Source organism: Neofelis nebulosa, chromosome 4 (assembly GCF_028018385.1).
Source record: "Neofelis nebulosa isolate mNeoNeb1 chromosome 4, mNeoNeb1.pri, whole genome shotgun sequence".
Classification (NCBI taxonomy): Eukaryota; Metazoa; Chordata; class Mammalia; order Carnivora; family Felidae; genus Neofelis; species Neofelis nebulosa.
In genome coordinates, this window is record NC_080785.1 from 21,095,779 (window position 1) to 21,637,118 (window position 541,340).

At 48.9% G+C, this 541,340-nt stretch overlaps 1 protein-coding gene and 1 long non-coding RNA gene across 4 annotated transcripts; both read left to right on the forward strand.

Annotated features, from left to right (window-relative positions):
* Positions 1-8,921: 8,921 nt before the first annotated feature.
* PLXNA4 (plexin A4) lies at positions 8,922-457,409 on the forward strand. Of its 3 annotated transcripts, none has more exons than XM_058724248.1 (32): positions 8,922-9,088; positions 86,012-87,273; positions 103,846-104,028; positions 293,258-293,389; positions 345,457-345,557; positions 358,311-358,434; positions 359,139-359,292; positions 360,526-360,625; positions 363,111-363,225; positions 374,201-374,401; positions 381,642-381,738; positions 382,155-382,345; positions 386,213-386,364; positions 390,747-390,864; positions 396,948-397,084; positions 398,260-398,424; positions 401,208-401,301; positions 401,754-401,993; positions 402,666-402,812; positions 403,473-403,707; positions 406,542-406,684; positions 414,130-414,398; positions 417,088-417,154; positions 417,906-418,052; positions 421,782-421,941; positions 433,773-433,876; positions 434,723-434,822; positions 435,957-436,147; positions 437,264-437,433; positions 441,274-441,486; positions 448,048-448,198; positions 450,261-457,409. In XM_058724248.1, the coding sequence occupies exons 2-32, from the start codon at positions 86,089-86,091 to the stop codon at positions 450,354-450,356; spliced, it is 5,682 nt and encodes a 1,893-aa protein (XP_058580231.1). In that variant the 5' UTR covers positions 8,922-9,088; positions 86,012-86,088; the 3' UTR covers positions 450,357-457,409. The 3 variants fall into 3 exon arrangements, with proteins under 3 accessions (XP_058580231.1, XP_058580233.1, XP_058580230.1); XM_058724247.1 differs by lacking the exon at positions 8,922-9,088 and adding an exon at positions 14,951-15,891 and having other exon boundaries at positions 86,009-87,273; XM_058724250.1 differs by lacking the exons at positions 8,922-9,088; positions 293,258-293,389; positions 345,457-345,557; ... (25 more) ...; positions 448,048-448,198; positions 450,261-457,409 and adding exons at positions 14,938-15,891; positions 141,795-153,850 and having other exon boundaries at positions 86,009-87,273.
* A 36,421-nt stretch (positions 457,410-493,830) lies between these two features.
* LOC131508971 (uncharacterized) lies at positions 493,831-506,410 on the forward strand. Its single transcript, XR_009260237.1, has 2 exons — positions 493,831-494,599; positions 505,370-506,410. It is a non-coding gene; the product is annotated as an uncharacterized LOC131508971 (long non-coding RNA).
* Positions 506,411-541,340: the final 34,930 nt, after the last annotated feature.

Genomic DNA, 541,340 nt, shown 5'->3' on the forward strand with positions numbered 1-541,340 from the left:
TTCATTGGAGGGGGCTTCAGCCCGGACAAGAGCGGCAGAAAAGGCCTCACTGTTCAGGAGGCTTCTTTCTTGTTTCTTCAGCAAGTTTATGCCTTTATCGGCAGCTCGTTTAAAGGGAACTAAAGGGGAGCCGGTCAAATCATTAAGTGAGAATTTAACATGGGTTTTTAAAGGCAAACGCAGAAGCTTTTTGAGGGGTGAAAAATGGTTAAAGTAAATAAATGAACGATGCCCGCACTGCTAGCGTAACTGTTGGCAAAGAATACTATTGAAAGGCCTTGTATTTGTAAAGAAGGTTTTATCTTTGTACGTTTAATGAGAAAAGTGATTTTGATCGGATGTCAGGGCTCCTGGGTGTATTCCAGCTGAGCCACTGAGTGACTCTGTGACTGTGTCCCCACTTGCACCCCACTCCCATCTTTGTCTCTTGCCCACCACAGAGGGGAAGCTGGGAAGAAGAAAGAGATGATCTTCTTCCCAAAGCTCCTCAAGCACCTGTAGAGAAGGATGAGGGCAGATGAGAAGGAGATACAGGTACTTCCTGTTTGTCCGTGTGAACGGCAGGTGGGGTTCACAGGGAGAAATGAATTGCACAGAAAATCCCCACACCCCATTGGTGTTTTAACCCTCCCCTCTCAGGGGGACCTTTCACTTCATGTGCCAGCCATGTCCCCTCCCTGGCTTTGCTTCCCCTCTTCCCCGTGTTCACCATTCACAGAAGTGCCCGCCAGCTCTATTCAAAAGATAGACAGCAGGTGCAAAGAGAAGAAGATGCCAGGGGTTGGGGAAGCTACATAATAGCGACTCCTGGGAGCTGCTTGTACAGCATGGTGCTTGTAATCCTGTTTTATGGGAGAGGGATTTGAGGTGCCAAAAAAGCACATGGTGTGCGGCATTTTGACAGTGGAGTTGGGAGCCCTTGGGACAGATGCCTGTCCTTGCCATTAAAAATTGCAAACCTAAAACATCTGAAAGGCAGCCCAGGAGTGAGCCTTTTTCGAGGGTTCAAAGTACATCCAATCTTGTGCTAAGAGCTTCATATACATTATGTTCTTTAAAAAGTGTTTCCAAGCTGGTTTTTTTCCTTAAAAATTGGAACCCTTATCTGTAAATGTTTTGAGCAATCCCAATATCTGTACATTTATTTATTTATAAGTTATATATATATATATATATATGTATATATATACATATATATATACACACATATATGCTATTGTGATGTATTATGCATATTATGATACATGAACAACTGTGTGTATTTTTGAAGAATGAGAAAAAGAAATAGAAATAAAAGTTATAATACTTTCTCCTTGAATCTCTACAGAGTCTTGGGGATACGCTGGGTACTCGCAACCCACTCTGACAATTTCTGCTCCTCACAGCCTGCCTGACACGTAGGTGTTGTCACTTCTGTTTTATAGATGAAGAAACCGCGGCTGAGACTGTTTTAGTAATTTGCTCAGGGCTGGGATTGTAACTCATGTCTTCTGATTCCAGATGCAAGATCTTTCCATGACACCGCATCCCTCCCTTCTCTCCTCCTGTCTTCTTGCGGGCCCTTCTTGCGGGAATAGCCCTGCATTCCTATCACCCACTATTCCCTCCTTTTTCTGTTCCAAGGCTCTCCATGTTGATTGAATCTGCAGGGGATGACTCTGAATCTTGACCAGTCCAAATCAGTGCCAGTGATCCCATTCCCCTTTGCCAGACACTCATTTTCCCAGCTTCCTTTGCAGCTTGGAGTGGCCATGTGACCCAGTTCTGGCCAATCAGACATGCGCAAGTGTTCTGAGAGATGTCACCTGCTGTTAAAAGGGAGAGCCACTATAGGAGAGCGCCCTCCACCCCCCAGCACTTCTTTTCTTCTCTTGGGTCTTAAATATGATTACGTGAAGGGATGCTTGGAGCTGATTTGGGCCATGGGGAAATGAGTCTCAGGGCAAAAAGCCAGCTTGCTAAGGATGAGACACAGACAAGACAGAAAGAGACTGGCTCCCTGATAACCTCACTGAGTCCCTGCACTATACCAGGAACCACTTACCTCCAGGCTGCTCATGTGAGATATTAAATGTCTTCACTGCTTAAACAGCTAGATGGATATTTTGTTACTTGCAGACAAAGCCTTGATAACCGATGTAGTCTCTGTTCTACAATTTTGGTTAGCATTTTCCATCCTCAGTTCACCATTTTGTCAGTTTCTTCTGCTCCTCGGTCTACATGTTAACCTTTATGGAACCAGGCTTGATTCATACGGTCCAAGAAGTCACATGACCTAAAGATCTTCAAAGACTAAGCACTATTTTCCTGACTCTTCACTGTTTTGTTTTCCCAATTGTATTACTACGCATGTGTTTGTGTGTTTATAATGGCTTATTCTAGTTCTTCGCCTGGGACAGTTCTGCCCACATTGGCCCTTTCATGGGTCGCAGAGCTTGCCTTCTTTGGAAGTATTATTCTTCTGCTATGACCCACTCCAGGGCCCTTGTACTGGCTGCTTCCACTCCCCACATCTTCACTTACTTGGTTTCTTCTTGTCCTTCCATCCTCAGCTCAGATATTAACACCTCAGAGAAGTCTTTCCTAACCTGTGTGCCTTCACCCCTTACAATACTATGTTCCTTAATCTTCTTCATAAAACTAACCATTACCTTAGATTATCTTGTTCATTCATTCAACTGGTTCATTCTTGCCTCCGTCCTCAGTGCATACCGCCCAAGAGCAGAGACCTCGTCTGTCTGGAGTTCCGTTTTATCCCTAGATCCTAGAAGCTGGCACATAGTAGGAGATCAGAATATATTCGTATAACAAATGAATAAAAGAAAGTATGAATGGGAAGCTCCTTTTTGTCTATTAGATTGGATGCTGCTTAATTTATGGATCACTGAACAAAGCCAGTAAGATCTTTAAAATTAAAAAAAAGAAAAGAAAAAAGGAAAGAATGAATGGGTATGACGTACCTGCTCATCTCAATTCTTGGTTTCGTTCCCCAGGGGAATATTTCAGTATTTATGAAACAAGGGTATTTGAAGCGATCAGCCACTCTATGCTAGTGCTATATAAATACTGTACCATCATGAACTTTCTACAGCTTAAAATCCTAACTTAGAAGACCATATATTAGTGTTGTTATTATTTCCCATCTAGATGAGCCTTATTTTAAAAATGTTGAACCAGCAGAGACACTTCCAATGAAAGAAGGAATAGTTGTAATTATAATGTGGTGCTATGATCAGAATTAAGAATAATTGCTTTCTGAATTGAGTGACACTCTCTCCCTCACAATTCCACACTACCTGGTGAACACTTTTATCTTAGCATTAATAACATATTAGTGCACTTATTTGTTGATGGTGTTGTTCTCCATTCACCCGAAAACCCCTAAGGGTAGGGACTGTGCCTGAAACAGCTTTGATCCGCAGCGCAGTGACATATGGTAGGCATAAATGCTTTTTGAATGGATAATTTTAAACATGATATGAGTTACACAAAGTATCCCCTTGGCACATTTCACTCTCCAATTACAGTGAAATTAAAAAAAAAAACAAAAACCTTTATAGTTCCACAAAAATCTGTAATATCTGTTTTGATCTTTGGAAGATATCCTTATCATTGTTACCATTATCATTTCACCCTTTTTCTCTTAAGATGTATTCTCTCTTTCTGTAGTATTTATGCCTGAATAAGCGTGAAGAGTCAGGAAGGGACGTTATGACCACACCCAAAAGGTGTTGATGAAATCACTGGAGGGAAAAAGATAGGACGCTTTCATTTTCTTTGCAGAAGAAAATGATGTGAGTATCAATGATACTGATCATAATATGGGAGGAAGCATATTAGGGAAGGCAAAGGGACATTTAGGCTGGAAGTTTGGAAGTCCTGCAGAAGGAGCAAACACATTCCTTCACAGAGAGGTGCATTTGATGATGGAATAATTTCCCCCAAGAGAGAGAAGAATGCCGTTGTTTAGGTCATTTAAGACAAACAAGAGGATAAAAGTGCATTCATTATTTATAGTTTGTCCAGTGTCCACAGTATAGGTGGATGTAGGACAAAAGCCTGTTTGGCCCCCAGGTGTACAGTCTATGGGACGAGATGCCATGAATTGACATGGAGCCTGTTACCTGCAGTATCTCTGAGACACAGGGACCCCTGGCCTGGTTTTTAGGCCTGTAATGGCTTTAGGAAGTTCTTGAGGCTAAGAGGTAGGGATAGAACAAAGGAAAGAACCCCCCTCAGAGAAGTAGAGGCTGTCTAGTTGAGGTAGGACGAAAGCAATCCGAGCACACAAAAGGAATGACTGAGGACTCAGGCGAGTAAGGATTCGGGGGAAAAAGAGAAAGGGAAAGAATGAAAATTCAGAAAGGTCAATCATATGAGCCTCCACTGGACAGATGATATGGTTCCATATAGGCCTGCACTGGGCAAAGGACAATATATCTGGTGAATGAGGTACGCAGTACAGAGCAGGGAAGAGGCAGTGTTTAATGTAGCTCTGCGTCTGCTCATTCCCTTCATCCCACTCACTGACTTGACCATATTTCTGACTCCATCCTTGACTTCTCTCCCTGGTGTTGGTCTTGAGTGGGGCATAAGTTGGCTTCCATAGATATTTCTCCCAAAGCATTGAAGTTCAATACAGTAAACATTGACTGAGTCCATGCAAAGCACATGGAGGATGTGCATGTGGAGGATACAACAACAAACACGTGACAATTAAAATATCAGACCCTTGAAGACATCAGAGATCATTTCATCCAAACTCCTGTCTTCACCTAAGGATCACCTAGTTCTCCAAGTGACAGAGAACTTACTACCATCCAAGGAAATCTATTCTGTCTTTAGAGAGCTCTATTAGAAAGGTATTCTTTATATTGGACCAAAATATCTCTACATAAGATAAATTTTACTAATTGATCCCACTTTGCTATCTTGAAGTTATACAGAGCTAACGCAGCAACTCTTCCCCTTGACAACCCTTCAAATATTTGGAGGTGTCCTATTTCTTTGAGTTTTACTTTCCTGAAGCTGAACATCACCAGTTTCTTTGAATGTTCCAAATATAATAGGGCTTTAAGTCCCTTTGGGGCTTGGCCACTCCGCCTTAAATGTAGTTCAATTTTTCTTAAAGCACAGGGCCTGGAACTGTGTACAAAAGTCTGGGTATGGTTGGCTATCGCAAAGCAGAGCAGGGCTATCATTGCGTTCTTTGGGACTCTGTTCTTTATTAATAAATACAGCTTGTAATTTCATTGACTTCGGCAGCATCTCACACTGGTAACTTATTGCCAACTTTAGCTCATACTTAAAAAAAATGTGGTCACATTTCCTTGATCCGGTATTTACAAAGTTGTTTCTATACCCATATATAGGACCTTGTTTGTATTCATATTACATTTCATTTTGTTGAAATTTCCCCATAATTTTAGCACAAAAAATTACTTTTGAATACAGACCGTATATTCTATGTTGCTAAGCTTTGATCATATACTTGTAGCCTGAATAAAACAGGTTCTTCTTGATTCTGCGTTAAGATCCATGGCACCTTGATAATATATCCAAAATAAATGCAGAATCGACCCTTTCAAAGCATAGAAAAATTACAAAGTTCTATACTGATGGTCTTTTGAGGAGGCATCAAAAGAAGGAATTACGTCATACCCTCTGAAAGCCTTTCTAGAAACCCCTCTTTTTGTGACTGATGCTCACGTACCTCAGTCTTCACCATCATCATAGCCTTCCTCATACCTGGCAGCTTGCATCCTGACCCCCCACTTCCCTCCCAGGCTGCTGCTTTACTTTTCTCTCATTACCACATCCTTTTTCTTTCTGGAGTATTCCACACATTTTCTTTTTTTCTTTCTCCCTCCCTCCTTCCCTCTTTCCTTCCTTCCTTCCCTCTTTCCTTCCTTCCTTCCTTCCTTCCTTCCTTCCTTCCTTCCTTCCTCCCTTCCTCCCTCCCTCCCTCCCTCTCTGTTTCTTTCTTTCTTTCTTTCTTTCCTTCTTTCTTTCAATTTTATTTTTAAGTAATCTCCACACTCAACGTAGGGCTTGAACTCACAACCCTGAGATCAAGAGTCGCATGCTCCACTGACTGAGCCAGGCAGGCACCCCTTGTTCCATGTATTTTCAAATGTTAATCAGCTAAACTTTCCTCACCTCTTCCATTCCTCAGCGTAGTGCCCCAAGTCAACACCAAAATGCCTTACTAAAGCACCAAAACTGCCCAATATAAAGCAAAAGTATCTTTCTCCTTTAGAAAGGAGGAAGATTGTAAATGTATATTTATATTTAATATTCTTCTTTTATTGCAGTCATAGACAAATTTGATGGCCATGTCTCCTATGTCTTTACCCAAGTTGTTAGTAAATCTGTTAAACAGGTTAGTTTGAGAACAGAGCTCTGAGACAGATCCCAAGAAAATCTTCCTGCAGATTGTCTTGATGCATTAATGAGCACCTTTGGGGGTTAACCATTCAGTCAGCTAATCCATTCAGCCTGCATTGCCCCATGTTATAAGGATTTTATTAAAGAGTCTACTGAGCTCCTTGGTGCGATTCAGATATTTTCTTGTGTTTCCTCGATCTAAAAACCTCACTATCTGCTGATTTAGGGAGCAAGAATAGCCTGACAGAGTTTGTTCTTCAAGATTGCAGACTGATTCCTAGTGATCATTGTATCACATTCTAAATAATCACGTCTACCTTTTACTGAACGAGTGGTCAACATCTGGGCCAAGCTCATTTGTTTATATTTTTCAGAACTTACATTATTTTCACCTTTCACAAAACTGGAATGTTATTTGCCTGTTAACCCTTCTTTGTCTCCCCCTGCATAGTTCCTGAGAAGATTAATAACTCACTAGGGAATGTTTACCTGTTAATATCTAAATCACGGCATCGTGGTAACTTTAGCCTGGACCATCTCTGGGTGTTAGCTTCCAGGAGTTTACTGATCCCACTGTAGAAGAATATGGCCTTTGACTTGACCTAAAGCTGCTTGTTTTATCCCAGAAAGGATGTTCTGGATCATTCCTGGAATCTCTCTGATCAATTAGGGCCAAATAGAAGTCCCTAGGCTGAGAAGGGCACTGGGTGGTCTTTAGAAAATGAGAGCGGAGGACTCAACCTGTGGGATGTTTACCCCATCGTGCCTGGCAGACAGGATGCCATGTGACCTTCAAGGCGGCCCACAAAAGAGGAGCAAGATGGCACCGATAGTTGGAAACTGGAACAAAGGCAAGCTTGACTGTGATACAGATGGGGTGGAGGAGTGGCTGGCTGGATTCAAGAAGAGAGAGCGTAGAGGACTAGAGGCGTGATGAAGATGCTTTTAGCAGCAGTGTTTTTTGTTCCTTTTAAAGTAGCTTTTTTAAAAAATGGGGAATGAAATACTTGCACATGGTAAAATGTCAAAAAGAACAAAGGATGTACAGTAAAACAATGAAATATATATCGCTCTAGCTCCCGCTCTGAGGTTTCTGCTGGTAACTTACAAAATGTTCTATGTATATTTAAGCCTATATAGATATATGCATACTATTCTGTAGGTTAACAAATATGCAAATATGTATACAAATACTCTGCGCTTGTTTTTTCAGGGCATAGATAACATAGATTTACTTCATTTGTTTAAGGTTAACACCGGTTCTACTGCATGACTGTACCCTGATTTTAACAGCAGTGCTTTGAGGGAACGAAAATAGAATTGTTGCCAAACACAGAGTGTTAATCTTAAATTTGAAGCCGAGGCAGTAAATGACAGGTGTGAACAAGTTTACAATTTGGATACCTATGTAATCTGAGATATATCACTTCAATGACCCTTGCCTCAGTTTACCTAGCAGGGAAGGGAAATCACTTTCCTTCTTGATTCTGGTGTTAGAAAATATGAGTCAAATCCCCTTAAATATAGGACTTGGGAAAAACAGCTACTGGAAAGGGTATATATTAATTTTTTCTTATTATCGAGAGGTGGGGTACGGGCAGAAGGCAGCCCTTACTCTGATTACAGCTACACTAAATTGAGCTGACATTGGTGGTGCGTTTTCTGGGTGTCTGTGAATAGTCAGCTGAGCAACGAAGCAGGACTGATCTGGGCTGACGCACCTTATTCTTGGCGTATTGCTGGTCCTGGGGCGCACTGGGAAATGTTTAACAACTGGCTGTCCACAAAAACAAAAGCCCCGGTGTGTGGTTTGATTCCCGTGGTGTAAATGTTTCCAGCTGATTGCTGGCTATCAGTACACCATCACTGAATGCACACTTGGGGAGAGAGGTACACAGTTGGCTCTCCCCCCAGCTCTTCAGCAGCTGTATACCGCGGTGGTCTTGGGGCTCACAAGAACCTCACAAGGACCTCACAAGGGACACTCAGCATTTGTAAAGACTGCAGTCAGCGGAGGTGCACTGGGAGGAAGCCCTTTAAAAACAGGGGAAAGAGAATGGGGCCAGGGGGAGAATGGAGTCAGGTTTCAGAGTCCTGGAGGGAGATGTTAAAGAGGAAAGAGGTCATGACAGGCCCTTGCACCATCTCTGGAAACTCCCAGAGGCCGTCCATGGCTCTCTTTCTACTCTGAGTTAGTATGGTCACCTCTGCCCTTCTTATTCTTCTCTGTTGCTACTTTCTTCCTTCCCCCTTTCTTCCTCGTGCATGCCTTGGCCTCACTGCCAACCCATAGGCTCTGCTTAGTTTTCCAGAAGCTGCTCAGGGTTGAGGAGATCCTCTGAAGCCTGAGAGAAGATGATGTGACCCAGTCCTCATGGGGCCCTGTGTGGACGGAAAACTGCAGTGTCAGCTTCCAGCCACTTCTTATTTCCAGTCTCTTCTTGCTGTGACAAGAAGAGTCCCTGGACTTCCCTCCTCCCCTGCAGTACAGTAAAGGTCAGGGTCAGGGCTAGGGAACTCCCTTAGCACCATAGGGACTGGTGCTCACACTGAAGTCCCACACAGTCTGACCTCTGAGAGGATCCTGGGAAGGCAGGTGCCAGACAGCCGGTTCAAGAGAGCAGGATCCAGTACCACTTCACTGCTGTGTGTCCCTGAGGCTGACTCTCTGGAACTGACTCCCCCCTGGGACTTCAGGTGAGTGCTTGACTTGAGCGTTCCGTGGGCTGATGGTTTCCAGTGCCCTGGCTGGGTTTTCTCATTTTTACTTAACACGTTGGGATATTCTAAAATGCTTGATGCGAAGAGCTCTGAAGGGAGTCCCTGGCAAGGCACATTTTGGTGCCCAGTCCTGCCCAGTATGGTCACTGTCATGCACCAAGCATGGCCTCCTCTGCCCTTCTTCTTCTAAAGCCAAGTGGGCTCAAATAATAAGAGTAAGAGGCTAATGAGGCCAAGGTCAGGGGAAGGATTCCCTCTCTGTAAGTCACTGTATTAGTTATCTATTGCTTCAAAACAGAGCACCTCCAACAACATCTAGTCTCTGCTCCACAATGTCCAGGACCTCAGTCAGAAGACTGAAAGCTGGGATCATTTGAAGACTTGAAAAGGGCTAGAGAATCCTCTTCCAAGGGCTCACTCATGGGATGTCAAGTTTTGCCAGGAGTTGGCTGGGAACCTCAGTTCCTTTCTACAAGGCTGCTCAAGGGTCCTCACCACAGGGCAGCTCCCTTGCCCCAATGTGAGTGATGCAAAAGCCCAGGCTGGAAGCTGCCATGTCTCTTGTGACCTAGCTTGGAAATCACATGTGGTCACTTCTGCAGTAAAGTCTTCTTGGTCACCTAACTCAGCTCCAATTCAGTGTGGGAGGGGACTGCGTGAGGGCATGAGTACCAGATGGCAAGGATCTTTAGGGCCATTTTGGAGGCTGGCTGTCACAGTTATTTAGGAGGTTATACTTACGCCACCTGGCAATCATCTTGGAAATGTATGTTACCAGACAAGACTGTTCAACCTATCAGCACAAACCCATCTTCATTGCAAAGGAAAGTGACTTTGGGCCTTTCTGTTCTTTGTATCCTAGTCAGAGGGGCCAAGTGACTCACTTAAGCTACTTGGCAAGTGCTGGGAAGAGGCAAGATGGAGCCTTCATGTGGGAGCCATGAATTGCATTCGGTCCGTGAATTCAGGCACACTGTAGGACCTCGTGCCTTCTGGGACTGAAGTGTTTACCTTTTCTGGTTGAGCAAGATAAAGAACTGGCCAGAGCTGGGACTCTGCTATTTTCTGGCAAACGAGGTTAGGTCACATCCCCTCCCCCGCCACCTCACCCTCCATCCTGCTTCTGCGTCCTCTAATTTCTGGTTCCTGCAGTTGAAAATACAAGTTTGTGTGTTAGCCGAGAGAGAAGGAAGAATTGTGGAGAGGGTGTGGTGGATGAAGGGGTCTGGGGAGGTAGGGGAGGAAGACTTGGACCACGGGAGCTGCTTCAGGGCCCAGATCACCAATACCTGCACAATGTGTGAGTGGGGGTGGGGGAGGCACCCTCCCCACCCTGGTACCAGCTCCCCCCCCCACCTGCCCCTGCCGTGTAGCCTGGGAAACCACAACAGCAGCATGGCCAGTTGTGTCCAGCAGTATAGGTAGGCAGGGGCGATGGGAGTGATGTCCTTCCATCAAATGGCTTCTGTAGGCGGTAGACTTTTGTGATGGACCCTATGGAGAAAAACATGATCAGACTGGTTCCTAAGCACAACCACCATGGTTGTGCGTGTGTGTGTAGTGGGGGGGGTCCTGTGACATAATGAGGGGTGACAGGGAGGGAGTTGTCAGCAGAGGCCAGGTCTGTTTGAGCAGGGGCAGGCTGGGAGCTGCGATTCAGGTGTTAACATCTCTGTATCTTTGCTAGCACCCACAGGCTAGAGAAGCCTGGGACAGTGTGGGTCTACTGACCGTACCCAGCTACCAAGTTGAAGCCACAATTCGGGACTGTGGTGACCCAGGGAGACTTCTCCCTCAGTTCCAAGGGCAGCCATTTCTCTGTCCTTTTTTACTGTTCTATGGCCTGCAGTGTCAAAAATAGAACCGTTGGGTTAGAAGCTTAACCCCTTAGGCATCAGAGGAAAGAATAAGTTTGTTTCAATGGACTGAGAATCTTGAGAACAGCTGTCCTACATTGAAGTGTCAGCTTTCAAGGACGCAGAATTGAAGGTCGCTGGAATGTACAGTGGACATATGTTGACACATCCAGGAAGCAGGGGGCAGTGGGGAGTTGGGGGCCCTTCCTACTCTCTGCATCTCATCCAGGGAGGTGTCACCTGGGAAGGCTCTCCCTTCCCTCCCAGTCTCTGCGCAGTTCGGATAATGTTGATATTTCTACTCTCCTGCAGGTGGCGCCACAATTTAGGTTTTTAAGCTGCTGCCTTCCTGTGGTTTTCATCTAGTGCACTGGGTGCTGTATAAAACCCAGCCATGGGGCCAGCTCTTGGGGGAAAAAATTTCTCTATAGCACCACCAGGCTCCGGTGATTTATTTAACAAGCAAATCTGGCTTTTATCAACTTAAATAGCGGTTCTGTTCCTAGGCTAATAAAATGGTGGTAGCTAAGTGAAGGAAAACTTAAGGATTTCTTCTCCTCTCTCCTATTAAATCTGGCCCTTTTACTCAGCTGTGAGCGATGGGCCAATACTTTTCTCCTCAAGCCCCTCAATAAACCACAACCAAATTGCCACAAAAAATCGCCTCCTTGGAAGACAGGACGTTGTGAAGCAATATGACATTTCACTTCTCCCTCTTGTGGCCGTGGGGCCAGGCAATGACGACTGGGTTTCCTCACCGGCCTGGGGTAGAAGGGGTGACTTACAGATCTGATGTTAGTTGGAGAAAGTTTGGGTTCCTCTTTGCCCCTTACCAGCTGGCAGGGGCTGCAGGAGGTATGAGAGGGAGAAGGGTTTGTAACTCATGCAGAAACCCATTTTGAGCTGTTCTAGAGCTTGCCCTTCCCAGTGTGTCTATTCATAGAGAAGGGTCAAGACAACAGAGGACTTTCCTGCCCCCCTGTACTGTGCCATTAAAAAAAGGGGTGATATGTCCTTCTGCAAAGCAGTGCTAATTCCTTGGATGTGTATTGCACGTATTCCAGAGTTTCCAAGTGCATGAATAGGTAGCATTTCCTTTGAATGTCACTATCTTTAAGGGGTAAGTGGGGCAGATGAGAACGTGAGATCTCCAAATCATAGCATTCGTGGGTGGCGGTGCCTAGGTCTAGGACCAAGTCTTCTTGCTTCCAGTGTAGAGTCCTACCCATCCTACCCCATCTCACTCTCCAGCTTTGAAAGAAGAAATCCAAGAGGCCATAATAATAATAATAATAATAATAATAATATCAAGCCCCACACTGCTGCTAATTTGACCCTTCCTGTTCTCCCTCACAATGGTATTATATAACCACCCATGCAACATAGCTTCCTCCGTGTTACTAACTGGAGGGGAAGGAGGGAGAACATGGTTGGCCATATGGCCCTGTTAATGATGAGAGACTCAGCTGGGGCCACTCACGGTCCCGTGGTTGGGCCAACTTTTTGCCTCCCTTCTTTTCTGTCATTTGGTTCTGTCATTACTCTTCAGGTACCACATGATATCGTTTTTCTGAATGAAAATAAGTGACACCACACACTAGGCAGAAGATAAAGAATAATAAATATATTTTATTTGCCACCTCTAAAAAAGGTGTTTGACTTATCATCCATCCATCAGAAATTGACCCTGGGGCTCACCAGCGATATTCACACACACACACACACACACACACACACACAGTGCACAAAGAGGCTACAGGAGGGAAAATCAGTTATATTAAAAATACATGTTAGGGGTGCCTGGGTGGCTCAGTCGGTTGAGCGTCTGACTTCGGATCAGGTCATGAACCCACGGTTCGTGGGTTCGAACCCCGCGTTGGGCTCCGTGCTTATAGCTCAGAGCCTGGAGCCTGCTTCAGATTCTGTGTCTCCCTCTCTCTCTGCCCCTCCCCTGCTTGCACTCTGTCTCTGTCTCTTTCTCAAAATAAATAAACATAATTAAAAAATACACATTAGAATGGCTGAGAATGGAGGCAAAGATGTTTTCTTGCTTCCTCTCGCTTTCAGCATTTTTATGACATACCCTGAAAGCTGAGTGGCAAACACATTTGAAAGGCTCGCCTCCTCCCCCACAACCCCATTCTGCCTTTATTGAGCCATATTCCTTAAGTAACCCATTATGGTTTTCCATGGGGTTATCTATCTGTGCTGTCACCTCTGGGAAAGGCTTGTGATGATCCTGTGCAGAAATTTTAGAGCAGAAACCTTAGAGTGGGACCAGGGCCGGTGCGAGGCCAACCTTACAGGACCCTGAGCCTGAGCACCTCCTTAAATTTTGCATCCTGGGTGCCTCACCCTAGTCTCAGTCCTTCTTAGAGAGACATTTGGCCCTGGGCTTCCTCAGCCTGGATGGAGGTCCAAGGAACAGTGGCATTGAGTTATTTTGTTATGTGTTTCTCCGGACTTCCTAAACTAACCTGATATTGCGGGCTTTATCTAGAGTCTGGGATCCAGGGTTTCTGAGAGGACAGGAGCCAGATCAATGTATTAAGGCACGCTAATGAGATAACTCCTTGCTGCTTTCTGGGCCACGCAGTGCTCAGCAGAGAACCAGAGGCCACAAGGGCTCCACGCTGTCTCCTGGAACAACCTCTAACCAAACAAGCAAATGTCTGGTGTCCTCCTCGCCCCCGGCTCTGGCTTGGCTCATCTTTTCATTGAGGCCCCCACCTTTGAGAGCAAAGCTTCAACAAGGTGCTATCTGGATGGACCTGCCTGACCTGACTATGTTGCCTGCCTTGGGGCTGGTAGAGCTGGTCAGCTCCCAGCTCCTTTCAAAGACTCACCAGTTTACAACTTGGATTTCTGTGAAAATATAACCCCTACAGGAAGGTGTCAGGATTTATGCTGTCATCCATCACGTCCACCTAATGCGAAGATTCTCAAGAGATGTTTTGATGGGAGGGACAGTAAGGGGCAGGAAGTTGGGTGCCTATAGGAAAAGGAAAGTTGAGGAGTCCTGAGAGAGGAGGCCAACAACTCTGGCTCCTTTGGATGGTCCTCAGCGACTGCTGAGGCACTTAGTGACACAACTGATGGTTCCCTGGGACTATGTTGGGGGTGGGGAGCAGGGCCTTGTGCAGAGCTGGTACCTGAGTGTGGGACTCTTTTAGGCTTCTCCTGGTGGGAGGGGGGCACACTCCCAGGAGGATCTAGGCAGAGGTTTCAGAGGTGGTGCTACCCACTTCCTTTCCGCATATTTCCTCTCTGCCAGATGGCTGTCGAAACCACAACAACGTGATTTCTTTCTTCGGACTTCCGAAACTGCCCTGATGTCGGCATTGTCTGTTCTGTGGTCGAGGTTTCTGAGAACAGGAGCCAGGTCAGCCCCTCAATATAAACATGAATAGACGCGTCAGGTTACTGAGTAAGCTCCGGGGCACTCGGCCATTCATGCTCTCTCGCCCCGGCCTCCGTCCTTGGGTGCCGCGTAGGGGTGCTGGGGTTCTGATTAGGGATAGGTGCGTGCGCCTGTGTCAGCTCTGCGCACCTGAGGGTCCCTCCGACCGGCAGCGCCCGCATCCCGAGGAGGCTGAGCGTGCCTCCTTCCGAGTGGGCGCCCCGCTCCCGTGTCACCGCGTACCCGTCCCTCTCTGCCCCACATCGCCACCGGCAGGGTCGTCGGGCGCGGGCCGAGGGGACGAGGGGGGTGTCCGCCAACGTCCGTGCGAGGGGGGGCGGGGGGAGCGCCGGCGGGGCGGGCGGCCGCGGGCGCGGAGTGGGGGAGGCGCCCCCTGCCCCCTCTGCCGGCCGCCCTCCGTCGGTCTAGATGTCAGCCGCGAGCTCCGAGCCAGCCCGAGCGAGCCAGAGAGGGAGCGGCGGCGGGCGGCGGGCGGCAGGGGAGGGGAGGAGGCGAGGCGAGGGAGGGAGGCAGGGAAGCAGGGAGGGCGGGAGGGAGGAGAGGAGGACCCAGAGAGCGCCAGGCAGCTGGAGTTTTTGCAGCGCTTGGCCGGGCTTCAATGCACAGCAGCAGCGAGCCGCGGCGGCAGCAGGCAGCCCGGGAGCTCCGGCGGCGGCCGAGCCAGCGGCGGCCCCGCTCCCTGCCCCCTGCAAACTTTGCGAGCAGCACGCCCGGGGGGCCGGGGGCGCGCCCGGGAGGCCCGGCTCCGCCCGCGGCCGCGCTCTCCGCCGCCGCAGCGCCAGGCGCCGCCGCCGCCACCGCCGCAGCCCCGCGCCTCCCCGGGGAGCAGCCGGCGGCTCCCGCGGCCCCCCAGCCCCGGGCCCTCTGCACCGCCCGGCCGGTCCCCCGGCGGGGGCGGGGGCGGGGGCGGCAGCGGCGCGGCCGGTCGCGGACTGCCGGGGGGCGGCCGCCGCTGCCCAGGGAGGCGCGCAGAGGCGCCGAGAGCGCTCCCCGGCGGGTCCCCCGCGCACTCGCCGCGCCCGGGCAGCGGCCCGACCGGGCGAGCATGGGCGGCGCGGAGTGACGCCGCCGTGCCCGCTTGGCATCAAGGACATTCAGCCCGCGGGGGTGGGGACGAAGGGGGGCAGCCCCGCGTCGCCACCGCAGCCCCAGAGAGCCGCCGCCGCAGCCGCCGCCGCCGCTCCGGCTCCGGGCTAGGTGGAAGAAAGGGGTGCTTGGATTCGATCCACATTCTCCGACCTTTTTGTTGGACATTCCGCCCACCTCGGACGCCGCCGGAGGAGCTGTCAAGCCCCGCAGGCTGTGATTTCGCCCTGCGTTTCCCTTGCCTCCTCCCGGGTTCCCGGTGCCTCGGCGGAGTATTTGCGTTCGGGGCTGGGGCTGGAGGAGGCAGCCACACGCGCGCACACGCACACGTTCAGAGGAGGACGAGAGGCAGCGGCACAGGCACCATCTGCAGTGTCAATGCGGCGCTCCCGCTGAAGGAGGCAAGAGCGGCGCTTCCAGGTAAGGAGCCGGCGGGAGGGCGAGGGCAGCGCGGGCGGAGGTACCCGGCTCGGTCCGGGAGTCCTCGGCTGCCCTGGAGCCAGCCCGCTGCACACACACACACACACACACACACACACACTCGCGCGCGCGCGCATACACACACACACACACACACACACACACACACACACACACACACACACACTGGCACACGCCGCGCACACACTGGCACACGCCGCGCACACGCACCTGCCCACGTCCCACCTGGACACCCGCGTAGGTGCGGCGCGGCCAGAGCAGGTATTTCCCTCTGTTCTTTCTCCTCTGACGATCCGGACTCACACTTCTCTTACCTAGGACTTTCAGGGTGGGATTCTGCGTATGCCTGCCTCTCCCTCCCACCGGGGTAGGCTGAGGGAGCGATTTTTCAGTTCCCCGGCCCCTGGTATTTCTAGCTGGTTTTCAAAACGGGAGAAGTAATGGGAGGTTTGGGGAGACCCGCCCAGCGTCATCTCCGCTCCGTGGCTTTTGGACACCCTGGGATTTTGACGGGAGACAGACCGACAGATAGATATTCTGACAGATATTTGGAGAGCGTGGTGGCCCAGCGTGCAGGGAGGAGGCCACATAGGCAGATGGGGCTGCAGTTCTGTAGGGCGGTGCATATGGAACAGGCACTGCGTTTCCCCAGTAAGAGGCAGCACAAACGCCTTTCTGAAGCATTGCACTGCTTCCCCGGGAATGCGCCGGGATTCCAGGCAGGAAGGGGCTTCCGCATGGCATTGGGTGTGTGGCTGGTCTAGGGAGAGCATATGGGGGTCAGATCCTCCATAAGAGGTATGACCTATTCACATCTCCAATCTCTCCACAACAGCAAGCCGCCAGGGCTTGGGGACACAGGTCTTGGGTATCCCTTTCACCTCTCTACTCTTCCCTCTATGCTGTGTGGGAAAGCATGGGGCTCTTTTGCTGTGCCTCTGGCTAACACCTGTCACATGCCTTTGGAGGTGTGTGTCTGAGAAATAGAACTGAAAGGGGGCGGAGGAGGGTGTTGTAGGGAAGGGAGGAAGGTCCCCTCTCTCACGACCACCTCAGCAGTGCCCCCCGTAAGGAGGCCAGGCATTCTTGGGTTTGCCAGTGTTCCCCAAAGCCAGGTTGCTTTTGACTGTGCAGAACGACTCTCCAGAAGCCTGTGGTTCAAGGTTCTATTTCCCTAAAGCCTTTCCTTTCCTTTTCTGCCCAGCTGGAGTTTCACAGGCTGCTCATTTTCAAACTTTTTCTGGAGGAGGTAGGAGGTGGTTGGGGCTCCAAAAGGGCTTTTTTGCAGTTTCCATCGGGGGGTCAAAGAGCAATTCATTCGGGCTCGGTTGTTGTAGGGAGAAGAATGTGAGGTCCAAGTAAAACATGATTTTGGAGTTGCACGTAAATATAGCAGGGCCCCGAGTTTCTCTAGCTGTCCCTTTTGGGGTAGCTTGTGGGGCAGCCTGGCAAGAAATGGGGTGAACTTGTACCCTTTATATAAGATCATGTATTCAGAGTGTCCTACAAACTCACCAGTGGGAAAAATATGTTGGGAGTCTTCCAGAGTGCTAGGGGAAAGGAGTCAACATTCTTTGGAACAAGGGGCCTCAGTGTTGGGCACAGGATTTGGTTGATTCTGTAAATCCTGAAGATGGGTGCTGAAATAAAGGGCCCTCTGCGCACCCCCATCTCTGCTATTTTCAAACTTTTTTCGGATCCTGCAAAGGTCTCTCAGCTAGGCTGGGGAGGAGAGGAGCAGACGCCCCTGGGGGGAGATTGTATTCCTGCCGTGTGCTGTGTGTAACCGCCCTTTGACTGATTGGAAAGGGTAGATGGACTAAAGCAAAGCTCTCACAATGGGGGAGAACCCAGTAGGGGGGAGAAACATTATTTTCTTTTTGAGAATGGTGTGTGTATGCACACCCAGATACATGCGTGCTTTCTCAAAGGGTCAGTTCAACGCGATCCGCTCGTCCAGAGTGTGATGGCGGGACCCACCTCTGTCCTCCAGGCTGTGGAAGAACTGGAACGTTTCCACACGCATGCCCTATGAGTGTGTGGACAGGGAGGTCCCACGTATGCATCGAGGAACACATGGTTTTCAGAAGAAATAGCCCCAGCAACAGTGGATGGCTCCTGGATAAACATTCTCTCACTGGACCTTGATGGGGCTGAAGCATGGTGTGCTGAGCTTCCGGAAATGTCTGTGTGTCTTCCACACAGACTTCTGCTCCCTTCCCCGCTTCCCTCTCTATCTTTCCTTCCTCCTGTGTTTGCAGCCTTAGGATCCGTCACGTTCATGCAAAGCCAGCAGTCATGCTAGTTATAAGCTAAACATTTTTAAACATGGGTTCAAAAAATCCCCACACTTTTTGCACTTAGAATTAGGTACCGATTTGGTTTCTAGGGCAAAGCAGGCATTAATTAACATCTGTGTAAAGCTGAGTGTACATCATCTAATTTTTTCCTGGCTCTCTCGCTGAGCCCTGGAGCATGGCACGTCGCCTCTCTCTCTCTCTCTCTCTCTCTCTCTCTCTTTCTCTCTCTCTCTCCCACCCCTCTGTGGACTTCCTTCTAAGTTCTCTAGGGTCTTTGCACTCGCAAGGGAGTCATACTAGAAAAACCCCAATCACGAGTGCTTCTTTTCAGCGGACCCTGGCTGCTGCTAGGCTGTGCCCTAGGGGCTCCTCCGTGAGCGTGGGTTGCCCGCGAGTGCTGTTCCTTCTTGCCCAATCTGGGACTCCCTTGTGGGCTCGCCTCTGTCCTCCCAAGACTTCATCCTGGATGCCCACTGATGCCTGCAAACATTTCCAGAGGCATCTGAGGCCACCAACTTGTTTCCTTTTTCCTCTGCTCCTCTCCATGGCTTCTGCTGCTGCTGTGCCCTGCAGACAGGGAGATCTGCACGGCACAGTCTGCCTGCACTTGGCCTCCGCATCCTTTTAATCACAATGAGGGCTGCTGGGAATTGAGGGGGGGGGTGCCTTCTAGGGAGGCAGTGGTCCTGAAGTGGGGAGAGAGCTGAGGGGGCGGGGAGATTAACCGCTCTTAGCTCCTAGTTATCACTAGGCTTTGATGCAAAGAAACTGCAGCCAATCTCTCTCCTCCTAGCCAGCTAGGGGGCATTTCTTAGCCGCTTCTCCCCATCCTCACTAGGAGAAGGCACTACACAGACAATGCCACCTCAGAGACCTGTTGGAGTGGCTCCTGATGGGCGGGGATGGGCGGCAGCCCTACGGAAAACCGGCTCGAGATCCACGCCGGGATTAGTCTGTGTGACAGATGTACCATTCTTTTTTAGGCTCTCCCCTCCTCTTCTCATTTGTGTTGATGTGAAGCTCGGTGGACCCTGGGGTAGTAGAACAGCGCTCATTTCCTTCCCCTGACACCCCGTTCCTCCTTCTGCATCACTCCCTTCCCCTCCCCCCCCCCACTTGCTAATTCACCTCTTAGCTTTGTGCGCACATCCGACAGCCCATTCGCCCTCAAATTTGTGGCACTCCAAGAAATCAATATGACATGAATTTAACGACAGCTGGATGATTAAGTGTTATTTATATTTAAGAGCGGCATTTTAAAAAGACGTCGCGCTAATAAATCAAACGGCTGTTTGGGAGATGCACATGATTAGGGTAATTGCCCTACAGGCCCCATTGTGCAATGCCTGGCCCGTGCAGAGCCCTGCGGACAGTATCTCTTTGGAAGCTACTGGCCCTGCTGCTGCCTACCCTGACCTCCCACATGATCCCCTCCATCCAGACTTACTCTCTCTCGTGCCTCTCTCCTCACTGTGGGCCCGCAGCCTTCCTTAGCAGGAAGGTGGAGTCAGTGGGAACACCGAAGGGGGCTCTGCTGCTAAGTGGTAGGAGATGGGTCTTAAAAGCGAAGGCAGGCAGGAGGTCTTCATTGGCAGAGCAGAGGCCTTGTTCCACAAGGAGGAGGCTGCTTCTCTGCTTCCTATGAAGCAGCTTGGGAGAAAGGCTGCCTGAGTCCCCGCGAGAGTCTGGGCCGGCTCCCAGACCCTTGTCCTGACGATCACGCGGCATCAGCCTCCCCAGGGAAGAGGCTGTGTGGACATGAGTATTTGCCCTTGTGAAAGCTAGCAGAATGGAAAGGAATAATAATCAATGGTGATGGTGGTGGCTAATATCTATTCAGCGCGGACTTGGATGGGGCATCATTTTAGTGGTTTACGCAGGTTGGCCCTTATCCTCCATGGAACTACCCAGAGAGCCAGTTACTGTTATTATTCCCATTTCCTGCATGAGGAAGTTGAAAGGCCTGAGGCCAAAGACTTTGTCCAGGATCATACAGTTGGTGGGTGGTGGGGCCACATCTCAAGCCTGAGCAAACTGACCTCCTTCCTTATCACTGCGCTGTCTGCCTCCTTAGGTCTGTAAGGAGCATGTTGTCACCTGGGGAGATTTGTGGGAGAGTGTGCAGAGGGAGCAGAGGGCACGTAGCTCCTCCCTCGGACATGTCTGTGACCCCAGGTGAATCTGTTCTTGGAGGCTCGAGTTCCCCATGCATCAAGTGGGGCTGCTTTGTCCTTAACTGTTGGTGGGCTGTGAAATTGGGTCGTTGTAACAGAGTGCTCAGTTCCTGAGGGTGACTCTTGCCTCTTTTCGTAGCTCCCATCTCTCCCTGGGAGAAAGTAAGGAGGAGTGAATGAGTGCAGTTCTCATCTCTTCTTTTGATTCCATGAGGCCCTGAGTCTTGTGCTGGTCGGAATCTAGCTCTCTCCAGCAACGGCTTCAAATTTGCTGCCATTGTGGAAATACCACTCTCTCATTTAATCCTTCAAACCATCCAGCAAGGGAGGGGGGCACTGTTTATTCCCATCTTGATGCTGTAGGGACTGAGGCCCAATGCCCAAGGCTCTAGGACACTACATAGCGGATGGTCTTTTCACTCTTGGGGAAGGATGCTTACAATAGGGACTTGTTGGTTCATTCATTCATTAGCCCTCGGGTTCATTAGCCCCAAAGATTCCCCAGGGAATCTTTGAAAGCCAGGAAAGGAGTCTTTGCCTGTGGGTGTCATGCAACGCTGGGCGCCTGGCACATATAATTGTGGGAGCAGAGGTTCAGTGGAGGTTGGTGCCAATGGCTGCGTGTGTGGAAGGTCATCCTGTGCACTCAGTGTGAGTGGAGCACTTGATTAGGAATGACATCCGGATCCTGAGCGGTGGACGCTTGGAAGTCCTGAAGGAACCTGTAGACCTGGCCGGAGGCTGCTGTCCCATCCCAGAGCCAGGCCTCAGCCGCCTGATTTGGTCTCTCTGGCCTCAGCATTTTAGGGAATAGCCACAGGTGATACTCTTGTGGTTAGTGGTTTCTTCTTTTTTTCCCTCCAAAGACAAACTTTTATTCTGCACTTCCTTTGGCTTCTCTATGCTGTAAGGTGAGCAGAAGCTTCTGCCAAACTCGAGGTGGCTCCCAGGGGTGCATTTCATCACCTCCCCTCTGGCGCAACAGTGGGAGTGGCCGAAACTGGTGGATGCGGGGTCCTGCTCAGACGTGCAGCAACAGGTGCATGCGAGGTGTTCGGCACCCTCTCTTTGCCGGCCAAGCTTGGCTAGCCCCTCCCGCTCCACAGTGCCTTCTCCATGAACCAGGATTCGCAGCAGCAAATTGGATTTTGGAATGTTTTGTCACTCCAGCACAAAACAGATCACTAGCTAAGAGGATATCACCTCTGCAGTCGATGCACTGAACGTAGACTAACGGAATCAATTCCGAGGTCTTACGGGGAAGAGTATTTTCATTAGGAAGCATGAGGAGAGGAGCAGTGGAGGAAGAGGGCCCTGGGACTGTAGGAAAGGAAAACCATAGCATTTCAAGGGCTTTCCTGGTCTTCGCTCAAGATCAGCTTTACATCTGACATACTCATTGAACTTGCCTTTTACGAGCACAGCTGGATTTCCCTCATGGTGAGTGGGGTCTAGAGCTAGAGGCTGAACAAACCATTCCTTGGCTTTGGCCCAGAGGGCGAGGAGAAGGAGAGTAAGCAAAGCAGACTTGGCTGATTGTTTCCTTCTCATGGCAGGAGTAGACAGTGAGAGGAGGGCATGTCAGGTCAGCAGCCATCGGGACATATAATTGAACCAGCCTACGTAGAACGTCAGCTAACCTTGCAGACATAGTTAGGGTTTATTTCCTCCCTCTCCATCTCAGGCTTGCTTCCTGAAGGCAAATTTAAAATAGAGCAGAATTTCCCCAAGTTCATTCTGTGGGAGTGAATGGGTGTTACATACACAAAATGTTCTCATGGCCACAGTTGGAGAAACCCTTAGTGTAAAGAAAAGCTAGGGTTCCTTGGTGCAGAAGTTCTCAGAGCCTTCAAACACAACTAACTTGGATTGTGAAACCACAATAAGGAGATGTACTGTATGGTGGCCCTGGGAATCCACTGAGAAAGGCTGGCCCAAGACAAGCACTTCATTTTTCTATTCTTGACTGAATAAAGGATGGATTCTACGAGGACAGTTTCAGCAGAGCATTCATTCTATATACACTAAGTACAGGGTTCTAGTGATTAAGTAGATATGAGGGTTTCAAGCAGAATTTTGCCAGATGGGCAGGCAGTCTGACTCCAGGCTCGGTGTTTGCCCCTTGTCCTTCCTAGGCAACAGGGAGGTTCTCAGGCAGGAGTGAGGTCCAGGCAGGTGTATATTTTCTCAGGTTCCTAGACAATTCTGGTGTGTTCCCCCTGGTTAAAAAGCCGTGGTGTTGTGGGGAAAGCTGTGGTTTGGGGAAAAATATGTGTAGACTATCCCAGATCTGTCACTTACAGCCAAGGGGGCTTGGGAAAAATCCCCTTATGTTTCAGTATCACCACTGATAAAATGAAAGGGTTGGTCTAGCTCAGTGATTTTAAACATTTTAATTTTTTTTTAATGTTTATTTATTTTTAAGAGAGAGAGAGTGCTCAAGTGCACAAGCGGGGGATGGGCAGAGAGAGAGGGAGACACATAATCTGAAGCAGGCTCCGTGCTGTAAGCTGTCAGCACACAGCCCAATGTGGGCCTCGAACTCATGAACCTCGAGACCATGATCTGAGCCGAAGTGGGATGCTTAACCGACTGAGCCACCCGGGCACCCCAAAACACATTTTAATATGGATGGGGTAGAGCTCTTTATTCAAATGAAGTTCTATATGGGATTCTGACCCACAGCACAGATGGGAGAAGGACTGTTCTGGTCAGAGCTGTGGAGGAGCCCAAAGCCTTGTACTTTCCGTCTGTCTGCCCCTCACCCGCAATCTTGGCCTGGGCTCTCTAGCAAGCAGAGCCTGAGGCAAAAGCTGACGTGGGAACACTTTCTTGAGAGGTGGAAGCCCAGAGCAGCAAGAGTGAAGGAAAAAGGGGGAGAAGTAGGGAAGGAACAGAAACACCAAATGTACAAAGAATCCAAAGAATGTGTTGCCCAGCCAGCCAGAGCTTCCTGAGGAAGCACAGCTGGTGGTTCATTACCTAGACAAGCCTGATGGGAGCATAGCCTCAGAAGAGTCTGGAGGGCAGGCACAGCCAGCATCTGTGCTGGGACCTTGTTGTGAGCTGTGGTTCCTTGGGCACCATTCGCCCCAGGAGGCAGGAACGCCCCCTCACTTTGAGGTTGTGAAATTAGCTCAAACCAGAGCCTCTGTGGTCAGGCCCCTCGGCTGGGGCTTCAGTGGCTCCCCCCACAGTGGACCTGCTGGAGCTTGGCCTTTGCCCTGAAGGAAGAAAGTCTTCGAGAACTTTAAGAATAATGTGAGGCATTCCAGGGGCCACTCAGGCTAGAAGCGCCAGGGGCAAGTGGCAAGTGGCTGAAGGCCAGAATTGGGGGTGAGAGTGGGACTTCAGGAAAGATCTGAGCAGGTACAGAAATTGGGGGTCTGGGATAATGGGTTCTGCATAAGACGCATGGTTCTTCAGAATAGAATCAGATAGTGAGCCAGAGCAAGCTGCTCCAAGAAGGTATCATTCAGCCCCCAAAATTCTTGACTCCATGGCCACAATGGCCAACCACACTGTGGGTTACCTAGTTAAGCCACATTAAGAATGGGTTCCAGTTAGGGAGTCTAGGTGGCTCAGTTGGTTAAGCGTCCAACTCTTGGTTTCCACTCACGTCATGATCGCAAGGCTTCGTGGGTTCAAGTTCCACATCAGGCTCTGCGCTGGGAACGAAGAGCCTGCTTGGGATTCTCTCCCTCCCTCTCTTGCTGCCCCTCCCCCACTCGTGCTGTCTCTCTCTCTCTCTCTCTCTCTCTCTCTCAAAATAAATAAATAAATAAATTGAAAATATTAAAATAAAGAGAATGGGTTCCAGTTAGGCTTCAAGAGGCTTTCCCTAATTTTTAGGCTTTTTAAGCCAAAGAAGTGCCTGCCTTCCACATGGTGGTGTATGGATATCTCAGACACTTCTGTCTGCAACGGCTGAGGGGCATGGCTGCTTGGAAGCTGGGGTCAGAGGCAAATGCCCTCTGCCTTTCTCCTGGTTTTAAGAAATATTGTAAGCACTGAAATATAAAACAAAAGGGGGCATTTTTGCATAAAATACTTCCCATAAGTCATGCCTCCAGCCGGCGTCCCTTCCATTTTACATCTCTTGGGCATTGAAGCCCCTCCCCGGTCAGGCGGAGCAAAGGAGTGATGCTTGCCCTATGCTTGTGACCCCTTTCCCCGCTCTCTTCACCATTAGATACTGACCCCCGCCTTTCTTCCCGAAATGCACTTGCCCTTAACTGCTGATTGATGTGAGCAACTCGCTGACTTGGAGACACGTGTCTGCATTAGCATGTCTGCCTGAGATTTCCGGCTCCTGCGGGTCAGGACCAGCCGCTGGTTGAAGTGTGTCTTGTGTGATCAGAACTTAATTCATACTTTGTAATAAAGGTGAGGAAGCTGATGCTGGTGGTCGCGATGATGGCCATAGCATTTTATTTTCTTGTGTCGGTAGATGAGAGAGACCATTTCTTACTTCTCTTGTGTACTTGGTGCCCAGATTAGGGCCTATCATACTGGAAGCAGTCAATAAACATTTGCTGAGTAAATAGGATTAATAAATGGAGCAGGAGAAGGTGGAGACGAATGGCCTGTAAAGGACAGAAGTAGGGGCATGCGAATCAGCTGCTATGGCAAGTGCTTGCTCTCCGGCAGGGGCAGGGTTGGAGCCACATCAAGGAAGTAGCTCTTTGAGAGGATAAGATGAACCAAGATGAGTGCAGGCTGAACCCAGCTGTCACCTTAGAGTGTCCTGGGTGATGGTGGTTTGGGGGCAGGTGGTCTGTTGACACTGACCCACATGGAGTTGAGCTCCTGCTTTCCATATAAAACTAAGTGTGGGTTTGGGTGCTGGGAGATGGGGTGGAATAACCAGAGTGCATTTCCCAAAGCATCCCAAAGACAAGTCCCTTCATGGAAGAAGCATCCGTGGCCAAGTAAGCCTTGCAAACACCTTATGCTCTGTGTTCCTCTTGGAGATTCAAGACTTACGTTAAAGGCATAGGACGGGCACCTGGGTGGCTCAGTTGGTTAAGTATCCGACTCTTGATTTCGGCTCAGGTCGCGATCTCACAGTTGTGAGATGGAACCCGGCACCGGGGTCTGCACTGTCAATCTGGAACCTGCTTGGGATTCTCTCTCTCCCTCTCTCTATGCCCGCCCCAGCTCGTGCACACCCTGTCTATCTCTCTTACTCTCTCTCTCTCTCTCTCTCTCTCTCAAATAAATAAACATTTAAAAAGGCATAGGAATCCCGCTGTAGAGACACCTGTTTAATTATTTTTAGCCAGCCATTTTTCAGCTTGCTTGGTGGTGTGTGTTTAAGCCAATCAACAGTTCCTGGAACAAGTGTTGGACAGAAGACATTTTGGTGAAATCGTTTCAAGTGAAAGCTTTCAGGTTTGAGTTTGGTCCGGAGGAGAAGAAACAGGAGAATGAATGTACTGAACTGTTACACAGGGGAACATGTGGGCTCCAACTGCCTTCTTCTGGTCCTTGTCATTTGCCTTTGAGACTCTCAGAAATGGCTGTGAATTGTTATGAGATATTGACAACCATGGTGTACCTAAGGTACCCATGTACCTTCTCTAAAGGGACCGTTTTAAGGAGTGTGATTGTGGCTCCAACAGGTTTGTGGAAATGTCTCCAACACGTAGCACCTTTTGGTTGCATGTAATAGATCAGGATGAATGTTTGTAAAGTATGTGAGTAATGACATTCACCTTCTCGATATTGTTTTTTTCAGCTACATTTATCCAATAAGAGGTTTCAGTAGAACTGGCAAACATACACATTCTCATTAACAGAGAGGGCTTGAGTTATTAAGACATACCTTCCTAGATTTTGGGTAGTTGAAACAAAGGATTTTCTCTTGGAGAGGAAACTTTGCTACCCCAGAGAGGCTAAAGTTTTCTAACTAGACAAGAAATCCATGGTTTCCATCATTGGGTACTGACCCGGAGAGTGGAGTTAGACATTTCCCATGGGCAGCATTTCAGTGCCCAGTACTCATCTTACATAGGTAATGATGTGTGTGTGTGTGTGTGTGTGTGTGTGTGTGTGTGTGAGAGAGAGAGAGAGAGAGAGAGAGAGAGAGAGAGAAAGAGAGAGAGAGAGAGAGAGAGAGAGAGAGAGTGAGTTGGGGTGGGGGTGGGCTAACACCCCAGTGGTATTTGGATTTGGTTCACGTGGGGACACCGGCTAGTGACCCACATGCCCAATTATAAGCCCTCGGCCATGCTTTGCCCAAGCACCATGCTCCTTTCCAAAGTGAATAACAGTTGCTAACACACACTTACTAACAAAATTCCCCTGATGCCCATTCATGAAGCATTGCACTGGTGATTCTATCAGCATTAAACTGTTTGGTGACGGAGTTTAGAATTATAGGAATCGGAGAAATGAATTAGCAGTAAATCAAGTCCCAGCTGAGTTCGAACCCAACTGCCGTGAGTTTTAAATTAAAAATATCTTGCTATGATGAAGCAGTTGTAAGTCAAGAACCGGAGCTCTGTCACTCTTGACTTTGGAGAACTGTAGCAGTCACCCTTTGAAAGAAAAACCCTGGCAACGGCTTGTATTGATTCCCAGCCATGCTGGGAAATTGCCACTTCATTTCTTCTTCATAAACTGTTGGCTTTCATTTTTTTTTTTTTGAAAAGGAATCCTATTTGCAGGGACCTGGCAGAGCTCTGGGAACAGGGCAGGTGGGAGAGGGCTCCGGCCCAGGGGGCTCATTCATTGCATTCTCTTTGGTCCTTCTCAGGAGGAGCCATGCAGAAGGGGAATCTAGGTCTGCGGGTGTTGTGCGATTTGTTTTCCTGCTCGGACCATATTTGATTCTTCTTTCTGGGGGATCTGTACAGAAAAACAACAAAGAGAACACTTCAAGGAGGCTGCAAGACTGTCATGTTGCAGTGACAATTGCGGTGCAATAGGAAATCATTTATGTAAGTTACGGTGCCCTCTGAATGGAGCTTGTCAGAAATGTGGCTACAGCTTCTCAAGGCCTATTTTTTTTTCTCCTGCAAAATAATCCCAAGATTTTCATTTTCAGAGCAATTGAAGAAGTATTATGTGCCGACCAGGGAATAGGGAGACCCAGCTTCTAATCCTAGGCCTGCTGAATGTCTTTCAGCAAGTTCCCTCTCTGGGATAGGCCTCAATTTCTCTTCCTTTAAAGCTGGAATAAGCCCTTGCTGTTCCTGACCTGAAGCCCAGGAGGTGAGGATGAACGTGGCCATGCATATTAAAGGACCAGGTGAGCAGCAGAAGATTCTATTTACATGCAAGGTCAGAGAAAATCAAGAAGGAGAGAATGAAGTCTAAGCTCAGGCCTCTCGCCGTTACACTTGTACGAGTTCCTGTGTGCTTGCAGATCTGGTGAAGAGCTGTAATGATGAAAGCAACCTGCAGGGTTCGAAAGGAGAGTGTATGTGGGAGAGGAGGAGACCAGGGGAGGGGATGGTGAGTACAGGAAGAAGGAGGCCTAGGTAAGAGGGGAGACCTGATCCTGGCACTGGTAGGTTAGTTCAGGACTTCAGAGAAAGGAAAGGGGTCATGATTTCCCTGGAGTCCTACCTTTCACTTTGCTCCATACAGATATATTTACATATTATAGTTACAGAAGTAGAGGTGAGGTTAAAGAATATTTAACCAACAAATTGATTGGTCAGTTAGTCAATTCAGTCAATATTTATCGAGTGCTTACTATGTGCTAGGCACCATGTAAGAGCTTGGTTGTACCGAGATGAGATGGTTCCTGCCATTAGGGAGCTCACAGCTTGGCGTGGTCACAGCACCCACATCTATAGATAATTTAAACCCAACGTGGTAAGAAGTGAGATCTGTGTGCACAAAGCCATCCTGAGACTACGTAAGAAGGGGCATCCGTCCACAAAGAAAGGCAGGACGTGGAGAAGGTCTTCTGGAGAAAGATGAGGGTGTTTTGAGGGGTGTGTGGGATTGGAACCTATGAGGAAGAGGTACCCGGCGGGGGAAGCAGCACAGACCAGGCAGGGAGGCGAGCTCACTAGCACCAGCTGCCTGCCGTAGTGCAAGTCAGGCTGGGAAATAGCACAAGATGGAAACGCAGGTGGATGCCGGGTCAGGACCGGTGTGCTGCAGGCGGTGGCCAGGCCTTGGGGATTTCCAAGTAAGAGATCAAGATTTGCCTTGTAGAAAGGTCACTATGTTGGCAGTGTGAGAAAGGGTTGGAAGTGGGGGGCTATGATAGTAATTCAGAAGGCATGAGAGAGGGCTAATCAAAGGTAGTGGCAGAGGAGGAAAGGACAGATCTGAGAGGCACATAAGAGTTTGAGTTGACAGGTGGGCTTATGTCAGTGAAGGAGGTAGGGAGCAAGCAGAGGGGGTGTTGGGAGGCCTCATAGGTGGAAGGTGACACATTCACTGAGCTAGAAATTTCTAGACTGAGACTTGATTGAGGGGAAGTAGTGAGGAAGGGGAATGTGTTTGTTCTGGACATGATGAATTGGGGTGCATATGGGATTTCAGGTTGAAGGGAGCGGGAGGCCAGCAGACATGTGGCCCTGTGTCCCTGGCAGTTTCATCTAAGTGCTCACCATGCTGAGCCCTTCTCATCTCAGGTGTACACTTAGTTCACACATATGTACTTAGTTCCCATGTGGGCACTTAATTCCCAGGTGTGCACTTAGTTCCCACGTGTGCACTTAGTTCTCACGTGTGCACTTAGTTCCCAGGTGTGCACTTAGATCCCACGTGTGCATGTAGTCCCATGGTGCACACATAGTTCCCAGGTGTGCACATAGTTCCTAGGTGTGAACTTAGTTCCCAGGTGTGCACATAGTTACCACGTGTGCACTCAGTTCCCAGGTACACACTTAGTTCCTACGTGTGCATGTAGTTCCATGGTGTGCACATAGTTCCCAGGTGTGCACATACTGTCCAGGTGCGCACGTGGTTCCCAGGTATACACTTAGTTAGCATGTGTGCACTTAGTTCCCATGTGGGCACTTAATTCCCAGGTGTGCACTTAGTTTCCATGTATGCACTTAGTTCCCACATGTGCATTTAGTTCCCAGGTGTGCACTTAGATCCCACGTATGCACTTAGTTCCCACGTGTGCATGTAGTTCCATGGTGCACACGTACTTCCCAGGTGCTCACATAGTTCCCAGGTGTGCACTTACTTCCCACGTGTGCACTTAATTCCCAGGTGTGCACTTAGTTCCCAGGTGTGCACTTAGGTCCCACATGTGCACTTAGTTCCTAGGTTTGCACACAATTCCCAGGTGTGTACTTAGTTCCCAGGTGCGCACTTAGTTCCCACGTGTGCACATAGTTCCCAGATGTGCACTTAGGTTCCATGTGTGCACTTAGTTCCTAGGGGCACACTCAGTTCCCAGGTGTGTACTTAGGTCCCACATGTGCACTTAGTTCCCAGGTGTACACTTAATTCACTTTGGGATCTGGTAGAAGTTTGGTAAGGAAGCAAGAAGACCCACATAGATGGAGAGTTTGGCATTCTTCAAGTGGTTTACTTTTCAAATTAAACATACTATCTTGAACCTTTTGCTTGAGAGTGTTCTGAAAACACCCAGATATCCACTTTGCCATGGGAGATCCCCACTATTTTCCAATGGGAAAACAGTGGTACCTGGAGGTTGAGTCCTACACAGAAGATGACTGAGCCAGCTCAGGATAAAGGCAGAGTTTCCATAATAGAGAAACATCAGGCCTTTGTCCTGGACATGAGCTGGTTCCCTTTTTTGGCATGTGCACCCCATTTTCAATGTGCACACACTCAAAGCAGCATGGTCTGCCGAAATGCACTCTACCAGGAGCAGAGAGGTAGTGATGAAAATTTTGACCCTTCCCTTTCAAAGTCATGTCTTGTTTTCTAGGTGTAGGAGCTAGTCTGCACATGTCTGGCCTGCAGGTGGGATCTGGCCACTACATAGGTTTTGCTTGGCTTAAAGAATGTTCAAGAAACATTTGTCTTATTTGAGTGCTGTTAGGTGTGGCCATCCCTCTCTGGGGAGCCATGGTTTCTACTCCCTGTAGTCACACCTTTGCTTCACACATTTGTGGAGAAGGTAGTTGGATTAAAATAGCAGCAGCCTAGTACCTGGTAGATACTCCAGCAGTGTCCCTTGCCCCTCCTTCCAATACGTGGGGGAGAAATGAGTTAACATATTAGCGTGGAGCGCTTTGCATTCTGCAGGGAAGCTTTGTAATTTAGTAACCCTTATTAATCCCAGCAGATGTAGAAGTGGCTGGTGGCAAATCTTGTAGTCTCCCCATGCTAGTGTGTTCATACTATGGAAACTTTAGAAAACGGGCCATTGAGAGTGAGCAGTGAGTGGAGAGAGAAGTATGGAACTCCTTCAAGTCTATGCAGACCTTTCAATCCCTGGTTCCTCTGTGCTGCTGTGCAAAGTCTCCAGGCTTGTGGGGAAGCGGGGGTAGAAGTCCTTAGACAGGGTGAGGTGTCCAACTAGCATGGGCACAGTTTCAATGTGGAACAGTTCCAATGTGGAACACAGTTCCAGAATGAGGAACTCTGAGCGTCCAGCCCCAAAGAGTGTCTTAAACTGCAAATTTGCAGTGCATTTTCAAGTGACGCAACGCGTCTACTCTCTTCTCTGGATTGCTCCTGGGTATCATGGAGCTAATAAAAATGGCTTGTGGACTCTGTTATGGAGTGGGAGCAGGGACCCCGGGTTGGTATTTTGGAGTTCTAGCCTTTCAAGAGCCCCAAAGAGGTGGTAGGGTTTCTGTACTTCCCTCCGTCATGTCTGTGCACCCAGCCCTCGTGCATTTGGTCAGCTGCACTCAGTATATAATATTTTTACATGGCTACACTTTCTGTCTCGGGGAACTCAGCAGTTTTTCCCAGTTTATCTGGTGGCAACTTGTTTCCCCAGGAGGGGGCAGAGAGCAGGGCCTGGGGTCCTAAGAAGGGAAGTGATCTAACCGCAGCGATCTGTGGTTAGGACCAAAATAGTGTTGTTGACACTACTGTGTGGCGTGCCCCGTGCATGACTCTGCTGGGGGTGATGTCCAGGACTGGGGAGCTGAGTCCTCTCAAAGGCTGCCTCAGAGTCTGGCACAAAGGTGGGGAACCCATGCTGTTTTCTGACACACTGCCCTCTTGTATTTCATTGTAGAGACTTCCCACTGACCCACAGGTTATCAGATGTCCTCCAAGGGGCTTCTGGTTCTGTGCTCAGATGAGAAGATCTAAGACAGGTACAGATACTCAAGGTGCTGACCATGTGCATAGTGTCTAATTGGCTGTTGATGGCCTGGGGCTGGGTGGTGGGGGTGGTAGGAGAGAGCAAGCTTTGCTAAACCCAGGACTGACTTCATGAAGAAGTAGCTGTGACTCATTCTCACCTCTGTTCCTTCTTCCAGGAGTTGAGGCTAGCAAGATTCAATGCTTCTTGATGAATACTTAAAGATTAAATATTCTTTAAAAACCCGTCTTTGTATTTATGGTTGTTGTTATTGAGTAAAATGGTATGTTCTCTGCCTGTAGGATTTGAGATGCGGCAGAAGCCCTCTGGCTTTACTTTGGTGATGGCCATGCTTGGCTTGTTTATGAGAGCTCGCGTCAAAAGCTTGAGGGATACCGCATGCCAAATAGAGAAACGTAACTTCTAAAAGTGTCAAGCAACATCTCCTCAGCTCATATTGTTTTGAAAGAATGGCATTTTCATCCCCAGCTTTGTATTTGCAAGTTAAAAAAAATCTTTAGGCCTGGAAGAGTTTTTACCAGCTGACACATTTTGCAAGCAGCCTTGTTCACCTTCCAGATGTTAGCTAGATCTGAGTATTTTTGTATCAAGGCAGTGGCATACCTAGAGACTCTGCAAATTCAGGCTGCCAAGAATTTATTTGTAATATGCGATTTATTGACTTCTATTTGAAGCATTTATATCTCATGTTCCCACTTAATTGCAAGCACCTCGAAAGCAGGCACCTGTCTTAGACACATATGCAGTTCCCTTTGGACCCAATATTAGGGTGGTTTGATTTTCTTCTCATGATCCCCACATTAAACTTGGTTTTCTAGGGGCATCTGGGTGGCTCAGTTGGTTGAGTGTCCGACTTCGGCTCAGGTCATGGTCTCACGGTCTGTGAGTTTGAGCCCCGCGTTGGGCTCTGTGCTGACAGCTCAGGGCCTGGAGCCTGCTTTGGATTCTGTGTCTCCCTCTCTCTCTGACCCTCCCCTCTTCATGCTCTGTCTCTCTCTGTCTCAAAAACAAATAAATATTTAAAAAAATTTTTTTAAAAAAACTTGGTTTTCTAAGCTTAAAACAGAAGTGTTCTAGAATGGCCAGACAGTAGAGGGTATCACACATACTGAAACCACTGAAAATCCACAGGAAGCAGGAAGTAGCTTCATGGGAAAGTCTGCACGCAGTGATGGCTGCATGCAGGCAGATAGTCTTTTATTTAATTGTCATTGCCTGTGATTGCAAATGAGCATCTACTGAGTTGGAGTCTTGACCACAGACTTACCATATCGCCTGGGAGGCACATAGGAGCAGCTCTTACTTCCTTTCCAAAATGAAAACTTGGCTGACTTCTTGTTGTCTTTGGCCAGAAGGTTCTGAGGTTTTGTAAAGGTGAAAAAATAACAGTGATAACATCAAAGTGCAATTCAAGGAAAGAAAGATTTTTATTGAGAAGCACAAATGGTTGTCCCTTGGTAGTTGATTGACTGCTTTTAAGTCTCCTGTCCCCCCGGGCCCCCACTCCTTTCATCTTCTATGAAGAAAATCTTACCATCTCAGGCTTTTTACCAATTCTCCTTCCACCTCTTGTCTCTGAGCCACACATCTGGGCTTTCCTGGCAAGTTGGGCATCTTTAGAAGGCATGGGAACCACCTCGTTTGGGGAGCAATGATGGAGGGCTTTCTCTCTTCATTACTTTCCACATTGATTGAAAGCTCATTGCTGCTCATGGCACATCTAGACCTGCCTCCACATCTGACTTTGGGGTGGTGTGTGGAGAAGGTCAGAATCTGGAGGAGGTGGGGCAATGAAGCTCAGGGTCAGTTCCTGTGTGTGTCAAGGTTATTGGGCACAGGCTCCCTTAAGCACTCGGGCCAGCCCTGTCCCACGGCTGGTTCATCACTGTTGGGTTTCTACACTCCCAGGCTCACTTCATGTGTATTTTACACGAACTTCTGCCATCTGGAATTTTATTCATTATTACCTTTTTGAAAATGTTTACCACATTAAATTTCATTTTGGGGTCCAGTTTGGACCCTCTTCTAGCCTGCTCAGATAGTTTTGAGCTATCATCAATGGATAAAGACTTACAATAATACAGCATGACTTCTCTCATACTATCTCATTTGACCTTCACAAATCTTGGAATTTGTCATCTGCTAATTTGATAAGTGTGACTCTAATCTTTACTCAAATTACTGATAAAAATGTGAAACAACATAGCACCAAGGACAGAACCCTTTAGCATGGCATTTCCTGGAGAGCTTCCCTCATTGGTTTCTCTCTCTCTCTCTCTCTCTCTCTCTCACACACACACACACACACACACACACACACACACACACACACACAATTTGATTAATCTACTTTGGGCCCAAGAAGCAGTGGGGCATCCAGGACCCAGCATAGACACTGGAGGCACATAGACCTGGCATCGTAACCTGGCCTACACCAACTTGGCCATTCCCAGTGATCAGATTATTTGGGGCTCAGTTTCTAATGATTACAGGTAGGTGAGAGCTATAGGCCTCTCCTCCACAGGCTTCCAAACAAATCAGGTGTCAGACTCAGTTCTACCATATATCAACCTTTGCTTGTAAGCAGACACAGGAGCAGTCACACTACCTGTTCTTGAAGTTCAGTGAAGACCCCACCTTCTGTTTTGGCTAATGTGTCAGGGCTAGTGAGTGCCCTCACACCTGAGGGTAGAGCCCCTGGGCCAGCCCTCTCTGGCCCCAGGGTATAGTACAAATATCATCTTCTGCGTGTTCCAGGGAGTAAGAAAGTTTGGGAAGCTCTGACATGATGACTGTCTTAGTCAGTTTAGGCTGCTGTAACAGAATACATTAGACAGGGCAGCTTAAACAACAAACATTATTTCTCCCAGTTATGGAGACTGGGAGTCCAAGATCAGGGTGCAGCGTGGTTAGGTTCTTGGTAAAGACCCACTTCTTGGGGCGCCTGGGTGGCTTAGTCGGTTAAGCCTCTGATTCTCAATTTGGGCTCAGTCCATGGTCTCACGGTTGGTGAGTTAGAACCCCGTGTCAGACTCCATGCTGCACGGAGCCTGCTTGGGATTCTGTCTCTCTCCCCCTACCCCTCTCGAAATGTAGAAATAAACTTAAAAAAAAAAAGACCCTCTTCCTTGTTTACAAACAACTGACTGTCTTCTCGTATCTGAGAGAGAGAGAGAGAGAGAGGAAGAGAGGGATACCTAGTCTCTGTCTCTTTATAAGGACATCAATCCCTTTTTCAAGAAGGCTCCACCTGCATGACCTGATTCCTTTCCAAGGGCCCCATCTCCTAACACCATTATACTGGGCGTGAATTCAGTTGGACACAAAGCTTCAGTCCATTTCAATTACTCTGAAATCACTTGTGTTTATTTGCAAGAAGGTTTATTTGAAGCAGCTGCAACAATAATTTGGTTTTAGGTTTCAGTTCACCTTCTAGTGGTATTGGAGTTCAGAATCTTTGGAAAGATGAAACATAGACCCAATGGGAGCCCTAGACCAAGAACAGAGCCAAAAATGCTCTGGGCTTGCCAGATTTTTGTGCCCACAGGGCAGAGATTCCTGGACAGTATTTCTAGCCAATAATTCTATCTTTGACACCACTTAATTTCCCACTGAAAAATTATTTCTAACATCTCTTATGCTCTTTAATAAACCCAGGAGTGCTGATGAAGATAGTAGAGTTGAAACGCTGGGGTGAACTCTAACGTGAGTCTATCAAAAGCCAGCTCACCAACCCTGGAGTATACCTTTTTGATGACAGCACTTCAGATGTTGACTAACCATCCTTGGGTGCAAATTAAAACTAACTTACACGCATTCTACCACAAGTATTTTAGGTAAATTACAGACATCATCAAACCCTGGCCTCTTAGCTGTATGACCTTGGGCATGACCTACCTTCTCTGATGTTCCATTTCCTTATCATTAAAAAGGTAAGAGAATACATGACGGGGTTACTATCACAATTAAGTGACATAATGCACACTGCTTGGCACATACTAAATGCTCAATAAATGGAGGCATAATATCATTTAAAATTATGGTCTACTCTTCAGATACCTAAAACTTGGTAGTTATGCTTCTTAACACCGTGCATTAGATTAAAGCTCTTCAATTTTCTTGGTTTATAAATAGTCACATCTGTTTCTAACACTGGGCTTCTGTGGGACTATTGCTTTGAGGTTCTACAAGCAAATGGCAAGACAAGAAGGGAAGGGGCTGGCTTTTTCTCTAAGGATGACTTTTTAAAAAAGATTTAAAAATATATATGGCGGGTGCCTGGATGGCTCAGTTGGTTAAGCATCTGACTCTTGATTTCAGCTCAGGTCACGATCTCACGGTTCGTGAGATTGTGCCCCACATTGGGCTCTGCGCTCTGATAAGACAAGCTGAGCCTGCTTGGGATCTCATTCTCCTTCTCTCTGTCCCTCCCCTGCTCACACTCTCTCTCACTCTCAAAATAAATAAACTTTGGGAAAAAAAAGAATTGCTTAACTTCTGCCACGAAACCACATACACACACCCACACACACACATACACACACCCACACCCACACACCATTAAAATATATACACATATGTATAGGGATTCCTTCATTTCTGGAAGATCCAGCACTTGCCTGGAGTTTAGACTTAACAGCTGTATTTATATATCTAATCTGTGCATAATACAGCCATCCTTTTTACCAGTGCACACATGTAAACATACATTGTTTTTATAGGACCTCCACCTATAGCTTAGATAATGTATTTTTCTTGCCAGGCAATGGTGATAGTTGGGTTTTTTGTTTTTTTTTTCTGGTTTACTACCCAGGACCCTGGATTTGTTTTAAGAGGGGAGCAAGTAGAAGGTACTTGGCTTTAACTCAAGGCAATGACTAACCATTAGCTGGTAGTTATTGCCTGACACCTACTTGATTATCATGTCAAGCTTTGCCGGATGAAGCATTTGCTAATGTTTGCCCGTGACAAAGTCGTAAAGCTGACATGGTGTCCACTGGACAACAGAAGAAGGGGTCATGTAGGCATGGCATCGACTACCTGGATATGTTCACCTGCTTCCAGTGGGGTATTTATGAAGACCGCCCATCTCACCTGTCTTCAGTCCCAGGCCCCTGTTTCCTGGCAAGATAGACTTAAACGAGATGGTAAGGGCCTCTGGGATTTTCCCGTAGTTTACACTGTGTGTGTCCCATGTCCAATCAGAGTCCTTTGCCCTGAGGCACTGTGGTTATCAGAACCGGCCCAATTCTTCGAGGCCCTGAACTCAGTAAAATCTCTGCATGCATGATGACCAACTGTTAAGCTTGAGACACTGCATTATTCCCAACAGCACTCTGGCTGAGAAAGGAAGGAACCAGTGGTTGGCTGTGGAGAAAGGTGATTAGCTACCATGGAGGGGACTGGACGCCTGGGGAGTCTGGGAACTTCCGGTGCGTCAGTGTGTTTTGGTGCTGATGGGGCCTCGGTGAACAGACTTCAGGCCAGCTCTGAATGAGATGGTCCTTCTGCTGCAGGCACAACCACGGAAAGACTTGCTGCTTCTCCCTTGTCTCCTGAAGGAAGGGGGGCTTCTCGCTGGCACACTGTCACCCAAGATCCTTGTCACGGCCATCCTCTGTTCTTCAGCCCATCTGCAGTGACCACAGGCTCTGGAGTTAGAATAGCCTTCACTTCAGATATTCCATGCCATTGACAGACCATGTGTCCTGATATTTTTGGTTGGAAAATGGTTGTTTTATATATATAATAACATATAAATATGTAATATAATAATATAGGAATACATAACTTTATATATAATATAAATTTGTATTTATATATGTATACATAGATATACATATATACATCTATCTATCTACCCGATTTCCAAAGGGCATCCTTGGACAAAATTGGAAAGTAGTTGGGTTTTTCCTAAACATTCCATTCAGAATGAAGGTACTTCCTTTCTGTCTTTCCTTTTCCTTCCTGAGGTAGGGTCTCCAGTTCGACACTGTGGTTTGTGTGCCCATGACCCAGGGGCGAGTGAGAGCTGGCATTCAGCCCATGCTCTGTTGGCCAAGCCCTGCTGCATCTTTTGCTGGGGACAGGGTTGTCTTTTCTTCCACCAAGATACCTTCTGCCCACCAAGCTTGGCAGGCAAGAGATAAGGGCTTCCCCTAATTTTCACCAAGTAGCCTTCTAGACCAGCGGGGACCCTGCTGTTTGTCCCCTCTCGCTTCTTCTGCTTACTACTGTCCTCAGCGTCCCCTTGGCCACAGGGAAGGGGAGGTGATGGAGCAGTTGCACTAAGAAGGGGGTTGTTGGAGGAGAGAGTGTAATGCTTGACCCAGAGAAACAAGATCCAGTGGTAGCATTTCAGGCATTCGGCGGAGGTGGTGAGATGTTGATTGGCACAGGGAGACTTTTCTAGAACCTCTCAAAGCAGACAGAGAGGCCCCTGAATACCAGCTCTATGTGTCTGTGGTTTGGATTAGGACTGGGGACAGGTATCTCTGGCCTTGCCTTCTGCATTCCATTTTGTGGATCTGTCAGGAAGCCCTCCCCAAGCCAATGGCTGTCACCCTTTGGCTTCTCTGATGGGTCTGGGGAGGTCTGGGGGAACATGGAGATCCTTCCAGCAGTGTTATGGGTCTCCCGGGGCAAAACATCATCAGTATTAATGTGGAAAATAGCTCAAAGGTGGTGGGAGCCGCTGTTCCCCCTGTCCCCACACTTCCTTTCATCTTCCTCCTCTCTGTCATTCCAGGAAACGCTGACCTCAGGGTGAACAGATCACAGGCCACACCTGGGGCTGGCAGAAACAGACCTCAGGATGCAAACTCTGCTTCTAGATCATCCGGGTGTGGATGTAGGTGCCAGAGATAGGTATTCAGAGTAGCAGGGTTTCTGTCTGTGAAGTCTACCCAGAGACACTTGCTTGTCCAGGAATTACAATTAAAGAGAACCTCGTTTCCATGGTGTGGGGGCCCTAACGTGCCCCAGAGCACAGGCAGAGGACTCCATCCAGGGCTAACAAGCCAGTCCCCTCACTCCTGGCAAGACCACCCTCAGGCAGCTTATGGTAGGCTTTGCCAGACCCAGGGCAAGATTTCTGGCTTCCGCTGGTGTCTTAGCTGGCATTGGGGAAGGCGCTCAGGCTGTTACTCCGGATGTTAATCTCCAGGGAAATGAAGCCACAGGTTCCCTTAGTTCTGAGTTTCAGGGCCCAGGGCTGTGTGTCTCCAGGTGGGGGTATATTGGTATATGGGTGCTGACCTGAGCTCCTGCCGCTGGGGTGGTAGGGGGTGGGGGAGGGGTGGGGTGGGGGTTGCACGTAATCAGATCACCACTTCAGCTGGAAACCTCATACCTGCGAAAGAATTTCTTCTTCTCACCTTCCAGAGCCTTTCTGCTCTGAGATGTGCCACAGGAAATGGGGAGCTGATGGAGGAGTGGGCCCGCCCCCTTCCCATCCCCACGGTGGTCTCTAGAGCATCCAGGCCCTTGGCTCCCCAGCGCCCCATCTCCTGGGGCAAAGGTGCTTGTAACTACTCTTGATGGACCGGGATTTCTGAAGGGGAGTGAACCTCAAACAGACAACTCCCCTCGTGGCTTCTCTCTTAGAGCAAGTATTTGCTGAGAACTAAAACAACCCCCCTGGCTTGTTCTTTTCCAGGATTTTAAATAAAGGTCTAGGAGTTAGATCTCCAGCACCAAGGTCCTGGGTAAGTTTGCCAGCTGTGATCTGGACACACGGTCTCTGAATGTTTTTTTCCAGCCCCGATTAACATTGTCTCTGCTTGTCACATCAACCCTCACAGGGAGCTTTCCTGTCCAAGACTGGGAGGCGGGACCAGCACTCAGCTTTACCTGCTCTGTCAACGCATCTCGGTTGCATGTGGGGCATTGATTTTACATGTCCCTCGTCAGCAGACCCGCTAATAAGATTCTTTTCCCTCTCTCTCCTCCCCCCACCCCCTTCAACCTGGCTCGACTCCTGGTCAGACCTTGATTACATGTCTCATTGATTCCATTCAGCTATTTATTAATACGCTAATTAGTATGTTCATTTAAAGGAGAGTGACACCGCTTTTTAAAAATAAATGTACAGAGGTGCAGGTTAATGGAAATTTCTGTTTATTTAACATTGATGTCTGGTGTGAGAGGATTAGTTTTGGATGTTAAAAGGACATAAGGGTTTTTCCAGGGTTTAAATCACTTTCGCTGACAGTCACTAACACTCTTTGAAAGGTGACGCCTAGAATCGTATCGCACTTTCCTTCAGTGATCACAGGCACTCAGCTTTTTGGGAAGGGAAACTGTGGGGGAGGAGGAGTCGGCCGAGGGGGTGTGGGGCTGGCTGTACACAGTCTTTCACAGACGGCTTGGATCCATGCGAGGATGGCTGACTGTCATGGTCGAAACGAGTGAGGCACACTCACTATTCTGCCTGTAGGACTGTCTGGAGTTTTGTAATTAAAAGTCTATGATTGGATAAATGTTACTTTTCTATTATAGTCTCGTTCTGTTTGTTCTTGAGTTGCTTGGGAGTGGTGTTTTAATCAGAGTAGGCTAATTCTATCATGGACAACCCCCAAATGTCAGTGGGTTCACACATTGCAGAGTAATATCAGTTAGTATGTGGGGGGAGTTTGTTCCATGCAGTCATCTAGGAAACTCAGTTTCCTAATGGCACTTCCGCATCTGGTCAGGAGAGGAAGAAAGAGAAAGTTATGTAGCTGGTGTGGGGATCAAGATGCACCCGGGCCCACTGCCTTCCAGCCCAGCAGTACTGGGACTGGTCACTGAGTCTCTCTTTATGTACAGGAGCCAAGGGCACCTGCAGACCAGCTCAGAGGCAAAACGGCCCTGAGAAAGCCCACAGGGCACTGCCAATCCAGGAGAGAGAGCATGTAATGCTACCTACCTTAGATCAAGGAAGACTTTCCTTAACAGGTAATTTCTAAACTTTGTGGACGACAAAAAAAGATCTGTAAATTGAAAAGGAAAAAAAAATAAAGCAAGTAGAAGAGAAATTTGTAAGATCCCAAAGGGAATAGATTTGTGTTTCAGAAGTCTCTGGGGGAACATTTTCCCTTTAGTTGGCTAGGTGCTGGGCTCCTTGCATAGGGGCTGAATGGTATCTTTGTTACAGAGAGGAAGACAGTGTAATGTGTCTGGGATGCTGGGAGCTGCTGGGGAATCATGTTATTATGGGATGCATTGGTTTGGAAAGAGGAGTTTTGAGAAGATTCAGCATTATCTATCTCTCATTGCCCCCAATGTTACAAGAGTGAGTCTTAGCCAAGGGCACCATTATGGTACCTTCTGCTTTTCTCCATTGACCTTGCCCTTCTACTTTTTCCCAAAGCCCATGGTAGCTTAGTGTATAGTTCTGGCATCCTTCATCTCACTTCTGGGTCAGACCACACATACACACACACACACACTCTGGCATCCCAGTGATATCCTCTCTTAGTAAGAGGAGGTGCCTACGAGACTACCGTATGGGTTAAGTCCACTTGGAAGGTGGCACTGATTGTGAGTTAACTGGGCCCACACGAAGAAGGCAACAAAAATGCACATAGCAGTTTGGCAACGTCTAATAAAATAGTAATTCCTGTTCCCAAGGATATAGTTCATGGAAATAGCAGTACTAATATGCGAAGATGTATGTGCAAGGATGTTTATATGGAATCAATTTTTGCACCAAAAAGAGGAGGGGGCAGGCTAAAGAGAATGCCCATTGACAGGGGAATGGCTGAATAAATTAGGATACATCCATGCCATGGATTATTATATAGCCATCCCCAAATAAAGTCATATCTAAACCAGGTGATTTGGAGGGTTTCCATGAGGTATTGTTGAGGGAGAAAAGCATGTGTAATATGACTTTATGTGTGTGTTTGATTCTATGAGTGTGGAGAAACTCGTGGAAAATACTCAGATGTCAACAGTCTCCTGGAGAAGGGAGGTGAATGGGGGATGGATGGGAGAAAGGCAAAATAAAATATGAGTTTAGACTTCTTTTATGCTGTAGGATGTGGGTACCTATAGAAGGGGGTTGGCAAGTGAAGTAACCTAATTTCATTTACTTTTTAGAAAGATCCCAGTCTTGGGGGGTGTGGTGGGTGGTGTGGCAGAGGATGACCCTGACTGAGTCAGGGAGTCTGTAAGGAGGCTAACACTGCAGCCTATGAGGAGGTGAAGGCATTGAAGTGAAGGAAGGAGAGGAAGGGTCCAGAAGTGGGTCAGATGGTGATGAACAGGTCTTGATGGTAATTAGATGAGGGGCTTGAAGACCCTGTGGGTGATGCTACACCAATAAAAGGAGGGAGCACAGAAGGAGCAGGTATAGAAGTGGAGAGGCTGGGTTTTGATGAGCTGAGTTTGAAGTGCCTGTGGGATGTTGACCAGACACGTGCAGGATGTGGTGTGTGTGTGGCCTGGAGGCCAGGGGAGAGGGGACTGAGGTCTAAACTAGAAATGGGATGAGGGGCTGTAGGCAGAGATGTGGTCATTGTAGCCTGATGGGACCTTGGCCCTGGGCCAAGGTGGGTTTTGGGGGTTGTGGGTGGGCAGAGGAACTGGACTGTCTCCCCCCTCTTCCCAGTAGGTCTCTCAGACAGAAACCTTGGGGGCAAAAGGAGGTGATTGTGTACAGCAGGCCTCAGTGCCTTGTGAATACAAAACAAAATCGTATTTTGGTTAAAATCTAAATTACGATGATTTTTTTAAACCAGCAAGCTGTACTCAGAACTGCTTTAAGTGTTCAGTAATTGCCTCCTGCAGCTCAAGAGGTGCTGACTGACTCCCTGATGTTGTGCTCCCCATGAATCTAAGCTCCCACATCCCTCTCAGCAAGAGGGCAGGCTGTAACTCTGAATTAACTTTACCAATGGGTCCAGGTTAAGGAAGGGAACAGGAGAGTGACATAGAGGGTTACTTACCCTGATTCACAATGCAAGGGCAAGCCCCTGACTTAAGAGGTGACTCACTCCTCATTTCTGGGCATCTGGAAAGGGGGGTGCTCATTCTCATGCTCTGGGCTGGGGGTACTGTAAACTCCAGTTGAACCCTCACATTCCAGCCCTGACTTTCATCTCAGGGAATGTCTGCTCCTTCAGGGGATGCCTCCCTATTGGATACAGGGGTGGAGTATGGCCTTAAGGCACCAACAGAGAAACAAGAGAAGGGCAAGATTGTCTAGCACTAGTGTGATTCCCCAAGTCTGGGTCATTGCTCCAAGCTACACCTGGATCTGGGTTCAGCCTCTCCTCCTGGTAACGGGAGGACCCACTCACCTGTTCTGGCTTCTTCTGCTCCTCCTTTTTCTACCTCATGCTCAAACTGTAACTCACATGTTCCTCCTCAAAAATGAGTGAAGCATTTGAAAATCATTTTAGGAAAAAAATAAATCCCAGCCCCCTCCCCCCACTGCTCAGTAAACAATCAAACAAACCTCAAACCGGGGAATATTAAATATGTGGTGGTAACTTAACCCAAATAGCAGTTTGCATAACTGCTGAGGACATCTCTCTGCAGTCAACGTACTTTACCATTTTCTAGAACACCATAGTGGGTAGTGGTTCAGGCAAATGGCTCTCCCAGAATCAAGAAATCTACCCCCTGGGGTATTTAGTGTCCACTCACTTTTAAAATTTTTCCAGCATCTGTGGTTCCAGGTTTCAAAAATCTTAGGAGAGACCAAGTATAATGAAGTCACTGGGGCTGGGGCCCAGGCATCACGTTTTATAAAGCTCCTCAGGTAATTCTCATGTCCAACCAAGTTCAGAGCCATTTCTAGTGGTTGAACTACACAGCTGTCTGTCTCTGCCTGAGACATCTAGGAGGGAGGGAGTCATTAATACATGGTTAGTGCATGGGGTGATTAGGTTGCATGGGATTCTCCTTTCCTTGGATGTGATGGAGATAGGAGTGAAATTTTATTCATATCAGTTACGAAAAACACATTATCGATTCGGGCCCCATTTCTAGCTTTGGAAAGAGCTAGGTTGGGTATTTATTGGAAAGCACGATAGAATGTTTGGTCTTCGTCTTCGGCGAGAACATGCCCAACTCTGAGTCAGAAGAGGTTTTTCTGGGATAAGAGGTGGGAACAGAACCCAGACTGCCTGGTGTCCATCCAGCTGCAGGCTCTCTCACTGTTCTCAGTATCTCCAGATCGGCGCCCCTTTTCCTGGACACTCCCTGCCAAGCAAAACCCCCAAAGGCATACAAAATGATAGGACATTAAATAAATAAATAAATAAATAAATAAATAAATAAATAAAACCTTACATGTGCTTGATATTGCCCTGGGCTCATCGGCTTATCATAAAAATCCTTTCTCAGTCATCTCGAAGTTAGAATTAAACCCTACTCTGAATTAATTTTGCATTAGGATTTAATTTGATTAAAGACAGGGCTGGGTGAGTCTAGAGCTCCACTTCCTACTATGACAACTAAGGGCTGTTCAATGTGCAGGGCTCTCCAAACCCCTCACAAACCCCACCGGATTTGGGACGTGGCATTCCTAGAAACTCCTTTGAGTCTTTCCAAAGCCAGGCTTTGTCTCTCTTCACTCTGTCCCCATCCGCGGCCCTGGAGTGAAGCCACCAATTCAAAGGGCTCTGTTTGGCTGTGTGTTTTCTTCGGTTTCACGTTTTGTTCGACAGCATTAGATGTGCTCACGCTCAGACTCCCCGGGGCCCGTGTGTGCGTCAATGATGTCTTTCCATCCTAATTTGGTCATGGTGATCTTGGGATCTGTAGTTGTGGCTACAAAGAGAGGTGCTCTCTGGTTTCTTGCCATCCCAGGGCTCATTTGCAAGCTGCTGCCTAAGCCTGAAATAGAGATCAGTCCAAAGAATAGAAATCCAGGCTACCAACAAACTCTCTTGTTATCTGCACCCCTGATCTGATTCTCTTGGCAGGTGTCTGTGGGGTCCTGATGGCTTTTACTCCTTCCCTGTCTTCTCTGTGGATCTGGAATGCCTGCCCTTTGGCTCTTGTGCACGGTAGACAAATGAGTCAGAATCTCTGGAACAGCTCTGCCCTTACCAGCTGATTCCAGGAGGAGCCCTATGTAGCTCCCAGGCTCTTCTCTTGACTTCTATCCCCCACTGCATCCTCAACCATTCATGGAAACCCTGGCAAAGGTACAGAAGGAACTACATTGGCATGGAGGAGATGTTTGTTAAGTGACCTTCAAAGACCTAGAAACTTAAACAGAGATGTAGACATCGGAAGGTTTAAGGAAGCAACATGCTGCAGGCTTAAAGGTAAAGGCTCTGGGATCAGATCTAGAGGCAATTCACATCCTAGGATGTCCTACTTAGGCAAGTTACTGAAGTCTCCCTGAGGCTACTTCTTTATCTATAGAATGGGATGATGATACTTTCCTTACAGGGTTAAGTGAGATGACATATGTCGAGTGCTCAGCACAAATTCCTGGCCCACGACAAACATTGTTAAAGAACGGGCCCTACTACGTCTTCCTTTTGGGAAGAATCTCAGCTTCAAATTATCTCTGCGAGCAGGAATCAGGGAAAATATCAGTGTGGAGCTAGCCTCTTATAATTCAGTTTAATATGTCAGGAGAGGAAGTATTTGAAAAATAAATGTATTTTTCAGGCCACTTGTAACAGATTGGCATACTTTTGGCCTTCCTTTCCTTGAATAGTGAAACCAGATGGGCTAGTTTGGCATTTGCCTTACATATTTTCATTTTGTGGATCTCATGGGTTGAACTCATGGTTCCCAAGCTCTGCTTATCCTAGGATTCAACGAAGGAGTCTCTGAGAAAGTACAGATTCTCTGGCCTGATCCCAGGCTGCTTGAATCAGAATCTCCAAGAGTGTTAGGAGTGGAGGTGGAGATGGAGAACCTTCTGGCAAAGGTTTCAAGGGGGATCTGGTGATCAGTCAGTTTAGGAAGTCCAAGGAAAGATCATTGTTACTGGTGTCGGTTCACAGGTGGGGGATGAGCTGCAGCCATTTGCACTGATGGTGTTTCTTCCCTGCTCAGATCTTCTTCCCTGCTCAGATCTCAGATTAAAAAATCTCAGTACTCGAGGGATTATCAACACCTGACCCCTTCTGTTCCTGAATCTAAATGACTGTGTCTGGTCCTGAATTAACGGTGGCCCTTTTTGGCCACAGTGACACTACATTGTGGAGATCTTCTCATAAAGAGCTTTCGTTGAAATTCTCCTTTCATTTAGGCTTTTACATTTGATACATCCTTTGGATTCCTTCTCTTTTACTTCCTCCACCCTGCAGTGCAACATGCTGAACCCACTAAGATGGGCAAAGGAGATTTTAAGGTCAAAACCACCTTATGCAAATCTATGTCAGTGTGGCACCCTCTCTCTCTTCCCTTCCCCTTTCTTGTCTTCGAACCTTCTTGTGAGGACTCTCCCCTGCTGTGACCCTGGGGAGGTGTGATGGAAGAGAAGGGAAGCATGAGACTGTGTGCTTATGGGTGTCCTTCCTTGACCCTTTCTTGCTGCTTGAGTGGAAAGTAGTAACACTCAGGACATGATGCTCAGTGGCTCCTGCTAAAGTTTGAGCAATGGCTCTCTGCTGATCCTATCGGCACGCTTCTATGTGTGTTCTATGCATGTTCCTATGCAGAACATGCTTCTGGAGGGTTTCACTGATGTCTGTTAGATCCACTGCAGGGAGAACAGACTTTAGGAGATACAGAGTTATTTCTTCCTCTTTTTTTTTCTTCTCAAGGACAAGTTTTAGATGTTGTGAACGATCATGTTTTAGAATCATCTCAGTTTTGTTTCTTCTATAGATTATGGACAAGGGAGGCTCAAGTCTATGAGTTTCTAAGGATCTTCAAGGACTTTGACATATGAATTAGGACATCAGTGAGGCATATCCCCTTCTCAGCAGCAAATACCCTGAGCCAGCAGTGGGTGTTCTTGTGATAGGGGTTGTGGAGTCCGCCCCTGGCCTGACAGTGGGACAGTGAGACTGGATCACCTTGAATGATGATCTCAAGAATGGGATCTTCCTCCCCTTCCCTTGGAGGAGCCAGAGGGCTACCTTAGAGCAGACGACGAGGCCACTGGCTCCTTTTGCATCAGAGGGTTGGCCAATGTTATCCGAGGAGAGGAAGGAGAGAGTCTTTCTAGGCATGGTTGAGAAGCATCCTCCCAAAATTTAGTGATTCTCAAATTGGCCCTAAACCAGTGGTTCTCAAGTATGACTATTAACTGGAAACCCACAGGCCAAATCACAATTTAGGCCCATGGAATGTTTTGCTGTCTGACAGATGAAAATAGAGTGGATTCTGACTTCAGGGCTCAGAGATTGGAGGAGCAAGAGAATAAGCCCCACCAAGGGGATGTCTAATACTTGTCCCCTCCTGGATACTAGATTTCATGTGGTCCTGGAAGCATCCATTTCCACGTATCCACGTTCAAAACTTTTCTGTAAGTGCCACCATTGTTTTTCATTCCAAAAATTAGCTTTGGGAGTAGGCATGGTCCTGTTCCTGAAGCTGTCACTAGAGGACAAGGCCCCAGGTCTGGGGGTACGGGGTGACTAGAACATCACAGAGGGAAACTAGACATATGTCTGGCTCAGACAGGTGCACCCTTCTGGAGCACCTTGTCCATTGGGGCAGTTGTTAAAGCAACTGTTGGACTAGCTAGTTAGCAAAGATGACTGACCATTCAGTACTATTCAGTTTCCAGGGTCAGTGGGTTACTGGTGGTCCCCTCCCCTGCTCTGACCTCAGTTCTAAATATGTAACATTGTTTCATCAGTCAACAGGAATAGTCTGCGAGGTCCAGACCCACAGGTGTTGGGGAGCTTTGTGGCAGATGATGTCAGCCAATCAGCCGGACCTTTCTCTACCCTGTAATACTTCTTACACCTTCACCCCAATGGATCTTATCCTCATCTTCCTTCTTTGCTTACATAAAACACGGCAAAGTCATATAATATAGCCCTCCCTTTCTGAGGAGTCTGGAAAGGTACCCTCCTTGGGACTGTGTAATGAAAGAGTTAGAAAAACCATCAGGTCAATCCATTGCCCTGCTCCCAGGTGGCAAAACGTTTAAGAATTATTTGAAGAGAAGTGATGCCTGGCTTGCTTTCCTCATCCCAGGATCTCAGTTCAACAGCTGCAGTATTGATGCTGGACGATGTCTTCTTTATGCCGGGGACAGTGCCAGGAGCTGGGGTTTGGTGGTGAACAAACACTGCCATACCCTCCGGGGGCTTGTGGACTATCCCTGGGCCATTGTTGTTTTGGTGGCCTCACTCTGCATCAGTACCCATACCTACTGTCTAGCTTCCATTGGGTTAAACTAAAGCTGCCCACAGGAGCCTAAGAAGGGATGGCAGGTGGTGGGGTTCTTTTGGGAGAACTACTAGGAACTTTTTGACCCCAGAGGATACTGGGAGAGTGGCTGGCCCACTCTTGAATTCAGGTCTGAGGTGGGAGAGAGAGGAGTCCTAGGATAGGGCAGGAAGAAGAAAGTGCATTTGTTTCCTGCAGATCTTATTGATTCTGTACAGACAATTAATAAAAAAGGCAGGAGCAGACAGGTTATGCATGTGTGGTGAGCCTTGCTCGATGTGGCTTGCTGCTCTCCATCTGTAGCACACGTTCAGCTCAGATCAATGCCAAGGGTGGTAATTTATTTATGAAATTATATAGCCCTGGGTCGCCTGGGTGGCGCAGTCGGTTAAGCGTCCGACTTCAGCCAGGTCACGATCTCGCGGTCCGTGAGTTCGAGCCCCACGTCAGGCTCTGGGCTGATGGCTCGGAGCCTGGAGCCTGTTTCGGATTCTGTGTCTCCCTCTCTCTCTGCCCCTCCCCCGTTCATGCTCTGTCTCTCTCTGTCCCAAAAATAAAAATAAAAAACGTTGAAAAAAAAATTTAAGAAATTATATAGCCCTTCCTCAAGTAACATTTTACTTTTATTTTATTTCATCTCCCAGATCCCCACAGTGAGAGCAGAAGTTATTTCCTCACAGGTAGCTACCTTTTGACACTCATTCATATAAATGGAAGGGAGGATGGGGAAAATATCTGTAGTACGTGGCAGACATCTGGGCTGAGAAAGACGTGATTATAGTTTAAAGGTTTACATTTCCATTGGATTCAGTCTTTACCTAGAAACCTGGGAAGTTAACCCTAGTGGGCACCTTCTCATCACTCAATGGAACCGATAATGACAGACCTAGGAGTCCCCCAGGGTCATCTGTCACATAGTGATGGGATGTGCACCTCTCACCCTCTGCACACTTGAGTCTGTTTCTGTGAGCTGTTTATTTTCATGAAACCTCCTGGCTGTGTTCTGATGCCCCAGGATCTCTAGTTATTAACAAGGGGAACTGGGAGCTTTCCTCTTGCCCCAAGCAAGAATTGTGCTGTCAGCCAATGTCACTTATGGGATCTCTGATATCACAAAATGGGGTGACCTCCTTACCCCCCAAGAGGCTGTTCCACCTGCTTGTCCACGTGCCACTGAGAGTGGATGTGTTCCAGGGGCAGGCTCTTCAGTCTCACATGCCGTTCTCTCTCCTCTGGGATGTTTCTGGGCTGCAGAGTGACCACTGTCACTAACTTCCAACTGAAATCTTGTCTTGGAGCTATTTCATGACTAAAAGGAGGATGGGTATGGGTGGTGTAGACTCCTTCTTCTCTTTCCCCAAACCCAAACTTTAATTCCCATCTTTGAGTTTTTCCTGTTCAAAACCTCAGTGTCATCTTTGGCTCTTCCCTCTCCTTCCCTCCACCCCCCACTGTCACTCTCCATAACTGACTAATCGAATCATTCTACTTTTCTCCTAATTCTGTTCATCGGGTTTTGTCCCCTGGGCCAATTCCTGTCGCTGGCCCCTGGTTTGTGTCCTCACTCACATGATGCCCCTGTGTTTCCCATCTGCCTCTCTTTTGGGTCTCACCGCTATACCCCCAGTTCCTGTGTGTTTACCTTTTCTCTAAAAGCTTGATAAAGCCTGATAACTCTCCTTCCTGATTTTGATCTCGTGCCCCTCCAATATATTAAGCATGTGCGGCCCAATTCATTTTCCTCAAGGCTAGCTCTCAGGTAACCCCTCCCTTGCTCAAGAATCTTCAATGGCTCCCAATAGATGATTGAACATCGTTCCTTTTTTAGCCTAGGTTATGAAGTTAGAAATATTTTAGAATCAGCCTATATTTGGCTTTATCTTTTACTTCCTCCCTAATATAAATCCAGTGTTCGAGTCATGTCATGTATTATTTGCAGGACATTTGTTTCGGAGAATGGCAGACTAGCTAATCCAGACTGACCCACCTATTGAGAAACATTCAACGAGTGGGAAAGATATTTTCAGAAGTGTGCTTGAAAACATGTAAAAGCTAGCAAGGTGGTGAGGATTTACAGGGCCAGATTTTGGAAGAAGATGGAAATCAAGAAATAAGTTACCAGAGGAGTGAGACTTTTTTGCTGGTTTCTAAAGAGGCAGATGAAGGTCTAAGAATTGCATTTCACAGCTTTCTGGTGGGTAGGGGACAAAAAAGCTGCAATTCAGAGCCTATCAAGGTTATAGCATTTGGGGCTGAAACTATAAGTAAATCAGTTCTTGCAAGTTTTGAAGTCCAACTTTGAGCCGTCGGAGCAGCTGAGAGAAATCTCTGTCCCTGAAGTATAATTAATGTTATGCCATATTGTAAGTCAGTCACCCGGCAGAAGCATTAGAACGCTTTCTGGAAGAATGTAGTAACATTATCTTAGTCATCAGATTATTCCCACAAACAAATCTTTGAATACAATGTCAAAGCACACGAGCAAACAACTAAACATGAATAAGAACCAAAAATAGACCTGCAAGTTTTTTGGATACTGCAGGGATCAGGCACTGGCTTTAAAATAACTATGCTCACCATTTTCAGGTAGAAATAAGACAAGATTACAAAACCTGGCAGCAAACTAGAAACTATAAACATGGCATAGCAGATTTGAAATGTGGACCAAAAAGAAATTCTAGAACTTAAAATATAGCAACTGAAATTAAGAACTCACTGGAGGTATTTTGCAAGAATTTATACACAGCTGAAGAGATAATTAACAAAGTGGGGGACAGGGCAAAACAATCCATGTGAAACGAAGGATAAAAAATACAAAAAAGGGGGTAAGAGACATAGAGGATATCATGAGAAGGTCTTTACCTATTTAATTGGATTTCTACAAAGAAGGAGAGAGAATGGGGAAGAAATATTATTTGAGGAAGTAATGGCCGTGAATTTTCTAAAACTGAAGAAAAATATCAATACACAGATTCAAGGAGGCCTACAAACTCTAAGCAGGATAGATAAAAAGAAATCTACATCCAGACATGTTGTAATACAAATGCAGAAAGTCAAGCAAGTCCCCAATTTCTTTGCATCTGTACCTTCGTGTATACACATTCCCTACTTCTTCAGCTTCACCTGAATAGATGTTACCTATCATCTATCACGCTTTATCCAATAATCTTCCTGTTTTTACCTTCAACCAGATTTATGATTAAAATTATCAATAATAATTTAATGTCAACAGTATTAATCTTACTTTTTGGACTCCTGCTACCATTATGGAACACGTATTTAGTTCTGGCCATTGTTCTTGGCATTCATCATACATGATTTCATTTCATCCTCATAAAACTCAGCAGGAGTTTTTACACAAGGAAAAAAAAAAAAAACTGAGGCCACCCGCCTCTCCTATGAACTTAAATAGGAGCATTTTACCCATTTTGTGCCATTTATACCATTTTTTCTTGAACTACTGTATTTTGTATACAAAGCCCATCTCACCTAGAAGATGAACTTCATTTTCCTTTTGTGTCTCCTGCTGTGCCTAGGACCTTAGCTTTGCACGTGCATAGGAGGTGTCCCTTCATTTGTTGAGTAAGTCTTGCACGTGACATGTCCCTGAGCTGCCTTAAATGCCTGTGGATCTGTTAAAAGTCTGAGCAGACGCACCAACGGAAGTTGTGAGCCTGTCCCCACACCTTATCATTTCTGCCTGCCTCAGCGGCTCCCATTCACACGTTAAATTGAAAGCAGCGACCGATGCTCTATTTAAAGTGTCCTCGAAAATGGTACTCAAGTGTGGAACACAGCTATTTCACTGACGTGGGCAAGGTATTTATGGAGAGGTTGTTTTTCCTTTGGATAGGGGGGTTTGGAACCAGGAGCCATTATATGACACCTGTGTGGATGTCAAAAGGAAAACAAAAAAAAAAAAAAAACCCAAAAATCTCCTCTACCAGTTACCTCCATCTCTATCAAGACATAATCTCCCCGGTTATTTTCTACATCAAGCCATGTCTCTTCCATCAGCATCCAAAGATCACAGAGTATGACCTCGGGGCAGCAAAGTCGAAGCAGGAATTGTCCAGAGCAGAGAAAATAATCACAGTGGTCGCCATTAGCATTCCAGCAACAGCTCTCTCTGGATTTGTTCTCTACCTCAGCTTGACAGCTTAATGGTTTGCGGAGAAGGAATATTTTAGCACAGCCAGTCTCTACCTGTTGTGGGGAGGGGGTACCTGGTGAAAGTACTAGGTGAAATCTCTAGAGGAAGGGGGCTGCTATGGGAAAAGAGGTGTTAAGTTAGGGGAAATGGCCAATTTCATCATAGCTGCGTGCGATCCCTGCCTCCAGCAAACCCATGATTTGAGTGTGCTTCCATGTCCCGTGGCTAATCTCTCCCTCCCCAGCTCTCTGTCTGGGCCCCTTTTCACTTGGGCATCCTTCCAAATAAATCTTTATTGATTTTACTGATTAAATCCACTGCTTGCATTTTTGACAGCCAGGATTTTTTACTTTCTGAACAGCACCTCCCTCACCTGCCCTTAGCAACAAATAATGAATAGCACAAAGTTTTTAAGGCAAGTTCACACTTCTCCTTCTACTGTCTGGACCCAATGCCCATTTCCTGTAAGAGCTTTTGGAGAATATGGGGGAATCCCTAATACCAAAGTGCTGGAAAATGTTTGCCTGGGTCATGGAGGTGCAGACCTAGTGTAGGTTTGTTAGGGAGTGGTTGAAGCTACAGGCTTTAGGCAATTGCATTTGAAGGTGAGGACAGAATGTCTAGACTAATAACTAGCCCTCAAAATATCTAAAGTAGGAGTTCCGGGGGCTCCGGCAACAAATATGTCCCATGAAGCTTCCGGTACTTCAATGCAATTGCTGTGATTTGATTGATGGACTCTCCAGGCAGCCTCTGACATGGTATCCTACTGGATATCTCTGTGCCTCTGGGGCAGTGTTTTTCAATGACATTTTGGGCAGGACAGTTCTTCCGTATGAGGACCATCTTGCACAATGCAAGATAAGCATCCATGACCCTCTCGGTGTTGAACACCAGGAGCACTCAATCAGAAAAAAAAAAAAAAAAGGCTCTAGACAGTTCTAGATCCCCATGGGAAGAAACTGCCCAGATGAGAGCTTCTGCAGGTCTGAGAAGAAGTTTATGGTTGATACCTGTACTTCTTCCTGAGGAGGGGCACTGTTGAGATATCTTTGACAGCTGAGTGGCCTTGGACAAGTCACTTCACAAGCTCTCTCAGCCTTCAAGGTTCTTATGCGTTGAATGGTGATAGTAGTAGAACCCATCCCTGAGGTTTGGTAGGAGGATTGATATTAGTGAAACTTTATGAGTGTATACAATGTCCTAGGCAATTTGCTAAGCACATTATATGTGTGATCTCATCCTTATCTTTGCAGCCAACCACCCAATGAAGTAGGATCCATTATTATTCCCATTTTACAGATGATGAAACTGTTTTTAGCCCCATCTCATGGATGCAAAGACTCGAGGTTATGCAGGTAGTTGCACTATAACTTTGGTCAGTTGTTCTCAAACTTCAGCATGTTTCAGAATCTCCTGGAGGGCTTGTTAGAAACCACACATTGCTGAGATCCACTTCCAGAGTTTCTGTTTCAGGAATTATGGGACAGGCCTGAGGATTTGCATTTCTATAAGTTCCTGGGAGCTCTGGTGCTACAATTCTGGGGACCTTATGTTGAGAGCCACTGACCTAAGTCTTCCAATTTATAACTCCTAATAATCTGCAGTGTGTTATAAGTTGTAAGTAGGCAGGTGGAAAGTATGTCCCCTTCCTCCATGCACACACAGTGCACATCAAGGGAGTTTTGTATGTCCTGTGTGGCCTTGGACAGTGCTCAGTCCCTGGGGCAGGGGACAGAGTATTACTTGGATTCTACCTTCGCTGTCAATCTGTGGAGGTTTCATGTGTCCCTTAGCCCTGGATGAAGAGGCAGGTCCTAAGTAGGCACTAATGATGTCCTTGAGCCTTGTAGAATGGAGAGAGAAGGGCAGAATGGGTGACAGGGTGGCAGCCGCCACAGGGAGACAGACAGGGGCAAGGAGCTTGGGAAGTGCTGTAAGATGTGAATTATAATAGGTTCAGAGACCTGTACACAGAAAATGTGAATTTTTTTTTATTGTGCCTGTGTTTTCTGTGACTATCAGATTTTTATTCTCATCTGACAATGTCAACTTGTGCAAAGAGGAAATAAGGAAAGAGATTTTTCTTTCCTCCATACTTGGGCCAGGGTGTTGGGGGGCAGGGAGCAATGGCTCTCTGTGGTTGGTCATGGTAGTAACAAAGTGTGAGAATCCCAAAGAGAGGTAGACATGGGGTGGGGCAGCCACCAACAGCATCCAGGCTTGCTTGGTCCAGCTGCCCTTCCCATCTGCAGAGCCTTCCAATAACAGTATTGTAACTACCACCCTGTTTATTGATTGATTACTTTGTGCCAGGGCTTATGCTGAGCACTTTAAAATAGTTGTGGGGATGAATCCTATTTCCAACGCCATTTTCTAGATAAAGAAAGTAATTTTGGAGATTCAGAAATTTGCTCAGGTTCATGCTGTGAGCAAGTGACAGAGTAAGACCTGGAGCCCAGGGCTGCCTGGAGTAAAGCCCATCCCCTTAACCACTTTGCACCAATGCTCAGTTCCAATGTTGGCTCTTGGGTTGTCAGAATTTGGAAAGACTCTTCCCTCACTGCACAGAGACCATAGTTCCACTCTTCCTGCCCGGAAGGAGGTACCCCCTAAGACTTATGGAGCTGCTCATGTCCCAGGCGTCAGACCAGCCTCTGCCTACGACCCTGCCCATGAACGTGAGTTGGTCAGACAACCTCAAAGAGTCTGAGTGTCGCCTCTTTGTGAGCACCAAGACCCCTCTCCTCTCCTGTGGGATTGCCGTGTGGATGGCCAAGTCCAGGCTCCTGGGAGTAGGTGGTAGTGGTGTCCTCCACCACAGGGGCTGTCACAAGGAGCCTTGGCTCTAGCTGCCACCCCTGGTGTTTGTGAGCCTGTCCACGTGCCTCCTCTTCTGCGTAGGTGGCCGCACTGGGAGTGCCGAGGAAGGGGAAAGTAGGGGATGGGGCTGTCTTGATGTCTTTTCTAGGAGGAATTGAAATGCAAGCAGGTCCAGGGTCAGAGCAGGATCAGTGATGCTCAGCATGCTGTAGGGGAGTTGCTGTGTGCCGGGGATTTTCCCCTCTGCTGGTTTGAGAAATGATCCAGGGCTAGGTGTCCAGGCCCAGCATGTGGGTCATGGTGGCCCCCACTGCCCATGCACTTCCCTGTGAAATTGACCGCTGAAGCTCCTTGCTTGAAGGGCTTGATCCAGATAATGACCCCATTTTTAAACTTTTTAAATTTATTATTTATTACTACTTTTTTAAAATTTCATTTCTATTCTTACCAGAGGTTTCCTGCCATCGTGGATGTGACACCTCACTCTCAGAGGGATTGTGGCTTCCGTTTCTCTCTTCCTTTCCATGCCCCCTCCTCCCCATCCCTCTTTCCTGTGCAGCACTAGCTGTAGATGGTGCTGGGTGAAGGGCCCTGCCCTCTGTGGAGGCACATGACCCTCCGTCCTGGGATACCCTGAAGTCCTGTCTCAGGATGTCTGTCCCAAGCTGGGAAATCCCAGCGAAAGCCCTTTAAACAGGTTTTAACTTTTTTTGGAATAGTACTTTGGATGCTGAAAATGATCTCATCCAGGCGGTGAGTAGACCTAGAAGATTAAGACCCCTTCCCGAAAGGCTGGCTTTATTACTTTTGGCTACAAAAGAACCACAAAAGTCTCATCACTAGATCAATAATGACCATAAAAGCGCTCAGGTGTTGAGTTGTGAGTAGGTGATTCATGCTGCTAAGTGCTTCTGTAGGCATCACCTGGTCCAACTTCCTGCCCCACATGGGACTCTATGCATAGCATCGCTGCCAGACGGATGCTTGACCTTGGACTGGGCAGCCTCTCCCACAGCTGGGCTGGCCCCATGGACTCAGGCAGGATGGGAATCTCTGCCCTATGATCTCCACTCAGAGGCCCTATTTCTGCCCTTTGGAGTGCTCTAGAAAGGTCACTCTCTCCTTCAGGTGGCAGCCCCCAAGTTTAGTTTAGACATCTCGTCCCTTCAAGATGACCTGGCCCTCCATAGTTGTTTCTTTTCATCTTTTTAATCAGCTTGATGCCTCTGCAGGTAAGGCCAAGGTGGTAGCCCTCCTTTGCAGAAAGCAGAGTCTGAGACACAGAGCGGAGACTCAGTAGTTCATTCTCAAAAGATATGTTTTTCTTCTGAAATACCCCTCTCATGAATATCTCTTTTTCCCCTAACTTCTTGGAAGTAGGACTTTCGACTAGGCCAAGCCAGCCATCTGTATAAGGCTGCTTCTCCACATTTTGGGTAATGGTCTAGGAGTCCTGGCTGGAAGAGGCAGCTCCTTGCGCTGGCTCTGAGATTACAGCCCCCAGCCTGTCTCAGCAGCTGCCTCCTGCTGGGGTCTTCTGGGCTGATTTGCCCAAGGACTGGATGCCTAATTAGTCTCCAGGCATCTGCAGCCTCAGTGGAGCAGGCTATATTGGGCAGGCCTACTCGGAGCCATAGGCTGCCTGTGCCAGGTGGGGGCCCCACGGGGGCTGTGGGAGGCCTTGTCTGGGAGCCTTCTCCATCTTTCTTCAGCTCTATTCACGTCCTGGGCCATTTGCTGAGCCCTGGACATGGCAGTGGGGTGTGTGCCGCAGCAAAGGTGGGGGCAGGGAGGGTAGTTTAGTCTCTCCCTTCTGAGATCTGCAGCTTCTCCCCAGGCCTGGAGCAAGAGTCAGGAGTGGGATAAAACGATAAGGATTAGTCTCTCATAGGGAACAAAAGGAGGAGACACTGAGCTTACCGGAGAGAGCAATATAACATGAGAAGGACTGCGGCAATGATGGCTAACACTGATAGAACAGCTATTTGTGCCCGGCACTGTTGGAAGCATTTACACCTATTAACTCACTTAATCCTCACAAAAGCCCCATGGGATATGTGCTATTTAACTCCATTTTATACACAGGGAGCCTGGGGTTCAGAGAGTAACTTGTCCAAGGTCATAATACAGATGCATGCTTTTCTCCAAGTTCGGCACTCCCAATCTCAATGAGGAGCAGAAGAGAGGTGGGGAGCAAAGGTTCTGACCCTGGGATAGAGTCTGGGCTCTGGCCCTGAAAATTGCCTACCCTCTGTGAACTCCAGTTTCCTCCTCTGTCAAAGGGTAGTAGTAAGAGCTCCCTTGTGGTGTTGTGGTGAGGGGTGGTGGTGTAGTAAGATGATGGGGTCAAGTGTACAACCCAGTGCTGGGCATGTGGCAAGGTCTCAGTAATCTGAGAAGGGGAGGAGCCTCGATTCTCAATCACAGAGAAAATATCCTGATGGTGGGGCCTGTGGAGAGGGTCTTGGTCAAGGAATAAAGTAGAGTCTGGGAATGAAGAGACCTGGGCGCTCATTCACTATGGTATATTTTCCTCTTGACTCCCTTGGGTGAATTGGTGGGACAGTGGGTCGTGGCCTACAGGGTGGCTGCCACAGAGGCAAATGAGATTAATAAAGTGCTTGGATAGGAAGAAACCCCTTCCCCTTCCCTCTGGGGCCCCACGTCTGCAGCTGACGTGAGGTAGGGGGTAGGAGGAATGGTGAGTCCCATTAGATGGTCTCAGCCACAAGCGCCTTTACTAGAAGCTGGATCTTGAGATTCCTTGAGATGCCACTTCTTATTCTCCTAGCCAGACCACCGTCCCTCCCCTGCACAGTGAGCCCAGCGCAGCCCTTGAAAAAGAGAGGCAATGGGTACAGTCTGCCATGCTGTCGGTATGCATTGCCATCCATTGGGCAATATCTCAAAGTAAATCAGTGCTTAAGAGAAGGTTCATTATTAATGATGGTGACAATAATAAATCAAGATGTGAAAACAGTCTTCCTAATAATTTTGTTTTGGAGAAGAAAGTGATGAGTTGGTGTGGCTGGTTAGTTGGTCCTGTAGCTTCTAACGTAGATGATGAAGAGTTTGTGCTGGCAGGATCACCTCTTCATTTTCATATTGACCACTGGTTCCTGCATTATCTGTATTATTTTCTATCCATACTCTCCTTATAGGTATCCTTTTTCAGTTTATTTATTTATTTATTTTTAAGACAGACGGCATGAGCAGGGGAGGGGCAGAGAGAGAGGAAGGGAGAGAAAGACCCAAGCAGGCTCCACGCTGCCAACTGTGGAGCCCAATGCGGAGCTCGAACCCATGAACCAAGAGACCATGACCTGAGCTGAAACCAAGAGTCAATTGCCCAACCAACTGAGCCACCTAGGAGCCCCTATCCTTACAGGTATCTTTTAAGGTCACTTACTAATTTTTAAACACACTGGATTATTAAAGTGAAATAATGCAATAAATAATAAATCCCCTTGGTTGGCACAGATATGCAATAATACCTTGCAAATGCTGATGGGAAGCTAAGGTATGAGGGGACCACGTCAGCCTTTCAGCATCATGAGAACCCTTTGCTGCCCTCAGGACACCGCTGTGCCCTATCGGACATAGGCCTGTCAACAGAGCAACCTGTGGGCAGGCCAGTTCTATATATAGGATATTAGTAGAGCTGTTTTCTTTTTGTTATATATATATATATATATGTTTTTCTAGTATTTTCTTCCCATATCTCCTGAGATTGGAGACCACAAAGTAAAAGACCTTCTGTGCCAGCCAACCTAGTATCTGTCCACTTGCTCTAAGTCCTAGCTGTTCTTACTCTGGAGACTCTATCCTCCTCCCTTTGCTCTCTCCATGTCCCCTTCCCCCACTGCTGTATCTCCACACACTTGCACACTTGTGTGTGTCTCCATGAGTCCCTAGTAGCCAGGCTTTTGTCTGTGCACTAGGTGTAAATGTGTGGACACTAGGGTAGGGAAGTCTGAGACAGGAGGATCCCCAGGCCATGCTTCTTTCTCCTGGAAGATGAGATGCTCCTCCTTCACTGAGACTCCTACAGCAAGGAGTGAGTCCAATGATAGAAAGAGTTAGGAAGACAGGTGGCCCTATAGCAAGTTAGTTGGAGACCCTGGATTAGGATCAGGGAAGAACTGGAATTGCTGGGGGATCTTACTAGGTATCCCTGTTATAGCCAAGAAGCAGAGAGAAGAAGTATTATATCCTTTCTTCATCTATGCTGATCCATTTTCTATTTCTGTATGAGCTCCTTCTTCCCACTCCTCTTTACCCCTACACGCACGCATCAAGCTGTGGCTTCCTCTTTACTGGCTTTCTCTTGGGGAGCTTGGGTGGCTCAGTTGGTTGGTGGCTGACTTTGGCTTAGGTCATGATCTCACGGTTCATGAGTTCAAGCCCTGTGTCAGGATCTGTGCTGACAGCTCGGAGCCTGGAACCTGCTTCAGATTCTGTGTCTCCCTCTCTGTCTGCCCCTCCCCTGCTTGTGCTCTGTCTCTCTGTCTCTCAAGAATAAATAAACGTTAAAAAAATTTATTGGCCTTTTCTTCTAAATAGTGTTAGCCCTGGGAGTCATCACAGAGTGGCCATTTTGTTTCCCAGCCTCCCTTCAACCTTCTCCTCTCCTATCAAAGGAATGTCTCCAGTCTCAATGCATTGCCTGGTGAGTTGCCAAAATAACAAACAAACAAACAAACAAACAAACACTCTTCTCTTTGGAACAAATCCATAGGGGTCTAGTTCTGTAGGCCATGGGCTCAAACCAGACTTCTGGGCCCCCAAGATGAGGACGTGTCCAAGGAGATGGGTTGGTAGAGGGTGATGGCACTGAGGCACGCGGGAGCAGAGGAAAGGCGAGATGATGAGGGCAGGTGAGGAAGGGAGCGCAGAGCCTGCTGGGCCTGCACCCTGTGTGTGGGAGAAGCCCGAGGACTCCACTGAGTCAGAACTCCCCAACGTGGGTAGGCAGCTGCAGCCTCACAGACTAGCAGAGCAAAAGGAGAACAGAGGCCCACAAGCATCAAATGAGAGAAAAATGGTTTTCTTGTGGAGCCAAGGTTTTTTGTTTTAAGTATGCACAAGGGATTCCTGATGTGGAAGGGAATCTTTGAATTATTGGAAAATGCTTTGGGGATGGAAAACTGGGCTGAGGCTGGTCTCTGTGGATTTGGGGGAACTCTTTGAACAGGGGGTATCTGGAGACCCTTCTCCAAAGCTCAGCGGCTGGTTCACAGGACAACTTAAATCTTTTCATGTTGGAGGCCTTGCACCCATCCAATTCCTGAACTAACATCCTACTCAAGGATTTGGCTAACTTTGATGGGGACTTAGAACAGTGTGAGGGATGCTGTAGGGTCCGTTTAGGGTCATATGAGACTGATCGTTTCTTCTTCCAAGTCCTATTGGGCACTTACGCTGTGCAGAGTACTGTGCACTGAACTATAAATAAGGAGCATATTTTCAAGTCAGGAGGGTTTATTTAGCAGCAAAGTGAATACAGATGTAAACATTATGGCAAATGCAAAGTAGAAAGTGATCCGCTCTGACATTTACACACATTGTTTTGGAAAGTTAGGGAAGGAGAGAGATTCCTTTGGCTTGGAGGTTAGGAGGGGTTTGTGATGGTGGTTAAAATGGATTTCCTCATTTATTCCTCACCACCACCTAGAAGGCAGGTCCTATTGTCATTCCCATTTTATAGTTGAGCAAACTGAAGCCTAAAGGGAATAGGTCATTTGTCCAAGGTCAAATTTTCAAGTGTAGAGATAGGGAAGCAAGAAGGAGAAGGGAATCTCAAGCAAATGGAACAACTAGGTGAAGCCATGAAAGCAGGAAAGCACAGGACATGTATGGGCAGTGAAGAGTAGTTCTATTTGAGTGGAAATGATGAAAGCTAGGTGGAGGAGGTCTTTGAGTATAAGGCTAAGTCTGTCCTCCATTCTGTAGGCAATAGTGGGAGAGTGTCATGATCAGATCAGACAAGTGGTTTGGAAAGAGGAGAATCAGAGATGTATAAAGCATTAAGTGGTGACTGTAACAGAACATGTAGGAAGTAATGCACTGTGCCCAGAGGACATTATAAAGAACTATTATCTTGGACAATGCAGGGGAGAAAATTTCTCTTCATTTTGGTAAGAGGCAGCTGATTTCATAGGAATGATGAAAAGTAGTTCATATTCCAATTCCTTCCAACTCCATCAACCCATTTATACATATTCTCCTAACCACTAAACTAGAGCCTACTCATTACTGCTCCACCCTTTTTCTTTCTGCTTACTGGAATCTTTACAGAAATGCAGTCACTCTAACACCAGTTCATTGGAATGAATTAAACATCCTTTTTTAAAAATGTTTATTTATTTTTTGAGAGAGAGACAGAGTGTGAGTGGGTGAGGGGCAGAGAGAGAGAGGGAGACACAGAATCTGAAATAGGCTCCAGGCACTGAACTGTCAGCACAGAGCCCAGTGTGGTGCTCGAACTCACGCACCGCAAGATCATGACCTGAGCCCAGGCTGATGGGCTCTGCAAGATCATAGTTTAATCAACTGAGCCACCCAGGCACTCCTAAACATCTTTTTTTTTTAAGTTTGTTTGTTTGTTTGTTAATTGAGAGAGCAATCACGAGTGGGAGAGGGACAGAGAGAGAGAGGAGAGAAAGAATCCCAAGCAGGTTCCACATTGTCAGCATGGAGCCCGATGTGGGGCTCGATCCCATGAACCATGAGATCATGACCTGAGTAGAAACCAAGAGTCGAACACTTAACCAACTGAGTCACCCAGGTGCCTCTGAATTAAACATCTTTATGTCTTCAGACATTTATTGGCTTTGAGCCACCCAGGTACCCCTGAATTAAACATCTCTTATGGCTTTAGACATTTGTTGGCCTTGAAGGAGGTGGTATGTGAGTGCAAAGTTGGAATATGGAAGCATCTAGATCACTGGGGTACAGGTATTGTACTGTAGTGAAGAGCACTGAACTCAGGTTCTACATAGAGATGACAACTCCTTTGATGGTGCTAGGATGTGTGATCTTGGATTTTGAGCTCTATACCTGCAAGATGGGGATAAGAATACCTATACTAGTGATGGACATTTGGGGTCTTTCCATACTTTGGCTATTGTTGATAGTGCTGCTATAAATATGGGGGTGCATGTGTCCCTTCGAAAGAGCACAACTGTATCCCATGGATAAATGCCTAGTAGTGCAATTTCTGGGTCGTAGGGTAGTTCTATTTTTAGTTTTTTGAGGAACGTCCATACTATTTTCCAGAGTGGCTGCACCAGCTTGCATTCCCACCAACAATGCAAAAGAGATCCTCTTTCTCCTTGCCAACATCTGTCGTCGCCTGAGTTGTTCATGTTAGCCGTTCTGACAGGTGTAAGGTGATATCTCATTGTGGTTTTGATTTGTATTTCCCTGATGATGGGTGATGTTGAGCATTTTTTCATGTGTCGGTTGGGCATCTGGATGTCTTCTTTGGAGAAGTGTCTATTCATGTCTTTTGCCTGTTTCTTCACTGGATTATGGATGAATGGACAAAAAAGATGTGGTATATATATATACAATGGTGTATTACTCGGCAATCAAAAAGAATGAAATCTTGACATTTGCATCTACGTGGATAGAACTGGAGGGTATTCTGCTAAGTGAAATTAGTCAGTCATAGAAAGACAAAAATCATATGACTTCACTCATATGAGGACTTTAAGAGACAAAACAGATGAACATAAGGGAAGGGAAACAAAAATAATATAAAAACAGGGAGGGGGACAAAACAGAAGAGACTCACAAATATGGAGAACAAACTGAGGATTGCTGGAGGGGGTGTGGGAGGGGGGATGGGCTAAATGGGTAAGGGGCACTAAGGAATCTACTCCTGAAATCATTGTTGCACCATTTGCTAACTAATTTGGATGTAAATTTAAAAAAATAAAAAATAAAACAAGTTAAAAAAAAATACCTATGCTAGTGAGAAGAATGAGATGGTGGTAAGATAAATGAATGTGTATGTCAGTAGTGCTCCCAAGTGTGGTCAGGCCAGCATCATCAGTGTCACCTGAGAACTTGTTAGAAATGAAAGTGACCAAGTCATGCTCTAGAACCACTGAGCCAGAAACTCAGGGTGGGCTTTCCAGGTGCTTCAGTGCTGCATGGTCAAGTTTGGGACCCAGCATTCAGGCTCATATGTGAACTCTACCTTGGTCTGTAACAGGAGTTCTCAAACCTGATTTTTCTCACAAGCACCTGGAGGCTTTGTTTAAACACAGGTCCCTTAGGTCTGGTGTGGGGCCTGAGAATTTGCATTCTAGAAGTTTCCTAGGTGAAAACCCCTGCTCTGTTACATGCTGACTTCACGGGCTTTGAACATAAATCTGGCTGTAACTCAGTTTCCTCACCTGTAAAATAAGGATCATAATAGTTTCTACCTAATAGGCTGTTATGAAAAATAAATGAGGTAATTCATATAGAGTGCTTAGCCATTGTACCTCCCTAAACATTCTCCTTGTTATTAATGAATTTGTACATGCTTTACAGACAGAGAGGATCATTGTGAAAGGTGGATCAGAGGACTACAGTGGGTCTACTTAAAAATTTCTTTGTTGTAGTAAAATGTATAAAACCTAAAATTTGCCATTTTAAGCGTACAATTCAGTGGTATTAATTACATTCACAGTGTTGTGCAACCATCACCATCATTCATCGCCAGAACTTTGTCATCTTCCCAAACTGAAACTCTACCCATTAAGCAATAACTGGCCCCTTCTCCCTCCTACCAGCCCCTGGTAACTGCCTAATCTACCTTCTGTTTCTCTGAATTTGCATATTCTAGATATTTCACAGGAGTGGAATCATAGAACATTTGTCCTTTGATGTCTGGCTTCCTTCACTTAGCCTAATGTTTTGAGGTTCATCCATATTGTAGCATGTATCAAAACTTTCTTTTTTTAAATCAATGAGTCATATTCCATTGTATTGATACACCACATTTTGTTCATCCATTCATCTGTTAATGGATACTTGGGTTGTTTTCACCCATTGGCTCTTGACCACTGGCTAAATGAACATTGGTATACACATATGTGTTTAAGTCCCTGTTTTCAATTCTTTTGGGTATATACCTAGGAGTGTAATTTCCAGATTGTATGGTAATTCTATTTTTAGCTTTTTGAGGAATCACTGAACTGTTTTCCACAGCAACTGCACTATTTTACATTTTCACCAGCAATATTCAGGGGTTCCAATTTCTCCACATCCTTGAAATCATTTGTTATTTTTCATTTAACTATAGCCATCATGGTAAACATGAAGTGGTATCTCATTGTAGTTTTGATTTGCATTTCCATAATGACATCTTGTCGTGTGCTTATTGGTCATTTGTTATTGGTCATCTTCTTCAGAGAAATGTCATTGACCATTGGTCATTGGTCATCTCCTTTGGAGAAATGTCTCATGAAGTCATTTGCCCAATTTTATATTGGGCTCTTTGTTTTTTTGTTGTTGGATTGCAGGACTTCTTTCTGTGTATTCTAGATACTAGACCCGTACTAGATGTGTGATTTGCAAATATTTTATTCCATTCTATAGGTTGTGTTTTTTAGTCTGTTTTTTAAAATACAGGTTCATTGAGATATAATTGATACGCCATACATTACATCTTTAAAGTGTATAATTTAATGAGGTTTGACATATGGAAACAGCTGTGAGATCATCGCCACAATCAAGATAATGAACAAACCTATCACCCCCAAAATTTCCTCATAACCCTTTGTAATTCCTCCTTCCTGCCCTTCCTCTATATGCCTGTTAATCATAATGCTCTAAATACCCTGAAGTTGACACTGAAGTATGATGGGAAGATACCTAATCTGGGACTCAGGAGACCAGACTCCTGGTGCTCTTGCTCTGTTGTTGGTGGATGCAGATTTTCAAACAGCCTGTCCACTTCCCGGGCTTGCTGTCTGACCTGCACATGACAGGATCCTGCTATCAGTGGTTCTCATCCACCCTGGCTGCATATTAGAATAATCACTTGGGAGACAAATAACCATTGTTTTTTTTTTTTTAAAGCAACGTTTTAATAATTATTTTATAGTTAATTTTTTAAAATTACTGATTTTTGAAAAATACTGATGTCTATCCCCCATCTTTTGAGTGAGAGTTTTTGGGGGTAGGATCTTGGTGTCTATGCTTTCCCCCCCCCCCCCCCCCAGTTTATTTCTTTCTTTTGAGAGAGAGAGAGAGTGTGTGTGTGTGTGTGTGTGTGTGTGTGTGTGTGCAAGCAGGGTGGGGCAGAGAGAGAGAGAGAGAGAGAGAGAGAGAGAGAGAGAGAGAGAGAGAGGAGAGAGAGAATCCCAAGTAGGCTCCATGCTGTAAGCGGGAGCCCAGCATGGGGCTCAGATCCCTCGACTGTGAGATCATGACCTGAGCACAAATCAAGAGTCATACATTTAACTGACTGAGCCACCCAGCTCTCCCTCTGTACTTTTTAAAAACCTCCCCCAGTGATTCTGATGTACAATAAGTTGAGATGATTTTCTTCTTATTCAAAATTCCATGGTTTGTATATCACTTTGTATTTTTCATATTGATTTCTTTTCATGCTCCCCAAAACACCATAAGGTAGGTAAGCAAGATATGGCATTTTTAGAGACAAGGACAAATATCTAGACAGTGGGTAATGGACTCGAGTAGATAGATGTAAGGTAAAGACTGCAAGATAGCACGTGTTTTCTGTTATTCCCCTCGATTGCTGTTAAATGAGATTATACCAGCATGCAAGTGTTTGACTTTGCCATTGTATCCAGAGATGACCAGATTCTCAGGACTAAATCTCTCTAATTCCTTAGGACATTGATATTTAAGGTAAAATGTCACCTTATTCTTTGCAATCGAGTCTGTTTTTATTTGGTTGATGAAAGAATAGTGATTGCTCTCCTAGACGCCCTTCATGGCCTTCACAGTAGCAAGGTATCCAGAGAACACACCTGTAACCTGAAGGTGTACTGGGTGAGTCAGTGAGATGTGTTCAGATGCTTTCAGCTGTTGGTACTTTCTTCTCTGCTCAGCCATGGTGGGCATATCGGCAATGTCTCCCCTCTTTGTCAGAAGAAGTCTGCAACAGTTGACGTCACTGTGAGTGGTGGGCAAGTAAGGACAAGGGGTGCTCTCCTTAACATGAAGTCCCCAGCAGGCTTCTGTTCCAGTGGCCAGGTTTGAGTCTTGTGAATGGTCAAAAATGTATTACTGGCAGAAGGGAAGGAGACCATGACGACTGGTTTAATCCAGTCTCGATTAACCACTGGGGCTGGTAATCACTGCCTGATTCTAATCATGACTGACCCCCTTCTGAGGTAGGGTCCCAGGTGGAGGATGAAACCCTGAATAAAATGGGGAATATACCAGTAGGAAAGAATCAGTTGGGTCAGTTGCCTCACTGGGGGAACATATAATGGGGACCAGGAGGCTGGTGTTTTGAGAACCATGTCATCTGTTTCTTGGAGAATTTTGATGGCCAGCTGTCATCTCTTCTTGGAGTGCACTTCCTGTGGAGCCACATAGTCATGTCTGGAGGCTATAACAGCTCTCTCTCTCTCTCTCTCTCTCTCTCTCTCTCTCTCTCTCTCTTTCTGGTTGGTATGAGATTAAAAGCCAACAGTTCTTTGCTGTTTTGCTTTGTACTCCAGGCTGACCATCCCGAGTTGGTTAACACCTTCTTTATTCAGACTCTTTAGATTACAGCCTTCTTGAGTTACATTTTTGTCAGAGGAAGAAACTGTCACCTGAGTGGGCTTCAATTCCCTGTTCTTTCAGCAGTGATTTAGGGACAACTTGCCCCTGTAAGGTGGCTTCTGCAGATATCTAGCGCTTTGTGCAGATGTCTTGTTACTAAATTAACTCTCAGAAGGTCACCTTATCTCCTTGTTCCAGGGACTTCTTTCTATAGCCTCTGTGTTCAGACTCCATCAGCTACCTCTCAGCTCTGTTTGAAGATGTTGATTAGGTCAGGTGGGTGCCTGGATGGAGGTTGAATCTGGCACCTGGGCAGTGTGCTGGCAGGTGGCATGGGGAGTCGGTTTGGGCATATACAAACATGACTGTGATGTGGTCGGGTGTCAATTCAGGTGGGAATGCGGGTCATTGGTTGGTTGCTGCATCGATCTTTCCAGGCTGAGCATTCTGCCTCATTGATTTTCACTGCCGACTGACTCTTGTTCATCTGTTCACTTGGAGATTACTTCATTTCTTTTCAGTTCATTTTTCTGTGTCCATTTGACATTCGGCCACATTGTATTACCCTTACTTGCTGTAGGTGCTGATCACCCCTTTCCTAGGACAATCTCTGTGACCTTGGCAAAGGCCTCAGTTTCCTTATCTAGATAACTCCTGCCTAAAGAATCTAGAAGCTGGGGAGGAAACTGGGTATCTGAGAGAGTGACCCCTGAGAGGTGGTGGTAAGACTCGTTTGTTAGGGAACTATGGCCTTGCTCACACTTGGCATGGAGGGAGAACCCCCACTTGAGGAGGGTCACAGAGACCCCATGGCCCCAACTCTTAATTCTGCTGCCAGTGCCTATAGCTCCAGCCATGCTGGCTCCCAAGAATGGGCTGTATCTTCCTTGTAACCTCAGCCCAAGTATGGATTTATAACTGTCCATTAATATCTAATAACACAGCTGACATAAGGCTGGACATTTTAACAGGACTTTGCTAAGGGTCTGGGGGTAATAAAAGGGAAATAAATAGAGTTACTATAACAATAACAAGTTATGGTTTATTTTGCTTCATCAGTAGATGAAACCCCAGTTTAACACCTATTGTGCCACCACGGAGCACTGTCCATTTTTGACCCTTAGCTAGAGCCAATAGATCCCTTAATGTTTAGGCATAAAGACTGAGGCCCAAAGGATGGGCGTTCCCTCTCCTACCTGCAAAAAATGTGCCACCAGACCTAGTGACCATCTTACCTGGATGACTTACATCATGAATGTTCACTCTTCATGAGCCTAGCCTTACATGACAGATCAGGACAGAAGAGTCATTGTCCCTAAATAAAACAGCAGCCCCACACGGGCACCAGGAACACCTGCATTATAGGCAGTAAAGAAGTGAGGCATCCAGACAAGGTGCTTAGAATTGAACCAGCCCTTTGTGTGCGAGGGTGACAGGGCCTTTGGGTCTGGGAATAAGTTAGGAATGGATGAAGCAGAAAACCATACTTTGTTTGGATAGACTCATTTTATGCTTCTTCCTTTCTCTGTGTTTACTTTGTTTTCCCATCGATTTCATGTAATCACAGAGAAAATTATGGCCGGCCTCTCTCAGCTGTACTAAGAGGAACCAGGGGGAGAGGGTTGTAACAGGTGTGCAGTGTTCTGCCAGGAGGTTAAAGGGAGGAGTGCAATGTACCCATGGGGCTCTGGTGATGGTGAACACAGTATGTTTGACAGTGGACGTTCAACAGAAAAGGGAAATCAGGGGACAGGGTCTCAATCACTTGTTCTAGCTGCTTCTCCTAACCTAGGGATTTTCTTAGCAGACCTACATCTTGAAAGCATTTTTTCCTTTTTCACTAAGCGAAGCAAATTAACTTAAATTTCTCAATCTACTTGACAGAAGTTTTATAAAGACTAAGTGAGAAAACAGATGTAAAAGTGTTTTCAGGCAGAGAAGCCAGCATACCAGCATTTCTCAAAGTATGTACCATGGAACACTGTTCCTAGGGATAGTAATAGAGGTTAGGCAATAAAGGATTCCTTAGTCAAACACATTTGAAAAATCCTGGTTAACAATCCTACAACAGGTATCTTTATCAAAGGACTTCTTGGGATATTTATGTATGTATGTATGTATGTATTTATTTATAATTTTTATTTGTTTTTGAGACAGCAAGCATGGGGGAGGGCCAGAGAGAGATATTTGAAATCCAGAAAACTATTTTTTGACGGGGGAATCCTTTTTTTTTTTTTTAAGTTAAAAACTGTCTTACCGCACATGCTAGAGTGTGGGTGAAACTTGACGACATTTTACTAAGTGAACTAAGCCAGACACACAAAGACAAGTACTGTATGACTCTCCTTAGATGAGGTCCCTAAAGTAGTCCAATTCATAGAGACAGAAAGCAGAAGGGTGGTTGTCAGGGGCTGCAGGGAGGGAGGCTTGGGAAGTTTGCAACTGACGGGGACAGGGTTTCAGCTGGGGAAGATGAAAAGTTCTGGAGATGGATGGTGGGGATGGTTGCACAATAATGTGAATGTAATTAATGCCACTGAAGTATACACTTAAAATGGTTAAAATAGTAAATTTTATGTAACATACATATTACCGATTTTTTTTAAAGTTGATATTACAAAAAATCTTGTCCTCAGTCTGAGTTCTTTTTTTATTTTTTGTTTTTTAATTTATTTTTTTTAAATTTACATCCAAGTTAGTTAACATATAGTGTAATAGTAATTTCAGGAATAGAATTTAGTGATTCATCACTTACGTATAACACCCAGTGCTCATGCCAACAGGTGTCCTCCTTAATGCCCCTTATCCATTTAGCCTATACCCCCACACAAAACCCCTCCAGCAATCCTTAGTTTATTCTCTGTATTTAAGAGTCTCTTATGGTTTGTCTCCCTCCCTGTTTTTATATTATTTTTTTCTTCCCTTCCTTTATGTTTATCTGTTTTGTGTCTTAAATTCCACATATGAGTGAAGTCAGATGATACTTGTCTTTCTCTGACTTATTTCGCTTACATTAATACGCTCTAGTATTGATGCAACATCCATGTTGTTGCAAATGGCAAAATTTCATTCTTTTTGATCACCGAGTAATACATTGTTTATATATACCACATCTTCTTTATCCATTCATCAGTCGATGGACATTTGGGTTCTTTCCATGCTTTGACTATTGTTGATAGCGCTGCTATAAACATCCGGGTGCATGTGCCGCTTCAAAACAGCACACCTGTGTCCTTTGGATAAATACCTAGTAGCACAATTGCTGGGTCATAGGGTAGTTCTATTTATTTTTTGAGGAATCTCCATACTGTTTTCCAGTTTGCATTCCCACCCGCAATGCAAAAAGATTCCTCTTTCTCTGCATCCTCGCCAACATCTGTTGTTGCTTGAGTTGTTAATTTTAGCCATTCTCACAGGTATGAGGTGGTATCTCATTGTAGTTTTAATTTGTATTTCCCCAATGATGAGTGATGTTGAGCATTCTTTCATGTGTCTGTTAGCCATCTGGATGTCTTTTCTTAGAAAAGTGTCTGTTCATATCTTTTGCCCATTTCTTCACTGGATTTTTTTTTTTTTGGGGGGGGGTGTTGAGTTTGCTAAATTCTTGATAGATTTTGGATACTAACCCTTTATCTGATATGTCATTTGCAAATATATCCTCCCATTCCACTGGTTGCCTTTTAGTTTTGTTGATTGGTTCCTTTGCTATGCAGAAGCTTTTTATCTTGTTGAGATCCCAATAGTTCATTTTTGCTTTTGTTTCCCTTGCCTCTGGAGACAAGTCAAGTAAGAAGTTGCTGCAGCCGAGGCCAAAGAGGTTGTTGCCTGTTTTCTTCTTTCTGTCTTATGTTTAGGTCTTTCATTCATGTTGAATTTATTTTTATTTATTATTTTTGTTTTATTTTGTAAGAAAGTGGTCCAGATTTATTCTTCTGCATATCCCTGTCCAGTTTTGCCAACACCATTTGCTAAAGAGACTGTAGAATCTATAGATCTGTAATCTGTAGAATCTTCAGAATTTTCCATTGGATATTATTTCCTGCTTTGTCAAAGGTTAGTTGTCCATACATTTGTGGGTCCATTTCTGGGTTCTCTGTTCTGTTCCATTGATCTATATGTATGTTTTTGTGCCAGTACCATACTATCTTGATTACAGCTTTGTAATACAGCTTGAAGTCTGGAATTGTTATGCCTCTGGCTTTGGTTTTCTTTTTCAGGATTGCTTTGACTATTTAGGGTCTTTTTTGGTTCCATACAGATTTTAGGATTGTTTTTTCTAGCTCTGTGAAGAATGCCAGTCTGAGTTCTTTTGATTCAGACTCTGGCCTTTAGACCTTCGCTTGTTTGTGTAACTGAGTGCCCAGGATGCTCTTTATAACTTGAGTGAAGAGAGAGCTCTTTGCTAAGAAATATGTGACTGATGCCAATTATCCCTTGCGAGTTTTACTCTTTTCATATTATTAATTTTCATTGGAAATTTATGAAGTTTACAAATTAGCTTGTACTTCATAAACATTTGTAAGCCTCCTTCAGTAAAAGAGAAAGTTTGATGTGACAGTTCTATCATAAAAAGTAACTGTAAAATGCTAGCCCCTTAAGTGAAATATGTTTTATTTTTTATTGGCATCAACTTCTTCCAGTTGAGGTCATTGATACACCATCTGCATCACCAGGGAACTGTCAGAGCAGAGGGTCCTGATGACTAAGGGCCTTTCTGTAGGTCTAGGTTCAGGTCTTAGCCTCATTTTATATTTCATTATGAAGAATCAGTTTCTCATCTAGGAAATAAGGATACCATTACCATCTTTTTGGGAGTGTTTAAATAAGGTGCCTTGTGCAGACCACACAGCTGGGTTCTGTGTCAACCACTCCTCTCCATGATTCCCTTTCACATCAACCTGGGCAGGACTGGCTCTGCAGATGATCTTGCCCTTGATGTCCCAAACAGAACTCTTGATTTCTTTGCTCCCCTGCAAAGTCTTCCCATAATAGTAACATGGCACTACTACCCACCCAGTTCAGTTGCTAAAGCCCAAATCAAGGAGGTGTTATGCATTTCCCTTCCTCCCTCCCCTCTCATTTCCATACTCACCAGCAATGCTGTTGGAGCAGGTTCTCTGTTTTCAACACCGGCACCTGAGCCTGGCCACCATCACCCCTCAGTGAACTACAGGTCTTCTGTTCCACCCACAAACCTTTCTCCATCTAGCAGCCAGACTGAGTTTGTCAATGATAAACCTGACCTTGCTTAAAACCTTTTCATGTGAAATTCACATTTCTTCCCATAGCTTTTATTTTTTTAATGTTTATTTATTTTGAGAGAGAGATTGAGTGCAAGCAGGGGAGGGACAGCGAGAGAGGAAGAGAGAGAATCCCAAGCAGAGCTCGACATGGGGCTGAAACTCACAAACCAGGAGATCATGACCTGAGCTGAAACCAAGAATCAGCCACTTAACCGACTGAGTCACCCAGGTGCCCCTCCCAGAGTTTTAGATGTCCTCTGCCATTTACCCCCTGCCTTCCTCTCTGACCCCATTACTCACACTTCTCTGCTCATCAGTGCCTTCCAGACCCTCAGTCTTCTGCCTTTTTCTTGCTAAGCCTGCCCCTCCTCAGAATTTTTCTCTTCACTTTCCTTTGGCCTAGAATGCCCCTTCCCCAAATCTTGGCATAGCTGGCTCCTCTTTGTTATTTATTTAGCTCCTTTGTAAGCATCACCTCAGAGAGACCTCCACTGGTCACTCCAGTTGGGGACTCTGCCCCCTACCCCACAGCTACTCTGTATCAAGTGGCCATGCCTTCTATTTTTTAAAGTCTTAACACTATCTGAAAATAATTATGTTTTCTTATTCATTGTCTGTATTCTCCCTATTAAGTGTAAGCTCTGACATCAAAGACTTTTGTCTTACTCATTGTGTACTCTTAGTACCTGGGTTCCTGGTAGGAGCCAAGTAAGTGTTGTTGAACAAATGCATCAATGGACTTGGGTCATCTTCCCTTCTTGGCCATTTCATATCATCCTTTGGCCACCCAGGCCTTGTCCACTTGTGTCATTTCCCTGGGATGAAGGAAAGGGGTCTCGTCTCTCCTTCACGTGCAAGATATCAAGGCCTATCAAGATGATGGCACTCCAAAACAGTTCAGTTTCTATATTCCAATAAGCTAGAAGGACTTCCTTCCCTCCCATTTAACAACCACACATGGGTCAGAGGCCTCCTAGACTCACCTGCCCTCCTACTTTTGAAATAGAAACGTCAGTGATGACCTCTGGTGGGTGACTTTGTGGTTTACAGAGAAGTATTGGATCTGTCAGAAGACTTGAGTTGTAGACATAGGAAGAGCATGGCTTTGGGCAAATTAATGATATTCTCTGAGTCTCTGTGTCCCCATCTGGACATTAACAATCATTGGATAGGGATGGATATATATTTTTGGAGTCATGAGTGTTTATTTCATATGAAGGAGCTTATGGAAGGCAAGGTTTACACACGAATGAGACGTAGTGGGGTGGAATCTCAGGCCATGTAAGAGGAGGAGGTGGGTGGAGCTGGCAGGCATTTTCCTCTCTGTGGAGCACTTCATGTTTCCGTCCACTGGGCAATGTGCAGAACAGACTCATAAAAGCTATGAGTCTACTTAAAGGCCTCCTGGGTTTTGCAGTGGATTCAATCCTGTATCACACCTTGGATCCATCTCCTGGCCTCTTGTGCCACCAGTGATACAGCTTCTGAGCAGGTCCTGAAAGTGGGTGTCAGCAGTATCCAACATGAATCTTCCTCTGCCTGGCCTTGCCGTGGGCCCTCCACCAATATGCCCCTCCTGTATTCTTTCACCTGGAGGAGAAGGGCACAACTAATTCACAGGGGTGCTCTGGGAGGGAACCAGTCCTGTCGGGGTGAGGGCAAGAGAGCCTGGCATTGATGTTGGGGCAGAGGTTGACTTGTTGAGGACCATGTTCTGTTGCTACTTTATGGTGATGGACACCTTGGAGAATGACATCTGAGGGTCTTCACCATTCTGTGACTTGCTTGTGAAAGGGTGGTGGGATGGGGGTAAAGATTTCCTACTCCTTGCCTCATATGTTTCTGGTATAAATACAGAAGTAGGGTGAGGTCTCAGCAGAGTGGGGCAGGCAGGGGAGAAGGAGTTGGGAGATGGGAATGTGTTCATTCCTTTAGAATTGTTGCCAGAAACCACACATGTCTCCTTAATCATTTGATTCATAGGTGTGTTCCTAGCAGGTAGGAGGAACAGTATGACTTGGTGGCACAAATCCCCACTGTTGGGGACCCAATACCATAAAGCACACGGGAATAAGCAGTAGGTGAGCCAAGAACAAGCATCTTAATAGGAATAGCATACTATACTAACATTACTTGATCAATACTAAATACTTCAAAAATTCAGTGTTGTCATGGTGATGGGAATTATTTCCAAACTTGAAGATATAAGACCTATTCTGCTACCTCCTTGCTTACTTCCAGGTAGCGGTGTCTGGCCCCAGAACTTTGTTGCAATCATTCTGAACACTTTTTTTTTTTTTTTTTTAAGGAGCGAATATAGCTCTGTTCAGCTTCCGGCTGCAAGGGAGATTTCTGCCAAGATTTGCGGCACGCAGCTGAAATATGTTTTGTATTTTATGAGCTTTGGCTCATCGTGGAATTAAATAGCACTAATTACATGAATATAGACCAGCAAGGGAGACAACTGTTCACTTCCTGATTTTTCCTGGAATTGAAAAAGAAAGGGAGGAGGTAGAAGGACAATGATGGGACTGGGAAGAGAACCCTCCTACTAGACATTAGATGACAACAGAAGTACTGTCATTTGGCCCAAATGTGCCTCAAATAGGCTGCTCCTTCATAGTGCCACTCTTTGGTGGAAATACTGGCCTCCTTATATGAAGATTGTGTGGGCGGGAAGGGCAGTGGCCCTGATGCGGGCAGCAGTCACAGGGCCTGGGGTCGGTGGGGGGACATTTGGGGAGCCAGGTGCTAACTGGGGGAAATGCTGAGGCCCAAGGATCTGAGAGCAATGGGCTCCCAGCTGGGATCCCCCAGCACCCTGTAGTTAGCATCCTTTCCAAACCTCTTAACCTTTTTCAGCTAGAAAAGTCAAGTTAGAGAGTTCACACTTGTCTAAGGAAGGGAATTTTCATTCCTTGTTAACATTTATTTTCTTACTAGTGAAAGGGAAGGAAATGGGCAAAATCACTCTATCACGGATGTAAGTTAAACCCTTGGGTTGGGGTTGGGGGGGTGGTGCTTCAGAGTCTAGAGGACTCCTGCTGACTTTTCAGTCAACTGTTGTGGGTGGGGATCCCCAGAGGCCAGAAGAAGTGAAGGCCCCTCCCTGAAGGGCTAGTTTGCTCACTTGGACCTGGCTCTGTGAGATGGACCAGAACCTGAGCTGACAAAGTACGCCCTGCTCCAGCCTTCCTTATTACAAGAGAGAAAATGGCTCAAGGCGGGTGATTTAGGGCCACTTGACAGATGAGTGCTCTGCGTTCTCAAAGGGCAGGCAGTGCAATCCGACCGTGGCAGGCTCTCCCAAGGCGCTCCACAATTTAGATTTAGGCCGCTAGAAAGCCAGTTTAAGCAAAGATGCAAAGAGCCTCAAGAGAGAAACTTCAATACCAGCCTTTTGTTTTCCAGTCAACACCCTCCCACCCCCTACCCTGGGTGTTGTAATCGTCACCATTATGTGGTTCTGTGGCACGTGCCATCTGTGGAACCTTCCCAACACAAGTGATGGCCTGTATCCCAGGAGGCCTAAATGCCTTACTCTCACTTCGAAATTTAGCCCAAGAAGGAACTTGGTGATCTCTCTTGCCTTATCACCCTATTTCCCGAAACACTATTTTACAGATGGAGAAACTAAGGCATTAAGAAAGAAGGGCAGCCACTGAGCAGGACTGTGACCAGTTGGGATTACCATTCCTGACTTCTGTAGCATCCTTGCCATGGTGACTCAGAGAAAGGAGGCTTTTGTGGATGACTTTGGGTGACACATTAACCATGACCCACTGTGGGCTAAGAAGATCCTGCTTCTTCCCTTGACCATGAGAGGAGAGGAGGGTATGGAGAGGAGGAGCTCACTGGGGTGAAGCCATGTGATATGGTTTTGCTTGTTGCTGCCACACTGAGAGTCCAGGCAGAGGGGATGTCAGGGCTGAGGGAAATGTGGCTGGAAGAGCTGTAGTGAGCCTTGTCTCCAGATGAAAATCAGTCAGCTAAGCAAGCCTTCAATCTGCTTCCCCCCAGGCCACGTGTATGTGAATGGCTACATGGAGCATTGACTGTCCCCAGCCTGTGATGGACCCCCAGCCCCATCTCTGTGATCTGAGTGTCCACCCAGATCTTGGAGCAGCAAAAGTGACAGCAAATTCCCTTTTGCTATAGCTTTCGGGTGTCATGAGCACCTTTGCATGATGTCCCTCCATTTCTATACATCCAGAGGGAATAGGCACCCTCAGAATACTGGGAGCCAGCCCCCTGGGTAGGGCATTCCTCATGGGCTGGGCCCAGGGTTGGGGTGGGAGAGAGTGACCACATTGATGCCAAGTCCAGCTGGGGCATCTGACCCTGAATTCCTGGCCAGCCTGTTTCTTTAAATGAGACACTGGAAAGTTTATGATTCTGTCCTCCCAGCCCAGACTGCTATTGAGAATGTTGTGTTTTTAAAGCCTCACAGCCAGACTTGGAGTAAAGAGAGTCATTGCTTAGCGACTCCCCCACCCGGAGCACAGTGCCTGGAATATAAAAGGCTGCTGCGATGTAATAATAAGACTTCCATCTTGAGCTGCCTGGGCTCGCTGAAGCTCCCACTCAGCTCTGCTGGGAATGGCAGACTTGGCCAGAGAAAGGTGGTTTTGTCCCTGGGGGGCTCCCTCAAGGCCAAGGACAAGGAGGCCTGGGGGAGGGGAAACCATAGATGGGGACCTCAGGGGTCCAGAGACGACCTAATCTCTGAATGGGGGCGGCTCACAGACTCACCCTCCTGCAGAGGCTTCTTCCAGGCTGGTTCCAAAGGCTCTGTCCATGGTAATCACATTTCGCCAGCCCCCTTCAATAAACTGGGAAGTAAGGATTAAGAGAGCCCTGAGCAGCTTGAGCTTGGTGCTGAATTTCCTGGGGACCCGGGCTGGTTGCCTGGAGGCACAGGGACTCTAGGTCTGTGCCTGGCTCCCCATTCCTCTCTCTTCCCCGCCCCTGATGGGGCCTCCAGCCCTTCCCCCAACCACCAATATCGCATTTCTCCTTGTTCAAAAGAACAGAAGCAGAGCAGAGGGAAAACAGACTGGAGGGATTGACTCCTGGGCTCCTGACCTGCCCTAGCTGTTGTTGCATTCTGGTTTTTTCTGGGTTATGGCCACGCTGAACTTTCAGAGTCCTGCATGCACATATGACTGTCCGATGACAGTGCTGTGACCTTCTCTTGGAAAGACGGTTGCTTTGACTTGATTTTTCCTCTAGCGGTAGTAATGGATTGCACTGCAACATTCACACCCTCAGGCACTTTCCCATTTATGAATGTGGCACTCATTTCTGAGATGGCGATGGGGAGGGGGGCAATGAACACATGCTGCACGCACATCACAGGCTTTGGGGACAGCCATTGCATGACTAGACTACAGATGTCACATGTAAATGATTCTTGAGAAAAATAAAATAACAATTCATGGCTCCCACTTAGAGAAACTAAGAGTTTAATGTGAGAAAAGCAGACACACACAAAAATACTTACTGAGGATGTTCTTCTGAGCACATAGATTATAAACTAGAGTAGGAATCTAATAAAGGCATTTGTCCATTTTGCTAATTTGGATCAATGGATGTCTAGTGTTTCTTGAATTAAATAGAAAGGAGACCTGTGCTGTGTCCCCAGCCCTCTCTCTGCCCTCAGCTGCACACACATAATGCCTCCCTAGTTCCCAAACTTTGGGAGGGCCACTGAAGAACATGAAGATTTTTCTTCCTTGTAGACATTGGCATTGTCATCTTGTACCCATCTAGGCACAGATACTTGAAATCTGGCTTTAGGAACAAGGAGGGGGCTGCTGGCATTTAAAGGGGTCCCCCCCCCCCACCAGGGGCAGCCTTATGTGCTACAAGAATCAGAGCCCCTACAGCACCCAGGCTGGGGTTTGAATCATGGCTCTGATATGCTGGCTCTTTCTGCCTGTGTTAGTCAGGGTTGTGCCTACAGCTGTCACACAGAAATCCACCATTTCAGAGCCTTGTTCCAGTAAAGGTTTCTTTCCTGCCTTGGTGGATGGGTCCTTCCACCTCTAGGCTCCATAATCCTGTAGAGCCTCAGAACCCTCTTTTTCCAACTGGTGAAAGGCTCTGTAGGGAAGACATATCTATTTCTTAACTGCTTTGGTGCAGAGGTGGAACCGTGACAATTCTTCACTATTCACAGGGTCACACCTGGATACTGTGTGAAAATGTAGAGGCTGGGAGAGGTGGCTGGTGGCCCCCTCTTACCAACAACTTCACACAGTCAGCCGCATGGACGGAGAAGCACACATTTTTGGTGGATCATTAGCTTTCTGTCCTCCAGCCTTGTCTCGACAAGAGATGAATTACATAAAGTGGGGCACTGTAGAGGAGGCTAAGGGAAATGAGTTTCCTGGTTCCTAGCAGGGGCTGGTCAATGGAGCTCTGCAGAACTTACTAGTGACTGGAGATGACCTCAAAGGGGGACAGCTAGAGGGTCCTGTAGGAGACCCTCAGCCACCTGAGGACAGGGGTACTGTCTTCTGCTTTGGAGTGCCTGTACCCCTTGCAGCCAGCTCAGAACGCCTCGCATGGCACATGCTCAATCAACATTCATTGGCTGAATGAAAGAATGGGTGCTGATTCTAGCAACTATGTCTCCTGCCTCGTCTAAGTTTTCCTTGATGCAAGTTTGTCTTAAGGCCCAGCTCCTTCTCCTCAACAGGGTCTGTGCTAATTTTCTCAGCTGAATAAGTGGTGGTTCTCAAAGTCTAGTTTGTGGACACAGGGCAACTTGTTATGATATTCCAGCTGGTGGACTGGCAATTCTCGTTGTAAATCATGTACGAAAGATGTAGTTTTCCTGATGCATTTGAAGTCATGCTTTAAGCAGACAAAACTGAGTATTATAAGTGGTTCTAAGCCCTAGATTAGAGCAAGGGAAACCCAACATTTTGCGTTTGGTCACTGTTTGAGCTAAGTGGCCCAGCACCAAGATTCATTTTGAACTTCAGCTGTAGGTGATCCCAGCTGCCACTTCATACATACTGCTGTGGAGTAGTCATTCATTCATTCATTCATTCACTCAGCATTCATTTATTTATCCATTCATTCATGTGTTCTCAAACATGGATTACATACCTACCATGTATTAGGCTCTAGTCTTGGACCTGCAGAGGATAGTGGTGAAAAATACATAATTTCTGACTTCTAGGAGCTCATATTTTTGGAGAGGGGACAGCATATATGGGCAAATACAACATAATTTGTAAAGTGTGAGACTCTGGTGGGAACTGATTCCTGTTTTAACATATCACAGGGGCATCCTATGCATTGCCAGGGTCAGAGCTGGCTTCTTTGAAGATGAGATCCTAGGTGAGGGGGGTTGAAGGGTGGCGATTCAGGGGGTATAAACCACCTATGAAGAAGACATAGAGGCATGGCCAGGTGGAGAACACCCCAAGAGACCTGCCAGCACAGCCCTCTAAGCAAACACCCAGCAGAGAGAGGAGCATTGTGTTTGAATACGAAAGTCAGCACACACATACATGCAACACAAACCTTCCCACACCCAAATCTTACCTGAGATGAAGCCCCACTATTTGAAAAATTCTAGATTATCTCTGTGGCCAGTGGGACATGGAGATATCTTTGGCATGCTTTCTTTTTCCTGTGAAAGAATAGTCTATTAGAGAGGATGTGGTAAGAGACACTGTCGTCTTTTGGCTAGAAGGCTGGATTTTTCTGTGTATGGGTTAGGATTCTTTCATTAACAAATTCCAGAACCCACACTGGCTTGTGCAAAAGGGAAATTTTGGCTCGTGCAACTGGAAAGTGTAAGCATAGAGCTGGCTTCAGCATGCTTGATCTAGACATCTGTGTGATGTCACCAGGCCCCGAGATCCAGTAGTTTCCTGTGGCTCAGCTCTGCTCTTCTCCGTGCTTCGGCTTCATTCTCTTCAGGCTACCCTTCCCATCTTTCACCCCCATGGTTATAAGATGGTGCCTGCAGTTCTCAGGCTCACACCTCTCCAAGATCACATCCATGGAGACCTAGAACTTTTCCCTCAGTCTGTGATCTCTCAGAGATTCTGATCGGACCAGGTAGCCATGCCTGAACCAATCACTGAGACTCCCTGCCCTGCCCTGCCCTGCCCCCTGCCAGCAGCTCTGTGCTGATTGGCTTGGGCCCAAGTCATGTGTTCCCCCTTGAACCAGGGGTGGTGACCACTCCCCCAGAAGCTTTTGGTCTTTCAGAAGCTGAAAGAGGGTGAAGAGGTGGGTCCCTAGGGGGTAAGTGAATAGGAGCAAAATAACAGGTATCCACTATCTCTAATGGTGTCTTTCAAAACTCTTTTTGATCATGACTGCATTAGCCAGGGTTCTTCAAAGAAACAGAATCTGTGTGTGTGTGTGTGTGTGTGTGTGTGTGTGTGTGTGTGTAGAGAGAGAGAGAGATTTTAAGGAATCCTACAATTATAGAGTCTCCAAGTCTAAAATCTACAGGGGTAGGCCCCCAAACTGGAGACACAGAGGAGAGCCACATAAGCCCACAGACTAGAGACTCAGCAGAAAGCCAAACGCTATCTGCTGGCAGAATTCCCTCTTGCTCAGACAGGCCAGTCTTCAACTAAATAGATGCCCACTTTATAGGGGGGAGTGTGTATCACACAAGTCCACTGATTTAAATATTAATTTCATCAACAGGGATGCCTGGGTGGCTCAGTCGGTTAGGCATCTGGCTTCAGCTCAGGTCATGATCTCACAGTTCGTGAGTTTCAAGCCTGGAATTGGGCTCTGTGATGACAGCTGGAGCCTGGAGTCTGCTTTGGATTCTGTGTCTCCCTCTCTCTGCCCCTCCCCTGTTTGCTCTCTGTCTGTCTCTCAAAAATAAATAAACATTAAAATTTTTTTAAATATTAATTTCATCTGAAAACATCCTCACAGAGACATCCAGAATAATGTTTTCCTGTGTACCTGGGTACTGTAGCCCAGCCAAGTTGACCTATAAAATTAACCATCTCAGTGACTAACAGGAAGAAATACATTCACATCACACTCAATGCATACATATATATGGCTGAAACAAGAGTCTCACTAAATAGTGGTTACCCTTCCTAAAAGTGACATAGTCTTATTTTTCTCTTCTACTTTATTTCATAAAAAAGCTCATGTGACTCACTCAATTGGTTTCTGGGTTCACGGTATGTTGTAGAGATGGTCTTTTGAAACATCATCCTAGAATATGTCTTCAGAACGTTCTGTTATCCAATTGCAAAGGTCCTGTGGACAACTGAAGAGCTTTCCAAACCCCAGCATGACTTTGTGTTGCCTCAGCCCAGACCTGACTTGTATCTGCTCATGCCTCAGTTTCCTTATTTATAAAGGAGGCAGACTTACAAATACCTCTTCTACCTAACAGTGAACAATAAATCCAGAACAAGGTAATGTATATGAAAACATTTTGTAAACTCTAAAGTAATTTCGTGAAGTAATTGCTATTTTAAACTAGTCTGTAATAACTTTCCTCTCTTCTACTTAGGAATCTGAGAGGAGGGTGCTATTTCATGAAAATTAGTTTGAGCCCTTCAACACTTGCCACATAAAACAAAGACAGCCCCAATTTCTTTAATCAAAATGATGATCAGCTTCTAAAAATGAGTCCCATCTCCCCTGAGATCACTCAGAATTAAAATCTGATTTCAAAGAAGGGAAAGGTGCAGTGTGTTTGGGTTTGATCCAGAGACTTTTTGTTCCCCAGCTTTCCACTCATTACCCATTCTGCTGGTTCAGTGAGGTCTTTGGGGTGATCTTGGGGTGACCCAGTCACATCGCTTGCCTTTAAGAATCAGAGTTGGGATGAATGCTCCCTCCAATACTTTGAAAAGCAGCTAATTGATGACTGAGAGAGAAATGATGTGGGTAGGACGTGCCACTGGGGGCAGGGGTTCCTAGGTTGGGTCACCACTTACGAGGACAGATGTCCTGGAATGGAGCCACCCTGGAGACAGAGCAGCCTCAGGCAGTCCTAGGGAGCAGGGGACTGGCAGCTCTGCCCACTTGTGGGTCTGGAGCTTGGGGGGTGCCCTGTGTTTGGGTGACCCCTGCAGTGGTGGTGCCCAGCAGGGTCTCCAGTGAGGCAAGCCAGAGCCCGCACCCTTGCTTGTTCCTTCTCTCTTCCACTTCCCTGTTACTTGTTTTCTAATCAGTCCTTTCGTGGTGTGTAAAAAGGGAGGCTGGTTATTCCCATCATATGTTATTGTTTTCTGTGGGTTCCCCTCTCTCCAGGCACAGTAATTTCACTATCCCTAGATGAGGGTGATAAGTGTTTGAGATGCATAACTGTGTCTCATTTCAGTGTCTAATAGAAGATGGAGAGAGAGCCCTGGCACCTTTCTGCTCAGTAAATTCATAATTACAGGCTTCCTTGCCTCGCTTCTCGCAAACTAGAGAACTGTTGATTGGCGTGTGGGCCCATGAGTGTGTACAGTAAGGCAGGGGGTGTGGCAGGCACACTTCCCTGGCTCCTGGCAGGTTCCAATATGGGAACTGCTGAAAGTTCCCTCCAGAGAGTTGGTGGCCGAGTCCTGACTGGCACCTGCCTGTCTGGAGTGAGGATTACCAGCCTTGCTGGAATTTCATTGTTGCCAGTAATGTTCTGAGAGCTGTGTTAGCTGGGCATATGGCACCCAAGACAAAGGCCAGGGAGCAGGTGCTGAGGTGGGTTCAGACAAAGCCGGAAGACAGGCTGCAGGCGGTGGAAAGAGCACTGGGCTGGGAGTCTGGAGACCTGAGCTCAATGCCACCCCCATCTTCAACTCACTACGTGACCTTCTACAAATCACCTCACCTCTCTGGATCGCAGCTTCCTTGTCTTTAAAATCAGGGATCGGAAATCATTAAACTGGATTATCTCTTTCAGATGAAAAGCTTCTAGATTCTTCTCTGATGTTTGGATTTGCACAGGCAGTTCAAGATGAACCATCCTGAGTCCTCATCACTCTAACTGAGATGGTGCCATCACGTATTATCTCGTTATCATAATCCTAACCCTTTTCACCTCATTTCGTCTTGTCGACAAGAAGAACAACTATCATTTAATAAGTAAAATACCGTGTGTCAGGCCAAAGGCCCTGTGCCAGGCACTTTCTGTCATTATCACTTTTTAGAGGTGAATAGTGGTGCCCGCCTGATGGATGTTATCTGCCAGGTTATGCCCTGTGGGTCCCAGGGGCTAAGCTTCCTCCTACAGAGCAGGTGGGGAGGTGTTCCTGGGTGATGTCCTGGGGCTTTTCTGTCTGGGGATTTACATGGATTAGAAAGGGCTTCCAAGTGCTCTATACTCTGGACTCTGGAATTGTGTGTCTCTAGGAACAGTATGGATTTTGTAGGGGTGCAAACCTGGGTTTCAGCCCCAACTCTGCCATTTATTAGCCCCATGCCCTTGCAGACCCCAAGTTTCCTCATCTGAAAAGCAGATGGAACAACCCCAAGCAGAGCAGACAGCTGTACTGATTGGGTGAGGTAGTCAGTGTGCAAACATGTGCATGGGGCCCGGGTGCGGCATATGACCCACACATACTGACATTCCTCCTGGCTTCCAGCCCCTCTCTCTGCCGGTCAGAAAGTAAGTCTTGAGTTTCCGCTGAATGTCGGGCATGAGCCTGGCACTCTGGACTCACCAGTGAACTCGGTGGGCCTCCTTGCCCCCACGGAGCCCACAGCCCTCAACCCCAAAGTCAAGTCCTTCTGCAGAGGCTAAATTGAAGCATGGGACCCTTTTCTGGGAGCATGTGCTCTCTTCCTTTAAGTTTCTCTCCTCAATACCATGAAGTTTTGTCTCCCCCTCGCAGGGATGTCCTGACAAGGCTTGGGGCTCTTCTTTTAGCCCTGTCTCCTACCTGACCCTGTTCTCCAGACAAACATTCCCTGGTGAATATGCCATCTGATATGTTCAGACTTTTGTCACACTGACCCCTCCCCTTCTCTTCTGGCCCCACATGTCCTCCCTTAGTTCATGGCCAGGCCCAGATGCCATCCCACAGCCTTGTCCTTGCTCTCTTACCCCAAGGTAGAAGTCAGCGTTCCTCATGGGAACTGCTGTCACATAACCTTTCACTATCTGAATAAGTTAGATTCTGGTGGCATCTACTGGGACCTGACCCCAGCCTCAGCTGTCCTTGGATCCTGCAGCATTTTGCAAATTCTGTGTGTGCCCTGAGCAGACATTTCCCACGTGGGGGTGTGAATGAAGGTACTGGACTCACAGGACTGTTCTGGGCTGTGGGTGTGCAAACCATCCTCCTCTCTGATGTTCACTCGAGAAGACGTGTGGCTTTGGTTGGGATCTTAGCTGACGACGTCATGTCTTTGCTTTCTTCTTTCTTCTCTTGGTCTTTGTGTAACCTCGCACTCTCCCTGTGGGGTGTTCTCTTGCTTCCTGGTCTACCTCTTCCCACTGCTCCATTATTGAGGATTTGGGTGAGAGAAATTCCACAAAGCTGAGATGCCCCCAAGTAAGATGCAGGCCATTCCTGCCCTGCTTTCTCTCAAACTGGAAGAAATATGAAGCCGTCCTCTTGAATAGAAATGAATAAGACCATTAGGACCAAGAGCTATTTTGTTCCATGGGGAGTTATTTATTTATTTATTGGGCCACTTCTTAAACCATTTGTTCTCTCCTTTTAATGAAAACCTCTCAGAGGAGGCCCCAATATGGGAGGCAGCCAAGATCTGCCTCATTAAAATGACATCAGGGCTCAGAGCCGGGCAGTGTACCCGGAGGACCTGGTTGCTGTCGTGGTGCAAAGGGATCCAGGATGTGGTTTTAAAGTTTTGGCCTCATGCACTATCTGGCGGTGGGGAGGTGCGAAGGAGAAGTGTCCGCGGCATAGGTGTAGACCTAGAAGACTGGGGCTGTGACCAATGGACCCCAATAAAGGGTTGTTTGGACTATTCTGCTGCATATAAACAGTAGCTGGTGCACCTCCCCATCTGTTCCAGGTTGGGGTAAACTGAGATGGATTAGCAGTTAAGAATGAGAATCCACTGGGGGTGCCTGGGTGGCTCAGTTGGTTAAGCGTCTGACTTCAGCTCAGCTCACGATCTCACGATTTTGTGAGTTTGAGCTCCGTGTCAGGCTCTGTGCTGACAGTGCCGAGTCTGCTTGATTCTCTCTCCCTCTCTCTCTGCCCCTCCCCCGCTCATGCTGTCTCTGTCTCTGTCAAAATAAATAAACTTAAAAAAATTAAAAATGAGAACCCGCTGTAGACTTACACACCCAGGTTTGAATCCACTTCTGCTTATAGCTATGCAAGTTTTATAACTTCCCTAAGCTGCAACATGGGGATAAAGGTACTACTTACTTCAAGGGGACTACGAATCAGGGTCCCAGTAGGAGATAGTGCGTGCAAATTCAGTTGTTTGTGCAAAGGTCAATATGGGAGCTCTTCACAAAGGTATGGCTCCCTAAGAGCAGAGCAGTATTTGGGGGTAGGAAGAGTGAGGCCCGTTACCTCCTCTGGGACCAAGTAGGGTCAGGCAGGAGGTGGTTCACAGCACCTGGAGACAGACAGGCAGTGTGGAGAGGCACGCCTGGAGCCACTGAGACCTGTGGGTGAGCATGGAGGCCCAGCTCCATCGCCTGTCCCCTCCCCCTCCTGCCAGCCTTCTGCTGATGCTCCCATCTGGCTGTACCTAACCAGGCCTGAGGGCAGGCAGCCCACAGATATAGCGTCCATACAGGCTAGCCTCCGAGGCACAGAGAAGGGTGGGGAATGGATCTGGAGGGGAAGGTAGAAGATACTCAACTCTGAAGGGTTTGTAAGATGAAATGAGATAGCCTCTGGAAGGTGCTGGACAGTGACTGCTATGAAGCCAGGCGCTAGATAGCCAATGGCCGTGCTTCATCGTCATCATCATCGCTATTATCATTATTATTAGCATTGTTGTTATTGTGGAAGTTGCCCTCCCGGCCCTGCTGTCACCCAGGCCTGGGTGACCCACACATGCATGGGGGCCGAGTCCCATAGCCTCCAGCTTTTCCAGTGCAGTTCTTGGTCTCAGCACGTGCAGAGGGCTTTGAGGGGCCAGCCACACAAGCCCTGTACCATTATTACCCAGTATCACATCCTTCCTTTCCCCCACAGGAGCCTCCACTCCAGAGTCCTGGCCCTCCGAGGAGGCCCCTGTGCCAAGCGCTACCGTGCCGCGAGGACCCGTTTCTGAAATGAAAGCCATGCCGTGGAATTGGACTTGCCTGCTCTCCCATCTCCTGATGGTGGGGATGGGCTCCTCCACTCTGCTCCCCCGGCAGCCACCCCCGGTGTCCCAGAAGCGGTCTTTTGTTACGTTCCGCGGGGAGCCAGCTGAGGGTTTTAATCACTTGGTGGTGGACGAGAGGACAGGGCACATTTATTTGGGGGCCGTCAACCGGATCTACAAGCTCTCCAGTGACCTGAAGGTCTTGGTGACCCACCAGACAGGGCCGGACGAGGACAACCCCAAGTGTTACCCACCCCGCATCGTCCAGACGTGCAACGAGCCCCTGACCACCACCAACAATGTCAACAAGATGCTCCTGATAGACTACAAGGAGAACAGGCTGATTGCCTGTGGGAGCCTGTATCAAGGCATCTGCAAGCTTCTCAGGCTGGAGGACCTCTTCAAGCTGGGGGAGCCTTTTCACAAAAAGGAACACTACCTGTCTGGAGTCAACGAGAGCGGCTCTGTCTTTGGAGTGATCGTCTCCTACAGCAACCTAGATGACAAGCTCTTCATCGCCACAGCAGTGGATGGGAAGCCAGAGTACTTCCCTACCATCTCTAGCCGGAAGCTGACCAAGAACTCAGAGGCGGACGGCATGTTCGCTTACGTCTTCCACGATGAGTTTGTGGCCTCGATGATTAAGATCCCTTCAGACACCTTCACTGTCATCCCTGACTTTGATATCTACTATGTCTATGGCTTCAGCAGTGGCAATTTTGTCTACTTTTTGACGCTTCAGCCTGAGATGGTGTCTCCACCAGGCTCCACCACAAAGGAGCAGGTCTATACATCGAAGCTTGTGAGGCTTTGCAAGGAGGACACCGCCTTCAACTCCTACGTGGAGGTGCCCATTGGCTGTGAGCGCGGCGGGGTGGAGTACCGCTTGCTGCAGGCCGCCTACCTGTCCAAAGCCGGGGCTGTGCTCGCCCGGACCCTCGGAGTCCGTCCGGAGGACGACCTCCTGTTCACTGTCTTCTCCAAGGGCCAGAAACGGAAAATGAAATCCCTGGATGAGTCGGCCCTGTGCATCTTCATCTTGAAGCAGATCAACGATCGCATTAAGGAGCGACTGCAGTCCTGCTACCGGGGCGAGGGCACGCTGGACCTGGCCTGGCTTAAGGTGAAGGACATTCCCTGCAGCAGTGCGGTGAGTCAGGGGAGAGCCTGCGGGCTGGGATGGCGTGGCGTGGCAGGGGGACACTAGCCTGTGGTTTCCATGGGGTGTGAATCACCCACCCCGTTTTGCCAATGGGACAAAGACATCTCTGGGTCTCGCTGGACTCAGATCAGCAGCAGCTCCAACGTGCTATGGCTATGGCGCTGAGCTTATGAGAGCTGGAGCTAGAGCTGCAAGGTAGATTTCCTATTTGATGCTTTTCTCTATTCTGTACTAGCTCCTGGCATGGCTCTAGGAGGGCATGCTAGAAATAGGTGGGGATTGTGTCATACAGATGTCACATACACCAGGCATTGTTAAGACAAGATTATTATGTCCTGTGGTATATAAGACACATATCCATCTTTCTTACTGACCATGCCAAGAATCACTTTCCAGGGAACTTAGAATAAAACCATTACTGGGAGTAATGGAGCCAGTCATTCTATACTTGGGATAGATCTAGGGCTTCGGGAGCATCACGTTTTTGTCCCTCGAGGATCCTTAGGAAATGGCTAAATGAGAGCAGTGGTATGGTGGGAGTCCAGGGAACACAGAGGTGAAAACAGAGCTCGCTGAGAAAACTGCATTTATGGGGCACCTGGATGGCTCAGTCGATTAAGTCTCTGACTCTTGGTTTTGGCTCAGGCCATGATCTCATGGTTTGTGAGATCGAGCCCCATGTCAGGCTCCATGCTGACAGTGCAGAGCCTGTTTGGGATTCTCTCTCTCTCTGCCCTTCCCTTGCTCACTCTCTCTCTCAAAATAAATAAGCTTAAAAAAACTGCATGTATTAAGCATCTTCTGTGTGCACTGTTCCGTGGAAGAGATATGGCAAACAGCCTCGGAACCCTACTGAGTGACAGAAGTGCTGAAGGAAACCAGAAAAAGGGGAGAATGAAGGGCTGGTTTAGAAGACCTTCCCAGGGACTCATGCAACAGGTGACCCACCCTCCTGCCTCTCCCAACCTAACTCACTCGTGATCCAGCTTGCTATGGCTTCACATCTGTTCATCTTTAAAATGGTCCAGTTTTTTCTCATTGTTCCAGTGACTTAGAAGTCTGATTTATGAGCATCTTCTATGCCCTGTGTCCCTCTCCTTCCTCCTTTTTTTTTTTTCATTCACTTAAAAACCTAGTTTGAGAAAAGTCTATCCTAGAGAGAAGAAAGGAGAATTCACACACAGGTGGAACATGTTTGCACGGATGTGATTCTTGACTGCTAGCCCAACTTTGGTGGGATTCCACATTAGTGAAATGTATTTTGATTGATTTAAAAAGTCTCTAAGTTTCCCTTCATGAAATATGGCTACTTGCCAAACCCATCTCAGAGGGTGCTGGCACCCAGGCAGCTTTTGGGGGGAGGGGCTGTTCTTGCGGGCTCTGGGACTTTGAGGTAGGGGTTGGGGAGATGGAGAAGAAGGAAGGGACTTGGCGAGGTTTGCCTTTGGTGCCCTAACATTTAGGCTCATGCTGTTTTCCACTGGTGAGTTTTCTAGGTAGTTGGGCTGAAACTAAAAGATGCCATTTATTTCAGATATCCTGAGAAGCCTAGTGTCACAAAGGAAATGAGAGAGGCCAGAGAAGGAAGCAACAAGTTGACAGTCTTAGCCAGGCCAGAGAGTGGAGGGGACTCCACTGTACCTGTTGAGCCTTAGTGGGTGGCATATCTTTGGGAGCCTTTGGTTTAGGGCAATGGCGGATTCACTCAATAGAGTCAATGAAACAAGACAGGTTTATGACCTGGGGGCCATGGACTTCTCCCAAATGCAGGCTATAAAGGCCAGGTGCTGTACTGTATGTACATATATTACAGCCTCAAGCACAGCTCCCTGGGGAGACGCAGTAGGGAGCCAGCATGGAGAAGGAAGGCCCTTAGAGACCCTCTGATCTGTACCTTCATTCCGAGGCCCAACAAGGTGAATGAATTGCCCAAAGTCACATAGTTTGGGAAGGAATGGCAGACACAGCACTCGAGGAAAATTTCCTTTGCCTCTTGAGGAAAATCACACTTGCACACATGTATGCACACACATGCACACCTACACATGCATGTGTGCACACGTACAATAAATACCCCCACGAGCATGCACACAAGTATGCACACCCTATGTTTGAAAGTGCAAGTCTATGCGGTGTGCTTACCAAACAGCTAGTTCTTTTGAGATCAGATGGGTTGGCTATTTTTTCCATAGATGCTTTTCTGTAGAAAACTGGCTCAGATTCTGTCTTTTCGGGTGATGCTTTTGGGAGTAGACTCAGCTGCAGGGATCAGCCTGGCTGCCGATGGGCAGGTGTTTGCCCCGCCCTTGCTCCCTGCCACAATACAAAAAGCAAAGTTCATCATGGAAGTCTGCAGAGCTGCGGGTCCTGAGACCGCATGGTGGCCTTGGAGAGAACAGAGGGACGACAGCTTTGCAAGACAGGCTAATGCCAGGGCTGGGAGTCATGGAGCCAGATAACAAGCTTTTGATTTTTCTTTGGGCTTTAATTAGCCCTTTCAAGTTCGAGGCAAGTTCAGGGCTGAGAGCAGAAAGGAGGAGGCCAGAAACTCCACACCAGGCTAGGCTGTCTCCCCAGCCAGTATAAAAGGCCACACCAGCTTGTAATGTCAAGTATCAGTTTCCTTTGATTCGGCTGACGCTCGGATTACTTTGCTCCAGTCCTCAGGTGCTCGGCTACAATTCATTTGGCCCCAGCTCAGACCACACATGCGCCCCGTGCCATCAGCCAGGCCAGGCTCCTGGGCCTCCTCAGGGAGGAGTGGTCGTGGGCACACCACTTGCAAACCCAGCTTGTCCTCCACCCGTTCATGTGGCTGTTGGGTTCCTTTCCTCTCTCCCTTTCCTGCCTTGAGGCAATGATGGACTGGATGCATCTAGAGTTCTCTTTTGCCTGTGAGTCCAAGATTCCCTTGAGGCCTGTGAGGTGGGATGGAATCTCAGATGGCCTCTGTCCTGCAGCCTGCCCTTTGTAAGACCACAGTGGAGGGAAGCGAAGGCCCAAGAGATTGACTTTTAAGACTTGTGGTTTGTAGGCTAAGGGATTCCCTTAGCTTCATCGTAATTACAATCCATAGAGCTTGAAAAGGTATGATTAGTGGTTCATTTTTTTCAATTGAGACATAATTGACATACAACATCATGTTGGTTTCAGATGTACAACATGACAATTGAGTGTATGTATTACAAAGTGATTGCCACACGACGTCCAGTTATCTACACACAGTCACATGTTTTTTTTTTCTTGTGGTGACACCTTTTAAGATCTATTCTCTCAGCCACTTTCAAATATACAATGCAGCATATCAACTATAGTCAATCATGCAGTACATTACATCCCCAGGACTTATTTATTTTATAGCTGGAAGTTTGTACCTCTTGACCAGTGACTCATTTTTATTGTGTTCCTGTTTTCCTAATTCCCTAAGGTAGACCACTCATCCCATGGTATTCTTCAGGGTTTTCTGGCCCTTCCCATTTCTTGGGATCCACATTCCTTCCCCTGAACTCAGGCCCCCTGAACTCAGAGCAGGAAGCAATATAAACCCTGGGGCCTCTGGCCCCCTTATTATGTCCCAGCTGGTATTTTGCCTGTGTGCAGGGAAGACCAGGTGGAGTGGGAAGAAGACATCTGTGTGACTCAGCCTGCCATTCCATGGGACATTCGTGGTGGGCCATAGCCTGGTGAGCAGAGGGGGAAGGGTTGTATGTGAGGAGGGTTCTCAGTCTGCAGGTCCCCAGAGAGCTCCGCATTGTTTTGATTTTATTCCAGGTGAATCAGGGAAGGGTGGCGGAGTCCACATCAGAGATGAGGGCTGGCAGGCTCAGAGTGGCCTCCTCACAGGGATGTAAATGCATGTCGCAAACACGAATCTCTGAGTGGGTGTTGGGTGTAGAGGCTGGCGAAGCAGCCCAGGTGTTTTCTGGTGCTTGTGGGAGATGGAAGCAGCTTCCCCCTTTGCCTTCTAGGCCATTCTTTTCCTGTGTCCTGGCTTTCCCAGCCTGAATGGAAAGAGGTATCCAAGAACAAATGGTCTGTTGTCTGAAAATTGCTTTACAGGTCTCAGGAGGGCACAGGCAGAAGGAGGGTCCTAGAGGCATCAGCTGGGGGTCCCATTCTATCTTGGGACTCAGCAGACTGAAGACCGACCTGAGTCCCTTTGCTTCTGAGCGTTCAGGAGGGTTAATGCTAATGATGTAATCTCTGTTTCTGCTACTCAGCACGGGATGGTCTCTGTCTCTCCCTTTTGAAGGCTGTCATGTCGCCCAGGCTCCCCAACCCCTCTGTCTACAGAGCACAAGATGACTGGCATGAGAAGCCCATTGTCTCTGGCTTCTGTCATGTGCCATGGCCCTAAGCAGGCCAAGGTGACAGTTCCCAGCCCTTTCCTGGGAGCCCTGACACTCCTGACCCAGAGTGGGGCAACGAGGCTGGGGAGTGTGCTGTTGTGGGCCAAAGCTCTTGTGTTCACATGGGCCGAGTGGCCTGGCCTCCCAGATCCCCCAAGCAAGCTATCTATGCCTCCTCAACCTTTCTTCAGCCTTCTAGGGTAACCTCATGGAACACTAGCCCTTCCACCTTCGAATTAATTAATGAATCGATGAAACATTTGTCAGGCCCTTGGCTACCTGCTCCCTCCTGGTGGGTGCCAATCATGAAACGACATCGGTCTCCAGGGGCCCAGGATCCCAGGAGGGAGCTGCGCCCCAGTAGGTGATTATGGCCTGTGTGATGGGAACAATGGCTGTGGTCATGGGACAGGTCATTACTCATGCCACTAAGTCTTCCCTGAGTTTGGGGCCAATTGAGAAGTGGACATAGGAGTCAGGCAGTGTCAGCTTTAGTACTGATAAGGCCATATGGGGCAAAAATCAGCTTTTTAATCTTCCCCTTAAAACTTGAACTTCAAGTGACCTTCCAATACAAAAATGTAGGTGCTCAGGGCAGAAACTATTATCCAGAATCATTGCCTCCCACCGGTCACGTCTCAGTAGTGGGAACAGAGAGTGGTGGCCTCTGGGCTGCCTCAGGAGTTCATCTTGTGCCTGACAGTTTACAGAGGGGTTCATCACCTCCTTTTCTTCTCCCAACAGTGCAGTAGGATAATAGAAAAGGCAGGCATCCCCTCCAGTTGAGGAGCTGGAGGAACAGAAAAGTCAAGTAGATCCCTCAAGGTCTTATGATTGGTGGACCAGAACCTACATCCTAATTCTCAGCCCAGTGCTTTCCGCACTTGTGCTCAGTGGTGTGCCAGTGGCATCCAGTGTGGGGCAATATGGTGCAGGCACTGTCTGGGCATTGCAGGGCACTTATGATCCTGGGATCTCAGGCTCTAGAACACTGAGTGCCAATGGGACCCTCATTCACTGCAAGAACTAGAAAAGCCTCTCACATTTCCACAAGTCCCTGCTTGAGAACCATTGCTAAACCATACCTCTCTATGACTCGGGGTTTACCCACCAGTCCTGCTCCATCCCACAACATTCACAGAGGCACAAGGACTGAGCTTTTGATTTTTAACCCCAAGCTTCGCTTCATGTCTGATAGTAAGGAATAGTGAAGGAGAACCCCGTTCACAGGTGCCCTTGCTTTGACTTGTGTATGCATTGGTTTTGCAGGCACGGCAGCCCTGGGAGGAGACAGGGTCACCCCCCCGGCCCTGGACATGGGCTGGCCTCCCATCCCAGCCTGGATGGTTACTCAGGTTCGTCTGGCGCCTGGGATCCTGAAAGTCCATGCGAGTGAGCATCCGGCATGGTCAGGAGGCCGTCCCAGGCTCCGGGTGCTGGTTTCTGCTAGTCTGCTTAGGGTGTTTTCTTTTCCCAGTCAGCAGGAAGTGCCGCTCTGGCTGGATGGGGTGTATCCTGTTGTTCATGGTGCTAGGCAGCTTTCTCTTGCTGCTCAGACATAGTCCCTGCTCAGACCAGGAACAACTCCTCTTGCCTGCCCCATGCCTCCTTCCTCAGCTCCACTCTATCTCACACACACACACACACACACACACATTGGGCCCATCAGACATGCTCACCGCACACCACACTCTCACCCAGTGAGAGCTCACATCACACTACTTTCTCATTGGTCCCGGTACCCACCCCTCATGGCCCTTTGACCCGGTACTCCAGACTTCAAATTTGGGATTTGGGAATCTGCCATATTGCAACTGCCACATTGCAAACTTTATAGAATCAAGTTTTCCCTCCCTCCCCTTGACATGGCTTCTGTTCCAGGTATGCAGGTGAGAAGGCCACCCACCTTCCTCTTTTTGGCCAACGGGGTTTGCAATCAAAGTCATATCCCAGCTAAGTACACACGGTCCTTTGGGATACAGGATGGTGGCTGAGCCTTGGGTGGTGTGCTGGGCCAGGTGAAGGGACATGTCCTCCCAGAATGCTCTGGAACCTCTCGAGTCGGCAGGGAGAGTGGCAGGACCCAGGAGTCCCACACACAGACTTTTAACAAAGACAGCTGCCAGGAGACCTGAGGAGGCCTTCATCCCTGTCTCTGCTGCTCTCTCTGCCGTGTCCTGCTATCACACTTGCGCTCATCCCCCGGGGCCCTCTTCCCCCTCCTTCTGTGACACATTCTCCCTCCACCCACACACTACACGGAGCAACTAATGTGGCAAGATCTCGCTCACGTGCACACACATGCACACACATGTGCCCCATACGGCGTGTTAGTAGCCCAGCCGAAATGGGCATCCGGGTCTCTTATTCAGTGAGCGCGCAGACCAGCCAGCCTCCATGGCCCGCATCTGCATTCTGGGCCTTTCCTTCAACTCCTGTCATCCTCACAGGGTGGTGTCTTGGCTGGGATTCTGAGAATTTGGACCTCTGGGTCTCAGCCAGTCCTCGCTCATGAGATACCACTGGGCTGGTGATGAAGCTTCCTTTTTGCTTTGAGCTATGTGTCCCATCTTCACAAAGGAGGTGAGAAAAATAATATCCCTTTCATAAAGTGTGTTGAGACTCCTAAGGAAAGAGAAATTCATAGACAATAAATAATGAGAGTCATAGAACACTTTGTGTTTGTAAGATGCTTAAAACCTCCACAGCCCCACCTGTATATTCTCCTTTGGTTATAATAACCACCCGATGGGACAGGAAGTAACTTAGTGACATTACTAGGATTTCACACTTGTATTTTTTCTTCACCAGGATCTGCTTTTGAGAGATTTGGGCTCTGCCTAACCCAGATGTCATGTTCCATATCCCAGGCCTGGTGTGTACCCTGTTCGTCTTCCCCTGCATCTGGCACATGTTATGAATGCTCAGTTAAGGCATTTGAAAGAGAGGCTACATTCCAAGCCAGACTCTCCCTGCTGTTCCCTTCAGGTGTCCCTCAGCTTTTGCAAGGCAGAGGGGAATGACCACACCTCCGTGCAGGGCGCTTGCTTCTTTTCATTAACAAACTTAGTGGAGAGAAGGGGAAAAGACAACTAAGAGAGTTTTTCACTCAGCCTCTCCATTTACATTCTTTTTTCCCCTGTGGATTGGGCCCCCCATGCTGTCCACGTAGATGGAACGGGATCAGCGGGAGAAGAAAGCCCACATCTTTCCTGGTCTCAGTGTCATTACTGTGTCTCTGTCAGTGTTCCAAAATATAATGGGATTTGTTTGGCTAATTTATCCCGCATGCAGGCAACATTATCCAGACTCACTCACGAGCCCGAGGAGCAAGAGGGGAAGATGCACGGCAACAAGAGTGGGGCTAATAGAATTTATTCCCACTAACAAGGGAATGACCTACCCCATAATTCAGCCTGGCCAGCGGGGCCGCTGCTTCCCGGCGCCCGCCAGAAAACACACAAACTTAATCATTGTGGCGCGCCCCGCTCCAATTACAGCCCTTGTGGTGCGGGGGCTGTCTGCTGCGTTCTGGAAGGGGGTGGGAGGGTGGGATTGATGAGCTTCTTTGCCCTTGACAGGTAACCACCGGGGACCTCTGAAGTTAAGGTACAAATGAAGAGAAGTGGCACCCAACAAGGCTGTGCTTGGTACCATTCCCAACACTAGGAAGCCTTCCCTGGTATTTCCCACAGGTCCAGTTTGGACTACTGGGCTAGCCCCAGCATGGTGGCCATCTGCAGAGCTGGGCCAGTGGGGTCCTGATTCTCTTGCTTGGCTGGACTATAGCTCTGGCCATGGTATCATGAGCCTGTCTGCTTATCAGAGGATGGAACCTAGGGCTCTCAGCAGCTGAGCTAATGAGGAGAAGGTCATGGGTTCAACCCCCGGGATCTGATCCCTTGTTGGAGCTACTCTTTGCTGGCTGTGCTCAGCAATTCCTAGGAGGGGTATGTTGCTACAGCTCACTGTTGGTTACAGTGAGGCCTATAGAGAGTGTGCTTGGCTTAATGCCTCTCTCCTGGGAAAACAGCTCGAGATACTGGCATTAGTTTCCTATCAGAAGGATAGCTTATTATGATGATGAGGGAAAGACCACTCAGATACCTGGTGCGATTGGGCACAGACGATCTCAAGCACATGCAGAAATATTAAAATGAGTACGAAAATGAGCATTGCTTTTAGCAAATCATTCCCATGGATCCATAGATAGTTAAGTGCTTTCATGGTTGTTTGCATTGGAAGCCACAAATACACACATAATTCCTAAAACACAATGACCTCTGTCCTCTATTTTAGTACCCACCCTTTTTAGATGCTTAGAAATCTGGCACTTGACTCTTGGGATCCTTGGTGTGATTTGTTGGGTTGTCCTTCCAAGCCCGAGATACTTCTCATGAAGCCCCTTCAGTAACAGTTTTGTGTAACCAGGTTGTTGTGACTGTGGTTTGCTGGCTTCCCCTCTCTCGGTCTCCGTATACATTCATTGTCCCTACAATCTCATTGGAAAAGACAATACAGGAATCATTCTGAGATCGCACTTAGTAACGAGGTGGATGGGGCCTCATTCCCTCTTTCCGCTTCCGATGTCTGTGCTCACAGCCAGGGTGAGAGGGCCGGCCTTCACTTGCTGCAAGGCTTTCTCTGGCTCTCAAGAGAGTTCAACCCATGGGGTCAGCATGGGCCACAGGCAGACTTTCAGGGGAGGAGAGGTTAGAACGAAAAGAGAAAGGAAATTTTATGCAGAACTGTAAAGGAATCGGTGGGTCAGAGTCCAACTTGGGGGATTTTTCCTTGTCACAGAAATGAGCACTCGGGCACATGGGACTATTTTATGGAGTAAGAAGCTTTCTGATAAGTAAATCTAAAATCTACCAGAGCCACCTCAAGATGTTCCCACCTCCCCGAGGATTCTCTTTGCTTACCTTCTCCCCCTGCCGTCCAAGTCAGAGTCATCTCAAGGGATAGATGCACTGTGGGCATCAGACGCTATTGCATTTATTAACACCTTAGGGGTCAGTGGTCATATTTGAGCTATGGCCCCCAATAAGTGGGTGATTATTACCTTCCTATACTGCAGGGCTTTACAACTGGAGTCTGTATTTAGACATGAGCTACTTCAGCTTATCTGATCAATATCTCCCTTTAAAAAGAAATCCCACATGCGTAATTCACTGATTCCCCATTTCCAGTGGAAGTCTGCTATGGTCAGCTTTTAGGATGTGTGTGTGTGTGTGTGTGTGTGTGTGTGTGTGTGTGTGTGTGTGTAATTAATAGGAAGAATTTAGGGCTGCTGAGCATGAGGAATCTAAAGACCTTTTCTTTTCCACATTAGCAAGGACCTCATGGGCCTTTGCTCCTCTTTTTTTCCTAACTTCTATTTCTTTTCAAAACTTCAGCCCTCACTTTCTTTGGGACCAATAGACCCAGGAAAGGAGGAAGCCCTTTTCTGATGACTGGCCAAGGGCCTCCTTCATAGGGGAGAGTTAGTTGCTTCCACGGGTCCCAGAAAGGTAGAGCACATGTCCTGCATGACAGGAGAAGTGGAGGCAGGGGCTCTTCCCTGAGTAGTCTTTGGCCCTGGAATAAGTTCCTTTGGGGTCACCCTATAGCAACCCTGCAGGAAACCCCTACATAAGGTCAGTTTTTGTCCCTCTGGACTGAGGATTTGGAGTTCTGGTACCATTTTCCCATCAACTTACTAGGTCACCGGTGGTGGGGGCATTGTCTTTGGACGCTATAGGCCTCAATTTCCCCTTCTGCAAAATGAGGCTGTCGGATTCTAAGATCTTGAGTTATTTTCCTTTTCTGAAATAGCTGATATGCGGAAGAGTGGCCGTGCCCTGTGCTGGATGGAGCTCTCTGAACTGAGCCCAGATGTCAGCCCTCCTGCACAACCCTGCTGCTGCCCCAGGTCATTGGTCACCATGCCCGCTGTACCTCCAGCGCTGGGTACAAAACTGAGGCAGGGCATGTGTTGCCTTGTCTAATTGTAGCCCAGGTCTATCTGTCTCCACTGGGAAAGGGGCAGGGACAGATGAAATGTTTCCATCTTTATATAGTTGGGTCCTCACCTAGGCTTTTATTTAATTGTTCCTTCCTACACGTTCTTAAGCATATTAATAAGTGAAGATCAGTAAGTAGTGTTGTCCTCACTCACCGCCTCAGTTTCCCCTAACAGAAACAGGAGCTCCAATAGCCTACGATACCAAAAGTTTGACGGAAAATGGCCCAACACAAGGCTCTTCAGAGGGTGAGCCTGGGCAAGTCTCTGGCACCTTCTCTCCTTGTGTGATGGTCTGGCCTTCCAGCTCTGTGGCGGGGATCCCGGGGTGCTCAGAACTTCTCTGCATGAGGTTGAGTGCTACTTTTGCATTCAGGAAGGGCAGGAGAGCTGGTGTGCTCCCACATGGAAGGACTCCTCTCTTTGCTGGACCAGGAGCTGCCCACGGAGCAAGGGAGGACCAGGCCTGACTTTGTATTTCCACGCCGACCGAGAGCAGCTGGGTCCCTGTTTGGCAGGGTTGGCTGTATCTGTCCCTCCCTGCTGGCTCACCTGGTCGGCCTCTTTTGGATCAATTTGGGATATTTGTAAACAGCCCGGGGTAAGGGGGGCAGCCTGTGGCTATGGAACAGGCTGTGTCCTAGAGCTGAGCTAATTGGCCCACAGGGGGATGGACCTGGTGACCTTTACCTCATTAGCACCACATTTGGATCACTGAGCTCTGGCCTAGTTCTGACCTTTCCATAATAAGGACTCAATGTGGGGTTTCTGCAAAGGCGGGGCAACCGAGGGCGGGGCCGCGACTGTTCCACTTGACTGGGGAGCTGCCAGCAGGAACCAGACTAAGGGCCACGCTAGCTGGGGTGAGAGGTGGTTTCAGGACCAGATCGTGTCCCACCTCATCACCCATGGCCTTCAAAGTGGATTGGCACAGGTATCAGGTGACAGTGGTTCTTTATGAATGTGTCACCAGGGCGTGGGGCTTGGGGGCAATGCCAAGGAACTCCTGAGGAGATGCCCCCACTGTGTCCCAGCCCTGGCGTCTTCCTCAGCCCTCCTCAGAGTCTCCTCAGAGTCTCCCCACTGGGGTTCGCCAGCAACCGCTTTGGAGCTCCGGCCCCCGGAGCCTGGGGAGGCTGTTGCAGGAAGGATGCCGGCAGAATAACACCCTCTTTCCGCGGAGATGATAGAGCTTTTCAGAGTGCCAGTCTCTCTACGGAGTGGGAGCAATTTCCCTGTAATTGGTAAAGTAACCGTAACTGCTCTGTCATTTGTATGTAGCGACACATAATTGCACGGTAACCTTTGCCGCTGTGCGCGAGGGAAGCGCAGGAAGCTATTAGATTGTAATTTGGAGTGTCAGCTCTGGCTCTCCACACCACCTCCGCCACCACCGCTGGGGAGGCTGCCGTGGGGCCTCTGCGTCCCGGGGCCAGTAGGGCCTGCTCAGAGTGGCTGTGCTTTCTCTCCCCGGGCCTGGTCTGTGGCGCCCCTGGCAAGGAAGGGGACCTCCATGGCGATGATGCAGGTCCCTGAGTCTCACTTCCAGGGGTCCCGATCCAATAGATCCGGAGGCCATGCAAGAATTTGTGTTTCTTTCTTTCCTTTTTTTTTTAAAGACACAGAGAGAGTACGTGCACATGTGCAAACAAGGGAGGGGCAGAGGGAGGGAGAGAGGGAGAGAACCCCAAGCAGATTCCACACCTGGCTGGGAGCTGATCTGGGGCTACATCTCACCAGCCATGAGATCATGACCTGAGATGAAATCAAGAGTCAGACGCTCAACCAACTGAGCCGCCCCAGTGCCCCAAGAATTTGCATTTCTGATGAATAACGCTAAATGTTCTGGATCTTACACTATTCCTCTGTTCCTTCCTACAGCCTCATAGGCCTCATAGATCTTTAGGAAGTACCACTTTTGAAATTTCATCTTGATAACATTAGTCTCCTTAGTTGTGATAACACCTCTCTGAGGTAGATACCATGAATTTCCCTAAAAACATGAGCCTCCCAAAGCTTGTCTGAATTGTCTAAGGATGACAAACGATGTGAGCTAACATTCCCATAGCACTTAGGAAGCGTCAGACAGTGTTCTACGTGCATTAAATCATGTAATCCTTACCACAGCACTAGGAAGTATATACTCATATTATTATCCCCATTATACCAATGATAAGCTGAGACACAGAGAGGGTAAGTGACTTGCCCAAGGTCACACAGCGCTAAGTGGTGGAGCTGGGATTCAAATCTAGACATTCTGATTCTAGTTCCTCAGTGTTAACCACTGTGAAACTCAGGCTTTTATTTGCTCATCCATCCATCCATCCATCCATCCATCAATTTAACATCCGTCTTAACCTTCTATGAAGCTAAGGCCACAAAGACACATAAAACATGGTCCTGTGTTTGAGCTCATAGGCCCTGGAGTCCTGTGGATCACAGGTCTTAATTTATAAGCCATGTACCCGTGAGGACATTTGTGGAAAGCGAATTTGAGATCTTCCTGGTTGGGGCAGAAGGGTGTGGGCCCTGGCCTGTTCACAGGGTTGCCCAAAGAGACACCGCATATATTTTCATGGAACAGATCCTTATTTTTGCCTTGATAAGAATGAAGCTGCTCTCGAATAAATAAGCATTATACCAATGGCCAAAGCTCATTTGTGGGCATTTGTGGAGCAGCTGAGGGAGAGGTGTGGCTGGGCTCCTGATTACGGTGGGGTCCAGTCCACTCCTGGCTCCTCTGGCTGCCACTCTAATCTTGCTGTTAATGGGGCCCAGGGGAGGCTCGGCCAGGGCAAGAGCAGACACTCTCCTCCCCCACTGCCCAGGGTGTTCTGGAATCCACACCAGCCCTCACCTGTCGAAGGCTTTCACCAATTAGCCTTTTCTTCCAAGGCCCACACGGCCCTGGCATCTGCTCCTTACACCTCAGCCTCCCGGGTCTGTGGGCCCTGTGGGGTCCTCCCTCCTCCTCCCCCTGGTGCTCTAATTACCCTGTGGCTGCTCAGACCCAGCATGGTGGTGTCCTTAGAGAGCCTGCTCTGGTCAGGAGCCATGCTAGGGGCACTCCCTGCAGCCATTCTGTCCCTGTTCTGGGCCGGATTTCCATTAAAAAAACTAATATGAAATATCACCTTGAATTGACAAAGTGCTTTCCAGTTTACCCAGTGTCTTCACTCCCGTTTTCTCACCTGGCCCTCATGACAGTCCTGTCTTGCTGTTTTACAGTCAAGGGGAAGTGAGGCTCAGAGAACAGGAATGCTAAGTTGTATAGTTAGGAAGCAAGCTGCCATGTGAACCCGAGTCATGTGGTTTTTTTTCTGTTATTTTAGTGTTAAAAACCCCCCTCCTGTTGCCCCTGCTTTGAGGAAACAAAGAGCAAGGACCCCTTGTGCCATAGCATCCATGCAGACCTGGGCTGCACCTGGTCAAAGGCCTTGCTCACATCTCTATCACCTGGGGCCCTATGCAGAGGGAGAAACCGATGCAAGGTGGGGGCGTGGGAGAAAGCCATCATTGTCCCTGGAATCCCAATGTCACATTGGGAACTCCAGCTGCAACCTTGGCCTTCTTGGAGCCTGATGATGACACCCTGAGGTAGGCAGCGTCAGGCACAGGTGAGCTGACCAGCTGCCTCCCTCTCAGGGAGCTGTCAAGAGCCAAAGACGGGCAAAGCCCTGGCCACCAGGCTTCCAGGCTGGGCTGTCCTTGCTTCTTCCCAATGAAAGCATTTCTCCCTGGACCCCTTGATGCTCAAGGTGCCAGAGTGGCAGAGAGTTGCTGCCTCTGAGCAAGCAATGATTTAATGCTGCAATTGGCCAACTCTTTTTGTAGATGGTTGTTTATTTATTTGCTTGTGTTTTGCTCAGCCAAGGGGAAGAATGGTATTCAGTTACTGACCACTCAGAAATGTAATTCTGGGGGCTGAGGAGCCTAAGTCTCCCAGGTCAGTGAGGCACGCGTTTGTGCCAAGGGTGGTGGGAGACTGTCAGACATGGCCTGCCTTGTTCCCTGACTTAGTTTCTCCTTGTGTGGCGTGGCCAACCATTTAGCCTTATCTACTTGGTAAATGGTTCATAATGGGCAAGATATGTTTGCTAATGGCAGAAGTCTCTGTGGCACAGCTTAGAGCCAAGAAACTTGGGGACAAGGGCTCCTTATGAAGCGGAGGCAGGAACATGCAAGGCCATGAGGATTCCCAGCATGCCTTAAGCCTCCCCTGACATGCCTTTCTGGCAGGTCACCCTACCATTATGTCCGGCAGGGAGAAGACACCATCCTCCCTTTATCTGGATTTTTCTTTCTTTGTTACTTTCTATCCCTCTTACCCTCCACCACCTGTCTCCTCCTCCCCCATTTTCTCATTTTAGGAAAGAACCATAAAGATGAGACTAGACCTTGAAAGCTTGCTCCTAACTTTGACTTCTTATATTGTTTTTTAGCGGGGAGGAGCTGAGGGTCGAGTTTGGCCTGGGCTATTTGACCAGACCAAGCAAGAAAGGCCAGGGGGGATCAAAGGCGTGGAGCAGACATCTGCTCTGCACGTGGCTTGCCCGGGCCTTCCCCTGCTCTCTCCAGCCCTACCCTGACTGCCCCCATGATAAGAAGTAGGGGAGAGGTCAGGGAGAGGTTTTAGATGCTCAGCGTGTTGTCTTTCCTGAGATGGACAATCTTGCTCCCTCCATTCTAGGAGGGAGCCAAGGGGTCCCCCAAGCCTCCGGAAAGCTCCGAGTTGGCCGCTTTCACATAGCTTTGCTGGCAAGAGCCTGCCTGCTGGTTCTCCAGATGCCTTTTCCTTTGGCTGGATTGAAGCCTTTAAAAAAGTGACACCTTGTATTTTATTTCACTCCTTTTTCTGCAAAGTCCAAAGACGTTTACAGGCATGAGCTCTATAGGCTTTATGGAAACCCATCAAAAAGCAGGGGTTGTTTCCTTCATCTTTATAGAGTGGAAAATAAAAGCACAGGAAGACAGAATAGCTCTTCTAAGGCCACACAGTTCTTCTTAGAAGGAGAGAAAAATCGACGTAGGTTCCTAGAGCCTCGGAGAGGTCTGTGCCAGACCAGAGCTGTTCGGTGGTGGTGCTGGGGGCCCCTTGCCAGCCATGGCAAGGTCTTCTCCACTTCCCAGTAGGACAGAACCCAACTGTGACCCTGTGCTCATGTGGGGATCTGGGAGCCTGGAATAAAACAGGGCGAGATTCAGCCAAAATGGGCCAAAGGTTTTTCCTGTTGGTTCCCTGGCTCCTGAAACTGTCTGGGATTCAGGAGCAAGAATTGAATCCATGAGTCTCACAGAGTATCTTGGGGATATTCTCTTTAAGGAATGCTAACAGGTGTCCCAGTCATTTTTAGGGAATATAATGTTTGGGAAAGGCTAAAGGAATGTTAAACATATTTCTTCTTAAAAAGACTTTTCAGACCTTTCCTATAATTGTTATGAGTCTCCTACATAGTGTTAGAATGTACTATGTTTCAGTACAAAATAATTTTCCCAAGGAGCCCTGTTTTCGTAGAGCATCTTGGGGGGCTTGGCTTCCACAGAAGACACTTTGGCAAATGCCTGTGTAGGTATGACAAGGCCAGGGTTGTACACCTTGACTGTCGTTTTGAAAAAGGCAGGGCACTTGAGATGGGGCATCATGAGGTACCACTGTGGTTTGTTGACTTGTTTGTGAGTCTTCCACCTCCCCTATTTCTCTTTCCCCAACTGATTGTCTACACATGCTTCTGTCATGATATTGTCATTCACATGTTAATGTTTCTAGTTCTCTATTCTACACTCTTGAGTCTTCCTCTGTGGTCTGTTCAATAGGAAGGGTAGATGTGGAGGCCATGTTCCCTCTTATTCCTAAGCAGAGCTGCCTGGAGCCCATGCTCATGGGTGCTGGCCCAGTGCTTTCCGATGTGACAGTGATGATGGGCCATCTAAGTTACCAAGATGGTTCCCGGAGGAGTTGGAGGGGGGGCAGAGAGACCATGGAGGCCAAGAGAGGAAAGAGACGCTAGGGATCTGTATTTTTTTGCCATGGTCCTACCACCTACTTAGGTTGACTGTTAACAGGTCACCTAGTTTCCCTGGAGCTGAGTTTTTCTTGTATAAAAGGATTCTTCTAGCCCTGTAGTTCCCTGACTCAGTATTTCTGCTTATTGCCCTGATGTTTCCTCCTAATTTTTCATTTCTTTCTTTCTTTTTTTTAATTTTCAGCTCTTAACCATTGATGATAATTTCTGTGGCCTGGATATGAATGCCCCCCTGGGCGTGTCTGAGATGGTGCGTGGCATTCCCGTCTTCACGGAGGACAGGGACCGCATGACTTCTGTCATTGCCTACGTCTACAAGAATCACTCTCTGGCCTTCGTGGGCACCAAAAGTGGCAAGCTGAAGAAGGTAGGAATGAGATGCCGTCGTTTTGGTTATTGTGAAGGCAATCTATCCCCGCCGGGATAGACATTATCTCATGCTTTCTTACTACTTTGGGCCTGGTGGGCAAGTGATACAAGTTTGAGCTAAGGAGATCTGTTGCTCTTGAAGTCATGAATGACAACCTGCCCCTTGTCTGCCTCCGGGTGGAGGGTTATCGTGGGCATCACAGTGGGTGAATGTGCAGACTTACTTCTTCCCTAGGGCTGGTATGCACGTGGAGGAGTTACCCCGGCCTCACTAGGCCACCCTAAATGGTGTGCTCTGTCCATCTTGGGTTCGTGCGCTAATGCAAAGGCTTTCTAAGGGCTGGGTGACTGGGGAAGGTGGGCAGGGGCGAGGAAGGTACCTTTTCCTCTCGCCTCAGCCCTTTTGACCGGTGCATCCATCTGGAATCCATGCAGGGAAACAGATGGGGGGAAATTCAGGACCTGCTAGAGTTGGCGACAGGGCTAAGAGCCAGATCATGGGGTGAGGAAACCGTGGATATTATTGGAGCACAGAAATTGTTTGAGGTGGAGTAGAATGGTGTGATCTGAGACTTGAGCCTTTCCTCCTCGTCCTCCGGAAGTTGCTCGCCTCGGGTGCTGGCTGATGTTGGCCCATCAGCAGTTTGGGGGCACCTTTCTATCCAGGACTCTTCTCTCACCTGTTCTCCTTCTCAGGCTTCTCATCTCAATGAGTTAGAGCTGGTGCCCTCAAGAGCCCCCTTGATTGGATCAAAAGCCTTCCTAAGACTAAGCAGTATGTCCTGTTTTATGTTGACTGGTAGTCTTGTCCCAGGGAAATATTGGTGAACCCACGTGGGGCTCCTGCTTGTTTTATTTAATAGGCTTCCCTTGGAATTCTCTGGGTATTGTGTGATTTACATCGAGAGAGTGGCACTGCCAGACCCGAGAGAGCCTTGAGCTCTGCTTTCTCTTTGCCGGGTTCCTGGGTATTAGCTGGACACGGCCAAGGGGAAGTGCTTTTGGCAAATCTAGAAGACTTTGCCGACTCTCCCATCCTACTGTGTAATGGCCTGGCAATAATTTCTTTCTTTAAATTCTACAACTCTTGGAACAGGCAGCGGGGCTGGTGTGTGAGAGTACGGAGGGGGAGAGCCAGGGGGAGGCGTGTGTGCGTTGGGAGATGTGTGGGGAGTAGTTACATGGGTGGTACCTGGAAGAGGAAGCCTGTGTTGGTGAAATGCCATAATGCTCCACAAGGATGATGCAGGCAGTGTGCTACCGTCTGGTACTGCCCAAAGAGGTAACCAGGACATTGTAGCGTATGGCCTTCCGCGTCTAAACGGTGACTAACTCAACCATCATCTACATAGCTTTAAGAACTATATTTCATAGTTCCCTGCCTCTCTGTGAAGAATGTATTAAACACAGTTGAACGTTTTGTTGCTACCTTGGCCTCCTTGTTGTGATTACTGCCCACGCATCGAAATGAAGCTGGTGGACGCCCAAGAAGGTGCCGCGTGCAAGGCGTAGATGCGTTGTCCTGGCGCGACTCCCGTGTCTGGTTGTCGCTGCCTCCTGCCTCTTCCTTTAGTGCACATCGTCGCTCGTCACCTCCAGCTGCTGTCAGGAACCCTGGGCGACTCCGGTCTTTCTTCTTCCCTTCGTCTGTGGCTTCCAGCTTTCCGTGAGCTGAGTGTCCAGTATCCAAAGTTGCTGAAATTGTGTCCGCTAAGCCTCAGTATAAACCGAGGAGGGAAGCACCCGAGCTTTGGAGCAGGGGCCTCGAGGGTGTTTCTGTTGGATGCTCAGATGATTTCATTCTTTATTAAGATTCAGTGAGTTTGGTTTGCTAGAAAAGTGAGTTCTAAATACCAAAGGCATTCCCATATGCAGTTCATACAATGAAATGTCTGTTGACCTGCTCCGCCTGGCCCGATGGGTGAATAAGCACTATTGAGAGTAAAAAATAAGCAAGACAATTTGGGCTGCCTTAATTCTTTTCTCTAGTGAGCCCTGTCTCTGTGCAATGGAGAAGTAACTTACCTCAGTATGCTAAAAGATTCCTGCCCATTGACCTTCCTACTCGGTGCAGCAAGATCATTTACTTGCTGGCAAGACTGAATAGATCCTGGAGGAGGCTTTTTTTTTTTTTTTTTTTTTTTGGTCATTGAGCTGGTCGGAATATGGTGTCCATGAAATAAACATTGATTGAGAGTTCAGTGCACATAACAGAACAGTTATTCTCTCTTGGGGGAGAAAAAGAGACATGCTCCCTGGCCATGGCTGCATTGTAAACCCAAGACAGTCAACTTGCAAATATGTGCTGTTGGTCAGCGGGTGGATGGAGGTCAGTGGGGGCTGGCTCTCCGGTGCCCGTGGAAGCCTGGCCCCTGATGGGGAGGTCAGAGTGCAGCAGATCCCCATGACGGTGGCTGAGGATGCCTCTAGGAGTCTGGGCACACAGAGCGCACAGGGACAATCCTTGTGGGGTAGGCTGTAGGCGGATCCTTGCCTTCCGGTGTCCCGGGAGGTCGGCCCAGCCAGCAACGACAGGCACCTGACCAGGAGGCTCGAGGCTTTATAAACCTCCGCCGGCATTTCCCATTTTTTACTTTGGGGAGTTTATATAAGAACAGTTCTGTTTCAGCCACCTGGGATGTTCCATTTAATTTCCCGAGCAGTGGTGGGATTGGTGAAGCATAAACATTTGAGAGGTAAAGAGCAGAGAGGGTCATGTGGGGGGAATGAGCCAGTGGTCCTCCTGGGGAAAGCTGGGCCATCGGGGCAGCCAAACTTTCTGCTCCATGAGCTCAGAGTGGCAGACTTTTTAATAGTTTTGCTGGAACTCAGCTACTGCCGCTGCAGACTCAGCACAGCCGGCCCAGGGGACAGTCGGAGTTGGGAAAGGAAGGCTGGGCCGCCGAGTCTGTTGTTTGAAATAACAAAAAGCAAAACTGGCCAGTTTATTTATTTTTTCTGAACAATAGAATTTCCCACCACCCCTGCTCGCTGAGCACTAACCACTCCCCTTTCCTTGCCATGACTCTGTATTGCTTTTCCCAGAGGTTATCAGACCACATTCACCTTTTGGGCAGAGGCCCAGCCATGAAATGCTTAGGGGCTACGGGAGGATTTTGCGGGAAGTTTTGTGAGCTACTGCAACCAGGGGGTGAGAATAATGGAGATCACACTGTAGCCGTAATTACAGAGTTGTCTTCTCCGAGCCCTGTAATAATCTCCTGTGTGTATCAAGGGCTTCGCAGGGTTCTTTGCAATATGACAAGGGACTCGAGGTGGGGAGGGTGGGTGGGAGGGCTTGGGGGTTTGCTGTGGGTTTCAGGGTCTGGGAGCTAGACTGTAGCTATCCATACGCTGCCCTCAAAATTACTGACTTTTCCTTTTGTTTGAAAGGTGTGGGTCCCCATCATTTGCAACCTTGCCTCTGATGACCATAATTTCACTCCTTTAGTGCACACATCACATGAGGCAGAGGGAAAGGAGGTGAGGAAAGTGCCAATTTGGATGTCTTTTATGTTTTCCGGTATGTGAGTGTGTGTGTGTGTGTGTGTATGTTATGGCTAGTATTGGCAGCTTTTTCATGGTGAGCATTAAAGGCAAGTGCTGGTAAGCAATGTGACATATAAATGCTGACATATAAATAGACACCAGGAGGTACCTAGGAACTTAGAAATAACCCACAGACTGTTCAAATTTCACCTGCAGGTAAAAAATCTTAAGGCAAACACCATCCCGATCTGCTTTAGGGTGTCTGTATAAACCTGAAAATCTTTGTCCCAAGATGGGGTAATGAGGTCAGTGTGACAAAAATCTCTTTGCTTAAATACTTGGGCTGAAACCCTCTTTCCTTGCCTCTTGCATTCCTACCACTAAGTGATCCTATTTTATGGCTGCTGTTCAGCAGTGAATTACTGCCTGACATTAGTGGGAGAGACTAGTGTTCATTGTGAGCCAAAACATCGTAAACTTCCACTTGACGTGTGATTGCTCCTTTCATTTGGTGAATGCATCATTCCTGAGTGTTTCGCTGGGTTAAACTATTCACACCTAAGGGGCGGAGTACTTTGTGGATACTGGTTAAGCAGAAGTCTGGCTGGCCCAGCCACTGGCTTGTAGTATGATATGTACCCAGGTGTGTGACATACCAAGCCTTACCAGCCTCTCGTGATAGGAATTGAGTGTGTGTCTGCATGGAATGTCAATAGGAGTCGATGTCACAAAAGAATCGTTCTCATTGGGAATTATTATGCACATTGATTCAATCTGCCTAATTTTTTTTTTCTTGACCCTGTTTTGAAATCAGTTTGCTTGTGTTCCATATCCCCTGATCATGGATCAAGAAGGGCAAATAAACAGAAGTAGAGTGGGGTAGAGGGAGACCCACCTGGGTCTGTGTCATTCTGACCATAAGTTCTCAGCAATGGATGCTGTGTGTGTGTGTGTGTGTGTGTGTGTGTGCGTATGCACGCGATGCTCACATCAAAGAGCAATATCAGGGGGCGCCTGGGTGGCTCAGTCGGTTGGGCGTCCGACTTCGGCTCAGGTCACGATCTCGCGGTCCGTGAGTTCGAGCCCCGCGTCAGGCTCTGGGCTGATGGCTCAGAGCCTGGAGCCTGCTTCCGATTCTGTGTCTCCCTCTCTCTCTGCCCCTCCCCCGTTCATGCTCTGTCTCTCTCTGTCTCAAAAATAAATAAAACGTTAAAAAAAATTAAAAAAAAAAAGAGCAATATCAGATCAGAGATGTATAGCCCCTGCTTTGCAACTTCCTGAATGTGTCTGAGAATTCTTAACATTCACCTGGAAATCTGAATCAACTTTAAAAATAAATTCATGCCATAGAAAGGACTCCCAGGTGGGTGAAGACATCACGAAATCAGATGGAGAGGTAGTGTTGGAACTCAAACTTGCCTGGGGACCCTGAGATTAGAGCACAGGTGCAGGTATCTGGTAAAGGATTTGGTCAGTGAGCTCTGCAGAGCTGCTGGCTAGTTTGCATGTGCTTAGGCACTCAAGCAGAAGGGAAAAGAAATATGGCAGAATCAATGCTGGACAATTTCCATTACGGAAAGAGACCATCAAAGCATTTTTGTCTGATTGTTTTGTCATGTTGTTTTTGCACTTCCCACTGCTGGCTTTGCAAGGATTAAGCCTGTATAGATCTTAAGCCATGGGTTAAGTGGAGAGGAGCTGAGGTTGAAGGAGCTGCAGACAGAAGAGCATCACAGATATTCCAGGAACTATCACGCTCCTTCCACTGATGTCAGTCACGTCTAAGAGATGGCTGTTGTGTCATTAGTTCTTTAAGCCCGGGGACCAACCGCACCTCATGTCATCTGCCCACCTCTAATCCACCTCTCACCTTTTGCAGTCTCCCCTGCTGGGTTTTAAGTCTTTTTGTGCATGCTGTACCCAGTAGATGTGGACAGCAGCTGAGCTGGTCGATGTCCTCTTGGGCGTGTCTTACATTCTTGAGCAATATTAAGTTTTCGCGCAATCATCCATTGTACATAAGTGTATCCCACTGGCACTCATTTCTTACTCCTTCCTACTTTACACTAGTCTGCCCTTGGGCCCACCCACTGTCTCTGCATGGCCTGGTTGGGGCAGGGGGTTGGGTCTCAAGTGATCGCTCAGAGCAGACCTGAGCAGGCATGGGGGAGGTGTCCTCGTGACGGAGTTTCGGTCTCACCCACTCTCAGAGCAGCTTGACATCTTAAGCTGGGGAAAAGCCTCCTTCTTCTCCTGGCATCCTCTTGAAACACACTTTGAGATCCCCAGAAAATACTACCTCAGGAACATTTGTCATTTTATTTTCCAAATGATCATTAGTAGTGCACATGATTTAAGGAGATAGTCTCAAATGAGCTTTGCCAATTCAAGATTTATTGATACACGTGTGCCACTTTTTTGAATCATATGTGTGTGTATATATATATACATTTGTGTAGAATGATCCTGATCATAAATTAAAATGCAAACACGTTAAAATTGAAGAGAGTGCTACAGAAACACCCCAAATCATAGAGCACACTCAGTCAGCTGATGCTCAAATGCCAGACACGCTGGAGGAATTTATCCAGTGACACATGCAATTGAAGTAAAATATTGTGCTTTACAAGAACATATCATTAAAATGAAAACTAGCAGCATATCAGGAGTCTGGCCATGTAACCAAGACAACAAAGATGGAAGAGTATGAAGGACACGGTGTACCAGAGCGAGAGGGGGGAGCAGGGGCGAGAAGAGGAAGGGGCCCCCAGCTGGAAAGGGCCCCTTACTGCTGGGCTCGCATCGGACAGATTCTGCACCAGCGGAGAATAGAACCTTTCTGTCAATACCGATGAGGGCTCTCAGTGAGGGGCAGGACCAGGGAAGGTCTTCGTCACCTGAAATCCCTGCACTTCCTCAGCCACTTCGATGGGTGGACCGACTCAGGACCCACCAGTCGGAGCTCTGACTGGGAGGTCTGCTTAGAGTCCCTACTTGTTCACAAGTGACTTCTGTGAATGTGGCCACGTGCCTGGCCTCTTGGGAGTGTCACGGTGTTTTTCCCAGCAGCTTTGGCTTCTCGTAGAGGCATTCATGGGACTTTTAAAATAGTTCCCTCAAGCCTGCTGTATTCACTCCACACCTTCTACCCTGCCCCAGGTGACCAAGGGGTATTAGTTAGTTGCGGTGTTAACAGATTACCCCAAAACATAGAGGCTTAAACAAAACACATGTTGTCTCAGTGTCTGTGGTCAGGACACTGTGGTCACGGTGTAGCCGGATGGTTCTGGTTCGGGGTTACTGACAGACGACAGTCAAGGTGTCGGCTGGGGCTGGACGGGGGGTGGATCCACTTCTCAGGTCATTCACGTGGCTGTGGGCAGGTCTCAGGTCCTCACTGGACACAGCACACACCACGTGGGCCTCTCCATGAAGGCTGCTCACCCAACATGGCAGCTGAGAGAGAGACAGGAGAGGGGGAGCAACATGAAAGCCCAGGTCTCTTTGAAACCTAATTTCAGAAGCAGCATCCTGTCACCTTTGCTACATTCTGTTCCTTAGAGCTACCAGTCATGTGGTCCAGCCCACCCTCAAAAGGAAGGGCTTCCAGCTTCCACAAGGGCATGGATATCAGGAGGCAGGGGCCACGGGAACCCTTTTCAAGGCCGCTTACCACACGAGGGCTCTGTGTCAGAGCCTTGGGGGGCACCTGAGCCAATACTTTTAAACTGTGAGTGATGTGAGAAGGGGCACAGCCTGGCTCAGGGACAGCTGTGGCCCGGGCCCTGAATCCTGCTTCTGGCTCCCTGGGGTTTGATTGTACAGATGTGTTCAAGAGTCCGGAGGATGAACAGGAAGAGGCCATGTGGCCTGCCGTGCCCAGGGCCAGAGGGTGAGGGACTGTCCTCCCAGCAGGAGGCCTGGGAGCTCAGAGAGGCAGTCCCAGGCACTCTACTAATCTTAGGGCAACAGCGATGGTTTAGGATGGTGGGTGAGTGATGTGTCAGGTCTGAGAGCTCTGCATGGCCTTAGAGAATCTGTGCCTCCTGGCTTTGCTAGGAATCACCTACTTCCTTTTTCTTTTTTAAAGTTTTACATATGTATGTATGTATGTATGTATGTATGTATGTATGTATGTATGTATGTATGTATTTAGAGCATGCACAAGCAGGGGAGGGGTAGAGAGAAGAAGAGACAGAATCCCAAGCAGGCCCCTCACCATCAGCGCAGAGCCAGACTGACGAACTGAGAGATCGTGACCTGAGCTGAGATCAAGAGTTGAATGCTTAACCAACTGTGCTGTGCCCCCCCAGGCAACCCGGGAACCACCCTTCTTTAGGAAAGGGGTCACTTTTGAGGGATGGAGCTGGCAGGAAAGGGGATGGGAAGGGAACCTGAGTGCTTTGCACGGGGGCAGAAGTCCCAGGCACTGTTCTAGGTGATCCACATGCACAATCCTCAGCATTTCCTTTGGGGTACATTCTATGACCTCCATTTTACACAGGATGCAAGAGATTGAAGAATGCCCCGGAGGTCACATGTTTTGATCTAAGATCTGCCCTTTGATCCATTTATATAGTAATATCATGGACTCTACTGGGGCTGTGCTGTCCTGGGTGAACCTCACCTCCACAACCATGAGCAGAAGTGGTCATCTGGCCTCCTGCACCCAGTCAGTGTGCCTGGTGGCCAGAACCTTCTTTCATTCCCTCTGCCCCTACCCTGGCTCAGGGCCCTGTGCTCAAGCCTGAGTGGCTGTAACTGATTTCCCATCCCTAGGTCCCTCCCCTCTGTTAATTCTCCTATAAATGGTGCCAGATTCATCTATCCAAAACAACTCCAATCCCGTCTGTTTCCTAGTTAAAAAAAAAGAAAAAGAAAAAGAAGAATCACCTCATCCAAGCTTCTGTCGCCCCCGTGCCTGTTGCCCTGCATGTAAATGGCCTGACCGCACTGTCCTGCAGTTCAGCCCTCAGCCTTGGCCCCTCATGTTTTGAGTCCTCGAACACCCTGGCTAAATTTAAATACCAAGGAAGAGGCTCCCACCTGAGAAACAATGGGACTCCCACCTACATGGAAGCTCTCTCTCCTCCATGACTTCCCTCTGGAGGAGCAGTTATGCTGGGCCCTGTCCTGCAGCAGAGTGGGCGGGGGCCTTGGGGAGAGCCGGAGCTTTCTGGGAAGCAGACAGGCTGTGCTTTTCCACTTGCACTGACCTGCCGCCCAGGACACACTCGGGTGTTCCCTTGTCTTTCTTTAGCTTCCCACCAGAATGCTCTCTCCCAACAGCCTGGAGGACAGGGTGTAGTGGTTCTAGAGGATTTTTCCCATTACGTGCGGGTCATCCAGGGTCCCTGTCTTTACTCATTTGGAGGATGGCTGCTTCTACATAGATCCCAGAACTGCTTTGCAAGCCCTGTGGAGCTGAGGACCTAATTACACCGTCTCCTTACCACTCCTGGTCATTTGACCACCTCCCCCAGTCAGTCCATCCCAGGCTTCTTTTTCTCCCTAAATGCCCATCCCTCTAACCCAGAATTCTTGGCTGTGCCCGCAGCCCTCTCTCCACTGCCCCCTCTCAGCTCTTGCCCATTTCTCCCTGTCGTTACGTAGTATTGTACTTCTGCCAAACAAACATCCACTCGCAAACATTTTCTTGTCCAGTTCACCCAGGACAACTAGTGAGGCCTGGGACAGCTCAGCCTCCACAGTTCCTTTCTAGATTTGGTGACCTGGAGGACAGTGACTTGAGGGGCACCCTTTACCCCCAAGCCACCCCTTGATGCTCATCACCAGGTGGCATTATCTCCATTGTTCATTGGAGAGCCCAAGGTTCAGGACGGTGAGGAGTGGGAGCCAATCTTCATCATATCCCGTGTTGCCGGCATAGCTGGATGGGGACCCAGGTCTACTCTGTTGACCTGCTTTGCTCCCATTTGGAAAACAGGGCCAAGGAGTGGGTCTGAGAGCAGTGAGTGTTGGCTCAGGGGTCTCCCCCACCCCATAGGCTCTCCCTTCCTTGAGGCCACTCTCCGGCTACTGAAACACTGGCATCCCCAGTGCCTCCCCTGGTCCCGGTTTTTCTGCTTTCCAGAAGACTCTTTCAGAAGCCCCCTCCCCTCCCCTCCACCCAAGGCTCCTGAAGCCTTGGAGACAAGGAGGGTGGAAGGGAAAGAGAACAGGAAGGAGAAGACTCTCCCTCCTGCTCTTGCCAGGAGGATGGATTGTCTTTCTGCTCAACTACTCCCATCTCCCCACCAAGATGTGAGCATGCTGGGGTGGGGGCAGCTGAATCAGAGTGTGCCCCCGTGGTTGGACTTGAGAGGCCAGATGACGCTGAAGCCACTGTAAGACTTGCTCTCATCACAGCATCTGGAATTTCACCCAAGTGCTACTGCTTTTCAAGTCTTCCCAGTGGGAGGCCCCGATGCCAGTGGGTTTTCAGGTAGAATTATACCCAAGATCCTATGTTTTTGATAGTACGTCTCATGTACTTTATGTTTTCGATAACAGTGAAGATGGTTAGAGAGCTTTGGTTTATTCTTTAAGATCTGTAAGTTTATAAATTCTTTAACTCAGTCTCTCTGCCGGCTCACCAACATTTCCTCCAGTGATCATTCAGCTCTTTCCATTTTCTTCAGCCTACTCCAAAAGATCATAAACATGATTTTCTACCAGAAACAGGACTCCTCTATGGGGACTTCTCACAATGCGTGAGTAGGTTTTTTGAAAACTTGTGTGTAATTATATTTTAAATGCTTCGGATTAGCATACATAGACGATCTTTGTTAATCTTTATGTTCACAGTTGTTTTGGGGCCTTCCCTCAGACATACTGGATGTGGAAGAAGAAAAGACATTTTATACCTCACTTCCAGGGTGAATTTCTTTTAGATCCTATGAGGTTTTTCGGGCAGAATCAGCTTAGGCCTTGGGTAAACCAGAACTTGCACATCGTTGACCTCAAGTGCCACCACGGCAGCTGGGGACACTAGATCCCACCATGATCTGGGCAGCATCAGGCCGCATGGATTCCAGCAGCACTATTTCACTGCATCCAGTGGAAAGATCGTGGGCTTTAGAGGAAGACATATGAGCTCATTGAAGGAAACCAATGAGTACTTTTCCAAACGAAAGATCCTTTTCCAAAATGGATACATAATATATCCATTTTATCAATTTGAGCTGTTATTCAGTGCTGTTTTGATGATGTAGAAATTGCAGGCAATCAGAGATTTCAAAATCTGTAGTCGAGAACGTCTTCTGAAAGCAGTTTGCTTATTTTCTTCACGTAAAAGAACAGTTTATTAATATCACTGGATCTTTGTCCTGGTGTGTCTAAACCTTCCCACTTAGACTTCAGGTGCCCCATGCAGTGCTGTCTGAAGGTAACAAATGTATCTGAAGACTGACTGTTGAGGCTTACAGCACATGGATGTGTGCGGAAGTGTATCAGCTAGCTTAGGCTAAGTTATGTTGTGGTGACAAATGGCCCCCGAATTTAAGTAGCTTACCACAGTAAAGGTTATTTCCAGCTCACGTTCATGTGCACCCTGGTTGGGTGGCAGCTGTACTTCCCGTGATTTATTTGGGACAGAGACTGAAGAGCATCCCTTCTGTCTGGAACATGCCAATCTTCCATCAGAAGGAAAACAGAAATGGTAGAGCTACCTGATGGCTATTCAAGCTGTCTCTTGGAAATAGTACTCATTATTGCCACTCATATTTTATTTTATAAAACCAAAATGAGTGGTGTGGGAAATATAACCATGCCACAGGAAGAGACCTGGTGTATACATATGTAGGGAGAGGCGGGAGGGGCAGAGAACATTTTGTCAATAACACAGTTTACCATAAAGACTATTCATGTGAATGTCAACATTGAGTCAAAAGAAATATCAGCTTGGTCATCTGTAATGCACAGGATGTTTCTTGACTTACAGGGTCATGGTCTCTTCTGGCTTAATATTGGAGAAAATGTGTGAGAAATATAGGATATGGCTGATTTCATATCATCACCCCCAGACATGGTGTTGGAGATTTTTTAAAAACTAAATTGTCCATAAGCTGTTTGGTTTTGTTGTTGTTGTTGTTGTTTTTTTTGTGATTTGCTTTTTCTCCAAAAACCAAAACTAGAGTTGTTCAGTTCCTTCTATTAGGCTCTGCATGCTTATATTTCCCTGGATTCAGTTTTCCATAAGACTGAGGGCACTTTTCTACTTAAATACCAAGATCAGATTGTGCTCAGCAGTTATCTCTGGGAGGTAATTAAATTGTCCAAATTTATTAGATCATTTCTCTTACCTACTATTAAATGGAGCCTCCCAAATTAATTTTCCCTGAGTAACTTAACCCCCAAAGGTCCCCCCACTTTCCCCTCTAAACTCTGCTTTTCTAATTGTGAATTCTGAAATTCATTCTGGATACAGGCAGGACCGCTGGCCCCTAAATTTCATTCCTCTGTGCAATGAATCCAATCTGGGCATTCTGGCTCCAAAGCTAGCTCCCTACTCACAGCCGCCTCATGGGCCTCGCTATCAGGGCTCCCTACCATCCACTGCCCTCTGGAAAAGGCAGAAGAAGTGCAGAGCTGGAATCCTGAGGGGAGGAAGCCATCCTGAAGACTGGTTTGAAGAACATTGATTTTTAGTTCTCAAACTTACTTTGTAGCCTGCCAATTTTTTGGCTGACATGTCTTAAACTTGCATCATATTGATGATGCATGGGAGTCATTGAGCATCCATAACTGGGGAAAATTATATGTATTTTCATGGCTGAGCTGGTGGCAGAGATTGTGAGGGCCTTAGCAATCACAGAAAGCTGATGGAGGAGTTGCCTTTTTGCAAATATACTGGGAGGGGGTCCTCTTATCCTTTCTAAGCTCTCCACCTTCTATTTCCAGGTAGGTAAGACATATACCCACATATGCGTGTTTCTGCGCGCCCTCCCATGTATATACACACATTCATGTCATAAACGTGTGCATGCACCTAATCCTCATGTGTACCTGTGCGCACCGAGCATGCTCACTTAGGAGCCAGACCCTTCTCTTTGCACTGGAGCCCGGGGCTGGTCTTCCCGTGTGCCACCCTCTCTGACTGGGCCCCACCTCCCTTGTGTTCTCTCTGGGAAATTAGCAGCACAGCATCTAATCAGTTTACCTCTGACTCTCCCACTTTGGCTTCAAGATGATGACAGAGTGGAGCTATTTAGCTGTCAAATGTGCTGACTATTGCCCAGATGGACAGCGTCTCAAACATCAGAGTGGGTTCTTTCTCCTGTGTGTGTGTGTGTGTGTGTGTGTGTGGTGGGGGTGGGGTGGGGTAATGAGTCTCCCAGTTGCTTTTTTAAGTGCTTCTTGCATCTGCCTTTCATTTTAATGCCTCCTGCCTGCTGACCTCGCTTCCCAGCAGCCAGCCTAAGTGTGATTCCCATAATTAGCTTAGTGATAATTTAATCTCTCTGCTTTAAATTTGATTGTTTTTGAGAAGCTTGGGTCTGGGGACAGAGGAAAGGGGACCTTTGTGCCTCCCTGGACCTTTGCTTTTGTCTGGACTTTCTCTGTCAGGGGACAGGAGCCGAGAGGAGTCACTGGGTTGGGGTGGGGGTGGGGATAGTGAGAGAGAGGCCCATGGCATTGTGGGTAGATACTGAACAGGAAGCCAAAAGCTCTCCTTTCACTCCTCCTCTTGTAAAGGGGTTCCCTTTATTTGTCCCCAAACCCCTTCGGAGTATGAAGGCATGTGGGTGTGGATATACAAAGCCCTTTAAGATGCTTAGGTGAGGAGCAGCTCAAAAATGGGAAAACAGTATACTTCTTCCATGGTCATGGCAGCCATTTTCTTAAGCCAGAGAAAGGCAAGGAACAAAAGGAGCCACTGAATGCCACTCTGTTGCTTCCCACACTCATTCCTCAGCATCACCACAGTCTTCATGCCCAAAAGTCTGTATCTGTGGGTTGCCCGTGCCTCTCCATGGTTAGGAACCAGACCTGCATGTCACATGAAGAGTTGGAACTGACATCCAGGAAGGCTCAACTTTGTTGCTGGCAGCACATTTTGGACAAATAGTTTATCCATATTAAATTTCACCTTCTGAGCATTGAGCATATTGATATATGCACTCTCCATCTCTCTTATGAAGAGCTGAGGATAATAGGACTTCAAATCTGGAGAGCACTCTTTGATTCACCAGGAGGAAAAAAATAATAAAAATTAAGAAGATGGTGAGGATCATATGACTTTCTGTGCTTAGTAAACTTCTAAGAATAGTCTTCAAAATCCATGGATGTAAACACCCCCGTGAACCCAGGCAAGGAGTGTGAAAGGTCTCCAGAGATGGGAGTCTCTAGGGGAAACCTCAGATGCTCCAAATAGATGCACTAACCAGTCCTTGTGGGGTTTCACTGTGTGTATGTGTGTGTACCTACACACTCAAGATCTCTTTGGCAGAAGTTCAGACGCCCAATGAGGAAGGTGAAAGATAAAACTCAGCTGAGTCACCCTTAGCTACTCACTGAGCTGCTATGACATGTGAGATGCTGTAATGGGTGAATAACCTGGGCGAAGAGGGGGCACAGGCAGGGTACCACTCAGCTCTGAAAAGCTTGGGTTCCCTCCTACCACCTTCTGCAGCCTGGAAACAAGGTCTTTGATTTATGAGTTGACTTTTAATTAAAAGAACAGCAGAAAAGAAATCTCATTTTGCCGCGACAGGATAAATGGTTCACAATCTGAACTAATTTTGTTTCTTCTCCAGATGTCCCAGCACTGCAAGTGTGTGTGTGTGTGTGTGTGTGTGTGTGATGGGATGCTGGCCCAGTGCTCTGGGTCTGACCCCTCTAATGCTTCTTTGCTCTCAGCACTGACCTTGCCTCCACATTTTGGGTCCTGCTGTGCAGCCCTAACGCCCACTTCCAGGTGTACATCCTTTCCCTGAGTCACGATTTCTCTTTGCAGCTTTCCCCAGCATCTCTCCTTGAAGAGACGCTGTCAGTTCTGTTTTAAGTTGCTTGTAGAACTTTCTTTCCTTCCTTCTTTCAACCATGTTGATGCGTATGTGCTCTTTGTCAGAAGAGATGTTATTTTGGTGGTCACCCCAAATTCTCAGGATGTTTTTATTTCACTGACAGCCCCCTCATGATGCACTTCCCAGGGTGGAATTTACCAGACTCGCAGCCCCTGTTCTCCGGGACTCAATCTGCACTAATATGACTGAATCTGACATGGGAGTAACCCCCACCCCCACCCCATGTGTTTGGATGCAAACTTGGCCTTTCTTATGTGACAACATTTATTTACCATCACTATCCATCACCTTTAGCAATATTATATGGCCTCTCTTTTCTGAAGTCCCTATGTTCTAGAAATATCGATATTTGCTATTTAGAAGTGTATTTCCTTCTATCTGAGAAGGTATCATGTCTATTCTTAGTATCTTTATCCTTCCCTCTACCAGCGAGGTTTGTCAGGCCCTGTCCACTGGCTGAGGAAGCAGAAACCAAGGGTCCTTATCCCAACCAAAGGACCCTCCTGGTACTACCCTGCTGTGACTTTTGGGCACTATTAGAGAAGCCACTGTGGACTCTTTGTTCAAGAGAATAAGAGAAAATCTGCCCACAGAACATACCGAAAAACCTCAGGGGACCTGGGCAGCAAAAACCACCAGCTAAGATAAGCCAGAAAAACAACTGCAGAGCCATGGAGAGGGGTCTTGAGCCAATGGCAAGAATTTGGGTTTGCACTTGGTGACAGACTCTCATCCTTCTCTGCTGCTGACTCACTGTGAGGGACAAGGGACAATCACCACCACCACCACCCGCCCCCCCTGCCTTTGCAGGGTCTCAGTCTTATTTGCAGTAAACAACAGAGGGAATGAGCTCTAGTCCTCCCCCACCTTCTGTCTGCTGTTGCATTTATAAATACTCAGTCACATAATGTCCTGGTGTCAGCACGGGGGAGGTTCACAGGGACATAAGCCACCACTTCACAGTTAGAATGTTTGCCTGCCACTCACATCAGATGAAGTATGGGTATCTGTGGACTCCCTTAAAGCACCAGCTCATGCAGCCTGATGCCCGCTACCAAGCCCGGCCATCACCTGCACCTGCTTCTCTTTCGTGCGTGGAGGGAAGGACCCCTATGCCCTCCACCTATGTTATGGGACCAGTAGTGACGTCCACTTTCCAACCTGTCGAAGTGATGCTTCCCAGAGCCCTGTGAGGCCCTGGGGGCTGTTCTGCCTGATGAGATCACTGGTGTTAAACTTGTCTTTGCTGATAGCCCGGAACTGGGTTCCAGTGTTCCTGGCAGGCTTGGGAGGTAGTCAGCTCAGTGGGGGGTAGTCCCACAGGTGCCCAGCTTCTGCCACCACGGCTGTCTGTTGAGAGGGACTTCCTTCTCCTCTGACAGTTCTCTCCTCCCCTTTTGGCTTGCCAGCTTCTCTGTTCTGAAGATGTGGTTCTGGGGCACCTCCGTGGCTCAATTGGCTAAGCATCCAACTCTTGATTTCTGCTCAGGTCAGGATCTCATGGTTTGTGGGTTTGAGCCCCACATCAGGCTCTGTGCTGATGGCATGGAGCCTGCTTGGGATTCTCTCCCTCTCGGCCCTCCCCTGCTCATGCTCTCTCTGGCTTTCAAAATAAATAAATAAAACTCAAAATCAAAACAAATGAATAAAGTGTTTCTGTGCCCGCCACCCTGCCCTGATCGTGGTGGCTTAAAGCACTAGTATAAAGCAAAGTTGGAGACTGCACACGGCATCGGTGAGAAGTGACACGTCACTTCCCTGTTCCTGCGTGTGGGCGGTTGTCTTGCATCACAAGCACTGGGGTTTTGTGTTGTGCAACTCTGCCTCCGGGTAGGGGCTGAAGGTGGGTACTGGAGCCTGCAAGAGCTTCTCTCCTCCTCACGCTCCTGCATGTCTGTGGTCTGGCATTCTGACAAATGAGTTTGGGACTCGAAGGGTCCCAGAAATTTAGAACAAGACTTGGGAATCCATCATCAGGAACCAGGGCCATTTGAAATGGAAGGAGAGGGCTCTCCTGGCAAGAGAGCTGGGCCAGGGAGCCCCCACAGAAGCAACAGGTGAGGTAGATGAGCTTCCCTTCTGGGAGGACTCCACCGGGAGCATCATCAGGGAAGTCAGCTGTGGAGGGGTGAGGGGAGCGAGCACCAGGCACCTCGCCAGAGACCAGTAGTGGGTGTATTAGTCTCCTATTGCTGATGTAACAGATTATCACAAACTGACCGACTTAAAACAGCACCGATGATTCTCTTACAGTTCAGTAGGTCAGAAGTCTGAGATGGGTCTCACTGGGCTAAAATCAAGGTATCCGGCAGCTGTATCCCTTTCTGGAGGTTCTCAGGGAGAATCTGTTTCCTTGCCTTTCCAGCTTCCAGAGGTTCATTCCTGGTTCAGGGCCCTCTCCCTCTATTTGTAAAGCTAGCTATGCTGCATCTCTGGAGACTTTCTTCTGTAGCCTTTGCCCCTTCTAACCACAGCTGGGAGAGGATTTCTGCTCTAAGGACTCATATGATTAGATTGGGCTCACCTGTGTAATCATCAGCGAAAGCTGAATCCACTGCGAAGGTCAAAATCACTACTTCATCAGTCAAGGCTGGGGAAGGGAAGAGAGGAAGGTGAGAGAAAAGTGAGCAGCTACTATGTGCTGGGCCCTCTGCTACCCAGCCCTTACATGTGAAAGTCTAGGGCTCTCACGGCAGCCCCACGTGGTAAATGTGTTTGCTACAGTTTTTCCCCACAAGGACACTGAGATCCAGACCCCAGAACCCACATCCTTGTATTATATTATGTTCCCTCTCCTTTTATGGACATAAAAGATTTTGTATGTGTGTGCCCGTGTGCATTTTAGAGTTAGATTTCGTTTCTTCACCCAAAATCCAGCTTTGTGTAGGGGTGAGGCTGGGCATGTGGAGAGTTTGAGGCTCCAGAGAGGAAACCCTTGGCACTAGCATCTTGGGCAGCTTCTGAGCATTCCAGGGCCCGTGTTCTGACCTCAGAGAGCGTGGGCCTTTTCTCTTGCTGCTTGTTGAAATCCCAAATCCCTGGACTCTCACCACAAGCTTCTATACTTACAGGACTGATCTCAATTGGGCTTGTGAAAAGGAACAGCTGATGTGTTATATAATTCCCTTTCAAATGTGTGTGTAACAGTATGTGCATAAATATAATGTGTGTATGTGTGTGTGTGTGGGGGGGGGGTTGTTCCTGGAAAAGCTGAGGAGGACCTGTTTGCCATTTTTGATGACTTCTTCTAAAGCATTCCTTTGCCTGTCTTCTCATTCCGTTCTCCATCTCCGACTTTTGAGGGAAGAGGGAGAGAAGTCACAGTGCACAACAGCCATAGAAAGGGACGTTGGGAACATTGTATGGGGTTCTGACCGCCTCTTCCACTTTGTCACCATAAGGCAAAATCCTCTCCATCTGACCTCGGCTCTTTGGATTGTTGAGATGAGCAATTTTGCCTTCAGGCTTCACTGGGATAGAGTGTGCAAACAAATAATATGATTAGGAAAAGTTATTTGTGTAGAATATGTATGGTGTGTGTATAAACATCAGTTTACAAATAATAAATGGGGACAATTTCCAAATAGAGTCTTCTAAAGATGAATTATATTTTAAATTTTCAACAATCCCGTGTGTGTGTGTGTGTGTGTGTGTGTGTGTGTGTGTGTGTGAGTTAAAACGTTGACGGTGTGAATGTTCCTATGTCCATTGTAATTACTTTAAACTTAACTTAGGCCCATTTGATTCCAGACTAGAGTTTTGTGTGACAGTTTTCCAGAGAATTGAAAACTGGGAGGAGCTCTTCCAGCTGATTGTCACCAGGATTGATCAGGGAGCACACCCAGGTCTATACCCAGGGAACCAGCCAATGAGCCAGCTGGGGTCTGGGTGTGTAAGTGTGTGTGTGAATATGTGAAAGCTGTGTGTAATTACTTCTGATGGTACCTTCTGCATTAGGGGGACAGGTGTTTCATTAAGTTTGAGAGATTTGGAACATGTCAACCATGCCGTGGTGGGATCTTGGCATTCCAAAGTGAGCAAGCAAGGATCCCACTGCCAAGAAGCTGGTTTTCTCAGCAGTGCGGTTATCCAAGGATAGCATATTTCACCACTTGGACACCACTGTCCTGAATGACGAGGTTATTTAAAGTATTAGGAAAACTGAAACAGTGTGCTGCCACACCGCTTATGGGCATGCTCTTTTGGGCATGGTTCACTGGGTCCCTGGTTCACTGCTTTTTCATTTTGTGATCTTGGGCAGTTACTTTGCCCTCCCTGTGTGTTAATTTCCCCACTGTCTACTGCAGACCAGAAAATGTGCCAAGGAGCAGCCTTGGCGAGAGCAGCCTGGGAGTGGCTTTCAGAGCCTAGGATCGGTGGCCAAGTTGGCTGAAGTAAGACTGTAACGAGGCCAAGGTCTCTCACGTGCCTTCCCCCCTCCCCAGCAGGGGGACAGCAAGTGACTCTGGCCACTGGCCTCAGGCAGAACCCTGAGCTCTTGCCTCATGGGTCACCTTGGCCTCAAGAGTGTGTGACTGATTCAGCTCTGGAAAAATAATGCAAACTCCATGCGCTCCCCATTATAGGTCAGTGAGCCTCACACCTCTTTTGGCCCCAAGACAAGCCACTCTGCAAAGCTGTGGGGATGACTCCAGGCGGGGGGCGGTGGGGGGTGGGGGTGGTGAGAACTCCTTCTCTTGTTTGGTTGCTTGATGAATCTCAAGGAGAAGAGCGGGCAGGCAGGAAAATCAGGGCCCGTGGGACCTCAACCCTCTTCCCCACCAATAACTTCTCAGCCTGTCTTCCAGCTTCTCCATGTGTGAAACGAGTCGTGGGCAGTTTTACCTGACAGAGCTGCTTAGAGAATTGCTAATGATTCTGATGGCCAGCTAAGAGTGGTGACAAGGCATATTTCTCTAAGAAGCTAAGACGCATATTAGCCAGGTGACTTCCCCCAACACAAGTCTCCCGCTAGCTGCCCAGAAAGCCAAGAATCTGTGAACAGGCACCTACATCTATGGTCATACTTATTTGGACTTCTTGATAAATGGTTTGGCAACTCAACTTTACTAAAAGAGCACACAGGTAAACTTAGAAATGTTTTAACAATTTAAAGAGGAGGGAAATGGAGGGATCAGGGAAAGGGAAAGATGGGGATTCCGAGGTGGAGCGAATGCCCCCAAGGGAGGGGCTACACCTAGAGAAGATGACACTTGGGGAGCTGTTCACGTCCTGCTGCTACTTTGACCCACACCCACGCGGTTGGAGGGGCTGAACCTGGTGGGGTGCACTGCCAGGGGGGCTTAACCATGCCCTCTCTGGCCAACATTTATCTCATGCTTGCTGAGTGCAGGCACTGCTTGGGTGATAGGCCTCTATTAATTCAGTCCTCCGAACTGCCCTGCAAAGTAGATATGCTTGTGATTGCCAAGAACAGTTGAGGAAACTGAGGCCCAGAGGAGTTAAATAGCTGGTTCAAGACTATGTGATTAAAGCCAGTACAGGGTCTGGGTCTAAGCCCATGCTTGTTGATCTCAGGCTGCGTGTGGTCCCCTGCAATGCCCAAGGGAGGCCTGCAACCTCCCAGAGATGTCAGACCCCAGCCTCTCTTTCGTATCTGTCCCTTGGACTAAAGCAAGTCCCCAACTTGCATTCTCCTTGCCTTAAGATCTTTGGTGGCCAGGCAGTGATGGATGGCTCTTCCCTGCCTGTCGGGCTGATGGCTTCTTTCTCCCAGGGGGAGACCTGGGTTGCTTACCTCCTGAGTTTCCTGGGTTGAGACCAGGCCCCCTGGTCCATGTGGATACCTAGATTGGCCTGGTGTTGCTCATGTGCTTTCTACTCCCTTAGAAGGGGATACTGTCTGCCTCTAAACTGGTATCTCTGCTTCCCTAGCCTTCTCCTCTTTTTCCAAAAATGTGCATTTCAAAAGAAGCAGATGGGCTTATGGGTGCTCTTCCAGCCCCTCGCTCCTCCCTCTCCACAGGGAGAGGTTTTCTTCTCTTGGTCTTTTTGTTTTCCTTCCTTCCCCTCAAACCTTCTGCCCAACAGCCCTGCCAAATATGTGGTCATACTTTGCTCATTTGGGCCCATGTAGCCTGGGCTGACATGCCTGGTCCCCATGGCCTTGAGAGGAAGAAGGGCCTTTCTGTGCAATAGGACAACCCCTTGTCTGCAGGGACAGCAGCCACAAGTCCAGAGAAATTCTGGGTGGTGTTACTGTTGAACTGCATTTTCCCCGTAATGAAAACATTACCATTATTTGGGTGGGGAAGAGACCTTTAGGTGGCTTCACTCCAGTCCAGGGACCAAGGTCCTCTTTCCCTAGACTTCAGTCGTGGTTCTTCAGAGCCTCTAGGGCAAAGATTTTGAAGCTTTTTAGACAGAGAAGCCATTCTCAAATAAAATCCTTACATGGGAGCCAAACATAAAACTGATACAAATCAAGTCAGATTGAGGTTGATGGATGGGGAGGGGGGCGGGGGGCGGGGGGGAGTGTGGGGTGGGGAAGTGGTTTCAGAGCTTCCCTTTCTATCTTCCTAATGTCTCCCCAAGACCCTGGGGTACCCCATGGAGCTCAGGGAGCCCTATGGAGCACAACTGCTACACATTTGCCTTGTGGGTGGTCTAGACTTAGTCATGACATCATCCCAGTGTATGGACTGTGTGTCCTGTGTCGCTGGGGTGAGGTCTGGGGAATGCGGGGTAGTGTGTATGTAAAGGAAAGGAAAGAGGGAGGGGACCTTCCACTGCTTCTCCTTTGCACTCTTACCATAGATGGCCCCTGGGCCTCCTGGGACTGCTTCAGGCCTGGCATGATGGTCCTTAAGTTCTTTCTTTCTTCCTTTCTTTCTTTCTTTCTGTCTGTCTGTCTGTCTTTTTCTGTCTTTCTTTCTGTCTTTCTTCTTTTTTAGGGAGAGAGAGACAGAGAGAGCATGTGAGCAGGGGAAAGGGGCAGAGGGAGAGAAAGAGAATCTTAAGCAGGCTCCATGCTCAGTGCAGGACCTGACGCAGGGCTTGATCCCACAAAGCTGGGATCATGACCTGAGCTGAAATCAAGAGTCGGACGCTCAACCGACTGAACCAGCCAGGTGCCCCTGGCGTGATTGTCCTTAGAGGGAAGCCAGCCCTCAGGGAATGTGCTGAGTATGATTGTGCATCTTCTCTCTTAGCCAAAAAGCTCAGAGCTATGAAGAAAACAGCTTCTGGCCAGGCCACCTGTGTCTTTAGGACGAGATGTTTCCATCGGAGAAATATCCATGAAGGTAGCTTCCAGCCCGTGTGCCTGGGTTAGGAACGGTGTCTCCTGGGCTCGTGCAGGAGAACACCTATGGGACCGGCGTGTTCCTTTAACCGGCTGAACGGGGTGGGGGCCGATTCGGGGCAATTTTCAGTTTGGTAATCCATGATGGCAGTGGTGGCAAAGGTCACCTGCATCACCACCGCCACCAGATACTCAGAGATCTCCTCTAACATTTGAATCACACGTTGCAAATTTGCAAAGCCCTTTCACAGGCTGCCACATTTACGTGGCACACCCGCCTGCCAGGTAGGGGCCTCGATCCTCAATGATTCTCCGTTTTATAGATAAGGAATCAGCTTGGAGAGGTTATCTGACTCAAGCAAGGTCACAAAACTAGTTAGTGGCAGGGTGGGCACGTTCCCACCTGACAGTCAAGTCTCTGATTCTGGATCCAATGCCATCTTTACTTTTCCACAGGTGCTTTCAGCTGTCAGACGTAGCAGCTCCGGCTGGGAGAGGAGCAAGGTGCAGGAAGGCGCTTAATTCTAGCGGGTTCTCTGCAGCCCCTTCTAAATCTCCCATGATGCTGCCTGCCTACCCCTCCCTCCTTCCCAGGCTAGGTAGATTGGGGCTCTTCCAGAGCACATTCCCATTGTTATTTTTTGCGCTTCAGCTCCACGTGTACAGCTATTTTTATCCTGTACTAGAAACTATTAGGAGGGGGAGAAATGTTAATTGGTATTATTACAGCAAACTGGGTCCTAGTAACATTGCAATTCAGAGGTAAGCTCTCCGCTCCCCTCCCCTGCCTTTTAGGCGAAGGTAGGGATTTTATTCATTTGGCTGCCAGCCAGCACAGGTTTCCTTGGCCGGTGCGGGGCCCGTGGGGAGAAGTATTCAGGACTCTGACATATATCGGACAGGCCGCTGGGCCTGCACTCCACGGTGAGTTTATGAGGGAAGGATGTGGGGGCGGGTGAGCTGTGATGAAATTGGTTCTGTTTGATCCACCGAAGCTAGACTGGAAGGGATAGTGTGTCTGCTCAGGAAGCTCTCCTGGGGTGCAGCTTGCAGGGTCTTTGTGAGAGAATCTGGGGCATTTGTATTCATGGCCCAGCTGAAAGCAAGAGATAGCAGCGCTCACAGTTGTGTCCTCCTAAGCCAGAGTGAAGAATGAACAGATTAGAAAATAATAGCAATGAAGTCAGACAAGTTTTGCTTAACTTCCAGAAGGAGGAAAAGAAATGGGATTCAACGAACAGGCTGTCTGCTGGCTATCTGGGTTCGGATCCTGACAGTTTCCCTTCCCCACCATGTGACCTCAAGCAAATCTCTCATCCTCTCTGACCTCAGTTTGCTCATCTGTAAAATGGGGCTGGTGTATTTGCCTCTTGGGGCTGTCGTGAGGATTCAAGCATGTTGCACACAGCATATAGTAAAGATTCTGAAAAGTGAAGCTTTTCTGGTGAGATTTTGCTCATGTGTCTGGAAACTCCTGAGGGAGGCAGCAGGAGATGGAAAATCCAGATTCCAGCCTAGTGGGGTCTGCTGACCGCTTGGACCCAACCCACGGCCCATGATATCTTCCAAAGCCTCTCAGTGCCCTCTTCTCTCCCTTTTCTCAGTTTGATTTTGTGGGACCCTAAAACTTTTATTTTTTTTGTAATGCTTATCGCTTTTTAAAAATTATTGTAGCGATATATATTGTGTGTGGAAAACATAGAAAAAGAATAAATAAGAAAATGACAATCACCTGAAGTCCTATCACTTTCAGAAAATTATGATTGATACTTGAGTGTATTCCATTTCTCTTTTTTTCTATAGACATGTACTTTAAATATATACAAACTGAGATAATATACCATATAACATATATATATATTATATATATATTATATGCTATATTATATATATGTTATATTATATGTTATATGTTATATATATATATATATATTTTATATCATGTCTTCTTTTTATTGTGAACATATTCCCATGTGATTAAATATCCTTCAGGCTCGATTTCTAAAGACAGCCTAGTGTTTCATAATGTAATCTTTGCTCTTCTGTTTTTTTTTTTTTGTTTTTTTTTTTTTTTGGAACAGAGAGAGAGCATGAATGGGGGAGGGGCAGAGAGAGAGGGAGACACAGAATCGGAAACAGGCTCCAGGCTCCGAGCCATCAGCCCAGAGCCCGACGCGGGGCTCGAACTCACGGACCGCGAGATCGTGACCTGGCTGAAGTCGGACGCTTAACCGACTGCGCCACCCAGGCGCCCCATTTGCTCTTCTGTTCTTTATCTTTAAGGTTTCTGGTTTTCTTTCTCAATGCTTTTTCCTTCCTGTTTCCTTTTTACCTGTTAATTTTTACTTTATGGATTGGATTTGCTCTGCTTTCCCTCCTTCTGGTGATTTGGGGAGTATTCATCCTACTTAAACTTAATAATGATTACCCTTAAGTTTTTGAAAGCATATTTAAACCCATAAGCATCAAAGTTAAGAATTACACAGTATGGTTTTATGTCCTTCCCTTCCCCATTTTCCCATTGTTGCTACTATGCTTTAGGTTTTAAGACCCATGCTAATAATTTTTACATTCTGGTCACTTCAATTTCCCTTCATTCCTTTCAAAGATTGTTTGACATTTCTGCCCTTCTACCACTGAAATTATTCTAAGTAGTTAGACACCTCAACCAGCTTATCATTGTTCATGTATCTCTTACCCTGCACATTACTCACTGCGGGTTCTTGATTTTGCTTTGTCTCTTGGTGGATCAGCATTTGCCTTTAAAACTTTTTTTTTTTTTTTTTTTTTTTTTTTTTTTTTTTGCCAAGAAGGAAATATTTGTAATGTAATTTATTTAGCCCTTGAGTTTCTGAGAGTGTCCTTCTGTTGACTTTACATGTAAATGACAACCTGGGTGAGTATTTTTCTTTCCTCAAAGTTGTTGAAATTTCTCCATTGTCTCTGAGCAATGAATGTAGGAGAAAAGCCTGAGACCCATTGGATTTTGATTACTTTTTTTTAAGAGAGACTGAGAGAGAGAGGGAGAGAGAGCTGGGGAGAGGGGCAGAGGGAGGGAGAGAGAATCTTAAGCAGGTTCCATGACTAAGCGGGCTCGATCCCATGACCTGGGGTTCATGACCTGAGCCGAAATCAAGAGTTCGCCCTCAACTAACTGAGCCACCGAGGCGCCCCTGGATTTTGATTCTTTTATAGGTTTTCTTTTCTTTTTACCTGTTTGAAGGTTCTAGTATTTTCTCTAGATATTAAAAAAGTTTATCAGGATATGTGTCCATGTTGATTTAATTTCTTTTGCATTGCATTTAAATATGCTCTTTTAATCTGCAGCCTCAAGTTTTCAACTCTGAAAGGATGGTGATGATGATGATGGTGACTATGATCATGATGGTCTCTGCTCTGGGCTGTTCTCTTCTTGAAGGATTCCTTCTATGCATGTATCAGTCCCCTGGTTTTGTTGTCTAGGCCTCTCTCTTTTCCTCACTGTCATGCAAGTCTTGGGAAAGCTTTCCAAGTGTATCTTTCCACCTTGAACTTAATTTTTTGCAGGACGCTTTTGCTGCTGACTGCTTTCCGTGAGGTTTTAACTTCAACCTTTCACGTAAAGTTCCATGACTCCACATCCTTCCTTTTAGGTGAGCTGTGGCGGGCAAGCTAGGGCTGAAGTCTGTGTCTGGTCCCAGCCATTCTTTACATATTGTCTACTGCTTTGGGGAGCCCAGCTGAGGAGTTGCAAAAGAGACCATGTGGCCATCAAAGCAGTTAATGTTTACTATCTGGTCTTTCTTTCTTTTTTGTTTAATTTATTTTTGTTTTATTAATGTTTATTTATTTTTGAAAGAGAGAGATGGAATGGGGGAGGGGCAGAGAGAGAGGGAGACCCAGAGTCTGAAGCAGGCTCCAGGCTCTGAGCTGTCAGCACAGAGCCTGATGCAGGGCTTGAACTCATGAACTGCTAGATCATGACCTGAGCCGAAGTCAGATGTTTAGCCCACTGAGCCACCCATGTGCCCCACTACCTGGTCTTTTAAAGGCAAAGTTCATTGACTCTTGCTGTAGATACTATTTAGTTTGATTTTTTTTTCCCCCAGCAAAAGTCCTCTTGAATCTTACTGAAAAACGAGTAAGAAAAATTTCCAAATATTCCCTTTCTCTTTTTCATTATGTTAAATCTATCTCATAGGAGGATATTTCTTGTGATTCTTTCATCTTTTTATTTTTATTTTCTGGACCTGTAATATCCCTTTTGCATATTTTTTTCTGTTTGTTCAGCCCTCTGTGGAGAGGTTGTATGGGGAGGTGAGACGGGTCTACCAGAAATCAGTGTGGGCTCCATTCTGAAACATTTAGATTTCCAATACCTTTCTCTCTCTGTCTCTTTTTGTATGTGCGTTTGTGTTTCACTGAAAAGTCAAAGTCACCCTCATAGTGAGTGATATGTGAGATTAGCGGAAGGTGAGATTCATTCTTCCCACTTTATGCAGTAAAAGGAAAGAGAGACACAGAAAGGCTGTGATGAAAGGATCAGAGTTTTGATTTTAAACCCCACCTTCTTGCCTTGAAGTCCCCAGTCCCACTTGCCAGCTGATAGCCCCACCTCCAGCTGTCCTGACCTGTCCTGACCTGGTTTCCGCGTGGCAAAACCTTCCCCAGAGTTCTTTGGCAGCTGAGGCTCGGGGAAGGCTGCAACTCTGTCGTTCCGGGGATGAGCTGGATAGAGCCCCAGGAGGGAGGGGGAGCCACGCAACCAATGTTTTCCATGCAGCTATTTTTGAAAACATTTGGAGAATTTATGATTTGAATTCTTGTTATGTTGTACCTGAATACACCCGTGACCATAAGCGTTCTTGCCATTGGCTTCCACCTGGTAATTCCCACACCTGGACTTTCAGAAGCAGAAGGTGAGAATGTCTACCTGCACGAAGCCTGGTATATTTGCTGCGCTTCTGAGGAAACATAAAATATTGTTTGGATGTGGTTCCCCTTCACTACATATGTTCTCACAGGCTAGCAGGGTGAGTGTGTGTTAAGTGTGCTTGTCCAAGGGGAGAAGGGAAGAGAAGGGGCAGGGCGTGGGCGTGCTTCTTTGCACAAAGGTGAATTTGAAAATCAGGCATTTTCACAGTTTGGTCAACCCCAATTGTCTGCACTTCTGGAAAGGAGATGTGAGGCAGATCATTGAAACCAGCAGATAACGAATTATTTCTACTTTGTTTTGGGATACTTGGTATTAAGTGCAGAGGAGACTGTCAATTCACACTGGCCTGCCAGCCCTCACCCCTCACAGATTTCCCCTCTGGTCTGGTGTTAAAACAAGCCCAGATTGGGGCGCCTGGGTGGCTCAGTCGGTTAAGCGTCCGACTTCGGCTCGGGTCATGATCTCGCGGTCCGTGAGTTCGAGCCCCGCGTCGGGCTCTGTGCTGACAGCTCAGAGCCTGGAGCCTGTTTCAGATTCTGTGTCTCCCTCTCTCTGACCCTCCCCCGTTCATGCTCTGTCTCTCTCTGTCTCAAAAATAAATAAACGTTAAAAAAAAATTAAAAAAAAAAAAACCAAGCCCAGATTCTCTGACATGCTGACCGTAGGTCCGAATGTTGTTGGGGCAGGGGTGTGGGAATATGAATTGAAAATGCCCAAGGGGGTGACGCCTGGGTGGCTCAGTTGGTTAAGCATCTAACTTCAGCTCAGGTCATGATCTCACCATTCGTGAGTTCCAGCCCCGCTGACAGCTCAGAGCCTGGAGCCTGCTTCGGATTCTGTCTCCCTCTCTCCCTGCCCCTCCCCCGCTCACACTCTGTCTCTCTCTCTCTCTCTCTCTCTCTCTCTCTCTCTCTCTCTCTCTCAAAAATAAATAAACAAAAAAATGCCCGAGGAGGATAAGCTCCGCATAAAACCTCAGGACTGGACCCCCACCCATCTTCTTCTCAGGGCGTCGCTAACACCGTTTTGTGCTTCCCCTGAAAGAATCTCACAAAATCAATTTCCTCCAGCCCACTTACTGCCTTTCAGCCTGTCCCAGGTTCTTCTCCGTACGGCCAAGGATATATGATCATCCCATTTCACATTTACTGCCATTCAATTTGCTCCCAGCTTCTCTTGAAGGATAGATTATGACCACAGAGGTTGAATTTCAAATAATAAAGGAAGGTGGGAAAATCTCTTCCCAAACAAAAAATCTTATTGGTGTTGAAAACAACGCCAACGTTATTTAAGTTCTCACCCTGTGCTTCTTCATGCAGTTTTTAAATTATGGGCTCTGTCCCAGAAAACTGTCTGCTCAGGAGAACTTGTCCTCCGAGTCTCTGTCTTTGTTCAGACAGGCAGCCCAGAGGGTCCGAAAGCTTCATGGCCGCGTGGCAGGAGGTAGGCAGCAGCTGTGACGAGCTCTCTGATTTGGTCACGCCGTGTAAATTACATGCCTCACCTGGGCTCACGTAGATGTGTGTATTGACACTTACTAAGTTGCATATTTCAGGGTTGTAATTGCATCCCGTGTCCCCACATTAGAGACGTGAAGGGAAAATGAGGGCTTCACATGTCCCTAGAGATGTGATTATGATAACAGGCAGACCCTGTTTGCTGTGCTTGTCCCGTTCGACATTTAGCCCGGCTCTCTGCTGCGGGCAGCGTCATGAGTGGATGCGATTGGCGGTGGCATTGCTTCCCACCTTGGGTTCCTTGGGTAACTTTGAGCTGAACTTTCATATTCACATGGGATAGCGTGTTCACCGTTAAGTGTGCACCTTAGTGACTTTTCGCCTGCAACCTGTACCCAAGTCAAGAAATGGAACGTTGCCCGTTCCCAGAATACCCTCCGGTGCCCGCTTTGAGTTTCTACTGCCGCCTTCCCAAGGACGGCCACCCTCCTGACTTCTCACGGCGTAGATGAGGTTCTCCAGTTTTTCCATAAGTGGGATCATGCGGCACACACCCTCTTGTGTCTCGTTTCTTTTGCTCTGCTTTATGTTTAGGAGACGGATCCCTCTCACCGAAGTAGGTATCGTTTGTTCATTCTTATGGTCGTATAGCATTCCGTTGTGTGACTCTAGTAAAATTTGTTCTCCTGTTTTATTGTTGATGAGCATTTGAATGGTTTCCAATTTGTGCCTTTTATGAACGGCGCTATTCTTAATACTCTTGTGTATGTCTTCTGGAGACCACAGATTCATATTGCTACTGCGAACATACCTAGGAGTGAAATTGCGAGGCCGTTGCGTGCTTTCAGCTTTAGGAGATACTGCCAAATATAGACTATAGATGTTTTTAAAGGGCTTTTTAGTTGTGAGAGGCTGGCTGATATCCTCAGCAGAAAATAACAGAAAGAGGGGGAGCTTTTCTTTTTTCAGACAGGCCAGCGTTGTGGATTTCAGAGGGAGATAGACCCGGCATACTAGTTCAGCAAGTGTTTGTTGAGTGTCCACTGTTTTAAGTGGCGGCTATAACAGATTACCACATAGTTGGTGGCTTAAGACAACACGAACTTATTCTCCTGCAGCTCTGGAGGTCCATGGGCTCTGGAGGGACATCCATTTCCTTTCCTTTTCCACCTTCTAGAGCTGCACTGGCTCACGCCTCCTCCCTCCATCTTTAAGGCCAGTAATGTAGCATCTTTCAAACCGTCTCTGCCCTGTCTCTGCCTTGCTCTCTCCTCTGTGTAGTAAAGTCTCCCTCCACCACCCTCATACAAGGACACTTGTGATTGCACCTAGGACCCACCCACATTATCCAGGATAATTATCCCATCTCAGCATCCTTAATCACATCTGTAAAGTCTCTCTTGCTATGTAAGGTAACGCACAGGCTCCAGGGATTAGGGCCCGGATCTCTTTTGGAGCCATTACGCAGCCTACTGTACAGGGAGATACCATCCTTTCTTGATTTGTACCATGTCATCTACAGAACCTGTGTTCATGGAACATCAGCTTCCTACGTCACCAAATTGCCCAGCTGTTCTGCTATTCCCGATGAGGTTTACTGCATCGTGGGGAAAGGTTGATGGAAGGGACCAGAGTAGTGTATTTAAAGGATAGAAGACAAGATTTGTTTCATCAAATTGTAATTTATTTCCAGTGACAATAGAGACTCTTAAGCAGGTAAGAAGAAAACCTATCAAAATACAAGACACCATAAGCGCAATGTGGGATCTCAGATTGGATCCTGGAACAGAAAATGGACACGCGTGGAAAAATTGGTGAAGTCCAAATGGAAGTTTATCGTCTAATTAATTTTGTTTTCGGAATTGTACCATGGTTAGGCAGGATATTGCCATTAGGGGAAACTTGGTAAAGAATATGTAGGAGCTCTCTGTATTATCTTTGCAATTCTTCGATAAATCTAAAATTACTCCAAAATAGGAAGTTTTAAAAAATTCAAGGCATCCACTCAGGTATAGTAGAAAAGCTCAAATTATACTTGTTCATGTGGTTTAGGAGACAGGGTCCAACGTTGGCAGAACGAATTTCGAAGATCCAAATGGTAAGGATGAGGCTTACCAAATACATAACCACTGAAGTATAAATGGAGATGGGTGGGTGTGAGGCCAATAAGATGATGCATGTTATCTTGGCGGGAACACATGGGTCCTCAGTACCACCCAAGCCTCCCTCCCCACCTCCACCCCACTCCCCCTGCAGGGAAGCTGGAGCTGGGGGCTAAGGGTGCTGCTTGGGTGTGAATGGAGAGAGGCTGGCCTTCAGTCTCTGATTGATTCATCAACTCCTCCTGCCCTCCCCCTCCTCCCTTCCTGGCCCACTGAAGGGCTCAGTGTGTTAAGGGCTCCCCGGTGGCCAGCCAGCTCACAGCTGAGTTGTTATCTTCCCGCACACACTTATCTGGGCACGGTTAGAGCTTCCTAATAAAATTTGTCACTGAATTTAATCCCATCACTGTCCAGAGCCGGTGATTAGTCCCTCTGGTTGTTTTGGCTTTTGCTGTGTACCTGCAGCCTCTACCGAGGAAATTAGTAGAGATAGGAGCTCACAGAAAGCTCCTGGCCCTATAGAAAGAGAACACAGAAGAAGCAAACCAGGACCACGAATCATGCTACAATAATTAGATACAAATGGCTTCGTCTGCCTCCTGCCCTCTAGCCAGCCCCATTTCAGGCCCATGAGGCACAGAAGCAGGAGAGGGGGGCTGTCTTCTCTGGTCTGTGCTGTGAGCTGCAGAGGCTGGTCTGATCCCCACACTCTGGACAACTCCACGTGCCCCCTGTGTTCCTCCTTGGTCTCCTGAGATGGGGAGGGGGTGATGGACGGGTCTGGGCAGGGGAGAGGAGGCTTTTAGTCAGCTCACCTGGAGCCGTGCACCCACACCCCGAAACTGGGTGCGGAATTTCTGGGCCTCACTTCCCCTCCCCTCTGCCAGGCCCTGTGGAATGTCCTGGCAGGCTTCTGTGGATGTATAACTCTCCGTGCAGCTGCATACTTGATGCACAATTTTGAAGCCCAGAAAGAGAGTGAGTGTGGAGAATGCAAACGGGAATTCTCTAAGGGGTGTGTTTACTCAGCAGATATACTATGGGTGCTCCCCACCAGACACGTAGACTGTATCTGGTGTGTGTGTGCATTAGTGCACTGAGAATCGCCGTGTCTGCAGGTGTGAATGCAAATATCCCCCCACTGTGTGTGTGTGTGGGGGGTATGTACAAGGGCGCACTTTTCCCTGTGCTGATTCTGCTGTGCCACACAGCTGCTACCTGCCTCCCTCTCGTTCCCTCTGCGCCATCCTGAGAGTCAGATGCCCCTCCCACTTCCTGAAGGTAAACCTGTTCTCTGTAAATCTGCGTGTTGTCTCAGCTCTGTAGTTCTCCTTTCTCAGCCATTGGGGCTTCATGCTCTGTCTTTGGGCACCTGCCAGAAAGGAGGCAAACACCGGAACGGCAGGAGCAGCGGGTACCTGCCATGCGTGTGCAGACAGAGCCCATGTGAGACTGGAGGCAGCCGGCCCCAAGGCAGACAGCCAGGACTGCCTCTCCGAACTGCCTGTCTCTGAGGTCCCGCTCTCAGTGCAGCTAGGAGGTGGCATCTTTGTCATCTCCAGCCCCTGCCCGGGGCCAAGAGGCACAGAATCTCTGCTGCTGGCTAGAATGAGACCCTGTGGGGACACCACAGGAGCTGTGGGAGGGTGGACAGCTCACACTGGCAACAGGAAGAGGTCAGTCATAAGAAAGCCTCACAGGGGCGCCTGGGTGGCGCAGTCGGTTAAGCGTCCGACTTCAGCCAGGTCACGATCTCGCGGTCCGTGAGTTCGAGCCCCGCGTCAGGCTCTGGGCTGATGGCTCAGAGCCTGGAGCCTGTTTCCGATTCTGTGTCTCCCTCTCTCTCTGCCCCTCCCCCGTTCATGCTCTGTCTCTCTCTGTCCCAAAAATAAATAAAAAACGTTGAAAAAAAAAAAAAGAAAGAAAGAAAGCCTCACAGACCAGGTGGCTCAAACAACAGAAATGTATCTATTGTCTCATAGTTCTGGAGGCTGTAGGAGATCAAGGTGTAGGCAGGGTCGGTTCCTTCCGAGGCCTCTCTCGTTGACTTGCAGGTGCCTTTCTTCTCCGTGTGTCTTCACGTGGCCTTCCCTCTGCGTGTTTCTGGGTCCAAATTACCTCTTCTTATAAAGACATCAGCCATATTGGATTAGGGCCACCTCAATGACCTCATTTTAACTTAATTACCTCTTTAAAGATCCTATTTCCAAATACAGTCACATTCTGAGCTGGGGTTAGGATTTCAACACATGAATTTTAGGGACACAGTTCAATGCATAACAAGGATGTCTCTGGCTCCTCTCTGTAGGGGCCATTTCCTAGCTGGCTTTGGGTTAGAGCCAGTGAGCCCCCTCCCTAACCCACAGAACCCTAGCTCTTTCTCCTTCATGAGTGATAAGCCAGTTTTTGGTGTGGTGGCTTACAAATTAACTGCAAAGAAAATGGAGTGGTTTGGGGGGCTATTCTTTGAATAGTTTTGGATTATTCAAAATATAGTGGCACATACAGGAACTTTGTGACCCAAGACAGTAGTTGTGTGGCCTTGACCAAATTACTTCACCTCCCTGAACCAGTCTTTTTTTTTTTTTTTAATTTATTTTAAATGTTTTATTTATTTTTGGGAGAGAAAGAGACAGAGTGTGAGCAAGGGAGGGGCAGAGAGAGAGGGAGACACAGAATCCAAAGCATGATCCAGGCTCTGAGCTGTCAGCACAGAGCCTGATGCGGGGCTCGAACCCACGAACTGTGAGGTCATGACCTGAGCTGCAGTCGGGCACTCAACCGACTGAGCCACTCAGGCGCCCCTGAACCAGGCGCCCCTGAATTTTATTTTTTAAAATTTACATCCAAATTAGTTAGCATATAGTGAAGCAATGATTTCAGGAGTAGATCCAGTCATTTAAATCTGTGCAATGAGGCTATCGTTGAGGCTTGAGATAATGTGTATGAAATGCTCAAAACTTCTTTGCTTCCTTTACTGTAAGTTATGTTACTGGTGCTCCCACCATTTCTGCATATAGGAAAGTGTGACAGACGCTGAACCCAATGGGCTACTGGCAAATACCTGCTGTCCACACAAAGCAGCTGGAACAACGGATGCTGAGTACGTGGTGCAGACCTAATTCTGCTGTTTCCGAGTGAACCACACTCAAATGTCATTTCTGCTGATGGTGGGTCAAAGACAAAACCTCTGTGCAGAAATGGTTATTTTTCATTGAAAGCAATGCCTGGTCTCAAGGGGGAACTTTGAACACAAAATTTGAAAAAACTCATGTAGGCAAAGGCTGGAAACAAAAAAGGATGGAGTCCCTTTTCCCTACAGGGGTGGCTCTCAGACTTGAACGTGAACCAGATCCAGCTGGGAGGGCTTGTTAAAACACAGATTGCCGGGCACCCCCCCCCCCCCCCGCCCGGGTTTCTGATTCAGCAGACTCAGGGTGGAGCCTGAGAAGTTGCATTTCTAGAAAGTTCTCAGGAGATGCTGATGCTGCTGGTCCAGGCACCACACTTGGAGAAGCCCTCCTGCACAGGATTAGTCCTGGTTTAGCGTCCGCAGTCTGTTTCTTCAGTCTTTTCTGTCTCTGCTGTTGTCCTGGCTGCCTGATCTGATTTCTCAGCCTTCATTGGGGGGTGGGGGGCAGGTTTGTTGTAACTTCTCCATCCTTTCCCTGATTTACAGAGGATTTTCACCTGTTAATAGGCAACTGTTCCTTTGGCCCTTATTCTTCTCTGCTTTTCTCTTTTTTTACCCCTTTTTCCTATTTGGGCCTCCATGTATGAAGAGTAGGCCACGGTGTAAAGCTTCTCACTGATGCCAGCACTGACCCCACTTAGGAGGAGGCAGATGCAAAAACAGCATCTTTCCCATCACTACCCTCATCTTCTGTACTCCATGTGCCTCTACCCCAACACATCAATTCCCTGGCCCCAATTCCCTAATCACTTTGCCAGAGTAAATAATTGCTGGTGTGTGATGACCCAAGGTCATCGCCAATGGAGGAATGTAATTAGGGCCTTCATTTCCGACCATTTTGGGAGCTGTCTTCCAGCTGACACTTGTTCCTCTGATCCCTTGTGCTAATGTTCATGTCTTCCCTCATCCCTGGCTTTGGAGACCGGAGAGCTTGGGCTGGAATGGAACTGCTCATGAGCAGAGTCTTTCCCCACAGAAGGGAGAGGGCAGAACATCGTGTTCCAGGGACTGGGAGCATGGGCCTCCCACCTTTCACGCACACCTCATAGCGTGTGAGTGCTCTCTCATGACTATTTCCGGGAGGGACGTGGGACTAGAAACTTGCCCCGTGCCACATCTTTTTGGACTGTCCAGCACCTCATGGCCACCACTGGTTTTTTCAGTGTTAGACCATCTTCCTTTTTCCTTGCCTTTGGAACCCTGCTTGATTTGTGCTTGGGAGAGATGGGCACGCTCTAAGCTTTCTGGGCTGGGAAGGCCCGAGACCTCGAAATGTGTTACAGTGGGTGGGGTGCTTCAGTGGGAGGCAGAAGCCTTGCCTTTTATTCCTGCCTATTCCATCTCTTGCTGCTGGTGTCACGATGCCTTGCTGGGAGAGATGATGAAAGATAACTGCATTCCAGGTTCTTCTGGAAATGCTTCTCCTGGTCAAAGCAAGGGAGGAAAACATCTTCTTGCTTTTACTCTAACTCCCAGAGCTAAGGCAAGACTTGAGACAAACTCAATGAGAAGAAAGGGCCAAGACTCTTGTGTGTCCTTCCAGCATGCCTTTTGGAATGGGGAGGGGGCTGTCCAGAAAGGAAGAGGGCAGTGAGTGATGCCATGTTTTGGTATCTGGCTCTTTCAGCCTCATTTTGGAAGAATGCCAATTTGAAGACTGAGAGAAACAGATTTAAGAAAAGGAGGCCCATTGGCTGTCATCTCTAGGAAGATCATTGCTACAATAAATTTGCAGGGCCCCACATCCCCGTGCCCATGTGCAGATCCCAGCCTGGTGTGCTCGGTCGGTTCTGCTAAGGCAGCTAAAGAGTGTGAGCCTATTCTTGCTCTCTCTTAAAAGGGCCTGGCCTGGCCTCCCCTTCCTGGAGCCCCCTGGGTCCAGGACCCACGCTGTCCCCTACCTTCTTCTCTTAGAAAGCTTTCCACAGACAAGGATGTGTCCTTGATTGCTTGCCCCACTGTTCCCTCCCCACTGGGCACCTCAAGCACAGAAAACAAACAAAATATAAGCCTTTTTTCAGGGGTGCCTGGGTGGCTAAGTCAGTTAAGTGTCTGACTCTTGATTTCAGCTTACGTCATGATCTTGTGGTTCGTGGGATTGAGCCCCACATCAGGCTCTGTGCTGATAGCGCAGAAACTACTTGGGATTCTCTCTCTTCCCTCTCCTGATCTCTGTTTCTCTCAAAATAAATGAATAAACTGTAAAAAAAAAAAAAAGTAAATAAAAAGGTTTTTTTTTTTTTTTTTTTTTTTTCCTTGCTGGAGATCAGCGCAAGAGAGCCCTCTTTGAAACTTTGATTTGGGAATAGGCTTCTATGTTGCTTAATATTTGTTCTCTCCATGTGTATTCCCATGTATTCTAAATTTCCCCAACTGTCTGAGGGCTGGAACTGTCAGTCCTTTTAGACTTTCTGCCACAAACACCTCCTAAGCTGCTCAGCACACCAGTTATTGTTGGGGGATGTGATGCGGACTGGGAAAACAATGGCCGCTGCCTCCAGCTCCATTCCCGTGGTAACCCCCAGAGACCTCAAGGCAGGGGCACAGTGGGGAGCCCAGAGTAACAGCTCAGCCTGAAGGACCTGGAAGTGGAATCGAGCTGTCCCCTGACTGCTCCCTGGGTAAAGACTTCCAGATCTGCATCGATAGGCCTCAGCCGTGAAGGGTGAGCCCTCATCCACCTACTCTCACTTGCCTTTCTTACCCATGGTCTCCTGAAGGTTTAGACATTTGCCATTGAAAAAGACAAGGGGCGGATGTTGGTGAGTCGGGACCTACCCTGAGTTAGCAATGAGGACCTTTAGGTGTGTACCACCCATACCTGAAGCATGTGGGCACAGAAGGGAATGTAACCTGAGAATTTTCTTCAGGCTTGAGTCATCTCATTTCTGAGGCCTCTAAGCCTTGGGTGGTAGAGTGCCCAAAGCTGGGGTCCCTGCCTGGCTTCCTGAGCCATGGAGAGACCTAGGATCAGACTTACCCACCTGGGCCTCTCTGGTTTTCCAGCTTGCCCAGAGAAGCTCCAGGCCAGAGTGGAACAGAGTCCTTACTCACAGACATGCAGAGATCATTCTGGAATCTCAGAGAGAGAGCTGAGAGGCTGAGAGGTTATGAGTCCAATGGGACAGCACATCTGCCTCCTTGGCTGTTGGCTCTGGGGAAGGCTGAGCCGGTACCTTCAGCTCCATCAGTGCTGCACTGAGGGGAGAGCTGGCCTCTCTGGTCCCCCAATTATCCCTGGTCCCTGCAGCCACCTTGTGAGGACAACTCCTCAGCAACCAGGTGATGGAAGAGTCGGGGAGGGGGAGTGAAGTGAACATGATCACTTGCTGCTGATAGAACAGTAATGAAATTACCGGGCAGTTAGAGCTGCCCCATTAACAGTGGAGTCAGTGTGTCAGAGACACTTAGGGTATCAGCGCTCCAGATGTCATCCTGGGACAGACGTAGAGCTGCTCACGTGTCCTACCTGCCTTTGTGGGAAGACCCACCTGCTCTGCAGGAGGAGCACTCCCTTCCCTTTAGAAACCTTGCTGTGTACCCCTAGCTGAGGAGACATAGAAGGCCAGGGTTTTGCTCGGGTGCTTTCTGAGGTCTATGAAAGCTGATGATGTAGAAGCATTATGTAGAAGCTTCTTTGAGTGCCAGAGAGAACCACAGCCTCCTGGACCTGCATTCTAGTCTCATCTCTCGTAGTCACTTACTGTGTGAGCCTGATCTACTTACACGGCCTCTATGGATGCCAATTTGTTCATCTGTAATGTGGAGGGACCCTATGGAACAGTCCTCTTCCTTCCAGGAGGAGGGAAGGGATTCGAGATGCAAAATAGGAGCGAGTGTCCAGGAAGGAAATGGACAATGATGTGACTGAGAAACATTTCATCTGGTGTCCTTAATCTGGAGTCATTTGGCCTGCACCCCCCCCCCCACCCGCCCCGCTGGGCTTTTGGAGAATGATGAACTCTGTGAAATTGTTCATAAAAACAATGGATGAAGGAGCATTTTCCAGAACTTTTGAGAAGATTCTCAGAGAGGTCTTGGCCCTTACAAGGTGAACACCCACTGGCATCTTTTTGTGGGAGCAGCCTGGACCTCAGCCACTAGATTGGGAAGACAGGCTTCCCCTTAGAAGTGGCACCCCACTCAGCAAACTTGGCCTTTCATCCAGCAGATGGAGAGAGGCTTGCTTCTGATTCTAAATGAAGCTGTCAGGGAAGATGGAGAAGCATGACAAGTGGAGGCAGTCACATGTGACAGGGGAGACAGAGAAGGAGAGATTTCTGAAGGAGCTGTGTTTGCCTCCTCACCCCTTTATAGGAGCAGAGCTGGGACCATGAAGAACAGGATGTAATTTCCCTGGGCGCTGGTTTCCCTGAAGTGGATCAACTGTGGATTGAAGTGGATCAGAAACACTGATCAGGCAGAAGTTTCGGAGAGATGGCTCCTCCTAGCTTCTAAACCCCATTGAATGTGAACCTGGCAACAATTCTTGGCCTGGATGGACTTTGGGTTGCCCTTATTTGTGGGTGCTCCAGGTGCAAGATTGAACACTGTCAGGGATCAAGTTGCCAGGTTAACTAAGACTCGCAGTATCAAAACATATGGCTCCAAATAAGGGGCCAGAAGCCTGGGAAACTGTGGAGAAGGAAAACAGTCAACTGGACCAAGTGGGAATGAGGTAGAGAGCCATAAGCACAAGCCCAGGTGAAGTTCTAAGGTCAAGCTTATGCCTGAGTATCTATCCATCTGGCAGCTGATTTTCAGCTCATTGGAAAAAAGGGATTTGTAAAGCTTGACCTCTGGTAATAAGCCAGTGGTCTGCCACCAATTCAATTCCATTTAAAGCAATTCAATGAGCAAACCAAATATTTGTGAATTACCTTTTGTGTCTTCAGTACCTTACCAGGTACTAGCAAAGATGTCTAAGAAATAAAAGGCATTATCTCTGCTTTGATGAGCTCATCAGTTAGCTGGAGAGAATAAATGTGTATAGAAGGAATAGCTAGAGAGAACCATGGCTGGGCTATGTGTAAATGTGCATCAAGAATTCAGTGTCTGGTTAAGAGTTCTTCGCTATTCTTATACCTCCAGTTCACGGCTTCTAAGAAATGATAGCATCCAGAGTCCCTTGTGTCTCTTCACCTTTTTCCATTCCAGGCCTGAAAACACGACCCGTGATTGTTTTCCTCGGGGGATAAATAACATATAGGTGCTGAGGGAATGAGGTTGTGCCTGATTAGGAGATGAGGAGGTGTGGCTGTTCGATTAGAGGTTGCTCTTTCCAAGAGATCAAAGAATGTGGTTTCCTTGACTTCCCTCCATCTCTTCCACCTTGCCCATCCTTCCTATGCCTTCTGCCTCTGTCTAAGCTGACCATATGACTGGCCACCCTCTTCAGTAAACCCCTCGTTCTCCAGAGGGGGGAAAAAAAGCCCTGACCTATAGCATATGCCAATCTCTGTGGTGTAAATAGTCCCATTGTGGTGAGCTCACGCTGATTTAACAACCAGATCACAAAATTCCTAGAAATGTAATAATTAGCTGTCCTGAGCTGGCAACAAGCTGGCTGCAGCCCACCACTATTGACTCCAGATCACCCTGTTGACCTGAACATCACTGACCACTTCATGGAGCACTGGGTCCAGATCTTACTGGAAGAGTAGTGGCTTCCATAAAATATGAGCTTAAGCACTCACTGGGAAGTCTCCAGTGGGAATATGAAGTTCAGGGAAGAAAATGTAGCTCCATTTAGTACCTCATAATCCAACATAATTATCAGAGACAGAAACCGAACATTGAGAGAGAGGGATTGGGAGGGGGGGGGGCTGTGTGCTTGTTTGGGTTCTTAAACTTAGGAGAAAAGCCTATCTTTTCGAAATATGCTGTGTGACCTGGACAGAAAAACTGGTTTAGATGACCTCTGAGGATTATTAGAAAACTTTTTTATTAGAAAACTTTCTATTTTTAGAAAACTGATAATTATGTGAAGTCTTCTGATGAATTAGGGATTAGGGCCCCTCTGTTTGTAAGATGGTAGCCTGGTCACCTTCCAGTCTCTTTCACTGAGCCCATCTTCCTCATACCTTCCAGTCTATTTTGCTGCAGGGTAATCCCCTTCCTCGTCCACAAGAAGTCAAATTACCCCTAGTCCCACTTCACAGGGCTACCTATTTCCTCCAGTTTCCCCTTCCCTCCCCTCCAAGTTGAGAGCCCTGAAGGATTGAGGAGAGCCCACCCATCAACTGGATAACAGGGACTGAGTCTAGGGGGTTATGAGCACCTGCAAACAGGGAAAGAGGGGAAGAGTCCAGTTCAGCTTCTCCAGGTGATGAGCTTTCCCATCCTGGGCCCCCGTGGGAGCCTGGCCAGCCAGCTGAAGGTCTCTGAGGGGAAATCAACCAGAAATGTCAGTCAGGCAGTGGAGCGGGACCAGAAAAATCAATGCTGAATTCCAGATGCCAGGAGGGCAGGGGAGGGAGGATGGAAGGATGAAATGAGAGCATTTGTTTGCAATTCTAATATAACAAATCAACAGATCACCAGGCAAAGATGCCTAATGAAAATGCACATGATGGACGCGGGTGGGTGGAGAGAGGAAGGGAGGGAAGGAAAGCCCAGGCACAGGCCTACTGAGGAATTCAGAGGCGTCTGTGTCCACTGTGACCCTGCTACCAAGAGCAAGGGCACCCAGACCAGCTAGCCTGAGGCGGGAGCCCCAAATCTGCCCCTGACCATCATGTGGCCTTGCCCCAGTTACCTTACCTTCCTGCTCCTTCATTTCCTTCTCTGCAAACGGGGGCCATTAGGAACACCCACCAGATAGGGTTTGCATGAGGATAAAATGAGGTAACTGGGATAGCCAATGCCTGTTGTATGGGAACAGCTATTATTTATTTTCCTATTTAAAACCCTCATCAGGGTGCCTGGTGCATAAAGCTAATGCCCTTCCCCTCCTCGGGGCAAATTGAAGGCTAAAGAAGATGGAGAGGTTGGAGCCCAGATATCACCATCCAGGCCACGTCAAGGCCTTCACCAGGTTTCCTCTCTGGGCCCCTCAAATAAAACCAACAGATCCAGTCTTCTCTAATTCTGCTTTCAAATCACCTTCTATACAACATGGGATAGGTATTTAATAGCACAGGGTCTGGATTTCCTCATGTGTGACGTCATGGTAACAGTGCCTAGCTTAGCAGGCTATTGCAGGGGTGAAACGCAAGGTATTCTGGGAAGGTTTTTTGTTCTTAGCTCACCTTTACTGGTGTGTATGAAGTGTAGTCTCTGGTGTGAGTGGGCTATGTGCACTATCTCATTTAACCGTTAACAACCGCAAGGAGTTTGTACTGTTGTTCATTTATGACTCGGGGAGAGTTAGTCTGACTAGTTATGCCCAAGGCCATACCTGCCCGTCTTAGCCTCAGCCTGGTGGTCGCCCTGCCCTGAGGCCTTCTCTTCCTCCATCTGAGCTGGTGTGCTTTTCTCAACATGGCACAGAGCTGAGTTGGACCTATTAGGGGGATAGCTCAGTTTTCAGAGCTGGGCGAACAATCCCCTTCATCGAGAAGTACCTGTGAGTTTTTCCCCTGTAATTGTGGCCTTGATTTTTACCAGCTTATCATGTGAGCGTGAGAGACTGTGTCAACCACATCAGAAGGCAGAATCTCTGAGGGAGGACATAAGGAGAGCCCAGCAGGGTTCCCAGTGACAAGGAGAACTTCCTGACATTCTTCGGTACCACCCAGAGCACTCCATCCCGCTGGAGGGGGTGGACAGAATCTCTGAGGAGATCCACAGAAATTTGTTTTCATGCTTCTCTCTTTCTTTCCTTATAGACAGAAAAGTGAGGTACTTAAATGGTCTGACCATGAAATTGGGCAAGATTTTCCAAACCGTATACTTGCCCTCTTTTCACAACCGGGCACATTTGAAAGCATTTTGGGTGTGAAAGATACCATTATCTACCCAGGAGTGAGTATCACAGTTTTGTAGGGGTGATGTGTGCTATAGAATAAAAGTTTGTGTCCCCCCTCAAAATTCATAAGTTGAAAACCAATCCCTAATGTGATGGTATGTGGACAAGGAGATTTGGGGGAGGTGATTAGGTCATGAGAGTAGAGTGCCCTTATAAAACAGGCCCCACTGAGCTCTCTGGCCCCTTCTGCCTTATGAGGACGAAGCACGGAGAGGGCTGTCTATGACCTAGGAAGTGGGCTCTCACCAGTGAATCTGCCGACACCTTGACCTTGGACTTCTCAGCCTCCAGAACTGTGAGAGGGAAAGTTCTATTGTTTATGAGCCATTCATTCTATGGTATTTTGTTATAGTAGCCCAAATGGACTAAGAATGCAATAATTGCTGATTCGTCCCATGGAGATAGGTCATTTGTATACTTTCACCCATGGCAATACAACTAGACGTGTCTGTGTATCTGTGACGTGTGTTCCTTGGACATGCCCCACAGGGGCTCTGTTGAGGGCAAATGAGTGGATACTGAGGCAGGCTTGCCCACTCAACTATTGTGAAGAGAGGGCTCCAAAAGCTTAAGAGAGAAAAATCAGATGGTTTGGGATGTGAGTTACTCCAGAAAAAAAAAAAACAAACAAACAAAACTCTTCTCATCTGCTTCAATAACAGAAGGAGCAGGGGGCAGATTTGGAATAATCCAAATTAGATGTGGCGAGGTGATTTGGTTGGCCAGATCGGGAATTTGATGAGAACCAAGCTTAAGGAGAAGCCCTTTAATGGGCCTGATGGCGCCAGTGTTCACTGTGTGGGAGCAGGGATGGTGGCTGTCAGATTCTTCTGCACTTCTAGAAAAATGGACTCGCATGAACACTCTACAGGTGGTGGGTAGCACAGCCCTCAAATGTGGGGAAGGCGGAGAACGTGTGTGGCTTAGTGGACTTGGTGCCTACCCACTGGTAGTCATACCCTCACTCAAACCTGACCATCCCTCCCACCCCACACCAGCACAAACCTTCACAAGATGTGCACCAGGCTGCCTGGGGTTCCTAGAACGTGTATCCCTTGCCACCTGCCGCTCAGGGTGCTCACAATGCAGCATATGGTCCTCGTTGTCCACAAGGGAGTTAATTCCTGAAAATATATCTGAGTAAAAGGGCATTGCTAAGGAGGGTGAGGTAAGTGTTTGGTTCAATTTCCAAACTGCAGAAGTAAAGTATGTGTGGGAGAGAATTTCAAAATAAAAGTTTCAGGTTCTAGACAAAAAAAATAATAACGAGGGCTAAAATTGAGCAAGAGAATGCTCTTAAGTTCACCGAAATGTTTTGGATCTGGCTCAGTTTGTAAGCAGTGCTTTTGGGGAGAAAGGACCGTGTAAGGGGGGGGTCCCCTGGAATTCACAGAGGGAATGTGTGGCCAGTCGATGCCGGCTTGAGTACACAGAACGATGATAATTGAATGGGTTCATGGTCCTCTCTGCTCATTGATAGGATCAGCCTATTATTGTGTTTCCTGGAATGGAAGCACACATTTTTAAAAAGAAGTGATGCCAGATTCGTTTTAATTTGAGAGAAGTGCCAATTTAGAAAATGAAGGGGAACCCTGGAGATGCTACATGTTGGTCTTCGGAAAGTTTCTCCGCTGAATCCTCCAGTGACAATATTTTCCCTTCAATGTAATGAAGAAAAGATACAGACGTGAGGTTAATTAAGAGGGATGTATCTAAAGGAAGGCTGAGTAGGGAGCAATCCAGGGGGACGTGGCCATGACCACCAGCAGCAGCATCGTCACCACCCTTGATTCCTACCGACTGAGCACGTGCAGGGAAACAGATCATGGGCCCACTGGCAGCTAGAAATCGACACTAGAAACATCGGGCTGAGAGGGCATGGAAGTCATAGTCATGAAGCCATCAGTCTGTCTTACCATTCAGAGGGAAAAAAATAATATACAGAGTGTCTGTAGAATTGGGTCCTGGGAAGAAAATTGCCCAGCTGATTTGAACTTCAGGTAGCAAGACTCCTCTTTCTGAAGGCTTGGGACTTGACAATGTGTTCACAAGCAGCCCAGGAGATGGGAATGCTCCCCCAAAGAGAATAAGGTGTAAAACAGATGATGCCACTGATTGGATTTGCCTTTGCTGCAGAAAAACAACCACGAGGGGAGGGCTGGCTCTGAGCACCAGTGAAGGAATATCTTCCAGTGAGGTAAAGCTTCCTGCTCCTCCACAGAACTTGGGGGTGCTGAGCCCTGAGAGACACCAAAGGTGTGAAAAGCAGCAGAGAGGTCTGCTGTCCTGGTGGTTCTCCTCGGTGACGAAGCCTGGGGTGGGGGCAGGCGGGTAGCCTGTTGCACAGCTGGAACATCACAGGCTCAGCCGGTTAGAACTAACACTGTTAACAGCCTCTAGGACCCTACTAGCACCACCCTGCCAACATCAATCAGCCTCGGGCGTAATGTAGGGGTTTGACCTCTCGGGGCCATACCAGACCCAACAATCTAGAAGCTCAAGCCCACCAGATCAGGGCGAGATAAGTCAGAGAGACTCCAAGAAGAAGCCACCCAGAAGAATCTGGAGCATTGCTTCTGGTTCCCTGTTGAATGCCCGTCTTTCATACTAATTTCTAAGCTCTGGATGCCTGGGATTGTTTTTGTTCCACACATGGCTGGTGCTTAGCCCAGTGCCTGGAACACAGTGGGTACTTGGTAAGTGCTTATTAAATGCATAAGATGAGTTTGTAGAGGGAGATTTCTCTGAGCACCAACATTTGGGAGGGCAAAGGTCAGAATCTAAAATAAAAATGCAAAAGAACAGGAATGATCCCATGGAGAAGCAGCAGATTGGAATCCAGAAAGAAAACGTAGGTGGTGGGGAAGTTGCCCATTCGCGAAAAGTAAAAATCTTGAGGCATTCCCAAGAAGCAAGGGGGTGGAAAGGACATCTGTTAAAACTTCTGAAAATGGACTGGGTGCTGGGCGGGGGAGTGCTTCATTCGATCTTTCCAGGTTTTTAAGCCCTTTGTTTTCTGTTTCTCTGTTTACTTACACGCAGTCGTACGCACAACTGGCAGGCTCACCTCTCCTGCCGTCATCTGGGACCTCTGTGGTCCTGGGCCCTGAGATCCAGGCTGGTGACTCTGAACGTATTCCTTTCATCTCCAACTCTTTGCTCCTGACTGATAACTTCCTCTGCATTCCTCAGACCTAGATTTGTCCTCACTTTTGTCCCTGGGTCTCCCAGGACAGCCCTGAAGGTCAAGTGTAACCATTTGGGGTCTGGGAGCCTCCTTTCACCTCTGACTCTGACAGAGTGGTGACTTGAGGGCAGGAATGTCACCCTTGATGCTACTTTGTAAAGCAGTTGGCACTCCTCACCCTGAGGGGCCCTCCAAGCGCAGCCTGGTAAGACCTCCGGCCTCATTAAGCCGGGTCTACCTTTGGGAACACCATTCCCTGACATTCAGCCTTTATTGGCCTTGGGCAAGTCATTTGTTGAGAGACCTTTGTTCCCCTGACTGGTGGCCAAGCAATAGGATTATTATTTGACTGAATAGGTATTTTAAATGTGGTACAGTCAGGATATGCATATACGTATATATTTATAATCAGGATAATATAGGCAGGATACATATCTGTATATCTACATAGATATGCTACCGCTCTACAAGCTTGGGATCCCTGGGCCGTGTCCAGTGCTTCTAAGCCTGGGTTCCTCACTTGGGGCCGTCCATGGGAGGTAAGAGATTTCTGTTGTTATTCTCAGTTCAGTTCAGTGAGCACATATGGAGGACACACACTAGACCAGGCACTTTGCTGGGCCCTGCAAACCCAGAAAGGTTTAACTGTGGCCTGAGAAACTTCCAGCCCCACTTATAGATCAGTCTTCTAAACCAGTGTAAAGGGAAGCATCTTGTCTAGGACCTCGTAGCAAGCTCAACGACAAAGCCATGTTTAGATATCCCTTTCAGAATTTGTATGTTGTGCGAGGCAGGTGAGATGCAGTCTCATGGGGCAAAAGCCAGCTTGGGGGATTGTCTGTGACTGATTTGCAAGACATAGGTTCTAGCTCTGTTTCTGATGGAAACTCACCACGTGAATGTGGATGGGCCATAATGTTGTTTACCCTGGAAGGAACCGTGGGCCCCCTATTGCTGTGATAGGATTGAAGAAGGTGAGGTTTTGGTACTCCAAGCCTTAGGTTGCTCCATATATAAAATAGAAATAATAATGCTTACCTCCTTTACCTTACATGGATTTTAAGAAATAAAACGTGAGAACAGCTGTCAGAATGTTTTGGAAGAATCAGCATATAGCCATCTTGATTCTGCCTCTGGAGGCAAGTGTTGCCCTGCTCACCAGCCTTCTTCGCTCCTCATTCCCTTCTCTATTGAGTGCCCAGTGAAACCCTACAGAGCCCAGCAGGGCTGCCTAAAAAGAGAGTCAGATACAATTTTAAAAACATTCTACTTACGGGCAAAAATCCCATAGCAGCAGTGAGGCCCTGACCCCTGTATAGTTGACTCTTTCCACAAACAAGCGCCTGATAATCACCCTTCATGGTGAAATATTTGATTTATTCTATGGAGGTTCATTGAAGGGCCTTTAAAAAAGGAAGCTGTGTAAAAACATTTGCTAGCAGCTTTAGGGAAAGGGAGGAAGGAGCAGAAAGAATTACGACCACACATCCTTGGAATTGTTATCATATTAAGCCTGTTTCCATGAGTGGATGGATTTTCTGATGCAGTCGGGTATCTTGCCTCTGGACAGTGAAATTGCTATCCTCTGCCACAGAATAAATTACCTGTCAGGCTCTTTTAAGCGGTTTCAGGATGGTTAGTTTGAAGACAGCAGCACACGCTGGGGAAGGCAGGTGGGTCCAGGGTGGGGAGAGTGTACTTTCAAAAGTTACCGTTTGTGTGTCATAGTGTTATTTGCTGTGTCGTGTTGATCTGGTGTGATTTGACAGCTGCGTGTGAGAGGCAGCAGCCTCAAAGAATTGTGAACTGCCCTCCAGGTGTTTATCTGTGCAACACATGTCTGTGCAAGGCAGTGGGGAAGGGAAACCGAGCCTCCCTTTTTAAACACAGGAGTCCTGGCATTTTCCTGCACGATGAAACTCAGAACTTTCATGGTTGCCTCATTGTGGGGAGATGGGAGGATGTAACTGATTCCTAAGAAGTGGCAGCAATGCACAACCCACACGGACCCATGCACATGCACGCACACCCACATGCACACACACAGAGTAAGGTTTTCCAATTAGCTAGCCAGAAGCATATTATCCTAATCCCATAAAGCTTCAGAAAGCACCACACTACTCGTTCAGCTTTAGGACATTTTCTGAGGCCAGGAACCAGATGCTTCTCACCCTGGTAATCTCCCACTTGGCAGGGCCTGGAGGACCACAGGTAAAAAGGCATCAGTATTAAAACATTTGCTAGTGGCTTTAGAGAAAGGGAAGAGAGACCAGAAAGAATTACTGCCACAAATTTTGGTTGATCACCTACTGAGTTCAGGGCTTGCCCCTTTCACCAGCGGTTTGCCAGTGTTTGGGTTCCAGAAGCTGAGCAGAAAAGGACCCCCTGTCTCCCACAAACACCTCTACCCAACGTGTCACCTAAGGTGAATAAGGAGTGTAGTCATGCATTGGATATATGCATAAGCATAGGCTGATGCATATGTATGTGTATGTGTATAGATATGTATGTGTATAGATGTGCGTGTGTGTGTGTGTGTGTGTGTGTGTTATGTAGCTAGCCAAGTAAATTACTTATTCATGTGTTCTAAAGCATGGATGGTCACACATTCTGAGAGACCTATCTGTAGACAGCCTATATGATCTTCAGAGGCTTCCAGAGATGACTTCTTTCTAAAGGGCTAGCCTTCAAGATCGCCGAGCCCGAGCAAGGTGGTCCTGCATCTGTGGGCCATGTGTCTGAAGCTCCGGCACCTGCCAGCTGAGCTTCAAGTCACAGGGCAGCTGGATCTGGCAGAGACTATTTTCTGCTTCTCAATTCCCTCCAGGCCAAAGATAAAACGAAAACTGCAGTTTTGAATGATACCTGGGCTGCTGAATGAACCAGAGACGGTTAACATTCTTGCCGATAGTAAAGCACGTTATACGTGGTAATAATTGCAGGTTATAGCTTGCTGCCTGGAATGAAGGGTTTAAAATGGACATTCCAGTTCATCTCAACGCCGGTTGAAGAATTAATATGTCCACGTGTTTCAGAGCGTCATGGCACGTTAAACCTTAGACACCATCCTGTAAAAGCCTTTCAACGACTTGCTGTCCAGCGGTGGCCAGTTGATTTGGAACACAGTTTTTGTTTTGATATGCTGACAATCAGTCATCAGGGAGATTGGGGAAAAAAACCCCATTAAACCAAGAATAGAATTGTCGATATTAAGCACATCTAAACCTATGCAGAATTGTATTTCTTTAAAGCATCTATTAGATTGTTAGCCAATGCTGGGCATTGGGCTAAGGCAGGCTGATGGTTGGCAAGTGAAAACTATGGGTTACTGCCATGGCTTGACATCAGAGTTTTTCCTTACCATGACACTGTATGACACTTCGAAATATATGTTGGACTAATGTTGAGGTTGTCTGACTACAGGTATCATTCTATGCTAATACTCATTGTGTGGTCATGAAGTGGGCATTTGCATGTTTGCCTGGGAAACACGAACCATAGCTGAGCTGCAAGTAATAACATCTATCTGACACTCCCCTACTTTTACTGCCTCATTTTAGACCTTTGACGGGGGCGCGAAAATAATAAAATGAAGATGTATTGAGCACCTAGTACATGCGAGGCACTGTAGCCAGTGCTTTATCTATGCGTTATATCATAAAAGAAACCCTCTGAAAGAGTTGCTTAATACGACCTACATCTCCTAGGATGAGGAAGTCAAAGCTCCAAGGGGTCACAATTTAACCAGAATCTGTGGCCTTAACCACTTTTAACCTCAAGTTATTAGGGCATGCTTTTGGCACTGTTTGTATGTTGTGCTGAGACCTTCCCATAGAGTGCACCAAAGCCGTGGCCTCCCCCATGGAAGGTCCCAGGTCAAGAGTGACCCCTTTTCAGGAGGCGAGCATCATGCCCCTACAACCGCGACCACACACGCAGTGTGGCTCCTGCCACCAACCTTTGTCTCACCCCCAGCCTTCCTCTTGCTGAACCCGTGGCTTTGTCTTGGCTCTTGCCTGCTCCCGCTCATGCTCCTTCCCCCCCCCCCCCATCTTCACCTCCCTTTCTCCAGGGGACGGTGGTCTCCACCTGCCGTGACTGAGTGACCGCCAGCGTCAGGCTGCTCTCCCCCCTCGTCTGGACACCACACAGGGCGGTGGGAGAGACTCTGTTGGTGTGTGTGCATCATCCTGGCTGCAGCCTCTGGGTTTTTCTGTACTTCCAGGTTGTGTGTACTTGGTGGCATGGGCCAGCCCAGGGAGGGAGAGATGGGGGAGGTCTCTGTCTGCTTTGCACCGAGTGAGGTGAGAACAGGAGGAGTGGGAAGAGATCAACCAGGGCATGGCGGGCTAAGGATCTCTTCGAATAAGTATAGATCCGGCAGGGTTTTTCGTTTTTGTTTATTTCCACTCAGATGTAAGCTCTCTTCCCATTCTAAACTGTTGCATACAGTCACATGCAGCACCCGCCCCCCCCCCAACTTTCACACATACACCCACACTCCACCAATGATTGCGGTTTCCTTTGTGAGAATGTGTGCGTGTGCACGCACATACCTGCACACACTGTGATCGCATTCCCCCCTGCTAGATTCTGCCCCTCAGAAATCAACGTCATTAAGCCCTCTAATGATGTGAGCTGGGGACCATGAAGGGGAGAGGCAGCTACTTTCCGGCTGTAGGCAAAGATCTGTACTTTTTCAGGGTTTGGCTTTTTATGCTCCATATCCTGACCATTGCGCTTCTGGAGAGTCTCTTTGAAGAGCAAAACAGACGTGCCACAGGGACGCCTGGCTGGCTCAGTGGGTAGAGCATGTGACTCTTGATCTCAGGGTTGTGAGTTCAAACCAGAGCTTATGAAAAAAAAAAAAAACTAACCCCCCCAACCGCAAAACAGTCATGCGGTACTAGTTGGTGGGTCACGTGACCTGGGTTCTCTTTTCCGCAGGGACAGCTAGTAGCTGTTTCGTCTGAGGACTCAGGGAACTGGGAGGAAGGAACTTGGAAGGAATGCTCTTCTGCATCCATGATGTTGGGTCCAAAGTCTAGATGGGCATCATCTCTGAACAAGTAACGCTTGCGTAAGATGGAGCGCTGAGGGGCACTGCGGCCAGGAAGCCCAGTAACATCCAAGCCATGTGGCTCCACATGGTCTTGCAGTGATGGCGTCTGAGTGGCCAACAGTCCAAGTGTCCTCAAGCCCTGAAACTCCCCACTTTTTTCTTTTTTCTTTTTTTTTTTTTTTTTAAATTTTTTTAACGTTTATTTATTTTTGAGACAGAGAGAGACAGAGCATGAACAGGAGAGGAGCAGAGAGAGAGGGAGACACAGAATCTGAAACAGGCTCCAGGCTCTGAGCTGTCAGCACAGAGCCTGATGCGGGGCTCGAACTCACGGACCGTGAGATCATGACCTGAGCCGAAGTCGGATGCTTAACCGACGAGCCACCCAGGTGCCCCTGAAACTCCCCACTTTTATCTGTGGAGCATGGCAGCTGTGACCTTTTCAGTGACCTATTTATTTATTTTGATTAATTTCTGTCCTTTGCTGATTTTAGGCCTCCCCATGTCTCCTGGGTGGTCAGCCATCAACTGAAATTCAGGACGCCGATTTCTCCGTGTAGCAACTTAGGTGGGGGGTTGAATTGAAACGTTTCTCTGAGACTCTCCAAGGGCTGGAAATTGGGGGAAAGATCACCTTGTTGCATTGGGCCCTTCTACCCCGCTGGCGACTTTTCCTGTGCCTCCAACAGTGGCCGTGACACTTGCAGCTAGGGTACAGGTGGAGAGCTGGAATCCCTGAAGCCGACTGGCTCGGTCCCCACACCCATAATCTATGGGGCAAGCCTTCCCCTGTGCCCCACTGCCCCGGCTCCAGGATGGCTAAGGCCAAGTGGTTATCCCAGACAGCTGCGCGGTGTTCACTGCCATGGCCCTTACCTCATCAGCCCCCCGTTTGTGACTCTAGCTGCTTAAAATATAAACCAGATCCCTCGTCCCCCTGGACGGACTCCCTTCAGAGCAGGACGGAGTGCGGCGTGTCATATGTCATCTGATTTGCAGCGTGTTTGGGCGATTGCCAGACGGGCATAGGAGGAGGGAGAGGGTGGCTCTGAGCAAGCAGAGGGGAGCTCAGTTTTCTGGGGACAGAGTCTCCAGGCCAATACCAGACCCAGTGGGTGACTTTGACAAGTTGTTTGCTCCTGAGGCCCCACCTGTGGGTTGCTGGAAAACCTGTAAGTCACCAATCATTTTCCGGGCACTTGAGGAGTCTGGAGTCTGGGTAGGGAGTTGCTGAGCCATAAACCCTCCACTTCAGCGGAACTCTGGAGAACGTCAGTGCGAGTCTTCGCTCCATCTCGGCTCATTGAGAGATGGTCAGAAGCTGCCAGGGCCTGCTCCCGGCTGGGCGCTGACCCTGGCCTTTTGCCTTACAGGGCTTAGCCTTTGGCCTGCAGCCTAGAGCTTTTTACAGGAGACGAGAGAGAAGAGAACGTTCCATGGTGTCAGAAAGGAGGAAGAGAGATGTGGACAGTCTCAGGTGACGTGCCCACAGACAGCCACACTGGCATGATGGCCAGGAGCTGTGACATGTCACCCACATGGCCAGGGGCTCCCCTGCAAAGATAAGCATGCCCTGACGTGCCTGCGTGTGCACGCACACACACACGAGCACCCCATTCCCACACTTCTGTTTTCTTCCACTTCCCACACACTTCACCCCCATCTTCCTCTCCCCAGCAGACCTCACCCTTCCTGCCCAGGCATATGGGGGCATTCACGGACTGGGGCCGAAGGCTCCATCGGCAGCGCTGATTAGAACAGGCTGCAGTTTGAGCAACTGTAATAAGGAGCGGTTGTCATGGAAACCGGCTCTTGATGTTGTCCAGATTTCAGAATCTCTCCCCTCTCCCCACCTTGGTTATTTTCCTTCCTTCCTTGTTTTTCCCCCGAGGCTACAGCTACACGTTTGGCAGGAGTTTATGGGTCCACAACCGAGGATAAGGACTGTGGATCTCGGCCAGGCTCCGCCATGCGGCCGCCCTTCTAAATGAGGCTATGGCCCTGTGTGGCCAGGAAGCCGGAGGCAGGGTGCACGCGCTTCGTGCTAGAATCCTAGAGATACGGGCCGGTGTGTCGGATGCCAGAAGTGTAGACGGGTCCTGAGAAGTGCCCTTCACACATGGGTGGGTCGGGAAGCTGAACCTCAGCTCTGCATACTCCCCGGTAGCGGCCCCGGAGCAGAGCAGCTGGGAGGAGGAAGTGGACTTGAACTGTCCATCCTGGGCGAAAAATGAGAGTGGGACCTTGGTCATAGCTGTCTTCAGGGCCGGAAAGGCAGATGTGCCCAATGTTCCACCTGCACGGGGGACTCATCCTCTAACTACCCCACACCTGCACTAGTCGGGGTCGTGCTCATGCAGCTGAAGGCGGTCAGAGCCCAGCATAGCCTGCCAGCCCGATTCACGGGGCTGTGTGCCTCAGCATCCCTGAATGCAGCAAAGTGGGCATCATGTTCCTTGATCTGCCTGCATCCATCTCCAGGATATTGGGAGGCTAAGAGAAGACAATAGGTGGCAAGCTGTTTGGAAAGGAGCAAGTCTTATACGACGGGAAGAAACTGTTGTTGCTGGGAATCTACCGCAAGACAGAGTTGGAAACGACAGGACGTAAGGAGAACCCCAAACTTACCCTTGTTGTAGAGAACCTGAATTTCTAAGTTGGAGGGTTTTGTTTTCGGTTTTGTTTTTGTTTCTTTTTTTTTTTTTTTTTTTTACTTTCTGGGAGAGAGACCGCAAAGCGCCTACCGCATGTTCGCCCACCTGTCCTCCCTCTTTGCCTCCCGCTGTGACAAGCAGGTACAGGTGTGGCAGAAGATGCCAGCCAGACTGGTCGATGTGGGCTGGGCCCCAGGGACAAACCATGTGACCACCCTCAGTGGCCAGAATATCATGGGACTGGGGGTTGAATGCAAACTGTGACCAAAAAGGAGCACCAAATCGGATGCCAGTGTGGGAACTGGGGATGGGGGATAGGAGGCAAAAGCAAAATGTCAGGAGCTAAGGAGACATAGGACCAGAAGGGGAGGGGAGGCCACAGGTGGCCGGTGTCCCTGCAGTCAGGTCAGGCTGTGTGGTGATGGGCGGGCCAGCCTGGGTTAAAGGTCCAGGTTGGAGCCATCACATAGTAATTGCACTAGAAGGTTCTGAACAAGCCTTTACCCGTTGAGTGGCACTGGTCATCATCCCTAGGGCCTAGATCTTCAACTTTTCCTTCTGCGTGTCCTTAGACTGGATTCTATCACAGTCAGACACTTTTATTTCTCATTTTCCTTCCCTGCCTACTCAGTTGAGTATAGCAAGGGTATGCAGGGAACTTCCCAATATGGTGGTTCTTTCTAGAAAGTGGGGAGTGGTAGATGAGATGTCGGGAAGGCAAGGGACGGCCCGACTCCTTTCACCGCCTTCTCAGGTTTGGGGTACCACAGGTGGGCACCCCTGTCTGGGGGCCTCTCCTTCCAAGCAGTAAAATGCCTTGCTGTTTGTTAGGAAAATGGTGAAAGATAAGGTGGTGGCCAGCTGATTCTCTGTTCCGAGAACAGAGAGGAGGCTTCAGAGGCAAGCCAGCCGCTCTCTTATTACAGTGCTGTTTATGCTGTGTCCAAAGGGAAATGAATGCTAGGCATAAAACGCAGAAAAACATCCCACTTAGAACGGTTCTGCCCATGGTCACATGTTTCCTGTTTCAGGTGTATTTTACTTGTTGTCCTTTACCTCCGGCCACCCGTGTTTAGCACTAACTAGCAAGGTGGGCACCAAAGCCTTTGCTGGTGTTTAGGATGGAACGTGTTGAGGATGGGCCTCGTCTCCTTCGGGGACCCCAAAGGCGTGTCTCTGGCATCGCTTTGGTTGTTACAATAAAAGGGTGAGGTCAAGCCAGTTGCTGCAGGAACAGATAACATCACAGAGTTGTCAAAGTGATCCATGATTTCACACTCAAAAAAGACTGATTTTTTTTTTTTTCTCAAACTTTTTACTCTGGTGAGGGGACATCCATAGAAATTGGGGAATTTAAATAAAGCCCCCAAGTTTGCGAAGCCAGCCCGAAGCTTTAATCTTGTCATTATTGTTCCTGTTGCCCATTTAATACCAGCATCAACCAGGATCCGAGAGAATTACATATGTCAGAGTGACTGGCAGAATGATGTGGTGTGACAGCAGCACCTAGAAGAGGCAGGGTAGCTCTCGTGCATTAGAATTCTTTGCAGAGATACCGTGGGGAAAACGCAAGAAACAAGACTCAGAAGGGTTCGAGTTTCAGCAGTGTGATTTCTAGGTGTATGACCTTGGACAGTCGCTTCGTCTTTTGGGTTTCATCTGTAGGAGAAGTGAAATGAGCCTACTTCTCAAGGAGAAGGAATTGAGAGAGTATTTGTAAAAAACAAAACAAAACCACGTTTCACATGCTAATTACTATTAACCATACTCATCTCATGAAGCAATTCTTCACGGCTCCCTTTCTTACCCCTTCCCTCAGTTTTTCCATCTGTTAAATAGAGGCAGTGGCTTGGCACTTCCCCACCCAACCCCCAACATGCACACTTCCTCCCTGTGTCTCCCCCTTGTTCGTGAAGAAAGAAATAATAGATGTGAAAAGCTTCGAGTTCCTTGAAACCAAGAAGTGGGATAAATACCCTATATTGATTATGATGATTATATCTGGGACTAGAAAAATATGATTGCCTGGTTGCCAATAGCAACCAGATGGAAATGCAGGAGTAAGGGGCTGTGCTGGGAACAGAAGCACATTCCTTTTCTTCTTCTTTTTAAAGTCCCCATTCCTGCTCCCCTGGTCTGGCATTCCTGCTCTTGGGAGATGTGGTCAATTGTAAAATGGGATTTGGAGGCAGTTGTGGAGTAGGCAGGCTAAAGGTTTCTTTGGGAATGCCACGAGGGGCTGCGGGGCTGGTGGGTCCTCCTTCAGAGATGTTTCCTCTTCAGATACGGAGGTGAGAGAGCCAGCTGGTTGGCAGTGAGGTGGGCAGGCGGCCCCCGGACCAGGGAAGAGAAGAGAAGCACAGGACTCACAAAGGAGATTGGGGGCCACCTCAGAGTAGGTGAGTAGAGCCCCCCCACAGAGGCTCTCTGGGGAGTGTGGGGATGCTCTGGGCTTGGTTCGAGCCACTTCCCCTCCCAGGTCTGAGGAAGGTGTTGATTAAGAGGAGAGGCCCTAACCTCATCTCAGATGGTGAGCCAAACCTGTCACGTCCCTGAATTCTGGATTCCTGTGCCTTTACGCCAGAAGTCCCAGACCCTGGGCTACAGTGTGCGCTGAACACACATTATCTCACGTACCCTCATTTAACTGCGGTCCTTGTTTACGGTCACATGGCCAAGGAGTGGCAACATCAAGATTGGAACTCATGGCTGCCTGCATCCAAAGCCCGTGCTGATCATTTTCCTAGCTGGTCAGAGGATTGACAAGTATCTGATCACTAGCCTTGAGCATGATCCCCGAAGAGAGCCTCTGAGTATTAGAGAGCCCCTGTGCTTGCCACTGGTTGTAAGCTTTGGCTTGAATCCCTCTGCCTTGCCCCTGTGTTCTAAGAAAGAAGGCATCTGACCTCTGGGTCAGGACTTCCTCCCTCCCTCCCACAGTGTTGGGGGCTGTGAGTATTCTGTAGAGCACATTGACTCTCTTGACAAAGGCCCCATGTGGAGCCATACATTTCTTGCTGCTGGCTGCCACTGGCTGACTCTGGGAAGTGACGGGGAGAGTGTATGTCAGCTTCCAAGGATGTGGCGAGGGCCCCACCATCCAGGGTTTGGAGGGTGAGAAAGGGGGCAAGTGGGAATTGTAGAATTCCTACCCTCTCCGAAAAGAAGCTACTTTGGCTCAAATGTGACCTCTGACCAGGGGATACAATTTGACCGCTGGTTATACAGAAATACCTAGTATTTATCACGGCACTCAAAGAGCAGTTTAACTGATTATGAATTTACCTAGTATAGTAAAGCTATTCTGGTCTAAAAGTAACAATAATAGCTAATGTTTATTGAGCACGCATAAGCACTTCGCATGTATAACCTCAGCTGAATTTCACCACGGAGTTTGTTGTGAAATTTACTCCATTTTACAGATGGGGAAGTTTGGTCCCAGGGAGGATCGACCGTTTCCAGTAAGTGCTTTAACTGGACACGGCCTCCAGGCTCAGCAGTCATAGCCACTAACCTTTACAGGTCACCCCAGGCCACTCTTGGGCTCCCCCCGCCCACCCAGTGGTGTAGCTCAGTCTGCCTGCTCCTGTCCTGCTTGAGGGTTTCTTTAAATGGACTCCTTTCTTACTCCAGTCCTGATGCCAGATTAATCTTCCTAACCTCATCAGCACCCAACCACCTCTGTTCAGAAAACCCAACCCCTCCCTCCACCCACATAAGTTTAAACTCCTTTGTCTGACATTCTGGGCCCTCGGTGATCCAGACAGAAGTCAACTCTGAGCTCTTAGCATCCATTGTTATTCCTCTAGCTGCATGCATGGATCAGCAAAGCTAAACGACCGGTGTTCTCGGTGTTCTCTGTTCTCGGAGATGGCTGCTTATCCTTCTGGCTGGAATGTCTCCTCTCTCTCTCTCTCTGCCCCAACTACACATGCCCAAACCCCACCCATTTTGTCAGGCTTGGCTCATCTGGGTCCACTGTCATGGGGCCTTCCTTGGTGTCCCTAACTGGGCACAAATTCTCGTTCCTCTCAACTTCCATAGGATTTGACCTATCTTCCGTATGCCCCTAATCATTTCCCTCTTGCACATACGTTCACTTACTCATTTATCCACCATTTACTGAGCCTCTCCTTGTGTCCCATGCAGTGCTGGGTGCTGGGGATGAAAGAGGAATAATAGGGCCCGGTCCTCAAGGTAAGAAGGGAATGGAGACTTGGTATGGGTACATATCTGATAGCCTGTGCCCACCTGGCATCTGGCACAGTGCCATAGGAGGCAATCCACACGATACGTTTGCTTTAAATGAATGTAATTGTAGCCCCTGATGCTAAAAGGAGAGGATGTGGGGGAACACGGTGGTAAGCTGGGTTGTGCTGAGGGGAAAGCCTAGGGGTTGGTCCTTTATTGCCTTATATGCCAGGAGACCCACTGTCTCGGCGAGAGAGGGCGAATTGGAACCCAATCCCTCTTCCATTCATTTCTGAAGAGGGATTACTTCCTCGGCTAGGGAGGTCTCTCCTCTACTTGTCCAGCTCACTCATATTTGGCATTGATGTCAAATCACTCTCACAGGGAGATTTCCTGAGGTTTTCGCATGATTGGTGGGGCCTGGCCCACCATGCCAGTGTGGCCCAGCAAAGACTGACCATCAGGACTCTAATGCCAGGCTGAGTCCATGAGTCATGTCTAAGCGGTGTGTGTGAATCAATCAGAGAACCACAGTCTTCTAGCGGCGCGTAGAGTAGGTGTTGGCGAACTCTGGTCCACAGCCGAGTTTTGGGCCACCTGTTTTTGTACAGCCTGTAAGCAAACAATGGTTCTGACATTTTTAAATGGTTGGAGGAAAATGTTTTCAAAAGAATAATATTTTGGGGCACCTGGTTGGCTCAGTCCATTAAACATCCTACTCTTGATTTCAGCTCAAGTCATGATCTCACGGTTCGTGGGATTGAGCCCTGCATCAGGCTCTGTGCTGACAGTGCAGAGCCTCCTTGGGATTTTCTCTTTCTACCCCTCCCTGCACCCCTCCCCGCTCATGCACTCTTTCTCTCTCAAAATAAATACACATGAAAAAAGAATAACATTCCGTGGCATATGAAAACGATACGAAATTCAAACTCCACTGTCCATAAATAAAGTTTTGCTGGAACAGAGCCATGCCCATTTGCTTACATTTGTCTGTGGTTGCTGCATGCTACAACAGCAGCACTGAGTAGTTGCAACAGAGAGCACAGAGCCCATGGGCCTCAATATTTGCTCTCTGGCCCTTTACAGGACAAGTTTGTGAGCCTTGTTGCAGACGACAAAGTTCTTCCTATACTCGTCCTTTCTGATCAAGAACAAAGGACTTCCCAGCCCTCTCCCAGTACATAGGGCCGATCAGCTGCTGGGATCAAAGGCTGGTGTTAAGGAGCCTACAAGTGGACAAAGCTGGGGTGGGGGGTTAGAATCCCGAGTTCTATGTGGTTTGGGGCGAGACCTCTCCCGTAAGTTTGGGATGCGTGGTCTCTAAGGCCTTACTTCCCTGCAGGTGAGCACAGTCCTCTGGTCTACCTGGTCTGTTCTATAGAACAGTCTGTGCAGCATGAGGATGGCCCTGGGCCCCTTGCAGATTTGTCCTCTGAGGCTTTGGCCTGGGCAGCAGTCTGGACCCAGCCCACTGGACTCGGGAGCACCCCTCACTGCGGGATACCAGCCCTTGCACCCCGCTGCTCACCAGGAACACCATCTTTTTCTTCGCGTTGATTCCTGTTTGGACTCAGCTCAGCCATTTTTTTTTTTTTGAAGCGCCAGAGATCTAGACGGACTGTAATTATGTAATTCTTTCTCGTTATCTTTTCTAATTGTTCTCAGAGCTGTTTCCTAAACTGATTGGAAACAATTGCAGACGGGGAATGGAGCGGGAGGTAGGTGAGGCCCTGGAGGCTGGCCAGAGCCAGCCTGTCTGCTGGAGGCCGCGTCTGAGCAGGGTAGGTCCAGGGTGGGGACCGAGAAGAAGCCACCGCTCACAGTTCCTCGTGTCTGGGTGCTGGGGTAGCAAGGAGAAGGACTCATTGAGGTGTTGGGAGCTTTGGTTTAATCATTCACAAATAAATCTCCCTCCTGCTCCAGGCCCCACAGGCCTGGCTGTTTTCCCTTTCTCTGCTGCCTCTGTGACGTGGGTAGGGCTCCCTGGGGATTCTGCCAGTGGCCAATGGGGAGCAGGGCCCTTTCCTCCTGGCACTGAATTGTTTGTGCGTTCCTGACAGAAAAAAAATAAAATGCAACCTTGAGCCCTGTATCACCCCCAGGAAGCCAGGGAGGGGCCAGTGGAGGGAGAATGTGGGGACGTCTGCTGATTTGGGCCCGAGTGGGTAAAATGCGGCTGCTGGTATGTGGTCCTTGGGAAAGCAGGAGAGGTGCCACCTTCCTTGGGCCGAGACCAGGCAGGACAACGCACACAGAGCACGTGAGGGGCACTCGCGGCCATCGCTGTCGCCTCGGGCCTTCTTTGTGGTGTACCTCAGTTTCTCTGTGCGATGACGACGCTCTCCCCTTCCCCATTGCTCTTCTCCCCTGCTCTGCAGAAACGATGTGAGTCGGCTTCGAATAAAAGCTCTGAGGTTCTTAGAGAAGACAAGGTGGGACAGGGCAGGGCCGCCTGCCTCCCCTCCCCCTCGCACTTGGTGAGATTCCCCCCCAGGCCCACCATCCACATGATCTCTTTTACCATTCACAGAGCCCCACTCACACGGGGGAGAGTATTGTTCCCATTCTCCTTTTGAGAAAACGTTTGAGAAAGAATTAAACTCCACTCCACCGCTGGTGTGTGACAGGCGCTAGAGAAGGTATTGGGCACAGAGAGCCCTTCTCCAGGGACTTGACTTTGTAAGCTCCCGTGGATGTTCGTTCACAGCAGGCTGGGAGCTGGCATGTGAAGCCAGCATGTGGAGCCCAGAGCTCTTCCCACCAGACCCAGAGCTGCCCGTCGAGGCCGAGCCTGGTCAGGCGGGAAGCCGCACTGCTTGCTTGGAGGATTCGGCCCAGGGTCGCTTGCAGTGGGGGTGGGAGGCAGCAGCTGTCCTTCTGGGTATTTGTCTCTCTCTCTCTCTCTCTCTCCTCCTTTCCAGCCCTTGTTCAGAGTGGGGAGTAAAGGGGGAGGATGAGGGGTGCTCATGGAGTGCTGGGGACCCAAAGGTCTCTTGCCGTCCTTCAGTCCTCCACCCAGAGCACCCAGGCTCCACGGGCCCTGAGTCCTCTCAGCCCCAGACTTTGTTCCTGCCTCAGGTTGTCTGGGGCATGTCCATTGGGTATCCCGTTTCTTTCTGGGCTTAAGGTCTGGGCTGAGGGGTGGAAAGAGGCTCTTGAGGTGGTTTGTGTTCTGGAAGCTCTTTCCTCTGACCTGACGGAACATACAGGGTGGCAGCTTTCACCAATGGTTGCCCTGCTCTCGGGCTACTTCAGTCACTAGGATGGTCTCTCTTACCACTTTTGTTTTTTTCTTTTTGAGACAGAGAGAGAGAGATAGAAGGGAGCGCACAAGTCAGGGAGGGGCAGAGAGGAGAGACAGAATCTAGGGCAGGCTCTGTGCCATCAGTGCAGAGCCCGAGGCGGGGCTTGAACTCACGAAACCACTAGATCCTGACCTGAGCTGAGATCAAGAGTCAGGTGCTTAACTGACTGAGCCACCCAGGCATCCCTCTCTTGTCATTGCCTTCATGGGGACATCTAGAGGTCACTGACCATCTCGGGGCAGAGTCCACTCCCATGTCCAATTTCTTGTTCATTCCAAGGGGATGAACGTGAGTGGCTTCATGTCTGGCCTGTGTGGCCATGGAGTATGTCACCCTGAGGCCACTGCCCTGGGCCAGCATTTCTCAAACTTTCTTTATTATTATTATTATCATCACCTCTCATTAGGAGAAAAATAAACTAAATGTAAATTCTTCCCAACAAGAAGTGTTAACAATTCGTCGGGGAGGGTTGAGCTTTGGAGGGCCACATACGGACGGTAATATGTAAGATTTTTGTTTGCCCTCTAATTTTCACCCTCTTGGGGATACCATTGCCCACGTTGATGCTGTAGGCTTTCCAGAACGTGTTTCCAAACTGTGCATGATCTCTGTTGTCTCTGGTAACATATAGAAACAAGGGTCTGGTTGAAGAGCACGGTTTCAGACATACAAATTTGGTACCAAATCCTCTACTGGAGTGGATGGCTTCCCATTTCTGGGCCTCACTTTTTCCACTTGTAGAACTCAGGCACCTGCTTCTTGCCCCCTCAACCAACTAGGAGGCCAAGCTAGGGTCAGGCGAGCAGGACCCAGGCCACACATGTGTGCCTCGCATAGGGACACGGGTCAGGGCAAGACAATAGCGTCCTGCTCTTCCCTCAGCCTCTACCCCGCCACCCAGCCAGACACGTGGTCCTCCAGACGGTGGTGGGGAGCCCCATGCTTACCCTCTTGGTAGCTCTTCTCGCGTGTCACAGTGGGGCATTGAAGGGCTGGTGACCGGCTGGCAGCTGGGGTCTTCAGGATGACTGGGGGACTCTGCAGTCCTCCCCTCCTTGGCCTCCTTTTAAGTATCCCCATCCGCACACAGATGTCCCTCCGGAGGACATCCCTCTGCGCTGCCTTCATCCTAAACGAGGCCCCTCAGAGCCTCGTGCCTGCACTTTATGACATTTCTGTCTCAGGACCCGGGAAATTTGAGGCCGCCAAGCAGGGTGAGCCTGGGCAGGAAGCCGACGGGCCGCCCTGTCAGCCTCAGTGTGAAACGGGCTGAGAAAGTGCAGCCCAGAGCCCCAGCCCAGTCGCACACACGATGCACAGTTTAATAGGAGGCACAAATGAGAAGCAGGCTTCTGGAATTTGGCTTTGGTTCCTCGCTCTTAGTTTCCTCAACTGTTTCTTTCTTCTCTACTTTCCCTCCTGTTCTTCTCTCTTTTGGTTCCTTTTCTGCCTCCTTGCATCATTGCCTGGCTACACGTCTGCCTGCTGCCTGCTTCCCATTCAACCCCTGTCCCACCAGGTACAACCTGAGGTGGGATGGAGAGAGGAAAGGTGGGGGAGGAGTGAGCGGAGGCCCACTGATTCCAGTAAATAGAAATTAACCCTTTCCTGGCCTGAGGAGGTCAGCCAGTCATTTCCTTCCCCTTCCCACCAAGGTCATAAAACCCGTTTCTAACTTTTCCCAATTCCCCTGTTAGTACCAGAAACACACAATTAGCTTTAAAAGTGTCTCCAAGCTGTGGCCAGTTAGAAATTTATGACTTTTTTTTTAAAGCTTTCCTTTAAAGTGGCTAATTAGGTGTATTTCTCCAATGGTAATTTTTAAAATGCTAATTGGTCTACACTCTGGAAGGAGGAGAAAAAAACTTCCCCCTTTTATTGTCCTGGTGCTAGGGAGACATAAAAGAGACTGACAAAGCCTGAACAGTGAGAGCAGCCTCCAAGGACAGGGGCCAGGTGCCGGCCCTTTTATGGGTTTGGCAGCCAGGAGGAGGCCAGGGAGCGTGGCTTGCTGGGTTCCAGACAGTTTCCTCGGGGAGGGGATACAGTGCATCTGAAGAGGGCGGCGAGGGTAAGGCAGGGCCAGGCACCGCCCTTGGGGGCAGTGGCACTCTGACACCAAACCCCTAGGGTGGGCCGTAGAGAATCCTTCACTGTGGCTTCCAAGGAGGATGGGTGGATGGGAGGGGAGGGTGCACGGAGGGCTCGCCCCAGCCAGGACTCTGCTCTAGCACAGAGCTCGACAGTTGCCAAAGCACACGCTGGCAGAACGCGCCATTTGGGGGAGGCTGTTTATTTCTAAGGACAATTCCAAATTGAGCCTATGGGGACAGAGTCCATGGTTCTCACACTGGAGGTGGGACGTTGCAAGGAACCCCAGGACAGGAACTCTGCCAGCAGAAGCTCTGGCCTGGGTGGGTGCCACCCACCTCCTGACTTGCCAGGCAGGGTGGAGGCTACCCAGGACTTGTGGTCCCCACGGATGGATGGGAAAGGCCTCAGCCTGACTGGGCGTCTTCTAGAGGTGCTGCCTCCCACCGCCTCCAGGCTGGGCAGTCCGCAGCTCCCCAGCTGAGCTCCCTTTTCTGCTCCCTCAATCACAGCCTGCCTCAGGACTTGGGAGTTGGCAGTGGGTTTCTTCGAACTGCCTTTTCTCCAAAAGGAGCTCAGAGACCGGACAAAACACAGCCAAGGAACGCCAAGGCAGCCCAGCAGAAGCAGCGTGTGAATCCATAACTCTTGCATTTCCAAGGCGTGAAGTTGGAAGATGGGGGTCAAGTTTACCTCCTTCTTGCAGCTGGGAAGTCCAGAGACCCTGCTGAAGAGGAAGCTTGGGTTCCTTCCCTTCCATTTGTTGCTTGTTCTCCTTGGGACAGCTAAAGTGGAGCAAGCCTCCAAGGGCAGGCTCAGGAGATGGTGCGGGGGCAGTGCAGTCCTGGGCCGGGTGTGGGGGGTGCCCTGGGTGCTTCCCAGCCCAGCATGGAGGGGCGGGATGGGGTGAGCGGTACGTTCTCTTGGAGAGCAGTCACGTTTTCCTCTTGGCCCAGACGCTGGTGGCTCTAGTCCTGCAATCTCCGTGCGTTGCTATGAGAATAATACAATTACGAAGACATAGGACAGGGATAAACAGAAAACATTCTGCAGCAGGGAGAGCGAGGGGGAGGGCCAGTGACAATCAGATATTTTGTTATCGGATCGTTTCAGGGAGGAGTAGAATTCTTTAAAACCCTGTGCTATTGCGGAAAGGAGGAGTGATGAGCAATTAAACAAATTACTCCATTTATTTTTCAACATTAGCTTTTATCAGGCATCTCTCACAGTTCACCTCCTCTCTTTGGCTCCATTACCATCTCTAGGAAAGCCAAATGGAAGTGGGACTAGAGTGCAGCCCCAATTCTCTGCAGCCAGTGCCCTGCTCTGCTCATGGACTCAGTGTATTCATCAGTAAATTGGGAGGGGGAAGCCTCCGCATTGTCTCCGTAGCAGCGGGATGGAGTTGTTAGGGTGGGTGGAGCAGGGCCCAAATCTGGGCTCTGCACTTCCTGGCTGGTGAGCCAGGGAGGATCACTTTACCTTGCAAGCTTCGGTCACTTGGGAAAAAATCAAATGAAATGTACAAATGGTGCAAAATGGAAATACAGGCTTGATGCAATTGTTACAAAAATGAAAGGAGACGGGGGATGCGAAGAATCTAACACAGCGCTGGGAGGGTGGAGCCCTCCCTAGTGTAGCTTTTACCTTATTACTGACTCTTCTTAGATAATTCCACTGTGTTCACGTGGGAAGCTGAGGAGGATAAACAAAGCTGAGGAGTTAGGTAAAGAATTCTGAGCCACCCCGAGGGGCTGGAGGGGCAGGGATGATAAATGTTCTTAATCTGAACCCACCACGTGATCTGTTTTATTCTCCCCGCCTCTCCAAGGCTGATGAGGCCAAGAGGCTTGGCTCCTTTGGCTAAGGGAGGGTCTGCTAGAGGGTTCCACCTTTAGTGGTTCCCCGAGCTGCGGGGCCACTTGGTTCATCCATCTTCTGGGACGTCCAGAATAATTTAACCTTTTGGACCCTCTGTCCGATGGGGTAATAATACCCACTTTACAGTGTTATTATGGGGATTAAGAGGGCTAATGTATGGCCAAAAGCTCCTGGAACAGGGCTGGGGTTTGGAAAGCACTCAGTGAATGCTGCTTCCCTTCCCTCCGCAAACCCAATAACCAATTAATCAGCAACTGGACATTGGACTGTGCACATCACTAATTAGCTTGAGCCATAAAGGAGATGGAAAGGAACAAGAACCAGGCCATGAGATAGGACCAATGTGAATCCATCTCTGAATGGGTTTCTGATGGACAATTAGGACGGCTCCTTACTAATAAGGCTGCCTGGAAGCATGGACGCTTCATAGATTCTGGAGGGAGACAAACCTGTTTTTGATCAGCTTTATGATATATCAGCTGTGTGCCTTTGGGCTGAACACATATTCTCTCTGTGCTTCTTTCTATTTGTCCACATATGAGGAGGATTAAGTATCATTGTGGATGGAGAATACCACAGATCCCCAATAAATATGAATTTTCTCCCCTTCCTCCTCTTTCAGTTGGGATCAGTTTGGTCTGCGTAAGGTCCCCGTCGCTCTGCAGTAAAGTCAAAGTCTTTGGATCACATATGTGCCCCGCCACACGCGGCAATGAGTGCAGGGGTTACTAGTTTATCGTTGTTCCCTAGCCCCTCAGGTGAGGCTTGGCATACGGTGAGGACTCAAAGCATTCAGTGACCAACTGAGTGAATTGGTTCCCAAGGTATCAGCATTTGTCTGTAACCACAGGTGTATGTTTAACAATGACTTCCCTGTGAAAGGCTCAGAGCCCTTTGAAGACATTGCCTCATTGTGGGGAAGATTTTAGAGGCATTATTTGATCTACTTCACAGAAGAGGAGGTCGAGGAACAGAGAAAGACAACGGCTTGCCCAGGTCACAGGGAAGCAGTGGTGTGTATATAACACCTGAGTCCCAGGCCCGACTGTGGTAGTTTTTGTAGTAAATCAGTTGGTGTCTCAAAAAAAAGAGGTTCTGGGATTCTTCTGGGGGGATTTCCAGGAATCATTCTAGGAATCAGACTATGACCCTGGCACTAATTGCGCTAATAATAATATTTATTATTATTGTTATTGTTATCATTTTGAGCACTATATTCTAAGCTTTGTATTAGACATGTTGTGCCTTTCAGTTCATTTTTACCACAAGTGTTATACTATAAGGCCGATATTTCCATTTTATAGATGAAGCTCTGGTTAAAACCTTTAGCTAATGAAGTGAAAAAGCAGCTAAGATTTAAATTCAGGGGTGCCGTAAATAAAGCCTGCCCCCTCTCCCTGACACCCCACTAACCGAGAGCCAGAGGGCGAGCAGGACTGGGGTGGAGGGTGTTCTGAGGACACAGAGTGGACGAGGAAGTGGATATTGCTAGGGAGAAAGATGAAGAGTTTGCCTTGAACTTTTCATGTGTTAAAACTTGAGAAAGGCCCAGTTATGCCCTCACTTCCTAGGAAACTGGGGGACTCATCTTTTGAAAGTCAGCATTCACTTATTCGTCCGTAAGAAGGAAGGTAATTCTGGCACACGCTGCAACATGGATGTACCTAGAGGTACATCATGCTAAGTGAAATAAGCCAGACACAAAACGACAAATACCGTCTAGTTCCACTCCTGTGATACCTAGAGTCGTCAATCCATAGAAACCGAAACTAGAATGGCAGTTTCCAGGGGCTGAGGGGAAGGAGGAGGGGGAGCTGTTATTTAATGGGTGCAGAGTTTCCGTTCTTCAAGGTGAAGAGACTTCTGGAGACTGGTTGCACAACAATGTGAATGTGCTTAACGCTACCACTTAAAAATGGTGACGGTATAGGTTGGATGTTATGTATGTTTTACTACAATTGTTTAAAAAGTGAGGGTTTTCATTCCTATTCATATACTCAGAAGTGAGGGGCCTTTGGTTGTGCGGGAGCATCTGGGGGGGGCCACCCAGGACCACGTGGTTTGAGGTTAGGTGATGGAGCTGTGATCCACTAAAGCCCAAGGGTAGTCATGAAGGAGCACTTGGGGATGAGCTCCTGGAGTAGACCGTGTACAAAAAGCCAAGAAAACACTTGGAAAGAGCACAGTCTCTCTCCCTTTTCACTGGACTAGCAGCTTCTGGAAACTACTGGCTCCCAGTCTCATGGAGAAGATAAGCGACACAGATTAGTAACACAGAAAATGCATTTTCTCTGAAGAAACCATTCAGGGAAAACAGGGGCCAGTAATGAACTATGTTATAACTCAGACTAACGCAGAGGCTGTAGGTCAACCTGTGCCTGTCCTTGACTTGTGGGTAGCTATGGCGAGCTTGTTGGGACCTGTTGCTAGAACACTTGAAGAAAAGAATTGGCAGCATGCCATAAATATCAGCGACACTGTCTGGGCTGCAGGTTGGCAAACAATGACCTGTAGGCTAAATCTGGGTCACCCCCTGATTTTGTATAGCCTGTGAGCTGAGAATAGTTTTAACATTATTTAATGGTTTAAAAAAATCAAAAGGAGAGTATTTCATGACACATGAAAATTAAATAAAATGTGCCTTTTAGTGTATGTAAGTAAAGTTTTATTGGAACATGGTCACACTGGTTTATGTATTGTTTGTGGCTGCTTTCATGCAGCAATGGCAGAGTTGAATGGTTGTGACAGATAATATGGCCTGCGAAGCTGAAAATATTTCTCATCTGCCCCTTACAGAAAAGTTCGTTGACCCCAGTCTAGTCTAGTATTTTTTTCAAACTGTGGGTCACAACCCATAAGTCAGTCGTGAATCAACTTAGTGGAACATGATCAGTATTAAAAATAAGTTAAAAAAAAAATAGGACAATGGACAGAAAATACAAGCATACAATCGCTTGTTGTAAGGTTAATTTCTCCTTACACATTTTGTTTTCTTTCCTTAAGCTTTTATTTCAGTTAAATGTGAACGTATATACTCACTCATGATGAGCCCTGTCTTTCTTATTTATGGGTCTTGGTGAAAATGTTGGAGAGCTATCGGTCTAGGTGAACCTACGAAATTTACTATTGTTCACTTGGATATCTGGGATAAGATTTGGATGCAGGCCTCTCAGTGACCTCCACTCAGGGGTGCAGTATTCTGTTCCTATAGCCAAGCTCAAGCTAGGCTGATGGGTTCAGGATTCTATACTATATCCCCCCACCCCTGCCCCAGAGCACAGTTGTCAACAGTGGCCAAGATGTGACCCCATGTAAAGCTGTTCCCTTGTTTCCACCCAGTTTTCTCCCCCTTGAAGAGGAAGGTTTCCTTTACCCCAGAGGGCAAAGAATGAGGAGTGCTCACTCTTGGACAGGAAAAAAAAAAAAAAAAAGCAAGGCCAGGGCCAAGGGTATGTAGCTCCCTTACTGACTCCTTCGATTGACAGCTGATACGCAGTGATGAAGGACAGCTCTTGTGCAAGGTGACAAGAGGCAAGATCTGAGAAGGCTTTGTGTTTACAAACATATTGCCAAAAGCGTCACGGATATAATTGAAAAACGTCAATAGTGATCAATGGGAACAAATCACTGGCCCAGCCATTAGAAAGGAACAGAGATTCAGGCATGGAGGAAGTGAAGGGGAAGAATCTATTACTACCCTCCCCCTCCCTCCTTCCTCTTCCCCTCCTTCATTCCCCTCCCCCTCCTGACCTCACCCTGTCCCTTTTCCTTTCCTTCTGCTCCTCTGCCCCCTCATCACTGCCCATTTTTCTTTATGCAGTGGAAGGAAAACCATTGATTTGTGCGAGAGAATTTGCCTTGGTCTTAGAGGCAGAATGAGAATAGGGCTACCTGCTTTCCCCTTCCTCTCTCCTAGCTGTGCCCAGTGCGTCTGTTGAATTTCAAACAGTGAGTCTGTGAACAAGTACATAGCCAAACTTCATATTCGCAAAGCCATTAACTCTAGGCCTCCTCCATTAAGGCCTTAAACGACCAAGTAAGAACGGTTGCTGTAATACAATATGCTTTGTCTGAAGCATACTATTCCAGGTCTTAAAAGCTAAGCTGGGTTGGGTCCATCCTGATCCTGAAACTTTTGGAAGGCCAAGGAGGCATCTTCATCAGGAGGCTTTCAACCCTCACATCATGATGGAAAACAGACTGTGGTCTCCTTTAAGTTAGGAGCAACCAATAGGGGAGGATTCCAAGAACTTGTGGTGAATATTTTTGTAGTCTGAGAGACCAGTGTAGACATCTGGGAAGGTGAATCTTGTAGGTAGGATGAATGAACCCGGAGGGACAGTAAGGAGAAACTTTCTTAAAGTTCAAGTCATTTTAGGACCTTGAGAAAGGGTATGATCTTTCTTTAATAAAATATAATAAAACTGGTAGCAGTAGCAAGAGGGTGGCGAGGTGCCACCTACAGGGCTACAGGGGAGTTGGAGAGCCCAGGCATCTGAGGGCAGGGTTGGCTGGGTGCTTTGACTATGGGTGATCACTAAGAGTCCTTCAATGCCCGGAATCTCCCATGCTAAATTCGCTCAAGAAGTATCAAACACGAAGAACAATGGGTTCAGAGAATTTTATCCAAATAAAACAAGTGACCAAGGAAGACAGACTTTCAGAGGATGAATTCCAGGCAATTACAGAGAAAGCAGTGTCCCCATAGAACCGAAGGAGATAGATTGGGGACCACAAGAAAGAAAACAGAGACCCAAGGACCAAGAAGCAAGTAAATTATCCTTCCTTGGGATGAAACCATAGCAGACTGGGTAGGAGCCAGAGTAACAGGTTTAGTGCCAATGGGCTCCCTCCTTCCCTCCTTCTCTCTCACTCGCTGTGTCTCTCTCTGTGTCTCTCTCTCTTTATGTCTCTCACTGTCTCCATCCCTCTGTCTCTGTTTCTCTCTGTCTCTCTATTTATTCTTCCATCATATTGGTTGTTTATTATATATGCCTGGCATTTTCCTGAACATCGGGAGAAAGATTTAAAAGATACAGAATTAAAATCTCTACCCTCGAGGAATTTGTGAGCTAAAGCATTACCTCATTCCTTATCTACCGCACAAAGTCTATATTCTGTCATTTCTCATTCTGTCTCCAAACAGTTTTATCATTTAAATGGCTAAATATGGAATTTGAGGGAACACGATGGAGCAAGGATCTAGAGACAGGCGAAGGAGGAGCCCCAAACCCAAGTGCAGGCCCTCTGTGGAGGGGAGGGAACCAGCTGTTTTAGGTAGCAGAGAAAATAATGCCCAATAATGCCTTCAGACGAGGGGTACCTTCTGCCATCTCATCTCCGGCTGTCAGAGGCTCCCCGACAGCCCTGGTCAGTAAGTGAGATGTCAGGAGGATGGATTGGCCACACACAAGGAGATAGGTAATGATCTTTGAGGCCAGAAGGGAAGAAGGGGTCCTTGTAGAGTGGTCATAAACTTAGCCTAAGGGAGAGTCTATGGCTTTCTAGTGCAGGCAAAACAGCCATCTGGCAACTTTCCCTTGCAGAGACACAAACCCTTTCTTTGTCCTGATTATCATCTTTAATGTTGGGCTCTGAACTGCGCTTGAATTTGTTCCATATTCTGAGACATTTTCCCCTTTGGGTGGTTTGTGGAGAGGCACCTGTGCATGCATGAATAGCAGTGTGTGGGAGGTGGGGATGTGGCACTAGTCTATAAAGTGGTTAAAGGACTCTTTGACAGATGTCATCCATCCAACCAACCAGTCATGGGTTTACTTGAGAAGTATTTACTGACTGCCCACAATATGCCCTAAGCCATACCCTGGGGACAGTAGAGAACAGAATCCTACTTGGCTGCTTTCCAAGCTCCAGGTTTGCCGCCGATCTTTCCAATGGCTGCTCTTTTACAAAGGCCCAACTTCTCATTCTTGGACAGCCTTGTGCCTTCACAAGAAGGGAAGACACAGCATTAGGGGTAATGACGTTATTGCTCTTAAGCAAAACCTACCTGTTAGGAAGCAGAATAGTATGAGATTAATGATGGAAATAGCCTCTGGGCACACATCTCAAGAGCAATCAAGAATAAGGACAAATGGGAAGGGCCCAGGGGGGACAGGCTGGGTGGGAAGGGAAGAGCCCTGGACTTAACTGACTGTGTGACCCAGGACAAGTGGCTTCCCTAGTGGTCACTGACCTCAATTGTAATGAGAAGGGGTTGGGCATTCAAATCCTCAAGTCTCTTTCTTCTGTGTCATTGGGTGAAGTCTCACTTGTTAATGATGCCAACCGATTGATCTTTGTCTTGCTGCCCTCACTTCCTTCTTGTTGCCCCATTTCTTTTCCTTTCTAGATGTGATCCGCTCACCTGTCATTGCAGTCCTTTTCCTGAAGGGCATTCCCTCTTGCCAATGTCTTGCACGGTCCTCTCACCCAGTGCTATCCAGTAAAACTCTCAGGGATGATGGCAATATTCACATCTGCTCTGGCAGACACTATGGCAGCCGCGAGCCACATGTGACTATGAAGCCCTTGAAATGGTGGCTAGTGTGACTGAGGCACTGAATCTTAAATTTTATTTAATTTTCACTTGACACCTGTGTCTAGTAACTACCTTACTGCATATCACTAACCTCTGTTCCCAACACACGTGGGCCATTATTGTGTTTGTCTATTTGTTTCTTCTTATGTCCCCGATTAAGAGCTTGCTGTCTGTAGTCTCACTTCCTTAGCTTGAATCTTCGTGGCTACTCACTAGTGCGGTACCTTGAGCAATTTACTTCACTGTTCCAAGCCTCAGTTTCCTTGCCTGTACACTGAGGGCACTTAAGAGTCCTACTTGCTGGGATGGTTGGGAGCATTAACCTGATAATGAAGGTAGAGCATTTAGCACAGTGGCTCGCACTCTGTAAATGTTAGCTGAGAAGGAGGGGGAAGAGGAGGAGGAGGAAGAGAGGGGGATATGTATGTCCTTCCTTTCTCTTCCGTTAGAGTGAAGTCTTGAGGACTCAGACTATCTAACTTTGAGTTATAACTACTTAGCATATGGAGACAATCCAGTGTCTCCGTGGGCTGACATGGGTGTCCTTTTTCTCGGATTCCTATTCTCCCTGCCCAGCTGCCAACTCTCCCCATACCTCTGTGCTCTGTACCGGGCTAGTAACAGCGCCTGCCCACCCTCACACACGTATGTGTGCACACTCCTTCCCAAGCAGTTGGACGTGGGATTTCATTCCTTCAGACACATCTGTGTCTCCTGTCTCTGGCTCTTCCTCTTCTGGGCGATGGGGAGCAGGGTGATGACCCCATTAATTCTAGGCAGGCCCTTGTTACTCTGCAGGTCCCACTCCCTTCAGACCTTGCCTCTGGCCCACCCTATCTCCCAAGTGACACCTCTCAATCCTGCCCCAGGAATCAGGTGTCTAAATAGCAAATGAAAGATTAATGCCAGTGGCCAGGATTGGGGCGTGAATAATTTAAAGGGGAGAACAACAGCCAGCTCTGCTTACCACTGGGCCGCCTGGGCAGAGGTCAGGGAGGGGATAAGGGCCAACTTCGGGCCAAGGATACAGGTTGTGGATACTAATGAATTGACTGGGAAAGGATTTGCTGTCATTGGCGTTTGGAAGAATTTGTAGTTACAACCAGAAGATGGGTTCTTTGGCATTCTTACTGATACAAACATTACGGTTTTCATGAGGAGTGTGGGAAGTTTTCCAAGTGGGTGCCATGTTTCCACAGACATTGCAGCACCAGGAACCACCCATCGGATGAATATCCTGAGCCCCCCACGATGAGGACTCCTCACACCAGGGTCTCTGTTCTTATCACCACCTTGAACCTGTTGGGCTATGGGATTCCGCATGGCTGGGATATTTGGCGGAATGCTTTGTGGGGATATGGGCTTTGAGGTGAGGAGGGAAAAGCGGCCTAGTGTTTGTGAAACGAGCAGAGTTTTTACAGACAGTGTGGCTCTTGTCCAAGCAGAAAACCTCTGGGTGGATATTTTCCTCTCCTCTCTCTAGCACCTCGGTCACCTCTCTGCTACCCCAGCCTCCTGTTAGGTTTACCGCAGTCTCTCCTTTGATGGTTTGGGGTTTGATAAATATTTTCCCCTCCGGAAGTCTTTAGCAGTGCAGCAAGAAGGTTACATGATGGATTCTCCCCATCACTTAATTGAAGCCATAAAAAATGGAAAGAGAGTTTCCAATAAACCAGACCATTACTCACTGGTGGGTAGAGAGGGGATCCCAGAACCAGGCCCTGGGAGGCACAGCTGGGAAGCCCTCCAGCTGACTGTCTATTATGATTATTAATCACAACGGCAACAGGGTTCATCTGCACAGAGCTTCTTAATGAACTTGGACTCATGTCCTTACAAGGTTGTAGCCATTAGAGCAGCCAGGGCCTTTCTATTTTAAATCCCTGAAGGCTTGGTTGACTGGGATGGATGTCCAAGGGGGAGCGTTTGTCTGGGTGCTCCCCAAATTATGAGATATGTGTGGTTGTGTGTAGGCCTGAACAATGAAGGGGAAAAAGCCACATCCGCTGTGCCTGGGAGACTCAAGTGTTATTAGGAGTATGAAAATATGGCTTGTGGCTGGGCGCATGCTGTTGATGTGTGCCAAATTAATGGTTACATGCTGTGTATGGCGTAGTGAGAGTTTTGGCTGGTGGGTGGTTGATAGAGGCGTGGGAGTGAGGCGTGCTCATGGTAATGGGTGTATACACTTTAAAATAGCATCATCTCTATGGGGATTCCATAACATTTGCTTTTCCAGGTAGGTGCTTTATAAGTAGGAAGACCCTAGAATTTGTTGTCCAGACTAGACAAGTCTTGAAGGTAAAAGGGGACACTCCTACCATTTTGCCGGGACCACTCACATAAACCAGGACTATTGCAGGCAACGACAGATGTGTGCTAACTCCACATACAAGCTACCACTGAATTGCTTAGGTGTGTTTTCCATTGAGTTTGACCTCTAGTTGGGTTTATGTTGAGAGAGAGCCTGTCAAGAGTTTGAACTTAGAGGCACGGGCAGAAGGTTGCCTCTGAGGTGGCATGATAATCACTGGCACCTTCCCCGATGGCTGCCACAGGGTGGGAAAAGCAGCCCCTGGACTCTTCCCTGGGCCCATTGCTCTAGCTTCAGAGATGCCCTGGTTGTGTGCTCAGGTCTCCATACCTGAGGGACTCTGACTCCCACTCCAGGAACCCTGTGCGCTCAAGATGGAAAGGGTGGCCAGCAAACCCGTGGGCTGCATACAACCTCACTGTGCTGAGAACGAGTGAACTGACCCGACCCAGGGAATCTTAGTTTAGACCACAGGTTTGCTGTGTATGCCTCCTGGGTCACAGTGCAGGGAGCTAGGAACCAGACTCTGTTCCACTGTGGTTCGGTCTGACTTTGACTTGACCTGGGCCTCAGTTTACCCCTATGTGAAACTCAGGGAAGAGCAGTATCTCCTAACAAGAGTATTAATGTTTGAGACAGCATTTGGGATGAGCTGTGTAAGACAAACACACCTTCTTTTCCTGCTTCCTTCCCTCCTTCTTTTCCAGCCCCTCAACTCTGCAGCTCTATTGTGTATCAGGTGACTTTGCCTCGAAAGACCCCAGACCTCTGTTCCCCAGAGTTCCTCCAGATCAGCAATAATTTGCCACCCTGCTGGCAAATCCCTGAGGTTTGGGAGGAAAAGAAAGGGGAGCCTTACCAGAATCTTGGCTGGTGCTTCCCACATGGAGGTCCCTCCCCAATGCCCTGGTTTTCTTTCCAGCTTGCTCTGTGACCCACAGCAGGCAGTGGCTCCCCAGAATAACACCCAGAAGAATTCTGCCCAGGCTGCTTTCTGCAGAGGCTCTCTTTCCCACCTTCTCCCTGAAAACCAAGAACTCCCCATGCCACAAGCAACTAGATGTAAACAGACATTAATCCATCTGCAAAACCTCAACATGTCACCTGATCCTTATCAGGGCCTCATAATCGCCTCCAAGGAAGATCTTCTTCTATTAAAAAGCAGTTGCCCTCTCTGCTGGTAACACTAATAGATTTTGTGTGATATTTATATCAGACTTTGCTTTCAGCACGTGAGAGGCTGTCCCCTTCCTTCTGCCTGGGTCTCGGCCCTTAGCCTTTGCAGATGTCTCTCACGATTTCAGTTTCCTACAGGGCCTCTGCTGGCAAGATGCTGAGCTCCATGAGGGCCTCTGTCTTGTTGAATGTTGTATCACCAGCACAGAAAGAGCGGCTAGTATACAGGAGGCATGTGATTTCCTCCATCTGTCCAGTTCATTCATTCATTCATTCATTCAACAAGTGGAGCCAAGGTCTAGAGGGGGAGACAAGACCAAAAAAAGTAATAAAAATAATAACAATGACAAGCAGTTACAAGGACTTTGAAAGAACAAGTAGGGGTTTGAAACAGAGAGTAATCAGGTTTGGGTTCTACCTCAAGTGAAAGGCAGGAATATCCTCTCTGAGACCTAAAGAATGACAGGGTGTGGTCATGAGAGAGAGCGGAAAGAGAGGGGTCTTTCTAAGGAGAGAGCTCCACCCGGGGTCTGGGAAGTGGGGAGAGAGCTGAGCTCCCTTGACAGCCTAGGAAAAACTGTGGATAGAACTTTTTGAAAGGGAGCATTTGTTGGGTTCGGAAAGGTAGGGAGAAGTGAGGACATTTCAGAAATGTCTGGCTGATCAAGGCACTGGGGTATGTGATTGGTGGGTGGAACTTGAGATCTATCCTACTCAAAGCAGAAAGATCTAGAAGATCCAGAGATGAAGCCCCTGGAAAGTCTGTGTATGGAAGCGAAGAGTGAAGGTGATGAAGAACGTAATCTGAATAAGGGATGTTGGGCAGTGGGTCGGATGCCAGAACTTCTGGGTCTCCTTCTCTGCTCACACTTTGATTGACACGCTGTTTGCTTACGTCTTCTGTTCCTCCACGTTTATCAAGATGATGTAGCTCCAAATGGGGCATCTGGACTCATAGAGCTCTTGCTCAGACTGGGGCAGAAATTGAAATCAGGGCCCATCTAAAACCTCGCGGTAAGTCGACAAGACCCAGATTTCAATAACAGCCGTGATTGTAACCATGTCAGCAATGGCCCCTTCTTACCTTCTGGGCTCTTTGGTGTCAGTAAACGGAAACCAGTTTAACTTGAGACAGATTTGGTCGTGAGAGCCAAGCCCGTAAAATGCCCTGCAAAGGCTATGGCCTTGTCAATTAAGCATCAGAACAAGTTGATGAGAAATTTCAGGGCTGAGGCCCAAGCAGGGTGGCGATGTGGCAGCACACAGTCAGATGGGTGGGAGTTGCTTCACGGAACCCAGGGAAGTGTAGCCTTTGTGGAGAGTCACCCAGCTCCAGGAGAACTTGGGCCCCCATCTACAGAGAGGGACATGGGGGAATTGTCCGGACAAGAGGAGCAACTCATTAATGAGAAGTTAAACGTCCTCCTCTCTCTGCCAGATCTGAATACATTCAAGTGAAACCATATGAGCACAACCCCCTTTCTTTCATCCTCTCTCCGTTTCTAAACATTTCCTTGCCTTAAACCCCCCTGTGTTCCTTTTTAATTCATGACAGCTAAATCGTAGCACGCACAAACATAATTGGGGTGACAGACGAGGCACCAGAACTTTTTCTACAAGACACTGCTGAGGACTGGGCTGTTATCTCCTGGGGCTCATGTCTGAGGTTTTGGCTATCGGTGGAGTCCCCGTCCAGGAAGGATGCTAGCCCACAGGGACAGGCTAGACAGATGGATGGATGGACGGCCAGAAAGAGAAAGACCAGGAGTCCAGGAAGTCCCATCCTCTGGCCCTCCTAATGGTGGTTCGTGAGAGTAGAAAATGGGGGTGGACCTGGGGGTGGGGTGGGTGCTTGGTGGAAGGCAACCCGGTCCCCCTCTCCGTACCTATTTGCCCATCGCTGTTGCCATCCCCCAGGCAGTAGAGACAGCTTGGTGATCCAACCCAACACTTGTCCTTATTACTTTTAAAACAACTCTCCTTGCAAGGATTTACCGTCCTAGCTTCTGTCAACCCAGTGGGCTCGGTTCAGGAAGAGGGGGCAGGAGAGGTGAAATTCCATACATTTTACCACCAAAGGCATGAAGCCTACTGCTGGGTCAAGATCTTGAAGGCTACCTGCTGGGCCAGGCACTAGCCCTTTAGGTGATGGAGCTTAGGGAGGTCCTTGGGGAATCCCCTCCAGGAGAGGGGCTGGGGCAACTGGGAGGTGTTGGAAAGCAGAGGCTTCTTACTAACCAGTGTGGACATATTTCACTATGTAAACTTCCTGGCGTATAACTGGCTGAATATTAAGTCTAGGAGCAAGACGTTTTTCCTCCAACTTGTGGGAAAGGTGGTGCAGGTCCAAAGGAGAGAAACAATTACACGTAAATATACATGTAAATATTCCATCTCAGAAGAGAGCTGAGAGATTCATTCATCCTCTCCTCCTGGGTGGGAAGCTAGTTCAGTATGTAGATTCTCCTCATTTCCCCTCCCTGTGAGCTCTGCAGGTGCTGTGGGCTCATCAAGACAGGGACAGACTTAAGGGAACGGCAGGTAATGCTACCGAGGAACTGGAACTCGGAAGCATGACATACAGCTTGTGAGGAGGTGCCCTCATGCCCAAAACAGACAAAAAAAATCCGTGGAGTTCGGTCAAAGGGAGATGTCTGGGGGCCAGAGCTGTCAGAAGGAGTGTAGGTTGTGAGAACTGTCCTACTCCCAGCGTGGTTCATCCTGTGGCCTGGTCCCAGCCCTGGAGATCAGCGTCGGTGGGGCTCTGAGACGGGGAGACCCAGTGCTGAGGACCCGCCTCCCCCAACAGCGATTCCTGGCTTCACGGCACAGCTGCCGGCAACCCCCTTCATCTGGGTGTTTGGCTCCAGATGTCTAAGCCCAAGGACACCATGTCAGCACGTTTCTCTGCCGGCTGTGAGAGAGCAGCTGTATCTTCTCGTAGACCCTTCCAAGTCCATCGCTGATGACGATGATTACAGTATTTCATTCGTAAGATGGTTATGCCTCTTGGGCCCCTTTCTGAGATCCCATTCTCAAACACAGGAAGAGGGTATTTCAAGGCACCGAGGGTTAAAGCAGAGTGGGTTTTAGAGGTCATGTGGCCCCACACACTCATTGTGGAGGTGAAGAAGAGGGGTGCAGGGGCGAGTGAGGCCGGCAGAATGGTCACATAATGTCCCTGAGGTCACCTGTAGAGGTGGTGGCAGAGATGTGACTGGCCCTTCCTGTCTATAACACACCTTTTGGTTGAAGTTTTAAAAAAAGTTAAAAGGAAAATTATTCTTTTTTAACCTGGAAAATACAGAAACATATAGAAGAGAACACATACCCAGAGTGCTACCACCCACATCATTGTTAATATTTCCTTTTAATTTTTTACATTAATTATTTCCCATAGTTAAGATTATCATATATTTTTTTTCACTAACTAGGCCAGAAAGAAAATCATATATGTGTGTGTGTGTATATATATATATATATATATATATATATATATATATATGATTTTATATGTATATAATCATATGTGTGTGTACATATATACATACACAGACATATATGATTTTCTTTCTGGCCTATTTAGTGAAGCATTATAACTCAAGTAATTTCTCCACTTGTTATAAACTCTTCATAAACATAATTTTCAGCATGTGCTTAATATTCTATTACGTGAATGTATCATAATTTACTTACCTACTCCCATATTGTTTTATGTTTAAGTAACTTCTATTTCTGAAATTATAAATAATGCTAATATGAAAATGATTATGTGGAAAGGTTTGCTTTTCTTTTTTAAAAAAATCCCTGTATTTCAGACTCTATTTCCTTTGGCTGGAGTCCCAGAAGTGGTGTTTCTAGGTCAGAGAGTATAAACACGTTAAGGATTGGCAATCTATTACTAAATTGTTCTCCAAAAGTATTGTTCCAATTTATGTTTCCACTAGAAAGCTATGAAATTTTATTAAATCTTTGTTAATGCAGCAGACAGTCCTCATTTCTGATGTGAAAAATCTCAGTGTTCTAAGTTCAAGTGCGACTGTGTGAACAGAGATTTTGATGTGAATCAACAGTCCCATTGAACACTTTTGAAAATTCAACAAAACCCTGGATCTCCTCTAGAAAGCAAAGAATTGGCCCCATTTAGCCCAGTTGGCCAGGACCAGGCCCTAAAAGTGATGTCTACACCCCAGACCAGGATAGATGCGCTGACATAGCCCAAGGAATACAGGTAAAGCAGAGTAGATTGAACTCCGAGGGACCTGCTAGAATGAGGACCTGAGCAATCCTTGTGTGCTCGTGTGTGTGTGTGTCTGTACACGGTTATGTGTTATGTGTGTGCATAGACATGTGCACATGTCCATCTTTCTCAGCCCTGCTGTTCAGAGGTTGTCTGGGTCCTGGGGTGGGTCTCCCAGCAAGGGTCAGGCCATTTCAGCCAGGCTAGGGGAAAAGGCGGACTGAACTAATGAGCCCCTGCTCATGCCAGGGCGGTCTGGCAGGCAGGGACCTCAGAACAAATGAGAATGTTAATATCTATCTCTCCACACCCACAGATGAAGGGCTGTCAGTGTAGATGTTTCTAGAGCCCCCGTTGCCCCTGCAACTCTGGAAGGAACATGAAGATCCTAGACGTGGAGATCCCACTTGGGCTTGTTTTGTTTGTTTGTTTTTTGTTTTTTGGTTGTTTGGTTTTTTTTTTTTGTCTTTAGAGAAGGGGACAATGAGAAGATTGGGTTTTCCCCTCAAAATGTTCACCCACTCCATTTTAGTTCCCTTGGGATACCCTCAGCCTCTCCTGCTCATACACTGTGGGTGACCCTTCTCGTTCTTATTCATGGGGAAGTTGCGGGGGGAGGTAGGGACCTGGGAGACAGAGCAGCTGAATCCTGGCCCTGACTCTGGTAATCTGTGTGGCTCCGGGCAAGGAACCAGCCTCCCTGCACCAGGCTCTTCTCCGTGCAAAGTAGGAATCGGGGTTAGCTGAACACTAGGCCTTGGCCTGAAGTTTTATGTATTAGTAATATGATTTTAAAAAATCAAGTATGCCTAAACGAGTGACATTTTGGCCAGAAGGGAGCAGCTGCTCTGAATCCAAGAGGCCAGAGGAGTGGCCCCGCCTGTAAGTCATGTGTTCAGGAAGCTCCCGTGGGGGTCATCAAAGAGTGGGAGGGAGAGCTGAGGGTGAAAAATTGGTAGATTAGAAAGGATCTGGGTCCCTGTAAGTCCTAAAACTCTCAGAAGTGGGGGGAAAAAGTGTACCAGGTGAGGGACTGCCTGTGCTCTTGGACAGCATCAGTGACTTACCTAAGGCTGCTTCATTCGTGTCCCACGAAGAAGGTACATGAAACACTGTGTGGCAGGCGTGTGCCACCCCTTTCAAGTGAGGCCGCTTATGCGTGTGCTGAGAATTAGTCCGGAGTGACAGAGGGAGTGGGGTCTGTGCTGTGGCCCAGGCAGTGGGGAAGACTCTCTCCCCCTGCCCTTTAGTCCTAGGCACATGTGGTCTCTGCATTTGTCAGGCTATCTGTCCCCCTGCAAAATGGAGTCATTGCGTGGTAGCCTTGGGAAGTCCTTGTCACGTCCCCGCCTCTCAAACAGTGCTTCCCAAACTTAGGGTGCTGCTGAGGCCAGTTAGTGGACTGTGACCAACATGTTAAATAATGGACAAGAGTAAGAAAATAGAGTGCATTGCAGGTAGCAAGGGTAAGTCTTGTCTACCTGAACATTTTTTGTTTTATCCTGGGTTGCAATGAGAGTAAGGTCTCCTGGGTAGGTCTCGATCAAAGCAGTTAAAACTACTCCACAGGAGATAGGATCTGAGGGAGAAGGACGCCGGGGCCCCGCCTCTATCTTCACAGTGTATATTTCGTGCCACCACGGTAGCTGTGGTGACAGCCAGAAATACCGCCTGGCTGGGGGCCTGGGGGTGGCCACCCAGCCCCCTGCATCCTGGCTTTGTGGCCCGGGCTCCTGACTCAGTCATCTTGCTGTGCCATTGCCCACCCCACCCCCACCCCGCCTGGGGATGACAGATACGTGTTACCAATCCTTTCCGGGCCAGCAGGCAGCTGGGACCCTCCACTTCCCTTTGTCCCTGCTCCTCTGGCCGTTTTCAAGCCCAAGGAGGTTGAATCAAGGAGGAATAAAGTCAGAGAGAAGCGGCTGCTCAGCACCTCCTGGTGAGTCCACGCGGCAGGGATAGAGCCCCAGGAGCTGGAGCTTAATAACTAGAAGGGGCTGTACGAACAGCCTCGTCCTGCCCCATCATTTTGCAAGGAATCTGATACTCCGTGACGTGATGGGCAAGCAGCTAGTAGTGGTCAGTTTAAAACCCAGGTTCTCAAGCAACAAATCTCATGCGCTATTCCTGTGTGCTGCCCCCGTCCTGCTGAAAGCATCATATTTTAGCAAACAGCTTCTGAGAGCTTTGGGGTGAAAACATACATCCCTGAGAAGGGAATGTGAATAACACCCCGCCTGCCCCCCACATGCACCCACCCCCAGCTGCCCCTTCTGTCTCCTCTGGAAACAATCCATCCCCGGATGTTCTCTCAGAGCAGGATGGTAACAGCAGGTCTCAGCTCAAAAAGCAGGACCAGCACTGGGGTAGCCAGAGGGGATGTTGGGGGGTGACAGGGAGGCCCCTAGTATCCCTCCCTCGGCACTGCTCACACATGGTGCACCCTGCAGCCCCATCGTCTTTCCATACCTCTGGTCTCAGCCATGAGAGAGTGAGAGAGAGAGAGGAGAAGGACAATGAGGAGGAAGAAGGGGAAGAGGAAGGACAGGAAGGAGAAGAGACGAGGAGGAGGAGGAGGAAGAGAAGGAGGAGGGACAGCAAGAACAACAACCATGGCAATCAGAGTAGCGATCAGAGCCTACACGGGGCACTGATCCAGGCTTGGCATCGTTCCAAGCCCCTTACATGAATTATCTCAATTAATCTTTATGCCCCTGGGAGGTAGCACCGTTGCTATCACCCCCTTTAGCAGTAGACAGCACCAGGCACAGGAAAGTTAAATAATTCATTGTCACACAGCTCGTTAGCATCCCAACCAAGCAGTCTGGCATGGCGGCCCCACTGTTAACCACTGCCCTGTATGCGTGGCCGCCCTGTTGCCCGGTTCGTGGCCAGGTGCAGCCAACAGGGTCTGAGCAGCTTCACTGGCCCTGCAGTGTCCCAGTTCTGTCACGGGTGATGCCTGCTTGGTCCCTCCCGGGCTCAGGGCCTGTAAGCGCTGGATTGCGACAAAGGGTGAATGGAGGCAGGTCCTGCTGCTGTCTTGCTCCGGCCCCTCCTCCACCCCATGAGAGCCAGGGGCAGGCACCTTGTCCCCTATGAGGTTCGATGGTGAAGTTACTGGGGTGAGTCTCCCATAGCTCAGTGGAGAGGAGTCTTTCGAAAGATTTCGGGGGGTGTTTCCCAGGGTTGTGCAGGGCAGAGCCCTGCGGAGATGTAGTATCATGAACGGCATCAGGTCAGCCCTCTGGAGGGTTACATAAGGTGCGGGTTTCTCGTGGAGCTATTTAGGGTCAGGCCTCCAGGTGAATTCCTCAAGGGGATCTGACTTGTACTGCATCACGGAGGTGTTTAGGGACCCATGGAAACAAAAGAAGTGAAGCAAATCCTTCTCTGCCCACCGCCCACAGAGTCTCGGGCGATCCTCGCTGCTCAGAATTGACAGTCAAGTACAGAGCCCTCCCCCAGCCCCACTGTGTGAGCCCCGAGCCTCCCCAAGGCTTCCTGAGTCCAGCCCACAGGGAGGAGAGCGTATCTGCTGCGAACTTACCTGGCTGCCCTGGGAACCATGAAGACCTCTGCCGGGAAGGGGCAGTGGCCACTGAAAGTCTGCAGTGTGGGTCCAGGTAGCCACCCTCCCCCTCACTCGCTAGCGTCCTGCCCCCCAACGTGGCTGCCTAAATGCTCCCTTCCTTCTCTCTCCCATCCCCTGCCTTCCCTCCCCACAAAGTGACCTACCTTTTAAACTTTGTATTCCTCTGTCATCACTTTCAGTGGGGATGGCAGTGGAGAAGGAGGTTGAAGAGAAAGAAGAAAAAAAGCTGGGAGAGAACAGAAGTCCCCATTTAAACCCAGGCCGGTGTGGGAATCCAGCTGACGCAGCAAGAAAGCAAGATTAGTAAAAAGTGAGAGAGAGATGATTTATGTTTTATGCCTGAGGATACACAGAAGACTTCCTGGTGTCACCCAGGCTGCCCTGAAGTCTGTAGCAGCAATTAGACTGTCCCAAAGCCCCTGGCCCCTACCTGCCTTCTTGGTCTTAGGCTGATGCTTTCGTTTACTCCCATGTGTACGGGGGCTTCCAGAAGCCTCCCTTCCCTGCCTAATTTGTCTTTCTCAACTCTCCGCTTTGGGTGAAAACAGGACATGGCTTCCCCGATGGGGTGTCGGGCTAGTGGAAGACGGTGCATGGCCACACCTCAGGGTGCCTGGGTCTGGAGCCTCCATTCCCTTCCTCAGGGCCATATCCACGTGTTCAGGCCTCCAAGCCCAGGGCAGGGACCAGGAAAGACCAACCAGTCTTCCTTCATCTCCCGGCTGAGCACTGTTTCCTGCAGTGTGGGTGTGGAAAGGGAAGTGGGGAGGCTCTTTCTCTCCGGCTTTGAGCCACACAGAGAGCAAGGGCCATGTAGCTGACCAAGGAGGGGCTCAGGGTCAATACTGAGGGGAGAAGACTTCCAGTTTTTGCACATGGACATAGTGGCATCGGGTCAGCTGAGTGGTTTGTGTTTTGTCAATGAGCTCTTCCACACTAGCTCCTTGGATGGTGGGTCAGTGGGTAGGGGTGCTCAGCACGGGAGATGAAGCATCCGGGTCAAGGACACACAGCACGTTGACCAGGCTGGCTGCAGGAGTTCACAGCCAGACCCATCGCAGGCAAGGCGACGGTGCCTTCCTTGAGCATCTGATTGACCCAACAAACTGAGCAGTTTGAGGGCAGCCTGCCCTTTGCTCTGCATGCCATGGGAGGGCCGTGGTGGGTGCTACAAGGGAAGAAAGCAAGCTTTGAGAGGGGCACTGGTGTTTCTGGCAGAGGGCATTCTCTGGAATTAGAAAGGCTAGCCAGCTGCCCCGTACCTGCCGGCAGCAGGCATCAGGACACAGACACTCACCTTTGCACATACATTGGACCAATTAATAACAGGCACAAGAAAAAGCAAGGAGAGGCTCTGTAAGCCTTTTAGAACTTGGGCTTGGGCATCCAAACGTTTTTTCCCCACCTTCACAATGGAGCCCCACATTGCTTTCTGTAGATTTATGTGTACCCCTGTACTGTGGGGGTGTCTGTCGTCTATCACTTGTCACTGTTGTCGGCAATGCTGTCTGATGCATCACCTGTTTAATTTTTCCTTTTTAATTTTCTGTGAGCTTGGAAACAGATAATCAAGCTTATTAGAGTAGTGTGTAAAGCAAGAAAAATGAGGTGTTGAGCGAGTACTCAAGAGGCCTGCTGAGCCAAGTGCATTAGCTATGGTGTGTAGGTGCTGAGATTTCTATTTTGACCCTTTCCAGATCATTTCTGGCATTTTCTAGTGTTTGGCTGGATTCTAGATGGGGATACCTATGGCCAGATGAGTGCAGGTTGGCCAGAGGTTATGAGCCACGAGGAGGACAACTTACTTTTGTATTCATCCATGCTATATTCTGAAGCTTCTCCAAGTTCTCCACGTTTTGGTCACCTGAGAGATGCTAAATGTCTTCTGGAAAATTGTCTTTTTGCTGACAATTGCTCTGGGCAATTTGCAAGGATTTAAAGCTCTTTCAGGCAGTTGAAGGCAGGGATGGAACCAGTTTATTATTAACAGTTTTGTCCACCCTCACTCCTCAGCCATGTCCAAGTTCAATCCTCCTCCTTCTCCCTGATACGACCACACCTTCTCCAAGCCTTTCATCGTTGACCTGCACTGCCCTTTGCCTGCTCCTGCATCGGAGATCCCCCCACTCTGTTGAGTCCTGGCTTGATCCCACTTCTACATGATGCCTTCCTCCTCCTCCTTTCTTTGATTGCCTGTAACAGTTCCGGTAGCAGTTCATTTATTTATTCAGCAGGTACTAATGAAGCCTTTGGTGCCGAAGCATATGCAGATTGCTGCCGGATTTCACACGTTTGCAACTTCTCGGCCAGCATCTAGGCTCCTGGAGCCGCACTTCTCAACCTTGCCCGCACATAGGATCACCCAGGTGGCTGTTAGAACTTTGATGGAGAAGGTGCACCCTCCACTCATTAAGCCAGACACCAGCATCCTTTTTGATTTTATTTTTTTTACTTTCTGTGTTGAAATTATTAGGGACGTGCATGCAGTTGCAAGAGGTTGCACAGAGAGGTCCCTTGTACCCTCCACTCAAGTTTCCCCCCGTGGTCACCTTTTTACATAGCTATAGTGCAATAGCACAAGTGGAAAGTGGGCACTGGCATACTCCACCAAATTTACCCATTCACATTGTACCAGTTTTACGGGCACTTGCGTGTGCACGCACGTACGTATTTAGTTCCGCACAATTTTATCACACGCGTAGATTCATGGAATTACCTCGTGATCACATTGTCTTTCAAAACTCTCGGGTGATCTCAGTGTCTGACGGAGGTTGAGAACCGTCGCTCTGTGAGCCACACCCCATTGGTAGCCAGCATGCCCCCCACCCCCCACCCCCAGTCGATGTCCTCTGTTTCCTCTCTGGTTCGGGAGTTCCTTCTCCACACCCGGCGCACCTGACCCTCTGTAACCTGGCTGGCTCCGCTCACCCTCTCGGCTGCTACCGTTCTCTCTCTCCCTCAGCACCCGACCCTGACTTGGGACCCATGTGTCAGGTTGCTGGAGTCCTGCTCTGTCCTGCTTGCACAGATAGCTATTTCCGGGGCTTGAGAATGAAATTGAAAATAGACCAAACAATGTGACAGTTTTCTGCTGCTATTTTTTCTTCCATGAACAGAATGTTCAGCATTATTTTTTTTCTCTTTGTGCAGTACTGCAAGTGAGAAATAATCTGATTGGAATGCTGGCTTACGCTGTTTATAAGCTGCACTCACCAGCAAGCTGTGCAGAGGGGACTTTCTCGGGGACTCGGTGGGGGGGAAGGTGTTGGCGAGTCATGGTTTATGGCCACAGCGGGTGCTGATTAGGCTAGGAAGTAAATGCCCACATGCAGTTGGATGCTCCTTCTTGGAGCCTCTCTTTTCCTGGAAGCTTTATGATGCTTTTTCCTGGGAGTGATCAAGGGGTGGCCTGGTCCATGAACAGTGGGGAAGGGGCTGGGAAGGAAGAGCGAGGATGTCTGAGGTTGGGGCACATTTGGCCTCAGACGTTGTCACTGAATAACCTAGGGATAAGATGGGTATCCCTAATCCCCTAAATTTGCTTTCCCAGAGAACCTGGAATTTGAGGCCTGTGGCGGACTGTCTGTGGAAAGCACAGTAGAGTTTGGGGGTTGAGGGCAGTAACTGGAAAATGCTCTCTGGCATCCTGTTGGAGACTCCTTTCCAATCACAAGAGAAGGTACAGGAGGGTTTCATGACTGTCAGTGTCACATGGGACTCTAGAGAAAGTGGAGTCTATTATTTCCTAGGAGACTTGAATCTGAGGACATTCATTCCTTCCCTTATTTAAGAAACATAGGGATCACCCCCTCTATGCCACGTGTCGAGCTTGGTTCTGGGGACACTAGGCATTTATCTCTGTAGATATGGGTTAATTTTATTTTATTTTTTCTCCTGGGATGGGAGGGTGACCAGGGATGGGCAAGAGAGGAAGTTGATTATTTTGATTTATACCTATCCACAAATGCCTAGAAGATGTAGGGACAGAACAATCAGATTCTAAAAGTCACCTTCCTTATTCTTCAGGCACTATGGAAGTGTTCTAGATCTTTACCGGGGTGAATGGGTGTGTTTGTTAAAAGCTCATCAAAGTGTACACATCAGATCGATACATTTCACTGTGTGTAAATTTTTCCTTATAAGAAAAAAAATCACTTTCCCGACAGAAATGGAAAAGAAGCACAGTTAAGCAAAGAAAACTTTAATCAAGAATAAAACCCTGACTTCGAAATTTCATATCCTAGCTGCATTTTCGTAAACTACACATTGTGGTCCCAAAGCACAGGCGTGCGCCTGTCAGGAGACTTGCTCTATCCCTGGCCTCGGTGTGCCTGCTTCTGCTTCTGGAACATCCCTCCCACACTCCAGTTAGGGCCAAGGTGGTCCTGCTTCCCCCATGAAGGCTGTCTCAATCTCTCCAGTCGGTGTGACAGTTCCCTTTCCTGTTTCTCTGGCATTGACTGTCTTAATATAATTTGACCCTTTGTTAATCAGTATCTTTCATTTTTATTTACTGAGTAAGTTAGTATGTTGAAAGGGCTTGAAACAGTTCCTGGCACAAAATAAGGGTCAATAAATGGTCATTGTCATTGTTCTAGTTATATTTTACGCTTCGGGACAGTCCCCCGAGGGCCTGTGTCCCGGACTGATGTTCAAACGTGGTGGGGGCTGAGTCGTGCTTACTGAATTCTGCACAGATGTGTGTAAACTCCAGGTAACTCGAAATCCATGAATTTGGTGAATCTGACCACACCCGAGGTGACTGAGGAAAATTCTAGCAGAGTCTTCTGCACTGAGATGCAGCACCAACCAGGTGGCGTGGGGTAGGAGGGCATGTCAGGATTCTAAAACCTCTTTGGGCCCCACGCTTGAGAGAGAAAAGCCTGGTCTCCAACAGAGCCAAGGGGCAGAAGGTTGTGACCTCAGAGTACCTGGTCTTTGTGGATGGTCTTTTGAGTCTCCCATGGCACCCTGGGGTGGGGTAATGAGATGCCACATGATGACAGCAGCCCTGCTTTTCAAAGTGACACTCAGCAAAAGGGCAGCATGACAATGACACCTGCTCACGAGCCCCGCCCACCTCAAGACTGTGAGGGCTGGGCCACCCCGCTCATTAGGTCGGCATCTGTCCCCAGCAGCCTGCCTACAGCTGATGCTCATTAATCCCAAAGCCCTGAGCCTGATGGGCCGAAAGAGGCTGAGCTTTTAGAGCCATTTATGGCAATAGGCTTAGCGAGAGCTGCTAGATTGATTTATAATTGGGCTGAAGGGCCCGCCCTGTGTCCCTGGAGCCCAGGCTCCCAAACTAGGCCAGCCCAGGAGGGTGGTTTTGGCTCACTGGCTTCATGAAGAGTCCCATTGCAGGGATGAGTTTCCTGCCAGATCAGCATGGTGGCCGTGCCACGGAGACAATTCCGGCGCACCCTGGGGCCTCCTGGCTTGGCCCTCCTGGGTTGGGAGACTTAACAGAACCTGCCCTGGTGAGGACACGGTCCCCTTGGGAGGGCAGGTCCCCTTGGGAGGGCAGGACGCTCGTCAGGGTCTTCACTGGCCAACTCTGGGATTGGCCTTCTGAACTCAGAGCAGTTTCGCGGGAGAATAACAATAATGAAAACAGCAGCTGATATGTATTGACTCCTTACTATCTCCCTGACGTTGAGCAAAGGCTTCAAATGCAGTATCTCCTTCGGTGAAGCTCAAGAACCATTATCAAGCCCATTTTGCAGATGAGGAAACTGAGGTACAGAAGGTAAATAATCTGCTTAAAGATACACCTTCCTAGAGGCAGAGCTCAGCTTTGTACTGGGTGGCTGGGCTCAGGGTTTTCGTGCCTTTGCTTTCTGCTGTCTCAGGCATAGGACTTGGAGTTACCAGCCTAAGCAATGAGTGCAGTGTGTGTCAGAGATGCTGGGAGCCTCCGCAGTGAGATCGGAAGCCCTGGCTGGTGGAAGAGAGCCTGGAAGTCAGGAGACTGAGACCCCGGTTTTATTCCAGCCACCTAGCAGCCATGGGATGCTAGATGCATTACCTCCCTGCTTTGTGCCCTCAGCCCAACAGGCATGCTGTTTTTTTTTTTTAATGTTTATTTATTTTTGCGAGAGAGAGAGAGAGAGAGAGAGAGACAGCATGTGATCAGGGGAGGGGCAGAGAGAGAGGCGGACACAGAATCTGAAGCAGGCTCCAGGCTCTGAGCTGTCTACACGAAGCCCGGCGCAGGGCTCGAACTCATGAGCTGTGAGATCATGACCTGAACCGAAGTCAGATGCTTAACCGACTGAGCCACCCAGGAGCCCCAGATGCTGTTTTTAAAATAAGGATACCAGCCTGCAAGAAATGTGCAAACACTTAGCAAAAAGTTAACAGTGACAGCAGTAACGGCCCCTGGCCCAGCAGGAAGGCCCCACCGCTGGAGCACCCACCTGGAGGTGTGACACATTTTAGGTGGTAGAGATGATGGGTGACGCTTCACTTGCCACCAGGGTGAATTCCCAGCCGTCTTCCTTCCTTTCTGGGTGCTGTGGATGTGGCTGGACCTCCAGGAAGCTCATATGCGCTCACCTTGTCTCGGGGTCTTGTCTCGTGCCTGGCATGGGCTCTCACGAACGTGTGGCGAGGAGTGAGCTCATCTCATTCCTTTCCCCAGATCTTCCCATCGGCTTCTCTCCACTTCTCCGCGCCTCTCTTTTTCTGCCGGTTCGCGATCATCAAAGACAGCTCTCAGTCTCCAAACTGTGAACCCAACTGTCTCCATTGCTGCAGGTTTCAGAGCAGCCGTGTGACAGTGGCGCTTTTTATGGCAGCAGAAGCTGCTGATGCATAATTCAACAAACAATCCAGAAATGCATCAGAATCCAAATTACTCACATCAGAGGGATCTTGATGTTAAACACGGTCTCTTAAAAACCCACTCCATTCATCCCGGCTCCTGTGCTTTTATCTTCCAGCATTTGTAAAAGTTTGGGGAAGGCTGGGCTGCGGTGGGAAGTTGTAGCCTAAAACGGATGGCTGGGCGTCCCCGTGGAGAATGTGGGTGCTGCGAGGTCTCCAGCCCTTAGCCCCAGGCCGGCTGTGAGAGTGGCAGGTGCCTGGGGCTAGGTTTTGGGGCTGGATTCCCCCAAGTCCCAGGCAGGTGTGGGCCCGGGCTAGCCCTGGAGTCTCCAGTCCTTCTGGCAGGTTACCCCCACACAGAGGCAGGGTCCTCCCTAAAGGAGGCAGCGTCCTCCCTAAAGGAGGCAGCATCCCGATTCACTGTGGAGAGGCTGTGCTGCATAGTGGTTAAGAACACAGGCTTTGGAAGAAGACTCTGGGGTTCGAAGTCTGGCTCTGGCATTAATCATCTATTTAACCTTGGGCCTGTTTCTTAACCTCTCTGTGCCTTTGTAAAATATGGAAAATAATAGTGCTTATCTTACAGTGCTGTTGTGATAACCAGAGTTAATTTATGTGAGTGCTACATAAATGTGAGCTATTGCTGTTATTCTAGAAACTTCCATGAATGTCTCGGGAACCCTTGGGTCTCCCCATCCCTTCCATGGGATCCCAAATTTCAAAGCACTCTGGTTCTGCCCCAGCAGCACTTCAGCTGACACATGACCAGATTTGAACTCTGTAGGCTAGAAGGGCCTGCCTGCCGGCAATACTGTGAAAACAACTCCTTGCCCCCAGCCCACAGTTGCATTCCTCAAATTTATCCTGGTTGGCACTCTTCATAAGGAGGACTCCCTCTGGGGTCTTCTCTCTCATGTTTTTGTTTATTTTTATTTGTTTAATGTTTTTATTTATTTTTGAGAGAGAGGCAGAGAGAGCAAGCAGAGAAGGGGCAGAGAGAGGGAGGGAGACATAGAATCTGAAGCAGGCTCCAGGCTCTGAGCTGTCAACACAAAGCCTGATGCGGGGCTCGAACTCACGAGCCATGAGATCGTGACCTGAGCCAAAGTCAGACTCTCAACCGACTGAGCCACCCAGGCGCCCCTCTCTCTCAAGGTTTTAAAATTTTATCTCCTCCCTCTTGGGCTTCAGGGTCTAGAGAAGCTTTCAATCTGTCTTGCCCCACCCCCACACTCTCCTCTGTCCCCGGACGGCCACCAAGCAGCCCCTTATCCTTAGCCATGCCAACTAGCCTCCCTGTCGATTTGTAGCAGACACACCAGTACATTTTCTGAGAGGCTGGAGGGGCTGCTGTGGCTCGTCTGTGCTCAAGTCCAGACCCGAATGCCTAACTGGGTGTTTCTATCTACTACTTCCAGGAGTGGAAAGTGGGGTTATTTGATCAATAGCCCTCGTGGCTATTTATCAGTGGCTCTGGTCTTTACCCATTTGCTGTGGGGCTGCAGACAGGCACAGCATCGCTTCACTGAGTATGCAGCCGGCCCCACCTGTCCCTGCAAGGCAAGACCGGGTTTACACAAGGTGAGGACCCAGCTCCCTAAAGGCTGAGAATCCCCACAGCTGATCGCAGACTCACTGAGCTGGCAAATCTGAGCCATGGATGACAGTAGAGGACTCTGGCTAAGCAGAGGAAGATTTGTAAGTGAGGAGGAAGGGCAGGAGTCCAGAGGAGAACGGAAATTGTAACAGGTGGACCAGGAGCTTCCTTGCGACTGGGATCCCAGCATAGAGCCAGCGGGAGCATGTGGAGAAAAGTGTTTCGTGGATCCTCGGGATTTCTTCCTGCGTTCAGTGTGACCCTTATTTTATACCAACTCAGTTTTTTTTTTTAAATATTTTTGAACGTTTATTCATGTTTGAGAGACAGACAGAGCACAAGCGGGGAAGGGGCAGAGAGAGGGAGACACAGAATCTGAAACAGGCTCCAAGCTCTGAGCGGTCAGCACAGAGCCCGACGCGGGGCTCGACCTCACGGACCACAAGATCGTGACCTGAGCTGGAGTCGGACGCTCAACCGACTGAGCCACCCAGGTGCCTTACGCCAACTCAGTTTTAACCCCATGCTGTATGCGATGTGACCTGTAAACTTGTGCTAACTTTAGCACAGAGAGGTGAGGGAATTTACCTAATGTCACACAGCAGGTTAATGGTGGAATAAAAGTAAGAACCAGGTGCTTTTCTTTCAAAGCAGTGTATGCTGTCCCGACGGCTAGAATGTCAGACTCAGACAATAGGAACACCTAGGTTCGGAGAGGTGAAGTCACTTGCCCAATGCCACATAGCTCATTCATGGCAGAGTTGGGACTGGAACCCAGTTTTCCTCCTTCTTCAGCTAGTGTTTGTTCCACTTCCCACCCCTGATCGCTTTTGCTGGTTTGTTCACCTGCTCCCCTCATTAGCTAGGGAGGAGGGGTCCTCCTAGGGACTGGCATCTGCTGGTGCCATCTGCACTGAGATTGGCCTGGGTATCTCCAGGGGGTAGGAGAGAAGCAGCCCTACCGGCTGGGCATCACTTCAGAGGGAAGCCGGCCCATCCCGGGGCTGGGCTGAATGGAAGGGAGGCTTTGCATCAGCACAAACTGATCCCACCCCCTCTGCCCCCCTCCCATGTGTCCTGGGTCTCAGCCAGGGCTTGGAAAAAAAAAAAGTGAATTCTGGATGGCTGCTAGCCAGGCAGACACCCAGGTTGTCAGGGGATTGGGGAAGGTCAGACAGGGATGCCAGTTAGCATGAAGAAAAAAAACAGAGGATGGGTGTAAATTCGTGGCCTGTGTCTCAAGAGCTCTGTGCCTGGAATCTGTAATGGGCCTCAGCACAAGTTGGCTGGGGATTCTAGATGATGACACAACCCTCCCTCTGAGTCAAGCCCTGGCTTTACTGCCACACGGAAGATGACACGGGTCAGTGTCCTGGTAGCGCCCTGCCCTCCCAGCTTCTCCCCTGCGGAACTGCACTGACTCTGATCTCCCCGGGCGCCCTCTGTTCCCAAGTGTCGTCAAGCACCTCGTCTGTGGATCAGACAGGCCGCTCTGCTTCCCCTACCATGTCTGTTCCCTTTTCTGTCTCTCCTTTGAGTCTAAGGGTTGCTAGGACTTCAGGGCTGTGTCTTTCCCCCCTCTGAATCCCCAGCACATATCAGGTGCTCAATAAATATTTCTCAGACGAATGAATGGCTGAATCGACGAATTAACAACGAAGGACTGCTTAGCTAACAAAATGAGGACCTGAGAGATAAAATGACTGGGGCTTCCAGCAGTAGTCAGCCCTGTCCAAAGCTGATACGTGGTATAGTTTGGTCTCCACATGTTGGTCTGATATCTAGGCCAGAGGCTCTGATTTCTGGCCCCTTGAGGCTGAAGCCCGTCCAATAAAGTACTAAGTGCCAGGTCCTGTCTTAGGTGCCAGGCTGATAATAAGATCAAAGGGATGGTTTCCCTGGCCTCACAGTCTGGTGGGGGAGTACAACACAGAAACCACCCGTTATACGGGTATAATCCAGGGTTCACCACCTGCTGTGGGAGCCTGGAAGGGGAGTAAAGAGCCTCCTTAAGAGGGTGGGGCTGGGTTGGGCTCTGGCTGCAGTGGTGTGGAAAGTGTGCTGGCAGAGAAGAGCATGAGCTGGGTCTGGAGGGATAAATGAAACTTTCCAAATGAAAAGTGGGGGGAAGGAGGGGAACACACTTGCAGGAGCATACTGACAGCCTATATGAGGGATGACGATAGCCTTGTTTGGCTGGAGAGGAGTTGGGGGGTGCTCCCGTGCAAGAAAAGCGCCTTCCACGGACCTGACCACGGGACGTGGGTGCTCAGAGAGTGGCAGAGAGACAGCACATCCCAGGGATGTAGGGTTTTGCAATTGGTCATGTCTTACCTGCGGACTGGCCCCAAGCTCAGCCGGATGCTAGTCTACACGCACACCTTGGTTTGAGGCCCCCGGATTGCCACAACCTCCAATGGCAGGGCTCCTCGGACAGTCTAGAGGAGGCTGAATGCTGGCAGTTAACATAAGTAACTGCCGAGCAAGGCAAAACACGACGCTTGGCTTCCCACCTCGCTGTGAAGGGCGCTGAGTTCAACGGTAGCTTCCAGGACCTCTGGGGCACCCGGGCACCCGGCCACCCGGCCAGACCATCGGCTCCCCCAGATGAGGCTCTTTCCAGCTTGGAGTCAAGACTCTGGTCAGCGAGAGACCTGGGAAAGTCGGGGAGTGGTTGCCATGGAAAGATTCAGAGGACGGGTAGGGAATGACAGCTTCCTCTGCACACTGGAGAGTGAACAAGTTATAGGTGATAATAACCAGGTTCATGTTTAGATACTGGATGAGGGCTAGTTTGCACTCTTGGTGGCATTCCTTCCTTCTTTCATACTTTCCCTTGTTCATGGAACAAATATTTATTGAGTGTCCTTTGAGCACAGGGCACATGGACCCTACCCTCAAGGAACTCGTGGTCTAGAAGGAGGACAGAAATATAAGTGATTCCCACATGCTGTGGTGCATGTCTGTCTCTGTCTTTTGTTTGTGCCCCAGACCCTCTGCATCCTCCATACATTGTAAAGGCCACCTCAGTGGACTCCCTTGCCTCTGACTTCCAGTTGATTTGAACAATAAGGAGTTTGGCAGGAGATTGGGGTGGAAAACAGAGAGTCTGGGAGCTTTATTCCCTCCCATTCTGTCCTGGGTAGCCTCAGGCTGGTTGCATCCTTTACCTACGAGTATTTCTCTCAAGCTGGTCATGTGATCCTTCCTCCTTTCAACTTCTGGTAACCATTCCCATCCGTGTCTCCCTCAAGTCCAAGGGCAGGAAGGGTCCCCCCACTTTCCCAATCCTGAGATACTGCACTGTCCCATGAGGTTTCCCTTTAGTTCATATTGGGAGTCGGGAAAATAATTGGAACCTATCAGCACGTCATTGCCACTAGCAGAAGATAGACTCACGAAGGTTCCATGGCTGTCTTCCACATTCCTTGCAAGTCTCATTTGCACCAATACGGAGACGAGAATGGGGAAGCTCGAGTAAGAGAAGAGGAGCGGATTCCCCAGCCCGGATTTTCCCCATCCTCGCCCTGCTGAGGGACATCCCGCCTTGCATTTCCCACGTGTGATCTGTCTACCTGATGCCACGCTGGTGCACGGCCACGCACACGTGGATGCCACACACCTGCTCCTACCAGCATCTGGTGCTCTTCATGCTCCTGGATTAGGACATAATCACCCTTCTGGGTTGATGCTGGGTTTTGGAGAGGAGCAGAAACGACTAGGACATGCTGTCATTGCTTTGCTTCGTTCAGAAGGAGAAGGGTGGGGCAAAAGGGAAACACCCTAAGATCAGTGGTTCTTGGGAGAAATTACTTGAGCTCACTCTCCACGAGCCTTCCTGCTCCACAGTCTTCTCTTTCACTGACTTTTAAGTCTCCAGAAAAGCATTGTCCTTTTTACTGTAGGTATCCTTTCCCGAGATTAAAAGCACAAAAGGAGAAAAGGAAAGCCTTTGCTCCTCTCATACCCAAGCAATGAGAGGAAGTAAAAACTAAGTTGAACTGTCGAGGAATCTCAAAAGTATGCTGAAATGCTGAGGGGCACGGGCATTTCTTAGGAAACACCGAGTGGGGTGTTGCTGGGGAAAAAGGGGGTGAGGACGCACGGGGCAGAGAATTTGGGGTCATGCTATGGCATGTGTTGGAGCTCACAGTGTCAAAAGGAAAAGTTAGTGAGAGATGTATTTGTACCTGGGTCTTTTCTTTTGAGAATGCTGTCATTTCCAGCCAGAGTTCTGAGAAGGCCATCACCTCTGCTCTGAGATGCTTGTCACTGCTTATGTGATTCCAGTTCCTTTCATAAGTTATAGAACTTGACAAAAAGAAGCCCCACTTTGAAGCATAGAATAATGAAGGCCAGTGCTCCCTAGAATCTCCCAGAACTAGAAGGGATGAGAGAAGGGGATTGATCTGATGAGCCCCAAGCTTGAATGGGTCCTGAATCCCACAACCCATGGTCAACATAATTCCTGTCTTGACCCACCGTTGAAGCCAATGGGGTCCCAACATGGGCCCTGGGGCCTTTAGAGAAGTAGTTGAGTGAAACTTCTTTTATTCTCCAAAGGGCTAGATGGCAGGACCCTTTCATTGGTTAGATGAAAATACATGGATGGTCAGGACCAGAGGAAGTAGGAGGAGACCATTTTTTCTGAGCCAAAATTGAGAATCGGGGGTAAATTCTTATGACAAAATATTGGGTGAGGAAACTGTCACTGGGATGGACTATCTGGGGCCTGGGGTCAGTACAGGTATGTGACCCCCAAATCCTGTATCTTTCTGTGTTATCTTAGGCAGCAACACAAACCAGCTGGGTAACTTTGAGCAAGACATGTGGCCACTTGGGACCTCAGTTCTATGAATTGATATTCTATGAATTGATGATTTTGGGTGAACGAGGAGAGGAGTCCTGTGAGGGTCAGACTGAGGTGATGGTAACAGTCCAGGGGGGCCATGAAGGCACAGGATGCAACTAGGAAAGGGAGCCCAGGAGCGGCTGCACCCACTCTGCCCCCAGAGATAGGGGCCTCTCATGAGTCAGTGCCCCTCCCTCATGATTTCCTGGGTCTGGACTAATGGGGCTGTGGCTTCTCTCCTCCCCTGTGTGCAGGTTCAATGTTTAATTAAGGACCGGGGCTGCTCCTCAGTGGGAATTGATTGAAGTAGGTCTGCAGCCCCAGACACAGGCATAGACATGCTGGAGGAGGGGTGCAGAAAGCGGGCCCCAGGGGCTGCCAGCCTCTTTGGCACACTGCCGGAGACAGAGCAGGGCGCAGAGAGCCCTTAATGGCCAAGCACATTAGGAACATGGTTCCGGCTGAGGGCGCAGAGCCCCGGAGAATGATAATCAAACTCCTTGCAGCCAGTCAAGCAGCTAAGCAGACAAGATCTAAATAAACACGCTTCTGTCTCCAGTCGGGCGCCCCCCTCCCTCCTCGGTTGTGAAATCAGGTTGTCTCCTCCAACATCCTGACCTTGGACTCCCCACTGGACCCTGGTGAAGTGCCAGATTTTCCAGTGTCAGATTCACCAACATCCCTCAGCCCTGTGCTCAGTCTTCTGGGCTCATTTTAGATCTGGCAAGCAGATGCGGTCATTCTCCGCTGGTTTCTGATCCCTAGCTCTGTCCAGCCACAGATGGGCTACGTAGAACCCTCAGCTTTTCTCCTCCACCCGTGCCCAGTTACCTAAGTCCCATGAAATATTTTGGCCTGCAGACTCCACTGAGTTTTCCACCCACTCTCCAACTTAGTCAAGATGCTTCAACATTAAGAATCTCAAGTGTCTTATTCAAAGAGACTTGTAAGGGTAGTAAGGCTTGGATGTGAGGAAAACATTTGTAATCTATTAACGCACGAGTCTGGTCTGCCCCAGTGCTTCTCAAATTCTAACGTGCACTTACACCAGCTGAGGATTTTACGCAAGTGCGGATTCCGATTCAGTAGTCCTGGGGTGGGGAACTAGGATCCTGCACCTCTAAAGAGCTCCTAGGTGATGCAGACGATATTGGCCCTTAAGCCACACTTTGAGGAGCAAAGGTCTTGGCCAGTGTCATTCAGAATATGGTCTGTGAACTGTTTATTAATGGTCTGCCGCGTGGTGGGTACAGACACTGAGAGCGAGCACTTGGGAATTTATATAGCAATTCGACATGGCCGCAACATCCTACGGTGTGGTCAGTGAATTTGCATTTTGCATTTTTAAATTTCATTTTTGTAGTGATTTCTTTTTGTGGTTTTTGACAAAAGCATCACTCCACAGTGGGTTGGAAATGTGAGAGAATAGCTCTTCAGCACAGATAACAGGAGAAGCAATGGACTGGGTGACTTCCGGCGTGCTTTGCCGTCTCTGAGGCTCTCCTGTTCTCGGCAGCTCATGCACAAAAGTGTCTGTCGGGGGGCGGCAGCCCCTGGTAGCATGTGATCCCTGCAGAGGACCCCCGACCAGGTCTTTGGCATGTTCTTACCTCTCCTGTTTTCCACGGGCAGTGTTTTCTTTCCCAGGCAGAATTCTGGGTATTTCAGACAAAGGTTGAACGTGTCAGGGGAGTTCAGCCTCTGATGATGCCAGGAAGTGCCAACTAACGAGAGAGACGGGCAGCCCGAGAGCCTCTGAACACGCAGGCTCGTGGGCATCCACACTGGCACCGAGCAGCCCACTACCCTTGTCCCGAAGCAGGATCTCACTCCACCTTGGCAACCAGCTGCCCCACTTCTGAGAAAGAAAAAGCCAAGCTGTGAAACGGGCCAGTGACAAGGCTTCCAGCCTCACATGCCCACAAGGGAGGGCTGGGTGTTAATGAACCTAAGTGCAGTCACAACAGGAATATGGGGCCAGCTGGAGCCCGCCCATGTTTGACCTGCGGTCATTTGGCAGGCCTGGGACTGCTGGGGGAGTGGTCAGAGACGAAAACACAGTCCGGTCTGCTTCCTGCAGCGGCAGCCTCTGTTGTACTTGGCCCACTGTGGGCTGTCACAAATGCTGGCCAGGACGGCGGGGATGACTCTGCGGGGGCAGGGCAGGCAAGACTCATTTCAAATCTCACCTTCTTTCTCCCATCCCCCAGCCTTGGTGCCTGGTCCAATGTTGGGCAGCTCCCGGGTCCCCTCCATCAGTGCCTTTTCACGGATTGATTTCATATGCTCCCCTATTCTGAGCTAGAGGTAATCCCCTCGGTGATAGAAGCTCTATAGAACATCTCGCCATCTTTACTAAATGCTAATTAGGTTTGAAAATCACAGAGAAAAGGGGTTGATATTGAATAACCATGTGTTGAATGATCTTCTTACATCCTTTGGAAATCAGCCACTCCAGTGTTCAAAAAGGGTATGATTTCAGCTAAGCCGGATTTAATTGAGTGGTTAGATTTTTATTTGTGCCTGCGATTTATTAGATGACCCAAAGCTGCTTTACCTTTCAATTTGTATAATTTGTTAATGATGTTCTAGGTTGACCACAGGAGGACTTGTGACTGAGAATGTATGTGTGTGCACACACGTGAGACTTTGTAGAAAAGGCAGTGCTTGCTAAGGTGGGGATTTTGAGTTGTTCTTTTAGGGATGGGGATGAGCTGACCTAGCCTCGTTTTTCCCCGTTGTTGTCTAAGTCAGATACCACCATACATCTTCCTGAGACAGGTGCCTGGGGCTGGGGCTGGCGTCCATGGTCAAGGAACAAAAGCAAAGCTATTTGGTTGATCCAGGGCTTGGACCCATGACCATGGCCTCGTTACGACTCTGGCCACTGAGCCTCTTAACGTATTTTGTGAAACTGAACTTTTGCACACATATTTACTACAAATGAGAAGGGGAAGGGGAAGAAGGGCCTTTATGGCAACATCTGTGTACCACAGTCCAAGTCTGTTAAGACACTAAAAGGATTCATCTTATTTAGCCTCTTCCCTATAGCGGCCCCCTGGCCCCCTACTACAGATGGATCCCGGATTCCTCAGAGTAACAATGGCTCTGGAGATCCTGCTTTCTAGCTATAACCCAACTGAGAAAAACTTCAGAGCTTGCCTAGCATGTTGTCTGCTTTGAATGTTGCAAAATGGAAACAGAGAGCCAGCACCTACACAGTATGACAACATTGGTTGTATCCTGCCACCTCATGTCTCTAGGGAAAAAAAGTCTTCTGAGAACACCTCCCTGCTGAGCTCAAGGCTAGAGAGTTTGTCTCTCTTCTCTGCCCCAGACACCATGCGTGCTCCCGGACACTGGAGCTCAGGAATGGGCCATGTGCTCACACTTGTATGTTCCAGCCAAATGATGCTCCCATCAGAATACAGTTGTCTATTAGACCTGGTTTCTATCTTTCGTAGTGTGATAGGATAATCTCATGCTCGGTTCCCCACTTCTGCAGCCAGAGTCACCCGGACACATGCGTGTGTGTGTGTGCACAGGGCAGGGCACATGGAGCCCACCTTGTTGTAGCATTAAGTCATTACCTCAGTGCTCAGAACCACAGCATCCCTGCAGTAGGAAAGAAAGAGGAAACCAGAAGCACATACCAAGGCTGATCATATGTGCTAAAGCTCTGTTAGCATCTGGAGCAGGAGAGCACCAGCAGAAATGCTAGGTTGTCCAGTCTCTTTTCTCTAACACTGGGGCTGCAGCTGGGCATGACCGCATCTCTGGCATGACCAGTAACCAGTATACTTCTGTAATGCTTGGTCAGGAAAATTGGGGAGCAAGGATGTGGCCCAGAAGGTGAGAATACTTGGTGTCATAAGCTCCCATAATTTCTACTAGTTCACTAGGAAAAAAGTGGGGTGAAGAATGCATGAAGGCAAAATGCAAAAGTTAGAGACGGATGCGGTAACCTGATTACTTGGAAACAGTTGAAAATGTTGCGATTATTCTTCTGCTAAGCACCACCTTTCTTCCCTCCAGCGGATCCCTGTGGGATGCACCGCGGCCTGGTGGTCCAGAGCCCCCTGGCCTGCAGGAGGGGATGGGGTGGCAGGGTCCTTGAGAAGCCCCTTCTGGGTGGTTGCTCCAGAGCTGGGGCTGGAAATGAGTCCCCAGACTAGAGAGTTCATGGAGGGGGGGATCCCCCTCTGTGTCACGCTGTCCGTATCTGGGGGGCAGAGGCTGTGACAGGCCATCTGAGCCTGCAGGAGGACAGGTGAACAGAGGCTCTGAAGGAGTCAAAAGCAGTATAAACAGTTCTTCAGAAACAAGTCCCAGGAGTTAGATATGAAGCTGACTGTTTGCATTTGAAGTGTGGCTCTTGGGAATTCTAACTAGTGCAACACTGTTGGAAAACAATTTGTAAATATTTAACAAGAATATTAAAAACATTCAGGTCCTTTGAACTAGCAATAATTTTTTATAGGAATCAATTTTACGTTTAAAAAAATGGTCCTAATCACCAAGATACATGTTTCAGCGTTATTTGGCTAAGTTGGAATGGTTCTGAAGACCTGTTTATAGGGGAATGGCTAGGTAGATTTGAAATATTATGCAACCACTAAAAATTTAGTTTATAAAGGCCAGTATTATAATCAGTTCTTGTGCAGTAAAAATAAGTAAAAACGCACAATACAATTAAAACCTTTTATGATGCATAAAGTAAAAACTAGAAGGAAATCTACCCAAATGCTAACAATAGTCACGCTTGGAAAATGGGATACGATGTGACTCATTTTTTTGATGTATCTACATTTCCCCCAAATTTTCCTTAATGAGTATTTATTGCTTTTATAAGGGAAAAAAATGAAATTAAAAAAAAAAACATTAAATCCTGGAGAGTTTTTAGGTAACATAAAGGTCTGAGAAAAGATACCAACATTCAACCCAAAGATCTGCAGTCAGCCAACCAGTTGACTCCATGGTGAGGAGATCTTTTTCTGAGTAGGTCAATGGTGGCTGGGCCATCGCATGACATGTGCCCTGAGTGGGCCTCAGACAGAGGGTGTGTGAGTGGAGAAATCAGCATAAAGCTTCCCCACTGTTGGGATAAATCCACCAGCCAACTAGAGTTTCTTAAGGGCTTCCTGTGAAGGATGCACCCTGTTTTGAATGAAGGATGGTATAGAAAAAGCAGAAAGGAAAATCGTTGCCCATAAGAACTTGCCTTCTTATCTAAGGAAAAAAACACGACTCAGACACACACAGAAACAGTTTGTGAACACGATATTCTATAAGTATGTTGTGTGTATATGTATTTGTGTGTGTGTATGTATATATAAATACACGCACACATACATAGGCACACACACACACATGCACACCGCAAACACTCTCTCAAATATATTGGTTGCTCGGACAATACGTGATAATTGTGCAATGGAAAATAAGCACTTATTGTACTGTGTTAGCAGCATTGTCTTTGAATACAAAGGACAGCATATCATTGCAGATAATTTCGATAGCAATAACAATGATTGCAGACCATGCCAATACTCTCTCTGTTATTAATGAGCTGATGCCTTAGCAATCTCCATTTGCAAAATGCCACACATAGCAATTTAAAATCTTGATCACTTTGACCAAATTGGTGAGGCATGCTTAGGACGAAAGGCTTGTGGAGGCTCTGGAGGCCCTGCCACAGAGATCTCACAATTGGTTCTCCCCTGCGTCTCTCCAGGTGAGTTTGAATGGCCCTCTTGGTTTTCCAGAGGAAGACCCGGAAACTGGAGCAGGCTGGTGCCGGGCGGGAGCCAGCAACAGCATGATTCTTGCTTCGGGGCTGCACTTTTCAGCTGGCCAAATATTACCCAGGCAGGCACAGCAAACAACCTCGAGAGAATCTCACTGGAGCCTGGGACGGCATTGTCCCGACCCCTGAGATTGGCTTTGGTCTCAACTCTCTCTCTCTCTGCTTCTTCTTCTCGTGGCTTCGGGGAACGAAGGAACCTCTCCCATTTGCTTAGTCAGAGACAGCAAATGCAGACAACTTAGAAAGCTCCTGACAGGTCTAGCCTTACATCCTACAGAGAAAAAAGACCCCTGGCCTCCTCTTCCCCCTTCTCCCGCATATTTTCTCATCCCTGTGACTTTTTTCTTTTTTTTCCCCCCTCAATACAAGCAAACAGATAGAAGTGTGGATAATTGATTGAGAGAAGCTGCAATGACTAACAGTTCTAGCTGGAATCTCTAGCCCGGGAAGCCTGGGGAGGTGCAGAGGGGAGGTTATCTAAATGACAGCCAGGCCCCCCTGCATCCTACCCTGGAGGGTCTACAGGCTGCAAGGGGCTCCACAGAGCCATGTGGCCACCAGGCTGTGTCTGGGCCCTCCACTAGAGGTCTGTGCCCTGGGCGAACGGTGCAGGATTCTGGAAAGTTCTCCTCTGTTCTTCTCCAACTTGGATCACATCAGACATGGTCTGCATGTTTACCCCAAATGTGTGTGTGTGTGTGTGTGTGTGTGTGTGTGTGTGTGTGTGTGTATTTGCGTGTGGAGTAGAATATGGGCTGGCAGTGTAAATTCTTTGCCTTATGAATATTGATGCCAGATGTTACCAGACTGGGTTCTACATAACAGTCATGTCACTTGAAACTTAAATAGTTGCTTTTGAATAAGCATTATCAGATCAAATTTGGGAAATGCTATCTAGCCTCCTCTTTGAGATTCGCTCTTCACTTAAATTTATTAAAATACCCAAAAGGTCTCGCGGTAAATTCTTGGTTTCCACTTGTCTTCCCCAAACCTATTTGACCATGGGATCACATTTTGGGTCACTTTTTTTTTAAACCTCTTGTAGGACACTGTCGCCCCGTATAGGAAAATATTGGTGTGTGTAGCTCTACACACCTAAATACCTAGAAGAAGACACAGTGAGATTAGAGATGCGCGTTTGAATCCTTTCCTACCTCCCAGCAGCTGAGGGACTTTGTAGGAGTCTCTGAGCCTCAGTTTCCTCATCTATAACATAGGAATAAAAACCAACAGTCAACCCCCAGATTGCATGTGCGATTGCATATAATAGCAATTATCACAGTGCTTGGAACGTAGGAGACTCTGTAATCTTGTAAAGAAACTGAATATAACTATAACCCGTGGTAAATAAAAGTGTGCCATAGCTGAGCAGAACTGATTCAGATCCTTTGCAGAAACATGAGCATCCTGCCCAGGAGACTTCCCCACTGTCTTTGGTAACCTGATCTCCTGCCTCGTTCCTAACGCTGTCTGTAGGAAATTCTTCCTGGTATCTCTATTGCCTAGTACCCTGTAGTTCAAACTAACCCCATTCTCCTCTAAGGCCATGACTCCTGGACGTCAGCATCAGCATCACCTGGAAACTTGTTAGACATTCACATTCTGGTCCCAGCCTTACAGAGGCAGGCACTCTGGAGTTGGGGACCAGCCATCAGAATTTCAGCAAGTTCTCCAGGTGATGCGGATGCTCGCCAAGGTTTGAAAACCACTGCCCTGAAGCACTGTCTACACTGACTTTGCCAAAACCCGTCAAAGCTCACTCCCACGTGGCCCGTCCCCTGAAACTTAAACGTGACCTATGTCCTTTGTAGCTTCCACACAGAGGACGGCTGCCTATTTCTGGGGTTCTTGGAATGTTGACAGATTTCTTGAAATCAGGGTTATGAAATTCGAGGCTGGCCGTTCTCTGTGCTTAGACAACGGACTAAGGGATGCAGGGCCCCATCACCTCATCTGCTCCCTCCAAGCCTCACTCTGCATCCTGGGCAGGTTCTTGGCTCCACTTATCTGCTCCCAGACACCAGGGCAGTTAAACCAACAGCGGAGGAAAAGCAAGCTCTCCAGGGAGAGGGTGGGCTGGGCAGGTCTCCTGGTTGTTACCATGGAGGTTGTTACCGTGCCGCCCTTTCCATGTGACCGCAACACTGCAAATTCCACAGGCTTCTCTCTTGGGGAAGTTGAGCAATAGGTAACAACTGTCCAGAGGGTTATTTCTTAGGTATTTTGGTTCATTAAAAAGTTGTCTGCAGTTCCTAGAAGCCCCCAGGGGGAAGGACTGCTTCTACTCCTGGAATCCCATATGGGGCCAGTTTCAGCAACGTGCAGTCAATTCTCAAGCCATAAGTGAGTCAGCACCTTTATATTATGTGGTGAGTCGTACCTCAGGGTGCATGTGTTGGGGAAGGGGGAGCTGGCTCTAAGATCCTGTGTTCAAGTAGTAAAGGTCGGGCAAGAACTGAAGGACTTGTCCCGACCTCAAAGGCCTTGAAATCTAAAGATCGATTTTAGCTTGCATTGCTTGTAAAATGTGTAGAATTAGCATGAAGAACCATACCCCAGATTTCAGGAATCCTGGGATCTAATATTGACTTTGTCACCGATGGTTTGTGATATGAACAACAATGTTTCCTCACTTATTCTTTTATTCTTTCCTCCAGCATTGGATTAATGGTGATTATGTTTCTTGGCACTATGCTGGTCACCTGGGGAAACATCAAAGGGTGAAGCACAGCCCTGTTCTCCAGTAGCCCACAGTCTAAATAGGGTCCATGGATGTACTCTCGAAGTCCAGTAGGAAGTGGAAGAACAGAGCCATGGATGCTTTGGAGAGAGCAGTGCTTCTCAGACAAAACTTTGAGATGTTGTCTCCATTTCTTCCTCTCCTGCAGTGGTTTTATAAAAGACAGGTTGTATCCATTGAGTCCTAGCTCTCTCTTCCACATCACAGGCTCCCAGAGTGAGAAGGGAGAGAAAAAGTTGCCTAGTTGAACCACTCCTTAGATGCTCACACACACCCCCTCCTGCAATATACACCCACCCTTGCCCACATGCAAGAACCCAGCCAAGTTTCTGGATTACAAGCCAACCTATCCTTGAACATCTCCAGTCTTGGGGAACTTTTACCTCACATTTTATGGACATCTGTTACAAATAAGAGAACTAATGGCCACTTCAGAAGTTTTAATATATGTGCTGCTGAAGCGAGCACCATTTCAGAAGTTTTAAACAAGAGGAAAGACACCCATTTCAGAATGGGGTTGGCCGCCATTTTGGTTTAAAGTCGACTAACTCTCTACTAGAGATTTCGGTGGTTCAAAGAAAATTAGAGATGGGAGGGGATTTTGAATATTGTGAACCATTCTCATTCCCTCTTTCCCTAAATCCAATTTTACAAATGAAGATCTGAGATCTAGAGAGGTTAAATGACTGACCCAAGGTAGTAATTTACCAAGAAACTTCTTGGAATATCTGGTAATTTTTCAGGGAATGCAGAGCTTGTAAGGGTACTGCTCTGGCCTCCTGAAGTCAGGGAAGGTCAGAGTCTGCAGAAATATGCCACTGAAGGGGAGCAGGGATGGCTCACAGCACACGCTGCGTGCCTCCTCCTCAAACCACCCTGGTCTCAGTGGTTACTCCATTTGACATTAACCAAACACTTGAGGAATAATCGCCTAGAACATACCATGTGCCAGCCATGGACCAGAGGTGGTGAGAACTCTGGATTAAATACTCTTCCTCTTCACGCTAAAGCAGGTTTTCTTTCTTTTTTTTAAATGTTTATTTATTTATTTTGAGGGGGGAGGAGCAGAGAGAGAGAGAGAGAGAGAGAGAGAGAGAATCCCAAGCAGGCTCCGCACTGCCAGCACAGAGCCTGACATGGGGCTCCATCTCATGAACCACGAGATATAACCTGAGCCAAAATCAAGAACTGACGCTTCACCGACCGAGTGACCCAGGTGCCCCCTAAAGTGGGTTTTCGGTCCTCCGTGGGAAGAAGAACTATTTTTTATGGCTGGAGAACACTAGACCTTCAGCACACGAGAGGAAAATCATTTGTGCCGTGTAAGACACTGAGCCATAACGATTAGCGCCCACTTACAGGTCGCGTCGTGACTCGAGAATAACTTAAGCGTTTCTGACAGAAACAAGATAATTGGAGAACTCTGGTGACAGCATAGATGATTTTACCAGAAGCATGTGATGGTGGGGGCAAGAGATGGAGTCCCCAGGGTGTCCCTCCTGCCTCCTCCCCTCATCGTCAGGAGAATACGGTGCCTCAAGTGGGGCGGTTGCTCCAAAGGCCATGGGCCCTCTCGTGGCCTTCCTCCCTCCTCTTCACTCCCGGCAGTACAGCCCTGAAGCCCCAAAGCCACAGGTGAGGTGCGGTGAGCCACAGGCGTGGGTGCCACAGGTGAGGAGCAAGCCACATCTTCCACCTCAGGTCCCTTCTCCACGTGGAGATGATCATCCCAGCTCTCTGTCTTCTTTTCCTTTTATTTTGAGCCGGAAGAAGCCTGTGTCTGTAAAAGCTCTGTGCTTATCGGAGAAACACATTCTGTAAGTGCTATCCTATGAGAGTCTATAAACAGGAGGCAGAGAGGGCATTCGGCTTGGAAAGATGATCTTTAGGATTGAAATCGCTTGAAACGATTTTAGTACGAAGAGGAGAGAACTTATTTATTTTCGGACCTGGCTTTTTTCCAACTGGGTCCCAGTAAACAAGGCTACTGGGCTGCTGTTTTATAACATAAGCATTTCATATTCACCGGCTCTTCCTCAATAGCTCTTCCTATAGCCGCGAAAGAGAGAGAGAGAGAGAGAGAGAGAGAGATCCTCCCATTGTCTCATAGAGAACATCTGGGGAATACCATGTAGGGTTTTTTTCCCTGTGTTTTGTTTTTTACAAAATTCATGAGGCCAGGAGAGGAGTTTTTGCTGGCATTCATGTTTGATGAGGAGAGAGCAAGGCAGGCAAGAGAAGTTTCTCCGTAAGCAAACATAGCCCACGGCGGATTCGGTGCTTCCCGCTGAAAGCAGGAAGGTGATTAATCCTGCTTCCCACCCAAAAGCCGAAGGTTGACCTAGAGTGGGGAGAGGCCCAAGGAAGGCTGGGTGTGGGTGAGGCCCTGTCGGGTGACAGTCACTTATGTCCTTTCTAGGACATTCACACAGAGACCGTATCTTCTGATCAGAAACCCAGACCAAAGTCGAGGGCAGGGCCTGCATGATGAAATTAGCGGCGATGGGCTGCCTCCATTGTGGGATGGAGATGTTAGGAGGCTGGGAGGCTTCTCCTGTCTGAACAGTGATTGATCAGGGCTCCTGAGAAATGGTTATCACTGAGCAAATCACTTCCTGCAAGCAGGATTTCACAGCAGCAATTTTGTTTCCTTACGGTTGCTTCCCACTGAAGGCGCCTTGCCTGACATCACTGTCTCTAGTTACAGAGCTTGAAGGGAAAAGAAAAGAAGAACCGTTTAAAAATGAAGGTATTTGGGAGAACCAAGATGAGTACGCTTGATTGGGAGGCAGTGGATTAGGGGACCCCAGCCTCGCGCCCCTGCTTGGAGCAGATGCGGGGTCTGGAATGCCTTCCTCCCTCCCCTGTGTCCACACCGGCTTGTGCTCTCTCTGCCTCACTGAGCACGGCGTTGTTCTCCCTCTGGCATGTAACCTCGAGGAGTTTTCAGCAAACTTTGTATAGCCCCCTGGGTCAATACCGTCATGCCCAGTGATGAGTACTAAAGCCCCGCAGATTCCTTCATTCTCTGCCGCCATATCTACATTTCATTTTCATGCATGCAAACACTGGGAGGCCCTTCCTGTGTTACCAGTGAGGAAACTGAGGCACTGGATGATTCAGGCGTTAGTCTGAGGTCACGTCCATGGAACTGGGATGCGAACCCTACTGTCCACCCTTTTCTATCACATGAGCTGGCAAGAAATAATTGCTCTCAGCCCCTCTTGGTTCCTGTGAATCTTCTTCCTTTCTAAGTTCTATGCAAGGCCCCCCTACTGTCCACTTTTACTCCAGTGAGTTTAGATTGTGTTTTGTCTCCCCAATAGGCCATGCTGTTTCCCACCCCTCTGATTGAGCCTATCTTGCTTTTCCTGTCTACAGCATCTTTTTTGCCCTTTGACTGTTCTAGGAGCTCCTTCTCAGATTAGATGTGACCTCCTCTGGGAAGTCTTCTCTTATCCATTCTCTCTCCTCCTCACCCTCAAGCAGAACCAGTCACCCCAATTCTGGGACTATTGATACATCCCTTAACGTTTCCATGTTTGTGTAGATCACACTGAATTATGGTTATTTAACCATCTATCTGTTTTTCTTATGGAGCTTTTTGTGAGATCCTGTGGGGCAGGGATTGACATATGTCTTTAGGTCCCCAGTGCCATACACTGAAGAATGCACATAGAATTTGTTTTTGATGAAGGGAGTTGAGGGCTGGGGAACCATGCCTACATGGCATGTCCTTGAGCCTACAAAGACTTTTCCACTTCTTGGGGGACAGCCAGACTTCTAGATCCCTCAGAAAGTTGTCTCTGTGAGTTTAGTGACATTGTCCTGAATCCTTCCGGAGGCTGGGCTGGGACGAAGCTGGGAGTGGTTTGAGTCTCTGGAGAATGCTCAAAGGCAAAGACTAAGATGACATGGAAGATGAGTAAGCACCAGTCAACACATTCCAGAAGACTCTCCAGCCTCGCTCTGACCAGGTACCTATGCTACCACAATCCCTCCTGGGCCTCCACCAGGACTCAAGACCCCAGCCAAACTCTCTGCTGTGTAGTGAGGAACACAGACAGGTGGGCCATCAACATTAGAGCCCTGGCCTAAGTGAGTTTGTGACATCCAGGATGGAAATGGAGGAGGGCAGGAAGGCAGCCCTGCCTCTGTTAGTCTTTACCACACACACTCAGCACACCGTTTATCGGAGCATCTCTCTGGCACCTTGAAAAGGATGGAGAGCTCATCCCAGGGGAGAAATTAACTTGCCATGGCCAGAACTAACTCTTGGCACTCTACTTACCCCTTCACATATCTTTTTTGTTCCCCTGGAGAAGGCTGGAACGTTGTTGTGGATTTAAGAGTAAGCATGCCTGTTTGAAATGACAAAAAAATGCGAGATGAAAATGATATGCTCTCTGTCGGTGCAAGCGCTGCCCACAGATTTGCCTAGAAGTGAAGACTGTGTTGCTAGTCACGGCCTTTCTGCTTGTCTTGGGTTTAGGACTCAAGTGCTCAACAACTTGTGTGCCTTTTGCAATAGTGGACGAAGAGCCCAGAACCAACACTAGTGCCTGTCAAAAACCCTGGGCATGTTCATCTCTACAGGTTTCCGTTGGATGCGCTCTGATACCCGCCAGTGACTTCTACTTACGAGCTGTCCTTGTTCACTTTCCCCTCAGCCTCCATTGGCTCGGGCCTAGCGTTTCCCAACAGCTTTGCCTTTGACATCCCGCTTGTCTGGGGAAGGAGTCTGTCATGTGGTATTAGGTGTGGAGGATCAGCCTCTCCGAACTGAGAGTGAGACCCCCAGATAGAATTGCCTGCGACAGGAGAGATGAGTTGGTTACAATCCGCAGCTCCTAATGAACGTAGCCATCCAATGCTGATGGGAACATTAAGGACTCAGACATGGATTAAAGCCACAGAGCCTTTCAAATGCGCATGCCCTCCAATAAACCACACGTTGAAACTGGTCAACTTACTCTTTGGTCCTCTCTTAATAAAGACCAGGACAAGCTTCTTGTTTCTCGAAGCAGGAATGCGTGGGAGCCAGGCTGTCATCTTCGTCTGGCCCAGGTCAGGGTGAAATGGTTCGAGGTTCTTCTCCGATGTGCCACGTCTGGTGTGTTGCTGGACCGGCTGCTTTGCAATCGATCCCAGCTGCTGGGCAGGAGGGGTGGGGGTGGGGGCCCAGCCACCTGAGCCTCAGGTTGGAATCATCTCTTATATCCCCATTAAACTCTGAGCCCCTACCACATGGGAGAGTTTAAGGGGAAAATGAGATTTTATTAAAGCCAGGGGACCTCCCTGACTGAGCAGAAAGCCTAATAAGAGCCGTAAGGGTTTCTTATCTCGGATGAAAGTTTCCCATTTTCCCAGATTCCTCCCTTTTGTTGCTGCTGTATCGCCCCTCCTCCACCTCCTCACTTCCATGGGTGCCTCATTATTTAAAGCCACCGCTAAAAAGTCAAAAAGCAGTTAGTAGCCAAACCATCCAACAGCTTTTTCTCCCCCTAATGAAGGCCAGAGGTTTTGTGTGTATGTGTTTTATAGTGTGAACACAATGACTTCAAAAGGCTCCTGAGTTTCAGAGCAATAATGTAATATGGATTTCAGGGGGGAAATAAGACAAGCCAGAAAGGTGGATGTGCGTCTGTATCTCCTGCTCTAGGAGGTGTCCGTGACCCAAACAAGCCACATTGCCAGCTGGTCTCAGCGGCTCACATCAGTGCATCTAGAACTCAGCAGCCTACCCCCAGTCATAGCATCCCAGCATGTAAGGAATGGTCACTTTCCCCCCTCCCTGCCTCTTCACTTGTCCCACAGACCCTGGGGAGGACATTGCAAGACTGGGCTTGGCCAGTGACTGGGTCACCGGTCAGCCGGGACTGGGGATTAGCTCAGCCATGAAGTTCAGCGAGGACAGGGCTTGTCTGCCTGCCTTATAGGCTTCCTCATTACGTCTTCTCTCATGCCCTGGCCACTTTCAAAACTCAGGATTGTTGCCCGTGCAAAATGGGGATCATGATATTTATCAGCCACATAGCATTGTGAAGATTAAAAGGATCATGGATTCTAAGCTCTCATTAAAGTGCCTAGTAATAGTAAGTACTCACTAAGTGTTTAGTGTTTTATCATCGGCATCGCATTAAAGTGTTTTCTGATTTTGCTGGCAGACACTTGAGAAATCCCAGTTGCCTTAGTGCTTCCCTCCTTTCCATGCCAAGCCCTCTACTGAACCCACAGACATAGACGATTTTCTTTAAGCCTCCCAACCCTCCCTGTTCATAGGTGAGAAAGTTGAGGCCTTGAGAATCAGCTCAAATCACACCATTGATGAAGGCAGAGCCAAAATTTCATTCGTCAGGTATTTATCCAGTGCCTGCTATGTGTCAGGCACTATTCTTTGTAACTTTGATTCTAAGCCTTTGTCTTTCCTACGCATCATGCTGGTTTCCAGTGTGCGAAATGCGGGAAATGGTGAACGACATCTCCTGACCCGGGATGTGCTTAAAGATAGAGAAGACAATGGCTTAGCATAGAGCTTCTGCCCCTGCCTGAGGAAGGGATGGAATAGCTGAGCAGATGTCATTCAGAGGAGCGATCTGCCGTGGGCCTGTGTCACCTCTGTTAGAAGACCAGCACCCCCCCCAGAAAAGGAGCCACTTAGGTATCCAAGACGTCCTCAATGAGGAAGACACTGCTTGAGGAAATATGCACAAACCACATCGTGTGTGTGCAGACTATGGTGATACAGAACGCTATGCAATTTATTCAGGTGAGATTTAAAAATCAAAATGGCGGAACCACTTAGGGTTATCATCTCTGGCTTAGCTTAGCCATTCCTTTCTGGTTCTTTTTTTATGATTGAAGTATAATTGACATATGATATCCTATTAGTTAAGGTGTACATCATGGTGATTGGATATCTTTATACATTTGGAAATGATCCCCCACAGTAAGCTGAGTTACTATCTATCACCATACAAAGCTATCACAATACTATTGATTATATCACCTATGCCGTGCATTACATCCCATGCCTTATTTATTTTTAACTGCAAGTTTGTACGTCTTAATCCCCTTCACCTATTTCTGCATCTTTTGGATTGGAAAATTTAAGCTCTTTGCTGTCAGGAACTTAAATATTTGCTCAATATCTGGCCCCACGTGGTATGCCACATGAATATAAGTCTTTTTTCCCAAAGCATACTTGTTTGTCTGGTCACTGGAACACTGTGAGTTGATGAATATGAGATAAGAGCAAGGCTGGGGCACAAATAAGACAGGTCTCAATCTAGAGGCAGTGATCAACAATAATTAAACAGAGTAGTGACACAGATAATGAAAAGACTGTATGGTTTTGCAGTTTCTTTTTTTTTTCTTTCTTTTCTTTCTTTTAGAGAGAGAGAGAGCATGAGGGGGGGAGGGGGCAAATAGAGAGGGAGAGAGAATCTCAAGCAGGCTCCACACTCAATGCAGTGTCTGACCCAGGGCTTGATCCCACGACCCTGAGATCATGACCTGAGCCAAAACCAAGAGTTGGACCCTCAACCGACTGAGCCACCCAGGCACCCCAGACTGTGTGGTTTTGATCTGGGAATGCTCAGTAGCAGGCTTTCATACCAGGTTGAATTTCTTACCTTCACAATTAAGTTTCTCCAGGGTTATTTCTCAGCCTGTTTTTGTGGACTAAAGCACTCTTCAGAGGCTGGGTGTGTCCTTGACTTTGTGTATGTGTTGAGGGTGGGGATAGACTGGGGAGGCCCCAACCTTGGGCTGTGATAAGGGAGCACTGTCCCTGTGCCTGGACCTCTGGCACAGTCTCGCAGCCCCCACCCCATGCCACCCTGCTCTGGGGCTCCCTCCCGAGGCTCACTGCCACTATGGTTTTCCTCATTCGTTCCCTCAGTGCCTTGGCTTTATGAAGCCCTCCAGGTGGGTGAATTCCCCACCCCAGCACTTCCTTCTCAGAACTACGTCCAGAAATAGGCTTTTGTCTGAGAGGTACTGAGCTCTTTGGAGAGAAATTTTCATAAGAAGCGGTTCAAGATCCTAGAGGCTATGAAACAGGCAACTGAAAATGGTGGGAACACTCTTTCCTTGAGGGTCCTAGGCAATCCCTGAGGGGCTCCTGGGGTAGTTCTTGGTAAACTTCTTTCTTGTCCACCCAAATGGCTCTGGTCTTCATTTTCCGTATCCTTTCCTTCTGTTGTCTTCCCTCCCTCCCTTCTTCCCTCATCTTTGTGCCTATTGTATATATAACATGGAGCCAACTTAAAACTCAGTTCATCATTTCCTTTTTTGCTCCTGTCCCCGTCCCCACCCCCAACTCCTTCTCTGTTCTCACCTGCCTCCTCTCCCCCAAGTCCAGAGGCACATTCATTAGCAGTCAACTCCACCCTTCCCCAACCACCCCCCTCCCAACCCGCGCCATGTTCTTTTCCTCCAGGATTTCCTTTCCACTCTCCTGTCCTCTCTCCAACTCTGCCTCTGCCCACCAGTGAGGCTATCCACACACAGCCCACACTGCCCACACATTCAGGTGCTCCCACAAACCCGGCACCAGTTCCCACTACCTGTCAGGACATAGCGCCTCCTCACTGGGGACCCTTGAGGCCAAAATTGGCTTTCAGCTGCTGAGACACATTATGCCCTTTGGGGAATATAGTTGTATCTACAGACAGGGGCTGGCCTAGCTTAGTCATAGCACCCAGCGGCTGGAGCAGGCTGGGGAGAAAGGACTCGAACAATGAGTCAACAGACCCAAGAAAGAAATCTGCTCCTGGCTCCATTGAGTGAATTTGCTACTCACTGACATTTAGTTAGGTTCTCTTATGTTAGTGGTAGGAGAGGAATAGAAATAGGTAATACACGCCGAGCCCAGGGAGAGTTGGCATTGTGAAGTATAGGTAGAGCGAGGCAATTTTACTAGCTAAGTAGAGATGTTTTTTTAAAAACCTCAATGGACGATTTTATAGAACTTATTTTCAAGAGTTAAGAATTCTAAATAGGGCCAGGGGAGGGGTGGGGTCATCACCAAAGGCCGAGAGCTGATGTCTTCCAGCGTTGGTTACATCCAAGCTAAGAAACCCCGGCCACTCTGTCATGGAGGCCTGTGGGCTCTCGGGGAACCCCACTCCCACTGGCTGCCTTGTACATCCTGGGGTCTTGCGCCAGCACCTACACCGTCCGGGACAACGTCGCGAGGTGTAGACGCTCCGAATCCCAGCAGAACGGCCTTTGCGCAGAATGGGTCTGGATTTTTCTCTGCTCAGATTCCCAAACAGGGTTAAGACGGGGAAGGAAGGACACCCAGGTTGACTCTGTCCCTTCAACACTAAGCGCTTGGGTTCTCTTGCAGGGGGACCGGTGCTTCAAACTTGCTGTTCCAGGCCACACTGCCTCTACCTCTTTGTACTTACTTCCTGGGGGGCCATAATGGATAGATTAGGCATCAAAATCACTCCTCCGCAGAGAATCTACAAAATTCTCTCTCTTTGATGAGCTCATTGTTCAAAGCAATGGTTTCAGGGCAGACATGAAGTGCCTGCCTGTCAGCGGAAACTCTGGTGGAGTTTTTCTCTGTCAACAGGGTAGGTGCTTGCTCTGGGGCTCTTCCATCCTTTGCACACAGCCCCCTGGCTTCTCCCATCAGCAGAGCCACGGGGATCGCTGGCCTATGCCCCCTGCAAGGCTCCTCTGGACGGTGGCTGAGGAGTAGGGGTCAGGGACGTGTGCTCCTCTTCTCACCAGGCTCCGGGAGTTCTCTGCTCACCCTGCTCCTGGAAGCTGCTCCTGTCATTTTCGCTGAGAAAGAGAAAGTGCACACAGTACCAGCAAGTGGTCTGGTGCTTTGTCTTAGCAGGTTGCTAGCGCCTGGGTGGCTCTGGGGGCCTGGGAATCAAAGGAGGGGCTTAGGCCACTCAGCTTAGTGCTGTCTTTGCTGCTGATTTTGCCCGAGGGGAAGACAGAAGTTGAAAGGAGCTGCCTTGGTTGAATGGCAGAGAGCTGGGATGCTCTCATCTCCTGTTAAGGGGCCAGGAGAAGCTCTGTGCCTCTCTGAGCAGCTGGGCTCAATCAGGCCCACAGACCCAAGAAGGTAACCCAGATGAGAGGCAGAAATGGAGAGGAAGAGTCAGGGCAGGGGGTGGAAATGAGCACTGCCAGGAGAGGCCCTCAGGCCGCACTGAGAGCTACAGGCATTTATAGAGTGGCGTGTGAGGTGAATGCAGACGCCAGTTACGGTGGGATGTGGGTCCCAAGGTCAGTGCTTGAAACCCAGTGTCACCACGTGACTCCGGGCTGGCGACTGCAGGTTTCACTCTGGCAACCTTGCTGTTTGGGGGACTGGGCCGCAGTCCTTCGGGGCTACACCTGGCTCTTCAGCAGATGTGTGTGTGTGTGAACCCCCCTCAGCCCAGGCCTTGTCTGCAACCGATGGCTGAGATGGGCACAGTGCCCAGAGCAGAGCGAGGTGTCCTTGAGCGAGGCAGGACAAGCCTCACCTGTGCACAGGTGCTCTGAGCCCACATGGCTGGGTGGGGGCCATGCTGTCATCCCCTTGCCGCTGAGGTTCCAGCCCTGGACCCTTCCATGTGCCAGCTGGAGCAGGGGCAGGGGTGGTAGGAGGGAGCAGGGCCCTGGCTTCTCCTCTGGTCCCCAGGTCAGTGAGGCACTATGCCAGCTGGACCCGGGTTCACACAGCTGCTCCTCTAGATTCAGGACAGGCCCACGGAGCCACTGGCAGGAAGGAGAGTGACAGGAAGCGAGGCCTGTGTGGACGCAGCCCCTTCTCTCCCTCCTCCCCTCCCCTCTACTCTCTCCTCCTGGCACCATATCTCTTTGCTGCTTTCCTTTTCTCTCACACCCTAATGATTGATCAGATACTTTTTGTACATTAACTTAAAAAATAACTAACTGGAATAGAGTAGGCACAAATGCTCTCATTCTAACTCCTCCTTATTCTGTGTCATCACAGAAGACTCCTTGCTGTGAGCTCTGCCCCTTCCATGGTCTCTTTCTTCTGTCGGGTCTGGAACATTTGGAGAAGGGTGTCACAGGGGAGGAGGGCTCTGGCCAGCAGACCTGGGTGGGTTCCAGTTCCACTACTCCCTGCCAGGGGACCGAGGGCCAGCCCTTTAGCCTCTGGTTCTTGGCTTTCTTCTGGAACACAAGCCTGAACTGCGGGTCTACTGTGAGCACTCAAATCAGTTGAAGGACGTGGCTCCCAGTGACCATTCCATCCCTGCTTATCCCCTTTGTTCACTTCTTCCTCCCCTCTCTGTGCCAGTCCCCAGGGAGGCTCATTCTCCAGGGACATGCTGCCTCCATATGTGGTCATGGGTCCCAGCCAGATGGGTCCTCCCTCTAGACCGAGCCATCTGCGATATTCCCTGCACATGGGGGGGTGGGGGGGGGTCATTGCCGGTGTCCTCCTTCCCCCACAATTTCTTTCCTGTTTCTCCAGCTTCTCTGCGCTTCCCTTCATCCCTCTCCACTTATTCCCGGCAGGCCCCATCTCTCGCCAGTCCACCCTCCATCCTCTCTTCCTGGGACCGCCACCCCTCTTTCTTCTTCCGCATTTCCTTCCTCCCCGCCAACTTGTGCTTGAATCCTTCCTGAGGGCAGTATGGTTCACACCGAAGCCGGCAGCCTGCAGTACCTCTTTGATCATCGTCTGTGGCAGAACCACCAGCCCGGCCTCCTGTGCAATGTCTGGTCCCAGGCAAGGGAGTCTGTGCAGTGTCCAGGGCCTGGCCCCCTGCCACTGACCACACCCGTACGTTTCCACCCCTAAACATAGCCAACCGAGTTCCCGACTTACTCTCTATCCACGGGTAGAGTGCTATCTTTAGCAAGGGTTTCATTTCTAGGTAAGTTTAGCTGTCTCTTCCTTGGCTTATTTAAAGCTCTCATTTCCGTATCCAGTCAACAAGTCTCAACTGTTTTCCAGTGAATTTTTCCAAGGTGAATGTAAGTGGCCCTTTGTTGGAGTCTCTTTTCTGGAATACCAGCTGTCTATCTCCTTCCCAGATGGTGGCTCCTGATTTCCTGGAAAGCTGGAGTCTGGCTGGAGAAAGAGATACTTCTTATTTAATTCTCTCTCTTTTAGAAGGTAGGAAAACCCGAGGCCTAGGAGGCATAGGGCCTGTTTCCCTAAAACACCGGCCTTCTTCATCCAGAAAGTGAGAAAAGAAGCGAGGACTCCTTCTCCAGGTACTGAACCACATCTTGTAGGGCTCTGAGCACAATGAGCAAGGGGTGAAACACACCATTTCCTCCGGGGTCATCCTTGGATTACAGATTTCTTCCAATTTCTCTCAGTGTGAAGCTCCCTGTAACCAGACAGTCATCTTTGAGACAGGTTCACGGCTTCTAACTAATGGAGCTGTTCCTCTTCAGGAGTCGCCAAGCTCCCTGAGAGGTAGGGAGGCACCCAGGGGACTGGGAAGCTGAAGGAAGCTACCTCCTGTGATTAGCGATATGAAAGGAAAGGTGGCAGGACACCCAGCTTTCTTCCTTGCAGAGTGTTCTGCTAACTCATATTTTAAGTTCTCAGAGGAATAGAGTTTCGACAATGTCCTTAGTGATACAGGTTTCTATTTAAGAGGACTTGGCAGAAGAAATATTTCCTTGCTGCTGCCTGTCTCCTCCCTCTGAATCTCCTTCTCCTCTACAACCTGGGTATCAGCAGTCCTGGCTTTGGGCTCCATTTTTACCCTCTGCCTCATGGAAATGCTCTTCTTTCCTTTCCTGTTACTTGTATCCCATCAGCTATAGGCCCAGAATTGTGGATCCATGAAACTATGGAGCATTCTAGAAATTAATTTATGCAGACCTTCATTTTAGAGATGAGGAAACGGAGTCCCCAAAGGGGATGTGTGAGGAAGGATAGCCACATAGGTGGGCGTCCATCAAAAGGGACTCTGGGTATGTTCCCCAAGGGGGTGGCTGCACTGGAAAAGATCTAGCCTTTGTCACTTACATTGCGCTCTTGTGTGCCAGGCCCCTCACATCGCTCAATGAGGTAAGGCTGGTGTTCTTATTTATCTCCAGTTTACAAATGAGGAAGGTGAGGATTAAGCAATGTAGTAATTGTAGTAACTCCCTACGTTTACAAACTAGTAAATGTCAGTCCTGAGAGTCAACCTGAGTTGGTCAAATCCCAGAGCCTGCCTGCTTAACCACAGCGTTTAACTATGAAGACAGTGAGGAAAAGAAGCCATCTTTCTCCACATCCCCAGAGCAAGAGCACAGAATGGGAATTTTTGGTAGTTAGAAAAATTCCTGCTGGTTTGTGATGATTTTGCTAAGGTCTGTTCTAGGCAGGAGTGTGGGCTAAACCCTTAGTGGGCCCTGGTAAGTCCAGTGACTTCTAGACAACTTTATGGAGATGGAAAGAGACCCTCAAGCTAATCGTCAGTCCCAGATGCCAATGGCACCCTGGGATGGGACGTGTCCAGGAAGCTCAGCCTCTTAATGGCTATGAGCTGGCATTAAATCGCTGGCCCATCACAGGAGGACAAGAACTCCAAAGCTTTGTACTCTGGCAGGCTGGCTCTGATCTCGCCAGCTGCAAGGCCTTTGTGGAACAAAGAAAGGCAGTAGCATTTCTTTCTTTTTAGCCCATTATTTGAGAGCTGAGTCTCTCTATCAGAATATCCTGTTATTTGCTCCACATGACAAGATCTGAACATAAATATGTCGCAACCAAAATGCTAATGGCTTCCTCCCACCATGGCTGCCCATCCTTCCCCAACCTTCCCTCCCCCTTACCCTTCCCATGCCTGGGTCTGTGTTCCAAGAGGCAGTATCTGAGCATTCCCCCCTGCCAAGGGAAACATTACTGCCAATGAGTGGAATGTTCTTTCCCACTAGTGCGCTGGTCCTGGCCCAGGGACCACATGCCCTCCACATACCAGCGGGTGGCAGGGCGGATGGTATCAAGCTGTTGCTTCTCCGACCTGGTACTCTGCTGGAGCAAGACAGCCTGCCAGCCAAAGCCTGGGCAGCAGCAGCAAGGGAGGGGAATTTGCCACATGCTCTTGGCCAGGCCTGGGCCATACCTGGCCAGCTTCAGCTGGAGTTTCATCAGCCTTTGTTTCCTTGTGATCTTTCAACCTCTCCATAAAGTATTCCACGAAGTATTGAAATGTTAAAAGAGGTAGTGACAGTACGATGGTTCCTCAAAAAATTAAATATAGAATTTCCATATGATCCAGCAATTCTACTTCTGGGTATATACCCAAAAGAATTGCAAGCAGGGACTTAAACAGATCATTTGTATGCCCATGTTCGTAGAAGCATTATTCACAATGGCCAAAAGGTGGAAACAACCCAAGTGTCCACTAACAGTTGAATAGATACACAAAGTATGGTATATGCAGATAATGGAGTAGTATTCAGCCTTTAAAAGGAAGGAATTTTGGGTACCTGCTACAACATGGATGTATTAGGGACACATGTTAGGGATATTATATTCAGTGAAATAAGCCAGACACAAAAGGACAAATACTGTGTGATTCCACTTTTATAAGACACCCAGAGTAATCAGATTCATATGGATGGAAAGTAACATGGTGGCAGGAGGGTGGGGAGAATGGGAGGTTAGTTCTCAATGTGTACGGAGTTTCAGGTTGGAAGGATGAAAATGTCCCGGAGATGGATGGTGAGGATTGCAGAGCAGTGTGAATGCACTTAATGCCACTGAACTGTACGCTTACAAATTTGTTAAAATGGTCAATTTTATGCTATACAATTTGCCATAATAAAAAAGAAATAACATACTTGAACACGTTTCACAAATTGCAAAGTCAATATACAAATGCCAATTTTCATGCCACTCATATTATTTCCAATGACAGGGCACCTGTGGCTCAGAAAGTTGTCTTTCCTAAGGTCATGGATCACGAGCCTTGGACTCCATATCTGGTGCTGTCTTCAACGTACCAGGGATGGCACATCCATGGCACGTGTACCAGTGTTTTCTTCCACCCCTATGGCAGACATCAGTTAATAGATCACCACGCTTTTTCGGATGAAATTCACACTGGACCTCAGAATCATTCTTAACATAGCCCTCCAGGCAGTTACTACCAATCGGTCAGAGTTATCCAGGCAAGTGGCAGCTTGCTTCTCATCCCTGTACTTCTAGCATTTGTATTCGTTTCTTAGTCCAAGTGCCCCATTCCCCTAGGAAGTTTTGAAGATGCAACAGACTGGTGTAGAAGGGCAGGAGCCTTCTGCAGAGAGCAGGGGGGCTAGTTACACGGGTTCCCAGCCCAGAAATGAGTCAAGTGCCTGCAGCTTTGTCTTATATGAATACTGCCTCCAGCCACCTCGTCAAGATCAGTGTAGCAGCCCTACCACATAGGGGGCACCCCTTCCTACAGGTGGCTCAGCAGAGAATCCATTCAAGATGGAGATATGAATTGAAGGCCTCTCAATCACCTGTCCCTCCCACCGTGGTCTGACTTGACCATGCGACCAAGACCTCTGTCTCATGCTTTATGTGGGGACCGGGGGAGGGGACAGGATCTGTGACTGAGAGAGGATCTTTGGTGACCTACTGGCCTTTTGAACTCCCTTTTGTTATAAGCTCCTGGTTTCTATTTGTGGGAAGCCTGGACTCAATAGCTGTTCAGACCCTACTTCATTTCCAGTTGAGTTATTGACACAAGTGAAGAAAAGAAAGGAAACAAGATTGGTGTCAATTTCCCTTCTTCTTTTTCTTTCTCTAATGTTCTTCTTTACTTTGAAAGATCAAAAGAGGGCCAAATAGGATTCTTTTTTTATTTTTTTACACCCTCCCCATCATAATAGAATACAGGAGGGAAAACTCCAGCAAACCAAATCGTTCTCAGACATCTTTTTATTTTTCCTTTCAATAGCTTTGATTTAGGTCCCATGGCTTTAATCAAAGTGTTCAGGGGGCACAGAACTGATTCTGTAAAACGAAGTCCTTGCTGCATTCACTCTTCCTACCCTAACCCTTTCTGCTCCTGTCCCGCTCGCCACATTTGTTATTATTGGTTTTTATTAATGTGGTTGGAAAAAAATATTCTCCCAACAAAGGAGAGAGGACTGGAGAGAAATTTTATTTTCAGAGCTAATAACTGGAAGCTGGCTCAGCCACTCTGCAGCTGACAGACTGTTATCCAAACCCAAGTCCCTTCTCTCCTCCTCTCTCTACTAAATTCATCCGTCACTCTGGGCAAAATAAATAAAAGGCCCCAAAACAAATCAATCCATCCATCATTTTCTGTGAACTCACAAGGCATCTAAGGTGGGCACACGAATGGGTTTCTGTGCTCGAGGCAGTGAGTGCCCACACCAGGCATTGAGGGCCCACGGGGGCCTTTGAGGACGCTGGCTTCCGTCATTGGATGGCACAGTGAATGGCCTCCATGGTTGCCATTTCTGCCTTCTGCCTGCTTGAGACACTTCCCTCTCTGCCAGCTCCTCCCAGTTTTCCCTGGAAGGTACCCTTTGAGTTTACCTCTAGAGTACAGCAGCAACACGCCCCCTGGGGCTCATTATGGCTGACTCTTTGGGCAAGGGGATGGCATCGGCGACCATCCATATAAAGGCCAGTTCCCAGGACAGGCCATCAGGCAGCTCACAGTAATACATTTACTCACCTCTTTGCCCTCTTTAGCATTCGTCCCGCAAACACTTAATGAGCAACTGGGCACGGTTAAGAACAGGGCCAGCCACCGGGGGTACAAGGTGAATATGGCAGGTGTGGCTCCTGTCCTCAAGCCACATGCACTCAGTAGACTGACTTAGAGGGGTAGGGGCTAGACAAGGGTGAGTGTGCAGGGCTCTGCATGCTAAAGTCAGCAAAACACTAGGGGCAACACCCACCATCTCCCTCTTCTGGCATACCTCCCTGCCATGTTCTAAGGCCACTCTGCAACACTTCTATAGCAGGTTTGGCTTTCCTCTTCCAAAGCTGCTCATTTTTAGATTTTTATTTTTTGGTTGAGAGAGGCATCATTTAATTCTGAGGGCCATTGCTAAGCCTGTCAAGAGTATTCAATGTTCCTACGAAAGAAAGAAAAAAATCAGGATTCCCTCCCTGCTCCCCACCACCACTTTTTAGTCCCATCGTCCTGGGAAGTAACTGAGTATCACTGGTCTCCATTTTTAGGATGAATCTTACCTCTGATTTGATATGCACAGTCTTTTACCTTGGAGTTGCAGGGAAGGGGTGATGCCTGTTACCTGGCGGACAGAGCATATTCTCCCAAGCCTTCTTGGAGTTCATTAGGAAGGCCTGAGGGATAGCAGGAAGGCTCGTATCTATTTATAGATGAGGGGCAGATGCACCTGGAGGTCCTGACCTTGATTTCTCCCATGCCCTCTGAAACCGTGTGGTCCTGAGCAGCCGGCCCGGCAGAAAGGCAAGCTAAGGAGGAAAAGGCACCCATGGTTTGGGGACGTATGTAGCAATGGTCCTGAGAGTTGTAATTTGGCAGGATGAGGGAAGGGATGTTGTGTCTTTAACATCAGGTCCCTAAAGGGAGTATATTTGTTAAACATTATAATTACCCTTCAGCTGCTGAACTCCATGGCAAATGAGAACTCCATAGCAATTGAGAACGATATAGCAATTGAAGCCACACCGAGGCCCATTACTGTTCTCAAATGATGCTTTCATTTAGATAAGGCAGATAATTATACATCTTGATTAGGTCACTGCTCCCAAGGGGATACAGCGGTTTGTTGTTTTTTTTCCAGGAGTGCCCCCCTCCCTGTAAATAATGCCATAGAGCTGCAGCCAATCTTCCAACTCTCTTTCCTCTTTTCTCTCCAGATCTAGATAATGAGATCAAGAGACACAGACACAGATGTATATACATACATATGTGTACGCAGGCATGGCTCCTTTTTTCTCTCTGGTCTTAGTCCTTAGGGACACTGAGATGCGTGAGTCTGTGGCCAGGATGGAAGAAGTCAGAAATAATCATAATAATAGTCATAATATCATCTTAGGTGTATATATTATCCTTTATTTTACGAAATTTATTTGCATGCATTATTTCTTTTGACCACTGCTGCAATCAAAGCAGACAGAATGGGTATTAGAAGCCTTGATTTTTTTTTCTTCAGACCTAGGAGGGAGCTGGACTCAACAACAACAACAACAATAACAACCTTCTGAGTGCCCTCCAATCCCAAGTTTGAGTCTATTTGTGTTACTGTTTTATAAATGAGAGGACAGAGATTGGAGAGGCCCAGTGGCTTTCTCAGGGCCACTGGCGGGTTAAGATGTTGAGCTGGGTCTAGAGCCCAGACCTTCTGATTCTGATGTTTCTTCCTTTCTCTAATTCTAAACACTTCAGTATATTCTTACTGCATTCACAGTAAAACCAAGAGCCCCTTGTGTGACCAGCAAGATCCTGGCTACTCCAGGCCATGCCTTGTTCGACCCCTCCTCCCCTTCACTCTTCAAGCCTCAGCTCACCTGCTCTGTCCCAGAGTGATGCCACCCAGGTGTGCCGACAAGAGCATGCCCACCCGAACTCATTCAAAGTCGTGGTTCCTTTCAGCTTGACATCACAGAATTTACACAATTGTAATTATTTGTAAAAGTAATAAAGAGGGGCCCCTGAGTGGCTCGGTCAGTTAAGCGGTTCGACATCCAACTTCAGCTCAGCTTGTGATCTCACGGTTTGTGAGTTCGAGCCCCATGTTAGGATCTCCACTGTCAGCACGGAGCCTGCTTCAGATCCTCTGTCCCCTCTCTGAACCCCCAACTCGCTCTCGCTCTCTCTCAAATAAACATAAAAAATTTTTAATTAAAAAAAGTAAATATTAAAAAAAAAGAAGGAAAGTATGTTTTCATCCCTTTATCTCCAGCACCTACTAGAGCTCCAGTCATATAGTAAGCATTGAGTCCATAGTTGTTGAATGAATGCATGTGTTAAGAAATTAGCTGTGAATAAATAATGGTCTAGATGCTCTGAAATCAGCACACCTGAAGATCCTGTGAGGCTAATTGCTTCCAGAGAATTTAATAAAACACAATCATTCCCTTGCTTAGTTTTATTCTCCACCAACTCTCCCCCAAATTATTTGGCCAATTGCTACTATATTTAGAGACCCCGCTGCTGTCTCCTTGTATGGGAAAGACGTATTCTTCCCAGAGCGTGCAGGCTGGGGCTTCAGGGCCACTTGTTAATATAAAGGGCATCCCTGTGAGATAATTGAGCTCAAATCCCCCCTGGTTTTCAAATGAGAAACCTGAGTGGCAGATACTGTCTACAGATGACAAACATCTGGGTTAAATTGGAAATGGGGGGAGAAAAAGGATTCCTAGATTTCAAAATATCTGGATAATTAAATAAACCTCTCAATCCCCTTCCAGATGGCTGATGCCACATAGATGCAGAAAGACTTTGTTTTGGAGTATAAAACACAAGTTCGTGGTGGCAATGGGATTTGAATCTTGGTCATAAATCGTCATCGCCCCTGAGGTAGCTGTCCTTCCCTCTCTGTGGAGTACCCTGTGTCCAGCAACCTCCTGCCCTCTGGTGTGGGTTTCTCCATAATTCCTTTCCCTGACTCTGGCCTAAGAAAAGCCTGTACTTAACTCTGCCCGGCGCTCAGCCGAGCACTGTTATTTATTTATTAGAGTTGCCTGCAGAGTTCCAAGACCACCAGGCCTACGCGCAAATCTATAAAAACACACAATGCAATTTCCAAACACTGCAGTAAACTCCCCCTGAAGAGTCTGCTGTCATCGAGGATCCCAGACTGAGAAGGTTTGTGTAAAGGCAAAGAGAAGGCCGGCTCTCTACGAATTGAATGCCCAGGGAGATGTGAAGCCCTTAATTCTTTCTTGGGAAACGTTCTGGGCCCCCCGCCACGTGCCTGAGATGAGATGAAATGTCAGAAGCTCTGGCTGATCCCCCCACATGCCTGAGATGAAATGTTGAAGGATTCCTGGCAACCTGGGTGGAGAGACAACACAATGGAGGGCACGTTGTTTGGAGTCTTGGTATCTTAAGACTCCAAACTGGACGTGGACTCGGGACCAGGCTACCGCACAACTCCAAGGGGGCGTCATTTCCAAAGAAGGCATGAATTGTGTCCTCAAGAGTTATTTGACACAGTGGCTCTGGGGTTACTCCCATTGGACTGGGACCCTGGGTAAGAGCCACTTTGCTTGAGTCATATACGCCTGACCACCAGGGGAAGGTGAAAATAGCCCTTTGTGAAGGGGATTACAAAGGTGAGAAGGGGGGCGAAGAAGAGAGGGAGGACAGGGGACAGGCAGGACACAGAACCCTGCACTCAGTACACTGTGACAGGTCACAGGCACACCGACAGCCTTCTTGGCTGGGCAGATCTGGCTCACAAGCAGCCTCCTCTGTTGACCCGTGTGTCTTCTGCAGAGATCATCATTCCCTGGAGCTGCATTAAACACAGGCTAGGGAGTTCTGTTTTTAGATGGAGGTGTCTCTGGACAAAAGTAAATTTTGAGGCTTCTAGGTGACCAAAATCCCTTCCCTACCATCCCTGTCCATGTAGACAGTGCATCTCCTGTAAGCAAGGATGATGCCTATTGGGTGAGCGCCCTTGGAAACAGGTGGATTCACAAACTCTCCTCGATAATCTTCCCCCATGTTCCTGAGTTCTTTATTCTCTAATGTGAATCCCTCGTGGAGCACTTTTGACTCTCTAACATATGTTAGATTAAAAAAGAAGAAGAAGAAAAGAAAAGGCTGGCCACCAACATTCCTATGAGAGCCCCACATAGAGATAAGCAGTTCTAATTCAGTCCTGCCCCTGATGTTTTGTTTGGTTTAGAGCTTTGAAAAGTTCTCTTTGACCTTTAAAAATCCTCATTGCTTGCCTCTGGACTTCTTAGGACTTGCTGAGGATATAGTACCAATATTTCCTGGGCCAGAATAATTATCCAGTCTTTGCTCCTGGGTGATCACTTCCATAATGCTCTCGCCCGGGTCTTACTTCCGTTATGGTCTTGGGCAGCAGTGGACTTAGATCTGTCTTTGCAAAGCAGCCAAAACAGCTATGGGTGATAAAGAAAAGAACGGGGCTGCTCCCTTGCAAGGGTTTGCCCTTATGTGGTTTTCTTGGTTCAGAGTAGGAATGAGAATATGAGACTATTTAAAATATGAACCTTCTACTTTTGTTTTTTAAAAACAGCATTGACCGAACGCAGGAAGTTCATCTTTAATATCACTGTTTATAAGCTGCTCAGCAATGTTTACCGTGGTTATAATTGGTATCATTAAGCTTAGGTGACATTATTAATGCTGCTGATTAAATTGCTATAAACCCCACTTCACGATTTATACAAACAGCCGAGTCTGAGCTCCCAGCGTTCACACTTGAGTACTGGGAGAGGGAAACAAGCCCATTGGGGGGGCACAGTTGGGAAGGAAAATGGAACACCTATCCATCAGGTAGAACTTCTAAGAAGCTCCACCTCAAAATATCTTCACCCACTATTAGTAAAGTGTGTTCCCTTTGTAAAGTGATTCTTTGCAGCATTGGACTTCTTGATTCTGTTTGTGCACGTGCATAAGGGACATCAAATACCTCCCTTCTTGCTCTCCTATCTCTGGATCTCTCCCTGCTCCTCCCTTCAAACCCTGCATCCATCATCTGCTGCCGTGCTGGGGTCTTTGTCTGTACCCCAGTCTACCTCTCTACTACTCTACCACTTAACAAGATGAGTACCCCCTCCTTTTAAAATTTGATTTTGGTTTTTTATTGTGGTAAAAAAACACATAACATGAAATCTACCCTATTAACAAATTTATAAGCGTGCAGTACCATGTTAGTAACTAGAAGCACAACGTTGCACAGATCCCTAGAGCATTTTCATCTTGCATGACTGGAACCTCAATACAGCAGCCACCCTCCCCCCAACTTTCCTCCTGCTCCTGGCCCCTGGTGAGCACCCTTCTACTTCCTGCTTCTGCTTTACATATCTCATATAAGAAGAATCATACAGTCTCCGTCCTATGGCTGGTTAATTTCGCTTAGCATAACGTCCTCAGGGTTCACCCATGTTAAAGCATATGACAGGATTTCCTTCTTTTTAATATTCCATATTATGTAAATCCCACCTTTTCTTTTTTTGCCGATATTGAAGTAATTTTAGTGAGTTATAATTGACATACAACATTGTGTTGTTTTCAGGTTTACAAAATAATGGTTCGTGGGGGGCCTGGGTGGCTCAGTAGGTTAAGCGGCTTGACTCCATTTCGGCTCAGGCCATCATCTCATCGTTCATGAGTTCAAGCCCTGTGTCGGGTTCCACATTGACAGTGCAGAGCCTGCTTGAGATTCTCTCTCTCTCCTTCTTTCTCTGCCCCTCCCCTGCTCATTCCCTCTCTCAAAATAAATAAATAAACTTAAAAAAATGATAATGGCTCAAATTTGTATATATTATGAAATAATCACCATGATAGGTCTGGTTATCTTTCATCACCGAGCATAGTTACAGCATTTTTTCCCCTTGTGATGAGATCTTTGAAGATTTACTCTATTAGCAAGTTTCCAATATACAATGAATATTATTTAGTTGCCATGTTGTACCTTACCATCCCCATGACTTTTTTATTTTCAACTGGAAGTTTGTACCGTTTGTCTCTCGTCACCCATTCTACACCTGACTCCCTTCTCTGTATCTACGGGCGTGTTTTTCTTTAGATTTCACGCGAGTGAGATTGTACAATATTTGTCTTTCTCTGACTTCTTTCACTTAGCATAATGCCCTCGCCATGCATCCGTGTATATAATATACACACACACAAGTCTTTTGCCTCCTTGGCTAAGTTTATTCCTAAGTATTTTATTCTTTTTGATGTTATTATAAGTGGGATTGTTTTCTTATTTGTTTTCCAGATAGATTGCTGCTCGTGTATAGAAATGCAACTGAATTTTTTATGTTGATTTGTTGTTGATTCTGCAACTTTGCTAAATTCATTTATTAGTTCTAACCCTTTTTGGGGAGTCTTCAGGGTTTTTCTACATAAGAAATCATGTCATCCGCAAGGAGAGATAGTTTTACTTCTTCCTTTCTAATTTGAATGCCTTTATTTCTTTTTCTTGCTGAGTTGATCTAGCTGGGACTTCTAGTACTGTGTTGAATAGAAGTGGTGAGAGTAGGTATCCTTGCTTCGTTCTTGATCTTAGAAGAAAAGCTTTCCGTTTTTTCTGTATGACGTGAGCGGTGGCTTTGTCATATATCAGCCTTTGTTATGTTGAGATAGTTTCCTTCTATTCCTTGTGTGTTGAGGGTTTGTATCATGACAGGGCATTGAATTGTGCCAAATGCTCTTTCTGCATCTTTTGAGATGACTATGGGATTCTTAACCTTCATTCCGCTAATGTGATATATCGCAGTGATACCACACTTGTATCCCAAGGACTCAATCCCACTGGGTCATGGTGTGTGATCTTTTTAATGTGCCTTTGAATTCAGTTTGCTAGTATTTTCTTGAGGATTTTTGCATCTTTACTCATCCAAAGATATTGGTCTCTAGTTTTCTTATAATGTCTTTGTCTGGCGTTGGCATCAGAGTAATGCTGGCTTCAAAAAAAGAGTTTGGAAGTGTTCCCTCCTCTTTGATAGTTTGGAAGAATTTGAGAAGGGTTGACATTAAGTCTTCTTTAAATGTTTGGTAGAATTCTCTGGTGAAGCCATCTGTTCCTGGGATTTTCTTTATCGGGAGGTTTTTGATGACTGATTCAATCTCCACACTAGTCCTAGGTCTTTTCAGATTTTCTGTCTTCATGACTGAGTCATAGTAGGTTCTGTGTTTCTAGCAATTTATCTTTATCTTCTAGGTGATCCAATTTGTTGATGTACAATCATTCCTGGTAGTCTCTTATGATCCTATGTATTTCTGCGACATCAGTTGTAATGTCTCCTCTTTAATTTCTTATTTTATTTAGTTGAGGTTTTTTTCTTAGTCAGGCTAAGGGTTTGCCAATTTTGTTGATCTTTTCAAAAAAGTATTTCTTAGTTTCATTGATTTTTGTTCTATTCTTTATTTTGTTTATTTCTGTTCTAATTTTTATTATTTCCTACCTTCTGCTAACTTTGGGCTTGGTTCTAGTTTTTTGGGGTGTAAATTTAGGTGTTTATTTGAAAGCTTACCCCCTCCTTCAGACACTTTTTTCTCTTGGCCTCAGGGGGTCTCTCTCTCTCTCTTCCCTTCCTCTCTCTCACTTTCCCCTCCTCCTCTCCCTTTTTCTCTCCTTTCCTCTCTCTCCCCCTCCCTCTCCTCCTCCTTCCCTTTCGCTCTATCTGGTTGTTCCTTCTTAGACCTGTCTGCTAGAGTGCCAGGCTCCTTATCCTTGGATCTCTTCTTTGCTCTAACTCACTACCTAGCAGGCCTCATTTACTTCCCTGTCTACAAACACCATGTAGACATTGGTGGCTCCCCAAATCACGTCTCCGGCCTCAAATCTTTTCCTTGAATTCCATGCTGACACCCATATGCTTGTTCAGCATCTCTGCTTGGGAGTCCAATAAACATTTCAGACTTAACATGCCTAACGTCACACCCTTGATTTCTCTGTAAAACCTGACCCTCCTTGCAGTCTCCTCCAGCTAAGTTAAGAGCAACCCCATTGCCTAGACCTGTGGCAATAACCTCCTCACTGGTTTCCTTGCTTCTTCCCCTTCCCCACCCCAAAGTCTATTCTCAGTACAGCACCTGGTGGAGACCCACCAGTGGGGTCATGTTGCTCCAGTGTTCAGCATCTTCCGGTGGCTTCCCAACCCGCTTTGTGGAAAACCCAGGGTTCTTCCAGTGGCTCTGGAGGTCCTTCCCCCGGCGACTTCCTGCTCTCTCCAAGCTCACCTGCCGCCATGTTCCCCCCTGGCCCGTAGTCTCCAGCTTGGCCTCCTGGCTATTTCTTCAGCACACTTCAGACTCCCACAGAGTCCCTGCATCTTTGGTTGCCTGTTCTAGGGACTCTCTCTCCCCCATGTCTGCCTAACCAGCTCCCTTCCTCTCTGGAAGTCCCAAAGCCATTTCATCAGAGAAGCCTTCTCTAGCCCCACTTTATTAAGCAACCACACTGTATCTCCAGCGCTGTCTATCCCTCTTTCCTGGGTTTCTTCTCCTTCACAGCACTTATGAACACCTGACACAGGAGTTATTTATCTGCCTGTTTGTGATTGTTTGTCTCCCCAACCTCAACCAGGACATAAACTACATGAAAACAAAGATGTTCTCTTATTTGTTGCTGTATCTCTTGTACCTAGAACGGTGCCAGGCACCTGGTTAGTGCCAGGTAGATGCTAATTGAATGTAGGAAGGAAGGAAGAAAAGAGTCTGCCAAGCACTTGATGGTCTCATTTATCTGAATGTTATATGGAAATGGAGACGATTGGGTGCATTTCTTGCTCATGGCCAGTAATGAAATCTGACGTCAGCTGTCTTGGGGATTTATCAGTTAGGATGTTTCAGTTGCAACTAACAGAGACTGACTCGGGTTATCTTAATCAAAAGGAGAATTTATGGGGAAGGATATCAGGGCCTCCCAGAATGGATGAGTAGCTTGAGGAACAGATTTGGACGAAGTACAGGAATCAGGGCACTCGGGCATCTGGAAGTGTGACGGGCATCTTTTAGCAGGAACAGTCTGCAGGATGTGCTGTCCCTACTGTGACTCACCACGGCCATCCTGAACAATTCCTAACCATTCTTCCATGTGTGTCATTGCTGGAGATCCAAAGTCTTAGAAGCAAGACTTCATTGACGAACCCAGGGCTCTTATGGCCAGAGGCAGGAAGAGGGAGCATCCAGCCCTTTCTGCCTCCAAAGTGAGGGCACTGGGTCCTGCCTGCCACCAAGACCTCCCTTTAATGGTAGGGGGGTGGTACTCCAAAGGAGGGGATGCTTGGGTCCTGGACTACCCCCGAGGTAAGTCCAGTAGAGGAAGGCATGCATTTGCCTGATCTTTTGCAATCATTTTGTTTCAAAGCCACTCAGAGAAGCACCCTAGAAAGGCGCCAGTGCTGACAAGGAACTCAGGCGCCTTCTCCACGCTTTCCTGGGGCTGTCAGCAAGTTGCCTCCCGGGAGGCCTTTGTGGAGCTTCAGACCACTTCTCTGGTTCTCTGCATTTGCCGCATCTGTACGTGCTGGTTGCTAAGCAGAGGGAGGAGCTAGATCGTCTTCCCTTTTGAAGGCAAAGAATCCCTCTCCAAGAGCTTTCCTTGCCCAGACTAATTAGAGCCATCTGCAGAGAAGGGGTGCATTAGGGACACACACATATGTATACAAACAAACACACCCACGGAGCCATGCACGAAGCAGCCTGCCCCTGCGTCCGTAACCTACACATGTTAGTGCTAAACAATGCTGACAATGTATTCTGATAAAAGTTATTTTTATTAAAGACTCTAGCCTACCACCTTCCACCATCTGAATATCCTATTCCTCGATGGGAAAAGCAAAGCTGTAATGGTAGAGCAGCAAAAATGTGAACATAAAGCACTTCAACTCCAGATAACTGAGCCCTAGAAAGATCTTAGACCCCAGTGGGTTTCAAATAAGAACTTGTCCTGCCTTAATTATGAAGTCCATGAGTCCACGATGATACAATACATGTTTGTGGATTTGCGCTCATTCCTGATTTAAACCCCTTGCTATGCATGTATTCAGCATATGCACATGCGCGCACACACACACACACACGCACACACATTCTGCCAGTGCCCCCAGCTTGCAGGCGTGCACAGTTCTGGCTGTAATGATTCAGATGCCATTAATCCAATCCCAGCAGGACAGTTGCTCCTTTGATGTTCCCTTGGGGGAACATTCCAGGAGGTCCCCCTCTTACTGATGTGGATCTCTCTGGGGGTCAGTGAGCAATGAGGACATGTGTTGGGGGTAGGGAAGAGAAAACCCCCGGGGCTCAGGCTCCATGAGGGAGACAGATCTGACATGAAAAGAGCACAGACACCAAGGAGGTACAAAGCGCCCAAGAAGCACAGGAGTCTTGGTGAATGCCTGAGTAAGAGGGCCTTCCCTGCAGAGAACAGAGCAGCGGGTACCCACACGCAAGGCCAACCAAGATACTCTCTGTCCTTCTGCCTCAGTTTCTCCCCTTGATTAATGGGGGGAGGCGGTGCAGAACACATGCTTTCCCTGCCTCTGAGATAGAGCCAAATCATTCATATACTTATTGGCTCAAGTAAGACAGGTGGAGGAAGCTACAAATTGCAGAGCTGAGATCATGCTTTGTTCTTTAATAAGGTTTCTCCTCAGTTTCAGGACATTCAACATCCCAAATACACTGCACTTGCCAAACAGATATTTTAAGGTGCGACAATATGTATGGGCGGGGGGCGGGGGGGGGGGGGGAAGCTTCCTAGCGAATATAAAAAAAAAAGATTCCGTTTGTAAATATCAGATTGACAAGTGACTTTCCCGACATCTATCCGTTACATGGAACTAAATGCACACACCTGTAATTAAATAATAATGATAAGATTATAGCAATTGGCATCACACTGATGCTAAGTTTATACTATACAATTAGCCCTTAAACGTGAGTTAATAAGGGCATAAACACATATTTAAGAGTGGATCTAAGAACAACTTAGAAAGTAATCACAAAAAGTATTCTGGGATGGAGCCATAAAATCTAGGCCAATAAATCTCTGCCAACCAACCAGACATTCTGTTATTTGATAAAACTAATAATGCAAAACTTATTGCTATAGCAGAAACGTCATAAAAATGTAGTAAAAATAAACAAGCACATGGCTCTGGCAGAAGAGCTAAAAACAAGTGTGGAAATTGAAGACATCAAAGGAAAGCCAAGAAGCATCTTGGCAAGTGGGAGCAGGCGATGTTCACATATATTAGTGGAAAATCTTAAGGAATTTGGGATTTTTTTTCATGTTTGAGCAATATTTTGGGAAGTAGTATTTCATACATACTTGTCTGTGTACCAAGATATTTCTCTTCCCAACATTATTTTGTAATGTACTTGACTGGTGAGGTCTGTTACTGTTATGATGCCTTTTGGTAGAAATATTTGAAATTTTTCAAGCAAAGGAGAGGCACTAATGTTCTTAAGACATACACTCACAGTTACCTGCATTGTCTCAATTCTCAAATCAACCCTGGAAGTGGAAGGAAGGGGTGTTGCCATTTTACAAAGAAGTTACAAGGAAGTTGATCACATGGCCCAATGGTAGGCAGGGGTCTGTCTGACTCCAGAAGCCATAGGCTTGGCCACGGGACCAGCTGCTTCATACTCCTAGTCCTCAGCAGAGACTGCAAAGGATAAAAGAAGGAGGTTCCTGTAGAGCACCATTCTGGGTGTTCGGAGCCCAGTGTCTGCTCAGTGAACATTCGTGAATGCTCATCTCCCCATTCCGTGTGTGAACTCCTTTCCACCTTTCTTCCACCTCAGACTCAACCACCTGCCCCTGGGGTGCAGACAAGGACTGACCGGAGGGAGTTATTTCCCAAAGTCTAGCAGTTGTGTTTGGGGCAGGCGATGGGAGGAGATTTGAAGGCCAAGGCCAACAAATCCCCCTCTTCATCAGCTCCCTGTGAAAAAAAAAACCCGTCTTCCACTGTGGCTCAGCCTTTACATGCACAGCTGCCTGGAACCAGAATAGGTGAAGCTGCCTGTCTCTCTCACTCTCTCTCTGGGACTCTACTCCTGCATCAGACAGATGTCTGCTGCCCAGCCTTGGGGGTGCCCACAGCTCTGAGAACGGGAGAGTCAGTGATGGGTGCTCATATTTGTGGGAGGGGCCTGCTGGGCCTCTGGGCAGTTTATCAAAGGAGGAAGAGAGAGAAGAGGAAGAGGAGGAGGACAGCTGTGTTTTGGATCTGAATGGGTCATAGGCCCCGTTTGGCTCTCGGAGGGCCGCCAGCAGGGGAAGCGGGAAAGCCGTGAGGAGAACGCCAAGTCTCCCCTGCAGGGGCCTATGCAGCTGAGAGCAGCCTCCTCACCCTCAAATCCAATTAAAGGCCAGTACTATGTCAGTGGAAATGTATGCCAATCCTAATACAGTCTAATAAGCCTTAAAATAGCACTCTGTAAGTGGAAAGCCCTGTGGTTTAATTTGATTCACAGCCTAATAACAGGCTTAATAAGAGGGAATTGGCCCCCTTTTATTTTCCAACTGGTCTCGGCATGCTCTTTTCTTCCCTTCTTTTTTTGCCTCCTCTTTCTCTGGAGCTCTGATGAGTGACAGAACGATGAAGGAGTGAAAGGCAGATGGACACTCCTTTCTTTTCAGAACTTCTGGCTGAAAAGCCCATGGCTCCTGCCGCTTGAGGGAAGGTGGTTCTGGCAAGTGGCCGGGACTCTACGTCCTTGGTCCTATGCTTGCCTCACTTCATGCCTGGACAGCCCTGGCTGTTTGCGTTGCTGCCTTCCATCGGCAATGGGGCAGATGGACATGGGGCTCCTCCGGACACATCCTACACACCTGCCTTCTTCCTGGGCCCAGGGTCCTCCCTCCCAGGACAGTGGAGCCAATGGCCATTCTCACATCCACTGCCGGCGGTGATGGGATGGCCAACTATGGGCAAGTCTTCAGAACACAGTCCAGAAATTGATCCAAGGACCTGTTTTACGGAACCTTGGTCCAATTCTCAAGAGAATAAAGGATCCCCAAACATTTATTAAGCAGAGTTCAAGGATTTAGTATAGTGTTTCTTTTTTAAACAGGTTTAATGAGCTATAATTCACATTTTACACAATTCACCCGTGTAAAGAGTACATTTCAATGGCTTTTAGCATAATTACGGAGATGTGCAACCATCACGGCAGTCGATTTTGCAACATTTTCATTACTCCATAAAGAAACGCCTAACCTTAGCCATCACCCTCCCCAGTCCCCATGCCTCCCATCCCTAGAAAATCACCAGTGTGCCTTCCATCTCTATAGATTCTCCTGTTCCAGGTATTTCATAAAAACAGAATCATACACTACGTGGTCCCTTGTGATTGGCTTCTTTCATTCAACATAGTGTTTTCAAGGTTCAGACATGTGGTAGTATGTGTCCACACTTCATTCTTTTTTTATGGCTGAGTAGTATTCCTTTATATGATTATGGCACATTTTATTTATCCAGCCCTCATGTGATGGTCTTTTGGGATATTTTCACTTTTTGGCTATTACGAATAATGCTGCTTTCAACATTTGTGTACAAGTTTTTACATCAACATACATTTTCATTTCTCTTGGATATATAGCTAGCCCTGAAATCTGGGGATGATACCCTCAATCTATATTGACATTCCCACTGGAAACGTGTGAGAATTGCAGTTTTCCCAGCTCCTCGCCAACACTTGTTATTGTCTGTCTTTCTTCATAGCCATCCCGGTGAACGTGGAGTGATATCTCAGTGTGGTCTTGTTTCACATTTGTCTGGATGGATTTAATACAGTCTTGGTCTGAATGGGTCTGTGAGCTAATCAGCAGTGAGTGACCACTGCAGATCTGAGCTATGGTGATTATGAACCGGATAACCTTGAACAGGTGACTTACTCTTTCTGAACCTCAGCTTCCACCTCTATGATTTGAGGCTGAGATACCTACCTCCTCAGGCTGCGAAGAAGGAGAGGATCTAGGGGGAGCAGCCAGCTTGCAGGGGGTAGGCGCACAACACAGGCTCCTTCCCTTCCCCCACTGCCAATACTTCAACCTCCACTTTGATGCTGGTGCAGTGGGAATGATAGTTATATGTGTTCCGCCGATCTTACAACAAGGCCGGGAGAAAGACTGTAACTTTAAAAAGAAAAGGAGGAGGATGATGGATTGGGATGAGCTGGGACAAAGAAAAAAGGCGTTTGCCACTACAAAGAAATTGGAGTTTTTTGTTTTTGTGGGTTTTTTTTTTAACAAGGAGATGCAAAGGGTTAGGGGTGACATAATAACCATCGTCAATATAAGAGGGGTTATTAAGTGGAGGAGGGTGACCAGCTGTTCCCCATCTCCACTAAGGACATCAGAAGGCAGAATGCATTTAAGCTGTGGGAAGCAGCCTGTAGCCTAGTTATTAGGAAGAGCTCCTTCGCGGTCAGGGTCGTGAAGCGTTGGAATGGGAATTTATCAAATTTCCTGTCCCTGAAGGTCCTTCCCAAGTATGATGAACTGCATCCGGGAGCATGAATGAGATGCCCTGAGGGGATTCCTTCCATCACAAAAGTGCTACAGTTCCTGCCAGTGCCCGCCCTTGGCGCGTGCCCCGTGTAAGACCCCCCTCTGCCCACGAGGGAGTGTCGTGGTGACCTCTCTCCCCCTCCTTGGGCTGGACCTGGTCGCTCTCCCCGCTCTCCCGAAATGGTGCGGGGAGTTGTACAATCTCTATTTTAGTAGTGAGTGATGTGCTTTCTATACATAGCCCTGGCTCAGAACTTCTTTGGCAGCTCCCGGGTTGAAAGGTGCCGTGAAGAGAGAGGGAGAAAAAGAACTAAATAACCCTTTTATTTTGGGAAAAAAAAAAAAAAGTCTTTCAAGAAAAGCTCAAATGTTTGGTCCTTTAATAGAAGGCTCACCGTGGCCATTGTTGTCCTTGGCAGATCTCTCGGGGCTGGAAACCTGGCTAGCTACCCCTGTTTTACAGATGAGCAGACCGGAGTGTGTATTGGGGAAAGCATCACAGGGGGAGTGTCTCAGCCATGGAATGCCGTTCCTGTGAGGATTCCTGTCCTGATCCGTCTGTGGCGGGCGCTGTGGGAGGTTCCCCACCAGTCATTCATTGCACTTTCCTCCCATAGCACGGTGACCAGAAATGTAAGGAGGGTGGCCTCTACCCCCAAGACTGCAGGTGGGTCCCCTAGGCCTGAGCTAACCAGGGGCATCTTATCTGCCTTGTCTGGCAGGGTTTGATGCAAATAATCGTAAACGAGAAGTGCCCAGAATTTCCTGGGCCCCAGGGTCTGGGGTCTCCCTAACCTGCTTTACCCCACCCTTACCCTTATTTGGGGAGTTGTGCTTTCTTGCCCCTTGCCTTGGTTGCAGTGTGCCTAGCTATTGATCCCTACAGCCCTGGGAGCCACCAGGAAGGGCCTGGGCAGCCAGAACCCCTGGGGCCATCCGCCTGCCTCTGCGAGCAACCCTCCAGGTTACCTCGGCACACACTGGAAATATGCAGGACTTTGCTGTGTGTGTCATGATGGGGAAATATCTGGGAAACACTGAAGCAGAAGAGAACAGGTTTGGAAAGAGAAGGATAGATGGGCAGTCTCCCATCTACTTGCTCACATGCTGGGATGTGTCTGCTGTGTCCTCAGACTGGACTGCCCTCAAGGCTGTAGGAGGATTGCTAGCAACAGCACTGGCCTACGTGGGTAATGTTATTACCCCGTATTAGCGATTAGGGAACTGAGGCAAAGAGGTTGTGTGGGCGAGGTTATACAGTTAGCAAGTGGTAGGGCCAGAACCCGGGCAGTCTGGCCCGTCCACCTCCGTCTTTCCAGCTGACTAGTGGGCAGGTGGAGGAGGGGGGCAGGTGTGCGTCTGACACCTCCTACCCCATAAATCACCCCTCCAGCACCAACCTCAGGAAAAACTGCGAGGCAAATGAAATTTGTCCCTCCTTCCCTTTTAGGGTTCTCCCATGTCTGTCCCAGAAGAGCTGTGTCTGGGAAGGTACCCAGATCATGGTGTCCAACCATCCCCTGTCCATGCTTCCTTGCAGGGGAAATCTGGCTAAAATGAACATGCCAGGAGCACTGAAGTGCCTCTGAAGAGCAAAGGCTGCCTGGACAGGCTGTGAAAGGGGGAGAAGGAGAAAGTGAAGCCAACTGAAGAAACAAGGAGAGCCCTGGGCCAAGGGTTAGAAGCCTGGGATGAGGTCCAGGCTCTGCCTCTATCTGTGTGATCCTCATTGACTGCTTTCCCCTCATCCCCCAGACCTCAGGTGTGGTTTTCAGACTCTTCTAGGAGCACACAAGTGCCTGTCCTCCTGGGCAGCCGGCTCAGCCCTGGACTCTCAGCCTGCCTCTCCTTCTGTGACCGCCCCATCTCCTCCTGCTTGGCCATCTTGGACAGCTCTTTCTCTGGGCACCAAAATCTCTTCACTGAGCTGGCATTGATTCTGTCATTTCCCAGTCCATTTCTCAATTTGTTTCTTCCCCTTCGCTCACCCCACTCAGACACTCATCGACAAACACACACGCACATACAAACAGGCTCATCTTAGAAGAATCCAAACTCCCCAACAGCTACTCCCTCCGTCTGTCCGTGTCTTGTTTAGTTTCCAGGTGATGAAACTGGCCTTGGGCCTGGGTGGTTGTCATGGAGATGCATCCCAGCTTCCCACCCCACACTGGCCCTTGAGCTCTTCCCAGCAACCTTTCTGGGCTAGAAAAGAAAGATCTGACCTTGCCCTCTGTTCCTCCTTTGTGGGGAGGGGCTTCAGCTGTGAGGGCCCGGATGCTGCCTGTCCTGGGTCATGCCACCGGGGAGGGGCAAAGGGCAGGTGAAAAATCTGAAAGCTTTCCATTGGCCTTCTTTGTATTAGCTAATTGTCCCAAGTAACAACCAGAAAAAAAGAAAACGTGGTAACGTCCATGATATTTATATTTTATCATCTTTGCCAAGGTCATCAGAGGAATGTAGTTTATTTCTCTCTGACCCTTCACTTAATGTCATCTTCTTGCTGCTGAGCAAATCTCACCACCTACTGATAGCACCATCAAAAATACCTCACCTTTTCATTCAAGGCTCTGAATAATAGACAGCTCATCAATAGTATCTACCTGAGCCTTTGCAAAGGCACGTCCTTCAGGAGCTTAGACTGGTCTGAGTTTCTAGGAAAGTGTGTGTGTGTGTGTGTGTGTGTGTGTGTGTGTGTGTGTGTGTGTGATTTATCCAGAATTAATCTCTAAGTATCTCAGAGGACTTTGGCCAGTGCTCTCCATAATCCTGACCATTTTCAGTAGGAGAACGGCATCTGCTCCCGCTGTGGTGGGCAGACAGAGGGAAGCTGAAGCACAATGTATAAATGAAGAATGGCATGTCCTTTCATGGAGTCCAACAGGTTGAAATCTAGTGGCCACAAGGGGAAAACAAAGGTTTCCTGATTGTTCTGTGGTCTTTCCATCATGTTAGGAAAATAGGCCTACCACAAAAATTGTAGCCACAGGACTTACTTTTACAGAGAGAGGGGTGGAATTAGCCCTGGAGGGGGAATCTGATAACCTGGGTCTTAGTCCTGCCTCCTCCATTATTGAGTTGGTCAAGTCACATAATATTTCTAAACTGGGGGGATTTTTAAAAATTTTTTTCCTTAAAAGTTGAGTTAAAATACCCACCTTCCTCCCTCTAGGTGATCCAAAGTTGTGAAGATACTTTGAACCTTTCAAGGCATGCTAGAAATGCTAAGTTTAATTAAAGCTATGAGATATCTCATTTGGTGCTTACAACCCGCCTGTGAGGTTTGCATTATTTTGCAAGGCTCAGAGAGATCAAACATCTTACCCGAAGTCACCCAGGTAGCGAACGCCAGTGTCTGGATCAGGATCCGCTGACTTCAACTTGAAAGCTTTTCATCTGCCCACAGCTGTCTGTCTGTCTAAACTAGCGCAGAGACTCGGATCCAGAGAGAGGGTCATTTCAAGGTCATCCCAACAAACAGCCTGCTGTACCAGCTCTGGAATGATATGCAGCTCCAGTGACCAGGAATTATAGGAGCCTTATGGCTCGTGCAGCAGATGGGGAAAGAGGAGAAAGGGATAGAGTGGGGAGTGGAGGAAAAGTGGAGGAAAGAGGAAGCCATGTGAATTCCCATGCTGGCCTGGAAGAGGGGAGGGTAATGTGCCACGCTGACGTCTTTGAGCCAAGAGAACATGTGTGTCTTTATCTCTGTCCGTACAATTTATGATCCAGCTGGGCCCTTCCGCGAGGCACTGCCAGGAGAGTTACTCTTGGGGCCAAACACTGGAGCCCCTGGGGCCCTGCCAGGAGCGTACTGTAGTCATGGTTATTGGAAGGAAGCTCTACTGGGCTAGTAGCGCCCAGATTTAGAGGGCACCACTCTGTGGAGTTCCCAGAGCAATGGACTGGCTTGAAGTCATGTTAGAACCACGGATTGTATCATTTCCTTCCCTGTGAGTTGTGACAGATGCTCTTGTTGACCCATCCATTCATTCATTCAACAGAGATTCATGGCAAGCTACATGGTTATTATCATTGTAGTTGAGATATGACATGTCTTTCTGTAGGAGAGCTCAATATACAGGGTACATCTGAGTTTTTCTGCCCTCAAGAGGTAGGCAAGAGACAAATGTTAATGTGACAAGCACCCATGGATGTACAAATTATTATAGTTCACCATTATCCAAATGGCTCTTTGGAGTTGTTCATTTACTGAGATGAATGATGATCTTTTGGAGTGTCGGGTTAGTGGAATAGGTAACCAATGCTGTATATTTATATGTGTTCTGAGAACCCGAATATTAGAGTAACCAGGCCTAATGTGCTGTGAATCTGGACTTTAATGCCTGTGTCTTGTAGATTATTAAACACTCTGCCCATCAATGAATTTCCTACTTTCATACCTACAGCCTTCCCAAAAGCAATTATTTTGAAGATCTAAGATCTAGCCGAATATATGTGTGCATTCATCCATTTGTTCACTTTACCAACATTTGTCAGTGGTCAGTACCTATTCTGTTGAGGAAATATTTATTATGTACAAATTTCCAATGAGAAAGCTGAGATAAGATGCTTCCGAGGACACACTGGATCCACGATGATCCTCATTTCTCTTATTAGAGGAGATTTTCTCCTTGCTATGGCATGCATTGCTGTGGCTTTAGTTACAGGATCCCTGCGTGCCTTGGAGATATTATTAGCCCCTTGTTCCACTGAAAAGGGAGTTCTTCTCAGCTCTCTCCATCCTTGACACATAATTAAATTGTAATACAGACAGTGACATGACAGTACTTTGAGGGCAGAGGTAGAAATATAAGATGTTTTGATGAACAGCTGTTGGGATTCTGCATCAAACCAGTCACATAGATAATGAAACAACATAAAGGAGAGCAAAGGAAGGAGGAAGCTGAAGAATAACACAGAGAGAAGGGGTGAGGGTGTGGACACCAGCCCTGATTTGCAGGGGTGAGCACACTATTCTGAGTGCAGAAAGTAGGCAAGACTTATGGTCCTTGCTCTACAGGAGTTGAGGCTCTAAGTGATCCTTTGTTGCACTAGTCTCCCCTCCCCACAGAGAGGCTCGGGATTCTGAGTGTTTTGTCTTGTGGGATGGGAAGATTCATACTTCAACAGTACTGTTATCAACAGTCCTTTATCATATCATGGCACACACAGGAAATGATCATCTCTGGGGGGCACACTGTGTCTTAGACACTGTTGGGATGCGCTCATTCAGGTGACTTGTCTCATGTGTACAAGAGCAGGTGATTTCGAGGAGGCCATCTATTCCCCTTCCTCCAGGCAGGAACTGCACTTATGTCATCCTGGTAAGGCACAGTAGTCAAGTTGACAGTGGGTGTTACAGGAGCTATGGGCGGGAGCGAGGGAGGGTGACAGCTGTGGATCCAGACTAAGTACTTCTTATCAGAGAGGTGGTACCTGCCTGTGCACTTAACCTATTCACTGCTCCCAGGCAAGCCTCAGTTTCCCACTTGCTCTCTTACCAGTGTTTCTTTAAGCCAAGGACTCTGGAAGGATGACCCTTCCCTCTCAAAGGGTGAAAGTTTCAGGACTTTAGGCTCCCTGAAAGAGCAGTGCAATAATGATTATGAAATGGTCCATTTAAAAGGGACTTTCCAGACAGAAAGAAGGGTGGTTGTCAGGGGGGTGGGGCCAGAGAGGACTGGGAGGCTCATATTTCATGGACACGGAATTTCAGTTCTACGAGACAGATGGCTCTGTGGATGGACAGTGGCGATGGGTATAGAACAATGCCGACATATTTAACACTGTTGAACTATGCACTTAAAAAATAGTTAAGATGGTATGTGTTACATTATGTAGGTTTTACAATTAATTTTTTTAAAAGGACTTTCCATCAAAAGCATATACCCTATCTACTCTTTGTCATTTCGAAGTAGCTTCCTTTCTTTTTACAGTATTTCTAACCTTCAAAAAAATCTTACTCTGTAAATTGAGCCTTAACACTATAACATTGAGTGCTGTTTCTCTTACCCTTTTTCCCAAGAGACATCTGCCAGACCCGGTCACCCTCAGTCCTTACAAACCTCCTAGGGAGGCTCAGCCAGGGTACCTTCTCTTGAAACCAACATGCAAAAGTCAGAGATCAGGGGCAGTGCCTGGGTGGTTCAGTCGGTTGAGCATCCGACTCTTGATTTCAACTTAGGTCATGATCTCATGGTTTGTGGGATTGAACCCTGGATTGGGCTCTGAGTCCGGCTCTGCTTGGGATTCTCTCTCTTCCTCTCTCTGCCCCTCCCCCACGAGTATGCGCACACTCGCGTGCTCTCTCAAAAATAAAGCATTAAAAAAAAGTCAGAGATCACCCCCACTCTGGCCTGTGAGGGGACCAGTGGGAAATGCTGGCCTCTCATCTGTACCCACAAACACACCTAAGTCAGTGAAGCAGGAGACAGGACTCTTGCTTTGGGTTGTGCTTTTCAAGTTTTCTATAGCATGATACCTTAAAGCCCAGCTTAATTTATAATAACACCAGCAACAATCACAGAAGCTTCTTATCTTATAGCTAAGATTAATCTGTCTGTAACTCATTATATTCACAGAACCCTTATTTGCCTAAGTATATTACTATGGCTCCTGAATTCTATTGTTATGATCAGCATTGTTATTCATACGTTTATCCAGTGTTACTATTTTTAGTGAGTTGCCTTTTCCCCTCCTTTTCAGTAACGCCTTCAAAGTCCGTGTTTTACTTCCAATCATAAATTCCCCAACAGCAGGAATGATTTTCCCGATGTTACGGGGCCGAGGAAGAGGGAGCCACAGAGCAAGAGTAAACAGTCTCCTCGAGCTCTGTCGATGCCACAGGGAAATCCCATGATGGATTGATCGTTCCAGTCCCATGCATTTACTGAGTATTCACTTTATGCCACTTGCGATGCTGGTGCTTAGGCCGTTCAGATCCAAAAAGATCAAAAATGGGGCGGCGGAGTCACCCAGACCTGGGTTTGAATCCCATTTAGATGAGGTACTCTACTTAGTCAATAGCTTGTGTGAATGTGGCACAGCTGCCTTCTGTTATCTGTTTCCCTCATTGCATAACAATAGCACCCGCTTGCAGACAGAATGCGTGTGGCCGTACACACTTCTATTACCTGGCATGTAGTGAATACTCAGTAAACATGAACTTTCGTTCTGTCTTCCTTGAGGCACTCATGACCTACAAAAAGAACCTAACCCTGAAATACTCGCAACTGTGCTGTGAAGGAATGGGGTAAGGGCCACAGGAGGATGAACCAAAGGGTCAGACGGGCCCAGAGGAGAGGGGCAGGCTGGGGCCCAGGGCGGCCTTGCGTGCAGAAGGAGAAACATCGACCCAGGCCCAGAACTGAGAAGGTGTGAGGGTGCCGATGAAGGAGAATCAGGACTGGCTGAAGTGCAGTCCACACAGCGTGGGGCCTGGGCATGAAGCTAGACGTGTTGATGAGACCATTGGGAAGGGCTTCAATGCCGAGGGATTTAGATTTTCCTGTATTTTAATACCTCTAAGACACACATTTTCCCACACATCTTACCATCTCCAAACTGAACGTATCTTATAATCAATGTGTTGTCCTAGTTAATTGCCATCATTTTTTTTCTTTTTCTTTTCTTTTTTTTTTAGTAGTGCACAAAATTATAGTGTACTTTGCAACTGGTACCTCAGATGAGATGAAATATGGTGTGTTAAAGGCCACAGGACCCAAGGTCTGATTGGAGCAAGTTTCATGTGCTATCGTTTCCTTTCCATTCCGGTAACTTATTCAGTGCCCCGTTGTGCTCACCTATAATTCAGTGCTGGTACAGGACGCAGTCCTCCCAGCTCTTAGCAGTGGTCGCCTCGGTGGAGCAGCCCTGGCCGGGGTCGAGTCTCCACCCGATGTGAACTCTGAGCCACATGTGGAAAATAACAAGAGCAGGCAAAGAGACAAAACGACCAAGAAAAGGCGCGGTATGTTCCGAAGACAATTTACAAACAACACTCAGAAACCTGCTCTCTTGTCCTCCACACACACTCACCCACGTGCCCCTTGAAATGTCCTACAACCTCCTCCCAGACTGCTTCTCGCCGCCTGCACACCACTGCCAGTGGGGTCCGCAGGATGAGTTAAGAGCCCAGGCAGAAAAGTGGACTCCAGGGATGATGCTAGAGAAGAGATCTTTTGCTATTTTCCATTTCTTGGTTCTTTCGTATGCTTCCCCATCTCTTTTGTTCCCCCATTCTTTATGCCTCTCTTTTCTGCTTCTCTGTACTGAGTAGAGCTGTTCTTGGGGCACAGTAAATCCATGGCTCACCTGTTGTGGGGACAGGGGCAGGGGCAGGGGCAGCAGGCAAACACTGGAGAAGAACTGGGAGGTCCTACCAAGTGATGCTGAACTAGCGGAGGCTTATCTACATCCGGTCCACACAGAAGCGCCACCCCCTCTTTGGTGGGGGGGAGGGGCTGACTGCCTAGCAACAGTTCCCTCTGCTCTTTGCTCTTTACCCTCCTTCTTCTAGACATCAGGCATCATTCCTTCTCCTTGCTTCCCATCAGACCAGCCTATGAAACTCATTTTTATCCAGCTTTAACTTGAGTAAATAATTGAGAAGTGTTTGATGTGATATTCCTTAGACACTCAGCCTTTAAGTTCAACCAGGCCACTGAGGGCTGTGCATGGAATCCACCGAGTCCTGAAACTTAGCTGTGCCACAGACTCACTGTGGGACTGGTCAAAAGCAAAGGTTGTGGACAAGGCCTAGAGAGTACAGAAAGCCACTTGGGATCTGTCAGGTCCAGAATCCCACTGTCACCCTTTCCCTGTTATAACCAGGCAGGGAAGCTGAGTGAGTGTCTAGTCCAGATCTGTATTATTTGTTGTATATAATATGTATGTTCATTACATGATCTTTAGTGAAAAACAAGTCTTCATCATTAGGTTCAGTGTCTCTGCTAGGTTCTTTCAGTTAAGAATCATTGAAAGTTCTGGGACACCTCGATGGCTCCATCAGTTAAGCGTCTGACTCTTGATTTCAGCTCAGGTCATGATTTCATGGTTCGTGAATTAAAGTCCTGCGTCAGGCTCTGAGCTGATAGTCCCTCTCTCTCTCAAAAATAAACTTAAAAAATCATTGGAAGTTCTTTTCAGAGCTTTCAAAGGAACTTTCAGTGAGAACCTAGTCTTCCACAGTCTCATCACAATAAATCCTGAATGCAACGTGGTATATAATTCAGCATTTAGACCGAGTGTGGGGGCCTTTTGAGTATTCTTTCCTCACCTAAAAAGATGGAAAACTCAGGTCTAATCAGTTCCAATTTCTGTATCCCAGGAGACAGAGAGAGAAAAGTTATATTTTTAAAGTTTATTTATTTATACATGAGCAATACATTCCTAATTGCTACTTTTCATGAAATGGACTGCTTTCTCCTTTTTTTATCAGTGGCTTGCATAGGGTAGACACACAATAAATGTGTATGAATGGAAGGAATCTCTTGTCCCATGACTTTATTAAAACACTTCTGATGGGATAAAATATGGGAAATTGATCTGTGGGGTACATGATCAAAACCTGAGATTAAGTTGGGGGATTATGTCGTTAGATAAGTTTCATATATGTTTTACCGGAGTTGTGTGGGTGGGAACAAGTCACATTATCTGGTAAGAGTTTTCACTTTCAACATGAGGGGTGGGTTGCAGATCTCTGACTTGTTGACCAGCTCTAACGTTCATGATCTCAGGTGTCGGTCACTTCCTTTCACTGGTTTCTTTCCCAGTTTGTCTTCTGGTCCGTAAAATGACAAGGATGCCACTTTCCCTATAGTTACTAGCTGAATAATTTCCTGAACCAGAGTGGAGTCCATGTGAGGTCCTTCTCCTCCCTGGGATTCTTGACATTCCGGGAGAACCTGTGTCTCATCACAGAAGGATCTGTGGGCTTCCATTTCTTCTCATCAGCCATCACATGCCCTGACAGGTGCCTGGCATAGAAAACAGAGATGGGGGTGGGGGTGACTATGTCATCTTGCTATCAGTGATGTGAGCCATCCTTCCTCCTTCATTTGGCACAAGGGCAGCCTAGTACCCAAATGTCTCTTTAGGATGCTGCTAGGGCCCAGAAATTTATCTTCTTGGGGAAGAAAAGGACTATTTTCTTGTCCAGAGGACAGGAGCTAAATGCCAAATGAAGGAAGTGGGCGGTTGGGGTCATCAGTTTCCAGTTATTTTTTGAGGGCGGATCCTGTGTCTTGTTCAGTACTGAGTCCCCAGAGCCAGACCACCCCCACGCCCCAATATTTACAATGTGGTCACTAAGTAATTATTTGTTGAACGCTGAGTGTTATAAAAACATTCCACGGCTAGACTCCAAAGATATCTAGCTGTCTATAGAACATCCTCCTGTGATTTCGAGGGTGAGGATGTTAATCACTGTGTAAATATCTGGGTAATTACTGCACTAGCAGCATTTTTAAGACAATTTGTCCCCAACCTGGGGTGGAGCAACCCATTCTTCCCAGTTACATTTCATCCAGACTTAACAGTTGGCTGGCTCTGACAACTTCAGGGATATTCTTTTTTGTGGGCTCTGTTCTCCATAAAAGCAAGGCTAGCATTTGCTGGTGGATTTCAAAACATTCAGGGGTCACAGAGTTTGGGGGGGGGGGCTCTGATGCGCTAGAGTGACCCTGAGGGATTTGAGTTTGTAAGATTCCTGTGCTGGTGGCAAAAGCCAGCTCTCCTTACTCCAAGCCCAGTGCTCCTTCTTCACAAGGCATCCAGAGCCAACCATCCCACAATCCTTGCAGAAACTCGAAGGGGTATGAACTTGACCTCACCACAGTCTGCAGCTGGAAATCTGCGAAGAGGAGACAAAGTCTTAGTGACTTTCAGAGAGGAGCTCACCATCTGAGAGGTGAATGAATAAATACATTTCTACAGTGTAAGCATAACGAGTGTGACGAGCAGCTGTTTTCTCTGACCGCAAGAGGAAATGGACTTAAATCGCTCCAGGAAGGACTTAGGGCAGACAGGGGAACTTCCTGGCTCTGCGATCTCTGTAAAGACAGACCTGTCAGCTACTGACTCACTCACTGCTGAGGGTGGTTTTCTGTTCTTGCACACCCGTGTTCTTCCAAAGTGCAAAGGAAGCCCCTTTCGTGAACAGGGCTGCCTGGAAGTATGTTAACAAGCAGAGCCTCATTCCCCCTTGGGCTCGTGGGTCTCAGGTTGTGAACTGGGGCGGGCTGCGTCATTCTGCGTCCAGCTAAGCCAGCTGAAGCCACCGGAACTACCTTGGCGGAGTCTTCTTAGCAAGAAGTCAGGAAGACAGTGTTCCAGCTTTTCAGCCTTATTCCTCACAAATGGTCTGAACTCACTACTACTGGGGTGCAGTTGACCACACATTTCCATGGTGATATTTATGCAAAAAGGGAATTAAGCACATTCTCTCCATATGACCGTCCATTTACACACGTGTGTTGTGCAAGTGTGAATATGTGCATTGCAGGGATATGTGCATGGGTCCAGCTGTGTGTTTTTGCACATGCACCTGAGTATTTGTGTATATAATTGTATGGGCTTCTATAGCCAAGGCACGTGTGTGGACACGGGAAATGTGTATGTGTATATGTGTGTGCAAATGTGCACATGTGACCCTAGTCCGTTTTTATTTTCACGTCACCCATAGCTTCTTATATGTACAGGTATCTGCAGCACATTTGCAGATGTCCATGCTATTTTTTGCTCATTTATTCTCCCTGCCTTTATGGGGGAGAAATTGTTAAATGTTGGCAATGCAATAAAGAGAAACTGATTTCAATGGAATGTTCCCTTGCCCTGCAGACACATTGCCACTGCTTTTATGCTGCACATTACACCGTGGTGAAATTTAGTTAATTTTATGGTTTGTTATTACAACAGCAGAGTGGATTGAGAGAGGCAGCTTCTGTTGACTCCATGTCCCAAATTTCCTGGGTGTGATGGGAGTGAGAGCAGGAAACAAAGTCAACCCAGAAGCAAAGTGGCTGCCCTAATTGGCTTTCAACTTCCCTAACAAGAGGAATTAATTGGGCAGCAGAGGCTTGGCTGCTGCCCTCATGGAGTGTATATTTCGGTCAGGGAATCAAGACGCACGTTCACGGAAACTGTGAGAAAACAACCAGGGGCTCGACTATTTTGCTGAAAAGCAACACGTTTTGGTGAAAAGAGCTTTGCAGTCTGAATATCCCACACTCAATGTCCAGCTTTGCCAGCTATTGGCTCCCTCTTCTCTAACCCCAACATCTTCCTCTGGAAAGTGGGGATAGTGATGAACTCCCTCTGAGGTTCCTGGGAGGCAAGCGCCTAGAACGTAATGGGTGTTCGGGTGGAACACTTCTTCACTTCCTTCCTCACTTCCTGCCTGGGAAAACCCCTCTGCTCCAGAATATCTCTGGAGTCAAGAGAAAGCCAGAGCAGCGAGGTTTTGAAATCAGACCAAGTACCAAGTGGGAAAGGAATAAGGATACACAAGTGATTGTGCCCATAATGTCTGAACCCACAAATTAGGACACACGGTCTGGAAACTTTGCAAGGTCCATTCTGGAAGATCCGCAACAAAAATCGGTATTGCCTGCATCAGATGCTGATCATTCTGAGTGTGAATGTGACTGAAACCCATTAGCTCATTGAGATATATGCCATCAGTCACTCTGAATGAGGCAAAGCTATTAACATTCTTATTTATACTACTAATGAAGCTAATTAAATCTTACATCCGAAACAGGGTTGGTGTGGACTAGAATACTTGGAGAGCAGAAGCTGTTTCCACGAGAACATGGCTTTTCTTGTTATTCTTCTCAGCTGGGTCCTTGGATCCCACCACCAATGGTAGGACAAGCAGATGACAAAGAATATGTCAGCCCTACTATCATTCCCCCGAGGTCTGGCAGCTTCTTCCCCAAGCTGGGAGACTGTTCATCTCTCTACTAGTCACTCCTTGGTTCCGAGCATCAGGATCCCAGCAACTTCTATCGGTCGTCCCAAGCGTCATGTGCTGGCTGGGGTAGACCCCACTTCCGTCCCAGCACGGGGAGAAAGTTTCGATGGGAGGCGAGTAAACAAAGACTTACAGATTCAGGTGCTTGGGTTAGCTTTTCTTCCTCCACTGATTCAGCCTCTCATCTTTGGGAAGTTTCTTCTTTGGGAAGTTTCCTTGCCTGTCCTGTCTTAGAACTCTGGGCACATGGAAATACCATAAATTTATAGTCTCTGCCGGTTTGGATGAGAGAACAAACAACGATACCTTTGTTTCCTGAGCTGAAATGCATCATTTCATGGATAATGTCAGAGCTCATCATTTTAATATAGAGTGGCCTTGAGCTTTAATGCTCAAAAAAAAAAAGTTTCTATTTTGGCCCAGGAAGCCCCAGAATGAAAGTATTCGAAAACCACCAAACAAGGCTGACTCATTTAAAGACCGTTAACTCATGTGCTGTGGGGCAGTGGGGAGAGGAGGGCAGGGCTTGGGGATGAACACTGAACATCCTCTGGAGGAGAACGCAGGCTTCTGAGTCATAGCATTACAGAATAATTTGATTTGGGTGATTTTAGCTATCACTAAACCAACCCCCTTATAGTAGAAAAGAGAACACTATTCATTTATTGTTCTCCCTCCAGATTCAAAATATTCTTATTGTACATCGTCCCCAGTCCTAACTTTTTTTAAATGTTTATTTATTTTCAGAGAGAGCACGAGCAGGGGAGGGGCAGAAAGAGAGTCCCAAGTAGGGTCGATGTTGTCAGTGCAGAGCCCAGCACAGGGTTTGATCCCATGGACTGTGAGATCATGACCTGAGCCGAGATCAAGAGTCAGACATTTACCTGGCTGTGCCACCCAGGTGCTCCTCCCCAGTCCTAACTTTTCAATAAAGCTTGTGGAAGGTGCTAAAGAGAACTGGTCGTTTTTGAAGAACAGGCTTAGGGAATAAGGTATCGTGAGTCACTGAACTACAGATTTGGGGTAAACAGTGACGACTTTTCAACCGATTAAAAAGCAACACATTGGCCTTCACGATAGCACTAGCTGAATACAATGTATTTTTAAAAATTATTTGGAAGCCGTCAAGATGTTTACAGTGCTTAGAGCAAATGTTAACCTGTCAATGTAAATGTGCAGACATGTGGCTCATAGAAAGATCTGGAAAATAGAACAACAAACATAATGTACAGTATTGAATTTTTTTCCAAGGTGTTTTGTAATCTGGCTTATTTGACAATCAGAAAATTAGACTCTAGTGAGAATCCCCTGTTATATTCCCATGCAATCCTGATGGCCCAGGCACTGGGGAGTGGGGTCTCTGAGGGCAGGTTTGAAGAAATATCAGAAAGAGCATTTCTCCTGCAGTCCATAATACACATGGATGCGAGAAGGGCTTGAGGACACTCCCTTTCCCTCTTGCTTAACCCACAAAGTCCAGTTCTGATTCTGGCCCTAAGATAACGAGTGGTTTCTAAGTCTTGACTTCCTCACTGCTTGCATTCAGGCCACAGAATCTGAAGTGCCATTTTCTAAAGTACCATAAAACTCCAGAGGACAATTCTTAGCAAAAGATCTACCTCTTTTTAAGCGTAATCACTGTGGGGCCCCTGGGTGGCTCAGTTTGTTAAGCATCCGACTTCAGCTCAGGTCGTGATCTCCCCGTCCGTGAGTTGGAGCCCCCCCCATCGGGCTCTGTGCTGACAGCTCAGAGCCTGGAGTCTGCTTCGGATTCTGTGTCTCCCTCTCTCTCTGCCCCTCCCGTATTCTTGCTCTCTCTCTCTCTCTCAAATATCAAAAATAAATAATTTTTTTCAAAAAATAAATGTAATCACTGAGACGTCTCTGGGAAAATAATAATAATAAAGACAGAAAGAAAGAAGAAAAAGAAAAAAGACTGCTTTCCACTCTCTGCCACTTAAGTATTTTACACCCAGCCACAAGAATGCCATTAAAGGTATGCTACCTAGTGTAAAAAAAAAGTTACAGATGTTATAAAATCATCACAATTATCAAATGCAATTTAATTAGTGTACCAACAGTAGCTAAATATGTGTACAAAACACTGCTATGCTCAAAGCACCTTATAAACAGGGAAGAATTAGGTCTTACGGGACCCTGGGGAGGGACTGGAGTTCTTTCCCTGTAGAAGAGAGGAAGAAACAGAGAGGCTGGCCATGGGAGTGAGTCCTGCGCCGTGCCAACATCTGGCCCTCCTGCAGAGTGCTGCTGTCAGTGCTTATGAGACAAGGCAGGACGGGTGGCATCGCCTTGGACAGTTTCTCACTGGCAAGTCCCCACAGGACTCCTGGGAAGTGGGTAACTGTGCTGATTCTCTTCACTGAAGGGGAGACGCGCTTCCTTCTGACTGCTTTGTTCTTCTCTGGGGACCCCAAGCCTGGACTCTCACCCCTCCAAGCCCAGACACCTCCTTGAGGACACCCCACAGTGGCCACGTCCCTCCAGCAGCTGAGGGCCAGGCACAATTAGGCAGCCCGGTGAGCTCCAACCCACCTGCTTCCCCCGTGGGGCTGTTAGCAGCAGGAACCAGCGAAGAGTTGAGGGGGAAGCTGGTGCCTTACCTTCCACAGCCTCCCCGGGTGCTCACCCTTGCCTAGGTCACAGTTTCTTGGTGCTCGCTGCTACCTTCCCACCTCTCCGTTTTCCCTCCTCTTCCTCCTTGCTGGGATCCAGGGGAGCACCAGCTCTGGGCTGGGAGCAGGTGCAAGATAGGCAGGAGCTGGGGGAGCCCATTATCACTCTGCACGCACGTTGTCTAATTAGCATCAGGCAGGAATCCTGGCAACAAGATGGTGCCGGAGACTCCCGCCCCACAAACCCCCCCACCAGCCACATCCGGGGAAGACTGCTACAGGGAACAAGTAGACGAGGAAGATATCTGCCCATCCTGATTTCAAACCACAAAACTGGAAACGGGTGATGCCCTTTGAGGTCATCAAACGCGATGACTTTTAAATTGTGGCATGAGACCCATTAATGTGTCATGAAAGCAATTTAGTGGGTCGTAACCATCATTTTTTAAAAAGAGAAAATATCATAATGCATGTCACATATAAATGAGATTTTCCTTCCGTTGTCTGTGAGCATGTGTGTCCTGAGTTGAGATGTATTCGTGATGGCAAGTCTCAGAGAAAAAGCTGGAGAAAGGCATGGTAGCCCAGTCCCACCTCCTTCTGTGCCGACTTCTCTCCAAGCTCCCTGAGCCATTGAGAACCATCCCGTCTGCAAAGATTTCTGTTCAAGTACCTTGGCTCCATTGGCAAGCCTGTCCTGGTTTCATGAACACTCCTCACTTCCACCAAGTTTCCCCTGCTGTCCTGTCTGAATACCAGTCGACACCACCTCTCTTCCTTGGTTATAGAAATCTGACCACCCTTCACGTAATAATCCTTGATTAAATTCTCCCTTTGAGGAGTTTAGAAATCCCAGCTCCTCAGGTTAAGAGTTGGGCACACTTTCAATAGATGATGTCTCCCCTTGCCACTGTTATTTGGTTTTTTTTGTTTTTTTTTTTTGTTTTTTTTTACCCAATCTCAGCCACCCTTGAGTGAGGCTCTTGCTACAGTTAAATAAGAACTGGGGTGAAGATGTTCTTGCTCCCAAACACAGATGTAAAGACCAGGCGCCACAGAGGACAGTAGCAAGGAGAGAAGCCTCCTGATTTCAGAGTGGACCGGGTCCCAGGAACGGAATAGGAAAAGGCTACATCCAGGATGGAATGGGAAAAGGCTACGCCCAGGAATGGAATGGGAAAAGCCTACGTCCCAGGCACAGTACATCAGCCAAAATCTCAACTTAAATGGCAAGAACGTGAATTCCCTGGCCTGAGGGTCTCAGTTGTTATGGCAAAGAATGGTGATGTCTTTTTACACCTGAGGTGGACACAATGCTTCCATCCGCTCCCTTCATGGGTAGAGAGAGAGAAGAGTCAGGGATTCCAGAGGCTTTCAGAATGCTCCCTTAATGAGCAAGTAACTTGTTAGTAAAATGTGAGTGCTTGAAGGAAATTTGGAAAAATCTGTGTGTATTTCATAAAGGATACACATACAGCCTGTTGACGTTCAGTGCTTTGCCCAGGGTCACCCAGAATGCTGTGGCTGAGCAGAGTCTGGAGTCCAGCTCTCAATGCCCAAGAGCCCCTTCTACTCTCCCCGGATCCTCAACTGTCACTACTGGGTCTTGTGGCGCTCACCGCCCCTTCTCCTGCAGGACAAGGAGAGCAGGACCAATAGTTGTCTCTCCACAGGACCCAACTGCACATCGTTTGAAGCACATGCTGACTTCAGGCTTGGTCATCACTTCGCCCAACAGTGGTGCTTTGGCCAGCGGGATGGAGAGCTGGTGGCTTGGGACCCCTGAAGGGGAGACGTGGGAAGAGAAAGCCTGGGAGCAATGGCCGTGCATTATTATGATGAGAGAAATACTGTAAACTTGAGGTTATTACTTTTATCATTGTTATTATTAGATTTAATGGCTGAGTGAGCAGTTCGCTTGGCCCCAATAGAAAATTGCTCCTGACAACTCTCCATAACCACGTGATCTGGGGAAAGGGAATTGCAAGAAGCGTTCTCACCTTTGCTGGGGAGTGACGTGTGCAGGGCTCAGACACGGATGGCCCGGGTCCCCGAGCAACAGAGCAGAGCATCTAGCTCCTTCTCTGGCCTGTGACTCTAAGCAGGAAGGGGTGGGGTCAGGGAGCAGGGAGGCTGCAGGCCCCGGTGACCCTTGGCAGAGGCGAGCACTCTGTCCTTGACAAAGATGAGGTGTGTGTGCAGGGGTCGGTAAGGTTCAGTGGCCAGGGCCGGGAGAGACTCCCATATATATCTTCTTTCCACTCTCAGCTGAGCCCATTAGGAATGTATCTCTGCCTCCCGATTGCTCTTCTGTGCTATTAATTTGCGGTTGTATTAATTCCTGCTGTTATTATACAGCTAGGTGATGCAGAACAAAGCTTCTCATTAACGTGGCCAAGGAGCTGTTGCTGCTGCCAGGGTTGATGCCCCCTCCCCCACGCTGTCCCATCGCAATCTCCACTCTGTCTTGACACGAGCGGAGGCTTGAACCTTGGGAAATGACTGGTGGATCCTGAGACCCAGGCTGCAATTCAGAAGCCAAAGGTGACTGGGGAATCTCACAGTAAAAGGAGCAGCTTTGCTCTGTCACTGCCCTTGGCTGACCTACCCCTTTATTCAAAAAAATTGGATTATACTCTTAAGCACCGCCTGTAACCCCTTATGACAGGCGTCTTGGACCGCTTTGGTGATGAACAGAGAAGCGTGGCACACCAGGTCATATCCACAAGGTGACTGCCTTGGCCGGTGGTGCTGTGATGCTGGACACATCCCTCTGTTTGAGCCCAGTTGACCCATGACCCAGATCGAATCCAAGCCCAGCTCAGGCGCTCAGCCCCCAACCCACCGTATCATTCACCGAGGGGTCTCTGTGGGGACCACTCACCTCCGCACAGCCAAACACAGGCACAATTTGGAACCGGGGAGGTTCCCTCGTGGGACTCCCTGGCATGTCAACTTCTTTACATTTGTACATTTTAAAGCGTGCCTTGAAGAAATACTCAGGACTGCTACTGGGCAGAAGGCAGGTTTTATTTCTAAGAACTGAGGACATTTTCCACCCTTTCTCGTTCCTGTCCCCTCTGCATCATTCACTGGTAAGTGGGTTATATTTCACTCTGAGTGGTGATTCCTGGAAAGCGTGAAAGCTTCGTTCTGATGGTTACTCTGCCACTGCGAGGCAATCGATTAAATCCCTGTGGCTGTCTCTGATGCCCCAATGGGAGGTGGCCAGCACCGCTGTGGCCTCCCCTCCTGCATTCACTTTCTCTCCATCACCCCCTCAAGCGTCTTCTGCTCAGCCGCACTGAATGCCTCACTACCACCCAAACACCCCAAACAAGGCGCGTCCTTCCCGCCTCCAGTCTTTGCACATGCTGTTCCTTAAGCTGGATTTTTCTCCTTCTTTACTATGGGCAGAATACCCACTCATTCCCTGAGAATCAACCCAGGGCGGGGCGTCTGGGTGGCTCAGTCAGTTAAGCGTCTGACTTTTGATTTCTGCTCGGGTCATGATCTCATGGTCATGGGATTGAGCCCCACGTGGGGGCTGGAGCCTGCTTGGATTCTCTCTCTCTCCTAACCCCTCCCCCATTCTCTCTCCCTTTCTCTCTCTCTCTCAAAATAAATAAAAATAAAAATAAATTTTTGAAAAAGAATCAACTCAGGCAAATCTGCTCTGTGGCCCCCCCTTACCTCCCAGCGCCCACAGCACCTCCTCGATTGCAGCTATAACCCTGAACGCACAAGACGAAGCTCCCCTTAAAAGAGTCTGGTGTCATGGATGCTGTGTGTCCCCAGTGCCTGGCACAGCACCTGGCCTCTTGTAAGCTCAAAGAGTATCTGTTGAATGAATGAGGGAATCTTCCCAATTTTGTAAATAGAAAATTTTTATCACAGGACTCAGAGCGACTGGGTCTAGGTCACCAAATATAGATATAGGGGCGGTGGGACTAGAACTTGGGGACCCTCCCTCCATTCCAGGCAGGTGGTGCCTCCATTCATCTGTCAGGATCCTCGAATTTCCAGAGTGCGTCCAGAGGCCAAGAGCCAATCCATTTTTATCTCCGTGTCCTGTGATCCCTTGAGAATGGCTTGGTGCACAGGGATTCGAATTGTCGTTATTTCGGTAATTAAAAACAACCCGTGAAGCTGGAGGCCCATGATGCAAACAAGGAAAAGCAGCTGGAATTGGCTCCAGGCTCTGTGGTGATGCTGCCACAATTAAGGGTTGTGCTTAACTGATTTTCTCTGGTTTCCATCAAGGCAGGGTGTGACAGACACGGGATCCTGGGGACGTGGGGCCATAGCAGGAGGACAGGCAGGCGGAGGGATGAGCACCCTTGAGCAGAATCTTGTGGGGACACAAACTGGAGGTGCTCACCAACCATCTCCTTGTGACAAAGGGAAACACAAACAAAAAGACAGAAAAATACACTGAGAGTCAGGGGCACCTGGATGGCTCAGTCGGTTAATCATTTGACTCTTGATTTCAGTTCAGGTCATGATCTCATAGTTCGTGAGTTCGAGCCCACATGGAGCTCCACGCTGACAGTGCAGAGCCCGCTTGGGATTCTCTCTCTCTCTACCCCTCCCCTGCTGCACTCCCTCTCCCTCTCTGTCTCTGTCTCTGTCTCTGTCTCTCTCTCAACATAAACCAATAAACTTAGAAAAATACACTGAGAGTCAGAGAGTCAGGCATGGGGTGAAAGAATAATGATGGTTGTTCCCAAAGAGCAAGGGAGACTCCAGAGTGGGTCTGGGGTAAGTGCTGGAAGGGTAAGGTTGGAGCTGGATTCCAGGGACAGACTCAAGTTTTAGGGCATTTCGACTTTGCCTAGAGGTTTCCTGAATGGGTTGACAGTAGGGTATGCTTTGAGCAGAAGTTCTCAGACTTGGGTGTGCATCAGAATCGCCTGGGGGGCTTGTTAGAACACACATGGCTGGATCCACCCCTAGAGTTTCTGATTCTGGTCTGGGGTGGGTCTGCAAACTTGCCTTTTGAACAAAGCAAGGGACGCCGATGCTGCTGGCCCCAGGACCAACCCCTGAGAACTACAGCGAGCCACCCCTGGAAACGGGACCGTGCGAATCTCTTGGCCGGCTGTGGCATTCTGCGCGGTTGGGTTCTGAGTAAAGACAGCTGTCCTCATCTGCCACGGTTTCCCCCCCTTAGAGGTGCCATGAGCATGACCTGAAACAACGCACGTAGTGGTGCTGATGACTCTTGTCTGCGTCAGCTAGCAGGGTCAGCTCGAGATGATCAGCGAGGTGTCCCTAGCGAAGCCGGTTCTGATTCATGCTCTCCTCCCCCCCGACCCCACCTGAGAATGATTCTCATAAGAATGGGCAGTTGGGGGGCGCCTGGGTGGCTCAGTCGTTTGAGCATCCGACTTCGGCTCGGTCATGATCTCACGGCTCGTGGGTTCGAGCCCCGCGTCGGGCTCTGTGCTGACGGCTCAGAACCTGGAGCCTGCTTTGGATTCCGTGTCTCCCTCTCTCTCTGCCCCTAACCCACTCGCATTCTGTCTCTGTCTCTCTCAAAAATAAATAAACATCAAAAAAAAATTAAATAAAAAGAACGGGCAGTTGGTGGCCCAGAAGAGAGTGTGAGCACCTCTCCACAGGCCGTTCCTGGGTGGAAACTGCCCCCAGTGGAGGGGCACCCCCTCCATGAAAAGCCACCCGCCATTCAGGGCTGTGCCCTCCACCCCCAGGCATCAGGAACCCTCCTTCTCAGTGGGATGCAGAAGCGAAGGGGTTGATTTTCCTAAAAGCAGGCTCACGGCCGCCCCTCCCAACAACAGGTGCTGCCGGCAGCTGATCGGAGGGTAGAAGTGCTGTATTTATCCCACACGCCAGGCAGTTGGTTCAGCGCTGAGGCTGATGCCCAGTAACACAGTCTGTAGTGCTGACTCCAGCGTCCACTTCCTGTTTTTTAATTTCTTAAATGTTTTTATTTCATTTTGAGAGAGGGAGGCAAGCAGAGGAGGGGCAGAGAGAGAGGGAGACACAGAATCCGAAGCGGGCTCCAGGCTCTCCGAGCTGTCAGCACAGAGCCTGATGCGACCTCGAACCCATGAACCGTGAGATCATGACCTGAGCCGAAGTCGGACGTTTAACCGACTGAGCCACCCAGGCGCCCCTCCAGCATACACTTCTTAACGCCTGCTCTCTCTGCTTCGCGAGCTGTCTCCCCCGACCCCCAGCCCTCCTCTGCCCAGCCCAGCCTCAGGGAGCCACTCTCTTATGTCCTGCTTGCCCAGAGAATGCCAGGAGTACAAAGTGAGGGGCCTTTTTATGGGGCCCGGATGGTCCACACTGGGTGAGCCGTGGAGGCTCAGGTTGGTGGTGCGTGTGAAGTGACGTGGGTGACAGGGCAGGGACCAGTGCTTGTGAGGCACGCGTGGCAGATATCTGGGAACACGGAGGCCGTCTCCTACAAGTGGACTCATAAGGTCTTCCCGAGAGCACCTTCCCCTGAGGGCTGTGGAGGGGAGCTCTTCCTTTCTGGTATGTTCTTCCTGCTGCTGTGGCGCTGGGGACTCCTGGGTGGTGCGCAGTGTTCTGGATTCTGCCAGCCTCCCTCAGTCCCTGGGAATTCTGCGGGGCCGATCCAGGCCGATCCAGGCAGAGGGCACACCCTCTCTTGTTCTTCATCCCCGTTTGGCTCCCATAACATCCTAAGGAATTTTTACCCTTCATGTGCTCTGAGGCCAGGGCTCTGTTGAACTTTATGGCTTCTGGTAATAATCTCTCCCAGAGTCGAGACCCCCTGCCCTCTGGTCCTTTCACACCACCCACTGGACCAGAGGTAGGAGGTGTGGGGCAGGGTTAGGCGGCTGCCCCCCGTGTTGCCCGTGCTCAAGCATCTTGCACAAAATGCTCCTTTTGTCCGGCCCTCCCCCAAACCTAGAAGCCTCAGTGACGTCGTGATGGAGACTCGGTGGGGAGGAAGGGGTGGGGGGAGGGTGTCATGGGCCAAGAGGATCAGAAATGCAGCTGAGGAGGTGGCTCAAAATAGCTCGTGGAGAACAGGCTTCTGCTTGACAGGCTGACAAGGATGTGCCTGGAGCCAAACACTCCTCTTTGAATGCTCTGTCTCCTTCTAATTATGGATCTGTCAGGAGGAAGGGAAGCCAGTGACCGCCCGACCCCAGTGACCCTTCACTTAACTTGGAGACGGAGAAGAGAAGCTCAGCCCCCGTTAGCAAGGCCAGACACCTCACTGGGAAGACATCTGCCCACCCCCATCCCTTCCGTGGGGACCAGAAGTTCTTTTTGCCCAATCCACTGGCTTCCTTCCAGATGGATAAGAGAGGTCACCTGTGTCCCCAAGCAGGGACAGGTCTCTCTGATCTTAGAGCCTAATAGGAAGAGTGAGGACCACCTCATCCAGCAGGTGGATGAGGAGTCTGGTCCACAGAGGACTTGCTCGAAAGTTGTCTGCCATCAGGGACTGACTTCACATCCCTTCTTTATAAGGTGTTGACTTTTATCTGAAAATCCTTTTTAATTTAGTACAATTTGATGAGTAAGTCACACACAGTTAAGACTGTATCTTCTTCACACAGAGCATTCACTCCTGTGTCCTGAGGATTTAGAGAATAGCAAGCCTTCAGTGCATGTTCTTGAACGAGTGACCAACACTGATGTTACCAGGATGACCAGCGGAATGCATTCAGAGAGGGCCCTACTTTCTAGGCCAGCAGGCTGTATATTGATCTTTTTCTGGAATAATTTACCACTTCAGAAGGTTTAGAGGTGGAGGTGGGGATGAGGGTGGTCAATAGAATTTGATAATTAGCAATTATAATCTTCCTTGGATCTCTCTCTCTCTCTCTCTCTCTATATATATATATATACGTGTGTGTGTGTGTGTGTGTGTGTGTGTGTGTGTGTGTGTGTGTATTTCTACAACTGACTTATCTCTTGACACTTCCAACCCTAGACTGCAGCCTTGTCTTGGAGTGACACGCTATGGGATGCTCTAGGCATGAGCAGACCCGGGGGGCCACCCTTGGGTGGTGGATGGTGTGGGGTCAGGGTTTGGGCCTGCAAGACTGTTCCCCTCCCTCCCTCCTTCCTTCTTTCACTCTGTCCTCACTCCTTTCCAGCCACAAAACTTATCATCTCCCCACTTTGTGCCAAGCACTGGGCACAGATGCTGGAGGAACAGTAGGGAATAAGACCGACCTGGTCCCTGCCTTCAGTAAGTTTATATTCTAGCAGGGGAAGTGAGCAGCTTTAGTTTCAGGCTGCATTGTAAAGAAAAATTAAACTGGGCAAGAGAATGGTGACCTGTTAAAGGGATGGGAGCCATTAGAATCGGAAGTATGAGGGAAGGCCTCTCCGAGGAGAGATGACGTGTGAGTAAAGGAGTTGCAAGAAGTCAGCAAGAGCAGCTGCCTGTGCATCCCAAGAGGATAGAGTGGTCTGGAGGCCAAGGCCGAGTTGGGGGGGGGGGGGCATAGCAGGAAGGTGAGAGAGATAGAAATGAAGAGAAGGGGTAGGTGGAACATAGGCCATGGGAATGCCTGGGACTCATTAGTCGAGGGCTTCTAGGCATCTGACTCCAGGATTTACTGTCCGGGTTCTGCAGAGAAACAGAACCAATAGGAGATACAGATAGATGATAGATAGATGGGTGGATAGATCGATAGATAGAGATTTATGATAAGGAATTAGCTCACATAATTATGGAGGCTGAAAAGTCCCAAGGTCTGCGGGCAGCAACCTGGAAACCCAAAAGAGCCAACGGTGTAGATTTCCATCCATATCTGAGTCTGAAGGTGGAAGAGTGATGTCCCAGCTTGAACACAGGCAGAGAGAATTCTCTTATTTGGCCTTTTTGTTCTACTCAGACCTTCACCAGATCAGGGGTGGCCCATCCACGCTGGAGAAGGCAATCTGCTTTACTCACTCTACCCATTCAATGTTAATCTCACCCAGAAATACCCTCACAATGTTTAACCAAATATCTGGGCACCCCGTGGCCCAGTCAAGTTGACACATAAGACTAACCATCACATAAGGTGACTCGATTCAAGGTCTGTGGAAGAAAAGAGAGACTGGGTGGGGTCAGGGAGGGCTGCTGTGTCCGAGAAGCCAGCTTCTGTGGCACCCACTGCTTTTCTGGCCCTGAGGGCTCTGCACACCCGTGCCCACCCCTCCCCTTTTACAAGACCGTCCCTAACTTCCGCAATGCCCTGCTAGGCTCCCTTGTACTCATCTCCTAGGTCTGCTGTAACAAAGTGCCACCGGGTGGATGGCTTAAAATAGCAAACATGTGTTGTCTCGCAGCTTTGGGGGCTAGAAGTCAAAAAGCAAGGTGTCCACAGGGTCCTGCTCCCTCTGAGACTGGGTAGCGCCCTCCTTGCCTCTTCTGAGCTCCTCATGGCAGCCGTGCATCCTTGGTGCCCCGTGGCTCGCCTCTGCATCACTCTGATCTATATCACATGGCGTCTTCCTCTTTTATAAGGACCTAGTAATACTGGAATAAGGCCTGCATGAATAACGTCATCTTATCATGATCACATCTGCACAGCCCATGCTTCCAAATAAAGCCACCTTCATCAGTACTAAGGGTTAGGATTTCAACATAGCTTTGGGGCAGGGACACAATTCAATCCATGACACTTGTTTTCCTGAGCTTCCCACAGGAGCCAGAGACACATCCAGAGCGGTCTTGAGGATTAAAATTTCGAAAGTTCCCCTGCCATTGTTCAGTTACCCACAAACCCACTGACTATCGCTGGCCAGGTACTCCAAAGGTTCCTTTGAAGCTCTGAGGCATCCTTGCTCATACCTCAAATCCAGGAGAAGTTTTCGGCACGCTGGAAACTAACTCTAAGAAATTGAGTGGTTAAACTGGAAACACAGAGTGAGTGTCTCTTTCTTCTCCCGAGCTGAGCTAAGAGTTACCCCGAAGAACGACCCATCTGAGGAACCCCAGAAGTGAAAGTGGCTGGGGGCGGGTGTCTCAGCTTCTGTGAGAGTATTGTGGGCAGTGTGCCAGTCAGAGGACCCCGTCCGAATTCCAGCTGGGGAAGAGAAGGCTGCTGTCCTGTTTTGCTCTCTATGAAGGACTTCTGATTCTTGATTTTAATCTTCCCCAAGGGCACGAGAAAAGCTCATGAGTTTGAATCTGATTCCTGTCACCCATCACCCAACACTCATTCACCTTTCCAGGAATCTGTAATGCTTATGTTTGGGTAGAATTCGGTTCTCATCCATTTTCCAGTGCCCCTGCCACCCTGCAGCATCCAGAAAAAAATCCTGCCGGAATGAATGCTGGGTTTAGGCGTCTCTTCCGTTAGCCCTAGGGAAAGGCAGTTTAATCTGCCAAATTACTTTAAAGTTATCAGGAGGCCTCTCCAATTCTGAACATTGTTAATAGCCAACACTCATTCCTTTCCCAATGCAAAGAAGAGATTTATTCTGGCCAGCTTATCCCAAGTAAATCTTGGGTATCTCAGCTTTACATTTTAACGAGAAACAAGCACTTTATAATAACCGCTCAGATTAAACTCCAACGTACTTTCAAACCATTAACCTGGAAGGAATTGTAACGATAAATTAAACATATTAATGAAGCTGTACTACAAGCTCGGAATTTGTTAGGTAAATTGTAGCATTATTAACAACCAACTTGACTTATCACAATCTATCATTGGAGGGAAATGAACTAAAACAGTGATTACCTGACACAAAACCCCGCCAGAATAAATGGAAACAGAAATGATTGTTAACAGCAAATGAAAATCTGCCGGGACATTTTCATGTGAGTGTCAAACCCGGCAGATCTTTAAAATTTCTCTTTTTCTCCTTTCCCCTCCTCTCCCATCGCCTCCGTCCCTTTCACTCTCCTCTTGAGAGGATCTGAGAGCCTGGTTTGGGGTTTACCGGTTGACACACTTGTCTTCAGTTCTGGGTGCACTTTGCAGAGAGAGCCTGGTTTCTGCACACGGCGTAAATCTCTCCGGGCACTTGTTACCCATTGTTTGCCTGTCTCTGTCCCTGCGTGGCTCTTGGCTGGCTACAGCCCCACTGCATCTCAGTCTTCAGGCAGATGTTGTGATTATTTGTGTCTGAATCAGTTTGCACCCTCGTAGGGTCGCAGAATCTTCTGCTTGGAGGAACCTCAGAGATACGAGGGCCTCACTTCCATGTGAGGGAGCGAAGGCACAGAAGGTGACCTGTCTTTCTTAACAGCCACCCAGATAATGAAGTGGCAAAAAACAGAAGTTACAAGTCTCCCAAAAGTGACATGCCCGTACATGAGACCTCAAGTTTCTCAATCCTGGGCTCAGAGCTTTTGGCAGAACTTGGTCCCAGGTCTGAGGGTGGTCTATGCTCTAGGGGGCTCAGCCTGGCCACTACCACCCATGGCCCAGGGGAGTCCCTGGTGCACTGAGCCCCTGCACAGCAGAGCACCTGCCTTGACTGAGGATCTGGCCGACCTTCTTTGGTGGGTCTGCCTAGAACTGTCCTGGGAGATTGCAAGAGGACCAGGTCAGGCCTCTGGGTTGGGGGGTTTGGTGTTGACAGTTTTGCTTTTACTGCCTCATCATAGTCCTTGGGGATCCTAATGCCTAACTCCTCAGATCGCTGTGAGGACCGGATGGTACACTTCACAAAGCCACAACGTAAGCAAACGGCACGGTGTCATGGTCACGATTGTTGGCATGTCAACACACCCTGTCGTCACATTGCCTGAGGAACTAAGCACAAAGCAGTTATTCCCACCATCAGCCCCCACCACCACCATAGGTAAACTAAGGCCGTTCCCCAATGAGGAGGGAAAATGTTGAGATGTAGGGCAGGGGGGAGAGGGGAAGAGCGGGTCACCTGGGGAAGGAAAGCAGGTGTAAGGGGAGGAGACTCTTGTATTGTCTCCCTGGAGCGAGTCTCAGCCAGCTTAGCCAGGCTGGCAGGAGCCTGCAAAGTCAGTGGGTAAAGAAGACAGGTCCTGGACTCTTGAGCCAGGAGGGTGGAGGCACCCAGAGAGGGTTGTGGAAACCACAGTGCTGGAATCCTGGAACCTCCTGATGATACGCCTTGACCCTTCAGCCTCATGTTCCCACCAGGGCATCTGTCTGTTGGGTATCATGAATCAGTCACTAGCTCTCAGCAATGTACACATACAGATGATTTACAGCCAGGTTGGGGGGAGGAGGGAGGGAAGACAGGCTGGACAAGGTGAACTCACGGGATCACAGCTCAGTGGCCACCTGAGTTATGAGTCTCTCCTTCCATAGATCTCTTCCCTCCATGAATTTCCATTATGTCACCCAGCGTACTCCATTGATGCCAGAGGAGAATTCACTGATATAAATGTGCCCCCCTTCCCAACCTTTGTGTTTCCGATCTTAAGGCCCCTCCGGACTACACTGTCTAGTGGATCAATTGTCCTGTTTAAAGTCTGAACAGATCTGTAAGTCACAGGAAGTTGAACCCCAGGATAGTGATATCTATACCTGGGTTGGTGACATTTCTTCTTCCTGAGGGTCTCTGGCCATTTGGAAGAGTGACCCAATGATCTAAATCCCTAAAGAAAATAAGTCACCATAGTTTTGACAATGCATATGGTGTGTGATGGGCTTAAGAAGGGAGGAGTATTTTAAACCAAACAATGAACAATAGTGGCAGAGTGGTCAACTCCTAAGTGGCCAGCCACTGTTCGGGGTTGGAGGCTGGGGAGGTTGAGATCAGATCAGAGCTGTGTCTGGTTTGATGCTCAGCCATGCCACCTTTTTTGTTCTATCACAGAATTTGGCAACAGCCTCTTGCATTCTGACGTGCCATCTTGGAGAATAGAATTGAATAAGGCAGCCCTCTTAGGGAATTGGAACTCAAGCCTTTGTCTTTTTGGTTTCCAGACTCAATGCAAATTGTGTCTTAGACCAGAGTGCCTGCATGCAAAGATTTCCAGATTTCTCTGCCATATTCCTTTTGCAAACCCTTTTCCTCACCATATTCATTTTGATTGCATTTTTTCTCACTATGACTCTACTATAATTGTGCCCAATTTAGCAATTGGGAGAAAGAGGCGTGGAAACTGGAGGGTAATTTGCCCAGACATCAAAACAGTTGGCTAGATAGACAAATATACCAGCTTCTGCTTGTTGCCTCCTTCTCCTGGGTGTGGAGCGGTAGCGTTCTCTACACTTCCTCCTTCCCGTATTTGGCTTCCCTTCCTTCCCCGTGCTCAGCTGGGGAGTCCCTCCAGGGGCTTGCAACTGGGCTAGGAGGTAGATCACCTGCACCCAGGCCTTTCCAATACCCACGCCTTCGCTCTCGCCCAAGTGCTTTCTGCTCCTCCCCACCCCCAACCCACAAAAATATCTTTAAAATTTTGTCTTGAACGTTCACCAGACTCCAACACATGTCCCCCAGGGCTCCCTCTTGCCAGTCTATCTGCCTTCCTGCAGGTCTGTCTGCCAGTGCATGCCGTCTAGCAAACACACATGGTGCACCAACACTTCAGCGTTGCTTTGAACAAGCCCTACCAGGGGATCAGAAATGTGGAGAGCAGATGTCAGAGGTGACCCACCGTCTGCCGTTTATGGGAGTTGCTCATTCCCCGGGTCGGGCAATGTGTACGGAGACTGTCACAGCCAGTGCAGTGAGCATCCAAGAGGTTGTCACTGGTACCTCTCTGGGAATTGGACCGAGATTTTGAAAAACTAAAATAAAAAAGCTTGTCTAGAACACAGACATGCTAGGGTCACTAGATTTTACGTTCATGCAGATCCTGGGTCTGACATCCTTGCCTTCAGCAGCCTGGCAGATAGAAAAATAACAGTGTGTTTTGCGTGTGATCAAAGTTAAGTAAACCAACCCCTGCCAAGCTCTTCTCTTTGTCAAAAGAAAGAGAGGGACGGAGGTGAGGGCATCATAAGTGTGTGTGAGGGGGCGGCAGGAGAGCCAGGTGAGGAGAGAAAAACGCTGGCTAGTGAGTGTGCAATGAGTTGATGTGCTGGCATCTGACACCCTCTCCAGGCTAGAGATGGGGCAGGGTGGCTGGGGGCTGGCATTGCCAGGGACGGGAGGGCAGAAGAACAAGGGCATTTCGGGCAACAAGTGGTATCAGGCAGTGGCTCCTCTCTCTGGGGACACCCTTGTGCCCCCTCTACTGAAGCAATCATTCCCAGCCTTCAGTGAATTTCACGATTGCCTCGAGGGCTTCTTCTATCCAAATTGCTGGCCGCACCCTCAGAGTTTCTCAGCCAGTAGGTCTGCCGTGAGGCTGGAGAAATGTACATTTCCAACAAGTTCCCAGATGCCGCTGGTCAGAAGCCCACGCTCTCAGAACCACGGTGCCAGGGAAGTCAAGAAGCCGACTTGCTTTAGACGCTTCTAATCCAGGAAGTCACAGGGGGCTATGTATTAACTGGGCTTTCATACTGTGTCCACCAGAAGAAATGTTTTTATTCATATGAAGTATGTAGAGAGGCACTAACCCCCTAAACCTGCTCTCTTTTTTCAATCATAAGGTAAAACATGACAGCAGTGCCTTTAGCGTATGGGTGTGATAGGCTGAATTGTATGTTTCCCTCCCTCCCCCCCCCCCCCCGCCCCTCACCCAAAGAAATGTTGAAGTCCCAACCTCTGGTGCAGGTGACTGTGACCTTATTTGGAAACAGAGTCTTTGCAGAGGTAACGAAGTTATTTAGATGTAATCCAAATCATGCTGGATTAGGGTGGGTTCTCAATCCGACATCTGGTGGCTTTATAAGAGAACAGAGTGAGAGATTTGGACTTAGAAATAGACACAGGGAAGAATGCCCTGTGAAGACAGAGGCAGAGGTTGGCTTTATTCTGCCACAGCCAAGGAAAGCCAAGGATTGCCAGCAACCACCGGAAGCTCGGACAAAGCAATGAGAAATTCTTCCCTAGAGCCTTCAGAGAGAACATGACCCTGCCAGCACCTTGGTCTCAGGCTTCTAACCTCCAGAACTATGAGAGAATAAATGTGTTGTTTTAGGCCACTCAGCTTGTGGTATTTTGTCATGGCGGCCCTGGCAACCTTATGCATGGGAGCTTCAGAGTTTGACCGTGTTATCTTAGGAGCAGCCAGCACGACCGCTTTGGGTGGGTTTTGTGTCTGCTGACTTTCAGGGAGATACCCTATACCAAGTACATCCACGTTCGGCTTTGGGCAGCTTGACTGTGGAGCCTTGCCTGGAGGACACCCAGGAGTGAACGCTTTTCCCAGGCAATCGGATGGGATAGCAGGGAAATGGGAGAAGGAAGGGGTGCACCCTCCCCGACCCTGCACAATCCCTGTAGAACCCCATAACCACTGAGGTGAGGGAGGGTGCTAGGCGTTTCAGGGGTTCACACAGAATGAAAGAAAGGCTAGGGTGACAGCAAGTTGGAGAAAACCTCCTGGAAGAGCAGGAAGTCAATGATCTTAGAGCACCAGGAGATTAGCATAAGGAAAAAGAAGTGGTCTCTGAGGAATGCAAAGCTTGAACAACGTCACGGCAGAGGAGTACGGCGATGACGTGTTTGGAGAGCAGGAACCAGGTGGCGAGAAGGAGAAGTTGCACAAGGCCTGAGAGCAGATGGCCGTATGAAGGCCTCCTCACCATACCTGGGATGTCATAGTTCCCTGTTTCTCAATTTGGGGCTCCCTGGCCACTGCATGGGAATCACCAGTGGTGCTTCTTGGGAATGCAAGTTCCTGGGCTCCACCTCGGCCATGCTGAGAGTGAGAATCCCAGTGAAAGGGCCTGGGAAGCTGTGTTCTCACCAACTCCGAAGGTAGATGGTATACACATGAAGTCTGAGAACCACTGCTGTAGATGCTTCATCAACGCTAATCGGCTGACCTCTTGCTAGATAAAATGAGGGGAAATTCAGAAGAACAGAATAGAGACGGAAAGGAGAAGAGGGGGTTTCTGGAGAGTTTTAGGATAGCCCTTCCCCAGTCGTCTTGCTCAGGACCTCTGGGTGAGCCACGCTGGCTTCCCAGTGGACACACATTCCCTCCCACAGTTGGAGCACAGCCGACCGGTGCGTTTCAGGGCTAGTAGACTGGAATCACCGGCCCGTCGCAGCTCTGCCACCTACTGGTGGTAGGGGGAGATGCAGAACTCAACGCGGAGTTCCCGCTGATGAAAGAGCAGTTTCAGAAAACACACACACACACACACACACACACACACACACACACACACACGCACTCACTCACACACCCACGCACGCGCGCGCGCGCACACGGACACCACCCACCAGGGCCCACTGGCCCTGCGAAGCCGCAGCAGCAGCTGTTGGGTCACCTGTTGCCACAAGTACAGATGCATTAGATTTCTCAGTTCAGGGACTGATGAGATTGGAGGCGGGGGAGGGGGGGAGGAAAAAGGAAAGCAAAGCGCAGAATGGTCACCAGAGACTCTGAAAAGATCTCTTCCTCCTTCCTTACTGTTTTCCATGAAGAACACAGGAGGTAAGGATGATAGTGAGAGCTGTGAAAAGTGCCCTCTGTCGGGGAGGGGTGGGGGGGAGGCAAATGTAAGCCGCTGAGGTCCTCCTGACTCCCGGCCCTAGGGGCGGGGAGCAGGGAGAGGGGGTGTGAGCAGCCCGCCCTCCCAGAGCTGGGCTCTCCTGCACCCAGGGCACATGAGCACAGACTGATCTTATGTCCTTCCCCTGAAGCATACTGCTGGCCAGTATTGTGGTCTCGTCTGCCTCAGTTTCCCCGTCGTAGCCTCTGCCTCGTGACTACCTGCACTGCAGGCCCACTTGTTTAGGGTGAACTTCTGTCCTTGCCTTGTCTCATGCGGTGATCTTACGTCAAAACTGCTGGGGGTTGAGTTTCATTGACCAGGTTACCTTAAGTCTTTGGGAAAGCAGTCAACAGATCACAGCCATTCTCAGGAGTCACAGATAACACTTGTGGAGAATGCTCTCTGGCCTGCAAACTCTGCCTGCCAGTCCCCTTTGCTCTGATGGTTTCTTGTTCTCCCTCTCTGCCCTTGGCTCTCTTCCTTCCCCTCTCTGAAGCTGCTTGGCTGGCTGTAACCTGAGCCGGCTGAGGGAGGGAGCAGGCTGGGAGGGTCTCTGAAGTGGGTGTCCAGGCAATGAGCTCTGGCCTTTGCTGGTGGTGCCCTACTTTGCTCTTGCTGTGCATGACTTGGTCATTGTGAAACCACTGTGGCTTGGCAAGGGCAAGCAAGTGGACACTGAATGCCACAAAGCATACACAATCAGGGCAAGCTTCGTCTCAGGCCAGTAAATCAAATCCAGCCCGACCCAACACATCCCAACACAACACAACACGATGCAATCCAATCTAACCAACGCAACCCAATCCAACCCAACCCATCCCAACCCAATATAACACAACACACCAAAATAAAATAAGCCCAACCAGCAGGCAGTCTTATAGCAACTTATTTATTCACCTCACTCTGCATCGATAGAACTGGGGAGGTAGGAGACTGGGGAGTGGATTTTCCTGGTCATATTCCATCCTTTATTTATAGGATGGTTAACAACAAGGGAATGTCGAGGCGGCATGGTGAGAGTAGCAGGTTCAGGAGTGAGGAGAGCGGTGCCATGAATTTGGGTATTCACTTAACATCTAGGATTTTGTTCTGCATCTGTTGGCGTGCTGGGGCCTAAAGACATGTTACTAACCTGGCTCACCACACTGTGAGGATACACTGAAACAATGGACCCAAAAACTCTTTTTCAAAGTTTAAAGGTTTAAGCTACTGTTAGGTGAGTAACTGCTTTATAGACAAGTTAAACCTATGTTTTCAAATCTTAGCCTAGAGGCCTTTAAGAGCTGGGGATTCTACCCCACAGTGACTCAGTCAAGGAAGGCTAAAATAAAAAGCTGTCACTCCACCATTTTTTCCCATGACTCCAAATTGGTTGATTCCATTTATTCTTTTTAATTTAAAAAAAAAATTTTTTTTAACATTTGTTTATTTTTGAGACAGAGAGAGACAGAGCATGAACGGGGGAGGGTCAGAGAGAGAGAGGGAGACACAGAATCTGAAACAGGCTCCAGGCTCTGAGCTGTCAGCACAGAGCCCGATGCAGGGCTCGAACTCACGGACCGTGAGATCATGACCTGAGCCGAAGTCGGACGCTTAACCGACCGAGCCACCCAGGCGCCCCGGTTGATTCCATTTATTAAAGAACATATCAAGGATTTCCAAAACTCCAGTTAGAAAGCTTGCCTTGAAGAAATGTGTTATTCCCTTAACGCACACACAGAGGACCCAAACACAAGAAGTTGGCTACGACAGAACTGAGAGAATGTGGATTATTCTACATAATCCACCTCCGACACAAGGTAGGGAGCCTCTTGGTGGTGTAGTATTTTGTGTTTTCGGTGCTTGAGACAATAAGTAGATTCTCACCTTTGTTGAAGGGATAAAAATGCTCACCTTCAAGGGTCTTCTTGTAGGTTCTCCAAATTGGGAACGTAGAGTATGGGTGATTATCCCCTCTTATAAAAGTCAGATTCCACCAGTTCCCGCCTCTGAAACATACACTTCCGCCTTGGCTTACGGCATCAAGCCCAGTGCTTGGAAGAGCATTCAGGGGTCTCTTGTACCTGCATCCAAACTACCACCCCAGGCTTCCTGCTCACCTGTCCCTCTGAAGTCATCTGTCCTGGCCATAGCTGGCCAGTCCCCACTGCACACACATGACACTGTCTTCCATCCCCACCTGCTCATGCCAGCCAGTCCCAGGACACATTCCTCCTTATAGCTCCTTCTGTGTGAATCATATACCTCCTTTAAAAGTCAGCTCAAAGCACCACAATTCTGCGCAATGTTAACCATTCTTTCCTTCTCGTGGCCACACACAGCCTGTTATCTCTGTACTTCACTCAGGAGGAGCTGGGTGTGGGCGATAGGACATGTTGGCAGAGATCTGGTAGAAAATTCTCAACTCACCACCTGTTGGCTGTATCTGACCTCAGGTATGTCATTCAACCCCTCAAGTCTTGGTTTATTTACACCTGCGATGTGAATAAAAATAACTCTCTCCCTTATTTCATCAGAATCGTAGCTCATTTATTAAATCAACAAGTGTTTATTGCAGACGTACTAAGTGTGGTGTGGATTAAATTAGATAATAGATATGAAACTGCTTTCTAAATTGTGTTTTGTATCTGAGTTGTTTTAGACAAGAAACCTTTGAGGGTAGAAAGTAGCCAAATTCCCTTTGAATCCTTTGATTCAAAGATTATATCTTCTGTGGCAACAGTTTACTGTGTAAACAGTAGGTGCTCAGTTAGTGTCCAACCATGGCACAAACTAGAGAAAACAAGACTCCCAGAGATTGCACACAGTGGCCGATGGAAGAGCCCACAGGGTCCTCTGTCTCCCCGGCCTCAGTCACGGAAATATCTCCCCTGCTCCCAGACCCTCCGACCAGCTCATCTCAGTCGCCGAATGAAAAAGGCAGGGAGAGAAAGCCATAGAGGAAGAGCATAGGTTTCCATTGGATAAACAAAATGCTTGGGAGAGTGAAGAATAGATTATTGTTAATTATCTGACGCCCTTATTTATGTAGTGTCTGTGATAATAATAATAATAAAAACTCTCTGGAGTACTTGCAGCCCATTGGAGGCTGAGGAAATAATTACCTGCTTAGAAATCTGGGAGGAAATTAAGTGACGTGAGACAGTTTTGTTGCTGGCTTCTTTTTGTCTACCTTTCACTAGTGCAACACGACAAGCTGACATGAGCAGAGTCCTCTGGGCTGAAGAGGAACAAAGAAGTGTTTCCATCCTGCTTTTCCCTGGTCTACCTTGAGGGACAGGAAATAAAGCTCGCTGCCTAATGAATGCAGCTACAGGTCAAGCCAGTGGACTTCATGCTACAGACCAGGGATGTAGGGACGTTCTGATCTAGCGCCCAGGGCCTTGTGAGGAGCGGGGGGGGGGGGGGGGGGGGGGTCAGTGGGGCTTGTCTTGGAACCTGGAGAGTAATGGCTTGCACAATCTCCTTCTCCCTTCCCGAGATTTCTTGACACTCAGTTCTCCCATCTTTCCCCTCCCCTCAGGCCACTGCCTCCATTTCCCCTCCTTGCTAACTGGGGCGAAAGTTGGAAGGCCCCAAGAAACAGAAGGGAACAGTGACCCCTGGTGGTTGGTGCTGGCATGAGGCCCACCAAAGGTAACCAAGGGAAAAGGTCTGTGAGGAGGAAGGGCCCAAACGCAGGCTCCATGCTTAGAGTCAGCCCTCAGATTATACTTCACTTTGTCTTAAGTCTTAGGTCAGTAAGGCACATAAGCGCTGAGTTGTTGGTGGTTTTTTGTTTGTTTGTTTGTTTGTTTTCATAATGATGCATAAATTAGGGTTTTGAAAATGACGTAGGATTTGGAGAGGAGTTCCAGAACCAGCCCCTAAGCAAAATTTTGGTGGAAAAGGAGACTTCTCTTTAGTTCTTCAAAAATGCCGCCACTTCTCCAACCTGAACCATCCTGGTTTCTGTTGTTCCCTCCATTAATCTTTCACTAGGCACCCCATTCTCTTCTGTCGTGGAAGAACTGTAGCTAACGAAAGCCCATATCTAGCCTATATAATCGTGTAACCTGGACCAGAGAGTGCACCTAAACCCGCCATTTTGTTGATGGTACCTAGAGAGACAGGCAACCTCTTCTAGATCAGGGCCTTTCTCTTTACCCCAGTCCACCCCACCCCAAAGGTCAGCTTCCTCTCCCTCATCAGAATATTTGTATCTTACAAGATGCTTAACCCAAACAAAAATGCCTCAAATGCTGGAATTCGAAGATGGCAATGACTGTGTGGAGAAGATATCTTTTGTGTGTTCCTCAAAGTGACTCCCTATTCATTTGTAAGTTTATGTAAGTTAAGGCACGGAGCCTACTTAAGCTGCTGGGCTGGGAAACGGGAGAATGCTCTCATTTCTCAACTGAGTGAGCCCTCTGTGGTTGTTCAGAGGCAACCTGAAGGGAAGTGGAAAAATGTGACTTTGTGTTCTTCTCTTTCACCACTGACTTGCCAAGCTGTGTTCTTAATCCATGAACTGTGCCAGACCTGATCTCAGAGAGAAGGTGAGAGGTACAGTGGTCTAAATTCTGGCTCTGGAAAATGTCATTGTGTCGCGATTTCACAGTCTACCTCTAGCATGGCAGTGGCCAATGGCAAGTCCTTAGCAACCACTTTCTACCTAAGCACCAGTCCTGAATCTCCAAAGGCAATCAGACACCATCAACTGGCCGTGCCGTCATTATCTCACATTCAGCAGATCTCAGACTCACTTTTCATCTTGCCACCCACACCAGTTCTCCAACCCAACTTGCCCTTGGTCCCATCAGTCCCTTGGTCATCCAGACATGACAATTCAGAGTTGTCACTGATCTTCAAGCTCCATCACCTTCTACCTTCCTTCTTTTCCTCAATTCCCACTGCCTGGAGGCTAGGCCACAGTCTTTGATTGTCACTCCATTTCTGGTCTCTCCCATTCACACCACCTAATATAAAACCTATGTTCCAGGAACACGCAGTTTCCTACAGCAAAAAAAGCCTTGTAAAGGAGAGTTATTTCTGTATGATCCCAGACTGCCACCATTCATCACATTTGATCCCTTAAGATATCCTCAGAATACATTAAATAATACTTCAACTAATTTCATCCATAAGACTTTGAGTAACCATTATTAACTTAATAGTGACTCTGGACTTGAAGAAAAATGATAGGGATACAAGGGCATGTTCCTGGAGTGGAATGTGATAGGCAGAGGGGGTGCATGGAGTTCAAGGACCATCCTCACCCATATTCAGGAGGCCAGCTCCACCTTCAGACCATCCAGAAAGAATGAGTGTTACTCATCGTATTATGAATCTCAATGTCAATATGGACAGGAGACCAAGCCTCTCTCCCTTACCCGTGATGCAACCATGAAACATGAGTGACAAGAGAAGGGTCTTGGAGTACCCTATGGACCTCCTGTGATAATAACTGAAAAATTTAGATGAGCAATGATGATGACGGTGTGCTAAATGCTTTTCATCTACTGACTCGTTAATTCTTCTTGTCAGCCAAATGTGGTAGGTGCAGTTATTCCTCGTATTTTACGAATGAGGACACTAGGGGTTGGAGAAGTTGACTCATTTCCCAAGAGGCTCATAGCTAGGTCATGACAGAGGTGGGTTTGGAGCCCACGTTAATGGCCTGGGGAGCCCATGTGCTTACTCACTACATAATTTCTTGGCCAAGCCTGGAAAGCAACATCCTGACAGAGTAAGTGTTGGCCAAATAAAGAAAGGAACATAATATTATTAATACGTTACTGTAACATTAGTATATTATACTAACGTATTGATTCTTAATGTTAATATTCCAACCAGTGGCTTTCCTGCTCTAGGGGTTACCTCCCACTGGGTCTAGGTTTCCACATCTGAGCATGAGGAGAGACAGTTCCCACAAGAGCAAGGATAGTTGCTGTGGGTTTTGCGCAGCGCCTCAGAGTTGTGAGATCAATAGTTTAATTGCTGTGAAACATGGGCCTTGGTGATGCTGTATAAATAATTGTAATAACTGTGGCCAGTGACGGAGAGGATGGTTTTCCAATATCTTATTTTAAAATGCATTTCTCTACAATTAACTCCACAAGCTTCTGGCAGAATGAGTATCCCATATAGGCACTGTTTTTCTTTTTTCTTCAAGACCCTTCAGCTCTGATACCTCATGCTTTTTCCAGACTCTCCCTCACTGGGATCAAAGTTCACCCATCTGACTCGAGGAGAGTGTCTTTAGGCCCCTCAGCGGAGGGTGGGGGCGGCTTAAAGCAGAGTCTCTGTGGTTTTCCTAGGATGAAGGGTGGTCAAAAGACCCTTTGTGATAATCACAGCCAAACTCCCCCTGGCCCTGGGGCCCCTCAGCTTTCTGCATCTGTGAATTCCAGCGCTGTCTGGTGATGTCATCCCCGGACAGGGATGCCCTTCTCCACTCCAGAATTCTAAGGCCCAGGAAGGCTGTTCCCCACAGTGTCTTTGGGAGCGGATTTTCTGACTGCAAACCATTCACATGCCTCACCCAGGCCTCATGAATTCCTGGGTTCTCATTTGAAATAGTTCCAAGTGTTTCTTTCTCAGAGTAGCTGCTAGAAAGAAAGAAAGAAAGAAGGAAAGAAAGAAAGAAAGAAAGAAAGAAAGAAAGAAAGAAAGAAAGAAAGAAAGAAAGAAAGAAAGAAAGAAAGAAAGAAAGAGAGAGAGAAAGAAAGAGAAAGAAAAAAGAAAATGTGGGCAGTGGCTGCAGGGGAGATGTGTGGGAATAGAGACAGGGCGAAATAAGTAACACTTGGTGATCAGTGAGACAGTACTGAGCAAAGTCCATTCCTCAGAAAAGATCCAGATAGTTTTTGCTGGACAATAATGAATCCTGTCACTATGGTGCACAACAATACCTACTTTTTTGTCAGTTAAGCAAACTTAAACTCCAGTATAGGGCTCTACTCCCTGGCTTTGTGACCTTGGGTTAGATGAGTAAGACACAGCCCTGCTCTCAAGAAGCACACACAAGACCCCGTGTTGTGATGTGTCACAAGTGCCCTGATCAAGGCACGCGGGTAAGTGCTTCTAAGGTACCTGCAGGAGATATCAAGTCTATCCTGGGAGACGGTGGGGGAAATTTTTGGAGAGAGTGAAGCTGAGCTGGGTCTTGAGTAAACACCAAATGTATCCCACACTTACTTCTGACCCTTATTTTGTCCATACAAAAAAAAATTCCTAGATAACCCAGGAGCTGGGGTTACTTCAAAATTTTGGTATAGATCCCAAGTGAGCAAAATTTGACTCTCTGCCTAGTTCAGGACTTTGTAAGTTTACTGCCATTTGAAAGGAACCCTTAGCCATTCAGCCAGAAGCCAGATGGTGTCACTGTGACCAAAGTCCTTCCCGAGGTGGGGGGTGGGGGGGTGCCATGTGGTCTGCAGGGTGAGCGGCTGATGCCCCATCCTTGACTGAGGAATTGTGTTCACCTTCTGGGAAACCAGCACCTTGGTACTTTGCACTAGTAAACATAGGCTGTTCCCAGCCTCACAAAAACACACACAGGTGTCCTTGGATGGTGCCCCTCGAAAGGGCTGATGCCCCAACAGCTTGATGAGGCTGCAGGGAAAGAACCCAGAGCAGAGCTCATCAGAGAGAGCAGATGTCGAGGTGATAAGCACTTGTCTGACGCTCCCTGGGTTATTTAGTTGTCAAGGAAATTGCCAAACTGCGCCTAGGGGCTAAGCTGCAGTCCCGTGGCTTCGTGCAGACAGCTCTGAACAGTCTGACAAGTGGGAACCAGAGCAGGGCTGGCTGCTGCCACCGCCCTTAGCCGTTTCTAACGGCACTGATGGTCCTTGTCAGGGCAGGACATCAAAGAGATGTACGCTTGGGAGAGTCTCTGAGGAGCTGGGGCGCTGGATCTTTTTTCCACTGTGAATAGAACTCATGCATCCTTTTGTTAATTTGCCAAACTTCTATTAAGCAACTCTGGTGTTCACAAAGCTCTTGGGGTCCTTTCTAGAGGCCTGTGCTCTGCTTCATCAGCATCATCTTCACCTGCCTCCTAACGGACCGTGCACAACTCCTTGCTGCCTAGACTCCTTTCTATGTACTGGACACTTGAGTCAGAGCGCTTCACAGTCCGCCTGATGAAGTCCTGACGGCAGCCTTGAGCTTGGAATTCTGAGCCCAATATTTCGGCTGAGGACAGTAACTCAGTCCTCAAGTTCTGCCTGACGTCACAAACGTTAATAAGAGGCAGAATCAGGAGGCCGGCCCGGCTGGCTATGCAGCCGCGTGCGTGAGCCCGATGCCGCAGACCTGCCCTCAAGGTGCCGACTCTCGTGGCTAAAGCCGACACCCTGGAAGCGTGGGAGCAAATCGGGAGAGACTTCCACGTGGGCCGAGGCACGAGGCAGCTTCAGTGGCTGCACGGGCACCTTGGGTGACGTGACACGAGACAATCAGAGTGGGGCGGGTATTAATGAGAGGGCTTTTGGCCGAGTGTCTCGCGCCAGGTTCCGAGGGGCACCTGGGGTGGTTGAAAGGCAGCAGGGAGGAAACCGGAGGAAGAAAGCAGGTGAGGGAAATGGTGTGAGCAGGAGTGTGAGTGGACTGATCCCGTTCCTAGAGGGAACCTGCCTGGCAGGAGGGTCAAGGCTGTGCTGAGGAGTGAGGGGATGCTGCACCCACACCTGCTTTGCCTGGGCAGTGCCACGTGGTTGCTGGGTGAGGAGGATGGACGGGGTGGTCCCTGGAGTGAGCGAGGGGTATGGGGGAGGCCTGGGGCGAAGACCTGGGCTCTGCTCTAGGGTGCCCATGGCAGAATGTAGAGGATGGTCTGAAGACAGAAATGGCTGGGTGAGGATGAGAGAAATAACTAGGAGACCTGAAGGGTGGGGGGCTGCCTCCGAGCTGGGAGAAAACTGGACAAAGCCTACAGCCTTCATTCGGCCACCACTTGATTCTTGAGTCTCTACTCTGTGCCAGGCCCTGTGCTGGAAGCTTCTGTCCTCCGCGCCAGGAGCCAGCTGGTTAGGACCCCTGAGGATCCTGGAGGCCCTGCCACAGCTCATGCAAGAGTCCATCCATCTCCAGGCTCCATTCTACTTCCGTTCTCCCTGGATGCTCCAGCTGGACAGGGGTTTCCTCTCGTTCCGGCACAGCTGCGCGAAGCACCTGCTGGGTCCCACTCTGGAGGAGCTAGGTTGGCAGCAGGAGAGAATTGCTGACTGCACACCAGCCTCTCTCGCTGTCATGATGCACCTCTGTGCATTAACCCCTTTGTGAGTGCAACCGTTGGGGGAGTGCAGAAGAGAGGGGATGGCCCCTTATTTGGCAGGGGACACATGGAGCTCAGAGACTGTGTGGGAGGACAGGGTGAAGAGTGACTTGTCTCTCATAAAAGAGGCAGGAGGGGAGTGTGGATGAAGAATCAGGAGCACTGATTCTGGGTCCAGGACTCTGTCCCTGACACTATATGTGGCATGGCTTCATCTCTGGGAAACTGGACGCTTCTCAGCATCCTGCCAGCTCTGACTCTGCCTCCTGCCTGCGATGGGTCCTCAGAGATGCCTCTCCTGTCTGTGAGGCCAGGCTGTGGTACTCCACTTCCCCTCCTGTGGCTTGCCCAAACCATAGGCATGAAGCTGCTTTCTTCTTTCTCCATAAAGTCGCTGGCTTTCTGAATCACACCAAAGTGGAGACAGGCTCAGGGTTTCCCGGACAATCCCCCAGCTCCAGGACAGCCGTGTGAAGGTGTGTGCCTCCATGTTGGCGGGATGCCCGTCTGAACATTCGTCTCTGTGCACAGACCCTTCTCCACCCAGTTTCCTATCTTCTGTCCAGCAATGCCTCCTTTCTCATCTGCCTCAGGTGGCCCAGAGTGGAGCCATAGGTCCTCTTCTCTTTCTAGCACCTAGGTGACCTTGTCGGATGCTGGAGTCCGATCTGTGGGCCACATCTGATCTCTCTACAGTGCACACGATTGCTACTCCCACTGGGGATGAGTGGGAGTCACGGGATCAATTCATTTGAATTGCCTCCATAGTAATCATGGCTAACTTTTATGGAAACTTAACTGTTACCCCTTTCTCTGTGCTAAGTGTTCTACACGCTTGCGACATGATCAGACTCCCACAATACGAATAACGATATCCGTTTGACATCTGAGGGAAGTGATACTCAAAGTTTGGCAGATTTATCTATGGCCACAGAGTTCCTGAGTGGCAGAGGTGGGGTTCCCATTGTCTGCTCCTGGGCTTACCCCAATGCTCTTCTGCCCGCAGCCCCATCTCAGGAGCCAGAGGACTCGGGTCTTTTGTAACGTGGATGAGACCACGGTGCATCTGCCAAGCACCGGAACCTGCCGATGTGTGTAAAGCACAGGGCGCGGCTCGTGGCAGACAGTGAATCAACTCTCTATTCATCCTGTTTTTCCAGGAGTGGGTGTGGTCTGTCCGGGCTCCTTTGTGGCCAGAGGCATGCGGGAAGTGGCCAACCAGGCTTTGGGGTACAGGCTACTCAAACGAGTGGTGACTCTGGGGTTACACTCTGCATGACCCACCCAGGCTTCAAACCTGTAACTTGCCCCATGCTCTTTGGAAGGTTGAGTCTCTGGAGGGGTGCAGCAAGAGAGGCTGGTTTTAAATATTTTACATTTGAGATGTGCTGGTTTGAGCCTTTTTCTGGCACTTCCTTGATATCCGCCATGCTGACCTTCCTTTTTATTCCTTCTCTCCTAGAGTTGTTCTTTGTGTCAGCACCCAAACAGGTCGGGGGAGGGACGGAGGCCACTATTCCCAATTTTCTCTGTTTGGGGCAATGCAAGGCGACACGTCCTAATGGCAACCTAGAAATCATCATTCAGTTTCATGAGTGTGTGTTGACAGACCCAAAGGGACCCATTTTCCCGACAGTGTTCGGTAACACAGCACGGGATTCACGCACGCACGGGGCCTAATTAATTACTGTTTACACTCCTGCAGTTCCCTTTCCATCCTTTTCCTCCTGGCTGGAATCAGGAAATCAAACCAAAGCACCCTCATTGTACTATTCTGGGACAGCTGAAGCTGTGTGAACACGGGAGCAGGGTCTAAGCCCACATTCCGAGCCCTGGGCATGGAGGCAGGAGGGTGGCTACAGCAAGAGTCCACTCTGTGGCGAGCCAGGGCACTGCCGGCCCGCTGGGGTCTGGGCTGCACAGCTCCGGCTTCTCTCCCGTGGCTGAATCTCCCAGTGAGAACACCCCCGCCTGTCTGGGTTCCTTGCTGTACAATAAGGGAGCTCTGCATGGTGAGGACAACTTGAGGTGTTGATGAGTAGTCGGAGCATTTCCATCCATTCATTTATTCAACCAGAATTTATCGAGCGCCTACTACGTGGTGGGGCTCAAGGGTTTGGGATGCGTCCACCAACCACAAAAGATAAAGGCCTTTCCTTTTTGGAGTTTACATTCTAGCAAGGGAGACCAACGATAACACAATAGATGAGGAAGTCCCAGAGTAGGTGAGAAGCTCGCAAGTGCCGTGGGAAAAAGAACAGTGAATCCGGGAAAGGGGGTGGAAGCTCCAGAGAGGGAGGGGGAGGTTTTAGAGTGAGAGCCCTGGGGGCCCCGGGATGTTAGGAGTCAAGTTCTGTCTGCAGGTGGCCTGGGTTTGGGGCCAGAGGAATATTGACAGTGAGTGCCTGGGGCCCGAGGGAGCTGCCCTTGGCAGAGGGTAGACTTATGGCCCTTGAGTGTGGCTGGAATCTGGAGGTCACGGTGTTCACCACCCTACAAGACAGGGAACTCTTCCATGGGCACAGGGAGACGTGGTAGGGGCCCCTTTCCCTGGACAGCTTTACCCCTGCAACCAGCAAGTCACCGTGATGCTTAGACCTGATGTGGGTGTCTGTCTTCCTGCAGGCCCCACACACCCTTCCCAGGCCCTCCCCATCCATGCAGGGGCTGAATCCCCTGCCTTCCGTCCCTTTGTCGTACACTTATAAAGGGGAAGTTCTCGAGGCTGTGTGGGAGTTGAGATGGGAGACAGAGAGATCATGTGTGGTTGGAGTGTGGGTGTATGCCCAATGGTTGCAACTGTAGCAGTTGAGTCCCAGAGTTAGTTTCTCAAGTCATTCATTCATTCATTCATTCATTCATTCCATCATTCATTCATTCATTCAACAAAGGAATGCTTACTGTGCCTGATGCTGGCACTCTAGGGCTCCTCAGCCTATGTGGCAAAATGCTGAGTGACAGTGACCAGGTGACATCACTCAGAGCCTTGGGGGGCCAACTGAATTAACTATATGAATAAGATCCAAAAGGCTCGTTATTTTCCTCCTGGGAGACACCGTGGCCCTTCAGTGTCCCAGGAAAGTGGATCCTGGTCACTTATTCCCCACCAAGTGTTCTTCCTGCTGTTTCTGCCTCAGTGGGAGACAGGTCGAGGCCAACACAGAGAGCCAGGACACCTGCAAGAGCCAAAGCTGTGTGCTTTAGGCTCTTGAGGGGAGCAGAGCCTGTATCCCTCGCCTCTTCCTTGGCCACACCACCTGCCCCCTCTGGTTTACAGCCCACCTGCCCCGACACAGGCTCCATTTTGCAAACTGACTTCTCTACGGGTACTTGTACAGGAGTCCCTTGAGATCCTGGGTACTTTGGAGACTTGCCTGAAAGGGACACAGGCTCAACTCCGGCTCTGGCATTGCCTGAACGTGGGGCGTACCTCTCTTTAAGCCCTGCCCCACTAAGTCTGTGAAGGAGGCCCGGCCATGCGGCCACCCACATCACTGGGTTTCCCACTTACCTTCGTGTTTAGGTCTGAGTGTCTAGGTGGAAATTCAGTGTCCTGGGGACGTCCGTCCAGTTCCAATTGCAGGCCTGCCAGTGGAGACCCCACCCTCTCCTTCTTGGAGCTGGGCCCAGCCTGGAAATCTGGCAGTACAGACCTTGACCAGGAAGTTTAGGGCAAGTGAGAATGGAAAGAGGGGATCCAGGGGGTGGCCTGCATCTTTAAAGACGAAAAGCACTGTTTGCTCATTAGGGAGATTATTCCAAGCAAGAAGGCAGCCAGAACGGTCTAGTGCAAGCATCTGCCTGCTACTGGGAGACGGTATTTATTGTTCAATCCTTCAGTGGATGTAAATAAACAGCCCGGCCCAGATAATGTTCCAATAAACAAACAAGCAGCTGCCAGGAGCTCCCCGGATGGCTGACCTTTGCAGAGGCCACCCTGCTGATGTTTTAATAGCGCTCTGCCTGGCAATGCAGACACTCACCGTGCCAGGGAGGAAGAGAGGTGGCAGCAGACTGGCAGAAGGGCTGGAGGGAAAGGGAGCCTCGCCTAGGAATATCCCCGGGCTGCAGATAGAGCGGGAAGGGCAGGCTGGGGACGCCTGTGCACCTAGAGTAGGTGTGCCCGTGCATGCTTTCCGGCTGTGTGGGCCTGTCCCTGGTCGGCCACACGGAAGGGACGGTGCAGGGCGTCCTAGACGCTGTGATGGAGGTTCCTGTGTGGTCCAGGCAGGACCGGTGTTCAATCATTTGGTCCTAGTGTGGCCCCACCCATCGTTGCTTCTCTCATCTTTATTGAAGAATATTTGACAAATGAAAATTGTATACATCTAAAGTGTATGACTTGACGTTGTGATATATATATATATATATATATATATATATATATATATACACACACATTGTGAAATAGTGGGTACAATTGAGCTAATTACTATATCCATCACCTCACACAGTTGCCCTTTCTTTCTTTGTGTGTATGGTGTGTGAGGAAAACACCTGGCAAATTTCAAGTATACCCTATGATCACATTGCTGCATATTAGATCTTTAGAATTTATTCATCCTGTATAACTGAAACTTTGTATTCCTTGACCAACATCTCCCCATTCACCTGCTCCCCAGCCTCTGGCAACCACCCCTCTACTCTCTGCTTCTGAGTTTGACTATTTTAGATTCCACATATAAGTGAGATCGCGAAATATTTCTCTTTCTGTATCTGGCTTATCTCACTTAGCATGATGCCCTCCAGGTTTCCCTATGTTGTTACAAATGGCAGGATATGCATTGTATGTATGTGTATATGTATGTATGTATCCATCGTGTGTATGTATGTATGTGTATATTATATATATAATACATTCACACTATATCTATGTGATATATAGATCACATTTTCTTTATTCAGTTGTCAACAGACATTGCGATTACTTGAATGTTTGGCTGTTGTGAATAACTCACAGTTGTTAAATATTGAAAGTCTTCCCTGTGATTGGTAGCTAGCTGTGCCCCCAGGACCCTGAGCGCCCACACCATCTCAGCCGCCCTTTGCCCCCAACAGTATTGCCTGGTGCAGCTGGGAGCTTCTGAGATCCTACCCCTGCAAGCATGTCTTCTGACTGCTTGGTTTTCCCTCAGCAGTTCTTAAATGTTTTGACCGTCACCCAGGGTACAGGGGGTTCCTGACATGCAAGAGGTGTGCCCAGAGCGCCTGTTGCCTGAATGTGGAAAGAGGCATGGCTGCATCAAATGAGCTTGCTGAGCGCTAGCCTGGACCAGAACCGAGCACCCACGGCTGCATGTTGTAACTTGCTTGGGCTGATGGGGCCCACACAGTTCGTTGGAGCTTACAACTCGTGAGCTCCAGAAAAGCGAAGACAGTTAGGCACATGCATCTTGCTATAAATTGAAGGTCCCGGGAGACACAAGGGCATTGTAGCAGGGGAAGGAAGTGAGCAAGATCTCAACTGAAGGCACCTCCAGAAGGATGGTCAGCAGCCAAATTATTAACAACACTGCTTGGAGAGTGTAGATCAGAACACAGGGGTGACAGTAATCTAGAGGTGTGCCATCCAATATGATAGTCACTGGTCACACGTAGCTATAAAGTACCTGAAATATGGCTGGTCCATTCTAAGGTTTGCTTGTAAGTATAAAATATATACACATCAGGTTTTCGAAGATTTAGTACAAGGAAACAAATGTCAATTTTTCACTTACAATTTTTTATACTGTATACACGTGAAAATAATAATATTTGGGGCACATTGGGTCAGATAAAGTAGATTATTAAAACTAATTATAATTCATTAATTAATTTTACCTGTTTCTTTTTTTATGTTTATGTATTTTTGAGAGAGAGAGCAGGGAGAGGCAGAGAGAGAGGCAGAAAGAGAATCCCAAGCAGGCTCTGTGCTTGTCAGCACAGAGTCCAATGCAGGGATCAAACCCACGGACTGCGAGATCATGACCTGAACCAAAATCAAGAGTCTGATGCTCAACTGACTGAGCCACCCAGATGCCCCTACCCGTTTCTTTTTTAATGTACCCACTAGTAGAAAATTTAAAATTGCGCATGTGACCCACACTTATGACTGGCATTATATTTCTTTGGGGCAGCACTGGTCGGAAGAACGTTCCTTTGGGTCTTTGGTGAGACCTGAAGGGACACCACGCCCTACCACAGAGAACACACTTACACTCAGCCTCCTCAAGACAGTGCTGCGTGAAGACAACCACATTTTCCCCCTCCGACCCCCTTTTTCATATTTTTACTCTTACTTCCCTTGGCCAACATGGATATATCTTTATAAAATCTGTTAGTACCACTAATTGTGCTACTCCAGGTCAATCTTCCTATGGACCCACGAGACTTTGTCTCCTAGGGTGGCTTTTAAATAAATCTGGTATTACCCACTATGTGTTTTATTAGTCAAACTTTCGAGAGTTGGGGGTGCCATGTTGGGAGCCCACATGCTCCCTTGAGCCTCTCTTGGGGCTGGGCTGATAATTCCTGGTTACACTCTAGTCAATGGCTAGGTCTCCTGGGAAGAAGGAACAGAGGCCTATGAACACTCCCTGTTGTAGCATTTGCCACTTGGCCTTATTTGTGTGATAGCTGAGCACTTCAGGAGGTCTCCTGGAGGGCAGGACGAAGACACCCCTTTCTTCTCCAAACGCTAGCTCGGAGCCTAGAACACAGTGGCATTCCATAAAGGCACTTTGGTGATGATGATGAATGAATGTGGAATGTCGCTCTGTCAAGGGACGTGTAGGGTTAGGATGTGATTTTCTCTTCGGTGTTAGCCTCAAAGAATAACATCTTCTAAACACCCAAATTTACATTAGCAGCGTCTTTACATTTTGTACCTTAAAAAAAAAAATCTACTTTCTCACTGCTTAGGTGATCCACAAGTATCATCTGCGTTGTGTAAAATAATAAATCTTATTTGTCCTGATGTGTACAATAATAACTCCTGTTTGTTCTTAGCTGTCACCTCACAAACTTCAGGTGGCCCTTGAATTGCTGACTGAACCACAGCCACTGGCCAACACATCTCCTTTGATCTCAGCTATGTCTTTGTGGCCTGAGGCATCTTTCCAAGGCTGTTCTCGCAGGCATCTGGATTATGTTTCTACCTTATCAGGAGTGAAATGGACATGATATTCTGTATTCAAGTGAACTTGGCCAGGAGAATGGCTTCTGTTTGTCTGTTTTCCCCTGAAATCCTATTTGAATGCTGCTTGAATGTTGCTGGCCATTGGACTGTCACAGAGGATCTAGAACAGTGAATGATGACACTAAGCTCTCCTTTCTTGGTCCTGCCTCTCACTTTGAGTATTCCTTGGTCTCATTCTGATCAGTCCACGGTCCCATTGGTAGAATGTAGCTTGTTTTTCCCATAGGGAGTTAATCATTTATGTAGTAACTACTTATTTTTTCCCATCTTTTATAATTACCAAATACAAGTTGTATGTATTTAAGATATACAACTTGATATACGGATGTATTGTGAAATACTTGGCACAATCAAGTTAATTAACATATCCATCGCTTCACATAGTTACTGTTTCCTTTTGTGTGTGTGTGTGTGTGTGTGTGTGTGTGTGTGTGTGTGTGTGATCAGAACACTTAAGATCTACCTTCTTAGCAAATTTCAAATATACAATTCAGTGTTATTAACTATAGTCAATTGCTGTATTAGATTTTCAGAACTTATTCATCTTATAACTGAAACATTGTGCCACTTGACCAAGATCTCCCCATCTTCCCCAACCCCCAGTCTCCTGGCAACTGCCATTCCATTCCAGTCTTTGCTTCTATGAGTTTGACTATTTTAAATTCCACATGGAAATGAGATCATGCAGTATTTGTCTTTTTGTGTCTGACATATTTCATATAGGATAATGTTCTCCAGGTTCATCCATCTTACTGCAAATGGCAGGATTTTCTTTCTTTTTTAAGGCTTTACATATATGTACATATACATATATATATATGTATATATATATATACATATATATATAATATGATTATATATACACATATATATGTTTTGTGTATATATACATATATAGCAAATATATATGTATATGCGTATGTATATGTATGTGTGTATATATGTGTGTGTAGATATAGATATAGATACATATGATCTTTCTTTATCCTTTCATCCATCTATGGATATTTAGATTGTTCTCACATCTTGGCTATTGTAAATAATGCTACATTGAGCATAGGAGTGCAGTTATCTCTTTAAGATACTGATTTTGTTTCCTTTGGATAAATACCCAGGAGTAGGACTGCTTGATCATAAAGTAGTTCTATTTTTAATTTTTGAGGACCCTCATACTGTTTTCCATAGTGACTGCACCAATTTACATTTTTTAAATGTTTATTTATTTATTTTTGAGAGAGAGAGAGAAAGAGGGAATGCATCAGGGAGGGGCAGAGATAGGGAGAGAGAATCCCAAGCTGGCTCCACACTGTTAGCACAGAGCTGGATTTCATGAACCATGAGATCATGACCTGAACTGAAATCAAGAATCGGATGCTCAACCACTGACTAAACCATCCAGGGCCCCCCCAATCTACATTTTCATCAACAGCGAGCAAGAGTATTCTTTCTCCACGCTCTCGCTGACACTCATCAGGAACTACTTGTTAGTACCAGCCATGTCCTGGGTGCTGTGCTGGGTGGGGCTACAATGCTGAGTCTCTGTGCTCATGAGACACACAATCCCAGGCCTTTTGCACATGTGCAGCTCCCCTCCCCAGACTTTGCTGAGGATGCCCCATCTTTCTGTAGTCGCTCTCCATCATTGGCCTTCTTGCTATCCCAAAGGGCTTAGAATCATCTCCCTAGTTTCCTGCTCCCTCCTTGAGACCACTTATACAAAATATTAAATAAAACAAGTCATAACACCAGTGCTTGAAAAGTCCCGCAGTGCCTACTTCTCCATGCAGAAACGGGTCTTTTTCTGTCTCTAAGTCAGTTCTCTCTCCTTGGTCAAACTGCCCAAAGTCCCACAGAGACTCATTATTTTTAAATACCTTTTCATGTGGAACCTTGTCAAAGGCTTTTGGAAAAATCTAAATCGCTAAGAGGCAAGCACTGAGCTAGGAATCAGGAGACCTGAGTTCTAGACCCAACTGTCACTGGTTTTATCACTGAACTTTGGGCAATGCATAAGACAGCTCCAACCTCAGTTTCTTCATCAGTAAAATGAGGATTATTATGCTAGTGGTCAACATCATAAAAATCTTACAGCCATCCAGTGAGACAATGTTATTTAAGAATGCTGCGCAAGGTATAAAACACAAATATAAGGGATCATTATTTGAAAATTCATGACAGCATCTTCTTCACTCATGTGCATGATTCTCTCCCAAAAGAACTGTAGTGGATACAGAGATGGTTTCTCCAGCACTCTAAGGGTGCTGTTTATTTAATACCAACTGCTTTCATTTCTTGAAGGGATGCAGGTTTATATAGCTGCAAGAACCTGGTTCAACATGCACTGGTGTGGTATGTAAACACAAGGAGGCATGGACAGAATCAGTCAGACCTTGGTATGGGTCAAGGCCATGCTGTTCGCTAGATGTGTGACCATGAACAACTTGCTAAACCTCTCTGTACCTCACCTGTAATTGGGACAATATCAATGCACAGAGTTCTGTGGTTTAAATGAGAAGCTAATATATGTAGAAAGGCTGGCATGAGCCCTGGCACACACTAGCCACCCAGTTATTAGCAGTTCTTGTTGCTATTGTTTGTGGGAGACCAAGGGAGCCCACAACTGGGTCATCCTACCTCAATTTTATGATTGTCCATCACTCAGCAAATCCTACCACAAACTCCTTTTATCCAAGATCTGTGTGAGATTCTTTCCGCAGGGAGATAACGAATGCTTTCCTTTCTGTTTTCCGAAATAAGTAGTGGACTGGGGAGGTGTATGAGGAGAGGGAACCCTGCCTTTCCAATTACTGATTTCCCACCCAGGTGGAGTGTGGAAGGGGGTATCATAACCCCATCCTCCCTCCCTGGGGAAGGCTCATGAAAACTTGCCCTAGGTGCTCCCTGGTCCACCCCCTCTGTCCCTGCCCCAGCTCACCTGGCTTCCTCTGATGTCTGCCTATATCCAGCCTGTCACCTTGCTCTAAAGAGCAGGGAGTGGGGGACCAATGATAAAGAAGATTGATCAGACACTGAATCCAATTTCCCTTGGGGATTAGACCATGGGCACTGGATGGGACTCATATCTAGCAGCATTCCCTAGGGGAGCCTACTCCTGCCGGCAGCCTGAGGGGGCTGGAGACAAGCCAGGGTGCTCAGTATCACTCTTGTCATTCTTGTGCTGCTGCACCAGAGTTGACTCACAGCTGGGGATGAAGCCTGGCTGGGCTGGGGGCCAAGGCCATCGCCACGCGGTCAGACTCGGGTGGTAATCCCAATTGGTTTTGCATGAACTCTCATTTCATTCAGATTAAGGAAAGACCTGGCCAGGATGGACATCTGGAGGTGTGGGGGTGGGTACAGAAGCAGGAGGGCTATTGGAATCTGAGGCATTTTGATTTTCAGAGCTAAAAGTATTTTCTTTAACTCCTTTATCAGTTTATGGTTTTGTTTTTGTTCTCATGAACTTAATGGGAAATCTGCAAAGAGGAGGTTTAACTTCATTGATTTATTTCTCCATTTTTAAAATAAATATTTGTCAAGCTCAAGTATTTCAGCATCAAAATTAGGAATGACTAGGGGCGCCTGGGTGGCGCAGTCGGTTAAGCGTCCGACTTCAGCCAGGTCACGATCTCGCGGTCCGTGAGTTCGAGCCCCGCGTCGGGCTCTGGGCTGATGGCCCGGAGCCTGGAGCCTGTTTCCGATTCTGTGTCTCCCTCTCTCTCTGCCCCTCCCCCGTTCATGCTCTGTCTCTCTCTGTCCCAAAAATAAATAAAAAACGTTGAAAAAAAAAATTTTTTTTAAAAAAAACAAAATTAGGAATGACTAGTGAAAACCGCTGGAATTGTGTAGACCAGAGACAGACGCTGACCTCAGCGCCCTGCCTTTATTTGGGTGGCACCCCCCAGAGAGTAAACATGAGAGCCATCAAGGAACAAGGTCTCATGTTGGATGATAGGAAAAGCATGGACTTCAGAGTGGAACTGGATTCTCATTCTGTCTCCAGATTTTAGATCTCAGGCTAATTGTTTCATGTACCTCTGCCTCATTTTCCTCATCTGTTACATCAGTATATCACATAGGACTTTCGACGTTGCAGAAAGCCCTTTTGTTCCTTTAACGATAAGGAAATAACTTGAGTAACTAGAAAGTCCTGACATAGGGCAGGCTTTGGGGTCATTTTGTGCCTCGGGGATGCCACCGAAGACCAATTTTTTTCCATCTCTGTACCTTCCCTGGTTTCAACTCCTCTCTTTATTACAAGACGGCTGCCCACAGTTCTGGGAGCTAGCTGTTTCTTTGACCCTTTTGAGGATGAGGAGAAATTCTCTGTTCTCTGATCACAAAACACTGTCTTGCCCTGCTTTGCTCTGAGTGCACATGTTGATTGGCCTGGGCCTGTTTTCTTTCAATCACTGTGGCAACAGAATGAGATTAAACTGATTTGCTTGTGCCCATCAGGGAGCACCCCCAGGAAGCAGGGGGTGGGTCCAATCTTGCCCCAAAGGTGAGAGAGGGTGGAATGGATGCTAGAGGGGCCATGCAAGTCAGGACAAATGACCACTAAGCCCACAGGATTGAGAGGATTACACCAATAAGGAATTATGTGCAAAACCATTTCTCAGTGCCTGATGTGTAGGAAGGGCTTAAAAATAGTGCTTAAGAGGAAAGCAAACAAACAGAGCCTGGAACGAACCTAAAATCAAACACATAAATCACAAAATAACCTAGTGTCAAAATTCGGTGAATTCAAAAGAAACGAGAAGCAGCAGACTTTCAGATGAATTGATGTCATCAGTTGACATTACTGTGGTTTTTCCCTTCTGTAATTTGGTTCCTCTGAATAACTTCTCTTCTCCTTGATCTCATGAAAGGTTAAAAATTAAAAGTAAGAGGACATTATGGGAATATATGGAATATAATTGTTCTTCAGTTTTGTTATTGAAATCTCTAAAATTACATTGCGGGTACCTTACAGAGTCATATACAAATGGTATCTAATCGAGTTTGGTGCCTCTCCCTGTCTCCCTCCACTGTTCCCCTCCCCTTCCCATGTTCCCTTGGTCCCAACTTAGGTGAGTAAGTAGCATTATTAGGGCTGGGCAGTGATTGTGTTGAATCCATGAGCCCAGACTTTTGACGATTCTGATGCTGGAGACCTGGGCCAGCACCCAGGGTCGGATGAGCATCATGTGGGGTTGGGAAGTCCCTGTCTTTCTAGATTTGTCCTCCACTATGGGGGATGTGGGCAAAAGTCTCTCCTGGTTGTCTCCACATTGTCTAAGCAGTTCTAGGAAGTCCTGTGGATGGCCCAGGGGTAATCTACTATGCTAAGTGTTCTCGGAAGTTTGGAGATGACTCATGCCCAATACGCATTTTCCTGGAATACTCATGTCCCCTTCTTTGGGGACATAAATAGAACCTCTAGGGCCTACATCTACTCTAAAGCTTGAAGCATAAGCCAATGGTTTAATCGCCAGAAGTAGCCCACTCAATGTGAAACTGCTGGGGTTGGCTCCTTGCCTGGTTCCCCTCAACAGTATGGCAATGATAGCTGGGTAGCAGTTTCAAAGAATCAGCCCACATCCTTACACCCAATTTATTTCCTGAGCACAAATGTAGCAAATAATATTGTCTTTCTATTACATGATGGCACTGATCTGTGGCAGTTTCAGTTACCCATTATTCGCCCAATCCCCAGCTCCCACTCCCTAATACCAACCCCATCCTCTTCTCCAAAGATGTACAAGCCAGGCCTCAAAGACTTAAGTCTGAGGCAGAGGTAGCCAGAGAGGATAACACCGGAGAGGTAGCCAGAGAGGATAACATGCTTTGTGGAGCCCAGTTTGGTCTCTCTGCCTTCCCTTCTCTTTGCCATTCCCAGCAGGAAGCCCATGGGGGGCTTCTATCACTCAGGCTCCTCAGAGCCTGGCCTCTGGGCACTGTGGAGACAGAGCTCACTGCCTCTCCCTTAGCTGTTGGGAGGGTCTCTGGACTGTAGCTTGACTTCTAGGATCTGAACTCACATCATCTCTCCTTTTCCTCTTCTCCACAGATCCGGGTAGATGGGCCCAGGGGCAGTGCCCTCCAGTATGAGACTGTGCAGGTGGTAGACCCCGGCCCAGTCCTCCGGGATATGGCCTTCTCCAAGGACCACGAGCAACTCTACATCATGTCAGAAAGGCAGGTAAGGCTCTTGGGCTCTGTTAGACATCAGTCTTGCAGCTAAATGCTAGCCTGTGGCTCAGTAGAAACCTACAGGAGGCCAGCTGCAGAGGGGATTTGATTTATTTGGCTCAGTGTGTATCCTTTTGGTTAGCTGCCTGGGGACTGAGGCTGAGTGCACTGAAACAGGGGATGAAACATTTAAAATATCAAAATATCTGGGAGTCTAGAACAAATCCACTAACTTCAAAGTGATGGTGAGTATAGATTCAGGGCCAGCATTTACTCTCTTTTGAAGAAACATGGTACAGGTACCCAAGTTTTTTGTCTAGATTTCCTTACACAAAGTACAATCTACTACCAAAGTCAGCTTCCTGGACCTGGAGGTCTACGGTGGGCAAGGATTTGCTGTCCAAAAATCTTGATTGAGGGAACATCATAGAACAATCTAATGGATGGAGATTCAAAAAACAGGGTCTGTGTGTATGAGGTGAGATGACATAGCTGGTGTTCTGAGCCTTCCTGTGTATACCTATAACTCTAACATGAAGTTCCAGCAAGTTCATTCCATGAGGCCAAGCCAGGAAGAACAGAGGGTGCAGACATTACTGTTAACTGACATTGAGTAGCAAGTAGCAAAGCCGGGATTGTTTCTGGAATTCAGCTGAGTACTATGTAAGTTCTTCAAGGGTCCTTGAGCTTATACAAGGACTGATATGTCTGCAGCAGGCAAAAGTATAAATATCACCTTGAAAATCCCTTATATTTAAGAGTATACCCTGGAGTGCACAGCCCAGAGTGTTCCACCCCGCAAGACACACCCACCTCAAGAGTGGATTAGCACTGCCATACCTCGTCTCTCTCATCTCTATGTAGGATGGGTCATTCCCAGGAGCTGTCCCTCCAGTCCATGAATATGTATGTGACAAAGGCAGCAGCCATGAGGGGCAGATCCCATCTCTTTATTCATCTTCATTAGCAAGGCCTGAACTCCCCAGAGGACCTTGCCGACAGAGTCTGGATTGTTCTGCCTGTCCCCTCTCTGCACAGTGCAGGAGATGAATACTACATTATGCCACCCACAGGGCTTGTGCATTATGCCTTGGCAGCCCACAGCAGCTCCACCCTCCCCAAGAGCTTGATGACATCTTCTCTTGGTGTGGGGCTCCCCACTCAACCACACTGGGACCCATTGTGGTGCCCTCATCGAGACTGCCGTGGCTTGGGAATTGTCTGGTGTAGGGCTCACAGAAGAACATTTTACCCCGGGAGCCAGGACGGGGTATGAGGCTGCTCCTTTGCTTTCATTCCTTGCTCTTTTCCGATGGGGCCCACACTCCCTACTCCCTGCCTACCTTTGAGGCCCTAGACGCTGATGGGAAGCAGCTTTCCTTGAGTCCCTCAGAAAAGACTCAATACCTCTACAAGGCATTAAGTATTTCAGGATTTCTTGCCTTAATGTAAAAACCAGGATTCCTGAACCTAGATCTTTGAGAACTTCCAAAGATGGAAAATATATGCTGTGCGGAGCCTCCTCTGATAACTGAGTTGGGATTCTGAGCTCCTTCTCCTCTCCCATTCTGCTTCCCTGAGAGCACAATCAGTGGTTAGTACCTACCCAAGCAGGGAGAATAAGGTGCACTGAGAGCTCTGGATTATTAAAAAATAAAGGAAACAAGAATGGATAGGGCCAGGGCATTCATCCATTCTGGGACTGCTCCTCACAGAGATGGAGGGCAGCCTGCCATCAAAATAAAATCCCAGATGGCTCGACACTGGTATCCAGTGGGTTTGCACATTCTTTGTGGACAGTGGTAGTATAGCACAGTTAAGCGCGTAGACTTTGGTGTCAGAAGTTCTGAGCATGAACCTTAGCTCCACCATTTACTAAGTATGATCTCAGGTAAGTTCCTTAACCTCCGTAAGACTCAGTGTTCTCAACCATTGTATGGAAGTAATAATAACATCCGATAGTGTTCCAAGAATCAAACGATGTAACGTGTATAACAAGCATGAACCAAGCCTGGCGTGGAGTAAGGGCTTGATAAATGGAGGCTCTTATTTTTATGACATTGCAACAGAAGTGTCTGGACATTGTGGCTGTGTTTGAAGTCAGGCATGGGGTGGCATCAAGATCCTGGGTGATCTATCAGGTATAGAGCATAGGAGTTCAGGTCAAGGCCAAGGTGGGTAAGGAACAGGGATTCAGTCCCAGTGGAAAGCCCATCAAGGACCCAGAGCCTGCTTTGAGGGCATGTACCAAGTAGAGTTCGGGGCAAGAGCAGCCTGGTAAATACACTGGGGACCCTCCGGCCTCTGTCTGCTGGTGGGTTGGTCTCAGCCACATTGTGTCAGGACACCTGAGTCTACAGGTTAGTCTCTATACGCTCAGCAATGATGTCTGCTCTGCCTGGAGGGCACTTCCCTTTCTCATCTGGGTAATTCTGACTCGTTTCTCAAAACCTAGCTCTGCTGTCATGCCCCACAATCGGTGATTGCTCACTTGTGGTTAGACACCTCTTTGGTAGCTCTTCTCATACTGGGCCTTCTCTCCTTGTCTTTCTCTCTTACCAGACTGTCAGCAGCTTGAGGGCAGCCCTGTGTCTTCTTTGTGTGTCTAAACCTCACCGAATAGGCCCTTGAAAATTATTTGATGAGTTAATTAACTAATTAATTATTGATTGAATCCCCACTGTCATCATTGACCCGGAACTGGAAAAGAGAAGGACTGGAGTGCCTGGGTTGCTCAGTGGATGAAGTGTCTGACTTCGGCTCAGGTCATGATTTCATGGTTCATGGGTTCGTGCCCCACGTTGGGCTCTGTGCTGACAGCTCAGAGCCTGGAGCCTGCTTTGGATTCTGCTTTGGATTCTGTGTCTCCCTCTCTCTCTCTGCCCCTCCCCTACTCACGCTCTGTCTCGCTTTCCTTCTAAAATAATAAACATTAAAAAAAAATTTTTAGTGGGGTGCCTGGGTGGCTCAGTCGGTTGAGCGTCCGACTTCAGCTCAGGTCATGATCTCACGGTCCATGAGTTCCAGCCCCACGTCGGGCTCTGTGCTGATGGCTCAGAGCCTGGAGCCTGTTTCCGATTCTGTGTCTCCCTCTCTCTCTGACCCTCCCCCGTTCATGCTCTGTCTCTCTCTGTCTCAAAAATAAATAAACGTTAAAAAAATTTTTTTTTAATTTTTAGAGAAAAGAGAAGGACTGATACAAATTATTTATTATTTATTTATTGCTTAATTCCCAAGTTCAAACTTACATATATAATTAAAAGACTACACTTCAGCCAAAGAAAGTATCTCCCAAATTTCCACCATCTGTTTATCACTGCCATAACTCCTGCCCTGTCCTGAACTAATTTTTACTTTATGTTTTTATTTAAGTACACATACTGTTTAAACCTAAAAGCCTAGGGCACCTGGGTGGCACATCCCATTCTTGACTTTGGTTCTCATTATGATCTCACAGTTCATGGGTTCGAACCCCACATCAGTCTCTGTGCTGACAGTGCAGAATCTGCTTGGGATTCTCTCTCTCTCCCTGTCTCTCTGCTCCTCCCCTACTCATGTGCGTGCTCTCTCTCTCAAAATAAATAAATAAAAAGCTTTTAAAAAAAGATTATAAAAACCTAAGTAGCCTACTTTAGCCATCTCTTAAATAGTAGTATTGTAGATCTGATGTGCTAGACATATATAATATACTGAATTGCAATATTGTGACTTATAATAAGAAACATATATTTGGTCTTCATCCCTATTTCTGGCACTGAGTTCCAGGACCCTTGGAGTATCCTGAGTGAATAGAGCAATGGGAGAATCTTTTGTTGTAATATTTGGTCTCTTGCCCTCAGTTTCTGAAATCTTTGGGATCCGTAAAAGTGGAAGGGGTGTCTTGTTATTCACAATAAGCCCCTTTCAACCACAATTGAATTTATGTTAATTGAGTGACTTTTGGAAATCTCCTAAAGATGGAGGGGGTGGGGGCGCCTGGGTGGCGCAGTCGGTTAAGCGTCCGACTTCAGCCAGGTCACGATCTCGCGGTCCGTGAGTTCGAGCCCCGCGTCAGGCTCTGGGCTGATGGCTCGGAGCCTGGAGCCTGTTTCCGATTCTGTGTCTCCCTCTCTCTCTCTGCCCCTCCCCCGTTCATGCTCTGTCTCTCTCTGTCCCAAAAATAAATAAAAAAACGTTGAAAAAAAAATTTTTTTTTTTAAAATAAATAAATTAAAAAAAAAAAAAAAAGATGGAGGGGGTGGCTGGTTGTCAGGGGAGCCAGTCATCCTGTGACTAGAGGGTTGGAAAAGGTAAGGATGGTATAAGAGTAGAAGCAGAGAATGGAGTGTGTGTGTGTGTGTGTGTGTGTGTGTGTGTGTGCATACAAATACTATATAAGTCCTGGCTCTGAGACCATAGACAAGTTACTAACTCTCTCACTACCTCATTTATTCATTCAATATTAAATATTGAGCACCTACTATGAGTCGGCACTTTCTAGATTCTAGAGATTCTGTGGGGAACAAGATAGACAAAATCCCTGCCCTGATAATGAATGAGTAAATGAATAAATGATGTATGTTAGGTAATGGTGAATACAATGAAAAATTTAACAGACTCGGTGGGAAGGCAGTGGTTTCCAGGAACATGATGGGGAATGCTCCTTTAAGGAAGGTTGTCAGGGAGGTGCCAAGAAGGGAACTTTCGAGCAGAGAGAAGGATAAAGTGAAGGGCAGGAGGCGACTGGCGGTCAGTCGTCATCCAGGCAGAAGGAACAGCTGGCACAAAGGTTGTGAGATGGGAACGCGACTTGGTGTTTCTGGGGATGCAGACAGGCTTCTCTGGAATGGGATGCACTGGGAGAGCGGCTGCACCTCAATTTGTGACCTGTGAAATGGGGAATGTAATAAAGGGCATTGATCTCTTAGGGCGCCGATGAAGACTAAGTGAGATAACGCCTGTAGGAAGAGCTTGGCTCAGCATCTAGAAGTGAGCGCACATCCAACCTATTACGATTATTTGCAAGTTGAATAATTCTAAGTGAGGATATTGCTTCTGCTGTGGGGAATATGTGACTTCCTCTTTATTTCTCACCTCGAATGGCTTTCACTTTCCATATAAATTTCTCCTTGGAGTGTGGCAGTGAGTGTCCGCTGGGTGTGTTCACAGGGTGTGCGTGTGCGTGTGTGTGCACACACATGCACGTCTGCTCCCATGTCTGTCCCCATCTGCATGTCTCCCATCAGTCTCCTTCTTGCTTTGTACATGTCTGTGTGTGTATATGGTGTGTATTTACCACGACTCTAGTACCCCCAAGGGAATGTCTATGCACACTGAAACTGTTGTGATAAAAACCTGCCAAAGCTATGGCAGCGATGTGAGAAAAAAATGTCAGTGAGGCAGATCGATGAAGAGATGTGGTGGCAGAGCTGTGCTGTCCTCAGGTACCCTGGAACAACCCCCCGCCAGGAAAGAAGCAGCTGTCCCCCACGCAAGGCAAGTCTCTTCTTTGAAAGGCTCCAGAACAAGTGGCAGATTCAGCATCCCAGCCACTTCACACAGCAGCTCTTCCCTGCCTGAAAGCCAGAGGCCTCAAACGTGTGTTTCTGCGTGGGAGATAACACTTTGGTTGTGTCTGGGCCAAAGCCATCTTTCATGGCGTCCTTTGTTTTACCGACTCCTGTTGACAGTGGGTCTGCTTCCAGGTGCCTGGGGACACTCACATGAGTTGGTGACACTCACAGTGCTGGCTGTGATCCAGGATAGGATGCCTGTGGGGGCCAAGGAGGTGGGTCCACCTGCTACTTGGAGTTACTAGGAGGGCGGGACAAGGTGGGGTAGCTCTACTTGGTTGCTTCCGGCATAATCCAGCGGTCAAGTAGTGAGCGCCATCTTGTTTTATAACGTATTACCTAGGCCTGAGTCATCCATTCACTCAGCAAATATTCACTAAGCATCTGCCGTGAGCCGGGTGCTAGCCTTGGCATTGGGGCTACAACAGTAAAGAAACAGGTAAACCACCTTGACTGCAGGGGCTTACAGTTTTAGCAAGAGGACAGAGCAAAGAAGCAATCAACATACCAGATAAACCACACAGTAGGTTAGGGGGAAAAGGATATGGAGAGGGGTAAATGGGATCTGGAGACTTGGTCAAAGCAAAAGAGTTGCCATTTTAATTTTTTTTTTTTAATGTTTATCGATTTTTGAGAGAATGAGAGGCAGAGAGAGCGTGAGCAGGGAAGGAGCAGAGAGAGGGGGAGACACAGACTCTGAAGCAGGCTCCAGGCTCTGAGCTGTCGGCACACAGCCTGATGTGGGGTTTGAGCCCATGAGCCACGGGCTCATGACCTGAGTCAAAGTTGGATGCTTAACTGACTGAGCCATCCAGGTGCCCCAAGAGTTGCCATTTTAAACAGAGTGGTCAGAGAAGTCTTCCCAGAGAGGCATAGGTGTAAAAGGGGGTGAACGGGGACCTGTTGACCTATCCCCTTCCCTGTTCTTTGTGTTTCTTTACAAGCTCTTCACTCAGGGTTGTGAAACAGAGCTGGTCAAGTATGCCTGTTGGGAGGAAATTGGTGAGAGGGTCCCTTTGTGGTTGGGATGTTTACCACGTTGAGTCTTTCACGGGCAAGTTTGGTTCAAAGGGAAGGTCGTACTGTGCTCCCAGACAGGCTCAAGCCACTTGGGGCCAGAACCTCTAACTGGATGGTGCCTCTGCTGGTACCCCTTGTGTGATGAGGGGCCACTGCTGCTTCTCTGTGCCTCAGTGTCCCTCCCATCTCCAGCCTGCCTCCCAGGGGTGTTCAGAGGACAGCCAATGAGAATTCTGACAATCTTGGATGTCTGCAGACACCCATCTCGTATAAGGTGAAGCTGCGAAGATAGTTTCTGCCCCCACTAGGCTCCCGTAAGAGAGATTCTGACTCTCGGCACCAGGTGCAGGGCCCGTCTCTCGTGAGGTGCATTTGCGGAGGGTGACACGGCCGTCTGGCGTCACTCCTCCGGCCCTTGCAGGGGACTGAGCTGAAGCTGCAGCTCGTGTCTGGATGGCTGACACTGTAACAAGCCCATTTGGACGTTTGCTCCTGGCATCCAGACCAGGCTGTTCTGATGGCTCCTGGGAGAGAGAACTTGAAGCACCGACCTGAGAGTGAGTGACAGGAAACGGAGCCACCTCAGACGCTCGGAAAAAGAGGAAGCCTGTTGCAGTGTTTTACCCAATTTCACTCAGAAGGAAGCCTTCCCGCTCGTCTGGAGCTGATCCCGAAGGTCCCAGCGTGTCATTACTGAGATGCTCCCACCTCTCACCTCCTTCTCAACGAAGGCAGAACATCTCCATTTTACTGTCGTGGAACCGGGGGACGACTTCCTGCCCCAGCTTCCCACGCTCACTAGGTGCCGAGAGCCTGGCTTCTCCCTCGCATCACGAAACCCCAGACCTGGAAAAGCCCTCAAGGCTTATTGGGTCCTCCCCCCTCCTACTGCCTTATCCCAGTGCGGCTGAGGGGGACACTGACACCCAGAGAAGTTAATGGCTTGTCCAGTGTCACACAGCAGGTTGGCCAAGGAGCCAAGTTAGAATCCAACTCCATTTCTCTCGGAGTGTCTTCTCCAGCCCCTCCTTGAGGGACATGGGGCTCTCTGTGGGGGCCAGGGACACGCTTCCCCTTCTGCCCTTGCCAGCAGAAAGTTATATACCCGACTCCTCAGGTGTCAAAACAAGCCTCAGAAGGCAAAAGGGCTTACTGAGGGTGGAGGGCCGAATGGGGCAGCGGGGGCGATGGCAGGAAGTCAGAGGTGCCTTGGCTTATTCATCCTTGCTTCCAGCCTGATACAGGTTGGGACAAGAGCTTCCTTGCAACATTTATTCTAGAGCATCTTGGGGCACATGGGACCCCAGACACAGTCAACCCATCCCATAGAGGGGGTAGGCAGGGGAGTCCCCTCCTCTTCCAACAGACATGCTTCCAAGTGGTCACTCGTGTAGGCACAAAGTCTTGAACTCCTGAATATGATTGAGTTTAGTAACCTCCCCAAGAGGAAACATGACAGTGGCCTGACGTTTCCCAGACGGGGTGAGTGGAAGGCAGTGCAGGATGGAGACCACAGGGTGGTTACAAATAGGCCATGAACTCGGGCTGTCATCCTGGTCCTTTGCTCTCACCAGGTCTGCCACTGGAGCAAATCACTCATGCGCTTTGTGCTTTAATTTCTTCATGTGTAAAATGCAAATGATAATAACTACCTTTCAGGGCTTTTAGGATTAAAGGTAATAATGTGAAGTGGCTAGCATGCAGTAGGCTTTCAGCAAGTTGTGGGAGTTATCTCCACCGTTATCATCATTATTATTACCAATACTCTTAGAGAACGTATTGTCGCCAGGGAAAGGGACGCCTGGACAAACCACTTTGGTCATTAAAGGCCAGTTCAGCTCTGGGCACCAGCTCCCCAGGACGCCCTGGCACAGCCGCCCCTGTCCATTTTGAAGTCCCCCAGACGATACTAAAGCCGACCGTTCCCTTTACACCTGCTGGTGCTGCCCTCCAGGAGACTGAAGGGCCAGGAGACCATGGTCCCCCACCCCAGTCAACAGAGCTATGCGGCCTCTCTGGGGAGCTGGGTGGGTTTTCCTCTGTACTCTACTTCTGCTCGGGGGAAGGAACTTTAGTGTGTTTGAGTCCAGTCCACTGGACTTGAGGTTATCACGCACTGGGCACTTGAAATCGCTTCCGGCTCCTCATCTGTCCGGACTTGCAGGGCAGATGGAGAATGGCCTGTTCCCCTTCTCTCTGCCCAGAACAGCAGAAGAGCTAGTGTGTAAGGGTAGGGCAGCAAGGAGAGGGTGGAGTGGGAGGAAAGACTAGGCAATCCAAGGAGCAGGTGATTAGGGAAAAGCTTTGGCAGCTCCTGATTCTGAGCTCCATTAAGCATCTGTCTCCGGCAATTGCCCTGACAGTCCTATCTCCTCTCCACTCGGTGCCTGCGTCCCAAGACTTTTGGAGCACTCCAAGTGCCATTTTAGAGACAACCACCTGTAATATTCCACTTAGCAGCGTATGTGAGGAGACTCTAACAGTGTGAGCAAACAGGGCCAGGGGCTCCATCTCTGCCACTCCAGTTCCTTCCTCCCACCATGTGTGTTTATCGAGTGCCCACTACGTGCCCACCCAGCGCAGGCATAGATGCTGTGCAGAATAGAAAAGAGCAGAAGGAAGTCATTGTTCTGGGAGCCTCTGTTAGGGCTGAGGCGGGAGCAAACTCCAGCTTGCAGGACATTGAAACAAAAGTGGTTCTACTGCGAGGATTGCCCTGGAAACCCAGCTTTCTTGTATAGTCAGGGCTTGGGTGGGGTAGAAAACAGGATGTCAGCCTGAAGGGCACATTCTCCTGGTGCATTTGGGTAGGTATCATGAGGACTCTGGTCTAGAGGCCAGAGATCTTGGGTTGTTTCCCAAGACAGTTCTCAATTCTTCAGGCACCGGTCAGCTGCCATCTCCTCTTACATAGGGTGGGTGTGGACGGAAGCTGACTCCTACTATCCTAGCCCTCTGCTCTGTCCTCTAGGGATGTCATCTGAATGGAAGTGGTTCTGGTCGGTGAGACTGATGGACTTGTGCTTGAGTCCCACAGAAAGAGAGGCTGGGAATATCGGATACTTAAGTGAACTGTGTACTCACTTTGAATATTGATGGGACATTTTCAAAAGTAAATAGATGCATGTTAATTTGTGCCATTGTTCAAGATGACTAGTTGGCATTAGTGATGCCACGTGACTTTACCAAATGCAGTACAGGTATGAAAGGAGAAATTACAAGTGGCAGAATTCTATCCAATCTGAGTCTCTTAAGTGCATTTCAAATATTTTGCGTAGACAATGGAGACATGAATTTGAAACTGACTCAAAGGTGATGTCATTGTTCTAAGGAAATGCATCATAGTTAAGGGGGAGACTATCTGGATATTTATTTAAAGTTATGCACAATAGCAAAGGGGTGGAGAAGCAAGTGTGAAAATCGGTGTGTCCTCTTTAGAAAGGATTTCGATGGGCGCCTGGGTGGCTCAGTGTGTTAAGCTTCCACTCAGGTCATGGTCTCACGGTCTGTGAGTTCGAGCCCCGCGTTGGGCTCTGTGCTTCGGATTCTGTGTCTCCCTCTCTCTCTGCCCCTCCCCCACTCACACTCTGCCTCTGTCTCTCAAAAATGAATAAATATTAAGAAAGAAAGAAAGAAAGAAAGAAAGAAAGAAAGAAAGAAAGAAAGAGAAAAATGATGTCGAGCTTGTGCTAATATTTCTCTAGTTTATCTGCTGAATGACTTGAACATGGTTCAGAGCAGCAGCTGGAACCACCCTTGTTTTGGGTCCTAGCTCTGCCACTTGCTACCTAGAGGACCGTGGGCAAGTTATTTAATCTCTGGATACTTCCGGTTTCTTAACAGTAACACGTGCTAGTGCCCACTGCCTGGGTGGTTGAGAGTAAATGAGAAAGCATATATAAAATTTTTAGTGCAGTGCCTGGCACATAATGAGGGCTCAATAAATCTTAGCTCTCATCTTTACTATTTACTATTTTCAGTATGCTGGTCTAGTAGGATGGTGTCTCCATTTTATTTTTTAAAATCCCACCCATAATATTTTTACTTCCAATCCTTCATAAACTCACATCTGTCTCCTCCGAGGCATATCAGGACCCTGGTTTTTGGTGCCCAGAGCAGCAGAGAGCAGAGCAGGCCGCCTCCCTTGACCATGCTTCCCAGTCCGCTGAATCCCCAGGTTCCGAGCGTCTCTCACATGTAGCTGTGGTTATTGACTGTGCCCGGTTCACTTCTTGAGACACTGCCTCCGGCAGGGGTCACCGCTCACACCAGAGTGTACCTGCTGGATAAGAGGAAAGGCCCCTCCAGGGAAAGTCCTACTGCCCTGAAGCCACGTTAGTCTGCAAGGCTTGCAGAGACATGCTACTCTCATTAAAATGAGGGCATCTCAGGACATGAGCAATACACACATGAAGCGTGACATGTAAACGACGCCTCCCACCTGTCCCTCTGCCTTGTTACCGCTTTAAGCATCAATTAGTCCAGGATTCCCCAAATTTTATTCTCAGAACCAAAGTTTTGCAGGATTTTTTTTTTTTTTTTTTGGTCAAATACATTTGGAGAAATCTGAGTTAAGCAGATATCTTAGAACATTTGGTGTGCTAATGAGTATTATGACTCTCCAAGCTGGGGGGGAGGGTGGCGAATTTAGGAGGTAGTGTCGCCCAATCTCACGTGATCACAGAACTCACTTTACCAGGAGCACCCAGAGCTGTTAGCGGAGTTCTGGATCCTTCACTGGAAAGACTTCATTTTGATCTTTCCCAGGGTTTTCTCTCCCTGCTCACTGGTGATCTCGCTGGCTCCAGGCCTGGCTCTGGTCTCCCTTCTTTTGTGCTCCTCTCTCTCCAGGCACAAGCTGAATTCTCTGTCTCAATTCTCCTGAGTTTAGGAAAGGGAGTTTCTTTGGATCCGAGTCTCAAGTTTCCATCTGGATGTCGGGCTGTTCTTTTTCCCTTTCAGCTCACTGACCTCTGGCTTCCTGGTGCTCACTTGAATTCCCAGGACTGTCCCTCCTCTGTCCTAGGTGCCTGGAGCCCTCTTCAGCTCTGCGCTTAGCCTCAACCTTAATCTACATAACTCATTGTCCTTCTCTGAAAGCCAATTTTGTTAAAATTTTGTTAAAATTATTAAACTCCTGCCTCTTACCTACTGTTGCCATTCAAAGTTATACATTTGAGATTAATGGAATTAATGTATTATATCATTTCACATCTGCTCAGATGGTTCTTAATTTAGGGGCCACTGTTCATGCTCAGGTATTTATTACTCTGTCTTCAACAATTAAATAAATGTTAATAACCCAATATACCCTCAACTCACATGACTTAGAGAAGGCGATTCATTTGTTTGTTTATTATTGTTTTGCTCCAGAATACCAAAGACCAAACTCTAAAACATTGAGTGCCCTTTTTGCTTCTCTAGTGTAGGGGTGTTTAAGCACACTTTGATGCTGAGTTCCCACTGAAGGCAATGAATAGGCCAATGGAGTATAGGAAGAAACTATTAGAACTTCTTTTTTTTTTCTATTTAAAACAAGAAATTGGGCTTTACTCATGTTTACTATAGAGACGATACTGGATATTGTTTCCCTGCCTTGGTCTGTATGTCAGGCATTCACATGTCAGGAAGTCGTGGAGGTACGTGGGAGTTCCACATCTCCCAGTGGTAATACTGGTGTTCTTACTGGACGGTTCAGATTCAGTATATTACAATAAGTTTGTAATTTATGTCCAACTGGTATTATCAATATTGTAAAAACAATCCTTGAAATAGAATCTTTACAATAACTTTGCAATGAGACGGAAATGACCATGAAGATGTTTTTGTACCACCCAGAGGTTTGCTGGTTATGGAAACATAATTAAACATTTTTCCTTTAAAAGAACCAATATGTCCCGCAGTTGCTGATCTTTCAGTTCTGACAAGCAGCTGTCAGGAGTATGTCACTTTGCCGGTAACTTCAAATAAATTACACACATCATCTGCCCCCTCAAGATAACGGTAATACATTAACAAAGAGAAAGTAATCACTTTTAGGAAGAATTTACAGCATGGGGAGACCATTTTGAAAGAAAAAAAAAAGAATGTTTGGAAATATTTTCATCTTTATGTGATTTTGTTGTTGGTAATGAGTAGGTGTGACACTTTAAAAACTTTTATCTAAAAACTTTTAAAACTTGGAAACAGAATCTTCTACTCGCCTAAAACTCTTCAAGGAAGAGTTTTAGAGAGTTTTGACCTGTTTTTAAAAAATACATAAAAATTCAGCACCTTTCGATTAGTTGAAAGAATAGCTGATTGACATCAGAGAAGATGGAAATCTACCAGGTGAATTTCAACAACAGTCTTTGCATAATTGGTGCATGAGACCCAAGAAAAGTATCTTGATTTAGTCAGCATAGCCAACAACGCTCTTTTTGCATTTCTGTGTCTATGAGGTGTCTTTTTCCATTATGACAGCTACGAAAACAAAGTTTCAAAATAAATTGAACTCTAGACCTCAGAATCCCACATCACTAAGTGCTCAAAAAGATTTTCACAAATAATAAAGCCAATCCCAACACAACAGTCCCATAATTTTTAATAATAATTTTCTTGGGGCGCCTGGGTGGCGCAGTCGGTTAAGCGTCCGACTTCAGCCAGGTCACGATCTCGCGGTCCGTGAGTTCGAGCCCCGCGTCAGGCTCTGGGCTGATGGTTCGGAGCCTGGAGCCTGTTTCCGATTCTGTGTCTCCCTCTCTCTCTGCCCCTCCCCCATTCATGCTATGTCTCTCTCTGTCCCAAAAATAAATAAATTAAAAAAAACGTTGAAAAAAAATAATAATAATTTTCTTGATGAGACTAGAATGTTTCATATCATTCATTAATAAAATAAAATAAAAGTTAAGATGCTATTTTGTCTTTATCTCATATCTTTATTTCTTAACCTTGTGTATAGTTGATAATACATTAACAGTAAGTAGAACATGTATATTCTTTATAAATAAATATGTGTATTATTGGTGCATGCTCAAAAAAACTTTACTATTGGGTATGCAATCAATACTCTTTAGTATGTAAATTTGCAGATGCGTCATAAATTAATCTCATTCGATCTCTGATCTTCACTTTCATGTTACCTTTAAACCTACCTCCTCTGTACCCAAGAGTTTGTTGTTCAGACCCAGCTCAGAAATCCTTAGGACCCCTGTACATTGGCACATCGGTGTGGGTGGTGCCAGTATGGGCAGCTTCTTTATCCTTGGGTAATTTACCCAGTGTCTTCTAGATTTTTCTAAAGCCCAGATCCCTGAACAGAAGACAGAACATTCTCTCTGGAAGGGATGGTAAGGAATTTGAGATGGTACTGAGAGATAAGACAATCTCTAGACAAGCAGATAGCAAGATCATGGCCATGGCCATACAAGCTGGCAGGGAATATTTTTGTAGTAAATATGGCCAAAACGACTGTGGGTCTTGAGAACAGTTTGAATAGGCATAAATCTGTCAGTCTAGAGTTAACCTTTGCTCATTATATCTCCCATTTTCCATTAATTTTTCCTTTGTCCCATTCTCTTCTTTCTCCCATTTTCTGGTATTACTCTCACCTTCCTCCTTATTTTTATCTCAGTCTCTTGTCTTACTCTTCTCTGTACCCACCTTCCATTTTCCCAGTCTCTCAGGTGGGAGGGAGATCTGGAATGGGGTCAGGCTGTGTTTTTTAAACTGCCGGTCATGACACATTAGTGGGTCGAGAAATCAATTTAGTGGGTCACAAAATCAATTTAAAGGGTCATGACCAGAATTTTTTTTTAAATGGAACAGAATAAAATCGAACAGAACAGTGTCCATCAAGCATAGTAAGGATAAGTACTATTTGTGAAACTATATATGTGCATTTATGTGTGCCCAGGGTTGCAATGTAAGATATCTCTTGCAGTGAGTCATGGTCAAAGTGAAAGCCACTGGTCTAGGGAATAACATTTTGCATGTACCGGCAATAAGTTTACTTAAGCTTTGGGCATCCAACTCACATTTCAAGCAGTACTGATGACATCATCTGACCCAATGCTGGTTTTTATTCAAGTGATTTCTCAATTTCAACAATTTGGCCTCAACAGTTATTTGTTGACAGTTTAGTGTGGCAGCTGTGGAATAGTGGATAAGGCGTTGGATGCAGAGTAAGGTCAGCTGGAATCAAGTTCTTGGCTCGCAAGATCTTGAATTCTGAGTCTTAGTTTTCCCACTTGTGGACCATCAATGCATCCCAACCTGTTATTTCATTAAGTACCCATGAAAATAAATGTATTTCCACAGCTCACTGGGATGATGGAGGTCCCCTCATAACTAGAGGGGACCAGGCTCTTGGGGTGCAGTCCTCTCCAGGTATTTCCCAGCTACTCCAAAGGCTGAGAAGACCAAGATGGTGGCACACCTACGGCTAATCCATGGCGACACAGCACATGTACCAGTAGGGCAGCACTGTCCAGATGACCATAATGTACGATGTTGGCCTAGAAATTGTCCCCGCAGCTCTGTGTGTACTCCCCATGCTGGGAACATACAAAGATGACAAGACACCTGTGCCCTCATGGAGCTTACTATTTAGTGGTTGTGTTGACCACCTGCAGTTTGCAAAAACACACTGGTGGTACAGGGCCGGCTCAGTCACGATTAGCTTTTCTCTGCAGTGGCCTCTCCTTGTCTAAAGCCCTGGCACTTGAAGCTTCTTTTCTCTCTGTGGGGACTGAACACAGCCCCTAAACTGCCTTACAATCCTGATACTTCTTAGTTATAGATGTAAACCTGAGTCAGGTCAAGATGAGAGGGGCAGACTCCAATGGCTCTCCAAATGCCAAACTCTGCTGCATTCACCATGTGCACCGAAGGGAATAAAACTAATTACTACCTTCCTAAAGAGCTGAGCATGGGTGGATACGCCCTTGAAAATGGCCAGCAGAAATGCTTCTTGCAAACTGTTCTCCCCATGCAGCTGCCTGCAAGTCTCTTTGCTACAGCCTTTGCTGCCCAAGGACCCCTTCCTCGGGCCATTAGCGAAGAGGCTGGTCGTTATTAACTAGCTGGCATTGACTGATGACACTAAGCTTTTTTTTTGGCCTTGTGTGGGCTGGTGGCAGGCGCTTAGTTGACCCCTGGAATTTGGAGTTTATTCTGCCATGAAAACAAAGAAATAAATTAGAGGAATGAACAGAAGCCCGTATGGTTGGACAGTAGTTAGAGACAGCTCAACAGCCTCAGCTGGTCCCCTCCCCAAGTGTCACCAGAAGACTCCTTCCACCGTGGCTCTCCCTCCCGGATTCCTGGTCTAGTGCTCCTGTCGAGACTAATGAAATGAGGGAGAGATTCGTGTTGTCGTTGTTGTTGTTGTTGTTGTTGTTGTGTGTGTGTGTGTGTGTGTGTGTGTGTGTGTGTTTTCCCCTGGAGTCTGGTGCCGTGGAAAGAGATGGTGTCTGCACAACAACTTGCATACTGAAGAAGATTTAGAAATCCCAGTTTCATGTAAAGGACTCATTCTTTAAAATATGCTTCTATAATAGATTGTATGTTGCGAGTACCACAGAAATCTTTCTGCACAGAAAATAACTCTTGAGATGCCCAGCTGGCTCCTGTTAGAGCGTGCAACTCTTGATCTCAGGGTTGTGAGTTTGAGCCCCATGTTGGGTAGAGAGATTATTTAAAAATAAAATATTTTTTTAAAAAAGAAAATAACTCAACATGTTCTGCAGTTTTTTACTTTGTTGGTCATAGTTGATGTATTTTTTAAAGTGATATGCACTTGTTATTAAATGGTCTCCTTTCAATTTAATTCAACAAATACTTATTGTTGACCTTCTCAAGGGGTTGGCCAACTATAATACAAATCTGATGGACCCACAGTTTTTCTAAATAAAGTTTTATTGGAACCCAGTCACACCCATTCATTTACATATGGTCTATGGCTGATTTTGACCACAACGGTGAAGCGGAGTAGTAGAGACAGGCAATATGGCCTTTGCAAAGTCTAAAATAGAAACTATCCAGCCTTGTATAGAAAACAAGGTGGTTTCTCTTGGTGTATGGATTAAACCTCAAGGTCAGGAAACAAAGGGATGGGTACAAAAGAAGTTTCGGGAAGGATCCTTGTCCTTAGCGAGGTTACACGTTCATGAGGGGAGAAGGATCTTTTTTTTATTATTATTTTTAATGTTTATTTGTTTCTGAGAGAGAGAGACAGAATGTAAGTAGAGGAGGGGCAGAGAGAGAGGGAGACACAGAATCCGAAGCAGGCAACAGGCTCTGAGCTGTCAGCACAGAGCCCAACGCGGGGCTCGAACCTGCAAACTGCAAGATCATGACCTGAGCCAAAGTTGGACGCTTAACTGACTGAGTCACCCAGGCCCACCGAGGGGAGAAGGATCTTTAAAGCTTAAACAGCCATCAGCTGCCAGTTTTCTGCTCAGTCACACATGTGTGTCCCAACCCTCGGGTCTCTGCTTCTGTCCTGCTATCTGTCCAGGATGCCCTATGACTCATGTCACCAGGGTTATTGTGTGCATCCTTCAAGAATCCTCACTCACAACCACTGGATGTGAGCTCCTCCTTAGGTTTGTCTTGGCAACCTCAGGAGGGTGGCATGGTGATTTGGACCATGCAGACGCTCGATAAACATTTGGTGTAATTAAATGAATCCTCCCACTATTTGGGGAAAGATGAAAGACACATGAAATGACCTTCTCTTCACCAATTTTTTTTTAAATCACAAATAGAGGTCAGACCCATGAGATCAGTCTCCCTACATATTCCCTCAGGTGAAGACCTTGGCTTTGGCTTTAAGCCAAGTGCCAAGGGTCCCCCAAGTAATTAAACCATTTTGGTAATTGTCTTCTAAGCCAGTCACTGATTCTGGAGGATAGTTGTACATTTTTATCTCATAGGTAAAAAGGGGGCCAAATAACTCATCCATCTCCTGCTTTCCCACTAAAATCTCCTAAATCCCACTACACAAAAGGACATTTTTTAAAAATCAAAATGAGAACAATAATTTTATGTGACAGGATTATTTATATGGCTGTTCTCCCCATGATGAATCCATCTAGGGGTGCAGCACCTACCCCAGATGCCAATTCATAAATCAGGAAATGCTATTACCCACTGGCCATAAAAACAGAGCCCACCCCAATGCAGAGTACTCATTTCAGAAGTGGCTGCCCCATTTCAGGACAGAAATGAGTTCAGAAAATCCACCTGGCTGTCCAGAGAGTGAAGAAATGTCTTTTACTTGATAAATAATCAGTCTTTCTTTCCTCTCAATCCCTCTTCCCCTAGAAATATGTAGAATTAATGGCACAGATATATGCCATTCCACAGAAAAAAATAATAACAGGGCTAACTAGATTGAAATGAGGCAAAGGGCAAGAGTGAGAATGGCAGGAAGCCCGCAGATTTCCTGCGAAACCTTTCTTATTAGCTTAAATGCAGCTCAAGAATAAACAGCTTAGAGAAAATTTAGTGGGAGTCCTCCTTTCTGGGCAGTCCTCCTGCAGGCACCCATTAAGGACAGGCAGAGAGCCAAGGAAAAGTGTCGGGAAGGGGAGAGTCGTTGCCAAAAAAAGCCGAGAGTAAAACAGGGTAAGCTGAAGTCTTTGGAATTGTCTGTGGTTCCTCCAGTGTGGTTGTGTACTTCGTTTTTATCTCAGCAGATATAGGTTGGAATGTGGAGAGGACATAAAGAGAGTTAAAGGAAAGAGAAGAAGGGAAGGGGGACAATGAGAAGTAAGGTGGCAGGAAAAAGTCTTCTGTGTGTGTGTTGGGGGGGGGGTATGGTCGCAGTCACTTGGCAGTAGTGAAGATCCAGCTGTAGACAAAACAGATGACACCCATGCACTTATGTAGCTTTGTGCTAGGGGGATCAGGATGGACAAGAAACAAGCCAGCAAATAAATCACCAAGATAATTTCTTCTGGTGCTAAGTGCTGTAAGAGATGGACAGAGTCACATGGCAGAAGGGGCAGGTTTGGTCCATAAGGCTTGGGAAGCTCTTTCTGAATAATGAGAATAACGAGCTGACTACTGAATATCTATGAGGTAGACATTCTAGACAGAGGAAACAGCAAGCGGCAAGACCCTGAGGTAGGAAGCAATTGGCATATTCAAATAACAGAAGGATGGTCACCATGAGAGAGAGGAGAGGAGCAAATGTGGACCCACACTGGGGCACCTGGGTGGCTCAGTTGGTGAAGTGTCTGACTTGGGCTCAGGTCATGATCTCACGGTTCCTGAGTTCAAGGCCCACATCGAGCTCCACACTGACTGTGCAGAGCCTGCTTGGGATTTTCTCTCTCTCCCTCTCCCTCTCTGCCCCCCCCCCACTTGCTCGCTCTCTCCCTCTCGCTCTCAAACATACATACATACATACATACATACATACAAACAAAATAAACTTTAAAAAAGTTTTAGAAAAATGTGGGCCCACACTGATGTGCAGGAGATAATTTGGGGAGTCTCCAACAGTGCTAGAGTAGCGCTAGGTCGAGATATTGGTGATTCATGTTTTGTCTAATTTATCCAGTATAATAACAGTCAGGGAGCCATGGGGGAAAAAAAAGGTGAGGGCCCTTGTGCTTTTATTTTATTTTATTTTATTTTATTTTATTTTATTTTATTTTATTGCCTGTACTGGGCTTTATTTTGAACATCTCAGTCTACAAGTACCCCCTAGTACAGGAGAGAGATGCTCCTTGAAAAAACAGCAACAATGAGAGCTAAGTTACATACTGCTTACTGTTACCTTGGCAGAGTTTGAGGGTTTTTTGTGTTTTGAGTTTTGCCCGCTTTATTGAGGCATAATTAACATATAATCACCAATTTTAAGTGTATAGTTATGTGGTGGTGTCGGAATAGTTCTGTATCGTGATTGCAGTGGTGGTTACATGAATCTACGTGTGTCATACAATGAAATAGAACTCTACACATACTTTACGCCAATGTCAATGTCTTGGTTTTGATTTATAGTTTTGTAAGGTGTAGCCATTGGGGGAAACTGGCCAAAGAGTACATGGGACCCTGTCTGTACTATCCTTTCAATTTCCCATGAATTTATAATTATTTCAAAATAAAATTATTTTTAAAAATAATTTTTTTTGATGTAGAAAGAGGAAAAACCTTTTAAATTGCACTACAATAATAATTGTTCCACAGAATTATCTGCCATTGGATATAAAAATCAGTGGGCAAAGGTTTGAGGAAAAATGGGATATTTTCAGTCTCAAAGTATTTCCTCCAAGATATTTATTAACTACAAAGGGAAAAATAGTAACTTTACAGTGGAGAAACCACCTTAGCCAAATGATTGAGGTTAACATCATCCATAACAAGACATATCATTATCATGAACCCCTTGATAAGATGCACTGAGAAGGAGACAATGTTACTTCTGTGATATTCTTGCCAAAAATGCACAACCTCATTCTAATTATGTGAGAATCTCAGACAAACCCCAGATGAAAGACATTCTACAAAGTGACTGGTATTCATGAAAAGTGTCAAAATCAAGAAGACAAGGGAAGATTGTTACAAATTAGAGGTGACAAAGGAGATATAATAACTAGGTGGAATGCGGGATCCTGGAACAGATAGGAAATTAAGTAGAACTGGGGACATTAGAATAAAGCCTAGACTTTAGCAAACTGCATTGTACCAATGTTAATTTCTCAGTTTCCATAATTGTAACATTGTTACCTATGCTTTTAGCATGATGGAACCCTGGGGGAAGGCGCTATGGGACTCTCTACTCTTTGTGCAACTTTTTCATATGTCTAAAGTTAGTTCAAAATAAACCCTTCTTAAAGTTGCAAACAAAAACCTACACAATGATGCAATCGCTCTTACAGTCCTGACATAATTTCCATCACCCCAAAAAGTTCTTTCATGTTCCTTTGCACTGGATATTCCCCCACCTCTCCAGCTCCTGGAAATCCCTGACCTTCCTTCTGTCACAATAGTCCTTCCTTTTCTAGAATTTCAGATGAATGGAATCATATAATATGTAGTCTTTGTATCTGGCTTCTTTTACTCAGCACAATGCTTTTAAATTACAGCCATGTTTAGCTCCTCTTTATTTGCTGAGTAGTATTCTATGACATAATTGTACCTCACTTTGCTCATTCACCATTGAACGATATTTGAGATGCTTCTGGTGATTATAAATAAAGCTCCTATAAACACTGTTATACAAGTTTTTATATGAACATAGGTGCTCATTTCTCTTAGGTTAAGTACCTAAAAGTGGGATTTGAGTCTTAGTATGAGAAACTACTAAACTGTTTTCCAGGCTGGCTGCATTTTGCATTTTTATCAGCAGTGTGTGTAAGGGTTCCAGTTGTCTCTCCATCCTCATTCATACTTGGCATCATCTGGTGTTTTATTGTTGTTGTTTGGTGTGGTTTTTTGGGTTTTGTTTTGTTTTGTTTTGTTTTGTTTTTAGCCGTTCACATAGATATGTAAGGATATCTCACTGTGGTTTTAATTTACATTTTTCCTCTAATGACTAGTAATATTAAACATCTTTTCATTTGATTATTTGCCATCTGTATATCTTCATTGGTAAAGTGTGTGTTTAAATCTTTTGCCCTTAAAAAAACAGATTGTTTGTTTCCTTATTGTTGAGTTTTAAGAATGATTTGTAGATTCTGAAACCCTTTAGTCAGATATATGATTTGTAAATATTTTCGCCCGGTCCATGGCAAGTTTGGGGCCCATCTTACAGAATAGGAAACGGAGACACAGACAGGTTAAGCACCCTCCCCAAGATCACACAGTTTATGAGAGTGAAGACAAGATTAAACCTCAAGAGTCTATGCTCCTAGCCACTCCCCAGTACTGCCTCTACAGACAGTCACTGTTCCAGGTAGACACATGGATAATCAGCATTATCAGGGGTACTTCTGGTGGACCTTTCCACCTGAGGAAGCCTCAGGTAACCCTGGAATAGCTACTGGAAATCTTATAAGTGGGACCAGCTAGAGGCCCTGACATTTTTACGTGGGGAACTCTGCTACAGAACATTTATTTATAAACGGAGGACATGCTTTGGCAGCCTTCTGGATTCCATAAAAATGGTCGATCATTGATTAAATTATTTTTAACTACATATAACAATCACTTCTTCAGAAAATAAAATACCAACTCTGATTTCTAATGATAGCCATGTCCTGGGTTTATTTTAGCCTCCTCTACCTAACTTCTTTGGAGTTTGGTTTGACAGGCCCAGTTAGATAGTTCTTCCAGTGTTCAGAAAGGCAGAGCCCATCACACACATCTGCAGAGGATGTAGAAGACTAAGGAATTTTCTGTAACTGGAGTTTCCTCAGGTGGGACTTTTGGACTCCAATTTCTGCTTAAAATCCCTTTCTTCTTCTTAGACCTAGAACCTGTCTCTTCTTGTTTTGAACCCTTGTGGCTAGGTGCTATCTAGAAATATAAAGTTCTCCCAATTTTATATTTAGAAAAACTATACTAGGCTGTCATAGTAAGGCATGGCCATAAAGAGGAAACATATCCACGGGGTCCTGGGCTCCTGGTCAGGGCCACAGTCATCAGCTTCCCTGGAGGCAGGTGCCTCTAAATCTGCATTACCATGCAGCATGAGAGTACCCTTAGTGGGTACCTGTGCTTAGTGAAAAACGAAGTATAGATTCTGTTACTCATCAATATAACTTTCTGCACATCTCAGAATCAAGACCTCAGGTGGAAGGAAACGTTGAAATTTAAACATTTGAGTTGAGTCATCAAAGCTGCCTATAATTCTCAAGACTGGAATATGGTGTTAAGATTCTGGAGCAAAGTGACAGGAGGTGTGTGTGTGTGTGTGTGTGTGTGTGCACGTGTATGTTCAAAAACAACAAGGCACGGGGGCGCCTGGGTGGCGCAGTCGGTTAAGCGTCCGACTTCAGCCAGGTCACGATCTCGCGGTCCGTGAGTTCGAGCCCCGCGTCGGGCTCTGGGCTGATGGCTCGGAGACTGGAGCCTGTTTCCGATTCTGTGTCTCCCTCTCTCTCTCTGCCCCTCCCCCGTTCGTGCTCTGTCTCTCTCTGTCCCAAAAATAAATTAAAAACGTTGAAAAAAATTAAAAAAAAAAAAAAAAAAAACAAGGCACGAATTAAAGAATTTCAGGTATGACCTTAGTGTATTGTATTTTCCACTAACTTTGAGTTCCAATGCTGCTCCTTGCAATAATTCCAGAAACACACACATCACTTAGAGCAGATGATGTCTGCTTCATGAAGATGTAGACTATATGGGATGATCTTACACCCTTCTATTGGTTGTACAACTTGTCTACTTTATTATCACTCCATGTAGGCAAATTCATTCATTTGATCATTTACTTGCCAAGAATTTGATGAGTACCTACCCAGTATTGGTACTGTCCTAGGCAAGAAAGTTATAGAATTAAATAAATCATATCCCTTCCTTCAAGGAGTTCAAGTGATCTTGAAAGCCAGCATATAAACACATGAATGCAATCCAATGAGATAAGTGTGACAACAGAAGTGACTAGATTGTAGAGAGGTAGCACAGAGAAGGAAGTAATATAAGAAGCACCTGAAGGAGGCCACATATGAGTCGGGTTTCAAAGATGAATAGGAGTTTACTGAGAGAACCAGAGAGGAAAAGGACATTCCAGGCAGAAGGGACAGCATTGCAAAGTCGAAGCAAACTTGAACATTATGCTGTCTTAAAGGAAGCTACAAGCAAGTTAATGTCATTGGAACATAAATTGATATGGGGTATTGGTGAAGGCTGAGGAGTTGGACAGGGGTGAGATCATACAGCTTGCTAAGTGCCAGACCAAAAAAAGAAAGAAAGAAAAAGCTTGGATTTTAATCCATAAACAATGGATTCATTGACATGATTTAAGCAGGGCAAGACAATGACAGACTTGAATGTCAAACAGATCATTCTGGTAGCAATATGGTGAACAAATTAAAAAATGGGAAATCCATTTTTTTGGGACTAGGGATAGCCAAGTGAGAAGTTTTTGCTATCACTGTGTCAGGTACTTATTTAATTTAATCTTCACAGCAGTGCTACAAAGTAGGTATTTTTATTTCCATTTTACAGATGGGAAATCGAGAGGTGTGTAATTTACCTGAGGTCACCCAGCTGGTAAGGGGTAAAACTGTGATTATGATAGTTCCATCAGAATTTAAAGTTTCACAAAGGTGTAGATTTAAGGGATATTTAGGAGGTTAAATAGCCTTTGCGATACAGTGTGTAGGGGAATGTAGAGGAGATAAAGAGGTTCAAGATGATTCTGGAGTTCTCAGTCAGTAGAAGTTAGTTGCATGATGATGTCATGGACTCAGATAAGAAATAAGAAATGCAAAGGGAAGCCTTTCCAAACTCTTATATGTTCCCCCTCCTTGTAAAAAGTGCCACCCACCAGTGCTCTGAATCCTACCCTCTTCAAACATACAAAGGATTTTCCATCCACAGTTTTTCATCTTCTATTTCTTCCTGGTATTTGTTGTTGTACCTCCATCTTCACTCAAACTCAAGTTTTGTTTTTCCCTTTTTAACGACAGCCCCATTTCCTTCCTTCACCACCAATACTTTGAGTTTGTGGTTTACAGTTTCTACTTTCACTTTTTCACCTCTAAATCTTTCCTCAACCCTCTGGAATATGATTTCTCCAATGAAACTACTCTATTAAAAAGGTAGCCTGTGACTCCCCATGGTCTCTGTTCAGTTCTCACCCTTTTTAACCTCTGCTTGATGGTTGCATCCATCATTTCATGGCAACGATGTTGACCTTTAACTTGGCTTCTTTATGCATTGCAGAACTCTGATCATCAGAAATTAAAATATATTCTTTCGCCATTTAAAAAAGGAAGTTCAGAAATATAATTTTATGCCAAATAGAAACTTCAGTCTCTGAAAGCATTTCTATCATAGCTTTCCTAAATAAACCAACATCCAAGATGTCATTGTGGGGACACTGTGAGATAGACTTCTCTTTCTTTTTCCCCTAAGTGAACAAACTTCCCCTTCTTCCTTTTTTATTTCTTTGATATCTTTGGTAGAAGTGTAAAATTTTATTGTGATGGTCTTGGTTTTAGACACCAAAATGAGTAACCAAGTGTATCAATTAAGATGGGATGGAAGTGTTAATTCATATCATGGCAGACTTCAAATGATGAAAGTAGTTCAATGTTTCAGCACCAGAATTTGAGGACAGCTCCCCCCACACTGTAAATGATTCTGCCTGGATATCAGGTTTCTTAACAGTACCAATTTCCTGAATTTTTATATAGGTTTGGACATATTCAGAATCAAATATTGCAGTTAAAACCCTCTCTACTTTCATCCCTCTATCCTAAAAATTGGAGCAACTTCTTTGGTGAGCAGGAGCAGACCATCAAAATGCCATTCTCTCTCTAAGTGTTTGGTTGACAAGTCCATCTAAATTTTAAGTGACAACCTCCACTCTCTGCATTTATGAGGATGCACTGCCTTTCACCCTAATGAAACTGCCAAGTAATTTTGGAACCATGAGGGAAAGTCTGGCTCTAGCCCCCAGGAGATATATTGAATAACTTGGTTCTTGCTGACCTCAATCGGTCTATAATTTCTAGACGTTAGTAGCTATCATCTGAATCTGTCCTTCTCTCCCAGTTCTATTTGGAAACCATCCCCATGGTACATTTAACTTAAGGAGTCACAGGCACAGCAATTACTGATGAAAGAAATTCACGTGTGGCAGCTCCCTCCATACATGGTATGGAAATTAACAAGCATTTATTTTACGGCAAGACGATAACAAAACTGTAGGTAGAGATAAGTCCTCATTTCTCTGTATGTATGTATCTCTTTACATGTAGTATCTTTTCTCCAAATAAGCATTTAGGAAGATGAGCCCAGCTCTTAGAAAACCTAAGGGTGAACAGAATGGATTTCTGAGCCATGCTGGTATTCTCAATTATTCCTGTCAACCCCTCAAGCACGTTTCTTTGTCATTCCCATTAAAGGTGTGGGCCTCAGCACTGACTTTCCATAATGTGCGAAGGGCAGCTTCTGCTACCCTCTGCAGGTCCCCCTATTTGCCTTATTCCTTTCCCTTTCTAGTGATAGAAATATCAGACGTCCCAGTATTGTGTCCCTGTGTGTCCAAACCTGGCAGCATCTCAGGGGAGAGGACAACAAGATAAAGCCAATCTCTCGGGAAAAAATAAAAATAAAATAAAACCATTAAAGAGACATGTTGTTTTTGGAAAGGCAGCAGTTGGCAGAAAAATGCCCTTGGGAGGGGGCAAAAAAAATTGTCAGAGTCACATCACTGGGTCACCTTTTTGCTGTTTCTACATCAGGACTGTATCTGCACCTTTGGATCTCACTGGCTTTTCCAGACACGTTATAAACTGTCATCAGAACACTATCCAGTTCTGAAGCAAGCTGATGTGGTGTTCCACTCTGCTCTGGGCCTCAGCAGCAGAGTCTCTGCACTCCTTCCCCATCTCTAATGTTTGTTCACCAGTGAGCACATCTGGAAACATTCCAAAAATTAAGAACATAAGCTAATAGAATAATAATACCCTGTTTTTATGTAGCACCTTGCTTGGAGGTATGCCAAATCCTCTACCAACTGAACGTCGTCCAGATCCACCCCACCCCCACCCCCACTGCCAGCTCTTAGTGCAGAGCTGCTGCCCCTTGCTGTAAGCACAGACAGCTTAGAATCAATAGGGGCAACTCAGGAAAGGGGACATGACACTCCTCTATCCCACATCACATACTTACCAGCCAGGCCAGCAATTAATGTACCAGAAACCTGCCTCAGTTGACCAAGAAAGCAACAGACAACATCCAAGTGAAGAATGCTGACATCTGTGTTTCCACCACATCTGGCAACCTGCTTCCTCCTGGAGGTACCCACTGTCTGACCTGTCCATTGGGAGTGGCTTATGCCTTGGGCACCTGCACTTTGCATATGAGGCAAAAGCATAAACTTTTAGCTACTTCTCTTAGCAGACTATGAGGTGTTCCCCTCAACCACCAAGTAAATAAGTCCTGTGTCCCTCCCACTAGTCACACTTGCTTTGCTTACAGTAATTTTTCATAAGTATTTAATGACCATATCAGTAATCCATACATAGTTTCAAACTCATGATGAATCTGATGAGGATAAAAGAACAGATAACGGAGAGTGAGCTAGGAGCCAGTATTGTATTTGGGATTGAAGGAAGCGAAGCAAAGGGGCAAATGGTCATGATGGTCTCCTGATTGGTACTCTGGGTTATCTCTCTCTCACACTTGTGAGCAGCTTGTGACAAGCATGGAGTAGCTCTACCTGCAAAAAGAGACTATCCTGTATATTTCCCTGTGTAATATATTCTTTTGCCAAAAGACCAGGGCAACCATCAACAGGTTAGGAAGTTCTGTGCCAGCCATATTATATCTCAAGACCCCACAAACCATGGAATGGCACTAGAGGCTGGCAAGTTCATAAATTATCCTCCCACTGGATTGCATTTTTAATCAGGGTGTGCACCATGATCACTAATGGCCCTTGCTTACAGGATGAAGCCCCAGTATTTATCTTGTTTTAATTATATTAGAAAGCAGTGATATTCAATTAACCAACTAATCAAGTAAGCCAATCAATACTGGTCCTGGCAGGATCCTCCATAGCCCAGCTCCTTGTCCTGGGTGGTAGTCCATGCTTTAGAGTCAGATGGAGTTAACTCTTGATGTCCAGGGTCATGCTGCCGAGAAGTAGGCAGGAGCAAGGAAACCAGGATTCAGCTTTCAGACATGGGCAGAACCCCTACAGATTCTTTCCTTTGCCTGATTATAATGGAGATTTGCAGCAGCCTCCTTTAGGTTAAGGCGTTATTTGTTCTACAATGTATGTATTGTTTTCCAAGTACATGTAGGAGACATTTTTCCCATCATGTGGATTGGAGATATGAAATCCCCATATCCTATAACAATCCAATGGCAGAGCTCTAAATATTGAGTGGATCTGATCATGGGATGACAGCATGAAGTAACCTGTGATGTTCCCAAGTTCCAAAGACTGTCCAATGGTTACTAACTATGTGAAGTAGTCTTAACAGCAGGTGGACCAACCTGGAAAGCCTCCACCAGGACCGTTTTAGGTATGTGTGTCTATGTTTGTGAACAGCTGGGAGACACAGTGAGTCAAGAGCAGAGCTGGTCCCAGGGTGAAGGCTCAGTGAGCAGGCACACCCTTTGCTCCATTCACATGTCCAGGGACACATGGCTTTGTGACTGTGTGGTTGTCCAAGGCTAGGGAGTGGTTGCTGCCCAGAGAGGAAAGTGCATCCCTTTGGCTATACTCATGCTCCTTTAACTTTCACCCAGCTCCTCCTACAGACACACACGGACCTAACTGTTCACGTACCAAGCCCGCTTCTCAAGGTCAACCAATGACTGAAATTCGAGGAGCAGTGCCCAGTCATCCCATTATTTTTTCTGACTTGTGGGGCAAGGACCAGGGTAGAATTTTCCCTGGATGCTCCCTACTTGGGTGGTTTTGTTATTCTTGGACCCCAAGCTCCATGATGGTTTCAGGAATCCCCACCCTTTGCAAAGCTGAGGATCTCAACTGGAACCTCTGAAAATGGTCTACACCTAGTTGAGGATGGCGTTGGAAAAGGAGAAATGTCCAGAGAAGACGAGACAGTGGGTTCCAGGATACTCACCTCATTAGCTCCCAACTGCCCACGCACAAGTTTAATCATTTTGCGGACCAGTCAGATCATCCTAAAAAGGGAAATAAGTGTGTTTGATGACTGCAGACTACACCCTAGTAAAGCCTTTTCAAATGCATCAACGTTCCTAAGGCAGCCTTGGAAGGAAAGTAGGAATCATTTGGTACGATCAGAAAGCCAATGCTTTTATGCAGAAGAACACCACATTGCCAGTTGGAGGAATCATCCAAGTAGTCAAGTTCTTGCACCTCTGTGGACTGTTGACTCCCTGCTGCTTTAGGTGGGCTAAGAATTAAAACCTGATTCCCTGTATGTGGCTGTCTGAGCCTAAATGAGTGTAAGGGAAGGTGAGACATTTCACACAGAGATACATTAAAAGGGAAAGAATCTTAAGACTGCTGTTCATTTCCAAACATTTGATGAGTTTCCATTCATTAAGAGTTTTGTAGGCTTGTTAATTTAATAAGAGCAAACGGGGCCCTAATGTCAGACAACAATCAGTAATTTGAAGGGGGCGAAAAAGAATAAGAAGTAAAACAGTCATTACCTAGCACAATGTTTAATCAAAAGACACCAGGAACTTTCAACTTCACAGTTAATGTTTTCAAAGGTTGGAGATTTTCAAATGTACAGTCTTTGACTCTGGCAGGCAGGCTGGAAAAATGGACATAGTTGTGATAATTGGCTGTGATGAAATTTAAACGTTCAACCCCAACCCTCTCCCCACATGTATACAAATGCCCACACTAAACCTTCTCTCTTTCCCTTGAGCTATTCAGTTCGAGTTTCAGCCCAGTACTTCAGGAAGCAGGGCTTTATCATTGCATGTGAGGCCTGCTGAGCCCTGCACTCTATTAAGTGACAATGTTCTTGACTTTGAACCATTCAAGACCTCCTCTTCTTCTAATGAATTTTTCCATATTTTCACCTCATCATTTCCATGCTATAGTTAGGACCTCTGTGCTTTTCCATTTACCCTGCTCTCCACTTTTCACAGGTGTGAGTATGTGATATGTGGGTTTCCTGCTCTGGCTGCCTGCCTTTTGATGGTTGCCTGGGATATTAGAGCCTGTGTGAGTGGCCTGGCAGGGTCACAGTGCACAACACTTGCAGCTGTGCCCTATCCTCTTCTTTGAGGAACGTCCAGTTCACATTTCTATCTGCTAGGGCCCGGGCCTGAGTACACTTGCCTCATCTATACAAGATCTCTAGGTTGGGAGTCAGAGATCTGTATCTGCCTAGGGAGGACAGCATGGATCTCATCTGCCCTATTCTTCTTTGCCCAAGACTGAAAATGACCCTAATCCTAGCTTATTGCTCTTTTCCTGCCATCTGATCCTTTCTACATAGCATCCCTGCATATTGCCACCCAATCCTTTTTTTTTTTTTAATATTTATTTATTTTTGAGAGAGAGACAGCGTGCGAGCATGGGAGGAGCAGAGAGGAAGACACAGAATCTGAAGCAGGTTCCAGGCTCCAAGCTGTCAGCACAGAGCCCAATGTGGGGCTCAAACTCACAAACCATGAGATTATGACCTCAGCCGAAGCTGGATGCTTAACTGATTCGGCTACCCAGGCACCCCTGCTACCCAATTCTTTTTCTTTTTTTTAAGAGAGTTCAGCTTTCATAATTTTTTTAATGTTTATTTATTTTTGAAAGAGAGAGACAGAGCACAAGCAGGGGAGGGGCAGAGAGAGAGGAAGACACAGAATCCGAGGCAGGCTCTGGACACTGAGCCGTCAGCACAGAGCCTGATATGAGGCTTGAACCCGTGAACCGGGAGATCATGACCTGAGCTGCAGTTGGACACTTAACTGACTGAGCCACGCAGGTGCCCCCCCCCCCTCAAACTACACAATTCTTAATTGTTTAATTCATCATGCCATTTGACCATCCAAGAATGAATAATGTTTCAAAGGCTTCTCTTTGACTTTTAAGATTTCTTCTTGCCTGACCTGACTGATTATAGCACAGTACATAGCCTGGGATAGAAACCCCACAAGTGCTTGGTAATTGATAAGCAGAATATTATTTTAAGTATATGGAATCAACTCATCTACTTGACCCAGATGCTTTAGAATGGTTTTGAACCCTGGAGACTCAGGCCAGACTGAATCAGGCCGGACTTAGCTGAGACCAAGGCGCAATTCAGAATTACCACCCAGGACTTCCCGGATTTAAGAACCTAATACATAACCTAAGTTCCTCCAGGGCTCTTTCCACTATACCAAACTATCTCCTGCTGCCCCTGCTGGTTGCCTTTTGTATCCATTGTTTTAAGCATGATGAAAAGCTTGCTATTATATCTACTTCTGGGATCTAGTTGCTCTAGTGGCATCAAAAAGGGACAGACTAGAGGCACCTGGGTGGCTCAGTTGGTTAAGCATCCGACTCTTGATTTCGGCTCAGGTCATGATCTCATGGCTTGTGAGATCGAGCCCCACCTTGGGTGGAGCCTGCTTGGGATTCTCTCTCTCCCTCTCTCTCTGCCTCTCTCAATCTCTCTCTCTCTCTCTCTCTCTCTCTCTCTCTCTCTCTCTCTTTCCCTCAAAATAAATAAATCAACTTAAGAAAATGGACAGACTAGGTATTTTTTTCTGCAGCCAATTGGTGCCCAAGGAGCAGATGGCAGTGGCTCAGGGGCATCAGGAACCTGGTGGTGTGGGTGACATTAGAAACCATCCTCCTTATGTACAGAGAAACAATAGAAGGACTCCAAAAGCGAGCATTGCGTATGTTATGTGTCCCTGATAACCAGCCCTGAGAGAGGGCATATGTTGCCCTTTGGCAGAAGAAATGAATGTGCTCCAAGTTAAGGAGGAGGTCAGGATCAAGTTATTTTGCTGCTGCCCCCAAAGTCTCATACCAGACAGTCACCCCACAATAATCTCTGGGCTCTGTGGCTGCATCTGCCTAAAGATAGAAGGAATTTTAGTACCCAAAGCAGAGAAAGCAGAGGGAGCAAACTCCAGGGGACGGGGTTCTGATGGGATGTAGATTCCTTAATAACAATTACCACGAGCACCAGAGCTTTCAATTTAATTAAACCAATTCTTCAGCGTGGGGATCCATGCCTGGGCTTAGTTGCTTTTTCTTCCTCTTTCTTTTTTGTTCTTTCTTTTTTATAATGTGCTTGCCTCCTCGGTGTTGTACCTCAGTGTACCAGGATATCTGAAATGATGAGTGGATGAAAAAAGAAAAATGATTTCTCTTCTGGAGCCTTAATGGAAGGTAGCAAAAGAACTGAATCGAGAAGTTAATAGTTACTATCATTTATGCTCCCTGGAAAGCCTGATCCAGGAGAACTCTAAATTATCTTTGCTAATGGGACAGGGGAAGCAAATGAAATGATGTCACGGGTCTGTTTAGCACCTGCCATCTCCAGTGTCCTTCCCACAGGATATCTCACTGAACATGCCCAGCAGCTCTCAGAGTCCCTATTATCTTACATAACAGATGATAAAGGTCAAATGGCTTCTCAAAAGTCACACAACCAATGGTATGGTGGCACAGTTGGTCCCAAGCCCATGTCTTTTGATTTTAATCTTTTAAATGTTTATTTATTTTTGAAAGAGAGACAAAGTTCGAGCAGGGGAGGGGCAGAGAGAGAGGGAGACACAGAACCTGAAGCAGGCTCCAGGCTCTGAGCTGTCAGCACACAGCCCAACGCGGGGCTCGAACCCACGAACCGTGAAATCAGGACCTGAGCCGAAGTCGGACATTTAACTGACTGAGCCACTCAGGTGCCCCAAAGGTCTTTTGATGTTAAATCCAATGCTTCTGCAATGACTCCATAAACATTTCTCATTTGGTGTGTCACTTTTAATTGTCCCTCCCACAAAATCAATGCAAGCAAATGGCCAATTTGATAGGTCGTGTTATCTCCTTTCTGTCTTCAAGGAAGGGATGCTGATGAGTCATAAAATGTTCCAAAGCAGACCTACTGCATGAAGTGCTGTCATAACAACCAAGGCAGGGATTACTATCCCCATTTTACAGTGGAGAAACAGGCTCAGACATATTAAGGAACTTGCACACATCTAGTGAGTAGTACGTAGAGCTGGCCAGCCTGCTCACTGACGATGTGCTGCCTGGCTGCTGGCTTGGCCAGTTCAAAATGCTGTCCATGCCCACTTGCTGGTAACCCTGTGCCAGGATGGCAGTGAATTTACATGACTGGAACACATTCTAAAAGCCGCTCGTGGCCCCTGCCCCGCCAGTGGTGGGTCAGCCATATCAGCTTCCCTTCCACACAAGCTTCCCTGTTTTCCATCTCTGCTAACTAGACTTTGGGGACAGAGGGCAGGGGAGAAGTTCAGCCTCTCTCTCCCATCTGGATGCACCACCTTCATCAATGCTGTTGTGCTGGCTGCGTGAACAGAAGTCTCAGGGTTTAGTTCTGTGCTCTACCGGAAGCACACTGAGGGCTTTCCATGAGCTGCTCCCCAGGAAGGAAGTGAGACTTTGGTCTCGCTGCTGCAAGGAATTGGTTCCAAGAGCAAATCGCTGCTTGTTAGCTGCCTCCCCCACTCTGTCCAAGCCCCGGGCTGTAGTGCCACACGGATGTGTATGAACTTGAACCCTTGACTTTAGCCAGGGGTTCACGGATGACAAGTGACCTCTAGGGCCCAGCAGCACCCTGATGCTTTAAGCCCCCTTACACCCAGTACCTTTTACCTTCCTCTCTAGGTATGTCATTGAGCTCATGCCAGGATGGGGTCTCTCCCTTGCCCCCAGATGCCCATCTGAAACTGATGCTTCCAGTCTCCTAGAGCACATAAGGAATAGCTCTAACAGCAATAGTAATTGATCAGTTAATTAATTTAAAAGACTCATGGCCCTGGGAACCTTATTTAGGTATAACATTGTGCTGTCTCTCCCTGTTTGTCTGTGTCAGTGGCTCTTTTAGACCCCCAGACAAGGAGCCATTTCAAAGGACAGTTCTACTCCCCATTATGCAGCCTCCCCTCATCCCTGGGAAGAGGGGGGAAGGCCCATCAGGGTCTCCTGTCAAGGGGTCAGCTAGAAATCAAGTTACAACCAGCACGACGTGTTTCAGAGCATCTTGGTTCCCATGCATCAGCTCAAGGAATCATTAATAATCCACAGCCTAATGACGGAGATGAATATTGGAGCAGGGGGGAAGCCTCGGTGCAGTGAGGCAGAGGGAGAGAGTGACTTATTAGCCCTGCTCCAGGTGTAACCTTCTCCCCACAACCAAGCCAGGGCCAGGATGATTTATTAGTACAGTAAACGGATTTTTATAATTAAAATTGATTTTCAGTTTCAGCCTGGTCTGAAAGGACCTGGTCAAGTTCAAGAGGGGAGAGGGGGGCAATCTAGGGAAAGAAAGGGAAATGTGCTCTCAATTTCCCATATGTCTTAGATTATTAGAGCAGGAAGAACCTCTCATTTTACAGGTGAGGAAACAGCAGCCCTGGGAGGTTGACATCTTTGGCCAGCCTCACACGGTGAGATAAGGCACAGCTGGGATTCAACCTGGGTCCCCTGAGTCTCCTGGATCCCTGATATACTCATTTCCCTAGGACTATGTGTGTACATGTTCATAGAACCACAGTATACTGTGATGTAGGTTGTTCACTGCACAAGGACAGCTAACCAAGAGGATTCTCGGGGCTGAAATCCAGCCATGTCTTGTGTGCTAGGGCAGGGCTGATGCTACCCAGAGGATGTGTTCAGAGGGGCCATTTGAGCCTGTTTCCTTTAGTGGTCAGCTCTTGGCCAGCCAGCAGCTGCCTCGGTCATCTGGGGCTGTGCCCACTTGATCCTCACCTCACAGCCCAGTGCCTGGAGGCTACATTGGGCTATTTATTTTAAAACCCGAGGGCTCTGCCGTAGATGGTGGAGACACCCTGGGCTACTGTGCGTCCAGTCCAGGGCAGGTCACCACACAGGACACTGGGAGCGGCAGAAGCTAACCTCGAGGTGGTGGTAGTGTGTCTGCATACTCAGGAACACGCAAACTGGGCACATCTAGAAGACATGACTGCTGTTGCTGGCATTACCGCGTGTGCATGCTGCTCTTGACCACGCCCTCCGGGGAAGGCCCAGTTGAGAGAAAGAAGGTGAATCCCATGTCCACATCAAAGTCCATGCAGCAGACTTCTGTTCCAGCCCATCCCGGGGCAGTACAGGCCCAGGACTCTGCATCCTTGCTCATCGCTGGCTCTCCACGCCAGGTCCCTCATCCTGTGCTGCTTCCCAGTGACTCTGGTGGCTGATCATTTGACTGTCTCCACGGTTCTGCCTTTTCGAGAATGCCGTGTGGTTTTAATAATTATGTAGCCTTTTCAGATTGGCTCCTTTCACTTAGTAAAAATACATTTAAGCTTCCTCCCTGTCTTTTCATGGCTTGATAACTCATTTCCTTTTAGCGTTAAATAATATCTTGTTGTCTGGTTTTATCACATTTTATTTATCCATTTACCTCCTGAAGGACATCTTGCTTGCTTCCAAGTGTTGACGATTATGAATAGGGCTGCTATACTCATCCATGTGCAAGAATAGTTTGTTTCTCATCCACCTAGCTGGATACCACCCACCAAAGGGAAAAGACCCAAGACTCAGATGCACAGAGACTTCAGGGGGTCCAGACTGGCGGAAAGACGCCTCATCCCACAGGTGTCCAACCCACACCTTGCACTCAGAAAGGGCTCAGTGTCTGTCTGCTAGTGATGGAGGAGGGGCCTCTTTAGAAGGCTAAGTGACTAAGAAATGTAAAGAATGCCCTCGGTCCTTTGTTTCTGTAATTATGAGTAGATTACCATGGTACCCGAGCAGTAAACTAGGGCACCAGTACAGATAAGCACAGTTTACTTCTGCATCAAACTATTTCCTAAGTCACAACTGATTACATTTAATGGTGTGCGTAATCCTTATCATTTGTCCTTCGCATTGGGTGTAACTGGCAAACATGTTGCATAAATGGCTGTGGTGAGTACTCGTAGCCAATAAAAGCCTGGATTCAGAGGCCTGAAGGTCTCATCCAATGCGGGGATTCTTTGCTCCTTGTGTTAGGTTTGAGCAGCCAAGTCAGGCTTTCACAGCAACCTGTCTGTCCTCCCCATGTATTCCTGGAGCTGTGGTCTTGCGTGGGTGTGGCTACTCTTTCCAAGCATCACAGAAAGTCTAAGCTTTAGACACATGCTGTCACCTATGTGAGGGGAGACTGGCCACAGGGGACAAGGAAGAGGAGATGGGAGAATGAGGGGAAAAGCCTATTTGGAAGGTGGAGGCAGTGGTGGGGAAGGGACCCCCTCCTGGGGTCGTGGGGACCGGGAGACTCTCACTCCCATCCCCTGTTTCCCAGGAAGGAGCCTTCAGCCGCTACCAGGAGGTAGAGCTCATTCAGGCTGAAGTGTGAATCTGTGACCCTGCCAGGCCATTTCTGATAAAAAGTAAAAGGGAGAAGACAAGGGAAGATCCAACTGCAGGGAGGGAGGCACTGCCCAGGCAGGAAGAGGGACCCCCCCACCCCCCATGTATCTGCACCTGCTTCGTTCTGCCTCCAGCCCTCCCTTTTCAGACACGGGATGCCCTTTGATTTGCACCATCCCTAAACTCCCTTTGCTCCTTGAAGGACCAGAGGACAGAGAAGCCCTGGTGTTGGGGAGACCCTGTCGAGGTTTTGCTGAGTCTAAGTGAATAGGATGCCGGGCCAGGCCTCTTGCAGAGACTCCATGGGACCTCTGTCAGGAAGCTTTCTCATCATCTTTTCTGCCTTAAATGCCCACCTCTCCAACTGCACCCTCCATCCCCAAGTCATGGACTTACTGAGGCTCGTCCTGGCAAGGAAGCCTTTGGGTGTCTATGGTTTTGCTGGGTCCTCCCAATATTTAGGAAGCTGAGTTGACAGGAGGAACTGAACAGCACAGAAGGGCAGGGTGGACCCTCCCAGACTTGCCCTTCCTCAGAGAGGCTGCAGGGTCAGCACAGGTGGCAAGATCACCCAGGCCAATGAAAACCCATCCACGGTACCCCTCAGGTCCAAGGCCACAGCCGAGCAACTGAGAGCAAATCTGGGTCAGAACAAGCCACGCACGGGAGCGCCTGGGTGGCTCAGTCAGACTCTTGGTTTTGGCTCAGGTCATGATCTCGCAGTTTTGTGAGTTCAAGCCCCGCCTCAGGCTCCACGCTGGTGGTGCAAAGCCTGCTTGGAGTTCTCTGTCTCTCTCTGTCTCTCTCTCTGTCTCTCTCTCTCTCTCTCTCTCTCTCTCTCTCTCTCCCTGCCCCTCTCCCACACACACAGTCTCTGTCTCTCTCAAAGTAAAATAAATAAAAACTTTTAAAAATTATTAAAAAAAAAAAAAAACAAGTCACCCACCCACTTCTGGCATGCGAGCGCTGTGAAATTCAAGTTAGCCCAGGCTTCTGGCCAACCTATGGGCCCAGGCTGCTCCTTGTCTTGGGACCAGACCCCTGAGCCCCAAGACAGGATGTGGATTCACTACTGAGCTCTAGGTAGCAGCGCCCCAGGACATAGGCAGGCTCTGAAGTCTGCAGCCCCCAGAGCCAGTGAAACAATTCCATAATTGGTAAAGTCTCTGGAGGTTAGGTATACTATCCCCTTCCTGCTCCTCCCAGGGTGACACTGTGCCATGCCGAGTGATAGTCTTGGGTCCTGCCCTGCGTGAGATGATAAAGCCATATTTGGAGATGAGAATCATGGGTGTTGAGACAGACTTTGCCATGGAAACATGCTGGCCAAGGAGCAATTCTAAGGAATGTTTAAATGGGACCTCTCCAACCCAATTCTGCCTTCATCAATTTCCATGATGTTTGGATCCGGCTCAGGCAGCTACTGCTCTTTGCTGGGGACTTTTAGGCTCTTGGCCCCATGCAAGAGAGGGGATTCCAGTGGAGAAAGGAGGCTACACCAGCCGTGGAGCAGTCATAGGTCATAGGTTCTGAGTCCTGTGTCAGAGTCCTGGCTCTGCCCCTCACTGGCTGTGTGCCCGTGAGTAAGTCACTTAACCTCCTCCAGCTGATGACCTCATCTGTAAAATGGAGGCTGTCCTTCCCAACCTGGCTTCCTCACAGGGTTGGGGCGGGGGGTAGGTCACACATAATCATGCCTGTGAAATTGCTTTGTAAATTGCAAAGCCAAGTACGGGCAGCCAGTATCATTGTTATGCCTGCTCTGCCTGTCTCTGTCCTCAGAGCCTCTGACCTTCTGCATCTCTCAGACTCCAAGGCAGAAATACATCAGCCTTAGACCCCAACTCCTCTGCCACTGTGCCTAAGGCCAGCCTATCATCAGGGTCATCAGTGGGGGCCGAGGGGAGAAGCACTGTGCTTTAAGAAAATATAGATGCCTGGCTCCTGGAAATTCTGATTTTGCTGGTCTGAGGTTGGCCTGGACATCAGCGTTTTCTAAAAGCATTACAGTTAGGTTTTAGTTAAAAGCTCCACTAGGTTTAGGGGCGCCTGGGTGGCTCAGTCTGCTAAGCGTCCAACTTCAGCTCAGGTCACGATTTTGCTGTTCATGAGTTCGAGCCCCGCGTCAGGCTGTGTGCTGACAGCTCAGAGCCTGGAGCCTTCTTCAGAGTCTGTGTCTCCTTCTCTCTCCGCCCCTCCCCACTCACACCCTGTGTCTCTCTCTCACTCTCAAAACTAAATAAACATTTAAAAAATTTTTTTAAAAAGACAGCTCCGCTAGGTTTGGAACCCCTTAGCCTGGACCCCACTTCCCTGCCTTTCCCCTCCTCCCTGGCACCTCCCATGTACCCTGATTCTCCCCTTGGCTTGCAGAGGCTCCCTGAGGGTGGTCCACACTCAGCAAGTGGTGGCATGGGGAGCCTGAGAGGGGAGTCCTACACCCCACACCACCCCCTCACGTGCCCCGGACTCTGGTCCAGCTCAAGCTCTGTTTACGGCAGCATCCCAGGCAGGCTTAATGGAGTAGAAAAGCTTCTTCAAATGAATGCCACTTATGGCATGCTACCTGCCCTAAATTGTCACAATTTGTTTCCTTGCTGCTGCCTCAGTCCTGCATCCCGCAGGTTTGTTTGCAAACTCAGCAAACGCCCCGTGTTTAATCGTGTCTGGAGGCTGCCTCCTCACGTCCCTGTCACAGCAGGGTCTGCTGGACTCTGTGCCAACGCCACCACGCTGAGCCTCGCTGCCCGACCCTGGCCTGCCAGGCATGCCGTGCCAACCAACGTACCCACGTGCCGGCACACAGCGTGGCCTCTTGTGTTTGGCCGGGAGCCAGCATGATTTCCTGTCCCGGACCCACAGCCAACTTTTGATGCTGCCTGTTCACAGAGGTCAGGGGAGAAGCGGAATAAATTAAGGCCGCAGATAACCCTGACCTCATTTCATCTAATAGCTGGAGCGGCTCCCTAGCTTCACCTAACTTTCCCCAGTGCCGTGGGCAATAAAACAAATTCACTGGGGTTTCCTCCTCTTCCTGCCCTCCGCTTGCTGTTCAAAAGCCCAGGAAAGGCTATCAGAAAAGCTGGAGAAGGGGAAGGGGAAGCAGGGAAGTGGTTGGAAAGTTCTGAGCTGGCTGTGGGGCCAAGCCCCCCTTCCTAGGGCCAGGAATGTGGGTCTGGGGACCAGAGGGGTTCACTGGGTGGGGTTGGCCGGTCAGGAATAAGATCATGAGGTCCCACTGAGAGTCCCCTCAAGCCCTAACTCCTTGTCCAGCACCACTTATAAAAAAAACAAATGGCAGAAGCGTTCAGCTGTCCCAGGGACATACCTGGAAACCTTCAAGGTTGAACTTTTCATTTAGGGGAATGCTATCTGCCCCTGAGGAGAAGCAAACCAAAAACGTGGACCAGCCATGGTTGTCATCCCTGTAGTGACAGCTGCCACGTGTTTGGTGAGGATGTCCAGGAGCCGTGTGCAGTATTTTACCGGTATTCTAGTATTTAGTTTGCATGACCTTTTGGAGGCTGGGGAATGTTAAATGCCTGCGCAAGCTAATAAGTGACAGAGCTGGAGTCCAAACGGCAACCCCTCAGATCACCAAGCCCAGGCCCCAACAGCCGCACCGCCTGGCTCCCCAGTGAACTTCCCTCCCCACTGTGGGTTCTACGCACCCAGATCCTTTTCCCAGGCCCTCCGTCTGCCGAGCGTACCTGTCATACGTAATGAAATTTTGATATTGGGGGCTGTCTGTTGCTGTAACAGAGACTTGAGTGGACGGAGAAGGAGTGGCTGAGGCTCCTAGCCTCCCCCACCCCAGGCCATCCCACACACGTCCACGGAGAATGGGTACACGCTAGCCAACGGCAGATGCCTCCTTCCCCCGACCCCCACCCCAGGGCCAGCAATCCTTTCTCCCTGGGTCCCCATCTAAAGATAGCCCTGACCAGCCGCTTTTCATCTGTTTCAAGCCTTAGCCTGATGTCGATCGGATTCCCCAGCTGATGTGCAGTGGATGAGTTACCACTACCACACCCCTCACCCCTCAGTGATGAACCTCCTAATGGAAACCAAATGACCCACAGCTACAGTGCTATGGGGTCAGCTCCTGGCAGATGGATGCGGAAGGCCCCACCTTACCTCCTCAGCTTTGCTGCCTGGACACACGAAGGCTGGTGTGGCGTGGCTGGGCTGCCCGGTATAGCGTGGTCCCACTTAGAGAAAGGCAAAAATGAGCATTGTCCTCTCACATCTGCAGAGCTAGTGCAGAATGCCCTCGGGGCATCATCTGTTAATGAGGAAAACACATTTGCCCATGCGGACCCATGTCCAAGGACACTCAGACATGAGAGGACTATCTTCCTCTTTCCCCAGCAGTAGGCAGGGCCCCTGACCCCACAGGGGGTCTCTCATAGGTCCGGGAGAGTTCTTTGACTGCCTTGAGGCAGGAGGTGAGGGCAGAGGAAGAGGATCTAGGTTCCTTTGGGGCACCTGTGGCCTCTGTCGCCTCCTTCTTAAGCCAGCAGCACCTGACTGCCTGAGATGCTGGGGCCTAGAAGGCCCCTGAGGTATATCAATTTCCTTTCATTTGGGCCCCATGATTTTTCCCAGGGTCAGACTCCTTTTTGAAGGAAGATGTTGGCCCACTATCCAAAGGAGCCTCCTGCCCAGACAGGAAGGTCTGCAAGGAAAGTTGTGTTTATTTGCAAACATGCTCCCATGGCCCTGAACACTCCCGCCCACCGCCGTGTGCAAATGCTGCACCTGTTACCAGGCACACACGTGTAGGCACACACCCTCAGGCTGCCGTGCGCCCATTCACACCAGTGTACTATTCACACACAACCACTCTTTAGTTTGAGCAGTCAGATCATTGCTGGGGACGCTGGCCAGCAGTTCCCTTGACAGAAGGCAGTTGGAGGGAAGGGTTGGGTGTTGGGTGGAGAAGGGAGTGCCTGCCCGGTCTGCCCTGCCGCTTCCCACAAAGAGTCATGCCAGAGAGCCAGAGGGTCTCGGCATATGTCTCAGAACTCACTTGGCTCAGCTGCAGGGGCCTGGATAGAGGTGTCGCCGTGCCAGCCCCTCCCCCTCCCTCTTCTTGGCTGCTGAAACAGAGGCCTCCGTTGAGCAGGCTGGGCTTAGGAAACTCACACCAGCAGGTCCCCAGTCCCAGCTCAGATGGGACCGTGGCCTCTGTAGCCTCTGTCAGCAGCGCCTGGTGAAAGATGGCTGGAATAGGAGCACTTTGATCCCCAGGAAAAAGGCTCCTTCCCACCTGTTGGCCTTGGGGGTAGGGAGGGAGGCTCCCAGTCCCCAGTGGTATGGGTCCCAGAGGCTCTTCCTCTTCCTTCAGCCCTGACCTTGAAGCTAGGTCAAGAGCAGACATCTTGGGCAGGAGTCTGTATCAGAATAGGGTCTCAACAGAATAGTGTTGGTAGCCATGTGGCTTTGGACAGACCCTACAACAACTGAGCTTCATCTGAAAAATGAGGGGTTCCCAGAGTCCCTTCCAGCTTATTAACTCTGTGAATGCCAGAGCATTCCTCCTATCCTGGGTACCTTCTCTCCAGCATGGTGACGGGGCGGCTCTCAGGGTAACATGTGGGTGCAGCCACCAGTCTCCTCTGTCAAATGCACTGAACTGACTTGCCTGGGAAAACTCATGCCTTGCAATACCGCAGCTCTAGAAGTCCTGCCTCCCGGGGCACCTGGGTGGCTCAGTCGGTTAAACATCCAACTCTTGATTACAGCACAGGTACCGATCTCACAGTTTTGTGATTTCAAGCCCTGCATCAGGCTCTGTGCTGACAGTGCAGATCCTGCTTGGGATTCTCGCTCTTACTCTCTCTCTGCCCCTCCCCCACTCACACTGTCTCTCTCTCTCTCTCTCTCTCTCTCTCTCTCTCTCTCTATATATATATATATATATATATATATACTTAAAAAAATAGAGCATTGTGTGAATGTGAGCATAATAGTCCAGAGAGGGGAGAGAAGTTGACCTTTAAGAGATGAACTTGCGGCAATACTCCAGAAATTATGGGTTTTGGGGTAGAGCCATGATGGGCAGATCAGTTAATTCCATAGGGTTCTTGGAACATGAGCTCAACAGGAACCAAATTCATTCATTCATGTGACCCTTCACCCTCTTGCTTATGGATTCTCGTTTGCCATGCCTGAGCTGGGCACGAGGTGTGGAAAGGTGAAGAGAGAGGACTTCACAACACCCCTCAGGGGAGCCTTTTATCTGGGAGAGATGCTGGAACAACAGACCAAGTTGTTACTGGCATTGAACTAACACATTCCTGTGTATCCTCCCAATTAATCCTTGCAGCAGCCCTTCAGGGTGCTTCATTGTCCTCAGATGAGGAAAGGGATGCTCGGAGAGGATGAGCTGTTCAAGTCACACAGGAAGGGGCAGATCCAGGATTCACACCCCTATCTATCTTTCCTCCAAACCTCTGCTTCTCACTCAGCACTGAGATAAAGCTATTCCAAACTCCCTTTTTTCTCTCCAACCACATTGGAAGGAGCCAGGAAGTCTCCCTGGAGGAGGAAGGCTGCACTAAGATCTTCTACAGGTCTCCCTAGGGCTGCTACTCCATGATGGGCCTCTTTGCCCTCCGGTGGGGGCCCTCAGCCCCTCAACTTAGCCAACCTTTCCTGGCTTCCAGTAAGAAGCCTGCTATACTGGGAAACTTTCAACCTGAGAACCGGGGTTCAGTGGAGGTACCAGAGGTTTTTCAATCCCCAGAGGCGGCAGCAGGGGAGTAGGTGTGTTGGAGCCTGATGGCAGGCTGCTGACCCTGCTGCATTTCAATTTCTGCCTTTGCCACTGCCCTGCTGTGTGACCTTGGCCAAGCTGCTCAGCCTCTCTGGGTTGTGGCTCTTCCATCTGTGCACCTGAGACGGGGATGGCTCTCTCGCTTGGTGAGGGGTCTGGTTAATAACAAACACTGGCCACTGTGGTGTGGCCCACACGGGGAGGCGGAGGACAGGGTGATTTCTGGAGGCTCTGCAGAAATCACGCTGAGAGCTCCTCGCCCAGCTACTGCCGTTTGCTAATGAGGAACAGCATATGTTGATGATTCCGGCGTCAACACTCGCTCCTTGGCTGTCCGAGTTCCCAGAGCAAACTGGCTTCCTATTAGGCATTTATACTTATTAATAGCAGCAAATTGCAGCCCTCCACAACATCTGCTACTTTTCATTTGCAAAGAGCTTCCCAGACCATTTGTATTAGTAGTATTTTGCGACCGGTTCTCCTAGGCAGAGTAGGCCTGGGTCCCCCCGTCTAGAAATCAGTCAGGGGAGGTGTAACGAGGGAGAGGATTTGTTCAGGGTTATCCAGACACCCGGAATGGATTAGAGCTCGGGACTTCAGCTCCCAAGCCTCGTGTTCTGAGGCTGTTGCCCTTGTTCTTGACGTTGCCCTCGACGACCTTGACCCCAGAACTCCTGCCTACAGGCAGGTGGGGACAATGCTGACAGCCAGGGCTGCTGCCCTTGACCCTGTGCATGAGTCTGCTATTGGGGGAGACCCCTGCTGGATTAACCCCATGGTGAGAGCAATAAGCAGGAGAACCTGCAAAGTTCAAGGCAACCCATTCCTGAGGGGCTTTTATTGCTGCTGAGCAGATAAAACCATCTCCTGGCACTAGGGCAGCCAGGAGGCCAGCATTGGGAGGTCCTTTGAGCATCTGTGCTCCAGGCCGGCTGTCCACACGTGAAGAACCACATTCTCTTTCCAGAGCCTTTTCTGGTACTTTGCCCAGGGCCTGGCCCTCCCTGAGATCTATAGATCTATGGTCCTAGAATTAGGAGAGCTTGGTCAGCATGGAATATACTGGGAAGATTCATTTATGATGTTAGACCCAGATTTAAAATTTTTTTTTTAACATTTGTTTATTTTTGAGACAGAGAGAGACAGAGCATGAACAGGGGAGGGTCAGAGAGAGGGAGACACAGAATCCGAAACAGGCTTCAGGCTCCAAGCTGTCAGCACAGAGCCCAACGCGGGGCTCAAACTCACGGACCGTGAGATCATGACCTGAGCCAAAGTCGGCCGCTTAACCGACTGAGCCACCCAGGTGCCCCCTAGACCCAGCTTTTAAAAGAAAGTAGAGTGGCACCTGGATGGCTCAGTCAGTTAGGCGTCTGACTTTGGCTCAGGTCATGATCTCACAGTTCATGGGTTCAAGCCCTGTGTCGGGCTCTGTGCTGACAGCTCAGAGCCTGGAGCCTGCTTCGGATTCTGTGCCTCCCTCTCTCTCTGCCCCTCCCCTGCTTGCACTCTGTCTCTTTCTCAACAATAAATAAACAATTAAAAAAATAAAAAGAGAAGAAAGTAGAAAGTACCACACTGCAACCTTTCCCTCCTCCATTTACCCTCTCCCCTCTACCTGTCACAGGACCTTTATACCCTAATGTGACTTTATGGCCAGCATCTGTGTATCAGTTAGCTATTTCCATAAAAGAGCTGTGTAACAAACCACCTCCGAAGTCAGTAGCAGATAATAATAAGCATTAACTCCCATAACCTGCACATCCATTGCATGTCAACTGATCTGGACTAAGCTCAGCTGGGTGGTTCTGGCTCAAGCTTCTGCACCAGCTGGGCTTGTCTTCTGTCTGTGGGTTGGGCTCAGGTCTGCTCCACACGGGTTCATTTGGCTGAAGGAGAAGCAGCTACATGGGAATCTCTTTTCATGGCCATGACAGAAACGCAAGAGGGCAAGGCCAACCACAGAGGCACATCTCAAGCCTTTGCCTTGTGCTTGTTGTCATCCCGTTGACCAAATCAGGTCCTGAGACCAAGCCCAAGGACAAGGGCCTGGAAGTACACTCTATCTCTCCATTCACCGTGAGGCCAGGTAGGTAGGGCCCTGGGGACGTAGGAGGCTACTTCAGGGCAGTGAAGAGTTGGGACTCATGACACCATCTGCCATAGCCTGTGACCAGCCTCCTGGCCTCAGCCTCTCTGACCAGCCTGCCAAGGTCAGACATAACTGCTATCTCTGAGCAAAGAGGATGTGAGTGACTGTGTTCCGGGCACCTGGCAAGACCTGAAATAAACACAGCTTCCTGAGCCAGCGTTCAGCCACCACAGGTTCGAGCCTTGGCAGTGAGGGGGTCAGAGGTCATCACAGGAGACAAGAGCTCTTATGCAGCCGTGGCATGGCCCCAAGTCAGTAGAAGTGAAGTGTGGAAAGGCAGCCAGAGGCCACTAAAGGAAAGAAAGGGCCCTGGAGAGGTTTGGAGGGGCGCCCCAAGACCATGATGCTGAGATCCATATGGATTACCGAGTTACTAATGTTCTGGAAAAGGACCGGCTTTTCCCAGCTCTACTTCCTTTGCTCAGAGACAGGAGGACAGGACGGGGATGGATGGGACAGCACCAGGGACGACAGGCACCAGGCACAGTCCCTGCACAGCTTGATAGCTCTGCAGCAGCCCTTCCGAGTTTCTTAATGGGTCCTCTTGCATCTTTTCCCCCCTTTTTTGACAATTTTGAAGGAAACTGGGTACTTAAGGAGACTCTCGGACATTTAAATTAACCCCCACCATCAGACTCAGCATAGGCACGGCAGCATTGGCATCCAATTATAAGAGGAGAGACAGAGGAATAACTCACATTTCGACGAGAGTGTCAAATATTTAAAGAAATGAGAGCTATGCACGGAGACGGTAGGCTGTGTCTATGGAACGTGTCTGAATGCAATCCACAGAGCAGCAGGCTCCCTTTGGGACGCTCACAGCAACAGGCGGAGTGGGACTCGACTGCCAGAAGAAAGCATCTTCCCGATATCAGGGAAACCAAGCAGAGTCTAGACAGTCGGGGGCCAGGACTCAAGAAAACTCCCCCAGCTGCCTTGAGCACACCCAGGGCCTGGCCGCTCCAGGCGGTGGGCTCGCTTGATCAGAGTACAGAAGCTTGTCAAGGTCAAGGCCATGAGCTGAAGTCCTGTGTGGGCACCTTCACTCTGACTCAGTCAGTCCTTATCTTTCTATCCCAGGCCACTGTTTTAATACATTCACGGCTTTGTTCGTGGGGCCGGACAGGTGAGAGAATAGAGATGATGATTCTATTTACAGTATTTAAAACCCAGACGAAGCTACACTCTATGATTTAGGGAAGTTTACCTTGGGGCAAAAGGGCGAAGAAAACCAATGTGAGTGTCAGAAAGGTAATGGGTGGGGGGGGAATAGAGGTAGATAGAGATAGATACCAGCACACAGGTGTTTCCTGCTCATAATGGCGAATGAGAAGTGCCAAAGTAGAGGCAAAGCAGTAACCAGAGTATCTTATAAAATCGGAGACCATTTGACCTCACAAGACCAATTTGAATTCCGAGACCCTGCCCCATGCCTCTTGGATGAGGTGGGAGGTGAGAAAGGGTTCTGGGTAGAACAAAGCTATGACATTATTTTTCCAAATCAGGAAATGGAGGCCCAGAGCTTGCAAATGACAGATCAAAGTTACACCACAGTCCATGATAAGAGATATTCATCCGAAACCCTTTTGTCCATGTGAGATTAAATTGAAAAGGGTAATATGCCAATCTTTTCACGCAAGGATCTCAGAATATTTTATACACATGAATTTATTAGTCTAACCAGAAATAGTTGTCTTTTTGCGTCTGGCGTATTTCACTTAACACGATGTTTTCAAGGTTCATCCGTGTTGTGGCATGTGTCAGAATTGCCTTTTTTTGAAAAGCTGAATATTATAATAGTCCCTCCTTATCCACAGGGGATATGTTCCAAGACCCCTTGGTGGATGACTGAAACCATGGATAATAAAACCCTAGATATGCTGGTTTTTTCCTACATATACATACCTATGATAAACTTTAATTTATAAGTTAGGCACAGTGAGAGATTAACAACCATAATGAATAATAAAATAGGACAATTATAATAATATAGCATAATAAAAGTTATGCGAATGTGGTCTCTCTGTCCCCCAAATTTCTTATTGTACTGTACGTCTTGTGATGATGTGACATGATAAAATGCCTACATGATGCGATGCAGTGAGGTGAATGACGTAGGCACTGTGACATAGCTGTTGACCTTCTGATCATACATCAGAAAAGGAGATCATCTGCCTCCAGACTGCGGTTGACTGTGGGTCACTGAAACCGCGGATGGGGGGGTGGGGTGGGGGCAGGGGGCCGATTGTATTCCTTTGTTGATCTGTATCACACTCATTTATCCATTCGTCTGTTGGCTTGCTTTGGCTATGGGTTGCTCTGGGTTGCGTTCCCCCTTTTGGCTATTGTGAATAATGTTGTTATGAACATGGGTCGATAAATATCTGTTTGAGTCACTGCCTCCAGTTTTCTGGGGTGTGTACCCAAAAGGGCAATGACTAGATCGTGTGGCAATTTTATGTTTAGGTTTTTGAGGCACTACTACTATGCTACCCCATAGGACTTTGCACAAACCCAGTGGCATATGCAAAGACAACCCTGTGCCGGCCCTGTCCGAACCCCTCTGCCTGAGGAGCCCCCCGCTCTCCCCCAGCACTGCATAGGCACGCACAGAGGTTCTGCAAGGTGGTGGGGCTCCTGTCTTTAGAAGCAACGAGGGAGCTCGTGCAGACACATCAATCAACACCTCTCCTGGAGTCCAGTGACCAGGGGACAAACCTCAATCTTTTGTGGTGTCTGAGACCATCCACCACTAGGATGGCTTGGGTCACATCGCCATCTGATTTGTTCTCCAAGCGGAAGCCCCCCTCCATGACTTTCTTTTCTCACCTCTTCCTGTGGTCTGAATTCCCTCACTCAGTTAATTAGCATGCCTGGCACTGTAGCTTAAGACTTTAATCAGCGTGGGGTGGTTTTAATTAATCGTGTGGCTCTGCATCTGGAGTGGTTTGTGTTCCAGGGTCAGAAGAGGAGCCGACGATGGGGGAAGGGAGAGGCGGCTTTGTTTGGTGTAAGGTGCGGGCGGAGAATCTGGGGACTTGCGGGGAAAGAATCGCAATGCCACGGTGCTCGGAAGCCACCTGGGCACCCATACAGCTTCCTAGCAAGGTGCGGAAGGTAACCTGAGCCATGAGGGTATAGAATCGCACCAAGATAAATGATGGATATTCCGTCTAGTTTTCAGAAGTGACCTCAAGTGTCAGAAAGTTTTCTGATGCTTTCCAGAATTACCCATGGGGTGGGGAGTGAGGCAAAGCAGTCGTATAGATGGGGAGATGTAGAGTCAGTCTGGAAGGGGTTGGCCGTTCTGGGGAATGCTGCCGAAAAATGGGCCTTTGAAGGTTTCCCAGGACCGACCTTCCTTGGGAAAGGCGAGGTGAGTGACACCTACCTCTCAGGTAATGGTAACCTTTTTGCCTGGTCTATAGCATCCACACTTTAGAAAGAATGGGGGAAAAGAAACGAGATAAAGCTCAGGAGAGTAATCAAAAATGACTGAGTGTATACATAGAAAGATCCTAAAAGAAAAGGTCGAGAGAAGCTGGGTCTCATAATAACTGCCTAGGAAGGACTTATGCCCCTGTCCCACAGGGATCTATCTAGATGAAAAGCAGAGAAAAGACAAGTCTGTTACAGTATCTGGTAAAAGCACTGAATAAGTCCAGGAAGCAGGGCTGCCCCGGAGTTTCATCCCAGATGAAGCGATGGCTGCTGGTTAGGGGTAGACAGCACAGTTCAAGGAGGAAACAGTAATATCAAGGTGCTAAAGAAGAAAAATTCCTCCCGGCCTACTATATTCCTGGTGGAGTTCGTGGGTCCAGGGAAACCTGTCGGAGCAGTTTCCTGTGGTGTGGTAGAGAGGTAATGTGTCAGTGCAACGAAGAACGAGACATTAAGGACAAAGATGACAATAATAACCGTCACTTATGATGTCCTTGTGTGTTTACAAAGCAACTTCACACCTATCAGGTGATCTGTGCTCTGGGAAATCCCGTGAATTCGGGAGGTGCAGGGAGATTTTTATCTCCGTGTTTAAAGACAAGGGAAAATGAGACCCAGAGGGAGAGGAGGACCTCATTGCTGGTAAATGGTGGAGTCAGGATTTGAATCTCACTCTGTGGGCTCCTACACTCTTTCCAACCAAACTAAAATCACTCTCATTTAAAATGGGGAGAGGAAGGAGTTTATAATTCTAGGTATTGGCGTTATTAAACACCAGTTGCAAGATATTTTTAGAAATCTGAATGCAAAGCCTTTTGAGAACATCAGGTTCGCCAAGCAGCTGGCATACCCCCAGAGCCCCATGGCCCATCCATCTAAGACAGATTATAGAACATGTCAATGGGAGAAACTGGGGAGGATATTAATTAAGTTTAGACCAAGAAAATGCTTTTGATTGAACAAGCCATGATTTTCTCCTTAAGCCCATGCAAAATATGGAGTGCTAGACAAGCATCTGGAACACATGAAAACATTATTACGTACTTGTGTTACCAACTTTCACCATCTATGGCCCCTTTTATTACTTTTTCCCCTCTAGGCATCATGTTTTCAAAGATTTTTGCCTGCTAAACAAGCTGCATTTATTAAGTAATAATATATTTCCTATTCTTAATGTGGGACATACATCACTGAGTATGCACACAAAAAAGAAAACAGCAACAATCCAATTTCCATTACGCTTTGGGAAATATTGAAAATAGCATGAGGACCTTATTACCACTCATGGATTCCGGGGAGTCCAGGTACTCTGGGCTGGGAACCCCTATTTATATGCTTACATGAACCGCATGTCTGTGCCCACTTAAGGGATGAGGAGAGACATTAAAGAGACAATAGGAATAGGGTAAGTTCCTGGCTAGGTGTAGAGCCAGCAGGGTAATTTGTACGAAATTGATTGTCAGAATTAATTCCAAGAATGGGAAGGTTGCATGTAGGCAGAGCTCAGGCGTGGCCCCTGCAGCTTACATGAGCAGTAATAACAGGAAAGATAAAATCCCACGAGTGCCAAAAGATGTCTGAGAGGGCCACAAAGGCCAAGGGCAAAGCTAGAAGAATGGGAGGAGGAGGCCAACAGGTAACTAGGAAGAAGTAAAAATACAGCACACGGTCAGTAAGATGGCTCAGCGGGCACCTGAGGAAACAAAACAAGAAGGTATATAAAGGGAGTAAGTAAATGAAGGTGGAAAGGGAAGAGCGATCATATGGGGTTTGGGTTTAATTATTAATTAATTCCAAAAGACAGTCTTGAGACTAATTGAGCAGACCCTGGTGCCAATTGGCCTGTGCGTGAGCTACGAGTAGCCCCTGCCAAGTGTACATCATTTTAGGGAGTCAGATGCCCGTGCAGCAGCAGGGGACGCAGCCTGTGCATTTGCCTATGAAACACGGAGGCTCGGTCAGGTCGGTGTGGTTTGTACTTCTTGGTGCCTGTTGTCTGATGGCGAAAAATTAAAAGGGGGCGGCCACATCAAATTCTCTTAGCACAAGCTGAAAAATTAGGTAAGAAGTCTTCCGCTGAGATAAAAAGGTGCCCCAAATAGAAAAGGATGATTAAAAAAAAACCTTTTTGTGAGGAAGAAACTGGCAAACTAGAGAATAAAGACCAAGGCTATTGAAAGAAAATTAAAATTCATTTGATCCTGGGTATCGTGGTTAAGTACTTCCTATGTACCAGGCCCTGAGAAGTCATGTAAAAAGACATCCAGGCGAAGCTACATTGGAGAACAAAGAAATGCAAAAGATCTTTCCAAGTGTGCAGGCTATGGAAGCAATTGGGCTAGGCAGAAACGTCGCGTGGAGCATTTTACATTAGTAAGTGGCTGGCAAAAGCGAGTGGAAGGTTCTGGGGTTGGAGAGGAAGCCTCCAGTCATGAAAAGGGTGTGCGCAGGAGGAGAGGTAGCAAAGGCTGTTCTATGAAGGCACCAGAATGAAACACCTTTAGAGCCAGTTGGGCAACAGCATGAGAAAGAGAGAGGGCAGGTTAACAGCTACAAGGTGAGGTCACAGGCATGGAGAACAAGAACGAGAAGAGTCTTGGATTTGGCTTGTGTGCTCTCTGGGACCGCACAGATGATGAAACAAAAGGAGGGGAACCAAGAAGAAGGCAGGACACTGTATGGAAAGAAAGAAAGAAAGAAAGAAAGAAAGAAAGAAAGAAAGAAAGAAAGAAAGAAAGAAAGAAAGAAAGAAAGAAAGAAAGAAAGAAAGAAAGAAAGAAAGAAAGAAAGAAAGAAAGAAAGAAAGAAAGAAAGAAGAGAGAGAGAGAAAGAAAGAAAGAAAGAAAGAAAGAAAGAAGAGAGGGAGGGAAGGAGGAAGGAAGGAAAGAAAAGGGAAGAAAGAAAGAAAAAAAGAAAGAAAGAAAGAAAGAAAGAAAGAAAGAAAGAAAGAAAGAAAGAAAGAAAGAAAAGAGGGAGGGAGGGAGGACGGAAGGAAAGAAAAGGGAAGAAAGAAAGAAAGAAAGAAAGAAAGAAAGAAAGAAAGAAAGAAAAAGAGAGAAAGAGAGAGAAAGAAAGAGAGAGAGAGGGAAAGAAAGAAAGAAAGAAAGAAAAGAAAGAAAGAAAGAAAGAAAGAAGAGTGGGAGGGAGGGAGGGAGGGAGGGAGGGAGGGAGGGAGGGAGGAAGGAAGGAAAGAAAGGGAAAAAGAAAAAGAAAGAAAGAAAGAAAGAAAGAAAGAAAGAAAGAAAGAAAGAAAGAAAGAAAGAAAAAGAAAGAAAGAGAGAGAGAAAGAGAGGGAAAGAAAGAAAGAAAGAAAGAAAGAAAGAAAGAAAGAAAGAAAGAAAGAAAGAAAGAAAGAAAGAAAAGAAAGAAAGAAAGAAAAACAAGAATGAAGAAAGAATAAACATTTGGGTTTATTATATTAATAATAATATTAATATTATAAGTCAGTAGGTCATAGATTGGATGTTTGTAGAGATATTTTGGGGTTTTGACAGTGGGAAAGTTTAAATACGTCTATATAAATATCTTTCATAACAATTTATATGAACTCTAAGGAGGTTGTTTTCAAAGACTCCCAAGAGAATCACAGGTGGCTGTCTCCCCTGGATGCTTATGTGGCCACCTGCTCAAATACTATTTGGGGGTTCCTGGGTGGCTCAGTTAAGCATCTGACGTTAGCTCAGGTCACGATCTGGCAGTTTGTGAGTTCAAGCCCCACATCAGGCTCTACACTGACAGTGAGGACCCTGCTTGGGATTCCCTCTCTCTCCCTCTCTCTTTCTCTCTCTCTCTCTGCCCCTCTTCCACTTGTGTGTCCTCTTTCTCTCTCTCTCTCAAAATAAATAAATAAACTTTCTTTTTTTTTTTTAAGATCCCTTCCGGTTCTGGAGCTCTGGACCTCTTCACATTCCTGCAATGATTTAGGTGATATATCTCATAGAATAGTGTCTCTTCCTGGTGAACGCTGGGTGTTCTGCAAAATCCTAATCACCCTTTTCTTGTCCTCCTGTCCTAGCTCACTAGAGTCCCTGTGGAGTCCTGTGGTCAGTATCAGAGCTGCAGTGAGTGCCTTGGCTCTGGTGATCCCCACTGCGGCTGGTGTGTGCTCCACAACATGTGAGTACCTGAGTACCACTGGGCAGCTTCCTCCTGCCTCCTACTTCCCCACCCCACCCCCCACCCTTGCCCTCCCATAATTCTCTTCCTCCTCGCCTTCCCTGTCACCAATCTCCTTCCCTTTGATCTCTCTTCTCTCCCTGCCTTTTCTTACTCTGCCTTTTTTGTATCCTTTGCAAATCCTATCCCCTTCTTTTGTTCTGACTTCACTTGAAATTGCCAAATTCCCATAAGAAATATATGCAAATATCAGCTTGGGAATGATGATGAGTTAGGATATGGGATCACAAGGGTAGTAACAGTCTAGAGGGCTGGAGGGAGGTTCCTGGATATTTCTGACTGTGGCTGTGGACTGATGTTCCAGGACTGAACACCAGGAAAAAGGCATTGATTGGACTTTTTTCTCAAGGCTCATGTAAGCCACAAAATCATGTGCGAGATACATACTCTCCATTTAGTGATTCAACATCCACATAACACTCTTCAATATCCACCCCCCCCAAAAACTTCTGGTATTTGAGGGGTATATTTTGAGTGTATAGCACCCAAAGACCCTCCCTCTGCTGTCCATGCACTCATCTGGCTGTCAGGGGACCCTGGGCCTGGGGTCACTAGGCCAGTGAAGCCCCGTCCCAAGCGCTGGGTGCTCTCCCTATGTTCCCCTTAGTGCTGGTTCCACGGTATTCTCTAGAAGCCAGGAGAAGGCAGTAGTATATACAATGGAGGTAAATGATAAGTGATCTGAGGACTGGGATACAGGGTATAGACAACCAACCCAGACACATGGAGGGAACTAAAGGCACTTCTTTGGAGATCCAAAGACCCTTAGCATTGCTGACTGGAGAAGCCAAAAATAGTTGGGCCCCACTCAGAGGGAATTTGATCCCAGTTAAACTACTGTTGCTGGAACCCCAGACTTCTAGTCAACACTTGAAACAGACATGTCCGTGTTGGACACAAGTGTTACACGTTAAGGAGAAAGGCTTTAGTCTTCCTGCGAAGACTCTGAACTATGTGTGACCAACGACCATTTCTGGTCATTTTCAACTGTGAGAAGGTGGGGGGTGGGCAGGATCTTGTTTGCAGGAATGCTGGCTCAGAATTTAGGAATGCTTCTGAAAGTGAGAAATGTCCTCTTAGGTGTACATCCTCTCCAAGGGAGTGGTCACCCTCCCATCCCTGGGGAACAGGCTCATGCATAATGAGTCCTTCTGCTCTTTGAGGGAAGGTCTGAAATCCCTCATGTGTATTATGGTGGGAAAAAACGGAGACCCATTGACCCACATAACTGAGAGATGACTGGAAACTGGGGGTGGGGACGTACTCAAATGTGTGTATGGTAGCAGAGAGTAGCAGAGTCCAAGAGGGGCCGGCATAACAGAACGGGGGAGATTGCATTCAGAATTCAGATCAGCTCTGATCAGCACAGAGGAGTGGCCGAAATGGTACTTTGCAAGGCAGAAGGGAAGTCATTTCCTTTTTCCCCCACAATGAGTCCTCTCAGAAAGGGACCGTGTTCCAGACCCATTGCTTCCCTTGGGGCCTAGGCCAGCTGGCTTTCTTCTCAGCCAAGGGTGGCTCAGCTGCTCCTGGCGTGGGGTGCTCACACCTGGCTTCCTTCAAGGACAAATCAGGAAAGCCGGCCCCTCTTGGACACTCTATGCCTGGGGGAGCCAAAGACAGGTCTCCATGTCAGCTTTGATCCTACCTAGAGAGACTGACCCACCCCACATAGCGCTAAGCCCTATGAGGAAGAGGGACCCGGAGGCTCTGAGAAGGAGGCAGAGAGACTGTGAGTACCCCTGTATCCCATCCCCAGAGCTGAGCCAAACAGGAAGAAGAAGAGGAGGGACCAGAAATTACTTCCTGCATGGCCTCAGTTTCTCCTTCAGAAACATAGTACCTGCCTCCTGTCAAGTGGCAGAAAACAGGGGTGAACTGGGGCCAAGGAGAAATCTGGACAGTTCATGAAGGAGCCCATCAGCCTGCACTGGGAAGCCGGCAGCTCTATGCTCAGTGAATGTGGCCTAAAGAAAACAGCCATGGGCGTGAACTTTGGGAATCTGCCACCAAGGCCAAATTCCACATCGCCCAGCTGTGCAGCAATCTGGGGCAGCCCAGCTCATCTGTGAATTAGAGATGGCAGTGCCGGTCTCACCCACCTCACCAGGTCACTGGAGAATGAAATGAGATCCCGTTGGCGAAAGCATGCCATGCACTGTGGAATGCTATGCAATGTAAGGCGGGGGTTGGGGCAGGAATCGTGACGCAGCTGGGAAAGGACTGAGAGCCCCTGGGTGTGGGCGCCCTGCCGCTTATGATTTCGGTCGGCCCCCACTGATTGTCCAGATGGCTCCACTTAAATTGCATCCGTCCCTTCCCATGGGCATCCCAGCCTCGAACTGCCTTCCTCTGAGTGCTAGATGCTCCTGCTGGATCCCCCTCACCTCTGTTAACCTGGCATCCCATCTTCCTTTGAAGTTTACATACCTTATTCGTGTGTGTCGTCGTGTGGGAACAGCCCTTACTAGGCACACGCTCTCAGAAAGCAGGGGAAGGGCTTTCTCTGTGCTGCTCAGCACTGAGCGGCGGCGGCGGCGGCTGCTGCTGCTGGAGCTGCTGGCAGCTCTTCCTTTTGCCCAAAATGCCACGGTGAGAACAGGCGTGGGAGAGCCAAGAGGGACCTAGAAGGACGACGGGGATGGAAATCACTGAAGTCTACTTCTCACTCTTTGCAAAAGTGCTATGGTGGGTTGGAAAGTATAGGCAGCTCCCATTACTCATGGTGGTTCTGTTCTGTAAGTCACCACAAACACCAAATCAGAGAATACCGATCCATAGCTCCTGGGGTGGTTCCCGGGGGTTGGGTTCCTATGAGCCTCTGGTCACAGCATGTCTGTCAACCAGTCAGTACATAACTGTGCTCTATGTGTGTCTCTGTTTTAAAAACATTTGCGGCGGGGGGCGGGGGCGGGGGGGCGCCTGGGTGGCTCAGTGGGTTAAGCATCTGACTCTTGGTTTCAGCTCAGGTCACGATCTCACGGTTCATGGGTTCGAGCCCCACATGGGGCTCTGTGCTGACGGCACGGAACCTGCTTGGGATTCTGTTTCCCTCTCTCTCTGCTCCTCCCCCGTCTGTACTCTGTATCAACAATGTTTATTTCTTTATTTTTGAGAGAGAGAGAGAGAGAGCGAGAGAGAGAGAGAGAGAGACAGAGTATGATTGGGGGAGGAGCAGAGAGAGAGGGAGACACAGAATCCAACACAGAATCATGGGGCTTGAACTCGTGAACCACGAGATCATGACCTAAGCCAAAGTTGGATGCTTAGCCGACTGAGCCACCCAGGTGCCCCAGTGCATCTCTGTGTAAAGCCACCTTATTTAATAGAAATTGTTTCATTAACACAGAATTCACAGCCAACAACACCACATCTCTTGCCTGAACACAGCTTATCTAGCACACGTGTTTTCCCCATAAGGCATATCATGGTCTTCTCATGCTTAAGAGCCCTAGACAGCACTTCAGCACAACACTTGGGGGCCATTTTAAAGGGTGAAGTCACCAAGAAAATGCACAAAAATGCGAAACAAAATGTGGCACTAAATAGACCATGAAAAGGACATTTGTTTATAGTATGAGCTGAAACAAGAAGGCAGAGTATCACTACCTTGTCCAGCCTCTGATGGAAATGTGTGCATGTGACCACTCCAGTTTTTCTCCACTCTGCTCATGTCCAGGAATGACCACAAAGGTGCCATAAGTATCAGTGTGGGGATTTTAAAGAAATGTCAGCAAGTAGGTGAATTTACAAAAATGGAATCCACAACTAATGAGGCTCAGTCGTAACTCTGTACATCAGAAATTTGGCATCCTTGTTTATGAAGAGGAAACAATACCTTCTCGTGGTCGTGGCAAGTGGATGAAATTAGGTAATAAAGGACGTTGTAGGTCAAGGTGATGTTCTCTGAAATCTTGAGCCTCCTGATGTTGGGGTCTATGCCAGTGCATGGTAAATCTCAACTCCTCTGGGAGGATACAGCTCATGAGCACCCCCAGGTCAAGACTGCCTTCCAGCCTGCCCACCATGACACTCCCTCCCAGGGTTAATGACCAAGGAGAAGCTCTGGTCCACATGGCTGGATGAAGAAGAGAAGGTTCCTGGATCTTCTAAGATGCTATAAATCAGAATATAATGTTAAATATAGAGAGAGTGAGATAAGCAGATCGTAAGTGTACAGTTTGAACAGTTTTGACAAGTGGGAAGGCCCAGGTAATCCACACTCCCATCAAGATACACAAAATGTCCTTCATCCAGAAAGTTCTCTCATGCTCCTTCCCATTCTTTCCAGTGGACTTTTCTTCCGAGTTGCTTAAGTTCAGGTTGAAGCCAGACACTATTTCTTCTGATACACTCTCCATTTTATTTTATTTTTATGTATTTAATTTAATTTTAATTTTATTAATTTTATTTATATTTTATTTTTATTTTTATTTTTTATTTTATTTCCTTCCTTTCATTTTAAATAGATGCCAGCCAGACATTCATGGTTGGGAGAGATGCATGAGGATGCGGCCAGAGAAAGCTGGAGCAGGCAGATCAGAGCAGAAAGTGGCAGAGGACCAGAGGGAGCCCGCAGATGCTTCCCCTGGGGCCCCTCTGTTTGCCAGGCAGGGAGCGTGGTGACAATGCAGGGGGTTTTATCATGCATGGGGGTGCCATGCCCCCATAGCCCTTGTCCATACACCTTTCACACTGGCCCTGCTTCCTTGGTGCCAGGCACTGTGCTAGGCTCAGGGGATCCAGGGGGACTACGTTAGACTGGCTCTGCCCTGAAGCTTCATGGGAACTGGGGCCCTTGGGCCAGGGAAGGGGTGGGGGCTGCAGACTGCACTGGAATCAGTGCATTTGGTAGGGCCGCATCATGGGCAAGCCCCTGTGCTAAGTGCTCCAGGGCCCAGCAAGACTGACCCTAAGGAAACCAGGGCAAAAGACCATCAGGAAGAAGGTTCCTTTGAGTATCAAGACATGCCATTTTTCTGTCACTTTTGCCAACTTTTTATGGTTGTAAGAAGTAGGAGGGTGGGAACTTGGTAGCAAGCGAGTAGCCGAAGCTGTGTGTGTGTGTGTGTGTGTGTGTGTGTGTGTGTGTGTGTGTGTGAGACAGAGAGAGAGAGAGAGAGAGAGAGACAAATGGAGGGGAAGAAACAAGGAACAGAAGGAGAGAGCATAAGAGAGAGAGTGAATAGTCTAAGGGCAGGGCCCCTACTAACAGGTGGCTCAGGTGGCTGAAAGGGTCCTTTCTACCAGCAAGGGCACAGGTGGGGTGCAGACTGAACAGGCTTAAGAAACCCTTGTGTAATTGAAGCCTCCCTCCTGTTACTCACTCTTGATTGTCTCAAAGCACGGGCCTGCCAACCCAGTAGCACAGAGCATCGCCCCTTTGTCCTCTCATACGGTCCCTGACCCAGCCTGCAGGCTTGCTGGTTTCCAATGGCAACGACAGTTTCAACAAGCTGGGTTTTTGTTTGTCTGTGAATCTTGAGCTTGTATTCCCAGGGCATTTACCTTGGGCCTGACCCTACCTATTCCGACTTGGGGGAAGGTAAAGGAAAGACTTCAGCCCAGCCTCACCTGTCTTGGGCCTAGAACATTCCCTCCAACCAGGCTTGGCATGTCCCCAGGCCTCCCTCCCATCTTCCCCCGACCAGGCCCAGGCTGAGAAGCCGATCTCAGTCTCAGCGGGTAACGGGATCCCATGGCAGACCCAGCCACATCGATTGGCCCAGACGTTACCTTTCTGAAGAAGGTTCATCAGCGTCACTCCTGGGAGGCTCATGTAACCCAAGACATCAACAGGGGAAAGATAAGACCAGCTTTGCCCAAGTCTCTCTTGCCCCCTGGTGTCCCCACCTCTTTGCAGATTTCTTCTGTTGGAAGAATGCCCACCCTTTGATGCTTGGCCCAGATTACTGCTCAGTATCCACTCCTTTTCTTCTCTATATCATTTCTGCCTAGATGGAGAAAGGGAAAGGGAAGGAGAGGAAAAGTACTGGCACCCAGAGCGGAAGGGAGGGGTTAGAGCTAAGAACCTGTCAGTGGTCAGAGTCAGGGTGGGCTCACTTTCCTCAACTGTAAAGCAGCAATGAAAGAGCCATCTTGCCACCACACCGTGGAAATGAAGGGAGGGGATGAGCCTGACGTGCCCTCACTGTGCCTGGAGGTCACCCTGATTGCGCTGACTGCGGAAGCAGAGGCAGTGGGTCAGACCCCACGGCCTCCTCCATGGTCCCCGGCCCTTCCTGTCCTCTCCAAGACCAGAAAGCTCTGGCTGAGCACCCAGAACAAACCCACCACTGGAAAGTTTCCCTGCCTTGAGCAACTCCAACCAGCTACACCATGTAGGCAGTATTCAGGGACCTCGGTCTTCACTGGTCCCTGAGAAAATGCACAGTTTGTCCCATAGCCATGGCCAAGTGTCCCCTTAATGGAGCATAAATGGATTCTAAACATGTAAGTCCTTCCCTGCTGCCTTTTGGTATATCCCATAGCCTGGTTTCATTTTCTCCTTAAGCTGTATCGAAGGACTACCTAATACCAACCTGCTAAGGCACCGGTGTCTCTGAGAGCCGTTTGCAGGATGCCCACCCACTCGTGAGGCATTGTTAGAATCACTTCTGCCCAGCAACCTTTCCAGTCTATACTCTGGCCTTCCCTCTTTGCCAAAAAGCTTTCAGCCCCTGGTCCAGAGGGAAGAATCCCAGACTGGATTTTGGTACAGTCGAGTTTTTCCATCTGTGGCCCAGCAGATACATAGTATGAGTTAAGGAATCTTGCTTTTTCCTCTCCCAGCTACCACCTCCCCACCCCCACCCACATACATGTGTATAACACATGCTTTCATGACCAAAGGATGTTCAGTCAGCACTGCCATCAACTCATAGGAATTAGGAAAGTCCTGTGGTCCATATGATCTCGGCGTGTCCCTTCCAGTCTAATGACTTTCTGGGGAGAGCCTGAGGGGCTGGGCTGCCTCGGAGGTTGAAGTGCAGATGTGCACAGCCATATACCAGCATTCACACATTCTAGCCACATGTGTCCAGCCATGCCGCCCTGGCCTCATGGTGTGGAGAGCCCCATGCTCACACAGAGCACCCCAGCTCACACAGAGCAGAGTGCTGCCCAGCACCTGACTTGGTGACATTAAAGAAAACTCCAGGCTGTTGGGTAATGTGTGGTGTGCAAGCTGATCAAATCAACCAGAGTAACTGGTCAGTGTGTCTCAAGTAACATACAGCAGCCCCCTGCACCTTGCCTTTGATTTTTCCTCCTCCTCCTCCTCCTCCTCCTCCTCCTCCTCCTCCTCCTCCTCCTCTTTCCTCCTCCTCCTCTTCCTCCTCTTCCTCCTCCTCCTTCTCCTCCTCCTCCTCCTCCTCTTCCTCCTTCTCCTCCTCCTTCTCCTCCTCCTCCTTCTCCTCCTCCTCCTCTTCTCCTCCTCCTCCTCCTCCTCCTCCTCCTCCTCCTCCTTCTCCTCCTCCTCCTTCTTCTCCTCCTCCTCCTTCTCCTTCTCCTCCTCCTCCTTCTTCTCCTTCTCCTCTTTCTCCTCCTCCTCCTCCTCCTCCTCCTCCTCCTCCTCCTCCTCCTCCTTCTTCTCTCTCTCTCTCCTCCTCCTGCCCTCTGTCCCTCTCCCTCCCTCCAATCCTGCTCTTCTCTCCACCTCAACTTTCCTAACCTCCCCTCACCCTCAATAGAAATAAATAGGTCCCAACAGCACTCCCTACCAATGAAGAGAGAGACCATCCCTGCTTCCCCCTCCAGTTGAACACCTGCTAAATATAATTCTCTTCTCAGAAACATAAATTCTTTTCTTAGAAAAGGGACATCCCCTTTTTTGTGTGTTCAATATATCATTTGTTTGAAGACAGGCTGAAAGGAAGCCGAGATAAGACTCCCAACTGGGACCCAGGGCAGAGCTCAGCCCCTCTGTGCAGCCTATGGTGTTGGGCCAGGACCATGTGGGCCACATAAGCCACAACGGCTCTTGGGCCTCCTCTGGGCTCTGAACCTGCTGGTGCCGTTAAGTCCTGTGCCTTCCTCCTGTTTTGGCGAGTGAGACCCGGAGGCGTGGTACCCCACATCTGCTGCTTAGGTTGGCTTTGGAGCCTTAGAGAAGGCAAAGGGCGGTGAGTACAGTTGCCAGTTCAGCAGCTGATGGCAAAGGGGACATCTCTAAGAACAGCCTAAATCCTTAGGTCAAGACCATGGTGTTAGTCACCAGATCCTAGAATTGTGACACTGCAGGGATCACCTGATCCACACCCTTTGTGTAAGAAACCTCTTGCACACTCATCTGCCTGGAAAGGGTCCCTTCATTCTGTAACTCACCTTCCTCTAGGCTCCACAGATGTGTCTTCCCACTTCTGTGGGCTTTCCTAAAGAGGGCAAGGCCAACGGTATTGGCAAACCCAGTTTCTTCCCTCATCAGGGTTCCCAGATGTGGATACAGTGACCTAAGAGCCCCTGCTAGTAAGCATTCCTCTTAACTTTTCTGGAAAGCTCATTTGGGAAACTCTAACCCCATCTCATTTTTTTCAACCTCCTCATGTTCTAAACCCAGCTCCCCTCAAGGGTGCACTTAAGCCCAGGCCATGACCAATGCGAGATGTTTAAGGATGGGGGAGGGGTCAGCTGTGGAGAGAAGTCAGGAGACATTCTGCGAGGCAAAGCGGGTGGGCCCCTGCTGGAGGGCCAGGGGACAGACCAGCACCTACCCCCCAAAACTGAAGACTCACCCAGACCCCACCTCACCCAGACCCCACCAGCCCCAGTTCCAAGTTGAAATTTGCTCACCCAGTTGGTGGCACTGGACGTTAATATTTCTATCGCTGTCCTTAGGAATTAATTTCTAAAGCACTTAATCACCACCTCTTCCCTCTCCCTCACCCCCTTCCTTTCTCTGTTCTTCTCTTTTCCAATTTTCCACTTGGCTGGGAATTCTCCAGCAGCGAAAGTTCAGGCTTAGGGGAGGGCGGAGGTGGCTGCTTCATTAGAGAGGATAATCTCATTGGAACCACTGGCTTGAATAATAACCCCTCCAAGGGCCAGGCCTCTGTCCCCATGGCCTTTCAGCACCTCTGAACTGGGGCTGGAGGGCCCAACTGCAGAGAAAGTGGAATGCGGAAGGGGCGTAAGACGAAGTTAGTAGAGCCAGACTCCAATTCTGGGGGCCTGAGCTGTCTTCTCGGGGGCCCGCTTCCTACTGGCCACATGCAGATCTGTGTTGTGAAAGGGTGTGGTGATGGCAGCCCCATGGATGACTGTCTGAAGACTCCAAGTCACCTAGCATGTGCTTTTTGAGTCCTGCCTGGCAAACGGATGAAGCAGGTCCTTCCTCCAGCTCCAGGGTCCTCCCACAGTGGAGTTGAAGGAAATGCCATAGGAAGTACCTGGAGCCCTTTTGAAAGAAACAAGCCACCACCCCGCTACCCCCAAAAGTCATGACTTAATCCTTCGCACACTTCCCAACTCTTGCCTGGGCTAATGAGAAATCACAGTCCTAGAAGCGTAGGAGGCCATTACCCTGACATTCCCCATAAGGACTCCGAAGGAATCCATCCTTCCCCCTCCATTACCCTCTCACATCTAAGGTCAGCTGTCTGTGTTTTGGGGCATTTGCAGCCTCGGCCCTCATGGGCCCTGAGGGGTAGTAGAAATGTCAAAACATCCCTGGCACTGACCTTAAACTTGACTTTCCACTAACAGAGCTGAGTACTCAATACCCTTTGACAGCTACCGAGAAAGCAGAACTCCAAGCGAGCCAGACCACTCTTTCCTTCTTTCCTCCCTCCTGGTCTCTGGGGCTCCCCGTCCCTCATTAGGAGGAAAACTGCTGGAGCCATCTCTGTCTTTTTGTCTCTGGTTTGCCCCATGGGCCAGTCTGGAAAATCTGTGCTTCTGTGTCAGCTGTGGTTTAGAGAGCTTGCATGAGAAAGGCGGAGCAGGGATGGGGTCACAGTGCTAGTGGACGTGTACTGATGGCTTATCGCGTACGAGCTATGCCCTCTTCTAAATGTTTTACATGCATAACTTCATTGAATTCTCCATAATAACCCTATTTGTTAGACACTGTTTTGTCCCCATTTTGTAGAAGAGAACATTGAGGCACGAAGAGGTTAAGTTATTTCCCCAAGATTACACAGTTAGATGGGATGTTTGAAATTATAAGCTACAGGTGGCTTCCCTGGTAAGACCTAAATTGGGGGTCAGGGGGATAACGAGTATGTGGTTTTGGGGCTCTCAAATTTGGGGAGCCATGGCAGGATGCAGCCACACCAACTTTGGAAGCAGCAAACCGTGGAGGTGTGCCTCATCTTGAGACCCCCCCACCCCCACCCCAACCAAGTACCTTTGTACACCTGCAAGAGAAGGTAGAGTCCTCTCTTCTCCATCTGAGTTTGTATTTAGTAACTCCAGGTAAGGTTTGGCCTGGGTGCAGGTTCATTTTTCTCCCTTCATAATTTGATCAAAGACATTTTTCAGACCTACTGATTGCTGTTGGAAATACGAACTTCAAAGTTGGGGAGTCAGTGAATAATTTAAGCCTGTACCAGCTCTCTGGGTCTGCTGTTAATGGGAGTAATAACACTATTAATAGCGATGTCAGTGCAGACACCCTGGAAAAGTCCATAACATTAGCTTAATGGCTGGAGGTAATGAAGTCCTCACAGAGGAGCTAGCCTGGTAAATTAACTTCCAAGACTTTTAGGCAGACGCCCTTGTTGCCATGGTCGGCTAGAGCAGGCAGGGAGTGCCAGGGAGGTGACTACATTCATGTCTGACCCTTCACTCTTGGGTTTCCTAGAAGGATCCTGGAGAATTCACAAGTTGCAATTATATTCAAAGTGCTTCCCAGTGGCAGGCAAGAAGAAAAAAAAAAAAGTGATTAGCTTAGAGACAAAGCTTGAAGGGAAATTTTGAAACTGCCTTAAGCAACATGAATCGAACATCAAGATGGCAGGGAAATGGGTTTTGTCTGCAGCAAGAGGGGGTCTGTCCTTCCCTCCTCAGTCTCGAAGCTTCAGGGAGGTACAGCACGGCAGAGGCTCCAGGGTTCATCTGTACTCAAATACTGGCTCTCTCTGTTGAGCTGGTGACCTCGGGCAAATTACCTACCCTTCCTGCAGTTTTCTGGTCTATAAAATAGGTTTTTAAATGGTACCTGCTTTGCGCATTGTTGGGAGACTTTGACGTAAACCGCAAGCCTCTTACCAGGGAGCCCAAGAAACGCTCAGTGACTAGTAGCCATGATTGTATTACTTAAAATTGTTTTTCACTTTCACGTTACATGTCCAATTTACTCTGCACTCATCATTTTTGTCCCTGCGTCTCCCCTTCTTCCTTTAGTCCATGCCTTCAGTGACTTCTTCATTTGCTAAATTCTGCCCCCAGACTCACCACTGTTAGGCCGTCCCTCCCACAGAAGCCAAAGCTGTCTTCCTTCCCTGTGGCATTCTTCCTGATGACTCAGGCACGATCTCCCTGCTGCCCCAGCTTACCTCAGCTTGTCCCTCTAAGGATCCTGCTTTCCCTTACCCCGCAGCAGAATCAGGAGTCCACAGCTTCCAGATCACGGCCGCTCAGCAAAGGTCCACATTCACATGGCTTATCGGATCTGCATTAAAAGCCTGTTCCCCAAAGCTCAGATACCTCCATGCGGTGAACTCCCACTGTAAGGCAAGGATGCCCTGGCCCTGGCGGAGAGTTTAAGCACCTTCCCCCATGTGTGGTGTGCACATTTGGGTGAAGGTACATGATTCTTATGTGCATGTTTCACAAGCTTCATCAGTGAAGACTGTAAGATCCCAGATCACCCTGGATGTAGTCTACCCGTGACGCAGTGTACTTTGAACAACACAGGACGCTAAGCAATAATAGCAAACCTTCTCTAACGGTAACCCTGGGCCAGGGAGCTGGGATTCCCCTCCAAGGCGGTCTGGCTCCAAAGCATGCTTTGAACTGCTACACTCTGTTCTTTTGATCCTTCCTTCCCTCCCTCCCACCCACCTACATTTGTCCTCTGGCTGCTGGACAGGAGGTATACAGGGGATTCCAAAATAAGTCAGGCATCATTTCTTCTTTTGAGCTCATGCCTGGTAGGAGAGGCTGCACTTAACCCAATAATTATAATATAATCAAAGACTTTCTAGACTATAGGAAACCCCCAAATGCTCTGAACTCTGCCTCAGGTGGTAGCAAGGAGAGATTGCAGATGCACAATGGTTGAACCACATCTGGAGGGTAGGTAGAAGCTGGACAGGGGAAGTGTGGGAAGAAGGTGGTCCAGAGAGAAGTGGCCAGCACAAGGCAAGGAAATCGGAAAGAGTATTTTGTATATCGGGTGAGAATAAGTCTCAGTTTGCCTAAGAGGGGAGGAGAGTTACAGGGCTGAGGATGGATGGGGAGGTAGAATAGCAGGACTTTGCAGCTCTTTATGTTAATGAGGAGTAGGTGAGGGGTCTTTAGGATGACCCCCAAGTTTCTGCATTTGGCAACAAGTGATTAGAATAACCATCTTTTTCACATTCAGGCACGGTGGGGGAGGAACAGGCTGGAGGAAGGAGGCAAAGAGGGCAGTTCTGGACACATCGAGTTTGAACATGTCCTGGGAGCCACTGGCAGTGCCTGACCTCCGTGCCAGCCCCTCACTGGAGCAAGTGGCCTTCTCCTAAGTCACTCATTGTTCGTCCCTCCCAGGTGCACCCGGAAGGAGCGCTGTGAGAGGTCCAGAGAGCCCCGCAGGTTTGCCTCTGAGATGAAGCAGTGTGTCCGGCTGACTGTCCATCCCAGCAACATCTCTGTGTCCCAGTACAATGTCCTGGTAAGGGCAGTGGGATCCGGGTCCAGGGTTATGGGAGAACCCTCTCCCCACCAAAGCCCCCCAATGTCCTTAAGAACTGGGCCAAGCCTGACCAACAAAGCTGCTCGAGAGCACCCTTAAAGAATGTGTCCCCGGAGATGGAAGAGGGGGACACGCACAGGAATAATGGGGCAAGGCCCTCTGCATAATGGATGGAAAGATGGGGGAAAGTGTGACAGCAAAAATGATTGAATGGGTGACCAAGAGAGGGAGGATGATGAGAACTATATCTTTGTCTGCAAGATGGGAAGGATTCATGTACAGAGGAAGAAAGGGGCAGGATATCGCCCATGTTCATGCACTGGGCACTTGGCGGTTGGTTTGCCGTTTTTCCAAAACAGGGGATGATGGAAGAGGAGCTTGGCCAGCAGTACCTCAGTCCTGCCCGCCTTTCTTTCTACAAACAAATCCCCTAAGCCCTCCCATTTGCTGGGCCAAATCCATTCATATGTAACGAAGTCTCCTCTGTGTCTGTCTCTTTACCTCCCACCACCTCTGGTCTTGTGATCAATCGCGGCTTTCTTTATGTTAATATCACCTCCAGTTTTCTCTCTTTTCTTTCTCTCTGATCTCTCTTGCTATCCCTCTTTCTCCTTTTATTACATACCCTTCCGTGCCCCACTTCACTCTCTTCCTCTCTCTCCCCTTGCCGGGGCTGTTCGCAGCTGGTCCTAGAGACATACAATGTCCCGGAGCTGTCAGCTGGAGTCAACTGCACCTTTGAGGACCTGTCAGAGATGGATGGGCTGGTGGTAGGCAATCAGATCCAGTGCTACTCCCCAGCAGCCAAGGAGGTGCCCCGAATAATCACAGAGAATGGTGAGTGTTCCCCAGAGGCAAAGCTGGGTGGCATGTCTTTCCTCCTGGCCTGATGAGAACTCAAGACAGGCGTTGGGGGGGGGGGGGTGGCGCGGAGGAAGCCCACTGGCAGGGGAGAGTCAGAGGAAGGGGGTGCTTTGGTGGGTATGATACAGAACAGGAGGATGAAGTGTCTTTTTGCTGCTCTCAGAAATGACTGTTGAAACCAGGTGAGCATCCTGGAGTCGGCCTCATCCTAGGTAGGAGCAGCTGCAGAGAGCACGGAGAGAGGCAAGGCCACAGCATCAGAATGTGCCAGCTGAGTTTAGAGATTGTCCTGGAGCAGGAGAGGGTGGTGTGGAGGGGCAATGTGGGAGGGGCAGCTGGTCAGGAGCATGGGCCGGGGGGTTGCCTATGTCAGGGCTCCTATGGCTCTGTCCCCTGCCTGAACTGCTGGGTCACTGATCTCGAACCACTGCCTCCCATCCCCACCCTGCCCTGCCTTCCCAGAGCTGCACGTTCATGGCCAGCTGCACTGGGAGGAACAGGGGTGGACAGAGGCCCAACGCCGGTGAGGGACAGGCCCAGCCTGAGCAGATTGATTCCATGTTGGCCCTCCCATTTGGGCTTGTCACATTTGTTCCGAGCTGATTGATTAATGAGGCTCTCGGGGAAGGCACAGAACAAGGCTGGAAGTGGGGGCCTGGGGTCAGGGCTGTGAATTAAACATGGGCTTCCAGCTCCTCCCTGGCGCCAGCTGAGGGTTCCAGGGACACCCACCTGAACGGAGCCCTGAGCCCACCAGAGGAGGGGGTGTAAGACCAGGGTGTCTCCTTACCGAGATGGGGAAGGAAGTCGTGTGTGCACATACATGCACATACATGCAAAATCTCTTGCGTGGCTTGTGGCAATATTACAAAGCGTCTACATGTTTGTCCTGGTAGCTAATCAATGTGTATGTTTATAATTCTGTGAGTCTGGCGTGGACACCGTGCATGCAAGCCTGTCAGGGTATGTGCACATGAGAGCTGGTGAGCAGATGAGGGGTGGGTGCCGGGAACACAGTGTGGAAGGAAGAATAGACCAGAAACACCCTCTGCAGATGTTCTCAGGGCTGTCCTGGGACTGGGCCCCCCTGAATCAGAGTCCTGTTAGGGGAGCGGCACCCCTTTCCCAGTGCACATCACTCTCAGTAGGACCCTCACATGGGATCCTGGCCTTTTCCCTGACCTCGTGATTGGCTCTGCCCCCCAGGGGACCACCATGTCGTCCAGCTGCAGCTCAAGTCGAAGGAGACGGGCATGACCTTTGCCAGCACCAGCTTTGTCTTCTACAACTGCAGCGTCCACAATTCGTAAGTGCCTCCCAGCCTCACTCAACTCCCTGTTCCTGGGGTCCGTGATCATCCAGCGATAGAAGATGCTGGCACTGTTTGCAAGAAGCCCTATAAGGAGGAGGAGGAAACAGACCCCTTCCGTGGCACCCACAGGGTTACTAGGAAAAGCAGAGCTGGAATGAGGAGAGTAAGAACTTGTAGGGTGGGGATCTCCAAATCCCTGACCTATACATCTCTGGCATCACTCTGCTTCACCTGATTCAGTTCCCACCATCTGTTGAGGAGGAGGGTGTCCCTCACCTGAACAACAGAGCAGCTAGCACCCTGGGTGAGAGGAGGGGTGTCAGGAGGGAGAGAAGCCCCACGTATGTCCAGGCCAGGGCAGGTGGTCCAACAAAACCCTGAATGCTCAGCTCTCCCCAGTGCCCTGAGGGCTGCTGGGTCAGGACTCAGGCTGTGGAGAGTCAGAGCAGGGCAGAAAGGTCCATGCTGGCGGGCTCTGGCCTGGGAAGTCTTACTCCGGCTCTAGCTCTGGCCCTGGCCCTGTGTTTGACTGAATCGTCCATTTCCCAAGGGAAGGCACAGAGGACAGAGTCTCGGGCTCTCGAGTCAGACCAGCCGGAAACTTAAACCGTTCTGTGTCCCAGTGTCCTCTGTCAGTGGGGAAATAATAGTCCTCCTTCCAGGACTGTCACCCACATATTCCACCTCTGACATGGCAAGGGCACTTCCAGGCAGAGCTGTGGTTGGCTGGGACACCCCTGGTTGCTGCCCCTGCACATCAACCCAGCTTGGCCCACAGGACACCTGTGAAGACTAGAAGAGCCATTACAAGCACAGCAGTTAGAGCCACTGTCCAGGCACTGCTCATGTTTTTGCTGTTATTTTATTATTATTTCCTCTGTAAAATGATGGAGTTGGACCAGACTGAGAAAGTACAAGCCTTCTTTTTTTTTTTTTTTTATCATAGAAACCTTTCTCCAACCAGAATTAGATGTGGAAGCCCAATATTCAAGGCAGATGAAAGTAGGAGCTACTCTGGTTGAGGGTTGAGGGCTTCTGGAACCCCTCTGTCTTGGAATCCCATACATCTCCTCGTCTCCAAAGAAGCTGCATGGAACCCCCAGGGTTCCATAGAGCACAGTTTGAAAACCATAAAGCCCTGCTTGTTTTAAAATGCTATCCTGTTTTCCTCTCCCTGTAGGACAAGCTAGTTAACATAACCCAAGACATTCTGGGACTTTAGGCCGGTGGAATGTTAGTCTACCTATCTGGTTATGGCAGCTGTGAATCCAGAGCTTGGCTCTCTATGGGGCTCCCAATAAGAGGCAGTCAGGCCTCCCAGCCAAAAACAAGTTGCCTCAATGCCAGAATTCTCTTCCCGCTTCTTGTCATGGAGCTGCCCGTGGCTTTACCACTTGGTGGCCTGATCCCTCGCTCCCCTTTTGCCCCTCTAGGAAAGCAGAGTGTAGACAGATGAAATCATGTGTGAAGTTCCCATGCAGTCCACAAAGTAATTTTAAGCATCTACTTTGTGCAGGGCAATGTGTCACTCATTAGACAGGAAGGATCAACAATTAATAAGACTCAAAGACTCAGTCTCTGCTTCCCAGAGTCCTGGCCTTGTGGACTAGTGAATGAACTGGACAGTGAATAAGTAAAATATGGTACAACAAGGCCAGTACTGCCCCAGAGACATAAACAAAGTGATTAATGGGAAAAGGGCCCAGTGTGACCAACTCTCTGTTGGTCAAAGAAGGAAGAGGAGATGGCCAGGTGAACGAAGGGAAAGCGGTACTCCAGGTAGGAGGACAACGTGGGGAGAGCATAGCCTGTTCGTGGCAGAAATGCCAAATACATGTGGAGACAGTGGACCTGGACATCCTGAGGGGCTTAGACTGCATGGCAAGGCATTTGGGTTTCGCCCTCTGGAAGATGGGAACCATGCTGGGTTTTTAGGCAGGAAGGAGTTCTTCTAAGTTGTCTTTGTGTCTTGGGGGTGAAGTGTAGAAGCGGGGTCGCTAACTGTACAGGGACCCACTGCACTGAGAGGGAAGCCTCAGGACCTTCCTCTGGCCAGGTGGGACCATGTGAGTCCCTGACAGTGAGACCCTAGAGTCAATTTGAATTAAAAGTCAGTTTCTTTCTTTTCACTAACTTATATGGGCCCTCTGAGTGAAACCCCCCTACTTCAGACCTCATTGCCCCCCAATTCAACAGAAGAGGTCAGCATCCTGTGGAGATGGAGAGTGGTTGATTAGGCCCTTAAGGATTAAGGTTTTCAACCACCTGAGTTGGGGGTGGGGGGAGGCCACAAATTCTGGGCATCCTGAGAAGTTGGTGCAAAAAGGGTCAGATTTGTATCAGATTTGCCCTTCATGAGGGTTTGAAGGTGATTTCTCTTAGTATTAAAAGATATTTTACTAGACCCAGGAATCGTAGGCCCTCTGCTTTGGGTTCACCCAGGTTCTGTGATTTGTGCCTCTTCCTCCTCTGTGCCCAGGTGCCTGTCCTGTGTTGAGAGCCCATACCGCTGCCACTGGTGTAAATACCGGCACGTCTGTACCCATGACCCCAAGACTTGTTCCTTCCAGGAAGGCCGAGTGAAGCTGCCTGAGGTAGGTCCTGGCAGCTAGAGTGGTGAGTGCTGCTTGCTCTGAGCATGGGGCACAGAGGGCAGGCCTTCCCTTAAGAAGAGAAAACAGGCAAATCCCACGGGACACCTGCTTCTGCCCCAACCGCACCTCTTAAGGGACCACTTCATGAAAGCAGGAAACAAGCAAAGCTCTGTGCTGGGGCCGGTGGGCTCTGAGTCAGTCCTGGAGGCTGAGCTACAGGCAAAGGTACATTCCAGGTCACTCCAACCATGAAGACCCTCCACATGCCAGGTGAGTTCTAGAACAGTTCCAGACAGATGTGTGTATGTGATTGAAATAATTGTAAGTCCACAGCAAGACTCTCTATAGACTCCTTGGCTGTCCCTCGGAGCACCGTCCACAGAGCATATCTGAGATCAAATAGGACAAGCTGGGTCAAAGGGAGAGAGAAACAAGAAAGAAAGAATGGTCAACTTACCAACCAGAGTCGTGGTTCTCAAAGTGTGATGCCCAAACTAGTGGCATCAGCATCACCTGTGAATTTGTTGGAAACTCAGAGTCAAGCACTCCACCCCAGACCAACCGGACGAGAAAGTCTGGGGGTCGGCTCAGTACTTGGTGATTCTGCTGCACAGTCCCGTTTGGGCATCACTAAAGTTGGCTTCATGGTGAAGAAGCTGTGTTTTTATTCTCTCCTAATCTTTATCCTCATCCTTGAACATTATTCATCACTCTAATAGAAACACTCTATGCCTCTGCCGTTGCCTTTCTTAGGCTGTAAGTTTGTGGGCAAGCACCTTAAAGATAATGGGTGTAAAATTACTTTGGAGAAGTCCTGCTATTGTCCAACCATTATGGTGCTTGTGTGACTCCAACTTTCAGGCCAGTAGGACCGAACAGAGTGATTGCCTTAGAATGTTGTTATTTAGACTAGAAAGATATTTATGTATATACAGTGTTGGTTAGACCCCACTCAATGTAGAGCTGCCAGCCTGGCCCATGCTCTCTCGGCCAACACTGGACTCGGACAGTTTCCAACATCTTCACCCCCTTCTCCAGCCTTGGGTGTACCTTCCAGCCCCCTTCGCATACCCACACATGTGCCATGACCATGTGGCAAACCCCACGGCTTTGAGAGCATTGTCCTGGGACAGGAAGCATAAAAGCTGTTTAGGGTACAGGAGGGGAATGGTGAGCACAGAGGCTCATCCCAGTGCCCTTGTCCCAGACTTCTACCCCCAGGGGTTTGGCCAAACCTTTAATGGCAGGAGGGAAGCTGTCTTGTCTCTGAGACTGACAGGTCAGGATGATGTATGGTCTACTATCAACACCTGTGGCACGGGGCTCTGCTAAAGGGAAAATGACTGGACTCTGCCTGGCATTGAGAAAATCCGAGCTCCAAATCCTATTTTCCCAGGCCCTGATGACTGAGCAGGAGTTCTACAGGTAGAGAGTGAACAGACCAATTCATTTTAGAGGTAAAGGCAAGGAATGGTGAGGTTGTCAGGGGGAGGGGATGATCCCAGTTGAGAGGGAAGACACGAAGAGCAAACAAGAAAGAAACAAGAGAGGAACAAAGAAGAGAAAGAAGAGGCTGTGGCAGTCTCCGAACATAAATCTCTCTCCCTCGATGATGGGGTCTGTCTCTGGCTAGCAATGGCTACTCTGGATCATACTCGAGAAGAGACCCACACTTAGATTGCCCTTTTGTGGGGAGAAGGAGGAAAGAGAATACATGTTGGCTTTCAAAAGGAACGTGAAGCTAATGTGTATGTGTCAGTTCTGTTCTTTAAGAGAAAATGGATCTAAAGCTCGTAGGACAGACATGGGTTTGACAGCCGAGGGGCGCACCACTGACATGAAGACCCTGATAAAAGGCTATACAGTTTCCTCAACCCTGAGCCTTTATCTTGGGGCATGCAGTCAGGAGAAGAAGGTCTGCTTCACCCACCAAGACCAGGGGCTGAGGGCACAGGAAGAAATATCTTACTTTGTTCGGGAACCTACAAATGACTTGATGGGAACAGAAACAAAGAGGTTTTCAGCATCTCTCCGGCTTCCCGGACCGGTGTATCTGGCAGAGGTTTCATGTGGGGAGAGGCCCAAGGATAAAATAGATGAAAGCAGAAACAATTGAGCGATCTGGTGGATTTCAAAGACGCCTAATCATTTAATTACCTTGAAGGAGGTTTTCAAATTTCTGCTTTTTCTTTCTTGTTTGCTCCTCTTGTCCCAAGTTTCTGTCTTTAAATACATAAAAGCAGCTTGCATCTGCCGCTCAGAAGGAGGAAAAAAGAACTAGAAGAGAATTAAACAAGAGCCCACCATGTTTCCCAGGGCAGTTCAGAGATCCCTACAGAAGAACGCTGTCTTTAAGCACCCAGATTGCCAGCCAGGCACAACCCCCCATCTACCTCTGGGGCTGCGAAGCCTGCCAGAGAGTCACAGCATCTCATAGGATGTGGTTCCGGAGCCCCTAAGAAAGAAAAAGGCCTGAAGGAGCATGGCCAATGGAGCGTGGTGATAAAGTAACCTACCACAGCCACCTTCAGACACTCTCCATTTCACCCAAGCTGTGTTATGGTGAGCCTGGCAGACCACTGCAGCCAGAGGCCCCCTCTTTTGGATGTTTCTTTATCCTAAGAAAAGGAAGCTCTCAGGCCGTGTTTCTGGTCCAAGTTTGGAGGCTGCCTTCTACCCACCTCAATATGAGGGCCGTTTTGAGTATAATGTAGTGGAGAAGCTGGAGTTGACCACTTCACAATGGGAAGTCCTGCTATTGTCCAACCATTATGGTGCTTGTGTGACTCCAACTTTCAGGCCAGTAGGACCGAACAGAGTGATTGCCTACTCTGTGTAGCAGCGGCATCCTGGGAAATGTACCGAAGGGAAAAGAAGTGATAAATATTTGTGGACTATTGACTGATCCAGCTATTTGGGTCAGTGGAAGGAGGTCATTGTGCTCAGAGCTTAAAAGGAAAGCCCCTGGCTTCTAATGGAAATAAGGTGATTTTTTTTTTTTATGTCGTTGTTTTGTTTTCTATGTTTTAGTCCCTGGGAAGAGCTATAGCAAGAATAAGAGGTAACAAAGAAAATTACACATTTGAAAGGTGATGTTATAGAAGCTTCCAGACACAAGTGTCCCCTCTCCCTGCCAGGGGAAGAGCTTATTCATAGCATGGTACCTGAAGCTTCGCTGCGGGTCAACGTTTGTCCTACATTACCCAGTTCCTGAGCATTTCCCATATGCAGGGCATTGTGAGAGGTTTCGAGGTGTGTTAGAGACCTGTAGTCTACATTGAGAGATTAGTAAAATGGGACCATTGGTCTACATGATCTTTTAGGTTCTTTAATTGTAAGTGGAAATAAGCCGAAAAGCACCAAGGAGGAGTCCATGCCTAAGAAGTGGTCTTATAGGATGAAGTTAAGTCCAGGCTGTGGTCTCCTTGTTGTACCTACCAGGGGACTCCCCCTCAGCCTCAGGGGACATCCAGGCCCAGACCCATCCCCACAGGATGAGAGTGAGGCCCAGGCCCAGAGATTCTTCTGGAAGTCCCTGGGTTTTCATTTCCTTTCAACCTTTGAGTGTGGGGACACAGACAGGGCCTTTTTGTTAGCCAAGAGGGAGACTGCCAGGTGGCTCTTCGGCTCTCCAGCACCATCTTTTATCCCCAGGAAGGCTTTCATCCATGCGTCTTCCAGTTTCAACACTGGCTTTGTTGACTGTCACCAGGGATGTTGAATTACCTCTTTTTTTTCCCCCTGAACAAAGAGTGCATTCAGGTGAAGTTATTGGTCTGGAACAGAGAACTGGTCTATCATTGTTGTTATTATATTAATGGCAAGTATTCTAGCATAATTACAATCATTAGAAACAGAATGCCCAATAAACGTATGTTGCTTACAGTAACTATATTCCGGTTACAAGGAATGATTTTGTTTCAACTAACGATGGCATTGGGATAACAAGGCTGGGTCTTTAGATCAACTGCCAGATCCTACATACCAAAAAGAAAAGAGACAGGAAGTCAAGGAAAGCAGAAGTAGGGTGAGTCTTCCTGTGCTCAGCCCTTCTCCCAAAGTCGGGACAGACTTCTTGCTTCCCAGTGGAATGGCCTTTCCCAAGGGCAGCCATTAACCTGGCCGTGACCCCATGTCTACTAGGCAGGAAGGGCCTCTGGTCCCTGAGTGGTTCTGGAATCCCCAGGCTCTGCCATAGCCTCCCCTGAACCCCCGTCAGGCCCACACACTTAATAACAGTGATCCATAGGAAACAAAGGTGAACTTCCATGGAAAAACAAATCCACTGACAAGAATTTATCCTCCATAGACTATTGTACTGTTATTCCTCATCTAAACTGGAATGCAAAGTCAGCTGCAGCTGAAGCTGTTCCCTAGGAGCCAGACCAGATGGGCTTTGCTAGGAAGGCCCATGGTGCACAGGCTCAGAGAGAAAGTTCCTGTAGGCCCTCCCTCTTCTTGAAGTTCAACCAGCATTTACTCCAGAGAGCAGGTGTAAGATCAGAAGAGGCAAAATGAATTCTGTCTGATTTCTGAAGCAGTGCTCGTAAGGTTCTCCTAACATCCCCTACCGACGCCCCGAACATGAAGCTGTGGACAGATGGGTATTGTAAAATCTGCTGAACCCAATTGTCAGTCCTCTCCAAGACCGAAGTGTTGGCAGGGTGAGGACGGTCCTAGCCCCTGGACTGCTGTTTGCCCCTCGTGCTGAAATAAACCCCATGTCCTGAGACAGGGCAGGCCAAGGGCATTTACCTGCTGTTGGACTCTGGAGAGAAATTGGGCCATCTACCTTGTAAGTGATTCTGGCAAGAGGAGCCATTCCTGGGGCCCAACCCAAGGGATCAAAACCATCCTTGCCATGCCCTTCACCTTCCTTTGAGAAAACAAAGCCAAAGCCAGCTAAAGAACTTGCTTCCAATCCATGCACCACCCCCACCCCAGGTATTCCATTACTGGGTTGCCGTTTCTCCAGACAATTGCACTTTCCATCAATCTCGTCTGCCCCACCACCCCCCTTGAGGTTATGGGTATTTCCTTTCTGTATTATTACTTTGCTCTCTCCATAAACCAGCCCATCGTAGATCACGCTAATGGCATTATAAACTTGGGGAACAGCAAGAAAATATATGGCGCGTTACATTTTTGTATTGGGCATCATGGGTCTGAGAAGGTGAGTGTAAATTTGGGGGGTTGGCTGGGGCTAGGTCTGGCTTCTTTGGAATTGATGGGGGCTGAGGCGACAGTTGTGGCGAGTGGTGCCCCGCAAATCACTTATTCCTTAGCTGCCCCCGCCCTGCACCCCCCCCCCCCCCCCCAGAGCTTCACATTTCCCCAATCTTGCCGTAACAACTAGGAGAATTAGAGCCCTCATCTTGTACACACACGGGGAGCTGTAAATCCACAAGCCTACCACCTGCCTCCCCAGGCAGCACCAGCCCTAAGGGCAGTCTTTCTTTTCTCTCTCAGCTCAGCAGCGTGCTTTATGTCCTTGTTCAATTATTTAAATATGCAATGAAACCTCTGTATAAAGCAGCCACTGACATGCTGGACATGGTAGATAGAAAGGCATCTTTGTGCTTTCATACTTTGGCTTGATGTTCCTGCTCCCTGCCATTACCATTGCTATCTTTACTTCCGTGTGCATTTCCCTGAACACCAAAACGTGCGTGGGGCTGGACAGTCGACCTGGAGCCCACCAGAGCCACCTCCTAAAAGCCAAGACACTGAAGATTTTCTTTCACTTCACGCCACGGCCACTCTCAGCCCTGTTCTTACAACTGCAGAATGTAGCCACAAGCAAAACAGCCTCCAGGGGAATCTGGTTCTTGAATGTATGCATTTGTCTCCAAATAATCTTGTTAAATGCAGGTGCTCTCCACCTCCAAGAGCTCGCCCTTTCCATTTATAGTTCAGAGAAATCTCTTCCTTGAAAGAAGAAGAAGAAGAAGAAGAAGAAGAAGAAGAAGAAGAAGAAAAATATTATGTTTTTGAGGAATTCTGTATGGGGGCTAGATAATCATCTGGGGACAAAAATCAGTAAGATGATCTGGTGAAAATATTTTGTTCCTTGTCATTGTGGGAACTGAGTGAGGTCATGGGTGTCCTTGGTTCTTTTACCATGAATGTGGCCGTGATCGTATGTGTTGGCTGTGAAACAAGACCGCAAACAGGAAAGCGCGTGGAAGGTAATGGAAGTGGCAAAACGTGCACTGGTTTGAATCCTTGAAGCCCTTGTACCGTGTCGACTAGAATCATAACAGCATCACACAATGCCTACCAGAGCCACACCGCCTGTATGACTGTACCAGGTTGCAATGCGCCAGTTATTAAAATATTAAAATACTTCCCTACTAATAGGTAAATGGCCACTTCCAGAAGGCTCCCCCTCCAGCCCCTCCAGTGTTCATTCCGCTGTTCGATACTTTCAATACCACACTTCCACCTGGTTGAGCAGGCATTGTTATCCCAGTCTAGAGATGGGAAAACTGAGCTTCAGCAAGGCTATAAAATGACATGTCATAGTTCATCTATTGGGCTAATAATAGAACTAGGACCATAAAATTCATTGGATCCAAACCAGCTTCTCTATTCCGTGGCCGAGGAGACCCAGAGGGTTTGAGGGGGACTTGTCCAAGGCCACGTAATTGGTTGGCAGAGGTCCCATCACAGAGCATATGGAACACGCAGCTATAGGATGTCACCTTCCAGAAGAGGGAACTGCTGTTAGAGAGCAGTGGATGGACCCGGGGCCTCTGTACCTGTCCCCCTGTGTTTGGGGCACTTAGAGCTGTTGGAGTTGTCAGGCTCTGAAGCTCATAAGGGGTGGGAAGAGCTGGACAGTGGGAGCTGATGGGGTGTTTATGGAAAAGTACACAGAGGTCGTAGCAGGGGAGATGGATCCTTTGGAAGTGAGGTAGGAAAAGGGAGTAGATGAGGGACAAGGTGCGACCTGAGCTGGTCAGGCAGTAGATGAGGAAAGAACAAACATTTGTGGAATGTTTGCTCTCCCTGTGTCAGGCACTTTATATGTGGTAGTTCATGGAACACCTCCCCACCAAAAACTCTTTGGAGGAGGAGCTTTTAATCCCACTTCCAGTTAAGCCAAGCAATGACTAGAGCCCTTGCAAGATTCTGAAACTAGCAGGAAGAAGATAGCCTTGCATTCAGAGATCAGTGGCTCCCCAGCCAGGTCCTTCCGGTTAAGGACTCTCAGAGGTGATTGTCTGAGCCCCAGGCTGCCGTGGAGGTGCTGGGAAGTCAGGTCTGGAGACACGGTCAGAGAAACAGGGAGGTTTCCCTGCACCTTCCCACGAGCAAGAGGTGGTTTTGTACCTGAGATCTCAGCATGAGGCAGGTCAGGATCTGAGGAGCTGGGATGGGAGGAAGGGACAGTGTGGTGGCAATCGTCCCTTCATGCCTTGCTGCCTAGGGAAAAATTGCCATTTTACATCTCAATTAGGAGGGACACCGGGGTCAATCGGCAGTACCACCAGAGGAAAATGGGCCCAGCCCAGCCCTGGGCCTCTCCAATTATTATTAATGAACTTACTCTCAGACCTGCCAACCTTTTTATATGCAAACTAGGCCTTTATGGGGCCACTGGCAATCAGGACTCATTAAAGAACGTGTGCCAAGCCTCAGAGAGAATCTTCCAGAAGAAGAGGGGCTTATGCTTCTACCCACATCCTATCACACCCACTAGAAGCGGCCCAGCTGGAGGCCAAGTCCCAGCCCCCACAGGAGGGTGTTGCAGCTCCCCTGTCCTGCTATGCTCGGGGAGATCCTTCCGGACCCGCCACCCCATCCTGAGGGGGTCCCGGCCCACCAGTAGGAACTTGCCTCTTTCATTAAGGGGAGGAAAGATAGTTGGTTGGCATTCAACTTCAGCTGCCAGCATGTCTGCTGATACTGAGCCATTATTTTTCCTCTCCCTGCCTTGATTTCCCCTTTGCAAAGTAGAAGGGATCCATTAGGTTGGTCCAGAGGACTCTCAGATTCGAGAAACTTTCTGAACATCGTTCAAGGGCAGCAACATTTTGCTGTAGGAGATGGAAGTGAGAGATCCAGGACTTCTCTTACTCCGAATGCAACCATAAGCAGACATGGATGCAGCAGGAGGGAAGGTCAGGCTTGTGCTTGCTTTAGGGAGAGGAGAGCTGCCCAGGGCCTCAGGTAAAGGGAGGAGCGGAGCCAGGACCCTCTGGCTAGAAACTCCCTGCTTTTTGTGAATCTTCTTTCTTGATCCTCCGCCATCACACACCTCCTGCCCCAGTCCTGAGCTTCATCCTAGTCACGATATCATTCCTGTCTTCTACGTGTCCTGTGTTCTCATCGTGCTGGGGCGGGGGACACAGAATGGAGCTTCTAAGACTCTCTCCATGTGGGACCTCCAGGTCCCTGGAGACCGTGCACTTTAGAGCCTTAGGACCACATGCCAGGTTCACCGCTCTGCTCCTTCTCCCCTCCTGCTGGCCTGCCTCCTGCTGCTCCTCTGTGTTTTCACTGATTTTTAATCATGGAAAAATACACACATGAAACTTACCATCTTAGCCAGTTTTAAGTGCAGATCTGTGGCATTAAGTACATTCACACTGTTGTGCAACCATTCCCACCATCCGTCCCTGGAACATTTTCACCTTCCCCAACCCAACGAAACCCGGTCCCCCTGAAACACTAACTCCCCATTTCCCCTCCCCCAGAAAGCACCATTCTGTCCTTATGAATTTGATTATTCTAGGTGCTTCATATGAGTGGAATGACTGGTTTATTTCACTTAGTATAACATTTTCAAGATTCACACCTGTTGTGTGTTAAAATTTGCTTCCCTTTTGGGGGGGGGGCCTGGGTGGCTCAGTTCGGTGAGCATCTGACTCTTGATTTCGACTCAGGTCATGATCCCAGGGTCATGGGATCGAGCCCCGTGTCGGGCTCCACGCTGATTGTGGAACCTGCTTAAGATTCTCTTTCTCGGGGCGCCTGGGTGGCGCAGTCGGTTAAGCGTCCAGCTTCAGCTCAGGACACGATCTCGCGGTCCGTGAGTTCGAGCCCCGCGTCAGGCTCTGGGCTGATGGCTCAGAGCCTGGAGCCTGCTTCCGATTCTGTGTCTCCCTCTCTCTCTGCCCCTCCCCCGTTCATGCTCTGTCTGTCTCTGTCTGTCCCAAAAATAAAAAACGTTGGGAAAAAAAAATTAAAAAAAAAAAAAAAAAAAGATTCTCTTTCTCCCTCTGCCCCTCTCCCCTCCTAGCAAGTGCTCTCTCTCTCTCTCTCTCTCTCTCTCTCTCTCCCAAATAATTCCATCCTTTTCAGATGGAATCCTATTCCATTGTAAGTATATATCACCTGTTGTTTATCCATTCATCCACTCGTGGACACTTGAGCTATTTCCACCTTTTGGCTGTTGTGAATAATGTTACTACAAACATGAGTGAGCAAGCATCTGTTCTAGTCTCTGCTCTCAACTCTTTTGGGTATATATCCAGAAGTGGGCTTGCCTGATCTGCTGCTCCTCTCCTACCTGCCTTTTAAAATAACGGTATGGGCAGCCTGAAGGAGAGAGGGGGGTTAGTTTCATGGGCCTGGGACACTTGCTCCTCTCTGGTCAGGCTCCATGGTAATCCAGAAGGACAGAGGTGAGACCACCCCAAATCATGGCATCAGGACTGGTAAGAGCTGAATGGGTGGTTGGAGCCCATCAGATCGAGAGATAAGGAAGTTGAGCCTCCAAGTGGGGATGTGATGTACTCAGGGTTCCATAGCTGTCCAGAAGCTCAGGAGGCACTAGAGTGTGGGTCTTCTCCCTCCTAGTTTTCAGTGACAGAAGGGGTTCATGTTTGCCTTCAGACCCAGGAGGGACAGCCGCCAGTTGCCTGATTGCCTGCAACCCCTCCAGTCTGCTGTTCTGCCTCAACCTCCTTTCTGCCTCAGTCTGCTGAGGAGGAGTGCTGGGGTCAGGAGCCAGCAGCCTCTGCTGAGGGCAGCATCCTCAGGAAGGATGTGTATACCGTGCTTTTAAGCCATCTGTCTCAGCATGCCCCGAACAGTGCCACAGCAGTAGTCTGGGGGATGGTCTGTCTGGGGGGACCCAGGCCCTGCTTGTGTCCTCACTCCTGCCCATGCCGATCAGGCCTGGCATACTGACTCTCTTCTACTCGGCTCCTCAGAATCCAGACACACGCCAGCCCCCACCTCTGCAAAGAGGACAGAACACCCACACTCCGTATTTGACCCATTCCCCGCCTCCCAGCCCTTCCTGGACAGAGCTGATTGCCTCAGGGAAAAGGGCCCAGTCATTTCCTCCCTCCCCCAAGGCCCAACGGACCCCACTCAGCCTGAGGAATGAGTGTGTTCATTGCTAGCATCCCAGGGGTTCTCCCTGTGTGTCTTCTCTGAGGGGCATTTCCTTGGGGTCAGGCCAACCTCAGAGGGCAGTCAGAAGCTTCTGGATCTTAAAAGGCCTCTGGGCCTCATTCCAGAACATTCCCAATTGCCAAACTCAGCCACGTATGGAAGACCCTCCTGGCCTCCCCCTGCTGTGGTCCAGACTCACATTCCAGAGCTGGGGCCCACAGCTCACTTCTGGTGGGTCTCTCTGTCCCAACTCTTGGCAGCCTAGGACTGAAGCCCGAAGTGCGACCCGGGACACCCAGCAGCTGAGTGTGTCTCCGCTAGGGTCGGAAGGGTGCTGGGAAGAGGCAACCAGGAGTGTCAGAGTCTGGAGGGCATTAAACTGAAAACTGAAGAGGGCAGGAGACAACCTCAGTGAGAAGTGGCCTCCAGGAGGTGACTGTAGAGTCTGGGATTTCTCGGACCATTCCCTCCCACACAGAGGCTGAGGATGGGCCCCAGTGCCTTGAACCTTCTGTGGGTGTGTCCGAGGGAGGGTGGAGCAGGGCAAACATCGGGGCTGTGTCCGGAGAGACCCCTGCACCTTTGGCTTCCCGCTCCCCAGCCTGAGCTGTGCTGTCTGTTCCAGGACTGCCCCCAGCTGCTGCGAGTGGACAAGATCCTGGTACCTGTGGAGGTGATCAAGCCAATCACTCTCAAGGCCAAGAACCTTCCCCAGCCACAGTCTGGGCAGCGCGGGTATGAATGCATCCTCAACATCCAGGGCAGCGAGCAGAGGGTGCCCGCCCTACGCTTCAACAGCTCCAGCGTGCAGTGCCAGAACACCTCTGTGAGTGCCCCTAGCCCTGCCACTCCCGGGCCGCCTGAGCCCCCCTCCTGCACCCCCAAATCAGCTCAGCTCTGCAGGGCTTCCCCAAACACCCACAAAACGAGCTCCCTGCCTCACTGCTTCCCCCGACCTTGCTTGCCCGGCTCAGCCTCTTACGCCCACCCTGGCAGAGTGCTAGGCTCTGAGGTCTGTCTGCCCATGGTTATGGCAAAGAGGGTCCTCTGTCAAAGGCAGGGGCCGCGGTGGCAGGGGATTATGGACCAGCCATGGGGCTGCTGAGTGCTGTCCGTGGACAGAGAGAGGTGTTTGCAGGGTGTGTTCGGCTCCGGGAACATCCATGTCCATCCTCCTTCCAGAGACCAGCTCTGGAGTCCCTGGGCCCTGTCTTCCCACCGGGGCTGACCCGGGGGCCTCATCTGAGCCGGCAGAGGCCCGCTGCTCCCTTCGTATCTGCACAGAGGCCATTTCCCAGCAAGACAGACCAAACACCTGCAAAGGGAGCAGTGGAACAGGATGGAGCTAGCCAGAGGGGTGCTGCTTGGATCAGCACAAACCTGCCCGGGGCTTAGAACATCCACATCAAGCCCATGCCCGACGAAAGACAGGTCAGCAGCCCCTGCATCACCTTTCCTGCGTGGCTGCTCCCCTGCCGACCGTGTGGTCTCCCCAGCCACTGCTCTGTTCTCTCTCTCATTCTCTTTCTCGGCCACCTCTATGCACCCAGACCGCTCAGAGACAAACATGAGGCTTATAGACTCATAACATGTTCAAACTGTAGGAAACCTTAATATTCTTCCTCACCGTGCGAATGAAAACCTGGAGGCCCAGAAGCAGGGGCAGGTCTAGATTCATGGGGCAGAAACTTATACAATCTGGGGGACCCTCTTTTATGAATAAAATGTAATAAATACAAAATTTGATATATAGGCAGGCCTGAGAAGGGGCTGAAGTTCCATGCGCCTCAGGGTGACCCACCCCGGCCCAGAAAAAGATCGAAATGTCTAAGGTCACATGGCTAGGGAGGGGCGGGGCTGGGCCTGGATTCAGGGTCTCCTATGTCACACTGCCTCCCATTCATCCTTCCTGTTGCTGCGGGGTGCTTATATGTGGTGACTGTATTTAGGGATGTGATATGGGACCAGGAGAGTCCTGAACAAAGCAGCTCACGGGAAAACTCTAAGCGTAAGTGGAGGTCAGAGAGGCCCACATGCTTGCCCAAGGTCGCTCAGCATTACAGGGACTGAACTGGCAATTAATGTCCCAACCCCTGAAACCCCAGATGTGTCCCCACAGCTCCCACAGGTACATCTCCCTCCTGTCCTGGTGGCCAGGCTGTTTGGCAGATTTCTGCAGCATTCCAGATTAAACCCACAAGCAAATGGGATATTAAACACCTCCTGTTTCCTCATAAATCCTGAAGCCAACCAGACCAGCCCCAAGGGTTTGGCTCAAGTGATTCTCCCCTAAATAAGCAAGTTCCTGTGGGAAGAAAAAGCCTGAGCTCCACATGTGAGTCAGCAGAAGGCAGGTAGGGGTTTAAACGACGTAGAAAAGTCTGTTTCATCAGAGACACTGCCCCAGGGAACCTGGCCCAAGAGGGAGGACAGAGTCTGTGGCCTCTGATGATGGAGAGCCCTTGTTCCCCAGACACAAGACTGGGCCTCATGGGCCCGGGCTTCATCCGGCTCAAACAGACAAGGGCACCCCATATAGCAGCCTGAGTTCATCCTATAAACTCCTTGGTCAGAACTCAGTGCCTCGGGACCCAATGCCTTTCTACGAATGGCCCTCAGCACTCCTGAGCCAGACCTGACTCAATGAACGAGCCCCCTAGGGGTCACATTGCCCTGACTGTGGGGGCAAAGTTGGAGCCTCCTGAGAACACAGAATGGAGCCCAGCATCCCTGACAGGTGGGGTGGGTCCCTCATCTGGGGGACCTCCGCAGGGTGCTTCTCCCGACATCCTGGTCAGTACCATAGGGACAAGGGGGAGGTGCTGCTGGACATCTGCTTGTCTGACGTTGAATCCTGGGGATTGACAAAATCTGCTGGTCACACACAGCTCCTTACTTGGGGATTTCATGATCTGGAAGCCTGATGCCCCAGGACACAGCGGTCAAATCTGCTTTCAGCCCTGAGAGGCCCCAGGCCCCCCATAGGGGTCTTGCCCAGCTGGCTGGCTTCCTGAGTGCAGGAGCTCAGGCAAGTTCAGATCCACTTCCAGGAGACTTCTCGTGTCAGTAGGACCACGGTAGAAACATGACATTGGGGCTGGAGGCCTGTGGCCCCAGGCTCTGACCACCAATGAGAGGACATGACTCCCAGGCTCCCTGCACATCCCCCTGCCATCCCTGCAGGACCCTGAACTCTGGCCCTTGGAGCTAGGAATCTGTCTGAGGTCTCCCACCTGCTATGGGCTGGTTTACAGTATCTTACTAAGGTTGCTGCTCCCAAAACAGCTCAGCCTCTCTTATTTCAACACCCTCATGAGGAAGGTGATGGGGAAGTTTGTTTCTGTACCATTTTAAAGTCTTAGAATGTGAGGAGACAGGAGGTGTACCCCACAAAGGGTAGATTCCAGGAAAATTTCCCTGTATCTACCAGAACCTGCTGGAATATCATGCACTTCAGGAGGGCTCAGCCCTGGCTCTTCCCAGGAGCCTCTCTTTTTCAAGGATCTCAGTTTAAATGCTGTTCTTGGCCAGGATACCACTTGCCATCAAGTGACGTCCTTAAAAAACTTTGGGGTCATAATCAGCCGCAAGCCTCTGTTACCATAGTTATAGAGGACAACATATTACCAGAGCAGGAATAGACTTGAGAGAGTGTCTGCTTGTGATCTGTAACAGAGGGGAATCTCTGCAGCCCAGAGAGGGCATGTGACCAACCCCAGGTCACACAGCAAGTAAATATCAAATTCAGAAATTCAACCCAGCTTCATAACACCGCCCCCCACGCCCCCCCACAATCAAAGGTTGGGCAAAAAATAGCAACTGAGCGCTTTATACCCAGCCTTGGTGCTATCCTTGGGAACAAGGTCTGATGTGCCTCAGACAGGACTGTGGGAGGAGTTTTGTTGTTTCACTTCTTCAATCCCTGAGCTTTCTGGAATGGAGGGGGGCCACTGGGGAAATCCAACAAAACCCCCGAGTTTGTGATGACAGAGGAAGAGGGGTGACAGAGATCTCAGAGGAAAGCAGAGAAGGAAAAGAGACATAGGAAAACTCCACATGGGTGGGATACTAGGCTGGGTGGGCAGGCAGTTCGTCTCCAGGCCACATTTTGGGGACAGGCCCTGGGCCATTGCTGGAGCCCTCGGTGCGGGGGCGGGGGGGGGGTGCAGCAGTGGTTGTAGGAGGAAAACAGGGCAGCTCACAGGCAGCAATTGGAGGGAGGAACAACTGTGGGTATTCTTGGCCTCCTTTAGACCAAGGCTCCAGGGAAATGACAAGTGCTTCTAATAATAGTGCCCAGTCCCCTCCTCTCAGGCACCAGCAATCACAGGAGCAAGGGGGCCGCAGGGGGCAGCCAGCTCCATCCCCCCAGCCTCCACCAACCCACAGCAGCAGCCCATCTCCTCTCCGTGTCCCAGTTTACCAGGTGCAGAACAAGGATGGGGAGGTAACTTGGCCCCCTCCCTGCTTTACTGGAACACAGCTGGGAAGGGGTCTGCTGAGCCATCAGGGGTCCTGGGGATGGTCTCGGAGTATACATAAGCTTCTTCCGTTGTTCAGATCTGTCTGCCTGAATGGTAGAATTTTCCAGCACAACATCTCAGAGCTCAGAACAGGGAATGGTTAGTGGAAAGAATGTCCAAATTAAATAGGTCTTGTCTTTGCTTGACAAGGTAGAGGCTCACCCTTTCCCAAGGTAATGAACAACATCATCCCCTAGGTGGGCTGTGATGTGCCAGACCTTGATTGAGACACTTAACCTCCTGGCCCCTGAGAGCCTGAAACATTCTCCCCTTAGTTCTGGGTTTTGTGCAGATTAACTGCCCGCTGATTGCGGAGAGCTATATAAATGCTAAATGAAGCAGAGGTGGGGGTTCCTGGGGGATGGGAACCAGTGGTCCAGGCTCCCCAGCTGTTGGCCCCCTCCTGCTGCAGGACGCAGGTCATGGGGGAAAAAACTTCCAGGAATGACAGTGACCTCCCTAGAGAGGGAGGAGGTGGTGGGGAGCACCAGGGGTTAATGGCTTCTATAATATTTCATAGTCAAGATCCCAGGAATGGGCGATAAAAAGATAAAGCAATGCCAAGCATATTTGATCCTTGAAGTCTTTTATTTTCAATTTTCTTTGAAAATTAAATGCATGCAAACACACACATGCACTCCAAAACACATAAGCATGCTCGTGTGCGTTCATCCCATATGTACCAAGAGTCTGGTGCATAAACACTCAATAAATGCCTGCTATTATTACTTCACATAAACACAAACACAGGGAACACAAGCATATTTTTGGACGGCATCCCCAAATGTATACGCGTAGACTAAACACACAGTCATATTTGAGTGCTCATTCCTTGTGACAGGCACTGTGCTCAGCGCATTGGATGGTTATCTTGAACCCTCAAAAGAGTCCTGTTGGGTCTGCAGTGTTCATAATTCCCACGTCACAGATGGGGAAACTGAGACTTACATCATTTGCTCACATTCACGCAGGCGGTCACTGCGGAACCCCTCTGTTGCGGTATGTGCCCGTATGTGTGTGCACGCGTGTGTGAACACGCAGGTAACATAGATTTGTGCTGTGAGCTCTTCTCAGGTCAGCTGCATGTGAATACGTCTGTGCACACAGACACACATGCATACGTATGCAGAATCTCTGGGGGATTTCCGGGCCTTTCTGAGAGAGGCCTGAAGGTTCTATTGATCTTTGGTTGATGAGGCCCCTGGTCACCACCTGCTGCTTCCACATTGAATCCTGGCCAGACCCAGGCCTGAGAAGCAGGAGCCAGGCTTGGATCCTGACTTAGGCACCACCAGAATCCCTCCTGGAGGTAGAGGCAGGACAGCCTCAAGCCAGCCCTTAGCACCTTCCCTTAGCAGTCTTCCTGCACTGGGGCCTTGGAGGAGGGAGATGGAAACAGGGATGGGAAGGAGAGGAAGTGGAGCTTGGCTAGGGGAGGGAGTGGGAGGCAGATCTGGAAAAGTCTGTCCCTCTCCCCTTCCCTCCCTCCTCTCCCCCGCCCTGTCTCTTGCTCCTGCAACGTCTCTCCACCACCAGGCCGCTGTCCCCTGCTTCTAGCAGACCACAGGGAGTGTGAGTGGTGAGTCTCTAACTCCCCGGAGTACTGGAGTCACAGAGTTGCCTGTTTGAAATGCATTCCCATCTTCCAACCCGGCAGGTGTAGGGAGAGGCCCTGGGATCCGTGGTTAGGCCCCCTGAGTGGTTCTGAAGACTGTGGCCCACAGACCACCCTGAGAACCACCAGTCTAGAGAGGAAGAGGTTTTGTGAGAAAGCTCAGGATGCCTTAGAAGGACTCTGTCTGACCCAGAAGCAAAGAACATCATCTCTGGGGAGTTGATCAACTGCACTACATGGCAAAGGGCTTATGAGTCACCAGCTGAGCTGAGCGATCATGAAAGTCCCTGTGGTTGTTTCTTCAGGGCTGGGGAGCTTTGCTTTATTCTATGGCTTGAGCCCAGACCCTGGTGTCGCGGGTCACAAGGGAGATTCTATGAGAGAGTGGATGGTACAGAGCAAACCACCACCCCTGTGGGGCAAACACTGAATGTGGCTCCCTGGTCTGGGCACGTGTCTCCAGGGAGTTAGTGAAAAATTTGGGAGTGCTAGGGTAGAGCCTGAAGAAGGCTAGACAACCATCCCACTGATGTTGTGTATGAGGACAGTGTCATGATGTATTCACACTGGAGTACATTCTCAGCAATAACTCAGGAATTTAGGGCGATTTCCCAGGTTAGGATTGTAACATCTCCTCTAGAAGTCTCTATGGATAGGCTCCAGAGGCAGAGGCACCGTCTCAAGCCCTGAGACCCTCCACAGGCTGTGCGTTCCCAAGGTTCTGTAGCCTCTTAGTGAGAAGCTAGCAGCTCGCTTGCTCTGGGGAGGGGGCACCAGCTACCTCCATAATATCCATCAACACCCCCACGCCCCAGCCCCTCCAAACTTCAACTGAGTTGAAAGAGCCTTTGGCTCTGCAAACATCACTTCTGGCCAGGTCTCTTGGACTGAACCCCTCTAGCAAATTGCCAGCTCTCAGCCCCTCCTCTGCAGAAAACCTGTCTCTGTTCCATTCCTCCATTCACCCCCTGTGGAGGGCAGAGTCTGGTGGAATGATGAGAAAATCACCAGGTACGGATTGGAAATGCTGCCCTGGGCAGGCTCCGATTCCCTGCCACCTGCCTCCTTCTCTGGGGATTGAGAAGTGTCTGCTCTCAGAAGGCAGATGGGGGGGGGGGGGGGGGGTGGCTGGCACTCCCTGTTCCCTCCCTGCCCTGCCCCAGCACTCAGTCCCAAGGATGAGACCCAGCCAGGTGGGGCACTGACTCCGAAGAGAGCTGGGCAGGGACCCTGTGCAGGCCTAGAGGTAGCTCCCGCATGGGCAGCCACAGAGCTGGGGCCTGGCCTCTCTGAGCCAGTGCATGCCTTTGGAGTCTTGGCCCAAATTCCCAGGTTTGGTCCCTAGGGTGTCCACAGGATTTCCCACCTCACCTCTAAGCCACATCCAGCTCTCCTGACTCCTAACCTCCATCAGCTCAGCCCCTGAAGAGTACGGCCCCTTCATTTCTAGTGCCTTCACCCACTACCCCTGCCTGGAAATTGATCAGCCCTCTCTAGGTCTTTGATAAAGCACCCACCCCCTCTGACCTTGTCCTAGGAATTAACATTCCCAAGTTGAATCAAGGGCCTGGTGGGGCCTAACCACAAGGTTCCCCTGGACAGTGAGGGAGGAAGATGGGAAGCGACAGCTGGTGTGAGCCAGCATCCGTGGAAGGGGGTTGGGTAGCTCCGCTCTAATCTGCTCTGTGAATCCATATTCCAAATGGGCCCCATCCAGGCCTGGCCCCTCCCCTGCCTTAGTATCCTGCCCCCCTCCGCCCTACCCTGTTCCCCGAACCATGCTTCCCCACACATGCCCTCAAACACAGGCACAGTCACAGCAGGTCCTTAGCCCCAAGCACCTCGCGGGCTCCAGGCCAAAGAGCTAGCTCTCCCTAGAAATTTCTGTAACCCAACTTTTTTCTTTCCTACCCCCAACCTGCCTACAGTATTCCTATGAAGGGATGGAGATCAACAATCTGCCTGTGGAGTTGACAGTTGTGTGGAACGGGCACTTCAACATCGACAACCCAGCTCAGAACAAAGGTGTGGAAGGTGGACCCCGGCGGCAAGGAGATAGGGCAGAGGGAGGGGGAGGCCCTGCATTCGAGGGCACACATTATTCCATCCCTGCCCCAGTGGTGACCCTCTCCCTCTGGCTCGGAGCCTGCCCTCTATGCCTGTGCACTGCTCCGTGACCTCTCGGGTGCAGGGCCACCATGGGCAGTGGTCCTGGGTGTGGCGGAGTGAGCAGGACTGGCCACAAGAGCCCTGATGATTCTGGAGGGAGACCCACTTCTGATTAAGTTTCGCTGCCTGGGGCCCAAGTTCTCTTTTGCTCTTCTCTGTGTCAGAACGGCTAAAGGGACACGGCTGCTTGGGTCTCATCATCCGAGGCTGGGACTGCACTCCTTGTCCACAGTCCCATCCCCTCCCGCTTCCCCTCTGCCCTTTGCCCGCAGTTCACCTCTATAAGTGCGGAGCCATGCGGGAGAGCTGCGGGCTGTGCCTGAAGGCGGACCCGGACTTCCAGTGCGGCTGGTGCCAGAGCCAGGGCCAGTGCACCCTGAGGCAGCACTGCCCCGTTCACGAGAGCCCGTGGTTGGAGCTGTCGGGTGCAAACAGCAGGTGTACCAACCCCCGCATCACAGAGGTAAGCCATGGTCCTCTGGGCCGCTCCGGGTGGCCGAGCCGTGCCCTGCCATGGCCTGGGGCCTCACCAGCCATGCCCCGCCGTCGTGTCAGCCACCCCAGTGATTACCAGGGCAGGCTGGGGGCATCCTCGTTTTCCTGCCCGGCTTCTGCAGAAGCTGTGGGTTTGGTCCAGGGGTGTCTCCCTTATCAAGGAAGGTTGAAAACAGAGAGGGGCTCCACTGTCCTGTTGGAGTCTCCATGTTGACAGTATCAAAAATGACTCTAAGTCCTGGCCACTCTCCCTTTGTCTCTCAGAATCTGGGTGATGAGGCTGTTAAGCTCCATTGGGGACAACCTCACCGATCATTCAGCCATGAGCAGAGGGTGCATGGGGTTCCAGGGCACAGAGCCCAGCCCTCGGGAGGTGGAGAAGGTGGAAACGGTGAGACCTTGGGACTCACTCAAAGCAAGACCTAAGCCGGTAGATGGCAGAAATGGATTTGGAGCACAGTTCAGGGGACACAGGCCATGGAGCAAAGACCAGTGAGAGGCAGGGAAGAGCTAAACGTGCCGAGAACAGGGCTTGAATCCCAGCTCTGCCAGCCAGTTGCTGGGTATCCCGGGGCTAATTTATCACTACCTTCGTGCCTCAGCTTCCTCACGTGTGCAAGGGGTCTAAGGTTCCATCTCACAGAGGAGTCACAAGGATTGTCTGAGACCCGAACCATGCAAAATGCTGGCTGTGTGCCCAGCCCACAGGGATCTCACCATCCTCCTCTTCGTCCATCATCAACGTTGTTAAAGCTGTTGCCATCCATGTCTACACCGAGGGGTTCACTGCCCCTGGGGTTTATTTAGCCACTGGTGTCTTCATCTCCCCACTCTCCACTCCTGGCAGAGAGACCCCTCAGGCCTCACCTCCCACCGTGTTCCCCTGGTACAATAAAGAAGGGGCGTGTATGTCTCAACAGCGCGACCCTCTGGGCCTCTAGCACAGCGTTTGTACATTATAGGTACTCAACGCCCCCTTGCTTGCTCTAGTGGCTGCTGATTTTAATAACAAAGCAGGGAGGGGCAGAGAAAAACACAGGAAAGGGAGTTCTGTCTCGCCTGCATACATAGTAGGGATAGACAGGTATGTGGCTCTGTGCAGGGTTTCACAAACACACACGTATCCAATAACCTGACCGTGGCAGTTACCATAATAGGCCAGATGTTGGTGTGGTCCTTCACAGTTTGCGAAGCAGTTTCCTGTCCCTTGCTTTGTCCGTGCTCACAGCAACCCCCCCACATGGTTCCTGGGGCTATCACCACACAGTACCGCAGACGGAGGGGCTTCAGAGACAGAAATTTGCTATCTCTCAGTTCCGGAGGCTGGAAGTTGAGACCCAGATGTGGGCAGGACCGGTCCTTCGGAGGGCTGTGCGGGAGGACCTGCCCCAGCCTCTCTCCTGGCTTTTCTCCCTGAATTTTTCTCATTGTCTTTCTGTGTGTCTCTGTCCAAATTCCCTCTTCATATGGGGACACCCACCAGTCATGCTGGACGAGAACCCACCCTAATGACCTCATTTCAACTTGATTACCTCTAGAAAGACCTTTTCTCCGAATAAGGCCACGTTTGGAGGTACTGAGCATTTGGACTTCCACAGGTGGATTTGGAGAGGACACATTTCAAGTTATAATGCTTGCCAAAGCCAGGGTTATCAGCCCCCTTTCCCAGATACAAAGAGTAATGCCCAGAGATGCTAATGCCCTCACACCAAAGCATAAATCAAACGGTCCCTGAATCCCTGGTCTCTGGATTCCTAGATTAGCGCTCTCTGTCACCACAAAGGCAAGACACCCATAGAGATACTCCCTCACCCCTCCACTCACAAGCTGTGCATGCCTACAAGGGATGGAGAAAGGCAGGGAGGGAGCTTGACCTTTGCGGGTGCACAACCTCCTCCAGCATAGTGGCCCCACGGTGGTGGCCCTCTGTATGTGCCCAACCCCCCCCCCCCACTTCAGTCCCTTTGTCCTCCGCGTTCCTGGTTTTCCAGACACGGGGAGTCTTCCTCAGACTCTACTTCAGTCTCCTACATGGGTAGGAATCTCAACAGCAGCTCTCGAGTTGGGGCAAAAGGCATGCATTTAACCTGGGGAAGGAGGGCACCTGAGCCCTACGTGCCCCAGTCCCCCTCCTTTACAACTTCCCCCACCCACAGAGCCTTTAACGCAGAACCACCCCCGGGGGCCGCCACGCTTGACTGCTAACCGTGTGTCTGCAGCAAACAGTACGACTTGCTTCCTTCTTGGCCTGAGACCAAGAAAATCACAGGGAGGAGATGGCAAATTAAACAAATCTCCCTGTGACGGAGGCTATTTACTGGCTCCATACTGGCGTCAGCCCTCCGGGGAGCCCGGGGAACCAAGGACTGGGCCAGAGACAAAGCTCCTTTTTCAGGACGGCACGCCAGGGCTGGAATATCATGAAGCCACTCCTGCCAGGTGCCAGTGGGGCTTTGGGGACTGGCTGGACAGGCATTTGAGAACATACCCTCCGCCTTCCAGCCCTCCCTATATCTGCCCGCCTCCCTCTCACAGAAAGGGCCCCTGCCTCCAAGGGATCTGTCTTTCCACTACAGTGGGAACATGCATTTGAAAACCCTCACACTCATGTGCACGCTCACTCGTGCACATGTGCACGCATGGGTAAGAAGCAGGAAATATCTTAACTCGTAGGTGAACAGACTTCCCCGGCAAAGCCGCCCCTCCAGCCTGGTTTCTCTCACCCTCCTCCAGGGTGGAGCCCCCAATTGTGGCCCTTGGCAGTGGAGAGAGTAGGAAACATTAAGAGGAGGGCCGTCTGGGCTCCTTCAGTTGCGATCCCATTGGTGTTGGCCAATATCCAGTTGCTGGTGTTCAGAGACACCAGGAATGGGAAATGTGCCCTTCTCTGGTCTTTCAAATGCCAGGAGAGGCTGGCACAGAATGTCTTCTGCCACTAGGGTCACTGCTGCGGGATGTCATAATTAGATTGCATGAACTGTATGGGGCACCTACCTCAAAGCAGGCCCTTGGTTGTTGGTTCCCAGCGTCTCAATCATGGGTTTTTAACACCAATGGTGACATCTTGGAAGGAAAAGCCAGTCATTTTGGCCAGTATATGAGGGTAAAGTCTAAATTAATCCCATCTCTGGTAGAAACCAAGCCAGACAATGAAGGCAAAGGGCTTGTGACAGATGCTCTTCTAAATCCAGGAAGATGCTTGGGTAGTTGTGGTTTTCAGCCCAATGGCAACTTGAGAGATAAATATAGTGCCATCACTGAGAAGTCCATGGGAAGTAAGACACCATCCCTGAGCTCAGAGACACAGGATCTGAAGGATGAGGAATCAGACACCAGTGATTGTTACCATGACAGGAGCATTACATGTCAGTGGAGAGAGAGGGGACAACTGGTTATGGGGAAGTGACATTTGAGAAGGATCTTGAAAACTTGGTGGTTTGCCATAGCGTGGAGGGTGGTGGGCATCAAGAGGGTTATTCATTTTCCTTCCGAATGAAACAACACAAGCAAATGTCGGGAGGCTTTATTCCGTGATTTTCTATGAATCACCCGAGAACGGTGTATATCATGTTCCATCCCCTCATCTCTTCCACAAAATAGGAAGGTGAATGAGGGGATTTGAACACTGCTCCTAATACCACACCCAAACACGGACTTCTCTCCCCGAAGTTCCTGCCATTAAGCGTCCCAGACCTGGGTGCCCTTGTGGACAGGGGCCCAACTCAGGGAATGGGGCAGAGAGGGGGAAGAGCCAGAAGCCTCTCCTTGCCCCACCAGCAAGTGAGTAATGGCTCTCTCTCGGTGCCTGTCAAATTACCGCGCTTCCTCCCTCCAGATAATCCCAGTCACGGGTCCTCGGGAAGGGGGCACCAAGGTCACCATCCGAGGGGAGAACCTGGGTCTGGAATTCCGGGACATCGCCTCCCATGTGAAGGTGGCCGGTGTGGAGTGCAGCCCTTTAGTGGATGGCTACATCCCTGCAGAACAGTAAGTGGAAGCCACACGAGACGGCTCTCTCTTGTTGTTGACCCCCCCTTCCCTGGCCAACAATTGACAGCCAATGGCAAAAGGTGTCAGAGACCCTTGGGGTGGGGGGAGTAGAATGCCCCTAATATTCTAGTGTACTCCCCACCCCTGAACTAGCTAGCTACCATATTGGCAAGTGTAGAAAGGGGAGGGGGACATGGGGCTGGGAGGGAAGAGAAAAGTGATCACTACCTCCTTGGGGCGTGACTGTGGGTAGTGGTGAGACAAAGCAAAATGAAGCTCTGCAAGAGAAGTGTGAGTTCAGTTCCCGACCCCCTGCAGTCCCTAACTCCCCACTCATGTCCTCCAATAATGAAAGAAGCTAAACCTCTGGTCCTTTCTGTGGAGACTGAAAATGAAACCCCACACCCACTCTCTGGCCTGTGGGAATTTTGGATTGTTTTTTTCTCCGTGCAGTTTGCTGGTGCCTGGAGTGGGTCATTCCATGATTGACCTTTACCTCCCAATCCGCCTGTTAGAGGACGTTTGTGAGTCATGTATCATTGCCTTCGAAATAAGTAAGCACAATTCTCCAGCCCAGCAGACTCTCCCATGAAATGTTTACCAGCACGATACAATCTATCTTCTATACCATCTTGCTGCCCCTCCCAGAGTGACACCTTACCACCTGTCCTGTGTGCGTGAGTTACTGACTCTTTGCAGGTCTCCCATGGGTAGGTCAGTGCGGGTTACCCGTCAGCTTGCTGGTCTTGCGCAGGTTTCGTGATTCTGGAACCATCAGCACCACTATCCTTACTTCCTCCTGATTTCCCTCCAGATCTTCCTAAAGTGCTCTTAGTAGATGCTGCGATAGAAGGATCTATTCTTGATAGAACTCACCTCATGGTCCGTCACTGCTTACTTGCCCAAAGATCTTTCTGTGGCTCCTTCAACTTTCTGAGTCCTTCCTAGAACAAAACCAAAAGCAAGCTGCTACTGGTATATTGTGATTTGGGGGACTTCAAAATGCCCTACTCTGGACCTGCAAAGCCAGATAGAAAATATATTACTATAAAGTCACATGATTGAAATATTGTGGTGCTAGTTAGATCAGTGGAATAAGATAGAACACCCAGGAAAAGAATCCTGATACATAAAAAGTCAGCGATGTGATAAAGGTGACATTTCAAATCGGCAAGGGAAGCAAAGATCATTCAATAAGTGGTCCTCATTAACTCCCTGAAAAAAATATACACCAGACTCTTATATCACATTATACGCCAAAATAAATTCCAGATGGATTAATGAATTAAGTGACAAAAATAAATCTGTGGAATGACTAGAAGAAAATGCAGGTGAGAATTTATTTGATTTCAAATAAGGGAAGTATAACTGTGCTAAGCATAACAGCAAAAGAAAAAAATTATAAAGAAAAAGATCAGGGGATTGGAGTATACAAAACTTAAAATTTGTTCATCAAAAATCAAAGAAAAACATGAATGATAAACTGGGACTATTGTTATAACCAATTAGAGTTAATACATGCTTTTTCTTAACATGCAAAGAGGTTCCATTAAAAAAAAAAGTAAATATCAGAAAATGAGCAAAGAGCATGACTGTGCAATTCACAAAGTAGACAAAGAACCAAAAGCCATGTAAAAAAGTTAAAATCATTAGTAATCAATGAAATGAAAATTAAAATAATGGGGAACAATTTTTAAAAATCAATGTCCAGTGCAGATGAGAAGCAGGAGAAATAACATATTCATACATTCATATTGAGAATGTAAATTGGGACAAATTTTGTGGAAAGAAATTTAGAAGTGTGGATTGAAAGTCTTCAGTCTGGTCATAATATTTCTAGAACTTTACTTAAATAACCAGAATGCACAAATATTTATTTGCAAGAACACTTATTTGGGCCTTATTTTTTTTTTAATTTTTTTTAACGTTTTTTTATTTACTTTTGAGACAGAGAGAGACAGAGCATGAAGGGGGGAGGGGCAGAGAGAGAAGGAGACACAGAATCGGAAGCAGGTTCCAGGCTCTGAGCCATCAGCCCAGAGCCCGACGCGGGGCTCGAACTCACGGACCGCGAGATCGTGACCTGAGCCGAAGTCGGACGCCTAACCTACTGCACCACCCAGGCGCCCCGGCCTTATTTTTAACAGTGGAAATTTAGAAGCAATTTGTGTATTTTAAAATAGGGAATTAATCAATCCCATCAATTATTGTACATCCACAGGCAGGTAACTATATAGCCATGAAATCTGATATTACAGAAGAATCGTGACCAGGTGTATACTAAAGGTGTATTAGTGAGAACATCATTTACCAAGCAGACTAGAGTTTCTAATTAATTCTATAAAAGATAAAGAAGTCTGAAAACATGTACATCAAAATGCTGACAACAGATACTTCTGGATGGTTGAAATGGGGTGGGAGGAGGTATATGTATGGCAAGTGTTTTCATATACTTTCTATTTTTTCTTTACACTGGACGTGTGCCGGGTATGCTATCTGGACAGAAAGGCATATCTTTTTTACTGGACTCTCACCCAGAAGTTCTTTCTAAGTCAGACACAGAACCTGGAAGCCACAAAGTAAAAGAAGGAGCAGTTTTACCACAGATACTTTTAAATGTTAGTGGAGCAAAAGACATTACAAAGTTGAAAGACAGATGACAGGCTAAGAGAGAATAATTGCAATACTTACTACAGACAAAAGTTAATACTGCTCATTCAGAAGCTCCCACAAAAAGACAATCCATTAGCAATATAAGGAGACAGCTTCAGACAAATCAAAGGAAAGGCTATCTAAGATTTTTTACAGCCACACACACATGCTTGAAACCATCTACATGACTGGTAATCAGGGAAATAACAATGAAAACAAAAAGGAGATCTTTTTTCCCTATTACATTGGAAAAACTGTCAAAGGATTGATAATATCTAGCTTTGGAAAAAGAGTGAAAGAATCTCCCTCTGTTGCTTTTGACGGAAGTGCAAATTGGTAACAACCCTTTTGGACCATTATTTTCTTCTACCTATCAAACATTAAATGCCTAAACAACGACCCCACAAGCTCCCTCCTCAGAGATTTATTCTAATAAATGTGCAATGCTTCGGGACGTATGTGTAAAAAGTTGGTTCATTTTGCGGGGTTATGTGGAGTAGGAGAAAAATCAGGATAAGTTAAATGTACATCAGGAGGAGGATAGTTAAATAAATAATGGTGCAGCCATAGTATGAACTGCAATGAAGCTGTCAGGAAGAATACAGGAGGGCTGTGCCTGACACGAGGCAAATCCACGCTGTGTCTCTGAGTAGAACGAGATGAGTTTGGAACAGTGGAGAGCCATGTTTCACTTTTATTTTAAAAATCCTGTGTATGTTTATATATGTATGTTTGTATATAATTGTTCACGTGTATGTACATAACACTTATGTTTATGTGTGTGTGTAATATCACACGTTATCCACACACACACACACACACGTGTGTGTGTATATTTGCAAATATATATATTCGGGCAAGTTGCCTAACTTTTTCTGTGCCTCAGTTTCTTCATTTGTAAAATAGAGATCTTAATTATATATTGATCTTGTGTGTGTGTGTGTGTGTGTGTGTGTATGCACACACACACTATATGTGTTTGCATAGGTCTAGAGAAAGGTCTATGAGGATATATACATATATACCAAGCTTTTATGAGAGATTAGGAGTGAAAAAGGGACACTTAATTTTACTGTCGCACTTCTGTTTTTGAGGGGTATGAACAAATTTTGTAATTAAAACAATGAGCATTTTTAAAAGGGACAAATGTGTGACTCTCCTCCATCCTTCCCCCTCCCCCCAAGCACGAGTCTCTCCATCCAGCCAAGTGGCCAGCTGGCACCAGTGTGGGGGCAGAAAATACTCCACTGAGGCAGTCCATGCAGTGGGAATGAAGTGCCCCTGAGTGAGGGTCTGAAAACCTTAATTAAGTCTGCTCCAGGGTCCCTGTCTGACATGCTGTGGGCCCTTGGGAAGGTCACTACCTCTCTGGGCCACGCCAGTGGTGTTCCCTGTGCTATTTGGCTGAAACATTTCCCACCCTCTGATTCACAATTCAGTGGACAATTCCTGAACGAGGGAGTGGGTGTCTAGGGTCAGGACACAGGGACCCTCCCCTAGGCTCCTCACTTTCCAAGGGTCTCCAAGGAGACCCCTGTAGGTAGTATTTCCTCATTTCCTGAGAACCAAAGGGGAGCCTTGCAGGGAAGAATCGGGTGTCTTTCCCCTCCTCCTCCCCTGCCCACCCCTGAGATCCTACTGCAGAGAAAAGGCCTGGGTAGGTATGGGGCCCAGGGGTCACATCTGGGAGTCCTGTGACCACAGGGTCTGTCCTCTCCTCTCTGCAGGATCGTGTGTGAGATGGGGGAGGCCAAGCCGAGCCAGCATGCAGGCTTTGTGGAGATCTGTGTGGCCGTGTGTCGGCCCGAGTTCATGGCCCGGTCCTCACAACTCTATTACTTCATGGTGAGTCCCAGCCATCGGCGACCTGACCGGCACGGGCTACAGACCTCGTGACCATGGTTGTTGTCCGGCTAGACCTCTGTGGGCAGACTCCAGGCCGCTTGTGGGAGTCTTTCCTTCAGTGTGTGAGCACAGCGCTCTAAATCTGAAAGGCTGGGTCCCAACCCAAACCTGCGGTGGCTGGCCCAGCCCCAGGGAAGCTGCTGTGGCTCCCAGGCCCAGGGCCCCCAGCTGGCCCAGTGGCAGCGTGGCCAGGCTGGGGTTGGAGCCCTGGCTCTGCTGCCTACTCACTGGGCAAACTTGGGTGAGTTCCTTAACCTTCCTGTGCCTCAGTGTCTTCATTTCTAAAACGGGGGTGATAATACTTACATCTACCCCATGGTATTGTTGTGACAATTACACAAAATGGCTGTGTCACCTCTCTCATTTCCTGTACAGGTTCTGTGGCAGCCGGTGTTTCTACTATGGCCTGCCCTTTCCTTGTACACGGGCACCCTGTCATTTCTATCCCAGAACCCACATTCATTCTGCCTTCCCCCTCACCAGCACCCCTTCCCATGACCTCCTTAACCCCACCCCAACCCCTACCTCACCAGCACCCCTTCTCATGACCTCCTTAACCCCACCCCAACCCCCACCTCACCAGCACCTCTTCCCATGACCTCCTTAACCCAACCCCCACCTCACCAGCACCCCATCTCATGACCTTCTTTACCCAACCCCCACCTCACCAGCACCCCTTCCCATGACCTCCTTAACTCCACCTCAACCCCCACCTCACCAGCACCCCTTCCCATGACCTCCTTAACCCAACCCCCACTTCACCAGCACCCCATCTCATGACCTTCTTTACCCAACCCCCACCTCACCAGCACCCTGTCCCATGACCTCCTTAACCCAACCCCCACCTCACCAGCACCCCATCTCATGACCTTCTTAACCCAACCCCCACCTCACCAGCACCCCATCTCATGACCTTCTTAACCCAACCCCCACCTCACCAGCACCCCATCTCATGACCTTCTTTACCCAACCCCCACTTCACCAGCACCCCGTCCCATGACCTCCTTAACCCCACCCCAATCCCCACCTCACCTGCACCCCTACCCCACCTTCCCTTCCCAGGGCTTGTCTCCAGACCTCACCCTGACCTCCACATCCCCTCCAGCCAGGACCCTCCCTGGCCCTGCAGAGGCGGCCCCTGGTGAGGGGCTCTGCGGGGTTGGGGCTCTCGGGACCTCTCAGCCTTGTCATGTCCAGCAGGTGTGCGGGAGGCATGGGCGTCTCTGTTGCCTCTCACACTGCCTCATTTTCAAAGTTTTGCCATCCAGTTGATTTCTCGGGTTCATGATGGCTGTGATGAGGTAGTTTCCTCACGATTCTAAGCTGCTTTTGGAAGCTGGAAGCCTGAAGTGATAGATGGGCATCAAATGCTCCAGAATAGTCCAGGGGAGCCCACTTTCCACCCTCCGCCCCTTCCTCCCTCCTCTTTCATCTGCCTCCCTCCTCCTCCTCCTTCTTTCTCCATTCAGCTGACAACTCTTTAGCACCACCTGGCAGGATCCTTCTCATGAAATTGTTTGATAAATATTTGCTTAATTGGTTGAATTTCATAATTTAATTCGGTGGCCCCGGCTTGTGGGGGTTACAGTGATGACCTAGACCGGGCACAGCCCATCCCTCGGGGGCCTGAGGTCTAGAAGGAGAGGTATGGCGTACGGGCAGACGGGAATGGAGACAGGTGCATCAGACACCCCTCCAGCCGGCACCCGCGCTCTCTGCTCCCCCTCTACTCCTGAAAACCTCCCCTCCTTCTAAACACAGTTGGCTCTCACTGCACACGCAGGAGCTCACGTAGAAGAACACGCATGTGTAATGGGTTTAATGGATGGGTAAGTTTACCTGGCTCTTTAGGATCTGTACCCCCACCTTCTTCTGAAAGGATTTGAGGAAGTTGCCAAGGGAAACCCAACACACCTGAAGGCAATCAGCGATAAATGTGTGTGTGTGTGTGTGTGTGTGTGTGTGTGTGTATGGAGAGAGGGCATGTAGACCGTACGTTATCTGTATGTATATACCCAGAAGTTGTTAATCCAGCAGAGTCAAGATACTGAGAGGGAGACGCAGACAGACTGAGACAGAGGCAGAGACAGCGCTCCCCAAGTGTTTAGAGGTGTGGCATGGATGCCAAACTTGGGCACAAAATCCAGCTCGGAAATTACCTGGCCAAAGCAAGTGCTGGCCAGCCAGTCACCTGCCCCGCAGTTTGTTTTATGTATTGTTTAGTTTTTAGAGGGAGCGAGAGAGAGGGCGCAAGTGAGCGAGGGGCAGAGAGAGAGAAGGAGAGAGAGAGACAGAGAGGGGGAGAGAATCCCAGGAGGGGCCTGGGTGGGGAGGGAAGGGGGAGGAGAGAGAGAGAAGCGGGGCTCACTGGAAGAAGGACTCGAATTCACAAATCGTGAGATCATGACCTGAGCCGAAGTCAGATGCTTAACTGACTGAGCCACCCAGGCGCCCCTGCCCCGAACAGTTTTTATCCTGGGGTCACGTGGCAGCAACAGATTGGATGGTGATAGGAACGACCACTACCTCAGGAAGCCGGAGTTTGCTTTGGGTGTTAGAGATCTCTGCCAGGTCTCCAGCTGCGGCTCTCCCCTTCGTGACTCACTCAAAGGCCACCGGGGCCCCCTGTCCTGCCGTCACCTCTGTGACCCACCCAGGCTGTCAACTCCCACACACAGCGCGTCATTCCCCCCTCACTTGCCCATTTCTGTCAGGGACTCGTCACCAGGCCACAGTTATCGTGGACAATGGCTCGGCTTCCCTTAATTCTGATTTCAACCACTCCATCACTGGGTCCTAGAGTCTTACTTTTCCCATTTTCATGGCTGCTACAATGGCCTCTTTAAATCCCTGACTTTGAAGGTTGGAACCCATTCTAATCCTAATCCATCTACCCTGTAGAATGTTGGGTCCACCTCAAGAAGGACCCAGGGCCCCACTGCCTCTAGCTGTGGTCCAGTCTCCTCGGTCTGGCCCGCCTTGTCTACCCAATTCTGTTCCCCGAGGCTTTGCATGGCCTGACCCCTTTCCTTTCTCCATCTCCTTCCCCACGTTGCCCCAAGCCCTGTCCTCCTCAATCCTCCAAGCCTGCTTGTGAGCCACTCCACACCTTCTCCGAATAACCAGCCCACAGCACCCATGGAACCTGGCTTACTGGGGATTCCATGGCATCTGCCTGCATGACACTCCGTGTTGCCTCTTGGAGCCCCTGCTCCCTCTGTCAGACCAGTAAGTCTTTGGAGATGAAGCCCCGGCTGTTTATTTCTTTGTTAGCCCCCATGGTGCTTAGACGGTTCTAAACCTTCCTGCATGTTGGACTCTCCCAAGGAGCTTCAAACAAAATGCTCCACACACTACAGGTGGAGCACAAAACTCCCCGGGAGATTCCAACTCAGCCCAGCCTGAGGGCCACTGGCCTAGGAGAAACAATGTTTGTAGAACAGCTGCTGTGTGCCCGTTGATATCTGGTTCCAGGCTTAATTCTTACAAGGAGCCTATGTTGTCAACATTCAAAAGCCCCTTCGGCTCTCAGGTAAGGTCAGTCTTGCCTGCATGACGGTTTTTGCCCCAGAGCAGGATGTGGTTAGATGCAGGGCATCAAGGTGAGGCTTCATGGAAGAAACTGGATGGAAAGGCAGGATAGGATGTTCCGTATGGATCTGGAGTAGTGGGAGGCTGTTCCTGGCATAAGATAGGAGTGCACCTAAAGATGGGAAAAGAAGGGAGGGAGAAGGAAGGGGGTTGATGGCAAGGGAAGAGGTTGGGACAGAAAGAGAAGTCAGTAAACAAAAGAGCTGTTGCCACAAGGCAAAAAATGCACCCGCCCAGTGGGGCCCTGGGACTTGGCGGTGTGTGAGGGACTGTGCTGATGCCACGTGTCCACTGGGGAAGACGTTCAGGGAGGGGAATGATGCTGGGGAGCTCGGTCTCCTCCCCCGTCCCTCCTGTGCATTTAAGGGCCCAGTCATTGAGGCTACCCCAGAGCTCCTCAGGGTCCAGGGAGGGAATGAGGGGCAGAGGTTCCCATGAGTCTCAACTGAGAGGTGGGAAGAGACAGAGTGACCCTCTCTCCAGCATCTCAGAGCCCTCATAGCCTCCCCACACAGCTAGGCAGCTTGCAGGTGGCCCTACTTGGGCCCCACAAAGAAGCCCGTGACTCCTCTGGGGTCCTGGGACAGCTCAGGAACCCCTTCCCAGGGGTCCTCCGGAGACATGGGGCACGTGGGGCATGGGCCTCTTCTTCAGGGATGCCTCTCAGGACCTGGGGCATGCTGGGGAGCCCCCTTCCCTGTGCTGAGATTGGGAGTAAGGTTTGAGTCTGATTCAGTTTCCCTCCACAAATCAGGCCAGACTCTGATTTGTGGGTTTATTCACCCAAAAGCCAAAACCCGACCGCCAAGGCCAAGGGATCATCATCCTTGGTCTCGTCACCTGTTCTGTCCCTAGAGATCTCCACGGAGGGAATCTTTCCCTTCCCTAGCTCCAGCCAGGAGCCAAGTGAAGGGGTGGCAAGTAATACAGAATTTGATTTCCCGTGCAAACCCGCCGTGAAATATTTATGAAGCATGACTTGAATAATTAATAGTTTCTCACAACTTTAAAACATGTCTCAGTATCATCCACTCCTCACCCCCGCCCCCAGCCCGCCACTGCAGGGCCAACAAGGATTACTCCCTTCCACCCCTTCTAGAACCCCACCCACAGGCTGCCAGAGAGCCTCTTCTTCCCACGTTGCTGCCACCCCCATCTGTCTTAACCTGCCTGTTTTTTTACTTTATCTCTAGGCCCCCCCTTGCCTCGCACAGACAGCGCCCTCTTTCCCTTCCAGACAGTGGGACAAAGGCACCATGTGGGGGAGGTGACTTGCAAGTTACAGAACCGGAAAACCGGCAGGCCCCTTTGAGATAACTGTGTTTTGATCCAGCTCCCTGATTTTGTGATCAGAGAGGTTACATGGTTTGTCCAGAGTCCCACAGCATGATCTGGGCAGAGCTGTGCTCCACTCTTTCCACAGCCTCACCCCACCTGTGTCCCAGTCTCCATTTGAGCCAGCAGCAGCTCCAGAATGAGGGGTTCCTTAGCATTGTGGTTGCCAGGTGCTCGGGATCTGCAGGGACCCGGTGGGCAGATGGGCCCCACGTGTGGGGTGGACACTGGGTGGCGGGCAAGTGTCCCCGCGGGCCCCCCACCACCCCGCATACCTGCCAGCCTCACTGGGGCTCCTCCCCTCCTCCCGAGGTGTTATTGAGGCCTCTCCTGGGGAGGTCGCCTGCGGGCTGGGAGCCCAGTAGGTTCAACTTTTGGTGCAGAATTCTTTAAGGGGCAGGGGAGAGCGAAATCTTCATTTAAATGCAGATACGGGCTTCTCACCTGGGACTGAGGAAAGTTTTTTTCCATTAAAATGCTAATGAGAGCAAAGCACAACTCCAAATCCTCAGCTCACAGGTGCCCCCTCCCCATCCTCACTCCATCCCTGACCCTTCTTCACTCCTCCCCCTGGGTTTCCCTGGGGCCCTCACCACCCACCGCTCAGGCCTCTGAGCGTTTGGACAGCTCTCTTAACAGGCCCATGGAAGGAACAGGTCACCTTCCCAAAAGCACCCGAGACTGGAGAGGTGATGGAGAACCGGAGCTCTGGAGTCAGATCTCAGATGTGCCACTTTTTAGCTGTGTGACCTCGGGAACTTTACTTAACATCTCTGAATTTTTTCTGTAAGATAGGTAATAATGCCTACCTTGTAGAATTGACTGAGCAAATAAATTATATAGAGATGGACGAAGATATAAAGCGTGCCAGTTAAAACGTCAGCACATAGCAGCTATTACTACTGTTATGAATATAGAGGTGTAAGCTCTCAGGGTCCAGAACGTAGCTTTCCCACACAAGCTCAATAAAATCTTCATGGGCTCTTTGGGAGGCCACCGTTACTGAGGATTCCAGAAGGCAGCTCCGGGGAGCGGGGTGCTGCCTCTCTTCGGACCCTGCCTCAGTTGTGTCTCAGGCCAGATCCTTTCCTGCACAGACGCTGACTCTCTCGGACCTGAAGCCCAAACGGGGGCCCATGTCGGGGGGCACCCAAGTGACCATCACGGGCACCAACCTGAACGCGGGCAGCAATGTGGTGGTGATGTTCGGGAAGCAGCCTTGCCTCTTCCACAGGTAACTCAGCTCAAGGCAGGCCTCAGGGGCCCACAGCCCAGTGGGTGGGGCCGGTGGGGCAGCCTCAGGGCAGCAGACGACCAGGGCTAACCTCCTAGAAGTGCCTTCTCTTCCCTGAGAAAGTGGCCTTTCTCTTTGAGGGAGGATTTGATGGGCAGAACTGGCTGTGGATGTTTTTGCCTCAGTCTGGAGAACTGCCAGGCACCCCATTCATGCTGCTGCCCACCATTTAGCCTTTGTGCCCCTATACCAACCGCTGTACAGAACCCTCGGGTTCCGCAGGACTCCCTGGGGAATCTAGAGCCCCTGCCGGCAGGCTAGCCTCTCTCCAGCTGCTGCAGAGCCAGCCAGACCTGCTGAAATCTGCTAGGGGCCCCTACCCCAGCTGGCTGAGGTTCAGCCTCCAAGGGCAGCCGACTTTCTCCCCATTGATTCCACCATCCAGGCCCAAAAGGGCACACCTTCTGTAAGCCAGGAGCCTGGGGTATAGGAGGGAGGTGGGAGGTTCGTCTGATGCAGGACTCAGATTTGGTGGGGACGTGACATTCTGCAGGAGAGGTTTTCCTGGGACAGAACTATGCTGAGGGCTGTGACAGATCTGAAGTCAGGCCAGTGATCAAGAAAAAACTGTTCTGACACTTGCTAAAATGGTAAGGAAGAGTTCACTCAGGATTATTGCAATAGGCGCCAAGAGTATCACAAGGGGGAAAGAAAGAAATCAGGTTTGACTCCAAATATGGCAAAGACATGGGTGGATTTATAGCCAAGCAGCATAGTGAGGGGGTCAGTGATGGCAAATTACTAAGATGAATAGGAATAGGGAGATTCTTGCTAAAGGGACTTAACAGGATTCTTGCCGAAGGCAGCCCAGGGTACTCAGGTATCAACTGGAGGGGGGTCGGGAGTTTTGACTTAGCAGGATTCTTGCTCCAAATGGGGCTTGACAGGCCCAGGACAGGGCCCAAGGATAAGGCCTTGTTGAAAAGAGGGCTCAGAGGAACCTGTCTACCGTTGGGTCAAGTCTCTGCAGTAGTGCCTGGAGCTTTATATCTGAGGCAGCGCTGACTTACTGCCTCTGAGGAGCCTGACGAACAGGGAGGGGTGGGAGGGCCCTGACCCGGACCCCTGTCCCCATCAGCACCCGGAGCCCAGCTCCATGTCTGCCCTCCCTGCAGACGCTCTCCGTCCTACATCGTCTGCAACACCACGTCCTCAGATGAGGTGCTAGAAATGAAGGTGATGGTGCAAGTGGACAAGGCCAGCATCCACCAGGACCTGTTCTTCCAGTATGTGGAGGACCCCACCATCGTGCGGATCGAGCCAGAGTGGAGCATAGTCAGGTAGGGGCAGCCCTGACCTCAGTTTTCCTTCCTCAACTCTCAAGAGCCAAGGACAGTTCTGGGGCCCAGTCCGGCTTTGAGGACTGATGAAGCGGGGTTGACTCAGAGCACCCCCCCAAATCAGACCCTCCTTCCAGGGTGCCCTCCTTCCACTGAGAACACCTCTGAACGGGACCCGGCCCCTGAGGCCAAGCTCTGACCGGCAAGAGCCCGTGACCCCTAATCTGAGCATTGGTGGGTACACCCGGAGGAAATGATCCCGTCATAGGGACCGCTGAGGGGGTGCCAGTCCTCTTCCCCTGAACCTCCCTTCTGGCAAATATGGGCGATAATTCCGATCCTGCTGAGGGATGCAGGAGAAAGAGATCAGATCCAACTTCTTCTTGGCCTGCTCTTGAACAAAAACGTGCCCTGACCACCAGGGTGCAGTTCAGATGTCTGTCCTCCGGGCTTCTGTAGCATCCTGCCATTCCCCTGTCCTGCTCTGTCATGACCCCGAGTTGTCTGCTTGCTTCGACCTTCGCTCTATTGCAAACTCCTCAAGGGCAGGGAGTAGATCTTGTTCCCTGCTCTTTTCCCGGGGGCCCAAAACAAGTGTAGAGAGCGCATGTCCTAGGAGGGAGCCAGGTATGTGCTGTTACAGCAACGCCCTCTAAGGCCACCTCTCACTCAGCCATTCGCAAGCTGACTTGTACCAGCTGCGTAACTTCCCGGCCTCCCTTCTGGAGAGGTTCACAGGGGGCTTTGGAAACTCCAGGATCCCTAGGGACCCTCCCAGTCCCCCCTTGGTGGGGCTGTGCAGCGTGGCATCTCCCTTCAGGGAGGGAGCGCTGTTCCAGTCCCTGGGGGATACATTGTAATGGGAAGGGCATCCTGACACCAAGGGCCCTGCTGACCTTTGGGAAACTGCTGGATCAGGGGCTGAGGTGGAATGGAACAGGCCTTGGGGTCAGAAGGAGTGGGCTCAGCCCAGCTCTACTTTTAACCAGCCAAAGTAACCAATCACCTTAAAGGTTACTTGACTTCTCTGGGCTCATGGTTTCTCCTCCATCAGCTCCCTCCTGGGGCACTGGGAGGGGTAAGCAGAACGCCTACGCACAGTGCAGTGCCTGGCCCAGCTCTCTCCCACTGCCCCTCACCCACCCTCCCCACCGTGGGCTTCAGTTCTAGAGGACATCTGGCATCAGGGAAAGGGGGAACGCATAGAGATGTGGTCTCCCTGGCTGAAGCGGGCGTCAAGGACAAGTCCAGTACAGAGAACAATCTTTTAAACTGGGGTTGAGCAGACTCCAACCTGGGGGCCAGATCTGGCCATCTGCCTCCTTTTATAAATAAAGTTTTATTGGAACACAGCCATGCTCATTCATATATGTTTTGTCTGTAGCTGCTTTCTCAACACAACAGCAGAGATGAGTAATTGCAACAGACCATATGGCCTGGGAAGCCTAAAATATTTACTCTCTGGCCCTTTCCAGAAAAGTTTGCCACCCCCCGCCTTACAGCCACGAAAGGCAGCCTTTGCTGAGATCAGATTTGGTTGTCCTAAGCAGTTACCTCCTAAGACCCAAAGTTTATAAGCTTTAGCTGTGATTTTAAAGTAGATGAATATGAGGCACAAAGAGGGGGAAAATAGTCTGTAGAAAGCTATTCTGGGATTTGCCCCCTGAGGCCCCGGGAATCTAGGAAGTTGGTGTAGCCCTTTGCCTAGACAAACTCTACAGCTCCCTAAGGAATTCACAGTCTGGGTTAATTCAGCTCTTCCTCATGTCATTGTCACAGAAGTAGAGGTGTTGTCCTTCCTGGCACTCAGTAGTGGACCCTGAGTCACGTTCATAACAAGAGGGAGGTTGGAGGTTTGGGGCCTGCCAGCCGGCCCTAGAGTTTTTGCTGCAGTGAACAAATTCTCCGATGGGGTGGGGCTCTGCAGAGTGAGGCTTCAGACTGCTCCCAAGAGTCTGGGCTACTAAGGATCAGTGATGGGGGGCGGGTCCGTTGGTAAATGCGTGTTGAATTGGTGATGGAGAAGATTGGGAGATGGCCAGATAGCAGAATACCATTGTGGAACACCGCCATGGGCAGAAGAGCCTGTCTGGGTTTTACAGGAATCTCCCAGCATGCATGTGCATGTGTGTGTAGGCGCATGCTTGTGTGTGTGTGTGTGCACACGTGTTGGGGGGGAGGGAGAGGGAGCGGGAGAGGCAGGTGGAGGGCAAGAGGAAGCCAGGGAATAACTGGGAGTGCAGAGATGAGCAGATGCATAGGGAGGTAGAAATGAATGTGGGTGACAGAGATTCTTTATTCGCCAAGCTTGTAACTGTTGCAGATGAAATTGTAGTAATTTCTGGGGAGGAGACAGTGCTCAGACCCTGGAGGGTCTGGTGGGGGGGCGTCTTGGAGCAAGGCTCTCATTAGGCCAAGGCTAGTGTGAAAATCTCCCTGAGATCGGTGAGGGCTGGGGCAGAGACACCAGGGGCTGCAGAGAAACATCTGGCTCCAGTCAGGAGGCTTCAGAGCCTCCACGGGTGTCCAAGCTCTCGATGAGCCCAGTGCTGGACAGCCGCAGACATCTGGTTATCACTGTCGTCCCCTTGGCTGCTGAGAGCTCATCCTTATCATTATTCAGTCAGTTTGTCATCATTGTCCCTGTGAACATTATCACGCCTCCTGGCTATCATTGTCTTTAATGTCAGAGCTCAGCCTGATTGATCATCATCATCATCTTCAAGTGCCTTTGCTATTCCTATCCCCGTGTTGACACGCCTCCTCCTTTCTTCCCCGGGCAGTGGAAACACACCCATCGCCGTATGGGGGACTCACCTGGACCTCATACAGAATCCCCAGATCCGTGCCAAGCATGGAGGGAAGGAGCACATCAATGTGAGTCCAGGGTGGGCAGGGAACACGGGCAGGGAGCATGAGCACCACTCAACATGTCCTGACGGGACCCAGACACCCTGGAGCACTGGGACGATGGGATGAGGGAGCAGACATGAGGGCATTTTCATACCTTGGGGTACAGGCACAGAAAAGCAGTCACTTCTGGGGGTTCTGGGGTTTCATATCCTCATTCCTCCACCTTTCAGACCTCCGGTGCTGCCCCTTAGCTTAGAGATCCCCTAGTCACTGCCACACCCACTGTGGACAAAGCAGATCTAGATGCCACTGCAGAGTCTGCTGCTTGAGTGCCCAGGTTCTGTGGTCGTGGCTGCGGAGGGGTGGCAGCCCAGGTCAGCGCCATGCTGTTTGATGGCACTGGGGGGACCCTGGTGGGTGCGTTGGGGCTCTATGGGTTCAGGCGCTGCATAAGTCCCCCTTTCTGGCTCCTCCAGCTCTGTGAGGTCCTGAACGCCACTGAGATGACCTGCCAGGCTCCGGCCCTCGCTCTGGGGCCCGACCACCAGTCTGACCTGACCGAGAGGCCTGAGGAGTTTGGCTTCATCCTGGACAACGTCCAGTCCCTGCTAATCCTCAACAAGACCAACTTCACCTACTATCCCAACCCCGTGTTTGAGGCCTTCGGGCCCTCAGGAGTCCTGGAGCTCAAGCCTGGCACTCCCATCATCCTGAAGGTAGAGTGAGGTGGTGGGCGGGAGGTGGGAAGCCGGGAGGCTGCTGCATGGAATGGGGATGCTTTTCAAGTCCCAGAGAAAGGCCAGAAGTCATGGGCTCTGGCCCAATTTCATGACCGCCGTCCCTAGCAGAGGTTGTGTCATAGTCCAGAGCGTGGAAAACACTGCCTCCGAGTTTGTATTGGGAGGCAAACTCTCTTTACAGGCCGTAGAGACCTGATCGGGGCAGCTGGACCCATCCTGGCCATCTGTCTCCCAGGCTTCCTGTGTCCCCCGAGTCCAGGACCTGGGAGGTCAAAGGTGCACACTGCTTCCTCCCGTGTAGCCCTTTGCAAACCACAGCATAGGGTTTCTTTGGAGCATGGGTAGCAACTTAATTTTAACTCCTGTGACAATTTCAATCAATTGGTACCGATTGACTGTAGCTCTGTGTTGAGAGGGATTCTGAGGCTGCACTCGGATGAGCTCAAAAGAGTGCCCCGATCACTGACTCCCCACCGAGGAAAGGGGAATGGCAGTGTATGTGTCACAAAGCTTTAGGACTTGTTGTGGAAGGTGGCCTCTCCACCAGCTCGCCAGCAGGATGGGACCCCTGGTTGGGAGACGTGGCAGCCAGCCAGGAGCTATGATGCTGACTCTGGGGTGGGAACCTAGGCTCTCCTGTCCCTCCAGGGCAAGAACCTGATCCCACCGGTGGCTGGGGGTAATGTGAAACTGAACTACACCGTGCTGGTTGGGGAGAAGCCGTGCACGGTGACGGTGTCGGATGTGCAGCTGCTCTGCGAGTCCCCCAACCTCATCGGCAGGCACAAAGTGATGGTGAGGCCGGCGGGGCCCTGATCTGGATGGGGCGGGCACTTAGGGATGCGAGAGTGTGAGCGGACCGGCTCCATGCTGGGCTGCCAGGGCTTTCCGGGAGGCGATTCTGGCCCTCTCGGAACTTCCTTCGTGGCCACCCATCACCCCTTGTTCCCTCTCTCTGTCATGCTTCCCACCTCCTTCTTGTGCATTGTCATTCTTTCCTGACGCTGGTGTTACAATAAAGGCCATGCAAAACAGCTCTAGGGATGTGCTGCATGGCCTGTTACAGGCTAGAGACCCTTCCAGGAGAGCACTGTTGTTGGCCCCAGGAGGGCCATAATATGCTCTGCCTCAGTCTTCCAATCCTTATGATGGGATGAATCTCAGGGAGCGGTCATTGAAGACGTGTCAGACTTCTTTAGGTCCCAGTCGTGGGCTGTTTCCTTATGAAGATGGACAACATTAGTCCCGGCTGAGGGAATTTGCAGCTTCCCGTCTGCGGGGGTGGCCTGCTCTGAGCCATCCGGACCCATCCCCAGGCCCCCACACACCCTCTCCTCTGTTCCGACCCGCGACGGTTTTCCTCCCTCGAGCCCTTTCCTTCATCCTGCCCCGGGGCTGCTTCCCCGGGGTGCTCTGAGCCCGCTCCCAGCTTCCTCTCGCGTGCTGTGCCCCCAGGCCCGAGTCGGTGGCATGGAGTACTCCCCGGGGATGGTGTACGTGGCCCCAGACAGCCCGCTCAGCCTGCCCGCCATCGTCAGCATTGCTGTGGCAGGCGGCCTCCTGGTCATCTTCATCGTAGCCGTCCTCATCGCCTACAAACGCAAGTCCCGCGAAAGTGACCTCACGCTGAAGCGGCTGCAGATGCAAATGGACAACCTGGAGTCGCGTGTGGCCCTGGAGTGCAAAGAAGGTACTGGAGGACCGGGGACCGTGCCCCGCCCCCCGCCCCCCGGCCCGAGTCTGTGCGCGTGCGCCTCACACAGGGCAGCGGGCTAGGCACCTGCAGGCCGCACTGGGGGCCGGGTGTCTAACCTCTAACTCTGCTCTCCAAGCCTGTATCCAGACAGATCCCTTATCCCAGCAGACCCACCCCTTCCCTGGCGAGGCCGCCCTCCCCTCCCTCCAGGTGCCCCCTTCCCCTCTTTCCCCAGGTCAGGCTGGGATCATCCTAAGCTCCGTGAGAGCAGTTTCCAGCCCAGAATCCTGGCCGCCGGGGTTTTATGCTCTCCTGTTGGGGACACCCTGGGGTGTCTTGACATGACACATTCAGCAACCTGCAGCTCCCTTCCTTGAGGAGGAAGGTACGGCTGTAGGGCTGATTTGAGATGTAGAAGGAAGAGGGTTTCCCAGCCTGTATGTTTAAAAATTACCAACACCGCCATGATGTGAAATCAGCTGCAGTAAATCCAAGAAGGAAATTTAGGAGTCAGACTCTTGTCGCCTGCCAGATATCATGATATCATCTCGTGAGTCACCCTGGGAGGGTCTGAGTGGATTCTTTGCCATGGATTTATTCTCCGAGCCAATCCGGCCTGTACCTGGGGCTCTCCCATCCCCACTAGGGAAGCCGCAGCTCCCTCTGATGGGGAAGTGGGTCCATCCTGTCCCCTCAGTACATCCTTAGCTGTCAACACTGGCATCTGCCTTGTGGGACTGTTAATTACTGCCTTTTATTATATTTACGCTGCTTAATTTTTTTCTCCGCAATGTACTCTTCCCTCTAATTAGGTGTAGTGATTAGAATCTCTTTTATGTGTGGCAGGCACGAGGCTTTGAATGTTGGAGGCGCTTAGTGACTTGAAGGAAAGCTGCAGACAGATTAAAAAACCACCCCCCTCCTTCTCCTCTCCGCCAGCTGAGCACCCCCAACGGGGAGCGGGCAGAGAGGGGAATGTGAAGCCAGGTTCCTCTCGGAAAGTTCTGGAGAAGGAGGAATTAGCAGTCAGGGAGTCCAGCCGAAGAGGGTCAGCGGAGGCGCCAGGAGAGGGCCTTGGCTTCTGGCTCGGGAGAGAGCTCTCCTGCGTGAGTGAGACGAGAGAGGTGTAGAGCAAAGTACATGGAGATTCGCCACGGAAGTATTCGTCGGGGGTGCCCAGAGCTGGTTCTCAAACATGTAAGGGGCAGCTTGGGTTCGGGGAAGGTGACTCCCCAAAGACTTGAGAGTAAGCTGGGACGTCACCCACACTCAAACCCAGGCCCTGCGCTGGCCTGGCCTCTTGAGACATAAACACACACACGCGTGCTTACATGGCCACAGCAACTCACTGACATGCACACACACCCAGACGGTCACTCACGCACACACTCACTAATGCCCACGCACGCATTGCACACATTCCCACAAACACACACGCGTTCCTCACTCAGGACATACGTGAATGTTCACCAGTGGTTTCGGTGACAGTACGTGCCAGACGTCTTACCGAGTCCTCCTCCTGCACACGTGTGCACACACACTGGTGTGAGTTCTACTTGGATGCGTTACGGTTGCTCTGCCTTCGGAGTCGTTCGCCTTGGCAGGGCCCCGCCCCCCCCCGTGTCAGTGTGACCAGTGGTGCAGATGGACAGCAGAGCAGGGGAGGTCTGGCGCAGCCTCTCCAGGGGCCCGGGTGGGGTCCTCACGATTCCGTCAAATGAGAAGCAAATGAGAAGCCTCGAGGCCTGGAGACCCAAGGTCCGTGGGCCCAAGTTGGCACTGTGGGGTGCAGTGGGGCCCCCGTCCACAGTGCCTGGGGCAGCCGTGTTGTGTTTGTGTCGTGTGATCAGTAGAGCCCACAGAATACTGTTTTTCCATTCTTGTGTGTATGGAAATCGTAAGAAGTATCGTTTCATCGGTGCCCACTGGCTGTGTTAATCCACGCTGGTTGTGTGTGAACGTGCGTGTGTCTCACGCATGCATGCACGCGAGTACGTGTGCGTGTGCCCTAGAGGAAGACGGAGCGGGGGAAGGTCCGGCACGTCATTTCTGACGGCCTTCCGGGGCAGAGGGTGGCCTGGGAGGAGGGCTGTGCTCAGGACAGAGTGTGGCCGCAGCTTTGGCGCTGTGTGACCACCTGGGCCGTGTGCTAGACTTCCTTGGGGGCAGGAAGGAAGGGCGTCTTGCAGCTCCGTGACCATCTGGAGGCCTGAGCTGCCTCCACAGACAGCAGTGCCCACATGCAGACCATAATTCACCGTGGAGTGACATCACCTTGAGGAAGGAAAGACAAAGATACACCCTTCATATCTATCCAGAAGGAATACAGTAATGTGGCAGAGCCTTCGTCTTGGCCCCATTGGATGGTTTGTGGTTTGAAGGCTCCAGTGAGCTGCGTGGCCCAGAACTAGGACTGCAGAAGAAATTGTTTTTCACTTTTATAAGAAAGCCCACTATAAAACGCAGAATTAGGACTAGACCCTCCACCACTGGAACCTCTCCCCTCCCTCCCCCGTCCTTTGACGTCCCCCCTACCCCCCAGCATATTCTGTAAACCAAAACCATTCAGGCCCCAGCAGCAGGACAAATCTATGGACAGCCACCCCCACCCATGCTTTGGAAGGGATTTGGCCCAAGACAAGCCTCCTTGTGACACATTCTATCTCTCCTTCCTATATCATTCTCCCCAGCTACTTAAAACATCCCACGTTATTCCTGCACACCTGCAGCCTATTGCCCGTGTCTCCTAAAGGCCTGGGTGAGGGTTCTGAGCCTCAGACTCGAGGCCCACCCCAGCCAGCAGTCTCATGGGCTTCCCTTTGTACCAGCTTTTGCTGAGCTGCAGACGGACATCCATGAGCTGACCAGTGACCTGGACGGAGCTGGGATCCCCTTCCTGGATTACAGAACGTACACCATGCGGGTGCTGTTCCCAGGGATTGAAGACCATCCTGTGCTCCGAGACCTCGAGGTGAGAAGTAGGACCCATAACCAAGCCTTCCCCATCAAGGTGCTAGTGCAGAGAAAGGTGTCGGTGACCTGCAAATGCAGCCACCTCATTGGGAGGTGAGAAAGCTGAGGCCAGGGAGGGGATGTGACTTGCCCAAGGCTTCCCCCTACCCCCCGGTTGTAACGGCAGCCAGCCCGTCCCTTGGGAGGAAATGGGGCCGAGCCAGGGAGCCATCTGAGCAGAGATGGGAGTAGATTTGGGTTCTAGGGGTCATGGAGCCCTTGAGAATTGAATGGAAGTTGAAGAAAAACTGTACATATACACAAAAACAACACATCTGGCAGCTAATGTAACGCGCTCACGGACTCCTGTTTAGGAAACTCCCATGATGTAAGGGATTTCACCACATAGTTGGTGCTCAATAAATACATGTGGAAAAAATAAGTGATGTGCTGGGAAGCGGGGGTGGAAGCGTGAACGATAAGAATATAACTGTCTTTTGTACCAGCAGGACCTCATCTTTTGAACATTTTATCACTTCCTGTCTAGCATAGTATCTGGCTTATGCATATATTCATACTGTGCTTTGTTCCGAAAGGGATTTCGGATGACTTATCAAGATAAATACCAGAGAAAAGTGAAAAATATAAATGAGGAAACCAGGGCAAAATAATAATCGTAAGGCATAATCGCTGTTAGCGGGCTGCCGACTAAGCTCCCGGTCCAGTTGTAAGTACTTCATACGTGTGTGCGGATTTACTGTCTCACAAGCAGTCTGAAGAAGTCGCGCTTCTTTGAGAGGCAGCAAAACTAAAGGCACAGAGAACTCCGGGGCCACGCAGCCGGGAGGGGGTGGCACCAGGATTTGAGTCCTGCAGTTAGACTTCAGGGTCTGTGCTCCCAATGATGAGTCTTTGCACGTCACTGTCGTGCCTTCGGGCTCTGGATACTTATTAGGACGGATCAAAACTCTCCAGGCAAAGCAACAGTAGAGATTAAGGCTAATTCCAAGACTTATGTCGTGCATAACATAACAACAGACGCCTCGCTCGGGGGTTGCACGGGTTTGCAGGTACCGACCCCTACGGGAACGTCTACACGGTTGTTCAAGGGGGTGGAGACGCTGTGCATCTCGACAGAAAACACAGCAAGTCCCCAGGGACTTTGGGGCCCATATGCATTTCTCCATAATTGTTGAATAAATTGTGTCCAGTGTGCGTGTGTGTGTGTGTGTGTGTGCACGTGTGCACACTTCTATAATGAGGGCACAGTCACTTCTGTCTGGAGGAGGGTCCCCTCGGCTCCTCAGTGGATAGATACCAAGAGGCACTTCCAAAGGCCGTAGGTGGTAGGCTCTGTGTCCTCACTGATAACGCACCTCTGCTCCGTGTACACGTCTGCTCTTGTGTGGACACGTATAAGGTATACGGGTGTGTCGTATAAACAAATGAAAACATCGGCTATATTATGATACGCTCTTCCTTTTCTTGGTCTCACTCTTTTTTCTAAATGAATATTATCTTGTTTATTAATGTGTTTACTTGTTTACAGTTCATATCTCTGTAACCCCCTCCCCCCACACAGGCTGCATTCGAGCAATAACCGTGTTTATTTTATAGATGTTAATACCAGAACACCAGGTGGCACCAATTTGGTGAATGAAAGAAGTCACTCTATAGCCTAAGACATATAAAATCCACAATTGTTTATGAAATTAAAGCACCATGCCTATGAGTTGACATTTTGAAAGGATGTAGGTCTTAGATCTAGCAAAATAAAGTATTATAGTTGACATATGGCTCTGGTAAGTTAACAAATAATTGTTTAAAAATATCATTTGGGGGCGCCTGGGTGGCTTAGTTGGTTGAGCATCTGATTCTTTTTTTTTTTTTAATCCAAGTTAGTTAACATGTAGTGTAATGATGATTTCAGGAATAGAATTTAGTGATTCATTACTTATATATAACACTCAGTGCTCATCCCAACAAGCGCCCTCCTTAATGCCCATCGCCATTGAGCCCGCCCCCCACCCAACACCCCACCAGCCGCCCTCAGTGTGTTCTCTGTATTTCTTATTGTTTGTCTCCCTCTCTGTGTTTATCTTATTTTTGCTTCCCTTCCCTTATGTTCATCTATTGTGTTTCTTAAATTCTGCATATGAGTGAAATCATACGATATCTGTCCTTCTCTGCCTTGGTCTCACTCTTCACGCTATGCCCCTCTCTCATTCTCATTCACTTTTCTCTTACATTTATACTTTCTCCAGCCTCATTTTTCACCTGCTTCAAACTACTAGGGTGTTAGTCCATGGAAGAGTACGCACTTTCCACATGCATTTGCATCTCCAGGGATTCTCGGACTCTCAAGCCTGGCTTGGCACGAGTTTAACACACAGACTAGGGCAGTATATTCCCAAGGACTGCCCGAGGTGGTGGCAAGAGAGTTATAGGGCTCCTTCTCCTACAGGAACGCATGGGCAGTTGTGCAGGTTGAACACTGTAGTGCTCCAGATGGCATCATTCATATGCAGCACCTTTGGGGTTGTTCAGTGCACAACCTGCTTCACTGTCTACAGCAGCCCTGTTTACCTAGGACCAGACTACAAATGATTCCCTCTCATTGCCCTTCCTAACTGTACCAAGCCTCTCGCTGAAAGCTGTTGGAGTCCCTAGCTGCCCTGCCAGGCTGTAACCATCTGAGATGCTCTCTGGGTAGATACCTCGCCCCCGGCCCGGGCGGTTCCGACGGCCCCAGTATAAATCACATCACACCCTACCACGGCCTTATTCCTCATCTGGCACGTTAAAGTTTCCCCTCCAACCTGAGTCTTCTCTCTTCTTTGCCTTTAGCATGAGGACAGACTCGCAGCTCCCACCCTCCTACTCACGAAGGAGTTACAGCCACCTGCACCAACTTCCTGAGTGGGAGCCCACACAGGACAGCTCACTGTCACGTACACTCTGCTTCACACAGGGCACGTGGCTCTTCTTTGTTTGAGTGGTGGTATGGTAAAATAAGCATAACCTGAAGTTTGCTATTTCAACCATTTTTTACATGTTCGGGGCCATTAAGTACATTCCCACTGTGGTCCAGCCATCCCCACCATCCGTCTCCAGGATGTTTTCATCTTCCCCACTAAACACTAACTTCCCATTTGCCCTCCCTCAGAAACCCCCATTCGATTTTCTGTCTCTATGAACTTGACTGCTCAGCGTCCCTCGTGTAAGTGGAAACACACAGGATTTGTCCTTTGGGGACCGGTTTATTTCATTTAGCAGAATGTTTTCAAGGTTCATCCATACTGTAGCATGTGGAAGAATTTCTTTTCTTTTTAAGGCTGAACAATCGTCCGTTATGTGTATAGACCACATTTTGTTTATCCGGCCATCTGTCAGTAGGCACAAGGGTCACTTCCACCTTTTGTCTGTTGTGAATAATGCAGCTAAGAACGTGGGTGTACAAGTACCTGCTGGAGCTCCCGCCCCTGGTCTTTTGGGTATATGCTCAGAATGTACGACCCTTCGTTTCTGTTAAACTCACTAATTAATTGACAGAAGTCAACTTTTACCATCCCACATTAGCCTGGGGCCATATGAGATCCAGCATCCTAGGCAAGACCCTGGGATCTTGCCCGGATTATTCTGATTTGCTTCCAGCCCCGCCTTGCCACCGAAATAGTTTCTCCCTGTTGGCTTTCCTAGTATGGAAATATTCCCAGGGAAGCCACTGATAATCTAAAGCGATGTTTCCTGACCTTTCCAGCCACTGGAATCGGTGCCCACTGATTGGGCATGAGCGGTAGATGTGTGTGAAGGAGGAGTTATCCTCCGGCTCTATCTGTCCTGGACTTAGCCCTGGGTGAAGGGCTGGCATGTGGTTAGGGGGCTGCCCAGGCACCGGGGACACACCAATCCTTTAAAGACAGAGAGCAAACAGTAACCACACGCCCCGTTTTCAACCTATCCTCGTCTCCTAAACTCTAACCTGTTGGGTTACAATTAAAATTTACTATCTGGTTTTGTACTCACAAGCTTCAACTAAACTATCGAACCATCTGGTGAATAAAGAAAGTCTTGTTTCAGAGTGACATTTGCTTAGGGAGCTGGTTGGGGGGAGGTGGCAAGTTACAAAGGGGAATTGTGCTGAATACTCTTCACCGAGACACTTCACCTCTATCGCCCCCTTCGTCAAGTGGGGAGAAAATTCCTACCTTCTCCACCCCCCAGACACTGGGCTGATGTATTCGATGTCTTAGAAACTCCTGGGCAAGAGGGATGGGTGAAAAGCAGCCAGTGGAAGAGGAGAGGCAGGTAATAAAACTGCCATTAAGTGCACACTGTGTGTGCCAAGCACTTTACATACATTATCTTATTTAATGCTCATAAAACATTATGACATGGGCACTCATATTCTCATTTTACAGACGAGGCAATAGAGCCCAGAGGTGACAGGGCTTTCCTCCATGTGTGAGTCAGTGAGTCTTTCTGATTCCAAAACCCATGCTGCTGACGGGGTTCACCCCACAGCTGGCTTTGCTAACCCTTCCTCCCCAGGGCCTCAGTCCTTGGTGCCCCGGAGGTGTGTGCAGCCAAGGCAAGAAGTCCGGAGCACGCCCTCTCCCCAGACCTGCCCTCTGGCCAGCCCTGTGCCCTCTTCCTCCTGGTGCCAGACCCGGACGTGGCTCCCCTGCCCTCGATGGCCAACCTGAGTTGCCAGGAGGCCCTGCATGGGAGGCTGCAGGGGAGACTCGGGGCTGTCTCTCGGTCACCTCCTAGGCCCAGGGGGAGGACTAGGTGTGGTGAAGGACGGGCAGATGGATGGGGACTCGGGAGCCAAACAAGCTTGGGTTTGGAAGTCCAGCACCATCCCGCACCAGCTGGCTGGCCTTAGGAAGCCTGCGGTACCTTCTCTGAGAGGCGGTTAAGAGGACACCCTCACCCTTGCGAGGTCCTCAAAGGCTTAGATGGAGCCACGATCGCAGTGTGTCAGCACCGTGCATTGCACGTGCTGGGCGCCTCGGAAGTGGCATTATCTATCAGCAGTAGAACGAGTTGTGGGCATGTTGCTCCGGCGGGGTGGGACGGGGGAGCGGTGGGTGGGGATTGAAGGACAGAGGAGGTAAAACGTGCACTCGTGTGTTGGAGGCCGTCACAGGGTGAGGAGGGAGGTCGGCGGGACACAGACGGCTGGGTAGATTGAGGCCAGGCTGACGGCAAGGTGAGGCTGTCTCATACCCTTGTCTTTTTCCCTTGTCAGCCCCTGTGGAGAAGGGAACCGGGGATCCGGGCAGGATGCCAGCTGAGATCGGGCCCACCTTGGGGAATGAGGAGTTTGCCAAGGGCAGCTGGGCCGAGAGCCGGGACAAGCGGGGCCCCAGCTCTGGCGAGTTCCCATCTCTCTCCTGAGTACCGCCTTCCCACATGGCCTTCCGGAGGGGCCTCCTGCTGACCATCCAAGGGCAGGCAGGGGCCTGCCCGGTCTCTGCCTCCTCCAGGGCCTTGCCTCGAGCCTGGGACACAGGGGAGCTCAGGAAGTGAGCGGCGTGAACATTCCGGCTCTGTCCCTGCCACCTCCTTGGACCTTGGGCACACAGGGTTTCTCTGCCTGCATCTTCCCCAGTTTAAAACTTCTGGACTAGAGTGGGATGCACTTGCTACCATTCGGGAAAGGTGACTGTGTGTCAGGCCCTGCACTGCCAAGGTTTTCACGCACCTTCTTCTTCAGGGCTCACGCCAGCCCCCCGAGATGGCAGGATGCAGTGCTGGCTGCCTGGGTGCCGTCCCGGCTCTGACACTCCTGTGTCTTGGGATCCCAGGAAAGTTCCTCACTGTCACGAGGCCCTGGGATATTAACGGTACCCAGCTCATAGGGTGTCATGTGGAATAAATGGGTCAACATTTCTCAAGCATGTAGAGCCGTGCTCAGCAAAGTACGGTCTACAGACGCATTAGCTGGGGCACCTTCGTTTCGCTGTTGGAGGAATGGCGCCTTCTCAGGGTCCCCGACTAGTCTATGGCTGTGACAGTGAACCCAAGCTTGACCCTCCCCGAAATTGCTGGCTTCACTGCTGCCCACAGGACGCTCATTCTCCAAGACCCCCGCGGGGGGGGGGGGGGGCACAACCCTCCACACGGCACCTCGTTTGAATGTCCCTGCTCCTCCCGCACCCCACTCCACAACACGGGTGCCCTGCTCTATTCTCTGAGGGCTTCACCTTGAGGGCAGAGGCTGCGCTTTATTTGTTAAGCAACCTTCTTGCTATAATGAAAGAACACCTACAGAGCAAGGCACACGTTGTCGGGACACAGCCCAGTGCATTTTCCCTGAGTGAACATGGCCAGCAGGCCAGCACGCAGATCAGGAAGCTGAACCCTACCAGCCCTCCACAAACGTCCCCGGGTGCCCCCTTCCAGTCACCGCCACCCCCGAGAATAACCATTTTCCTGCCACCGTTGTTTTCTTATGAATCCTTATGTAAATGGTACTACACTGTACGCCCTCTTCTTCCTGACTTTTTTTCATTCCATTGTCTGCAAGATGCATCCATGCTACTGTGAGTGCTAGAAAGCCCTTCACTGCCGTGGCTGTGTGGCTTCCCGCTGGGCGAATACCCGCACTTCCTGGAGCCGCTGGCTGTTGCCGGGCACCCGGCTGATTCCAGTCTGGGGCCCTGACACGCAGAGCTGTGGGGCCCGCCCGGTGCATCTCAGAGATGCCTTCTCCATGCCTCCTCGCCCAGCGGCTGGCTGGTGTGAGCTGGGTAGACCCTGCCCCGCCTGCCGGCCTCTGCCGGTGGACAGAGGACGCGGGCAGGAAGATGAAACCTCCTTCCCCGTCTTCCTCCCGTTTCCCTGGGTGCGGCAGGGTCTCAGAGGAGTCTCTGAGAAAACATCAGATGCTAGGGTCTGTGAGGCTTAATCTTCTTTCTTTAGGTGAATCACCTTGGGGCCCCAGAGAAGTTGCGGGACCTGCCAGAGGTCCCACGGGGTGGCGGAGTCAGAGCCTGTGTGGACCCTGGAAGTCCTGACTCTGAGGCCACTGGTCTGTCAACGGGATCCCCGTGGCCAGAGAAGGGTCAGCATGAGGACAGGTGGAGGCTCAGGTGTGACGACCCCTCCGGGAGGCCCCCGGGGGCTGTCCGTAATGCTCATGCGCCCTGGCGCAGGGCCCCCCACCAGCCCTGTGCTGCCGTCAGGGACGAGCTCGCGCTCAGCAGTGGACTCAGATCCCAGCATGGCCATTATCACTCAGGGTGCCTTCTCTCTGTGCCTCACTGATTCACCTCCAAACAAGAGGCAGTGAGCCGCACGTGGGTTAAGGAAATAGCTGGCACGGTGCCTGGGGCCAGATGAGGGCAGGGTCCACAGCGTGCGGCACCCACCCCGTGGGGAGGCCCCTGGGCCCGGCTGGCCTCCGCCTCACGTTGGCGGTCGGCAGTCAGGACTCCCCCGGGGGCTCCTCCGCAGGTCCCGGGCTACCGGCAGGAGCGTGTGGAGAAGGGCCTGAAGCTCTTTGCCCAGCTCATCAACAACAAGGTGTTCCTGCTGTCCTTCATCCGCACCCTGGAGTCCCAGCGAAGCTTTTCCATGCGCGACCGCGGCAACGTGGCCTCGCTCATCATGACGGTGCTGCAGAGCAAGCTGGAGTACGCGACCGACGTGCTGAAGCAGCTGCTGGCCGACCTCATTGACAAGAACCTGGAGAGCAAGAACCACCCCAAGCTGCTGCTCAGGAGGTGAGGGCCGGGCCGGGCGGGCGGCAGGGGACAGAGGTCGGAGAGGGCCCCTGCCCAGCCCAGCCCGCTTGGCCTGGATCTCGTGCCTTCTGGGGAGACGGGGGCAGAGCTCCCAGGAGGAGCAGCCAAGTCCCGCCAAGCTTAGGAACCAACCTGCCCAGAGACCAGGGCGCACCCCATGCCCTTTTGGAAGAACCCGTCCACCCCGGCCCGTCCACTTGCCCTGCTGCTTCTCTTTCACCCTCTAATTCCGCTCTGCCTTCTTCTCTCTCCGTCCTTACCCTTCCCTGGTTACAGCCCTTTCTACCGGAGTTCTTCTCTCGTGGAATCTTCAGAGGTCACTTGCCCAGCCGCAGCCTTATCTAAATCAGAACATGAGTTAGGAGAGATACCCCAGGGCCTCTCTGGGGACCATCGTCACCCTCTTGAGACTGGAAACTTTAGGGGCGCCTGGGTGGCTCAGTCGGCCAAGTGTCCGACTCTTGATTTTGGTTCAGGTCATGAGCTCATGGCTCATGAGTTGGAGCCCTGCGTCGGGCTCAGCGAGAGCAGTGCGGAGCCTGCTTGGGATTTTCTCTCCTTCTCTCTCTGTGTCTCCCCTGCTCTCTCTCTCTCTCTGTCTCTCTCAAAATAAATAAGTAGACGTTAAAAAAGGTTGGAAACTTTGGCCCTGGCCCCTCTCACTGCTGAGAGCACCACAGCAGCGAAGCCGCTGGGAGCTTCTCGGTAACACAGACTCTCAGGGCCCAGCCCACAGCCGGCTGGATCAAAATCTGTATTGTAACGAGAACCCTAGGTGATCTGAAGGCACAGCGAAACCTGAGAAGCACCGGTCTGGCCTGTGTTCGAATGAAAGCCCTTCAGTGGCCCCTTGCCTGATGCAACGCACCAGGTGTTTCCTGGCACCTGCTGGGGACTCTGCACGGGTCCAGGTGCACCACGGCACACTGCTGGACGCCTCATCCTTGACACTGTAGAGACCTGAACGGTCACATGTGACCGCAGAAGCCATATCCTGTGGCTTCGGCTTTATGGCAAATAGAGGTTCTCTGATTCCATCCATGCTGCCTTTCACGTTTTCCTCCTGCTGGAAGGCCATTTCCCCTCTAGGCTGTTAGTGCGGTGTCTTAGGCCTTTCTGTGGACAAAGCTGGAAAACTCCCACATCAGGCCTTTGCGTCCAGCCCTCTGCCTGGACCGCCCCAGGGGCCGTCTGCCTCTGCCTGTCCTCTGCCTCCGTCCTGGGTGTCTGGGTCTGAGGCAGGGCCCCCTGCTTGGTCCAGTGGCTACATTTGGCTTCCAGAAGTGTCTCCTTCAGGCTTTTTCCTGGGGCCGTGGGCATTCGCCTGCACAGCTGCAAAAGGTTGCTACATTTCGGAGCAATCAGACAGCTTTGGAAACAGCAAGGTAGATCATTTTGATTTTTGTTTTACTTCCGCCACGCAGCCGCCCACCGGCATAATTCTAGGGTTGCCACTGCCTGCCAGAGCTCCCACCGACAATTTCCCCGCGTGGCCTCGCTCTGTATCCGTGCGTCTCCACCTCTTGTTTTCCACTCGCTCTCCCCCAGATGCCCTCTCTCCTTCTGCCCTCCTCCGTCTCCCTTTCTTTCCCTTGCCCTTGGCTGGGCCCCTCATTTCAACAGTCTTGTGCTTCTCTTCTTAGTTTCATTTGTGTGCTGGCAGCTGCCTCAGGATCGTACTTACCCGTATCTTCTGCCAAGTGCAACTTTCAAAGCCTATCCACACACACCCGAACGGGCCCGTGTCTCCATGGAGGAGGCCACAAGCTTAGCGCAAGTTCGAATGGAGTTTGTTTCCTCCAAACGGGTGCAACCAGAAGTGTCTTGGGGCCATAACAAGGCCGCAGTGTCCTTCCCTTCCAAAGTAAAAGAAAGGGACTTGGGTAGCAGCACAAAGGGTGAGAGCTAGACTCAAGAAGGCACTTCCTGCCGTTGCAAATGAAACACTAGCGAGGTTCCAGGGGAAGTTCCAAAGTAATTTGAAACAGGACAATTTTGGCATCTCTTGGGATGAGCTAGGTATTAGCTCTAGGAGTCTTTAGCTTTAGGGGATGGGGTCCGTGTAATCCATCTGGTTTTTGTCCCACGACACGCTTCTCCCGCTGCCTTCCTTTCTGTCCCCTGCCAAACTAGCATCTCCCCGGGTTTCTTATTCTTCTCTTCCCCACCCATAGGAAATTATAAAGTTCTCTAGGCTTGCACTGTCTGAGGTTGCAGCTACAAGCTACACGTGACCATTCAAATGTAAATTGATCACAGGTCAAGAAAATGTAAAATTCGGCTCTTCAGATGCACTGGCTGCATTTCGAGTGCTCAGTGGACACGTGTGGCAGGCAGGGGGCTACCACGCCGGACAGGACAGTGTTTTCCTCCTCGCGGAAAGTGCTGACGGACAGCTGGTCTAGCGCGTTCCCTCCAAACGTGCACCAGGGAGCCTGGCACCAGAATGTCATCTCCTGGCTTCGCGGGCAAAGCTTGTCCTATCATTACGGGGTGTCTAGGAGGCCATGGAATCCAAACGTTCTTTAGCACCTCAAGATGGGGCCCAAAAGCCGCAAGCAGCAGAATCAGTGAGGAGTTGTTCCCTTGCCTTCCCAGTCCTTGGGGGTCTGACCAGCTGCTTCTGTCTTTGTCTCACTCCATCGGTTCCCTTGGTGACTGGTGACAGGACTGAGTCGGTGGCTGAGAAGATGTTGACCAATTGGTTCACTTTTCTGCTCTACAAGTTCCTCAAGGTATGATTGGATGTGGGGGTATCTCTGGGGGTACCGCCCTACCAGAGCCTGCATGCCCCCAAGCCCACATTCCCCACGGCCTGGCTCGTAGAACCCCACCAAGAAATGCGGTCCCCCTCAGCACCGTCACTGGCCCCGAGGCGGCAGACTCCTGACCATCTCAGGAGACAGAGCATCTGTCAGCCCTTGCATGAGAGATACCATCCCCTGTCCCCCAGGCCGCTTTCTCCAGAGCCGTGAGAGCATCCTGCGTGAGCCCTAAAGCCAATTTCCCCTTGTGAGCCCAAAACATTTCACCCCTTATTTCCTTGCTTTCCCTCTTCCTCCCGTCCTACCTCTCCCAGCCCCCAGGCCCATAAGGGTTCCAGGCTGGTACCTTGCAAGGCACGCTGCCCGTGTGGCTGGGAGGTAGAAAATCCGTTCCCCTCCAATTATTACCTGTTTTCTAAGGCTTTGGCACCACCAGGGACTGACCTCCGTCTCATGATGGGCAGGGGTGGGGTGGGGTGGGGAGGAGGAACAGAGAAGGGATGGGAGGCAGGGGAGGTGAAGAGGAGGGGGCGGAGAGGAGAAGACAGGTGGTTGAGAGAGCTGAGAGAAACTCCCGTCTGAAGGGGGAGTTGGCACCAGAGAGGAGGGCAGGGAGCAGGAGAGAAACGAGACGGAGGAGTGGAGAGCAGCCCTGTCCAGAGAAACGGGCTTCGGGGGGCTGGTCCGGCGTCCGCCCAGCACGGCTCTTCTCTGTGTCCAGGAGTGCGCCGGGGAGCCCCTCTTCTCACTCTTCTGTGCCATCAAGCAGCAGATGGAGAAGGGGCCCATCGATGCCATCACAGGAGAGGCCCGCTACTCCCTGAGTGAGGACAAGCTCATCCGCCAACAGATCGACTACAAAACCCTGGTAAGCCGGCCTCACGGCGCTGCCCATGCCCCTGGACAGGGGGCTCTGGTCCCGCACAGCCCCTGCCCAGCAGAGGGGATGGCTGAGGTGCTGGCGAGCCATCTGTCCTTACCTGCCGCACGGGCCCAGCCAAGCGTCCGACCTGTGCCCGTCACCCCCAGACTCCTTCAGTTACTGCCACGCCAGGGCAGCTGGATTTGGGGGCCAGTCGCTCAGGCACAGCTCAGCAACACTTCAGCAAAGACTAGTGTGGTTCCGGGCCAGTGCACTGAACGTGGGGTCCCAAGCCCTTGCCAACAGCTGGCTGGCTGATTCCCCAAAACAAACTCCTCATCAGGAATCCCAGCGTGGAGAGCGAAGGTTCCATGCAGAGCAGGTGGAGGCCAAAGGAGAGGAAACAGGAAAGAGTTCCTTATGTTTCAGAAGCCCAGCTCTGCCTACAGTCTAAGTGCAAATACGCCCATGACCCGAGCTATAGACCACAAGGCCGGGATAGCCTAGTGGTTAAGGTGCTTGTCCAGGGAATGTAAGGATTCCCTCTGTCAAGGTTAGACCCCTTCTTCTAATAGCAGCTGTCACCCTAGGAGGCAGCCGAGCTCAGCATGTAGGAGCATGAGGTCTGGATTAGAGCCCTGACTCTGCTTCTGACCAGCTGGCTGATTTGGGGCAGATCCCTCAATCTCTCTGAGTTTGGGTTTCTTTATCTGGAAAAAAAAAAAATGGAGGATAACACTAGAACTGATTTACCCAGGGATAACAACCGTGCATACCTCCCAAAGTTGTCCAGAGGATGGGGTGTGGTGAGGAGCACAGGGCAGGGAGCCCTCTCTTTCCTGCCATGCCTGTCCCGCAAACTGCCACTGTCCCTCCCAGCAGGGCGGGCACTCACACAGCTCTGGGCTCTTGTGTATGGAGGTATGATCTCCCACCCGGCCTCCTCTAGGAAAGGGGAGGGGTGTGAAAGGAAGGAGGTAGAATGTAAGATCACAGATAAGCGCTGCAGGTGAAGCACGGATGGCCTCAAGACCGGTGGACAGACAAAAGGATTTAAATGCACTTACGGGGAGATGAGACCCATACAGGCTGGGCTGGCACAAGGCAGAGTCGGGCAGGAGCAGTGAGCCCAGGGTGAATCCCAGACCCCATGGCCAGTGGGGAGACAGTCCCTTCTGGCTGGGAATGATGCACCTGTCCCCCTCCATCTTCAGAGGGCCAGCAAGGCAGGGAGGCACCCAGTGGGCATCTTGACAGACCTGCTGGGATGGGCTCCACTGGGGAAACTTCAGAGGAGCAGCATGTGACCGAAGGCTTGGCTTCCTTGAGTCACATTCTGCTTCAGAGGAGAGAGTTAGAGGCTCTGATTAAAATGAGAAGGGGGGGGGGGGAAACCTTCCCAAAATAGAGACCCCAATAGATTTTTTTAATGAGCTAGAAGTACCATTGAAATGTCTCCTGCCTGATCTCCCCTGACCCCTTCCTTTCCCATCCCATCCATGGTTCCCCAGTACTGAATCCAGCACCGTGAGCTGCAGTGATGCTCTGTCCCCAGATCGCAGCATCCTTCCTTCCAGAGGCCCCGGCTACTGTTCACACGCCAGCCTGGTTTCAGACGATGTCAGGAACTAGGAGTGGGTCAGGGGAGCGCAGCCATCAAGTGGAGAGACCTGGGGAAGAGGTGCCGTGTGGAAAGGGGGAGGAAATTGCAATTGTTTTGCCGGGGAAGAAAGGGCTGCAGGGAGACAGGCTGCTACCGCAGGCCTATGAAAGGAACTCCCAACAGGCAGAAAGGGAACAGCCCCTGGCTGGCAAGAAGGAAAAGGAAGCAAGCCTACGAGACAAGACAGCCCAAGACAGCCGCAGACAGGGCTGCCCCGGGCCGGAGCCACCGAGATGAAGGGGTCAGATAAAAAGAGGGGAAGTCACGGGATTCAGCAGTGCTGGAAGAGCCCCGGGCAGTTTGGGCCAACTGCTGCTGTCCTTGTCCTGGGCAGGAGGGGTACCACAAAGGAGACAGGTGCTGAGAGGCTCAGGGCTGCATCACGTTCTAGTTAGGTGCCCTCAGAGGTATTGAGTGATTAATTAGCTGGATACTAGAACTTGGGCTTGCGTGTTCTAGGGCCCTGCTGCTGGGAGTGGCTATTGGCATCACCCGGGAGCTTGCTAGGTGCTAGACCACTGGATGCTTCCCTGCCACAATGCAGAATCGCAGGCCCCACCCCAGACCTCCTGAGTCAGAATCTGCATTCTAACAAAACCCCTGAGTGATCCTATTCACATTAAAACACCAGAAGTACTGAGTTAGCAGGGAAAAAACCTCAGGCAGTTTGCTCAGAAACTAGCCAAGGGGCATAGGAATCGGTGTTCTGGGTGGAGCTGTGGCTTGGCCAGTGGCCAGGCAACCCTGTCCCTCAGTACTTCCTCTTCTTCTCTAGATGCCCTGATGCATCCCACGGGGTTCTCCTAGGGCCACCATGAACCCCTGGGGCAAGTAGAAACGTCAGAAGGGCATACTCTGGGGTGGGGCAGCCTCTGCCTCGAGGTTCTAGTGGGAGGAAACCCAGAAAAGGTTGCGTTGCTCCTGGAGGAGGAGACTGAGACCAGAGCACAGGACGGCAGGGGCAGCCAGGGCAGCACCAAGTGGCAGGCTGTGCCCAGCCATGGAGGGGACAGCGAGGGTCCGGGAAAGCTTTAGAGGGAGGGGCTGGGAGAGGGCTCAGAAGGGACCCATGGTCCAGAATTCCTTCCACCATTGTTTTCATTTTAGGACACGTTGAGGGTGAGAATCTGGATTTATAGATTTAGGAGGGTTTTTTTTCCTTCTTAATGGAAGAAGCATGTTCCTGTTTGAGCTCACAGCAGTCTGGCTGCTAATAAAAGGCAGGCGTCCAGGGGCCAGGGTTCTGATTGCAGCCACATGGAGCAGAAGGGGGTGGGGGAGGAAGCTGTCGTCTGAGTCTGCAGACATGTGACATCTGAGATCCGAGGTGGCAGGGGTGCAGGGAAACATCAGGGAGGGGGCATAGGGGGCTCAGGCGGCAGGGGCAGAGGGAGGGTATGGGACCCGGCGTGCCAGGCCGCCTAGCCGACCCGCGCCCCAGGTCACCCACCCCACCCCACCCCACTGTGGCCGCGCCCCCTGCCCAGCATCCTGCACAGCCCCATCCACGTAGACAGAGTCCTCTCTGAGAACAGCAAGGAACGAGAAGCCTTGGGAAAGAGCCCAGAACTTTTTAAAGGAAAAAAAATACAGCTTGGTGCTTTAAGAAGAGCCTGAATTTTTCTGACTAGTTCCAGAAGGAGACTTTGAGGCCCTGGGCCAGGGTGACCACTTTCCCTTAACACAAGTTTGTGGGTTCAGAGCCAGGAAGGGATCTCAAGTGGTTTGAACCTGCACCTTTTTATTTTTAAAGAGCCCCTTAAGCTTCTTAGAGATTCTCCAACCTCCAGTCAGCCCGAGACCGTCACAAAAATCGAAGCTTATGAAATCTCTTGAGCAAGGAGCCAGATTCGCATGAGTGCGTGTACATTGAGGGGGAGTGACCGGGAGGATGGACCCACACACGTGGAAGGGGAGGGTTCAGAGGGCAACAGGCTGGGTGTGCTGCTGACACAGTGCCATGTACGTGGGAGAGAGAGCGAGTGGGGGTGTGTGTGGTGGTCTGAGGATGCCCCTGGGACTCAGCTCTTCCTGCTGCCCTCCCCCACGCGCCTCTGCTCCCCCTTCCCCAGGTGCTGAGCTGTGTCAACCCAGACAATGCCAACAGCCCCGAGGTCCCAGTAAAGATCCTCAACTGCGACACCATTACTCAGGTCAAGGAGAAGATTCTGGATGCCATCTTCAAGAATGTGCCCTGCTCCCACCGGCCCAAGGCTGCAGACATGGACCTGGGTGAGTAGGCTGCCCACCCAGGACTGTCCTGGGACTGGTCAGAAGCACCTCCTACAGACCAGGGGGGCCAGGGGGCAGGGGGCAGGCACCCCTCCGTGTCTGCTCAGTGAGTAATAGGCACACAGGGGACTGCCACCTGCTGGCAGTCCCACTGCCTCTGGTGTCCCATGGGCAGTGAAGGGGACACAAGCTGAGTCTGTGTGGTCCAAGCTCCTGCCACCACCGTCATTAGCCCCCCGGGCCCTTCCCTTCCCCTCTGTTCTGTGCGTGTTGTTTTTGCTGACTACCTAAGGCAGGAGGGATCTGGGTCAGTGATGGAGGATGGAGAAAAAGAAGAGAGGAAAATGAGAGGTGACAGCCTGCTGGGGAGCCGGATGACATTTTATTTGAATGTTCCATGAATAGATCGCATAGCCTACATAAACAAGGGCATGCCAGTTAGGGCCAGCTGTACTGAGATCCAGTTACAGCTCACCTGGGTGTTGAATGAGATATTGTCCTGGGGAGACCCTAGTGGGGAGCTCCAGGCTCCAAAGGGGCCAGGGCTGAAGAGAGGCAGTTTGGCCTCGTGGCTCATTCTCACACCCGGATTGGAGTACTGACACTGCTAAATTGTAGCTGTGTGACCTTGGTCAAGTCACTTAACCTTTCTGTATCTTAGTGTCTTTACCTGTAAAATGGAGATAATAACGGTGCCCACCTCACTGTAAGAAAGAAATTAGATGGTGCTTGTAAAAGCCTCTTAATGCAGTGCCTGGCCCGTAGAACCCACTCAGTTAGTACTCGCTGTTGTTACTGCGGATCATGAGAATAACACCAGTAAGGAAGTGCTGTGTGTCTGTTGATCCCGGGCATGGAGAGAAAGGCGTTTATGTGTATGTGCTTATGTCTGGAGATTTGTGGCAATGTGGGGGTAGGAGGGCCTCCAGGGGCCCCTATTCCATCCATCTGGCCTCTAAGCTGCCTTCCGTTAAGCCATCCAACACAGATGGGCATCTATGCTATTTTCTAAAATCCAAGGGAATTTTCATCTCCTCCTGCTGTGCCTGAAAACTCAGGGTCAGGAAGTTCCGCTCACTCACCTCAACCCTTTCTGCTTGGTTTAACCCCACCTCCTCTTGCTTGGCTCTTGGCGGGATGTGTTCTGCCCCACGCCCAGGGCTCTGACACCCAGGGAGAGAGATTGGGGGAGCACATGGTCCCCTTCCCTTGAGAGGTGTCTCTGTGCGTGCTGCTCTCACGGGAGAGAGTCGGTGGTGGTGACGTGTGTGCAAGCGTGTCCACGAGTGCGTCCCAGGGCACTGGGCACTCCAGTCGGAGAGAACACGTGTGTCTGCATGCAGATGACTCTGCTGCCGTGAAGATCCCAGAGCCTGATGTAGGGAAGGGGCCTGCTACGGGACCAGTGGGAGGGAAACCGACTCCCGTGTTCCCCACCCCCAAACACCTAAGTGGGTGGCTCCATAATGGGTTTCTTGGGGAGAGTTGCATTCACCCGGGATGCCAGGTAGCACCCACCACTCCTTTTGTTGATTTACGGAAGCCGCGTCAGAGAGCTTATCTGTGCTTCTCGGTGTCCTTATCTGCACAGTGGGCGGGAGGGTGACCCTGACATCATGGGGCCAAGAGCAGGAGCTGTTGTAAGAACCTTCACGCCAGAAGGTGGGTTCGGAAAGGTGGTGTTAGAACACAGGAAGAGCTCCTGTGAGCAGGTGCATGTAGGATTGTTGCTTCTCACGCTTGGGAAGGGGTGACTCCCCGGGAGGGAGAGCAGCAGGTGGCTTCGTAAGCCTCCACCTGAAGCACCGAGACAGAGTATTTGCTCCGGAACTCCTCTCTTCCTTACCAGAACAGGGCAGATGGGTGGTAAAGAACACTACCTCCTGTGGTGGTTCAAACACTTAGTAGATTTCAGGAAGGGCGGGAGCCAACGTTCTCCAGTGTCCTCTCCACCCCAAGCTCAGGGGGCAGCGGCTGGAAGCAGGTTCAGGGGCCACACCTTCTGCACCTGCTTGATTTCCTGGAGGGAGAAATCCAGTTTCACAGTTCAGGATCTCTCTCCCTCCCTGGAATCTGCACTGCCCCCCGCCCCAGCTTGGGAGGGGAAGGGGCCGCTTCTTAGCCTTAGAAAATCGCTCCCCTAAAAGGCCTGGAGATGCAAATGCCAGGCAAAGCAGAGCATTAATGAAAAGATGGAAAGCATCCGGCAATCATCGCGGTGAACCATTTGGAGCGAAAGTGGCAGCCTCAGAGCACCTGTGGCTCCTCCCACCCCCCCCAAGGCGGAAGGACCTTGCAGCAAAGCAGCAAAGACTGCCCCCCAGGGTGCACATTCTCAAGCAACAGGCTGCTTCCCAGCAGGGGCGGGGTCTCCTGTGACTCACCGCCCACCACGGCTGCCCACGTTTCAGGTCCCGAGACAACAAAGAGGGCACCCCTCCCATGGGAGCTGCTGCTGGGAAGGACCCAGGAGCTACCCTGGAGGGATGAGGCCTCCGACAGCAGGGACAGACAAGGGGGAAAGCTAAAGAAGTGGGGACCTCAGGCAGTTCGAGCCTCAGGGCCCCATCTCCCTGGGGGAGGAGCCTCTTGCTGGACTCCTCATAAAGGCCCCCTGTGGTGGGTGCTTTTCTGAGGAAGGTCCTTTTTTCTATGAGATCCAGGGCTTGGAGCTGCCCCCAAAGCTCTGGCCTTCTTTCTCCCAAAGCCACATTGCATAACAAGGAAATGGGGCCTCCTCAGAGATCCAGATGCTTTTTCCACATGATTCACCTCAGCCTCGTGCTCCCAAGGAGAGTTTTTCCGCATCATGTAGGTGATGGTGCTTGAAACGCCTAAAAGCAATTTACAAATGTAAGGTGTGATTACTATCAAAAATTAATTTATGCCAAAGGGACATAACACATAGGCACGGAGAGGACTCAGACCCACGCTCTGGACAGAGGCAAGATAGCCAAGCATTCTCCCTTCATCCTCCACCCCCACCCCTGCCCCCACAGCCCCCATAGGAGGGCATTGGGCCAAGACTTCCTTCCCCCTCCCGATGCCAGCCAGCCCCTGGCAAAGCAGGGACACCTGTCTAAGAACAGCTCAGAAGGGGACAAAGACATTTTAAGCCACCCCTGTCACTGTCCTAAGTAAATCCAGCCCCAAACACCTCCTCCTGCCTTTCATCATCACCCCTGGCCTGGCCCCTCATTCCAGACACTTCCATCCACTGCTCCTCAGACTGAAGTTCTCTCACCTCCCCACCCCACCCCCATCCACCCTTTCCCTAGACCTTTCCAGGTGTTAAGCAACCAAGATGGGGAATGTATTAGTCAGGGTTCTCCAGAGAAAGAGAACCAATAGAATGTGCACAGAGAGAGAGATTTGTCTTAGGGAATGGCTCGCGTGATTATGGAGTCTTAGTCCGTTTGGCCTGCTATAACGTGATACCATAGACTGCATGGCTTATGAAGAGCAGAGATTTCTTTCTCACAGTTCTGGAGTCTGGGAAGTCCAAGATCAAAGTGCTGACAGGTTTGGTGTCTGGTGAAGATCACTTCCCGGTTCATCGGTGATGCCTTCTTAGTGTGTCGTCACATGGCAGAAGGAACAAAGGGGTCCCTTTGACAAGGGCACTGATTCCATTCATGGGTCTCCACCTTCATGGCCTTTTATTTGACATAGAACCCACCTCCAAATCCCATCGCATTGGGGGTTAGGATTTCAACATGGTAATTTTGGTGGGACTCAACCATTCAGTCTATAGCAAGGGGGCTGGCAAGTCCAATGTCTGCAAGGCCGGCTGGCAGGCTGGAGACGCGGCGAAGAACCCACCCTGCAGTTCAAGTCCAAAGGCCTTCTGCTGGCTGCATTCCTTTTTGCTCACAGGAGGTCAGTCCTTTCTTGTCTTCAGGCCTTCAGCCCAGTGGATGAGGCCCACCTACCTTATGGAGGGCAATTTATTTTACTCAAAGCCCACCGATTCAACTGTTAATCTCATCTAAAACAATTCACAGAAACTTCCAGAGTAACGTCTGACCACATAACTGGATGCCTAGGCCCAGCCAGCTTGACACATAAAATTAACCATCACAGGAGCCAAAATGAAGGACAGGAAGGCCTGCTTTCATTTCCGTCTGTTGGAATCTAGGGAAGGAAGGAAGGAAAGATACCACAGGGCAGGGGTCTGGGGCTGTGCTGGGCAGCTACAACTTCCGGAACTCTCAAAGCACAGTGGCAACGGTACCCCACTGTGTTACACACGAGGCTGTCCTCACCACGTTTATGTCCCTTTCCACCCCTGGGGCACTAAACTCTTCCACAAATGTATCAGAAGAGCCTAACTTGGGGCAAGCTCTGTGCCAGGCATGGGATGTACCAGTGTGAGCAGGATGATTTCCTCATTTCTTCACACAGGACACCCCTCCCTCTGAGCCGTGGGACTTTGTCTCAGTAAAATGGAAATCGTTGGTGCCGTTCTGTTCCACGGCACGGGACAGTCCGCCACTCAGAGGCACAATGCCTGGGCCCTGGTCACACAGCAGGAAGGTGGAGAGACCACCCATTTCCTCCCTGTACACTCGCCCCATGGACCTTGACCTCCAGAGATTCCTCTGGTTTCATGCAAATACTCTCTCATAGCCCCCGGAACTCTGGAATGCTCTGCCACCGCCCCCCCCGCCCCCCCCCCCACTCTGTCTTGCCGTTCAAGGTTCAAGTCATGCTGTAAGGATATATATATTTTTTCAAACGAGTAATTCCTGCATGCAATAAAAAGATACACTATCTTCTGAGTGAAATATAAAGAGTTCACAGCAGCTGTCTCCCCAGTTTGCATTTTCCGCTGCAGCTGATAGGAAGGACAGATAAAGATAATGGGATTTTTTTTTCCCTTTCTTCTTTCACCTCCCTCTCTCCCTGGAAGGTGGAAGTGTAACAAATTGGATTGTGAGTGTGTCTGTCCTTTGTGCTTGGAGCCGGGACCAGGGCACCGGGCTGCCAGGCAGGAGCTGCGAGGGAGAGGTCAGAGCCACCAGCTCTGTCTTGGTGCCGTGCACCGTGCATATGAACCCCGGGCCCCTTCTCCTCCTCCCCAGTGCCCACCACCTGCCTTCTCCACTCTTCTCTGACCTTGCACACCACAGCCCCGCTGGACGGCCACCGGAGCCTCTGTGTCCCATACTCAAGAATGTCCATTAAGCCCTAGCTCCTGTGTCCTAAACTGAGTAGCAGAGCACAGCCTCCTTCTGCCTTCAGCTCTCCAGACTTCCCCCAGATAGCAACAACTTGCCAGTGCAGGGCACTTTACAGTTTACAGAGACCTAGTACCTTAAATGCAGACGGCAAGTTCTACCTGAGAATTTCGTGTACTTCTTTTTTTTTTTTAATGTTTGTTTATTTATTTTGAGACAGAGAGAGAGCACGCGCATGCAAGCAGGGTAGGGGCAGAGAGAAAGGGAGAGAGAGAATCCCAAGCAGGCTCCATGCTATCAGTGCAGAGCCCAAAACGAGACCCGATCTCACGAACCGTGAGATCAGGATCTGAGTTGAAATCAAGAGTGGGGTGCTCAACCGACTGAGCCACCCAGGCGCCCTGGGAATTTCTTCTTTTAAGCACCTCTTGTTGTAGTTCGGTTATTTTATATTTTAGAACTTGCTCTCACAATAAATAAAATACTTCCTTTTTTTCTTTTTTTAAACAAAACATAGTTAGACAGTACCCCCTCCCGTTCCTGGGTCAATTTCCCAAACTTGTTTGCAGTGACACTCTGATCCTGTCATGGCCCCTCCCCGTTCTGCTTTGACGCACGTTCCCTACCCTGCTGAGTTGCTGGGAGTTGAGGGTCCCAGGGTCCCCTGCCAGGTGTCTCCTTGGGGTTCACCGGTCAACAGGTGTGCAGCAGAACCCACGTCTCCTCCAGCCCTCTGCTTAGGGTCCTGTCTTTGGGGGCAGAGCAGGCACTGTGCAGGTTGGCTGTGCTCCTGGTGAGAGCCTGCTCCCCGTGCCCCCAAGGTGAGACAAGGTGGCCTGGGGTGGCAGCTCAGGCATCCACCGGGAAGGTCCCCTGTGGATCAGGAGGGCTGGCTCAGCCAGTTCTGATGAGTCTGCCTCTTCCCCTGCCCATCTGGGTCAGCCTTTCTCAAAGCTTCTCTGATAGATCTGAGGAGAGGTGCTGATAGGAAGAATGGAAGGGGGGTGTTGCAAGCCTTGAGCCCCCACCCTAAGGTAAAATGAAGTGCATGCATGAATGTGTGTGTGCATACATCTATGAGTGTGTGCACGCATGTGTATGTGTGCCTGTGCACACACGTGCACACACACACACAAGGGAAAGAGCTTGTGCAGGTTTGTGCTCTACGTAGGGTGTGTCCCTCAACACAGCACCTGCTGGGAGGCAGGGGAAACTCCAGGAGCCAGGCCAGTGATGTGCTTGGGGCCAGTGCCTCCTTCCAGGGATTTTCTGCACCAGAATCCCTCCCTCATCTATGCCCCAGCTTCCAGCTATTCCCTCAGCCACCTTCTCAAAACTTGGGGGACATACCATGGTGCTCCCATCTCCTCTTCCCTGAGAATTTCCAAGCACTGTGTGGTCTATCTCCTGAACACCCCCTACGTCTGTACCCCAGTCCCTACTGCTTAGCTCGGGCCCTCACCATCCGCCTTGGCCAAGGGCAGCCATTCTTGGTGGGGCTTCCTACCTCCGTGTCCTTCAAGAGCTCCCCCCTTCTCATCCACCCCGTCTCCCTGCCCTGGAGCTCACCCCCAGATGCCTTAGCCTGGCTTGCCAGATCTTTCCAGAAGTGTTCAGGCCACTTCTGCCTTGCACATGGCTCTCCGGCCTCCCAGCCTCTCCTCTCCACTGCCTCCCACACTGACACACATCTACGGGTCCCCAGAAGCATCACATAAGTGGCATCTTCGGACCAGAGCACCCGTCCTCCTGGCCGCCCAGCCCTCAGCCCAACAGCCATCCCTGGACCCACCGCCCCCCAGACGCTGCTCATTCTCCCCCCTACCCACCCACCCCCCCGATCCCAGGGCCCCCGATTCATCCTGCTTCCTCACGGCCTTCCCCTAGAGAGCCCTTCAGGAGCCAGGGCTTCAGTCTGATGAAGCGTCATGTTGTGCTAGCACAGGGCCTGGCACGCTGTGGGCACTGAGCAGTCGGTGCTGGAGTGGGTGAGTGTGAATGGGGCTCTGAGGTTTCCTGGATCTGGATTTTCAGCACGGGGGCCGCAGGAGATGCGTCTTCCCAGATGTGCTGGTCCAGAGCGTGCCCTGTCTCAAGATTCTCTGGGGCCATCCCTGAGCTCAGTGTCTCCCATCATTTGGTGTCTGGAGGTATTTTCTGGTCCCTCCCTGTGCCCCAAGGGCAGGCAAAGCTGTGTGGAGGCTACGCACTCACCCGGAGGATGCTGGCCATCGGCCCAGGTGTCACCCCTCAGCTATTCTAACAGGGCCACCTCGTACATACATAGCAAGGTGTGGACACAAAAGAGAGATATTTTTAGCACCGTTTTTATAGGCAAGACAGAAGGAGCCTATCTGGTGAAGAGAGTGCTGGACTTGGGATTGAGAGGCCTGGTTCTATTGATTTGCATTACCGTCATTAACACTGAGCACGTGTCGAATATACAACAATACACAGGGCGCAAAATGAGATATGTCCTCGCTCAGGGGCCTCCTGAGGATGACCTAGCCAGCCACACGCTGCCAAGGGCACGAGGCCGCTGTCCTTCAGATCTGAAGGTGGCAGGCCTGCCTTACCCTTAACCAGTGCATCCGGCCCTTGGGTTCCTCACTGCTGGGCAAGGAGGGTATTTCCGGAAGCCAGCTATGGCCTGCGAAGGGTGGACACTCTGAGATGGGGAGAAGCCAGCTGTTTTGGCCTTTGACCTTGTGCCTTCCTGGTTCTGGCATGACTCCGTAGAGCTCCAGCTCCTGCCTCTGTTGAGACAAGGTCACGAAGCTATGCAAGAGGACTCCAGAAAGCCGAGCCCATGTCTGCTCTCCTGATTTCCTGGAGACTTTCCGTGATGAGTCTGGGAAGAAAAGAGAGACCATGGCTGATGTGGATGAGGGATTTCAGGAAAGGAAGGAAAGTGTAACACAGAAGCAGAAATGTGTTCAGGCCAGCAGGTAAAACTAAGGACTCCGGCCAAGAAGAGTGAGTTTTAGGAATGAGTTCCCAGGTTAGCCCAGGTTAAATTACTCGGCACCGGGCAATCCCCTGCCTTCCTGCTGCACTCCGAGCCCCCGCCTCCGCTGGGGGTCAGCTTGGCCGGCTCCCCATGGCCTGGTTCTTTCTTGTAGCCCAGGGCTGGCGTTGCCAAAACCAGGCTCCCTCCTCCCTGGGTTTCCATCCATTAGGACTGATTTGGGGGCGGGACAGAGAAGTTCACTGTTTTATCTTCCTTCTATTTCAGCGGGATGGAAAGCAAATCCAAGTTTTCTTTTTCTTTTTTTTTTTAAGTTTATTTTTATTTATCTTTGAGAGAGAAATAGAGAGTGAGTGGGGGAGGGGCAGAGAGCGAGGAGACAGAATCCCAAGCAGGCTCTGTGCTGTCAGCCCAGAGCCTGATGCGGGGTTCGAACTCACAAACCGTGAGATCACAACCTGAGTTGGACGCTTAACCGATTGAGCCACTCAGGTGGCCCACCTCCCCCGGTTTTTCGGTGTAAGAGGTAACGAGAAGAAACAGATTCAAGAGATCTAAAAAGCAGGGCCAAGTGCTCCCCTTGATTCTAGCTCACCAACCTCATGTTGGCACTTGGGGGAATATTCATAACTTTTTGAGATAACTGCGAAAAGACGTGGCTTTATGGAAAGGAAGCTGCTGGGGCCTGAGGGCCACTGCCTTCTCGGGTTCGTAGAGCTCCCACGTCTAGAGAACACGCAGGGCACGCACGAGGGCTCCTCTCACGTCACTGTATCCAGATGACCTAGTCCAGCGTCCTGCCCAGAGAAGGAGCCCAGTTAGTGCCCGTGGAAGAGAACTCCGCTGGTTATCAGAAGGAGCAGTGGCCTGCGGATAAGGACTTCTGCATCTGTCTTCCCAACCTGTTTCTCTAATTTCCTGGTCATAACACTGGAAGAATGAGTGACAATAATTTGAGACAACTTTCCTTCTGGCACTGGCTATGCCTGGCTGTGTTTCTGAAGAGTTCAGATCAACCTTTGACCCAGGTTGCTAAGAGAGTAGTTCACAGTTCCCCTTTAACTGCAACTCACTGCCCACTGTGAGCACCAACACAGAGGCAGAAAATTCTTTCGTACTGCCTAGAAAATAGGCCATCATCACTCACTCGCTCATTCTTCTCCTTCCTTCCTTCCTTCATTCACTTATTCATTACTCTTTTAATAAATACTCATCAAGTACGTACTGTGTCCCTGGTGCTGGGCCAGCACTGCTGGTAGACATTTAGCAACATCAAATTTTTGTACTCCCAAGGACAAGCCATCATTCCTTGACTGCCCTGGGGGAAGCGTAGCCATACTCTGCCCTACTTTTTTTTCAGTTGGGGACACAGATACAGACTGATTTTCATTTGCTTACATAATTATTGGACATGACTCAGAAACAAGGCTGCTGAGTACAGCTGCACAGGCTGCGCACTGCACAATTTCAAGGGGCGTTGTGCAACCGGGAAGCGTTCCATCGGGCTCCAGAATCAGTCACCAGCTCTCATGGCTTAGTCCATCAGGCTGTGTGGCTTGTTCAGATCCTACTGAGATGTGCTACAACTCCATCAGCAAACAATGCCAGTGTAGCTGCTAAACCGGAAAGCTGGTCCCCATCTAGTCCTGGCAAGCCCACAGCCACTTCAGTGGAGGAGACCTTCTTCTCCCTTAGGAGAAGCCAGTGGACCTAATATCCCAGCCAGTGGACCTAATATCCAGAGTCCTCCCCTCCTTCTCCCCCAATCCCTGTGTGGGAGAATGTAGAACACTGTCTTCCGTGCCCCCAAGCTGTCTCTGTACTGTTCCCGCCATGCAGCCTCTGACTTAATGGCCCTGGTGCTATTCACCAGGCAAGCAGGAGAGACCCAGGAGGCTTTGTCTTTTGGGACTGGGGTAGAGCATGCCAACTGCCATATTTCTTAGCCCCAGGCTGTATCAACTGGCTGACCAGCTGCCAGATATCCTACTTCGTGTTCCCCACCACTCAAAAATGCGTGCATCCGCACATACCCACATAAAATGAAAAACAAACAAACAAAAAAAAAAAAAACACAACCAACAACACACTGCCCTCGAGGTGCCCCAGTGGGGCATTTCCCTTTAGTCTATTACCCTACCTGCCCCGAGGCTCTAATCCTTGCGCTCAACTCCAGCCATGCCTTCAACGGCACTAAGTGATAGGCAGTGCCCAGGGACCTTCACTCCAGTGAACAGGCACCATTATTCTCATGCTCTTATTCCTCGGGCGGCCTGATGCTACATGAAGCTTTAAACCAGGCAGCAGACAAGCCCACGACCTCCAGCAGGGACTGGGGTATTATGAGCATCTCTGCTGCCCCTCAGGGCAGGCAGCTCTCTTTCTGGGCCTGTCTTTCATCCACAGCACTGGTCATGCCAAGTGCACAAGGCAGGGAGGAATCGGTGCCCTCTGCACCGCAGATGTGGCCAGTCATGGGCCCACAGCTCAGCCTTGACCGGAGGGGACAGCGGGGCTGGGGGTGGGGTCTGAATCGGGTCTCTGTAAGCCATAGGAGAATCCACAGCGGGGTCAGGCAGGAATGTCAGGTGACTCCAGCCCCCGACTGTGCTCCGTGAATCCCAGGGCTCTTGCACGTTTCAGAAGTACTGGCGTCTGTGCGGCGTTGAGCGGGGTCGTGATTGCCTGGAAGCCAGATTCGTGGCTTCCTGTCTGGAACACATGTTGCATTTGAATTTAAAAGGCCGTTTTTTCCTCTCTGGTGTGTGTATGTGAACATACGTGCGTGTGTGGGTGTGCACGTGCCCCTGCACTCGAGAGCTGGTGTGCACCTGGGTCTCCGTGCGCACACATTTCAAGACTGGAATGTGCACTTCGTCGTCTGCATGTGATTTGTACCATGGGTAGCGATGGCAGTTTGGTTGATGGGAAACAGTCCCCTGCTTCCCCGTGCGGGAGCCATCAGAGAGCCTGTGTGTCGGTGGTGTCTGGGCCCCCGAGGAGAATGTATGGATAGAAGTATATACCTAAAGCATCAAATAATGAGGTGTTGGATAGATCACCAAGACGCAGCTATTCACATTAAGTCCGTGGGGATGGGGCTGGTCCCGGGCACGAGAATGGGTTTTGCTGATCCCTCCACGTGCATTTACCCGGCCTCCCTGCCAAGGGTGCGACCTACCTCCCAGCTTTCGGGTGCAGGACACAGCCCTGCAACAGGACCAGGGTGCACAGAGACTGAACCTGCAGCCTCTCCTTAGCTCTGAGACCTTGCAATCGAGCAAATGAGCCTGTGGCGGTGATGATGCCGCCTGGCATTTACTTAGCGTTCTTAAATGCTTTGACCTGCCTCATTCACTCAGCCAGTTTTTATAAGCACTGCTCACGGATGTGGCCGCTCGCAGCGGACAGGTGAGCAGGGGAGGACAGGGGATGTTATCCCACTTGTGGCACACAGTGCGTTGGGATGAGAACCGGGGCTGGAACCCAGGGCGCCTCTGCACTGAGAGGTTCTGCACCCCTCCTCAGGGAGTGTCTCGTAACACCTGTTGGTCCATGGATGCACCCTGGAGATCATGCATTGTACTTGCCCGCACAGGGGTCCTTGGGAGCACCGCAGGGAGCTGTCCTTGGGAGCACAGGGGCCCGAGGGCCTCTCTGAGATGCATCTGCTCTCCCTACAGAGTGGCGACAAGGAAGCGGGGCGAGGATGATCCTACAGGATGAAGACATCACCACCAAGATTGAGAATGACTGGAAGAGACTGAACACGCTGGCTCATTACCAGGTGGGGTGACTGCACAGGAGGGATGGGGCTGGTAACCTGCCGTTCCCTCAGAGTCTCAGTCCTTGAAGGAGAGGGTCACCCTGAGGCCGGACACCAAGCCCTGCAGCCACCTCTCCACCGGCACTTCTGATCCCTTAGCGACCCAGGGAAACTTGGTGTCCGTCAGCCAGGAAACCTTGACCTCTTTGGAAATGGGATGCCAACAGGCGTGCTTCTGGCAGGGCGTGCCTCCGGCGGGGTATGGGCAAGTCTGCAAGAAAAGGCCTTTCTTGGGGCGCCTGGGTGGCGCAGTCGGTTAAGCGTCCGACTTCAGCCAGGTCACGATCTCGCGGTCCGTGAGTTCGAGCCCCGCGTCAGGCTCTGGGCTGATGGCTCGGAGCCTGGAGCCTGTTTCCGATTCTGTGTCTCCCTCTCTCTCTGCCCCTCCCCCGTTCATGCTCTGTCTCTCTCTGTCCAAAAATAAATAAAAAATGTTGAAAAAAAAAATTTAAAAAAAAAAAAAGAAAAGGCCTTTCTTGGATGATCCCTGGGGCGTAAGGCCGGGTGCTCTCCCAGGGAAGCATCGGGATGGAGGGTGCTGGTGAGACGCTCTTGCCAGAGTTGCTCTAAGAGTTAGCCACGGCGTAGGATGCTATTCGGCGTTCAGGTCTGTCTTGTTTCACCGAAGAAAGCTGACCGATACTTTCTCCATGATCCGATGGAGTATGATCCGATACATACTCCAAAGCCCCCCTGTTCTTGGTGAGGCACTGATTGCCCCTGAGATCCAAGTAAATTCCTGTTGTCCTTATTTCCTCAGGGGGCAGAGTTTCTGTGCCCAGTCTCTTGTAAGCCTTTTCCTTGTAGGTGCCAGATGGTTCTGTGGTGGCTTTAGTGTCCAAGCAGGTGACAGCCTACAATGCCGTGAACAACTCCACAGTCTCTAGGACCTCGGCAAGTAAATATGGTGAGTTCTGCCAATCGTCCTGGGGAGGAGAGGATGCCCGAGCTTGTTGTGAGGATCGTCACATTAACAGCACCGCTGAACAGCACTGGACCCCTGCACAGGGAGGGGGAGAGGGAGGCGGGCAGGCTGACCACGGCTGGGGAGAGCCCGAATGGGGAGGAGTCTCCTCGTTCTGGAACTCTGGTGCAGGAACAGGACCTTCAGCCTTGAAAACAAGAAGAAAATCTAACCTTCACGAGCACCTCACAGTCTACGACGCGGTGCTTTCATTTTTGTGGTCTTCATTATCGCACGTCATGTTCGTGACAATCAGCGAATTAAATAATTATTATTTCCCCCTATTATGCAGATTAGCAAATTATAACTCAGATGCTCAGAAGCTACACAACACGTAAAGGTCACACGGTTATGAAGCGGCTGAGGGAAGGTGCAGACCCAGGGCTCCAGCTCCGGGGTGTGGGGTGGGGAGAGGATGCCGGGTCCGGGCCGGGGTCCCCCGGTGCAGCCCTGTTCTGCCTCCACCTGTGTGCTTTGGGGCCAGCTGCCTGACTGCTGTAAGACCTGGTTCTCTTACCAGCAAAACTGGAGAGGAAAAAAATGACCAATTCCCCAGGATCACTGTGAAAAGTCAGTAGTAAACATACAGTGGTGCCCGCACACAGTAGGACCTTTTCTGCTCCACACCCATTTCGCCACAGCCCACAGCAAGCCAGTGGGAAGATCTGGCCCAGGCCAGACGGGAGGATGCAGGTAAGCAGGTGACAAGGTGATCACTCGGCTGCCCCACGGCATTAAGGGAAACACAGCACACGTCCTGAGACATCACCTCAGAACCCTTACCAGGAAAAGTGTAACGACGGACAGGCTGATAGTCGTACAAATTGAATAATTAAGGGCTGGAGAGATGCAGGTACAGGAGGGGGAGGAATCTCAGCGGGTCAAGTAGCCGCGGAGGGTTTCCCGGACGTGGCGGGAAAAGCATCCCACTCGCAGGGAATGGACCGACGCAAGGCAGGCAGCCAGCAGCACCCGCAGATTGCAGGCAGGATCAGACGGTATTGGCCACGGCCGGAATGGGGGGCGTGTGATGGGTCACGGAAGGGCCTCACACACGCGGGGTCATTGCCTTGGCAGAAAACATGATCCGATACACCGGCAGTCCTGACAGCCTCCGCTCGCGCACACCCATGATCACCCCCGACCTGGAGAGCGGAGTCAAGATGTGGCATCTGGTGAAGAACCACGAGCACGGGGACCAGAAGGAGGGCGACCGGGGGAGCAAGATGGTGTCTGAAATCTATCTGACGCGTCTGCTGGCCACGAAGGTATGGGGCTTCAGACGGGCTTCGGGGCACGTGTGGGGTGTGGGAAGGAACGTCGTCAGCCCACAGAAATGCCAAGCTGGCGGATGCCTAGCATCTGTGCTCGCCCCACCCGTTATCCACTCAGCCCCAGTGCTCTTTCCCAGCACCGAAACTCAGAATCCTCAACCTCGCGCTTCAGGCAAGCCCCACGCGTGCATCGGTGTGCAGCCCGAAGCACTGCTTCCATCCTGCTCTGTGCCCCGTTCCCAAATATGGAGACACTAGCCACATCTGTTCGTGTTCTTCTGTCATGCCTGTGAGAGAGTGCCTCCTTCTCAAGGGTGTCACATACAACCCCTAGTGAGGCAAAGTGGGGCTCCATCAGTGACTTTCCAGGCACCATTTCTTCTTTTTTTTAATGTTTTTATTTATTTTTGAGACAGAGAGAGACAGAGCATGAGCGGGGGAGGGGCAGAGAGAGAGGGAGACACAGAATCGGAAGCAGGCTCCAGGCTCCGAGCGGTCAGCCCAGAGCCCGACGCGGGGCTCGAACTCACGGACCGTGAGAGATCGTGACCTGAGCCGAAGTCGGACCCTCAACCGACCGAGCCACCCAGGCGCCCTTCCAGGCACCATTTCTGATCCCGGTTCTGGGAACATTGTGTGCCTGCGCTCAGCCCTTCGCTTGTGAGGCTGGCCTCCGCTCTGAGCTCTGCAGAGCTGACTGTGTAACTGCTCATCAGCCAGCGTGAATGATGCCCAAACAAAACCAGCAGATTGTGTTTGTCTGCTCCGACCGAGTGAGTTGTTCGTTAGCATTTGTGAAAAGTGCTAAAATAACACCACCAAAGGGTGTTAAACCAACCCATGCTGTTGGCAGAGGAAGGCTCGCTTAGGTCCAGTCATCAGCATTATGTCTATTTTCCACGTGCACGGGAAATTTAAAGCTGTGGGAGGAAGGTGAAGACGGTGGGAGACTTGACGCAGGCACTTGCCCGGCCTCCCCGCTCTCCCCCTCCCCAGCAGGCCACGCACCCTGCCCTCCCTGCCCCTCTCCTGGTCTGCCGGGCAGATCCGAGACCCTGTCCTGAGAGCTCCCTGGGTGGAGCTGTGTTCTGAACCAGTCCCCCTCCGCAGGGCACGCTGCAGAAGTTTGTGGACGACCTGTTCGAGACCATCTTCAGCACGGCGCACCGGGGCTCGGCCCTGCCCCTGGCCATCAAGTACATGTTCGACTTCCTGGACGAACAGGCCGACAAACACGGCATCCACGACCCGCACGTCCGCCACACCTGGAAGAGCAACTGGTGAGGGAGGCCGCCGCCCCCGCTTCCTCCGCAGGGACCCGGAGCAGGCCCTGCGTCTGGGCCTCCCTGCCCTCTCCTACTGCGTCCGCGCTGGCTTCCTCTCTCACTTCCCTCCACCCAAAGCATCCTTGTTTCCTATCCATCAGTCGGGCAGGTCGCAGACACTTACTGAACCAAGTAAGTGAGCGAAAACTTAACACGCCAAATGTTGCCACCAGACCCCTGTCACACCCAGAGTATGCCCGACACTGTGCCTGGTGTGTGCACACACGGTCAGGCACGGCCACCGCCCTCGGTGGGCTGACAGGCGTGGGTAAGAGACAGGCAGGTGGCTGTTGGGACAGGGAGGCCGAAGATGCACGCATGCAACCAAGTCTAGAGGCAGCACCTCAAGCACAGTTGTGACCTGAGAGTCGTCTAGGCGAACAAAAGGTGTTTCCGTTCTATTCGAGAAGCAAGGGTCTCCCCTTCTGCCAGACTCGTCTTCCCGACTCCCCTTGGGGAAGAGACCTTCCCACACCTGCTTTGTCCTGCTTTGAGGAAGCAGGACTCTCTGAGCCCTGACACCCTAGATGTCTCCACTGTGGTTCCTGTGTCCTTGAACAGAGGCCCTCCCGTCCCTTCGTGGGTGTATACTCTGTGTTTCCATTTGCGGCTGCAAGGTCAGACATCAGTATTCAGCACTTGGTGTGGAACCTCGCACAAAGCCGTGGCTCGATAAATATTGATGAAGATGTAGGACCAAGGTGGTCTCTATCTGAGGGCTCTGTCTCGGGCCAGGCCGGCTTGTATTTGGTCCCATCAGTTCCAGAATTGCCTCCCTGGAGCTTTTCGACAGTCCCTGTCCCAGGTTGTTCTTCCCCAGAACATTCTTCCAAGGCAGCACAAGCCTGCTGCCCAGCACCTGCGGCCGACAGCCGGGACGGGCCCGGCTCTAGGGCTCGGCCAGGCACCCCGGCAGCCAGCCTGGAGCCCCAGACCAAACACGGATCACGGCAGGAGTCAGAAGTGGCACTAAAACCTCACTTAACGTCATCTGCTCTGGCTTCTCCTCTCTTTCGCCTGAAGAGTAGTGCGATCTCTGCTGAAACTGGAAATGCGGGCAGGAACAGAGGTTTGGACCATAGCACTAAAGAGTTGGGTTTACGCCCCCATTAATTCTGGGTGAGAGATCTTGCACTGCCGAGTTCCTGCACCCTTTCTGAAATAAGACGGTTAGACTCCAGATTCCTCAGGGGCACGGGGTGAAGGCTCTTCCCTGCTGAAGGCCTGCCAGCCTGGTCTGGGTAAGAGTGCTGTGAATTCTGCCCATCCTCTTAGCGCGGCTCTGCAAAGCCGTTCCGTGGGCCATGTCCCTGACCTACCCAGTCTGCTTCTCCCTGCCAGTCAGTCTTCCTACTCCCCACCTCATCTGAATGTTAGCAGACTCCACAACACAAAGAATGCTCTGCCCAGCCCAGCTCTTGGGCCTGGCTGTGGAGGGCTGGTATTTCCAAAACACTCCAACACCCCTACATGCCCTCGTAGCCCCTTACCAGCAGACCACCTGAAATGGTATCTAAATCATTCGTCTTCAGCCCATACTTTGGCTGGGGTGAGCACCCCGCCCCCTGCTGCCCTCCAAGGATGCCATAATGCCCTTGGCGTGGGGCCGACCTTCCCTTCACACCAGCTCCTCCCAGTACTCTGGTGTCATCACAAGGAACCCCAGGGCGGTCGTCCACAGTACCCGGCTCGAGTTCTCTCACCCAAGGACATGTGCCCCCTGACCCTGCTCACTGCCCAGGCAAGAAGCAGTTCGTCTGGGAATTATGAGATCTGCATCATGACTTAGAGTTCATCGTCCCTGAGTAAAAAAAAAAAGATGATTGCTTGATTCCTGGCCAGAGTTGTGACTCACCTTCTCCCCACCCGCTTCCTCCACGTTCCCCTACCTTTTCTCTTTGAAATAAACCTCCTGCTCATTTAGCCTGAGTGGCTGCAATCAACCAGAGATTAGTGCCACCACCAATGTTAATAATATGCTAATATTTCATTAGGCAGGAGCCTCGGTGTGGTGCCCCAGTGCCCCTGTTTGATTTGCCTGTCAGCACAAGTGGCGTAAGCAAGGGAAACGACTGTGTAGCAGACATTAGACTCCCCGAGACCGTCTTCTGGATGAGACGCCCAGAAACAGGAAGGTGTGGACAGACCCCATGGGCGGAGCAGCCTGGAGTCCGTGCAGGGCTCTGACCCCAGCTGTCACGGTCTCCCCTGGGCAGCTATGATGACCCTGACTTTCACCGTGTGTTGCAACGTTCTGCGTCACCCCCTTATTTCCTAGTCCCTATTTCAAAGGACGAAACAAGTGCCACTTAACGTTGTCAGATCTCAGTGCTGCCCGAGATCTGACAGTCCTGTGCTGCACATTTTGTAGGAACGTAATACTTGCTGGTCGATCGGCAGTCTTGAATATGAGGTCTTACTGTAGTTCAGCATCTGTTGTATGGAGGTACCGGCCACTGGGAGATGCAACAAATAGAAATGTATTGTACTCGCCAGATTGAAGTAAGTAATTCAAAGCGCTGAAGTTTCAAGAGGCGAGTCAAACACATAGGAACGCTGTAGCTATTACCAACAGTGAGAACAGCTACCAAAGCAATAAAACTTCAGGGCAGAAGGCAGGAGGTGAGGAGGAGGTGGGGGGCAGAGGGAGGGAAGCAAGCGATCCCTTGCTTGGTGCCATCCCGCTTCCTTACCTGCATCTCAGTAGGCTGGATGGAAGCCACAGGATGCGAGAGCCGGCAGAGTGTGGCCAAAGGGGACAGGGGACAGGTCTCTCCCAACCTCCCTTTCTGGCAACAGAGAGCGTGACTTGTGTTTATCAGACCACACTGCAGTTTTTCTCCTCTTTGGCTTGGTTTAGGTGACTCCTCTCCTGCTTCCTCCAGGTTACTCCAGCTAAGGAATACATCTGTGTCTTTAAAACTCAGACCATCTAGTGTCTTTCCCTCCGTGAAGACTTTCTGAACACTTCCCTCTGCATAGACTCGGTGACGCCTCCCTGTGTCCCACATCAGACCCTGCCTATCCTTGGGTTCCAGCACTGATAGCTCTCAGAGCACATACTTGGTGGCAGGCCTGACTCCCCCACGAACCCACCAGAAAGCTGGCTTCTTGAGGGCAGAGGATGTGTCCCGTTCCCACTGTATCCCCAGTTGTTAGCGTACTGCCTGGTATGCAGTAGGCGCTCAGTGCAAGAAAGAGGGAGGGAAACACAAGGGGACAGATGAAGGGCTGTGAATGTGGGTTTCTAAGCATGCCGGCTCAGGGAGGAGAAATTAGCTACACTTCAACTGCTCAGCCCCAGTGCCTTCACCGCGTAGGGTCAAACTGTGCTGTCAGGCAGGGAGGAAGGATGTGCTCTCTTCCGGGTCATACCGTGGATGGCAGAGAATAAGATACAAAGCCTGTATTCCAGGCTATTCTTTAAGGTTTGCCGATTGGATGTGCATTATATCTGGCATAGGGGGTGGACAGTGGAATAGAGTCAGAAACTCCACTTTATAGCACCCACACTGGCCGCCTCTGAGCCCAAGCCTTGTGCTGCCAGGGAAGGTTGTAGTCCTGCAGTCTTCAGGCTGGGCATCAAGCCCTCCCCAGTGTCCATCAACATTTGAGCTGTGGGTGGAGTAGTCAGCCTTGCTGATCCTCAGTTTCCTGGCAGGTATGTTAGTGGCATAGGCTTTGCTTTTAAGAACAATCGGTTCTCAGCCTTTTCTCTTTCCCCAGAGAGCTCTCCAGGCCACGCCACACCCCCTGCCCTCTCTTCCTGACCATCTGCCTCTTCCCTCCACACAGCCTACCCCTGCGGTTTTGGGTCAACATGATCAAGAACCCTCAGTTTGTGTTCGACATCCATAAGAACAGCATCACGGACGCCTGCCTCTCTGTGGTGGCCCAGACCTTCATGGACTCCTGCTCCACATCAGAGCACCGACTGGGCAAGGACTCCCCTTCCAACAAGCTGCTCTATGCCAAGGACATCCCCAGCTACAAGAACTGGGTGGAGAGGTGAGTGCTGGGCCCGGGAGCCAAGGTAGGACCCCTTGCTGAGCAGGCAACTGCCCTTGATTTGGGGTCCCCTCGCCTCCAAAATGGGCTGGTGCTTACGGACGGGTCATTCACAGAGCCCGATCCTGCAATTGGCAATACCCACACCCGCACGTCCCCAGTGGTATTGTCAGCTGAAACAAGACCCCAGGGAACCTGGCTGGACATAGCCTCTGTGCTCGGCTTCCCTGCATGGAGGGTCCCAGATCTTAATGGCCGAAATGCCTTCAGGCCCAGGAAGGAAATCCAGTTCCTGCTCTAACCCCCACCAAAACAAAACAGAACAAACAAACAAACAAACAAACGCTCAAGGAACCAAATAACATCTTGGCACAGGAAGTCTGGAGTCCTCTACCCATCTGTCGCTGTCTATCCAGTAAGCCTCTCTCCACATTCTGTGGGGAAGTTGTTCTCATTCTGACACTTCTGACTGCCCCAGACCCTTGACCCTCACAAGATGAGCTCTTGATGCCCTGTGCCCTGCAGTGCTTTCTCAGCCATTGTAGCCATGACCTTAGTCATGGTCTCACACATTGTCCTGTGACTGGAGGGCCAGTTGTAAGCTGGGGAGCCCGTCTTCATGCAAAGCTAACTCATGGTAAAGAACGTTAATGGTGTGTCTGGGCCAATCGGCTCCAGGTAGCAAACACCTGAGCTAGGCAACCAGCCAAAGCCTTATTTATTTATTCATCACCGTAGTCCTGTGTCCAAGAGGATAGGATTAGAACCTCATTTTCTGCCCATGAAAGCAAAGAAATATACATTCAGAAAGGCCAAGATGAGAGGTGATCCCCAAACTCAACTAACTCCTACTTTTGTACCATCAGTGATGCTTCTAGTCGGGGCCTCTGCCAACCTCTGTGGTGCCTCTTTGTGAATTCAAGAAGGTGCCCTTTCCTACCGGAGGATGTAACTCCAAGCCAGGGTGCATGGTTTGTTGAATGATGGACTGGTTGTCAGCCCAAGCACCTCTGTGCAGTGAACAGCCTGCACAACTCCACAGGGCAGTCCTGATTTTAGAGTCCCTTTCTCTTGTTACCATGAAGCTCAGATTTGGTGCCTTTATTAAGAGTAAAAGATGCCAGAAATTGTTCTTGACTTAGGAACTGAAGACAAAATGAACAGTATCATTTCACCCATGGGAAAGAGACAGTCTCCATCTTCCTACTTGAAAATTGCCTTCCCTTGTAAAGAGGGACCGAGAAAGAGTGGAGTCTTGGCCACCTCAGTAACATAGTTCTGCTAGAAAGCATTGAGTTTTGTTTTTCCTCTCCCCTCTGTTCTTTGATATCCTCCCTACCCCTTCCTGCTGATGCATGGCCGTCAGAGAGAGAGAGCTCTCGTGTCCTTGTATCTCTTGATGTCTGAGTCACTAGGAGAGGCTCTCAGCTCCCTCCACATAGATGGTGGCCCATTTTTCTGACGACAGAGCTGCCAGGAACGAGCCCTCCTCTGTGGTCACCGGCCCTTCAACAAAGAGAGGAGAAAGGCAACAGCGGGGCTCTGGTTATCCCAGCACGGGTCACGGCACTAGGACCTCAGGCAGGGAGCGAGGAAGCAGGGGTGTGGAGGGCTGGAGGCGTTTATGAAACACCTGCAGAGAGGACCCTCCCCAGGACACGGCTAGCTAGTCAGAGGTGAGAATAACGCGTGCGCAGGGCTAACGGTCTTCCTTCCGCCTGGTGCTAAATGAAATTTGTGCCACGCAGCTGCTACAGGTCATGAGTAACCCCAGTCCATTTGGTTATTTTTAGGAGTGGCTTCCATTCCTTATCCCGCCAGTTTCTTAGCAACCGGTGGTACTCTAGGGAGAGTCATCTCTCACTAGCTTGAGATCCCACCCAAACCCTTTCTCCTCTCATTCTGGGATGAAGTACAGGGACGGAGGGATCGGGAGACACAGCGTGAGCAGGTCTGGAGATCAAGTCTAGAGTGCTTCTTCACTTGGTGACGGATGGATGAACTCCACTGTCACTCGCGAGGAGCCTGGCCTCCGAGGTTGTCTGCCTGCCGGAAGGTGAAGTCGAGCAGCACAGAACTCGCTCGGGGTGCGCAGCAAGCCTGGTCTCCCACCTTGGCCCACCACAGGCACAGGCAGCATGCAGTTCAGAGGAACGACGGTAGAACCCAGCCTCTCATGGCCGGCGCTTACCCACAATGCTATTGGCTGGCAGCTCCCACTGCACACTCCCAGTCTTTGCCGCCTCCGTCCAAGTATGCGGGCTTTTGCTTATGGCCACATCTAGAGAAAGGGCAAAGGCCCTCCTGGCCCCCGGTAGCCATCTTAAACCGCTACACTCCTCTTACAGAGTCACCGAGAACAGTGTGTCGTGACCAGTTATAGTTCCTATTTCATTAGCAATAGCAGTAAAATTTGCACGTCGGGGGGGGGGGGGTGTGATTTCCTCTCCGCTTAAATTGGAGGAGGCTCAAGGTTATTCCTGTGGCCGCGTTAGCCTTTCTCACCTGCCCTCAGGGCTTTGCAGGTAGGGCTGAGCGGAGCCGACCCGCTCAGAACCGGACTGGGGTGTGCCACACATTTCAGGGCCATCTGTCACATGTGTCACAGTGTGAAAAAGGTTAAGAATTTTGAATATTTAAAAATGCCTCTTAGGAAGCCATCCATTCAAAACATAAAACGGTGACAGTTCACCCTGGGAGCAATACCAGAGGTGAAGTATAGACATTTCATTAACTTATTCATCAGTCCATGGGTCAAACATTTACGGTCTCCATCAGAAGCGTATGGGGCACTCGGGATATATTACACTTGATCCTTCCCTTGTGGCTCTCGTGGTCAAGGAGGACACACAGACAGGCCCTCAGGAGGACACACAGACAGGCCCTCAGCAAACCCCGTGGAGCTGTGATCATGCGGCTGGGGGAGTGAGAGCCTGATTCTGCTGGGCCTGGAGAGGTCCGTGAGAGGTTCTCAGAGATAAAGATTTCTGTGCGGGGCCTTCAGGCTCTAGATGCTTCTCATATCTACACCTTCATCCTCGAGGTGTTTGGAGGGATGACAAAACTTTGTTCTTCTAAGAGTTCAGGGCATTAGAGACCACCTTCTTGATCACTGGAGCCATCCAAAGGCAGAGATGAGACACCCACCATCACTCACTGGGCCCATCCCCTAGAAACCCACAGACAGACCGCTACAGACGGGCCGACAGCGAGACATTCAGCATTCCAGGGCCCTGTCCTTTATAACAGCTCCCCAACGACCCATAAGGGTACTGGCATCCCATCTGATGTGAACAAACTCAGCAAAGAAAGCTGAGTAGGGCCGGTGGTGGGACCCAGACCTCGTCAGCAGGCCGGACCTTGGCCAGCTGGGAGCGGGGGGTGGTCTTGGGGGACTTTCCAAGCGTCAGTCCCTTTTGAAGGGGCTCACCTGCAGGCAGAAATCCCATGGGAGGAAGTTCAAGTACAGGAGCCCAGGCTGACCTCTCCCTTCCTCACTGCACAACCTGCTGATAAGAATACTTGTTTGAAGCTCATGAATATGGGGCATAATTGCATTCTTCACAATCAATAAGCCTTCTCAGTGGCGGAGCCCGGCGCAAAGGCCAGCCCAGCGGGAGCTGAGAAGGAAGCAATTGCCCACACAGCCGGGGAATCCAGGGCAAGGTCATTACTGGGCTCAAGGGGTGCTGGCAAGGCCAGGGAGAGAGGTGGGGCACAGCCCTGGATGGAAGCGAAGAGAGGTCAAGGCAGGGTCACATGCCTTGTTGGGTGGATGGTCCCGGCTAGCACCAGGCAAGGCTGGGGTCAGGACCCAGGCAGAGTGTTAGCTGGACCACAAATGCCACACTCATCTGGGAAATCGAGCTGTCCGGGGCCACTCAGCTCAGCTGTTCAGTACTTGCTGAAGATGAAGACATGTGGTTGGTCCATTCAGGGGCTAGTGTGTGGCCTCAGATGTGCATTGGTCCAATCCAGTGCCCTCCGCATGTAGGCAACAGAGGAGAGACTGGGCCACTCTGTGCAGAAAGGACCTCACTGTTAGAATAACTCAAAGCCATCCGGGTGGCTCACCACCCATTTCTTCAGGTGAGAAGGTTGGAGCCCCTGCTCTCGCCCCACTCCGCTCCCAACCCCTCCCTCCCTCTCTTTCTCACACACAGACACATTTGTAAATATTCTCTTTGGAGAAATGGACTGGGCTTCTTCTGGCACACACCAAGGCAAGCCATGTTAAAGGGACAGAGTGTTGGGCGTCTGCTGTTTGCGGTGGAGACAGTGGTCCCTAACTTGGACCCACAGGAGGCATCTCAGGGTGCAGGGTGCAGGACAGATCATCCATCTACCTGTGAGAAGTTTCACAGGTAGTTTCCTGTCAGAAATGGCAGGAGTCTTTGCTTCTGAAGACAGTCATGTCCTGTCAGTGAGGACCTGGGTTTTTCACCCCGGTCAGTCTCTCTGACCATCTACTGGTGACAGAGTATAACTGTCGGGAGGAAGGTCTGGACCCAGGCATGTTAGCAGAGATGTGCCTGGTTGCTGGCCGTGGAGAAGCCAGGGAGGTCCTCTGTTCATGGTTTTCCCCAAAATGACCTGATGACATAGCCCTTGACCCCACAAACACATGTACCTCGGCAAGTGTGAAGAAACAATGGTGCATAGCTCCTTAGGAGGGGCGGGGATGGGAATCGTCACGGAAACCCCTAGGTCTCCACTATAAAATGGAGCATTGGCATTTATTGCCTTCCAGAAATAGTGTCAATGAATCGAGTCTCTCGCTGGAACGTTTATACCTGGAATGTCATTAAATCACCCAGAACCCTGAGGAATCTGAGGATGTTTAGGGGGTGGACCGCAGGTCTGGAAGAGAGTGGGCTCATCTGGGATGGAGTGAAGGAACCAAATTGCACCAGGACAGGGAACGGAGGGCACTGAATGTGAGAAGCGGTCGGGGGAGGGGGGTGGCACCCACACTAGACGAAGGTTGTGAAGGATGAAGTCCAGGTGAGGCAGGGGGCAGGCCGGCCTCCTCTGAGGCCGCAGGCTCCTCTGAGAAAGGTCATTCCATTACACTCTTGTCCCCAGGCCCAGACCTCCCGCCAAAATGCAATCAGCTCAACAAAGCAGTTGGCGAGCGTGTCTGTGTGTGGCTGGCTTTCTGAGGTCAGAGGAGGCCCCCTCCGACCGGCTCCCTCCCTTGCCAGCGCTCTCTGCTTTCATCTCCCTCCCTCTGCCTCCCTCGGAAGGTTTCCAGAATGAACGACGGGTCTGCGGTCACAGCAAGGCCGTGGCTTGGGGCAGGGTGGCCATCACCGCCCTCACTGGCCCAGGAATGCTCTGGCAGCAGATTGAACTGTCATCCCACTGCGAGCCTCTGAGCGTGATGGCTCGAGGAACACAAGAGTGCCACGTGTGCTGGGCTGTCCCCGAACTCCTCGGCCTGGACTGGGGGAGGTGGAGGTGTGGGCATGGCAGAAGATCTATGGATTCATGGTCTCGGTGCACTGAGGGATTCGGGCCAGGGTGAGACTGTACCAGAGCCCCCGAAGATGCCACTACACTTGCCTGGCCAAGCCCAGTTCTGGGACTGCCCAGGGCCTGTCATTGGTACCTGCGCCTACACAGCTCGCCAGTGCCCCACGTGCCTCAGCCTGGTCCCTGCAACCCCCACCCCCCACCCCAGTGATCCCATCACCCTCCTCTGTTCTAGATGCTCAGGCTTGCTTTCACCGGCTCCGAAGCCGTAAGCATTCAGCTGCAGGCCAAGCTGGGATGACCGAGACTCCTGGGTGCTCCCCCGCTGCCCTGATGGCTCCCTGCTTTTGTAGGTCCCTGGCCCCTTTTATGTGGCCCACAGTGAGCAGGCAGCTGGGGAGGGGGGGTATAGCTGTCTCTGGGGGGCACCGGGGCCCTTCTCTTCCTCATTAGGAAGCCGCACCACTCCCCTCTGGCGGAGAGGTTGGGGTTTGCCGCATAAAATGTCAAATTGCAGAAATTAAAAATGTAAATGCTGGCATCTAATTAGCCCGTTGACAGCAGCACACAGCTGCAAGTGACAGTGACTGATTGCCTTCTGCCAGCCTCTCTCCCCAAGCAGCCCCCGGCCCCGCCCTTCTCCCGGGTAACCCCCCAGAGAGGGGAGGGCATCGAGGCAGAGCAACTACTTCGAAGAGCCTTTGGGCACTGGCGGGGGGGGGGGGGGCAGCCCTTGCGTCTGTGGGAGAAGGTGTCAGAAGGACACCAGAGACATACTGGACCACACTTTGGTGGCCGGGAGCAAGGCCCATGCAGGAGACGGCTCCTCCGTAGTCCTGCTTCCAGCCCAGTTCACCCTCTGCCCAGGTCTGGGCCACATCCCTTCCCTCTGCGCCCCCTGCATCCAGAGCTGTAGAGGGGCTCTCCGGGGCCAGCCTCTGAAGCACACGCGAGAGAGAGCCCACCAGGTCCCCAGGGGATCACGCACAGGCATCCACTGGTCCCAGTGCTGGGAGGATCCATCTGTCCTCGACTCTTGCGTGCACGGCTCCAGCTCCTTTCTTCCCGCACTCCCTTCCCTGGTAGGTATTACTCGGACATCGGGAAGATGCCGGCCATCAGCGACCAGGACATGAACGCATACCTGGCCGAGCAGTCCCGGATGCACATGAATGAGTTCAACGCCATGAGCGCACTCTCGGAGATCTTCTCCTACGTGGGCAAGTACAGCGAGGAGGTGAGCCCACCCTGCCCGGCGCCTGCTGGGAAAGACAGGGAAGCTATGGAAAAATCCCCGCCTGTGGCAATCTCTATGCACAAGAGCACGGGAACCCCAGACCACGCTCTGTGTCTGCTGGGGAAGCTGTCTGTCGCCCTGGATTTGGGGGCTCTGTGCCACAGATGGGGATCGTAGGAATGCCCCATTCTGTAAATTCCGCATTAATCCTGTTCTCAGATATTTAGATAAAGTGTCTGTTTCTTTCCTTTTCTTTTTAAAATTCTTATTTCTTCCCTGCTTGTCCCTCCTTTTATTTTTCCCTTTTCGCTCTCTGATCTAATCCTCTTTAAACAAGCAGTTTCCCCACTCTCAAGGCAGGCTGAATGGTATGGTATGGTATGGTGGGATAGAACAGGACAGGACGGGATAGGACAGGACAGGATGGGACAGGATCAGAACAGAACAGATACAGAGCAGAGTGGAATGGCATCTATTTTCCTTGCTGTGTTCCCCAGGTGGAAAATCTCACCTGGGGTCATTGCCACTGCAGACACTGCCTTCTTCCTGGCCAGTACAGAGGTGCTTCCAGATTTCTTAGTCATGCAGGCTTAGCCCAAGTGGGTTCAGAATCCAGGCTCCCTCTGTCTGAGCAGCAGCATAACCACCTTCTCCTTGAGCAGAAGGTGGTAACAGGAGCTAAAGCCAGTGCCCCCCTTCTCTGCCTCCTCTCTATCTCGTCACTGAGAGAGGGTCTAGGAACCCCAGGCTAAGGAGGGAGCCCCAGCAGGCCACGAGCAGCATAGTGCTGTGAACGCCAAGTGCAGGGGAAGCCAGCCGTGAGTCCCTCAGGGGAGGGACCGAGACTGCAGGCCATTGCTGGTCTGGGGCAAAGTTTTCACCTGTCCGTGGCCACGTGAGAGAAGTAAGGACGATGCGGAGTGTGTTAGGGTGGGAGTGTAACGGCCTCATCTTGGAAGGACTGCCCTTTAGTCTACAAGGACACTCATCTGCTCGTGGTATGAAAATGTCCCATCCTCGTGAAATGCTGGTGCCAGTAACCGGCAGTTCTTGGCCAGCTAAGAAGTTGGCAATTCCATCTTGGTCTCCCCCATTAAAACTGCACTAAGTGGGCCAAGAAATCCAAGGCTCTAGGAGCCTCCCTTCGAGCCTTCACCCTCCTCTGCCTCCCTGCCCCTCAGCCCCAGCACCGGCACAAGCATGCCTGTTTGTCTCACGCACCCCTTGTGGAGCAGACTTTGTGGGAAGGGCACACGCGTGTGTTCTGTGACTCTGTCCTCTGCACTGGAGCAGCCCACGCGGGGACCAATAGTTCCCCCATTTTACAGATGAGGCAGTGAGTGTTCAGAGAGGTGACATGTTTTGCCCCAGATCACCTCGCTAGAAACTGGTTATTCAATCCCGTATCTCCTGAGTCTGAGTCATATTCTAACACATTTTCCATCGTGTTCCACAGTTGCTCACCGTCACTGTCCTCAACCAACCATCTGATCTCAGAAAAGGCTTTGGCAGACTTTGTCATGAGGTGCTGATGACCAGGAAAGCTTGAGATAGGGCTCTTTGAAGGATATTTGTTTGATAATGCACAGTAAAGCCAAACGACTTTCTAAATGTGGGACGTGGGGCTTCGTGATGCTGATAAGGAAGATATTCCTTTTTTTGGATGAAGGGTGGGATTTCTTATTATCTGTGAGGTCCCATTCCCCAGAGACACAGGGCACCGGACTTTACAGGGGTCACTTGTTAACCTGCAGGTCACTGGCACATCTTTGCACAGGTGTCTTCGGCCCACTGCCAGCTGTCTTCCGTGGACAGTGAAGTGCACACATTTATTCAGACATGCTGATGTAGGTGCTGACACCCTGAGCTCACTGACACAGGGCTACCCACACACTGCACCCCGCGCCCGCGTTAGCCAGTTAGCCAGGCTGCCTGCTGACCCAGCAACGTTCCGTGTGCATCTGCACATACACATGGCTTCCCAAGCCTGACCGCACCCGCCCCAAGAACGCGAACGTGAACGCACAGACTCGTAACCCCCCTGTTCTTGGCCCTTCAACAGATCCTCGGACCTCTGGACCATGACGACCAGTGTGGGAAGCAGAAACTGGCCTACAAACTAGAACAAGTCATAACCCTCATGAGCTTAGACAGCTGAGAACCGTCCTTCCAGGGCCCCTGGGGGGAGGGACACACCAAGCCGTGCCTCAGTCTAGATTATCATCTTTACCAAGTGCAAGTTCCGACTGGCGTCAGCAGCATCCCCTGAGCAGCGCTGTCTCTCTCTCCGCCTCTTTGCGTCTCTCCCTTCTCCCTGCATCCCTTCTCTCTCAGTTGCTCTGCCAACACGACCGAACCACACCGCCACCCCTCAGTTAGTCCAGGATGGCCAGGCTCAGGCGAGGGGCCCAGCCAGAAGATACCAGAGGGGCTCTCTTTACCGGGTGAGCCCAGGCGTCAGCAGTGGGGCCCGAAAGATGGCCGAGGAGCCGCAGAGAGAGGACGTTCCTGTGCTGCTGCTCCCCCCTCGCACACTGGGCCGGACCTTGGTCTAGGGAAGAGGCAATGAGCTCAGTATTATCTTCACTGGGAAGACATCACCTGGCTCTCTCCCTTCTCACATTTCCACCTCCAGGGGGTCTGTCCGTGTGTGGCTCTGTTGTAACTGTGAGAATGGCCACAGCTCCTGCATGGCCAGAGTGGGGGCAGGGGTGAGGAGCTGGGAGGTGCTTTTCAAGCTGCCTCTCACTTGTTGTGTTGGTGTCCCGAGGCTTCCTTGTCCCCTTCTGGTCTTCTTGGAGCCCTTCCAAGTGCTCCTAGGGACCTGCCTGTCCCATCTCCTCCCCTGTCTGTGGAAAGCCAGACAGGAGAAACAGCAGTTACCTTCCACGATGGAGCCTCCAGACCTTCTGGTCTGGCTCAAAGGGGCAGAAACATAACATGGAGGGGGAGAAAGGGAAAGAGAGTTGCATCCATCCTGGAAGCAGAATTTGTTTTCCATTCACCCCCCCCCCCCAAGTGCAAGTGAAGCACGCCCGTGGTCATGGGTCTAATCGATTGCCAGATCTTCGATGCTGTCCAGAGAAAGCACCTGCATCCTCCTTGGTTGGCGCTCATCAAGGGTCAATGTAAAATGCAGAGTATATCCAGGAGATTCTACCTCCAGCCGCCTTTATGGCTCCGTCCTCACCACCCTTCCTGAGAACTCTAGAGAATGCTGGGGCAGAGAGCTGAGCCCCCGCCCCCCTGCAGAGCCTGGTGCCATTGCTACGCAGATGACTTTGTCATTCCACTGTCCAGACCTCCTTGGCAATGACTCCTTCAACATCCTCTGTCTCCTCAGTCACTGCCCTTCCTCACCTCCTCCCCAGTCATTATGGAAAGAATCACACTCAAGCACAGCCTCATGGAGCCAAACCAAAATGCCAGCCAAACTCAGCCCCCAGCTTGCCATGTCCGGGACAGACCGAGAACTCTAGCTGAAGGACGTGGCCAGCAGCGACAGAAGAGATATACAATGGACCTCAGCCCTGGCGTCTGTTTCTCCATCTGTCCCTCCATCTCTGGATGGATCATTTCAGCTTGTCAGGCAAATGTGTGCTGAGACATGGGTGAGCAGGGGCTATGGTAAGAGACAGTCTAACAGAGGGTCATGGAAACCTTAATCCTGAAGGGACCTTAGATGCCATCTGACCCAGTTTCCCACCATAAACAGGATTCTCTCCTGGCAGCCTTGGTGGCTAGTTGTACACCACTCTGGGAGACGAGGAGAAGCATCATCTAAGGTGCGGTTATGGGTGAGGGTTCCAGTCTTGCCTTCACTCCCCGAGCATCAGACGTTATTCCCTGCAATCCACTCAAAATGAGCCCCCATTGGAAAGAGGAAGGAACCGCTCCATTTCCAGCAAAGTCTATGGAGCACCCTATACTTTTAAGAATGCTAGCCCCTTCGGGTCCGAATATGTGTGCATGTGTGAGTGTGTGTGTGTGTGTGTGTGCACGCGTGTGCGTGCGTGGGTGTGTCTGCCCCAGAAGTAGGCAGAGAGCTCAGAAGGATTCCTTGTCCTATGTAGGGGACTGTGGAGTGTTTCCCTTCTCCACCCTTGCTCATTCATCGCAGCTTCAGGACATTTCAACGCTAGCTTTCCATGCTGAGCACGGGTGGATGGAAGGAGAGCCACCTGTCTGTAGGAAACCAGGGTGGTCACTGGCCGAAAGCGGCCTGGACTGGACTAGAGGTTGGGTGGAGGTGACCCACAGCAGGGCATTATGTGGCGCCAAGGAGGACAAATGGGGACAAAACAAGTAGCCTAACAACAGGAAGGGGAGGATGGGGATGAGACACACGCCAAGGGGGAAAAATAACCAAAGGTTTGGCAGATAAAGTGCCAGGTGAGGAGCATGGGATTTCTACCCTTGACCATTTTATTTCCTCCCAAGAAGCCACGGGCCCTGGCCAGAAAGCAAGCACGTGGGAGGCAGGCGGAGGAGGCTCCACGGCCACTGAGATGTATTTGCACACATGAGGGGTTGGGGAGGTGAGAGACACAAACATATTTAACAGATTTGCTGAATGCAAGCGAGTGTATGTGTGAGCGCGTGTATGAGTGAGTGTGTTTGATTTATTTTTTAAGTTTTGCACAGTTAGAAAAAAATGAACAGGCAGACAAGAAGACTGTTATCATGGTTCTGCTGAAGCTTTTATTTTTTACCGGATTATTATTATTGTTGTTATCGTTCCTTTGTCGGTACAGAACTTCCCCCCTGACCCCCGCCATGTTTTGTCACAAGAGAAACTTCAAAACCCTCAGAGAAACCTCAGTGTCAGGAAGAAAGAGGAGAGGACAGTCTCCTGGCTCTCCTCCTTTCTCCCAGAAGAGGGTTTGAGGACAGATTTTACCTTAATTGTTGGCGGGGGGCAGGTGTGGGTCGCTGCTGGTGTTTTGTTTGCCGAAGCCTCTGCAGCCTGCTCGGGCTGGAGAGAGAGGATAGACTCATCCAGAGCTGCAACCTGTCTTGCCCACAAAAATTCTCTTTCCTTTCGCTGTTTGTTTTCCATTTCTTCCGTTTGGATTCATGGTGCATGTGTGATACGTTTCAAAGTACAGGCAAGGCAGCATTGTCAAAAAGCTGTCCTTGCCTCCCCCATGTTCTTTCCAGAACTCCCCTTGGGATCCCCGATCTCCTCCTGGCAGGCCAGAGACCCCGAGAGCTGCCCGGGGGGACATGTGGGCCAGCACACCGCAGAGAAGGGAGCTGGGCAGACTGGTCCGGTGGAAGGGAGCCCCCTCGAGGCCTCCCCCCCACCCCCCCGTGACAGTGAATTTCCAGGGTCATAACTCTGTTTAAGGTGGAATCTTTATCTAACTCCTTGAGTCCCAGGCAGAGAGGAAGGGAGACAAGGCCCATCTCCTCTCACCTCTCCCTTCAACCACCTCCTGCACCCTCCACCCCTGAGATGGTGCCGGGAGATCCCACAGTCAGAATAACTGACATGGGTTAGGTGGGGATTTTGAATGTAGAAGGGAGATGGGCTGAAGGCTGGTAGTGGTAGGAGGTGGGGAGCTTGGTGGGGTCCCGAACTGAACAGGATGGATGGATAGAAGCTGAGAAAGACAGCTGCAGGCAGGTCACTCCTCTCGCGGGGCATGAGTCTCCCCACGTGTGGGCTTTGCCGTCCTTTGTCCTTCCACGGAAGGAGAGACCCCCCATCTCTCGGTAACTGCAGGCGGTACCACTAAGTGAAGTTGGCAATGGTGTCAGTTAATTCCTCAGGAAAATATTTTTTTCTTGCCTTCTTTCAATGTGGTCTGAATTTGGGGACCGAGGACAACCTGAGTGTTCGCAGGCCAAAGTAGGCTCACACCCCCAGGGCGCCCTAGGCCCTCCCTCTCGGGAGCCGGTGGGCTGGCGGGTCAGGCCCCGGATGCTTGAGCAGGGCTACGGTCGAGAGAGAAGTCATTTTCAGTAATTCCAAAGTGAAGCAGACTGTCCAGGACTGTGCCAGGCAGAAGCGGGAGTCGCCGACAGGTAAGGTCGCTGACCTGGTCCGCTCGGGCCCCCGTCTCACCCCGCCCCCCGCCAGCCCTGGGCTAATGTCGAGGTACTGTCCCAGCACCCCACTTCCCCCTGCCCGAGGTCCTTGTGCTCATGTCCTTCTTGCATGTCTGGCTTCTGAGGGTGTCCCTCCCCTGCAGAGGGGAGTGTGTCCCCTCATCCCCCTCACCTGCAGTCTCTGCCCCAAGGCCATGCATCCACTCTTACCCGGAGCCTCCGACCTCACAGCCCAGCACCCTTTCCCCTGCACCACCCTGGGGAGGCCCTAGGCCCCTCACACCCTTTTGATAATGCCTCCATGAGTAGTTGGGCGTCTGGCCCTGGGGACCCCCAGCAGAGGAGCCACAAGCAATGATTTCCCAAGCACCCTCCAGTCCAAGAGGCAAGTCCTGCTGATGTTTCCAGAGCCCTTAACAACTTGTTAAGATGGGGCTCGCTTTGACCTAATAGGCAAAACCCTATTTTCCATCTGTCTCCGTTCTTAGGAATAAGGGGACACTGCCTTTGGCTTCATAGGATGTAAAGTCAAATACTTAACCTAGCGAAGGTTAAGCTTAATTATTCATCAAGAACAAACTTTCCCACCTCTCACAGAGCAAGGAGGAAGGGGAAGAGGCAGGGAGGCCCAGAGACACCCCTTCCCCGGCCCTTCCAGGAATGGGCCACCCCAACAGGCAGTCCCAGCGAGAGTCTGAAAGGCCTCCGAAATGCATTCCTGGGAAGGACTAACCCCCAGGCACCAGAGTCCCCAAGAGAAGACCCTACCCTGGGCAGATCCTGGCTCCTTCGTGGCCTTTCTCCTTGCTCCTAGTTCACATCAAGGCCCTCCGTCAGCCCCCCATGCCTCCAGTCAGCTCCCAGGACAGGTGACGGAGGGCCCTTGACCCCTCAGCCCCTCCTTGTTTCTTTATTCTGTATGTGGGCTGTTTATTTGGGGTTTGAGGTTATTTTTCGTCTGTATATGTTAAGCGTTTGAGATTAAGGAGGGAGCCCAGGTGTGTGTGTAAAGTCCAAATTGCTGGAAGGAAGAAACAAGACTCTTCACCTGTGACTTGCAGGGATGAAGAGAGCCACAGGGCTGGGGGTGGGAGGGGCTCCCCCTGTTGTTAGAAAATGGGTCCAAATAGTTCCCAGATGTGGACACGCCAGTCCTGGGGAAGCTGATACTCTTGGTGCTTCCCCTGCACCTCTGATAGCTGGGGCCTGCAATGCTACCCCTCCTCCTCCGCCTGCCTCCTGCCACCTCACCCCTACAGGTGTGGCAAACGAGAGCCTTTACGGAGCAGGAAGCTGAGGTATGGCCACAGGTGACATTGGAGAGGCAGCTCCAGAGGCTGGGACACCATGAGCCTCTGAGAGTAGGGGGCCCTCCGCTGGAAAACTTATAAAGAACATTCCTCCCATTCAGAAAGGAGTCTCTGTAGTAAAAATTTCAGACTTTCAAAAGCGACCTTTTTTTTTAACTACAAATCTTTGCTCCCCGATAAAAATTGTGGGGTTTGTGTTTAGTAGGGGGGAGTATCCAACTTTATAAAATAGGATTTTTTTGGTTGTAGAAGTAATCATACTCATTAGAGTCTCAAATTCCTTGAGTAGACTGGTGACAACCCCCAAAGCAAAGCTAAATGAAACAAAAGCCCTAATAAATGAAAAGAGGTGTCTGTCTGTATTGGCAGAGATAGTGAGGTGGGTGGGGGGCTCTGTGCCCTCAGCTGGGTGCACCCCACCTTCCCTTCTCCTCACCCCCTTTCGCTTTGTCCAGTCTTGGCTCTCTGGGCTGCCCCTGGTGTGGCTGAGTCCCGTGCGGTTCCCATCAGCTTCCCTCAAACCGTAGGGACACCCTTCTAAGGATCGGTCATGGAGGGATGAAGTCCCCTCCCCTGAGAATGCAAATGCCCATGGCAAATAGGCACGGTCTATGAAGCTCATCTTCCACCATTTTTTTTTTTTAATCTGGAATTAGAACATCTTTTGTTAGTATCTTTGATCTTATGACTCAAGCACATTTTGGAAGGGCTCCCTTCCAAGAGTAGAATTCAAAACAGAGGATATGGCTAAAGAGCAACACAAAGGACGCTTAATAAAGTGAGACCGCGTACCAAACAGGACTGCTGGATGCAAGTCAGGCCCACGACCAAGATGGGATACGTGTCTCGTGTGTTCTCCTTCCTTCTCCCTTCCCTGATGTTCTCCCCAGCTGTTGGCTCGTTCAACCTTCCATTCTTTAAAAAGAAAAGCTAGTTTACCTCAAAGAATCTTGTTTCCATTTGGAAACCAATGACTTTGTGTTCTAGAGTAGATGACCCTCCCCTCCATCACTCCTTGCCTGGGTCTGGTGTGCTTGAGGCCTGAGGTCCTTGCTTAGTCATGTGATGGCTACGTTGACCAAGAACAAGAGCCCCAGGCCCTAAGATAGGAAGGATTGGGTGCAGCTGGCCTCCTCCCCACCTTAGCTGGTAAGGACCAGCCTATCTCTGCCAGCAGGGTCCTGCCAAGTCACCATTGTAACCAGCAACTCCAGGGTACCACCACCAAGAACGGCTCCGTGAGCCGAGGTGCAGGGGAAGGGGAGTCTGGCCTGGTCACACAACCCAGAGTCAAGTCAAATACTAGAGGGAAGAGGAGAACAGGAAAGAATGAATGGGTGGTTTGAGGAACAGGCAGAGGCCTTTGAGTCTCAGAGAGAGGCTGCTGAAGGAGGCAGGGCGGGTCATTCCTACTCCAGTCACCCCCTTCCAGCCCCGCCCCACCTCTGTTTCCATAAAGCTCCCGCCTTGAACACTGACCCTTTGTTAGAACAAAGCAAAACATATCTTTAGACAACAGTGTTACAATGAGCCTCAAAGATAGGTGGATGAAATCTTTTAGAGGAAGAGGGTCTTCCGGTTTTGATTTAAAAAAAAAAAAAAAAAAGAGTATCCTAGCAAGATTTAAAAAAAAAGATTTAAAAAGTAAAGTTTTTAAAAAGGAAACCTATGCTATTTAAATTGGAGCCCAGTTGTAACTTGGTAAAGGCAAGCTTCTGTACCTTTGTTATAATTAATTGTATACCTGTGTATGTAAATATAAGGCATTCCTATTTTGCAGTTCAGAACAAAAAAAAAAACCTATTTGTAATATAGAATAAAGTTTATTAAAAAATAATAAAAATGCAGTTTGGGATTTGGGTCTTTCTTCATGTGTCTGGCTGGAAGGGGGGAGAGGGGAAAGCTGGCCATAAATAGGCCTCCACGGTGCACAGATATGGAAGCGTCCCTCTCCAGCTCCATGATGCCTAAACTCAACCACCAGAGGTCAATTCTTTCACTTAAGGCTCTGGCTTCGGTTACAAAGCAGCTGTCTCTGGAGATGATAGTCCTCCCAGCAAGGGAGAGCAAGCATACTTCCGGCCAGTGCTGTCCGTGCACATCACTTCCACACGAAGCTTGCCTCACAGAACTCTCCCACCTTCCAGAAGAGACCCCCTCCTGAGGTAAGAGGGAGCTGCTAAGGGGCCAGCACAGCTCCACAGTGAGACCAAAACACTATCGCCTCTGGGAGACACCTCCTATAGCCGGCGACCAATGACGGGCACCTTCAACCCGGGGACCATGAGGGAACAGATGACAGCTAGGAGGGAGAGCGGGAATTAGCGACCCCAAGACCAGCCCAGACTGCACGGATTGAGATCGGAGTGGTGGTTTTTGTCTCTTTCAGTAGGTCCAACTGACGAGGAAAGTGTATTTCTCCCTTTTCCTACATCATGAGGCAGGCTGTGGCAGGGACGATGGTTTAGTGTGAAAGTTCCGATCAGATTCCACACACGATCAAGTTCCTGCCACGTCCGCAGACTCCTTTACCTATATGATCTCATACTTGATCACAGGCAACCACCATGACCTTGAGCAGACCGCTTCTCCGTGATGTGGTTTCCTTATCCATGACCTGAAGACACTTCTAGCTGTTTTATGAAACCCAGGAGATTGGGGGTGGGGGGGAAGGCCGATTTAGATAACAAAAGTGAAAAAAGACCCCGAGCGCCACAAAGGGTCACACGTGCATGCGGTATTGTTATTAGTCATAAAAATGATACTGTACAAACAAAAGAGTGGATCCAGCCTGGGGCCTCAACAGCAAATTGAGAATAGATGCCGTATTCCTCGGCTCAGGCTGCTGTAACAGAATACCAGACCGGGGGGGCTTAAACCACAGGCATTTATTTCCTCACAGTTCCGAAGGCTGGAAGTCCAAGATTAACGTGCCGGGATTGGTTTCTAGTGAGACCTGTCTCTCAGGCTTGCACACAACCACCCTCTGTGTCCTCACATAGCCTTTCGTCGTGTGTGCATGGAGAGAGATCGCGGCTGTCTCTTTTCATCAGGTTAGGGCCCCACTCTGTGGCCTCCCTTAACCTTAATTACCTCCCTAGAGGCCCTACCCCAAAATTCAGTCACATTGAGGGTTAGGGCTGAATTGGGGGGAGGGGGGACGCAATTCATTCTGTAACAGTGCCTTATTGATTCATTGCCAAAAAGTATCTAACATCTTATGAAAAGGGACATGTATGTACTTTGATTGTTAGACTGTAAGACTCTTGAGGGCAGAGACCATATCAGCTGAATGTATGTTACCCAAGCTTAGCAAGCGTCCAGCACAGAGCGAGTGTTCAGTAAATCACGAATGGGTGGCGGGAGGCACGCGGGCAGTGGGACTGGCAGAAAGCAGTCGGCCACAAAGTCGGTCACTTGGTCGTCTCCCCACCCAACTACTATGCCGCTATTATTTTCCACATCAGGCCACATCCTCTCCCATGAATATTTTCTCTCTAGGAAACGAATTCCTTGCCTTGCAGCCAGCGGCTTATCTTTTGCAGGTGTAGAGAGCCAGGCGCTGTGGTCAAGCACTCTCCCGGGGTTGGTAGGGCTGCTGTTGGCCCGAGCAGAATAAGTGGAGGCAGGGGCAGGTCACTTGCACACCAATCACTTTCTCCAAACCTGTCCTGCTTTCCTTATAACAAAACTCATACCCTGAACACTGCCCCCAAGCCTGCAGGGCTACAGGGAGTATGTGCTAAAGGTGAGGCAGGTGTACGAGGCTGGGCCGTGCATAGGTGATAGGATTGTGTCACTGTTCGGCAATAGCCGCCCTCCCTCCCTGAGTGAGCATGACGGCCTCCCACCCCCTTCACGGCAGGCTGGCCAAGTCACTTGCCCTGGACCATGGCACATGAGCACTCGTGATATGCTACCTGCGGTGCTCCATCAGCCTGGACCGTGAGGACGATGACAACATAGAGCCGAGATACTCGATGACTGTGCTGGTCATGTAGCACGAGTGGAAAATACACCTTTGCTGTTTTAAGTCGTTGAGGTGGGAAGGATATTTGTTACCGCAGCATGACAGACGATCCTGACTGCCACAGGGTACCAGAAATTTAACCTGACCAGTAGGTAGCCCCTTAGTTAATAGCTGATATATGAAATCTCACCATCCACCTATAGAGAATTATTCTTTTGACCTAAGTCTGTTTGTTTTTTTTTTTTTTTTTTCAAGACATTGTTAGCTATTTATACTCAATGTGACTTACTGTGTGGAAATTCCTGATTTTCCTGAGCTGGATTTTTGGGCAGGCGGGGGAAGAAGGGGAAGACTCAGAAAATGAAAGAGCAAATCTATAGACAACAGCAGAAAAGGCAGTGGAGGGGAGGGAGGCTATCGGGAGAGAGAAATGCGGAGGATTAAGACGATCCGGAAGGACAGCCTTCGGCCAGCTCTGTGCCAGAAACTGCCTGGTGCTCACCCAGCCGCCTGCAGTGGCGAAGGGTTTTCAGCCTCAGGTAGAGGTCACAGCACTCACACCCCACACTGCCCTACGAAGCTGTATTTGCCATCTAGGGATGAATCCAACCAAGGTCGTTTTAAAGCATAACGTATAGTTTTCTATATACAGTAAAACCTTGCACCGCAAGTAACTTGTTCTGCGAGTGTCCCACAACAGGAGCAAGCCTTTCTGATCAATTTTAACTTGATGAACAAGTGAAGTCTTGCCATAGGAGTAGTACATGACGTCAAACCCCACATGATCACAACTGAGCCAATGGTTCTGGAAATTCGCTTTGAAATACAAGTGCTTTGGATCACAAGCATGTTTCCGGAATGAATTATGCTCAGAAACCAAGGTTTTACTGTACTTGGATTTTCAACAATGGTCCACTTCCAGGAAAGCAGGGAACTTGTCCTCACTACGAGGCACAGACCATGTTCTCAACACAAGTCCCACTCAAGATGGCAAGCCACCCTTAGGAGGCCACAAAGAACAATGTCTCACGATGCCTAGAAAGGCCCATCCACACACAGATGCTGGCTTTCCTCAGCAGCACCTACCGCTGCCTGGTACTAAGGCCTGGTGGCCCCTCTAAAATGCAGGCAGGGGAGCAACTCGTGCCCCCAACCGAAGAGGGCCCTTCTTGCCCTTGCCCCACATTGGAGCACACACCTGGACCACTGCTTCCCCATCTCCCAAGTCCCCAGCCATTTCCTGGCTAAGCCTGCCTAACTCTAATGGGCAAGGGCAGGACCTGGGGGGACAGGAAGCAGGGGGATCATGGAGGGGAAGCTGGCCAGTCACCAGGGATGCCTCCACCCCATTTACCTGGAGCACATCCTGTTGCCTGCACTAAAAGGACCAGAACCCCCACCCACCCACCCCCCGCCCTGACCTTGAGTGCCAGCCTCCATTGCCCCTAACTCTACACTGATTCTCATTCTTTCTTCTTCTGTAGTTTGCCTCTGCGGGTGACACAGGCTAATAGGCCACGAACTCAGAACTGGGTGAGCACACCTGTCCACACTGCTGTGACGTCAATCCCCTTCCTAATCCCCCCTTTTGCAGCCTGCACACCATCTCTACCTAGAGTAATGGTGAGACACTGCCCACCCGTGTCCAGCCGTGTTACCCTGCGTGAATTCCTAACCGGCTCCACGTCCTGGTCTCATCTGTAAGGACGAGAAAAAAATAACACCTTCCTCCCAGAAGATCAAGTGAGGCAAGGATTACAAAGCTCTCAGAGCAAGCCCTGACATCTCGCAAGTTTTTAGTGGATGGTAGTTTTTCTGGTACCGAGCGACAGCCTTCTTGAGGAAAAGCCCACATGTTCTCCCTCTGGCCCCAGCTTGTGGGACAGCATATGGTGGTCACTCTAAAAACGTTTGTGAAATAAATGAACAGAGAGGGTCCAGTCAGCGCCAGGATGTTGCAAATGCCCAAATCCTGAAATGCAAGCCGAGATAAAAGCTTCGCAATAAAGTATAGACATGAATAATTAAAAATGGTAAGTGCCTGTGGTTCCCACAAAAGCAGAGCTTGAGACAAGGGCTTGTGAGCAGGTGGCTTATTTGGGGAAAGTGGTCCTGAGAAACAGAAGTGGAGGTCGGGGGAGGAGGACAAGCCAGTGCAACGCTGTGTCACCAAGCCCGTCCCCGCCGTGGGCAGCAAGACTCTGTCTCGCTGGGTGCCTTCAGAACAGAACGTGTCCACTGGCTCGCATTCCCTGCTGCTCAGAGGCCGCCAGAGGGGCCATTTATCCCCGTGGACTACTAGGTCTGCATCTGGAAGAATGGCTACGCGGGTCCCCCCAGTGACCCCAGGGACGGGAGCAGAGGGGCGCTCACGAAGAATGCTGGGTGGATGCAGCGTCCGTCCCTAACGCAGGTGCGGTCTGGCTACCTTGCAAGCCACCTCGTTGCTGTGGCAACAGCTGGGGTTGAAAGGTGGGTCAAGAGCGTACAAGGTGGAGCTCGAGGAAGTCTCCAGCACCATACAGAGCCCTTTAAAGCCCTTAATAATTCTATAAAGGCAAGATTAAAGTCATTTCGAAAAGTATTTTCTCCGTAAGGGCCCTCGCTTTTCTTCTACCTCTTCGCTTTTCTATTACTTCCATCACCAGCTATAGGCCTTGCCTTTGTGCCTCCTTTCCATTATTCACCACAAAACCAAGTTTTATTCCACCTCGAAAGTTGTCACATGTGTGAGACAGGGAAAGAGCCTCCAAGCAACAGGAGACCCGATGGGATGTGGGATGTGAGGGTTGGACTCGCCCGCTGGCTCTGTGACTCATCAAACTCGCAGGTGACTTTTCAGAGGGACTTGTTGCTAATTTAACCTTCCCGGCACCTTCCTTCCGCCTTGCTCCTGTGTGTTACACAATTAGCACCTTATCCCCGATGGCTGCAGCTCTAATTGCCTGTAATGTGACACTCAGCACCTTATTTTCACAGATCAATGCTGATCCGTACCTGATAATTTTATTCCCTAAAAATTTTACCTTCTTTTCTACTTCCTCATCTCAATGCATAGACCAGGTGTTACATTTCTTTTATTCTGAGTTGAACACTGGATACATAGTAATAAGATAAGTGCCCACTGTTTTCTCTAAAATAAAAAAAAAAAAAAAAAAAACAACCGCAAGATTGAGTACGTCAAGAAGCACATGTAATGAAACCAAACTGATCCTGAAGATGAGGGTTCAAAATGACCAAAGCCTTCTGTATTCTATAAAAAAAAATTGACTTGGGGCGCCTGTGTGGCTCAGTTGGTTAAGCGTCCAATTTGGGCTCAGGTCACGATCTCATGGTTCGTGAGTTCGAGCCCCGCGTTGGGCTCTGTGCTGACAGCTCAGAGCCTGTAACCTGCTTCCAATTCTGTGTCTTCCTCTCTCTCTGCCCCTCCCTCCCTCATGCTCTGTCTCTCTCTCTCAAAAATAAACATTAAAAATTATAAAAATAAAATAAAATATAACGACTTTAAGAAAGGTAGTGCTAAGGGGCGCCTGGGTGGCTCAGTTGGATGACAACTTCGGCTCAGGTCATGGTCTCGTAGTTCGTGGGTTCAAGCCCCACCTCAGGCTCTCTGCTGTCAGCACTGAGCCTACCTCAGATCCTCTCTCCCCTCTTTCCGTCCCTCCCCCACTTGTGCGCACATGCTCTCTCTCTCAAAAATAAAATATTTTATGGGAATGCAAGCTGGTGCAGCCACTCTGGAAAACAGTATAGAGGTTCCTCAAAAAGCGAAAAATAGAACTACCCTACAACCCAGCAATTGCACTACTAGGTATTTATCCAAGGGTACAGGTGTGCTGTTTCGAAGGGACACATGCACCCCAATGTTTATAGCAGCACTATCGACAAGAGCCAAAGTATGGAAAGAGCCCAAATGTCCATCGATTGATGAATGGATAAAGAAGATGTGGTATACACACACACACACACACACACACATACACACAATGGAGTATTACTCGGCAATCAAAAAGAATGAAATCTTGCCATTTGCAACTACGTGGATGGAACTGGAGGGTGTTAGGCTAAGTGAAATTAGTCAGAGAAAGACAAAAATCATATGACTTCCCTCATACGAGGACTTTGAGAGACAAAACAGATGAACATAAGGGAAGGGAAACAAAAATAATATAAAACCAAGGAGGGGGCAAAACACAAGAGACTCTTAAATATGGAGAACAAACTGGGGGTTATTGGAGGGGTTGGGGGAGGGGGGAGGGGCTAAATGGGTAAGGGGCACTTAGGAATCTACTCCTGAAATCATTGTTCCACTATATGCTAACTAATTTGGATGTAAATTGAAAAAAAATAAAAAAATAAAACAAGTTAAAAAAATAAAATATTTTAAAAACAGAAAGAAAGATAGTACTGATAAGATGCTTGGAGTAGAGAAGAGAATACAAGAGTTGGTTGGGGCTGTAACCCTGATTCAATGCCCGATGACAAAGGGTCACCCCTTTCCAGGCCACAAAGACCTACTCAGAGAGGTGATTTCATAAAATGAAATGATTTTTTAAAAAGTGAAATTATTCACTCAATTCTCAGGATCCAGCCATATGTAGTAGCTGCCATTACTATGCCCATTTTATTTAAATTTTTTTTTTCAATGTTTTTTATTTATTTTTTGGGACAGAGAGAGACAGAGCATGAACGGGGGAGGGGCAGAGAGAGAGGGAGACACAGAATGGGAAACAGGCTCCAGGCTCCGAGCCATCAGCCCAGAGCCTGACGCGGGGCTCGAACTCACGGACCGCGAGATCGTGACCTGGCTGAAGTCGGACGCTTAACCGACTGCGCCACCCAGGCGCCCCCTCTATGCCCATTTTATAGATGAGTACACTGAGGCTCACAGCAATAGCCACTTCAGTCCCTAAAACAGTGAGTAACAGAGCTGACACGTGAGCCTAGGTTTCTCTGCGTCTAAAGCTTATGCTTTTAGCTATTGTGCTGTGTTATAGCAAACATTAAAGTCTCTCTCCCATCAATGGGTTGACTGATTTTCACCACAGCACCGGAAATACAGAAGACGTTGTGAGAAAATGAGCAAAGATGGGTATTGGATTGCAATTGTGAAATAAAGCAGGGCGGGAAGAATAGAACTTGAATGGGAATTTAACTGACAGATTTAGGGACTGCTATTCACAGGGATGAGACACCGGCAGGCCTCCTGGCAGGATGCACAATAATTACAGAGGAATTGGGCCTAACTCTCCAACACCATACTCAACCGTGTGTGTGTGTGTGTGTGTGTGTGTGTGTGTGACTTTCGACAAGTTGATTTACAACTGTCCCTATGCCTTACTCCCTTTATCGGTGAAATGGAAGTCATTTGTGAGCAAGTTGTGAGAATTAAGAGTGATTATGTGCACAATGTCTGACGTGTAGTAACCCCACCTCAGGAAAAGTAGCTGTTGTTTAACATGCATCACTGACTTGCCATTGAAGGCTGCTTCCGGAACTCTCTCAACCTTTTTGTTTTACCCTGAATGTGACAGAGGCTGCAGCTAAAGCCAGGGCAGGGTAGGCATATTGACAGCCACCCCCTCCTCCTCCCGCGACACATCTTCTCAGCTGGAGGAGGGTCACTGCCGCCTCCCTCAGCAAATGACCCGCTCTCGTCTGTGAGCTCTTCAGCAGCCCTGCTGTGTGTTTGCTCCCTGATGAGAGGCTGGTGGTCGCCATCTTGTAAAAGGGCCAACTGCAGACGTGGCCCAGACAAAGGGAGAAGCGGGGCACCCTCATGCCGCTCCACCTCATCCAGTGAGAGATCCAGAGTCCTTGCTCTGTGGTCCCTAAGCCCCTTGCGGAATGTCACTGCCCACCCCCCAGAACCCCTTCCATCTGGTGTTGGGCCTTGTAGTGCTGCAGCTGGCCTCTTTGGTCTCTGTTCCTTGGAACTCACTTTGACAGCATCTCGGAGACTGAGGCCCAGCTGCCAGCACCCAGTGCAGCCAGCCCCTCATATTCCTCAGGGGGCCTAAGGGGCCTGCGTGAGGCCTCCGCCAAGGGAACCTCCCATCGCTGACACCCTGACTGGGGCCCGGAGTAAGAGCTCGGCCAGGCTGGACGAAAGCACAGGCCCCAGTGAGTTATGAGGCTGTAATTCCACCAAGGGCTTCTGGAGAAATCGTAAACTCACGTCCTACGTCTCCCGTCCCCCTGGCCCCTTTTTTTCCCCCCGAGTGATTTATGACCCTATAATTATGAGGCAGGACTGCTTCCTCCTAAGGCAATACGGGTCCTTCCTTCTCTTGGCTTTGAACTTCCTACCTCAGTGCTCAAGAGTGGCAACAGCGCCGTCTAGTGGCCGGAGACCTTGGCGGGGGGGGGGGCTCCTGGGTGGAATCCCAAGCCGCACCCTTTCTGCCACTTTGTGTAAGTGCTGCTTTGAGCTGGCATGCTCTGAGATGGCATGTGGAAACCCACATCACACCTGAAACCCCGAAGGGGTATGAAGGGCCTCACCAGGGGGTTCAGAGACGTGCAGATGTGGCCCGGAGGGACTTACCAAGCGTTAATTTCCATGGTTCCACAGACTCCGTTGACAAGCATCCAGTGAGCCCTAGTTTATGTGGCGCTTGCTAGCGATCCAGTGAGTCGCGTCGCCAAGCCCGGCCTTCTCTCTGTGGCTGGGTCTTGGCCCTTCAGATGCCTTCAAGTACTAAAGACTGTGTGTCAATTTTCTACCCTGGCCCCGGGCCTTCCTGGCCCTGAGCACACCCTCGGGCCAATGGAAGGTACCATTACCTGACGTCATAGTTTATGCTTGTGCCTTTATCGGCTGCCTCTCCCATCAGAATACTAGCTTCACGAAGGCGAGCACTTTCTTGGGTTGGCTTCTGCTCTATCTTCAGCATCTGGAACAGTGCCTGGCCCCGAGCAAGCACTCGAAACATGTTTGTCGAGTGAATGAATGAAGGCATGACCAAGTGAACGAATCCGCGAGGTGGCTGTCTGGTCGGCAGCACCGACCCCGATCAGCGATGGTGAAACTGAGGCTTGCCTCGAGTCCTAACCCCAAGCCTGAGCAGTAGCTGGTACAGGAACCTTCCTGCCATCTTTCCCTTACTGCCAGTTCTGCTTGGGGTGTGGAGCCCCACAGTGGGTGGCATCGTAGAGGGCAGAGGGTGACTCTCCTGGAGCTGGCACAGGTTCAGGGCCAGAGTGGGACACCTGAAGGGTAGCAATCCATCCTGCCAGCTGTGCTGAGCGCCTCTTAGCTGCCTCAGTGTCCTTCACAGAAAGCTGCAGTGGGTGATGTGCTGTCACCGGATCCCCAGGCATCTGCCCCTGGGATGGAGACAAGAGCTAACAGCTGCAGCTGTGCCGAACGGTGGCCACGCTCTCCAAGCCCAGACCCCTCCTCCCCACCTTCTGACTTCCTTCTGCCTGTGCCTGCTTTTCCCCTTTAAGATCTGCTCGTGTTCTCCACGGTGGTGGCTGGTAACTATGGAAACTTCAATTAGGCTGTTTTGCTCAGTGTCTCTAAAAATTGCCAAGTGCAGGCAGCAGCAGCCCCTGACTTACCAGGGACCCAACCTGAGCTCTTCCATATGTTTTGTTAGGACACGCCCTCTGAGCATTTAAGAAAATACTCCTCAAGCTACCTGTGACGGAAGGCCAGTTTCTCTTTGTAAACATTTCCAATTCATCACCGTCCTATGCTTCTCTAAAATACGACGAGAACAAATCAGAAAAATGAAATTTAAACCCAAAAAAGACGTACAACAAACAAGCCCCAATAATATAACATAAATTCAATAGGCCCGAGAGTACTGGAATAGCTATAGAAGCTTCTCAGTGCCTGCTCTCAATTTCCATGCTATATTACCACGGGTGAGTATCAGTTTGTGGCGAGACTCAGTAACGGACCACACTTCGAATAGCCCTGGCCTGGAACCCCAGGGAGACGAAGGATGCCACCCAGGGTCTCCCCTAATCCAAGAGCCTGCTGACCCAGTCCTGCTTTGGCCTGCCCTCAGGCATGCCTCAGGCTGGAGGGTGGAGGGTGGGGCTTCGCAGGGGAACACCATGGAAACCTCTGCACCTGAACTTGAGCAAATGCAAGACGGAAGCAGCTGCCGTGCCAGGAAGTGCCCAGAATCCTGGGCTTGATCATCCCGTCACCCTGAATCCCTGGATTCCAGCAGGGGATCTGATGGCACAGGCCAGGGGTCACTCAGAGGGGCTCTGACCGAGTTTGCCCTGCCCTGGGATACACCAGATACCCCACCACTTTCCCCACGCCTTCTACAGGTTACAATGATTGCTGTTTGCATGACCTGGGTGAGCATCCAACATTTTTCTGCCTGGCCCCTGAGCCCCTTTCCTCTTTTAAAAAATTAAGGTACACTCTTTGTAAGTAATTACGCAAATATTGAGTATAGCTCTATGAATTTTTGCTCACGTATACCAACCAGATGAAGATAGAGAACACATCCAGAACGTGCCCTCATGCTTTTTCCTAGTAGATACTAACTTTCTCCATCCCCTAATTAATTACTATTCTGATCTTTATCATCATAAACTAGTTTTACATTAACTTCATATAAATGAGGTCAAACAGTGTATACTCTTTTTTTTTTTTTTTTTAACTTCTTTCACTCAGTATAACGTCTGTGAATTCATCCATGCTGTGGCCTGGTATCTGGTTCTTTCTTATTGCAGTATTGTATTCCATCGCTGCTGTGAATGTTCTTGCATGACTTTTGGGGGGCACACACATTTCATTGCTTTCAGATGAATATCTGCATTGCTGGACCACAGAACAGGCTATGTTTAGGTTTTAAGCAGATACCGCCAAATTGTTTTCCAAAGTAATTGAGGAAATTCATACTTCCGTCAGAAGTGTCTGAGAATTCAGGTCCCTCTACCCATTCACAAGACTTGATTCTGCTGTTCTTTTCATGTTTGCCATCCTGGTGGGTAATAATGGTGTCTCAATGTGGTTCTAACTGCACTCCCCGGACGAATAATAATGTTGATGACCTTTTCATACGATCATTGGCCATCAGGATATCCTCTTTTGTAAAGTAGCTGTTAATTCTTTTGCCCTTAAAAAAAATCAGATTCTTGGGGCACCTGGGTGGTTCAGTCGGTTGAGTGTCTGACTTGGGCTCAGGTCATAATCTCAGGGTTCGTGAGTTCAAACCCCACATCCAGCTTGCCATTATCAGCACAGAGCCTGCTTTGGATCCTTTTCCCCCTCTCTCTCTCTGCCGTTCCCCTGCTTCTGCTCTCTTTCAAAAATAAATCAACATTTAAAAAAATCAGATTCATTTTTTGTAATGTTTATTTTTGAAAGAGAGTGTTAGCAGAGGAGGGGCAGAGAGAGAGAGAGAGAGAGAGAGAGAGAACATCAAGCAGGCTCCTCACTGTCAGCAAAGAGCCCAACTCAGGGCTCAGTCCCATGAACCATGAGATCATGACCTGAGCCGAAACCAAGAATCGGATGCTTAACCAACTGAGCCACCCAGAACCCAAAATCAGATTCTTTATTGGAGGTATTCTGAATATCTTCTTTTAGTCCATGGCTTCATGGCTTACCTATTCACTTTCTAAGAGATTTTTTTTGATGGCAAAAAACAAGGTCTTATTTTAATGTAGCCCACTGTATCACTCTGCTGTTTTATGGTTAGTATTCCCGTGTGCTGTTTGAGAAAGTTTTGCACATCCCCCAAGGTCATGAACAGTTGTTTGTCGCCCTTTGTTTTCTCCTAGAAACTTTGCTGTTTTATTTTTCACATTTCGATCTATGATCTACCAACTATTAATTTTTGTGTATGGTGCTAAGGCAGAGGACAAAGCTCATTTTTTCTCTACAGATATCTAATTGTTCCAGTACCACGTATTGAGAAAAGGCGTCTTTTCCCCACTGATTTTCAGTGGAGCCTTTGTTGTAAATCTTGTGACTGAATATGTGTGGGTCTATTTCTGGATTCTCTATTCTGTCCCATTGATCTATTTGTCTCTCCTGCACCAAGAGCACACTGTCTTAATTGTTACAGCACTATGGTAACTCTCAAAAGCTCTTCTTCCACCTCTCTGTCAGGGTTTTACGATCTCTAGTGTAGCAGTCTCACACGTCTTTTGTTGAGTTTATTACTTGCTATTTGATATTTTTGATGCTACTGTAAATAGCTTTTTGTGTGTGTGTGGTAAGAAACATGTAACAAAATCTACTACCTTAAACATCTTCAAGGGTACAGGACATACCCTTGTATGTTAACTCCGTGCAGGTCGTGCAACAGATCTCTAGGACTTTTTCATCTCACACAACTGAACCTGTAAACTCATTGAACAGCACCCCGTTTCCCCCTCTCCCCAGCGCCCTCCACTTTCTACTTTCTGTTTCTATATATTTGACTACCCTGGGTTCCTCACCAGTGGAATCATACAGTATTTGTCCTTTTGTGACTAGCTTATTTTGCTTAGTATAATGCCCCCAAGTTCATCCATACTGTGGTGTATAACAGTACAATAATATTAACAATATATATAATTGTATAACAATACAATAATATTCAAATGCATGTATATACCTCATTTTCTTTACCCATTCATCCATCAATAGACATTTAGGTACTTCCACATCTTGCCTATTGTGAACACTGCTGCAATGAACTTGGGTGTGAAAATATCTCTGATATCCTGTTTCCAGTTCTTTTGGATATATATACCGAGAAGTGGGATTGCTGGATCACATGGCAATTCTATTTTTAATTTTTTGAGGAACCTCCATACTGACTTCCATAACAGCTGTACCGTTTTACATTCCTTGTAAGTAGCATTGAAAAAATCTTGTTGTCCAATTGTTTGTTGCTATAGCATCAAGAAATGCAACTGATATTTTTGTATACTGACCTTGTATACACTGATCCTTGCTAAATTCAGTTGCTAATTTCAATAGTTTGTAGGTTCTTTCGGATTGTTTATGCATACAATTATTACATCTGTGAATGAAGAGTTTTGCTTGCTCATTTTCAACATTTACGTCTTTTGTTTCTTTGCCCTGCCTTATGGAGCTAATGAAAACCTCCTGCACAGTATTGAGCAGGTGATAGTGTACATCATTATCCCTCCCTAAGTTTAAGGAGTCTCCCACCTCATGAGCCTTGCTGGGAAGCAGAGTCCACCTCCCCTCTAGAAGCCACAATGCCAGATGCTTCCTGTCTCAGCTTCTTTTGCAACCAGGGCATAAGGAACAGAAGGCGCGCTCAGATAGGGTTCAGGAGAGAGGCTACCAAAGGGGCAGCCTGTAGTAATGTGGGCGGAGCTAAGGAGCCCATAAAGGGTCCAGGCAATCAGAGACCCACAACAGTAGGAAAACTGGCCTGGAAGGGGCAAGGTGAGGAGGTGGTGGAATGCTGCCTGAGGCTGCCACGCGGGCAGAGCTAAATCCAAGAGAGAGATGCGCCTACAGCCACAACTGCTGTGCTCAAGTCAGAGGGAGTAACTAGGGGTAGAAATGCCCAGACTTCTCTTTCTGCTCGTCCTCCAGTCTCCTACTGGCGGCTGCCATTGGTCAAACCAAATGGAAACCTGATAAAAAGGGAGTCTATCAGGAGCACTGGAGCAATCCCTGGATATTCAACCCTGGGACAAGAAACTTCCAGAAAAGGGTGGAGCATAAATGGGGTGGGAAGAAGGGTGATGACAATAGCTGACACAGGCAGGAACGTATGGCCTAAGCTGACCCAATCAGATGCATCCTTCCCAGGCCATGAATCAGAAGCTGGTGACGCTAAGAAACACAGGGTAGCAAGAGGGATAGCAGCAGAGTCCAGAAGCAGGGATGCAGTGTCACCGGGGCAAGCTGAGACATCTGCCGCGACAATTCTGTGAGCTGCCTAATATCTGTTCAACAACTTCCTCTTCTGTCTAAGCTAGCCAGAATTAACTTAGTGGCAGCTAAGAACCTCGCTGAAGCACGTCCCAGTGATGGCAACTTATCTCCACGCCTAAAAGATCTTAAAAGCGTCACAATCTAGCACCTGATTCAGTCAACAAATATTTCCTGAGTACTCCCCATGATCCCAGCCTGGGCTGGACATGCGCTGAGATACCTCCAGTAGAACTCTGCAGTAAGCACGCGTGGGGTGAGAAGTAGAAGCTGCATTTTAGGGACAGGGAAGGCCACAGGCTAAAAATGGAAATCTCGAACAGAAATTTCACTTAACATTTTTTTTTTGAGATAGATTACATGATTTTACTAACGAATACATAAAATGTTTTTATATTGAAACAATCGTGCATCTTACGGAGTTGAACACAAAATTCACTGGGCCTCTCAAAACAAAGCACAGGCCTTCAAAGAAATTCCAAGCATATAGTGGTCCGCTCTTTGATATAAAATGTCAGGAAAACCCATACTGGGGTCTCTGATTCCCGTGCCCATGATGTGGAACATCAGATTGCTTTGGGGGCCTGGGGTCACTTTCAAAGTACTCTTGATATAAAGAAAAGTTGATTATAATCTAGGCATTAGGATTTAGATATGAGTGCTATGTCTGAAATGGAAGAGCATGACCGACTTTTATTAATATATTTTTTAATGTTTGTTTATTTTTGAGAGAGAGAGAGAGAGAGAGAGCGCGCGCGCTAGTGGGGGAGGGGCAGAGAGAGGGAGACAGAGGACTAGAGCGGGATCTGTGCTGACGGCAGAGAGCCTGATGCAGGGCTCAAACCCATGAGCTGTGAGATCATGACCTGAGCCAAAGTTGGACGCTTAACCAACTGAGCCTCCAAGGCGCCCCATTAATGTATTTTAAAAGGTTTGGTGAGTGTCTCATGCCCTTAAATGCTGGTAGATGCTACCAGTTTGACAGTCCCCTTTGGTTGTTGCCTATGAGACAACCCTCACTTGGCCCCTGGATTAGTCGGGGTTCTCCAAACAGAATAGGATATATAAAGACTGATTACAAGGAATTGACTCACATGAGTATAGAGGCTAAGAAGTTCCGAGAACATAGTGGGCAAGCTGGAGACCCAGGAGAACTGATGGTGTAAGTTCAAGTCCAAAAGCCAGCAGGCTTGAGACCCAAGAAAGACAGTGTTCCGTGTAATTCTGAAGGCAGGAAAAGACCAGTGTCTTAGCTCAATCAGTCAGACAAGCAAGAGTTCCTTCTTAGCCTTTATGTTCTATTCAGGTCTTCAGGTGATTGGATGGGGCCCCCTACAGGAGGGAGGGCAGTCTGCTTGACTCAGCCAATGGATTCCAAAGTCAGTCTCACTCAGAAATACCCTCATCCTCACAAACACTCCTGGCATAAGGCTTGACCAAATGTCTGGGCACCCTGTGGCCCAGTCAAGGTGACACATAAACTTAGCCAAGACAGCACCATCCAGAAGTCCCAGTGGTCCCCTGGAGAGGCAGCAGGACCCACAGCTAGTGTAGGTTCCTTTCGATGCACTCACCAAGACCCCTCACGGGAGTGCTCTTTCTCCCCTGGTCACAAGAGGCCAAAGCTTCCATGAAGACTGTGGACTTCCATGACGGATTACCTTTCCACCATCAAGGTGCAGCCTAGGGGACCAACCTGTCCTGGTCTGCCTGTGGCTTTCCGGGTGATAGCACTGAAAGTCTCATGTCCTGGATTTCCTAGGGGACCAGGATGCCTGGCCACACTAATCCAGCCTCCCCTTGGAGTGGTGAGAAGCTTCAAACCTTCACACTCCATCTGGGCTAGGAATCTTCATTGTCTTCCTCCTTGGTCTAGGGAGGATGGGTGGGAACATTAAAGCTTGCTTTTGTTTGACTCGCACCAGGTTAATCACACGGTCTAAAGCCCAGCCATATAGAGAACAGAGAAGATGCTTTTAGTCCCACGTTTAGACCTAAGAAATTAGTTCTTAAATGAGCACTATCAATGAGGCAATGTGCTCCCCAGCCCCTGCCCGTCCTCCTCAAGGACAGAGCTGGTGCAGGGCTTGCTGGGCTGGAAGTCACCTGGTCACTGTTCCCCAGGATCCTCTTGAGGGCTACTGATTCTTGGGATCTCTTTTGTGTTTCTGAAAACGCTCTCACACTGGCATCTGCTTTATGGATTCTTTCCAACCAAATGCAGCCCTGAACAGGAGTTGAGTTTTGATATCCTCATCAAAGAGTACTTAGTCTGTGCAAAGGAGCTTCAGGGCCATGCAGTGTGAATCAGAAAAAAACTTGCCCCCTGACCTCCCTGGGAGTTCCCCCCAACCCCCAAGCCAATAATACTACCAGAAACACACAGACGGGGCTCTGAACAAAGATGGGAAACGAGAGTGAGAGAAAGTGAGAGACAGAGCAAGGTGATGGGTTTTTTTTTCCCTTTCTCTCCGCAGACAATTCGGGGCCATTATGTTATTGCTGTTGGTTTTCATGTTTTCACAAATGGGACGTTGCCTGCTTGCACTCAGAGGCTCTCTCAGCAATTGGAAAACAGAACCTGTTTCTGGCAGAAATGACCTGGCCTCACATAGGTCTGGTAAGCCCACAGGGATGAGCTTAGGGGAGCTGGGGGTATGACCTGAGAGGAGATCCCCATGTTCTGCTGAGATAGGACAGCACCTCCCTCCTGCCCCTGACCTTTGCCACACTTCGGGGGTGATAAAACTGATTATTAATTATTGTTATTGTTGTCACAGGGAAGACATGTACATGAGACTCAAGTCAAGAAGCACAAAAGGGCCTCCACCCTATTCACGTTCCCGACCATCAGCTCCCTTCCCCGGAGGCAGACACTGCCCCTGTCTATCTCGTCCTTGTCCAGAAACAGCCCACATGTACTTTGTGCTGCACTTATGCAGTTTGATGTTTTCAGGAGACACTGGCTCGAACTCAGGAAACAGGGCTGTAAGGATCCAAAGCTGGTTTGGGTACGTGTCAGAGCTCCAGAAGCAGGGGTTTTGAGGGCAACGGGGGGTATTTTCTCAAAGGAAAGACAGTGCCACGTGAGAAGAGAGATAAGCAAGAGCAGGAAGGAAAGGAAGAGAGGCTGTCCTGTATCAGAGTGCACATCTCCCCACTCTTCCCAGTCCGAGGTCCAAGTTACAAGCACTCTGCTGCTCCTTGGGGCTCTGCCTCGACTTGGCTAGTGGTTCCTGGAAGCCATCCTTCTGTGGGCTCAGACCGGGACCTCCTCTCCCGCATCCAGGGCTCTCCCACCACGGGGCCGGAGCGCTCACTAGTTTCCACCACGCTCCTGGAAACCTTGGGATTGCCTGCAAGTTACCTCTTTTTCTTTAAAAAAAAAAAAAATTATTGTATAGACTAGACTCTCTTCCCACACAGTTACATTGAAAGGCTCACTCTGCCTTCTGGAACCAAGATGACAGCGTGCATGGGCAGGCTGGAAGTGGAAGGGAGATACAAAATGAAGCCAACTTTCCAATCATGGATTTGTGAGAGCAAGGGGACGTTTGGGGGACAAGGTCAGTGGGAGAGGCAGCTGCCTGGCCCTTGTCACGGGAAGGTTGCCTTGCAAGACAGGGCACGAGAGGCGCACGTGGTGGGTGGGCTGCTTCAGACCAGCCCTGCCCTGCTGTCAGCCCCGGGTAGCCTCCTAGCAAACACCTAGAGGCAGCCACAAAAGGCAGTCTTGCTCCCAACTCTACTTCCCAAGGGCTCCCCAGGGAGGAACGAGAGTTTTAGGAGGAGGCCACGCCACAGAGTCCGGGTCTCCTGGGCCTTCACACTAAATGCAAGAGCTTCACCGTTCTGGGCACAGAGCAGGAGTCCAGACCATAGGAGGCCGGTCCCTGCCCTTCAGAGGTCCCAGTATAACTTGACCAGACCACAAACGGGGTGAGAGTCAAACAGATGACTTACCCACACTTTGATGGCAGCAGAAAGAAATGCTACAAGACAGTCCATGATTCATTGCTCAATGGGGCAGTAAAAGTGTAATTGCCACAGGGGCTCCATGGACGGAGCAAAGAGCAAAGGGTTTCCAGAGGAGTTGGGACTTGAGCTGCACCTCGGAGGGTGGTCAGTTGCAAACAGGAGAGAGAAAGTGATTCAGCCCCGTCAGAGAGAGTCAGAAGTCACCCCTGAGCTCAGGGGACCTGTTCCCTGTCCACCCACAGACACTCAGGCCCTGATACCTGGGAGAAGTCAAGACCCTGCCCAAGGTCAACAGCCGAGGCAAGTCAGGTTGTATGACTTCCAGTTCTTGTGTTGGCCCCAATTATGCCTCCCAGAGCCTTTCTCTCTCCCTTTCACACGTTACGCCCTGTCACGTACGCTCTGCAGGAGCCCGAGAAACAGTGGCAGGCAGGCCGCCATCCTGGAGGCGGTGGCAGGAGAGAGTGTCAGCAAAGCCCTACTATGAGTGTCTACTCCTCTCTGCCTTCTGCTGGCACCTCAGCCCCGCATCTTCTCACTTGCCGGCAGCTAAGTGGCACAAACTGCTTTTGCTGCTCCTTTTTTTCCCCTTCTTGTGTCCCCTCACTTTCAGGGAGAAAGAAAGAGCTAAAGACACAGAAGAAAATTGCCACTAATGTTCCCTCCTCTCCCTCCATTAGAGTTAGCGCTTATAAATATTGAAGAGCTAAGCTCCGCCAACCCCTGTGAGTACCATTGTCTGGTGGCTGTTCCCTCCCCCTCCTCGTCTCCCAGGGCAACCCTCCTGGGAGGTGGAGGAGGGACGGGAGGGACCCACTCTGGGAAAGCCAGGGAGGCCTGCTGGAGCTGCTCTGCCCCGTGAGCTGGGCCACACATGGGGGCCCGAAGGTCTCCTCCTACTGGGGCAGCTGCGAGCCTGGAGGAGGAGTGGTGGAGAAAGGCTGCAGAGAAGACGAGGACAGGGTCAGGGAGCTGGGGTTCTCCAGAGGACGCTGGGAAATAGGTTACTAAAATCAAACGGCCCCGGTAGAAAGAAAAAAACAAAACTCACTCAAAGGCACCCACCCCTCCAACGGGCTCCTAGGCAAGATCCTGAGCTGAGAGGTAGGACTCAGGAGGTGCTGGTGAGCTCTGGAACACCCAATAATGGGGGCTCCCACCTGTCTTACTCATAGACCCCGACAGGGAGGCCAGAGAAGGAGGGACCCTGCTAGTAGAGAAGGGATGGGGGTGAGCAGGCTCCTGGAAGCGAGACCCAGGCAGCCCCCACATGCCTCTCTCCAGTTGACAGAACTTCACAGTCCTTCATTCTTGCAGTCAGGATTTCCTGCTCCAAACACACAATACCCTTCCCAGGCCCTCTCCTGGGGTGCTCCCAAGCCTGGCTGTGGGCACTCCGGACGGTAGCACATCCTTTGAGGGCAGGTGTGGGGCTGTCAGGAGATGTTCCGTACACTAATAAATCAGGGGGCCCGGCCAAGGCTTGTGCCCACATTAGCTTAGCATGGATTACCATATAAATTGGATTTTACTGCCATTTCTAGTTTCCCCTTCCTAATTTACCTTTGCTACTTCCTTCTGCCCTAGTGAACCTCTCTCTGGAAAGTCTTCTGTTTCCACGGGGAGAGAAATCCTTTCTGTGTGGACTCCAGGCCCTCTGGGTCTGCCCCAGCCAGCCAGAAATCTTCTTTTCCCACCCATCTGATCCAATATGGTGCCGTCTCTGTATTGTGCCTACAGACTGGCTCTGAGTTAGCCTGATCTGTCATTCTCGAGGCCTTTGTATTTTCTAAAGTACATCTGCAGCCTGTTTTGGCCTTGCCCAGCTTTCCAGCTCGGATAGTGTTCTGGAAGTAAACCACAGGGGTTCGGGTGCTTTGCCCTACACAGACTCAGGTTTCCTTGAGGAACGATCAGTGGGCAGAAGGATTTTTGCCACCCTTATCACCTCAGCCTCTCCAGCACCAAGCTGTCTCATTGCAGCAACTAGCTACAGACCATCTTCTGCTCCGAGTGGCAAATCGCGAGTGGAGACTGGCCCCAAAAGAAAAATGAACAAGAAATGCAATATAATGAACGCAGGGCTCTGATGATTCCCGTTCAATGCCTTGTCTTTTTCCAGGCTGCCAGGGACTTTTGTCTTCTCACCAAAAGATTGAAAACTGTCACTCCGACTAAGGCCCACAGTTCGACTCATAGAACAAGCAAGGAGAGGCCTGGCCCATCGCCCACCATCTATCTACCCCTTTCCGATTCCATCAGCTATAAGATGCTGAACGGGAGTCGGGAGAATTCCCACGGAGGGAACTTCAGCCCCGATCAAAAGAATGTCGGGCTCCCAAACCAGTAGCTTTTTATCTTGTTCACTATTTGACAGCCAAATCAATCCTCCTTTTTTTTTTTTTTTTTTTTTTTTTTTTGCAACAGTTTTTGTTCTCACTCTGATCAGCTCACAGCTGGTGGAGAGAGATGCTTTTCTCCTAAGGCCACTTCCACACTCTTAATTTGCGTTTCTTAGGAAAAGGAGGAGAGGACCCTAACTGCTTGTGGTCCTTCTGTCTTGGCTTCAGGATTTCCGCTGGTCTGGTCCCAGAGAAGCCACTAACAAAAAGATCTCTAGAAACTGAACAGTTAATATGCTCTATGAGAGATTCACCTTAAAACAATGCAGGCAAAGAAAGGAACTGGAGAGAAGAAACGTTAACTAAGTGTGTAGCACGTGCAAAGTATTGGGGGAGGCAATTAACATATAATAGGAATATCATTTATTAACGTGTCAGTTTACCACCTCTTGCCCCACCGCCCCTGGCCATCCAGACTTGCTTCTGCTTATGCCCCCAGCCCTAGCCCTCTGCATACTCATAAGCGGAGACATTTCCAGCAAGACTCGGGGGTCTTCTGATGTAATTGGGAGAGTGGGTAAGTAGAAAAAAAAGAGGCTAGAGGCAGGGAGTAACAGGAGGGTTTGGCCAGAAAGGCTAAGACCATACACATAACTTTAAAAACAACAACTAAAACAGACTAAGAAAGCCAGGGCGAAAAAAGTCAAAAGGTACATGGCTTAAGAGAAGGTTTGGGGGGGTGCCTGGGTGGCTCAGCCAGTTAAGTGTCTGATGTCAGCTCAGGTCATGATCTTGTGGTTCACGAGTTCAAGCCCCACATCAGGCTTCGGATTCTGTGTCTCCCTCTCTCTCTCCCCCTCCTCTGGCTCCCACTCTGTCTCTCTCTCACTCTCAAAAATAAATAAACACTAAAAAAAAAATTTAAAGAAAAGAAGATTTGGGAGATTAGCATGTAGCCTCTGGAGAAGTACAGATAGAAGAGAAGAGGCAAATGAGGAAGAGCTCTCAAGAGTTACTATGGGCTTGGGCTTGTATTCTCTTTAACGTTCCTCAAGGGGTGCCTGTGAAGTTTGGAATTCCTTTTAAACTGCCCTTTGGCTAATGTTTGTCTATACTTCTTTAAATGCAATTCTATACAAAGACTGGGCTCTGAGGGTTCACAAGATTTATTCAGGTTACATATCAAGACCCCTTTTGAACCTATGGCACAAAATTTCACTGCACCTCAAATCACAAACTGTATCTTAGACTCAAAACAAGAGCGGTGAGGACAACTTCTCCCAGGCTACTCAGTTACTGGAGTCACCCTGAAAAGGGAGGGAGCGGGTCGAGTATTAGAGCGACAGAGTATTGCCTTGAATGGGTCTAGACGGATCGGGCATTGACATTCTCTCACTGCTCAAAAATGATTTGAGTATCTTAGGAAAGTCGGTGTATTAGGGTTGGGATAAAGAGGAATGTCTCAGCTTTGTAAGACCTTTTTTTTCTCTCTTTTTTCTTTCTTCCCCCCCCCTTTTTTTTGGCATTTTGATTCAGTGATCTCACATAATGCCACATGAAACATCCTTTTCCAAATCCTCCATTCTCCTGCAAATTGCAATGCTGGCTTGCTCATCACCTCCCTGATTTCTCTGACGTTGAGGTTGCAGTGAATGAGCCATATGGGGCCTTAGGATTTATTTTGGGCGCAGATACTGTTATCCCTTAAGGAGATGAAGACACAGTATTGTCTTTCGAGTCTACTCTTGGTACCTAGTTCTTTAAAATAAAATTGTAGCATCTGACTCTTTTGAATCCAGGACAGCCAAGATAATTGTGAATTTAAAACAATTCTAGCTATTTTATACAAAATGAAAGAAAAGAAAAGAACTTCTATTTTACCTCACGTTGCCCCATCTTATTTTGTCCCACCATTTTTTATGGAAAATAGTCACCCATAATGCAAAGATGATACATTTTCACAGTGAACACAATATACCCACTAACTAAATTCGTCCATTAACGTTTTACTAGACTTGCACTGTCGTGTTTCTCTGTCCATCTATCCATCCATCAACCCATCTTATTTTTTTTATTTTACCATTTATCTTTATTTTTTATTGAAGTATAATTGACATGTAAGAATGTGTAAGTTTAAGGTGTAGAACATATTGATGCATCTATATATTACAACCTGATTACCCCACTGGCATTAGCTACCCACTGCTATCACTTCACATAATTATCATTTCTTTTTTGTGGTGAGAACAGTTAAGACCTATCTCTTAGCAACTTTGAAGTTTATAACACAGTATCGTTGATGGTCATCATATTAAATCTCCAGGACTGGTTTATCTACCGGTTCCCAGTGTACCCCTTCGAACAACAGATGCCCAGCTCCTCCGTGCCCAGCCTCTGGTAGCCATCATTCTACTTGCTGTTTCTATGACTTCAGCTTTTTCATATTCCACGTATAAGTGACATCCTATAGTATTGGTCTTTGACTTATCTCAACATAATGTCCTCAGGAATTTCCTTCCTTCCCATGGTTGAATAATATTCTGTGGCATGTACACATCACATCCTCTTTATCCATCCAGTGATAGGCAGTTGGCTTGTTTCCATATCTTGACTGTTGTCAATAATGGTACATTGAACATGGGAATACAGATACCGGTTTGATATCCCGGTTTCATTTCCTTTGGATCAATACCCACTGGTAGAATTGTTGGATCATACACTAATTCCGTTTTTTAATTTTTTGAGGAAATTCCATACTGTTTTCCATAGTAGCTAAACTAATGTACCTTCCCACCAACGGAGATCCAAGGAGCCAAGAATGGCCAAGGGAGAAAGGAGGGTCTGACGGGAAAACTGGAGAGCCACATGCAGAAAGATGAAGTTGGACCCCTAGCTCAGACCACTCCCAAAAATTAACTTGAAATCAATTAAAAACTTAAACATAAGACCTGATGCTATAAATCTTATTTTGCACGAGGAACCATAGAATAAATTCTCTAAGTTACCTTATTTGTGGTGCATTGCACATGTCAGTACAATTCTCCCTAAATACTTCAACATGGGTGTCATTAACTAGATGTAAGGATTTGTTACAGATTTCTTTTACTTTTAGATAAAATTTATACACAATGAAATGCACAAATCTTAGGTGTACTTCTGCTAAGCTGGGATAAGTGAGTGCATTATTTGTTGTAACTTAAATCCTAATCAATACATAGTAGAATTCTGCCATCACCCCAGAAAATTTTCCAATGCCCTTGCTCATCAATTCCATCATTCCTGCTCTCCAGAGCAACAGCCATTATGAATTTTTGCTGCCATAGATCTACTTAGTCTATTCTAGAACTTCATAGAAATGGAACCATACAGTATACTCCATCCCATTTTACTTGCAAAATAAAGTAATCTCTAGCCCCCTGCAGTAGAGCAAATACTTGGGCATTTTCTCCTCACATGGTTTTAGAAAACAGGGAGTCTGCTTGTTCCCCATAAAGACCAGAGTTCTGTGGGTCATCAGTCCTCATGTTGGATGCATGCTACCTATAGGCTCGAGTGGGTTAGCTGAACCGTCCAGAACAGGCAAAGCCAGTGAAAACATAGGATATCTGTGGTTTTAATGGGCTCTGTGATGGGTTCCTGTAGCCTTCCACTCATTTGTAGGAAATATTTCAGGAAGCTTCATTAGCATCGAGATCTTCCCGAGCTTCAAGGGACTACGTGGTCTTGCTCAAGGTTGGAAGTCAGGATGCACAAAACACTTGGCATCATATAAACCCAGCCTGGGTCTTCATTTGCTTCATCCCTTTGACCCAGAGGGTTGCAAGCATCACATCTTGGGTTCTTGGTCCTGGAATCAGCACTGCGAGGGCCCTGCGGACCTTGCCACAGGGGAGAAACGTCTTGTTTTCCTTGTGCTCTCTACAGGAGGGAGCAGCCAAAGGAAGGAGCTGTCTGCATTGCCTGTGGTGTAAGACCACCCGCCAGCACAGAATAGGAAGCCGAGGGAAGTAAACAAACCAAATTCTGAAATGCGTTCATCAGTGCAATCTGTCCTCTGAACGCTTTTGCATCGAGGGATGGTTGAGACGCAACCAAGCGGAAGGACCTAATCAGCTGGCCTCAGTGACAGCATTAAGGAGGGGAGGAGAGGCATCCAGACAGCAGTATCACCCCCTCCCCCAGACTCAGCAGGGCAGGATGCTGTGCCTCCAGTGCAGTGGGCTATCTGCTTTAGACAGTCACATTGCTTCCCTGCACATGGGAGGTTTTCCCTCATCACTACTGCCCTGAGTGTAGGCACTGTGCTCCTATGTGCCTAGTGCTGAACCCAGGGGTGGCGCAAATGGGAATCACGGTGGTGGTGGTGGTGGTGGTGGTGATGTAAAGGGAGGATTCTTTGGAAGCTCCTATGCCCATATCTCAGGGGTGGGTGAGACTGGGCACTAACAGAATTCTGCAGAGCCGACTGAGAGAACAGTCAATGTTAGTCCACATGGTCAATGGAATGGGGGAGGAAGAGGGGTTGCCTCTCCTTCGCAAGGCTAATTGAAACTAGCCTGATGTTCATAAACGTTAAGACCCAGATCCTGCCTTGATAGGGCCGTAGCTGCAGAGACTGCTAAAGAGAGGAGTCCACAGGTTCAGAGTTTCTGGTTTGGACCTAATAAGAATGATAATGGTGGTAATTAGAGACCAATCGATTATCAAGGATGAATTGAGAAGTGTCATAGGTTGGTATACATGAAAGCTTGAGGACCATGTGTTCTGGAAGCATGAACCAGATTGTGCAATCCCCAGCTTCTCAGGATGGGGTGGTGAGGCTGAGTTCTGCATACCCAGCCAGCAAGGAAAACCAGTCTGCAGCAGTTGGCCATTGAGGAAGGACCAACAACTTTACCGGGAAGCCGAGGGCCAGCCAGTGGGAAAGCATGAAAGAGTTTTTTCCTATGTCCTCCTGACTTTAAATTCCCAATGTCGAGCCTTAGTTCTCCTTGGATGCTTCATTCAAAAACTATGTAATGACCTTGTACCTTGTACCAGAAAGGACCCTGTCCTTGGGGCTCATAATCTAACTCAGGGACAATCCTTTACCCCCTTTCTGCTTCCCTGTCAGCTTTACTTCTCCTCCCTCTTTTGACACCAGTGCAGGAAAGAGAAGGGGCCTGAGTATTTAAAAACTGAAGCAAAGGCGGGGCCCCCGGGTGGCTCAGTCGGGTGAGTGTCCGACTCTTGGTTTTGGCTCAGGTCATGATCTCACAGTTCGTGAGTTCGAGCCCTGCATCGGGCTCTGCGCCAACAGCCCAAAGCCTGCTTGAGATTTCTCTCTCCCTCTCTCTGCCCTCTCTGGCTTGCTCTCTCTCTCTCTCTCTCTCTCTCTCTCTCTCAAAAAATAAATAAATAAACATAAAAACTAAGGCAAAGGAAGAAGTGAGTGAGCATTACCCTGCCTCCTACTGTCTAGATGTATAATAAAAGCACACACATGGTTACTATCCTCAGGACCTTCTTATCAAGTGGCAGGCTAAGAGACAAACTGGATGACTCAAAAGTTGCAGATGAGGCATTTGACGTGGGGACTAAGGGACAGTTCCAAGTTCCAGTGCCAAATACCACAGCCAAGAACTGGTTCCAGCATTCCACAGTCTACACTGAAATTAAAAACCCTCTAGAAGAAACCGCCTTGAGGACTGCCCACTATTAGCCCACCTGTTCACACCTTTGTTCTCCTGAGACCCAGTCTGGGTCCACCTGCCCCTATCGCACACTCTTTCCCTTCCCCAGGCTTGGCCAGGCTCTCCTCCCTCCCAGGCGACCTCTTCACCAGGACCGGGGAGAGCGTGGAGAACTCCCCACACTTGTGCTTCCAGATGGTTCTATTTATATAGCTCCTGACTTCTGGCCTTCCCAGCCCTGGGCCAGCTGTCTGATTATCCTGGTGGCGTCCTGACCATCCATGCGTGGGTCACCAGGGGGCACAGCCACATGACTCAAGGGCAGAGTCACTGGCCAGGGGCCAAGGCAGGGCTCGGCCCCACTGTGCCCACAGAGGGTCTGCTGCATCAGCTCGCGAGTGCCGGTCCCAGATGGCGCAGCCAGGCCTGCCTTCTCGGGAGCCTCACGGCCTGACCATTAAATGGCCTGTTGTGCTTATACTGTCACCCACCCCGTCTACCTGTTTGTCTCCCTGTCGCTATTTCATGCTCCCTGAGCATTCACAGAGGCAGGGGCGACTCTAAGCAAGGTCCCCCTGCCCTCCCGGCAGCTGCAGTTCAAAGCACCTTTTCTTCTTTGACAATTTAAAGAGCAAGAACTGTCATATCCCAAGTTTCTGTGCTCAGTGAAGCATTGCCAATTAAGTCTCCAGGGAGACTGCATCTTTGGGGAGCCACTCACAAGAGGGCTGAGTCTCCAGGGCTGGAAACAAGGGGCCCCCACTGGGGGTGCTGAGGGGCCAGCTCCAAAGAAGGGGTGCCGAACAAGCTGATGCTTCCTCTTGGAAGCCTGGGCTTCCTTTCTAGAAGCCTGGGCTAATGTAAAACTTCCCCTTCTTCCAGACATTTGAACACCTAACCAACCACCTCCTTCCTGGCCATACACCCAAGCACACGTACACACACCCAAGCACATATGTGCACACACATGTGCACCACAGGGATGCACACAAATGCAAGGTGGCTTGCACCTACACACACACACACACACACACACACACACACACACACGAGTCTCCACTATCCAAGCAGGCGCGATTACCCTCAGTCATGCTTTCCTACCTGAGACAGTTCAAAATGAAACAATTGCCTGATAAAAAAAAAAAAATAACAATTTTGCAGCGTGTGACCATGTCTGAGTTACACGGACTATGTCTTAGCTCATGCATGTCACTGTCATCGGTCTGACAGAGGGTGCACCTGAAGGGCCCTGACAGTGCTTGTCACTGGGGAGCTCAGTGCCTGTGCAAACCACCTCGCAATTGTTCTAATAAAACAAACATGAATCCAATTCTAAAAAGAGTATCCCCTAAATCACGCTAATTGGAGTTTAAGGGAGCGATTGGATTTTGTGGAGAGTGCTTTACTTCATATAAGAGCGGTTTCAAACCCCTGAGTACACATTGGCTCTGGGATATGGTGGGAGGGAGCGAGTGTGCTGGGAGGTGTGGGGGGAAGCCGTCCTGGGACAGGAAGGTGCTCTAGGAGGTCGCTAAGGGCTTTTCTTCCTGCAGGTGAAGACAGGATTTCCGGGGGGCCAACAGTTTGGGGAACCACAGCAGCAGACCCAGAGGGACCCTCAGAAATAAGTTCTTCCAACCAACCCACATACAGAGGAGGATGCCCAAGCCTGAGAGGCGAGAATCTGAGGAAGGATATGAGCCACCTAGTATAAGGGATGGGACCAGGACCGGCCTCAGACTCCCTACTGGTCCTGCGTCCCCCACAGCACACAGGTACGGCACGGTACAGCTCTGCCCCAGCAAAACACATGTGACAGAAGCCTCCTTCAGCTTGACAAGTGGAAAAGGCAGATTAGTTGTATCTCCAACCCCAGGACAACAGATAGGCTCCTCTGCTCCCCTCTGGACACAGGGTCCTGACGGTCTCTTCTGCACCGGGAAATCTATCTCCGTAGCCAGGACAGCCAGTGGGAGTGACCCATAAGAAAGCAGGGAGACAGAGTCCCTGACTACCTGGAACCCAGTCCTCTGCACACGGGCCTCCCCCGTCCCCACACACCGCTGCTGCCACTATCCGTGTGCTCCTCAAGGGCAGGGACCGTGCAAACTCTGTGCTAACTCCAGAGCCCAACTGGAGAATTCTACATGCAGGTGCGGGGCATAAATTAAATCAAACTGGACTGGATTAGCCGGTCAACGGTAGCTGGCTTTGCGGTGACTTGGACACATCAGGGACAGCAGTGGGACCTGGAAGAGGAGGGGCAGGCCCCTCGCCCGGCTGCAAGGACCGAGAAACAGGTCAGAGAGCTGACTTAACGGTGGGGCCGTGGCCTCACTTGAGGAACAGTGTCAGTTCAGAGGAAATGCCCTTTAAATTGCGCACAGGAATTTACAGGATGCCTCTTTGCCCACATGTAGTTTAGAAGCGGGATTTCCAAAACGAGACGAAAGCCTTGGTTGGAGAGTGACGTGGCCTAAGCCAACTAAATGCAAGGCCAACAATGCCGGTCTTGAGGAACCACAAAAACTGAGAAATACTGGGGTCACAGGGACCCGGGGAGTCATGCGGTCGGGCCGGGCCCCTTCAGATGAGGAGGCCGTTGGCTGGAGAAGGGAGGCAGGCATGGAGTGAGTCACCCATGGGCGGGAGCCCCGTCTCTTGCCTCCGGCCTCGGCGGCTGCTTCCCCACTCTACTCTGCTGCAGCGGGAGGACACCACTGACCTCCAGAACCCAGGGCTCGGGGACAGAGCTGCGGAGACTCCCCGGGGTCAGAGCCGAATGGCCCTTCACAACCCCACAGAACTTGAGTAGTTAAACAACAGAATCCAAGCCAGACCTCAGAAGACACCAGAGGGCACCCGAAAGGCCCAGATCCTTCTTTTCTCCCCACTGCCTCCTCCTGGATTCCTCCAACTCATGGCCATGCTCCCCACTCATCGAGCCAGAGGAAGAGCAGAGAGGAAAACACACAAGCACAGGGACAGAATGAGCAAGCAGGTGGCACGGGACAAAGCAAGAGCTCCTTCCAAAGAGGCTATTCCAGCAGCAAAGGTTGCCAGCGCTGTGCCAAGGACTGAGGGTACAGTGGGGAGAACAAGACAGAGGCCTTACACTGGAAACTTGGCCATCAGGGCACCTCACTCCTGCTCCCTCCTCCCGTCCCACCTCAAGAGGGGGACGGGTGTTCTTCCACAGGGTATGGCCCCCAGGGGCAGGGTGGCGGGGCAGGGGACATGCAGCACCACCTTCCTTCAGATACGGCCACCGACCCCCACTCTGGTCCATGTGGCTCTGTCCACACCCGCTGGACTCCGGGATCACAGTGGGCAACACAAAGCGTCCACCGAGGGCCGAAGGGCCCGACCAGCTACACGTTCCCCAGAGCTTCCCAGGCAAGGGAACAGATGGCACTCCAAGTGGAGGGGCCCGTGAGGCGGGTTAGACATTGTCAGGACACCTCACCTGTCCGTGATCACAGGATCAGCAGGGGCCAGGTGTGGCGGCGGCTTTCTCGCCCTTCCACCTCCCCTCCTGCTCTCACGGGATGCAGCTAAGTGTGGTACACACATCGCAGAACTTGAAAGTCTATGGACGCGAGTTCCAATTCCAGCTCTACCCCCTACCACCTGGGTGGCCTTGGGCAAGGACCCTAAACTCCTTACACCTCCCGGTATCTATCTCTATCTGTACAAGGAAGATAACACCTCCTCTCTCGGGCTCCTTGTGGGGATGAAGGGAACCAGCAGAACACATGTGCAGGTGAGCTCTGGCCCCTGAAAAGTGCTCAGCGAGGGCTTCCTTGCCTTTCTGCTTCCTTCCATGACCCCTGGAGGGCTTGGTACTCCTCTCAGGAGCCCCTTTCCCAGCCTCAGATGTAGTGAGGAAGGGGGGAGGCAGCAAACAATAACATTTATGTAAAGTTTACAAGCCAGACACCATGCTCAGTGGTTTATAAGGATCTCCCACAACTCTGTGGACACAGCTTGTAAATGGCGGAGCTGTCTCTGTGGTCAACCATTAGTAAGAGGAGGACCGTGGTGAAGAAACCGCGTACAAGGAGAGAGCGGAATATTCGGAAGAGGATTCGGGCTGCTTGGTGCATCTAGTCCTGCGTGTGAGGTGGGGGACAGTGAGGCTCGCTCTGGTCACCTCTGTCCCTCCAGGAGCCGGGCTGTGATTAAGCATGTTTGATGAGGGCTGTTTGTTCCGGAAATCACCTAATGAGCTACAAGGCCGTTATCTAGCACCAAAACAGTATTATCATAAATATTACAAATTAGATTAGGCCACCTTTGCGAAATCAAACAAATAATAAGAGTAACTGAAAAAAATGAGAATAAATCAGCCTACTCGGTTCCTCAAGATGCTCTTGTTGATTTGTGTATCCGCTTTGGACCATGTGGGCTGAAGACAAAAATTGATCCAGTCATCTGTCAGGGCTGTTGTCTGAATGAAATTCTCCCAGGAACGAAGTGAATCTACATGTATAATGTGCACAAGCATGTACACAGGAGAAGCTGTCCCACCGTGCCACACTGCCAAGTGACTTCAGGCCTTCGTTCTCTGGCAAGATTACATCATTCTCTACTTTCAATTTGCAGACGGAAACGGATTTCATTTTTGACATTTTTATCCATAGTTTGAGAGAACAACGTTTTCTGTTGGGATTGGCTGGAGTGAACGAGACGATTTTATTTATCCTCATGAAAATGTTGAAGCCCTACTTCAAGTAGTTCCTTACAGAAGAAATCGGTCTCTCTTTCCATTACTGGGAGATCACCCTCTCTCTCCTGAGTCTTTTCAATTCAACCACTACTTGAAATAATCGATATTTGACTTTTACACAAAAGCACGTGGACAGTTCCATTTTCACCAGCACAGAATTGGATGGCATTGGAAAAATTATTTCTGAACCCACAAACTTTTGTTAAGATGACTGTTCAGAGACTATGCTCTGTGCTCACCTCTCTGCTTCCTCTTTGTAAACAGCAGGAAGGCTGTCTCTCCCAGGCTCCCCTGCAATCAGGCAGCGGCTACGTGAATGAGTCCCGGCCAAGTGGATGTGAATGGAGATGATGTAAGCCACTTCTAGGTCTGATCCTCTACTACGGCGACCTTGGAGGTCATGTGTCCTGGGTGTTGTATCTGCAAGATGAAGACCTAAGTGAAAAATCTTGGCTGCAGTAAATGCTCATGACTGACTAACACAACGAGGATGCACTATTTCAGTTCCAGCTCACACATACAGACAGCTTCCTCCATGGTGTGGGTAATAACGTATCTGAGTATGAGAAATCCTTTGTGTCTATCCTCATCACCAAATAATCTGATCTAATTCCGATCACTTTTTGATCAAGAAAGCAAGAAGGTTTTTGTTTTTATAAAGAACGTATGCCTCTGGCAGATTACTTGGCAATAAAGAAGGCTCTTACCTCATATAGTAACGAGATAGCAACTGCTGGTTTATTCTAATACAACAACCTGGCGGATAAATATCATTATCCCCATTCTACAGATAAGGACATCGAGGCTCAAAAACCTAAACCACTTGTCCAAGCGACATTGCCACGTCAAAAGAGGAGCCAAGGGGCACCCAGGTGGCTCAGTTAGTTGGTTAAGCGTCCAACTCTTGATCTCAGCTCAGGTCATGATCTCAGGGTCATGAGTTCAAGCCCTGAGGTGGGTTCCATACTGGGCATGAAGCCTACTTAAAAGAGAGAGAGAGAAAGAGAGAGACAGAGAGAGAGAGAGGATCCAGGATATAAACTTAGATCTTCCTTGTTTCATGAACTTGTTTTTCTTAAGCCACATTGTCTCTTGACTCTATTATATTCAAATAAGGTAGAATTGCCAACATGGTATGATGAAGGGTCCCCTTTGTATATCTTTAAGCCAGAGAAACCTGAGGCTGAAGATAAAGGAATGAGCCTTGAAGGAATTCACACACATGCAGATAGGTCAGATTTTTTTTTTAATTAATAGGCTTTATTTTTTAGCAGGGAAAGTCAATGGAAAGCACACAAAGTTTCCATATACCCCCTCTTTCCCACCTTATTATTGCTATCTTCTATAATTGTGGTATATTTGTTACAATTGATGAGCCAATATTGATATATTATTATTATCTGAAGTCCATAGTTCACCTCAGGGTTCACACTTTGTGTTGTACAGTCTATGGGTTTTGACAAATGTATAATGATTTGTACCCACCATAACAGTCTCACACAGAAGAGTTTCACTGGAGCGAAAATCAGGGAAGGATGTCATGGAAAATGTGAATACAGGTTGGACTTTCAAAAATGGATAAGGGCACCTGGGTGGCTCAGTCGGTTAAGCATCTGACTTTAGCTTAGGTCATGATCTCACAGTTCATGAGTTTGAGCCCCACGTTGGGCTCTGTGCTGACAGCTCACAGCCTGGAGCCTCTTTAGATTCTGTGTCTCCCTCACTTTCTGCCCCTCCCTAGCTCTCTCTCTCTCTCTCTCAAAAACAAATAAACATTAAAAAAATTTTTTAAAGGAAAAATAAAAGAATGGATAGGATTTGGGGCACCCGGGTGGCTCAGTTGGTTAAGTGTCCAGCTTCGGCTCGGGTCATGATCTCATGGTTCATGGGTCTGAGCCCCACATCGGACTCTGCTGACAGCTCAGAGCTTGGAGCCTGCCTTGGATTCTGTATCTCCCTCGCTCTCTGCCGCTTCCCCTCTCACCCTCTGTCTCTCAAAAAATGAATAAATGTTAAATAAATAAATAAATAAATAAATAAATAAAGGATAGGTTTTTTAGATGGATCAAGAACCATGAACAAAGCCAAAGGGAAGGAAATGCACAAGGCGTTATTCAAGAGGTAGTGGGTTTCAGTTTGTCTTAAGCACGGGGCTCACACTTGGGAGATAAGAATGAATGCTTATTTGACACACTTATTTGACACCAGGCAATTGCTAAACATTTTACATGGATTAAGTGATCCACAAAACGATTTATAATAGAGATGCACTGTTACCATATTTAACGAAAGGTGTGCAAGTTAAAGCTTAGAAGCATTTTTTTAACATTTATTCATTTTTGAGAGTGAGAGAGGCAGAGTGTGAGCAGGGGAGGGGCAGAGAGAGAGGAAGGCACAGAATCCGAAGCAGGCTCCAGGCTCTGAGCTGTCAGCACAGAGTCCGATGCGGGGCTCGAACCCACGTGCCATGAGATCGTGACCTGAGCCGAAGTTGGACACTTAACCAACTGCGCCACCCGGGTGCCCCAAAGCTTAGAAGCATTTTTAAAAACTTCTCTGAAGCGACACAGTAGATATCTGGAGCATCTGAAGTACAAACTTAGGCTGAATGAGTCCAGAGCCTTTTGACTCAGTCACTGCACCATAATGCCTCCAGAACTAAACAGAACAGAGCAGATAAAATGGAAAAGGTAAAATTGGGGACCATTTGAGATGGACTTGGAAGTCAGGCTGAAAGGTTGTTTTCTTTCAGCAATATAATTTTCAAGAAAAGTATATGCTAGTGTTTCCTTTTGGTAGTTGAAACCATGGGGGAAAAGGATAAGTATGAATCTACAGAATCTTGTCTGCTTTACAACAGCTTATATAGGCTTAAAAAAAACACCTCTATTTAGGAGAATGACATGATAAAGTCATATTTGGGGATGTTATTTATCCTGAAGATGGTATGTCAAGTAGATTTTGGGGAGAAAAAAGCTGAAGGAGAATCAGTTAAAAGTTTACTGAACATCATTCAGGTGGTGAGCCAGAAAGGTTTGGACATGAAACGGTGGTTGTACGAGTCAAAATAAAAGGATGGTTATGGCAAAAAAAGAACGTCAAGAGAATTGACCAGTCTGGGGGGATGAGGGAAATGTCTGAAAGAGTTAATGCTGGAACTATTTTCAAAAACACTAAAGGTTAGAGAAGGGGAGCTTGGATCACAGCCATGGTTATGATTCCATCATGATGGAACTGTCCAGCAGAGACATGGAAATCAAGTCTGGAGTTGAGTGAAAGGGTCAGGTGCAGAGTCACAGGTTTGAAAGTCGCCTTTGTAACAGTGATTAGAGTGAAGGGTGGAGAGAGGGAGGGAAGAGGAAATGATTGGACCATGCACGGAGGAAGGAGGACAATTCAGCAGACGCAGGAGAGTGAGAAGATCATCACTATGGCAGGGAAGCTGGAGTCCAGGACTAAGTGGGCTTCGACAAGAAGATCGAGATAAGACTGTCAGATGCTACCCCACCGAGAGACCAGAGGCAACACGACCAGGAAAGGGCCTCTGGAGTCCTTTAGTATGACCTGGAAAACATCCAGAAGGGAGAGAACGGAGATGCGGATGGCTTGGGAGCAGAGAGCGGTGTCTGGGGATGCTCGAAGCACAGGAAGAACATGACTTTTCTCTGGCATCGAAGACCCAGGAGGATAGATTTCCTCAAAGCTGTTGTTCAGATGCCAAGGGATGCCAGCACCAAAGCTCAAGTGACTGCGAGGAGAGCCATTTCTGAGCAGGTGAGTCAAGAAGAGACACCTGAGGCACGTTAGGTGGTAAGCACTGCAGGGGAGACAGGCCACCTCTGGAGAGAAGGGGTGGGAACGTAGTGGGAGGGAGACTCAGCTGCCACCATACTGCATATGTTGAATTTCATACCGTGTACAATTATTGCTCATCTGAACTGGGCAAACAGGTGAGACCATCATTCTTCCCCGCGATGCTGCATCAAGCTGGAATCAGGGGCTCTGAAGTTATATATGGGAAAGCAGATCTCTCCCCTGAGCAGAAAATGTGCAGTGGGCTTAGGTTCTGAGAACTGACTCCACTTTGCATTCCCTCACTAGTTGTGGCAAGAAAAATCAATCAGAGGCAAAGACGAGGCTCCTCCTCCATCACCTTCTTCTTTTGTCTTTTAGCCCTTTTTCTCTCCTGTGCGTTTTCTCCCCAGGTATTTGCATCACACGCAGTGGATTCAGTGCTGTATTGAGAACTGGTTTTATTTTTCATTGGAAAGAAATGCTGGTTTTAACACTAGTCCAAGAAGAGCATGATTAGGAAGGCAAATCAGCTCCGACGAATGATCAAATGGTACATTTCAAAACCAGATGGTAATGATTTAAAGATTATCCACTGGCTTTGGATTACCCGTGCTATTGCTCACCTCCATCAGCACTGCTAACCATGAGGTGACTGGGATCCATAAAAGCCTTTAAAGCAAATGCAAAACTCCCATCTATTGCCTAGTTTCGCTTTTCCCCCACAGCACTGATTTAGACTGCAATCAATTGTATACGAACTCAAAGCAGAGAATGTTCAAATTAGCACTTGCCAACAAGTAATCAGAATCCCAGAATATTCTGTTTTGAAACTCATTTTCTTCCCTCTACACACACACACACACACACACACACGCACACGCACACGCACACACACATATACATACACGCACTACAAGTGTGGAGAAACCCACATTAATCTGCTTGCTGGGTACTGATGTTAATGATGGAATTACTCTCTCGAAATCCAAATCTATATATTAGAGCATCATGAACGGGAAGCCACTTTGCTTGGTAATGATTGAATGCTGCTCTTTGCTCCTTTAGACATTTCTATTTTGGGTGTCCAGACTCTTTTGAGCTCTAGACGCAAGTCCTTAAAACAGGAGAAAAGGTCAGTGACAGAGAAGGCAATCTATGCATCGGTTTTGCCAGGAGCTCAGAGCTGGGAACCAAGAGCTAAACTGGAGCCAGCATGTAAGTCATCGGCTCCATTTTCTAATCCCATCATGGCGGCCTCACAAGGCAAGTGAGCTGGCCCTGGTCCTGGGCCAGCTGGGGCCAGAGAAGGAGAAGGCAGAAAGCTGATGCCCAGCTGCCCTTTGCTGTCTTTCCAGGCACCAGGACCAGACTCCAACAAGTCAAGTACATAGCTTGTGGTCAGGCAAAATTTCATGCATTCTGAGTGTGAAAGACAGCCTTTGAGATACAGTTTGTAAGCCAGAAATTCCAGCACTTGAGGGACATTCTGAAGTTTGTGGAAACAAGCAGCCCGTGTGACACAGCCAGCCTGCCTGGACACTTCAGAATGTTTATTCATCCTATACACCAAATTCACTTCTCACTCACCAGATTTGTCTTTTACCTCATGGTTCCCAGAGGAGTTCCTGGTAGCAGGGACCAGCATCTGCCAATTACCTTCAGAAGTGAGCTCAGAAGCCCAGAAGGAGCCTTCCTCTTGCGAATTATGCCTTCTTTGGGCATAATTGGGTTCCTGTGTTTGGACTTGCAGGGCTGGATGTGGGATAATCTGCTTCTTTGGATGACTACGCCAACTGGAGAGAAACCAAGTACCCTTCCTGGCCCCAGGCAGCAGGATTGGGATATAGGATGTTTTGCACATCCCCGGAGCCCTTTTGGCGTAAGAACACTAGAGAGGGAGAATTACTAGAATTAAAGTTTAAGATTCTGACATCCAGACAGGATCTTGCACTCAGAAAGTTCTGGCCCACCACGAAAGTGGCCCACCATGAAAGACAGCAAGGAAGAAGTATATCAGAGAGTGCTTTATCTCCCTCCCCCAAGAAGCCTGCAAAGCATCACAATGCTTATCTCTTCTAGGTGGACCTGGGACACTAAGAGTTCCAGATTCCAAGATGGTCCCATGCCTCTGGCCCAGGAGAAAGGAGCTGTGCCAGAAGCCTGGGGTTTGAACATTAACTGTCCTGCTAAAGCCTGCCAGCCATGTGCTCTCCGTGCTCCCCAAGAACTATTTTACTCTTTGCAAGGGGAAAGAATTAAAGACTCCCTTTTCCGCAAAAATACCATAGAGGTGTTTAGCACATACTCTTCCCCGGCTATCCGTGCCACTGAGGCAATCCCACCCTCCTGTCAGAGGGTGCCTGGCAAGAGGTCAGCAACAAATGAGCCAGACCAGGATTATCAGGATCCAGATGTAGGTGTGAAGGCCAGGAAAGGCAATCCAGCAGGGCGGGAAGCATCTGGAAGATCCATGCCTCCCTCAAGGCTTCAGGGGATGGAGGTCATCCTGTCTGGTCTCAGGCAACAAAGCTCCAGCCATGAGCTCCAAGGACCTGATGCAGAACTGTCAGCCACAGCAGCACAAAGAAGAGCAAGACAGGACTTCAGCGACTGAGAGCAGAGAAATACACCCGGGGGTGGAGAAACGGGAAGGTCCATCCCAGGAGTAAGGTACAAGTTCAGGGCTTGAATGGATCAGTACTAGGAGGCCAGTAATGGGACCAGGGAATAAAGTCAGCGTGAGAGCAGAAAGAGCTACTTGGTGTTGAGTTGGGTTGGGGAACTCTCGGCATAAGATCAAGATTATAACTTAATAGCCAAATACAGCACCAATGGTGAAAATAGGGGTTCATTCTTCTAACATCCAATAATCTGGTTATGCTTGTGGGGAGACAGATAAATGAGACCATTCTCTGCCCACCAAGGAGCTCACAGCAGGGTGGAGAAAGACACCTCTGTGAACTGGTAATCATAACAGAGTAGCTGGAGTGTGGGGCACATCCACAGAGTATGAACATCGGAACTGAAGAGGGAAGTGGAGGGTGGGTAGGCTCTCAAGGTGAGCCAGGACCAGGTCGGGGGGGGGGTCCCTATAGTCCATCTCACCCTAGACCTGACCTACAGATGGCAAGGGGCCATTGGGTGGCCATTGGCATCCATTCAGGTCATATGTAACAGAAACCAGCTCTCACTTAAGTAAGAAAACCCACGTTGGGGGCGCCTGGGGGGGCTCAGTCGGTTAAGCGTCCGACTTCGGCTCAGGTCACGATCTCACAGTTCATTAGTTCGAGCCCTGCGTTGGGCTCTATGCTGACAGCTCGGAGCCTGGAGCCTGCTTCAGATTATGTGTCTCCCTCTCTCTCTGCCCCACTTGAGCTCTGTCTCTCTATCTCTCTCTTTCTCTCTCTCTTTCTCTCATTCTCAAAGATATATAAACATTAAACAAAATTTTTTTTCAAAGAAAGAAAACCCATGTGGAAGGATAAAGGTGGCTCATTTACCTGAAGCCCAACCAGGAGTCTAGGAGACAGATTCAATCCAGGGCATCTCTGGGACTCCAGAGATTTAGGGAGCTACCAACAGGACAAATCAGCCACACCCCCACTCCACTGGCAAGTCACAGTCCCAGGGAGAAAGTCCACTGCCAACCTGTGGCCACATGCCTGCCCCTTGGTTGGCGGTCTCACTAAACACCAGGTACTGTGAGTGGTACTTTCCCCCAAAGACGATCAGGGTTCTAGAGTCAAAAGGAGGGGATTGACTCTTGGGTGGCCAAAAATTAATTGAGAGCATGCCTTAAGTGTTTAGGCTGCAGAGTGACATAAACACATGTACGGTTTAGAGCAGAGGGTCAGCAAACGTTCTCTGGAGAGGGCCAGAGAGTAAACATTTTCCGCCTTGTGGGCCATATGGTCTCTGTTGCATCTACTCAATGCTGCTGCTATAGCACAAGAGGAGACAGACAGTATATATACGAATGGGCGTGGCTGGGTTCCAGTAAAGCTGTATTTATAAAAAGAAGCAGTGGGCCAGACTGGGTGCTCTCTGTGTATGATTCATGCCACACTGGGGTAGAAGCGAGGTACAGGAGGGGAGAGAAAGAAAGCAAAGAGAACAAATACAAAACCATTCTCTCCATGAAAATATGCCCTGTGGGTTTTCTAGCAGAGTGCAGCCTCTTGGGGAAAATTCTCTGTTTCTCTCTCTTTGGGATAAAACTACCCCTCGGTAAAGAGTCCCTTTATACATTTTATTTTCATGAACATTAAGTTCGGTTTCCTCTTGCATTTAACTTGTTTCTTAATTGTTTGTTCCTGTAGGGGGTTCTATTTGTTTGCTATCTTTCGTAGGCTTTTCAATTCCCGCAAAGGCAGCAGCAACCTTCCTCAGCAGGATGCCAGCAGCGTATTGACTCCCCCACCCCCACCCCTTCTTATTGTACGGAACTGTGGGTTTCCCAGTGTGGGACACCTGTATTTATTTGAGGCCAATCTCAAAAACACAACACAACCACATCCACACTTTCCGGGTTGCCATCTTGCTCACGGCTGGCAAGCCCGAGAATCTTCCTCCGTATCGCATCTCAGCCATTCCGGCTCAGCCAAAGAGAAGGCACTGGGGACTTGGAGACAGCGTGTAGAGTCACGGCAAGGCAAAAACCTAGCCCCTCTTTTGTAATCACCTCTTCGGTATGAGGCAATATGCTGTGAATTAGTGTGTTCCAGGCCTGGAGTGGTAACATATGGTGTATCTCTGCTCATTCTACATTAAATCCTGACATTTTGCAGCTGTCAAGATAAAGCTGTTTATATGAGTAACATTGTAGTTTGTTTATAGGGAAATAATGTGTAGCAAGTTATGATTAATCAAGGTGTCTAAAATCTGCTGGAGGCTTCTAAATAGATTTGTTTTCACTGCCGTGCTTTCTGTCTCCTAAATCAGGGGGTTAGTGGCCCTCTGCCCCCTTGGTACCCCATGGACATTTTGGCCCTGTCCCCTGTGGGGCAGGTGGAGAGGGAGGTCGGGCCTTCCTGCAGAGGCAGGAAGAGTGGGGGTGTTGCATGGAGTGAGGAGGCGGGGAGTACTCACCTTAACTTCCAAACTTCGGGAAGCCCCTCAAAGAGCCTCTGTATCTTCATTCTTGTGTTTAGATTCCACGTCTCCAATTGGATTGTCCCCCGAAGAGCAGCCAGTAGCTGACTGAGTCTTCAAGGAAATAGACAGTGCACCTAGCTTTGGTTTTCTGGGGTCCCAGAGGTCATGGGCCTGGAGGCAGTGCAGATTTGAGGAGTCTCACCTTCTAGAGGTTATCTCAATTCCTTGTGTCTGTGGTTGGGGGTTCCAATTTCCTCTTTGGAGGATAATTGGTTAGAACCCAAGGCTCCTGAAAGAATCTAATGTGTCGCCTTGCTGAGCTACTGTCCCAAGGCAAGAATCCTTCAACCTCGCTGATAGCCGGTGTCAGGCCACCAAGTGATCTGTCTCAGCAGAAGGAATGAAGCCACCTGTACCACCGTGGGGAGGGTCAAACGCTGGGAGGAAACTGCCTTCTGACCCTGAGCTGTATCTGCCCTGTCTTGCCCTGGGGAACAACTTGGGGCTGGCTAGCCACTTTTCCAAATGAAAAACTTTCTGACCTTGTCAACAGCCACCATCTCGTCCACAGGCCAAACTTCATGGTCCCCGAGCACTGCTTGCAGTGCCTAGCCCCCCTCCGTCCTGGCCACGCTCCCCCAGCGCTTGGCTGGTCGTGATGCACCTGGAAATGTCTGCTCCAGGATGGACCCATCTCAGTGTCCAAGGTGGCTGGAAGCCTCAACTGAGCTCTCTTGCCCTTTGTCCTCCTTTCCAAGGCCTGCCCCACTGCTGGCCAGGTGGAGAGGTGGGCAGTGAGCCCCCACCGAAAGGGCACAAAGAAATCCAGGACCCTGTGGAGGTGGCTTCATCCACGGACTGGAAGATGCACAAGCAGAGACGCGTTCCCCCAGCAACGCCTGTGGTGCAGCGGCAGGGACCAGCTGCCTTTTGGCCACAGAGACAGAGCCAGCAGTAGTGGCAAGAAGAGAAAGCAAGTTGCCGTAGCATCATGGGCCTGCACCCCATGCCTTCCTGGGCACGCGGAAGGCAGCTGGCAGGAAGGCAGGCAGGAGGAGAGGCAAAGGATTTGCTGCCTGAGAGAGCAGGGCGATTCCACAGCTGTGGATGGGACTTTGAGTCATCACCCAACCCGTTTTCAGCAGACAGCCTGCCCTCCCCCAAACCACTTGTACCTTGGATGTGCTTCTAGAAGTGTCCACGGTGAAGGCTCACAGAAAACAGCAGATGGCTCAAGCTGGAGTCTTAGGAGATGCCCCGGTTCAGGATGGAGGGGAGGAAATGAAGCCATTGGTGGAGCCTGGGCAGGACCGGGCCCAGGGGTAGAAGAACTGTTTTGAGGTGTTGAGGAGTAGTCAGCCCAGAGATGTAAGTTAACTGACCTGGCCAGGGTGGAGCGGTTGAGCTCGCCTTGGAAGATACTGAGTTTAGCAACACAGAACCCTCCCTCCTGGGGTTAGGAGAGTCCCCTCAACAGTTCAGAGGTTATTTCTTCTCCTTAGCTGGACATCTCAGAGACCCTCTTCAGTGTCACCATGCGTCAGAGAGAGAGAGTCACTGAGGCCCCCATTTTATGGGTGAGAGAACACAGGGAAGACCAAGGAAAGGGCAGAGGGAACGGAGCCAGGGACGAATGGTGCAGGAAGAAAGGATTACTGCAGAAGGTGGTGCCTTCCGAAAGCGACCAGAACAGACAAAGAACTGAATCCAACCAGGAACCTTGGACCCTCGGTCCACCCCCGCCACCCCCCACGCCCCCTTTTCCTGTAGGGACAGCAGAGTGAGTGAGCCTCTTGTCAGAAATGAATATCGCACGGGACAGTTAATCAAAGCTGAACCGCCCCCTGCCCCTGTGAGCGAGCGGTGCTCGGAGGGGAGTGGGCAGCCCGGCAGATGGAGGGGAGGCAGTGCCTCCCCTGGCCGCATCCACCTGCAAGGGGGGGGGGGGGGTGGCGCTGTAGGGGAAGCACAAAGACTATTTCTTCCCATAAAAAATGATATGAGGTGAAAAACCGTTTACTGCACATTAGGATCCACGGTTGGGCCATTTGTATGTTTTACTGGGATGGTTATGTCACTAAACGAAGCCTGAAAAATCCATCATGGGCAGGGAGCCTGACAGTGGCCTGGTCATGGGAGGGGAGTTGGGGGATGGGGGGGCTGGGCAGAAGAGGAGAAATGGGAAGGGATAGATACTGGTGTCTGGGGGGACTCGGGTCCATGCACTGTCCCAAATCACTGGGGTTCACGTCGGAGGGCCCGGTGAAGCCCCACCAACTCTGTAGTTACTATTCTTCCCAAACAGGAAGCCCAGAGGTTCCCTCTACCCCAGTCCCTCTCGGCTGTTTCTGGGGATGCACTCATGTGCCACTTCCAATTCAATGAGTGACTTTTAATTAAATTCCTATGTAATAGGCGGGGGACCCTGTCACCCGCGTCACCCATCAGGACCCTTCCCCTCCATCCTTTGAGCCATGACCAAATCACCACACTTGTGGTTAGAGAAAGAAGTGACTGAGAAGGCCCTCGCAAGTTGGGGAGCAGATATCCCGGGAGTGGAACTCGGCAGGAGGGGAGTGCAGAAATGTCATTCGCGTGGCTGCATTTAATCAGGAGCTCTGTTAATGAATGCCAAGGCCAGCCGCCTGAAACGTCAAATCATCCACCTGTACCTCTCTCCCCTTGCCTCTGAGCAGTGTCTAGCTTTAGCAAAAGGGTCAGGAATTGGGGGCCTTCTTGGCCTCCCCAGCATACCACTGACCCTCCGTTATGTGTGACCCTCGGATCCCAGAGCTAGACAGGCCAAGAGAATGTCTGAGTGGAGCCTCTTGTTATCCAGGTAAGAAACCCAGGCTAGTACTAGAACTCTGTTCTCCTAATTCCTTCCCCCTCCCCATTCCCACACCCTGCTGTGGCCCCCGGGCCAAGCTTGTAAACGCAAGGGAGCCCCAAATCACTAATAGCCATCTTCCCTGACCGCCCAAGGTACAACCCACGACACAAGCAGCCAGGGCATTTGCCAGAATGCAAGACGTTCTCACCCCAGCCTCCTGATCTACCACCTCACTTTCCCTTGTCATAATACATCGTCCCCGGGCACCACCACACTGAGAAATAAGGACACAAGCTGTAGGCAATGGACAAGCAGTTCCCGGTGCCTGAAGGAGAAGGGCAGGATGTCACTAGATGCCAGGTGAGGAGATACGCTGTTGAGACGGCTGCCCGGACCCAGAACCTCCAACAGCCACGAGGCAGACCGAGCACAAGATGGAGAAAACAGCCACTGACGGTCCTTGACCACACCTGGAAACAGCGTGAGGCCGCCAAGTGGACTGGCGGGATGCTGGTTTTCGCTACAAGTTCATCTGAGGACAAATCAGATGCTGCATTTTCACAGAATCGACTCGGCTGTTCAATTCATCCTTCGAGGTGAAGGAAATGGATGCCAGAAGAAAAAACAATCCCACATGTCAGGTGGGTAGCAAAGATGTTGTGTGTCCAGTTCTGACACATGCAATTTCCTGCAGCGCGAGAGTGAGCCAGGAGTCTCCCAAGGCCCTGAGACCAAGAGTGGATGGTTCACAGAAGAGGTACAGGATCCCAGTGTCTGGGAGGCAGCCCAGGCTAGCGGCAGGCACGCAAAGTCTAGTACCAGGAGGCCTGGGTTCTAACCCCAATTCTGCCACTTACCGGATGTGTGGCCTGGTGCAATTTCATTAACCTCTCTCTGCCTCAATTCTCCCATCTGTAAAATGGGCAGAATAATAGCACTTGCCTTTTAAGGCTATCTAAGATTTATTTATCCTATTTATTTAAGGATATCTAAGATATCTGTTAAGGCTAACAGATTCCTACTTGCAAGCGTCTGGAACAGTAGCTGGGATGTGATCAGTGCTAGAGAAGTCTTAGGTGATGTAAATGAGTCTGCTGTGAACCAAGAACAGTGAGCCCTGAAACAAAAGGCAGAAATGGTTCTCAGTCAAGAACTTCTCTGCAGGTAAAACTGGGAGTGACTGAAGGGGACACTGCAACCGCACACACAATGACTGACATGATGTCCTCATTTGCCTTGGTTCCTGTCATGTGTTGCCTGTGAATGCATCTTATTTTCTTATTCAATTTCAAGATAAAATTAGGGTTGTGTCCCTTAGGGAGAAGATGTGCCCCCCGCCTACAAAACAAGAGGCTCCCTAGAGGAAGCCTGTTTAAATCACATATTTAAAGAGACATCAATATTTTTCTGACAGAGTATTAGTAACAATAAATAAATTGCCAAATAGGGCTGCAAACCAGCAGGACTGCTCAATATTTGAGTGACAGTTAACATCTCATGGGAAATAGCAGTGACAGCTGAACATGTCACCAATGGCACGGCCTCAATTGCACAGTATATGAGGGACTCCTTCCGGGAGACAGGGGAAAGCCAGGGCCAATGACAGCCAAGGCGAGGGAAAGCCAGGAGGTAAAGGTGGGCTGTCCACTGTGGGACAGCCTCTAGTCCAGAGCTCTGTGGCCAGGAGGGGACAGAGGGCAAGGTCCAGGGCTGAGAGTCATGGGGATAGATCTAGGCCTTCTTAGCCTTGTGTCAATGTGCTAGAAGCTGATCTGAGTGGGGAGGCAGGCAGGGCACAATTTAACACCCGTAGGGTTGACGTTGTTTGCATCAGGGAGACATTCAGGCCACTTAGTGGGGCTGATGTGGGAAAGACCCAGAAACTAGGGCTGGGCCCTGGGAAAACAACTAGCCAAGGTCAGGAGGCTGGGGCATGGGGGTAGAGCCCAATCTCTGCCATGGAGACAGGGAAGGGAGAAAAAGGAATAGAGGGGGAGGCTGGGCACAAGAGACCCAAATGGGAGACCAATGGGGCTTGGGTAAGGAGGCTGCCATTTTCAAGGTCTACGCCCAGCCCGAGGGACATGGCGGAGGTGGGAGGGGAGGGAAAGGCAGGGGCAGGGAACAGCAGGAGGATTCCAAACCCCTTCAGGCAGTGGAGCAGGGGCAGAATGAACAGGGCTGGGGTGGTTGGGGACAGAGAAAGACTGTCCACTACAGTGATGGAACCCTTGACTCTTGGAGCTTCTACCAAATTTTCATAGTAAGCTGATATAGAGTCATGGTCATAGCTTAAAGCCCATCTTCAGCTATGAAAAAGGATGCCCCAGAAGCATCTGTGTGTTAGAAATGAGTCGGTAACCCGGAGATGCAGAAAGCCAGCCTAAGGCAAACATTCCTGACATGACAGGAAGGAAATGGGTAGAGGTGCACAGATACTGGGACTTGCTGGGAGAACAAAACTAAGCAGGTATGCAGTGTCCAACCCGGACGGATGGCCCAGAGCACCTGGAAAGGGCTTGTCTGTATCTCACTGACTTAGCAAGAGGGCACGACTAATCAGCAGAACCCTTGGTCAGTAAATCTTGTTTATACTAACTGTTTAAAAATGTTCTGTGGACACAAAACTTGTTAATGGACTTTTGGCTGGAGGAGAGACAAGGGACATTGATTACAGACTGCAGGGGACCATCACCTGGTATATATTTCTTTCATGTTCTAATTTTTCACAATAACCATGTTTCTTTCATAATAAAAGGCGATATTAAAACAGAATGTGTTATGGGAAGACATATAGGACTTTTTGAAATAACTTCTGGAAAGCTTGTGTAAGAGTCAGTTCATAAGGGTTTCTGGTGGCTTCACATCAATGCAGTAGCTGTGGGGTGCAGAAACAAGGGAATTTTTTTTTAAGTTCTTTATTTTTGAGAGAGAGAGAGAGAGTGCACACAAGAGTTGGGGAGGGGCAGAGAGAAGGGGACAAAGGGTCCGAAGCAGGCTCTGTGCTGACAGCAGAGAGCCTGATGCAGAGTTCAGACTCACAAACCATGAAATCATGACCCGAGCCAAAATCAGCTGCTCAACCGAGTAAGCCACACAGGCACCCCATTATTTTTATTTTTATTTTTTTAGAGAAAGAAAGAGAAAGAGAGAGGGAGAGCATGAGCTGGGGAGAGGAGCAGAGAGAAAGAGAGAGAATCTTAAGAAGGTTCCATGCTCAGCGCAGAGCTCGATGTAGGACTCAATCCCACCACCCTGGGATCATGACCTGAGTTGAAATTAAGAGTGGAATGTTCAACCGACTGAACCACCCAGCCACCCCCAGAAACAAGGAAATTCTTACTAGGAGGTCAGAGTGGGGACCACACTCTCCCTGTCCCTGGCTTCTCATCTTACCTCAGGAATTAGGAATTTGCACCCTTGCTGAGGAAAGGAAGGAAGGAACCTTTTGCCCATTCCATTCTGCCCCTAGAGTCAGCCTCTCCCACTCTGAAAGAAGAATCTATGATCAGATTAGCAGGCTTCAAACCCCAGGGAGCTGCTTTTCTGCACCCAGCAGAGCTCATGTGTCAAAAATGGCATGCACCTTGACCTTGACCTGTCTAACCCGTGCAGTATCTTTGCCCTTGCCTACTGGACTCCCCCCAGAGCAACTCCTGGCCCAGAGTTGGGGGAAATATTTGAAGAGGGGTTTTTTGAGGTCCCCTTGTCTTTCCTTAACCCAGCTTTACCAGCAATGAGGCTGAAGTTTTTAAAATTTTTATCTGACCTCTGGTCTATTTCTGAAAGGATTCAGAACTCATGGAGGGATGTGATTAAACGTCATATTTCTAGTCCCTCAAAAACAAAAACAAAAACCCCACAATTATCATTAAAGCAGATTGGCAGAGAAAGCTTCTGATTGGAGGAAAAGTGTCAGGATTTACCACAAATAACATCAATGTAACAACCAACTGTGATATTGTGATAAGTAATATATATTTTGGTCTTCATACACTGTCTTTGGCACAGAGCTCCTAAAACCCTTGGAATTTCCTAAGTGATGAGAGAGATCATGATATCTTTTGTTATGTTAATGAGGTGACTTTTGGAAAGCCTCTAGATAACCAAAGGATGGGAGCTGGTTGCCAGGGGAACCAACCATGTGATGAGAGCCCTGGAACTTTCAGTCCTACCCACCCTCCAGGGAGGGCTGAGGGGCTGAAGATTGAGTTCAAGGATTTAATCGATCATGCCTAAGTAATTAAGTCTCCATAAAAAGCCAAAAGGAGGGGTCTGGAGAGCTTCTGGGCTGGTGACCACATGGAGACCTGGGGAAAGGGGTGTGTCTGGGGAGGGCATGGAAGCATGAGCCCCTCCCTACACCCTACCCTATGTATCTCTTCCGCCTGGCTGTCCCTGAATTATATCCTTTCATAATAAACCAGTAATCTCGTAAATAAAATGTTATGAGTTCTGTGAGCTATTCTAGCAAATTAATCAAACCCAAGGAAGGACTCTTGGGAACCTCTGATTTATAGCCAGGGGGTAAGAAGCACAGGTGACAACCTCGACCTTCAATGGACATCTCAGTCTTGGGGGACTGAGACCTTTCCCTGTGGGATCTGATGCTGTCTCCGGGTAGTATCAGAATTGAGTCGAACTGTCGGACGCTCAACTGGTGTCAGAGAATTGTTTGGTATGAGCAAAAACCCACACACATCAGAATCGGTGATCAGAACATTTGTTTATTGAGTGTTTACCAGAAGCCAGACACTGCTAAGTACTTTACATGGGTGTGTGTGTGTGTGTGTGTGTGTGTGTGTGTGTGTGTTTTAAATTGTTATCACAACTCTCCAAAAGAGGAAACTTAGACTGATAGATACCAGGGTGGGGATCTTTATGGCAGAGCAGATATTCACACCTAAGCTGACTTCTCAGGCCACCTTCTTCTTTTTAATTTTAGAGAGTGCACACATGCATGCACGAGCATGGGGGAGGGGCAGAGGGAGAGGGAAAGAGAATCTCATGCAGCCTCTACACGCAGCACAGAGTGCGACTTAGGGCTGGATCCTGAGACCCTGGGATCATGACCTGAGCCAAAATCAAGAGTCAGATGCTCAACCAACTGAGCCACCCAGATGCCCTACAGGCCCCCTTCTTAAGCATCACCCATGATAGTGGGTGATTTCACCTTTTCCTTATGAGAGGGAAGTCAGTCTGCTTCCCAGGCTGGCGGGACAGACAGCTAGTACAGGTGGAGATTTGCTGCTCAAATAAGCAGTAAAAGGTGCAAAGGGCCAAGGACAGGATAAATAAGGACCAGGACACGTGTGCACCAGCCAAATGACTGGGGGTGACAACTGAGGCAGTCTGGGGAGCAAGACAGGCCTGGGCCATGATCCCCAAGAGAGCTACACAGAAGCAGCCTCTGGAGAGGAAGGTCTGCAGAAATCCCTCAGGCTTGAAGTTTAGGCTCACCTGTTGGCCCAACACCACGGTTATTAAAATACCCTCGTTCCTTTTTTTTGCAGGCTTGGCCACAAGATCATGGACATTGGAACTTCAGGGAACCTTAGAGAGTCCTTCAACTCTCTGGTTCTAGGGATCAGTAAATGGGCCTAGGAAGGTTGAATGAATTGCCAGAGGTCACAACACGAAGTAGGGAGGGAAACCCAGGAGTTCTGACTCCCCTTCCAGTGCTCTTTCCATGGTACCACCTCAAGGCTTGGGATTCTGCCACATGTCTGGTCCTACTATTATGAAACATCTACTTTAGGTGGGGCACTGTGATAAACCTAAACTTGGGAAAAGCCCAGCTCTAGACTTCCAGTGTGATTCACGAGATTGTAGCCATGTTGTGGGACACCCCAAGCGTACGTTCAGCTCTTTGGACTGGCTCTTAAACCTTGTCAGTTGTAAAGATGACAACAAATGTGACAGAGAAACACAAGATTGATTTTCTATGTTGAGAGCTACTCCTAATTTATCCACTCTATAATTGCCAATATTCCATACCTTGAAAGACATCTATTCTAGCAGCTCAAGGTACGATCTTAACTCCCTCTTCCCCCCACTCACCTCTCCCTAACACACAGCCCTTGGACTGCAAGAGTTCAATAGTCTTCCCAAGGTCACAGAGCGAGCCAAGGGCAGGACAGATAGAGAACATCACGTCTTGACTTTCCAGGTCTCCAGTGCTGAACCTCCTCTCAACACTACCTCACCTTGCACAGATGTCTGTCAGCAGAGGAGAAAAGGTCATGCAAGCAGAAACTTCATAAGCCACCGGAATAAAGCACACACGTGGGTCTCGTCCTTGGGGAGGCCCACTGCAGGCAGATGGAGGTGCAAGAAGAGAGGTTCACGAAGCTAAGAGTGTCTCCAGGCCAGATGGTACTGATTTAACAAAGGGTCTGTTTGCAGTGACAGAGGAAGACCCCAAACTCTGCCCCTCCCATCATGCAAGCCTCCCTGCTCTTCTTTTAATAGAAGCATTTTCCCTGCCTTTCTCCCTTCCCTCCAAAAAACCTCACAAATATGTTGTGTGAAATATCAGAACTAATTAGACCAAATGGTGTTCGTATCTGTCACTGGTTTTTCTGGGGGAGAGCAGGCTGTGTCGTGGAGGGAAATTTTGTTAACTAATTAAGGACAGTTTTTAGGGGAGAGTGTCATGTCCCTGTGGGAAAGAGGGATGGGACGACTGGAGAGGGTTCTTGGATGGGCCAAGAATGGAGATAAAGGGCACAGTGACAGCTGGGTGACCGGGAAGGTGGTGTGGGAGAGACAAACAGGACTGAGTTAGCCTTGGGGGCAGCCCGTTTCATAGTTCTTCGTACAGTCAAAAGAGGACACCATTTGCACACAAGCGTAAGCACACTCACCGCACCAATGAAAAATATCCATAGGAAGGAGGAGGTAGTCTATCCGGGTTAGTACTTAGCAGTTGTCACTGCTGCTCTGACACAACCAAGACAAGGAAACTGATCTTAGTTTCTTTATATCATACAACTCTCAGCACAATATACGACATCCGTAGTTACCCCAAATTTTTGACTGGAATACAATAGAGGAAGAAGAGGAAATGTTTGTATGGGCCTAGTTTGTGCTGGAGACAAACTAAGATCCTTTGATATCTTTTCTCATAGAGGAATATCTAAATAGAAGTAACAGAAAAGAGAACGTGAGGCTGTCGAGTCAGAAGACAGGAGGAACTTCTAGCTGCCCTCATAAATTCAAAATAGTATCATGTGATAAAGGGAATGGATTAATTCCAGGAGATCAAACTAGGACTCATTGGTAGAAGATATCAGGAGGAAGACTTTGATCCTAAGTAATGATTAGGACTGTTCCAGAAATGGAGCAGTTCGCTGTGGGCCGGAGGCAGCTCCCGAGCTCCTCGGCATTTGAGCCGAGCTGCCCAGCATTGATCAGAGCTGTTCGGGGGGGGGGGGGGGGGGGGGGGCGCCTGGGTGGCTCAGTCGGTTAAGCATCTGACTCCAGCTCAGGCCATGATCTCACGGTTCATGGGTTCAAGCTCCGCGTCAGGCTGTGCTGACAGCTCAGAGCCTGGAGTCTGCTCTGGATTCTGTGTCTCCCTCTCTTTCTCTGCCCCTCCCATGCTCACACTCTGTCTCTGTCAAAAGTAAGTAAACATTAAAAAAAAAAAAAAAAAAAAAAAAAAAAAAAGAGCCGTTCGGGAGAGATTCCTGCAGGAGGGCTTTGACGCTAAAGTTCCCTAAATGTGAGCTTTCATGTGTCTGTTGTGCGTCCACAACAGGCTGAGTGTCAGCTCCATGCCACCAAGATGATTTTCCCTGAGAAAGTCTTTTTTTTTTTTTTTTTTTTTTTTTTTTTAAATTTTTTTTTTTTTTCAACGTTTTTTATTTATTTTTGGGACAGAGAGAGACAGAGCATGAACGGGGGAGGGTCAGAGAGAGGGAGACACAGAATCGGAAACAGGCTCCAGGTTCCGAGCCATCAGCCCAGAGCCTGACGCGGGGCTCGAACTCACGGACCGCGAGATCGTGACCTGGCTGAAGTCGGACGCTTAACCGACTGCGCCACCCAGGCGCCCCCCTGAGAAAGTCTTTGAAACCCTCTTCGCTGGGAAGCCTTTAACAATTTGAGGGGGATAAACAGGAATCCTTCTGGAAATGTCAGGGTGTGGCCGTGGTCCAGGCAGAAGGTGGGGGAACAGGTGCATAGGGACACGGCTAGAAGAAGCACCCCGCAGCACCCAGACTTACAAGGCCAGGCAGGGAGGAGGAGGGGGGGGCCGAGGACCAGGAAGACACATTTCGTTCAGCAGGTGTTCAGTCCCCCAGTCGCGCCAACAGTGGCCTTTCCACACTTCTGCCACACGGCCGCCTCGCCTGGCCTGCGGCCTCAGCCCCACAGTGACTTCCGATGAGGTCTGCACTGAGCGGCACAGAGAACTGACCTTGCTTCAGGGGGAGGCACCAGACAAAAGGTGGGCCCCACCCTAAACTGCCTTCAAATTCTGCCTCTGCCACTCATCAGTTACATGGGCAAATTTCTTGACCTTTCTGGCCCCCTCTTGCTCTTAAAAAGGGGTGATCGCATTACTTAGTTCATGGGATCGTTGTGGGGATTGTGAATCTGCGTGGCGGATGAATGCCAAGAACGCACGTGACACCCAGGAAGCGCTACATGAGCGGCCGGGTTTGCAGGGGCACTTGGCACTCTGCCCTCCAAACTGTCACCACTGTCCTTTGAGGGATCAAAGAGAGAGGCCACAGTGGTCTTGGGTTACAGGAAGGCCTCCCTCAAGCGGCCAAGAGGGCGTGTGTAAAGAGCTGTGCCAAGAGTGGAGACGGTTCCAACAGCAATTTTCAAAGGAAAACAAAACAAACCAGGGAATGATAGAAGGAAGCCCAGAGCGGAATGTTCCCCGGGGACTGGGGGACTGTCTGCATACCATGTCTTTGACTGCTGTCCTTGCTCTGGAGGCCACGTGCCCATTCTGCCAGGGGCTACCCGGGAGGCCTCCTCCAGCAGCCAGACTCCTCCCGGCCCCCCGTGCAGTCATCCCCCGGGGCTTCTCGCCAGCAGTGGTTTTTCTCCTAAGAACTTTTAAGCGCCTCCACGATAGACTTTGGGGGAACTGAGATGGGTGGCTTCGGCTTGCCTGGAGTCACAGCATGAGCGTGTGTCGGGCCCGGGGCCAGCATCCCCTGCTCCCCCTCTGCTGTCGCCAGGTCTCGCGGCCATGGCTCCTCTCTCTGCCTGCCTGTCTGCTCTATATCCTTCACAAACGTTCCTTTTGCTGGACTAATACCACTGCCCCTGCTCTTTGGCTCTGCTTGCTTTAATACACACATAGATTACAGCTACATTAAAGAAGCCTGAAAATACCAAAGCAGAACTAAAGCAATTATTATAATGCAGCCCTAACAGCAGCCGTAATGAGACAGAATTAAAAATGTGCCAGTATAATCACAATTCACTGTTCCCAACGACCTTCCAGAACTGCTTTCATTTGGAAAGTAACATCCAGTCCTGAACTGTCAGATGGAAAGGAAAAATTCAATTGTGCCTCCCAGCGTGGCCTGGTCCCTGGCTACCAGGAGATCTGGCTCTTCCACATGAAGACATCTGTCCCCTGGCTAATGCTACACGCTATTATCCATTTGCTTTGTAGGGGGCAAGGGGAAGGGACGATGGGGCTGGGTGTTCCTTCAATGGCACACAGGCTGGCTTATGCCGCTCCCCTGCGTGTGTCACCAGGCCTGCCCGTTCCACAATGGAGCAAATTCAAGTCTGAGCAGCACCGTGCCCTGCACATTGCGGGCACCACTGTTACAATGACAACTCACATTATTTCAGTTGACTCCCACAGTCACCCTGCGAGGCAGATTCTATCATTCCCCCATTTGATGACCAAGGAAGCAGAGGCTTGGAAAAGTTAAGTGATGGCTCAAAACCACGCCCAGGGGGTGCCAGAGCCATGACTCAAATCCTTGTCTTCAGACCCCAGAGCACAAAATCTCACCCTGACTTTATGAAGCTGGTATCCTAACAGAAGCAAAGGAGAAGTCTGTTTAGACGGCCTTACGTTCCTTTATTCCGATGGCGGGGGATGGTTGGGGTAAACCAAGGGGAAGAGGCAGAAGCCACACCCAGCAGGAAAGGCTTCCTCAAGGAGTCAATTCTGACGGAAGTGTCGCAGGGCGTCCGTGGAACAGAACCATTTATTCATCCCTCCTCCCCAGGTTCTGCACGGGAGGACAGAAATAAGAAGGCAGAGTGCCAGGAGATAGAGTCGCCGGTGGGGGCAGATGCAGAGAAGGTAGGGGCCCCTCTCCTCTAGGACGCCCAGGAGAAAACACTAAAGCTCCATGACTTTGCCTAGCTGGTCTCTGCAGCTGAACTGAGCTTTCTGGAGCCTCACTCAAAGGGAAACCTGACCACGTCCTGCAGGGCATGCTCAGTTTACTCAGGAGTCCCAGATGGGGATATTAAGACAGAAATGGGGAAGTTCCCTGGCTCTTCCTTTGTGTTTGGTTTTCACAGACCTGCCTTCCCATCTACGAGTGGGAGACGGCTTGCATCATGTCACAGTGGACAGGAGCAGGCACAGCGGGCGGAAGGAGGGTCAGGAGCCAGCCCCTTATCTTCCTTCCTTCAGGGGGCAGTCAGCCTTTCTTCTTTCACCCAGTTCCGGGCAGTGAGAGCCCTGCCTGATGCTGGGGAAGATGGCCTGAGCACTCTGGGTCTGGAAACTCTACAGACTTGAATGCCTTCTGACGCGCCTCGAAGGCGTTGAGAGTTCAGAATGACTCTGTCCAGCCTGCCAGGGCCTCTGGAGAGGGTCTGGAGCCCCAAGCTGCAAGCTCTCCATGGGCCCCCTCACCACTCCACTTGAATTGGCTTTGGGAACTGTGATCCCCCCACCTTGGGTTAGCAACGGTAACAAAGCACCTTACAGTTTGACAACAGTTGCATGTGGGTTCACAGTCACCTCCAGGAACCTAGGTCTAAAAGGTCATTATAAAAGGGAACTATTTGCCGTACTGAGGTTGCTGATCGGCTCACCCTGCATGCCAGGTGAAGAGGCCGAAGAATCAGGCCGAAAATGCTGGCCTCTCCACTTGTCTCTCTGCTGGGAAAAAGAGCCATTGAGAGAAGCCACCCCCAGCTCTTTCCGGTGCGCTGGCAGTCCCTCTCTGTGAAAGTCCTCCTTCCCCATCCCTATTTTATAGAGAGAGCACTGCTTGAGAGTAATCTGGCTCAAACCGAGTAGAACCATGTGCCTTTCACTTGTAGCCTAGAACAACCTGGGTGGGAAAATCTGGGGAATGTGAGAAGGTAGTAACCCCCAGTACTGGGGGCTAGAGGGGCTACCTCATCACCGGCCCCTGCTCCTCCTGAGTGACAGATCCCCTCCCAACTGCCAGGCCCAGTTGCGCTTTCTCAGAAGCTGGGAACTTGGGAAGACAAGCACGAAGGAATCAGGAAATAAGAGCTGGGGAGAAATGGGAAAACTGCTGAGGAGTTGGGCTAGTTTCCAGCATGGAAAACGGGGCGCCTTCTAGGGGTGAGAGGCTCCTGACTTTGGCGCTGCGTGGAGGTGACTGTGGAGAGCGCCCTGACTTCCAGCCGGCAGTGAGGTCAACTGAAGATACACCGTGACTCTGTGGCGACCCACCTTTCTTCATGGAAATCGTATTAAAACCCCCAAGGTCCGTACATGTGAAAGAGATTTTCAAGCACTGGCTGCTTTGAGGAACGTGAGACCAACATGTGTCCGCCACAATAGGATTTAGGTACCCGATATGTTCCGTGAAGAAGCACAAGGGAACAGATGAACAAGCACAGCATCTGAAAGGCCTTTCGTAAGCAGGGAGGGGGGCGCCTCCTGTCCCACCCACCTCTGCTGGCCCGCACTGGCTTAGGGGAGTAGGTGGAAGCCGCCAGCCCCCCTCCCCGAAACCCCCCCGGGGCGCTAATGAGATGCACGGAGGGGTCTGCAGGCCTGGTGGAGTGGCTCGCAATTTTTGTTGCTGTTGTTTTCAATATGTCTTTCCCTAGCGCTCTGCCAACAGCTTGTTAGCACATGGCTCTGGTGAGTGAGAAGGCTTTAGATGATGTGACGCCCTGCCCCAGCCCGTGCGGGGGTATTCAGGACATTTGTCTGCACTGTCCCCAGACAGATGCTCCAGAGCCTCCCCAGCAGCCACGGCCACACGGACACCAGGAAACCCCAGGCCTCACGTCCAGGAGCCACATCTTAAAGCCCATCCCCCACCAAAGTTTCTTTTCCCATCTGTCTTGCAAAGGTGTGAATGGGTTTGACAAAGGATGAGGAAGGAGAGGAAAAAGGGAGAAATTAACCGTACCCCCCTATTAGCACATCACCATCACCACACATGTGGGTGCATGTGTGCACGTGTGCACACACACACACACACACACACACACACACTCATACAAAGGCAGCCAGACATCTGCAAAAGTAGGTGCTGGCCAAAGCTCTAAGCCCCAAAGGGCAAGTGGACAAAGCTTTCCCACCATGCGGTGTAGTGTCCACAGAGGGTAAGGAGATTTGGATTCACGTCCCAGCTCTGTCGTGAGCTAGCTGACCTTAGGCCAGTCACTTCTTCTCTCTAGACCTCAGTGTCCTTCTCCCCACTGTTAGTCATCTCTACTCTTCTAGAAAGCACCAGGATCGTACCATGCCACCTGTAAGTTAACAGCCAGGCACACCCAGAACCACCTCTATCCACAGAAGGCACAACAGCCTCAGAATCTGTCACAGATTTGAGGAGCAGAGGAAAACACACAGGCCTTTATAGCGATAGGACGGCTGACCTTAGCCCGCCAGCACCAAGACCTCCAGCTGCCCAAACCCTGGGGTCCATGCTGTGTGTATTTCCTCCCTTTGTGTATAAAGTCCCTAAATGTGCATTTCTGTGTCTCAGACAAGCTGCAGTTCACTTTTTACATGCTTCATCAGCCACCCTCAGGTGGGAGCGATCTAAAGCCATATGTTCCTTATCCAGAACCCATTTCTGGATCAGTTCACCCAGATCCAACTCTCCTTCGTCTGGATTCCAAATGTTTGCTGTTTGGACTTCTCACCCATCTTACTCTGCCTTATATGGGATTTGACTTCGAATGTTTCCTCTCAGCTAGATTGCTCTGTCTGTCGCAAGGTAATGATGTGTGTGGTTCTGAACTGGTTTGAAGGCGTTTTTTTCCCCTTAAATATAGTTTATCCGCTATTTATTTTAATGCTATTAATTTTGTTTTGGTTAGTATTTTCACAGTATGCCCTTCTTCGTTCCTGCTACTTTCAAACTTTCTGTATCTGTGTTGCAGAGGTGTGAGTGGATTTGACAAAGGATGAGGAAGGAGCGGAAAAGGAGAGAAATTACCTGCACTCCTCCCACTAACACATCACCATCACCACCAACACACACATGCATGCACAGGCACACACACAAATACTTGTATTACATAGGCAGCCAGATATCTGCCAAAATAGAATATGGCCAAACCACCAAGGCAAAAAGAGCAAATTGCGTTTTAGGTGTTTCTTATAAATTGTATAGTTTTAGACCCAAAGGCAGAAATTCTGTCTTTAAAAAGGCAAAGTTAATTGATTTCTATTTATTGTAATTGCTAATGTGTTTTAATTCATTTCTATCACCTTGTTTTGGGTGTGATCATTGTTTGAAGAGAAGTTCAATGAGTCACTCATGCTTCTCCACGTCTACTGCGTATGCCACGAATGTAAGGCTCTGAGCTCGTTACCTGGTTCACTTCTCACAGTTGTGTTCACATAAAGAAATCTTACAGGTGATCTCTCCCTTTTGAACATAGCACATGCTCACTGTCTGCTCAGAGATGGATTCTCCAAGCACAGTGCTCTTCAGCTGCACACACACTCATTGCACATGCAATGGTCCCTCTGCTTCATCTTCCAAGGGACGTGGGGGCAAAGATGAGATGAAGCCCACAGGATACTCATGGTGGTTGCTGCGTGTGAGTCTTAAAGTCCTTTGTCTCTGACCCAGGAGTCTCATGTCTTCCAACAGCATCCATAAAACAGTAACAGGCTAGCTTAGTTGCTTGAAGTTGAATAAATCAAATCCCAGACTCTTTACAGACCTGGTAATAATTAGCACAGTTATTTTCTCCTTACTTCCTCATATCATGCCTCCTATGGGAGTGATTCTTCTTTCTTTCTTTTTTAGCCTCTATTGCTTTGAAAGTTGTGCATTGTATTTGTCTTCTTTTAGTAGCTAATCCTAAATAACTCCTTTTTAAAAAAATTATGTGTAACAATGTTTAAAGTCAATCACTGTCTCCATCTCCCTTCAGGACAATAAGACGCTTTCCCACCACGCTGCCACTCCTGTCTTCCATGCTCTTTACTGTTATCCAAGATTTCACTGTCACCTTGTTTATAACCACTTTTTCTTATTGTTGCTCTTGTAGTCAGCACTTACTTACATTTACCAAAAAGTTTATTTTTTCGTTGTTGTTGTTGTTTTTTCTCACCTTTGCTTCTGCCTTCCTATTCCTCCCACCTGGTTTGGTTTCCATTTCACTGAGTTACATTCTTCAGTTGTTCTTTCCACTGAAATCTGTGAGTAAAAAATTCTCTTGGGCTTTGTTTGTGTTAAAAACTCCTTTTCTTCATTTTTAAATGATGGTTTGGTTAGGACCCGAATTTTAGGGTGCTAGTTGCTGTCCAACAGCAGTGCAAAGGTCCTTCTCCTATTTTTATCTATTTTTGCTGGTGGTAAGTCTGCTTTTACTTAAATTGTCATTCTTTTGTGTCGTCTGACTTTTGGCTGGAAGTTTTTTTTAAATTTTTCTATTTCTTATTTCTGTAGCATATCTACAATGTGTCTAGATGTGCATTTGTTTTTACTTATTATTCATGGGACCTAATATTCTTCCATTTTAAAATTTAAATGTTTCTTTCATTCTGGAAAATTCTCTTATGATACCTTTTCAAATATTACCTCCCTCAAATATTCTCTGTTTTCTCCTTCTGTCACTTGACTAGATGCATTTCGACTACATATCTATTAACTCCCTTTCATATTTTCCATTTCAAATCCTAGATGATAGTCTCAATGTATCTTCCAGATCACTAATTCTCTCTTTGGCCAGATACATACTACTATACCCCCCCCCCCCCAAAGACACACACACTACTAATGTCTAATACACTAATTTACACATCTAATAATTTTTATCATAATGTGATAGCTTTTATTGCTAGAAACCATCTGTCTCCTTTTTAAAACTGTTTCTGTAATGCTCTGTCCTGGTCTTATAATTTTTATTCCTCCTTTTTAAATAATTTAAATATACTCAAGTCACAGTCTATTTAAGATTATTTCTGGGGCGCCTGGGTGGCGCAGTCGGTTAAGCGTCCGACTTCAGCCAGGTCACGATCTCACGGTCCGTGAGTTCGAGCCCCGCGTCAGGCTCTGGGCTGATGGCTCGGAGCCTGGAGCCTGTTTCCGATTCTGTGTCTCCCTCTCTCTCTGCCCCTCCCCCATTCACGCTCTGTCTCTCTCTGTCCCAAAAAAAAAAAAAAAAAAAAAAAAAAAAAACGTTGGGAAAAAAAAAAAAAAAAGATTATTTCCCCCTAGATCTTGGAATGCTAATTATTCAGGCTGCTGCTGCTCCTAAGTGTCCCTCTTCATAGCTTGTAGCTTTTCACAGATTCTACTTTTTATTGTGAGTTCTTCACAAATGGCATTTGCTTACTTAGGTAATCTCATGTCCGTGGTACATAAATGGTAGCATCATCTGTCTATATAATACTATATGTTTACCTTTGCTAGCACCCCCACTGGTTTTAGCAGTTCTGCATTTATGTTAGTTTCTAGGCATTACTTATGTGGCGTAAATTTGTACACATAGTGAAGGCTTAGGTTTCCAACTGACTCTCTTCCACCCAAGACATTGATAGATGACAAACTTTCTTAAAACTTTCCCAAAAAGGTCTGCTTAGTTTTCCAACTACCTTCAGAAGTTCTAAATTTATGCCTGAAGTCCTCCATCACTTTCTCCCAACTCACTGAGATTTGAGACTTTAACTCCTATCCTTCAATGGATATTAAAACCCAATCTGAACCCCTAAGGTTTATGTCCGGGTCTTAAACTCCGTTTGGACTATCGTGGTCCCAGCTCACACCCAACACTTGGGCTTTGAGTTCCTGCCTCATAAATGACACCAGGAAGTTCTGTAATTGAACTTATTTTTGTTATATGCAAATTTATATATGGGTGGGTGGATGGAACACCTTTCCACGTCCACTAAGTCTGCCACATTGATTGGAAGGCCTCAGTTAAATTGTAACTAACAGCAGGAACCATGTCTCTTCTTTCTGCGTATGCCTCAACCACAGAGCAGGCCCAGACTCATACACAAAGTCAGAACTCAAAGGTTTGTAACAATCTCGGGGTCCGACCCAGGGGTTTTGTTAACTGGACTGTGGTGCTGCCGTTTTAAAAGATAAGGAAAATTTGTAAGTGACATGGAAAAATATTTTCCACATCATTTTTAAGTGTAAAAGGTAGGTTAGATAATAATATGCACTGTTCTATTGTATAAAAAATAGACTGGAAGAAAATACACCAAAATGCTAGCACCAGTTTGGTCCCTAGGCAGTGAGAATATGGACCATCTGGGTTTTATTCTTTTGATTTATATTTCCCATAGTTAACATTTATTTCTTAAATAATAAGTGCAATGAATATGAATTTAGGGTAAAACCTGGTAAAACCACAAATGCCAAAGAAATAGAAAATAGATGCTCTCTTGGGTTCCTCCATCTCCAGAACATTTGTGGGCTTACAATGTCTCAAAGGAGTGTCCATTTGTCATCCACACCCAGGTGTTGTTTCTTTCTGAGCTGTTCACAACTGCCTTACTTCTCCCTGACTCTGGACGGGTTTTTTGAGCATTGAGCACTGGGCCTCCCCAGACTGGCAGTTGCCCATTGGTCCTTTTCATGATGCCTCTTTGGCCCATGTTCCCATGGCAGCCCTTAAGGGAGAATGGGCCAAGGACACTCCATGCCCAGCACCCCTCTTCAGTTCCTACTCTTACCCTGATTGTACCCCTGACGAGTGCTGCGCTAGGCTGGTGGTTCTGGTGGGGCTTCTGACAGCGTCCCATGCTGTACACAAACCTGCCCTCCTTCACCACCCTGGGCTTTTCCTCATTAACCCACGGTCTTTCCTTCTTCAAGTTTTGTTCTGGACCTCCCTGCCCTCCCCTTCCACTAGACTTCGATGGGAAGCTCTCTATTCTATCCTTAACAGATCTCCATGGCTTTGAACTGTAGGAAGCAGGGACTGGAGTATCTGTCCTCCTTACCCAGAAGGTCCTCTGGGCTCCTTTGGAAAACTAAGTCAACTTCTCCAGTGACCAGCTTTTTCAATTCCAGTAGAGGTATCCTTGCTTGGGTCACAAGAGTGTTTTTATGCCGTGACTGCAGAAAGGGGGCTTCCTACCATCCATACAATTGCCCAATTAGAAGGCAACTCGGGTAACCCTAGGCTGGATAAACGCCAGCATTTCTTGTATATATAATGTTATTAAAACAATAAAGTACTGTAACTTGACTAACCAGCGTAAGGATTTGTACCGTGTCTTGCAGATGAGGGTGGGGTTGCAGAATGTATTACCCATGACCCATGACCCATGACCCAGGAGAGAAGCCAGGTGGTGCTGAGGTTCCACCTTGGAATCTCAACCCGGCCCAGTCATCGGTATCACCCACCTATTTAGTGGAGGCTAACGAGCTATGTAGATATTAGCAGTTTAGATTCTCCCTGTGGCAAGGTCCTTCTTTTCCTAGCTCCATTTTGGGCTGTTTTTGTTCCCTGAAGCATCCTCCAGGCAGAGATCAATTAAAAGTAGGGGTAAGGGGGGCGCCTGGGTGGCGCAGTCGGTTAAGCGTCCGACTTCAGCCAGGTCACGATCTCGCGGTCCCTGAGTTCGAGCCCCGCGTCAGGCTCTGGGCTGATGGCTCGGAGCCTGGAGCCTGTTTCCAATTCTGTGTCTCCCTCTCTCTCTGCCCCTCCCCCGTTCATGCTCTGTCTCTCTCTGTCCCAAAAATAAATAAAAAATGTAAAAAAAAAAAATAAAAATAAAAAAAAATAAAAGTAGGGGTAAGGACCACAGGAAGGACCGAGAAAAGAGGTCTATGGGAAGCCCTGGAGTTCCTTTGTCTGAGGAATCATTTTTTCCCCCTACCTCTCTCCATTTCACTCTCCCTCCACTCCTCACTCTTGCCTCTGGAAGTCAGGGAGGGGCAGACACTGAGCAGGTGGCCTTGGCTGGTGTCTGAGTCAATGGCAGGTTGGGCAGGAAGATGCTTGTCAGCATACGGGCCAAGGGAACACATGGCCCCGACTTCCTGGGGACAGGAGGGGAACAGGCAGGAGCAGATGAACTGCTAAGCAACAGGGTTGGTAATTTCAGCCAGGGAACTTTCCAGCGATAAGAAATAAGGGAAGGCAGCCAGTGGGGGAGCATGGGAAGGGAGGCTGAGGGACTCGGTAGCCCATCTCTGCACAGTGATATCTCTGTTTATGTTCTTTTAAAAATAAAATGCTATTCTCTGTAGGAAGCTTTTGCTTTTCCCAACTCACAAAGCCGAAGACAATAGAAAACCATCAACACATGTCTTCGCCCTCCGCAGAGGACAAAGTTCCTCACACTCACATTTCAATTATTTCTGAGCTTTAGGTAGCACTATGGCTGAACTTAAACACAGATCAACATACAGGAAATGGAGGTGTTTGGGGGGTTTTAAAAGAAGCTCAGAAGGAAGTATACCAGAGTGTTAATAGCAGTTGCCTCTAGGTAATGGGATTATGGGTGATTTTTCCTCCTTCCTGTTCTCTTCCATACTTTTCATGTTTTTATGATGTGCATGTGTTGTTTTACGACTTTTAAAAAGCTATTTTAAAACATAGACAAAAGCAACACCAATTACTGAAAAGAAGAACACCGATGGACTGCTGTTTCCAGAACCTACCATGTGGCAGAATCTGGGCCTGGTTTTTAAGTCTGTTATTTGATTTGACCATCACAAGCATCCTGTGATACTGACTGTAGCCTTCGTACAGATGAGGAAACTGAGACTGGGGACGTTAAGTAGATTGTCCAAAGTGACATAGTGGCAATTAGCAAAGTGAGATTTCAACCCAGGTCTGTCTGACCACTTGCTGTTTATGGGAGTGGTGGACAGAGTACTGCATGCCTTCCTGCCAAGTGTTTCTTCAGGTACACATATCTTCATGTTAAAAAGGCCAGGGTAAGGAATCAAAGTGCCCAGGCTCTGAGTGGGAATATGCCTGGTGTGTTTGAAAAAGAGCCTCAGGCCAGCTGGAACAGAGGGAGCAAAGAGTGAGGTGGGGAGCGTAAACAGAGGTAGGGAGTGGTGGGCTGGATCCTACAGGGCTGAATGGGCCTCAGAAAGAGTTCTGGAAAAACTCATAGTTTATGCTCCTGCAAATATGCCCATGGCTGAGCATGGTTGCCTGAGCCCCTGGGTTTTCCTGACCTTTCAACACAAATAGCCAACAACTAGAAATTTCTTCTGCTTCTTTTAGTTCAAATTCCCAAGAGTGGGAATCTAGTTGGCTGAGCCCAGCCTGGGTGGGCTTCATTAGGTGAGGATTTTGTGCCCTTAACCAGGGGGTTGCAGTAGGCCAGCTGCCCTGACCTTGGCCAGGATCTGGGTAGTCAGACAGTGACAGACATCCTATGAAGAGAAACTCTGAATGGGACTTGGGTTGTTAATGGGAACCAGGCAGTCAATTCAGAGACAGAATCAAGTCAAGGGGAGAAAGCACCTCCTTCGTCCCTCATTCTGCTGTTGTCCCTTGACATTACTCACTTGGTGAGACACGAGAAAGGGGCAGAAAGTCTTCTGTACACATGGGTAGTTAGATCCTAATGATGGATAGGAATAGGCAAGGAGAAAATATCTGCATTTTTGGATCTACTTAAAATTACGATAAGGAGGAAAACACACCTTTCTGGAAGTGAAAGATTCAGAATCAAGGTTCGCTAAGTCTCTCCAAAAAAGAAATTTTTCTGCTTCTCATCACCTGCTGTCTTGACAACTTTGTGTCTAAGTTTCCTCACGTAGCACACAATGACTTTCTACACATCAGGAAAAGCTTTCATGAACTCTGGCACTGAGTTCCCATCTGAATCTTCTCAGCTGGGACATGGCATAGCCACCTGTCTCTCAGGCCAACTGAGCCTCAGAAGCCTCCACAGGCTGAAAACAACACACAGGCTCCAAGCCTAGAGCAAGGGGCCAGTGAAGGTTGTGGCCCAGACGAAGTCATTTCAGTCATCCCTGGCCCCAGGCCCTGGGTAAGGCATCCCGATCCTGAGCCCCACAGAGACCACAGGAAGACAGTAGAGTGGGTCTGCAGCAGGGTAGTCACTCTGTCTGTTTTCTCCCCTCCCTGGAGCCCCCACACTGGGCTGTCCTGGTCCTCTCTCCAGCAGACTGAAAATCTACCACTTGCCACTCTGGGCTTTACCAGATCTTAGTTTCCTAGTGTCAGGAAGATCAAGTTCATGTTGCAAATCTCAGAAGCAGTATTCCTCTTTCTTATACAAGAGCCAATGTCTCTGTTGCTGCTTTCTCCCTTTCCCCACTTCCCTACTTTCTCCCTCCCTTAGACCTGAGGCTAATAATCACAGGGATGCGAAGCAACATGAAGTGACCCCAGCTCAGTCCCACATCTGTTTACATACTGCTTGTGGTGCACAGCTCATTCCCCCTTCACCGTGGCCCTGTACCTAACCCACTGCACAGCCAACCCACTGCTCTCTCCTCATTGGCCTCTTAGAATCAAGCCCAGAATTCGAATTCCCAGCTGCTGAATGAGGAACAGTTATAGAATAAGGAGTGGGAGGGGGCAGCTTCCCACAGGATAGGACAGACCTTTGAGTGCAGTGCATTGGTGGGATAACATGAAATGATACTGGAATACAGAAACCCTTTCACTGAGGATGGGGAAGGGGGTGCCTAGCTGTTGGGCAGTAGGAGTCCGATTTCTTGTTTTGCCAATCCATTGGGGTTTTGATCATGAGGAGGTGTTGTCAAGAACTGTGGAGGGTGTGAGGCGTTACCCCACTCACAGCTAACGAGTCAGCCTGTCAGAGTTTCATGGATTCTGTCAGAAGACAGGAGACTCCTGGGTCAGAGACAAAGGACTATTGGCTCGCAGCAATAACAGTAGCCAGAGATTTGGCATTTATACCAAGTCCTCAGGGCATAGTTTTCACAGGGCAACCTAAAGAGGACTATGTGATTGATACCTGCAACTCAGTGGCTTGAGTTACAAGAGAAGAACTTGGAAGCTTAGGGAACTCAAATCTGTTATAACAAGTGGTAAGCCTGCTGGCTCTTCATCCCAGAGAGAGAAGTACTCTTTATTGACTGGAGGGTAAACAGAACTGCCTTCTGCCATAGAAGGAAAAATTATCTCTATCTTCCAAAGAAGTTTGCTATACAAAAATCATTAAACAGCCCAGAACAAAAGCAGTCAGTGCTTCTACTCACAAGATGTTCAGAAACACAAGAGACCTGTTGAGAACTCTCTCTGAATAATGATTACACAGTGCCCAGTTTCAGAGAAAATGGTTACCAGTGATGTCAATAAATAATATGGGGGACCTGACAGAACAGATAGAAGCTAAAGTGTAATCCAGGTATGTGAATATAAAACAATAAAACATTGACCTACAGGTGTAGTATTTACCATTTGTGTCTGATAATCAGGCAGCGCATAACAATTATGAACATCAGTAAGGATGGGTCAGATAAACCTCTCAAGGCTTACATTTGACTAAAACGTTGTATACCCTAGATCACTTGATGTGGTCCCACAGTGAGGCTTTATTCATTTCTCTCTCTCTATTCTTCAGATTGCATTATTTCTGTTGATTTCTCTTCAAGTTCAATAACCCTTTCTTCTCTGACTCCAATCTAAATTACACATTATGCTTTGTAGTTCTAGTGTTTCTATTTAGTTAGTTTTCTTCTTTTCTTTTTCATTTCTCTTCTAAGACCCCCCCCCAATCTGTTCATTTTAACCATATTTTACTTCAAGTTCTTACACGTATTTGTAATAGCAATGTTAAAAATCTTGTGGCTCACATTTATTGAGATATAATTAACATATAGTATTGTATAAATTTAAGATGTATAAGGTGTTGATTTGATTTCATATACATATATTGCAAAATGATTGTTATCATAGCATTGACTAACACCTCCATAATGTCATATAATTGCCATTTCTTTCTTTTTATGGTGAGAACATTTAAGATCTACCCTAAGGGTGATTTCTTGAACCATCATTTACTCATGAAGCAATTCCTACCATGATTTTTCCTTGGCTCAGAATTTTTCTGGTATACATTTAAACTTCATAAATGTTGCTAAATGAATTATACAAAAAAAATAAATTAAAAAAATAAAAATCTTGTGGCTAATTCCAGTATCTGGGTCATCTTTGGTTATATTTCTTTGGACTGCTTTTTCTCTTGACTGTGGGTCATATTTTCCTGCTTCTTCCACATCTAATAATTTTTTGTTCTACACTGGGAATTGTAAATGATGTGTTGTAGAGACTCTGGATTCTCTTTCTTCCTCAGAGGAGTGCTCATTTTCATTCTAGCAGGCAGTTAAATTTGACTGGACTCAAACTCCAAAGTCTGTCTCTCCTTGTGGCAGGAAGCACCTGAAATCTCTCCTCAGTTCATCAATCTCCCAGCTTTGCTTTCTTTTTGCTGACTCCCTGGAGTCTCCCTACACATGCCTAATTGTCCTCTAAGGCTTTGGTCAAAGCTCACATGTAGACTTGAGACTACTTTCTTGCTGGCCCCTTTCTTTCTGAGATTTCCACCCTCATTCAGTTACTGTGGCTACCCTAAACTTGTCTCCCTACTCTGCCAGCCAGTGGTTCCCCAGCTTTCTGCTGGAGTTCCAGCCATCCCAGGTGGAGTGCTTGGGAGTGCCCCTGAAACAAAAATACAGGAATATGAATCTCTACCAAGTACAGTTCCCTACTTTCAAGGATCAGCCTCCCTCTAGCTACGTCTGTCTCTTTGGTCACTCTCTAGTGCCTTCAAATTATTGTGTTTTCTACTTTGTTCCGAATTTATAATAACAATCTCTGGGAAAGTTGGTCTACTATAAGCTACTTTACCATTAAGGGGAAGTAGAACCACACATAAACTGTTTCAGTAACCTGCTTATTCTACACTGTTATTTAAAATGCTGTACATTAGTCCACCTTATTGACCATTGTGTTAAACGAAATTTATGTACACTTAACTACTGTAGACACTTAGGATATTTCCAACTTTTGATGTAATAAAGTCAGAGGCTCCCACCACAGAGCTGCACACGGTCATTAATTTCACAGGGAGAAATATGTCTTAGTACTTCCTTTTGTTTCCATTTACCTAATCTTTTAATATATCTATCTCATATGTTTTATACTGTATATAATATATTATTACAGTAGTATAAGAAGGTAATTTATAAAAGATGTATAGATCTTTGGGGTATCTCCTCAATTTTACTTAATTCTGTTTTACAGATGGAGTATATGATTTAAAAGCTTAGACGGTACAATTATAAATGATGCTTTACTGAATGTATATGTACCTACATTCATAATATATGCATATACCCATATATATGTATATATATGTGTGTATATGTATACACACACAGATACATACATACACTTTGGGCATAATACTTACATAAGACAGTTACCCAGAAGGGGAATTGCTGAGTCAAATGTTGTGCACATACATTTTTTTTAAAATTTTTGACTCATTCTGTCAGTATCACCCGGTAGTCCTCTAAAAGGATTGTATCAATTCACCCTGAAGCTGAAGAATATGAAAGTATACTTTCTCCTGTAGCCTGCTAACACTGACTACAGTTGGTGGTCTTTTTCCATCTTTAAAAAGGTTTTATTGATGAATAACAATATTTAGGTTTAATGAGCATATCTTCCTTTACTCATAGAGATGAACATTTTTCATACATTTATCACATTAAATGTCTTTTTAAATTGCCTGTTTATTTCCTTTGCTTTTTCTATTAAGATGATTCATCTTTTATTTAAAAATGAATTTTAAGGGATCTTTTTATAGTATCTCCATCTTTTGTTTGATACGAATGTTACAAAAATGTTTTTCAGTTTATCATTTCCCTCGTTATCTGTTGATGACATTTTCACATGCACAACACTTTTATGTCACCAAATTTATTAGTCATTTTCTTCATGGTTTCTGTCTTTAGAATTATACTTACAAAGTCATTCTACACCCTTCGAGTATATAATCATATCAATATTTTCTCTTAGGACATTCAGTTCACACTGAAATCTTTAATCCATCTGGAATTTATTATGAGAAATTATGCAAGGCAAAAATCTTATCATACCCTAAAGTCTTGTACATATATTTGGGGCTGTTTCTGGATTTTTTGTTGAAATCCAACAATCCATTGAACTACTAATATGTTGGTATTATCATCCTCTAATTTTTTTTTTTTTTTTTGGCTAAATGATGCATTTTTAACATGGGGCATTACATTCCAAGAATGACATGCAGAGTTCGAAAACTACTTCATGTAATAAATATTTTAAAAACTAGGAATGTTTTACTTTGAGAAGAGAGGATTCAATGCCTGTCAAAAAGGAGGAATTCAGTAAGTAACCTAAGGCGGTTACGGCGTAGTTATTTTTCAGAGAGGTAAAGATCTGTTATATGGATTGGAACGGATATGGATGACTCTAGTGGAAGGAACCAAGGCAAATGGGTGGACATTAAGAGAGGAAAATTCTGGTTCAACAAGGGCCTTTCCTGACAACTGGGTTGTTCAGCAAGAGAACAGGTTGTCTCGGAGTGGGGTGGGGTCAGAGGTCCCGTTCACAGAAAAAGTTAAAAAACCAGGTAACTAATTTTTCCAGGATGCAATAAAAGCAGCATTTACAACAAATAAGAGTCTGGGTTATTTGAAGGACATTCATACTCTAAAGCCCTGGTGTCTATGATCTTATTTCCTAAAAACCAGTGTCATAACTTCAACTGACATCAAGCTTCAACAACTGAGAAACCAACAGTGAGTGATCCCTAAGGCAATAGGGCTGAGCCACTGTTTTCCAAAACTTGAGAAGCTCTGCTTTGTTACTTCTTTGTCTAGGAGGTGGTGGGTGCAGGGCTGGGGCTGGGCTGCAGGATATAAAACACATAGAAATTTAATAGGTCCCCACAGAGCCCTCCTTTTTGTTTACAGTTGTAGGCGTGACTCTGGGTGCCCAGGTTACAAAGGGGTAGTTCCCCAAACCAGAAGAAGAAAAGTGGCCCCAGAATCTTCGGATCTCATTTCCATCTTCTGTAGACACCAAAGCACTGAGCGAGGTAGATTCTGTCCCCTCTTCACCTCCATGAGGTCTGAAGAAGAGAACTCTCCTTTTAATTCCTCAGTGAAATAGTCCGAGGTCCTGAGAGCTGTCCTATTCAAATACAGTGATTTCATCTATTATTTAACCCGCAGCTTGGGGAGAGGAGGTGTCTCAGCCATGCTGAGAGACGGAGCTTTGAAGCCGCCTTCTTTGCGCTGGTTTCCTTGGGAAGAAAGCGGTAGCCCAGAACAGGAGGGCAGAAGTGTCATCCCGCTGGGGCTGGCGCCCCTGTGTAGGACTTCTCAGAGCGGAGGACGTTGGCTCAGCAAGTGTCCAGTCACCTGAGCACTCTGGTTATAGTCTTCTGAAGACCCACGCTTCTGACTTCATTAAAGGCACTGGGAGAGGATAAAGCACCGTATGCCATCAGCTGTCCAGCCTGCAGGGTAAAGATAAACACTTCCTGGGCACAAGGCATGAGGCAGAAAGTGGGCAGTAAAAGGTGCCACAGACTATTAAGATGGACACGATTAAGCATTAGAACAGAAAGAGAAAAGCTTATGGTGGGCTTTATAAACATAATGTTGAATAGGGAAAAAAAAAAGCCAAACACAGAAGTTTTGTATTAATCCATTTATATAACATTTAAAACAAACACATGGTGTCGAAGTCAAGGTAACAGTTATCTTGGGAGGGGTGCTGACAGGTGTCTGGAAGGGGGTGCCTGGGGGCTTCTGGGCTGCTGGTCACGTTCTGTTGCTGAAACCAACTCAGTTTGTGAAACTTCATTGAGCTGTGCCTTTATGATTTATGCACTCTTCTTTATATGTTACACTTCAATAAAACATTCCAACCAAGAGGAAGGTGGTAACTTGGCCCTTCTCAGCCCCGTTTCGAGGGCTCCCACGGGTCTATGCCATTTAATTCTCCCAGCATCTGTGTGTGAAGTAGTGATGCTTTCTTCCTCTCTCCAGTGAAGGGTGCGGAAGCACGGAGGATGGGTCGGAGTGGACTCACCTGGCTGGCAAGTCAGATCAAATCTCGGTCTTCCAGACCTGAATCCTAGGCTCAAGTTCTCACTAAATATTTACCATGTAGAGAGCAAAGTAATACCCCAAAAAACCAAGGAGGGGAGGAGAACTAGGCTTTAGACCCTCTTCAGACTTAGAAACCGGAATCCATGACCCCAAGGAGACCTTGCAAATCGGGGAAGAGTCCGAATGCTCCCAGGGGCTCAGTGAGGCCCGCGTTATTCAGAGACTGATCCCTCGTAGGCTCTGTGCAACACTGGAAACTCGTTTTGGGGGTTCTCTATCACCAGACCGTAGGGATCCCTCCACTTAAGGGCTGGAGCTACTTCACAGACTCCTCCCAGGTCAGAGTAGTGGGGGGAAGAGGAAAGACATACAGAAAATGCAGGTGGCCTGCCCCAATTCAGACGCTTAATCAGATCAGTTAAGCAGAAACATGGCCTCAGACAAAATTAAATTATGGCTTCTTCATGCCCTAGTGGAAAGTTCATTGCCCCAGGCTTCAGGAAACTGTTCCAGTTACTGGCTCTGCCATTAAGTATCTGCTCTAACCTCTCTGGGCTCCATTTTCTTCATCTGTAAAATAAGAAATTTAAAAGATATTTTCCTTACATCCCTTTCAGCCCAGACGTAGGATCTAAATTACCGGGATTTAAATTTCTACCAGGAAAAAAATATTCTAACCCCAGATTTGAGCACAGGACTATGAGATTGAGTTTAAGTCTTGACTCAAAATGCAGTACTTTGCAATTTCTTGGAGTCTCAGTTTCCTGTTCTGTAATAAGGGAAGATGAACACTCTTAGAGATTGTTGCTAAGATTCAATGAGTTAATGAGTGATTCTCAAACTTGACCTTGCTACAGAATCACACTGTGGGGGCAGGGGGCTTATTAAAACCCCCTGCTGGGCCTTCCTCCCAGTACCTTTGACTTATCAGGCCTGGAGTGGAGGCCAGGAAGTTGCATTTCTGTCATGTTTCCAGGTGATGCTGATGCTTCTGGTCCCAGGGTCATCCTTTGAAGACCCCTGAGGTAGTATATTGAGAAGCTCCTAACAGAGTAGGAATCTAACATGTTTTGACTCAATCCAAATAGGAACTGGTTCCTCAGTGCTAAAATACAACCATACGGATGACTCATGTTCTTATCCGACAGGCAGTTGGGGTGTAAACCAAGTGTCCCCCGGCTCCATCTATAGGTTCTATTGGGACATTACTAGCATTGATAACCAAATTTACGGTCTCCTAGCTCTGGACTACAAGTTCAGGACCAGATATCTGGGGGACTCTTCATATGTCTATGCATGGTCTCATGTTCTTCTACAAGGTTCTCTCCTTATTGATGTTGCTCCTCCCCTGCCCTCCAAACCACTCAGCAGCGGTCCTTTGTCACAGCTATTCCTGCTGGTATATTCTAGAAGATGTTGCTTTCCTCGCCAGGAGCTGTCTCCCCACAATGCTGCGGCTTCAAAACCCTGAAGGTGCCAAACACAGCTACCTTCCCTTCAGCACCCCCAGAGATGTCATTTCCTCACAGAAAAGCGAGAATGGCTCTCTTCCACCCGACCACCCTTAGCACTGAGCCCTAACGTAGCACATTTGTGCCCTTCATGGATATATTTCACTGCAGAGAACATGCCTCTTTCATTTCACATCACTGGAATGCCAAGCCTCTCTTCCAGCGAAGTCGGAGCCATGCGACCAGTCTGCCATTGGTTTATGGGGGGGAAATGTGTGTGTAACTTCTGGGTCAAACCACCGAAGAGGGGCTGTGAGTTCCCCATGCCCCACGTCCCTTTCCCAGGGATGTGGGTGCCACATGTTCCAGGGGCATAGTACATGCAACTGTCCTGGGTTCCCGAGTCATTTTATAGAGGCAGCAGCCTTGGAGACATGCTGCCAGCACCGACTTAGTGAGAAATACACCTTTACGTGTAAAGCCACTAAGGTTTTCCCCCATAGCACAATTTAGCCCAAGCTAACACAAAGTTCCTTTAGCCTTGCTGGGACCTCTAAGACTTGGCCAAAAAGTTGGAGAGAGGCCAGAGAAGAGATACCGTAAAGCCCTTTCCATCTCCACATCTTTCCCTTTTTCCCCCTAATATGTTTCCCTCTTATTCTACATAAACAACACTTGCACATAGTCCCAGGGGAGCCACGCCAGAAGCTCACCGCTCAGGAGATCAACCAGGTTTTAGGTTCCAGTTGGAGCTGCTACTTGTCAAGTATGAAGATAAATCATGTTGAAATTTGTATTATATGTGTGTTGAATTTATAGCCTAATTTTGGGAGAATCGATATCTCTATAATAAAGACTTCCCATCTACAAACATACTGTATCTCAATTTATTCAATTCCTCCTACATTACTTGAACTTTTATAATACTTACCTTATTATAAGTCTTCACATGTATTTTCTAGTGGTTTTTTTTTTACTATTATAAATTGCATCTTTTTCAAATTAAATGTTCTAATTTGGTCATTACTGTTGTGCAGAATGCAACAAGTCTAGATAAGCTTATCCTTTTTTTTAAAAAAAAACTTTTTATTATTATAATTGTTTTTGAGGGAGAGAGAGAGTGCGTGCACCCATACACAAGCAGGCACAAGCTGGAGAGGAGCAGAGGGAGAGAGAGAGAGAGAGAGAGAGAGAGAGAGAGAGAGAGAGAGAGAGAATCCCAAGCAGGACATGCACTGTCAGCAGGGGGCCCAATGTGGGGCTCGATCCCACGAACCATGAGATCACGACCTGAGCTGAAATCGCGAGTCAGACACTTAACTGACTGAGCCACCCAGGCCCCCCTGGATAAGCTGATCCTCTACCTGGCAGATCTGACTTAAAAAAAATATTGATACCTTTTCCATCAGCCATTTGGGTTCTTTGTAGAAACTATCAAATAATGTGTAAATAACAATTACATCTTTAACTTTCCAGTTCTTACTCTCTCATTTTATTTTTGTGTTTAATTGCATTTGTTACAAACTTAAGCACAATGTTCACACTAGCGATGATGGATAAGTGGACGTTCTTGCCTTCTTCCTTTAAGTAGGAATGTTTCTGGGGCAGCTGGGTGGCTCAGTCGGTTAAGCGTCCGACTTCGGCTCAGGTCATCATCTCACAGTTTGTGGGTTTGAGCTCCGCACGGGGCTTTGTGCTGACAGCTCGGAGACAAGAGCCTGCTTCGTATTCTGTGTCTCCCTCTCTCTCTGCCCCTCCCCAGTTTGCCCTTTGTCTCTCTGTCTCTCAAAACTGAATAAACATTAAAAATTTTTTTTCAAGTAAAATACAAATAAATGGGAATGTTTCTAATCTTTTGTAATTAATTATAGTATTTGCTATAAGCAGTAGACATTATTATTAGATTAAGACACTACTCTTAATTTGCTAAGGGATCATATTTTAATCACAAATGAGTATTGAGTTTTACCAAATCCTTTTTCTACATCTATTAAGATGATCGATTTTTTCCCCTCATTTCATCTTTGAAGAAAACAAACTGATGGCTGCAGCCAGGATAGAATCAGAGTATCTGATTATCAGAACTGGAAGCTTCCTGAGATATCATCCAGTGTTCTCAGTGGGACCGTGGCACGCAGGGCTGGGGAAACTTGTGCTGTTCAGGATTGTACTACATATTACAGGAGGGCTAGCAAACCTGGCCTTCACTCATTAGAAGCGGGATGCACCCTCTAAGTCATATGGAAATCAAACACTGTCCCTACATACTTACAAAGGTCAGCAGAGGTGCCAACGTGTAACTTGGACACCGCAAGGACCCAGAGTTGTCCCGACCTGCAGGGCTCATCCTAACCCTGAGTTACCAAGTTCTTCCTTCTGATTCACTTTAGAGAGGGTTTTGACTCCTCCCTGCTGTGAAAGTTCCACTCCTGTGCCCCCAACCCTCGCTAAAGAGGTGTTGAATTGTTTAGATTCCTTCTAATTTACTTTTGCTCCTGCCCTAAGCAATCCTTCCGGGGATCCCTATTTTCCCTCACTGTAAATAATTCTAAAGACCCATCTCTTCTCACACTCTCTCTTCTCTAGAGAGTCATGCCTGACCTGATACCAACCAGTCCTGCCAGTCACACTTCTCAGATGCAGTGGATCTCAGCAGTAAGAGAGCAAACAAAGTGACTTCTCAAGGTTGAAGAGACAGAGGTGCCCCCTTGCATTCCGTGCGCCCCCTCACTTAGCCACGAGCCCTCCAGTAAGAGCAGAGCATCCAACTGCCCCACGCTCTCTCCCTACCTCGGGCACACACACCAAGTGCCAACTCGGTGCTACTCAAAGAGGGCTCTGCCCAGGCTTCCTCAAGCCTGACCTTTTGTGGGTGTCGAGGGATCAACCTGCAGCCCCTTGGGAAGAATTGGTGCGAAGGTGAGTCCTTACCGTACAGCCTTACTTCCCAAACCCCTGCATTTGGGGACATGGAGGCTCTGGGCCAAGGAGGGGGTGAGAGGAGGGGAACAGAGGTCATGGCAGGGGTACGAGGACAAAGTTCTGTCCAGAGGACCGACTTCATTGCCTTCCCCTTGGAAAGGAAAGCCAAAGCAGCCAGCTCCACCTTGGGACCTGGGAATTCACCGGGAGCCTTGTGGAGTCATTTTGTCCAGTCTGCCCAACCTAACCAGTACATGTAAACCAGGAGCCTTCCTAGTCTCAGGGCACTTAAGCTCCCTCACTCATGCTGTTATTCACACATTCAAACATTTGAGTATTCACTTTGCGTTCAAAGGTTAATAATCCAGTTCCCATGCTCGAGTGCTTCCCAGTCAGCTGGGGAGAAATACAGGAACATGATTCCAGGAGAGGGTTCCCGGGGCCCCAGCGGCGGTACATGGAACATCAACAGAAGGGAATGACCATCACCAAGGGGCGGCGGGGGGCGGGGGGGGGGGAGGGCTGGGAAGGCTTCACAGAGAAGGTTGCTGCTCCCTCTGTCTGAGGCTTGTCTGGGGAGTGGGCAGGCAGGTACAGCCCATCCCGGCAGACACTGTGTGTGGGGAGCACCCACTCCACAGCTCACCCATTCCCACTTTTTCCTGCTTCTCAGGAAGACTTCTGCCCCAATCAGACTGAGGATCTGGACTCCACCCTTCAGTCAGTAAGCATCTGAGGAACCAGGGGGAGGGAACATTAAGATACTACCAAAGATGCCTGCGCTAGGGGAAAAGGGGGTAAGTGCAAACCTGGCTGGCTGGCTCAGCAATGGAGAACTGGCTGCAGGTGGATTCTGAGTCCAATATGGGCTCCTTTTGGTTGCCAAAGGATAAACATTCGAATCACAGTTGCAAGCAACTGGTAGACGTTTTAGAAAGCATTATTCCAATACTTTGATATAAAATCTGCCATAATAATTTCCTCAGTTTAAATTGTCCAATTTTTTGATAGTCATGAAATAAAGAAAGATTGTCAATGATGAAGAGAGAAAAAGTAGAATGCCTAGACCCTTTAATAATTTACCCCAATGGACAGCATGATACAAAGGGCGTTCTTCTCCTGTCACTTGCTAGCTGTGTGACCTGGTACAAGCCACCTAACCCCCCTGAGCCCTCTACTCATTTGTAAAATGAGGACAAGGATATATACCATGCATGATTGTGGTAAGAATGAAAACAATGTGCATTTGGCAGGTGCTTGATAAATGGGAGCTAGTACTATTATTCCTACGAGCTCAGGAACAGGAAGATAGCTCCTGTGTCTACCATTTCTAAGAATAATTTCTAAGCCAGAGCTGTAGCCCAGACCATACCTAGTAAGGATGACATTCCAGAGAAAATGAAAATGGAATTCAGTTAACGGAAGACTTGCCAGGTCAATAAGGCAGAGTGAGGAAGTTAGCATCGGTTTCCATATTAAAGGACTCTAAGGGGAAATTCCAGGAAATGCAGCTTATGCATCCATCCACCATCCATCCATCCACTCATCTATGCATCTATCATCCATCGATCCACCATTCATCTATCCATCCATCCATCCACCCACCATCCATCCATCCATCTATCCATCCACCCACCATCCATCCATCCATCCATCCATCCCAGGAAGGAAATGGGAGCAAGAACACTCAAATGCCACGAGTCCCTGGATGTCAAAAACATGTCCCACCCCAAAGGATATGGACAAGGAAGTCAACAAAGACGAAATGCAGATGGTCTGGTAACAAACTTTAAAGGTTTACTTGGCTTTGTTGACAACTTAAAATTTATAAATAAAAATCATACCATTTTTTCCACCTAACCTGTAGCAATGGTTTTAAAACGTGAAATCCTCATGTTTATAAGGGTGCAAGAAACGGTCACTCTCAAGAGTGCTTCTGGGAATCCAATTTGAGGTAACCTTCCCATCGGACAGGAAGAGAGGTAGGGGGTGAGGCAGCTGTAGAGCAGGTGCCCCCCGCCACAACACCTCCAGATGGGATCCGTCTGTGTGCGGTGCTGCCCCAAACATATGCTCTAACTCCAGGAAAATGTGTATTTCCTTTGACCTCTCTGCCTCATTTCTAGAAACGTATCCTTGCACGTAACAATGGCATATACAAAACGTACAGCTATAAAGATGTTCCTCACAGCTTTGTGAGTAATATTTAAAAGCTAGAAATCTCTAAGTGGTGGCAATGGGCACTCAGCCAAGGTGGCAGTGCAGCCTGCTAGCTCCTAGACTCGGGAGCCAGGAGGAATGCACTGGGGTTCAAACTCCAGCTTTTCTGCTCATTCCCTATGCAACCTTGGGCAAAATATTGCCTAAAAACTTGTTTTCTCATTGATGAAAGGTGCATAGTAATGGGATTTACCTCGTAGATCTCAGTAAGGAATGAATTAGATGGTGCCTGTAAAGCACAGCCCATAGGAAGCACTTTATAAATATTTGCTATCATTAAATAAATTACACTATAACCATATGATGAAATTCACTGCACCCATAAAAAAGATGTTGTAGAAAACTATCCAATGATGCTAGGAAATGTTTATGGATATTGTTAGGTGTAAGAAGCAGGTTATTTACTGTGTGATATCTGGTTTTGCTAAAATATTTTTTTTGCAGAAGGAAAAGAGCAAAACAATTTACAGCAAAATGCTAACCATAGTTACTTCTGAGTGATGGAAGGATAGGAGATTTTTGTTTTCTTATTTGGGCTTTCCTATATTTGCCAACTTTTCCTCAGAAGGGAGGTAGAAAGAGGGCACCATCAGCAATGTGACACTGCCTCCTATTTATTTTTTATGGTGGTGATGGACAATAGATGATTTTACCTATAAAGACATTCTAGAAAACAGGGGTAGAGGATGGCGTCCTACCAAATTCCTAACAAACTGCTCCTGTCCCAGCCCTTGTGGGGACGAAATAGCCTAAGAAATCCCCTCACCCAGAGGACGGCAGGTTCCCCAGCCTGTAGGACCCGAGGGGCCTCACCTGAGTCTGTGATGCTACTGAGCACCCACCCTTAGTCCCCTCACCGAAAACAGGTGAGGCAGAGGGGAGGTATCTTCCTTCAGTCTGCACACCCCTCCCTCCCCCTTCACCCTGGAACTTGCCATCTTCTTTGTTGCTGTTTGATTCAGCCTGCCCAGGGGCCACTATTTTCCCACTATGTAAAGCTTTTATGTGTTTTTCTTGACCACTGGATCTTTCAGGGCAAAGCAAAGACCCCAGAATTCCCCCCATATCTAACTCGGCCCCAGTATACAGTCCAGGGCAGGACTGGCTATTTCCTGGCCATGTTCCCTCCAGGTCAGGCCAGAGCCAGGAGGACACGAAGAAAGAACAAAAGGCAAGGAGTGACGAGCACATCCTTTCCTTTGGGCAAAGGAGGGAGAAGGTGAGTTTGAGGCCTGAGAAAAGTCACCTTCACACCTCCCGCCAAGTTAACCCCAAACCCCCAAGTTAACAATGTTTTCCCAAGAGCACAGAGAGGTGGAGGCCAGTGGATATGGGTGGCACACAGAAGTGGCTTTTGGGGTTTTGTTTTTTCAGGCTGGAAGCCATGGGTGGGTGGAGAGTCCTGCTCATTTCCAGGGGCTCCATCATCCTTACTTAGCATTTATACTGCACGGCTCCACCCACAGAGCACCCCCTCCCATCACCTTTAGAAGGTATTCATGGAGCCACAGTGACTTTCGAGCTACCTGCAATTACTCTCCAGCTCTCTCCTGGGTATTTGCACACTTTGGAATGGCTTTCTGAGGAGGTTTGTTTTTTAGATCGTTAACTCCTGACTGGCTGCACCTAAACAGACGTTTAGGGTAAGAGAAAGCTTTTCTCCCCTGTCTATAAAGTAAAAACGACAGCAGTATCTGCTGACTTGCCAAAACCACAGGACTATTGGTGGCGAACGAATGGGATTGTCCCCTGGAGAAGAGGTATTTTAACAGAGAGAGAGGTCTGAGGCCCAGTTCTGTCTGACTGCAAAGCCCTGTTCTTAACTCCTACATTCCACCACCTTGGGAATAAACGTGGCTTGCAGACTGAGCTACGTTCCAGGGAACCCTGATTGGAACGACCACGTTACAGCAGCAGCCTTAACCTCTCAGCCTTCAGTACCTTCAAAGGCCAAAGTGTCCCTTTCTGGACTGTCCCTACCTGAGAACTTTGACTCCCACCTGCCTCATCCTTGTCATTTTTTAATTTCAGGAGGAAAGTGGCAAGGGATGCCATCTGGGGATAAAGGTGGAAAAGAGAAAAGGCACGGTGAGCACAGCCAGGCGGAGGCAAGTGGCAGCCATCCCCTTGGTGTCAAAAGCCCTTGTTCTCCCCTGCTGGCCCCACCTCCCTGTGGCATTGGCTGCAGGGCACGGCAGACGGGATTTCGTCCCACCGTTGACTTATTAAAGACCCCTCCGTTTGGGCAGGAGCTGTGTCTTTTGTTTCTGAGAGCGTATGGCATCTTGGAATGCCAAATGGTAAGAGCTGGACTCTGAGGGGCCCCACCTGGGGCCCCTCAGGACTGGGTCAGAAGCTGTGTTTGCCTAATTGAGTTAGGACCTGTCAGGCACCAGTTAGGCTAGAAATATACAGGAAGCTGGAGGAAACTTGTCAGATAGGAAAACAGAAGAGAGGCTGCAGGCAGAGTGGCAGGTGTCTGTGGGACCTCCAGAAGGCAAACACACCCACCCATCGCCGCAAGAGTCCTTCTCTCTCCTTGCGGGAGATGTTTTCACACATCAGACCGCACTACCGTAAACACTGCGATAAGGCAATACGGTGCACATGAGTTGATGCAGCTTGGGGTGAGGGCGGGACGGGTAGATGGGTGGGGACCTGTTCTGGGGCATGTTTGCTTCAAGGTTTTGGCAAATACGATTCTAGAGCAAGCTCCCCTCCCTCTGGGACCCCATAACAGGCTCCGTGTTGCCAGGAGTGGAATTTCCCATCATGCTCCCTTCCTCTTGTCAACTGTTGGCACTGTGAGCGCTGGAAGGCGGGCTGACAAGGTTAAGGGGAGAGAAGATCTGATATGCTATCATGCTTCTCCGGTCCATGACAGGCAGGCTTGTGTGGAGTGGGCCCATGGCTTTCCTCTGCTCCCCTCCCCAAATAACCCTCCGGTGTGCCAATCAGAGAAGAAGATAAGAAGCTGACTCTGAGTCCTGCTCCCAGAGCCTAAACCTTGAGGCAATTATTTATGGGAGCTCCGCAGTGTCGATCAGCCTCAAGCCTGGGGCCTCCTTTCCACGTGGCGCTGTGGCAGCACCACGTGGAAGCTGTCACAGCAGCGGGGACTGCATTCAGCAGGGACAGGAGGGAGCTCTCCCGCATCCCCTGTGCGTCACGCTGGTCCCCATAACTCGACAGTGACAACCACTGGGAGAGCATGCCCGCCGCTGAAACTCTGGCTGTGGGACAGACCCTCCCCTATGCGTGGAGGCCAGTAAGCCCCCAAGCAAAAGTCCACACTGACACCCCAGGTCACCTAGGGCAACTCGAAGTGCCTATCAGGGTCACGCTGAAAATTATTTATTGCTGGTCCACAGTGAGGTAAGCACAGAAACTGAGCTAGCATTTTGAGACTGTTACAGCAATGCAGAAGAGTAATTTAGTAGGTTTATTCTAGTAACACAAAGGGGACTTGTATTTTCCTATCTTTTTATTTCACTTTCCCAGAAACGTATTCTAAAAAATACATTTTTAAGAAAAATATAGATTTTATAAAAATACCATTCTGCAAGAAATTGTCAAAGAAAAACCCTGTTCCTTCATCCCAGATGGTTCGAGAAGCACGAGTCTAGATATAGTCCACTGCTCCAAGTATATGGCACCGAAGCCTCCAGGCCACTGCCTACTTGTCCTCTTTCTTAGGAATTCTGAGAGTGCGAGAGCAGAGAACGAGAGAAGAGGAAAGAGACAGGCAGGCTGTCCGACGGGAAATACTTCCTTCCAGTAGAGCAGGCTCCACCTGAAACCAGAGAGCCAATAAAGCCAATAAAGAGGCACAGCAAATCCAGTCCTTTCTGGAACCCTTTCCTGAGTTGATGACTATGGGGCAAGTCAAAACAAAAGCAACTCTGCTGAAACACTGCAGGTGAGGCCCCTCTGGGCGGCTACCCAGAAAGCCCAAAGCAAGGCCGTCAGCGCACCAGCCCTGAAAACATTCACTCTCGGCCACGGCCACTCTCCTCGCACGGCCTGGCTGCCTCGATGCCCCTCAACACTTCCTTTCCAGTCGGGAGGTTCTCGCCTTTTGAAGAATACAGGCAGATCAGGACCCGCACCCCCGCCTATTGCTTAGGCGGAGTAAGGCTTCCAGAGAACATTTTCTAGCTCGAGCAGAATACCTAGTGACTAGAAAACGAAAGCACTGTGGTCACACATACTTGTGCTTGAGTTCCGACTCCTCCACCCCCTACCCGTGTGACTTGGGCCCTCCGCTTACTCTACTGGGGCCTCAGTGTCTGCATCTACGGAATGGACATAACAATACCTAACACCTACTGAATGAATGGCTGTACTATATGCTACATACTGGCTATTTGCTTTAGCTGGAAAATCTCAACCGTAGGAGATAATCACGTCTATTCCTGCAGGTGAGGAAACAGGTTTAGAGCAGCTGAGAACTTGCCACGTTTCCACAGCGAGTGAAAGTCAGGACTCCGCGTCCTGTGACCCTCTTCCCAGCGTTCTTGTGTTTGATTATTGTGGGATGTTGTCGTAGCTTCACTACCTGCCTCACGGGACTGCGGTAAAGATGGAGTGATGCACTTATCACAGTACTTTTCCACGTACGAGTTGCTATTGCTTCTGGCATGGTTTTCCGAAGGTTCCTCCGGGCCTCTGAATGTCCCCTGGCTTCAAGGCTACCACCTAGGGCAGCAAAAGCTTGGTGAGTTCCAGAAGGAACCAAGCCAGGGTTTCCCTGGCAGGTGGCCCAGCCTGCACATCCTTTCACAGTCCAGGGTCTCCTAGAAATACGCCAACAGCAAATCAAAGGCTCCGAAGCAAATCTCAATAGTTACTCAATTTCAGGCTCTAAAGCATTTCCAGCCCTGCACCTCACATCCAAGCTCTCCCATGTTCCCAGCTCCGGGATCCGTCCACTACCTCTTTCTAAATGCTGAGCCCCTCTCTGCAGAAGACCAGAGATACCGACTATAAAAAAGGGGAGTAGGACCAAAGGGTATGGAAGACACTTGGGGAGGTTGCCTGAGTGTCCATAAATATTTATGCCCTTTTGACGAGTCCATGTTGGAGCCAGGACTCTCGCTGGGGCTTTCCGTGGAGGATTTTTAGTGCACGATTAGGGAAAGCCGAATACCAGCTCCTTTCCCTGCCGTGCCCTTGAAAACCTCAGACCCATGCTACTGGTGCATCCTGTTGGGGTCAACTCTGTGTCAGGCAAGGTGTCCCTGGCATCTCTAACCTGTACAACACACTGCGGTATAGGTATTAGTATTCCCACTTTACAGATCAGGAAACTGAGGTTAGAGAAGATACGTAGCTGGCCTAAGGCGAAACAGCCAACAGGTGGAGCCAGAATACGACCCAGCTCTGATGAGTACTTGTGTCCGAACCTGTCCCCCTCCCAGAGGCTCTCTGTGCCCTCCTCCTGGGACAGGATCCTGGATCCCTACTAGGTTCTAGTTTCCTCCCCCTTCCTCCCCCTTCCCTGAGCTCCTGGAAGGACTTCACTGCACCATCAACATCCCAAATGATCCCTCATGAATTCTAGCTTCCACATCACCCTGCCAGGAGGTGGATGTGTGGGCTCTTCACCTGTCCCTCTTCGAGTCTCATTTGTTTTACTTCCAAGGTTGTGCTACCGAGAGGAAAAGATAGTCTCATTTATTGGGTTGATGCAGAGTGTCTGCAGCCCTTGCTCATTGGTGCTTAACCGCCTCCCAATTTACAGGAGGGACTCATGTCAAAGCCTCTATTGGAGATACCCTCAGCACAGCTTTGTTCCAGGCTTATGGGTTTCTGGAAACACAGAGCAGGAAAATGTCATATCCCTTGTCCCCCAAAGGGCAGTGATGAGTATGTCAGAGACACAGGCTAAGCCTCTGAGTGACTACGTCCCATGTCAGTGATGGCATAGTGCCCACAGTGCCAACAATACCAGAATCCCCTTGGGTGCTGGCTTGTTAAAACATAAATTCTTGCATAATAATGCCATCTGCAATGGAGTCCAGGAATATTCCCAGGTTTCCAGGTGATTCTGACATTTACAGAAGCTGTACAATCTTTGGGGTTTTTTTTAAGTTTATTTATTTATTTTGAGAGAGAGAGAGAGAGAGAGAGAGAGAGCGCAAGGGAGAGCGTGAGCAGGGGCGGGGGGGAGAGAAAGAGAGGGAGAGAGAGAATCCCAGGCAGGCCCTTCACTGTCAGCACAGAGCCTGATGCAGGCCTTGCTCCCCACGAACCACAACCTGAGCCAACATCAAGAGTCAGATGCTTAACCAACTGAGCCACCCAGGCGTTCCCAGAAATTGTACGATCTTTGACTTAGAGCCGGGTTTCCGAAGCAGAACCATCTGGATTCAGGTCCTGACTTGCGGCAAGTTGCCTAACCTCCTTAAGCTTCAGTTCTCCCCTATTGTAAAGCAAGAAGAGCCGTAATGTCTGCCTCCTCAGGCATCAGGATGAGACGGAGAGAAAGGGCTTCGTTCGTGACAGCTAAGGAGCCCCTCTAAGGTTGTCCGCTTCAGTCCCACCACCCCACCTTGAACACAGTGCCCAGACGTGGTAAGTATTCACACGGCAAAGGTCAGACACCCGATGGATTTTGCTCTCACAAACCAGGGGAAATTGAGGAAACTCACCGAAGAGATCATTACAGGTGAAGGACAGTGACTAGAGGGCCAACTCTTTCTAACTCTTAAGCAGTCAACCCACAAATACATGGTGAACACCTGCTGTGAGTCTAACAGTGCAGGGCAACCACTGATCTTAGCCACCACAACTCAGATTTTACTCGAGGAGATGAGGTAAAAACATACAGGCACAAGTAAAATAAGAATGAACTAAAAGAACAAAACAGTCATCGAAAGATGCTCCCTGTTGGTTTATTCATTCAGTGTATGTATTCGTGAATTGCCAATCACGTGCCGTAGACTATACTAGAAACCGTAGAAAAAAGGCTGAATAATACAGTCCCTGCCTCAAGATATTTAAAGGCCACAAAAGGAGACAGATCAGCAAATACAATGAGCAAATCAATGTTCGTGATTAATTTACTTTCTTCTGGCTACACGTACTGAAAAAGGTGAAGTTTCACAATATTCAAAATACTTCATTCAGAGATGAGGAGATCAGCCCTAATATGTAAGGAAGGCATCTGAGGTCTGGTTTCCTGTCTCAGAGGGTGCAGCGCTTCAGACTCAGAGTCTAGAGGGAAATATGCCAAGTAGACCACAATCAAAGTAGCAACGGCAGAAAGTTTTGAAACTCTTTAATCTAAACTTGTATCTTATTTCTGTGGAGTGTGAAAGCACACGTAAATCTGTTCTAAACAGTTAACCACAATGCAAGGCAAGGGGAAACAGAGAGAATGCCAACCCACCTTTAATAACCCCAATAGTGGGAGGAGGCAGAGGGTTTGGAGGGAATCCAATCACATCCACACTCTGCAGACTCACAGCTTGGTTCCTTGAGGCGCGGATTAGCATCTGCTCGCTGCTATCTAGCCAGCGCCTAGCAGAGCGTCTCTGCACAGTCACTGGTGTCTAATCAATGCCCATCGAATGACTGAATGATGCATCTGTCCAGAGGAGAGAATGCAAAGTGCCCAGGAGGCAGCTCACCATCAGGCCAGTGGGTCGGTAGCAAACAGACCTTTTCAAAGTCCGAACGTCTCTGAGTTCCGGACCTGTGTGTCCATCCACCTGTCTCTCTGTCATCTCGTCTGAGATGTCTCGAAGTCACCTCACACGGGGGATGAACCTGTCATCCTTCCTTGCACGTACTTCCCTACGGCTCCGTATCTCAGCGCATGTTACCACTCTGTCTCGTCACATATGCCAGAAACTAAGGACACAGCATTGCACAGCGCTCTCCTCGCGCCTTATCACCCATCCATCCCCCAGCGCATTCTAGTTACTTCCTTAAATTCCCTCAAATTCATCCCCTGCCATTCCTCTAATCCAAGCCGGCATCCTTCTCTGGAACTTATGGTTGCCCCCTGGCTCATCCGTCCACATCTGCCGTCCCTAGCACCCCTCCATCTCGCTCCCCCTCTACCTGCAACACCCTCTCTTCCCATCTGCACCTGGTTAACCCCTTCTCATCCGTCAGACCTCAGACCTGTCCTCTCCTGGACTAGGACAAAGCCCTCTTGCATTGATCTCTAACACACTCCTCTCTCATAGTATTTGTCACAGTTGCAATTCTCTTTATGCTCACTGTCCACAGGCCAACTATATTCATGCACCCGGGAACAGGCGGAACAGTAGAGGAAAGACAGTTCCCATAGTAGGGGTTCAGTTTAAGCAAAAGCCTTATGAAGAGAGGGAGGGAGAAAACAGTCATTTTGTGCTGCAGAAGCTTTTAGGGCTAAGAAGGGAGTGAGCCCCTGG

Bases quoted from the DNA above. Each gene is read 5' to 3' on its own strand.
- PLXNA4 (XM_058724248.1), top strand. From the start codon at position 86,089: ATGAAAGCCATGCCGTGGAATTGGACTTGCCTGCTCTCCCATCTCCTG. The intron at 397,085-398,259 runs GTAACTCAGCTC...CCCTCCCTGCAG, and splicing joins CAGCCTTGCCTCTTCCACAG to ACGCTCTCCGTCCTACATCG. The intron at 417,155-417,905 runs GTATGATTGGAT...CTCTGTGTCCAG, and splicing joins TGCTCTACAAGTTCCTCAAG to GAGTGCGCCGGGGAGCCCCT.